The sequence below is a fragment of the Acomys minous genome (genome assembly GCF_964271855.1).
Source record: "Acomys minous genome assembly, chromosome: 17".
NCBI lineage: Eukaryota > Metazoa > Chordata > Mammalia > Rodentia > Muridae > Acomys > Acomys minous.
The window spans coordinates 71,357,545-71,849,341 of record NC_140500.1 but is presented as its reverse complement, the minus strand read 5'-3'; the positions used below and the strand labels follow the sequence as shown (position 1 = coordinate 71,849,341).

The window sequence follows — 491,797 nt, the reverse complement described above, 5'->3', positions numbered from 1 at the left end:
CTGGGATTTCATGCTGCTGGGGACAGAAGGAAAGGCAACCTCAACTGGGGTTTGCCAAGGCCCTTGGCTTAGTCAGCTGGAAACGAGGGAGGCAGTCTTTGAGGGTACCACCGGCTCCAGAAGTCTCATAGCATCTTAGTCAGACCTGCTATTGCTGTGAAGAAACACCATGACCAAAACACGTTGGCAAGGGGGAGGGTTTACCGAGCTTACACTTCAGTATCACTGTTTATCATTGGAGGAAGTCAGGGTGGGAACTCAAGCAAAGCAGGAACCTGGACACAGGAGCTGATGCGGAGGCCACGGAGGGGCGCTGCCTACTGGCTTCCTTCCCATGGTTTGTTCAGCCTGCTTTCTTACAGAAGCCATGGCCACCAGCCCAGGGATGGTGCCACCATGGGCTGGGTCCTCTCACATTACTCACTAATTAAGAAAAGATCAGGCTTTCCTACGGCCTGATCTTATAGAGGCATTTTCTCAACTGAGGTTCCCTCCTCTCTGATGACGTTAGCTTGTGTCAAGTTGACATAGAACTAGCCGGTACACACATGGCTTAGGGTCAAGAAAGCAAGGCTAAGCAGGCCTGTGTGGGAACTTAACGGGCAGAGGTTTGCCTGTTTTCAGGAGGTGTCTTACTGCGGAACCATCCCTCTAGCTTCTGCACTCATGAAGCTTTAAAATCAGTTTCATTCAAATTTAATTTCCAGGTAATAAAATTCAGACAGTCTGAGGGTGGAGTTCAGTGGGTACAGTGCTTGCTTGTCATGCAGGAGGCCCTGGGTTTGATTCCCAGTATGACATCAAATAGAGCTAGTAGCTCACCTATAATCCCAGAACTTTAAAGGTTCAGAAGTTCAAGATTGTTCTAGGCTACATGGAGAGTCTCACGCTGGCCAGGCTTACATGAGGAGGCCCTGTCTCAAAAATTTTCATACGCCCGGCAGTGGTGGTGCATGCCTTTAATCTCAGCACTTGGGAGGCAGAGGCAGGCGGATTGATGTGAGTTCAAAGCCAGCCTGGTCTCCAGCGGAGTTCAGAACAGCCAAGGCTACACAGAGAAACCCTGTCTTGAAAAACAACAACAACAACAACAACAACAACAACAAAACAAAAAACAAAAAAAAAGAAAGAAAGAAAAGAAAAAAAATTTCATACAATTTCAAAAGGATGATCTTAAACAATGAACATACATACCCTACAACTGTCACCACATTGGGAACAGTTCTCTGTCACTTTAGGAAGTTTTATTTTGACCCTTTTCAGTTTCTCCATCCAAAACACCCATGAGCTTTTCTTCCTTCTAATTAGATTTATCTTTCTTAGACTTTCTGGGGGGGGGAATGGAATTACACACTGTATGCTCTTTTATTTTATTTTTCTCATTCTAACCTTTTTGCGGATCATTCACGCTGTTGCATGAGTTGATACAACTCACTCTTTTGTTGCTGAGAACTATTTTGCAATATGGGCATACCACATTTTCTTTTATCCAGTCACCTACTGCTGTTGTTTTACTTCTGTTACTGTGATAAAAAAAAATACCCGACAAAAGCAACCAAGAGGAAAATGAGCTAAGTTTTTTAAAGCTCAGAATTCCAGGTTAGAGTCCATCACCGTGGAAGTCAAGGTAGCAGGACTGGAAGCGGCTGGTTGCATCTACCTACAAGAGCAATGCCTTACTTCCTTCTCTACTGCTGAGATAGACCAAGGTTTAGTTGGTGGTTACAGCTTCAGGGGGTGAGTCCACGACCATCATGGTGGGGAGCATGTCAGCAGGCATGGAGGCATAGCGGTGGAGAAGCAGCTCAGAAGGTGTGCACATCTAGAAACACAACCACGAGACAGAAAGATGTGAATGGTGCAAGTCTTTTGAAACTCCAAAGCCTGTTTACAATGATACATCTCCTACCACAAGGACACACCTCCTCATCCTTCTCAGAGAGTCCCACCAACTGGGGACCAAGCACTGAAATAGATGATCCTCTGAGGGCCATTCTCACTCAAGCAGAGAGGGAATGATGTGTCAGTGATTGCATTCAGCTCACCTTCCCTTCTCCTTTTTTTTTTTTTAATACAATTTAGAATGCAAGCCTAGGGAATGGTGCTGCCCACCTTTGTCAATGGACATAACCAAGGACACCCTCACCACACACACATACAAAGATATGTCCATAGGACACTCTGGACTAGACAGCTCTTCACTGAGACTACCTTCCAAGGTGACTTAATTGTGACAAGTTGGCAATTAAAACAAACCATCACACTTGCTATAGCCCATTTGGCACTACACATAATGTGACCATAAGCATCCATGCACAAGTTGTTACATGATCTTACTCTTGGGTAAATGCTCAAGTGCAGTGCTGGGAAGTAAACACACATTTATCTTTTTAAAAATAGCTGTTTGTGTATCCTCTGATTTCTGCATTTGATTTCTGCATTTAAGTAACAAGAAACTGCCACTCTGTTTTGCAAATATTCACATTGTCATCGACAGAACATGAGGGCTCTAGATGCCCCTTGGAGCTTTTAGTACTGCCAGTCTCTTTTGCTATTAGCCACTCTCGGGAGTAGGTGGAATATCTCATTGTGGTTTGGGAGTGCACGGCCCAGGCACTAAGCTAAGTGGGTGCTTTTATTACTTACGGCTCATAACTGCTTTCTGAAGTCTATAATAATGGTCTCATGCTACATATTGGTAAATTAAGGCACGGAATGGATACACAGGTTGGAGCTTGGCCAAGGTCATAACATACATAGTGAATGCCAGAGCCAGGCTCCAGTCCAGGTGTGATGACCCCCAGAGGACAACCCCTCCGCTGTACTGGCGTCTCAAGGGTAAATCCTTGGGCATCAGCATGGGTTCTGTGGTGGTTTAGTGGTAATGGCCCCATAAGTTCATATGTTTGAATGTTTGGTCCCAGATGGTGGAACATATTGGGAAAACTCAAGAACTATGGCCATGTTGGAGGATGTGTCACTGGGAGTGGGCTTTGAAGTTTGAAAAAAGTCCTAGCTATTCCCAGTTAGTGTGTTCTCTCTCTCTCTCTCTCTCTCTCTCTCTCTCTCTCTCTCTCTCTCTCTCTCTCTCTCTCCCTCCCTCCCTCTCTCTCAACATCCACCTCCCCCTCCTCTCTCTGCCTCCAACTTGGGGACAGGATAAAGTGAACTCTCAGCTTCTGCTCCAGCACCACGCCTGCCTGCTGCCATGGACTTACCCCTGAACCGGCTAAATCCTTTCTCCTATAATTTGCCTTGGTCATGGAGTCTCTGCACTTCAATAGGATGGTGATCACATGAAGGGTCCCAACTCTTTTATAAGAAGCCTGGAGATGGCAGCCTGTCCCCTGAGAAGAGGTGCAGCGGTGATGGCGAGGTTAAAGACAGGCTGAAGAAGCTACGGTTGACAGTCCATGTTAGGGGATGGGCCAGGAGGATGCAGCCAAAGGTCTCTGGTCCCAACCTCTGTTTCTTTCCTGCTGGACCCTACCAACAGACACCTTGGCAGCTCTGCCTTTGCCAGCAGTGCAAGGTCGTCTCTGACCTCACCCCTTCTGCTGACTGAATGCTGCCAGTGCCCTGGGGAAGGGCCCCCACCTGATTTAGGGTGCTGTTGCGATAATCTGGGATGTGTCTGGGGAAAGACTATCCTACTGCCTTGAATCCTTTTCTGGAAACAGGTGGGGCATAACTATAAATGAACACATGTGCTGCTTCTATAAGGGGACAGAGGACAAGCAAAGAAAACACAAAACCCTACAGCAGCAGCAGCAGCAGCAAGTTTGCAACATATTGTTTTTGATCCCAGCAGCTATCCCAGGTGGTAGGGACTTCATTATGACAAGACCCAAATCCACACTCCTGAAACAGGAACCACTAACCGTGGTTTATAACATCAGGATGAATTTTAAAGAATCTTGGCCAATTCTCAGTCCGTATTGTAGTCATTTTCTTACTCAGACACAGTCACTGAACAACACAAATAGAGGGCATGGCCTAGTGGCCGTTGTCCATGCAGGATTTTATACACTAACCTCTGCTTTCACCATCATGGAGAGCCTTAACAGAGTACTTGAGACAGGATAGGCTGTTCTATCTACTGGCTGCTTTGGAGTAGGAAATCCAACTCTCCAATCTACTTGGTGGAGACTCCAAAATGCTTTCTCCCTCTGGTCTTAAGAACTGAGAGGCGAACCTGGTGTGGTGGCACATGCCTTTAGTCCCAGCACTCTGTAGTCAGAGGCAGGTGGATCGCTGCGAGTTCAAGGCCAGCCGGGTCTACAAAGTGAGTCCAGGACAGCCATGGTTACACAGAGAAACCCTGTCTCGGGAAAGAAAAAAAAAAAAAAAAAAGAAAGAAAGAACTCCCTATGAAAGATGGTGACCAACATGGCAACTGTCTTCTAAGCTCTGGATGGGCTGAAGCAGGACAAACCAAGCCAGTATTGGCCTCTAAGGTTCTAATGTCACCCTCAGGAGGAGGTAGAGCTCTTGAGATGCTCAGTCACGATGCTTTTTGTAGGCTGCGAGCCAACAGTGTGTCCCAGATTAAAGTGAATCTTCTCATCTCAAAGACCTGGATTAGAAGTGGGTTTTCTCACTTCAAATAATTTAAGAAAAAAAATTCCCTCACAGTCATTTGGATTTTAGTTAGTTCCAGGTGTAGTTAAGTGGGCAACCAAGAGTAGCCATTACAGCAAGGAATGGCTATTACAGTGAATAAAAACAACACAAGATCGTTTGTCTATGGATCTGGAACATTCAAGTCTCTACAATTACAAAGTTCTACTAAGTCAGGCAGCCTTATAGACTCTTTAACGTAAGTGTGGCTTTTTATTCTGGGAACTTTAGTTCACAGGCAAATGTAGAGATGTTTTCTTTCTGTTTTCAATACCAAAAAAAAAAAAAAAGCCTCTAGAGAAAGTTTTTTGCCCGGCTTATGTCTGGTGATCACCCACAAACCAACTGAGGTAGTAAAGACCTAAGAGAAATTGCAATTTCTCCGTTTAGGATGTGAGAGGATCATTCTCGAATACAAAGCAGCAGGCTCTGTCTGAAGATAGGAACAACAGAAATCCCACACTACAGAGCTGTTCCTGAGAACAGGAACTCAAAGCAAGCCAACTGATAGTGGCCTGAGAGCCCCACTGTCTGGAAGGCCAAACTCTTGCCTGGCCTCAGCGTTTTCCAGGGCTGTGGCCAAGGACACACTGGGGCGGGGGTGGGGGTGGGGGTGGGGTTGTCCAGGATGCAGAGATTCGGGATGCGCAACATTTTTGTACAGAGAAACAGACTGCAACAAAAAAACCAACTTTCTTCCTGTCCCCGATTCTCTCCCTTCCTGTTCAGCACTCAGCCTGGCTCTGTGGACCAAGTCCTCTTGGCTGTTGAGGAAAACCCGGGCAGCCCCCCACATTCTCCAGCCCATTCCTCCAGACGTAAGAGTTTTGTTTCAGTAATGAAAATGCCCCGCTGAGCACAGTAATCAAAGCTGAATCCTCCATTTACCTGTAAAGCTTACCCGGTGGACATGGCCAGGAAAGAAACAGCACAGGGCATCACTCCATTGTTTCCCCAATCAGAGACCTCTTTGAGCCACGGTTTTTGACATTTTAACTTTTCCCCCAATACTGAGGGTTGCGCTCCAAGGCCTCGTACATACTAGGCAAAGCCTGCTACTGAGCTATTTCACGCTCTACTCCTGATTTCCTTTTACTTTTTGAGATAGGGAGTTACTAAGCACACCTGGAAGGCCTGGAAGTAGCCCAGGCAGGCCTCAAGCTTCCAAGTCTCCTTTCTCAACCTCTTCAACAACTGGGACTGTAGCCCTGTGCTAGCAAGGCCCTGATGAGCTGTGAAAGCCCATCCGTCCACCCCTCCAGACGGCCAGTAGGTCTTCTGAGCTCACTAGGGAGTGTGGTGGAAGAAGACGGAGAGAAAGTGTGGGGAGGGCTCACAAGATCCTCCTTGCTTGGTTGTGTCTTGCTGTGGCTTTGGAATATGTATGGTGTGTGTGTGTGTGTGTGTGTGTGTGTGTGTGTGTGTGTGTGTGGTAAACCAGAGTTAAATATCAGGTGTCACTCTTCAGGTACCATCCACCTAGTGTAGGAGCCCAAGACGTCTCGCTGGCCTGGCCTAGAGCACATCAGGTAGTGTAGGGTCTGGGTGGCCAGCAAGCCCCAGGGATCTGTACTCTTGCCTCTGTCTCTGGATTACAAATGCTTATTTGTTTGTTTGTTTATATTTGTTCTATTTATTTATTTGCTTTTTTTGAGACAGCATTTCTCTGTGTAGCCTTGGCCATCCTGGACTCGCTTTGTAGACTAGGCTGGCTTCGAACTCACAGAGATCCACCCCACCTGCCTCTGCCTCCCAAATGCTGGGATTAAAGGTGTACACCACCACACCTGGCCATACAAGTGCTTATTTGTAAACTGGGTTCTGGGGACCAAACTCAAGCCCTGTGCTTCCAAGGCATGCACTTCAGTGAGGGAAACCTTGCACAGTCCTAGCTGTGTTTTTCAATTTTCATTCATTTTATTGTCATTATTGTTATTATTACACATGGGCATTGCTATACCAGCCTTGCCTTGCGTGTCTTGTTATTTGAGATAGGATCTCACTTTTGTAGTCTTATCTACAAACTCATGACCATCCCCCTTCATCAACCTCCCAAGTTCTGGGTCTACAGGCATGTATTGCCATGGCTGGCTTGGCCTTAGGCTTTTCACTGCCTGGCAAGTTTTCCAAGCTTTTCTCTAATTCTATTGTCTCTAGTAAAGTATGGTGGGGCCAGACAATAAATGAGAGGGCTTGGGAAGTATTCAGTTTGTTCTACTTGTTGTTTTTAATCTCTGGAGAGAGGACAGGCCACGTAGGCCACTGGAGGAAAACAGCTGCGCTTGCCACATGCAGAAGGAGAGAGGGAGCCAGAACAAACGTTCCTGAAGGCAGGCAAGGGAGGCCCACTTATGATTTCCTCACGAAGCCTTTCAGTGGGTGCTGGCACACAGGAACAGCTGCGATTGTCTCACACCTAGGTGCATAGCGGCTTGGAGTGTGAGGAGTCTGTAAAGTAGGTGGTTTGGGGCCAGGAGGTTCACAGTTGCCCAAAAGGAAAATGACCAACCTCTAAACAGGCCTTAAACACCACATTAAAGCCTCTTGTATTACAGAAGACAGCTCTCTCACAGCCTCTTCATTGTCAGAAAGTGTTTTCTAACTGTATGTACACACACAAGATAGATTCAGAGACAGAGGCAGGGAGACAGCGAGAAACTCATCACATAGCCCAGGCTGGCCTTGAACTTCTTAAGTAGCCGAGAATGACTTTGAATTCATTTTTCTGTCTCCACTCCTGAGGGGCTAGGGTTGCAGTGTGAACTACTATGCCTGGGGTTGGGAAGGAGGCGGGCAGGGGATTGAGACTGGCCTCAGGCTATGAGCCCAGGCTCCTGTTTCTACCCGACAAGTGCTGGAATTATAGGAGCGTGCCACCATGCACAGTCTATCACATTTGAAGGCACTATTTCCGGTGTCTTTCAGGCACAGTCCAAAGTCACCTTGCCTCTGCAGGAAGCCGTCATGGGCAGCGCTCCTTTAGAGGAGGCTGCAAACTAGGTCTCTGCAGAATTTCTCATATCGAGAGCTGAGTTTTACACAACTGAATATCAGTAAAGAAGAGCAGGTCACTGGGACCTAAGCTATTGGAGGGATAAAGGACAATGGCTTTCAAAACATTGAAGTCAGTGCAGGTCCATCCTCAGGGTGAGCAAGCAAGTCACTCATCCAGGCTGCCAAATTTAAAGGGACACCATAAAGTTCAGTGATCAAGACAAATCCTAGATGATGCAACAGATCTGAAATGCATTTAAGCGTTTATATTGGATTTTGCCCAGGATGCCACACCTCATGGCTCTGTAATGCTGCTGGGCCATGAGGTATGCAACGCTCGCCCCTCACAGCCTATCAGCTGAGGCTTAAAGACAAATCAAAGACACAAGGATATGTACGGACACAGAAAAGACCAAGGTGCAGGTCTGTGAGCCGTCTCCCCCGGTTGCTTACCGCCTTGGCTGATGACCTGAGTTCTAGCGCCGGGACTCACACTGAACTGACGGCTACATGTTTTCCTCTGACCTCCACATGTGTATGGTAGCGCATGCGTGTACACACACACACGCACGCACGCACGCACGCACGCAACACACCAAGTAAACGAGAGAGAGACAGAGACACAGAGAGGTATCTCCTTTACATAGTTAAAAAGAACTAAAGGGGCATGTGGGAATGGCAATAGGGTTGCAGGCAGGGAAGGGATCCATTGGGTCACTAGAGCTGTCAGTAGGCAGACACTTGCTCAGATGCCAACTGAAGAGGGCAGGTTTCTCCTGAGGCAAGCTTATTATCTAAGTGAAGAATCTCATGCAGACAGGTGTAGGCAGGATTTCAAAGTCCAGATTCAGACTTCAGCTCCCCTCCATCTCCCCTCCCCCGCACCCCCACCCCGTAATACTGAAGGTGAAGCAGCCCTTCCCGCAGGTTCGGAGGCCCAGCCCACTAGGCCACGGCAAGACAAGGTTCCACACCACGGGCAGGCGGAGGAGGACCCGCCCTGGCTGCAGGGGCGGGTCGCACGGATGCCCTCACCGCTAGTCGCCCAATCGCTGCGGGCTCGCGGAGCCCCGGGGGGCTGGGGCAGCGGGCGGAACGTGCCGCGGCTGCGCGCCGACGCGCGAGCGCGGGGCCGGGCCGGGCGGGCGCGCTCAGTCTAGCGGCGGCAGTGGTGTGCGGACAGACAGACGTGTCGGGAGCGCAGCACCACCCGCACCCCAGCAGCACGGGCCGCGCCCGCCCGCCCGCCATGGTGTCGTGGATCATCTCCAGGCTGGTGGTGTAAGTGGCTTCTTCTGTGTTCCTTCTTCCCTTTCCTTCGGATTCCCAGGTCCCCTTAGGGCCGCGCGCCCCTGCAAGCCACCAGCCCCGGGTCGCTAGAGCTATTAATACCCGGCGGTCGCTAAATTTAGCAGGTACAGTAGCTGTTTGGGGACGCGGGGAGTGCGAGGCGGCGTAGGACGCGCGGCGCTACTGGCCCATGGGTGGCCGCGGGCGCTGGCGGCGCCTTTCAGGGGGACCGGGGCGTGGGTCCCCGCGTGCTGGTGGAGTCGCCCGACTGGGCTATGCGTCTCGCCTTGTCTCTGTTGCTTTGTTCCATTGCGGGTGGGGCGGATTTGCAGAGGTCCCGAGTGGGTGCCCCGCGCGTCTCTCTCCTTTGGGAGAAATGCCCCGGGCTCGCCTGCCGCCGCGCTTTGTCAGGTGAAAATGACATACGGTCCAGACAAGCGAGGGGCGCTGCCTGGAGGGGTCATCGCGGAGCCTAGCAGCCAGATGGAGGTGGGGCACTCAATGGAGTGGGGGAAATACTCGCTTTTAGGTTTCTCAAATAGACAGAGGCAAAGGCTGGTGGCAAATAGATCAGTATGCATCCTGGAGTAGATATCTTCCTCCCTCTTGTCCGCTGCCCTTTGCAGGGGTTTGAGAGACAGGGGCAGGCATCTCTAGGAATGCAAGGAAAATTTCTAAGTGACAGACAGCATCCCCCCACCAAGGGCGGTGGCGGCAACACCTCCCAGGCGGTGCAGGAGAGCAGAGTCATCTGGGGTGAGGCGGGTATGGAGTCCTTGGGGATGTGTGATGGGGACTTTTGTTTTGTTCTGTTTTTATGGTTCTCGCCTTCTCACACCTTCCCTACTATGACCAGGGCGATTGACTTACCACCTGCTCAGGGGACCTAGAACTGAAATGGGTCTGGGGAGGCCTGGGTGAGGAGCACGTGCCCAGAATTTTCTTTGTCTAAGAAAGAGAGGTTATTTGGACAGTGCGGTGCCCCATCCCGTGTCTTGGCACGTCGCTCTTCTCCTCTTCTTGACTGATTTTCAAGGCAGGCCTGGACAGTCAGCTTTAAAGGGCTGGCTATTGTCTTCCAGCCACTATTCCGCCCTTCCTCTCAAAGCTCGTCAAGTCACCCCACAAAGGTCTGTCCAACAGCTGTTGCCAGCTGCTGAGGGATTGCTCCCTACCTTCAGGTGGCATGTAAAATGTATCGATTTCTGTGGCACGGCTGGCATCAACAGCAGGGGGAAGCCACAGGCACGCCTTGCCACACCTCGTGCTTGACTAAGGCTTAGCCTTGCCTTCGGTGGCATTTTCTTTCCTGAAGTAGTCCTGTGGTCTTTGGATTTGCCAGTGGCCCCTGGAGGTGCTCAGGGTGAAGCGCTGGAGCATATTTGCTTGCCCATGGGCTTTCTCTATAGGTCTTCAAGATGGACCATGCTAGGTTCCTTAGCATCTCCCACATAGCAGACAACTGAGGGGCATGTAGAAAAAAAAGAAAAACGTGAAATGTTGGGAGGGGTTGCAGCAGCATGCTGTACCTCCCGAAAGAACCACACCCTGGAGAGCGGAGACTTCCAGTGACTTAAATGACCATGTAGACCCTCAGGTGTCCAGCTACCCTCTGGCACTGGAGCCTGCTGGGATTTGGGGCACCCGGAGAAGGTCAAAGATTCTTCCAACCCTGTCCTTAATTCCACGACCCAAACCCAACATGAATTATTAACAGTTTCCATCAACAATTCCTGTTTCACATTAACAATACCCATAATAAAATATTAGCTGGTGTAAATATAACCGAAATCCAGCTATATCGCTGCCCCAGAAGAAAAATATCATAATAATGTAAGAGAATTATAGCCTTTAAGAATATAACTTATTCTTTTGTTGTTTTTTGTTTTTTTGTTTTTCAAGACAAGGTTTCTCTGTGTAGCCTTGAGTGTCCTGGACTAACTTTGTAGACCACGCTGGCCTCAAACTCACAGCCATCCACCTGCCTCTGCCTCCCGAGTGCTGGGATTGAAGGCATGTGCCACCACTGCCCGGCCATAACTTATTCTAATATGTGTGTTTGTACATATATTTGTACTTATGATTGCAAGAAAATAATCAGGTCAGCCCAACATTCTACAGAGGTAAAGGGACACTTCACTGTGCAGAGCTGGGGGGTGGGGGTGGGGGGAGCTGGGATATTGTGTTTGGAATCAAGAAAATCCATGGGTCAAATCTAATTCCTCCTGTTGCCAGCAGATCCCTGTCCCTAGCCCTGGTTACAACAGATCTCAGTTCCCAAGCAATTAACTGCACCACAACACGTGACATGTGGATTTCCAAGCAGCGGGAGACCACCAGATCAATGGTGATTTCCTCCTGTCCTCAGGGGCTGCCGCTGAGGATGTAAGCACTCAGGACTGGGCTCCCACCCCTGCAGTGTTTCAGCTAGGTTCCCAGAGGGCTTTGCGCTTTGCTGACCTGATTCAGTATGAACAGCTTCCCCTTACTTTATATATTGGGGTTCTGGATGAAACAAAATTTGGACAACATATGGCTTTGTTGCTAATAAACACCTCCAGTCCAGCCCTCCCTGCTCCCCCCGCCCCTTCTACAGGACTGCAGAGGGAATGCGCCTTGCCCAAGGTCAAAAGACCAGCTGAGAAAAATGAGTTTGGGATGTTCAGTCTGGTGGACCCATGGTCAAGGACCCCTGATGGTTATACCGAGGCTGTCCCTTTAAGGCTCCCTTAGCCCTCTGGTCTGAGCTTATGCTACGATTTTGTTCATAAGCCCCATTTCCTTCCTGCAAGCAGTCCTTTCAAAGTTTTGTAAGCCACATCAAAGAATATTTAAGGAAGACCTATCACTGTGTTTGAGGTTGGAGAGGGAGTGACTTCCTATCTTTATGGCTCCAGTCGATCAACCAGACGTCCTGGGACAAGCTGATGGCGCTGATGTCCTTCCTCCACTAGCCATGAGCATTGTGAGGGCAGCAACTGTGACGTGTGTTTCCCTCCCCAGCCCCTTGCTACCTCCCTCCTCCTGCTGCTGTAAGTTAAGTAGCTGGCATCTAAGCCCACTCAGCAATTACTGGTTCTGTTGAAGCATCCCAGAGACGCAGGATCCGAGGAAGGTACCTGGCCAGTGCTGTCCTATGACGGTGGGATGTCTGGGTACGAGGGCACCTTGTGCCCAGTGGGCAAAATTCAATGAGTGAGCGTTCTTTGGAGAAACGTCTTTATCACCATCTGTCTTCCTCCTAACTCCCTGGGCCCATCCAGGGAGGAATGAAGAAAGTCAGTGTAGTAGCGAGGCGGGCCTGGTTGGGTCGAACCTGCTTGGTCTCTTCATGGGCATGAGACTCATTGAGAATTTCTCTACTTGCCCCGTCATTTGTTCTTAAACACAGCCTCATGTGCCCAGGCTGGCCTCAGACACGTTCTGTGCATGCTAGGCAAACGCTCTACGAACTGAGCCAATCCGCAGCTCTCGCCCCTTTTAAGATATGTAGTTTTCTTTGCAAATAACTCAAGACCTAAACATGAATGAATTTCACTCTGGGAGACGGTGCCCATGAGTAAACTGATGGAGGGGAACACAGAGGCTGCTCTGTGACTCGGAAGAATGTGCCCTTTTGGAGTATCCCCCAGAATCAAGTATTCATTGTCTCTGGCAGAATTTTGGCCAAGGTCCAGAATGTTGGCAGAATGGACCCAGAGCCTCCCACCCAGTGTGCTGTTAGAAAACCAAAGCCCCTCGGCACCCCAGAGGAAAGGAGAACCTTCATTCAGTGAAAATGTGTGAATATCTAATAAGGATACTGAAAGAAAAAAAAGAATTATTTCTATCTTACACTGTTTCTAGGATCACTTCTTATTGGAACTCAGGATCATATATGTGCTGAGCAGGGGCTAGGCAAAGCCGAGGCAGGGAGTAGGCAGAGGTTAGCCAAGGATGAGGCAAGGGTCTTACCACTGGCCACGCCTACGGCCCCTTTGCAGATTAAAAAAAATGTTAATTTCTGTAGCTTGGGACACAGATCTTTTTTTTTTTCCTCTAAGAGTCATTGCATAGCATACACTAAGCTCTGACTCTATTAAATGTGCTCTGGCATCTCAGCAATCCCCATGCTCAGAAGGTCTCCACCCTCCACAAGAGAGTCAGGAGTTCAAGACCAGCCTAGGATACAGGAAGCACTATCTCAAAGCAAAACAAGGGGCCAGTAAGATTACTCACTGAGTGAAAGGGCATGCCCCCAAGCCTGATAATTTGAATTTGATTTCTAGGCCACACATGGTGGTGGAAGGAGAGAACTCTTAAAAGTCATCCTCTGGTCTCCACACGCGAGCCATTACACAAACATCCATATACTCACACAAAACGAAATCTAATTAAAAAAAAAAGGTGCTGATGAGATGGCTCAGCGGGTAAGAGTACTTTCTGTTAGTCCTAACGACCTGAGTTCAGTCCCTGGGACCCACGTGGTGAAAAAGAAGAGCCTACACCTGCAAGTTGTCCTCTTAATGTGGCACGCACATCATCAGTTAGTCTTAGCAAAGTACACAGTGATGCTGAAGTCTGGTTCCCAGGGTAGCCTTTGGAACTTGACAGCATTCATTCTGGGTCCGGGATGTGAAAGAGAGGAGACGAAGGAATGCCTGTGGGCTGTCCTCAAGCTGGTCCCCAACTGCTATGAAACAAATGGAAAGAGACTCAACCCTCAAACAGAAGCTTGCCTTTCTTCGGGGCTTACTCTTAAAATCTGGAATGCAGCCGGGTGTGGTGGCTCATCCCTGTAATCCCAGCACTTGGGAGGCAGAGGCAGGTGGGTCACTGTGAATTCAAGGCCGGCCTGGTCTGCAAAGCAAGTCCAGGACAGCCAAGATAACATAGAAACCCTGTCTGGAAAAACTAAAAAAGAAAAAAAAATCTGGAATGCAGAAAAGTAACCCAGCTCGTAGAGGGTTCAGGTTAATTGAGGATGTATTTCCTGGTACAGCTGTGTGGGACATTGTAGAAACTGGTGACGGTTTCAGTCGAATTGAGAGAGGGAAGATGCTGGCTTGGAGGAGAGCCTGTGGGTTCTAGTCTGCACACTGACCTTTCCCACTGCTAGAGTCCAGAGTTGGGGGCCCCCACTCCCAGTCTGAGAGAAGAAGTTTTGTCCAGCAGCACCTGGGAGGTCCTAAAAACTCCAACAATCCATGTACTTGAAGGCCACTCTCTTCCCCACCTGGATCTAGAGTTCTACATGTGTTTGTAAGCAGAAGCGTCCTCAAGGAAGTGAAAATGCCCGCTTACATGTCGCCACTCGGTTTACTAACCCTGCCTGCCTGCTGAGAAGGGCACTCAGGGCTGCCGAGTGGGGACCTCGCTTTGCCCCCTCCTTTCTGAAGAGAGCCATCTTCCTTAGCGAGTGTACCGTTTGATGACAGAGGGCTGTGAAAAACATGAGGGAGGACGAAATGGCTCTGTCCTGGTTTGCGTCTCACTGCTGTGATAAAACACTGAACAAAAGCAATGTGTGTGGGGATGTATATTTTACCTTACCATCCCAGCTAACAGTTCATCATTGAGAGAGGTCAGGGCAGGAACCCAGAGGCAGGAACCGAAGTCATGGAGAAACGCTGCTTGCTGGCATTTCCTTTCCTTTCCTTTTTTTTGGCTGGCCCAGGACCACTTGCTCAGGCGTGGCACCACCCATGGGACGGTTGGGCTCTCCTATGTCAATCATCAATCAAGAAAATGTCCCCATTGACCTATAGACTAGCGGTTCTCAACCTGGGGCCCGTGAGCCCCTTTTGCAGGGCTTGCATATCAGATATTTACAGTATAATTTGTAACGGTTACAGTTATAAAATGATTTTGTGGTTGGGGGGTCACCACAACATGAGGAACTGAATGACAGGGTCTCAGTATTAGGAAGCTGGAGAGCCCCTGCTCTAGGCAACCTGATGGAGGCAGTGAGTCAGCTGAGGTCTGCAACTAACCAGGACAGGCCCCTGCAGCTGTCTAGTGAGTCTGCCATTTTGTACTGTGGATGTGATGTGGGGTGTCCGTGCGTGCGTGCGTGCGTGTGTGCGTGCGTGGAGAACTTGGCAGAGAAGTAGCCACAGCAGTGCCTTTAGCAGGTCACGTTCATGGATGGATGTACCCTGCACAGGTTCATCCATTTGCCTTGCATTTGGGCCTGAGAATGTTTCCCTCTCGCTTCTGGGCTGGAGAAAGCGCTGAGGGATTGGAAGATGAATACTTACACACTTAGTGTGTGTTCTCACTGCCATCTCATCTGCCATCACATAGTACACGTACCATTGTCCTTTGGAGTTTTTAAATTCTCACCCAAGCACACCATCCTAGGAGTATAGGCAAGGGACATTATATATAATGTGGACACAGTTGGCACAACAGGAGTGTTAGAAGGAACGTTTTCTTGTTTTCAGTTTTCTTCAGTGCTAGTGACTGAACCTAGAACCTTACCCATTCATTCAGCTATACCCCATCCCGAAACACGGACACAAGTGCGTGGTCCCGACGTTGCACTGCTTTCTCTCCGGGGCCTCCCCGGCTGCCCGGAGCACCCTGTGGAGGAGAAGCGTGCAGTGGGCTGGGTTCTGTGGGGGGGGGGGAGTCTAGCCTTTCAGTGGTGCCTGCAGGGAAGAGGCTATGGATTGCTCCAGCGCTTGATCACCATTTCGCTCCCATCTTCACTGGGCTTGTGAGTGGGAATCTCCATTTCCTGAGTTAGGATGCCCCTCCCCACATCTCTGCAACCTTCCACCGCAGCCACGGCCAACCGCTGCCTGCACTGCACACCGAGGCCTTTCAATCACCTGGCATTTTTAGGTCAAAGATGCCTCCTGGTGCCAGCACCAGGAGCTGTCCAGCCAGAGGCTCTGTGTGGCTGCCTCTTTCCTTTTACAACAGTAGTGCATAATTTCCAATTTTTGTTTTTTGTTTCTCATGCATTTTGTATTATTCAGTTAGTGTTAAAACAGTTTCTCATGTATCCTAGGCTGACCTAAAACGATGTAGCGGAGGGTGGTCGTTAACTTCCACCCCCTGCCTTTATCTCCCAAGTTCTAGGAGCTGAGGCGCTATCCCAAGGCTCTGTGCACACCAGGCGAGCACCCCACCAACCGAGTGCACACCCCCAATGCCTCCTCTTTCCTTTTTCCTTCTATCTGTCACAGTTCAGTTATATTTTACCGTAGGCATTCTTCTTTGTCCTGTTTGTATTTAGTTACATGGAGATTTTTTTTTAATTGAAAAAAATGGGCATATGGGTGTTTTGTCTGCATGTATGCATGTCTGTGCACCATGTGCATGCCTGGTGCCCTTGGATCTCCTGGGAATGGAGTTACAGACAGTTGTGAACTGTTATGTGGGTGCTGGGAACAGAACTCCCCTCTTCTGGAAGAACAGGCAGTAATCCTAACAACTGAGCCACGCCTCCAGTACCAGTTAGTCATTTTTAAAGACAGGGTCTTGCTGTGTAGCCCTGGGCTGGGTACTCTTATACACATATTTTTTAATCCCTTGTAGAAAATAACGGACAGTCCTTTAGGCTGCAGACTGAGTTTCCCCTTTCAGACTAGGACCTGCCGTGCCCTGTCTCCCTCTACTCAACTTAAAAGTCAAATGCCTTAGATCTAGATACGTGCTTTTGGGGCATTCTTTTTTCTTTTTTTTCATCTTTAAATTAGAAATATCATCCTCACTCCCCATTTGTTTCCTTTCCTTTGTTCTGTTTTAGAGTGAAAAGCTGGGTATTACATTTAAGGGAGGGCAGCAGGGAAGGGTTGGCAGCGCTGAGCCATGGTGCCCACCGCCCATGTGAAGCTGAGCCATGGTACCCACTGCCCATGTGAAGCTGAGCCATGGTGCCCACCGCCCGTGTGAAGCTGAGCCATGGTGCCCACCGCCCGTGTGAAGCTGAGCCATGGTGCCCACCGCCCGTGTGAAGCTGAGCCATGGTGCCCACCGCCCGTGTGAAGCTGAGCCATGGTGCCCACCGCCCGTGTGAAGCTGAGCCATGGTGCCCACCGCCCGTGTGAAGCTGAGCCATGGTGCCCACCGCCCGTGTGAAGCTGAGCCATGGTGCCCACCGCCCGTGTGAAGCTGAGCCATGGTGCCCACCGTCCATGTGAAGCTGAGCCATGGTGCCCACTGCCCGTGTGAAGCTGAGCCATGGTGCCCACCGCCCATGTGAAGCTGAGCCATGGTGCCCACTGCCCATGTGAAGCTTTAGCTTCTTCCTTCCTATATTAGTCAATGTCCTTGTTGTGACTAAATATTTGAGCAGAGGCAACTGAAGGGAGGATGGATTTATTTGGCACACAGTTTGAGGGGATACAGACATCATGGCAAGGCAGGATATGGCTGGTGGCACTGCCTCCACAGTCAGGAAACAGAGCGAACAGGAAGTGCGGCTGGGCTATGAAATCGCAAAGCTTGCCTCGGTGACTCACTTCCTGTGGCAACCCCCCACCTCCTAAGCATCTCCCAGAGCAGCACCATCAGCTTGGGAACCAAGTGTGCAAACAGGTCAGCTTACTCTGGATGTTGCAGATCCAAACCATAATATCCATGAGACCTGCTGACTTGGGTCAGCTGACTGAATAAAGGCGCCCTTTGCGTTTCCAGAGTAGAGCTATCACTTTGTGTCTTCTGATGCTGTGGCTCATTCATTTACTGTCCCTCCAAGCCCACGTCTGTTCGCTTGTTTCCCACCTGCCTCTCCCTTTGCAGTGGGTGCCTCACAAGCTCATGCTGCATTATGGGTGAGTTAGGACATCAGTTCTCAGAGGCTGGCCTGAACCCCAGCAGCATGGAGATCTGGGATAGTCAGGGATGCAGAATTTCTGGCTTCACCCAAGACCTAATAAATCTGCATTTTAACAGAATCCCCACACAACTTGAGAAGTGACAAATCAGGAGACATGACACATCCTTATGAAATAAAAAGAAATGGGTAGCCCCAGGCTGCTGTTTTGGCTGAAGAACTGGGACTCAGTCCTCATCTCTTCAGGCAGGACCAGTTCTAAGACGTTGCATTCTAGCTTTTTATGAGTTTCAAGTGACCTAACCTAGTGATCAGAGCCTAGAGCCTTTCAAGGATGGACGGCTTAATTGTGAGCAATAAAAACATGCTTTGTCACCATTGAGGTCTAAATGGGCAAGACAATGTCTGCGTACAGAGTATCAGGCTGGGGAAGTTACACGTACCACTCAGAGGAGAGTGGGTGCAACTTGGCTGGGAAAAGAACCTGCTAAGATGTGACTTGTTGGTACTGGAGTGAGTTTCTAAGAACACATCAAGCCAGCTGTTGGTGGTGTGGCAGCTGCAGCAGCAGCACATGCCTTTAGTCCCAGCACTCTGGAGGCAGAGGCAGGCGGAGCTCTACTGAGTTTGAGGCCAATCTGGTCTTCAGAGTGAGTTCCAGGGCAGCCAAGGCTGCTCAGAGAAACCCTGTCTTAAAAAGCAAAAACAAAAACAAACAAACAAAGAAGAAGAAGAAGAAGAAGAAGAAGAAGAAGAAGAAGAAGAAGAAGAAGAAGAAACAAGAAGTAGAGGTAGAAGAAGAAACAAGAAGTAGAAGTAGAAGAAAGAAAGAAAGACAGACAGACAGACCGACAGACACTAGAACTTGTTCTCATGAGCATATAAAACTAGAACCAAGCCGGGCATGGTGGCGCACGCCTTTAATCCCAGCACTTGGGAGGCAGAGGCAGGTGGATCGCTGTGAGTTCGAGGCCAGCCTGGTCTACAAAGTGAGTCCAGGACAACCAGGGCTACACAGGGAAACCCTGTCTCGAAAAACCAAAAAACAAAACAAAACTAGAACCGCTAGTCCTTGGGTCTCTGCTGAAAAGGTTGTAAAATCCAGAGGCATCTGAGTGTACTGCAGCCCGGCCCCTTGTGCTGTGAAATCCGCTCAGCTCTACCTTCAAAACTCTCCCCCATCCAACCATGACCCCAAACTCTACTTAACATCCTGCCTCTTATTGTTTGTTTGGGCCGTCGGGTGTGGCTCGCTGATAGCGTGTCTGCCTAGCGTGCACAAGGCCCTGGATTTGATCTCCAGCACCAGCAAGCAGAAGAATTAAACAGAAACAATTCCGGAAAGCTCTCCAAAGCTTTTTTTTTTTCACTTCAATTCCTATCCCTCTAATGATTTATTTAAAGTGGTCAAGGATGCGGCCAGGCACAGTGGCACACACCTTTAAATACCAGTACTTGGGAGGCAGAGGCAGGTAGGTCTCTGTGAGTTCAAGTTAAAGGCCAACTTAAATAGTGAGGCTTGACCTAAAATGAAAAGTTTTATTAATGTTTCTGGAAATACTGGAATGAAAAAAAAAGCCTAAAAACTTTTCCTTAATAAAACTGAATTAGAAAATTAAATTCTAAGCCAAGCAGGCAGGATAGTTTACAACTATAATCTCAGCATTCAGGAGGCTGAGGCAGGAGGATTTCTACATGTCTGAAGCCAACTTGAATTCCAAACTACTCTGGACTCAAAGTGAGACTATATTTCAAAACCAAAAATAACAAATAAAACTTCTAAAAATATGAGATAAAGTATAACAGCATACCTTTTTATTTTATTTTTTATTTATATAATTTATTCAGGTTACATCTTGATTGTTATCCCCTCACTTGTATCTTCCTGTTCCCCCTCCCCTAGGCCTGTGACAGAAGGGGACCTCCTCCCCCACCATATGATCACAGCCTATCAGGTCTCATCCAGATAGCCTGCTTCCCCTTCCTCTGAGTGGCCCCAGGCCTCCCCACCAAGAGGAAGTGGCCAAATAGAGGGTAGCAGAGTTCGTGTCAGAGGCAGCCCCCGCTAACAGCATACCTCTTAAAAGGCACCACTGAGTTTTTAGCTGATGATGGAAAAGACCCCAAGTCAGGCAGTTGAGACACTTGAATTCAATGTTCACATTCCATTCGCTGGTTATGCGACCCCATCAATTCTCAAAGATGGAATTGTGGATCATTCATCTTAATGTCTGTGCTGCCCAGCACAGGGCCTAGCACCAGGGAAATGATCAATAATGAACACTGAATTGATTAATAAGTCAGCCAAGTGATGGATGAGTGAATGAATCTGTCTTGAGAGAGGATGGGAGTCTAACTATTTGCTACAGTTTGGTTCTTTAATGCCCCCAAAGGCCCATGTGTCAAAAGCCACGTTTGTGCCCAGTGCCCAAGGACGAAGCCAGAAGAGCACGCCAGGTCCCTTGGTGCTGGGGGGACTGAACCTGGATCCTTTTGCAAGACCAGCAAGTACTCTTATCTGCTAAGTCATTTTCCAGCCCCGCCCCCTAGTTTCTTGAGACAGGATTTCTCACTGGCACAAAATTTGCCAAGCAGGCTAGCCTGGCTGGCCAGTGCGCTCCAGCACTGGGCTTACAATCATGTGCCACCACGTCTAACTTTTCAAACGTGGGTTCTGGGCATAGAACTCTGGTCTTTATTGTTGCAAAGCAAACCTGTGCCAGCCGAGCTATGTCCCAAACCCTCCTTATGGTTTGTTTTACATTTCCCTGAGTCTTTAATGAGACCAAGTGCCTTTTTTGTGTATTTATTGGCATTTATGGTCTATGTCCTGTGAAGCACCTGTTCAAATTGGGCCCATTTCCCCTAGTTTTCTCCCTTACTGTAGAAGGAGTTGTTTAAATGTCCTGTATAATTTCCATTGTCATATGTCACAAATGTCTCCTCTCTGTAGCTTGTTCTCTCATTTTCTTTATGATATATTTTAATGTGCAAAATTTCTTTCTTTTCTTTTCTTTTTTTTTTTTTTTAAGTTTTTTAGTTTTTTCAAGACAGGGTTTCTCTGTGTAGCTTTGGCTGTCCTAGACTCACAGTGATCCACCTGCTTCTGCCTCATGAGTGCTAGGATTAAAGGCGTGCATCGCCACATCCAGCTCGCAGAATTTCTTACTGTTCATATAATAGATATCAACTCTCGTGATTCATGGTGTTGTTAAATATTTATTTATTCCACGTGTATGTGTGTGCGCCTGAGTGTACATGTGTGTAGTTTTTTTTTTTAACCACCTGGATAACATAAATTCGGGTTGCAAACTTTAACGTGCTCAGAGGTGCCCTTGGAAGCCAGAAGAAGGTATAAGATTCCCTGGAATGGGAATTTCAAGAGGAGAGCCCTCCAGTGAGGGATCCAGGAACCGAACCCAGCTCCTTTGTGAGAGCAGCACATGCTCTTACCTTCTGAGCCACGTCTCCAGTCCCTTGTCTCTAGTGTGGCTTGTGGCCTGCGAAGCCTTCCCTCTCTGCACTCATGAGCCTGTTGCACTGCACCTGACAGTTTTACAGTCTTCCTAGTCACATTTCCTTCCTTCCTTCTCTCCCTCCCTCCCTTCTCCCTCCCCTTCCTTCCTTCCTTCCTTCTTTTTTTTTTTTTTTCAAGACAGGGTTTCTCTATGTAGTTCTAGCTGTTCTGGACTCTCTTTGTAGACCAGGCTGGCCTCGAACTCACAGCGATCCGCCTGTCTGCCTCCCGAGTACTGGGATTAAAGGCGTGCGCCACTGCGCTAGGCTCCACAATATCACTTTCTAATCCACTCTGAGCTGGCGCCTGTTTCTTCCCATGTGGAAAACCAGCCACCACAGCAGCACATATTAGAAGCTTTTCCTCTCTCTGCACTTCTGCAGTGTCCAGCCTACCATAAACTGGTTTCCCTATGTGTGGGTGTTTCTAGCATCTAAAAAAATTTTTTTTTGAGACAGGAATTCCCTCTAGTTAAGGCTGGTCTGAAACTCACGCTATAGACCAATCTGGTATCAAACTCACGTCACCCTCTCACCAACCCAGTCTGTGCTTTTTTTTTTTTTTTTTTTTTTTTACAATTTCAATGTCTCTTATCCCTTTGTCTCCTAATTAAAGTGTGTACATGTTAGTTTGATTTATTCACTGAGTTTTATGGCTTAGGATTTTTTGTCTGTAGAAATCCTTGGAGGCCTGGGTTAGAAGTGAACTCCATCAGTTTGTGCTGCATGCCCAGGGACTCTTCTAATACTGGACAACTAGAAAGTACATTCTTTTTTCAAAAAATATATTTTTTATTTAATTTTAATTAATGTGCATTGGTGTGAGGGTGTCAGATCTTGGAGTTACAGACAGTTGTAAGCTGCCGTGTGGATGCTGGGAATTGAACCTGGGTCCTTTAGGAAGAGCAGGCAGTGCTCTTAACCTCTGAGCCATCTCTCCAGCCCCAAAGTACATTCTTGAGTGGCCACAGACTACCTAACAAAAATCTCAGTGTCACACATGGGAAACATCCCTTCAAGTTGGTGTTTAGGGGCGTCCAAGAGACTCCCAAGACAGCGGAGTCCCCATTGCCCTTGGTTGCCCCCCAGGAATTGAAGGTAAGACCTTATTGCCAAAGATGCCACACATTATAGACACAGGACTTGGAGGCATCAAGCTGGAACTGGCTTGAGGGTCTTCTCCCTGGAGAACGTGCTCCGTAAGCTGCCAAGGGAGAGCAGCACACAGCAGTCCTACCCAACCACAGGCACATGACTCCAGGCAGTGACTGCCAAGAGAGTCACAATGCTGCAGTAGTGGCTCTTCTGTCTGGGGGGCTACCAGCAATTGTCTACGTGGACTTCATGCCCTCTCGACAAGACAGAACTCATGCTTGCCCTCCTCCCCCGCTTTTTTTTTTAACCACCTGGATAACATAAATTCGGGTTGCAAACTTTAATGAGAGCTGGCTTGGGGGAGGTGTAGTCTCAGGGGAAACATGATTTTCTTTTCACCCAGTGTCACTGCTGAAAATTGGACCTTCATGCAGGGTGGAGTGGTTTTCTCCAGATCAGCATTTTAGTGATAATGGGGTTCTTTTCTATTTTTTATTACAGTTTCATTTATTTATTTATTTATTTGGGGAGCATGTGTGCATGCATGTGGACACCAGAGGACACCGTGTGGGTTCCAGGAACTGATCTCAAGTTGTTAGGTGTGTGAGCGGGCTCCTTTACCAGCTGAACCATCCTGATATCTTTGAAGTCAGTATTAGTTCCCTGCAGCTGCTATAACAAGGCACCATAAGCTAGGTGGCTTAACATGAGAGAAATTTGTTCTCACAGTTCTGGGGCCCAGAAACCTGAGGGTAATGTGCAGGTGGGGCAGGCTTGGTGCTGGAGGCTGGGGTTGGGGGTGGGGTGGGGGTATGGGAGTGGAGGTGGGGGCGCCAGGGTTCCAGCACCTGGAGGACTGTCCTCAGCATCTGCCTTTCTCTGCCTCTGTTGTCACCTGGGCTTCTCCTTACATGTTTGTCTCCTGTCCTCTTCTTCAAAGGACAGCAGCCATGCTGGATTTTATCCCTCTGTAATGGCGTTGCCTTCACCCTGTTTCCAACTAAGGTCACATTCAGAAGTTCTGGGGGTAGGGACTTCAGTGTATCATCTGTAGGGAGATAAGTCATACAGACTGCAATCCTTAGAGGAAGGTGTCCAAAACCAGCTCTACGCCGAGTGTGTTCTGGGGACCCATATCACCTTACCTGGCGATTGTTCAGAACAGCAAATTCTCAGCACACTTACCCCAGAATACTGAGTGAAAATACCCGAGCGTGGATCTCGGGGATCTGCATGTTAATTAACATACGGTCCAAAAACACCACACGTTGCCCTAGATTGCATCTCCTATTCTTGACACACATGATATCTTATACTCTGAAAGTCATCACTTTAGAAAGCACCCTACTTTACCTTTCTGAGGCTTTGTGTTGGCTTAGTTTTGGCCTCCAAGGCATTCCTATACTGATACGCTTGCTTAGCAAATTGTTTATACTGATCACATCTTCAAATCTTTGAAAGTCACAACAATATCAGAAAAATAGTGTAATGAAGTGATTTTGTTTTTTTCAAGACAAGTTTTCTCTGTGTAGCCTTGGCTATCCTAGACTCGCTTTGTAGACCAGGCTGACCTTGAACTCGCAGCGATCCGCCTGCCTCTGCCTCCCGAGTGCTGGGATTAAAGGCGTGCACCCAGCCTACTGAAAAGTGTATTATTCTTAACTCAGCAACACCATTCCTTTCTACATAAACACACACACATTATTGCCTGCTGAGCCATCAGAAAGTCGCTGCACACACCCCATGCTTACCCCAGTACTTGCGTGTGCCGCACGAGGACAGGAATATGCCAGTCGCATTTACATTTGTTCATCTCCAGCCTTCTTTATACTTAGAAAAAGATAGGGCTTCTTCTCCCCCAAAACTTTTGGTTATCTGGCTATATCTGTCAATATTTGCCACATTAACATGAAAATTGAGGCATTTTGGAGTATACATTTATGTTTGTATTTTTTGAGACAAGGCATCGTTTGGCCCAGGCTGCCCTTGAACCTGCTATGTAGCTAAGGATGTCTTTCAACTCTTGGTTCTCCTGGCTGTACCGCTTGAATGCTGCAATTACATGTGTGCACCGTAAACAAACATATAAATGTTTATAAAATAATGTAAAATAGCAGCAAAGGACCAGTGTGACGGCTCAGCAGACAGAGGCGGTTGCTGCCAAGGCTGAGGGCTGATCCCAGGTCCCCACATGATGGAGGAAGGAAAATCATCCCCATGGTTGTCCTCTGACATTACACAAGCGTCGTGGCAAACACTAGTACACACATAACACACACTCACACAGAAGGGGGGAGAAAGAGAAGGGGAGGCAGAGGAAGAGAAGGAGGAGGAGGAAAGAGAATTTTTTAAAAAATCACATTTACCAGAACAACAACAGCAGCAGCAGCAGCAATGTGTTAAGAGGACACTGTATTTCTCTTTGAGTCTCTTTCATATAAAAGTTTATTTGCCATGTGAAATCTGAGACCTTATTGATGTCGGCTTTACTTTGAATGGATCTTCCATCCACACATGAATTGATAATACCATGCATAGCTCATTTGGAAACTATGATATGTTTTGTTATTCAGCATAGAGAAATGAAGTTCATTAATATCACTTTTAATCTCATCAGAAAAGTCCTTAGGGGCTGGAGATATGACTCAGCAGTGAGGGGCTGGAGAGGTGCTCAGCAGTGAGGGGCTGGAGAGGTGCTCAGCAGTGAGGCACTGGAGAGATGCTCAGCAGTGAGGGGCTGGAGAGGTGCTCAGCAGTGAGGGGCTGGAGAGTTGCTCAGCAGTGAGGGGCTGGAGAGGTGCTCAGCAGTGAGGAACTGAAGAGATGCTCAGCAGTGAGGGGCTGGAGAGATGCTCAGCAGTGAGGAACTGGAGAGATGCTCAGCAGTGAGGGGCTGGAGAGATGCTCAGCAGTGAGGAACTGGAGAGATGCTCAGCAGTGAGGAGCTGGAGAGGTGCTCAGCAGTGAGGGGCTGGAGAGGTGCTCAGCAGTGAGGGGCTGGAGAGGTGCTCAGCACTGAGGAACTGGAGAGATGCTCAGCAGTGAGGGGCTGGAGAGGTGCTCAGCAGTGAGGGGCTGGAGAGTTGCTCAGCAGTGAGGGGCTGGAGAGGTGCTCAGCAGTGAGGGGCTGGAGAGATGCTCAGCAGTGGGGGGCTGGAGAGATGCTCAGCAGTGAGGAACTGGAGAGATGCTCAGCAGTGAGGGGCTGGAGAGGTGCTCAGCAGTGAGGAGCTGGAGAGATGCTCAGCAGTGAGGAGCTGGAGAGGTGCTCAGCAGTGAGGGGCTGGAGAGATGCTCAGCAGTGAGGGGCTGGAGAGGTGCTCAGCAGTGAGGGGCTGGAGAGGTGCTCAGCAGTGAGGAACTGGAGAGATGCTCAGCAGTGAGGGGCTGGAGAGATGCTCAGCAGTGAGGAACTGGAGAGATGCTCAGCAGTGAGGAACTGGAGAGGTGCTCAGCAGTGAGGAACTGGAGAGGTGCTCAGCAGTGAGGGGCTGGAGAGGTGCTCAGCAGTGAGGGGCTGGAGAGGTGCTCAGCAGTGAGGGGCTGGAGAGATGCTCAGCAGTGAGGAACTGGAGAGATGCTCAGCAGTGAGGGGCAGGAGAGATGCTCAGCAGTGAGGGGCTGGAGAGGTGCTCAGCAGTGAGGGGCTGGAGAGATGCTCAGCAGTGAGGGGCTGGAGAGGTGCTCAGCAGTGAGGAACTGGAGAGATACTCAGCAGTGAGGGGCTGGAGAGTTGCTCAGCAGTGAGGAACTGGAGAGATGCTCAGCAGTGAGGAACTGGAGAGATGCTCAGCAGTGAGGAACTGGAGAGATGCTCAGCAGTGAGGGGCTGGAGAGATGCTCAGCAGTGAGGAACTGGAGAGATGCTCAGCAGTGAGGAACTGGAGAGATGCTCAGCAGTGAGGGGCTGGAGAGTTGCTCAGCAGTGAGGAACTGGAGAGATGCTCAGCAGTGAGGGGCTGGAGAGATGCTCAGCAGTGAGGAACTGGAGAGATGCTCAGCAGTGAGGCGCTGGAGAGATGCTCAGCAGTGAGGGGCTGGAGAGATGCTCAGCAGTGAGGAACTGGAGAGATGCTCAGCAGTGAGGAACTGGAGAGATGCTCAGCAGTGAGGGGCTGGAGAGTTGCTCAGCAGTGAGGAACTGGAGAGATGCTCAGCAGTGAGGAACTGGAGAGATGCTCAGCAGTGAGGAACTGGAGAGATGCTCAGCAGTGAGGGGCTGGAGAGATGCTCAGCAGTGAGGAACTGGAGAGATGCTCAGCAGTGAGGAACTGGAGAGATGCTCAGCAGTGAGGGGCTGGAGAGTTGCTCAGCAGTGAGGAACTGGAGAGATGCTCAGCAGTGAGGGGCTGGAGAGATGCTCAGCAGTGAGGGGCTGGAGAGATGCTCAGCAGTGAGGGGCTGGAGAGATGCTCAGCAGTGAGGGGCTGGAGAGATGCTCAGCAGTGAGGAACTGGAGAGGTGCTCAGCAATGAGGAGCTGGAGAGATGCTCAGCAGTGAGGGGCTGGAGAGTTGCTCAGCAGTGAGGAACTGGAGAGATGCTCAGCAGTGAGGAACTGGAGAGATGCTCAGCAGTGAGGGGCTGGAGAGTTGCTCAGCAGTGAGGAACTGGAGAGATGCTCAGCAGTGAGGGGCTGGAGAGATGCTCAGCAGTGAGGGGCTGGAGAGATGCTCAGCAGTGAGGAACTGGAGAGATGCTCAGCAGTGAGGAACTGGAGAGATGCTCAGCAGTGAGGGGCTGGAGAGATGCTCAGCAGTGAGGAGCTGGAGAGATGCTCAGCAGTGAGGGGCTGGAGAGTTGCTCAGCAGTGAGGGGCTGGAGAGATGCTCAGAAGTGAGGAACTGGAGAGATGCTCAGCAGTGAGGGACTGGAGAGGTGCTCAGCAGTGAGGGGCTGGAGAGATGCTCAGCAGTGAGGAACTGGAGAGATGCTCAGCAGTGAGGAACTGGAGAGATGCTCAGCAGTGAGGAGCTGGAGAGATGCTCAGCAGTGAGGAACTGGAGAGATGCTCAGCAGTGAGGGGCTGGAGAGTTGCTCAGCAGTGAGGAACTGGAGAGATGCTCAGCAGTGAGGGGCTGGAGAGATGCTCAGCAGTGAGGAACTGGAGAGATGCTCAGCAGTCAGGGGCTGGAGAGATGCTCAGCAGTGAAGAACTGGAGAGATGCTCAGCAGTCAGGGGCTGGAGAGATGCTCAGCAGTGAGGAACTGGAGAGATGCTCAGCAGTGAGGAACTGGAGAGATGCTCAGCAGTGAGGAACTGGAGAGATGCTCAGCAGTCAGGGGCTGGAGAGGTGCTCAGCAGTGAGGGGCTGGAGAGGTGCTCAGCAGTGAGGGGCTGGAGAGGTGCTCAGCAGTGAGGGGCTGGAGAGGTGCTCAGCAGTGAGGAGCTGGAGAGGTGCTCAGCAGTGAGGAACTGGAGAGATGCTCAGCAGTGAGGAACTGGAGAGATGCTCAGCAGTGAGGGGCTGGAGAGGTGCTCAGCAGTGAGGGGCTGGAGAGGTGCTCAGCAGTGAGGGGCTGGAGAGGTGCTCAGCAGTGAGGAGCTGGAGAGATGCTCAGCAGTGAGGAACTGGAGAGATGCTCAGCAGTGAGGAACTGGAGAGATGCTCAGCAGTGAGAAGCTGGAGAGATGCTCAGCAGTGAGGGGCTGGAGAGATGCTCAGCAGTGAGGAGCTGGAGAGATGCTCAGCAGTGAGGAGCTGGAGAGGTGCTCAGCAGTGAGGGGCTGGAGAGATGCTCAGCAGTGAGGGGCTGGAGAGGTGCTCAGCAGTGAGGGGCTGGAGAGGTGCTCAGCTGTGAGGAACTGGAGAGATGCTCAGCAGTGAGGGGCTGGAGAGATGCTCAGCAGTGAGGAACTGGAGAGATGCTCAGCAGTGAGGAACTGGAGAGGTGCTCAGCAGTGAGGAACTGGAGAGGTGCTCAGCAGTGAGGGGCTGGAGAGGTGCTCAGCAGTGAGGGGCTGGAGAGGTGCTCAGCAGTGAGGGGCTGGAGAGATGCTCAGCAGTGAGGGGCTGGAGAGATGCTCAGCAGTGAGGGGCAGGAGAGATGCTCAGCAGTGAGGGGCTGGAGAGGTGCTCAGCAGTGAGGGGCTGGAGAGATGCTCAGCAGTGAGGGGCTGGAGAGGTGCTCAGCAGTGAGGAACTGGAGAGATACTCAGCAGTGAGGGGCTGGAGAGTTGCTCAGCAGTGAGGAACTGGAGAGATGCTCAGCAGTGAGGAACTGGAGAGATGCTCAGCAGTGAGGAACTGGAGAGATGCTCAGCAGTGAGGGGCTGGAGAGATGCTCAGCAGTGAGGAACTGGAGAGATGCTCAGCAGTGAGGAACTGGAGAGATGCTCAGCAGTGAGGGGCTGGAGAGTTGCTCAGCAGTGAGGAACTGGAGAGATGCTCAGCAGTGAGGGGCTGGAGAGATGCTCAGCAGTGAGGAACTGGAGAGATGCTCAGCAGTGAGGCGCTGGAGAGATGCTCAGCAGTGAGGGGCTGGAGAGATGCTCAGCAGTGAGGAACTGGAGAGATGCTCAGCAGTGAGGAACTGGAGAGATGCTCAGCAGTGAGGGGCTGGAGAGTTGCTCAGCAGTGAGGAACTGGAGAGATGCTCAGCAGTGAGGAACTGGAGAGATGCTCAGCAGTGAGGAACTGGAGAGATGCTCAGCAGTGAGGGGCTGGAGAGATGCTCAGCAGTGAGGAACTGGAGAGATGCTCAGCAGTGAGGAACTGGAGAGATGCTCAGCAGTGAGGGGCTGGAGAGTTGCTCAGCAGTGAGGAACTGGAGAGATGCTCAGCAGTGAGGGGCTGGAGAGATGCTCAGCAGTGAGGGGCTGGAGAGATGCTCAGCAGTGAGGAACTGGAGACGTGCTCAGCAGTGAGGAACTGGAGAGGTGCTCAGCAATGAGGAGCTGGAGAGATGCTCAGCAGTGAGGGGCTGGAGAGTTGCTCAGCAGTGAGGAACTGGAGAGATGCTCAGCAGTGAGGAACTGGAGAGATGCTCAGCAGTGAGGGGCTGGAGAGTTGCTCAGCAGTGAGGAACTGGAGAGATGCTCAGCAGTGAGGGGCTGGAGAGATGCTCAGCAGTGAGGGGCTGGAGAGATGCTCAGCAGTGAGGAACTGGAGAGATGCTCAGCAGTGAGGAACTGGAGAGATGCTCAGCAGTGAGGGGCTGGAGAGATGCTCAGCAGTGAGGAACTGGAGAGATGCTCAGCAGTGAGGGGCTGGAGAGTTGCTCAGCAGTGAGGGGCTGGAGAGATGCTCAGCAGTGAGGAACTGGAGAGATGCTCAGCAGTGAGGGACTGGAGAGGTGCTCAGCAGTGAGGGGCTGGAGAGATGCTCAGCAGTGAGGAACTGGAGAGATGCTCAGCAGTGAGGAACTGGAGACATGCTCAGCAGTGAGGAACTGGAGAGATGCTCAGCAGTGAGGGGCTGGAGAGATGCTCAGCAGTGAGGAACTAGAGAGATGCTCAGCAGTGAGGAACTGGAGAGATGCTCAGCAGTGAGGAACTGGAGAGATGCTCAGCAGTGAGGGGCTGGAGAGTTGCTCAGCAGTGAGGAACTGGAGAGATGCTCAGCAGTGAGGGGCTGGAGAGATGCTCAGCAGTGAGGAACTGGAGAGATGCTCAGCAGTGAGGAACTGGAGAGATGCTCAGCAGTGAGGAGCTGGAGAGATGCTCAGCAGTGAGGGGCTGGAGAGTTGCTCAGCAGTGAGGAACTGGAGAGATGCTCAGCAGTGAGGGGCTGGAGAGATGCTCAGCAGTGAGGAGCTGGAGAGATGCTCAGCAGTGAGGGGCTGGAGAGTTGCTCAGCAGTGAGGGGCTGGAGAGATGCTCAGCAGTGAGGAACTGGAGAGATGCTCAGCAGTGAGGAACTGGAGAGATGCTCAGCAGTGAGGAACTGGAGAGATGCTCAGCAGTGAGGGGCTGGAGAGATGCTCAGCAGTGTGGAACTGGAGAGATGCTCAGCAGTGAGGGGCTGGAGAGATGCTCAGCAGTGAGGAACTGGAGAGATGCTCAGCAGTGAGGGGCTGGAGAGTTGCTCAGCAGTGAGGAACTGGAGAGATGCTCAGCAGTGAGGGGCTGGAGAGATGCTCAGCAGTGAGGAACTGGAGAGATGCTCAGCAGTGAGGGGCTGGAGAGATGCTCAGCAGTGAGGAACTGGAGAGATGCTCAGCAGTCAGGGGCTGGAGAGATGCTCAGCAGTGAGGAACTGGAGAGATGCTCAGCAGTGAGGAACTGGAGAGATGCTCAGCAGTGAGGAACTGGAGAGATGCTCAGCAGTCAGGGGCTGGAGAGGTGCTCAGCAGTGAGGGGCTGGAGAGGTGCTCAGCAGTGAGGGGCTGGAGAGGTGCTCAGCAGTGAGGGGCTGGAGAGGTGCTCAGCAGTGAGGGGCTGGAGAGGTGCTCAGCAGTGAGGGGCTGGAGAGGTGCTCAGCAGTGAGGAGCTGGAGAGATGCTCAGCAGTGAGGAACTGGAGAGATGCTCAGCAGTGAGGAACTGGAGAGATGCTCAGCAGTGAGGGGCTGGAGAGGTGCTCAGCAGTGAGGGGCTGGAGAGGTGCTCAGCAGTGAGGGGCTGGAGAGGTGCTCAGCAGTGAGGAACTGGAGAGATGCTCAGCAGTGAGGAACTGGAGAGATGCTCAGCAGTGAGGAACTGGAGAGATGCTCAGCAGTCAGGGGCTGGAGAGGTGCTCAGCAGTGAGGGGCTGGAGAGGTGCTCAGCAGTGAGGGGCTGGAGAGGTGCTCAGCAGTGAGGGGCTGGAGAGGTGCTCAGCAGTGAGGAGCTGGAGAGATGCTCAGCAGTGAGGAACTGGAGAGATGCTCAGCAGTGAGGAACTGGAGAGATGCTCAGCAGTGAGAAGCTGGAGAGATGCTCAGCAGTGAGGGGCTGGAGAGGTGCTCAGCAGTGAGGAGCTGGAGAGATGCTCAGCAGTGAGGGGCTGGAGAGATGCTCAGCAGTGAGGAACTGGAGAGATGCTCAGCAGTGAGGAACTGGAGAGATGCTCAGCAGTGAGGAACTGGAGAGATGCTCAGCAGTGAGGGGCTGGAGAGGTGCTCAGCAGTGAGGGGCTGGAGAGGTGCTCAGCTGTGAGGAACTGGAGAGATGCTCAGCAGTGAGGGGCTGGAGAGATGCTCAGCAGTGAGGAACTGGAGAGATGCTCAGCAGTGAGGAACTGGAGAGGTGCTCAGCAGTGAGGAACTGGAGAGGTGCTCAGCAGTGAGGGGCTGGAGAGGTGCTCAGCAGTGAGGGGCTGGAGAGGTGCTCAGCAGTGAGGGGCTGGAGAGATGCTCAGCAGTGAGGGGCTGGAGAGATGCTCAGCAGTGAGGGGCAGGAGAGATGCTCAGCAGTGAGGGGCTGGAGAGGTGCTCAGCAGTGAGGGGCTGGAGAGATGCTCAGCAGTGAGGGGCTGGAGAGGTGCTCAGCAGTGAGGAACTGGAGAGATACTCAGCAGTGAGGGGCTGGAGAGTTGCTCAGCAGTGAGGAACTGGAGAGATGCTCAGCAGTGAGGAACTGGAGAGATGCTCAGCAGTGAGGAACTGGAGAGATGCTCAGCAGTGAGGGGCTGGAGAGATGCTCAGCAGTGAGGAACTGGAGAGATGCTCAGCAGTGAGGAACTGGAGAGATGCTCAGCAGTGAGGGGCTGGAGAGTTGCTCAGCAGTGAGGAACTGGAGAGATGCTCAGCAGTGAGGGGCTGGAGAGATGCTCAGCAGTGAGGAACTGGAGAGATGCTCAGCAGTGAGGCGCTGGAGAGATGCTCAGCAGTGAGGGGCTGGAGAGATGCTCAGCAGTGAGGAACTGGAGAGATGCTCAGCAGTGAGGAACTGGAGAGATGCTCAGCAGTGAGGGGCTGGAGAGTTGCTCAGCAGTGAGGAACTGGAGAGATGCTCAGCAGTGAGGAACTGGAGAGATGCTCAGCAGTGAGGAACTGGAGAGATGCTCAGCAGTGAGGGGCTGGAGAGATGCTCAGCAGTGAGGAACTGGAGAGATGCTCAGCAGTGAGGAACTGGAGAGATGCTCAGCAGTGAGGGGCTGGAGAGTTGCTCAGCAGTGAGGAACTGGAGAGATGCTCAGCAGTGAGGGGCTGGAGAGATGCTCAGCAGTGAGGGGCTGGAGAGATGCTCAGCAGTGAGGAACTGGAGACGTGCTCAGCAGTGAGGAACTGGAGAGGTGCTCAGCAATGAGGAGCTGGAGAGATGCTCAGCAGTGAGGGGCTGGAGAGTTGCTCAGCAGTGAGGAACTGGAGAGATGCTCAGCAGTGAGGAACTGGAGAGATGCTCAGCAGTGAGGGGCTGGAGAGTTGCTCAGCAGTGAGGAACTGGAGAGATGCTCAGCAGTGAGGGGCTGGAGAGATGCTCAGCAGTGAGGGGCTGGAGAGATGCTCAGCAGTGAGGAACTGGAGAGATGCTCAGCAGTGAGGAACTGGAGAGATGCTCAGCAGTGAGGGGCTGGAGAGATGCTCAGCAGTGAGGAACTGGAGAGATGCTCAGCAGTGAGGGGCTGGAGAGTTGCTCAGCAGTGAGGGGCTGGAGAGATGCTCAGCAGTGAGGAACTGGAGAGATGCTCAGCAGTGAGGGACTGGAGAGGTGCTCAGCAGTGAGGGGCTGGAGAGATGCTCAGCAGTGAGGAACTGGAGAGATGCTCAGCAGTGAGGAACTGGAGACATGCTCAGCAGTGAGGAACTGGAGAGATGCTCAGCAGTGAGGGGCTGGAGAGATGCTCAGCAGTGAGGAACTAGAGAGATGCTCAGCAGTGAGGAACTGGAGAGATGCTCAGCAGTGAGGAACTGGAGAGATGCTCAGCAGTGAGGGGCTGGAGAGTTGCTCAGCAGTGAGGAACTGGAGAGATGCTCAGCAGTGAGGGGCTGGAGAGATGCTCAGCAGTGAGGAACTGGAGAGATGCTCAGCAGTGAGGAACTGGAGAGATGCTCAGCAGTGAGGAGCTGGAGAGATGCTCAGCAGTGAGGGGCTGGAGAGTTGCTCAGCAGTGAGGAACTGGAGAGATGCTCAGCAGTGAGGGGCTGGAGAGATGCTCAGCAGTGAGGAGCTGGAGAGATGCTCAGCAGTGAGGGGCTGGAGAGTTGCTCAGCAGTGAGGGGCTGGAGAGATGCTCAGCAGTGAGGAACTGGAGAGATGCTCAGCAGTGAGGAACTGGAGAGATGCTCAGCAGTGAGGAACTGGAGAGATGCTCAGCAGTGAGGGGCTGGAGAGATGCTCAGCAGTGTGGAACTGGAGAGATGCTCAGCAGTGAGGGGCTGGAGAGATGCTCAGCAGTGAGGAACTGGAGAGATGCTCAGCAGTGAGGGGCTGGAGAGTTGCTCAGCAGTGAGGAACTGGAGAGATGCTCAGCAGTGAGGGGCTGGAGAGATGCTCAGCAGTGAGGAACTGGAGAGATGCTCAGCAGTGAGGGGCTGGAGAGATGCTCAGCAGTGAGGAACTGGAGAGATGCTCAGCAGTCAGGGGCTGGAGAGATGCTCAGCAGTGAGGAACTGGAGAGATGCTCAGCAGTGAGGAACTGGAGAGATGCTCAGCAGTGAGGAACTGGAGAGATGCTCAGCAGTCAGGGGCTGGAGAGGTGCTCAGCAGTGAGGGGCTGGAGAGGTGCTCAGCAGTGAGGGGCTGGAGAGGTGCTCAGCAGTGAGGGGCTGGAGAGGTGCTCAGCAGTGAGGGGCTGGAGAGGTGCTCAGCAGTGAGGGGCTGGAGAGGTGCTCAGCAGTGAGGAGCTGGAGAGATGCTCAGCAGTGAGGAACTGGAGAGATGCTCAGCAGTGAGGAACTGGAGAGATGCTCAGCAGTGAGGGGCTGGAGAGGTGCTCAGCAGTGAGGGGCTGGAGAGGTGCTCAGCAGTGAGGGGCTGGAGAGGTGCTCAGCAGTGAGGAACTGGAGAGATGCTCAGCAGTGAGGAACTGGAGAGATGCTCAGCAGTGAGGAACTGGAGAGATGCTCAGCAGTCAGGGGCTGGAGAGGTGCTCAGCAGTGAGGGGCTGGAGAGGTGCTCAGCAGTGAGGGGCTGGAGAGGTGCTCAGCAGTGAGGGGCTGGAGAGGTGCTCAGCAGTGAGGAGCTGGAGAGATGCTCAGCAGTGAGGAACTGGAGAGATGCTCAGCAGTGAGGAACTGGAGAGATGCTCAGCAGTGAGAAGCTGGAGAGATGCTCAGCAGTGAGGGGCTGGAGAGGTGCTCAGCAGTGAGGAGCTGGAGAGATGCTCAGCAGTGAGGGGCTGGAGAGATGCTCAGCAGTGAGGAACTGGAGAGATGCTCAGCAGTGAGGAACTGGAGAGATGCTCAGCAGTGAGGAACTGGAGAGATGCTCAGCAGTGAGGGGCTGGAGAGGTGCTCAGCAGTGAGGGGCTGGAGAGGTGCTCAGCAGTGAGGGGCTGGAGAGGTGCTCAGCAGTGAGGAACTGGAGAGATGCTCAGCATTGAGGAACTGGAGAGATGCTCAGCAGTGAGGGGCTGGAGAGTTGCTCAGCAGTGAGGGGCTGGAGAGATGCTCAGCAGTGAGGGGCTGGAGTGTTGCTTAGCAGTGAGGAACAGGAGAGATGCTCAGCAGTGAGGGGCTGGAGAGATGCTCAGCAGTGAGGAACTGGAGAGATGCTCAGCAGTGAGGGGCTGGAGAGTTCCTCAGCAGTGAGGGGCTGGAGAGATGCTCAGCAGTGAGGAACTGGAGAGGTGCTCAGCAGTGAGGGGCTGGAGAGGTGTTCAGCAGTGAGGAACTGGAGAGGTGCTCAGCAGTGAGGAACTGGAGAGATGCTCAGCAGTGAGGAACTGGAGAGATGCTCAGCAGTGAGGGGCTGGAGAGATGCTCAGCAGTGAGGAACTGGAGAGATGCTCAGCAGTGAGGGTCTGGAGAGGTGCTCAGCAGTGAGGAACTGGAGAGATGGTCAGCAGTGAGGAACTAGAGAGATGCTCAGCAGTGAGGAACTGGAGAGGTGCTCAGCAGTGAGGGTCTGGAGAGATGCTCAGCAGTGAGGGGCCGGAGAGGTGCTCAGCAGTGAGGGGCTGGAGAGATGCTCAGCAGTGAGGGGCTGGAGAGATGCTCAGCAGTGAGGAACTGGAGAGGTGCTCAGCAGTGAGGGGCTGGAGAGGTGCTCAGCAGTGAGGGGCTGGAGAGATGCTCAGCAGTGAGGAACTGGAGAGATGCTCAGCAGTGAGGGGCTGGAGAGGTGCTCAGCAGTGAGGGGCTGGAGAGGTGCTCAGCAGTGAGGGGCTGGAGAGATGCTCAGCAGTGAGGGGCTGGAGAGGTGCTCAGCAGTGAGGAACTGGAGAGGTGCTCAGCAGTGAGGAACTGGAGAGATGCTCAGCAGTGAGGAACTAGAGAGATGCTCAGCAGTGAGGGGCTGGAGAGATGCTCAGCAGTGAGGAACTGGAGAGATGCTCAGCAGTGAGGGGCTGGAGAGGTGCTCAGCAGTGAGGAACTGGAGAGATGCTCAGCAGTGAGGAACTGGAGAGATGATCAGCAGTGAGGAACTGGAGAGATGCTCAGCAGTGAGGAACTGGAGAGATGCTCAGCAGTGAGGGTCTGGAGAGGTGCTCAGCAGTGAGGGGCTGGAGAGGTGCTCAGCAGTGAGGAACTGGAGAGATGCTCAGCAGTGAGGAGCTGGAGAGATGCTCAGCAGTGAGGAACTGGAGAGATGCTCAGCAGTGAGGAACTGGAGAGATGCTCAGCAGTGAGGAACTGGAGAGATGCTCAGCAGTGAGGGGCTGGAGAGTTGCTCAGCAGTGAGGGGCTGGAGAGGTGCTCAGCAGTGAGGAACTGGAGAGATGCTCAGCAGTGAGGAGCTGGAGAGATGCTCAGCAGTGAGGAACTGGAGAGATGCTCAGCAGTGAGGGGCTGGAGAGGTGCTCAGCAGTGAGGAACTGGAGAGATGCTCAGCAGTGAGGAACTAGAGAGATGCTCAGCAGTGAGGAACTGGAGAGATGCTCAGCAGTGAGGGGCTGGAAAGATGCTCAGCAGTGAGGGGCTGGAGAGGTGCTCAGCAGTGAGGGGCTGGAGAGATGCTCAGCAGTGAGGGGCTGGAGAGATGCTCAGCAGTCAGGGGCTGGAGAGATGCTCAGCAGTGAGGGGCTGGAGAGATGCTCAGCAGTGAGGGGCTGGAGAGATGCTCAGCAGTGAGGAGCTGGAGAGGTGCTCAGCAGTGAGGGGCTGGAGAGATGCTCAGCAGTGAGGGGCTGGAGAGATGCTCAGCAGTGAGGGGCTGGAGAGATGCTCAGCAGTGAGGGGCTGGAGAGATGCTCAGCAGTGAGGAGCTGGAGAGGTGCTCAGCAGTGAGGAACTGGAGAGATGCTCAGCAGTGAGGGGCTGGAGAGGTGCTCAGCAGTGAGGGACTGGAGAGATGCTCAGCAGTGAGGAACTGGAGAGATGCTCAGCAGTGAGGGGCTGGAGAGGTGCTCAGCAGTGGGGGCCTGGAGAGGTGCTCAGCAGTGAGGGGCTGGAGAGGTGCTCAGCAGTGAGGGGCTGGAGCGGTGCTCAGCAGTGAGGGGCTTGCTGAGCTGCACATCACCTCCTACCTCAGTACTGAGGAGGCAGAGGTGAGAGGCTCCTCAGGGTTGGTTAGCCTGCCAATCCGACTGAATTGATGAGCTTCAGTTGTCTCAGTAAATAACACAGAGGGGCTGGCAAGATGACTTACCCAGTAAACGGGGTGGTGGCCTGAGTCCAATCCCTAGAACCCGCACAGTGGACTATTCACAGCTGTCACTGACCTGCACACACATTCCACGTGACTATACATACACACGTAGGTGCGCACACATATCTGCACGTGTCCACACTCAAATAAATTGAAATGAACTGTTTTGGTGGGTGCTGTGTGTGCTTGGTGAGCGTTATTGCCATAAACTACATCTTCATCCCCAAACCTAAGCAGCTGCTGAAAGATTTACTGAGGTTGTTTTCCATGCTAGAGTAAGTCGGGGTACCCCGCCTGATGGGACTGGAAACCATGGTCTCCTTTTTTATCCTTTACGGTTGAGGTTTGAAGATACCACTTTTATTTTCAAGTGTGACATGCTGGCTCAAAGATGGCTAGAGCAGCAGTGGCTTCTGGGGAGTCTTGATCTGGCAGCTCAGTCCTGGTACCAAACCAACAGGGTCTCTGTTCTGTCCTCTTCAGCCCCTTGGTGGCTTCCATGGCTCCTATGCCTTTGGGTTCATCTATATCTTGGAGGGATCTGGGGGTCTCCCTATGGAAAACAAGGTGCTTCTTCTACAGAAGACCCTAGAAAGCATCTTCTAGTTTGATCACCAGCCTGTCATTCTACCAACCCGATGGCAGACAAGTGGGATATGCCAAGTGACTTAAAGCAGCCAAGACCCACCAAGTGTCTGAGGACACGGTCAGCTTCTCTAAGCCTAGGATCTGGGGGCAGGGCAGAGACAGAGAGAATATTTTGGGTCCCTTTTCTAAGGTAGAAGCCAGCTGGTGGGCTACAGAAATGGCAGACACCCACAGGGGAACTCATCAGTAACATTATAAAACACCTCACTAGGCTGGCAAGATGGCTCATCGAGTAAAGGCACTTTCTGCAAAGCTTGGTGATCCTAGTTGGATCCCTGGGACTCACATGGTGGCAGGAGAGAACTGATTCCCACAAGGTGTCCTCTGACCTTCACACGTGTGCTGTGGCACTCATGCACCACCCACCCCGCCACAACTTTCCTGCGTCCATACAGTGCGACAGATACTGTGCCACACTGCTTTTCACACACAGCCATCAGGGCTTTAATAAGCCACCACTGTGGGTGCATATAGATGATGGAGGAGAAGCCTCTGGAGTCACGGCATTTCTCATGTAAAGCCCTGTAAACTCATACAAGGTAAGCATAACTGTCTTATTCCTTATAAGCACTTATAATGTGTTTATAACCCAGAGTGTCATAGCTTTTCCCAGGCCATCCTGCCAGCCAAATGCAGCCAAGTCACAGTGGGTGAGTAGCACCATCTGATCCAGGACTGGGTAGACTCAGGTCCCTGGTGAGCTGTGACACCCTGGGTACTGAGGGACTGTACCTCCTTCTGGGAAAGACCTCTGACTGCTTACTTGTTCCACCGTCAAATCTCTAGAAGGGACAATTGCTCAGAGCTAAGCAGACCCTCTCAGACTCGCTCCAGCATCTCAGGGAACCTGTGGGGCCTTTGGTGTTTATGGTAAGGACCTGTGGGAGACCAGAGCCCACAGGAAGACCCTTAGGAAATGGCTCCCCATGCTCACTCAGGGAATAGAAGCCAGCATGTCAGGCTCAGCGGGCAAGTAGCTAGTGTGGCTTTTACACACACAGGCCAGGAGGACACTTAGGGACTGCTGGCGATGCCTTGACCATCTTCCTTTGTGATAGGCTAGCCCAGTTGCTGGCTTTTCTGACCTGAGTGGCTCAGCTCTAGCCAGCCTGCTCAGCCTACCTGGGCCAGCCCCATCTCAGAGAGTCTGGGATTCAGAGTCTGAGGTCATCCTGGACCAGCCCATCTATAGCAGTATCCTCAGAGGCATGGCAGGCTCAGCACTTCCCTGGAGGCCAGCTCATCCACATTAACGAGGCTCAGTGGGGGTGGGGCAGGGGAGAGGTGGTTTCCTTGCAGGGCCTGGGCAAATTCCCCAGCTGACATGGATGCCTAGGCAGCTGAGCTGCTGACAGTGCACTGGCAGGGGTGTGAGGTCAGCTGTGCTTGCTGCATGCTTGCCACCAGGCTGGGTGAAGTCGCCTAGGGTTGGAGCTTGAGCCCCAGGAGGGAAAATCTGGAAGAGTCTCCTGGGTAGAGAGTCAGAGCCAACTGCTGTGGGGTTTGTCTTTTATCGATGTGTGACTTAGCAGTTTCTGAACTGCCCTCTCGTATATTGTGGGGGTCCAGGGCCATGGAGATGCTGGCTGGGGAGGAGGGCAGTGTGTAGATGCATGCAGGGCTTGCAGGGTTTTAAGGCTGGAATCGACTACCGATGCCTCGGATGGAGAGGTGTGAGGCCAGAAACCCAGATTCCAACAGTAAGAAGCTCCGGGGGTGGGGGTGGAGCTTAGAGAGCTGAGTGTGCAGATCTCTGCTTCTGACACTTAGTGTCTCATAAACAGGGCATGGGGCACGGTGACGCACAGCTGCAGTTCAGCGCTTGGGAGGCAGAGGAGGGAGGACCGGGAGTTGCAGGTCGCCCTCCGCCACACAGTGAAGTGAGGGCGGGCCCGAGAGACAAAAGACGGTATCTCAAACACCAGCCAAGCTCTGAAGGATCTCAGCAGGGCAGGCAGCATCCGCTGAGCTTTGGATGGCTTGCCCACCCGCGGGGCACAAGCTCCCCCAAGGGCAGTGACTGCAGGCTGCTGATGGCAAAACATGTCCCGTCTCCCCCCCCCCCCTTGCTTTCCCATCACTAACTTGGCCCTTGAATCTGTATTCCAAGAGCAACCGGGGGCAGAATGGGGAGAGGCAAAAAAAAACAAGTGTTTCACCTATGAGGTCACGAGGGCTCAAACTGGTTTCAACATGTTATACAGAAAAACAGTCATAGTCTGACTCGGCCACTTAACAGTTTGGCCCCTTCAGTGAATGGCTTGCCTTGTCTGTGTCCCAGGTTCCCATGACAGAGATGAAGGCGTTGGGGACTGTCTAGTGTATTCCTCCACAAGAAGTAGCTCCCTGAGAACCTAAGGGAGGAGAGAAGGGGAGCACTAACAGAAAGGAGAAAGGGCTATCAACCTCCAAGGCTGGGGGATGGCTCAGTCAGGAGAGCGCTTGCCTTGCAAGTGTGAGGACCTTAGTTCAACCCCCAGAGGCCACATAAAAAGCTGGGCACGGAGGCTGGCGAGATGGCTCAGGGGTTAGGGGGTCAGGAGTGTGAGCTGATCCTGCAGAGGACAGGAGCTCAGTTCTCAGCACTCACATCTGGCCATTCAGAAACACCTGTATCTCCAGCTCCAGGGGACCAGACCATCCTGGGCTTTTTGGGCACCAATTTCATGTGTACATACCCATACATAAACACATACACATAACTAAAAATAAAACAAATCTTGCAAAAAAAAAAACCCAACTAGGTGTGGCAGCGAGTCCCCTGTAGTGTCAGCAGTGGTGAGATGGCAGGCAGAGACGAGTTGATTCCTACAGCTTGCTGGCCAACTTGCTTTGCCATTGGAATCCACCTGGTGGAGGTCCAGGCCAGTGAAAGGCCCTGTCCCAAACAAAAGGAGGCAGACTCCTGACGACCAATATTTGAAGGCCCTCTTGACCCTCACTCAAACTGGTGTGCGTGCACGCATGCACGTGTACACACACACACACACACACACACACACGCACACATGCACACACACAGACACACATGCACACACACACACATGCACATACACAGACACACACAGACACACATGCACACACACACACATGCACATACACAGACACACACACACACACACAGACACACACACACCTCTTATGTTCTGGTTTTGGTTGTTTTTTTTTTCATATATTATATCCTGATTACAGTTTCCCCTTCCCTGTGACCCCCAGTTTCCCCTCCTCTGCCCCATCCAGATCCACACCCTTTCTGTCTCTCCTTACAAAAAAACAACAGGCAACTAAAGAATAATAGTCAAACACAACACAACAAGATAAAACAAAACCAAACAAACAAATTGGAATAGGCCAAAACAATCAACCAAACCAGAAAAAAAAAGGCACATGAGATGCAGACACACACACACACACACACACACACACACACACACACACACACACACACAAACACACAGAGGAATTTCATAAAAACACAAGAATGGAAGTCATAATACACAAAAGACCTGTGAGTTAAAAAATAAAAATAAAAATAAAAAGCCCCGATTTAACATCATGATCCAAAGAAACCCCAGAGATGCCGTGGAGTTCATTTTGTGTTGGCACGGGCCTGCCATTAAGAGTGGTTTGTTTCCCCAGTGCGACTCCCTTGGAGTAAGCTAATTATTTTTATTTGCAAGTAGATATAAACTAGAGACAGCCTCTGTGTTAGGGATGGGGATATGTGTCCACTTGCCCTGGTGCGCACCTCTACAGGCCCTGTGTATGCTGCCACAGTCCCTTTGAGTTCGCATGCACGCCAGCCCTCCTGGATCTCCAAGGCCTTGATTTCCTTGGTGTCCTGCATCCCCTTTGGCTCTTACGTTCTGTCAGCCTCCTCTTCTGCAGAGTTCCCTGAGCCCCGAGGGGAAGGCTTTGATGGAGACATCCCATTTAGGGCTGACTATTCCAAGGTCTCTGACTCTCTGCACATTGTCTGGCTGTGGGTCTCTGTGTTTGTTCCCATCTGGCTCTGATCTTAGAGTATATCACAGTGTTGTTAGAAGCCACTTTCCTGCTACATTCCTTTAGCGGAACGGTAGTTTTTGGTTTACCCCTAAGTTCCTGGCTTAGTCTTAGGTTCTTTGTCACCCAGGCAGCATTGGGTATGGATTCTATCTCATTCTGCTTTAATCCATTTGATTTTCTGTTAAATCAACTCCATTTTCCAGAGCCTTACATAAAATTAGCTGTTCACTCTACAAGGAAAACAGGGGACCTGGGGTAGCTGAATGCTCACTGCGGTTCCTACCTACACGGAAGCTTAGCACTCTGAGTAGTCATGGGAAGTGCACAGCCAGGTCAGGAAGGACACAGGACCTGTGTGTTGTTCCCCAGCTTAGAGGCAGACTTGGATATAGTTACTATAAAGGCAGTGAGCACTGCCATCAACACAACAGTTGCACTGGCAGCTTGCTTATATTGTCTCGCGTAAGCCACATGGGACAGGCAGTCTGTACGTGCTCTAGAGGAGGCTCGCAGAGCTTGAGAAATGTGCCCAGCTCATAAATGTCCCGGACAGGAAGTAAGTATGAGTCTGCATAATTTCACAGTCTTCCTATGGCTATTACCTGCATGTTACTACATCCCTAGTCTCCATAATGGAGTGATCATTTCATAATGTAGGGAGTTGATTAGCTAAAAGTTCTCTGCTGTATGCACTATGACATGCAAAAAACGCTGTGGGATACCCAAGGTGTTCCAGCCTCAGGGAAGAGGAGTAAGTCATCTTCCAACTGCCTTTGGGATTCCCTTTTTTTTTTTTTTTTTTTTTTTTTTTTTTTTTTGTAGGGAGAGAGACATGTTTGCTCTGGGTTGTTTGGAGTTAAAGAGAGCAGGGAGAATGTGCTGGTTACATTTGTCTGCCTCAGGTAGAGAATTGCTGTGTTGTTGTTATTTGAGGGAGTTCACTGAGAAAGGCCGACTTTGCGAGAAGGATCCAGAACTTTGCTTTTAGCAGGGGCCAGCCAGTGAGAGCACTGACAGGAGCGAGGCCAGGCCGTGTATCCATGTCAAGTTGCTGCTCCTCCCTCTCGCCATGTCTCTCTGGAGCTTCAAACAGTGGCCTTATTTGGAATAGTGTTCCTACAAATGTGTGTCAAGTTGGGGTGAGCTCTTACTGGATTTAGATTGGTCACTGTCCAAGGTTTGGTGTCCTTACGAGAAGAAGGACATTTGGACAGATCTGAGATGTGCAGAGGAACGCCATGGGGCAGCTGGCACCGAGCGCTGCGATCCTTCTGTGTGCAGATGGACAGAGGAAGAGGCAGGGGAGAATGCTGTCCCCAGTCCCCAGAGGGAGAGGGGCCTTGCTGTCACCCTGACTTTACATTTGAAGACTTCAGAACCTCAAGAATAAATTGTTTCAAGCCACCAGGCTTGACAGTTCTGAGAAACCAAAGTGCTGTCCATTAGTTTGAAGCACCTGTTGATCCCACCTGGCTCTCTGCTGCCAAGGGGACAAAGGAAGCACCTGTTGATCCCACCTGGCTCTCTGCTGCCAAGGGGACAAAGGGAGCACCTGTTGATCCCACCTGGCTCCCTGCTGCAGAGGGGACAAAGGGCAGCTCATCAGGATGTGTCCTTGTAGAGCCTGTTCGGGCTCCAGGGATGGTCATCTGATGTAGAACTTTTGCATGGTGTTCAGAATCCTTCAGATGACCTTATTTTTCACTGTATTAGTTAATTTTCTCATTGCTATGACAAAAATACCTGACAGAAGCAACTTTAGAACAGGTTTGCTTTGGCTCACAGTTCAAGAGTACAGTCCATCATGACAGGGAAGACACGGTGGAGGGAGTGTGAGGCTGCTGGTCACATTGTGTCCACAGTCATGAATGCTTTCACTCATCTGTCTTTCTCTTTTTAATCCAGTCTAAGACCCCAGCCTCTGTGCCATCTGCATTTTGGGAATCTTCCCACCGCAATTAGACTAATCTTGGCACCTCCTCACACACATGCTCAATGCCCTGTCTCCTAGGTGATTCTAGATCCCAGAAAGCTGATGACCAACACTAACCACCACAGCATCTCTATGTAAGTCAAACGTTCTGTGCCTCAGTTGGTGCTAACCATCACAGCATCTCTATGTAAGTCAAGCTTCCTGTGCTACAGTTGGTGCTAACCATCACAGCATCTCTATGTAAGTCAAGCTTCCTGTGCCTCTGTTGGTACTAACCATCACAGCATCTCTATGTAAGTCAAGCTTCCTGTGCCTCAGTTGGTGCTAACCATCACAGCATCTCTATGTAAGTCAAGCTTCCTGTGCTACAGTTGGTGCTAACCATCACAGCATCTCTATGTAAGTCAAGCTTCCTGTGCCTCAGTTGGTGCTAACCATCACAGCATCTCTATGTAAGTCAAGCTTCCTGTGCTACAGTTGGTGCTAACCATCACAGCATCTCTATGTAAGTCAAGCTTCCTGTGCCTCTGTTGGTACTAACCATCACAGCATCTCTATGGAAGTCAAGCTTCCTGTGCCTCAGTTGGTGCTAACCATCACAGCATCTCTATGGAAGTCAAGCTTCCTGTGCCTCAGTTGGTACTAACCATCACAGCATCTCTATGTAAGTCAAGCTTCCTGTGCCTCAGTTGGTGCTAACCATCACAGCATCTCTATGGAAGTCAAGCTTCCTGTGCCTCAGTTGGTGCTAACCATCACAGCATCTCTATGTAAGTCAAGCTTCCTGTGCCTCTGTTGGTGCTAACCACCACAGCATCTCTATGGAAGTCAAGCTTCCTGTGCCTCAGTTGGTGCTAACCACCACAGCATCTCTATGTAAGTCAAGCTTCCTGTGCCTCTGTTGGTACTAACCACCACAGCATCTCTATGTAAGTCAAGCTTCCTGTGCCTCTGTTGGTGCTAACCACCACAGCATCTCTATGGAAGTCAAGCTTCCTGTGCCTCAGTTGGTGCTAACCATCACAGCATCTCTATGTAAGTCAAGCTTCCTGTGCCTCTGTTGGTGCTAACCACCACAGCATCTCTATGGAAGTCAAGCTTCCTGTGCCTCAGTTGGTGCTAACCACCACAGCATCTCTATGGAAGTCAAGCTTCCTGTGCCTCAGTTGGTGCTAACCATCACAGCATCTCTATGGAAGTCAAGCTTCCTGTGCCTCTGTTGGTACTAACCACCACAGCATCTCTATGTAAGTCAAGCTTCCTGTGCCTCAGTTGGTGCTAACCATCACAGCATCTCTATGGAAGTCAAGCTTCCTGTGCCTCAGTTGGTGCTAACCATCACAGCATCTCTATGGAAGTCAAGCTTCCTGTGCCTCTGTTGGTACTAACCACCACAGCATCTCTATGTAAGTCAAGCTTCCTGTGCCTCAGTTGGTGCTAAGCATCACAGCATCTCTATGTAAGTCAAGCTTCCTGTGCCTCAGTTGGTGCTAAGCATCACAGCATCTCTATGGAAGTCAAGCTTCCTGTGCCTCAGTTGGTACTAACCATCACAGCATCTCTATGGAAGTCAAGCTTCCTGTGCCTCAGTTGGTGCTAACCACCACAGCATCTCTATGGAAGTCAAGCTTCCTGTGCCTCAGTTGGTGCTAACCATCACAGCATCTCTATGTAAGTCAAGCTTCCTGTGCCTCTGTTGGTACTAACCATCACAGCATCTCTATGGAAGTCAAGCTTCCTGTGCCTCAGTTGGTGCTAACCACCACAGCATCTCTATGTAAGTCAAGCTTCCTGTGCCTCAGTTGGTGCTAACCATCACAGCATCTCTATGGAAGTCAAGCTTCCTGTGCCTCAGTTGGTGCTAACCATCACAGCATCTCTATGTAAGTCAAGCTTCCTGTGCCTCAGTTGGTGCTAACCATCACAGCATCTCTATGTAAGTCAAGCTTCCTGTGCCTCAGTTGGTGCTAACCACCACAGCATCTCTATGTAAGTCAAGCTTCCTGTGCCTCAGTTGGTGCTAACCATCACAGCATCTCTATGGAAGTCAAGCTTCCTGTGCTACAGTTGGTGCTAACCATCACAGCATCTCTATGTAAGTCAAGCTTCCTGTGCTACAGTTGGTGCTAACCATCACAGCATCTCTATGGAAGTCAAGCTTCCTGTGCCTCAGTTGGTGCTAACCACCACAGCATCTCTATGTAAGTCAAGCTTCCTGTGCCTCAGTTGGTGCTAACCATCACAGCATGTCTATGGAAGTCAAGCTTCCTGTGCCTCAGTTGGTGCTAACCATCACAGCATCTCTATGGAAGTCAAGCTTCCTGTGCCTCAGTTGGTGCTAACCATCACAGCATGTCTATGGAAGTCAAGCTTCCTGTGCCTCAGTTGGTGCTAACCATCACAGCATCTCTATGGAAGTCAAGCTTCCTGTGCCTCAGTTGGTGCTAACCACCACAGCATCTCTATGGAAGTCAAGCTTCCTGTGCCTCAGTTGGTGCTAACCATCACAGCATCTCTATGGAAGTCAAGCTTCCTGTGCCTCAGTTGGTACTAACCATCACAGCATCTCTATGGAAGTCAAGCTTCCTGTGCCTCAGTTGGTGCTAACCATCACAGCATCTCTATGGAAGTCAGGCTTCCTGTGCCTCAGTTGGTGCTAACCACCACAGCATCTCTATGGAAGTCAAGCTTCCTGTGCCTCAGTTGGTGCTAACCACCACAGCATCTCTATGTAAGTCAAGCTTCCTGTGCCTCTGTTGGTACTAACCACCACAGCATCTCTATGTAAGTCAAGCTTCCTGTGCCTCAGTTGGTGCTAACCATCACAGCATCTCTATGTAAGTCAAGCTTCCTGTGCCTCAGTTGGTGCTAACCATCACAGCATCTCTATGGAAGTCAAGCTTCCTGTGCCTCAGTTGGTGCTAACCATCACAGCATCTCTATGGAAGTCAAGCTTCCTGTGCTACAGTTGGTACTAACCATCACAGCATCTCTATGTAAGTCAAGCTTCCTGTGCCTCAGTTGGTGCTAACCATCACAGCATCTCTATGTAAGTCAAGCTTCCTGTGCCTCAGTTGGTGCTAACCATCACAGCATCTCTATGGAAGTCAAGCTTCCTGTGCCTCAGTTGGTGCTAACCATCACAGCATCTCTATGGAAGTCAAGCTTCCTGTGCCTCAGTTGGTACTAACCATCACAGCATCTCTATGTAAGTCAAGCTTCCTGTGCCTCAGTTGGTGCTAACCATCACAGCATCTCTATGGAAGTCAAGCTTCCTGTGCCTCAGTTGGTGCTAACCACCACAGCATCTCTATGTAAGTCAAGCTTCCTGTGCCTCAGTTGGTGCTAAGCATCACAGCATCTCTATGGAAGTCAAGCTTCCTGTGCCTCAGTTGGTGCTAACCATCACAGCATCTCTATGGAAGTCAAGCTTCCTGTGCCTCAGTTGGTGCTAACCATCACAGCATCTCTATGGAAGTCAAGCTTCCTGTGCCTCAGTTGGGCCATTGCTATGTTGCCTGGAATGTCATCTCCCTGTCTCCTTTCCTGACTATGTCCTGTCTGCCCCAAATGCTGACTTTTCTACCCTGAATCTTTGTAGTCTGATGCAGATGCTTTGTTCTGCACCCTCAGAGCACACAGTGCCCATATTGGTTGCTGGGCAACACCCTGCATATCTGTCCTGAGGCATTTTATGTGTTTTCGTATTTAACTCATTAGTTTGTTTTATTTATTTATTTATTTATTTATTTATTTATTACTAACTTGACCACTGTTATGTGTTGCCTCTTGGGTTCCATCTCAGTTCTTCAAAGACAGTTAATAGAGTCTTCTACTTCCTTTTCTCCTAGTCACTCCTTGTGCATTATTCCTGAACAGATATAGGTACAGATAAGAAAGAAGTTTCTTAGCAATGATGGGGGTTAATTTTCCTGGCTTGAGAAAGATTAGAAAGAACTGTTAACTCAAAGTTCAGTCTTGGCCTTTGGGATACATCCTACTTTTATTTCTACTGCTTGGATAAGATGCTCTGGCCAAAAGCAACTGAGAGAAGAAAGGGTTTTTTTTTTATCCTTCTAGAAATCCCAGCCTTGTTTAAACAGAAATCAAAAAGAGTCATTGAGCATCTCTTGTGTGCCCAGCTCTGTGATGAACCAGTGGCAGCCATGGAAAGTAAGACAGACATGACCCTTTTCCAAAATGAGTATGTAGTCTTTTTTTTTTTTTCAGGAAATACTGACACAGAACAAGTGAGTGCTTAAGTTGACTTCCTATAGTTTGTTGTTAATGTGACACAGCATAGGCAGGCCCGCCAATCAGGAAGCCAGGAGCTTTCCATGGCCTGCCCTCTCCACTTAGCTGTGAGTAATTGAAGCAGATGGACCCCTGACTGGAGCTGAGCCGACTGTCACCTCTCCTGGAAACCGATGGGTGCCGTGCGCTGAATTGTGTCCTACTAACATTCGTATTCTGAATCTCTGACTTGCGATGAGATGGCATTTGGGATTGGGCCCTAGGGGGTATTCAGGCATAAAACAATCCTGGGCGTGGGGCCCTTTGCGGTGGGGTTGTGTCTGCATAGGCTCTAGGCAGACTTTTCTCCTTTCCTCCCTCCCACCATCCGAAAGCCAGGCGAGCTCTCATCAGAACCCAGTAGTGCCAACAACCCAGGACACCCCGTGTCCAGAACCGTCGGAAAGTGAATTTCTGTTGTTGAAGATGCCAATGTATAGTATCAAGCCATGGACGTTGGTCAGGCTACTGCAGTGGTTAGTTTTTAAGTATGAGCTGTAAAAATAAGAGGCAGGGCATGGGGTGGCTCAGTGGGCAGAGTGTTGACCTAATCAACACGAGTGAAACCCTAGCGCTGATTTCAAACACCACATGAACCAGGAGTGGTGCTGCATACATGTAATCCCAGCTCTTAAAATGTGGAGGCAGGAGGATCAGAAGTTCACGGTCACTCTGTGCTACACAACAAGTTCAAGGCCAGTCTTGTGTCCAAACAGGGAGATTGGGTAAGAGGCAGGCACTTACCTTGTGGATGGAAGTTCTCATAAAGAGCATGTGCATTTGGTTTTTGTTTGTTTAAAGAGCTTTTTATTAGCCAGGTGCAGTGGCGCACGCCTGTAATCCCAGCACTCAGGGTGGCAGAGTCAGGCAGATCTCTGTGAGTTCGACACCAACCTGGTCTATAAAACGAGTCTAGGTCAGCAAAGGCTATACAGAGAAACCCTGTCACTAGAAACAAACAAATAAAAAACCAAAGAAAAACAAGCAAATAAACAAAACCCCCTTTTATTATTTATCATGTGTCATGTGTGTGTGTGTGTGTTGTGTGTGTGTGTGTGTGTGTGTGTGTGTACACACACATGTTTATGTACAGTGTCCAGAGAATGGCACCAGATCCTTTGGAGCTGGAGTTACATGCATTTTTCTAGACAACTAGCTCTTTCCATGGGTTTTGGGATCTGGATTCCAGTGCTCGTGAGTGATGAGCATGTGCTCGGTACTGTCGAGTTATCTCTTCTGTGCACGGAGCTCTCTCTTATTTAGTCTTAAGGTCTCTGGCAGATGTGTCCAACCCATGGCCATGGATGTCATGTACCTCAGGATAGGTATGCATGCAGCCCAGTTCAAAACTGCAAAGTATTTAAACATCATGAGATTCTTCTTTTGAGATCTAAAAACAAACAAACAAACAAAAAAACAAAAACAAAAACAAAAACAAAACCTCAAGAGAACGAACTTTGTAGATGATGGTATCATGTCTCAGTGTCCAAAGTTTAGGTCTATCTATAAGAACGGCCATAGGCCAAGATAGTCGGTGTAGAAAAACTCTGCTGTGTCAGGAGACACAAAGGGAAAGGGAAACAAAAGAGCATGAACCACATAGAACGAGCTACAGAGCCCGAAGAGATTAGGGGCGCCAGTGTGGGCACACAGGGAGTGGCCTGGGCACACAGGGAGCCCGGCCTGGGAGCATGCGTCTGCAGAGAGTGAACTGCGGGGCTTTCTAGTGGGGATGGTGCATCTGGGCTAAGGAAACACACGCTGAGGATGGTCTTGTGCCCCTGGCTCCATGACTGGATATTATGTTCTGTTGTTGTTGTTGTTAGCAAGTTCAGAGACTACCACCACAGAGAGGGGACCTTCTAACTAGGCCAGAGACCGTGGCGTACAGATGCGTTTCAAATGACTAGTTAGGTCCAAAGATGGATACTGAGACAGCAGGTATGTCAAACCCGTTTGTGACAATGTGGAGGGTGGCAGAGAGAAAGAGGAGAGAGGCATTCAAAGAGCCTCTCGCTGGGAGGAATGCTGCCTGGCCTCTTCAGGACTCCTCTGCGCCTGCTTCCTGATGCCCTAAAAGTCCAGGCTGCGCTTAGGTTTGTGTGCCACCACAGCACCTTCCCCAAACGCCATCATTATTTCTTAGGTCAAAAAGAACAACCGTCCTTCCACGTGGTGGAGGAAAACCAACGTGGAGGCCAAGTGTCTGGCTCTGGGCATTCAGGAAGTAGTGGCCCCTTAGCGGCAGGCAGGTTTCCATACCTGTTCTCAGCTCTTCCTGCCCCTCAGGCTCAGCAGAGCAGACCTGCAGCGGTTCTGAAGCCACCAGGAAGGTACGTTCTTACCCTCCACCAGCCTCTTAATACACGATCTGATCCTAGGAATGATGGCAGGATGGCACCCACCCCTAATTCCAGCACGTGGCGGGTGGACCCAAGAGGATCAGGAATTCCAGGACAGCCTTGGCTAGATAGTGAGTTTGAGGCCAGCCTGGGCTCTGTGAGACTCTGTCTCAAACCAAAAACAAAACCAAACCCATCTGGGTATGGTGGTGCACAGCCTTAATCCCAGCACTAAGGAGGATCTCTTTGAGTTCAAAGTCAGCCTGGTCTCCATAGAGGTCCAGCCAGGGGGAGACCTGGTGGCACTCAGAGGAAGGATAGCAGCCAGCCAGAGCTACACAGTGAGACATGGTCTGTGTTCTGTCATATCCGATAGTACCTTTCCAGCATCAAACCTGATTGCCCCTTTCTGTGTAATACCATCAGATAGAGAGCAAGGCGCTCAGCACCTTACGCTGGTGGTTTTGGATCTTGCATTTAAGAGTCTTAGATGTGTTTCTGGCCCACAGCCAAGGGCTTCCCGTTTCTTTGTGTGTTTTTTGCATTTGTTTTCCCTTTGTTCTTGTAATGTGACCTACAGTTGTGTCTCAAGAACAGGCGACTTTCTCTTCTGAACTATATGACCGAGAATTACTGACACTGTATGTGTACACACACACACACACACACACACACACACACACACACACACACACACATACACTTTTGCCATGGTGAGAGCTAAACTCAAAGCCTTGTATGCAATAAGCAAGTTTCTTTTAGCACCGAGCCACACCCTTAGCCACTGGTTTGCTAAGTCAGAATTTCACTGTGTATACCAGGCTAGTCTTGAACTCATGATCCTACTGTCTCTGCCTTCCAAGTCAAACATGTGCCACCGTACTGAGCTCTAGATATGTGTTTTGGGGACTGGAGAGAGGGCTCAGCAGTTAAGAGCACTTGTTGCACTTGTAAAAGATGGTAATGGAATAATACATGTGAGATGAAAAAAAGAGGGCTCCCACAGGCATGGCTCCCAGCACCTGCGTGGTGGCTCACAGCATTCATCACTCAAGTGCCAGAGGATCTGACACCTTCTTTTGAGGCATACACCTAATGCATACATGTAGGCAAAACACATGTACACATGGAGGCTGGAGAGATGGCTCAGAGGTTAAGAGCACTGGCTGCTCTTCCAGAGGATCTGGGTTCAATCCCCATCATGCACATGGTAGCTCACAATAGTCTGTAACTCAAGTTCCAAGGGATCTGATGCCCTCTTCTGGCCTCTGTAGGCACTAGGTGCACACACTGTGCATATACATACATGTAAGCCAGACATCTACGCACATAGCATTCTTTTTTTTTTTTTAATTTTTTATTTATTATGTATACAGTGCTCTGTCTCCATGTTCACCTGCACGCCAGAAGAGGGCATTAGATCACATTATAGATGGTTGTGAGCTCCCATGTGGTTGCTGGGAATTGAACTCAGGACCTTCGGAAAAGCAGGTGGTGCTCTTAACCTCTGAGCCATCTCTCCAACCCCGCACATAAAATTCTTATAAAAGCATTCCTATGCATGTAATAAATAAATCTAAAACTTTTAAATACATATTTTCATTGGTGTGTGTGTGAGAGAGATGTGTGTGTGCATGAGACTGAGTGTCATGTGTGTGCAGGCACTCTCAGAGGCCAGAAGAGGGCGTTGGATCCCTGGGAACTGGAGTTAATAGGTTATTGTGAGGCTCCTGACATGGGTGCTAGGAACTAAACTCTGGTCCATCTGGAAGAGCAGCAAGTGCTCTTAACCACTGAGCCATCTTTCTAGCTTCAACATATGTATTTTAACAATGAGTTCATTAGTGCTGAGTTATAGAGCCAGCCTAGATGTTCATCAACAGGTAACAGAGCAAAGAAAACACGGAGCAGATACATGATGGAACTCTATTGAGTTGTAAGAAAAATGGAAGTAGGGCATTTAAAGAAAAATGGGGCCAGGTGTGGGGGCGCACGCCTTTAATCCCAGCACTTGGGAGGCAGGGGCAAGTGGATCACTGTGAGTTCGAGGCCAGCCTGGTCTATTAAGCGAGACCAGGACAGCCAGGGCTATGCAGAGAAACCCTGTCTTCAAAAACCAAATAAAAGAAAGGAAGGAAGGAAGAAAGAAAGAAAATAAGGAAAATGGATGGACCTCAAGAGCTTTGTGTTACATGAAATAATCCAGATCCAGAAAGACAAATTTTATGTATTTTCTCTCATATATGGAATCTAGATTAAAGTATATGTGTGTGACATGAAAGCAGAAACAGGACTGTGAAAGAGGAGCCGGAGGTCTAAGGGTAGAGAGAGAAAAGATGGAAATGGAATACATGTAAAATGAAAAAAGAGAGGGACCATTTAGAGGGAGGAAGCCAAAGAAGAACAAGGTGAAATTATATGTAATTAAAAATATTTAATGTTCATATATGTGTATTATATATTAAAGTGCCACGGTGAAAGTCATCACTTAGCATGCTAATTTAAAAGATTGCTAGAATTTGAAAAATGAATTTATTAATTGGAATGGTTACCACTGCTTCTACAGCACACTCCAGTAGAATTCTGGAAAAATCCTCCTAGTATTTTCTCTTTGTGAAGTTAATTTGCAAAATCATCCAGCTATAATCATCTACTAAGAATGTCATATTCCAGTTCCCCACTATGGTAATTCCACATGCTTTATGAGTGTCATTCTCGTATGTCTGTGGCCGTTCTGCTAACTTGAGCACAATTTTATTAAGAACATGCTGAACTCCTAAGCATAAGCTGACCTTAAAGACACATGGGAAATATCAGACTTAATCACCAGTGTGTTGAACACTTAGGCTGCTGGTGGCACTGCCTGCACCTCTGTGCTGTGGGCTTTTCTTTAGACTGGACTTCATAACATGCATGTCTCCTTCCCAGCGAGGAGAGACTGACCCCACTCACCAGCGGCACGAAGGGCCTATGGGAATTCCAGCATGTGTCTTCCTGTCCTGGCCTCCAGTGAACGTGTTGGAATAAAGACATGGTTCTTTCCTTAGTGTTCTGTAAGATGCATTAAGAAAACCACCCTAGACCTGGGCGTGGTGATGCACGCCTTAAATCCCAGCACTCGGGAGGCAGAAGCAGGCAGATCTCTGTGAGTTCGAGGCCAGCCTGGTCTACAAAGTGAGTCCAGGACAGCCAAGGCTACACAGAGAGACCCTGTCTCAAAAAAACCAAAAAAGAAAAAAAGAAAGAAAGAAAGAAAGAAAGAAAGAAGAAAACCACCTCCAACCACCAATTTGTAGGTCAAATTACACTGCAGGGGTTGGGAATATATCTTTTTTTCTTCATTTGATAAGCTTAGAGTAATTGTCCCACATAAAACCCCTTTAGTTGACAGTTTTGAGCAGATTAGTAAAGACTGGGCAAAGATTTGGATAGACTGGATAGACATGGTTTTTCTGAGACAGGGTCTCATATAGCCCAGGCTAGCCTTGCATTTGCTGGATAGCCCAGGCTGGCTTTGAACTCCTGTTTCTTCTCCACCTATGTCCCAAGGGCTGGAATGAGAGGTGAACGCCACGAGGTTCTGCTGATTTTTTTTTATTATCGTACATTTTTAAGTAAATTACCTTAAGTGCTAGAGTGATGGCTCAGTGGTTAAGAGCACTTGCTGTTCTCTGCAGAGGGCCAGGATTCAGTTCCCAGCACCCACTTGGTAATGCACATCTGTAACTTCAGTTTCAGGGGTCTGACATCCTCTTTTTGCTTTTTATGGGCACCAGGCATGCACATGGTGCAGATACATAAATGCAAGCCAGTACTCATGTGCTGAAGGTTAAAATAAGTAAATATTTTAAAATATTTTAAATTTTTATTTATGTATACGTGTCCACCTCTGTATGTGTACATGTGCACATGTGTGCAGGTGCCACAGAGGCCAGAAGAAGGCATCTTGTCCCCTGGAACTGGGGTTGCAGCGATTGTGAGCCATCAACACGGGTGCTAAGGAGTGCTCTTAGCCACGCCCATCCCCGTGGGATTACGCTTTTTAAAGCAAAGGATGGAAAACTCAAATGAGTTTGTGTTTATGTTTGGAGGTGGTGGTGGCGAGAGAAAGCAGTCTTTGTTCTTAAGCTAGGGTGGTGGGATGATATCGTGGAAGAGGTGGGGTTTGATTTGGGCTGTAGAGGGATTTAGGAGGCGACAGAGCTACAGTGTGGGCACAGAGAAGAGTGCAAGGACCCTAGGCATGTGCCTGGCTACAAGATCCTGCAGAGTCAAGCTAGAGTCCAGGAAATGTGTGACATTCGTTATGAAACAGTTTAAACGCCATGACCAGGAGTGGAAGCTTGTCACCTGTTGTAGCAGTTCTACTCTTAAGCATTTACCTAGGACAAAGGTCAGCATTTGTCCTAAGAAACACCAGTCTCTGGTCAAGTGTTCAGTGCTAAAGGTTTTGAGCAGGAGAGTGGGTTAAGAGTTCTGGTCTCCAAGTACACATTACACACATCACACACACACACACACACACACACACACACACACACACACACACACACACACACATTTGCCCTTCGCAATGAACTCCTTTACAGAGCCCCCGCCAAGAGTGAGGCAGCTGTTTCCAGGAAGGATGGAGTGTCCCACGTGGGTGGGTAGGTGTGTACTGATGGCTGGGACATTCTGATTTGGGGGAGGAGCTTGTTGGTGTAGAAGGTCCACTCTTTGTGTGTGGGGGTGGGGGTGGGGGCGTGGGGGGAGGTGATCATTAAATCCCTCCACTGTGAGCGTCTGTGATCCCAAAGCAGACTAGAAAGTCCAGTCGCCTGTACTGAAGGATGTGTTCTTGGCTCCAGGCGACAGGGAGGTAGGTGTTCCTCCTAAGCGGAGTGGGCTCGCCTTTCGTGGGGCTGGGGCTGAGTGGAGCTGGGCTGCCACCCTCTTCCCTTGCTCTTTAATCCAGGGCTTGGCTGCTAGTGGTTTTACAGGAACGAATCCTTTTCTCACTGAGGATTTATGAGTCCTAGGAGAACACAAAGCATGTGTGATGGGAACTTTCCTCATTTCCTTGCCAGGAGACGGGCACCTCACTGGCTCCCTCTGGTCTTAGCTATAAACTGTTTCTCTGATCTCTTCCTCTTACCCCAGCACGCCTACTCTCTGACAATCACTGTGCTGGGAAATAGAGGTTCCCCCCTCTCCCCACCCCCCACCCCGCCCCGTTTTACATTATCAGCCACTAGCCTTCTCTTCCGTCTTCCCGCTCCCCTGCCCTTTGGGTAGACATTGACAGCATGTCCTCTAGGAGTGAGAGGCTCTAGCTTCTGCCTGATTCAAAAGCATTGAGCCATGTGCGGTTGTTGTGGTTTGCACACGCTACTTTTCCTGCCTGGCATTCCCGCCCTGCCCCCACCCCGCTCTCCGCCTGGGGAAGTTGCTGATTTAGAAGCCCCTGTATCTGCCAGCACAGCGTTCCCTGTGGGTATGATGGTTTTTCTTGTACCACATCCAGTCAGACTTGAGTTCTGCAAGGCCTGGGACCATTCCTTTTGGCTTTGTATCACAGGAGAGATGGACAAAGGATTGAAGGTCGCTGTGGTCAGTAGGGTGGGAGGTCACTGAACTGAACACAGCAGCTTTGTGTGTTTGAAGTTACTACTGATAGCACTTAAGATATTAATACTTTCTCGTTGCCCATAAATGTTCTATATGAGTGTAGTGGCTTTTTGTGATATAGCGCTCACTCCCTCTTTAGTATTGACATTTAGTTTATATTCAGTTTTTGACATAAAATGCCATGGAATGCATTTATGCCTTGGCCTTCGCCTCATGTGGATGAACTCTCAGGAGGACACTTGCTGGTCAGAGGATAGCAACACTGTTAAAGATTGAGAAACAATTGCAATTTGGCTCCCAGGAAGAGTGTGCCAGCCTCTGTTCCCAACTACAGTCTTTTCTTTCTTTTTCAGACAGGGCCTCACACTGTAGCCCTGGGCAGCCTGGAACTCACTGTAGAGCCCAGGCTGGGCTCAAATTCATGATTCTCCTGCCTCATCCTCTCAAGTGCAAAGAATATAGGTGCAGGTCACCATATAGATTTTTTAATGATTGAGTTTGTAAAGTCTCATTCATTCATTCATTCATTCATTCCTCATTCATTTTTGTTCCTTTACTACTAGGGATAGAACCAGGGTTTTGCATATGGCAGGCTAGGCAAGTGTTCTATCACTGAGCCACACCTCCCAGTTTAAGTTTGTGGGGAAAATAAGGAGGACAGGCTGGTGAGATGGCTCGGTGCAAGCTTGATGACCTGATTCAATGCCGCAAAATCACACTGAAGGAGAGAATGGACTCTGAAAGCTATCCTCTGACCTCCACATGCTAGCCATAGCACGTAGCATGTGCTCACACACACACACACACACACACACACACACACACACACACACCACCCACACACACCACACACACACACACACACACACACACACACACACCACACACACACAAACCACACACACACCATACACACAAACCACACACACACACACACACCACACACACACACACACATCACACTACACACACAAACCACACACACACACACACACACACACACACACACACACACAAAACCACACACACACACATACACACTACTAATTAAGTTAAATTTAAATTTTAAACCAAGAAGAGACTTGATACCCTATGAGCATATACAGGGGGAGGAGGTCCCCCTCAGTCACAGTCATAGGGGAGGGGAGTAAGGGGAAAATGGGAGGGAGGGAGGAATGGGAGGATACAAGGGATGGGATAACCACTGAGATGTAATATGAATAAAGTAATAAAATAAAATAAAATTAAAATTAATTTAAATTTTAAAAAATTATGAAACCCTAATGGGGGGAGTGAGTTAGAGGCCATGGGTCAAAACCAAACAAAACCATAGCACCACTGGCCTTCTTATTGACGATGGTTTCAATTTGGAGGAAACTTTTTGGGGAGCTTTTATTTTGATAAAGGCTAGGGCTGAGAGAGAGACCTGTCATGCTACAATCCTGGGAACAGGAGTCTGGCCTTCAGTGACAAAGCCAGCTGCTCTTTTCCATGGCATTCTGGGAAATGGAGCCTTCTGGAAAAGTGCCCAGCTCTCCAGGGGGCAGGGAAGGAGCAGGGAAGGAAGGAAGCCGGCACTGACCCCTGGGCTCAGTGTTCCAGGCCATACTCTATTCGTCACACATTGATTTCTGAGGAGCTCAGAACCTGGGTTCTGGAAGCCAGGCGGGTTCTAGGAAACCTCTTGGGTAAAAGGAAACTGGAGTGTGGCTGAGCCGCCATCGCTGCCATGGCCATCTCAGTTGCGGGAATCACGCTGCATGTTCATCTGCATAGAACGCAGCTTAGATGAGTCATCTGCCTGTGAGTGCCAGAGAACTGAACTTGTAGCCTCTGGGACCTACACATCTGTGGAAGGACTAAGCAAGTTCTGCTGATTTGCGGGCAGGGACATTTATGAATCAATGATGCACAGGCAACACTTTGAAAAGAAAAATAAAATGAGTCCTAATTAAGTTTCTATTTTTTAGATGACTGGATATAGTGAGGATTTCCCCCCTAAATTATTGAGGGGGATTATATATGTGTGTGAATGTGTGTGTGTGTGCGCATGTGTGCATGTGTGAATGTGTGTGTGCAGAGACCAGAGGTTGACACTGGATGCCTTCCTCCATCACTTTCCGCCCTGTATATTGAGGCCGGTTTCTCACTTGACTCCAGAGCTAACCAATAGGGCTGACTTAGGTAACCCTGGGGAGTCCTGGTCTCTGCCTACCTGTGCTGGCATCCGTGGGCTACCATATCCACCTGGCATTTAGGTGGGTGCTAGGGATCCGAACACAGATCCTTGTACTGGCATAACAAGCATTTTACCCGCCGAGCCGTTATCTCCAGCGCTCATTAAAACAAATATCACCACTATATCTTAAATATGAATTAGGCTGGGGCTGAGGCAAGGGGATCGCCTGTGGTTTGGGGCCCATTTGAGCTACATAGTGAGTTCTAGTTCAGCCTGGGCTACAGAGTGTGGCCTTCTCCCAAAACAGCAGCAACCCAAATCCAAAATAAATAAAGGTAAATCATGAATTAGGAATTTTAATTGAGAAAGGTGAGATGAGAGGGTTCCCCCTGGAGAGTGCCACCATGCTGGTCTCTTTAAGTCTCTCTATTTTTTTGGTTTTGTTTTGGGTTTTTTTGTTGTTGTTGTTGTTTTGTTTTTTGTTGTTAATCTGTGAGATGAGGGTTGCTGTGGGCTTTTTTTTTTTCTTTTTTTTGTAGGTGAAGAAATTGAAACAGAGAAGTTTAAATTAACTTAAGGTCATAAAACCAATACCTGGTAGGAATGAAGACAGTGCCTTCCCTCCAAAGCCCACATACTGCCCAGCACTCAAGGGGCTGCTTTGCTCTGGCAGGAGCTGGGGGGAAGGCCGCTTCACTTCATTATCTGCAGAGGACGGGCTGCGTTCCTCCCGGCCAGATGAGGTGGTGTCTGCTGCTATCTGTGGGGCTGCCCCTGGGAGCAGCCCCTGGGGTGGAGCTTCAGAGAGAACAGCTGTACAGATGTCACACATTTCCTGGCCTTGATGATCTCAGATCTCCTCTGGGATAGGAGAGAGAGGAGAGGAGCTTGGATCAAGAGGTAGAATTTGGACTGGACCAAGGAGTGGACCAAGGAGTGGATGGAAAATACATAGCCCCTTGGCTGAGGCCATCCTGGACAACTTAGTGATACAAGGAGTGGAAAAGAGTGGGGATGCAGCTCAGTGACAGGATGCTTGGAGTGGCCCCTGTGGGCCAAACTTGCCTTGGTGGCTGCCGGGTCCTGTCTGTGCAGGTGCAGGAATGGAACGGCATCACAGAGGACCATGAGCTGCTGCTGCGTGGACTAGATGACCTTCAGGGCACCTATGGCCACGGTCACAGCATATACTTGGGCTATCTGAGCATGCTGTGTTGGAGGGACACGTGCACTAGTTTTATTGACACCCTTGTATTGAGGCACATAGCCAGCGTATCAGTATTCTCACTGTGAGTTCGAAGCCAGCCTAGTCTACAGAGCAAGTTCCAGGACAGCCAGAGCGACATACAAGAGAGACACGGTCTCGAAAACAACAACAACAAAAATAAAAGCTGCCTGTTCTCGTTATTCTGTCTTGCTTCCTTGCCCTCTGCCTGCTCACAGAGATAAAACATGCTCCTACTTTCCTGTCGTCCACTCTTTGTTTCCACCATCCAAAGGAAAGCAATGTCAGCACTCTGCCTCGCTGACCCGGGTTTCCATCTGCTGGGACAAAGAGATGCAGGAAAAACAACAAAGCAAAACAAAACAAAACGCTTTTAAGCCATTTTACTTCCTACTGCGACTTCCAGGAATATACCCTAGCAAAGGCCAGCTACCCATGACTATTCCTATAGAAGCCCTATAGAAGCTTTGCTTGGCTGCGTCATTGTTTGGGTGCCTGCCACCATCATCCCACTACCTCAGGATGCAGAACAGATGTGACTCAGTCGTGCTCAGTGATGTCCTTCAGGGAAGACAGAACCTTACAGAACAAAGGGCTAGCCCATGTCACACGAAAGCGAGAGTGTGAGTGCCTGAGGTGGCAGAGGAGGACACACCAGTACCCGGTGTGTTAGTGTCCTTATCTGAAAGTTTGGGGACCAGGAATGCACGCAAACACACACACACACACACACACACACACACACACACACACACACACACAAAATATCTCTTGTGGGTAGAACCCAAGTTGCAACACAAAGTCATCTTTGGGATGGCCATAGTTGCACACGCCCATGATCCCAGCCTGTGAGAAGTTGAGGCAGGAGGATCAGCAGCTCAGTCACACTCACCTGTACAGCAAGTTCAGCACCAGCCTCGATTGTGTGAGACTCTTGTCTCAAGAAAACAGGGGAAGAATTTTTGGTTCCCTTGCACTCCCCCCTTTCTCTCCCTCTCCTCGCCTTCCTCCCCTCCCCTCCTCCTCCTCTCCTATTCTCCCTCTCTCCCTTCCTCTCCCCCCCCTCTCCTTCTGCATTCCCTCTCCTCTCTTGAGCACTTTCTCTCTGCCCTCCCCTTTCTTTCTTCCTCTGCGTGGCTACTTCCCTGGCCAGGAACCAGGGAACCTGCTGAGAGCTACCTCTCATAAACCTGCACTTCTAAACTCTTGAAGGAGGAGGAGGAGGAAGGAGAAGAGAAAGAAAGAAAACAGGAGAAGAAAAAAAGAAAGAATGGAATTCGTTTTGGGGTGAGTGAGAAAGATGGCATAGCAGGTAAAAAGGTCCAGCTGTCCAGGCCTGAGGACCCGAGTTGTTTGATCCCCAGAACCCACAGTGGACAGAAACAGCCAACTACGGAAGTCAGGCTCTGCACTCAGTATCACACAAAGACATCATTCATACATGCGTACAGGCATACATACATACATATATACATACATACACATTAATAATAAATATATAGTGACTTTTTTTATTTTCATTTTTGTTTTGTATGCACCTTAATCATGTACACTGGAGGTAATCTTATACAATATTAGTGCAGCTGTGTTTTGACTGCAACTCGCTGCATGAAGTTAGGTAGAATTTTTCACTTAGGCACATATATAGGTGCTCAAAACTTAAAGATTTTGGAACATTCAGATTGGTGTTCAGATCTGCAGAAAGCGCGGGGGGGGGGGCGGCGCGGGGAGTTTCCTGGGTAAATGAATGAGAATGAGTTCAAGGTCACCTTCTACTCAGATCAGAGCTGAGCCCAGAACCAGTCTTCAGCTCGGCCACCCCCACCCTATTGTCTTCCTCCCGTGCCTCACCTCCCCTTCCGTTCCTGGGAGCCTGCTTCCTGACCTCCAAACACTGTTTCTGAAAAATCACCATCCCCCACGAGCCAGCTCTCCCCGCTCCCACTGGGCCGCCCCCCACCTCGGCTCACCGGTCCCCACTGTGGGCACCTCAGAGCTATTAGGGCACCTCAGCACCCCAGAGCTATTAATCCAAGCTCTGTGGAGAATCTAGAGGCTGGGGGCTTCTTCAGTTACACTCGGGTGTTGCCGTGACACCTCAGCCCAGACTAGAAAGTGGGGACCCTCAGTGGCACTGAAGTTTTGTCCAAACTGTAGAAGGGCCTTCTTGGGTCAAACCCTCGCAACAAAAGAGGGCTTGGGTGGCCTTTCTGGTTGTTTCTCTCTTTATCTGAGAGGAAGCCAGACTGGGCCTCAGGTGTCCTCTAAGACCCTTACAGACTCTTTCTTGATGGCACATACCCAGAATCAATAAACCAGGCACAAGAGACAGCAGTCCGCTCCCATGACTGCAGACACACACAAATTGGAAATGTGTTTTCCTTCCTGTCCTGTCCCCCAAAGAGAATCTGTCTTGCTGGCAGTGGCTGTGCTGGCCTTGGTCTCCCAGCTATGAGAAGTTGTAAATCCTGCAGGTAGAAGGGCTTGACCAATCAACCAGTCCTACTCAGGACTGGTCAAATAAGTGTCCCATGACACACTCCCTGGTGTCATACCAACCGTGGAGTTGCCCTCATGGGAAACAGTTTCCCAAAACCTTGTAACATTTCGATTTTCAAGCTGGTTTTGCGCTTTTTTTTTTTTAGATATTATTCCATATACCCCTTCCACCCTGCGGTGGGTACAGCCTATTTTGCAGGGGAGTTATGATGAGAGAGACTCCTCCTGGGGCCTGTCAAAGAACTGGCATCTGGTCAGCAGCCCAGCCCAGCATCCAGCCTCTGACAGTGCGGCCTGTGGTTCAGGAGCTCCCCAGTTAGGATGAAGCTCACACACTCTTCAGCGTGTGGCTCCTGCCAAGTGTGAAGGTTTCCTTCTTGGTGTTGCTTCCTTGGGTGACATCCTGGTTCCTGTCACTGTGACAGGAAGCAGGGTTAGGGGAGAAACGGCTTACTTGGCTGCAAATCCACATTACAGTCCGTTCCAGAAGTCAAGGCAGGAGCTTGAGACAGCTAGTCACACCCACAGTCAAGAGCAGAGATAAAAAGGAGTGAGTGTGTGTCTCAGGTGCTCAGCTTGCTTTCTCTTCTCTTATTCAGTCCCTGACCCTAAGGAATGGCAGCACCCTTTTTAGGCAGGGTCTTACCACATCAGTTAACATAGTGAAGTCAACCTGCAGCCCCCAGCCCTGCTCACAGGCCCTCGTCTGAGACTGTCTTCCCAAGGGATTGTGGCTTGTGTCAAGTTGAAAAAGGCAACCACCACAATAGTAAAGCATCCTTCTCTTGGATTGTCCCTTGTGCCAACCCATAGCCATGGCCACTAAGGGGCTCACTTGTTGCATTCTGGAACAAATAAGACTCCTTAGATTTCCAAAGCCAACTTTTTTTAAGATTTATTTATTATTTATACTGTATTCTGCCCACACGTGTGCCTGCCCACCGCAAGAAGGCACCAGATCTCATTACAGGTGGTTGTGAGCCACCAGGTGGTTGCTGGGAATTGAACTTGGGAACCTTCGGAAGAACAGATGGTGCTCTTAACCTCCTGAGCCATCTCTCCAGCCCTCCAAAGCCAACTTCTCAATTAGATTTAGTCCTTTTGTCTTATGTGTGAATGTCTTGCCTGAATGTGTGTAAGTGTGCCACATACGTGCTTGATGCCCTCAAAGGGCGGCAGCGGGCATTGGGTCCCCTGGAATGGAGTTACGGGGGGCTGCGAACCGCTATGTGCTGGAAATCGAACCCAGGTCCTCAGCAAAAGCAAAGAGTGCCCTTAGCTGCTAAGCCATCTCTCTACCCCCCCCCCCACTCCAAAGCTCTCTTTTTGATATCTTGCCCGATTTTTATCTCCCCTTTGTAGAAACCTAATCGCATTCATTCTTTCCAAAACAAGTAGCACAGTCGTTAAAGAATAAGTCTCACCTGTGGTGCTTGCTTTATTGTCTAAGCGAAGCCAGCTGCTTGTTGTTCGTAGTGTAACCTCCCCATCTGATCATTGGGCAGTATTCTACGGTAAAGACTTGCCCTCTGGGGCTGGGGAGATGGCACAGATGTTGAGAGCATTTGCCACTCTTGCAGAGGACTGAAGCTGAGTACCCAGCATCCTTGTCTGATGGTTCACAACCACCTGTACCTCCAGCTCCAACACACACACATACACACATACACACATACACACATACACACACACACACACACACACACACACACACACACACACACAAGATAAAATAATCCTAAAAATACAACTGTCCTTCAAAGCATAATATCTCTGTTATCCAGAAACACGGGGCTGGGTGCCTTATGCAGCCTGCATGAAGAGGTCCTCTTGCTCCAGCAGACCTCGGGGAGGCCTGCATCACCTGCAGGAGTTGCCTGTGCCTTGTTCTCACCCCAGTGCACCCTGCTGCCTGGAGGGAGCGTTCTGGAGGATTCTTAGCCTCCACCCTCGGCTGTGCTTGCTTGCGGACTCTTCTTGCAATCACTCATAATTAAGACATGCCGGGAGGTCACCTCAGATTTTCAGTTTTGTTCACTGAAGGAACCTGGCGGGTTTCCAGCTGGCTTTCTTTTCCTGGGAGTCTGTGGCCTAATGAGAGTGGCGTGCTGGACGTGAGCCAAGCATCCCCCTTTCACAGGATCTTTGTCTTCCCAAGAGCAGGTGAGACTTAGTTTCCAGCTTTTGTTGGCTGCCCCTCATATAAAACAGAAGCATTCAGCTGGTCCTTCTCGGAGAAGCCCACACCCCTGTTCTCGGATGTTTTACTTTCTTCCCAAGCACTTTTCGTCTCTTAATAAACAACAACTGTTTCATTAAAAGGAGAGAGGAAGAAAGTGTGAGCCAGGAGGACGGTTCCATTCAGTGGATGAGAGTACTTGCCCTGCAAGCCTGATGGTCTGCGTTTAATTCAAGGACCCGCAGTGCAAGGAGAGAAGTGACTCCCAAAAGTTGCTGTCTCACATCTATGTGTGCACAGTGATGTGCCCTCCCTCCCTCCCTGTCTCTCTCTGACTCACACACAATATATGTGTGTGTGTGTGTGTGAGTGTGTGTGTGTGTCTATGTATATATAATAATATATAATATTAAAACATCAAATAAATATTTAAGATGTCAGTAGGAACACGTTGGGCTAGGGATATATCTTGGCTTGTAGAGTCCTTGCCTAGCATGCTTGAAGCCCTGGGTTCAATCCCCAGAGCCACGTAAACCAGTCTTAGTAGTAAATACCCTGGCACCTGGGAGGTAGAGGCCAGAGGATCAGAAAATCAAGGCCATTCTTGGCTACATAGTGATCTGGACCCCAACCAGCCCGAAATACAAGAGATCCTGTTTCAAAAACACTTTTTCTAGTTGAAACATATCCTCCCCATCTCTTTCTCTCTCTCTCTCTCTCTCTCTCTCTCTCTCTCTCTCTCTCTCTCTCTCTCTCTCTCTCTTTTGTACTAGACATTGGCCTTGTGCATGCCAAACACATATTGAACCACTAAGCCACACCCTCAGCCCCAACAGGAGCATGTTTACTGGATAACTTCTGACTGAAGCTCAATCACAGCTGTCTTTCCTTCTGAAAACTTTCCTTCTGAACCCACTTAAAAATATTTGTATTGCCTCTGAGCTTGCACTCAAGCTAATGACACACAGTTACATTGCTGTTCAAGCACTCAGCAGAATGTTGCCCCTTGTGAGATTGGACGTTAAAAAAACTCTCTACACTTGTCAATCTTTTCCCACTGCTTGTATTGTTTGCATTTCATTTGTTGTTTGCTTTCTGTGAATTTAACTTATTTAGGTAAACGGTGGACAGTTCTGATAAGTCTTATAGATGGACTCACTGGGGATCTACCTTTTCTGATTGGCTTATTTCACTTAGTGTAATATCCTCTTGGCTGTAGCTTGTGTCTGAATTCCCTTCCCTTTGAAGGCTGAATACATTCACACCCTCCACACATATTCCAAAGTTTGCTTCCTCATTTATCCATTGGTGCACATTTGGATTGCTTCCATTCTTGTGAAGTGTGTTGCTGTAAACACAGGTGTGAAACTATCTCTGTGAGGACCATTTGGGGGGGGGGGTGAACTGCATGCTACTCTCTTGACTTGGATGATGATGATGATGATGGTTACGACGCTGGTGATTCTGAGAGGAAATCTTGCTATGTAGTGCAAGCTGACTTCCAACTCATGGTCCCCTGCCTCAGCCGCCTGAGCAATGGGCTTACAGACATGTACCAATGTTAACAGAAGAGGAATTCAGCAATGGAACCCGTCAGATCAAACTAGCCTCACTTTGCAGTGTTTTCACATTATGTCATAGGCTCAAAGGCATAGGGAGCGAGGAGACAGAAGGGCGGGATTCATACCTGGGCAGATGTGTCTGATTGGTGGATGAAACTTGCTGCAAGGGAAGCTGAAAGTCGGCATAAAACATGGGAGCTCAGGGTTCATAAGGCAGAAGCATTCCTCCAGCTCTGCCGTGCTGGAGCCAGAACAGTGCCAAACACTGCTTACATTGCTTTCGCTGCTTTTAGAATACGTACCTCCCCTTACATCGGCCTAGCATGACTTGGCATGGTGGAAGAGCACATGGCTTGGTATGTATTGTTGGCTGGAGAGTAAGTGTTACAACAGGTGGGCACACCAGTTCCTAGTGGTCATGTGCTGATGGCTCGCATGGGGGACCACTGCTGCCGTCCAGGCTGGCCATGTGCTGATGGCTCGCACGGGGGACCTCTGCTGCCGTCCAGGCTGGCCGTGTGCTGATGGCTCGCACGGGGGACCTCTGCTGCCGTCCAGGCTGGCCGTGTGCTGATGGCTCGCACGGGGGACCTCTGCTGCCGTCCAGGCTGGCCGTGTGCTGATGGCTCGCACTGGGGACCTCTGCTGCTGTCCACGCTGGCCATGTGCTGATGGCTCGCACTGGGGACCTCTGCTGCTGTCCACGCTGGCTGTGTGCTGATGGCTCGCACGGGGGACCTCTGCTGCCGTCCACGCTGGTTCCACACTGGTCACCTCTCTGCCTTTCTTCAGGATCCCACTTGAGTCCAGCTCCTTGGCAGGACTCTGTCTATTCTTTTTTTTTTTTTCCTTAGATTATTTACATTCATGGTTTTATGAGCTCAATTTTCTGGGGCCTGAATTATTTTCCTTCTCATGTATGTGTGTGCATGCCACATATGTGTGGGACCCAAAGAGGTCAGAAGAAGGGACTGGATTCCCAAGAGCTGGAGCCAGATGGGTATGAGCCACTGCACAGGTGCTGAGAACCAAACTCAGGTCCTTTCGAAGATCAGCAAGTGTTCTTAAGCTCTGAGCCATCTCTCTAGCCTTGGGCATAAAGGTTTTTTTAAAAACCATTACTATTTGCTGTTTGGTGGTTTGTTCGGCGGCAGTACTAGATATGGAACCTAGCGCTTTGCTCCTGGTAAGCAGGTGCTGTACCGCTGAGCCGTGTTCCCATCCCCAGGTCAGCAGCGTTTTGGCGGACACACTGCTGGGATCCTCTCCTGGACCCCATGCTGTGAGGCACCGGGAGTTTCAGCCACTCCTGCCTGTATCCCTAGCCTTCTACCTTTTGGAAAATGTGGTATAACTTGTACATAGTGAAGTGACTCTTTTTTTTTTTTAATTTTTAAATTTTGCTGTACAGTTCCATGAGCTCTGGCAAATGCATACACTCACTGAGCTGCCATGCAGTATAAAGAAAAGCAGGCTAGTTGACTTGCAAAAGACAGCTTTAACCCAATCCATCCCCAGGCTTTCGCATGTCGTGTGTTTTTCATCTCTGTGTCTTTGCCTTTTTTTTTCCAGTATAAACCAAGACATTATCAATCAACCTGCAGTATAAAATAAGACATTATCAGTCGGCCTGTACCACATGATCTTTTGAGAGTCGGCTTCTCTCATGCTGCTCTGTGTGTTTGCATTTCATCCATGCTGTGCGTTGCCCCTCCATGCCCAGCACTCGTGGTGCTGAGATGGGGAGGGCCCAGCCCTCAGGGAGTTCAGAGCCGAGGCATGGAGAAGACACTTGGGCCCGTGGCTCTCGGTCTGTAGACATGTAGGTTGGGCTCCCTGCTCCCCAGCCTGAGCCTGCTCTTTTTGAAGTATCAGATGGGACTGGAAAGAGCAGTTTGAAATCAGGCAGGTTGTTTGAAGCCGGCTCACCCACTTCCCTATGACCTTGTCGTTAGACGTGACATAGTGGGGAGTGGTTAAGTGTCTGTTGGATGAACGAGTGAGTAAGTGGATGACTTTAGCCTTCTGAAGACTTAGTTGCCTCCTGTGTTGGTAGCCCCCCTTACGTGACTGCTGTGGGTATCACTGTCTGCCAGCACCTGCGGTGGACATCCGTACGGTTTGTCCTGTTCCATGGCTGTCCTTAAAGTCAGCCCCTTGGCTCTTTCCTCCAGACTGGCTCATGCATATGGTGCAGACCTGAAAGGTGGTCAGACCCGAGCACCTGTTGGGTGGAGCCGTGAGGACACAAGCTGAGCAGATAAACACCAAGAAAGCCCCACAGAGATCTGCTGACTTGGACCTCACAAGTTGTCTTAGGGTTTTATTACTGCGAAGACCATGGCAACTCTTATAAAAAGAAAACATTTAATTTGGAGCTGGCTTACAGGTCAGAGGTTCAGTCCGTTATCATCATAGTGGAAAGCATGGCGGCATGTGGGCAGACATGGTGCTGGAGAAGGAGCTGAGAGTTCTACATCTGGATCCACAGGCAGCAGAAGGAGACTGTGAGCCACACTGGGAGTGGCTTGAGCATAGGCGACCTCAAACCCCACCCCCACAGTGACACACTTCCTCCAACAAGCCCACACCTACTCCAACAAGGCCTACCTCCTAATTATGCCATTGGCTATGGGCCAGGCATCCAAACACAGGAGTCTGTGGGAGGCCATACCTATTCAAACCATAAGTCCAGTTTAGAGAGCTCCCCAAAGTTCCCCTGCCCCTTTAAGGGTACAGACAGGATCCCATCAGTTTTTCTCTTTCCCCAAACATATACGTAGTGAGGCCTTTAAAGGAAGTCTGCAGAAGTAAACAGCCGTGGTCCTTTTAGCCGAGGACCACACTTCCTCCAAACCAGGGGACATTGCTGGCTCTCAGATCTTGGAAGGGAAATGGGCTGGGATCTCAGCAGCCATAGAGCTGTCCCTCAAAGAGAATGTGTTCTGTACTTCAAAATAGACCCAGGAGGATGTGGAGACTCACGTCTGTAATCCCAGCACTCAGGTGGCCAAGGCAGGAGGACTACTGTGAATTCACAGCCAACCTGGGCCACATAGTGAGTTCCAGACAAGCCCGGGCTACTGCATGAGACCCTGTCTAAAAAACTAAGCTAAAAACAAAAACAGACCTGGCAGGACTCACCATGCTGATTTTTATTAGCTATTTATATAACTATCTGTTTGCTGGATGATTTCCCTGTAGGGGACCCAGGACACAGTGCTTTATTTTTTTCTTTACCTTTTTTTTTAACATTGTGCATTTATTTGTGCAGGTAGGTGTGTGTGTGTGTGTGTGTGTGTGTGTGTGTGTGTGTGTGTGTAGGCATCTATGCATGCAGGAATGTGGGGGGGCATCTGTGTATGCAGGAGTGTGTGGTGTGCACATCTGTGTATGCAGGAGAGAGAGAGAGAGAGAGAGAGAGAGAGAGAGAGAGAGAGAGAGAGAGAGAGAGAGAGAGAATATGTAGGCATCTGTGCATGCAGCCATCTATGTATGCAGGAGTGTGTGTGTATGTGTGTGTGTAGACATCTATATGCAGGAGTGTGTGTGTAGACATCTATATGCAGGAGTGTGTGTGTGTGTGTGTGTGTGTGTGTGTGTGTGTGTGTGAGTGTTTATGCCATGATGCTTATGTGAAGGTTATAGGATAACTTTTCAAAGTCAGCTCCCTCCCTCCTGTGCTGTGTATTTGTAGGTTACCTGGCCCCTGTGCTTCTAGCCCATCTCACAGCAGGCATGCTGGGACTGCACATGCCACACCACCACATCTCACGTTGCAGGGAGGACCTTAAGTTGTCAGGTTTATAGGACAAGTGCCTTTACCCACCGCACCGTTTCCCAGTAAGTATTTAATTGTTGAATGAAAAGGGCTTTGTGGTTAAAAGAATTGGCATTTGAAATTACTGTTTCTGAGAGGAAATAATAGAGAAAGAAACTAGCGGCTGTGAGTCGTACACAGCCTCCTCGGTTAGCTTCCACAGTGGCTGCTCTGAGTCTTTGTTCTTGCCATTGTAGTCACGGAAACGGATGCAAAACAGTCAAAGAGACAAGTTTCCAGTCTCATAGCTAGTTAGGCATTGAGCGGGATTCAAACTCAGGCCTGCCGTCCAAGCCCAGCCTCCTTTCTACCCACAAACAAGCAAGCATCTTAAGAACAGAGCTCCCTACAATTTAGATTTCAAAACAAAAATGAAAAGCTATTCTGAGCCTTGAGCAGGAGTGGGTGGGTTGGCTTATGTAGTTTAACTGCGGGAATTGAGAAGTTAGAGTGCTGGTCCCTGCTTACGTCAGACGTTCTGGGTTAGTGTTCTCCTAAATTGGTTTGGGAGCATTTCCATAATCCAATTTAAAGCTTTTTTCTCCCTTTAGACACAATGAACATAGCTCTGAGCAGTAACTCCCTCTGTGTTCAGAGGCTGCATATGATTTGGAGATAAGAGGCCTGGGTTTCCTTCTTATAGGGCTGGGGGTGGGTCTCAGCGGCGCCCCTCACTCTGAAGCTTGGGTTTTCCTTTGTGGATGTGGAAAGGAATTCAGTCGTCTTGGCATCTTAGGGGTTGTCACCCGGATCAGAGGAGCAGATGGCAGAACAGTGCGTGTGACAGAGCTAGCCTAGGGAGAACTGTGTGTCCATTAGTCGGTCAGGATCTGTAGAGAGGAGCAGGCACTTGGAACATTCTGGGAGGAGGAGGAGGGCTGCAGAAAGAGGCTGGCAGGAGCACATACCACGCTCACCAAGAAGGACATGCCCTCTTTCTGTCCTGCCAAGATGAGCTCAGCTCGCTTGGGTGACCCTTCATGTGCTTAGACACTGTAGTTGTATGCTGTGTAGTGCCAGGAAGTCAGCATTTAACACAGGGCCAAAGAAGACTCGTGCTAGACAAGATGGTTGGTAAAAAATAGTTGGCAACACATGCAAGCATGTATGTGTGTATGTGTGTGTGTGTGCACGCATGTGCGCCACATAAGTGTAGGTGCTAGAGGAAGCTGGAAGAAGATGTCAGATCCCATCAAACTAGAGCTACGGGTTGTCTGGACTCACTTTGTAGACCAGGCTGGCCTCGAACTCACAGAGATCCGCCTGCCTCTGCCTCCCGAGTGCTGGGATTAAAGGCGTGCGCCACCACGCCCGGCTGAGTTATGGATTGTCAACCACCTAGTGTGGGTGCCGGAGACCAAACCTATGTCCTCTCCAAGAGCAGCCAGTGCTCCATTGAGTTATGTCTCCAGCACCACACTCTCCCTCTCTTTCTCCTCCTCCTCTTTCCTAAACTTGGGGGCCACTTGCAGGTACCGAGTTATACAGTGTGGAGTCAGGAGGGAGGTACCTCATCGTGGTGAGGAGGTGGGTGGTGGAGTCATACTGGCCTGGGCTGGCGTTGGCGCCCTGCCTAATTGTGAAACTGAGTTATTTAAATTCACCACATTTTTCTTGCTTCACCTGTCTTAGGAGAAAAACAGTGATACTCGTCTTCAATAAAGGTTAGAAATTCTGTTTGTTGAAAAGTTTGCATAGTTTCTCCTGTGTAGTAAACACTCAACAAAGAATTCTCTGGAGAGCCAAATACACAGGGGAGCCAGGCCTGCTGTGCTCCCTGCTTCCTTGCTCCAGCCTGTAGGAAGGTCTTGATGGGTAAATAGAAGCCCAAGGGTTGGGACCAAAGCAACCAAGGACCAGGTGGCTTTCTGTGCCAAGGGAACTGGAAGCGTCATGCTCACAGTGGGCAGCTCTGCCTAGCAGAAGCTTCTGGTGCCCTCGTGAGCAAGGATGTTCTCTGTGGAGGTGTGGGAAAGTCAGGGTTTCATAGGAGCATCTTGGTCTCGTATTGTGTATGAGACTCTTGGGACTATGACATCATGATTTCTGTGAGTCGTAGCTGTGTTACACTGGGGACTTCTGATGTCATCATGTCTTGGTTATCTCAGTGTGGAGGCCGACATCAAATCGCCTTTCTCCGTTTTTGGAGGTATGCACCCACAGCTCACTAATGAGTATGGATTCCACCCAAAGCTTTAGTGTTCGTTTTAAGCTTTTAGATGGCTATTCAAACCAATGTGTTTCCTCCTAGCACCTCATAAATTTCTGTTCTGTTGATCTCCTACTCTCTTCCCCAGCCTCCACCTCCTTCCTGTTGCCCACCCCACCCCCGCCCTGAGAAAGTCCCCACTCCGCTTTCATGTCACATGCATTCTGTTGTCTTCTCCCATCCTCTCTTAAGACCTTTTTCTTCTCATAGTACCCTTTTCTATCTAGTTTTATGACTTAGACCTACACACACACACACACGCGCGCGCGCGCGCCCTAGAGGTGACGAAGGAGGATCAGGAGTTAGTTTCTAGGCCAGTCTGAGTTATGTGAGACCTTGCCTCAAATAAACAAACAAACAAACAAATGTAAGCTTACATAGAAAAACAAAGAACCAGACTGGAGAGATGGCTCAGCAGATAAGGACACTGGCTGCTCTTCCAGAGGACCTGGGTTCAGTTACCAGCATGCGCACATGGATGCTTACAGCTGTCTGTAACTCCAGTTCCAGGGACACCTTCACTAGACATATATGCAGACAAAACAAGTAACGCTCATAAAATAAAACAAATAAATTATTAAAAAAAAGAAAAATGAAGAGCCAAGAATAGCCCAGGAAAAAGTTAAGACTATCAGAATTTCTTTTAAAGCTTTGATTATCAAGTTCATGGTTATTATTAAGGTACCATGTTAGAAAGTAGAACAGAGAGCTGAAAAATAAAACTGTAACATTTCAGAAACTTTACATTTGACAGGGCAGTGCTGCACAACAATGGGAAAGGGTTCAGCAAACGCGCTAGAGACATTTGGGGTTCAAGCAGAAAAGAATAACATTGAATCCCCAATTCATGTCACGTAGAAAATAAATTCCAGATGAGTTAAAATCTAGTAGTGGAAAATCAAGCATTTAAAATGAGTGTGTGTACATGTTTATATGCGTGTGCATATTTATGTGCATGTGTGTGCATGTTTTCGTGTTTGCACACATTTTGTGTGTGCACATATGTTTGCATGTGTGTGTGTATGTGCATACCTGTGCTGCCCAGAGCTCTTCCCCTGGCCCTCTCCACCTTAGTTTTTGACAGAGAGCCTCTCACAGAACCTGGCACTTTCTGATCCAGCTCTCCTTGTGCCTCTTCAGCAACTGAATTACAGGTGTTCACTGCTGTGTCCAGCTTTAATTTTTTTTAAAGATTAAAAAAATATCATGCATAAATAGGATGTGGGATACATGCATGGGTTCAAGTACCAACACATGCATCAGCTCCTCTAGAGCTGCGGTTATGTGCAGCTGCGCACCGCCTGGGCTGGGTCTGGGGGCTGAGTTCAGGTTCTCTGCAAGAGCTATGTGAATTCTCAACTGTGGAGACGACTCTCCAGCCCCCAAGCCCAGGCTTTTACATGGTGCTGCACATCCAAGCCCCGGTCTTGGTCTTCTATAGCAAGCATTTTGCTAACCGAGCTGTGTGTGGGGCCTCAAAAGCTTAAAACTTTTATAAGAAAAGGTGACCAGTCCTTCTTAAAAATAGACCAAAACGAGTATCAAAGATCTGTGTATTTATTTTTATAAAATTCCCAACTTGTGGACAACAAAAGACACGGTGAGCCAATCTACTAGATTTGGTGTTAGGGAAGGCGTTTGCAGTGCACACATCCGAGGCAAGACCTATACTCATAATTCAGAAGACCTTAAAAATCACTCGAAGGGTGACCATATAGAGGGCGGTGAGCGGCCAGCTAAGCAGCTCCCTTGGGCGATCGTCTTAAAAAGTTGAAGTACATGTATCTGAGGAAACATCAACAAGGGTACCATTTCACACCCATCAGACTGGCGGGAGTTTCAGTCTGATGCAGTCATTCTGACAGGAACAGGGAGCATTAGAGTCTCACACCTGCAGGAAGAGGTAGAAATTGGTGCGGCGCTGCCAACTGGTCCCCATCACACAGTAGAAGATGCTACACAGTGTCCACACTGTGACGTGCCTCCTGGAATGGGACGATTCATGGGTTGAGAGCTGGGTCCCTGGCTAGCGGATCTGATCATTGGAAAGTGAAGGGATTGTAACGGCTCTGGCCTAATCAATGAGTTAGTCCACTGATGGATTCATAACTTGCCGGCATCACTGGGAGGCGATGGGAACATTCAGGGAGGAACCTTGTTGAAAGAGGTGGGTTAAGGTGAGGATGTCCGTACATTCCTGACTTGTTCTGGGCTTCTCTCTGGCTCCCTCTGCTTCCCGGGTGCCCCCGCCCCCAGGCAAGAGGAGCATGGCTTTGGGACCAGCCTGGACTATGCAGCTAGACCCTGTCTCAAAAATCTAAGTGTTTCTGGAGCTGGAACCATGGCTCGGCTGTTAAGAAAACTTAGAGGATCCAGGTCCCAGGACTCAAACAGTGGCTCAGAACCATCCATAACCCCAGTCCCAGCAGATCTGACTCCCTCTTCTGATACCCACAGGCACCAGTCACATGAGTAATATGCAATCAGACCTGTAGGCTCACACAGATAAAATTAAAATGAGCACCTGGCATGGTGGCGCACGCCTTTAATCCCAGCACTCCGGAGGCAGAGGCAGGCGGATCGCTGTGAGTTCGAGGCCAGCCTGGTCTACAAAGTGAGTCTAGGACAGCCAAGTCTACATGGAGAAACCCTGTCTCAAAAAAACAAACAAAAATTAAAATGAGCAAATCTTTAAAGAATAAAACTAAGCTGGTAAGTGGAAGGATTTAAAAAGAAAAAAAAAAGGTATCTGGGCTGAAGATGTAGCTCAGTGGGTAGAGAGCTCAAATAGCATTCATGAAGCCCTGAGTTCATTCCAGCATCACACAAGCGGGCTGGGGATGCTAGCCAGTACTCCCAGCGCTCAGGAGGTAGAAGCAGGAAGCTCAGGAAGTGGGGGTCATCCTTAGCTACAGAGCATACGTAGGTCTTGGCTTCATGAGATGCAGTCTCAAAAACTAATCAACACTAGAGGGTAGCATGTGGAGATGAGGGGGGAGTGGGCAGGATTCACTGGGGTGGCGTTTTTTGAGATGGATCCTAAAAGGATTCTGTCAAGGGGCACAAAACACCCGTGGAACTGAGAGGAGATGCGGGCATCAGAAAGAGCTGCCAGGCAGGTGAGGCTAGCTGGCCACCACCAGGACTCCAATCTGAGGCTCAGAGAGGGGCAGCTGTGAGGCTGGGGTCCGGGCAGGAGGGAGCCCCTGGAAGATGGCCTGGTAGGAGGCATTTGGTTTCCAGCAGGCATATGGGCTGGGCTGTGTGTAGCTCAGTAGTAGAGCCTTTGGCTGGCAGGCACGAGGCCCGGGTTTGTGCCCCCCTGGCATTCTCCCTGCCTAAATCTTCTCAGAATAGCTCATGGTTTAAACAGACATAAATGCCAACCCCTTCGGCTCAGACCTGCTTTACTCATTACTTCTTGAGAACGAGCCATTTTAGTCCCGGTCTCTCTTCCCTGGGGAGATGAAGTGTTTTCGGGTCTGTAGAGTCTCAGATGTGAATGTGTCCGTGGAGGGACCCTCTGTTGCCAAACAGGTCCCAGGCAGAGATGCTGGTTACCGGTTCATGTCCTAAGAGGTTGTCTGAGGGAGCCCAGGCCTCCCTGGCTAGGTACCCCTTGAGCTTTTCAGCTCTGGCCACTAAGGGGGTGTTGCAGCTCACTGGAGTTCACGGATGTGCCACTCAATAGGCCTCTGGCTCCATCATCCACTGCTTGTGTGATGCTGCCTCTGAACAAGAGGTCGGAAACCAGCCTGGCAGACGTGGCTAACAACCATGGCATCTGTGCCCAAGGAGCAGCATGTTTACTTCCCCAGAGCTGCTGGCATTGTGCCTGGGGCCTTGCTGATTCAGCCTGGTGCTGTCTGGTGTGCACCTCACTGCCCTGACCTCAGTGCAAGGTCACAGGTGTCCCCTAGAAGGTGCTGACTTTGATGTCTCCACTGTTTAGAACTTGATGCTGTGAACACATCTTTGCTGGGCACTCCCTTCCATGCCAGGAACAGAGATGCAGCTACAAAAAAAGCAAGCGCGGACCCTGGCTCTGAGGAATGCCCCATCTTGTGGGAGAGACAGAGCCTGGAGAGGCTGCCTAAATATTTTGGATAAAGACAGGGAAGAGAAAGTGCAGGGAGCTATGACAGTGCAGTAGGCAGGACAGGGAGAGGAGCCTGATAGCCGGGTAAGGGGTGGGGGTGGGGGGGCGGTCAGGAGGTACAGTGACAAGGCTGGAAAAGGCCTCAGCTAGGAAGGAAGTACCCTTTGATCCCCAAGAATCCTTAGGAGTGGGACAGACCAAGAGAGGAATGGAGTAGTTGGAGAGACCTTCTCCATAAGGTCACTTGTACCTGAGCCTGGGGCCCCTCAGGCAGGCTACACACGCCTTGGCCCGCCTTCCTATTCCAAAATCACGTTTATTTACTTATTTAGTGTGTGGGGATGGGCATGTGGGCATTGTGGTGCATGTGTAGAGGTCAGAGGACAAGAGGGAGGAGTCAGTTCTTTCCTCATGTCACTTGGGTCCCTGGGATCAAGCTCAGGTCATCAGACTTGACGCAGTCTCTCCAGCCCTGCTTTGTGTTCTGAGACAGGGTCTTTCTGTGTTGCCCTCGCTGGCTTGAGACACACTCTGTAAGCCAGGCTGACCTCCAACTTGCAGCAATCTTCCTGACTCTGCCTCTTAAGTGCTAGAATTAGTAATTCCCTACCACACCCAGCATCAGCACCATGCCCAGCATCAGCATCATGCCCACATGACCACCATGCCCAGCATCACCCACCATGCCCAACATCAGCATCAGCACCATACTCACATCACCACCATGCTCAGCATCAGCACCATGCCCAGCATCAGCCCCATGCTCAGCATCAGCCCCATGCCCAGCATCAGCACCGTGCCCAGAATCACCACCGTGCCCAGCATCACCACCATACCCAGTATCAGCACCATGTCCAGCATCACCCACCATGCCCAGCATCAGCATCATGCCCAGCATCACCCATCATGCCAGCATCAGCACCATGTCCAGCATCAGTACCACACCCAGCATCAGCACCATGCTCAGCATCAGCACCATGCCCAGCATCAGCACCATGCCTAGTATCAGCATCATGCTCAGCACCAGCACCATGCCCAGCATCACCACCATGCTCAGCGTCAGCACCATGCTCACCATCAGCACCATGCCCAGCATCAGTACCATGCTCAGCATTAGCCCTATGCCCAGCATCAGCACTGTGCCTAGAATCACCACCATGCCCAGCATCAGCACCATGCCCAGCATCAGCACCATGCCCAGCATCAGCACCATGCCCAGCATCAGCACCATGCCTAGTATCACCACCATGCTCAGCATCAGCACCATGCCTAGTATCACCACTATGCTCAGCATCAGCACCATGCCCAGCATCAGCACCATGCCCAGCATCACCCACCATGCCCAGCATCAGCACCAGCATACCACTATGCTCACTTCAATTCCCTCCCTCCCACTGCCATCCTTACTTTTACTCTGCCATCCTAATTTTGTCCTTCTTCTTGCTTACCTGGCTCCTTATACCTCTCATTCTGTCAATTGTGACAGGAAATCAAGCTTGAAAGAGGCTGGTCCATCTGTCTCTAGCCCCTGCTTTACTCTTCTTTAATGAGTATGAGACCCTGGGCAACCAAGTACCAGCCTATCTGAGACTTGGGGCCATATGTTAGGGAGGATTCCCTGACCAGGGTAGTCTAAGATATATAAGGCTTGTAAAAGTACTTGACACAGACATTTGTGTGTACACACACACACACACACACACACACACACACATCTTTATCTTCAATGTCAGAACTGACCTGGTTCTGTTACTTCTGTGTTTCCATGGACATTGTCCCCCCAGTCACGGTGCTCCTGGTAAAGCTGCCCCCTCTTGGTTAATTGCATCTCTTCTCTATACGACTTCTAAACACCTAATGGGCACTGGCTTTGGGTATCTTCCGCATGGTATCCTTTCTAACAAGGCAGGTTCCTTAAGTGGAACCCCAAGTTCTGTCTGAGTTTTCTAGCTCCTGTAAGACCTGACATTGTGTGACTCTTGTACCCAGTCAGTTTGCATTGAGGTGACAGTTGCAAGTGGCTTTGCCATTTGATCAAAAGTGTGAGGCTCTTGTAGGTCTGACACTCTGTTTGTACATTTTTAAATACCCATTGGGCTGTGTGTGGTGGTGCACACCTTTAATCGCAGAACTCAGGAGGCAGAAGCAGCTGGAAGTCTGAGTTTGAGGCCAGCCTGGTACACATGGAAACTAGCAGACCAGTCAGGGCTACATAGTGAGACTCTGTGTATTGGGCTGGTGTGTAGAGGTGCTTGCTGCCAAGCCTGACGACCTGAGTTCAATCCCTGGGACTCACATTGTGGATGAATATGCTGACTCCCACAGATTGTCCTCCAGCTTCCACATGTGTGCCATGGCACCTGTTGGAATACATACACAAATGAATAAATGTAATATTTAAAACACCTGTTCTCTGGCATAGTGTTGCATGCCTGCAATCCCCATGCTCAGAAGGCTGAGCCAAGATCTTAGGGTTGAGGTCAGCCTGGACCAAATAATGAGGCACTGTACTCCCTCGCCCTCAAAAAGTGTTCTCAGCTCTCGGGCCATTTACAGTGGCCGTCAGCTGAACGTAAAAGAACCCTGATACGGTACATGATGCTGAGGCTGACCCAGTCTGGGAGGTCAGAGAGGTAGCCAGGGAATCAGGTGGGAGTTGGGATCTGACAGATGGGTAGGGAAGATTCCAGAAGAAAGCAGCATTGGCAAAGGTAAGGTGGCGAGAACAGGGGCGGTGGAGCTTCCCACTGCTGATGGGTCTCAGACGCAGGTCTGAGAGTTAATCACTGACCCCAGTGAGAGCTGAAATACAGTCAGCCAGCTGGGGTAATATTTACTTGCATCTGAAGAGCAGGGAGAAGGAAGTGACGACAGAGCGGAGGGATGCTGATGGGAGGAGAGGTTGACCTGATTAGATTTGGGATTACAAAAGCTTATGCTGGCTGCAAGATGCTGAGGTCAAATGCAATGATTATAGCCTTTGTGGAGCTGCCAATGGGGATCAACATCCCAAGGAGTCATCCATAGTGTGGGTGGCTGTCTCCGGAGAAGGTGTTTCTAACAACAGTCTAGCTGTGAACATGAAACCTTTAGGGGACTCACACCCCTGACTTGGAGAACAGCCCCCTGGAACTGATGCTGTGTGGTTTCTATCAAACAGAGTGGGTGAAATCACATCTCTCCATTTTCCTGTCTCACCTCTCCAGGCTTATCTTCGGCACCCTTTATCCTGCATATTATTCCTACAAGGCTGTGAAGTCCAAGGACATTAAAGAATACGTAAGTAAATCCTCTCATTTGGTGGGGGGGTGCAGGTGGCTAATGGGGTGAGTGGCTGAGTGTGAAGTGGTAGAGGGAGATATCCCCTTGGTGTGGGTTCTGGGGGCAGGAGGGACCCTCCCATCGCCCAACTTTTCATGTGACTTCTCAGAAGTCCTGTCTTCATCCAAAACTACCCTCTGTCTAGACCCTAAGTGTTGAAGTGGGGAAAGCCGGGGATTTTGTATCCGAGAGGAAATTGTATCTGGAACTGGAGGCCAGGGGCTACGCGTGACTTCTTCTCTCTCAGCCTCAGTTTGTTCATGTGGGAGACCCTCACAGCACAGATCACAGACTGGCACTGAGAGACGGTGCATAGGCCTGAGAAGGCGTCTGACCTGGATTGTTTCCTGGCTGTCCAGTTGCAACCCTCTTCCAGTCTACCTGCCAACACCCGCTGCTTAAGCCTTGTTGCCGTGTGTATGCTCTTTGAGAATGGAAGTGGTCGTAATCACCTCTCTGCAGCCCTTTACAGAGAGCTGAGCACATGGCAGTGGATCAGGAGGACTCACTGGTTGTGGAGGATTGCCATAATTACTGTTGGGAGATTTGGGTACCACCAGCATCATTCCTGGTGATCCCTGGGGAACCTCCTATTATGCCACCCCACTGACCAAGACTTGCTGAGTGATGGATGAGACATGAGTGTCCTTTCCCTTGTACGGTACTAGCCTGGGTCAAAGTGCAAAGTATGTGGGTTTGGTCATAAAGCGACTGAATTGCCAAATCCTAGCTCTGAAATTTTATTAGTGCAATTTAAATGCTAGACAAGTGGCTTAAACCTCCAAGAGCCTCGGGTCATCTTCTGAATAACAGAGTAGTGACAACCCCTCTTCCTCTTTTACTTAGAAGATGTTGCTTACCAAGTTTGGGGTAGGGAGGACTCCCTCTTTAGAGGATTGCAGTCACTAATGTTGAGTGCTCCCAGCATTAGCTCTGGTCGTCCTGGGATGGTGTAGGTAAGAAATAAATAATTCAAGGCATGGAGAGATGGCTCTGTCGCTAAGAGTACTTGCTGCTGTTACAGAGTACTTGCTGCTGTTACAGAGTACTTGCTGCTGTTACAGAGTACTTGCTGCTGTTACAGAGGACCAGAGTTCAGATCCCAGCACCCATTTTAGAGGGCTCACAACCACCTGTTACTCCAGCTTACGGGATCCACCACCCTCTTCTGACCTCAGGCACACACATGCACACACACACACACACACACACACACTCCTTTAAACGTATGAATTAATTCAGAACTAGCTTGAAGATCATTATTTTCATGGATTTTCCAAGAAGTCTTTATGATGGACACCCCCAGGTTGACTTCAACCAAAGCTCAGCTCCCTTTTCTCCCAGTTTCCCAGAGCTACTTGCTTCAGCTGCTCCTAGCAGGGGACCCAGAATGGGTAACTCCTGGAGGCCCATCCCTGGTATGTGTGAGGACAGCTCGGTGTGCACACTATAAATAGCCGAGAAGTTGCAAACACAGAGGCTCCTGGTTCTCAACTGACAGCCCAGGCTAAAGCAATGGGCAGCTTCTTCCAGCCCTACCCGCCCTGACCCCTTCCCACCTGTGGTGCTCAGCAGCTGTGCCAGGGAGGGAGGCAAGGCTGATCCTCTGCAAAGCAGGGGCTGAGCCAGCTGGGAGAGATCAAACCCTGGTAAGTTGTTATGTGCTGACTAAACTCACAGGAGCCTGGTGTATGGCCAGAATGGCAGTTCATTAATTTAGAGCAAAGCTAACTGACAAGCACAGCAGCTGTTTGTGTTGGCTGCTGTGTGCACAGTTTTCTCCATGGGGAAAAGCTCGAGAGTCAAGCTTAGAAGGTTTCTGGGTAAAAATGGCATTGGGAGACTGAGCTGGGTAGTACCAGGGGAGACTTGCCTGCCTCCAACCCCCCCCCCTCACCAGGGGAGACCTGCCCCCCTCTCTCACCAGGGGAGACCTGCCCCCCCCCCCCCGGGCTCACACACACACAGAGTTGCATATGTTCAATATCCCAATACTCTCAGAACACCTGCTGTAGCATCCTCAGTGTTGTAAGTGTCACACATGCACTTAGACTGTTAATGTGCTTGCTTCTTGTGGTCTGTTTGGTTTTATTTCTGTTGCTGTGATGAAATGCTCTGACTAGGGCTGCGGAGATGGTTCAGTGGTGAAGAGCACTTGCTGGAGGAGGACCTGGGTTCAATGTCAGCACCTAGATCGAGTGGCTCACAACACCTGTAAAGCCAGTTCTAGGGATCCGATGCCTCTTTCTGTCCTCTGAAGACACACACACACACACACACACACACACACACACGAGAGAGAGAGAGAGAGAGAGAGAGAGAGAGAGAGAGAGAGAGAGAATAGAGACAGACAGAGAGACAGACAGAGAGATAGAGAGGAATTAAAAAATAAAAATGCACCTTAAAAAAGAAAACACTTTGACCAAAAGCAACCTTGCAGAGGAAAGAATTTGTCCTACACTTCTAGATTCCCGTCTGTCACTGAGAAAAGCAAGGGCAGGAGGAACTCAGGCAGGATCTTAAAGGCAGGCCTCCTTGCTCGTCATGCAGCAGTGCCTCTGACCACGGAATTCACTCATCCACGGAAGCATAGCAGAAACCAGGGAGAAAGCTGTTGTGATGTCTCACTTGGTCTCAGCTAACTTCCTTACAGAGCCCAGTACCACTGGCCCAGGGAATGGTACTGCCCACAGTGGGCTGGGCCCTCCTACATCAATTAACAATCAAGATGAACTCCCATAGATATGGCCACAGGCCAATTGATCTAGGGAATTTTTTTTTCTTTTTCTTTTTCCTTTAAAATTTTTTTTCTCTTATATATTACATCCCAACCACAGTTTCCCCTTCCTTCCCTGCCCCCCAACCCTCACCCACCCCAACCTCCTTCTTCACAAGATCCACCCCCCTTCCACCTCCTCTCTGAAGAGAGCAGGCCTCCCAGGGACGTCAACCAAACACTGCATAACAAGGCACGATAAGACAAGGCACACCCCATCACACCAAGGCTGGACAAAGCAACACAGAAGGAGGAAAAGAAGAGCCAGAGACAGCCCCTGCTCCCACTGTCGGGGTCCCATGAGAGCACAAAGTTGCTCACCCATGACATATATGCAGAGGACCTAGGACAGACCCCCTACAGGTCCCCTGATCTCTCAAGTTCCTGGGGGTCCCTCTCGATGGATTCTATGGGCTATGTGTGTCCCTGAGGCCTCTGGTTCCTCTGATCCTTTCTCCCCCTCCTTGGCAGGACTCCCTGAGCTCGGGATAGTGTTTGGCTGTGGGACTCTGCATCTTTTCCCACCAGTTGTTGGATGAAGTCGCTCTGGTCTCTTTGATGATCATTTCTGCTAGGCTCTGGTCCCGGAACACTCTTAGGCGAGACAAACTGTAGTTTGAAGGTTTTGTGGCTGGGTTGTGTCTCAGTCCCTCCCCCTGAGGCCTTGCCTGGCTACAGAAGACAGCCACTTCAGGCTCCCGTACAGAAGATGGTCACCTCAGGCTCCCATACATCACCACGAGTCATCACTGGGTCACTCTTGCAGATTTCCATAGAGTTTCCGTTGTACTAGGCTTCCACCTTGCCACCAAAATGACCCCCAATTCCAGTCATTTCCCCAGTATTTTCTCCCTCTCTCCTCCCCAACAACTGATGCCTCCTGTTCCCAACCCAGGTGCACCTGAGAACTCTATTCTATTTCGATCTAGGGATTTTCTTGATGGAGAGGCTGTGCCGGATGATTCTCAGCTGCGGCATCTCATAACCCCATCTGTCCAGGAGAAAGCCTGGGGCTTTCCTGTGACTCCAGCATCCTTCATTATCCAGCTCCATCCATTCCCGTGCTCAGCTGGTGACTGGGCGCCTCCTCCTTAGGACCATTGGCATCTACCAAACCAGGTCCCCCACCCTTCTCTCTAGCCACTCCCTGAGATCTGCTTCACGCCATTCCCCCTGAGATGAGTCAGGGAACACTTGAACCAGCTTCTAAAAATGTTTATTTACTTATTATGTTACGTTGGTTACATCTGAGATTATGTTTATTATCTATAATTTATAAAGTACATACAAAATATTGGATAATGCACATTTATTTTATTTGTTTACCTGCATGTCTGTAGGTGTACCATGTGCATGCAGTGCCCTCAGTGGCCAGAAAAGAGTATCAAATCCCTTGAGACTGAAGTTACAGAAAGTTGTGAGTCACTGTGTAGTTGCTGGGAATTGAACCCAGGTCCTCTGGAAGAGCAGGGAATGCTCTTAATGGCTGAGCCATCTCTTTAGCAAAATTTGAAGACTGTAACAACATCTCCCTCACAACCACTAGTATTTATAATGCCCAGTAACTCCCTTGTTACACTCTCCTTTTTATATTCTTTTGTTATTATTTTAAACTTTTCATACAAGTATTGGATTATTGTCACTGTAACAAGTTACCGTGATCTTCCCAGCATAAAACAACATATATTTTGTTTGCTGTTTGTTTGTTTTTATTTTTCTTTTGGCGGGCAGGGTTTCAAGACAAGGTTGTTCTGCGTGTGTAGCTTTGGCTGTCCTGGTACTCACTCTGTAGCCCTGGCTGGCCTCGAACTCAGAGAGTTCCACCTGCCTCTGTCTGGGATTAAAGGCATGTGCCACCACTGCCCAGTAACACATACATTATTGGTTTCACAGGCAGGGCTATTTCTCTTTGGAGTCTCTGGGAAGAGAGTCTCTTTCCCTGCCTTTGCAGCTCAGCAGCTGCCCCCCTTCGTCATGCTGTGGAGCCAGGGGTTTTGCATCTCTGGGCAGTCCTCCCCATGCATGACCCCACCACCCCCAACACAGCTGGGAAGAGCTGTCCTCTAAGGATGCGTGTCCAGTTAGTAGGAGGGCCTTCCCATCCCAGCATCCCTGATGACTCTGCCAGTTTCTATTGGCTGTGTAGCAGTCAGCTTCCCTGGCAGCCGCTACAGTGAGACCCTTTCTCAAAATTGTAACTGTGGTGGAAGTGAGCTGTTGACTAATATTCAATGGGCTCTTTAGGTTAGGAGTGCGTGAAAGTTCAGGTGTGCCTCCCAGGGACAGAATTGATTTGCATCCTAATGGATGCGAATTTTCACTATTTCATTGAGATCAGTTTTCTATAACCTGTCAAACTGGAAAAATAGCCAATAATGTTGAAAATCAGGATTCCTGAAGCAACGGGATAATTTGGAACTATGTGCTGGACACCTGGCATCCACAGGACACTCGGTCTTTCCTCAGATTTCCTAATCTTACTTTTTAAATTTTCATTTATATGCATACTTAAGTCCATATTTTAAATCTTGTTTTGGTTCTTTTTTGCAGCTCAAGGTCCAGCCAGGACCTTTGTTATTTTTGTGACAGAGTCTTGCTCTGTCGCCCAGGCTGACCTCGACCTCATGAACGATCCTCCAGGCTCAGAAGCCTGGGCACTGGGATTCTGCCCAAGACTTTGAGGATAGTTTATGGTGTCAGTTTTGGGAGCCTTCTAGAAGAAGATCTTCTTCTTCTTCTTCTTCTTCTTCTTCTTCTTCTTCTTCTTCTTCTTCTTCTTCTTCTTCTTCTTCTTCCTCCTCCTCCTCCTCCTCCTCCTCCTCCTCCTCCTCTTCCTCCTCCTCCTCCTCCTCCTCCTCTTCCTCCTCCTCCTCCTCCTCCTTCTTCTTCTTCTTTCTCTGAGGCTCTTCCCTGCAGCTAGTCTGTCAGGCTCAGGTTCCATCCCCAGATCTTTAGGGGTTTGTCCTCAGGCATACTAACCTGGATTAAATCTTGGTTTGTGTGTGGAACCTTACGCTGGTTGTAGAACAGCCTGTTTGCTCTCAGCATAAAGGTGTGGAGCAGGGCTGAAAAGATGGCTCAGCGGTTAAGACCACTGACTGCTCTTCCAGAGGTCCTGAGTTCAGTTCCCAGCAACCACATGGTGGCTCACAACCATCTATAATGTGATCTGACGCCCTCTTCTGGCCTGCAGGTGTACATGCACACAGAGCACTGTATAATAAATAAATAAATATTAAAAAAAATAAAGATGTGGAGTAAAACTGCACCTGAGTTAGGGAAGTGTGAGGAGAAGATGACAGATGCAGGCGGCACTGCCTGGACCTGCCTCAGTGTCCACTGCCTTGGCCCTGGGCAGCCATAGACCTGCCTCAGTGTCCACTGCCTTGGCGCTGGGCAGCCATGGACCTGCCTCAGTGTCCACTGCCTTGGCCCTGGGCAGCCATAGACCTGCCTCAGTGTCCACTGCCTTGGCGCTGGGCAGCCATAGACCTGCCTCAGTGTCCACTGCCTTGGCGCTGGGCAGCCATGGACCTGCCTCAGTGTCTACTGCCCTGGCCCTGGGCAGCCATAGACCTGCCTCAGTGTCCACTGCCTTGGCGCTGGGCAGCCATAGACCTGCCTCAGTGTCCACTGCCTTGGCCCTGGGCAGCCATAGACCTGCCTCAGTGTCCACTGCCTTGGCCCTGGGCAGCCATAGACCTGCCTCAGTGTCCACTGCCTTGGCGCTGGGCAGCCATAGACCTGCCTCAGTGTCCACCGCCGTGGCGCTGGGCAGCCATGGACCTGCCTCAGTGTCTACTGCCTTGGTGCCGGGTAGCCATAGACCTGCCTCAGTGTCCACTGCCTTGGCGCTGGGCAGCCATGGACCTGCCTCAGTGTCCACTGCCTTGGCGCTGGGCAGCCATGGACCTGCCTCAGTGTCCACTGCCTTGGCGCTGGGCAGCCATGGACCTGCCTCAGTGTCCACTGCCTTGGTGCCGGGTAGCCATGGACCTGCCTCAGTGTCCACTGCCTTGGCGCTGGGCAGCCATGGACCTGCCTCAGTGTCCACTGCCTTGGCGCTGGGCAGCCATGGACCTGCCTCAGTGTCCACTGCCTTGGCGCTGGGCAGCCATGGACCTGCCTCAGTGTCCACTGCCTTGGCCCTGGGCAGCCATAGACCTGCCTCAGTGTCCACTGCCCTGGCCCTGGGCAGCCATGGACCTGCCTCAGTGTCTACTGCCCTGGCCCTGGGCAGCCATGGACCTGCCTCAGTGTCCACTGCCTTGGCCCTGGGCAGCCATGGACCTGCCTCAGTGTCCACTGCCTTGGCGCTGGGCAGCCATGATCTTTTCTACCAACTCCGTTTTCCCTTCAACAGGTCAAATGGATGATGTACTGGATTATATTTGCCCTCTTCACCACAGCAGAGACGTTCACAGACATCTTCCTTTGCTGGTAAGTGCTCCAGGGACTGGGACACTTCAGAAGGCAGCTTCGCTTGGTGTGGGCAGAGGTGGAGAAAGAGCTCGGCCTTTCCTTGGGCCGGAGGAGCAGGACCAAGGCTGAGGTGTTAACTGGGACATTAATACATTGCTTCAGACTCATCCAGGTAAATGTCCTTGATGGGCTCCCTGAGAGCCAGTGTTGTCTAAGGCACTTGGGGTGTGGCACAGGCTGCACAGGCTGAGTTCCTCCAGGGGCAGGAGGGGCTGCACCTGTAACTCAGGGGGAGAGCAACAGTGCTGCAAACTTGAGGTTCTGGGCTGAGCCCAGCACTACAGGACAAAATAAACCTTCAATTAAAGCACCACGTTTCTCTCCTAACCCACGGGCTCTGCCCATAACCACTACTCATACTTCTGTGTCCCTTACAACATTTATTGGCGCCAGGCATGGTGACACATGGCTTTAATTACAGCACTCTTAAGGCAGAGGTAGGCAGCTCTCTGTGAGTTTGAAGCTATCCTGCATTCTAGGACAGCCAGGACTACACAGAGAGATCCTGTCTCAAAAAACAAAAGCAAAATTGTTAACATGTTAATTAATATACACACTTATATGGACATTTTTATTTTTCTTTCTTTCATTCTTTTTTTTTTTTTTTTTTTTTTGGTTGTTTAAGACAGGGTTTCTCTGTGTATGTAGCCTTGGCTGTCCTGGACTCACTTTGTAGACCAGGTTGGCTTCGAACTCACAGTGATCCACTTGCCTCTGCCTCCCAAGTGCTGGGATTAAAGACGTGTGCCACCACACCTGGCAACATTTTTATTTTTAAGATTATTATTCTGTGTGTGTGTGTGTGTGTGTGTGTGTGTGTGTGTGCGCGTGCGCGCGCCCGCACATGCACGAGTGCCCTACGTATGGTGCATGTCTGCTATATTTGAGCAAGACCATGCCGTGGTACACATGTAGAGATTGGAGAAGAACTTTATGGAGTCAACTATCTCCTTCTAATTGTGTGTGGGTTCTGGGGATCACGCTCACCAGCCTTGTCAGCAAGCACTCGTGCTCACTGAGCCATCTCACTTGGTTTTCTTTTTTTACGGTAACTTGTTTCTGGAGACAGTGTCTCAGTGTGGCCTAGGCTGGTCTTTACCACTCAAACCCTTTCCCTCAGGTTCCTAAATCCTGGAATTGTAGGTGCGCAGTGCTTATGTGTTTTTGTTTTCTCTTTAAAAAAAAAAAACAATGTTAGACGTAACAATTCTGTTGGCTATTGAATTCATTTTAGAAATGAAGCCAGGCGTGGTGGCGCACAACTTTAATCCCACCACTGGGAGGCAGAGGCAGGCAGATCCCTGTAAGTTCAAGGCCAGCCTGGTCTACAAAGTGAGTCCAGGACAGCCAAGGCTACACAGAGAAACCCTGTCCCGAAAAAACAACAAAACAAAACAAGAAATGCTTCATATGATCATAAATATATCTACTTATTTTTCAATAGCCACATAGTATTTCATGGTCTCGATGAAGTATAGTTTATTTAATTAGTGTCCTTTAAAAAAAAGCTTAAAAATCTATTATATTTTTAATTGTGTATAGGTCTTGGGGGTGTGCATATGTGCATATGAGTGTAGGGCCCTGAGGAGGCCAGAAGAGGACATCAGATCCCCAGGAATTGGAGTTGCAGGTTGTTGAGCGTGGCCTGGCACGGATGCTGGGAAGCACATTCGGGTCCCCTCAAAGAGTAGTACGCACTCTTAACCATTAGGCTAACTCTTCAGTCTCGATTAATGTCCTTTTCATGGACACTGTTTGGCTTTTTTTCACTTATAAACAATACCCTTGCTAGACACATCTTTAGTCTCAGCACTTGGAAGGCAGAGGCACGGTAGATCAGCTTTGCCTACCTAGTGAGTTCAAGACCAGCCTAGGCTACATGAGACTTTGTCTTAATCCTCTACCCCAAAAGAAATTAACACAGCTATGTTTAGCAGTGGTGTGATTAAAAATGTTGTTAACATTGATATACAGCCTTGTCCCAAAGACAGTGAAAAGTACGTAGTGTTCTGTTCTTTTTTAAGGAGGTTGGTAGATATTTCCATTCTGAAGAAGAAAAAAGTTTTATTCTAAAAGGGCCAGTTTGAACTTCTCTATCCCACCCTGCCCCCCACAGCATCATAGGCCCAAAGTCAGACCTGACCACGTTTTGGGTCATTGGCCTTAATTATTGTAGAACACAGCTATTCAATCTTTCTTCTGAAGGAGCCATGTCTCAGCCACAGCTGGGGTCTGGCTTGATGATTCAGTGTGCTTGCACCCTGTTGTCTCGTTTCATACCCGTGACACAGGATGGACTGGGCTTTTGTAAGTAGACAGAAGCCAAGGCTACACAAAGAAACCCTGTCTCCCCTGACTCCATGTCACCTGTAGAGATGAGGGTACTGGGTCCCGGGCCAGCAAAGAATGGGTAATCCATTAAATAGTGTGGCCTGCACCTTGAGTCATCCTGTTATGGCCTTTGAGGTTCCCTCTGTCTAGTGCTGTGTTCAGGCCTGCTGTCCTTGCTCCTCATGCATACCAGGGGACTATCAGGTTAGACTCAGGAGCTCTTTCCTGGTGTTTCTACATGTTAACCTTGCTGCTTTTGCCGGGTGGAAATCCTGCCTAGTGCTGACTATGCCTTCAAGTTTTGGACTACCCACTGACCATGGTACAGTTTTAGTCTTGAACTACCTAATAAGTACTCAACCAGTTGGGTTTTTTTTTTTTTGAGACAGGGTCTCATTACGTAGCCCTGGCTGGCCTGGAACTTGCTATGTAGACCAGGCTGGCCTTGAACACATAGAGATCCTCCTGCCTCCGCCTCCCAAGTGCTGGGATTAGAGGCCCTCTTTACCACACCCATCCCTGTCAATTTGACTTTTATGTGGTGAAGCATGTAAATTTGCTTTCACTAACATGACAAATCATCGCCGATCTAGCCACCGCCACGCCTGGCTGGTCTCCATCTTCTCACCGGGCGCTGCTCCCTTCTCCCTCCAGCTCACACTGGCATCTTGATCCTTCTCAAGCTTCAGATTCTGTCTTCTGCTTCCAACAGATCTGTGTCTGCTCTGTACCAGGTGATTAGATAGCCCCCCCCCAATAATCCAGGCATCTCCCCATCCTCAAGTGAGCTGCGAGCAACCTTCGTTATGTCTGTAAGCCCCTTTGTCACAGAAGGTCCACATTCAGGGACATAACACCAGGAGGAGGAGAAGGTCACAGGAGCCCTGTCCACAGTGGGAGTCTATTTGGCACCTGGTACGTCTGGAGTGTTCGTGCAGAGATTGGTAGAACCCCCTTCCTTCTCTGCTTGCCAAGTGGAGGCCACACCCGTTCCCTCCTCTTTGCTGATGGCGACTTGAAGTTTACGGGTGGGAAGCGAGGGTCCCTTGTCCCTTCTGAGGGTCTCAGCTCTGCAGTGAGGGGCTCTCCAGGAGTCACCCCCTCTCACCTTGACGGAGGCAGCAACCAAGAAGCCACCGAATAGATAGGATGGTGGCTTGCTCCACAACTTGCGGAAGTGGTTTCGTTTAATCCTTTTAAAGTTATAAAATGGTTTATTTCCACTGCAAAATAAAACAAACAATTCACTGAAAATGTAGTACACGGGCCGAGGGTGTGTGTGAGCATTGGCATAGATTGAGAAATTGCCTAGATCTGATTGGCCTGTGGATATGTCAGTGTCAGGGAGGGGCAGGGGTCATAGTGGCAGTTAACTGGTGCGGGAGAGCGAAGCCCCATACGGCCACATACCTCTTGGCAGGTGGTCCTGGGCTGTGGAAGAAAGGTAGATGAACTGTGACATGTAAGGCAAGCAAACCCTGACCTCCCCTAAGCTGCTTTGATCAGAAAGGGACCCAGCTAGAACTCCTGTCCTGCTCTGCACTTTCAACTCGCACCTCTACAGTGGGGTTTTCTCAACGGAATGAATGCAACTAAAAATGAGGGGACGCATCAATCAACAAACCAGCCAACAAACAGATATCTCAGGAGGTAAATAGGGTAGGACAAACTGGGCTGTAGAGTGACTGTCCATGACAGGATGAAGTCTTGAGTTCTGGTTTTGCTACCAAGAGGACACTCAACAAGGCCAAGGAAGCGCCCGGACCGGGGTAGTCCCGGGACAAAGGGGAAGGAGAGATTTCCATTCCTGGGCGGGCACCGTTTGTAGAGGTCGGTTAGGGTCTGTTCATTCTTCCTTAGCCAGGGAGCAGCTTTCAGAGCTGTGTTCTGCCTGTACGCATGCTGTCCTTGAGGAGTGGGCTTATCTCTGAGTTGCTGCACTCCTATACCAGCATCCCATGGCTTTGGTGTCCTGGCTCTGTGATAAGGAGCAGCTGCTGTGGGCTAGGAGAGCACATGGGGAACAGCGAGGCTGGAAGAAACCACAGGCATCAGTGGCTTCTAGGGAGCTTGCCTTTTGTTTCACTCTTTCATCTAATTTTCAGAGATTTTGTGATCATGGCATCCTAACAGACCTTAAAATCACCCCATATTTTAGTCTAAGACTATTTGGGGGGCACTGAAGAGCTGGAGAAGAACATATACTAGTCATCCATTCAGGTTTTTTCCTTTAGTATATATTTAAGAATATGTATAAAAGGGGGGTGGTATATATCCCAGAATGGCCTAGAACTCTCTATGTACCTGACTGAGGATGACCTTGAACTTCTTATCCCCCTGCCTCTACCTCCTGATTGCTGCGATTACAGGCGAGCAGCCCCACGGCCAGCGTGTGCCGTGCTGGGTGAAGGAATTCAGGCATGCTAAGCAAGCATTCTACCAACTGAGGTTTTGATGTGTAGCCTAGGCTGGCCCCAAACTCATGATCTTCCTGTCCCAGCTTCTTGGGGCCTAGGGTCAATGGGCATGTGTCACCATGCCCTCTGCAGTACCCGTGACTAGTCCATGCCTTTTAAGGGCTGACAGGTTAAGGCTGAAGCCTGTGATTTCATCCCTTAGGCCAACATCCTGAGAAGAGGGAAATGGCTGCAGTGGTTTCCTTTTTAATCCTCCGGATACTGATGTCCCCCAAGATATAAACTCATTCTGCTACGGCTAGTCTACAGCAGTTGGTTTCCCTGTACCTGGGTATCTGCAAGGCAGGCTCCAAGCCCGTAGTGGTGGTCCACACCTTTACGTCCAACACTCAGAAGGCAGAGGCAGGTAGATCTTTGCAAATTTGAGGGCAGCCTAATCAACATAATAAGACCCTGATTACGAAAGAAAGGAAGGAAGAAAGAGAAGGAAGGAAAAGAAGGAAAGGAAAGAGAAAAGGGAAAAGAAAACACAAAAGACATGTCTGGCTACATCACCAGGGTAGACATGATTGCATAATAGCCTCCTATACAGTCTAGAGCTACCTGGCTCAAAAGGCAGGCCTGCTGGCCATTCCAAAGCCTGCCACCTGCATTGTCACTGGAATGTGCTTTGTTCTTCTGACAAGAGAAGACTCAAGGCATGAACCAAAGGTGGACAGACAGGAAAATTGTTATTATTTTTTTTAAGATATTGTATTTGTGTGTGTGTGTGTGTGTGTGTGTGTGTGTGTGTGTGTGTGTGTGAGACTGTGAGTGTACGCATGCATCTGCATTCATTACAGGCATGTGTGGGTCCTCAGAGGCAGAGGAGGGTGTTGGATTCCCCGGAGATGGAGGTATAGGCAGTTGTGAGTCTCCAGGCATGAGTGCTGGGAACCAAACTCCGGTCCTATGGGCAGCAAGTGTCCCTAACCACTGGGATGTCTTTCCAGCCTCCATGCAGAAAGGTTTTTAAAAGCCACATCAGTCGGGCGTGGTGGCGCACACCTTTAATCCCAGCACTCGGGAGGCAGAGGCAGGCGGATCGTTGTGAGTTCGAGGCCAGCCTGGACTACAAAGTGAGTCCAGGACAGTCAAGGCTACACAGAGAAACCCTGTCTTGAAAAACAAAACAAAAATAAATAAATAAATAAATAAATAAAAGCCACATCAGCTTGGGTGGAATACTCCAGAAAGATTCTCAAGAACAAGTGATCTGTAGCAAATGGTTCAGAGAATCAAGGCAGGGTGGGCAGTCCAGGGGCCCCTGGCAGCGTCTAATAGGCATATGCATTCCCTAGACCCTAATGTGTAGCCTGGGACAGAGGCTCTTTGTTAGCTGTGCAGCGAGAGTGTGCTTACTCAGACCTGTGTGGAGAAGCCTGCTGTCTACAAAGCGCACAGGGACCGTCCACTCCTGAGCACCCAGGCCATAGCCTCACTTGCTTGTGTACACAAAGAAGCAGACACAGGGAAGTTTGCTGAAGCTTGCCCTGTGATAGGCAAAGGTTGTCATTAACCCCTTTGCCAGGGAGATACTTGCGTATTTTTGGAAGCTATGAAAAAGGCTGAAGCTTTCCATGTCCTGGTATGAGACAGTCCCCGATTTATACTGTTGATTCTGTGCAGACTAGGGAAAGCAAGGTGTAGAAGGAGGGATGGAAAATGCTCCCACCTGGCAGTTAAGGGAGTCACAGAAACCTACACCACTGGATAGTGTTTGGGTCGAGAGTTCTCGAAGCATTGGTGTGTAGAAGATAAGGCGAGTGACAAACAGACACAAACCCAGAGGTGTTGTTTGATTTTGAGTATATTTGGGAGACAAGCAAGCCAGGTTTATATACACATTTTAAAACAGGGGCGTTTACACATGGTGATGTTATTTTTTATACAAATTAAAATACAGGATGTAGTGTAATTATGTTGTCATTAATTTTGAACAATTATTTATAAGTCATTAGATTGGCATCACTGTATGTGGTTTTTTTATATAAAAAATCAGTGTTTTTTATTATGTCAAACATCTGTGAGTCAAGGCAGTTGACTCACGGGTTTTTTTTTAGCTCATCTGTCACTATCTGGAGTCTTACTCAAAACTTTATTTGTAAGTCATAATATAAACTATTTACTGGTGACTAATTTTTAGCTATGTTTTTATTAACAAGTAGGACAGAACTTAGTGGTAAACTTGACTGAATGACCCTGGGCTGTCGTTTTAAGTAAAGGGTCGCCTAGCAACACAGTTACATCTTGAAAAGTTTTTTGATAAGGAAAATAAAAACAAAGATGGAAAGAGAAAACATTTAGAAAAAACAGTCAGGATGTTTCAAAAACAGTGAGTGATGAGAGAAAAAAGGAGGGAACTGTAATTAGTTACTCCTGGCAAGAGCATCAGACCCGTTGCAGGAAGCTTGGTGTAGGCGGCGGCGCCTCGGTTCCGTGGTAACGTTTGTCACACAGACTTCACCGGAGGGGTCGTGGCAGATAGGCCTAGCCTTTAGTCTAAGAGGTGCAGAGACCTGACTAAGGAAAGCCTCTAGAGGCATTTCTTAGCTATGTGTATGTATGACCTGCTTTTCCGAAGGAAATGTCTTTTACATAATAACTAGAGAGCCGCAGCGTGACGCCTGCCCTTGGCACTGTGTGTAACTTAGGCTGGTGTCTGAGCTAGCTGCATTCAGTGGCTCTCCCCCTGGACTAGCAGACAATTTGTTTTTGTCAGGTCCCAGCCCGCGGGAAAAATTGAATCAGGGTTCACCTGAAAGAGGGAGTGGGAATTGAAAGTAGGATACAGAGATGTGAGATGTAACAAGTCAAGTCAGGAAATTTCTGATCAAGATTCACTTTATTGCCGACCAGCAGGACCATATATAGGGCAAGGTCAATAGGATCTATTCTAATCCCACTCACCCTAGCCCCCGGGCAAGAATGCAATAGCCTGAATCGCTCCCTGTAGAACTTCCTAGTTCCCTGTAAGAACTTCCTAGATCCTCTGGGTCATTCCAAGTTGAGACTTCTCTACTTCTTCTTCTTTTTTTTTTTTTTTTTTGGTTTTTCGAGACAGGGTTTCTCTGTGTAGCCTTGGCCATCCTGGACTCACTTTGTAGACCAGGCTGGCCTCGAACTCACAGCGATCCGCCTGCCTCTGCCTCCCAAGTGCTGGGATTAAAGACGTGCGCCACCACACCCAGCCAACTTCTCTACTTCTTGCAAAGGTAAATAGTCCAAGGGTGGCCTAGAACACGAGACCTCGTGAGGTAAAGGTTAGCAACTTGAAGGTCACAGCATGCAGCCTAAGCACAGGATTTCTGACATGGGAGACTATTAAATACTCTTGGTTTCTTTAGCATTTCTTAGCTATGTGTATGTGTGACCTGCTTTTTTAAAGAAAATGTCTTTTACATAATAACTAGAGAGCCGCAGCGTGATGCCTGCCCTTGGCACTGTGTGTACCTTAGGCTGGTGTCCGAGCTAGCTGCATTCAGTGGCTCTCCCCCTGGATTAGCAGACAATTTGTTTTCAAAACAAAAGGTCCCCTACCATTAATCACTGGTGTGTCCCACTCTAGGGGGATCAATCATGCTTCTCCTCTTTCAGCCCCAGTCTTTTGTGGTTGTGAAAGAGGAGTCAGCTTTGTCAGGACCATTCCCCCTCCCCGCAAGTTACTGGGAGAATATTCAGGAAGAGCCTGCTGGAGGCAGAAAGTGGAGAGGTTCTGGTGCAGTGGAAGTGCTGGCCGGGGAGAGGGGCCTCTGTGAGTCTGAAAGAGCTCTGAAATGCCTTGCTGGGGATTGCTTTTCTTTTCAGCTCCCTTTATCTGGGAAGGATGCCTGGGAACAACTTACTTTTTGATCCTTCAGACTAGCATAAGAGACCTTCTCATCCACTGCATCTTGTTTTAAGGATGCCTGAGATTTGTTTTAAGTAGATGTAGCCAGGTTTGTGGACCTGAAAATGACTGACAGGAAGGGAGATGTTTGTTCAGCCCGCGGATCCCTAGAAACACGAAGTGCAGCCTACCACGCCACACAAAGCCACTGTGGGAGGCACCAGGCTGGCCCTATAGACAGAGAGTGGGACCAGCGGCCCTTGCAGTCCATGCAGTTCCATGAGAAGGAACGGGCTGGCAAGGTGAGTGGATCTAAGGTTGCAGCTGTAAATGGTTCTTAGACACAGGAGCATCTCTTGATATCTGGTTCTGGTCCTATGGAAATGCAAGTACATGCATAGTGGCTTGGAATATGAGATCCTAAAGGCTTTGCACTACTGGCCTGTACGTGAAAGCTGTATGAAGCTCATAGGCCTTTTCCTCACTCAGCAGCTCACTCTCGTTCCCAGCATTGGGAGGGTGTTAAAGAGATGGTTCAGCAGTTAAAAGTGCTTGCTGCTTTTGCAGAGGACTAGTGTTAGGTTCCCAGCATTCCCGTTGGGTGGCTCAAGACCTCCTGTAATTGTAGCTTTGGAGGGATCTGATGCCTTCTTCTGGCCTCTGTGGTCACTACACTTACATGCATAAACCCACACTCAGACACCCACACAAACACAATTTAAAAAATGAAATGTTAGAAAAAAGTAAGAGTTCAGAAGGAGCCTGAGCTTGTGCTGGGGAGCTCTTTCTTGGCTAGCTCTAGGAATTGGCTTACCCTGGCAAGGACACTTCCTCCAGGGCCAGCAAAGCCACAAGATGTCAACCGCCAGAATACAGAAATCGACCTTGGGGCACCACAGTGTGCTTGTCCAGGTTATTCACAGCACCAGGGAGAGACTCAGGAGGTGGGGCTGAAATCCAGGTCAAACTCTGCTCACCACACCATGGCCCCACTGATCTGCATCCACTCAAGGGGCTTGGCTTTTCCAGTGTTTCAAAGACACATGATGTAGATAGCAGAGACCCGCTAAGACACTTGTCTCGGGTTGATATCATTATATTGTTTTGTTTTGTTTTGTTTGAGACAATCACTTTTTAAAAAAAGATTTATTTATTTATTATGTATACAGTGCTCTGCCTGCATGTGGGCCTGCCTGCCAGAAGAGGTCGCCAGATCTCATTATAGATAGTTGTGAGCCACCATGTGGTTACTGGCAACTGGACTCAGGTCCTCTAGAAGAGCAGCCATTGTTCTTAACCTCTGAGCTGTCGCTCTAGTCCAGGTTGATATTATTTTACCAGCTGATCGCTAGCTGGACTCCTAAGTTCAAGAATGTCAGACTATCTTCTCCCTCCTCCCCTTCCTTCCTCTCTCCTCCTCTCCTCTCTTTTTTTTTTTTTTCTTTTTTTTTCGGTTTTTCAAGACAGGGTTTCTCTGTGTAGCCTTGGCCATCCTGGACTCACTTTGTAGACCAGGCTGGCCTCGAACTCACAGCGATCCGCCTGCCTCTGTCTCCCGAGTGCTGGGATTAAAGGCGTGTGCCACCACGCCCGGCCTCTCCTCTCCTCTCCCCTCCCTCCCCTCCTTCCCCTTCCTTCCCTTCCCATCTTCTCTGCTTCTCACCTATCTTCTCACTTTACAAATCCATCCTCTTTCTCTGTTGGTGTTTCTGTTGATATATGTGTATTTGTGTGTGAATATATTTGGAGGTGTATGTGTGTGCATGTGTGTGTATGTGTGCATGCGTGTGTGTGTGTGTGTGTGTGTGTGTGTGTTTCTGAAGGTACACATGCATGTATTTATGAGTGGTTCCTCAAGTCCATCTACTTTTTTTTTTTTTGATACAGGGTCTCAGTGGCCTGTGACTCATGGAGTAGGCTAACCTGGCTGGCCAGCATCCTAGGGATCCATTGCCTCTGCCTCTCCAGATGTTGTAGCATGCACTCATGCTACATCTGGCTTTTCCATTCTTTGTGGCATCTGCATGCCACACTCAGCTCTGAAAACAAGCATTGTCCTGACTTCCTCAGTCCGAGATGCCAGGCTCTTGTCTCTTTCTAGAAGCTCCGGGATTGCAGGGGTCTCCTTTGCCAACCCCCACCCACAGTGCCTTATAGAAGATGGCACAGATGGGGCGGGGCAGCGTTTGTGGGACAAACGAATGAATGGGTCCAGGATCGTATGTTATCCCACACCCATTTTTCGTTACACACACACACACACACACACACACACACACACACACACACACTTAATATCTCTGTGCCTACCATGTGTTGAGTAGAGTCAATACAATTCTCCTGCTGGGTAGGAGTTGGCTTCTCCCCTGTCTCTATTGAGACAAGAAAGGGAGGCGCCTGGCCAGAGTGGAGACGCTGTCGGCTTCCCCCTGCTGTAGTTCCCTGGCCTCTGTGTCTCCTGGCCATAAATAGCGAAGGATGAATGACTGGGTGCCCACAAACAAACTTGATCTTCTGCCCACAAGCTGCAGCTGGATCCACATGCCGACCCCAGTGAGCATAGCCCTGCAGAAACTGCCAGCTGCTGCCAGGCGAGGCTACGGGGTAATCGCTGGAGAGAGCGTGCCTTCCTGCTCTTCTTGAAAAATAGAAACAAATTGAAACACGAGTTGGCTTTCAAGGAGAGCTCTTAGGTGTGTAGATGCGCATGAGTGTACACGTTCCTTCCTCAGGAGGATGAGGAATCTGGGAACCTGGCACCTGGATGGAAGGTGGGAGGCATCTGTGCCAACTCCAGTCTTTCTTCACAGCCTGTAGGCAGTGCTGCTGAGAACCTGATGGAAAGTGTATTTTCTTATCTTTTCAGGTTTCCGTTCTATTATGAACTAAAAATAGCATTTGTAGCCTGGCTGCTGTCTCCCTATACAAAAGGATCCAGCCTCCTGTACAGGAAATTTGTTCATCCCACTCTGTCTTCAAAAGAAAAGGTAACTGACGCTGCTTCTAGCAAGGGCAAAATCCTGTGTAGAAGGGGTTGTTTTGTTGCAGGAGACCCCTTGTGGTTCTTCTTTACTTCAGCAGGTAAGTTGTTTTCTTTAATAGACCATGTATGTAGATATTTTTTCATTCTCACCCTCATTTATTTTGAGTGGGTACATGCATGCCATGGCACACATATGACAACCACGTGTATCTTGAGAACTGAATTCAGGTTATAAGGCTTGGCAAGTGCCTTTATCCACTGAGCCATCTTGCCAGCTCCCTGTCTCTGTCTCCCTCCCCTCCTCCTCCTCTTCCTCCTCCTCCTCCTCCTCCTTCTCTCTTTCTCTCTCTCTCTCTCTCTCTCTCTCTCTCTCTCTCTCTCTCTCTCTCTCTCTCTCTCTCTCTCTCTCTCTCTCCCAGCTCATCGCTATCCTCCTGCCTCAGCTTCCCATGTGCTGGAGTTAAGGCTTGCACCTCTGTACCCAGCTCCAGTGCCTTTTTAAAAACTCACTTCTATAGCTGACCATGGTGGTGCACACTTTTAATCCCAGGACTCAGGAGGTGGAGGCGGGCATGGATCTCTGTGATTTCAAGGCCACCCTAGTCTACAAAATGAGTTCCAAGCCAGACAAGGCTAAACTAATGAGACCCTGTCTCAACACCACCACCCCATTATTTCTGTAAGCTTCTATTTTTAAAAAATTTACTTCTAATTGTATGTATCTATGGAGCACAGCCTGACAATTTGATACATGCATATAATTTGTGTTGACCAAATCAAGGTAGTTAATGAGTTAATGTTTCTACCTCCTTACACATTAAAAAATTATTAGTACATAATAATTGCACATATTTATGAGGTACAATGTGATTTTTCAGCATTTGTACAATGTGTTCTGATCAAATCAGGAGAATTAGCAGTTTTTCTCCTTATTGCTTTGTCTTTAGAAACTTCAAAATCCTCTCTTTCTGTGTCTCTCTCTGTCTCTTTCTCTGTCTCTTTGTCTCTCTCTGTCTCTGTTTCTCTCTGTGTCTGTCTGTCTGTCTGTCTGTCTGTCTGTCTCTCTTTCTCTGTCTATGTCTCTCTCTGTTTCTCTGTCTCTTTGTCTCTGTCTCTGTCTCTGTCTGTGTCTGTCTGTCTGTCTGTCTATCTGTGTCTCTCTCTCTGTTCCTCTGCCCGCCCCCGTTGTGAACTGATGTCACCCTGCAGTACTTCAGAACACTAGTGCGCGTTACTTCTGTCTGTAGCACTGTCCGACTCCCTGTGTCCCCTGTCTCCTCTCCTTTTGGACTCTGCATCCAGACTGACTATTTTGACATCCACCTGGGAAGAGCGCATGGATTTATACTTACTTCACTGACTTCATTGTGGTCCATTATGCTTGGAAAGGTTATTGTTCTGTATTATTCTGAGTAAAATTAGTAGTTTTCTATTATGTATATATGCCATATTTCCTCATCCATCCACTGGTGAACATCTGGGTTACTTCCATCTTACTATCATGAATAGCACAGCAATATCTGATTGGTTCAAAATCTGCACAGTTATCTCAATAGATGCAGGGAAAAGCATTTGATAGAGTTCAGTGTTCCTTGGGCTGGAGAGATGGCTCAGCAGTTAAGAGCAGAGGAGCTGGGTTCTCCCATCACTTGTGAGGTAGCTTACAGCCCTCTGTAATTCCAGCTCCACGTGACCCTACATCCTTTTCTGACCTCTGCAGGCACCTTACACACGTGCGGTATTTATACATACAGGCAGGCAAAACACTCATATACATGAAAAAATAATCTAAAAATAAATATTTAAAAAAGAATTCACCTTCCATGACAAAGTTCTCAGGGAATCACATACAGAAGGAACATACATCAACACGATAAAGACCATGTGTGACATCCCACTGCCAGCTCCATATCTGACTGGGGAGAAGCTTTGTTTTTATGTCTCAGATAATACTAGCGTGTCATAGTATGAGAGGGTCTCCCCATAGCAATCTGTCAAAATAAATAAATAAAAGATATGCATGCAAGAAGAGAGGATGTCGGGCTGGAGAGGTGGCTCAGAGGTTAAGAGCACTGTCTGTTCCTCCAGGGGTCCTGAGTTCAATTCCCAGCAACCACATGGTGGCTCACAACCATCTATCATGAGATCTGATTCCCTCTTCTTGCCTGAAGGTGTATATGCAGGCAGAACACTGTGTATGTAATAAATGAATAATAAAAAAAAAAAAGAAGAAGAGAGGATGTCATATCATTCCTGTTTTCATATGGTCTGATTCTATATGTAGAAAAACCTAAGGATCCCACAAAAAAGGCTATTAAAACTGACAGGTAAATTCAGTAATTAAATGATTAAATAAATCAAGATATAAAATCAGAAATATTAGGGCTGGAGAGATGGCTCCACCAGTAAAGTGTTTGCTATGCGAGTGTGAGCACCTGGGTTCTGACTGTGAACACTCGCATGGAGGAACAGGTTCGGCAGTGCATGGCTGTAACCTCAGCACTGATGGGGAGGGGAGGATGGAGATAGCAAATCCCCTGGAACTCCCTGTAGAGACAGTCCAGCCACCTCAGCGAGTTCCAAGTTCAGTAAAGACTGTCTCAAAAAAAAAAAAGGAGGTGGAAAATAGAGACATGGCTTCCACATTCATGTGTACGTGCGCACACGCGCGTGCACACACATGCATAAACACTTGAACATATACACACATGTCCAACACACACACACAATCAGTAATATTTCTTCTTTATTGTGGTGCTAAAGATTGAGCCCAGGGCTTCATGAATGCTATGCAGATGTTCTGCCACTGGCCTACAGCCCATAGCTTGCACTCTCCATATACCAATGACAATACAGTTGACAAGGAAATATGAAAGTAATCTGTTTGTTTTAAAAAGTGCATATTTAGCTGGGCAGTGGTGGTGCACGCCTTTGATCCCAGCACCTGGGAGGCAGAGGCTGGTGGATCGTTGTGAGTTTGAGGTCCGCCTGGTCTACAGAGTGAGTTCCAGGACAGCCAGGGCTACACAGAGAAACCCTGTCTGGAGGTGGGGGCGGAGAGTGTATATTTGTACATGTTTAGACATAGCAGCTGGGCACAGTGGCTCACATATGCAGTCCTAGCTCTCAAAAGGTTAGACAGGAGGATGACAAGTTTGAGCTACAAAGTTAGATCCTGTCTCAAATGAAAGTAGTGAAATTATATAAAGATGTTGTTCATCATTATTGATAAGACATTTTCACAGATTAAAAGAAATAAAAAGATTAATAACTTAACTCCCCAAAGATCACAAACATCCAGTTCCAATACGTAAAAGGAGGAAGCAGGTAGATTTCTTGAGGCAAGTTAAAGGCCAACATGATCAACATAGTGAGCTTCCGGCCCTCCGGGAGCACACAGGTGCCTATCTCAAAGAAAAAATGAATGAATGAACTACCCAAATTCAACCTTTTTAAAATTATAAAGATATCTACATATACTGTTTACCATTTTACACAGACTCTTCTTTTGATAGTTGTCAAAAGTAAGCTAGGAACAGAGACAGGCACACACTCAGTCCCAGACTTGGCAAGGACAAGAGAGGAAAGTCTAAGGAGCCAAGGAGTTCAAGACCAGTGCAGGCAGCATAAGAAGATCCCATCTTGGGGCTGGAGAGATGGCTCAGAGGGTAAGAGCACTGGCTGCTCTTCCAAAGGTCCTGAGTTCAATTCCCAGCAACCACGTGGTGGCTCACAACCATCTATAATGAGAACTGGTGCCCTCTTCTGGGCTGCAGGTGTACATGCAGGCGGAACACTGTATACATAATAAGTAAATCTTCTTAAAAGAAGAAGAGGAAGAGGAAGAAGAAGAAGAAGAAGATGATGATCCCATCTCAGAAACAAATAAATAAACAGAAGCGTAACATAGTCGGCTGGGAAGACAGCTCTGCGGGCGGATTGCTTGCCCCGCATGCACAAAGCTCAGGGTTTAATATCCAATACTGTCTAAAATCAGGCATGGTGACACACCTGTAATCCCAGCACCCTAAAGATGGAGGCAGAAGTTCAAAGGTCATTCTAAGCTACCTAGGTGTTTCGAAGGCCGGCCTGAGTTACTTGAGATCATGTCTCTAAAGAAGTGAATAAATCTTAATATAAATACAACATTTGTACTTAAGAAGGTGGCTCCGCGCTGTGCAAGTATGAGGGCCTGTGTTCATCTCCCCAGCAGCATGTCCTCCGGCATGCATGTGTCTGTAACCCAGGACTAGGCCAGGGCGGAGGGGTAATAAAAACAAGCAGATGCCAGGGCCTCAGAGTCAGCTAGTCCAGCCAAGGTGGTGAGCGTCAGGTTCAGAGAGAAACCTTAACAACTAAAGTAGAAAGCCAGTTAAATGGTCTGTAGTATAAATATGCCATCTGACAATCAGAGTTTAAGCCTCAGAACCCAGATGGGGGAGAGAGAGAGAAAAAACCAACCACTGCAGATGGTATTCTGACTTACACCCATGCACCATGGCCTATGCACACCCTTACATACACACACATACACACACACACACACCAAACAAACAAACAAACACACACACACACACACATACACATGCATGCAGCACACACACTAAGTAAACAAATAAATAGGGATGGATCTCCGAGCAAATTGTTATTTGTATTTTGAGATCATAAACATTACCCATAATGCATAGCTGCACGATCTTTCTAATGACCCACAGTGACAGAACCGTTTCCTTCTAAATATTGAGATTATTCCTATTTCCTTCCTATTACAGGCAACTCTGCACTGAGCACCACCATACACAGGGTTCACTCAGTTAATTGCTTTAGCTTAATGAATTCCTGAGAGTGGGATTACTGCGCTAAATGATTCTAATGGTGCCTAATTCGTTGATTACATTATTTTTCTAACCTGATTGTGTAGTGGAATTCTTTAAAGTAAAACAGGCACCTCTTAGATCTTGAATGTGAAAATATCCCCCACAGGCCTTTTGTGTTTGAAGAGCTGGTCCCCAGCTGGCTGTGCTATTTTGGGAGGCTACAGCATCTTTCTTTATTTCTAAGATTTATCTATTTATTATTTTTACAGTATCCTGTCAGCATGTGTATACCAGAAGAGGGCACCAGACCTCATTATGGAAGGCTGTGAGCCACCATGTGGTTGCTGGGAATTGAACGCAGGACCTTAGTAAGAAGAATAAACAGTGCTCTTAGCCTCTGAGCCATCTATCTCTCCAGCCCGGGAGGCTGTTAGAATCTTTAGGACATGAAGCTTAAGGAGCAAATGTCGGTTGTGGGGCAGGATTTCAAGTTTATATCTGCCTCTGGGTCTGGAACACTGAGTTCTCCATTTCCTGGTTGTGCCATGTCAGGAACAGCTGTCACGTGTCCCTGCCATTGTGACTGCGAGCAGCTCCCACTACCTTGTCTGGTCCACCGTGATGGATGATTCTATCTCAAACTATCAAGATAGAATCCTTCCTTGCTCTAGTTGTTTGCCCAGTATTTTCTCACCGAGAAAATGAACACAGAACCCCGCAGGTAGCTCCCACTGGCAATCTAATGTCCCCACTTTCTGAAGTTCAATGCTTAGGAGTTCTTGGAGAAGGCTCTGGGGAACAGAGCAACTGGGCAGCTGTAGCCCTGAATGGCCCCTTGGGAGCCACGCCCACAGCCCCTCCCATATCAGGAAGGCGGGGCTAGAGGACTAGATACCGCTTGACTTGGTTTCCAAATCCCACTCTCCTCTCATTTCTCACAATGTTATGTCGTCCTTGAAGCTGTATCGTGTCCGTGAGGGAAAGTGGTGTCTTCTAGGACCCGCCGGGATTCACTCCTTTACTGGCTGGATCACAGAGGCCGGGCCCTCCGGGGGAGCCTGTGAACAGAGGTGCAGCTGGGGCGCCTGACCCCCACACACCCGCACCCACCTCAAAGCAGAGGAAGCTCACTAAGGAGCAGAGATTCAAACAAGGCTGAGGCCACATAGCTTACTGAACTTTAAAATGAGCCACCGCGGGCTAGCAAACACCCACTTGCTCAGAAGAATGAAAAGCACAAAACAAAGAAATAAGCAATACACCAGAGATGATCCAGAATCAGAACAAACTGGCAATATTGCACTTGGCTTTGGCCAGGAGACCTCAGTGCTGCTTTCCGCCTTGCCTTTCCCTTGTGAGACACCAGACTTTAATCTCTTTTATTTCAGTGCCTGTTAACTTAGCCGGGCGTGGTGGCACACGCCTTTAATCCTAGCACTCAGGAAGCAGAGGCAGGTGGACCACTGTGAGTTCGAGGCCAGCCTGGTCTACAAAGGGAGTCCAGCACAGCCAAGGCTACACAGAGACCCTGTCCAGGAAAAACCAACCAACCAAACAAACACAAATAATGACCGTTTCTTTTTTATTTATTTATTTATTGGTTTTTCGAGACAGGATTTCTCTGTGTAGCCTTGACTGTCCTGGACTCACTTTGTAGTCCAGGCTGGCCTCGAACCCACAGAGATCCGCCTGCCTCTGCCTCCCAAGTGACCGTTTCTTTCTGTAGCCAATCTCTCCTATTGTTACACACATGAGGCACCATCTTAGAGAGTAACAGAACTTGAGAGCTGCAGGGTTCCCATCACCTGGCTTGAAGGTGAAGATGATGGAGGCTAGCACATGTGGTACCCAGGCACTCACCCTATCAGCCCTTGTCACGTACCACAGGGAGAATGAAGCGCCACTATTATTGTCCTTTTCTAGAGGAGAAAACTCTGAAGAGTGGCTGGAGAGATGGCTCAGCAGTTAAGAGCACTGGCTGCTCTTCCAGCGGACCTGGGTTCCGTTTCTAGCACCCAGGTGGTGGCTGAAAACCAACAGCAGCTACAGTTACAGAGGATCTGGCACCCTCTTTGATGTCCACAGACATGCACGCACATAGTACACATACATACATGCAGGCCGAATACTCATACACATAAAACAAATCTTTAAAACATAGAACAAAACCAAACCAAACAAACCCCTAAGTTTTGCCACCAATTAGCTGAGGTCTGAGTTTGTTTTTAGTTTTTTTGATTTTGTTTTTGCTTTTTTGTTTCAAGACAGGGTTTCTTGGTGTAGCCTTGGCTATTCTAGACCGGGCTGGCTTTGAACTCACGGAGATCCGCCTACCTCTGCCTCCTGAGTGCTGGGATTAAAGGTGTGCGCCACCACACTGAGTTTGAAGATCTGTTCATGGCGTTCTGTCATGCTGGATTCTGTCTGTCTTGTGCAGCGGCTCCTTGGGGAAAGACAGGAACTTAGAGAGACTTTAGAGCTCACCTAGGCCTTGGGTTGGTGAAATACTGTGTGCCTGGTCACTCACAGCTCTGCCTTTCACTTGGCCATATCTAACCCATCTTTCTTTACCCTCCTATCTATGAACTCACATTCAAAGTGTCTCTGAAGTTACAGGCTACTGAGAGTCCGCCAGCAGGCAGGCTGCCAAGCCCAGCACTGGGGAAGAGAGGATGAGAAGAGATGTTTTTGAACTTGCCAGCTTAGTGTGCCTCTGCTTCTTCTCTGACAGGAAATTGATGACTGCCTGGTCCAAGCAAAAGATCGAAGTTATGATGCCCTTGTGCACTTTGGAAAGCGAGGCTTGAACGTAGCAGCCACAGCAGCTGTGATGGCTGCCTCCAAGGTACAGTACCATGCTGGGTCCTGAATACCATGGCTGGTGGACATCTCAGTCTCTCAAGTTGCCCCACCTGTCACCTCTGTAGATTGCACTGGATAGGGTAGAGATCGTTGGCAGCTCTTTATATTTATCTTGGTTTTGGTGGTGGGTTTTGTTTTGTTTTGTTTTTTGTTTTGACAGGGTTTCTCTGTGTAGCCTTAGCTGTCTTGGCACGCACTGTAGACCAGGCTGGCCTCCAACCTAGAACTCAGAGATCCACTTGCCTCTGCCTCCAGAGTGCTGGGATTAAAGACATGAGCCACCATGCCTTGCTATATTTATCTAGGAAAGTCTCTTTAAAAGTATGATGGGGAAAGATGGTGAGTTTTGCCTCCAGAGCATTCTCCTCTCTTTCACACACATGCAAATGCGCGCGCGCGCGCACACACACACACACACACACACACACACACACACACACACACACAGAGCCTGTGTGATAGCAAGAGGTTCCCAGAGCCCACAGGATAAAAGCCTCTAACCTGGGCTGGAGAGATGGCTCAGCAGTTAAGAGCACATGCTGACAACTCAAGTTTAGTTCCCAGCACAGTCAGGTGGCTCACAATTGCCTGTATCTCCAGCTCCAAGAGAGGATTTGATGCCTTCCTCAGACCCCTGTGGGTACCTGAATGGATCTACACACAGATGGATACATAATTAAAAATCAAATAAATCTTGGGAGGAAAAACCACTCTACCCTACCTGAAACTGAGGTGTGTGTTTCGGGGGGTGGTGCACAGAGGGAAAGGGGAGGGGAAGGAACTGTGGGACCGTGTGACTCCAGGATCCACAGGACCCCTGGCCGCCTTGGTGTAATGGAACTGTCACGGTGACAGATCCCAGTTAGCATCTTTGGAAGGGAGACTCTGCCTTGGTACCTAAGATCTGTCAGGATTTGCAAATAGCAGTGACTCCCAGGAACCTTCCATTTGTGATGCACACCTCTTAGCTTTGAATTTTTAAATGAAGGATTGCTCTAGTCAACCAAGCCCTGAGTTCATCAGGCCAATCCTGATGCGACAGAAACCGTCTCTCAGTCCCTCTCTCTACTGCACGGTCTCCGCCTTGGAAGCCTGACAGCAGAGGGTACCACTCAAGTCTTCCTGCAGAGTACATGTGGTGTGTTTGTCAGCGCAGGTCACCCAGCTCCTCAGCCCTGAGGTGTCAGCAACGTCCAAAGGCTCACCCTCTGTCAGGTCTGCCTCAAGAGCCTTGATGCCATCTTGGTTAGTCATCCCCTTACCTCCCCTACCAAAAAGGCCCATGAGCCCAAGACTCCTCCAGCAAGGTGTCTTACCTCAGCTAGAATCCAAAGAATGTTCCCGATGGCTTGGAACTTGCCTCAGGAAATAACTTCTTGTTAGTTCCTTTCATTCATGTTCCTGTGGGAAAGGACTTCCACTTTCTGTCCAATCGTTTTATAGGAGAAAATTTTTCTGCTTTGTGGGAGCCTTACTTTTTCTCACTAAATATAAGTATCTAGAGAGAGAGAATACATCTTCTCCTCCAAAAATAATGTCCTCTATTTTTTGAAACAGATACATGCTAAAAAAAAAAAATAAAAAGTAAAATAAAATCCAAAAATCCAGTCAGGTCCAGGTCTACTTCTGTGGTTTCCATAGCAACCGTGGACAGCACCCAGCAGAGTCAGAGGATGACTCACTAGCGGGTCCTCTTCTGGCTTTCATGCCTGAGCCACCTGCAAGGCTTTGTGTTCTGGTTTCCAGTAGTGCTGAATCAGAGCCTTAGGCAGCTAGCCCATGGATCTCTGTTCCTAGTAAGTTCTCCAGGCAATTTGAAACATTTACCTTTGGCTAGGTCACTGCCTGAAGTCCCATCCAGAGTAGAAAACATGGGTGACTGAGGTTAAGACAGTTTAGTTCTGTATCTTTCTTGTGGTGCAAGTGTAACCCCTAAAGATATTAACCTTGGACATGAGAAGATCTCTCTGTGTGTTTATGTGTATGTGTGTATGTTTTTATGTTTGTGTGTATGTATTTGTGGAGTTTGTGAGCATGTGTATATGTGTATGGTGTGTGGATGTGTGCATGTGGCTGTGTGTGGGGTGTGTGTGGATGGATGGATGGTGGGATGTGTGTGGATGTGTGTGGATGTATGTAGGTGTGGGTTTATAAATGGATTATGTGGAAGAGTGTGTCCCTATATGTGGAACAAGACGTCATTGTACGACCTGAGTCTGTGCCACAGTGGGATTGCAAATTTCTCTACAAAGCCATGTGACCGAGGAATTGGTCCTCTCTCCTTCTGGTGCTCTTCTGTCCATCTTCCCATGGCTCCCTGGACACTACAGAGCTATAAACAGAAGAGTGAAAGATCTTTTGACCGCATTATGGCTTAGTGGTTAAGAGCACCTCTTCCAGAAGACCCAGGGTCAGTTCCCAGCATGCACACAACAGCTTACAAATGTATGTAACTCCAGTCCCAAGGGATCCGACACCCTCTGCAGCCTCAGGGGCCCTGTATGCTCATGGTACAGAGGCATACATGTAGGAAAAACATCCATACACATAAAAATTTAAATAAAAATAATATTGATCTGTGAGCAACCTCCCCTAATTTAATACTTGTGGAGGATGTATTTATCTTCATGAAGTATGAAAACCTTTATAAGCCCAGGCTCAGTGGCACAAGGCTTTTGCTGCTGAGCTTATGACTGATGGCCTCAGTTTGATCTTGAATCCCTATAGTAGAAAGAAAGAACCAACTGTTCAAAGTTCACGTCTCAGGAGCTGGAGAGATGGTTCAGTAGTTGAGAGTACATGCATGCACACGCATGCACATGCACGCACACACACACACATACACACATTAAACAAATGAAAAAATGTTTTGAACTTCTAAACTATATCATTATGAAAACACAACTTTTTGTTAGTGCTATTATTTTTTATCTTGAAATTAGAAAACCTGAAACAAAAACGTAAGACGGGAGTTTCTTCGCAGGGTAGTTCAGTCACCCTGCCTACACCATTTTCTCCAAGGCTCCCATCTTTGCCCCAGGAGATGATGCCCTCTGTGTCAGTGTCCTGGTGACTTCGCTGCCTTCTCTCCTCTCTTTCCCACTTCAAAGCCCAGGATTCCACGCAAAGGAAGACAGCACCAACCCTTTTAAAGACTAGAAATGATCATTCCTCTTTTTCAAAAACAATACCCTTGAAATTCATTTGTCAGAAGAAACGTTCTCACATTCAAGGGAGGCCCCAGTGAGAACAAACTGAGCAAAACATCTGCAACCATGAAGCCTCCTGGACCCCTTACTCCGTTTGAAACTTGGTCCCTACACTAGGTCCCTTCTATTTGTCCATTCCTAGCCTTGCCAAGCCAACTTTTCTTTTAACTTGTCACTTAACTTGAAAGATACATGCCTTTCATCCCAGCACTCAGGAGGCAAAAACAGGCCGATCTCTCAGTTCAAAGCCAGCCTCGTCTACAGAGTGAGTTCCAGGACAGCCAGGGCCATAGAGAGAAACGCTGTCAAGAAAAAACAACTAATGGAAGGAAGGAAGAAGACAGGCAGGCAGGCAGGCAGGCAGGCAGACAACTTCCAGGACAGTTAGGGCTACTCAGAGAAACTGTGTCAAAAAAACAAAACAAAAAAACCAAAACAAACAAACAAACAAACAAAAAACCACAAAACAAAACAAAAACACAGATGGAGAGAGACAGAAAGAGAGACAGACACAGACAGACAGACAGACAGTGTTGGCTTTCTTCCCATGAAGATTTGCCCCTGGAGCATCCCTTATTGTACCAAACCTATTATTAAAGTCATCTTTTGAAGAGAGATGCTCCAAATAAGACTTACATTCTATGACTTAGAGATTCTCCTGCAGGTGGCTTTCGGCAGTGGTGGGGGTGCACTCATGTTTTTGTGTGCCCCACTTGCCACAAGGACCCCATGTTTCTTTTTTAGATTACTAGCTTCTTTTTTGTTTGTTTGTTTGTTTGTTTTTTGAGACAGGGTCTCTCTGTGTAGCCTTGGCTGTTCTGGACTCAGTTTGTAGACCAGGCTGGCCTCAAACTCACTGCGATCTGCCTGCCTCTGCCTCCCGAGTGCTAGCTTCTTTACTTAAAGGCTTATTTTATTTTAAGTTACGTGTATGTCTCCTGTGTAGGTATTTGCACATGGATGCTTTTGCTCAGGAAGGCCAGAGGTGTAAGATTCCCCCGGGGCAGGAATTGGAGGAGGTTATGAGCCACCTGATGTTGAGTGCTGGAACGTGGACCCGGATCTTCTGCAAGAGCAGTGTGTGCTGCTTAACACTGGGCCATGGCTTCTGCCCCGAGATGACTAGTCCTTTCCTTCATTTCTGAGTTGGAAAATAACCATAGGGGCAGGTAAGATGGCTCAGGAGTTAAGAGCACTGGCTGCTCTTCCAAAGGACCCAGGTTCAATGCCCAGCACCCATATGGCAGCTAACAACCATCTATCACTCCCAGGGGATCTGATGTCCTCTTCTGGCCTCTGCAGGCACTGCACAGGCATGGTACACAGACATACAGTCAGACACTCATAAATATAAATTAAAAATAAATAAAAGCTAAAAAGAAAGAGATTCAAATAACCGGAAGCAACAATGCTTAGTTTTATAGCCCTTTTACTTGTTATAACTCATTAATCCTAGTTGATGTGCTGGTCTTGGTGGCACACAACTTTAAGGTGAGCACTTGGAAGGCAGAAGCAGGTGGATTTTTGTGAGTTCAAACCCAGCCTGGTCTACATAGCAAGTTCCAGGACAAACAAGATTCCTTAGTTGATCCCAGCACTGAGGAGGCAGAGGCAGGTGGATTGCTGCAAGTTCGAGGCCAGCCTGATCTACAAAGCGAGTCCAGGACAGCCAAGAATACACAGAGAAACCCTTTCTTGAAAACAAAACAAAACAAAAAACCAAACCCTTAGCTGATGTGAAATATACACTTTTTTTTTATTGCTCCAACTCTATGCTGTGCAGCATGATAGCCACTTGCTACACGCATCTGTTTCAGTATGAAGTCACTGAAATGAAGGGGCCCTGGAATTGAGCCCTTTAGTTGGCCAGTGGCTGGCACAGGTACAGCATATTTCCATCACTGTGGGAACTTCCGCTGGGCAGCCGCCTCAAGCCTCTGTAAACGTTCTTGGGTGTTCCTTGGTCTTCTTTTCACTCTTTGACCTGTAGTTACTCTGGCTTTGGTGGGATACTTCCCTCTTTTACTCTCCAAGTTCTTGGAGCTGTATTTATATGGCTCCCAGGGAAGTGGAGCTGGACGCTCTTGCCCGTAGCATCGCCCACGCAATGGCTCCGTCTCCTCATCCTCTCCCTTGTGCCAGCCCAGCTTTCACACCACAAACTACATCCACTCTTGACCGCCTGCTGGAAACTCAGCCGCTCTGCCTGCAGTGTGGTCAGTGACCACGAGGGGTTAGTCAAAATTTTGACCACAGCCTGCTATCTGAATAGCCGGGCATCATTCCCCGAGAAATAAAAGTATGCTTTCTCATTCATTCGTCTTATTCCCAGTCTGACCTTTAAAATAGTCGTACTCAGAGTTGCTGTTTCTAGGATGACAAGGAGAGGTCCTGCAGGTGTAGCGCAGAAGGGATGGAGACATAAAGATGAGACTGGGAGGCCGGGGCCAGAGCTGGGCTGTACAGGCCTCAAACAGGAAGGGAAAAGAAGCAGCCGGCCACTTGCATGGCTATTGCAACAGTCAGGGTGAGAAGGGCAGAGGAGGGAAAGGAGGAAAAGATGCTGAAAGGTTAGGACTGGAGAAGTAAGTGGAAAGGGGGGTAAAGCGTCAGACAGGTCCGTGATTTGTCATTGTGGGCTCCAGTGAGCATCAGCAGTGTGGAAGAAGGCTGGACAGAGATCTCTGAGGAAGGCACAGCGTAGGGATGGCTTTCAACTGAGGCAACTGTCTTGACAGCTCAGTGTTTGGAGCATCCTGACCCCCTGTTTCCTGGGGATGCCTGGTTTGGATGATCAGGATGAGCTGATACAGAGATCTGACTCACCATGCAGTTTGATTCTGCTGTTATTTCTCATTAAGAGCACTTCCCAAAACAGAGGTCAGGAAACAGACCTCTCTCTCAGACATCCCTGTCCTCAGGTGCAAAATGAAAAGAAAAACAGGACAGAACGATAGTGGGATAATGGGGTTAGTTCTCGGCATAATCCACAAACTGTTTCTAGAAGGTTCTCACTATCGTAATATGCTTTTCTTTTCTTTCTTTTTTCCTCTCACTACTCCAAAACCTTCAGTAGAGAACTCAATTCTGTCCCCTGCCCTTTCCTTCTGGTGTGTCAGCCCTCGTGTGAGGTACACAACTGTGAGCTTGTGTGTGGTGCACAGCTGTGAGCTTGTGTGTGGTGCACAGCTGTGAGCTCCTGTGAAGTGCACAACTGTGAGCTCGTGTGTGAGGTGCACAACTGTGAGCTCGTAGGTGAGGTGCCCAACTGTGAGCTCGTGGGTGAGGTGCACAACTGTGAGCTCGTGTGTGAGGTGCACAACTGTGAGCTCGTAGGTGAGGTGTACAACTGTGAGCTCGTGGGTGAGGTGCCCAACTGTGAGCTCGTGGGTGAGGTGCACAACTGTGAGCTCGTGGGTGAGGTGTACAACTGTGAGCTCATGGGTGAGGTGCCCAACTGTGAGCTCATGGGTGAGGTGCACAACTGTGAGCTCATGTGTGAGATGCACAACTGTGAGCTCATGGGTGAGGTACACAACTGTGAGCTTGTGTGTGAGGTGCACAACTGTGAGCTCATGTGTGAGGTGCCCAACTATGAGCTCATGTGTGAGGTGCACAACTGTGAGCTCGTGGGTGAGGTGCACAACTGTGAGCTCATGTATGAGGTGCCCAACTATGAGCTCATGTGTGAGGTGCACAACTGTGAGCTCGTGGGTGAGGTGCACAACTGTGAGCTCATGTATGAGGTGCCCAACTATGAGCTCATGTGTGAGGTGCACAACTGTGAGCTCGTGGGTGAGGCCTCCACTGAGACTCAGGCCAGCTATGCTGCCCTGCCACCCAGAATGGTGCATGTTTTGTCACCTTGGTCCTTAGTCCTCTGGGATGAGTCTCTGTCTTTTTTTTTTTTTTTCTGGTTTTTTAAGACAGGGTTAGGCTGGGCATGGTGGTGCACACCTTTAACCCCAGCACTCAGGAGGCAGAGGCAGGTGGATTGCTGTGAGTTTGAGGCCAGCCTGGTGTACAAAGTGAGTCTAGGACAGCGAAGGCTACACAGAGAAACCCTGTCTCAAAAACCAAAAAAAAAAAAAAAATCAGACAGGGTCTCAGGGTCTCTCTGTGTAGCCCTGGCTGTCCTGGAACTCTCTTTGTAGACCAGGCTGGCCTCGAACGCACAGACAAATCTCTGTGTTGATTCCCTGCTCTGAGTAAGGTTCCTGGAGGCAGGAACCGCTTCACACTGACCAATGTTCCTTCCTCTTCAGGACTTCATGGAGTGTTGTCAGCATCCCACTTGCCTTTGTTGTGTGTGAACAGAGAAATGCATGGGCTGAGCGAGTGAGCGAGTGAGTGAACGAGTGAAGGAAAGAAATGAGGACACAGGACTCCTCAGTGTCTTGTTGGCTTGTGCCCATGCCTTTTTTTTTTTGTCCCCCCTTTACCCTTTATCAGGTGGCTCGACTCTTTCATTTTGTCTCCTCTTTGGATCTCAGAGAAGGGCAGGTAACCCACCCTGTTGAGAGGTGTGACTAACTCCAAACTGATCCAGTCAGGTAGAGAGACCCATCTGCCATCTCTACCTACCAGCCTCTGGTGGTCTGGATCAGAGGCAGGTGTCTTGCTGCCCCCGGCACCTGCGCGTGACATGTGTGACTCCATGCCAGACACACAGGCTGGCTGCACTTTGCTGTCATACCAGAGCCTTGTAGTGTGCTCTGGCAGCATCTAGCATGTGACTAACTTACTCAGTCCCCGCCCCCTTTGTTTAATGCCTGGAGAATGAATTGAATTTGTACTGATAGTTTCATGGTAGAAATCCTCATCTCTTTCTCTTTTGTTTGTTAATTCTCCGCGTGGCATGCTGAGGTGGGGCTGCCTGGCCCTGCTGCAGAGCACGTAGGCAGAGCTGGGGAGGCTGGCAGTGCCTGGGTATGATGTGAGGGATGACAGGAAGCACTAACTCTTCTTGAATTACCCCTGGGGAGTGTGGTTGTGCTACTGGCTTTGTTGTTGTCAATTGCCTACCTTACTAAAACATCTCGCTTTTATGCTCATTGTCATCCACAGTGGGCACTGGGTACTTGGTGAAGTGGGAGGAGCTAAAATTCACACTCTTCTGTGCCTTCCCTTGTTACTAGGTGGGTCCCTTCAGAACCTGTCCATGCTCTTAAATGGGTCAATTTCTGGAGTTATCTACCTTACCTCTCAGCTCTATTTTAGTTTCAGCTAAATATATATATCATAGGCCATGGTGGTACATACCTGTAGTCCTAGCCCTTGAGAAATGGAGGCAGAAAGATCAGGAGCTCAAGGTCACCTTGACTACATAGTGAGCTTGAGGCTAGCCTGGACTACATGAGACCCTGTCTTCAAAATAAAAAACAGGAGCTAGAGAGACGGCTCAGTGGTTGGGAGCCAGGTTCAGTTTCTAGCATCCACACAGTGGCTTGTCAACGTCTGCAACTCCAGTTCAAGAGGATCCAACATCTACCTCTGACTTCCGTGGGCACCAGACATGCACATGGTGTACACACACACACACACACACACACACACAGGCAAAACACTCATACACATAAAATAAAATAAGTAAAAATTAAAATAAAACAAAGCCCAAACTGCCTACATTGTTTTACATTTGAAGACATTTGTCACTATCATGAAAGCCCTGTTGTACTCACAAAATGTCATCCTCAGAGTTCTCTCAGGAGACTGGTGTATGTTGCTGGAAATTCAATTGCACAGCCTCCTACAGGAATGCATGAGCCTTATACAAGATGCAAAAAGAACGAAAGAGGGTGAGGTCACTCCTAGCCCTACCACCCAGTAAAGCCTGTCACTTGAGGCAAGCTTTCACTGAGCAGATACAGTTGTGGGCATTGACAGTGGATAGCTGGGCCCCATCGCTTCCTTAGCCATCAGAATTGTGAAGATTCCCTCCAGAGTAGAATAAAGTGACAATGTTTGGTGGTGAAAAAGTGCTAAAAACTGTCCAACAAATATGCCTCTCTAGGCTGGGGTGTGACTCAGTTGGGAGAGTGCTTGCCTAACATCCACAAAGCCTTGGATTCAAACTTCCAGCCCTACATAAATTGAGTGTGGTTCTGCATACTCCAAATTCCAGTGGTTTGGAGGTAGAGACAGGAAGATCAGAAGTTCAAGGTCTACCTTGGCTATTTAGTAAGTTCAAGGTCAGTCTTAGATACATGAGACCTTGTCTAAAAAAAAAACCTAAAACAACTAGGCATGGTGACATATGCGTCTAATTCTAACACTTCAGAAGCAGATGAAGGCAGAACTCTGAGTTCAAGCAACCTAGTCTACATAGAATGTTCTAGGTCAGCCTGAGCTATACAATAAAACTCTGTCTGTCTGTCTGTCTGTCTGTCTGTCTGTCTGTCTCTCTCTCTCTCTCTCTCTCTCTCTCTCTCTCTCTCTCTCTCTCTCACACACACACACACACACACACACACATACACACACAAACAAACACAAACCCCCTCTTTCCGCTTGGTTCACATATTTACACACTCAAGTTCTCCAAGGGGGGTGGGGAAGTATAGCTTTTGCTTTTGTAGTCATTTCAAGAATGAGGACTGGAAATGGCTCAGTCAGTAAAGCACTTGCTGTGCAAATATGAGCATCTGAGTCCCCAGAACCCTGTGAAAATGCCACGTGTGGTGGCACATGCTCATCCTAGTGCTGGTTCCCCAGAGTAGCCGAGCCTAAGTTGGTGAACTCCGGGTCAAAGGAAGTAGACCATTTCCTAAGGATGTCCTCCACACACACAAATACACACATGCTCCAATACACCTGCATGCAATACATACATGTACACATTCAAAAGAAAAGGAATAGCTAGGTATGGTGGTATATCCCTTTAATACTGGCAGCTGGGGAGCAGACACATATCTACCTTTGTGAGTTTAAGGTGAGAGTGATCTACATAGTAAGTTCCAGGGGAGTCAGGGCTATGGAGAGAGAGGGGGGGAGGGGGAGAGAGGAGAGAAGAGAAGAGAGAGAGAGAGAGAGAGAGAGAGGAGAGAGAGAGAGAGAGAGAGAGAGAGAGAGAGAGAGAGAGAGAGAGAGAGAGAGAGAGAGAGAGAGAGAGAGAGAGAGAGAGAGAGAGAGAGAGAGAGAGAGAGAGAGAGAGAGAGAGAGAGAGAGAGAGAGAGAGAGAGAGAGAGAGAGAAAAGAGGATATTTGAATGGTTGGTGCTCAGTGTCTCCCACTGTGGCCAAAAACATTTGAAATACATTTTAGCCTGGCGTTGTTTTTTTGAGACAGGGTTTCTCTGTGTAGCCCTGGCTGTCCTGGAACTCACTTTGTAGACCAGGCTGGCCTCGAACTCAGAGATCCACCTGCCTCTGCCTCCCAAGTGCTGGGACTACAGGTATGTGCCACCACCACCCAGTCCAGTCATTTAGAATTTTTCAAATACAAAGAATCCAAAATTATTTTCTCAAAGTAGGTAACCCAATGTGGCAGACAGGAAGATGTTCCAGAGGACAACAGCTTCCACATAACAAGACGGGGCTGCTCCCAAGCCTAGCTAATGTAGCCTCCCAAGGTAGAGACGAGACCCAGCAGTCCTAAGATGTTGTCAAACGAGAGGCATGTTAAGTTCAGCGGTCTCGTCTGTTCTGGTTTGTTTCCATGCCTCTGCGGCTCCCTCTAGCCAGGGCTAGCTTGGTCCTGAGCCATCTTTATCTCCTCTTTCTTAACCCTTGCCACTCGCCATCTTCCTGATGCTGGTGACATTGGAGCTACACTGGCTGGGCTTCTCTGAGGGAAACTGACCCCTTTGCCAAGTGGCCACCTACTGTGCCGGCTGCTGCTTTCCCTCAGGTCTGCTGCAGAGCATTTACAAGACTGACCCAGAAGCTGGTGGTGACGGACTTAGTCTCGGCTGGTTATTTGGGCTTGGGGTCATGAAACCCCACCTGGTCCTTTTGCCCATACGTTGCCTTTTCTTCGCTGATTTCAATGACAGCTTAGGTGTGGCCAGCAGCCGCTGCAGCCATCATTTGGTTAGCATAAAAAATAAATAAAAAGCTTGGTTTTAAAGATTTATTTTTAAGTGTGTGTGTGCATGTGCGTGCGCGCGTGCATGCGTGTGTGTGTGTGTTAGGAAGAGGATATGCACAATCATGTGAGTGCATTGGAGCTAGTGTTACAGGCAGTTCTGAGCCTCTTGATGTGGGTACTGGGAACTGAACTCAGCTCCTCTGGAAGAGCAGCAAGCTCCCTTAGCCATAGAGCCATCTCTCCAGGCCCTTGGCTGGCCTTCTCACACACTTAACTCTGGCTTGCTTTATACAGTGGATATCGTAGGACATAATACTTTATGTCTTTATAGATTAATGGTTCTAACTATATATGCTTGGTTTTAAACCACTTTCCATTTGTGTTTGTTGTTGTTGGCTTTTGGAGAAATAAGGTTCACTCTGGAGCCGAGATTAGCCTGGAACTATGCCACTGAGGCTAGCCTCAAACTGTGACAGTTTTCCTGCCTCAGCTACAGAATGCTGGGGTTACAGACGTGAGCCTCCACACCCTGGATGTCATTGCTGCTGCTCTCCTTGGGACATTTTTGTTGTTGTTTGGTTTTATCTTTGGTAGCTTGGTAATTGACCTATTTCATTTCTCAGGGCATCATCTAGCCTTGTGCTAGCCACTTTTGCTTGCCTTGTGCTAGCCCCTTTCGCTTGCCTTGTGCTAGCCTCTTTTGCTTGCCTTGTGCTAGCCCCCTTTGCTTGCCTTGTGCTAGCCCTTTTTACTTGCCTTGTGCTAGCCCCTTTTGCTTGCCTTGTGCTAGCCCCTTTTGCTTGCCTTGTGCTAGCCCCTTTTGCTTGCCTTGTGCTAGCCCCTTTTGCTTGCCTTGTGCTAGCCCCTTTTGCTTGCCTTGTGCTAGCCCATTTCGCTTGCCTTGTGCTAGCCCCTTTTGCTTGCCTTGTGCTAGCCACTTTTGCTTGCCCCTCCCCAGCTCACTCCTTTTGTTATAGAAACAGTTTGTGGTTTTGCTGTTTTTATTATTATAATTTTTAAGATTATAATTATTTACCTTCTTTCCTGTTCTCCTTTCAACCTCTCCCATGTAACCCCCACCCACTCTTTCACTTTAATTATTATTACATATGTGTGTATACACACTCCTAAATACATAAACACAACCTGCTCGGTTATTAACTTACGCCCTTGCCTTCTTTTGTTTCTAGTTAACTTACACCTTCCATTTCAGCAGGTGGCTGTGCTTTGTTCGTCCTCTTAGATCATTGTTTTATTACTGAGTAAAGTGAAAAGGCTCCAGCCCTCTGCCGGGTGCTTTGGGCCTGGCTGCTTTCCCTGCTGCAGCACCCTCGGCTCCTCTGTGCTGATCTGCTAACGCTCTTATGTCTGCCCTACCTTGTTATCCACAAATCCTCTGGACCACTAGGCATAGGGGTGGACGCTTCACTGTGAAAATAAGATGCCACTCCCACCCAGAGTCTCTGCCTCCCACTGCCTCGCCCGGGACTTGAGGAGGCTGCATTCTGAGCACAGCCGAGGTCATCACCCGGCAGCTGCTTGTTCCAGATTCCACTCTTCTCAGTGACCCCTGACCCCTGACCCCTGTCAGCTTCCCGTGCCCCAAACACGTCTCTCCAAACTTCATGTACTGTTTTGTTTTGTTTTGTTTTTTAACCCATTCAGTCTGCTTAATGCATGGAACTACACAGTCCATCTATGGAAACATGGGCTGTTACAGGCAGCCTATCAGAGGCCTCCTTCCTGTAAAACACTGGCTGGAGAGATGGCTCAGTGATTAAGAGTATTTGCTGCTCTATAGAGAGCCCATGGTTGACAGCATCCATGCCCAGCGGTTCATAGATGCCTATAAGTCTGGCTGCAGGGACCTGGTAAACTCTTCTGGCTAAACCAACACACACATACACACGCACTCGCACTCACACACATTCTTTAAAAGATAACTGACTCCCCCACCCCTGCCTAAAGCCATCAGTTGCTAATCGCTCCTCAGCAAGGGTAAGCCTCCCACAGATTTGATCAAAACACATTAAATGCATGTGTGAAAGTCTCAAATAATAAGTTAAAAGATAAAAGTACACAAAATAAAATAAGGTAAATTCTAAGCAACAACAAAATGCAACTCAGCTGCCCTGAGGCACAGGCACACCTACAACAACACCCAGCTCTCATCTTCGCCTGATCCTGAGGCACAGGCACACCTACAACAACACCCAGCTCTCATCTTCACCTGATCCTCTTCCCTCACTCAGGCCCAGGTTGGCGGTTGGGGGAGATTTCCACCCATATAACACATTTATCTTGCTTTCCCAAACAAAACATATTCAGACTAAGGTTTACCCCCACAGCGCCTTCAGCATATCAAGTGGTTATGACAACAGCAAAGTTATTTTTTTTAATATCCTTCCTTCCTTTTGGGTATTTTATGAAGCTTTTATGCATCAATACAAGTAAATGTGCCTTATAAACCATTTCAGCTGCACATTTTTTTTCATGACTACTATCATGCATTAAGACACACACAGCCTGAATTTTATAGCCTCTGGGAAGATGGGCTGAGTGCACAGGATGTTAGGTTTGATATTGTAACCAGATTCTGAGAACCGAGGAAACGAGGAAAGCATGGCCACACACAGACTTTTACTGGGAAGCTGAGGCCTCCGGCCGTCTCTATAGAGTAGGGACTGCAGTGGCTGGGGATGTCGCTGGGGTGCCAGAGATCTGCCTGGCATGCATAAAACCCTGAGTCTGAGCCCATCTCTACATAAGCCAGGAGTGATGCTCCGTGCCCATAATCCTAGCATTTGGGGAGTGAAAGCAAGAAGATCAGGATGACCCTAACAGCTATGTCCCTATATTATTAAGCAGCAAGTTCAAGACCAGCCTTGGACATATAAGATCCTATCTCAAACAACAAAGTGTGTGTGTGTGTGTGTGTGTGTGTGTGTGTGTGTGTGTGTGTGTGTGTGTTGGCGGGGAGGGCTGCAGAGGCTAGTCATCCTAGCTACAGATTTCCTTGTATGTGTCTGGACTATCCCTTACATGCCAGCATGTATACCTGGGAACCTCAGCCGAGGCAAACCAGGCCGTGTCTACTCACAGAGCGAACATCTCGTGTCTGTTCCCACTGCTGTCCACAAACCCATGCTCAGGCCTCTGACACGTGCTCTCCTGTGTTGTGTCCAGGGACAGGGTGCCTTGTCAGAGAGACTGCGGAGCTTCAGCATGCAGGACCTCACCACCATCAGGGGCGATGGTGCCCCTGCTCCCTCGGGACCCCCTCCACCAGGGCCTGGGCGGTCCAGTGGCAAACACGGCCAGCCCAAGATGTCCAGGAGTGCTTCTGAGAGTGCCGGCAGCTCAGGTAGGTCGCTCCACTCCCCTTTTGTGCTCTCGAGAGCGTCGTCGCCATTAAGAGCCCTAGTACTGGATGGTACACAGGGTGTCCCTCGCCTCATAGACCTGTCACCAACGGAGGCATTTGTTAGAGTGCACAGGGCCACACGGTGCCCCACGGGGGCCACTCAGGAAGCTGGCCTGGGGGCTTCACCTGCGTCAGGTTAGGTCAGTCATTCCTTCATCATTGTCTGAGGAATTGGACAATGCTAGGATGCTAGTTCCTGGGCCAAGCCTAGGCCTTGGGAGCTCTTTCCAGTCTCTCTACTGCACACTCAGGTCTCATGAGCATCTTCTCCCACTCTCCAGGCCTGCTGACACCCATGGGCCTTCCTCCCTGTGTATTTCCTTTCCCCCTTCTCCACTGTCTCTGCTTCACTTCTGACCACCTACTCACTGTGCCAGCCCACAGCCTGCACCTACCAAGGACCAACGCTAGGCCTGAGGTCCAGTTCCTGGGGAGGCCAAGGATGAGTTCCTTCCAGTAACTGAAAATCTACCTCTTCTGCTTAACTCTCGTGGTTAAGCTCTCAGCGTGAGATGCCCATATGGGACTTGACCAGGAACCTTGGGCCTGTCTCCAGAGGTCTCAGTAGGTCCATGTGAAAGCCAGCTATGTAAATTGAGGTGTAAATTCAGTATCTGATCTACTCGTGTGGCCTGGGAGCTATTAGTTTCTAAGATGGATCTTCAGGAGGTGACAATGACTCAGGAGCTGACAGAAATGGTGGACAGCAGGAAGTGTGGAGGAGGTGCTGGGTCACCACCTTTGCCCCTCTTCGTTACAGAAGAAACAGGACTTGGGCTGTTTTGGAATATGCGTTATGTACCAAGTATCTGTTACTGCCCTTGAACATGCAAAGCGGGGAAGGTTGGTGGTGGCACATGCTTTTAATCCCAGCACTCAGGAGGCAGAGGCAGGTGGAGCTCTGTGAGTTCGAGGCGAGCCCAGGCTACACAGAGAAACCCTGGCTCTAAAAACCCACAAAGCAAAACATGCAAACAAGAATTCCCCAGGGCACCTGGACCCTTCCTGTGTTTTGAGAGGCAGCAGGAAAGGCACCTGGGCTCTGAGCCCCAGATCCTGACAGACCCCACCTGACTCTGAGGGCTAGCACGTGGTCTGCACATGATAATATGCTCAGGCCCAAACACTCAATACCATAAACATTCCTTTGTGTCCTTTGGCATCTTCTCCACTCAGAACCATGCCCTTTGCATTACCCCTGTTTGAAGGTCATATATTTTTTGTTTTCTTTTTTTCTGTTTTTTTTTTGTTGTTGTTGTTTTGTTTTTTGGGTTTTTTTTGGGAGGGGTGGTTGAGTGAGAATTTCTCTGTGTGGCCTTGGCTGTCCTGGAACTTGCTCTGGAGACTAGGCTGGCCTTGAATTCACAGAGCTCCGGCAGCCTCTGCCTCCCAAGTGCTGGGATTAAAGGCATATGCCACCACTGCCCGGCTAAGGTCATATATTTTTGATGTGAGATGCTTTCACTCTAGAAGCAGGGCAGGACTTGGGAGGTGGTTCACTATGAGGGCTCAGTTGGAATAAGCCAGGTAAGAGTGCTCAGGACCGCGCCTGGTGCCAGTAGGCAGTAAGTAGCTATTGTTATAAATCCTGTTATTTCTTTATCTCACCCAAGAAAGTACTTTGCAATCCTGAAAGTGTTCAGGAGACAAATACTTCTCTGTGAGGCAGTGTGAGCCCGATTATTAGAATGACCCACACCAAAGTTGAAAGGTCAGGCAGGGAGTTCTTCCTCAGCTGGGATGTGGGCTCAGGTAGCCCTGTGTTCCCTCCCCCTCTAAGACTCTGTTTTGTCATTATAGAGGAGAACCAAGTAGAAGTGTCAGGCACAGAGAGGTCGTACATTCTGTCAAGGCCACACAGAACCAGAGTCTAGGCCTCCTGCCCAGACCTCCTCTTGACAGACTTTTCAGGTTAGGGCTCAGAATGAAGTGACAGGAAGTTGGCAGAGTCTCAGAGATTCTGGGGATGCTTCCAAGGCCTGAGTCAGCTTCCAGCCCAGCACGAGATAGAAGGTTTGGGATGACTTGTTTTGCCCTTGGCAGAGGTGGTGAGATCCCTTGCCATCCTGAGACCTCCCTTCAGAGAAGGGATGTAGCTGCTCTGGGGCCCAAATCAAAAGTCACTTCAGAAAGAAAGACACGTGAGACGTGGATCCCGGGTGTGTGGCAGAAGTGCCCGTGCCCAGGATGGAGTTGGAGCTGTTGTCCACAACATGAGAGACGGTGTCCCTGGGAGGAGGTCTGGCAGAGGAAGCCGAATCATCTGGGGCTGCTGTGTCCTTCCCAGCTCTGCCCACAGTGTGGGACCCAAATGCCAAGGGAGGAAAGTGGGGTGAGGCGCCCCAGAGTAGGGGAGCAAGCTGGGCTTCAGTGTGCCAGTTTTCTCATTGATGTGACAAATAACTGAGAAGCAATGGAAGTCAGTTAGTTTCCCTCACAGTTTGAAGGCACAGGCCATCGCGGGCAGAAAGGCATGGCAGCAGGAAGATGAGGCTGTGGCAGATCCAGTCAGAAGTCAAGAGGCTGGATGAGAACTGCAAAGGGGGTGTGGCCATCAAAACTCAAGGCCCCTCCTCCTGTGACGCACTTCCTCCAGCGAAGTTCCACGGCCTTCCAAAACAGCTCCGCCAGATGGGGACCCAGTACACAAACACAGGAACTCACTCATCCTGTGTAGGTGACACTGAGCCCATAGGATGCAGAGACTGCCACACAGGGAAGCTGGCACAACACCACGAGGCAGTCGCCACACGTGTTCCAGCTCATTCCTGTGAGCCCACTGCCCCACCCCCACCCCCAGCTCCGTGTGCTACCAGCCACAGAACTTTTCTCAGCGTGATGCCTAAGCCACTGCAGAGGATTTGACTGTGTGCAAGAAGCAGACCCAGTCCCTTCAGCTTTCTCTTGAGGAAAAGGCCCCATGATGTCGTGTTTTAGGATTGTGAGGAGAGAGAAAGAAGAAAAAAAAAAGAGATCGTTTTCAGACTCCAAACAGGTAGCTGACGACACCTTAGGAGAGGGAACAGGTAACGACACGGCTGCAGGCCGCGTCCATGTGGCAACTGGAATCCCCGATTCAACGGACACTGGTGGATCTTTTTCTTTTTCTCTTTTTTTTCTTCCCTGAGACAGGGTTTCTCTGTGTAATCTTGGCTGTCCTGCACTCACTTTGTAGACCAGGCTGGTCTTGAATTTACAAAGATCCTCCTGCCTCTGCCTCCCGAGTGCTGGGATTAAAGGCGTTACTACCACACCCGGCTCACTGGTGGATCTTGAAAGCAGGAGGCACCGTGGAAATGCATAAACCACAAGGGATTCTTGTGTAAAGTAAAAATATAGCCAGGTGAGATAAAATATGCCTTAATCCCAGCACCCAGGAAGCAGAGGCAGGAGAATATTTGTGAGTTCAAGACCAGCCTCGTTTACATAGTGAGTTCCAGGCCACATTGTGAGACCTGTCCAAAAAATAAAATAAAATAAAAATAAATAAGTAGATAGATAAATAGGTGGATAGACAGGTGCATAGGTGGCGAGCAAGAGAAGAAACCACCATCAGTCTCTCACACTCATGAGCAGGGGCGGGCTCAAACACATGCACACACACACACACAAAATTACTCATTACATAAAATAATATAGTTTGCAAGGGCACAATTAAGCAAAAAGATGCATGTAGATGTTGAAATCCATGCTGCTGCTGCTTCTTCTTTTTTTTTTTCCCAAGACAGAGTTTCTTTGTGTAGCCCTGGCTGTCTTGGACTTGCTTTGTAGACCAGGCTGGCCTTGAGCTCACAGTGATCCACCTGCCTCTGCCTCCCGAGTGCTGGGATTAAAGGCGTGCGCCACCATGCCCAGCTTGAAATCCATGCTTCTTGAGGAAGGAGAGTGAGGTGCTGGGTAAAAGCAATGGAGTGGGTCCAAGAAACACGGATAACGGTCAGCTGAGAAACAGGGAGGAAATCAAGCATTTGGCTCCCTGCACCTCAAGGAAAGAAAAAAAAAAGAGTAACAGGACACAGAAACTGCACTGGTGTGTTTACGCTGCCTGCAAGCTCCAAGCTCACAGATCCTGGGGACTGTGCCTCCCTTTCCAACCGATCTCCACTTGCCTGCCACATGCCTAGCACACAAATGGCCGCTACGTGTGGCACAAGGAGAGCACACAGTCCAAGCATTGTATACGGAGACGCATAGTCTTCTGCTACTATTTTCTGCACCCAGGGGTGAGGCCAAGCCACACACCAGAGCTGACTCAGCTGCCTGGAGTCTGCCCTCTGGTGTGAAGGGTTTGGGCAGGCAGAGTCTGACGCTGCAGAGTGAACTGAGAGGGACGGGCCACACGTGGAATGGCTGGCCCTCACCACCAGGAAGGGTACGCGGGGTTGGGAGAACAAAGAGAGCCTGCCACAGATTCCGAGTTAGTGGGTCACCATGTTTAGTGAGCACCTACTATATGCCAAGGTTGAATGCCGTGTTCAGAGCAGCAGCTAATTAGGTCTTTTGCCAATCGCTCAGACACTAATTCATTGGGGTTGAGAGATCAGTCTGAGGAAGTTTCCCGGAAGAATCGCTGAATGAAAAGGTCTGGGAGAGGTTTTGAGGACGGGATGGTTATTCCCAGGGGAAACAGCTCCCACTTCCTTAGAGCTACAGGAAGCAGGGCCTACCCTAGAGGAAGTTGAATCAGAGATGATCCCTTCCCACACTGTAGTGTCTATAGAGACCGCCCTTTTCATGGGATTCCAACTCAGGGAATTTCACACACTTCCCTGGGGCCTCCCTGTTTGCTGGGGCCCGGTTCCTGCTGGGGGGAGGCTATCTCTGACAGCACCCCACCACCACCCCAAAACCCGATCAATTCCCACAGTGTGTACCTGCTGCTCTACCTGCAGGACCCGGAAAGGTAAGTAGCAGCCAGCCTGCCTGCAGCCTGCTGGACTCAGCTTGTTTCAGGGGGCGCTAACCAAGGGCTGGCCCCTGACCTTGGGCTCCCTTTCAGCTGCATAGGCCAGATGGGGGGTGTTGGGGGGGAGCCAGGGGGCAGACGATAAGACCCTTAAGGGAGGCAAACACACTGTCTTATGTTCCTTTGGCCAAACCTCTCGGAAAGCTGCAGCCTGGCAGATCCACTCCAGAATCTGTCCACTGTTGGGAGAGTCCTGAAACGAGGCAGGTGGCCTGGCCTAGATAGAGAGGCCAGTCAGGAAGCCACCATGACCTTTAATGACCTTGCCTTTGGAGTCAGATTCGCACTCAGTCTGAGTTAGTGTGATGGCCAAACCTATGTTCCCTGAGAGAATTATTCCTCTTTTGGAAGGAATGTCAGAGATGTACGTGTGGATCTTTAAGCCAACACAGTCCTGCACGCCCTGTGCTGTGGGCCCTAAAGACGTAGGGACTTGCCACGATCCTTTGAAGGAGGGAGCCCTGAGCGTTGAGGGGGTTCTGGCCCTGCCAAGGGTGCGCTGGCTTACTTGCTGCTCTCCACTTACTAGCTGTGCGACTTTGTGTGGGTCACCTAACTGCTCTGACCCTGTGCCTTCATCATAGAATAGATAAAGTCCTCTGCTTTCCTTCCTGCACTATTATGGGAATGGCCACTAAGAGGGATTTTGAAGGGTGACTATTATTTTTGTGGTATTATTTATTTGCGTATGGGGGTGATGTGTGCACATGTGCGTGTCATGGCTTATGTCTGGAAGTCAGAGAACAAGTGAGTCTGTTCTCTCTTCCTACAGTGTGAGTTTGGGGGATCAAATTCAGGTCATCAGGTGGAGGTGCCATCTCTCTGGTCGGTGACTACTATTTTTACAGGCTGGAATAGCCAGGCGAACTCAGGGTTCTGGGGTCTCCCACTTCTAGACAGGAACTCTTGATGCTGATGCTGCCGGTGTGAGTGAGGGCTGGTAGAGCCGTGCCTCTCCGGGCTAGCTAGACTGCTTTCAGGAGATGTACCTCCACTTTGCCTGAGCTTAACTAGGTGTGTTAGGAACTAGGGAGCCTACTGGGTTTTTTAAGCTGTGTGTCCAAGATAAGTGACGGGCAGGAGCACTGAGCAGGGGACACAGCGGGAGAGCAGCGTTCCATCAGTCTTCCCCAGCCCATGTCCAATTGGAGCCTCCCAGTCCATTGCTGGACGCTGGCACATAGGCCTGGGATATTTCCTAGTTTATGGGAAACAGCACTTCAGTGTCCCCAGATGGCCGTGGTCATTGCTGTCCCCCATTCTACATGTTGAGTTGTAAGTGCCATGAGCCAGGGGATTATCACCTAGGGCAAGGTCAGTTAATATCCCATCCTTTCCTAGCGTTCTCCCTCCCGGCTCTAGGATACCTGTCCCTGTGTATCTTACACGCCAGTAGTTTCTAGGACACCAGTAGTTTCGTAGTCACTGGCTCTGGTAGGTCCTGCTCTCCTAGGGTCCTGCTGACCTCCAAATCTCTGGAATCTTCTCCTGCCCCCTAGAGCTCCATGCAAGGACCCATCCCATGAGTCATCCCAGTGTGCCCCTCTATGTCCTTAGGGACAAATGTTCACTCTCTGGGCCTTGTTCTTCCTTCTGTCAGGCGGGAGAAGCGGGCTAAATGCTTCTCTGCCCCTCCAGCTCTCTGCCAGTGAGGGGCACTCTGCTGGGAGGTGCTGGCCGGTGGTCTGGGGGTGTGTCTGTCTTACAGCTGGGGCTGGAAGCTGGGGGATGCTGTCCAGTGCAGAGCAAGAGAAAGTTCTAGGCATCCTTAGAGACTTAGGATCCCTGAGCAGAGACTGAACTTTCTAAAGGATTTGCAAACCCGGGTCTTCATTCAGACAGGGGAGAAAGGAAACGTGGGCATTTGGGAGGCTGGCAGTCACCTATAAGCAGTGACAGCCATGGCGTTAGAGCTCAGAGCCTGCCAAGAAGCAGATGTCAGTTAGGGCCTATTCTGAACTGTGCCTCCCAGACACTAGAACATTCTCTGCCAACCTCGGCTTCACTCTGCCTGCCGTTTGCTGCATGTCACGGTCTCTGTGTAGACGCTTCTGTTATTACCCTCTGTCCACCACCTTTCCTCTCCTCTCTCCCCTCTTCCTCTCTGAGCTGCCTGTCATTAGTCAGAGCGGGGTATTAGGCCCTTTTTAAAAAATCAAGGATGCGGGGCATAAACTGAAGTACATGTGAGTGTCATTCCCAAACGCCTTCTCTGATAGAATGTTCTTTCCTTTCGCCATGGTGACTGCTGGGATCCTGGATGTAAGTGTTCAGACAGGCATGTCTTTTCAACACGTTTGCTGCCTTGCGTCACTAATGCGTGCCGTGTGGGATGTATGCTAACCTGGGTGTCGTGCTGCACCGGGGGTGGGTGGCTCAGCGCTTGGGACTGGCAGATCAGTTCAGGCCTTTAAAAGGCTGAGACTTCCTGGCCCCGCCTTTCCATCCCCCAGTGCTGAGCCTGACACTAACACATGTGTGTCCCTTGTTGGGGAAGACAACAGGGACCCCTGTCCTTATGAGGAAACCACCAACCTTGACCCAACAGTGACAGCTCAGTGGGCTGCAGGCCTGGGCTGCCATTGCTGAGGGGTAGAGAGGAGTGTAGCATGACCTGCACCCACACAAGTTCTCAGGGTCTTGGGGTCTTAGCCATAGCTAGGGCTGAGGACATATTGGGTCACAAGCCTGTGCAAACCTACAGGAACACTCCTGAGTTTCCTGCCCAGTCACTTGTCCTGATCCTCAGATTGGTGCCACTCCTCAAATATGGCCAAGTTCAATGTGACTTATTTTTTGTTTATTCTGCTGCTTGTTCCAAAAAATGTGTGTGTGTGTGTGTGTGTGTGTGTGTGTGTGTGTGTGTGTGTGTGACACACGCACACAAAACCCTGGGTTTGATTTCCAGCACTCAAGAAAATAAAAAAATTAAAAATGAAATACTAACAATACACTTGACAGACATACAGGGACCACCCTAATAGTTTCTGTGTCGCTTTCATCTGAAGCTATTTCTGTCCCCCGCCCACCCACACTGGCCTCCTTGGACCCCAGCGTCTGCCAAGCTCAGGTCTGGCCTCTACTGCCTATGTATCTGGAATGCTCTATACCCCCAGGAGTCCAGGGACACAAGTTTTCAAAATCCAGTTCTCATTCAAGGTTGCAGTCGAGAGCGAGCACAAAGCCCTGTCAACAGTTTCAGCACTGAGACGGGCACTGCTTTTTTGTTTCTCGGTTTGCTTTATTTTGCTTCTGCGTTTGAGACAGGGTCTTCACACTGTAGCCCAGACTGGCCTGGAACTCACTATGTGGCTCATGGCAATTTTCCTACCTCGATTTCCCCGGGTTAGGATGACAGGCCCAGCCTACAAGGGACTTGTTGTTATTGTGGCTGGTGTGTGGTTTGGATGCTCTCTCTGCCTGGGTGCACTCTGCTGCGTGGCCTGAGTCATCAGGTACCCAAGGACACTGCTGTGTCTCTGCATTATCTGCTGGTGCCCGTGACAATTGGTGTAGGGGAAAGCCCTGGAAACGGAGTTTAAGGGGAGCAGCACACACCTGTTCGGAAGCCTAAACTCAGCCAGTGCCCAACCCTGTCCTGGGTGGAGCTAGCCAGGTTGTGTCTGCATTTTTATGTTGGCCAGTGAGTGTCAGGTCCTGGCTAGGCCTGGACCTTGCTCTTCCTCCCAGGCAGGAGGACTGTGCGCCCAGGGGGATGTCCTGGTTAGCAAGTGCCATGCTCTGGTGCAGGGTATGGCTGAGTCCTTTGAGATGGTGGCAGGCTTTCTGTTAGCTTATTGGAGTGGCAGTATTGGCTGGATGCTCAGGGGATGCGAGGGATGAGCAGCCACACCCCGGAACAACTCAGGAAGTGTTCTGCTGAGCTGAGACAGTAATAGCAGGAGCTGCAGGGTACACACTCTAAGCGTTACTCTGGACTCAGGGCAAAGCTCTGGAGGGCCAGAGTGTTCACGGTGGGGTTACTGCCCTTGAATTCAACAAGCTGATTTAGACAGGAGAGGACAAGAAAGCAACAATACTTGGAATAAACAGACTGAGAGAAGGACAAAGTGAAGAGAGCATGTAAAAAAAAAAATGCAAGGTAAATTTATGATGTCAGGCCCTGACAAGGCACAGCCTGTGCAGCTAGCTCTCCACCCACTGCTCAGCTCTGAAAGGCCCCGCTGAAGGCAGCTGTGTTCTTGTGCTGCCCCCTGCTGGCTTCCACGGAGAATAGCCGCGGAAACTGGAAAACCGGTCTAAGTTGCTAGCTTTAATTTCTTCCATACTGACTGCTGTTACACAGCAACCAGCCCTCTGCTGGTGGACGGAGCCGGTTCTGTGGCTGAAAATGATTCTAGAAGCAGTAACAGGACATCCCAACGAGAGCTTGGGTTTCTGTCTGTAGACCTCAGAATGGTGGACGCAGATGAGCTGTGGGTCCTTCTCTCTCTAGCAGTCCCTGCTGTGGTGGAACCGACGTGTCTGTGGGTGCCAGAAAAACTGGGTATGGGCAGAGAATCATTTACACACTGCCTCAGCTAGGACATCCTGGCTCAGGAACATGGCTGCATTCGACGGGCTAACTTAATTCTGGAGCTTTGCCTGTAGTTCATTCAGTTTAGACTGAAATATTCCTAATATTGCTGTCCCGTGGGGTGCGGAGTGAGGGGATACATTCAGATTTTGCACGCATGTGAGGGCCCTCCATTATCTAGCACCAGGTCTTTTGAAACGAAAAACCTGTACAGCTCAGCCTCAAGTTATCCCTTGAGGCTCTCTCGGCATTTTTGCATCCTGTCTCTTGCAGGATGCCTGGTGCTGCCTGCACAAGGATAGCGCACTGTCAACATTGCCTGTGTGTACAATTTAGAAAGCGAGGCGTCACCTCTCTGGGGCACAGCTCTTGTTTTCACAACAGACTACTTCCTCGGCACTCGTGGTGTCAACTCATGGGTCTAAGTGCCAGGCTTGACGTCTCCTCCCATCCTCCTGGGAGCCGCTCAGTGGCTTGTGGGCCTACGGTTGATTCTCTATGTGCTGCTGGGGCTCCCTAAAGACAGTGGGCTTCTTCAGACGGGGTCCCTGCCGTCCTAACAGGCTTGCTGTGCCGTGATCCTAATCTGGGCCGCCTCCTCCGTCCCTTCCACACTGACCCCTGCCCTGGACTGTGTCTCCTCTGTTAGATGCACATTAAGTGGTTGAGGGAGATGTGAACGAGAGGGGTGTGAAGGCTTGGGAGCCCCACAGGGTCCACGGCCCCCTGGCCTTTTCTGACGAGGAGGAGGAGGACCTGTTGGAGTTCATGTACAAGTATAAGGCACCGAGGAGGACCGAGTTGCCCCTGGAGGTACATGGTGTTGGGAGTGTGGCCTGGGGTATGTGCTTGCACTAGGAAGCCGGGGTGGGGTGGCGCTGAGGGTGACATCACTTGTGATACCCAACAATCTCTGAGTGCCTAGGGGGGGAAATGACTTTCATCAAACAGGTAGGACGAACTACCAGGTAGCCGCTAGCTACCTGCCAACGCAGGCATGCATGTGTACCTGCATGTGTGTACACGCGCACACCTACAGATACCCATGAAGGTCAGAAGGGGACAGTAAGTGCCTCACCAGATGAGCCATTTCTCCAGCTCCGCGGTTCTTTGAAGTTACCAGAAAACAGTTGACTTGGCACTGTGGCCAGTTGTGGAAGTAGACAGGGTTTTGGCAGCAGCGGGACCATGCCTGGCACTTACAGGCTATGTTCTGTAATACAGGTGCAGAGTCACTAGTCACAGGCTCAAGGAAAAGCCACTAGGCTCCTCCCTGGTTCGTTCTCTACTGAGCCTTCTGGACAGACGGCTCATATGAGAAAGCCACCATTTCTGTCACACACAAAATTAAAGACCCCAGTGAGAATCGATGAGGTGCTCAGAAACATTCCTCTCACACGCATGGAGGCCTCGCACTCCTGTCACTCTGAGGTGGAAGCTGCAGGCACCTCAGCTGTAGGAGGTCCTCACATCCCCATCCATTCTCTCATCTCTCCTCCGCCCCTCATCCCCTTCTCCAGTGCCGGGGACCAACCCAGGGCCCCACACATGCTGGGCAAGCATTCTACCACTGAGCTATGTCCCCGACCAGCCAGAGCGGATTGGCTCTGTACTGATGAGTCCTAACTGGCAGCAGGGCCTGGGCCACCTCATGATGGAATTTAATCTAAATGTCCCAGGTCCATTGTGACCTGGGCTTGGGGGGGCAGGCGGGTGAAGGGCAGGGTCTCATTATGTAGCCCAAACTGACCTCGAAACCTCTGCTGTGTGTGAGCGGAGGCAACCGCTGTGAGGAAACGGAGCTGGAGGTGCTTAGCTCATGGGCAGAGTACTTGTTTAGCAATGTATGAACCCTGGGTTCAATGCTCCATCCAGTATGGGAAGGAAACAAATATTGAGCCAGGTGCAGAGCACATCTGTAATCTCAACACTACACTTGGGGGGGTTAAGCAGGAGGATCACTGCAAGTTTGAGGGCAGCCTGTGCTAGAAAATGATCTCACGGCCACCCTGAGCGGCTTAGAAAAAAATCTTAATGCCAAGTGAATTACCACCACCAACCAAACCACTGAGAAACAAAGTAGCTGTGTGTGGCCAGGCACGTGTGACTTGTGCTCAGGGCACTAGAAATGTACAAGAATAGGACGTCCAGTGAGAGGAGAGTGGAGAGAAAGTTCTCTGTCCTCACAGGGAAGCCTGGGGCTGTGGGCGGTGGGTTGGGGCCAGCTGTGTGAACCCCACTCAGAAGTGTGCCAGGAGAAAGGCTTCCTCTTTCTTCCATTTCAATCGTAATGCCTTTTGTGGACTGTGCCTCCCCTGAGAGAAAAGGTCCCTTCAGTCGTTGGGGAGATAAGGTGGTGTTGGCCTTGGTGGTGTGGCTGGCTGGAGAGTAAAAAAGCTTCCTGTCCAGGACTGGAAGTTTGAAGCACGCACCAGCAAACAGTTCCCAAAGGAAAACAGAACTAAATAAAAGGGCTGGAGCTGTTCTTTCTGTACAGCCCTTCCCTGTGGCCTCAGGGAGGCGTGACTGCCTTCTCAGGGGTCTCAGCCTCACGTCACACGGCACAGGGGTGGGGACCCCAGCTCCCAAGAGCCCACCTCAAGCCACATGGAGGATGCCCTCTCTCTGCTTCTCCTCCAGGCACCGCCTAGAACCCTTCGATCCCGCTTCAGGAAGAAAAGTACCTCATCCTCGGCCACTGAAACCACAGGAGTGAGATGAGCCAACAGCACTGGATCCACAGATGTCTCTCCTCTGCCTTAAAGAGCTAGTCACTAGTAACACGGAAATCCGCAGGCTGGGTGTGTTTTGAGTGTGCAGCCTCACAGACATGGCCTTTACTCGCTCCCCTCTTCTGCCTTTAAGAATTTTCTGTTCTCTTTCCTTTTTGTTCCTGCTGGGGAGAGGCTACAGGGAAATGGTGGAGGGTGACCTTTACATCCTCTGGGCTTAGTCATTTCCCACAAATTAGACTGTCATTGTGGCCACAGTGTTTCTACCCTGATGCTGCTGAGATGTACATTTGTAACTTATTTGTTGCATAGTTTTTAGTCCTGTAAATGCAAACCACGTGATCTTTTTACAGAAACCTTTTTTGTTCTTCTTGGTACTGATACTTTGGACTATGGTGTACATATTTATGGCTTTTGGCTTCATGTGATGAACTGGCAAGGGCTGCCAGAGGTTCTGCTAAGTGAGAGAGCGGCAAAAACAGAAACATAGACAAATATTTTGATTCTCGACAATGTCTCCGACCTGCTTACAAAGCCAGTGCCAGTAGGGCACCGCTGCTCCTGCAGGAAGCTGGCCTGTTGTAGTCAGCAGAGCAGGGCTGAAGGAGGAGTGCGGTGTTTCAGCAACAGGGAAGAAGGCTGGTGAGCGGCTTCCTCCTCGGTGCTGCCTCAGGCAGGCAGGCAGGCAGGCTGCTCACCCTTTGCAGAGCTGTCTGGGGGATGGAGACTCAGCTAGAAGATTTGCAAATATCTCGGAAGCGCTTGGCAAGGGCGTCTCCCCTTCAGGGACCAGTGCTGTGGCCCATTTCTCCAAGAGGAGGAACCTGCATCGGAGCACCTTGTTTTAGAGAACACTTAAGAGAAAAGGCTAGAACAAGGTTTTGTTCCAGATGTGCTCAAACACACGAGACACTCACGTGGCTGCCAGGAGGCAGAGTCTGGGGAGGACTGAGGCTGAGATCCACAGGCGGCGGTGGCTCTTGCTCCTTTCTGGCTCGTGTGGAAGAACAGGCTGCACTGACACTCACGCTTGCTCCACGTCTGCGTGGATGTTGTGTACAAGCCAGGACTGCGCCAGGGATTTTGACAAGTCTCTGACTCAGATGACATTGTGTTCTGAGGGAGCTGCCCTCCCCTCTAAGAGCCAAGTTGTAGGGCTAGGCTATTTGTGCTCCGAGTTGGTGATTTCTTTCCATGTTATGCATGCAATGCTCACAGCCCCGTTACTTATATTTGGATTGTTTGTTCATAGCTATGCCCTGAGGTCTAGAGTAGTGTTGAATACTACACACAACTGTCAACTGACTACGAACAGGCTCAACTACAAACGGCTCCAAACATGCACTGGGGGATGGCCAGTGCTGCTAAGGCTACTCAGGCTGCGCCTTGGCCGCTTCACAAAGGGTTTCAGTTGAAGTTCACTGCTGCCAGATACACCTGATGAAATTCTCCATAGGTGATTCTGTATTTTAGAACTAACCCTAAGGAACTATCCCAAAAGCTGGTGACTGTGAGGGAAAGTAGCCTGCCTATGCCCCACACCCATCTAAATCCATGAAGAGAAACCTCTGTCCTCTTCAAGCTCACTCAACAGCTCCAAACAGGAGAAATGATACCATGTCCAATGTGCAGACCTGTCAGCTGGGTATGGGATGAAGAGGAACAGGTGCAGAAAAGCCTAAGCGAAGCAGCTTTGCAACCTCCCCCACCCCCACCCCCAGCTCAGATAATGAATGCCTTTAGGAACAGAGCTTAAGTCCTATTTTATTTTCATCCATTTTACAACAGGAAGGCATAACACATCTAGGCTGTCGAGTTTGTACTCAGCTATGCCAAAACCCAGTTTGAAGCACTCCTCTCAGACAGGCTGTATTACTTCTTGCTCAAGATTTAAAATATACAGGTATCTAAATTGTTGTCTTATTGTAAATGTAAACTACTCAAGTGTTGACGAAGGAGTCACTCACTGAACAGCCGAACACAGCTGTCTTATTTCTCAAAAAAATGTGTTTACTTTTCTGATAAGCTGTATTTGTGTGTGCACTGACATATGATGTAAATCCCCCTGTACATGTAGTGGTGTGGTGCTCTGTCTAGGGAAGATACATGAATGTTTCCAACGTGCTGACTTAGACCCAGGCTGTTTACAGATTGCTAGCTCAAAGGCCTGTGCTTGCCTCAGCGATGATTACTCGCCATGGAGCACAGGCCCCGTGTCTGAAGAGGTGAGATGTAGCCTCATGCTGTCAGCTGGAGATCTAGTCAGAAGCCCTCCCGACTGTGTGAATAGCTTGCTCACTTTGCTGGCCTCTGATCTGTATGGTCTCCGTGCTAACCTGTCCATGTGTTTGTATTGAGAGTGCTTGTCAACCGCAGCCATCATGTGGCCGCCCCAGCTCTCAAGTGGCGGGAGGTGTACCCCACGGCCTGACACTGTACACGCGAAGAGCTGGTGTTCTGGATTGTGACTGTGCGCATTTCCTCTCGTTTGTTTCTCAAGTCTCTCTAGAATGAGCTATAATTAAATAGTATACTGGACTGTGTATCTAAGGGATGTAAATTGCAGTATTCCAAAGGCTGAAGCTCTGCTGTTTTGTTATAATGCCTGATAAACATCTTGAATAAAGTCTTAACATTTTTCTTTTAAAAAAAATTATAATGTTGGACTTGTGAGAAAAGAAGAAATACTTTTCTTAAAAAGAGTTATTATTTTGGTGGTTTTTAAACAATTATTGACCTAGATCAGCAAGTCATTCCTCAGTGGTCCTAAGGGGGCGCACCAGGCGGTGAAATGATAAAGATAGGAAAGCTGTGTCTTATCCCAGACAAATTTATTTAAAGTACAGTATCTTTTTTTCTGTTTGCATTTTTGTTGTTGTTTTGTCTCAAGACAAGGTTTCTCTGTGTGGCCCTGGCTGTTCTAGAACTTTCTCTGTAGACCAGGTAGGCCTGGAACAAACAGATCTACCTCCTTTGCCTCCTGAGTGCTGGGATTAAAGGTGTGCGCCACTACCACCCAGTAAAGTACAGCATCTTATAGAAAGATTGGGGGGTGGAGGGGCTCACAGAGTCAACAGAAGGCCCATGAAGTCAGCAGGAAGCTGATCAAGCAATGTTGCTCAGGGGGAACACAGGATAGCTCACGTGTATCATGGACCGAGCACACATCAGTGTTGGGACTGATAACTCTAGTCTTTTCAAGGGAAAAAGCCAAGTTCCCAGGAACTAAAACCTTACTCCTTCAAGGCCTTGAACCCAGCTCCAGTCTGCCCTTGGCAAGGACACAGAACTAGGTCCTTTTGTCCTTTTATCAGGTCCTCTGAGAAAGTTGGCTCTCAGCAAATTGTGTGTATGTATGTGGGAGTGCAGGTGCCTGAGGCGGCCGGAAGAGGGCATCAGATTCCCTAGCACTGGAATTACAGGCGGTTGTAAACTACTAGACATAGGCGCTGGAACCAAACGTGGGTCCTCTTAGCTCCTGTACAGTCTTGACAATCCCACTTTAAAAATGTGGGTAGAGCTGATAAGACGGCTTAAGGAGAAAAAGTACTTGCCAATAACCCTTATGAGTTTACACCCTAGGACCCCCTGGTGGGAGAAAAGACACTCCTACAAATTGTCCTCTGACCTCCACGTGCATACTGTGGCACACATCTCCCACCCCCCAAAATTAAATTTAAAAAGTGTGTGTGTGTGTGTATAAGGGGTCTAGGAATATTGAGTGCCTCACTAATCTGGGTTGAAACCCTAGCACCTTATGTACCAGACATGGTAGGACTCAGGAGGCAGGAGCAGGAGGATCAGAAGCTCATGGGAATTCTCAGCTATACATGGAGATCAAGGCAGGCCTGGAATATATAAGACCCTTCCTCAGAAATACAAAACAAAAATAAAAATTGTAAGTATAAATAAGTTAAAAACTTTAATGTGGGGGCTGGAGAGATGGCTCAGAGGTTGAGGGCACTGACTGCTCCTCCAGAGGTCCTGAGTTCAATTCCTAGCAACCACATGGTGGCTCACAACCATCTATAATGTGATCTGATACCCTCTTCTGGCCTGCATGTGTACATGCAGGCAGAGCACCATATAAGTAATAATAAATAACTATTAAAACAAAACTTTAATGTGGAAGGTAACAAGGATCAGAAACCGAGTGCCTATACTCCCTGGTCTGGAAGTTGGCTCATGCCTACTACATAGAATGACTGGGAGCAAAAACAACATTGACATGTGTCACAAACCCAGCTGATGACACAATTAACCTCAAAGTCTCACCGTTCTACTGTTTTAAAGATCAGTGGAAACTGGTACCTGTGGAAAGGTGAGTAGCTCACTGGTAGGCAGTCTGACTATTGTGAGCAGACCTGCAGGCAGCCATTCCCTTCGTGAGTGTTTCTCACTTGGAGACGACTAAGTACATGTGCAGAGCCACTGTGGATGGTAAAAACGCCCCTAACACTCTGCATCCCTCGCCTTTAAACTACAGGCATAAGCATGGCATAATGGCGCACGCCTTTAATCCCAGCACCTGGGAGGCAGAGGCAGGCAGATCTCTGTGAGTTCAAGGCCAGCCTGGTCTACAAAGTGAGTCCAGGCCAGCCAAGGTTACATTGAGAAACCCTGTCTCAAACAAACAAACAAACAAACAAACAAACAAGGACGTGATGGCACGTGCCTATCATCCATCCATCCAGGAACCCAGAGAGGTCAGGACGAAAGGGTCAGAAGTGAGATCATCCTCAGTCACACATGAATTTGAGGCGAAACAGCTCACTCCAGCTTCCCTGGGAGGTGACAAAGACTCTCAAACATCGGAGTTAGTCACAGTTCTGTTTTCTTTGTTTAAAATAAAGAAATAGAGGGCAGAAAACAGGAAGAAGAAATGGGAAGAAAGGCTAGAAATCCATTCGTTGATTCACTCACTGAGGAGCCAGGGCCAGGCAGCAGCGGAGATGACAGGTGGAAGGCAGAGCCTCCCAACCTCAGAACTGAACCGGCAGAGTTAGGAAGCACTTACTCCTGGTGTCAGGCCTCAGTCACTGTTGATTAAGATACGGGTGTCCTATGTTAGGACATCAAAGGAAGCACACAAGATCCCAAGGGGACAGACAGAGGTTCTGGGATGCATTTGCTGTATTTCTGAGTAACTCATTTTTAAACCTCAATAAGCTTAGTCGCCTCCAATTTCTATCACAGAAAAACGCTAGCTCTTTCATAAGGTCAGCAGGAGGTCCAGCAGAGATCTGCAGATATACCGAGATACATCAAGTGTTCAGTAAATTACACGTGAATAAACAACTATGCATATACCTGAACACCACTTAGGCAGGCCTAGTGCAAACTGCTTTACTGTCAAACTAAAAACTCAGCTTTGATTAAAGTCTCCCCTACCCCAAAACAAAAGCTGTACGTATGAAACTCCCTTTTGATGCAGCCTGTGTCTGCAGCCTGAGTGCTGGTCCCTCTCTGCCGAGCTTGCCCTTGGCCACAGGGAAGCCAGGGCACGGAGGCCATGAGACAGAGACCCAGATTGTGCACGCGCACTGATGGAAGGGGCGCTGCAGTGCCTTCCTCCTTAGCCTCTGCAGCACCCGCTCTTCCAGCGCCACAGCTGTCCTGGAAGCAGGAGCTGCGCAGTGAGGAGATGCAAAGCCTCAGTCCTCAGCTCCTGCCACCCCAGCAGTGTGAGCAGGAAGAGCCAGCAGAGCACAAGCCGTTTGGGGTACGAGGTGCTCAAGTTGCATGTCCAGTCTCTTATTACCTGGTCCCACAAGTACATACATACATGGCCTTGGACATCCCTCTAGGACGGGAGCCATCCCTTGGCACTCTTTAAGTAAACAATCTGTAACTCTTGCATCATTTTCCCCATCCAAGTACTGACAGGCCTGACCCTGCTTAGCTTCAGGGAGGAACGCCCACCGACTCTCATTCCTCACTCGTTCGTTGCTGCCCTCTGAGCACAGCTGGAGACACGTTAGTTTCATCAAATGGCAGGGATCCTTTCCCCCTTTGTTTCCACAATGTGCTTTTAGAGAATTTGGGGGAAAGTCCATCCAGTTTTTTTTGTTTTGTTTTTCAAGACAGGGTTTCTTTGTGTAGCCTTGGCTGTCCTGGACTCAATTTGTGAAAAAGCTCATCCTTACAAATGAAAATCAGAAATCTTAAGTGGAAATACTTTTAAGAACTGCCTGTTGTTGCAGAGGACCCAGGTTCAATGCCCAGCACCCACATGGAGCTCACAACCATCTCTAACTCCGATGCCAGTGGACCCAGGAACTCTCTTCTGGCTTCCAAGAGTACCAGACACCAGGCACATGTGTGTATGGTGCACAGACACACATGCAGACAAAGCACTCATACATTTAAAAATAAATTGAAAAGAAAAATTGGGCAGAAAGAGTTTGTTGTATAGCTATGTTTCATGAAGGGGTCATAGAAAGTGATTGACATGAGCACAAAGAACCAGGACACAGGATGAGAGTGCACTGTTACCCTGTCAGCTCTCACAAGAACCCAGGACACAGGATGAGAGTGCAATGTTACCCTCTCAGCTCTCACAAGAACCCAGGACACAGGATGAGAGTGCACTGTTACCCTGTCACCTCTCACAAAGAACCCAGGACACAGGATGAGAGTGCAATGTTACCCTCTCAGCTCTCACAAGAACCCAGGACACAGGATGAGAGTGCACTGTTACCCTATCACCTCTCACAAAGAACCCAGGACACAGGATGAGACCGCACTGTTACCCTGTCAGCTCTCACAAAGAACCCAGGACACAGGATGAGAGCGCACTGTTACCCTGTCAGCTCTCACAAAGAACCCAGGACACAGGATGAGAGTGCACTGTTACCCTGTCACCTCTCACAAGAACCCAGGACACAGGATGAGAGTGCACTGTTACCCTGTCACCTCTCACAAGAACCCAGGACACAGGATGAGAGTGCACTGTTACCCTGTCAGCTCTAAGCAAAACGGCTCACAACTACATCCTTACTCCACATGAACCTGCTAACACAACCAAGAGAGCCTGGGCGGGATCTTGACCCAAGAACAGGCAAGCTGTCTATTGCATGGTGACATGGAAAAGATCAGCTGGCCACTTAAGAGTCCCTTGGCAATTAAGAGGGATGACAAAGAGTTGAGGGTTGTAATGCTAAAGGGAGACTGAAGTCAGTCTGAGGAAACATAACTTTACCTAAGCAAAAGCCAAGCTTAAAAAGAATGATGGATAGAGTCATGCATGTGTGTGTACACACACACACACACGCGCGCGCGGTAGAGCCAAGGCAGGAAGACCCACTATTTCCTGCTCCATCCTATCTGCCCTTTCCCAAGCTGAGGTGAGGCAGTTTCAGGTAGGAGATCAAACTGTGAGGTGGTTCCTGAGTTCCAAGGTACTTATTCTTGAAATACATCATGCCTCATGTTGGGAATAGGCCTGGAGGGTGTCTGGCTAGCACAGGTGAGGCCCTGGATAAAATCTCAATCCCACAAATAGGCCCACTGGTAAGTGTCTTTCCACATTTCCCTCACTGGAGAGTCCTTGAAATCAATGGGAATGAGGAAAGCTGTTACCAGTTTTTTGAAATAATGCACACACACACACACACACACACACACACAAAATGTAGCTTTTAGTTCCATGACCAACTCTGGGAATGTTTAATGCATTGAGTTTTAAAGCACAATGGTGGTATTCTTTGCTTGCCATCAGCTGGTTCGGTTTACAGGTTAACACATGTATTTGCAAGGACATCATGTGCACGAAGACCCACATTCCACAGTTGGGAAGTTACGAGAACCTGAACTATACGCGCAGGTTTGTGCGATCATGGTACATCTGGTACGGGTCATCAGCATACCAGTTGCGCCTCTTCCAGAAAGATGTCGTCATCTTATCTAGGAGTTTACTTTGGGTCTTGTTGCAAAACACAAATTCCCTCATGCGTTTCTTTCTTGCAGTTGACTTTTTCCATAATTTCTTCTTATAGCCAGCCTATGAGATAACGTTACAAAGACATTTTAAAACTTACAAAGGTAACAGAAGATACTCCATAGCTTATGGTGTATAGGCCTAAGGAGCAAAGCCAGACCTCTACAGGGACTGGGTCGTTTCTCTAGAAACTTTGCGATGAGTTGTGGCTGGGCGTGGTGGCGCACGCCTTTAATCCCAGCACTCGGGAGGCAGAGGCAGGCCAATCGCTGTGAGTTCGAGGCCAGCCTGGTCTGCAAATTGAGTCCAGGACTGTCGACGCTGTCTCAACCAAAACACCACCACCAACAACAACAACAAAAAAACCACACAAAACAACAACAACAAAATCAAAACAACAACAAAAAGCACGAGTAGAAGAGTTATTAATAAATAATTTAACACTTTGGAAAGATTACTTAAAATCACATGCAATTCAAGCACTCAGGAGACTGAGGCAGGAGAATTGGAAGTTGAGAGCCAGGCTCAGCAGATGAAAGCATGTGCTGCTTGTCAGAGGACCTGAATTCAATTCCAGCACCAATGTAGGTGGCTCACAACTACCTATTACTCCAGCTCCCAGGACTTAATGCCTCTGGTCCATGGGCACATCACTCACCTGCACAGACCCACATACACAAATAATTGAGAGTCAAAAAATCTAAGGCAGACTGATCTCTGTTGAGTTCAGGGCCATCCTAGTCTACATAGGAAGTTCCAGGCTAACCAGGACTACATAGTAAGACTTCGTCTCAATGAAACAAATCTTTTAAAAATTATAAATTAAAAAATAAGCACAGACTATAGTCATCTCAGACTATAGAGCAAGGCCCTGTGTGAAAAAAACAAAAGTGGGCTGTGGAGAGGGCACAGTGGGCAAAGTGCTTGTAATGCGAGCAAGAGGCCCTGAGTTTGGATCCCCAGACCCTGTGTAGCAGCTGGGCATGGTAGTGGACATCTGGAAGCCCGGTGCTAGTTACAAAAACAAATCGATCCCAGAGTGCTGGTCAGGCAGGCTAGAAAAATTGCTAAGCTCCACATTCAGTGAGAAAACTTGTCTCAAAAACTTAAGGAGCTGCCAAGTGTGGTTGGGCACGCCTTTAATCCCAGCACTTGGGAGGCAGAGGCAGCTCTTTGTGACTTCGAGGCCAGCCTGGTCTACTGAGAGAGAGTCTAGGACAGCCAAGGCTACACAGGGAAACAAAGAAACCAACAAAACCCCCGAAACTTAAGGATCTGGAGAGATGGCTCAAGACTCATAATGCTCTTCTAGAGGACCAGCACCCATGTAGGACAGCTCAGAGCTGCCTTCAGGAGGATGGGATGCCTCTGACCTCAGCAGCAGCTCCACTCACACGCATGGGATTCAGAATAGAAAAGGGGGTTCTTATTAAGGAGGAGCCAAATCCACGCACCCTTCAAGCCAAGCGCTCTCGGTGGCCTCAAGTAAGCTGCGCAAAGCCATGGCTCTTCACTGACAAGGTGCACTGGGATTCTAACACATCTTAGCATCACCCTGGCATCCAACGACGACGCCTGTAGCCTAGTGATGCTCAGAAGGAAGGGACTGAAGAGACTGGTTTAAAGGCACTAAGGATTATATTCATGCCGCTCACTGCGTATGGCTTTAAATTAGATACTCTACCTAAAGTCTATTATCTCTGTAACAATTCTCCTGCCCACAAGGTCACTGTGGATGTCTTATTCATAGAGTCCTAACTTGACTGTCCTGCTCATCACTGCTAGTGTCCTCTGAAGATGACTCCATGGAATAGGAATACAACGGAAACACCAGAAACCTTAGCTTCTACGTCAGAAGCAGAAGCAGGGGATGAATAGTAAAAGTCAGGGACACATGGTTGAAACCATGCCACAGAAAATACTTTCAGATTTTATAATTAGCGTGAGTTAACCCACCCAGACCTGCCTCTGCTTCCCGAGTGCTGGGATTAAAGGTGTGCGCCACCACGCCTGGCTTGAGAAAACTGTTTCTAAGGGTCCAATTAGAGCCATTGGAACTGCAGCGCAGCTTCTACTGCACTGTGAAGCCATTCTGACAAGGAATATAAGGCTATCTCGATGGAGAAATGAGCTGAGGTTTTTGTTTTTTGGGCTTTTTTGTTTGTTTGCTTTTCAAGACAGGGTTTCTGTGTAGCGTTGGCTGTTCTGGAACTCACTACGTAGACCAGGCTGTCCTGGAACTCACAGAGATCCAACTGACTCCCTCCCAAGTGCTGGGACTAAAGGTGTGCGCCGCCACCACCCAGCTATGAGCTGAGCTCTAACCCACATATTTAGCTACAAATTTAGGGTTGTGTCTGAGAGAGGAGAAAATCCTTCCAGTCCTTGCAACGGTGACTGCGCCTGCCTTACTCACGTCTGTGCACTCTGAATAGTGCTCGTTTACTCACACTATGCTCTTTCTCTGCACAACACAGGAGAGCAACTAGCAGCGTGAGAGAGCACACCACGGCTAGGCCTGGCTTCGGCTACAGCTCAGCTTCCTGGCTTCCAACCAGGTGTAGACACGCACCTTTCTCCTTAGCCACAGGCCAGAATGGAGTCGAAGGAAGCGATGCACGACCGATTTTACTGTCTTTCGTTTGCCTTTCCGTGAGCTGCAGTAGATTAGAGTTCTGACCGGCGGCTTCAGGACACTGGGAACCAATTCGGCCACCCTAAAACAGATTTTAAAATGTAGCCATCAGACTGATTGCAGAGCAAGGAGCTAAGGTCCCACACAGCACATTACTTCAAGAGACACTATGCACAGAGTACCGCGTCCTTCCCAACCTCCAACCTTCTAGAATACGCCACTGCAGGGAGAGGTAGCGCACACACGACTCTAGTTCAAGCCCTAATATCAAAAATAAAACTCAACCACTAAGAGAGACTTCGCCTCACATTATCTAGTCACACAATTTCTTATCTATCTGCCTACCTGAGTCTAAACTCCTTAAGAACTTCAGCTTGTTTATCTTTGTGAACTTTCTGCAAGTGCAGTGGTGGGTACTTATGGGGGTTTAGCTGAGTATCTGCGGACTGACTCCCACACGGCCCAGGCACAGAAGCTGAGCATCCCATTTGCTCTGTGGTTTGCCTGACATCTTCCATCTGGAAACCGTATAAATAACATCAGAAATGAACCTGGGAGGCTGCAGCTTAGTGGAGGCAGACCTCACTAGTAGAGCCCTAGCCTAGCACACATAAGGCTGTAGGTTCCTTTCCCAAAGCACAAACTGTTTTTAAAAGCCAGGAAAGGCGGTACACGCCGATAATCCTACCATTCAGGAGACTAAGGCAGAAGGGTGATTGCGAGTTCAAGGCTACTCAGCAAGATGGGAAGGAGATGCTCTGTGTGGTCCTGTTGCGGGTATCTAGGATACCAATCACATTCTCTCATACACTGTATCATAAGCTGCAGGGAGGGCAAGATTAGCTACTTCTAAAGAGTCTTGACCACATGTTATGGATTTTGCATTACTACTGAGAGAAGAAAGGGCTTCATAGATCCAGGGCAAGCACCCTACCCCTAACGCACATGCCCAGCCCAGGCACAAATATTTTAGAAAATGTTGTATAAATACTGTTTAAATGTGTCTTTGGAATATCCTCTACCTATTAAGGATGGTTGCAGTATGCCCATATGCCAGGTGTCTGACAGATGTGACAAGTCTTGGAGCAGAGGAAACAACTGATGTCTGAATATGTCTGAAATGAATGCCACACAGTGCAGGATTAAGACCAGTATTCTTGGCGCAGTTCCGAAATGTTGACGATGCCAAACCATTCAGGGGACGTAACATTCCTGTAGAGACAGAAGTACATGTACTGAATACACTCCTGCACACACACACACACACATCATAATGCATGGAAACCATGGTAAAGGAAGTTGTGAGCCTAACAGAAGGTCCCTGACACCAGACTCACAGAGGATGCTTTTTACCAATTCCATTGTTGTGTAACTTACATATGATAAAATTACTGATTCTTATATACTCAATGGATTTGAGAAAATTTAGTATTCTACAATAATCATATAATCCAGAAGTGAGGAACAGGGTATGTCTAAGACTTACTGCTCCCCATCAATGTACTCCATGTGAGAGAGCCCCTTGGGATGCAGTGCAATGACGGACACGAAAGCTGGAAGGCCAGAGTGGAGAGAAGACCCATGAGGAAAACAGAGGAGGCGCTTCCGCATCCTGAAAGTGAGCAGACCTGCTGGACACAGTGACGCACACCTGTAATCTCAGTATCTGAAAAGTGGAAGGAGGAGGACCAGGAATTGCAGTTTGAGGTCAGCCTAAGTGAACCCTGCCTCAAAAAACCAAAACACAAACAAAACTCAACAAAGGGCTGGAGAGATGCTCAGTGGTTAAGAGTGAATACTACTCTCGCAGAGGCCCACACCAGGTGCTTCTCATCAGGAGCTAGGCAGGCCTAGCTCTAGGGGATCTGCCGCCTCTGGACTTCCCCCAGCGCGCGCGCACGCACACACACACACACACACACACACACTAATAAAACTAAATCTTTTTTTTAAAGGGCTAGGTGACGGCTCAGGATGTAAACTGCTTAACTATGTAAGCATAAGAATCTGAGTTAGGACCCCAGTGGCCAAGTAAAAGCTGGACATGGCGTCTGTCACTACAGTACCAGGGTAAAAAAGGGGTACAGATAGGTGCTTGCTAGAGAAATCCAGGTTTAGCGAGCAACCTCATTACAAAAAGTGATATAAAATCAACTGAAGAGCCACAGAAGACATTCAGGGTCACTCTCAAGCCTCCATGTGCACATGGATTGGCATGCACACTTCCACACACATGTGCACAAGCAAAATAAAATGAAAGCAGAACAAGAAAATAAACAGACCCTCCAAGAAGGAGGACCCGCTTTCAGTAGGATAAGCGACATCAGCAAATGCTTTGGTGCTAAAACAAATGCAGCTATAGGAATAGCAGGACCAGGCCTGCCAGAGGCGTGCATGGCTTTCCAGCCGTAACAGAAATGCCAGGGCACAGACAGTGGGCATGGGCCTGGGCAGCCGATGGTAGAGTGGAGAAGGCAGAGATCAGTGAACTGGAGGCCATCTTCCTGTCAATCCTTTCTTTCCCCTAAGGCCACTGTGCAAATTACAATCAATCACTGAGTTGACTTCTCTGGTACTCTCTAACCAACTCTAGTGTGAGACTTAAGAACATACATGTAGGGGCTGGAGAGATGGCTCAGAGGTTAAGAACACTGCCTGCTCTTCCAAAGGTCCTGAGTTCAATTCCCAGCAACCACATGGTGGCTCACAACCATCTATAATGAGATCTGGTGCCCTCTTCTGGTGTGCAGGTATACATGCAGGCAAACACTGAATATATTTAATAAATAAATCTTTAAAAACAAAAACAACATCAAAATATAACATACATGCAGCTGGGCGTCGTACTGCAAGCCTGTAATCTCAGCACTTGGGAGGCAGAGGCAGGCAGATCTCTGTGAGTTTGAGGCCAGCCTGGTCTACAAATTGAGTCCACGACAGTCAAGGCTACACAGAGAAACCCTGTCTTGAAAAACCAAAAACCAACCAACCACCAAAACAAAACAAAAAAATCACCACCAACAAAAATCCTCCCAAAAAGAACATACATGCTAAGAATATTCCATAAGATGTAAAGTCCTATGATTGAGATTTGGTGATGATTTTGTCATTAAACTAGATGCATAAAAATAAGTATTTTAGAGCTAAGTGTTTCCTATGCCTGAGTCTGATGCCCAGAATTCAAGTAAACAGTTGGGCATATTTGTAATCCTGATACTGGCGAGGTAGAGACAAGTGGATCCCTGCGGTCTGTGGCCAGCCTGCCTATCCTAATCAGTGGGCACCACATCCCAGAGAAAGACAAGACAAGCTGGATTGCTCCTGAGAGCAATCTCAGACATGCACCTGCGTGCACACACGTGTGCATACTCTCACACACAAACATACAAGTACACTAAATTCTACTTCAAAAAAGTTAGCTTAAGAATAGGAAAGCCGAGCCTTGCATGGTGGTATATGCCAGTAAGCCTGGTACTCAGAAAGGGTGAAAGAGATCAAGAGTTCAGAGCCAGAATGGGGTAGAATAATTACTACCTCAAAAAACCAAATGTCAGCAAACAAGTTAATGTAGAGGCCCCTGCCTGTGATCCCAGCACTCTGGAGACAGAGGCAGGAGAACCCCCACAAGTACAAGGTCAGTCTGCATTTTTTTCTTCTGAGACAGGGTCTGTCTGCGTAGCCCTGGTTGTCCTGGACTAGCTTTGTGGGCCAGGCTGGCCTCGAACTCACAGTGATCCGCCTGCCTCTGCCTCCCGAGTGCTGGGATTAAAGGCGTGTGTCACCATGCCCGGCTTCAGCCTGTATGTGTGTATATGTGTATGTATATATATATATAACATGTTCCACATTAACCTAAGTTACTGAGACCTTTTCTCAAAACAACAATAAAACTCTACCAGGTCTGGGCTGGAGAGATGGCTCAGAGGATAGGAGCACTGGCTGCTCTTCCAGAGGTCCTGAGTTCAATTCCCAGCAACCACATGGTGGCTCACAACCATCTGTAATGTGATCTGACGCCGTCTTCTGCAGATAAAGCATTCATATACAATAAATAAATAAATATTAAAAAAAAAAACTCTACCAGGTCTACCTAGTCTGATGGCCAAGACTTAGAACAGTCTGATTTCACCAAACCAATGTGGCAATGTGGTAAACAGGGACAGGGTCTGAAGCAGACTAGCTTTAATTTTAGCTCTCCAACTTAACTAGAGGTGTGAACAGACATATTACTTAACATCTCTATACTCATTTCCCTCAACTTTAAATTAGCTGGTTATAGAGAGGATTACATGAGATAAAACACTATAGTGATTTAAGAGGGCTTGGTTTTTTTTTTTTTTTTAATTTAATTTTCTGTGCATTGGTGTGAGGGTGTCTGATCACCTGGAACTGGAGTTACAGACAGGTGTGAGCTGCCATGTGGGTGCTGGGAAATGAACCTGGGTCCTTTGGAAGAGCAGACAGTGCTCTAAACCACTGAGCCATCATTTCAGCCCCATTGAGAGGGCTTGGCTCAGAGAAAACATTTTTTTGTTTGCTTGTTTTTGTTTTTTGAGACAGGGTTTCTCCGTGTTAGCCTTGGTGGAGAAACATTTAAACAGTGCTAACAACAGATGAGGAAGTGCTGAAGAAAGCCAGGTACAGGCCCCAAACACCTGGAATCTCACCGTGGAGAAGCTAAGGTAGATGGAGAGTTTAAGACCAGTGAGGCCCTGTCAAAAAAAAAAAAAAAAAAGCCAGACACAGTTGCACAGGCCTGTAATTCCAACACTCAATGAGTCCAGGACAGCCAAAGATATACAGAGAAACCCTGTCTCAAGAAAACAAAAAACAAAACAGAAGTTTTCGGTGGAATTTCAATATCATAGTTAACCGGTTGCGGTGGCGCTTGCCTGTAATCCCAGCACTCAGGGAGGCAGAGGCAGGGGATCTCTGTGAGTTCGAGGCCAGCCTAGTCTACAAAGCCAGTCCAGTTCAGCCAAGGCTACACAGAGAAAGCCTGTCTCAAAAAACCGAAAACAAACAATCAATATCACAGTGAGATGACTCAGTGGGAGCCTAACAACCTGAGTTCAGTCCTGAAACTACCGTGGAAGAGAAGAACTGACTCCCCAAAGTTATCCTCTGATCTTCCTAAGGTTGCTGTTTCATGCATGGCCCCCATAGACAAATGAAAGTAATTTTTAAAAATCACAACCACTTGATCTATATCATCTATTTAAAAAAACGAAAGTGATCAAGGACTTCTATCAACTAGATAAAAATAAAAAATTAGTCAAAACACACTGGATACCACTAAATCGACAAAACTGTGTAGGTCTTAGGACCAGAGAGATGGATGGCTCAGCAGTAAAAGAGCATTTGTTACTCTTGCAGAGGACTGACACGTGACAGCTAACCACCCACAACTCAGTTCAGAGAATTGGGCACCCTGTTTGGCTTCCATGGGCATCAGGCACACATGCAGTGTGCACTTAGTTAAAACACTCATATATGTAAAATTTAAAAATCACTTTTAAAGACTTATTTATTATTTATCATGTACACGGTGTTCTGCCTGCATGTACACCTGCACACCAGATCTCATTATAGATGGTTGTGAGCCACCATGTGGTTGCTGGGAATTGAACTCAGGACTTTTGGAAGAGCAGTCAGTGCTCTTAACCTTTGAGCCATCTCTCCAGCTCCTTAAAAATAATTTTTTAACTGTAGATCTAGTAATCCTAAATGTTGGGGAGATTATGGAGCCCCTACTGCTGAGGTGACTAAATAGGCACATTCCTTTAGAACATAGTTTATACATGGGCCCTCTCACCCAGTAATTCCACAGCCAGTTACACTTGTGTACACACACACACACCTTAATTACAATTTTGCATTCATAAACCAAAATGTAATAACAGGAAGATTTATATACAATTTCATCCAACCAGGTGTAATCCCAGCTCACTAATCCTGGTACTGAGAAGCCAAGATAGCCTGGGCCGCTCGAGACCCTCACTTAAACACCCAAACTGAAACCACCCCAGTGTCTATCAGTAGGATAGAGAACTGTGGCATAGTCACATAAGAACACGCAGCAGTCAGAAAGCAAACATTTCAAGAAAAACAAACCTCACGGAGAAAAGAAAAAACCAGACACTACACTATACACATTATGTATAAGTTAATGTAGAGTTCAAAACTAGACAAAATATGTTATTGAGAGAGGAAGGTTTAGCTGCTGACGTTGCTAGGGGAAGAAGAGGCAAATAATGTCTGGGGCAGTGCACGGGGTGGGAAGGGGCTTTGTCCTGGAACTGGTGTTAGTTACACAAATGTCCCCTTCAGGGTTGTTAAACCATTCGTGTACGTTATATGAACTTTTCATTTATATTTCATAACTCACAAAGAAGTCCCATTTTTAAGATCTAATACCTGGAAGTTTTATATGGTTCCTTTTTTTTCTTATTGGCCTTCTATCTCTTCTCCCACAAACTTTATCCCTACAGTACAACTTGTGTGAAAGTAACTTATTGATCAACTCTGTCATACTTGAGGAATTTAAACTTTCTACCTGGTTCTGCCTTCGTCTCTGTATTTCCCCACTGGAGGGGTGTAGTTCAAAACAAATCAGGCCAGTCTGTTGATAGCTGCACACGATTCTCGCGTGTGCCGGATACTTGCTGCTTTACAGCTTGTGCTTGGTGCGCATGCGGGAGGAAGCCCCATTTTACCGATATAAAACTAAAAATTCAGAGACAAAGTAAGACTCTCAAGGTCAAAGGCCGCGAGAGGCAGAGTGACCCTCTAAATCAGAAAAAATCGGAATCCTGGGTGTCACACTCGCCTCCTCTGCCTCAGGGTCGGGTATGCTTCCCAGGGCAGTGTGGACCGGGCGAGCGCCGGCCACCGATACCACCCCCGGCAAGGTGTCGCGCACACCGCCCCAGAGAACGTTCGCAGCAAACTTCTGACCTCAAACCGTCTTGTTTTTTTCCCCTGTTAACATCCAAACTAAACGCCCACTCCCTCCCGCGCCAGTTCTCTGTGAAGTTGTCCGGGGAGCACTGACCTGAAGCGGCTCTCACCGCACCCAACAAGACGGAGGCCGCCATCTTGCACCCGGCCTACGGTGGCCGAAGTGCACTTAAAGGTACCGGAACAAAAGGCTAAGAAACGTAAGGGGGCGGAGTCAAGGGGAACAGGCGTGGCAAAAGTCAAACTCTGGATTGTGCCTTTTTTAGTAGGTTCTGCCCTAAACCTCAGTCATTTTAATTATTTATTTTACGTTTATATTTGAGTTTGCGCATTTATGGAGGTTAGAGAAAAACTTGCAGGAGTCGGTTCTATTCAAACTGTTTTCTTTTCCTTTCTTTCTTTCTTTCTTTTCTTTTTTTTTTTTTGAGACATGGTTTCTCTGTGTAGCCTTACTTTGTAGACCAGGCTGGATCTCTCTGCCTCTTAGTGCTGGGATTACAGGCGTGCACACCGCGCCTGGCTCGTGTGTGTGTGTGTATTTGTGTAGTTCTGGTTGTCCTAGAACTTGCTCTGTAGATCAAGTTGGCATCCAACTCACAGAGATGCGCCTGCGTGCGCCACCTTCCTCCTCCGCAGTTAACCTCATTTTTGAGACAAGGTGTCCCCAGATCCAGAAGGTGACTTGGGACTTCTGTACTTACTTGATCTTACTGCAAGGATTACAGGTGCTGCCGCTGAGCTGGCATGGGTTGTGTAAAGACTCTTTAAAAAAATAAAAAAATAAAAAAATAAATAAGCAAAAACTAAGGTGAAAAGAAGGGAAGACAAAGTTCCAAAATACCAAGAAGGAAAAACACAGGAATCTTTAGAGTTGTTCAGTTTTGGCCTCAGGATGCTTACATGCTTTTGAGGAGCTAGCAGTGGTGGCCTACACCTAACTCCACGGCCGGCTGAGTCAGGAGGACCATTTATGGATTACACAGCCGACTTCAGAAAATTATTGAAAATTCCAAAGATCTTTAACTTGTATGAATTATACTGCTGGTATTTGTTATACTAGAAGTTAATATTGGGAAGAATAAAAACAGTTCTGCCGTTTTTTCCTATTGCTGTTGCAAAAAGTACTACAAACTTAGTGACTTAAATGCCATCAACTTAGTATCTTACAGTTCTGCAGGCCAGAAATCTAAGATGAATACCAAGGACTAAAAATTAAGCTATACTAAAGCTGTGATCCTTCTGGATGCTCTAAAAGAGAGTTCTTTCTCTTGCTCTTTTTCAGTTTTGGGGGTCTGTCTGTAATCCTTGGCTTATGAACACCTTGCACCGTCTTTCTTTATTTAAAGATTTATTTATTTGTGGGGCAGTGGTGGCACATGCCTTTAATCCCAGCACTTGGGAGGCAGAGGCAGGCAGATCGCTGTGAGTTCGAGGCCAGCCTGGTCTACAAAGTGAGTTCAGGACAGTCAAGGCTACACAGAGAAACCCTGTCTCAAAAAACAAAGCAAACCAAAAAAAGATTTATTTATTTTGCATTTAATATCCGGCCTGCATGTGTGCCTGCCGACCAGAAGAGGGCACCAGATCTCATTATAGATGGTTGTGAGCCACTATGTGGTTGCTGGGAATTGAACCCAGGACTTAGGGAAGAGCAGACAGTGCTCTTAACCTCTGAGCCATCTTTCCAGCCCCCAACACCTTGTATTTTCAAAGACAGTGCCTCATGCCTCCCATCCTCCTTCAATCTTATGATTATAGTTGGCTTACCAAGATAATACGAGATGTTTCTGACATGTTATCATTCTTTCTGTTGGTGAAATGAGCTAATTCAAGACAAATTGAAGTATATAAATGCAGGTTTATTGGGTGTAGCTCTTGGAGGGTTCATTGGTCCCCCAGAGAACTGGTCCAGAGAAGCCGACATGCAGGGGGAGACAGGAAAGTGAGAGAAGGACAGGGAGAGGGAGGAGGGAGAGGGAAGAGGGGAACATACCAACCATACACATCCTGTAACTGGTAGGGATTGAGGAATGCTGGGAGAATCTGGAGGCCGGCTCCGCTTTGGTGTTAAATAGGCACCCCAGCCACTTGTCTAGGGTTTAAAACTCAACAGTTGTTGTTTTATGCTTTTCACGCAGGCTTTCACTATATAGATCAAGTTAGCCTTAAACTCAAGAGATCCGCGATCCTCTGCCTCCCTAGTGCTGGAATTAAAGGTGTTGGCCACTAAGCTCAGCCTCAAACAGATTTTTAGACTTGTATTTTTATTTATTTTAATTTTTTTTCGAGACAAGGTTTCTCTGTGTAGCCTTGGCTGTCCTGGACTCACTTTGTAGACCAGGCTGGCCTCGAACTCACAGCGATCCGCCTGCCTCTGCCTCCCGAGTGCTAAAGAGACACCTGAAACACACATTCGGCCTCAAGTCCCCGTTCACCTATTCTCCAGCAACCCCCCGGGGTGTGTTGTGGTTAACTTGTGGGCGTGCGTGTGCCTTAGTTCCATAAAGAAGTCAGAGGACAACTAACGCGCATTCTCTAGTGCCACCATAGGGGTCGCGGGAATCGAACTCAGTCCTTACCCGAGCCAACTCGCCAGCCCCTTTGCTTTAACTCTTAAGAGTGACAGTTGTCTGTCTTCAGCCTAATCGAACTTAACACCACCAGCCTCCGGCCAGTTCACCTAATAACCAGTCAGTTCACCGGTTTTCAGCAAACTAACGCCGAGTGCGACCCGGAAGCAGAACCTGCCCTTCCGCCTGCTATCCGCCAATCACGGACGACTCCCCACTTTCGCAGCCGGGGTGAGTGAGTCCCACCCTTAGGGAGCCGCCTTATCTGGAGAAGGGGGGGCGGGGCAGGCGGCGCGTGCGCAGTGGCGTCGGTGGCGCTTCCGGTGCGCCGGGCGCAGACCTGCTGTACGGAGGCGGGCACGCACACGAGCACGCACGCCCTCCTCTCGCGCCGCCGCGGTCGTTCCCGCGTACACCAGCCGCGCCGTCAGTTCGGCAGAGATGCTGCGGGCCTGTCAGTTATCCGGCGTGACCGTCGCGGCCCAGGTGAGCGTGGGGTCTCCCCAAGGGGGCGCGCGGTCACGCTGACTGCCAACGGACAGCGAGAGAGACATCCGTGACGCGCAGTCCCTGGGCAGAGGCGCGCCTCCAGAGTGCCAGGGCGGGAAACTGAGGCAGCCCATCAGGGCGGCCGCCGGGCAGGAATGACTAGAGGGTTATAGCTGAAGAAGCGGGCTCGGGTGTGGAGCGCTCGCGGGGAGACGGGTGTGCTGCCGGGGCGTGGCTTCAGGGGCCTGGTAACCAATCAGTATCGCGTTGCTTCAGATTCGGACCAATGCTGGCCGCCGGCGTCTGGGCCGCCGGTTGGGCACGTGATAGGTGTCCAATCGTGAAGGTCAGGGCCGGAGAACTACAGTTCCCAGCAGGGATTGCTTCTCAGAGCTTGTTGCATCTTTAATTAAACAGGTTCCTGGACTGGTAGAGATCTGTGTTTTAGGGGTCAAGGTTGCTGTTAACCTGGTGGGTTATTTTTTGTTTCCGTAGTCGAGAGCACCTTTGAGCTATTATTAATCTACATCAAAGGTGAAAGATTTTTCGTTTCTGGAGCTTAAACTTCTTGTATTTGAGGAAGGACAGGAGTCGTGACCTTGTGCTCATTTCTAAGATTAGTTTGGGGATCAGTGTCTCTTAAGCACTGGAACCGTGTCTGACATTCAGGTATCCTGGGCACCGTTTTGCTCTTGTTTAATAACTATCAGTATAACTTTCTGTAGCTGAAAATAAAAATCTCCGTTTCCAGTGCTCAGAACTTTCAGAAAATTAATGCTTTGACTAAAGGTTGTGGGAAACTTGTGCAACTAGAGCTGTAATTGGATAAATTCCTAGACTGGGTCGTCCTGAGATGGTAGAAGTTAAGCAATTATATTTTTGTCTTTGTTTTTTAATCTCTCGGAGCTAGAGTTAATAGGTGGTTGTAGGCACCCTGACGTGCATGCTAGGGAAGTGAGCTCAAGTCCTCTGGAAGAACATTAAGCATTCGTAACCACTGAGCCATCTCTCCAGCGACATGATATTGTTGCTTTCTGAAACTGCTTTTGGCTTCTCTCGTGATATTTTAAATCCTGTCTTACCATTTATTCCCCCATACCCATTTTTGTTTAATTTAATTTATTCTTTTTTTTCTGAGACAAAAGTCTCACTACATTGCTCAGATTGGCCTCAAGTTTTCTTGTTTGTTTTGTTTTTCGAGACAGGCTTTCTCTGTGTAGCCTTGGCTGTCCTGAACTCACTTTGTAGACCAGGCTGGCCTCGAACTCACAGAGATCCACCTGCCTCTGCCTCCCAGGTGCTGGGATTAAAGGCATGTACCACCACACCTGGCCTGGCCTCAAACTTTTGATTCTATTGTCTCAGCCTCTCAGTAGGTGAGATTTCGTTGTATAATGTTTAGTAAGGGATTAAATCGACTATGAGAACCTTCATCCCTAAGGAGATGATTTTCTGATTTTCCTTCTTTAGGTTTGTATCTGCTTTCATGTCTTCTTGTCTTTTTTGTTTCTCTTATTGTCTATTAAAGAACTTGTAAAAAGCAAACGTGTCATAACATGTTCTTCATTGACACCCATCATGTTCAGAATAAAGTCTAGGCTCCTTTCCACACTCACCAGGCTGTCTTCCACAGCTTGTTTTCCATTCTGCCTCCCCCACTGTCTTTTACAGTAGGACCTCCAGCATGTGCCTCACTGGTGGGCTTTTTGTTTTGTTTCTGCTTTGAACTCTTTACAGGTCTTTGCTTGGCTCATCCCCTTCATGCAGGGTCTTTCTTGATAAATTTCCCTTCCATTCAGAGTGGCCTTTCTTTCCTAGAGTAGACTTGGGACTGTTCTTCTCTGTACATCACTCTCACTTTATATTTGTATGTTTAGCACTACCTGACATGTGTATTTTTACATGTTTCCTGTATTTAAAGTGTAAGTTCCAAGTCAAGGTATTGTATACCTGCACTCCCACCGCTCCACAGGCAGAGGGGACATCAGGTCTCTCTAGTTAAATTTCAGGTCAGCCAGGGTGATATATATAGCAACACTCTGTCCCACAAAAGTCCTTAACTACACAACTAGCCTGTGCCTATGTTGCTTGCTGCTATATTTCCAGTAGTGACAGTCCCTGGCTCCTAGTAGATGCTCAGCAAATGTGACATGCTTGAGTGACCTATGGTTTCTTTTTCCCACTCTCAGCAAATGCTCTTTCTTTTATACCCACCTCTTGGGCTTTTGGACTTCTGGTGATGTATTTAGTTAGGGTTCTCTAGAGAAATAAACGTGTGTGTGTGTGTGTGTGTGTGTGTGTGTGTGTGTGTGTAGAATGATTATAAGAGCTGAGTTCACACAGTTAATGGGAGTTGGGCAGTGTGGGCAGAGACTGAGGAAGCCAGGTGCAGTGCAGTCTGCAGGCAGCAGTTGGAGACTTAGGAGAGCAGTTGGTGCTGTTCCAGTCTAAAGGCCCTGTGCTAGACAGCCTTGCTTGTTGTTCCAGTCAGGCCTTCAGCTATTTGGATGAAGACCATGCTACAGAGGGCAGTCAGTCTACTTAAAAAGTTCACCAACTTAAATGTTGATCTTACTTGTACATGCCTCCCTCCCCCTTTCTCTCTCTCTCTCTCTCTCTCTCTCTCTCTCTCTCTCACACACACACACACACACACACACACACACACACAAACGAGTGTCACCATTGGAGATCGTACCTATTTCATTCTTTAAGCCTGGCTTTAATGTTAATGATTTTATACATGTATATTTAAAAAATATTGTTCTCCTTTCTTTTTTTTTAGAAATCCTCCTCAGTGTTTTTCTTCTCTAGTTCTTTTATCCCTGTACTGTATCTCCAAGTCCAGTCTTTAGAGGTGACCATTAGATTTAGAGGACGTGGTCTTTCAGCATGGGCTAAACCTCCCCCATACTTAATACTTGGAAGTCGTCACTTGCATACACCACACTGATTTATCCATATCAAATTATTGAGAATTGATGTTATGAGCTTTTTTTTTTTTCTTATCTTTAAAAGAAGGGCGGGGGGGGGGGCACTGGGGAGATACTCCAGTTTAGAGCACTGGCTGCTTTTTCTTGCAGAGCACCTGGGTTTCTTTCCCAGTACCCTTGTGGCTGACAACTGTATCTCCAGTTTCCAAGTCTCCGATGCCCTTTTCTGGTCTCCTAGGGTACTGCATACACATGGTGTACAGAAGACACATTTGGCAAAACACCCACAAACATAAAGTAAAAACAAAGAAAAAATTTAAATGTCATAATTTTTTTGTTTTGTTTTGTTTTTCAAGACAGGGTTTCTCTGTGTAGCCTTGGCTGTCCTGAACTCTCTTTGTAGACCAGGCTGGCCTCGAACACACAGAGATCCTCCTGCCTTTGTCTCCCGAGTGCTGGGATTAAAGGTGTGCACTACTATGCCTGGTTAAAATGCCCTAATTCAATCTGTCACTTTAACACAGTGTTTCTTTAGTTCCTTTAAAGAAATGTGTTTTAAAAATTTTCATGCACTCTATTTTGATCATAATCTCCCACAGCCCTTCTCCAGCCAACTGTGTGTTTTCTCTCCCTCAACAAAACAAACAAACAAACAAAAACCAGGGAAAACAACAGTAACAAAACCAGAAAAAGACAAACTTTTTTTAAGAAAAGTTTTTTAAGAAAAGAAAAGAAGGAAAAGAAAGCAAAAACAAAAACAAAACAAAAAGCATACGGGCACACACACTAAATCCATTTGTGTTGGCCAACTACTCCTGGACATGGGGATGCCTGGAAGGGTAGCTGATACACCCAGTGGTATTCCATTAAAGAAAACGAATTTTTCCTCTCCCAGCTGGTACCCCTTACAAACGGCTTCTTGGCTAGGGGTGGGACTTTATGCATCCTTTCCCTTCTCAGTGCTGGGATTTGGTCTGTGTTTAAACCTGTGCAGGTTCTGTGGGGTTGTCACAATCTCGTGTGTTCGCTCATATGTATATACGTATTTTTGTCTTGAAGAGGCTGTATCAGTGGAGGATTCCACCATTTCTGGCTCTTAGATTCCACCTGCTTCTCCTGTAAAGCACCTGAGACTTGAGGAGAGGGGCTTGATACTGATGACCTGCTGAGGGCGGAGTGCTCCGGCGTCTCTCACTCCATGTACATTGTCTAGTTTGGGATGTCTTCGTTAATTACTGTTTATGACAAGAAGAATCATCTTTGATGAGGGTTGAATGATGGTTTGTGAGTATAGTGGTGTCACTGGGAGTCATCTTATTGCTGTGTTCCTTTAGCAGAATAATAGTAGTGGGTTTGCCCCAAGAACCGTGGCTGAAGTCTCAGGTTCTTGGGCATTTGAGCAGTGTTGTATATGGGTTCCCATGACTTCTGGCTTTTGAGAGCGATGTACATACATGGTACCTAGACACACATGCATACATAAAATAAAAATGAGGCTTGTAAGGAAAAGAAGAAAGACTACTGGTCTTGATGGTGAACCAAGCCAGCATGTTGACTCAATTTGTGTTAGTGAAGCAGACTGTTACCACACATGCTGCATGTAGCTCAGTCGCTCTGTGCAGCCTCCTCTTCCCCTGCTTGTACTGGTCCTGCCTCGTCGTCATTTTTACTGACCCCAGACAGCAAACTCAGGCCGCAGTCAGGCCGCTTTAGCCTGCAGGGCCATCTTGCCTTCTTGATTTTTTTTCAGACAGGTGCCTGTTGTCTTTGCTGGTCTGTTTTGAAGAGGATGACCTTGAACCTCCAATTCTTCTGCCTCTACCTCTTAAGTGCTGGATTTCACTTGTGCGCTGCCATTCCTGGCTCTTTACAAGTTATTATAACTGTAGGAAAAGTTTAATTATTGAATATAAATTTGTATTTCAAATGCAAAATATGGTCATTAATATTGTTAATTTCATCAGCCAGGAAATTTTATTGTGGAATCTAGAACCTCGGCATAGGATTCACAGGAGACTTTTCTTTTTCTTTCTGTGCCTGTCCATTTTCTTTTTCTTTTCTTTTGTTTGGTTTGGTTTGGTTTTTTTTTTGGTTTTTCGAGACATTGTTTCTTTGTGTAGCTGTCCTGTTCTCTGGCTATCCTAGACACGATTTGTAGACCATGCTAAACTCACAGAGATCTGCCTCCCTCTGCCCCCCCAAGGCTGGGATAACAGCGTGCACCACCATGCCTGGCTGCCTGTTCATTTTCAAGCTACTCCACTACATGACAGTTTCTTTATATAGTCTCTTTAGTTTGATAAAGCTGAGGAGTTGATGTGTGGAAGAACATGGGGATTACGTATTTTCTTGTCTGCCTTTTGTTTGTGTTTCTGTAGATTAGAAGTGGCAATGCTAACTGTATGACATTTATTGTGAGGTTATGCGTCAAGACAAATTACTGTCCTTTTTATATCATAGGTCATGAATAAAATGGATCCTAAAATTAAGTAGTATTTTGTGTAGCTGACCTTTGCTACTTTGTGGGTTCTTTTTCCCTCCTTTATCCCTACCCTACTCCCAATGTCAGAGAAGGAAGGACGGCGGAGGAGATGGAGAGCCTTGACTCTAATTCCGTTCTGCTCGTGTCTTTGAACATGACTACTAACAAACTGCAAGCAACGCCCCTGAAAAACCACTAACCACCATCCTCGCCTCTTGGGGGCCCTAGCATTTATATACCCTCTGAAAAGTTCCCACAATTCCAAACGTTACACCATTGCAGAAACTATCTGCAGCTGGCAAAATCACACCTCACTAGAGCACAAGGCAAAACCATAGTCAGCTGTTGTGAAGCAGCCTCATATCCCACACCCAGGATTAAGTGAAAACATATTCTTATAATACCTCAGTGTTTGTTTGTTTGTTTTAAAGAAACCAAAATTCCAGAATTCTCGCTACAATTTTGCGTGTTAAAATAGAAGGTTTGTGGTATAGAAAGACACTGCTTAGGAGAAAGCAAACTGGAGGCAAACAATATTTGTCAGTGACTTAGGTAGGTATGCATAAGAAACAAAAAGTACTTTTGAAACTAGGCGTGACGGTGCATACCTATAGGCCCTAGCACTGGGGAGGGAGAGGCAGGAAGATGAAGAGGACCGGCATGAGGACCTGGGCTGAGCTTCCCAGCACATGCACACATAAAGAGCCAGACCTGGTAGTACATAGCTGTCATCTCATAGCAGGGGAAGGAGAGACAGGCTCCATTGAGCTCACTGGCCAGCCAGACTAGCTCTGTCTCAAAAATCAAAGTGGAGAACTATTGAGGAATAAATCTAAACTTGTCCTCTGGCCTCTGCCTGTATAGCTGCGTGCTTCTGAGTACGCACACATATACATACATAAACATGTATATCCACATACAAATCCCAACCAACAACAGTGTGCTGGTTGACACAGACCTAGACATATCTGGGAAGGGGGGATCTCAATTGAGTAATTGCCCCTCAGATTGTCCTGTGATACATTTTCTGCACTAGTGTGTGATGTGGGAGGACCCAGTCCATTGTGCGGAGACCTACCCGTAGGCAGGTGATCCTGTGATAGAAGAAGTCAAGTTGAGCAAACCATGGGAGCAAGCCAGTAAACAGCATTCTTCCATGGCTCCTGCCTCTGCTGCTGCTTAATGCACGTCCTTCCTGCCCTCAATGATTGACTATGATTGTGATGAGAACATGAAAGCCAAATAAAACCTTTCCTTTCTAAATTCTTTTGGGTCATGATGTTTTATCACAGCAATAGCAAGTGAAAATAACAAACATTGTCTGGGTCATCCTAGGCTACATAGGCAGTTTGAGGCCAACCTGGGCTACATGAGACCCTGTCTCAAAGGAAGAAAAAAAGTAACTTTGATTCCATCAAATTTAAACTTTTGTATCAAAGGTGTGATAGTTTAAATGAGACCGCCCCCCACCCCAAATAGGCTTGTGTATTTGAATACTTGAGTCCTTCCTCAATTGGTGGAACTGTTTGGGGAAGGATAGGCTTTGAGGTTTCAAAAGCCCAAGCTGTTCCTAGTTAGCTTTCTCTGCCCGGAACATATGGATCAAGATGTAAGTTCTCGGCTGTTGTGCCATGCCTGCCTGCATACTGCTGTTCTCTTCATGATGAGGTCGTGGACTCACCCTCTGAAACTGTAAGCCCCAAATAAGCCTTCTTCTGGAAGTTGTCATGGTCACAGTATCTCATCATAGCATAGAAAAATTACTAAGATAAAAGGGTACTTGAGAATGAAAAAGGAGCGACTATTTCAATTATATAAGGTTGTGGTATCCAGAAAATGTGAAGAACTACAACATAAGATAACTCAAAAACTATGTGTAGGAGCCAGATGTTGGTGGCACACACCCTTACTCCCAGCGCTCGAGAGGCAGAGGCAGGTGATCTCTGGGTTTGAGGCCAAAGATTTTTGAGTATAATAATGACATGTTGGTGAAAACATAAAATTGGGTAGAAGTCTAAAAGTGCAGCTGCTTTGGAAAACCTGGAGTGGAAGACAGTGTATTGTGTGATTTCTTTTCTAGGGATTAGTCAAAATAGACAGTCATAGAAACCAAAAGCAGATAGTAGCTGCCAGGGGTTAGGGGAAAAGTGGCAGGAAGGATGTGTGTGACAGCTTCATAGAACTCAGGTTTTTTTTTTGTTGTTGTTTGTTTGTTTGTTTGTTTTGATTGATGAAAGCCTGTGATTTCTAGAACTTGGTAGTAGTGATGGTTATTATTGAGCCTTGTTAATAGACAGAATACCACTAAATGGTTCAAATGGTGAATACTAGTGAACTTTACCAGATACAGAGCTAAAGCCTGCCAGTGGGTATTTGCAGCTGGTCAGAGAGGCAGAGTTAGAGAGCCACTTCAAACTTAGGAAGTAAAGGGTGGGACAGCATGAGTTTTTAAAAACATGGGAATTGCACCTGATATAAACCTATCAGATGCGCTTAAACCCATGAATTTCAAACAATACTGTTTTGGAGCAGGTAAAAGCACCTGCTGCCAAGCTTGAAGGCTTGAATTTAGTCCAAGGGAGCTAGATAGGAGGAGAGAATCAGCTCTAGTTAGTTGTTCTCTGACCTCCATATATGTCCTATGGCTTGTGCACATGCGTACACATATAAGTAAATAAATGTGGTGAAAAATATATTTTGAGGCTGGAGAGATGACTCGGTGATTGCTCTTGAAAGGACTTGGGCTCAATTCCCAGCACCCACTTGGTGGCTCACAGCCACCTGTAATTCCAGCTCCAGAGGATCTGATGCCCTCTTCTGCTCTGTGTGGGCATCAAGCATGCATGTGGCGCGCACACACATACACGCTGATAGCACATACATAAATTTAATAAATCTAATAATTTTTTTAAATAGAAAAAATATTTTAAAAAATACAGTTCTGCTTAACTACAGCTGTGTAACAAACCCTCTTGTGTATGGGAGATAGTGGCATTGTTCACTGCTTCTGTTCGGTCTTTTCTGGGATCAGCTGGGCAGCTGTTGCATGTTGGCCTTAAGACAGTGCCTAGGACTAGTTTACAGTTTGGCTGCTGCTGGCTCAGCAATGAGTGCTGCTTTGGAACTCCTGCTTGTGGCATCTCTGTGTTTGGGAATTTCCTCAGCTTAGCAGTAAGTCCTGAGAGCAGTCATGTCAAAGCCATGTCCATTGTGATGTACTCTGAGAAGGCACAGAGCATCACCTCCACTGCTCTCTGTTAGTGACTTGTTAACCAAGCCTGTCCTTGCACTTTCCCCACCACATCCCATCTTCCTTAAACCCTGGCAGCCACTATCAATGTATTATTTCTGTGAATTGGTCTGTTCTGGATAATTCCCATAAAGAACGCGTACAATGTTAGGGAAGGACACACAGAACTCATGTTTGATAGGGAGCGGTACAAATGCTTCTGGAAGATCATTTGGCGTGCCTGTGTTGTTGCAGCCAATATTAGAAAATGCACTCAACCCTACTTTTTGTGTGTGTGAGTGAAGGCTAGAACAACTGATATTCCCCCATATATGGTCAATACTGTGCAATGCACTTTGTCCCATTTTCTGTGGGGGATGGAGCAACTGATTTTCCCCTTCCCATTGTAGCCCTCTCTAAAACACTACAAAAATATTATCCCACTGGGACCAGGATCTTACCATTTTATCCAGATCTTAAAAGGGAAGACATCTTTGATATGACCTTAAAGGTTTTTGTTTGTTTGGTTTGGTTTGGTTTGGATTTTTGAGACAGGGTTTCTCTGCCTCCTATTCTGTATTAGCATCTACTGGGATGGCAGGCAAAGGATAATCTCTGTTTCTTTCAAAAAAGTAGATAGCAAGGGGTACCCAGCAGTCACAGTCAGGTCCATAACAAAACAGAATCTAGCTGGGTATGGTGGCTGATTCCTTGATTGGGGTTCATTCCTGCTGCTTGGGAATTGTTCTGTGCAGTTAGTTTTCTTTATTTTTTATTTTTTATTAATTTATTCTTGTTAGATCTCAATGGTTATCCCATCCCTTGTATCCTCCCATTCTTCCCTCCCTCCTATTTTTCTGTGCAGTTTTCTGTTCTTGCCTTTGGGTGGTTCCTTTCCCAGAACATGTGGACTGTTTGAGCCTAAGTCATAGTTATGGCTGGCTCCTTTTCTCTTGGGGCATCCAGCACCTTTTTCATTTTTGCTTTTGTTGGTGTTAAATTCAGTCTGGGTTGTTTCCCATCGTGTATTAGTAGTCAGGCCTCTGTGTTGCTGTGCCCAGTTATCCAAGGAAACAAGGGAGGAGAGATGTATTTGGCTCACTGTGTCCGAGCGCTCAGCACATACAAAGCCCGTGGTTCTTAGGCCCATGGTGAAATGGAAGGTCTTGGGAATGGTACAAACAGGTGAGAGAGGAGATTCTTACCTTACGGTGCACAAGAAGCAGAGAGAGGCTTCCACGATAGGACTTCAACAAGACGCAGCTCAGAGTCATGCCTCCCGCGACCTACTTCCTCCAGTTAAGGGAGCTTATGGAAAATTCAAACGGCCGTCAAGAAGTACGTAACATATATGACACTTAAAAGTGCCAACGAGAGGCTGGAGAGATGGCTCAGAGGTTAAGAGCACTGTCTGCTCTTCCAGAGGTCCTGAGTTCAATTCCCAGTAACCTCATGGAGGCTCACAACCATCTGTAATGAGATCTGGTGTTCTCTTCTGGCCGGCAGGCAGAACACTGTATACATAGTAAATAAATCTTTTTTTAAAAAGTGCCAATGAGTCTGATGAAGATCTTTTCAAGTTAACAATTGCTTGTGTGTGATCGTAGTACTTGGAAGTTGGAAGCAGGAGGATCAAGGATTCCAGGCTAATCTGGACTGTGTGAAACCCAGTCTCACAAAACAACGACAACAAAACCACCTAGGGCAAGTCAGACAGTCTTGGTAAAGATGCTTCTTGAGCTGAGTTTGAGCCCTGTAACCCTCATAAAGGTGGAGGAGAGAACCGACTATAGAGTTGTACACTTTTTGGTTTTTTTCTTTTTTCTTTTCTTTCTTTTTTTTTTTTCTAGACAGGGTTTCTTTCTTTCTTTTTTTTTTTTTTAATTTATTTATTTATACAGTCTTCTACTCGAATGTACCTCTGCACCAGATCTCATTACAGATGGTTGTGAGCCACCATGTGGTTGCTGGGAATTGAACTCAGGACCTCTGAAGAGCAGACAGTGCTCTTAACCTCTGAGCCATCTCCCCAGCACCCCGAGACAGGGCTTCTCTATGTAGCCTTGGCTGTCCTGGACTCGATTTGTAGACCAGGCTGGCCTTGAACCCACAGTGCCTCTGCCTCCCTGCTGGGATTAAAGGTGTGTGCCACCACACCTGGCCTAGAGTTGTACTCTTGATCTTCATATGTATTCCATAGCATCGCACCCTGGCCCACCATTAAAAAAAATTTGAAGAGATAGACCCCCAGATTCCACATAGTAAAAGTAGAGAAATGGCTCCCTCAAGTTGTCCTCTGACCTCTATACATGGAGTGGGCTGTGTGTGTGCGCGCACAAATACACACTAAATAAATAAATAAATAAATAAATGTCATTTAAGCATGAAGAAATAAATTAATAACAACAAAGAAATATTTAAGAGTAATTTTTTTGCATTACCGTTTTTGAATATTGGGGGGTTTGTTTCATTTTGTTTGAGTGTCTCCCTGTGGGTCCCAGGCTGCCTGTGACGTAGAGCAGTCTTCCTTCTTCAGCTGCTGACAGTGCTGGTGCACACATGTTTCTAAACTCCCAGAAAGTGCTGTTTAGTAGAGTGATTTCTTTTCTCTTTTTGGTTTTCAAGACAGGGTTTCTCTGTGAAACAGCCCTGGCTGTCCTGCCTGGAACACTCAGCCATATCTACCTGCCTCTGCCTCCCAAGTGTTGGGATTAAAGGCCTGCGCCACCACGCCCGGCTCGTAGATTGATTTCTGAAAGCAAAGTAATTTTTGTTTGAGTACATTTTAAATAAAAGTATATTTTTCTGTGTTGTCAATTCTATAAGATTCTGAGATGTATTTAATTGTTTTGTATCTTAGACTGGCTGTAGTGTGTGATTCTCCTGCGCTGCAGAGTGCTGGGTTAACAACTGTGAGCCCTCATGGTCCCAAATTCCTCTAATGCATTGATGTAATGTCTGCTCCTCCTCTAGAGTTGTCTGTGTGGGAAGTTTGTCTTCCGTCCACTGCGACCATGGCGTAGATACTCCACTTCAAGAAGTTCTGGGTATGTGGTTTGTCTCCCTGGAACCAGGGTACTTACTGTGTGCTGACAGTAGGTGTGTGCATGTTTACTTTGAACATAGACATAGCTGCAATAACTAACTGTTATGAAGGATATTCTGATAACATCGTGGTCATCAGAGGAAGGCTGAGTGTAGAACAGTAAGATTTTCATTCTTTTTTCATTTTTCTTTTTTTATTTTTTAGAGACAGGCGTCTCTACGTAGCCTCAAGCTCACAACAGATCTGCCTACCTCTACCCCCTGAGTGCTGGCATAAATAATATATTTTTGGATGAGACCATAGTCACATAACCTTTATTATAAAATACTGTTAAAATCATTCTATTTCATTATTGTTATTGCTCTATTTCTGTGTTTAGTTTAGAAGTTAAGCTTTGTCATATATATGTATAGAAAAAAAAATACAGCATTTGATTCTATCTGGGTTCTAGGAACAAATGCCTTCCTCACCCCCAAGAACCTACTATATGTTACCCAGAAGCTTTTCCCTGAGGTCTGAGGAGTCCCCTCAGTTACACTGTTTTAGGTGAAGCTTTGCTAATGTCGCTCCTCTGGTTCTTTGGTAAGCAGGTGGCACACAGAATAGCCCCCCTCCCCCTTTAAGTGTTTATTTAGTATGGGAGTGTATTTAGGTTCCGACTGTACTGTTGTAAGTTTAAAAAGTGCATGTTAGTTCTACTGATGTCTTACCGTCTTCCAATTTGGAATTCCACGTCCAATTTGGGACATGCTGAGCAGGCCCTGACATACATCTCCAGCTCAGTAACTTTCAATTTTAAACCTAATTTAATGTGAAGTCTTGCTCTGCAGCCCAGGCTGGCTTCAGTCTCAGAGCACTCTTCCTGCCTCAGCCTTTACAATGCTCAAATTAGCTTTCTTTTTTGTAAAGGATTTACTTTATTGTACTTAAGAAGAGGAGCTTTGAAAGTCAGTGATTTGAGAGACTTCAGAGGAAATCTCAAAATTGTAAACATCAAGTTTTAAGTGTTAAATCAGAGACTGCTTCATTCTTTCTGTTGTAGTTGCTATCTTTTAATATGTAAATATCGTTATTTCATATTTCAGACATGTTAAACATGATAAGAAAAGGTGGCTTGCAGCTGTTACCCTTGGCTGCTGTTGTCTAAGTCAGTGGTGAGAAGTGGATGTGAGGAGTCTATAAGACACATTAGGAAAGCAGATAAGGGAAAACAAGAAAGTATGATATTGTGTCTATATCTTTCTTCTAGGTTGACTTCTGGTAAAATCGCTGGAGCTGGCCTTTTGTTCGTTGGTGGAGGGGTTGGTGGCACTATCCTGTATGCCAAATGGGATTCCCACTTCCGGGAAAGTGTAGAGAAAACCATACCTTACTCAGACAAGCTTTTTGAGATGGTTCTTGGCTCTGCACCTTATGCTGTTCCATTGCCAAAGAAACCGGTAAGAATTTTAAACAGTATTTCAATGTATGTTACAGAAGACTTTCACTCTAGAGATTGAGCTCAAAGCTCAGCAGGGCTCCACTGAGCCCTCAGCTTCCAATTTGCATTTTCAGTAGTGCAGATAGTAGTAGTTACCAGGTTACTGGGTTAGAATGACAGGGCTTCTCTGTGTAGTCTTGGCTGTCCTAGACTCACTCTGTAGACCAGGCTGGCCTGGAATTCAGAGACCGCATGCCTCTGCCTCCCAAGTGCTGGAATTAAAGGTGTGCACCACCATTGCCTAGTTTGATTGCTTTTATTTTGTTAGCTTTCTGCTTTGTTTAATGTACCTTGGCCTTTATCATTTCCTATCCCAATTGTCTTCTGAACTTAAGTCATTGTTTTCCCATGCACCTGGCCTTTCCTGTCTTCAGTTCTCACCCACAGATTTCTCCTGAAAGAATATAGACTATTTTCATGTTAGTATAGATTCTTCTAAAATACGTACTGCCATTCTTTCATGTCACTGTTTGCCAGGAACTTTTAAATGCTTTTATTTATTTTTTCAAAAATTTTTAATGATTTTTTTTTTAAATTATTTTTTGTGCATTACTTGTCTGTGAGGGTGTCAGATCCCCTGGAACTGGAGTTACAGGCACTGTGAGCCGCCATGTGGGTGCTGGGAATTGAACCTGGGTCCTTTGGAGAGCAACCAGTGCTCTTAACCACTGAGCTATCTCTCCAGCCTCACATTCTTAATTTCTTTACAATCAAAAGTGAAGATGAGATTATGGCTGGGCAGTAGTGGCTCACACCTTTAATCCCAGAACAACCTGGTCTGCAGAGTGAGTTCTAGGATATCCAGAGCTACACAGAGGAGACTGGTCTTGAAAAACCAAAAAAGAAAAGATACTTTTGCCATTAAGACCGATGATCACATGTTGGAAGGAAAGAACTGAGTCCTGCAAACTATCTTCTAACTACCACATGAGTGTCATGGTGTGTGCTTCTCCTACCGATAAATAAATAAGACTGAATATGGAAAGGTTAAATGTCAGACCAGAAGGTGGCCATTGGTTCTTTTCTTTTTCTCTTTCATTTTGGGGGTTGGGGGAGCAAGGTTTTTCTGTGAGGCCCTGGTTGTCCTAAAACTCACATTGTAGACCAGGCTGGCCTCGAACTCACAGAGATCCACCTGCCTCTGCCTCCTGAGTGCTGGGATTAAAGGCGTGCGCCATAATGCCTGGCATTGTTCCTTTCTTGCTGTGGCTTGTGGACTTTACTTATGGATGGTTTGCTTATTACTAAGCAGTCTGGCTCTTCCTTGCTTTTCCAACCTCGTGCCTGAATCATATTGCATGTACATTTTAGCTTTATGTTATTTGTTAAAGATTCCTTTTTAAACTGAGTAAAGACCCAGGTAAGATGATGTGAAAGAATTAATGATGTAGAATATTAGCCAAGAACAATTCACAAAAAAGTTGTTGTGGTAGAGGTGAGAGGCATTTGCTTTTCCAGATACTGGTTTTATTCCAGTACTGTTCTTGTAAAAAGGATTTTGGCATGGAAATAGAATTTGGGAAAATGGAACAACTGAATTTGGAAATGCATTGTAAACATGTTTGCTATGAGACTGTAAGTTCCTGGGACCTATGTGAAAGTGATATGCGAATGTCTCATAAAATATATATAACTCTGGCCTGCCAACGGAGCTTGGCTGCCAACGGAGTTTCTGGGGTTGACTCCTAACAAGAAAAGGGGGAAAACCAACAATTTCTTCTCCCCCAACAATTAACTGCATTGTTACAGAAGAGTAGTTGAATTTTAAGAGAGGAGTAATGGGCAGATTTGAAATATCAATGTATCTAAAGAGCAATTCTTGACTTAAGAGAGACTATGTGCTATATTCTGTTTTTTAAAACTGCAAAAGGTTACATTTTAATTTGTACAGCTTTGCTTGGGTGAAATTTTCCCAGGGATGGACTGAGAGCTGGAAGGGAAGGGAGTAGTGAAGAGCCCATCTCGACCACTGATGATCCCGATACACGCTTGTTACAGGAGCATGTGCGTCATCATTTCAGAAGTAACAGTGTGGTGGAGCATATCTGCAGTCCAAATGTAGAAGGCTACTGTAGAAAGATTGGAGTTCAAGGCCATCCTGAACTATAGAGTCAGACCCTGTTTCAAAAGTTAGACTATGCTGAGGCTGGAGAGATGACTCATGGTTAAGAGTGCTGCAGGCTCTTTCAGAGGACCAGAGTTTGATTTCCAGCACCCATGTGGTGGCCTACAACCACATATAACTCCATTTCCAGGAGATCTGATGCCCTCTTCTGACTTCCCTAGGCACCAAACACACTTGTAATACACAGACATACATGCAGGCAAAGCACTCAAAGATATAATAATACCTTTAAAAATGTTTTTTAAATTCAAGCAGCCTAATTCCAAGAAAATGGGCATCTTTCTAGTTTCTGTGTAAAGTTCTAAACCATTTTTTGTTAAGTATTCATCTTAGGACTGTGTGACTCATTGCCTATTCTGGCCAAACAAAAAATCAAAAACAAAAACAAAAGGGGGGACATCAAGAGTGGTGAACAACAGTTTTTCATTATTCCTTCATTTTCTCCAGCAAATCTGGCAGTCTCATTAATGAACAGTACCTAAGTCAGTCTGGCTGTATAACTGGGAAAAGAAAGTAGTTATTACTTACAAAACCATCATGTGTCTCATGTGGAACTGCATGAATCCTGGCATAAGGAGCAGATGAGTGTTCCATTTCACTCTAGGCCTCTCATCAACTGAATGCATATATTACCAAAGAAATGGACATAGGTGGAAATAGCCTTCTTAGTATTAGTATGTAAAAGGAATGACATATAAAGGGATGGTCATGCATCATTTGCTTTAATATTTATCCTGGAGGAAGCCTTTGGTAGTGCTAAAATACGGGCTAGTCCATTGAAATTAAGTTTATAGAATGCATTTTTATAGTAATGACAGCTTCTTTCTATGACTATATTGCAAAATGTTGATAACTTGACCTTTAAAAAAGAATACTAGAATATTACTTTATGTTCCTCTTTAGTTTTTGTTTTGTTTCGTTTTTTTCTGAGACAGGGTTTCTCTGTGTACTGTCCTGGACTCATTTTGTAGACCAGGCTGGCCTTGAACTCACAGAGATCTGCGCCTGGCTCTTTATTTTTCTCTTTAAAGACAATATTATATTCTAAATATCAAACATTTCCATTTCCAAGATTCAGTCTGGTCCACTAAAAATCTCCAGCGTATCAGAGGTGATGAAAGACTCCAAACTGCCGGTGGCACAGACCCAGAAACAGAAGGGAGACACTCCAGCTGCAGCAGGTACTCCTTAGAGCCACTCTGGGGAAGGTACAGTGCAGGATTGTCTTAATGTACAGTGTCAGAGGACGGTCCTTGCTCGCTGTGAAGGACTCTCGCGTCCTTATTTCACCTGTCGTCCCCCTGTGAGATTCAGTGGTTGAGTGGACGCGGTATTCAACTTTGTGGTTAGCAGTTAACTCTCATCTTTTTCCCTTTATCTGACACACAGCCTTTTCTCCTCGTCTCACTTCCCCCCTCCTCTTCTCGTGTCTTGGTGATAAATGTGTCTTACATATGCCCGTGGGTCTTTATTACTTTTAGGGTTAGCCAGTATTCCACCCTAGTACGAACCACTTGTCTAAAAAGCCTCTCTGTTCACCATACACATGAATTTCTTCTGGTTTTCTTTTTAAGGTTTTTATTATTTTACCCATATGGGTGTTTTGTCTGCATATATGACTGTATGCCGTGTGTGTGCAGTGCCCACAGAATTCAGAAGAGGCCATTGGTTCCCCTTGAACTGGAGTTACAAAGGGTTGTTAGCTGACATGTGGGTGCTGGGAATCGAACGCAGCTGTTCTGGAGGAGCAGCCAGTGCTCTTAATGGCTGAGCCATCCCTGAATCCCCTTCTGTTTTCTGCAGTTACTTCTGACTTGATAAATCACTGTACTCTGTTTAACAGATGCTCCCTGACTGGAAACCTGCCAGTGAGCAAACACTTTAAATAAAAACAATTTGTTAATGTTCCTTGATGGGACAAGAGGCAGAAGATCATCTACAGATTACAAGTAAAGCACAGAGGTAGCATGAAAGAGTAAGTCAGGAAACCTCACCTGAAAGGTATCATTCGAGCTGACTAGAAAGATAGAAGGGTGAGAAAGTCACAGGTGTCCCCAGGCCAGGGCTAGTCAGTGCGAAGGCTTGTCATGTTCAGGCAGGAAGCAAACGAAGCTGAAGTAGACGAGTAGCAGATCCACCAAGGTAGCAGGAAGATGACCATTGTAAGAGTTTTGTTTTATATTTGGAGTAGGGTGTGGAGGTGTTGGAGGGGCTGAGCCAGAGAATTTATGTCTGACATCTGTTTTTAGAAGATTTGTCTTGTCTGGCAGTGGTGGCATACGCCTATAATTGTAGCGCTTGGGAGGCAGAGGCAGAAAGATTAGCAATCCAAGGCTAGCCTCAACTACACAGTGAGTTCAAGGCTAGCCTGGGCTACCTGAGACTGTCTCAAAAACAGTATGGTACATAGATAAAAAGCAAGCAAGCCAGGACAGTAAAATTGTTAATAATAGAGTTTTATCTTTTGAATGGAAACTTCTTAAAACAAAATTTGTCTCATTTTCACTCCTTTCCTACCCATTTCATCTTTAAGATTGCTTTTCCTCTTCCTTCAACATTTTTGTTCATAAATTCATTAACCCTTCTTATTAAAACTGTCATTTCTGAAGTGATTTTTTTAAACAATGATTTCTTCACTCTATCTTCACTGTGAACATCGTCTTCCCTGTGTTTGAAACTGTCATCTTGCTCCACATCTTTCATGTCTTCCTTTATCTCTGCTGTTCTTCAGACTGGTTAGAGACCCTCTGCCAAATTGTTTTCTTTGTTTCTCCTTGTTGACACCGACTCCTTTTTCTCTTGATGTTCTTTTTGCTGTGTTACTGATGTTTATATCTCCGTGCCTAGAGTTAGCACTGTTACTAGAAGCCTGTCTTGAGATAGGACGGATTATAGGCCCTGAGAAGACATTGTATCATTCTTTGTCAATTTCCTGTGTTTCTGTGATGAACAGTGCAAGTGCCTCTGTTTGTTACTCAAACACAGGGCAGTAGAAGTATTTGTATTTTTAAGTAGTACAAGGTGAGTTGCTCAGCAGTAGCTTCTGTGCATGGGTTCACAGCAGTACGAGTACCTGCATAACATGTATTTACAGCATCCACAGGGGCAGCTCAAATTATTTCTGCAGCAGGTGATGCCCTTTCGGTCCCAGCCCCTGCAGTTCATGAGGACGCTATAAAAACCGATCGTCCCAACGTTTCTGAAGAAAAACCCACGTCTGTAACCTCAGGTAGTTTAATTATTTATGTGCTATGCTATAGATGTTTAGCTCACCAGAACTGCCCTGCCTGGCATCCCATAGATACTGTGGAAATGTACACCGAGACTGGCTTCCCGCCTGCAGACTTGCATAGGAAAGATTTAAATTTCTAAGTCCGCGTTGACCTTTGACAAATATGTTAACAGTGAATCCCTCTTTTCCTTTGGAATCCATAAGAGGGTGATGTTTAGAGTCTTCACCACCTTTCGTTGACATCGCTGCTTTGTATCCCTGCTGGCTGTTAAAAATCTGTTGAAATTTGCTTTCCTCTTGTTCACTTTTGCTGCAAGAGGAAGCATTCTCATCTCCTGTAAGGGAGCGACCACCTGAAGAAGTTGCAGCTCGCCTAGCGCAACAGGAAAAGCAAGAACAAATTGAGATGGAGTGTATGTAAATCAAGTCATCCTTGGTTGCGCCCTTCATCCTTTCATCCCTTAGCCTATCTGTCATCCAGTAGCTGGTTGGGTTTCTTTTCTCTCTTCTGTCACTGTAGCTCCCACCTCATTTCATCACGTGTGCTCTTTCCATCTAAACTGTGTTACCCAGGTAACAGCTGTCCTGAGGGTATTACTGATGAACATTCCAAGTCCATTTTATTTCTCGTATGCGGCTTTCTTACAACTCCAGGAACAGAAATGGATTATGTCAACCTTTAAGGTTTACATGCGTATGTGTGTAAGCCATAGTGACTCGCACTGCAGCCTGTATTACCTCCACTGTATTACCTCCACTGCTAGCAAAGCAGACGGTATTCTGATATTGCTAGTCTTCAGCAAACCAGTACATTTCCTCTTAACTTTCAACTCTAAGTTATTTTGTGGGGTATGTGTGTGTGCGCGCGCGCGCGCGCTCGTGTGTGTGTGTGTGTGTGTTTTCACTTACCCATGAATAAGTGTCTAGAACTCAGAGGTGGATTTCTTGTTTTTCTTTCCACCTGATTTTTTTGAGACAAGATTGCTCATTGAATCTCAAGCTTGCTGTTTCTGCTACACTAGTGGTTCTCAACCTGTGGATCATGCATGGGGATTACTACAACGTGAGGAACTGTATTAAGGGGCTGAAGCATTAGGAAGGTTGAGAACCGGTGGCCTAGACTGACTGACTGGCCAGTGGGCCCCTGGGATCTGTCTGGCTCCACCCAGCACTGTGGTTTATAAATGTACTTTGCTGCAGTGCCCACTGTTTACGTAGATGGTGGGATCTTCTGAACTCAGGTCCTTATGCTTGGGCAGCAAGCATTTTCCCGTGGAGCCATCTCTCCAGCCCCCTGTTGCATGGATACTTCTCTTTTACGGAAGGTACCGGCTGTCACTGTACTGTGTTCTGTGTATAGTGACTTTGGAAATAACGGGATGTGAAAGGTTTTTGCTGAACAAAAAGTTATTTTCAAATTCTCTAGCAGCTGTTGTGAATTTTCTCTCTGGTGACATCACTTATTTTTGCTGCTGCTGCACCTGGCTCTATTTTCTTGGTACCTTGTTAGCTCCACCCTATACTGAGGAGCCACTGTTACGAGAGAGCAGACAAAGGAGAAGGCGCCTTAGGTGTATGGTATTAGTGTAAGCCCTGTATTTGAGGTTTTTTTGTTTGTTTGTTTTGTTTTAACTGTGTGTGTTCTCTTTCATTCTTGGCCTTGTTTCAGATAGTTGAAAATGTTAAATAAGTGAAGGAATTGTCGGTGAAGTGTTTTTTCTCGTTTTCCTGTAATGCCCATATTCTCCCCTTCTCTTTTTCTCTCTCCTTCTCTCCCTCGCTTCCTCCTTCCAGCTATCTGTCTCTCTGATATGTTTTGGTGTGGGTAACTCAGGCTGTCTTTGACCTTGCTGGGTAGCACTGAGCCCAGGATGGCCTTGACCTCACACTCCATCTGCCTCAGTCACATTCATGTTTTTGCCTCGCTTTTTGTTCTTTTGTCATATAGGTTACAAACCAAAGATGCAGAGCCCACTGTATCTTTGTGTGAGGGGGTCAGGTCCCCTGGAACAGGACTTACAGACAGTTGTGAGCTGCCATGTGGGTGCTGGGAATTGAACCTAGGTCCTCTGGAAGAGCACCCAGTGCTCTTAACTGTTGAGCCATCTCTCCAGCCCAGTATCTTGACTTTTGTCTTTTAGTTTTCCTTTAAAGCTTAGAATTATATAGTCAAGGCTTTCAACACAGAGAAACCCTGTCTCGAAAAACCAAAAAAATAATACCTTAGAACTATGTATGCACAGGTACTTCTTTTTTTTTTTTAATAAAGGATTAGAGCTTGGTAGATAGATGAGAGAGATGTCCTGTCCCAGGAGCCAAGTACCACATTTTCCCTCCTTTTCCTCTTGCATTCTTGATACCTTGCTCTTCAGATTAAGCTGCAGTTTGACCTAAGTTTTTTTGGTATTTTACATTATTGGTTTTCTTCACTTATCTGTATGCACATACACCTTTTTTTGTTTTGTTTTTTGAGACAGGGGTAGCCTTGGCTGTCCTGGACTCATTTTGTAGACCAGGCTGACCTCCAACTCACAGAGATCCACCTGTCTCTGGAGGGCCTCCACACCCTTAATGTTTAAAAAAGAAAAAAGAGGACAGCCTTTAACATTTGGTATTTACTTATTGTGGGCTTCTGTGGGAAACTGTCCATTCCAAGCCTCCCTTCAGCTTTTTGTTGTTTGAATGATTTTGTTTCTTTGTTTTGGATAGGATCTGTTTTAAATTGCATTTATTTTTTTATATACTACATATACGTTTGTATGTGTACCATGGCATGTCATGTGGAGATGAGAGACAACGTGGGAGTCGGTTCTCTCTTTGTATGCTGTGTGTTCCGGGGATTGATTGAATTCACACCATAAGGCTTGCCAGCAAGTACTTTCTTTACCGGCTGAGGCATCTCATTGCCCTTGCTTAAGATAAGGTTTTGCTGCATAGTGTGTGGTGATCCTCCTGCCTCTGTCTCCTGAGTGCTGGAATCACAGACGGGCACTACCACACACACCTCTCCCTTTATATTTTTATGGCGTTTTCTTGCTTTCTTCCTCTTTGATTTGTTATGCTATTGTATCCTGGAATATGAGTTGCTATTGGTTTTCCTCTGGCTGAGAAGTTGAATACAGGCACTTTTTTTTCCTGATGAGTCTGTGTAATTTTTATAAAATGAAAAAATTAATGATTATGCTACATGTACACCCTCCGGAAAGTGAAAATCCCTGGGAGATCCACCATCAGTATTTAATATTTTTAAAAAGATGGGTTGTATTTTATCTGTGTGAGTGCTTGCCTACGTGTATTTATGTTACTCCATGTGTGTGCCTGGTACCTGTGGATGCCAGAAGAGGGTGCCAAGTCCCTGCAGGTGATTACATGAGTTGTGGTTACGTGAGCTTCCGTGCCAGTGCTAGGAACCAAACCTTTGTCCTCCCCAAAGTAGCAAGTGCTCTCAGCCTTTTCTGTACTTATGTTCCCATCCCCACCCCCACCCTGTACTTTAGGAGATTCATGCTTACCTAAAAATGGGTCCTGTTGTAGTTTATTTTGTTTGATGTTTTTTGAGAATTGTGCTGGAATACTTCTAGGAAAAGAGGGAAAGCTTAAGGTTTTTTGTTTTTACTTTTTTTTTTTATAAGAAGGATTTGTTTTTTCACTATTCTTTCTTTTTTCAGCTCTAGCCAAGAGTTTAGAAGATGCTCTGAGCCAGACTGCATCTGTCACTCTACAGGCTATCGCGGCCCAGAATGCTGCAGTTCAGGCTGTCAATGCACACTCCAACATACTGAAAACAGCCATGGACAACTCTGAGGTGTGTCACAGAGGGATTGACCTGTGTAACAGACTGATTGTTTCTGTTCGATATGACCTTTCTCACAGAGAAAAGACATTCTATAATAATTTTCTTTCTTTTTTCCCCCTGTATTTTTAAGTCAGGATCTTCTCACTGTGTATTCCAGACTAGCCTGTAATTAAGGAGGCCAGATTGGCCTCAAACTTGGAGTGATCTTCTTTTTAGTTTTTTGAGACAAGGTTTTTCTGTGTAGCCTTGGCTGTCCTGGGCTGGCTTTGTAGACTAGGCTGGGCTTGAACTCAAAGAGAGCTGCCTGCCTCTGCTTCCCAAGTGCTGGGATTAAAGGTGTGCACCGCCACGCCTGGCTTGGAGTGATTTTATATAAACCTTCTAAATAGGGATATCACAGGTGTGTACTTAGCTAGAGTAATTGTATTGAAAATACAGCTGGAGAGTGTTGGTGTACATCTTTAATCTTAGCACAAGGGAGATAGGAACCGGCAGATCTTTTGAGTTTGAGGTCAGTCTGGTTTACATAGCAGGTCCAGACTGTTCAGGGCTACGTAGTGAGACCCTGTCTCTAAACAAGCAAACAAACAAAACTGGAAAAAAACCTTCAGATCTGTTTTAAATGAACCAAAGCACTATTAGTGTGAGAAGGAGATGGGTGCTAAACTCATTCTGTAGCTGATACCTGAGACTTGTTAGCAATCTCATCATTAGTAAAATGTATAAATGTAGTTTTCAAATTTTAAAGTGTTTTCATTTATTTTAAGTAAATACTTTAATTCCATTGTTTTGCTTGATTGAGACAGGGTCTCGTGTGTCACAGTTGTGTGCCACCATGCCTAGCACATCTTTATAAACATTGAAAATGCATTCCTACTTCTGATTGTTGTAGTAAAGCTGCATGTGGACATGGCATCTATAATGCATAACATTCTTTTGTTATCGTGTGTGTATAGCGGTCAGAAGACAACTTTAAGGAGTCAGGTCCTTCCTCCTACTTCATCAGGGCAGTATGTCTCTGGGCTCTACCGCATCTTGTAGTCTAGGCTTGGTGCCCCACTAGCTTTCAGGTGATTCTTCTGTTCCTGCCTCCTGTCTCAGCGTAGGAATGCTGGTATTACAGATGCATTCCTCTGCATCCAGCTTATTTATATGGATTCCAGGGATAAAACTCAGGGTGTCATGTTGTAGAAAATTAAAATTGCTAATAATGTTTATTAATAAAAGTCTATAAATATTACAGCAGTATTATTAACCCATTATCATAATTAATAAAAGACACAGATACCTGTTTTATTTTGATAAGCCGTATTTCATCTGAGGCAGGGCAGATGTTAACCTCCTAAATTACCCTTTATCTCCCAGTCCCATATCCTGTGCCATTTGCTCTAGTCTTTCCAATCTTGGCAGCTTCCCACCCATACTCCATAAATACTTGCACATGCTTCTCTTCTGGGATGCCATGTATCACCAGGCCTGGCTGTTTTGAGAATCTAATAATAAATATATTAAAAAGTCAAGCCTGTGAGATAAGGAATTTTTGGGTTTTGTTGTTGTTGTTTGTGAGACAGGTTTCTTTGTGTATCCTTGGCTGTCCTGGACTCACTTTATAGACTAAGCTGGCCTTGAACTCACAGAGATCCACCTGCTTCTGCCTCAGTGAGTGCTGGGACCAAGTGCGCCACTGTGTCCAGCTTAGGAATTTTCATCCTGAAGAAACATTGTGTATAATTTTTTTCTTCGGAGTTTAATGACATAGAGTTCTGCATTTAATCTTGACCCGCTGTATGACAGTGAGAGCAATTAGTTGTGTTTACGTAACTTAAAATTTTGTTTAGATTGCAGGTGAGAAGTCGGCCCAGTGGCGAACAGTGGAAGGTGCATTGAAGGAACGAAGAAAAGCAGTTGATGAAGCTGCCGATGCCCTTCTTAAAGCCAAGTAATTACTCAGGGACTTTGATAGCACGTAATCATGGCCTCCCCTGCTGGCTTTCTTGGGCTGGACTTTCTCTGCAGTGTCATTATAAATGAAGAAGAAGCAGAGAAGCCATTCCTTCAGTTCTCCACCAGTGTGTGCTCTGAACTGGCCCCAGGAAGAAGAAGGTTTAAAAGAATAAACTGTATGAAGCATAGTTAAGCTAAGATAAAATGAGTAGAAAATTATATAAAGGACTCAAAAGTCAGGATTGCATTGGATTGTTGCTTAGCTCATGTGTCTACACAGTTACCACAATTCTATTCTAACTTTTAGATTTTAACTGGAATGGTCAGTGTAGAATTATCAGAATTCAAAATATATATCCTAACTGTTTGCTAGCACTACAAAAGTAGATAATTTATTGAGCTGTCTGCTACCTTGGTCTTTTCCCCTACAACTTGGTTAAAACTAGTGTCTAGTCTGCTTTCTGTTGCTGTGGTAAGGGGTTTGGCCAGAAGCAGCTTAGGGAGGAATGGGCTTATGTCTCTTACACATCTCAGTCACAGCCCATCATTGAGGGGAGTCATGGTGGGAACCTGGAGGCCGAGACTGAAGCAGGGGCCACGGAGGAACTCTGCTTACTTGCTTGCTCCCTGTGGCTTGCTCAGCCTGGTTTCTTGTATACCCCAGGGTCACCTGCTCAGGTGTGGCACCCACCAGAGTGGACTGGCCTCTTCCATACCAATCATCAATCAAGAAAGTGCCTCCCAGGCTTGACTACAGGCCAGGCTGAGAGGGGCGTGTTCTCAGTTGAGGTTCTCTCTTAGATGACCAGCTTGGGTCAAGCTGACAAGAAACGCAACTAAGGTCAAACAGAGAAACTGACACAGGTCTGTTGTTCCGAGGCCTGGATCGTTCATGTACCATGGCCTGAGGACATGCATGTGTTAAACTCACTGTGGAACTCTTTAATAAAATTGGTAAGAATCATACTGAGTCTTAATATTTTTTCCTGTTTTTCCTCAGAGAAGAGTTAGAAAAGATGAAAAATAAAATTGAAGATGCAAAGAAAAGAGAAGTTGTTGGGGCCAAACCTCATATAACTGCTGCAGAGGGGAAACTTCACAACATGATAGTTGATCTGGATAATGTGGTCAAAAAGGTATGGTTCTGAAGTCTTTGTAATGTTTCATACTTTAAGATATCTCCTAAAGCATTTTCAAGAATTCGGGAAAATAATAAGATTCCTACCATCTCCTTAGGTTTTTCCATTGTAAAGTACTTATTATAAAAAGAAAAAAGAAAACTCGTGTTTTAACTACTTCTAAAATTTTGTGGGAGGGCTAATAACAACATAAGGGCACTTACCTTTGAGTACGATGATCTTTATTGGATTTCTGGGACTCATGTAGTGGAAGGAGAGAACTAATTCCCACAAGATGGACTCTGACTTCTGCTCACATGCGGTGGTGCATGAATATCCACATATACACAGGCTTAACATATGCATGCTTTCACAAAACAGATAAAACTGTAAAAAAATTAAAAAAAAAAAAAAAGCTTGATTTCTGTTTTGTGGTTTTTAGATTTCTATGTATTGTTTGTACCCTAGCCAGCTAGTTTCTTAGAGTGTAGAGGGTGCTTTTTATTCCAGTTAGCCAGAGATCTCTTGTATCTGCTCAGGTCCAGGCTGCTCAGTCTGAGGCTAAGGTGGTGTCTCAGTATCATGAACTTGTGGTCCAAGCAAGGGATGACTTTAGAAAAGAGCTGGACAGCATCACTCCAGACATCACTCCTGGATGGAAAGGGATGAGTAAGTACAACTAGTTGTCATTTTCTTTCTGGATTTTTAGCATCTAATCAACTAATCTAATCCTGCTTCAACTCCAGTCTGCCTCTCACGGCTTCTGGCATGCCTCAGCTGCTGTATAGGGTGTTGCTTTGTCTCTGTCCCCGCCACAGCACATAAAACACTGGCACTGCTCTTGTAGTTCTAGTCATGGTGAGCCAGCCAAATTCTGTATGATTCAAGATTGGATTTTAACTTGCTACTCAGAAATTAAAAGTGGAATCCAAGTGACTTAGAGTGATGTTTAACATCACCTCTGCTAAGATATGTATGCATATATATATTTGTTCAAATTATTTGGTACCTAAAAATCTAGGGAATGGATTAGTTAAGGCACACTTGAGAATTCTGTTAGGGATCCTCAGGCTCCTTGCTCTCCTGTTTCAGCCTCCCAGGTGCTGGGGATTACAGGCATTCAAGCCCACCTGGAAAACTCATTCTTGTGAGATTGAGTAAAAGAAGTGGTGTGATGCCTAAGAGCAGAGCAGTTGGTTAAAAGGTGGTTATAGCTGCCAGGCGTGATGTGCACACCATCAGGCCCAGTACTCGGGAGGAAGAGGCAGGAAGCTCCTGCATAGTTTGAAGCTAATCTGCTCTACATAGCGAGTTCCAGAGCAGCCAGTGCTGCATAGTGAGACCTTGTCTCAAAGTCATAAAATTAAGGTGCCACAGTCATCTGAGGGTGAACTGATAGGACCACCTAGTATGTACCAAGGACGTTGTCAGGAACAGGAAGATACTATGAATCCATTGTTTAGCAGTTAGTTTGCTGGACCGTGTTGTACAGTGTAGTGAACTTTAAGATGTGTATATGCCTAATCCAGCATTTCAGCTCCTGTGTTTATGCTTCTAGAAACTCACAGAAGTACACTGAAGCATTATTGTAGTAAGAACACAGAATTTGAGAGCTGGGTCTAGTTAGCAGTTGAAGACTCACCTAGCATGCAAAGGCCCTAGGTTGGAGCCTCATCAGTTTAAAAAAAAAAAAAAGGCTAGAACATCAGTTTAAAAAAAAAAAGGCTAGAAAGGACCTGGAATGGTAGTAGCGCATGCGTTGAATCCTACCACCTGGGAATCAGAGGTAGGTGGATCTTTATGAGTTTGAGGCCATCTTCGTCTATATCTCAAGTTTTAGGACAGCCAGAGATATGTAGTTAGATCCTGACTCAAAAACAGAAAAAAGTTAAAAAGAAAAAATTTTGTTTGTTTGTTTTGTTTTTTGTTTTTTGAGACAGTGTCTCTCTCTGTCTTGGCTGTCCTGGACTAACTTTGTAGACCAGGCTGGCATCAGACTCACAGCGATCCACCTGCCTCTGCCTCTCGAGTGCTGGGATTAAAGGCATGCACCACCACCACCCGGATGTAAAAATTTTTTCAAAAGGAAAAAGTAGAGTACTTAGCTAGTGTGTATAAGTCCTGAGTTTAGTCCCCAGCACCAAAAAGGACAAAAAAGAAAGAAAAATTTGAAATAGCTAAGTGTGCCGTGTGTGTATCAGGGCAAGTGTGCTAGGTTGTGTCTCTCCAAAGAGAAGACTTGGTGGTTTGGACCTATGCTGCCGAGCCTGGTGACTGTGTTCTGTCTCCAGGACCCATGTGGAGAGAACTGACTTCACACAGTTGCCATGACGTGCACCAACCCAAAGAAATAAATATATGTAAAACTTTTTTAAAATATTAAAAAATAAAAAATATAAGAACCTGTAAACCAAACCGTTATTTAAGGATATGCTTTTATGTCAAGTATTAAAAAGAGCTTGGGGTCTGGAGAGAGTTCTGTGCTTCACTGCTCTTTCTGAGGACCCAGGGTTGATTCCCAGCACCCTTGTCGTAGTTTATGTGTGCAACTCCAATTTTAGGGGATCTGGTGCCGCCTTCTGGCCTTTGTAGGCACTTGCAGCACGCACTTAGTGCCCATAATGTCACGAAAGTACATGTACTTATATATAACAATAAACAGTATTTTTGAAAAGTGCTTGGGATCAATAAGCAAGTCTCCTTTCATGCTTATGGACTATAGCACACACTGCTGTATTCATGGGCCCTGCTACAAGCATCTTTTACATTGTCCCAACTTTGTCCGTTTTTCCTCTGAGACAGAAGCAGATCCTTTTAATGAAAAAAGCTTATCTTTGAATTTAAACCAAGAGGTCCTTAACAAGCTTCATAATAGAGACAGGCTGTGTATCCGAGGAGGCTGAGGCAAGTTCCTGGGCACCAGTGGAGACCTACTTCAGAGTAAAAGGCTGCAATGTGGTTTTAAACCCAGCTTAGTGCTAGAGTGCTTGCCTAGTGCGCTTGAGGGCCTGGGTTCTAGTTCCAGAGTTGCCCAGGAGAAAAAGAGAGAGGCCGTCACCAAGGCCGGCAGCTGTCTCCTCTCTTGTCATTTGTTACCAGGGTTTGTAGTCATGATAAGGAACACCATTTAAACTTCAACAGTTAGAGTTCTTGGTTTAAATTTGCACGGGTTAAATGTAAATTTAATGTAAAGTTCACTGTAAAGTTTTCTAAGAAGTTTGCTATTGTACATGCCTGTAATGCCAGCTTTCAGAATAAGAATTTAGAAAGATGATCCGGAAAGACTCTGTGCCAACATCGCCCCCTGAGGAAGAACATTAACTCTGAAAGTGTTTGACAGTTAGAAGAGGCCTGCTACTGGAACTCAGGACTAGGATGGAGGAGTTCAGTTGACAATAATGAGAGAAGAGTGTATCTTTATCTTTAGTTGATTGGCTGTGATGAAACAGTGGCAGATCCCCTCTGACTAGAACAGTTTCTAATGTCAGTGATTCTTTGGTTCTTTTAAATTATTACAACCTGCCTTCATGTATGTTGTCTCTGGCTCTCTGTAAACACAGGGAATAAGCGCTGGCACTCTAGTAGCTCTTTCCTTGGTCCTTCTGGATGTTGCTATTTAATAATGGCTAACCAAAGTGTGCACCTTATTTTTTCAAACTATTCTTCTCTTTCTTTCTTTCTTTGTAGGTATTTCTGACCTAGGTAAGTAAATATGAATATTTTATGTTTAATGGCATTTTTCTTGAGTGTTGAAATACTGAACTGTTTGTGGTGGGCGGGGGGTGGGTGGCTTGCCATCTACATTAGAGCAAGTAGAATGAGCATAGTAGCGGGCAGTTGTCACTCGTAGACACTCAGGAACAATTGCGCTAACTGATTGGAAGGCTGTAAGTGTGAGACACATTTATGCATACACACAGTGAGGTCTTTGTTTTACTTGTTATTTCAAAGAACTTCAAAGATTAAAAAGGGAAAAAATACAAATAAGCTCCCATGGATGTTTCACCCAACTTCACGAGTTATCAGCTCAGTGCCCAGTTTTCTTTTATCTGTTCATAGCCTTCATGTCAGAGCAAACTCCAAATACATCTTTTTCCTTGTAAATATTTTTAGTGTACTTTTAAAAAGACAATTAGAATACCATTATTATGCTTAAGGTTTAATAATTCTCTAGTGCTGTTCAATAGGCATTTCATAAGTCTTTCTACTTATGGAAATAATTTTCCACACATTAAAATTATTGAATGAGTCTCAGTGCTGGCTTTACTTTTTTGTGCTTTTCAACCCTTTTTTGATGAATCAATCATTTAGCATACAGAATGGCCCATATTTTATATTTTATGGCAGGAGCCTTCATTCCTAACCTTTAGTAAATGTTGGAATAGTGCGGAGTGTGAAATTACCTCTTTCCTAAAACAAACAAATGAACAACAAATCACACTACTTGAGTTTATGCTTAATTGAGTGTTTGGGTATGAATATTAAAAGGGATTTCATTGCATATCCTTAATCACAAGTTACTTAGGGAGTGTGCACTCAAGGACAGGAACAAGCACTGGAGAGATAGCTCGGTGGTTAAGAGCACTGGTTGCTCTTGCAGAGAACCCAGGTTCATTTCTCAGCAACCACATGGAGGCTTACAACCATGAAGGCTAACTCCAATTTCAGCAGATCTCTGGGGCCATCTTCTGGCCTCTCATAGCACCAGACCTATAAAACACTTATGTGCAGAAAATAAAAATATATTTCCTTTCAAAGGAACAAAACTAAGAGACTCCTTAGTGTTAATAAAAACCAAATCTTTTATCTAAAAAAATTTTTTTAAAGAACTATTTTATGTGTTTGAATGTTTTATCTACATGTAGTCTACACCACTTGCATGCCTGGTACCCATGGAGGTCAGAAGAGTGCTTTAACATGCTGTATAGCTGGAGTTACAGGTGGTGGGTGCTGGGGATGAAACTCAGTTCCTATGAAAGAGCAGCCAGAGCTCTTAACCTCGGAGCCCTTCCTCAGCTCTATAGGCTGCTTCTTTACACTTACTTGGGGGGTTTGGGGTTGGATGATAGGGAACATGCACCAGTCGAGGAGCCTGTGGGTCGGAGAAGAACTTGTGGGAGTTGGTTTCCTTCTGAATATTTGTTAGGGCTAGCCATAGTTCTGCATAAAATGACATATAGTAGTGACTGTGTCTATAATCTGTTTTTAGAAGCTAAATTAGAGTAAATTAGAAAGCCAGGATATGATGGGTTCAGATTACAAATACTGATTTTGGTTCTTGGAAAGGAGCTGTGTGTGCCTCCAGACCCATTAATTTTGATTAGAATTATTTTGCTTTAGTTGCTTAACACCAGCTGTTAATCTGTTGTTTAAATTTTGTAGTAGCTACTTTCTACTTTCAGTGACATCATTAACACTTTGATGCTATCTGTTTAGCTGACAAGCTCTCTACTGATGACCTGAACTCGCTGATTGCTCATGCCCATCGTCGCATCGATCAGCTCAACAAAGAGCTAGCACAGCAGAAAGCCACAGAGAAACAACACATCGAGCTAGCCCTGGAGCGGCAAAAGCTAGAAGAAAAGCGGGCCTTTGATTCTGCAGTGGCAAAGGCATTGGAGCACCACAGAAGTGAGATACAGGCAGAGCAGGACAGAAAGGTAGTGGAGAAGAGAGTGGCCTGGCGTTTGGAGTTAGCCTGACTTGGTTCTGGAGATCTCTGTGGCCTTCACCAGCTGCTAGTAGTTGATGTAATTCATGCCCAGCCATCGTCAGTGACATTAGGCCTTTTTCCTTCTTCCTGTTCTCTGAATCAGAACTTCTAAGATAGGCTTGTTGTAGCTGACTTCCTTTATCTTGAGCAGATGAAGAAGTGTAAGTAATCAGCTACTGGGGCCCAGGGCCATCCCGCTGCTCCTCCTGTGCAGCTCTTGCCCTCTAATACTGTGCTGCACTCTGCATTGTTCTGGCCTGTGATGTTGAGGGGGTGAGTGTTCAAAGGGGGAGAAATGACTTCATTTGCCATCGGTTTTTTGGCTGTGTTGTGTATCAAGCATGCACCCAGGGACTCACCACACATCCTTCATCAGCTCTTACATCAGTCTGCATCCATGGCAGACTCCAGATGTCTCAGGTCACCTTATCATCGTAATAGCCTTCTCAGGTTCTCACTGGCTTCGAGTTTACAGCAGACCCCTCACCTGGCTCAGCTCCTGCCGTAGTGCTGTTTTCAGTGAAAGTGGGCTGAGGCTGATGGGAGTTACGGCTTCACAGCAGCCCTCCTGCTCACACTCCTGGAAACAAGCGTCCCAGGCTCAAGTTCGTTGTCATTGTCTGAGCGTTGGTGTATTGAAGCAGGTCCAGTTAGGTACAGACCTGGTCCTAAATGTGTACGTGCTGCCTGACTGGATTCACTGACGCACTGCTAATTCTGTGAAAAGATGAGTTTTGTGTTCAAGGTAATTTGTGTTGGTGTGTAGTATAACCCATGGCTAAGTGCTAAGTAAAGCAGGATGGAGCTTTACCTAGCTTGTTCTGATTGGCCCATGCGGAGCCTGAGTTCATGTGATGGTGAGCTGTTGGCAGCTGTCTTTGTTCCCTGTGTTGAAGTGCCCCTGCCGGGCACTGATTTCCCACTGATCTCACGAGGTGGGCGTTGTTGTCCTTACAGAGAAGGTGGAAACATGAGCACAGGCAGCTAGGATCAGACTGTTTGAGCCCGGCTTGCGAACTAGGCTTCTTGGCTCTATGTTTTAGAATAAGTTACTCCCTGTGGAATGTGTAATTCCACAAATAGTGAATGGTGTTTGTTTCTCTGTTGGGTGCAGCGTAGCAACGTGATAGAAGTTTGACAAGGTTTGAAGCCAGAGAGAGCTGTGTTTGAAATACGATTTTTGATACAGCTGTGTGTCCTTGTTTGAGTTTCTTTTGGATGTTCAGCTTTGTGGTTCATGTTAAAAATTAGATAATTGTGTACACATGCCTGGCATGTTAATAGGGTTTGTGTTAAAGTTGCTGCTATTAATATCTTACTAACTAACCAGTCTTTCTCTTTTCCTAAATGTACTTATGAAAAGTTGAGAACTAACCATACTGTGCTGGGTGTCACAGGTAGAAGAAGTCAGGGATGCCATGGAGAATGAAATGCGGACCCAGCTTCGGCGACAGGCCGCGGCCCACACTGATCATTTACGAGATGTCCTCAAGGTTCAGGAGCAGGAACTGAAGTATGAATTTGAACAGGTGAGGACCTGTGGTGAGGCGTCAGCTCTCCCTCCCCTTACCCGCTTGTGTCATTAAGAGCATCCCTAAACACCCCCCCTCCCCCCGCCTCTTTTGCCTTTTGAGACAGGGTTTCTCAGTGTATCCCTGGCTGTCCTGGGCTCACTCTCTTGACCAGGCCGGCCTCAAACTCACAGAGATCCTCCTCCCAAGTACTGAGATTACAGGCGTGTACCACCATGTCTGGCTTAAAATTTCCCATTTTTAAAAGATTTTTATTTTCTGTATATAAGTGATTACTGTGTGTATGGGTGTGTACTGTATGCTTGCCTCCTGTCTACAGAAGCTAGAAGAAGGTGTTTGATCGCCTGGAATTGGAGTTCCAGGTGGTTATGAGCCACTTAGTGAGGAGTCTAGGAAATGCCCTTAACCACTGAGCCATCTCTAGCCACCTCAGATTTCTTTTTGAAGATGGCAGTCTAAAAGCTTACCTAAAAGCTTCTTTTCTGCTGTTGTTTGTTTGTTTGTTTGTTTCTTAAATATGTTCTACCGGGAAGTTCAGGCACTTAGGATAACATGAACCGGAGTCAGGCATGTGGAGCACACCGTTAATTCCAACATTTGGGAGGCAGGGGCAGGTGGATCTCTGAATTTGAGGCCAGCCTAGTCTGTAGGGTAAGTTCCAGGGCTACACAGTGAAAGTCTATCTCAGAAAGCTAACATGAGTCAGTAAATTTGAAACCCTTTATACAACATAGCAGCTGGTTTTGTTTGTTTTAAAATTTATTTCATGTATATGAATATTTTGCCTGCATGTCTCTCAGTCACACGAGTTTATTAGGGAGTTAAGAACTGGGCGCTGGATCCCCTGGAACTAGAGCTCAAATGATTGATTGCAAGTTGCATTGTGGGTGCTGGGAACTGAACCTGGGCCCTCTGCTAGAAAGTGTTCCTTACCACAGAGCCATCGCTCCAGCCTGTTATCAGCAGCTATTTTGAAATTTATGCCATGTGGTGGCAGCGCATGCCATTAATTCCAGTACTCAGGAGGCAAAGGATCTCTGTGAGTTTGATACCAGCCTGGTCTACAGAGCAAGTTCTAGGACAGCCAAAGCTACACAGAAAAGCCCTATGTAGCTTGGGCTTGTTATATAGGCCAGACTGGCCTCCTCAGTGCTAGAATTTAAGGTGTATCATGATAACTGGCTATATTTTGAGATTTTGGGTGGGGGGGGTGGGAGTTGAGACAGGGTTTCTCTGTGTAGCCTTGGCTGCCCTGGACTCACTTTGTAGACCGGCTGGCCTTGAACTCAAAGCAATCCACCTGCCTCTGCCTCCTGAGTGCTGGGATTAAAAGCGTGCGCCACCACCACCACCTGGCTATTTTGAGATTTTAAAGGCACCTTTTTAACTTCAAAGTTAGATTCTGGAAGACTAGTATCTAGTTAAAGGGCAGGAGTGGTGGTAGTATTAGCTTTCTGTACACTATTTGTTTTATTTCAGGGCCTGTCTGAGAAACTGTCAGAGCAAGAATTAGAGTTTCGTCGTCGCAGTCAAGAACAAGTTGACAACTTTACTCTGGACATAAACACTGCCTATGCCAGGCTGAGAGGAATCGAGCAGGCTGTTCAGAGTGAGCTCCCTTTAATATGTTACAGTCTTACCCTGTATAGTTTCTCAGGACAGTTTCATGTTAAAGAATAATAGGGAAGCTGGGCGTGATGACACACACCCTTAATCCCAGCCAGAGGCAGGTGGATCTCTGTGAGTTTGAGGCCAGCCTGGTCTACAAAGTGAGTCCAGGGCAGCCACGGCTACACAGAGAAACCTTGTCTTAGAAAACAAAACAAATTAAAAAAATAAAAAAAGAATAAAGCCACTCCACCATATGATGATACTAATTTCTTGGAAAGTTGGTCCCAGATTTGACAAGTTTAAATATAGAATTCTAAGAAGAAATTGGAAAAAAGAGGATTCAAAAATTATTTTAAAGTAACTTATATATAACCCAAGATCACCATTTTCAAGGCATTTTCCCTCATACACTCTAGGGTTATCTGGAGGGTGGTATCCTGCTGTGATGGTAGTGTGTGCCACATTGAAAGTGATGCATTTTTACAACAAGCACATTAATAAAATAAGGTTTCTTTGGGATGCCCTAGAATCTTTTTTATTTATTTATTTATTTATTTATTATTTTATTTATTTATTTATTTATTTTGTCTTATAATAAAAGTAAGCAAGCTGCTTAGCAAATGTCAAAGTCAAGTTTGGTTCATCAAGCTTCCTTAAAAAATACTTTCAAATTATTTACTATTTATTTATGTGGGTATGTTGCCTGCATGTATGTAAGTACACCATGTGAGCCCAAGGAGGCCAGGAATCAGTGTAGGATCCCCTGAGAATAGAGTCATAGAAGCTGTGAGCCACCATGAGGTTGCTAGGAACTGAACCTGGGTCCTTTGGAAGAGCAGCCAGTGCTCTTATTAATCACTGAATCATCTCTCAGTGAGTTTAAGTTTTATTTAAAATGTGTGTGTGTGTGTGTGTGTGTGTGTGTTTTAACACAGAAACAGAGACAGGCAGATCTTTGTGAGTTTAAGGCTAGCCTGGTCTACAGAGAGAGTTCCATAATAACCAGGGCTACATAGTGAGACCCTCTTGCCAAACAAAAAAGAAAAATTTCAAGTGTGAATGCCTTCTGCATCCTCTTTGGCTATGCATCGTCCTCGATCTCACAGGAAGAAGAGGGGAACTTGGTTGTGCTGTGCAATCTCCCAGATTAAAAAAAAACAAGACAAACTGTTAGAGTCAGAGCCTCATCAAATGGTGTCATCTCTTTTTACCTTATGAAAAGGCTGGCTCTGGCCTTGTTAATTTCTTGGGTGTATATTATGTGTGTGTGTGTGTGTGTGTGTGTGTGTGTGTGTGTGTGTGTGTGTGTGTGTGTGTAAAAGACAGAAAATGTCTCTCTTTGCTGCATCTAATTATTTATGTACTCATGTGCAGGTCATGCAGTTGCTGAAGAAGAAGCTAGAAAAGCCCACCAGCTCTGGCTCTCAGTGGAGGCACTAAAGTACAGCATGAAGACCTCGTCTGCGGAAGCGCCTACCATCCCCCTGGGGAGTGCAGTCGAGGCCATCCGAGTCAGCTGCTCTGATAATGAGTTTACCCAGGCTCTAACGGCAGCCATTCCTGCAGAGTCCCTGACCCGGGGGGTATACAGTGAAGAGACCCTAAGAGCCCGTTTCTATGCCGTTCAAAAACTAGCCCGAAGGGTAGCCATGATTGATGAAACCAGAAATAGCCTGTACCAATACTTCCTTTCCTACTTGCAGTCCCTACTTCTGTTCCAGCCTAAGCAACTGAAGCCTCCAGCAGAGCTCTACCCTGAGGATGTAAACACATTTAAATTGCTCTCATATGCCTCCTATTGTATTGAGCATGGTGACCTGGAGCTGGCAGCAAAGTTTGTCAATCAGCTAAAAGGGGAGTCCAGAAGAGTGGCGCAGGACTGGCTGAAGGAGGCCCGCATGACCCTAGAAACAAAGCAGATAGTGGAGATCCTGACTGCATACGCCAGCGCCGTAGGAATAGGAACCACTCAAGTGCAGCAAGAGTAAGGCCTAGGAAGAGTTGTGTGATGTCATTTCATATCACGGGAAATCAGCATTGGTATCTGCAGGGTTTGCAACAAGGGTCCCAGAATTGTCTAGAAGTGAGCAGGTTCCAAGTCCTGTGTGAGATGTTAACACCTGTTGCATTTACCGTCCTTACACTGCTATCATGCCAATGAACTCCAGGAGGCTTTATTTGCAACTTGTGTAACACTTCCTGTTTTTCAGGTTTTACTGATCAGGCTTATGAGCCACTCAAAATAATGTTTGTGATCCCTACTATTGATTCTGCCCTTGGAGCAAACTGAATAAAGCAACACAGTGAAAACTGAGTACTCTATCCCTTTTCAGAATTGCCATTTCCAGTCTGTTGTGTGTGCAGAAAGCTTCCTTTAGAAGCAGCATCCGTGGTGGGAACTTGTGGCCACAGTTTCAGGGCTGTGGGCTGGGTTACCTCAACTCCAAGGCCTGCTGCTTGGCTTTGAATGCTTTGGTGCATGGATCCCCTCCTGATGGTCAAAATCAAGAGTGATGTAGAAGCCAGATGCCAGTGTTTGTAGTTGGGGATCTAGTACTCAGTGATTGAAAAGCACGGGAAAAGTTGTGTGACTCAGATCCAGCACACATGCATCTGCACCTCAGCCCGGGCAGATCCCTGAGCCATTCCTGCCGAGGTGCTGTCTCCCAGAACCTGGGCTGTGGGTCTTCGGGAGATGGAGGCACTAAACCAGGGATCTGAAGAGGGGGTCTGAATAAGACTGCCAGCGAATCTCAGTTTGGCAGTTGCCCTAGTGAAGAAACATTAACAAATTCTTACTTTTGACTTAATTTTTACACCCCGAAGACTGCCATCTCTACAAAATGCTGCTCGTTAAAAAAATTTTTATTGGGTCATTTATAAGATAAAGGGGGACTTGTCAGTGAGAAGCAAACCTTCTGTATGTCCGTATGTGTACACTGAGGTGTCCTTTACACAGCACTGGCCTTGCTCATGTTCAACCTGAGCTGATAACTTACTGTTCAAGCTCTATCTCTGACTGGGGCAGCTGCATGTGGATTGCCCTGTCTGAAGGAAGAGACACTGTGGGCACCTACCTGGTTATAAAAGCTTTTACTCTTGAGATAATGGACTATCTGCCTCCCTACTCCCATCTGTAAGAATAGGATAAAATTGCAGAAGTACATTAATTTCTAAAACTAAAACGCCTGTGTCATGTAAGCTGAGTGTAGTTTATTCTAAGCACAAGAATGTACTACTCTCTCTTGGAACCCTGAAAATCTTCATGTGTGACGACATCATTGTGGTCAGACCTGACTAGGCTACACAGAGTCTGTCCTAGCCTCCCCCCCTGGGGTGCACAAATGATGAGCTCACCAAAAGCAATGCCTCATTTTAGCTCTGTTATTGGAGTAAGACAGGCTTCAGGTAGGGCTGTGTGTGTGTGTACGCACGCACGCACGCACGCATTTTGTTTTTGAGACTAGCCTGAAGTTCATCAAGTACACTAGGCTAGATATCCATGGTTCCAAGCGTCTGCCATCCTGCCCGGCTTTGAGGAGGAGGGAAGGGGGTGTGCACACGTGTAGGTTTCAGTGATGAGCTCCAGGTTCTGAGGCGGCCTGTAGCAAGCACTTAAGACTGAGCTACCTTCCCGGCCCCTGGTCTCATTTGGTAAATAGACGGTGGCTTTGACAGATCACCCTCCCTACCTTTATTGTATTGAAAAGGAAACTATTACTTAGCCAGGCCTTGGCCTGCCTTATGCAGGTCTCCTCAGTAACTGCTAAAGGGGAAAGGAGAGCTTCGAGTTCTCTTATTTTAAGGAAATGGAAGCTGCAAAGTTCTTGCTGGAAAGTTGGAGGTGCCCAGCAATCGGGTGGGGTCATGTGAACCTTGTGCAGCATCTCCTTTCTTTAAACAGCAATGGAAGCACACCAATGCCACTTGGAACTGATAAACACAAAGCCAAGGCATCACCTTGGACCAATAACACTGTTTCATTGATCACCTCACCGCCTCATTTTGATTGCTGTAGGAGTGTTTAAACTGGGTGTGGTGGGCATGCCTGTGATGTGGCAACAGGAAAATTCAGAAGTCCTTGATCTTTTTTTTTTTTTTAAAGAAAAATGCCAGCAGATGAAAAACAATGAGCTATGTTCATGCTTCTTAACATCAAAATGCTGGCTTCTGCCTCATCTATTAATATTTTCTTTGTGGTTTTTCAAGACAGGGTTTCTCTGGTAGCCCTGTTCCCAAATCAGTAAACTGCGGTAGAATCTTAAGCAATATTGTAACAAAGAACATTGAGTTAATGTACACCCTCTGTTCTCTCAACAGGTTCTGGATAAGAGCAGTCTGCAAATCTCAAATGAGTAATTCTACCAGTTTCAAAGTAACTTGCTTGAGCTCAGTGGAGAAGAACAGGTCATCTCCATTAACACAAAAGGCAAATAAAAATGCTTGATTGGTAGGATTTATTGGGTTCAGTGGTCTAGGCTTCTTGCAATTTAAGGCATGTAAGAGGCAGGGAGCAAGTCATGCGGTATCTCTAAACTTGATAGATTTGTTTAATGAGTTCTGAATGGCTATAAAACAGTTACCTAGTACAGTGGCCGTTACTGTCAGAGTACATCCCACTAGTACAAGGCTGAGGTAGTCCTTAGGAATAAATGGCCTTTTCTCTTGGCTACTATGAGTTGTCAAGAGTATTCATACTAAATCATGCTGAGTTCTGAGTCCTTGGAAAACTCCGCAGCTGGACTGTTCAGGTGTGCAGCAGCACTCTTTAATATGCTTTACTGGGTCTAGCAGATTTTAACCATGTCCTACACGTTAACCTCCCACTAAATCAGTGTATCCTTTTCTCTGGTAAAACTACACGACCTTTAATGTCCACCGTTCCATAAAGTCAGCACGGTATCCACACACACAGACGATCTGCACCATCCTGTTGACTGTTTCTAGCAGTAACACTTTTATCACAATGTTGGTACACATAGCCATCCACGTAGGTGATCAGACTTTTAGGGGAGAAGTTTGGATCTTAGTCCATTTTATTAAGAAACCCTGGTACTCCCTCCCCCCACCCCCCACAAAAGGTTTCAACCCCTGGAGCTTTAACGATAAACAATTCCCAAGCCTTTGGGAAGGGCACTGTTACAGAAGACCACACAGCCACTGGCAGTCTTGAATGCATTTCCTCAGGACCTGATGCTGGGTAGTGTTTCAGCAGCAGCTATGGTTAAAAGAAGTTTGGAGGTTGTTTTTTCAGACGTGTATCTGTGTCCTGGAACTCATTCCGTAGACCAGGCTGGCCTTGAACTCGGAGATTGGCCTGCCTCTGCTGTAACTGAAGCACGTGTGTGCCACCATCACCCAGCTCCAGACAAGGGTTTAAGACCAATGGGGTCTTAGTGGATAAGGTGGCATGGAACCTCAAGTACAGGTTCCCAACACAAACTGGGCTCCTCACCCGTAGCTGCAGCTCCAAGGGATTAGGTGTCCTCTGGTAGCTTCCGTTGGTTCCTGTGTTGTCATATACTTACATTAAGTCTTCAAACTAACGTTCCTGCCTCCAACTCCAATAGTCCTTTCTCCCATTTGTTTTATGGCTACTATGGCTTCTGTTACAAGTTGCTGAGATACATCCTGTCCCCACATGTTTTGTATTGCTGGGGAATTAAACACGGTTTCAGTCCTGGTAAAGTGTGCAGCTTTTCGGTATGGTTGTTTACATGTCACTGCTGGACCCCTTTGAAGCAGCATATCCACCGTCCAAGTCCAAGTTCTGAGCGAGGTGTAGTAGTGTGTGCCTTTAATCCCAGCACTTGGGAAGCAGAGGTAGGCAGATCTCTGTAAATTCAAGGCCAGACTGGTCTACTAGAGAAACCCCATCACAAAAAAAAGAAAAGAAAAAAGTGAATTGAGTTGTAAGTAAATCTTCTCCAAACAAGCATGATGGGAAAGCCGGGCATGCTATCATACAGCTGTAATTGTAGCACTCGGGATGCTGAGGCAGGTTGCATGTCCTTCAAAGCCAGCATAGGGTACATACTGAGAATGTCTATTAAAACACATATAAAAATATGCCACCCACAGGTCCATATGCCAATGGGCAGTTGATAGCCTTCTGAGCAACCATCCTAATTTGCCCTCTGTCCTTTACCAGAATTGCTTTGCAGTTAATCAACTGGCATCCCACATCTCTCTGATGCCCTAGGATTCTGTTTTCTGGTATCAAGATTTATGAAATGAAGGCTGAGGATAGGTGGGAAAGGTAGATAGGAGCACAGGTAAGAATAGCACACACGTCCATAAGCATCAGTACAGGGAGGGCAGGCAAAGCTGAGCTCTGTGCCTTAGTTACCTGGGAGGAGTGTATGGGTTGGTGGCAGGAACACTCATGAACTTAGCCCTGCAAACCTCAAATTTAAGGCTGATCAGTAGCAATACACTGATATCCTTTATCATCACTAGCCCTCTACATCATTTTAAATACGCAATTATAAAGAAAATGCCCACATAGACCAAAATGTTTTGTGTGTGGCAGTAGGGAGGAAATGGAGGATCTCGTGCTTAGGCAAGAGGTTTTCCACCCCTACCTCTAAAACCCTTGGATACTCCGGTTAAAAGACAAAAGTCTAGGACTGGGCAGTGGCTTCCTTAGTGAAGTGCTTGCTATGTGGGTAGGAGGACCTCAGTTCAGATCCCAAGTGTTTATGTACAAGAGCCAGCACTGCAGGCTGGGGTTCTTAGATCTGGGCACATCCCCAAGTCTTCATCTGTGCTATCCCCATCCCCATGAAGTCTAACTGAACCAGCAATATCCAGGCCAGTGATAAGCCCTGTCTGAAGAAAGAATCCCAAAGAACTGAAGAAGACACTGCTGTCTTCTGGCCTCTACATGATCAGCACACACATACAATAGGCAAAGGCTATATTCAATTAAAAAAAATAAACACACACACCTAATCACTGTATTTATTTAATGATTTTACCAGTTGGGAATCATAAAACCAGTAACTTGTTTCTGATTTACTTAGACAGTTATCCACATCTGTTTAAAGTACTCCCCAAACTGAGACATGATCAATTCAACAGTACTTATGCATCTTCATGAAAGCCAGGTTATGCTCTGGGCCGAGGACCAGCACATCACAAGGTAGGTCAGCAGCAGAGCCCAGCGAGCACTGACATGACAGCACAGTGGGAGGGGCCGGCAGCACTGCATGTGTGTGTGTGTAGCTTGTTTTTTCCCCAAGAGCCACAGGCCTCACAGTGCTTGTCACTGTCTTGGCAAAAAACTGACCAGACCTGCATCTTTGTGGTGCTGGAGCTGAGTCTAGGCTACTGCTACAGAGCTTGTATTTCATCACCAGCCTGCATCTGCTTATTTTACCACTTCTATCCTTCCGGCAGCTCACTTTGATTTGTCTTCACTGCTGTCATTGTCACTGTCACTGCTGCTATCTTCATCGCTGCTGCTATTCAATGCAGTGAGGTTGCCCAGGGCGTCTCTGTAAGGAAGAGAAATGACATCAGAGTTCAGCTCACAGGGTCAGGGGTGTTTGGCATGTGATTCATACAGCAGTTTTCAAAGCAGAGAAAGGGTCCCAAAACTGCACTGAACTATTATGTGAACAAAGAAAAAGTTCCAATGTATATGAAACCTATGACAGAAGAACAGTGATTACATAACCTTCCCTGACTTTGTAAGGGAAAAAGAAAAAAGCTATAAGCACCCAAAGCACCCAAAACAGACTTACTTTTGTTCTGGGGTGACTGTGAAATCCATCATTACTCTTTGGGCAAGGCTCTCACAAATAGGCAAGCTGAAGGCACTTGCCAGCGTCACAACCTCAATGGCCAAGGCAGGATTATTTGATGTTTTTGCACTGTCCATAAACTCCTCCAGCAACTCATTTCTGTAGAAGAAAGCAAAATCGAACACTCCCCAACTTACTTTTTTTTTCTTACTACAGATTTGTTTTATGTATTCAAGCATCTTCCCCCACGTATGCAGATGTCCGTGTATGTGATGCCCATAGAGGCCAGTGCCAGATCCCCTGGACCTGGGGTTAAAAGTGCTTGTGAAGCCTCCATGTGGCTGCTGAGAACTAAACCTTAGTCTTAGGTTTAGACTAAGCACTTGCTTGCTTTTCTCCAGTGCCCCCAACTTAATTTCTTAACTTTTAGTCAAATATTTACAGACAAGGTTCAGAATACGTTTTATTAGTCAAATCCTCATTAACTTTAGACAAAAGTTAAAGAACAACATTCTATATATTCCCAAGATGTGTTCACTGAACAGAGAAAACGCCTGAGGATGGTAAGGCCTGTCTGTCCGAAGAGCCCTCAAACACAATAGCTTAGGTAGGAGAAGAAATTCTAATCATTCACCGATAGAGTCAAAGCCCATGTGACTAATTCAAGCCTGTACCACGGAGGCCTCTTAGTCTCAACTTACCTGGGAATTTTATTGTGCTTTTTGAAAAGTGCCAACATTTTCCTATGGAAGAAAAGAAAAGATGACTGCTAACAGAAAAACAAGTGGCAACCAGACAAAGCTGCTCCTGTCAGGTTCAGAAACTAAGTGACCTAAAAATAAACTACACCCAACTTCCTGAATTCCCATGGGCTCTACTAGTTTCCAGTCTTGGCTGCACAAATTTAACAGGTAAATCTGAGATGTGGCCAATGCTGAGAATTGCTAGTTGTATCCCAGAGGGAATCCATGCTACACCCTGTGAGGGTGGAGGAGAGAGGGGTGAGCTTAGTTAAACCTTCTTAAAGCCTGACTCAGTCTGTCCTAGAACTCCATTATGAAGAACAGGCTCAGATTAAGGCAACAGTCTCATGTGTATGCATGCCATCAGCTTGCCACATGCAAGACAAAGGCAAAACACACACATTCAGCTCCCATGACTCAGCTGAGGTCCGTACCCCTGCGCCAATCATCATAGCCTACTTCATACTGTGTCAGCCTGCCTGGCCATGCCAATGCCGGCAGGAGCTAGCAGGCCACATCCACGTGAGTTACAGGAAAGAGACAAGTTCAAAGCATCTTTTCTGGAGCGAACACACACACACACACACACACACACACACACACACACACACACACACACCCTGGGGGGAGGGTGAGCATAAACAAGATAATCTTCTCTACAAAGTACTTTTTAACTTTGGAAACATGAATAAGCCCAAGGTCCCAACTTATAAAGACTGGAACCAGGATTTAGTGAAGTGCTGGTGAAACACACAGAAGCAGAACAGTGGCAGAAACCAAAGGTGCCGAGGCCACACTTTAAGTTAGGGGATGGGGATGAGAGGAGCACCAGCAAGCTGCTCATGTTCAATTACCAGAGCATTTTCAAAGAGTATGCATCTCTCCTCACTCAGAACCCCAGGGCAGAAGAATGAGGTTGAATTTCTTGCCCAGAATGACCCAGAAGGCTGAAAGGTATGAAATGAGACTTCCCACCCACCTGAACAACACCCTCTTCTCAAGAACATACATATTGGCCTAACCACAAGTGTCCACAAAAAACACTGCATATTCAGGTTTGGTTTCTGATAAGCACCTGCTACTACACTGAACTACATGTTTACCCATTAACCAGAGCCAATGCTTCAGCTCTGAGAATAAATGTTGGAGTTCACTTGGGAACTAATACTTACCAGGCTTCCTGGGTTCTGCTGCCTCTTAAGAAAAGGACAGCTATATACTGTAGATGGTTGGCTGGCCAATCAAGAGCAGTCTGCGGGGCATCAGGGCTCTCATATGTAGATTTGATATCAGCAGCACAGTCAGCAAATGCCACCTGAAGCTGAGAAGCTCTAAAAGTCAGTAGAACTGCCTAGCTGTCTGACAAGAATTTAAAATCAAGAGACTATCACATACATGGCAAATAAGAAATACAGTAAAAAGTCTGGACTGCCCTGGGATAATGCAATTAACATGTCTGAAATCTAATCATAAAAAAACTTTTAAAAGATATTGTATTACTTTATTGACTGTGTATATGTATACATGTGTACATAAGGGTGTCAGAGCCCATGTATAGAGGTCAGAGGACAACTTATGGGAGTTGGTTCTCTTCTTCCAAGTAGGTTCCAGGGAAAGAACTTAGGTCATTAGACTTGGCAGAAAACTCCTTTATTCATTGACCCATCTCACATCTTTTCAGGTAGAAATTTAAAAAAAAAAAAAAGTAATTTTTATTTTGTGTTTCTGCCTGCCTGAGGCCTGTAGAAGCCAGTTTCCCTGGAACTGGAGTCAGAGACAGTAGTGAGTCTTTACACGGGTGCTGGGATCTGGAAGAGGAGCAAGTTGCCCTTAACCACCGAGTCACCTCTCCAACCCCTAATTTTATTATTTTTAATTATGTGCATGTGGGAGAGCATATGTGTTTGAGTGCAGGTGTTTCTGAGTGCCTGATGTGAATAGTGGCAACTGAGCCCTGGTCCTCTGGAGCTAGTGCTTTTCCACTGCGTCATCTCTTTAGCCCTGGAACAATAATTACTACAGTAATCTAGCTTACGACTATTTTCCTGCTGCCTGCTTTGCACCAGAGGAATGAGGCTAACAGTAAGACTGGTTGGTACTCTGCTAATGTTGACCTAAACCTAGAAATGCACATCACAAGATGGATAAAACCAGGGAAACCACCATTAAAGGACGTAAGTATTAGCAAACACATAGGTCATTACACATCTAATGATGATAGTGGAACTTGAACTTCAAGACAGCCCTACCTCTGGTGGGTGTTTATCCCTGGCCATGAGCATCAAGATTTCTCCTTTTAGGGCTTCTCGAAAAGTATGGCCATATTCTTTACTGTCTTAAAGCAAAAGAAAATCGCAGTGAGAACCAAAATGCAAAACATCGGGCGAGCCTTTATCACCACCGACTTTTATCTTTAGGTGAGTAGGTTGGCACAGCTTTAATTCCAGCATTCTGGGAAGAAAAGGCAGGAGGGTTTCTTAGAGTTCAAGGCCAGCCAGAGCTACACAGTGAAACCTGTTGCCAGTGGCAACCAGAACTGTTTGCAGTCAGTGTGAAAGACAGCACGTGCACCATACTTGGGTAAGGCACAGAGCTGGACTTCGGTGTGAATCTCTCAGGCAGCAATATCTAAAACACATAAAACTGACTGAGACACACTCATGTCAATGACTAGTACTTAGCAACATAATCAGCATCGCTGCTGAGTCTTAATGCACGAAGATAATCAGGCCAATAGAGAGGAAGACAGGCTTTACGGTGGGATACTGAACTAAAGATTTAGAACCGGCCACATAATTAGCAACCTCTCCAACTGCACCGAATGAGCTTATTTTCCACATGTGTACTCAACCAGTATAACATGAGCACTGACCTTGAAGTTTGACCATAACAAATGCATTAAACTCAGTTAAGGGCAGAAGCATTCAGCCTAAAACTGTAAACGTGTTAATCAAGACATCAGCCACTGAAGTAAGATAGCACTGGCACAAAACAGTCACTTACCTTTCCAAATCTGAGGAACCATTTCTAGCCTATTGGCCACATCCAATGCTTGGAGAAGACCTATGAATATTTGGGAGTGGGGAAGGAACACCTGATTGAAAAATACAAATATGGTTTTAAAGCATCCACCAGAAGACACTCTCATATACTCATTTACAAAGACAAAACACAAGTAACAAATCTCCTTACTGAAGGTATGAGGTCCTTATACCACTTCAAGGTGACATCAATATGTTCCATTGAACAAATCAAACTGAAAAACTTCGAACTGTAAAGAGAAAAAGTGTGTTTAGATAAAGTCTATGTGTAAATATAAGGTATGATTAGTGAAATTTCAGTAGGTACTAATGTGTTAAGCATACATTTCTAATGTTTACAGTTTCAAGTCAATGAGCTGGCTTTGGTACAGGTTCTTTCCCACATAAGCAGGACAACTGGAATTTCATTCCTGGAGTGTATGCAGTAATAGCAGGAGGGAACCTGCTCCACAAAATGTCCTTAGACATCTGCTTCCCCCACCCCACACCCAATGCTGTGGCATGTTCACAAAATAATAAAAATTATTTACAATCTCAAACCACAACAGCCAATGATCGACCAAGGACGTGCTAACTGTACTTAAGTTCCCAACCCAGATCTTTCGATCCTTGGCTGCACTGTTGAGGCAGCCTGCTCAGTGCACTCACTCTCAGATCCTTGCAACAGTTACCGCAAGTAACATTAGCATTGAAAGTACTCATGGGGACACAAGGACCTGGACACAAAGGCATAAAGTGTAACAAAGAAAGTAAAATCTCTAAGTGCACAGACACGCCAGCCACACTACCATACATACATCACATGCCAGTGTATACACGTGCACGTGTACTTGCACACGTAGGAGGACAGGGCTGTGTTTCAGATGTCCTCCCTCAACTGTCTCTCCCTCTCCTTAAACCTGAAGCTCCACTGCTGTGTCCACTCTCAATGGTCATGGAGGCCCTGGGACCTGCCTATTTCTACTTCTCACTTCACGGTGGGATTACAGACACGTACCACCAGTGGGGGCTGGGGACCTGAACCCAGTACCTCATGTTTCATAGCATGTACTTTACACACAAAGCCATTTCCTCAGCCCCACTACTTTAATCTCCAAGTGCTCAATTATCTGTACTATGAAATAATGGGTATATGACCTAAAACAGGAGTCACTGAGATCCTCCCATTGCAAAGTCTAGTAATTAAAATAAAGGAGGGAGCTAGAAAGATGCCTCAAGATTTAAGAGCCCTTGGTCCAAAATCCTGAGGACTAGAGTTTGGGTCCCAGCAACAATAACCAACCAGGCATTCCTAGCTAATGCCTGTAACCCCAGCTCCAAAACAGGGCAGAGACAGGAGGCTCCCTGGGCTTCCAGCCTAGCTGAGGCTCACACCAGGCTCAGCGGAGACCTGCCTTAGAGGGACAGGTAGAAAGCGACAGGGCTCCTGCTGCACTCTTCTGGCTTTCTGTGCACGCATACACTCACAGACTAAATCTTTAAAAATATAAAGCACCATACTTACTAATAGAAATTACGTTGAGTTTCATGTCCAATCAATTTCCGGTTGTCCCCCGTATTTAAAAGGCCATGTACTTGGTAAGCAAGCTCTAAATCTCTAAGAGATGAACACTGAAAATTTGCAAGTAGCATTACCCAGACATTCGTGCAAGCCGAACAGTGACTCAACACACAGTAAAAAAAAAAAAAAAAAAAAATTATGTATTTCTTTGTATAAATAGTTAACTAATGCTAGATTCAATTCATTGATTGACAGCAAAAAATTAACAAGGAACTGGTCGGTAAAAGAAACTCTAGGTTTATGAAATTTGAAACAAATTTATTTTGTATTAGCAATCCTACCACTGTACCATCAAAATCACCATGAAATAGCTTCAAGAACCAGCCTTCAAATGCTTAGTCCTCCCCTCCAATAAAATACACTACCACAGGGCTGCACTGAGTAGTCTCATGAACTCTCAGCAGGAAACCCCATAGGACAGACACTAGGCTGCCACACAGTTATCCTCGGCACACAGGATGCTCTCTACTCAGCCTGAAAATGTCACATTTCACCTAAGATGATAAAATGAAAAGCAACATAGTAATCTATTTCTATCACTTTATAAAATTAATGAACAAAAAATGTTCTGAATGTTTTATCAAAACAGGCATGAAGAAAGGTAGAGCTAGTATATGATTTTAAAACTACAGATTGTAGAGAATGGAAGCAAAGACATGAAGAGAAGAGTTAAAAAGTGAAAGGACACAGAGAAGCCTACAATTACATATACAACAAGGAGAGCGAGAGGAACCCTTAGAGCAGGCATAATTAAGTTAATAAAGTGACACTTACCACATTCATGGCCGACTGAAAAAATTTATCTAAAAACCAAAGTTCATGAGAGTTTTGGTTGGTAAGGATGCAACACTATTTTCCTATCAGTAACATTAGTATGCTGCAGACATTCTTGGCTTTCTCAGAATGTTCAATCGAAATATTGTGACTTAGGTAAAATAAAGGTTGCCCCCCACACAAGGCCTCTAATGGCACTCAGGCAAACCAGTCCTTATTAGCTAGGGGAAAGGCACGAGCAATTTCTGTACATACCATCATCCAGGTCCCGTGGATAAAATTTCCTCCCCTCTAATACACTCATGATATCATAGATGACAGATGGTAGTTTCATAGGGCTTTCTGCAGAAAAGCAAGACAAATAGTCTTTGTTTTGGTACACACTGCTCTGCCTGCAGGCCAGAAGAGGGCACCAGATCTCATTATAAATGGTTGTGAGCCACCATGCAGTAGCTGGGAATTGAACTCAAGGCCTCTGGAAGAGCAACCAGTGCTCTTAACCTCTGAGCCACCTCTATAGCCCAAGTTGATAGTATTTCATCAGTAGATCGCTAGCTGGACTCTAAAGACCAAAAGGCACCCTTAACTACAACCTACCTTGCCCAGTCTTCTTTATAGTACAAGAATGCTATAGTTAGCACTGGTACTAGGATTACAGAAATACAATACCTGGAGAGTTGAATTCTGTTTTTAATTTTTTAAAAAAATTATTTATATAGTATTCTGCCCACACGCATGCCTGCCCACTACAAGAAGGCACCAGATCTCATTACAGGTGGTTATAAGCCACCATGTGGTTGCTGGGAATTGAACTTGGGACCTTTGGAAGAGTAGACAGTGCTCTTAAACCTCTGAGCCATCTTTCCAGGCCTATTTTTAAATTCTTACTTACTTTTATTTCATGTGTACGGATGCTTTGAAGGCATGCATGCTTATATGTGCCTGGGCCCTTGGAGGCCAGAAGCAGCTTTGGATCCCCTGGGACCAATCATTGCGAGCCATCATGTGGGTGTTGGGTACTGAACCCAGGCCCTCTGGGAGAGCAGTCAGTGCTCTTAACTATTCTCTGACTTCTGACCCCCAGGCCCCAACCTCTTTTTGGGTTTTCCAGACAGGATTTCTCTATGTAGTCCTGGCCATCCTGGGCTCTCTTTGTAGACCAGGATGGCCTTGAATTCAGAGATCCACCCGCCTCTGCCTCCCAAGTGCTGGGATTAAATAAATGTGCTCACTACCACACCTGGCAAATTCTCTATTCTTAATTTATATGAGAGTAGGTACTTCAACAATTATATAAACTCAACAGAGATGGTCAATTTTCATACAAATCAAAATAATGTATGGTTATACATACCTCGTTGATAAAAGAGGTGAATAATATGGTGATATGTTGCAAGTGACGGTTCTCCAATTACCAGAGGGGAGAAAAAAAAAAAGAAATACAGTAAAAACAAAGCTATCCAAAATAAATCTGAAACAGAAATACCTCTGAAGGCATTTTTAGCTCATCTCATGAAAAAGTGAGATTGCCCTAAAGACAGCATCAGTCTGTTATGTTCATACAAGTGTGATTGATCACTGAAAATAGCAAAGCATCATAAAGTTGATCAATGCCTGACTAATCACCGGTGAAGTAATTACTGAAATATCTACAAAAGGCTAGCACATAATTTGGGTTAGAATACCTAATTATGCTAAAAAAAAAAAAGTCCTGGAACTTAAAACTGGCTAATAAAGCAATTAATTCCTATCAAGACCCAGAGAGCTAGAGAAGTCTCTCAAATGTTACGGTGACAGTGTGCTTACTGTAAACACCACCAAGTGACAATGCATGCCCATCACAGCAGATGGTTCTCACTTGGTATCCATGGGAACGTAAATCCAGAACCCGCTGATGCCCAGTTAGTCAAATGCTGCAGTCCCTCATAAAATAGTGAAGTGTTTGCAAAAAACCCACACATATCCTAATGTAGACTTCAAAGCAGTTCTAGATCACCTGTAATATCTGGCATGCTGTAAGGCTATGCAAATACTTCTTGTATTATTTAGGAATTAAGGACCAAAACCACGTGCACACGTGTTTATAACTATTTTTTCCTGACATTTTTACCTGGGGTTGAATGCCAACAGATACAGTAGATAAAAATTCCAACTGCACACGGAGTCACATACAAAACAAGAAACCCTTAAGTGAACAACGGGAAAGATGAAGACACTTCCGCTTCTGTGCTGAGACCAGTGGCCACCATGGCATCTTCAGTGCGGACTCCAGGACGCATCCTTACCTATTCCAACACACTTCATTTCACGTAATGTCTGCAAGCCTGGCAGCCTTCCAAGCGAGGAAAACTTCCGGAGACATTTCAACATTGTATTAAAAGTCTGCAAGTTTGGTTTCACCTTCTGTGCAACCATATGTTTCAGTAGATCCTGGGTGAATCCAAAACAGGAAACATTTTTTACTCCACGGTGATTAACCAAAACTATTTAATTCTGTGGCTAAATTCAAAACAAATTAGTGACTACACTCCCAGCCTGGTTTGGTAGCCCAGCACCCAAGAGTCAGAGGCAAAAGATCTGTGTGAGTTCAAAGCCCACCTGGCTTACACTACATATTTCAAGGTCCAGGCCACAGAGTGAGACCATTTCTTAAAGAGAATTAGAAAAACCAAAACCTGCGATAAAGTACTGCCGGCGGGGCCAGCAATCCCGTCTTCTAGAAAAGCCTAGCACTGTCATGGGGTCAAAGTGTGCCTGTCCCTCCATATTCTATCATCCACCCCACAGGAATCAAGGTGTCTATCTACAGTCTTTTCCCAAACTGAGACTTAAAAAAAAGAAGTAAACTTAAGAGCAGATCCCTATGGTATAAAAATGCTGTATTTTTAATTTTTGACAAATTCTTCTCTGGTGATTTCAATTTAATTTCTCTGGCCAGAATTCTTTAACAGGTATGTTACTTTTGTAACCAACAATAAAATAATTACATGCAAAATGTCCCAAGTTGTCCTGAGTTCTAGCTATCCAGTCAGGGATGAGCCAGTGTTCTCTTCTCTTCCTAAGCAAGGCCATGGCAGTGAGCAGTTGTTTACTGAGAACAGTGACCGCGACAGAACTGCTAAGTGAATCGTTCTTAGGAAAGGTGGCTACAGGACAGGGAAGGGGCTTCCTTACCAGTACATTATTCCATCTTTCCTCAAATTTCTCATCGGGTACAGACAGTCTTGCTTCAATCAATGCATTGAAGGTGTAAACATCAGCTATAAAAGAAAAGAATTTTAACAAAACTTAAGGTTGAAATTTTACCTCAAAACAGGGGAACCGTCATTCTTTGGTGCCTCTTATCTAATCTCAACAAGTCCTTGGAGCCGGATCTTCACTCCCACCTTCATCATGAGCACGCGACAAAAGACAAACAACCTAACAACAACCTCCGTCCCCCCACCCCCCGACTGCGGGCCAGCAACTGGGGCAAACCCCAAAGCGCTCACAGCATCTTGTTAGAGCAGCAGTCTCAACCTGTGGGGGTCAGGGCCCCTTCGGGGGTCACATCAGATGTCTGCATATCAGACATTTACACTACAATTCACAACAGCAGCAAAATCAGTTACAAACTAGCAACAGACGTGGGATCACCGCAATGCTAAAGGGCTGTAGCATTAAGAAGGCTGAGAACCACTGTGTTAGAGGAAGACACGGGTAGAGGAGGCGGTCCCCAAACTCACCACGAAGTCTATTATTTAGTAACTCGGTGTACACGTTTACCGCCTGTGCATAAGCTCGGTGCTGGAGAGGAAAAGCAAACATCAGCAAAGTCGCTACAACTGTGACCATGAGCACACAGAAGAGGAGGCCCGTGTTCTTGGGGTGCTTATATGCCAGTGTAGTGGGTTTCTTCCAGGTGGGGAGAAAAGGGGGGCACTGGCAATGTCTAGACACATTTCACTTATTTCAGTTGTCACAATTGAAGGTGAATCAGGAGCATGTCACGTCTGTGGTTAGAACTGTGTGAATGAGGGAGGGGACAACACACTTAGACATCTTATCACACACAGGAACGTCTATCAAAGTCTATCTTTCTGATCTTTCAGACCTGAAATGTTAGTATGAGGAGGGTGAGACAGGTCGACTCAGTCCTTAAGCGTGCTTGGTGAGGGGCTGGAGAGATGGCTCAGAGGTTAAGAGTACTGTCTGCTCTTCCAAAGGTCCTGAGTTCAATTCCCAGCAACCACATGGTGCCTCACAACCATCTATAATGTGTTCTGGTGCCCTCTTCTGGCCTGCAGCTGTACATGCAGGCACACATCCAACAGAGCAATGTATAAATGATAAAATTTAAAAAAAAAAAGCTTAAAAAAAAAAAAAAGAGTGCTTGGTGCTCAATCACAAGTACCAGGGCTCTCAATCCCATACCCATGTTAGGTCACTCACAAATGCCTACAGTAACTCTGGCCCCAAGGGACCCAACACCCACCCACACCCTTACATACACTGAGACACAGACAGATACATACATACATGAATTTAAAACAACAAGAAAGAATCCTCACAAAACTTTATATAGGTTGTTCACCCTTAATCTAAAATCTGAAACGCTGCTAAATTCAATTTCAGAGAGGCTGTCACTCCTAACTGCACAGAACTGTCTTTGCCAGGTTCTGTGGAGCACCTTTAAAGAGGCAGCAGCAGGCAGACTGCTGTGAGCTTAAGCTTTGTCTGCATAACAGTCCAGCTAGCCTGGGTTACAGAGACAAAGCACAACTCTTTTTATGGAGGGCTGGAAAAGAACCACCAACTAATGGTCCTTCAAGCTAAAAATAAACAAGCAAAGGCACCTTCACCATCCCTTGGATCATCGTGCAGTAGGAGCGTGCGTTCTTCTCTGGCATCAGAGCGAAGATTCTCTCAGCATTGTTTTGTGCTCTAGAAACAACATAAAAAACATGGGCCAGAGGCACAGGGGCTAATGGTGCGTGCCACCATGTTCTGGCGTGTCTTAAGTGATGTGCAGAACTAACCTACGACTCGCGTGTGACAGGTCACCACCTCGGGGTGAGAGGCTAAAAGCGTGAAGTTGTCTAGACATTCACAGCTCGGGGCCATGAGCAGGAGGGGCAGTTTATCAACACAAAGTCTTCTGCGTTCTGTTCTTTGACCTGACTTCCCAAACCTGAGTCTTGATATTCTAGCATGACCTATTTTGCCTCTTTATAGATGGGGGAAAAAAATGTTACCACCTTGAATAAATTTTCCTGCATAGCGAACACACTAATAGAAATCAGAGTCGGGATATGAGCCAAGATGTTACTACAAAGTTCATGTGTGTGCAACCCTCTGAATGTGTGTGCTCTGTGCTGGTGCCCACAGAGGTTAGAACTCCCAGCGCTACAACCATAGGATGTTGAACACATGGAACCTCTGAGAAAACAGGAAATGCTCTTAACTACTAAGCCACCTCTCTAGAGCTGAATTTCTGGCATTAATGGTAGCTTTTCTTCTATCTACATACTGAACACTTATTTTTACTTTAGATTAACATTACAGGACTGCAACTCCAGAGGACAATATAGCATATTTTCATGTACTGTAAAATCCCCGTAACACAAGGTTCTCAAGTGTAACCTACTTCCAAAGACTAGTCTTCATCTTGGATGTTTGATTATTTTCCTCTGTGGCCTCTTCCTAGAAAGGATGAAATAAAAGGTAAGACAATGTTTTCTTGCAGACTACTTAAAAATCACAAGCCGAGAGGAAATAAGGCCAAGAGAAACACCAAAAATGTTCACACCCACAGTGAATTCCTTCAGTGTGGAAATTAGTGCACATACGAGGGAAGCAAAGTCAGCTCTCGAATGAGTGGCCTGCCTAGAGTTAAAGGCAAAAAACAATATGTAATCTGCTTCCACAGAGCCCACTACTGGTTTGACTCGTAGAAAGATACTGCTTTCGCTAGGGCGAAAGCAAGAAGTTGACACTGTAATACTAGCTAATGAAGCTTTAGAGTAAATCCTAGGCTTTCTATGAACCAAGTGTCTGGGATGAGGCGGACATAGAAACCTGACTGGCACTTGTGGAAGTCAGGGTTAGTTCTGTAGCTTGCTGTTTCAGGAGCAAGGCTGGGGGCACAGGGCCATCCTGGCAAGCTTCAGAAGATGCTCTCCAAGGCCACAGGCATGTACAGAAGTAACTCACAATTAATAGACAAAGAACAGAAACAGCCTATAATACCATCACTCAGAAACACTTTTTAATTTCCTATTTTAAAGATTTATTATTTATACAGTAATCTGCCCGCATGTGCACCTGCCTGCCACAAGAAGGCACTGGATCTCATTACAGATGGTCATCAGCCACCATGTGGTTGCTGGGAATTGAACTTGGGACCTTTGGGAGAACAGACAGTGCTCTTAACCCCTGAGCCATCTCTCCAGCTCAAAAAACTTTTTAAAAAAGATTTTTATCGTCTGCAAGTAAAAAAATGTTTTAATAAAAATGTGAAGATTGAACCCCTTATCCAAAAGGGAACAGAAGTTTAAACATGAAATTCATTCTCTAAATATATGTAACATGAAGGAGTTTTGAAAGCATGAAGTCATATAAGACCAGGTGTGGACATTCCAATTTAGCGGACAGTCCAAAAGTTCAGATTTTGGATTATTTCAGTTACAAAACCTGGATCGGGGATTTTAAATTACGGATGCTCACTGATCTCTTGCTGAGCACGAATCTTTCCATACCATCAGGCTATGCTCTGACTACTCAACATCTTGAACCCTCACTACCAGCCACTGGCTATTTACACTGTATCCACCATCTTTACAAGTACAGGCATAAGTCCACACTGCATTAGAAAAATGTACCATATATACCAGATACAAAGGCTTCCTTGAAATCTATTTCTAGAAGTGAAATTCTTAAGCTTTGACAAACAGGGGATATACCATTCGCAGGCAACACTTGGCATAAGGCCAGCATGCTCTCTCCATATCTGTAAATCTTAAAAATTCATTGTGCCTGAGAATAAGGGGAAAATGGGAGGGAGGGAAGAATGGGAGGATACAAGGGATGGGATAACCATTGAGATGTACAAGAATAAATTAATAAAAAAAAAAAGGAAAAAAATTCATTGTGCATTCAGTATGGACTTGTGCACGCCACAGCATGCACGTGGAGGTCACGGGACAAGGCTGAGGAGTTGGCTCTCTACCTTTACATGGTCTCCAGGAATCAAACTCAGCTTCTAGTAAGTGGCTGTGCCTGCTGGACTACCTCACTGGCCCTGTGTGCATACTTCTTGAACAAAGGGGAACCAAGACAAAATCTAGAGTTTTCCTTCATAATTGTACAGCATGCTGTCACCACAGTGACAGAGGGCTGGGCTAAACTTTTCTGGACAACACTCTGCCTGAGTATCCAATACAGGAAGACAAAATATTGCCAAGTGGAATAAAGTTATAAACACTCTTTCTATCAAGAAAAAAAAAAGAAAGAAAGAAAACTATAGTGAAAGTTTTCCTTGCCGCAGTCACACACAAAGGCTGGTGAGGCCATAAGAGAAACCCTTACACACTACTAGTGGAAACATAGGTTAGAGAACCGCTGGGGATCAGCATACAGCTTCCTCAAAACAGCACAGAGCATATACTGCAGCTACACCGTTCCCAGGTGGTTGCATATGCCTGAAAAACTCCATCTGTACAGATAGTCGCACAGCTATACTTTCAGTGGCCCTATTACAATAGCCAAACTGGTCTCAGCCTACGTGCCCATCAATAGACGGACTTTTTTTGAGATAGTTTCACTAACTCACCATGTAGGCCAGTTGGCCTCAAACTCAGAGATCTGCCTGCTTCTCCCTCTGTGCTGGTATTAAAGGTGTGAGCCACCACAACCAGCTTCGTATAGGTAGGCTTAATGATGGAGCCTACAACTCAGCCAGCTACTTAGGAGGTCAAGGCATACAGAATATGAACTTAAGACTAGTCCAAGTAACTTAGCAAAACCTTTAGTTCAAAACAAAACAAGAGGGGGAGAGGGCTAGAAGGCTCTAAGGTTCAGTACTTGCCTAACATTGGAAGGCCTCAGGTTCACCTCTCCCTAAATAAACATAATGAAGTTTTATTCAGCCATAACAATCTGTAAGAAAATGGATGGAGGGGGCTGGAGATGGCCCAGAGGTTAAGAGCACTGGCTGCTCTTCCAAAGGTCCTGAGTTCAATTCCCAGCAACCACATAGTGGCTCACAACCATCTAGAATGAGATCTGGTACCCTCTTCTGGCCTGCAGGTGGACATGCAGGCAGAGCACTAAATAAATAATCAATCTTTAAAAGAAAAAAAGAAAATGGATGGAACCTAGAGACTATCTATAGATTCAGAAAAAGATATTGTTTGTTTTTTTCTCATATGTAGTCTCTCTTCCTAAAAACATATATGTCCTAAAATTGAAGCGGAAGGGAACTATTTGGGAAGATGAAAGAGAGGACTGGAAAAGGAGGTGAGAACATGATCAATACATTACACACGTGTATGGAAATGTCGTAACAAAACACATTGTTTTCCATAATTAATATACACTGACTAAAATGAATAGAAACAATTATTCACGTGCCTTCCTCCTTCATCACTGTTTACTGAAGGTTACTGTGCCACTGTGACACCTGGCACAGAAACCTGACCCATTGTGAAAATATTTTTAAAAACAAAAAGGCAAGTTTTTTGTTTTTTTACCAAGTTTTCCGAACGTTCAGTTTGTTGAAAAGGATAGTCAGCTGGGGGTTCTTGGTCACCATAGTAACACAATAAATCCAAGAGACTGTTAGTTGTTTCAAGAGAGACCATGGTTCCTGTGGTTAGGAGGAAAAAAAAAGCCTTCAAATACCCAACAACTAAAGCCTATTACATGTAACTCTTCATTTTTTCCTATCACTGGTGGCTTATTTGGCTACATCTTACTCCTTACTGCCATGCTACCAGTTAATTCATGGGAATATGACGGCTCTCTGCTGACTCTGTCCCATGTCCCTAGGCAAACTATATAAATTGCTGGCATAAGATACAGTTTGTGAGCCAGGCGTGGTGGTGCACGCCTTTAATCCCAGCACTCGGGAGGCGGAGGCAGGTGGATCACTGTGAGTTCAAGGCCAGCTTGGTCTACAAAGCAAGTCAAGGACAGCCAAGGCTACACAGAGAGACCCTGTCTCGGAAAAAAAAAAGATAGTGCTTGTGCAAGACGTCCTGACCCCAGCCTCAGGCCTTGCTCTCTGGAACCTTCCACTGCTGGCCCACAACTATTCCACTCCATTCCCTCACAACAAACGGATGCACTGAAGAAACACAATTATCCCAACTGCACTCAGGCCGCCACTGAAAATGTACTCAGAACCACTAAATAAGTGCATGATTCTAACCGTCTTAAAAACAAATGAATCATTTGACTCCTAGTACCTCAAAAATAAGTAAAAATAAGCCCCACAAAAACCTACTGCTCTAAATGGACATTGCCATATTAGCACTCACTCTAAGGGACTGCAAAGGACAGAAAGGCTGGAGAGAGCTCATGGCTGGGACCACGCTGCTCTTGGCAGAAGACCTGGGCTCAACTCCCACAATACCCACATGGGGGCGCACACCAGGGGATCCAACACCCTCTTCTGACCTCCAAGAGTATCAGTAAGTACATGGTATACATATATACACGTGGACAAAACACTCATACACAGAAAAATACAATAAATAAATATAAAAAACTATTTTTTCAAAAGTTAAGTAAAAAAGTAAAAGACCCAATTTATTAAGCTTGGCACAACTGTTCATGCGTGTGATCGCAGCACTCGAGAACCAGGCAGGAGTTCAAGGTCACTCCTGACTACAGATGGCCTGAGGCCAGTGTAAGTGACCCCTGCCTCAAAAAAGTCTGTAAGTATTTACTGGGTGAGTGCACACACCCACACCACCGTGGGCATGGACAAGTTCAGTGCAGTGTCACTCACACTCGGAGCAGAAGGGAGCACCTCACCACATACTGTCTGCTGTCACCCTTCAGTTGTGTGTGACACTGCAGGAGGTACATACGCAAATCGTAAGAGTCTAAGAAAATGTTTTAGGTTCAAATGGCATCTTCAATGACTTGTCCATTTTCCATTTCTTTTCTGTTTAGCATACTTTATTCTAATTCACTGAACAGCAGTCTAGACAACTAAACTGCAGTGGCAACAGCTGACTCTGAAGTGACCACATGTATATTTACAGTAGCTTATCAGCCATGTTACCTACAATTGTATTTACTGAAAAGTTAACCAGAGCTAATTCAAGGCACAGGAGGACATTAGTTAGACACTCACACACACGCAAGCACAGCAGTCACACACTAAAATAATAATAAAGCATTTCTCTGTCTTATTTGACCCTGTCTTCTCACACCTGATGCTAAAAAGAGGCCATGGACTTCCTTTCCCAGTGCACAGAACAAAACCAAATAAAGTCATAAACCTGACTTCTACCTCACTTAGCTTCAGTATGAAGCTACAGTAGAAAATGAATCATGTATATTACACCACTTAAACCAGAACCAACACCATGAAGCCAAGTCAACATTTGTCATTGTTCCTCAAAACAATTTGGACCATATGAAAAGGCCCCATGCTAAGAGGGGCTCTGACTGAAGTGAGTCACCTGCTTGCAAGAGCTGATCAAACAGGTCCACAGAAGCTTTGACTTTTTTGAGTTTGATTCGCTCCTTCAGGGCAGCTTCGCTTACATCTTCAATCTGAGGTTCAAAGTACTCCGGCATTAAGCACTAGGAAAAGAAGATGAGTAAGTGACTACACACAGGCAAAGGTAACAGGACAACAGTAGGATGAGGATGTTAGTCAGTCCAGTTCCTGTTTCCTACACTACAGAACACTTACACCTGAACCTGTCAAAGTACAAAATCTAAAATAAAATATACAAGAAAGAACATGAAAGGCCGATAAACATCTGAAGAGAAAACTGTTTAGCCATTTCCTGACTTGATGAAAATTTAAAAACATTCGAATGTAAATATTCACTCTATACCTTAAAGACCATATTTCCAACCAAAGGTCTTAACCTGAGGTTTATCTAAATACATAGGTTCTAGTAAACAAACAAACAAACAAAAAACCTTCTACCAAACAAAACCCCTTTCCTGGAGGTTGCTTTTCCTCTGAACATTCAATACCACCAAGGGGTTTTGATTTTTCTTCAGTCTCTAATATTGTTTGTTTGTTTATTTTGGTTTTTCCAGACAGGGTTTCTGTGTGTAGCCTTGGCTGTCCTGTAGTCCCTTTGTAGACCAGGCTGGCCTCGAACTCACAGCGATCCACCAGCCTCTGTGCTGGGACTAAAGGCGTGCACCACCAAGCCCGGCCCAATCACTAATTTTTCAAATATATTTGGAATGGGTACTACACTTTATTCTAGGTACTAAGCCAGGCATTAGGGACTCTGAGATTTTTTTCACAGAAAGATTAAGACATTAGAGCGGGGATGGTGATGTTAGTGCTGCCAGCTGGACAGATGAGGAACAGCCAGGACAAGCCCACGGGCCCGCCTGTAGTGAATTAGCCAGGACAAGCCCACGGGCCCGCCTGTAGTGAATTAGCCAGGACAAGCCCACGGGCATGCCTACAGTGAACTTCCTAGGCCAGGTTAACTGAGGGGGATAGCACATCCTGAATGTGAACGGGACCACTCCGCATAGGCTCTACTGTATATAAAGAGAAAGGCAGCTAGCCACCAGGAGGCAAGGCTTCTGCCCCTCTCCCCACTTGAGGTACAGTGTGACTAGTTGCCTGCTGCTTTTGCCACCATGGTGGGCTGTATCTCCTTAAACCCTAAGCTAAACTAAATCTTTCCTTCATTAAATTGCTTCTTGTCAGGTATTTTATCACAAGAGGAAAAACAATCCATACAAGGGTCTAGTTAGCGGCAGAGTTTACGCGAGGCCCCACAGTTCATTAGCTACATACATGTAAACCAGGTAGAGACAGCTGATTACAGCACAGGGTACGATGGCATTACCTTCAAGGCAGGGGACCCTGCAAGGCTTCTACTGTCAGTCAGACACCTAGGCGGGGAGTGAGCCAACAAAGGACCACTCCTCATCTGCCACCGTTCTAAAAGCCTCACTATAGAAGTGTGTGGCCTGCTGGTCAGCCAAATAAGCCGCAGTATGAGGACAGCTTGTCAGGGTGTGAGTTTGGGGAACGGGAGGGGGAGTCTGCAGACAAGATGGGGGGCTGCGGCTGGTATCTGCACTCCTACTGTGCAGGGATGACGTGCGCCTGCTCTGCTCACTGCTGTGTGAGGGAACTGACTCAGTGCTGCTGGGCGGACACGCCCCAGACACCTCACAACTACAGAACAAAGGGAAGCCAGAAGTATGGCCTCAAGCTTCAAGAGGAGGGATCGGCCAAGATACACAGCAGTGTCAACCGAGTGCAAGAATGGCCCAAACAGAAGACACAGACTGCAAAGAGAGAAACGGAGCTTAGAGACCTCATAAAGGCAACATCTGTAAGGAAACGCAGGAGACCACCAGAGGACTCTGAAAAGGAGCTGTCACAGAAGACTCAATGGTGGCAGTACACACAAAAGGAATTTTAAAAGGCTAGCATTAAAATGGCTAAATCAACTATGGAAGCATGATTTAATTTACATTCATAGCAGCATGTAAAAGACACAATTACCTCTCCTTACCGGTATATGAGGCTCAGCTATATCCTTTTGGAAATATTTGGGATTTGAATTAATAATAAATTTTGCTGCAGTCTCTCCAGACTTTTTTGCCAGTAAAAATGAACGCTATGTAAGAAAAAAATTAAATACAAATTAGCACTTACATATAATTTAGACTCAAGCAAAGCTACACCCTCAGTAAAAATTTTTCCTTTTCCTCCAGAAAAAGGAATCCAATAATACAAATCCCAATTATAAGCCATACTTCTGAGTATGACACTCATTTCAGGTCAACACGCACACACACACTCACACACACCACACAAATAGTCTGCTTACATGTTATTTAAGACATTAATATTAAAGAAAAAAATAACCCAAAACTTTCTTCAGAAATACGTAATATTTTTAATTAAAAGATTCAGTCTACCAAACTGTCAATATTTATAAGCTTTTCAAGGTTTCTGTGGTGGTTTGAATAGGTTTGGCCCCCATAGACTCATGTTTGAATGCTTGGCCCATAGGGAGTGGCACTATTAGGGGGGTGGCCTTGTTGGAGAAGCGTGTCACCCAGGGGGCAGGCTGTGAGGTTTCTTATGCTCAAGCTAAGCTCAGGGTGGGACTGCCTGTGGATCAAGATGAGGCTCAAGGTGCAGAAGTCTCTGTGCTCAGCGTGCTGCCACACTTCCCACCATGACAACAACGAACTAAAGCCCTGGGACTGTAAGCCAATCTCAATTAAATGTCTTCCTTTATAAGAGCTGCCTTAGAAATGGGGTCTCTTCACAGCAATGCAAGCCTTAAGACAGTTTGTTTTATTGTAGTAACTCAACTATTTATATACTCTCACATAAACTAAAGTTTTTTAGCTAGAAAAGTTACATAATAGTACGCACTGACTCCACAGCAGAGGTTGGCACGAGGTAAGGGTCGTCTTGAAACACATAAGGCGCAGCTGTAGGGTCCTGTGGAAAAGACACATACATCTGTTTAGATTTTTATTAATATTATCTAAGCTTTAGTGATGACCACACATTCTGTAAAACTTTAACCACATAGAAAACACACATGCAGGAACATGTATGGTCATATGCCTGCATATATATAAAGAAAACACACACGTCAATAAGACTTCACTGAAATCGGGGCTGGAGAGATGGCTCAGGTTAAAAGCACTGATGTTCTTCCAGAGGTCCTGAGTTAAATTCCCAGCAACCACATTCTAGTGCTCAGAAGGCAGAAAGAAGGGATTCCCAGAGTACTGACTAGCTAAACTACTCTTTTTAGGTGAGCTCCTGGTTCAGCTGAGGCCCTGCCCACCCGTCAGGTGCTTCATTTGTCTGTAAAGAGGCATCTGAAATGCTATTCAGAACTGTGTATGCCTCTTGGACACCTATCAAACCCCAACTCCCTACCACACTCACTCCCCTCTCCTGTCAGGCCGTCGGTATGGGTGGCTGACCTCAAAGTAGTAATGCCTCTGCCTTAATCATCCACAATGCTTCCGAAGATTGTACCACCAGGCATTTTTGTTGCTCTTATCAGACAGAGTCTATCTACATAGTTTTGGCTGTCCTAGCATTCATGATGTAGAGCAGGCTAGCCTCAAACTCAGAGATCCTCCGCCCCTGTCTCCCAAGTGCTGAGAATAAGAGCGTGCTCCACCACACCCGTAAGATCTGTATTTTGACCTGTGTATGATCCTTAGCAGGAAAGACCCATGTCTGAGCTGGAACAAAGGCAATGGCTATGCAGTTACCAAATCCCTCAGAAACAAGCACCTGTTTTGTTTTTAACTAATTTTTATTTCATGCCATTTTTAGAAATAAGCATTTTAAGAAGCCTTTCTAGGGCTGGAGAGATGGCTCAGCAATTAGGAGCACTCCAGACTTCTGAGCTCCCCCAGAGGTCCGAGGTTCAAATCCCAGCAACCACATGGTGGCTCACAACCATCTATTATGTGATCTGATGCCCTCTCCTGGCATGCTGGTGTACATGCAGGCAGAACACTCATACATTAAATAAATCTTAATTAAAAAAGAAAAAGAAGCCTTTTCAGTAATTAGAAATTGTTAGTATGAGCAGGGCATGGTGGTGAACACTTTTAAAATTTTCCAACACTTGGGAGCCAGTGGCAGGAGGATCTCTACATAGCAAGTTCCAGAAAAGGACTATAGAGAGCCTGTCTCTAAAAGCAAGACAAAACAACCAACCAACCAGTGTGCTATGAAAATGCTACCTGGGCACTACATCCTAGATAGCCCTAGGCTGGTCACTTCAAAACCTGTTTCCTCAAAAGGAGGAACTGGATTAGCTGTTAAGAAGAAAATTTCAAGAGATGCCTAACAGTTTTAATTCTGAATAAAAAGCTATAAAATTGAATGTGTTATCAGCTCTAGAAATCCCTACTTACCCTGTTCACTGTGGATGCAAGCGCCTGAAGAACAGCCACTTTATCCCTAGAAAAAAAAACAACCAACCTTCATCAAGATGATTATTGATACTTACAAAGTGAGTAAGTCAATCCACTTTCAGAGCCAGGACTTATTTCTCAAAACCACCAGAACAGAAATAGGTGAGAAGCAGGCATGATTATAAATCCTAGAATCTCAGAAAGAGGGAGGCAGAGACTGTACTGAAGTTTGAGACCACCTTCACTCTTAACTCTGATGCTGTACCATGCCTTTTATATTTTTTAAAGACAGGGCCTTACTGTATGAACTAAGTAGAGATCCACCTGCCTCTGCCTCCTCAGTGCTGGGATTAAAGGAGCGTGTCCCGTAGGCCAGCAATTGTTTCTACTCTTGGTGAAGGAAAACAAATGAATCTCATCTATATAAAGACGTATCATACACCCACTAAAAATTAAAAGCATTATACAAAAGTACATCCAATAGTTTAATTCTAAAGTAAATGTACACTTTATACATAAAAAATTATATCACAAAATTTAAAAATAACATTTATGTCTATGTGATAGGCACTCTTTAAATCCTTATGTCTTATTTACAGAAAACCCGCAACCATTTGCTAAATAAATAGCAAAATACTCACCATGTTTTCTTTTTTGGAATGATTATTTCTTCAATCCCTTACAGAGAAAAATAAAAATGATCAGTTGCCTATCACTACAAAGAAATACAATGTATTCTCTTTTAATTAAAAACAAAAACTTTTTCAATAGTTTTTAAAATACCTGCTTTATCTGTTCCTTCAACCTTTGGGAGGGATGTACTTCCAGGATAAAATCTGCATTAAAAACAAAACAAAAACAAACAACACCTAATGTTAATATTGCCCATTAATGAATTTCTCAGCACATTTTCTAATTATCATGGACCGAACAGATTAGACTGTATACCTCACATCAATGTGTGATGGGAGACACGATCAAAACAGCATGTTCACTGCAACATACAAGATTGATTGATTCATTTATTTCTGATGTTAGGAATCAAACCAGAACCTCATCCGTAACAGACAAACTCTGGTCCAGTAAGCTACACTATCAACCAAGATTTATGAAACTACCTCACTTAAAGCAATTAGAATGAAGCTAAAACCATCCATGGCTTTATATTCAACCACTTTTAGCAATTTACCAACAACATAAGGCTTTTAACTGCTACATTCTTAGAGTCTCTCAAAAATTATTTTGACCCAGAATAGAAATACTGGCTCATGCTAAATTTTAGAACATTGTATTCATGACTAACTACACCCTAACTAATGTCCTAAAATAAAATCAACAAAAATAATCAATGTTTAATATCTGTTTATTCCATTCTTAAAGGGCATCAGAATTACTCAGAAACTTTATGTGACCCTAGAGGAAAACAATGTCATACACTGGTGCCTGGTCTAAGGTATCATTTTACTTATTTTTTAAAAAGCTTTTTATTATTTTTGTGTGACTGTATGTGTGTGAGTACACGTGTGCGATGCACACGTGGCCAAAGGGCGACTCTGGGGACTTGGTTTTTCTCCTTGCAATTTTACATGGGCTCTAGCAGAAGTTACATCTCATTTATTCCCCACAGTCCTTTCAGATTATTACTAGGTAGAATCATTTTAGGGAATATTTGTCTATTATCATCCAAGTGAGACAAGGCAAACATTGACTATAAACAAGTTTTGTGTGTGTGTGTGTGTGGTGGTTTTAGCTCAATAGTAGAGTGAGGTCTTGGAATCAACACACAAAAATAAATAAAATTGGATTTCACGTTTACACTACACCTAAATGCCTCATACCATCTACATTCCAGCAGGCCAGTTTTAAGAATGTAAAAAGAAATTACATAAATATTTCCAACATGTCCCAAGCTGTAACTATCACCAGATGGAAAGGCTGTGGTCAGACTTTTTTTTTTTTTAAGCTTTTCTGCTTTTACTAAAGCCTGATTTTCTTACCCCAAAGTTCTCGTAACATTCTCTCCACAATAGCGGTAACAGCCTGCCCTTTATTCGGAAAAATAAAATCAACCACTTCCCCCTTTTCTTTTGGGAGAGGCGTTAAAGCAATCTGTGTAGGGGCTTGTTAGAGGCACTCACGGGAATGTAAACTGCACGAGAACAGGGCCCTGGTTTAAAGGACAAGTTTAATTCTATATGATATTACAACCAACTAATAAAAATCTCCCGAAAGGACACTTGCTGTTCGAAACTTATCTCAATCCGTCGCTACCTCGTGTTACCCTTGGGAGCGCGTGGCCTCCCGCATGCAAGCCCTTGCATCCCACCTCGTCCCACGACTCTCGGGAAATACATGACCAAATTGGCTCCGGCTCTTCTTACCTGGAGCAGAGCCTCGGCTCACACACACCTGGCCCGGGAGAGGTCTGCAGCAAGACAAGGCCGCTGCGGAAGGGCAGCCGGCGGACAGATGCCGCCGCCGCCGCCGCCGCCGCCATCTTCGGCCTCTTCGCAGGGCATGTTGGGAACGCCCTCCGCGTACAAGGTCGAGGGGCGGGGCTGGCGTGGAAGGTCTCAGCTCGCAACGGGTGCTCACAAGGCCACGTTCTGGCAACGGGAGGCTCATTACACACCACGCCCCTCAAGTAACTTTCCTGGGAACCCTGCTTCTCATGCCTCACGTGCAATTTTGTTTTTAAACGGAAAGACGGTCTTGAAGGCCGTTTTTCTTCCACTCGGCCCCCCCCGTGCCCCACCCCGGAAGCAAAAGTGAACTCGTCCAAGTCAAAGCGCTTGGTCGCGTTTCCCGCCCGCAAGCGCAGTGGCGAACGCATGGTGGCTCCGCGCTGGAAACCGTGAGTGGAGCTCGCCGCAGCTGACTGGACCTTCTTTCGGGGTGACGGGTCTCAAAAGCGACTCGAAAGATGCTGTCCTCCAAGAACATGCCATGGAGGCGGCTTCAGGGCATTTCCTTCGGGATGTATTCGGCCGAGGAGCTCAAGTAAGGAGTTGGTGGGGATGTGTGTGGAGCACAGTTGTGAAAGTCGGCGACCGGAACTACGATTCCCAGAAGGCCTTGCGTCGAACCAGTCAAGTTGCCTGGCCTTGCCTGCAAAAAACGTGGGAAGGGAATGTGCTAGAATTGGGGTTGTCCTGCCTTGTTCCAGTTCATCCGTTTATCTTCCTCGTTAATGAGCCAGTTTTATGTCATTTGTACTCTCATGTCTGTCACGCGCTTAATAACTAGTCTCTTCTCCTCCAAGCCATGATGAGCCTTTACATCTCAGATCGGGGCCCTAGTCCACTTTCCCCCGGTTATGAAGGAGAAAGGAGACCTGGTATCACGTACAACAGTAGTTCTCAGCCTTCCTAATGCTGCGACCCTTTAATACAGTTGCCCATGTGGTGACCCCCACCACCATAAAATTATTTCATAACCGTCATTTCGCTACTTTTATGAATTGTAGGGTAAATGCCTTCTATTTAACCCACAAAGGGGTCAAGACTCACAAGTTGAGAACTGCTGAGCTACAAGGGACTCCCTTGATTAGGCCAGTGCTGAAAGTCCTGCATCTGGCATTACTTAATTCATTCTTTTTTTTTCTTTCTTTCTTTCTTCTTTTTTTAAAAAAATCGTGTTAGGAACTGGTAGCTTTCCGTCTCCTTGAGAGTAAATGACGTGGAGAGGTCTTTCTGGTCTCTGACCTCACTTGACTCCAGTCACCGTGGTCTCTTTGCTGTTCCTGAAAACTACAGGCCTTAAAGGACTTGAATATTTATAGTGCCATAGAATATTCACAAATGGCAAAAAACAAAACATGAACAAGTACACACCATGCTAAGATCAATGCAAGTCAAACCCACATTGAGATATCCCCTTAACCCGTCATTGTATTACCAAACAAGCAAATGCACAAGACCTAGAAAATAACAGTTGTTGGTGAGGACATGAGGAAGGTGGAGATTTTATATGCAGTTGATGGGAATGTAAAATGCTGCTGACATTGTGAAAAACAGGATAATTGTTCCTCAAAACTTAAAAAAAATGGAATTATTGTCTGATCTAGGAATTCTAGGCCTGGGTGGGTACACACACCTTAATAGCATCATTATTCACAGTTGCCAGAAAGTGGAAATGTCCCAAGTGGCCACCGGAAGATGAGTTGATGAAGTGGAATGTATTCACACCACGTACTGTTTACTTAATCCCAAAAAGGAAAGAAATTCTAATATAGCTTATCTATAAAATGAGGATAGTATGTTATGTTGGGTTTTTTGTTGTTGTCATTTTTTTGTTTTGTTGTTTGTTTGTTTGTTTGTTTGTTTGACACAGGGTTTCTCAGTGTAACCGCCCTGGCTGTCCTGGACTGGCTTTGTACTGTCCAGCCGAGCCTTGAACTCAAAGAGATCCACCTCCCTCTGCCTTCTGAGTGCTGGGAATACAGGCATGCACCACCATGCCTGGCTGAGGATAGTATGTTTAATTAAATAAGCCAGTCACAAAAAGACAGATCCTGGGGTAGTGCTGATGTTGGCACAGTGTGCTGTACATTTTTTTGTTTTTGTTCTTTTGTTTCTTTCTTTAAAACAAACAAACAAACAAAAACCAAACCAGTCTTTCTCTGTGTCCAGGCAGTCTTAGATCTCACTCCATGTAGATCAGGCTGGCCTTGAACTCAGAGATCGCCTAGCTCTGCTTCCGGGATGAAGGCGTATGCCCTCCTGCTCAGTGTGGTGTACTTAATGCCAGTGAACTGCACTCTAAAAAAAAAAAAAAAAAAGGACTGGGTGTGGTGGTGCACACCTTTAATCCCAGCACTCGGGAGGCAGAGGCAGGCGGATCGCTATAAGTTCAAGGCCAGCCTGGTGTATAAAGTGAGTCCAGGGCAGCCAGGTCTCCACAGAGAAAACCTGTCTCAAAAATAAATAAATAAATAAATAAATAAATATTTTAAAAAGATAAATAATTTTTATGAGCATTGATATTTTGCCTGCATGTATGTCTATATGAGAGTGTTGGATCCCATGAAATTGGAGTAGCAGACAGTTGTGAGCTATTATGTGGGTACTGGGAATTGAGCCTGGGTCCTCTGGAAGGACAGCTAGTGTTCTTAACCTATGACCCGTCTCCTTAGCTCCCTGTACTGCACTTTTAAAAATTGTTAACATGGTCTGCTTTATGTATATTTTATTGCAGTTTCAAAAACTAGAATTGAAAAACAAGACTGCAGCCAGGCGCAGTAGTGCATGCCTATAATCCCAGTACTCAGGGAGGCAGAGACAGGTGAATCATTGTGAGTTCGAAGCCAGCTTTGTCTACAAAGTAAGTCCAGGACAGCCAAGGTTACAGAGAAACCCTGTACAAAAGAAAAAGAAAAACAAGACAGCTAGGTAATTTGTTCAGTATTACTGAGTACAAAGTTTCAGGCTGACTCCATGTTGGGAGAGAGACCACACATATAGGGTTGAATTAAATCAAATGTCTGTTGTCTATTAGCTTACCAGCAGAAAGGTAACCATGGTAATCAGAGCCAAAGCAACAGAGCTGCCTCTTGTAGCCTTGGTCCTTGCAGTGGCATTGACCATGGGAGTCTCCCAGACCTGCACAGCTTTTTTCTTTATGGATCACTATCAGGTTATCTGACCATGTGACTCACTTGATTGGTTGTTATTCCCTCAAGAGTGCAAAATTGGGATGCTATCTTTGTCCTTAGATTTGTTTTCTGACCTGGACCTGCTCAGGTCATTGTTCAGTGACAATATCCTGAGGGGAAGATGCCAAGGGATGAAAAGATAATAGGATAGAGACTATAAAAGCTGGGGTCAGGTGGCCTCGTGCAAGCTGTGTCTTACGCCAAACAGGTTTATAAGGAAGTACAGCATCTTATATACTATTTGTAGGAGGGAAATGGCCAAAGTCAGCAGAAAGCTAAGTTGGACAATATTGGCAAACTGGTAACCCCAGCCCAAGGGGAAGAGTTGGGTACAAAGATGCCGCAATCTTGACTCCTCCCTGACAGCCGTGGCTCCTCCCCTAGCCTGGCTTTGCCAGGGCCACTCCTGGGCAGGGATACAGAACTAAAATTTTCTTTGTCTTTTCATCAGGACCTCTGAGAAAGTCTCAGGTCAGACTGTCTCCCCACAATTTTCTAAATTAGACGAGATTTAAAAGGCAAAATTGGCTTTGTGAAAGTGTATTTATGCGACACTAATGGATACTTTTAAGTGTTTTATTGTTGTATGAACTTCAAGTACACTTGTGTAGAGCACACACAGACTGTATGACATTTACTGTCATGTAGCAAAACAGCATGCTCTTAGTGGGTGGGTACATGGCTGTTATTTGATAGTTAAGAGATGCCATTAAACAAAATGATGAAGCCTTGCATAAAAGTAAGTTGTTTCTTTATGGTTTTATTTGTGTTTAGTTTTCTTGACCCCGTGTACAGGAGTTACTGTGTGGTATTTCCTCCATTGAACAAGTCGGGCTTCCTGGTCAAGTGTGGCTTATAACATGCCTATCCCACTTCAGCATCAGAGAAGTTAGTAACCTAAGCTTTCCCTGGGCCTCTTTGTGACTCCTCAGGAAGCTAAGTGTTAAGTCCATCACGAACCCTCGCTATCTGGACAGCCTGGGGAACCCGTCAGCAAACGGCCTCTATGATTTGGCTTTGGGTCCTCCTGATTCCAAAGAAGTGTGCTCCACCTGCGTGCAGGACTTCAACAACTGCTCCGGACACCTGGGCCACATTGATCTCCCGCTCACAGTGTACAACCCTCTCCTCTTCGATGTATGTGCTGCCCTGGGCATGTGGGTGTTGGGGCTGCTGGGTTTGTGGGGGCCACCTCTTGTTTAGGGACCTAGAACACCCCCTGAGTGTCCATTGTCCAAAATGCTTCAGACCAACAGTGTTTTGAAATTCAGATTTTAGAATATTTAACAGTAATAATATTTAAAATATTTTTATTTCAGTTCATAATCATGAAGTCAGGTATTGAATTTGCTTGTTTATATGTCAGGTTAGAATCTTGGCTAGAGACGCTAACCCTGTGACTTTTACGCTACCCACTTGCCTAGAGAATTTCAGTTTGATTCCAGTTGAGGAAAGCCACATAGGAGGGAAGGGTTTAGTGATCCACCGCACCTATCCAGGGCTCAGGGAAGAATCCAGACTTAGTGCGCTGACGTAAGCCCTTTTGCTTCAAGGGCTCTGTTGACTTCAGAAAGCTGGGTGGCAGTCACCTGCAGAGTAGGAGAGGCAATTCTGGTGTTCCCAAGGCCGCTGGCTTCTCAGGTGCTCTGCAGTGTTGACTTCTTGGCAGGAGAAGCAAAGCCCCAAAGGAAGACCAGTAACATCAAAATGAAGCTCTTGTCTAGACTAAACTTGTGTATGTTCGGCTCCTTTAATAAAGTAGCCTTTCTCCAGGAGTTGTTTTTAAGTTATCAGTAGTTATCAATGTTAGGCATATTAAAAAAAAAAAAGTCTATTGTCTTGAATAGTTGGTTTAAAAACAAAAAACAAAAACCCAAAAGGAATTCCTTTCCTCAGACCATGCATCCTATGTGAGTTTCAAATTTGATTAGGTTAAGATGAAACCATATAAAAAATATTTGGGAATATTTTTCTAGACTATAGAGGCAAAAGTAGAATTCTTTTTTTTTTTTTTTAATTTTTAAAATAATTTATTCAGATTACATCCTGGTTGTTATTCCTTACTTTTATCTTCCTATTACCTCCCTTCCTCTTTTACCCTATTCCTCTCCCGTAGACCTGTGACAGAAGGGGACCTCCTCCCCTACCATATGATCATAGATTATCAGGTCTCATCCAGATAGCCTGATTCCCCTTTCTCTGAGTGCCACCAGGTCTCCTCACCAAGGGGAGGTGGTCAAATAGGGGGCATCAGAGTTCATGTCAGAGGTAGTCCCTGCTCTGCCAAACCATGGAGAATGTGCTGTCCATTGGCTAGATCTGAATAGGACAGAAGTAGAATCCTTTTTTTTTTTAAGATGTATTTATTTATTATATGTACAGTATTCTGCCTGCAGGCCAGAAGAGGGCACCAGATCTCTTTGTAGATAATCGTGAGCCACTATGCTGGTAGTTGAACTCAGGACCTTTGGAAGAGCAGTCAGTGCTCTTAACTTCTGAGCCACAGAAGTAGAATTCTTACGAAAATAGACTAAGGGAAGAAAAAATCTTTTGTGTGCAGTAAAAATCATCACTCTGTCGCTTTCTGATGGCCCATTTCTTTTGTTCCCACTCTTTAGAAGCTCTACTTCCTGCTCCGAGGCTCCTGTTTAAATTGCCACATGCTGACTTGCTCTCGGGCTGCGGTTCACCTGCTGGTCTGCCAGCTGAGGGTCCTGGAAGTGGGAGCCATACAAGCAGTCTACGAGCTGGAGCGAATTCTAAGCCGGGTAGGTTGGTAATGGAAACCAGTACACGAAGAGATGCCCGTACGCTGTCCTTAATTACCCCCTCCCCCCAATAGTCTCCAGTGTCTGACCCTGTGTCTTAGCATGATGCCAGTGGATATCTTTCCCTGGGCCTCTGGGGGGCAGTGGTAGAAGAGGTGGGCAACAGCGCACACCTGAGCCGCTCAGCGCATGGTTCCTTATCCAAGGTTTCCTTGACAAAATGGCTGATTGTAAGCCACGATCCAAGACATTACAGTCCTCTGTAGCATGACATGCCGGAGAGCAAGTTGGTACTCAAAGTCAGCCAAAAGGCCACAGCCTGTGGGAGGGAGTCGCAGGTCTAACGGTAGTAAATAATTATAGTCTGTTGAATGCAGTAGGGATCTCTAGCACCCATGAGTTAACATGGAGAGCAACCAGAATGGCTGACCAGTGACTTGAGGAGCAGGCTGCTGTTACACTTGACAGCACATTCTCCCATACACATACGTAGTCAGAGTGAGCAACACCTAATAGAAAAACGTTAAATCATGTGGTATGCTCTGAGCTGTGGTAAAAATGGAGCGCTGCTTTGGGGTTTTCCTACCACCAGCGCATTGCCTGAATCTTGCTCATGAGGAAACGTCAGACATACCTAAGTTCAGTATTTTGTAAAACCATCCTTTAATCTTCAAGAATATAAAGACCATCTATGCTGAAGGAACTGACGTGCTGCCTGCTGCTCTAAGGAGCGCCTGACAACTATTCTCCAAAGGCTTGACATCTGGAAACAACAGCAAGCAGCTCTAACTGATGAGCCTTTGCTGTAAAAGACAAAAGGAAAACTTTCAAAGCTTGGATGGTATCTGGAAGTTAATGGAAGTCGTTGACGACCACTAACTTGGTGTTTTGATTATTGTAGAGTATTATTAGAGAGTACCCCTGTTAAAGAGAGACCCTCTTTAGAGAGACCCTCCTTCCTCTGCCTCGAGTGCTGGGATTAAAGGCCTGTGCCACCATGCCCAGTGATATACATTGCTTTGTAATGTGTTGCTAGATTTAGCTTTCTAATATTTTCCTTATGATTTGGCATCTGTAATCTTGAGTCAGATTGATCTGTAAATTTCCCTTTTCATATTCTATAGAGTTTGGGTACCTGTACTGTTGTTTCAGTCTTCTAAAGTGAATTAAGGAGTGTGTGTGTGTGTGTGTGTGTGTGTGTGTGTGTGTGTGTGTGTGTCTCCCTCCCTCCCTCCCTCTCTCCTTCCCCTTATATTTTATGTGTTTGAGTGTTTTGTTTGCATGTATGTGTGTGTCCCACATATGTGCCTGGTGCCTTGGAGGCCAGAGGAGAGCATTGAATCTTCTGGAATTGCAGCTACAGAAGGTAGTTGGCCACCATGTGGATTCTGAGAATTGACCGCAGGTCCTAATTCCTGAACCTATCTTTATACTCATTCTAGGTGTTTCTTAAAGAAATGAATTGGGGGCCAGTGCTGTCACCACACAGATGCCCAGGTGCTCTCAAAGACATCTTTCCCAGTGTCCGTCACAGAGACGCATAAGGACACTGAGTAACCCCCAGCTCACAGATACTCTGACCTTGCTGGACCCCTATTTATGGTAGTTTGGCATGCTTCTTCCTCACTGTCCTGTCAGCTTTTGAGAGAATTGGAGTGCTAGAAACAGTTTTGTTCCATCTCAGGTCTTTGCAGTCTTTGATTTGACCCAAACTGTCCAATCCACAATTAGTAGCAATAGGATGTGTTATTATGTTTGGGATTTGACCCCAGCCCCAGGTCAGTGCCTAGACAGTGTGGCACAGAAGCTGTGGTTTCCCCGCCTCCTTTAGGTCATTCTCCATCCCTGAAGAGGTGCCAGCCCAACCATGATGGTCATCAGACATTTACTTTCTTGTAGTAACACAATAGTTTTCCTCTTTTTCAGTTTCTGGAAGAAAATTCAGATCCTTCTGCCTTCGAGATTCAAGAAGAGTTAGAAGAGTACACAAGCAAAATCCTTCAGAACAACCTATTGGGGTCGCAGGGTACACAGGTGAGCTAACCGCCGACGCGCTTTCTGTAACAGCAGGGCTGGTAAGAGGGTTAGATGACACTAGATTAGCATCCAGCAAGTTGAGAACGATGCTGTCTCTGCCCCACCCTCACCCCCATCCTATCCTCTGGACTTCTCTGAACACCTGCTGCCTCATCTCCCCTTTAAGGCATCTGTGAAAGGAAGTATTTGCTCAGTGAATGAATGGGGTAGGTAATCAACTGTAACACTGACCTTCAAATTGCATTTACCTTAGAACCAGTATCATACCATTGAATTGATCTAGAGCAGGTCCCCGTGGAGGCTCCTCAAGACCTTGGTGAGGCCAAGAGAAGCACTGCTGTGGGAACCCTGACAGCCATCTGGGGAAGCAGATTGGAGGCCCAGCTGCACCCAAAGGCTTGTCTTAAAGGCCAATCCCGGCACTCAGGAGGCACAAGCAAGCTGATCCCTGAGTCTGAGGTGGCCTGGTCTACAGAGAGAGTTCCAGGACAGCCAAGGCTACACAGAGAAACCTTGTCTCAAACAAAACAAAATTAACCTTATTTAGTCCAAGCCCCTATTGGATTCATGATCTTTCTCAATGTATGTTCTTAGTCTGATATTATAAATGAGTCATTTTAAACAGTCAAGATTTGTCTAGAAAGATGACATTATAGCTAAAGACAGTGGTGACAATAACCTCCCCTCTGCTTTTCCACATGGAAGTATGTTTCTTCCAAGAGTTGCCCTGATAGGACTAAAAAATTGGCTTAGCAGTTGTGAGTACAGGCTGCTTTTGAAGAAGACCCAGGTCTGGTTCCCCAGCAGCCATGGTGGATGGCTCACAACCACCTACTTCAGAGGGATCAGCTGCCTCTGGTCTCCATCGTCACTGACACTCACCTGCACATACCTGTCTACACGCAGACAAGCATACATCACATAATTTAAAAAAAAAAAAGAGTCTGCACTAACTTCTTTTCCAGAAGCCTAATCCTGGCATATTTGCTTAGGTTTGGGATAGTGAACTCCTTAATGTGTAGCCTGCGATGAGCAGTGACTGTGTCCTGCCAGAGGCTGGGGGAGCTTGAAGCGTTTAGCCAGGTCCTCTCAGGGAGTGGGAGGGTTGTCCTCAGCTCCAGCTGTGCTCTGCCTCCTGATGCCTGCATCGCCTCTGTTTGTGCTTCTGTGTTGCCTTTAACTAGTGTGCTCATGAGTTGTATGTCCCTTGGCTTATTTTATCTACTTGTTGCATTGTCAACTATAGATTCTTGTCCAAATGGCCACTGATAGCAAAACTGAGCAACTCGTGTTCATCTGCGGCAGCTAACTTCTCAAGGGCCCTACTCGGGTGTTGAGCAGGTGTGAATTTTTAATTACAGTCAGCATGTCTTCAAAAATACACCCAAAGGTTGTGGTGTGTCAGGGCCAAAGTCCTGCTCTATAAAGTTCTATCAGTTTAGGACTTGCTCTGTGCAAGAGAGACCTGAGGGCCGTGTTTATGGTACAGTGCATGAGAGTGACAGGTTATTCTGGGCGTTTTAGTAAATAAACAGAGAATGCAGAGATTGCCTGAGTGACAAGTACAGGGACTGGTATTGGCCCACATGGAGTGTTTCCGGGTCAAAGACTGCATCATTTCCATCTGATCCTCAGCTTTATCAAAGTCAGCATCGTCTGTGTTCTAGGGGATAGGAAGCAGTTGACAGTTTCAGGATGATCTGCCACAGCCAACTAACAAGGGCTTCCTGAGAAACTGCAGGGCCTTGTTCTTGACGATGGCCACACAGATAGCTATAGTAAAGACGATTCTGTGGGACATTTGTTTAAGTGTGGGTGTACTTTAGTTACTCTTTGCTTCTGTGATAAAGCACTTTCATTCCAGCAGTGGAGTGGTAATGGCGGAGGCCCTGGACTGAGACACTGATCTTTAGCTGCAAAAAAGAGGCAGAGAGCAGACTGGCCCTGGGGCAAATCTGTGAGCTCTGAAAGCCTGTCCCCGCTGATGCACTTCCTCCAGCCAGACCTCACCTCCTAAGGCTTCCGTAACCTCCCCAAACAGTGCCGCCAGCTAGGGACCAAGTGTTCAACTGCCTGAACTTAGGGGATATTTCTCATTCCAACCACCACAGGACCATTTCCTCTAGTTTAGATAAAAAGCAAAAAAACATTAAAAGCATACAGACTGATTCCCTTCTGAGTGGCATTCCAGCGCAGGTACACAGCACACACCCTGTGATTTGAGAAGCTAAAACTAGAAGGTACAAATTTGAGGCTAGTCTGTGCTCGAAGGGAGTCCTTACCTAAACACAAGTCACTTTAATATTCTCTGGCTTCTTAAACAGGTGAAAACCGTGTGTGAGAGGAGGAGCAAGCTCATTGCTTACTTCTGGAAGGCACATATGACTGCTAGGCGATGTCCCCACTGCAAGTGAGTTGTCCATCAGCCTTCCCTAGCCCCCGGCTGAGCCGGCTTCGGCCAGTCACTCAGCCCCGTTAGTAAGTGTCTCATTGGGTTTCTTTCTCTCCACAAATGTCCTCTGTGCAGAACCGGACGCTCAGTGGTTCGCAAGGAGCATAACAGTAAGCTAACAGTCACGTATCCAGCCATGGTGCACAAAACGTCTGACCAGAAGGATGCAGAGCCTGCAGGTAAGCGGGCTGCAGGGAAGAGCTCGGGGAAGACCCAGCCCAGGCCTGTCACCTAGGAAAGGAGCATCAGGGGCCATGCTGGGAGGCAGTAGCCCACAGGCACCTGCCGTCTCAAGTCATTGTTTGTTTTGGGTGTTTTGCGACAAGATCTTGGTATGCAGCCTAGGCTGGCATCTCACTTTCCATCGTCCTGCTCCGTCTCCCTCAGTGGCACAAGCGTGTGCTTGTTTCTTTGAAAGATTTAGTTTTGAGATAGGGTCTCTTGTAGTGTAAACTGGTCTCAAACTCTTCTTCGTTTTTACATTCTGGGTTACAGCCATGTGTCACGACACCCAGCCATTGAAATGTTTTTAGTCAGAAATTTTAGTGTTGCCCGGCAAATGTTTTGAAATATTTCATTGTGTAGCCGCATGGGTTTATTTTTAAGAATTGCAAGAACTTGGTAAATACAAGGACTTCCTGTAAGTTGGTCTTGACTGCTGGCCTAAACCCACATAGGCTGAAGGTATCTTCCCAGCTCTGCTCTGTTCATGGGTTGATAGAGAAAAAAACTAGGACAAACAACTTTTCGTTTTTTTTTTCTTGTGGGGCTTTTGCTGGTGTTTAATTCTGAACTGAGAATTAAATAAGGTGTTTTGCAAAGTGCTGAAACTAACCTGTCTTGCAGTATGTTTACTAGGTGCTCTGCTTTATTTTTATTATACAATCTATATGCCAGGTCAGAGAAAACAAAGCCTGTGCTGTGCACGTGGCGCCCTGTGTGCCATTAGAGGTGTGGAGAGACTGCTTCTCAGAGCTGCTGACAGCCCACATAGAGGCAACAGCAGAGCCTACCCAGAGCTAAGGACACTACATCCGTGAAAGTCCCCAGCAGATGACATTATTAACCATGCCCAGGGCTTGAGAATATAGAGTAGGCATTCACGTGTGCTCGCCTCTGCGCAGCCCACCCTGACATAGGCAGGGAAGTGCGTCCACGTGTGCTCGCCTCTGCACAGCCCACCCTGACCTAGGCAGGGAAGTGCGTCCACGTGTGCTCGCCTCTGCGCAGCCCACCCTGAGATAGGCAGGGAAGTGCGTCCACGTGTGCTCGCCTCTGCACAGCCCACCCTGACATAGGCAGGGAAGTGCGTCCACGTGTGCTCGCCTCTGCACAGCCCACCCTGACATAGGCAGGGAAGTGCGTCCACGTGTGCTCGCCTCTGCACAGCCCACCCTGAGAGGAATGCTCAGTATTTTACCTTGGGACTCTGGCAAGGGTTGGGGTAAGGAACAAATCTGTGTAGTGGTTTTTAATAAACTTTTATTGTAAACTCAGACTTACGGGGTAGCAAGCCCAGTGAATTCCCATAAATTCTTTACTCCTTTTGTCCAGTTGCAACATTTTAGATTGCCCTAAGCATTCATCAGAGCTAACGTTGTGTGGCACTATTAACTTACAAACTTTGAGGCTTGCCGGTTTTTTCTGGTCATGGCCTTTCTGTATTCCAGGACTCAAAGTGGGATCCTGCTCTGTTTAGAATGACTAAGTGTTGTTTGATAGAACAGCTGACAAGAGTGAACTTTCCTTTCCTTACTTCCCTATAGCCATGGAAACATTTTCTCTTAGCACCACTTGGCAGTTGCTACTGTGACCCTCTAGGTTGTCCTAGACAATGCTCATACACTGAAAACAGAGATGGCCAGAACTTTAGATGGTAACCCCAGGCGGGGTGCAGCTGTCCTCGCGGGGCTTTTGTCAAGCCCATTCATCTGAAGTACCTTTGGCTGTAACTGCAAGAATAACGTGCTACCAGAAGCCTGGGCATGAGAAACCTATAGAAAATAGTCTTCATTTTGGCTCCAGGGTTGAGTTGAGTGTTTGTTTGGGGTTTTGTTTTGTTTTGCTTTTGGTTTTTTTCTTTTCTTTTCTTTTCTTTTTTTTCTTGTTGTTGTTTTGGGTTTTTTGTTTGTTTGTTTGTTTTTGGTTTTTTTTTTTGGTTGAGGAAATTTAAGACAGGGTCTTTCTACATAGTCCTTGGCTATCCTGGAACTCGATATGTAGATCAGACTGACCTTGAACTCACAGAGATCCTCCTGCCTCTGCCTCCCAAGTGCCAGATTAAAAGTGTTCACTACCACACCCAACATAAACAGCTCTTAAATATTATTCACCCACATTGGGTCGGCAAGATGGTTCAGCAGAAAAAGATGCCTCCTGCTAAGACTGACAACCTGAGTTCAGTCTCCAGGACCCCCATGGGGGAGAACTGTCACCTGAAAGCTATCCTGTGACCTTCACCACATACCAACTGCACTAGATGGATAGATAGATAGATAGATAGATAGATAGATAATCAACCAATGTATCACACTCCACAATAAATGATGAATGAATAATCAATGTAACAGAAAAGTTAACTAGAAGTGCAGAATAGGGCAAAACAGTGTTGTCTAGGATACGTGGAACATAGGTCAGCTGGTGGCTGTCATCTGTGTGCTAAACAGCATAGTTCCTGCCCTGATGAATCCAGAAAAGGGAAAATTGAGCAGTGCTTCATTTCAGTTAAGGCATCCCAGGAAATGCTGACAATTTTGAGCATACAGGATAGTTCAATTTCCTTTTTTCCTCATCTGAGTGTCAGAAGTCAGCCTCCTCCTGAACGGCAACCCCAGATACAATTTCTGTGTAGCCTGGGCATAGCTAGTAGTCAGGGTCCCAGAGGATCTTGCCTAGTCCGAGAAGCCAACCTCACCTACTGGCGTGATAGTTCTTAAATCAGGCTTTTGACTCTGTAGAAATCTTCACACAGGCACTAGCAGGAGTGCTCAATGGATCAAAGTACTTAGGGCTCAAACCTAGGGTCTAGCCCAGAACCCATAGTGGCAGGAGAGAGCCCGCTCCCAAATGTTTTCATATGATAGCTTCCATATGTGTGACTTCACATATATGCATGGTGACACATTTGTTCTCACACTGACACTACTAAAACAATCTCCCCACATGTGCTGATACTTCTCCGGTGAATACCGTTACATAGCAGTGGTGATAGAACCCAGGGCCTCGTTTACCCTAGGTATGCACTCTGTCTGTATCCCAGCCCAGTAATGTCGTTAGGAACTTCCTCAGTAGAGTTTCTTGCAGCCATTAAAAACGATGACTAGAGCTGTGCGTGGCTGCATACACAAAGCCCAGCACTGGAGAGGCGGAGACTGGGCGATGAGGACACTGAGACCAGCCTGTCTCAGTAGCAAACAGAAAAGTGGGCTGGGGACAGCTGTGTCGCAGTCTGCGTGTGTCCCTCTGCTAGCCCCAAATACACAGTTCTGATGAAAATAAATCCCTGCGAGAGTTTTGGTTTCCTGAAGTAATGTCTCACTGTGTAGCCACCCACTGTCGTCAAACTCGGGAACCTTGTGTCTTTCTCCTAAGCACTGGGGGAGGCTGTATAAGAGGGAAAATAGTTACCCTGATAGTAGGAGCAGTGGGGAGCCGCCTTTTGCTCTGCCTCTGGTTTTATCTGACAGTGCATTGTTTTCATTTACTCTAGAAATTAGAGTACAGATTGAAATCTGGGGTGAAAAGATGCTCTCTGTAAATTGATGTTTATGGTCCAGTTTCAAGCTTTTTAGAATGGGGGCAAAACTCTTTCTCGTTACAGAAGGAACACCAGCAGCTCCAGACATTGAAGAGGCTCAGATGGGGAAACGGGAATACCTGACACCACACAGCGCTCAAGAACATCTTTTCGCCATCTGGAAGAATGAAGGTGCTGGGGAAATAGCCTCTCTCTATGTGGACTTTGGTCTCCTGGTTCATGTTATTTAGCCCACCTTAACCAAAGTTCTAATTAATACAGCTCTCACCTGCAGTCCCTCCAGAGGTCTGGGGCAAGCCTAGAGCCATAAAGGAGCCTTAAAGGAGTCACACCCACACCAAGAACTTGATGTGACTGAGCCCAGTCACTCCTAGGACACTGTTCCATTTCTGGAAAGTTCCTTGTTGTTACTCATCTATTTTAAATGTCCACTAAAAAAGAAAAGAAAAATATGTTTTAGCCAGGCACAGTGGTGCACACCTTTAGTCCCAGCACTTGGGAGGCAGAAGCAGGAGGATCACTGTTGGAGGCCAGCCTGGTCTACAAAGCGACTCTAGGACAGCCAAGGCTGCATAGTGAGGCCCTGTCTTAAGCTCCACTCCACATACCAACCCTCAAAATCTTTTAAACATTTTATGGGAATATTCCTTTTGTGAATCAAAGAATGGACTTTTGTAGATTTCAGTTCCCTGCAGAAACAGAAATCTTCCATTCTCTTCTGAGTGCATAGCATAATCTGTGCGGGATACTCAAGTCTCACATCGTCTGCTAAGAGGGTGTGTGGGGCACGGAGCTGCATAGTAAGAGCTCACAGACAAGCGCGGCACTAACAGGGTTATTGGAAATAAAAGACTTCCAGGTTAGTGAGATGCTCTTTGGGGCAGGTTTTATTCATTTTCTCCACGCAGTTTTAGCTTACTTGAGTCTTTGATCCAGTTTGCAGAAGAGACTTCTTGGCATAGAATGTTCCTGTTTTGTATTTAAAAGGCTGTACTTTATTTTGACTTGATTCTTTTTTAGTTCTGATTAATTTTTGTGTAGAGTCCAAAGTAGCCAATATTTAACTGTGCATGTAGATTACAAGTCCAAGAGGGAGAGCGATTAAAATTTCCTGTTTCTGCACATTTCATCTCCTTACTTAGTACTGTTGTCCCTGAGTATCTTTGTTAGATGACTTGCATACAAACTGTCATGTACTCAGGTTGGTTTGTGTTAGTTTTTATAAAGTGTTTTCTTACTCTACATAGGATCCTGTATCCTGTCTTGTTTTTTTCTCAGTAATATTTTTATGACCTTATACTTAGGCTTAAATGGCCTTGTGGGTTATTTTATTTCAAATGCAGGATTCTTCCTGAATTACCTTTTTTCGGGATTGGATGATATTGGCATGGAGTCCAGTTTCAACCCCAGTATGTTCTTCCTAGATTTCATAGTGGTGCCGCCCTCCAGGTAATGCCTTATAACCTATTTTTCATGAAAAGGGTGGGCTGAGGACTAGATTAAGAGGCTGAAGAACATTCATGGAGCCTGTATGTCACGCTGTAGGTATCGTCCAGTCAATCGCCTGGGTGACCAGATGTTTACTAATGGCCAGACGGTGAACTTGCAAGCTGTCATGAAGGATGCAGTTTTGATCCGGAAACTTCTGGCATTGATGGCCCAAGAGCAGAAGCTGCCCTCTGAGATGACAGAACTCGCCATAGACAAGGTCAGGGCTGCCTCGGTGCTGATATAATGCCTTGGTTAATGCAGGTGTAGTAAGAGCTACACACTGAGTTCTAACCCTGTGTGGACACAGATGCTGTGGCTGCTGCAAGGTGCTACCTGCTATGAGCAGCACTCTTAGTCGGCAGTGAGACTTGCTGGGACGGGCACAGGCCTGATTATAGATAGAGCTGGGTATGGTTAGGGTCTGTACCCAGTGATCGGGCCAGTGGTTTTAGACAAGTCACTTGGATTTCTTGGACTCATCTCCCCTACCAAATATATGCAATTTATGTTGAGGTCTCACACCCAAACTGATCTGCACCATCAGCTGCACTCATCTTCCCTCAGCTCTAAGAATGTGTGTTTTAGGCTCATTAAGGTCTTCAGCAGTGGATCGAGGAAGACAGTGTAGACTGGGATATTCTTGAATAAGACCATCCCCACTGACACTGCCTTAGCCCTTTCCCTGTTCTGGGTCTTACACCAGCTACAGCGAACATCAAGCTCAGTTGGGTATGCACAACACTTGCCATCCCTGAGGTGCGGTCAGCATGTAAATAGAGGCAGTTTTCTCTAGCCTTTGAGAGGCAGGCCTCGCAGACATCATGCCAGTTGCTCAGACAGTCCTGCTATCGGCCAGGGATCTCACAAGGTGGCACCGTTGTCTCCTGGGCACTTAGCCTTGACTGACTCCTTGTTCAGTATAGGTGTGCTTTTGATGGATTCTCAGTATAAGAGAGAGTTGCCACCTTTAGGCCCTGGTCCAGTATGGAAGACAAGACCACAGGGTAACCAAATCCAGTGACTAGGACTGAGATATTTTAGTGTCCTTTAAGAGTAGAGCCAAGCTTTTGTCAATAATGACAGGGGTCAATCTCTGTAGGAAAAAAACCAGTACAGTCTTGATCCCCAGGGCAGTTTCCCTTTGATAAATTAGACATATTCTTGGTTTTTTCCCTATTTGTGTTCATCATTGTATTTCCATGGCGGTGATCTCCTAGGAGCTGTCCCCAGGGACGAGGGATATGGCAGAAGCCAGTGGGCAAGATCTGGTTCATTCCACCAGTAGTCATGTGGCTCTGAGCCTGCCCTGCTGTAGCAGTGAACTTGACCCTCAGGCCTCTGCCATCGTGCAGGTGGGGCATACTGCCGCCTACAGAGCTCGTGTGCCCGCCCAGTGTGTGAGGGGCAAACCCAAATTATCACTATCACATTGTCATCTACTGGATCTTCACTGCCCTCAGTCTTCATAAGCTGATAGGTTTTTCTCTTATGTGAACTACACTACATGTGAAATTTTATCTCCTAGCCAGATACGGCCAGTAGGTGGTGCTCTAAGGCACCCTAGAACCTCTGTATCTTCGCTAGACAGATAAAAGAAGAGGAAGAGACAGGACTAGAGATAGAAATATTTTTAATATATTTTTAAATGATCAGATAACTAATTAAGCTTGAGGATCAGCCAGTAACCTAATCTAACCCACTTGGGGGACTCATAACAAATGACATACAGAATTATATGGCAAACATTTTTCTTTTTAAGAAATTATTCTACCTGCATTAAAATAGCAGTAATACTCTTGCTGTTGTTATTTGGAGACAAGATCGTATGTAGCCCCTGCTGGCCTTTAAGTCACTATCTAGCCAAGGCTGCTGCCTTCCAAGTGCTGGGTTACAGCAGATGTGGCGCTGTGGATGGAGTTCACGCCTTGTGGCAAGCAAGGCAAGCTAGGCAGGCACTCTACCTGCGTTTTTATACATTTACTGGTCATGTTTTCCTAAACCCATAGCTAAGGTGGCAGTCCCCCGTGGAGCTGTTGTCTGGCAGGAGCCTCAGAAGTAGAGTGCCCACAGGAAAGGCTGCTGAGGCTTAGTTGTGTGGACTGGGCATTAAGTAAGGAGCCTGCTTGCTTTTTTTTTTTTTAATCATAGTTTAGCTTTGATTTTTGAGATAGGGTCTTGCTGTGTAGTCCAAGCAGGTCTCAAACTCAAGCCTCTCCTGCCTCAGCTTCTCAGGTGGCTGATAATTACAGGTGCGTTTTACAGCGCTGCTGTGCTTACGAATTTTGAGCTCATTTTACTACTGACAGAGACAGGCTGAAACATAATGGGGCCGATGCTGATACACATTCAGAAGCCCAGGCCACCCTCTGTCAGCTTCAGAGCCAACTCCAGAACTCATTTTTTTTTTATTAGAGTAAAAACATGTTTTTCTTTCAATCATTCCTATTTTCTTGGCTTTATCTTCCTAGGAAAATGACTCTGCAGTTGCGATGGACCGATCCTTTTTAAGTATGCTTACAGGCCAGACTCTCACAGACAAACTCTACAACATTTGGATTCACCTTCAGAGCCACGTCAATATTGTGTTTGACAGTGAGATGGACAAGTTAATATTCGAAAAGTACCCTGGCATCAGACAGGTGAGCAGGGGCTCGGAGTCCCATCCCGTGTGGGTGAATGTCAGTAATAAACGACTAATAACTGCTCTATACCCCACCTCCATAAATGCACACTATACACGCTGGCTCAGAAACAGGACGATGAGACATAATTGAAGTATTTACTATTCTGTCACCTTTTTGTTCTCTATAGATCCTAGAGAAGAAGGAAGGCCTGTTCCGGAAGCACATGATGGGAAAGCGAGTCGACTATGCGGCCCGCTCAGTCATCTGCCCAGATATGTACATCAACACCAATGAAATTGGAATTCCCATGGTGTGTGTTTGGGGAGAGGGCTGGGAGATGGGCATGCCCTAGAGGCCTGGGGACACGGTGGGAGGGCAGATCAGCGGGCTCCAGTGGGCATGGTTCCTACCGCTTCACATGTGGAGGGAAGGAGCCTGAGGTACTTAACAGTGTTGCCGTCCTGTTAGAAGACTTTTGCCCTGAAGCACTAGGGAGTCCCCAGCAAGTCATTCCACATCTTGATTCTTTTTCTTACCAGTCTTAACCTAATTTTTCAACCTTCCTTGCTTAACTTGAGTCCATGATGGGAGAAAAAGAGGGCAAGGGGACTTCAGTCCCGCTTGGGTACCTGGCAGTGGGAAGCAGGGAGCCCTCCCTCAGAAGGGCAGCATCTGTGTCTCATCCGTCCCTCCCAGCTCCAGGGGCAAGTGGCTCGCTGGTCACCCATTAGCATTCCCTTGGCAGCCAGCTGCTTTTTCTCACTTCCCCAACAGTTGAAGCCTTGGTGCTCATTAGCAGAAGCTCTCCAGCTGACTTCCTCTTTAATGGGCCTTGCGATCAATAATGAGAAGATGGTTTAATTCCCTCTGCAGAGTTTCGTTTCCTTACAGGCCGCCCTGCCTCTCTTGGGGGCACTGGTAATGAGCAGAGCCCAAGTGTTCTCATTCTTGGGCACACTTTGGCTTCCTGGGCCGGAGCCTGGTGTGTCAAGAACAGGCAGGGAAGGCTCTCCCCTCTGTTCACTGCCTCCCAGGAACCATTGGTCCTCACACCCAAAAAGCTGACCTGTACCCAGGAAAGGCATTATGGAAGCCAGTCATCGTATGCTTCAGTTTGCATCCCTGGGAGGAATGGCCCAGCACATGCTAAGTTACTTCTCTAGGCAGAGTGTAGACGCAGCCCTGGCTTTGACTTCAATGCCTAGAGTGTCCCCAACTTTGGGGGAGACCTTTAGTGAGGCCTTGCCTTATACCTCCATAGAATACTGACCTCTTTTGGATCTGGGTTTCCTTGGTAAGTCTTGTATCCTAAGGAGGACTATATGTAATGCGGTCCACCTTACCGACCCCTGCCTTACCCATGTAGACGTGAGGTTATTACAGGGTGTCTAGGAAGAGCAGAGTGGGTAAACTGCTGTGCCCTCCCCCACAGTGTACCAGAGCTGGTGTGGGGCAGCAGGTGAGATGAAAGGAAGATGAGCTAAAGCCTGGCAAGGAGCCACACACCAGAGCACTGCCTGCTAAAGCTGTGGGCCAAGTGAGGGCCACACAGTAAACAAAGGAAAAGCTGAAAACATGGCAGGGCCCACACACTGCTCCTACACAGACCTGGGCCATTAGCTTCCTGGGCTCTGGAGTCCTTGGTGCATTGGTGTGTCTGTTGAAGTGTCAAATAAGTAAACATCAGTGATTCAGAAACTCAAACTTTACTGTAGACAACTTACTTGTTTTAGAGCAGGTTTCATGTCTAGTGTTGATGGAACACTTAATGCTCTCAGATCTCAGAATTGCAAATCGGTTTCCTCTCAAGTCCCACACTCTGATGCCATGCCTGGGCTCTGTGGAAGGGCCCCAAGTAGTTAGTGCTACCTGCTAACATGGGAAGAGATGTGGTGGCCCTCAAGGCAAGGGCACCATACTGCTCCTGTAGCAACACTGACTTTATTGGCAGACGGGGAAGGGTAAAGTTTCCACATGTTTTTAAGCAATCTAATGGTTCAGCAAAGGAGACACGTTCTACCTGTGAAACCCGGCTAAGCAGAGAGAGCCGTAGTGTGGGAAGAAATCAGGCAACTTATTTTGTTAGCTTTTTTTTTATTCCTCGAACCTTTGTCTGCCTGTTGTGAATTTTAACATGCAACCCTTGTTTCTAGGTATTTGCCACAAAACTGACCTACCCTCAGCCAGTTACACCCTGGAACGTGCAGGAACTGAGACAAGCAGTCATCAATGGACCCAACGTGCACCCAGGAGCCTCCATGGTCATCAATGAGGACGGCAGTCGCACCGCCCTGAGTGCGGTGGATGCCACACAGCGAGAAGCCGTGGCCAAGCAGCTCCTGACACCAGCCACAGGAGCTCCTAAGCCCCAAGGGACAAAAATTGTGAGTAAACAAGGACTGTCCAGCTCCTGTTGTTGCTGCGTGTAGCACTCACATCAGAGGCAGCTTCACTGAAGCCAGGGGGAGAGAGAGTTTGATGGGGCCCTTACCTCCCCCTCTGAATTAGCCCTCTGGGGGGGGCGAACAGTGATGATGGAAGCAAGCTGCACGAAGACCCCACCTGCCTGGACGGAGCTCTGGAGGAGCAGACACCGCCAGCAGCGCTGTAGGCCAGTCCTCCTGCTTTCCTTATTTTCAGAGTCTCCTCAGCCAGAGCAGAGTTAAGTTCTGCTCTATGCCGTTGTGCTTTGCTGACAGGGACACCATTCAGACAGTGCATATGTTAGGGTAGGGTTTTGCTTGGAGCTATGTGAGGGATTCAAGAAGCAGCAACGTGTGTTTTGCTTAACTTTGATGGATCTAGGCAAATGTGAAATAACCGTTCTGTTCACTGAGATCAAACAGTTGCTGTGAGGCGTATGCAGTGAGGGGTCAGCAATGCTGAGGCCTGCTGTGTGCTCAGGCGTGGCAAGGACATGATCCTGACAGTGGTTGCCAGTGATGAACATGTGCCCTCGTCCCTCGCTCTGCTAGGTACCACGTGTTCCCAGCACAGCGTCTGCCCTCGTCCCTCGCTCTGCTAGGTACCACGTGTTCCCAGCACAGCGTCTGCCCTCGTCCCTCGCTCTGCTAGGTACCACGTGTTCCCAGCACAGCGTCTGCCCTCGTCCCTCACTCTGCTAGGTACCACGTGTTCCCAGCGCAGCGTCTGCCCTCGTCCCTCACCCTGCTAGGTACCACGTGTTCCCAGCGCACAGCGTCTGCCCTCGTCCCTCGCTCTGCTAGGTACCACGTGTTCCCAGCGCAGCGTCTGCCCTCGTCCCTCACCCTGCTAGGTACCACGTGTTCCCAGCACAGCGTCTGCCCTCGTCCCTCACCCTGCTAGGTACCACGTGTTCCCAGCACAGCGTCTGCCCTCGTCCCTCACCCTGCTAGGTACCACGTGTTCCCAGCACAGCGTCTGCCCTCGTCCCTCACCCTGCTAGGTACCACGTGTTCCCAGCACAGCGTCTGCCCTCGTCCCTCACTCTGCTAGGTACCACGTGTTCCCAGCACAGCGTCTGCCCTCGTCCCTCACTCTGCTAGGTACCACGTGTTCCCAGCACAGCGTCTGCCCTCGTCCCTCACTCTGCTAGGTACCACGTGTTCCCAGCACAGCGTCTGCCCTCGTCCCTCACTCTGCTAGGTACCACGTGTTCCCAGCACAGCGTCTGCCCTCGTCCCTCGCCCTGCTAGGTACCACGTGTTCCCAGCACAGCGTCTGCCCTCGTCCCTCGCCCTGCTAGGTACCACGTGTTCCCAGCGCACAGCGTCTGCCCTCGTCCCTCACCCTGCTAGGTACCACGTGTTCCCAGCACAGCGTCTGCCCTCGTCCCTCACTCTGCTAGGTACCACGTGTTCCCAGCGCACAGCGTCTGCCCTCGTCCCTCGCCCTGCTAGGTACCACGTGTTCCCAGCGCACAGCGTCTGCCCTCGTCCCTCACCCTGCTAGGTACCACGTGTTCCCAGCACAGCGTCTGCCCTCGTCCCTCGCCCTGCTAGGTACCACGTGTTCCCAGCGCACAGCGTCTGCCCTCGTCCCTCACCCTGCTAGGTACCACGTGTTCCCAGCACAGCGTCTGCCCTCGTCCCTCACTCTGCTAGGTACCACGTGTTCCCAGCACAGCGTCTGCCCTCGTCCCTCGCCCTGCTAGGTACCACGTGTTCCCAGCGCACAGCGTCTGCCCTCGTCCCTCACCCTGCTAGGTACCACGTGTTCCCAGCACAGCGTCTGCCCTCGTCCCTCACTCTGCTAGGTACCACGTGTTCCCAGCACAGCGTCTGCCCTCGTCCCTCACTCTGCTAGGTACCACGTGTTCCCAGCACAGCGTCTGCCCTCGTCCCTCGCTCTGCTAGGTACCACGTGTTCCCAGCACAGCGTCTGCCCTCGTCCCTCGCCCTGCTAGGTACCACGTGTTCCCAGCGCACAGCGTCTGCCCTCGTCCCTCACTCTGCTAGGTACCACGTGTTCCCAGCACAGCGTCTGCCCTCGTCCCTCGCTCTGCTAGGTACCACGTGTTCCCAGCACAGCGTCTGCCCTCGTCCCTCGCTCTGCTAGGTACCACGTGTTCCCAGCACAGCGTCTGCCCTCGTCCCTCGCTCTGCTAGGTACCACGTGTTCCCAGCACAGCGTCTGCCCTCGTCCCTCACCCTGCTAGGTACCACGTGTTCCCAGCACAGCGTCTGCCCTCGTCCCTCACCCTGCTAGGTACCACGTGTTCCCAGCACAGCGTCTGCCCTCGTCCCTCGCTCTGCTAGGTACCACGTGTTCCCAGCACAGCGTCTGCCCTCGTCCCTCGCCCTGCTAGGTACCACGTGTTCCCAGCGCACAGCGTCTGCCCTCGTCCCTCGCTCTGCTAGGTACCACGTGTTCCCAGCGCACAGCGTCTGCCCTCGTCCCTCGCCCTGCTAGGTACCACGTGTTCCCAGCGCACAGCGTCTGCCCTCGTCCCTCACCCTGCTAGGTACCACGTGTTCCCAGCACAGCGTCTGCCCTCGTCCCTCGCCCTGCTAGGTACCACGTGTTCCCAGCACAGCGTCTGCCCTCGTCCCTCACCCTGCTAGGTACCACGTGTTCCCAGCACAGCGTCTGCCCTCGTCCCTCACCCTGCTAGGTACCACGTGTTCCCAGCACAGCGTCTGCCCTCGTCCCTCACCCTGCTAGGTACCACGTGTTCCCAGCACAGCGTCTGCCCTCGTCCCTCACCCTGCTAGGTACCACGTGTTCCCAGCACAGCGTCTGCCCTCGTCCCTCACCCTGCTAGGTACCACGTGTTCCCAGCACAGCGTCTGCCCTCGTCCCTCACCCTGCTAGGTACCACGTGTTCCCAGCACAGCGTCTGCCCTCGTCCCTCGCTCTGCTAGGTACCACGTGTTCCCAGCACAGCGTCTGCCCTCGTCCCTCACTCTGCTAGGTACCACGTGTTCCCAGCACAGCGTCTGCCCTCGTCCCTCACTCTGCTAGGTACCACGTGTTCCCAGCACAGCGTCTGCCCTCGTCCCTCACCCTGCTAGGTACCACGTGTTCCCAGCACAGCGTCTGCCCTCGTCCCTCGCCCTGCTAGGTACCACGTGTTCCCAGCACAGCGTCTGCCCTCGTCCCTCACTCTGCTAGGTACCACGTGTTCCCAGCACAGCGTCTGCCCTCGTCCCTCACCCTGCTAGGTACCACGTGTTCCCAGCACAGCGTCTGCCCTCGTCCCTCACTCTGCTAGGTACCACGTGTTCCCAGCGCACAGCGTCTGCCCTCGTCCCTCACTCTGCTAGGTACCACGTGTTCCCAGCACAGCGTCTGCCCTCGTCCCTCACTCTGCTAGGTACCACGTGTTCCCAGCACAGCGTCTGCCCTCGTCCCTCGCTCTGCTAGGTACCACGTGTTCCCAGCACAGCGTCTGCCCTCGTCCCTCACTCTGCTAGGTACCACGTGTTCCCAGCACAGCGTCTGCCCTCGTCCCTCACTCTGCTAGGTACCACGTGTTCCCAGCGCACAGCGTCTGCCCTCGTCCCTCACTCTGCTAGGTACCACGTGTTCCCAGCACAGCGTCTGCCCTCGTCCCTCACTCTGCTAGGTACCACGTGTTCCCAGCACAGCGTCTGCCCTCGTCCCTCGCTCTGCTAGGTACCACGTGTTCCCAGCACAGCGTCTGCCCTCGTCCCTCACCCTGCTAGGTACCACGTGTTCCCAGCACAGCATCTGCCCTCGTCCCTCACTCTGCTAGGTACCACGTGTTCCCAGCACAGCGTCTGCCCTCGTCCCTCACTCTGCTAGGTACCACGTGTTCCCAGCACAGCGTCTGCCCTCGTCCCTCGCTCTGCTAGGTACCACGTGTTCCCAGCACAGCGTCTGCCCTCGTCCCTCGCCCTGCTAGGTACCACGTGTTCCCAGCGCACAGCGTCTGCCCTCGTCCCTCACCCTGCTAGGTACCACGTGTTCCCAGCACAGCGTCTGCCCTCGTCCCTCGCCCTGCTAGGTACCACGTGTTCCCAGCATAGCGTCTGCCCTCGTCCCTCACCCTGCTAGGTACCACGTGTTCCCAGCACAGCGTCTGCCCTCGTCCCTCACCCTGCTAGGTACCACGTGTTCCCAGCACAGCGTCTGCCCTCGTCCCTCACTCTGCTAGGTACCACGTGTTCCCAGCACAGCGTCTGCCCTCGTCCCTCACTCTGCTAGGTACCACGTGTTCCCAGCACAGCGTCTGCCCTCGTCCCTCGCCCTGCTAGGTACCACGTGTTCCCAGCACAGCGTCTGCCCTCGTCCCTCACCCTGCTAGGTACCACGTGTTCCCAGCACAGCGTCTGCCCTCGTCCCTCACCCTGCTAGGTACCACGTGTTCCCAGCACAGCGTCTGCCCTCGTCCCTCACTCTGCTAGGTACCACGTGTTCCCAGCACAGCGTCTGCCCTCGTCCCTCACTCTGCTAGGTACCACGTGTTCCCAGCACAGCGTCTGCCCTCGTCCCTCGCCCTGCTAGGTACCACGTGTTCCCAGCACAGCGTCTGCCCTCGTCCCTCGCTCTGCTAGGTACCACGTGTTCCCAGCACAGCGTCTGCCCTCGTCCCTCGCTCTGCTAGGTACCACGTGTTCCCAGCACAGCGTCTGCCCTCGTCCCTCGCTCTGCTAGGTACCACGTGTTCCCAGCACAGCGTCTGCCCTCGTCCCTCGCCCTGCTAGGTACCACGTGTTCCCAGCACAGCGTCTGCCCTCGTCCCTCACCCTGCTAGGTACCACGTGTTCCCAGCACAGCGTCTGCCCTCGTCCCTCACTCTGCTAGGTACCACGTGTTCCCAGCACAGCGTCTGCCCTCGTCCCTCGCTCTGCTAGGTACCACGTGTTCCCAGCACAGCGTCTGCCCTCGTCCCTCGCTCTGCTAGGTACCACGTGTTCCCAGCACAGCGTCTGCCCTCGTCCCTCACTCTGCTAGGTACCACGTGTTCCCAGCACAGCGTCTGCCCTCGTCCCTCGCCCTGCTAGGTACCACGTGTTCCCAGCGCAGCGTCTGCCCTCGTCCCTCGCCCTGCTAGGTACCACGTGTTCCCAGCACAGCGTCTGCCCTCGTCCCTCACCCTGCTAGGTACCACGTGTTCCCAGCACAGCGTCTGCCCTCGTCCCTCACCCTGCTAGGTACCACGTGTTCCCAGCACAGCGTCTGCCCTCGTCCCTCGCCCTGCTAGGTACCACGTGTTCCCAGCGCACAGCGTCTGCCCTCGTCCCTCACCCTGCTAGGTACCACGTGTTCCCAGCACAGCGTCTGCCCTCGTCCCTCACTCTGCTAGGTACCACGTGTTCCCAGCACAGCGTCTGCCCTCGTCCCTCACTCTGCTAGGTACCACGTGTTCCCAGCACAGCGTCTGCCCTCGTCCCTCGCTCTGCTAGGTACCACGTGTTCCCAGCACAGCGTCTGCCCTCGTCCCTCGCTCTGCTAGGTACCACGTGTTCCCAGCACAGCGTCTGCCCTCGTCCCTCACTCTGCTAGGTACCACGTGTTCCCAGCGCAGCGTCTGCCCTCGTCCCTCACCCTGCTAGGTACCACGTGTTCCCAGCACAGCGTCTGCCCTCGTCCCTCACCCTGCTAGGTACCACGTGTTCCCAGCACAGCGTCTGCCCTCGTCCCTCGCCCTGCTAGGTACCACGTGTTCCCAGCACAGCGTCTGCCCTCGTCCCTCACCCTGCTAGGTACCACGTGTTCCCAGCACAGCGTCTGCCCTCGTCCCTCACTCTGCTAGGTACCACGTGTTCCCAGCGCAGCGTCTGCCCTCGTCCCTCACCCTGCTAGGTACCACGTGTTCCCAGCACAGCGTCTGCCCTCGTCCCTCACCCTGCTAGGTACCACGTGTTCCCAGCACAGCGTCTGCCCTCGTCCCTCACTCTGCTAGGTACCACGTGTTCCCAGCACAGCGTCTGCCCTCGTCCCTCACCCTGCTAGGTACCACGTGTTCCCAGCACAGCGTCTGCCCTCGTCCCTCACCCTGCTAGGTACCACGTGTTCCCAGCACAGCGTCTGCCCTCGTCCCTCACTCTGCTAGGTACCACGTGTTCCCAGCACAGCGTCTGCCCTCGTCCCTCGCTCTGCTAGGTACCACGTGTTCCCAGCACAGCGTCTGCCCTCGTCCCTCACCCTGCTAGGTACCACGTGTTCCCAGCACAGCGTCTGCCCTCGTCCCTCACTCTGCTAGGTACCACGTGTTCCCAGCACAGCGTCTGCCCTCGTCCCTCACCCTGCTAGGTACCACGTGTTCCCAGCACAGCGTCTGCCCTCGTCCCTCACCCTGCTAGGTACCACGTGTTCCCAGCACAGCGTCTGCCCTCGTCCCTCACTCTGCTAGGTACCACGTGTTCCCAGCACAGCGTCTGCCCTCGTCCCTCGCTCTGCTAGGTACCACGTGTTCCCAGCACAGCGTCTGCCCTCGTCCCTCACTCTGCTAGGTACCACGTGTTCCCAGCACAGCGTCTGCCCTCGTCCCTCGCTCTGCTAGGTACCACGTGTTCCCAGCGCAGCGTCTGCCCTCGTCCCTCGCCCTGCTTCTTGGCTCTCCCCACATTCTATCATCTTCATGTGTGCACCCATCTCTCTCTGCTTGATTTCCCCATTCCCATGCAAAGACAGGAAATACACTGAAAGAAAAGTGGTCCTTCCCTCAAGTCCTGGGACTCACTTTGGCAAATTTGGTGTCAAGATGTCAATAGTGTTATGTAGATATAGGGTGCTTTGCCCTAGGCGCGGTACACTTCTGACTTGTCATTTGAGCAGAAGAGAGCGGTGACTAGGCAGGAAACTAAGGATTTACTTACAGATTAGGTGACATGGGGAAGGGTTCTCAGACAGGTTATTTTTGCCCTGGGCCTCTTCAAGAAGGAGGTAGTCAGGATAGCCTAGGCTCGTTTCTCTGTTTGGCTGCCTGAGCAGCCTCTGGCTCCTTGCCTGCCCCTGCAAACTCTGACTCGGGCACTGGGGCACACTCATTTTCACCACAGCATTTATTTAGTGACAAGAGAAAGGAAAGATCTTGGGTTTGTGTTGGCAGGGGAGTGGCCTGCGCTCCAGGGTTTCTGTTTGGATTGGCCAGTGCCTGGCAGACTGGCCTACATCTCTTCCCAGCTGCAGTGAATTTGCTTACACTGGATTCACTAGAGTCAGATCCTAGGCCCAGCCAACTTTTCCCTTGAGATGCTAAGGAAAGAAAACCTCAGGCTGTGTGACGCACTGAGCAGCCTGTACCTCAGGCAGATGCTCATGGGAATCCTCAGGTCTCCTTGGAGTGTCAGGGTAGAAAGGTTGGAATTCCTCAGGAAGGGAAAACACGGGCTCTGCTTTTAGGACTGCTTTTCTGCTCCAGTTGAGAGAACTTTGAAGAGAACTGACAAGGACCTTGAGGAAGGAGAGGGAAACCTCTTCACGGCGTGAAGCCCATCTTACAGGCTTGCTTTAGGCAGCTTCCCTGTGTGCCCTGAGACATGTGGGCAACAGAAGGATGCTAGACCAGGTTGCCCCACCTCTTAACTGCTGTGACACAGAGGGGACCTGAGGAGGAGAGGCGAGTTCCAAAGGTCCATGTCCTCTGGGGCACCTTGCCTTTATGCAATTGTTTTTAAAAGTGTCCTTTGGGTTTGTAAAGTCAGCTTTGAGGGAGAGATGTCCTGTCAAAGGAGCATGACGGGCTGGGTTTGAAAGTATGAGCAGTGTTTGTCTTGAGGGGTAAAATCACCTGTGCTTTTTTTATTCTTTAAAATTTGTATCTTCTGGTTTCCTCCCTTCAGTGAGCATATTGCTTGTGCAGTTTTTCTTGCTTTCTCATTGCATCTACTTATTTGGGAACATGACATGTGTGTGGAATCAGAAAACAACGCCTTGCACCTTGTGGGTCCCTGGGATCGAAGTCAGGCCATCAGGTTCTGTGGAAAGTGCCTTAACCCATAGAGTCATCTCTAACAGGCAGAGATGGGAGAATCCTAAGTTTGAGGCCAACTCAAACGATACAACAAGATCTTGTTTACAAAAAAATATATTTGTAGAAGTACTATGTATTCTAATATGAACAATGCAAAGATCTGTGATGGGTAAGATGTTACTATGTGCCTTACACCCTTCCTTTTGAGCCACGCCCCAGAGGCCTAGCAGGGAGCACCTGCATACCTTTTCCCACTTGCAGCTGCCCTAGACACAGTCAAGTTGATTACCAATCATTGCATCCTGTCTCCTTACATACTACTGGGGTTTTTGTTGTTGTTGTTGTTAACACTTCTTTTAGTGTCACACTCAGACTAGTATTGATCTAATTTAGCCTCTGTTACCAGTGTGTGGCATTCTGTAATGTGTATGTACTGTGTTTCTTAACAATTACACTTTATTATAAAACCCAACTAGTCACAGTACTGGGCTTTACTGCCACTTGTGTGGGGCAGTAATAGAATCTCTGTTTGTCACTGTAAGCAGGGCTGCATAAACATACATTGTTTTTTCTTACCTTGGTGCTTTTTCCCTTCTGAAAGGAAATGTTTCAAATGTCACAAGGGGTATTTTTGGATCTTTCTCCCCAAGGTTATGACAGATTTTAGTTTTTACCCTTGTTTTGAAATTTTGAAGTATAGGATGTTTTCAGAGGTCACTGAACTGAGAATCAAAAGCCTTGTCCCCAGTGCTGACTGTGCTGTGAGAAGTTGGGCTAATTCTAAGCTGTGGAATTTCATGTGTGACCTAGTGGGGATTTGAGGAGCCTGCTAAGTTCTTTCAAATCCATGGAAGCGTGCAGTCTTAGAAGTTTCTCTGTTTGTCTGTTAACTCTAAGAGAGGCGCAAGGCTCTGGAAGGCTGTGCATTCTGAAGAGGGTTGGCCTCACCTCACCGTACAGACCCATGTGTTCTGCCATGTCTGCTTCTTATGCCTCTAGGCCTAGAAGCAGGGTGGAAGCTGTGAAAGGCTGAGAGCAAGGCCTGGCGGGTATTTCCCAGAGTTTGGGGAGGCCTTCTCTCCATCATTTAGTTGACTAGTACATGAGGCGTGCAGAGCTCCCCCAAGTGAAGTGTGGTAAGGGTCGTGATGGACCCAGAGTCCCCACTGGCGCTCACCTGCTCTTGCCCTTGGCCCAGGTATGCCGGCACGTGAAGAACGGGGATATCCTCCTGCTGAACCGACAGCCCACCTTGCACAGACCCTCCATCCAGGCCCACCGTGCCCACATCCTGCCTGAGGAAAAGGTCCTGCGCCTTCACTATGCCAATTGCAAGGCCTACAATGCCGACTTTGACGGGGACGAGATGAACGCCCACTTCCCGCAGAGTGAGCTGGGCCGAGCTGAAGCCTACGTCCTGGCCTGCACTGATCAGCAGTATCTCGTCCCCAAGGTAGGTCTGACCTTGTGACCACACCATGGTCATCACCAGCAGGACTTTGGCGTGCTGAACCTCAGACGTGGCTGGGGCGGCTCCAGGGCAGTAGTGTGTGGAACAGGAAGTTCTAGGTTTTCCAGCTCTTAGTGCCTAAAATCAGGGAAACATTTTTGTCTTGTTGTGACTTGACATGTTAGGAGAAAACCTGGAGCAGCCATCCTGCAGAGCTGTCTGCATGCTCTAACTCAGTGGCCTGGTAAGCTTTTAACATGCAGATTATGAAGTTATAAGGAGCCTGAGTTAGGGAGTGTTTCTGTTTGTTTGTTTGTTTGTTTGTTTACTTTTATAATTCTGACTTTTTAATTGAAATTTAATTACATCATTTCTTCCCTCCAACGCCTTCCATACCCACTTCTCATACACACATATGTGTAGGTTTAAATTATGTAAAATGCATAAATATTGAACTGTATCTAAAATAAAATGAACTGAACAAGTTATATTTAATATGATTTCAGGGCATACACTTGGTATTAGATAACCAATTAGGGGGCTCTTTTTTGGGGGAGAATATTTCTCCCACCCTTGGCCTCCCTTAGATGGCTGTTTTTGTTGAGGGTTGGAGCCCTGAGATTTCCCATTCCATATTAGTGTATATGTTGATATTGTTATTGTTTGGGTCTTGTTTAAGGGGACACACACACACACACACACACACACACACACACACACACACACGGGACTGGGTAACCTATGGTCTCACACACACACACACACACACACACACACACACACACACACACACACACACACACACACGGGACTGGGTAACCTATGGTCAGCTGTTCTCTTCATTTTGACCAGTTGTGGTTTTCTTTGATGAGAGGTGAGAGGGTATATGGATAAGTATTTAGAATACAGTTAAGAATCTCAGCACTTGGGAGGCAGAGGCAGGTGGATCACTGTGAGTTTGAGGCCAGCCTGGTCTACAAAGACAGTTCCAGGACAGGCAGGGCTCTTACACAGAGAAATCCTTTCTCGAAAAACAAAAAAACAAAACAAAAAGATAAGCTAATTTATTAAAGTGTCAGTAATAGTTTCTCTTACGCTCTCACTAGCCCCAGGTATTTAGCTAGCTTTCTAGTAGTTTCTACTAGCATGATTTCTTCTTTTGATCATGCCATAAATCCAGTTAGACAGCTGTGAGTTACTGCTTAGACATGGGTACCACTATTGCACCCTTGCAGATACCTTGCTGGAGTGGTCATTGTGGTTCATAGGCATCGAAGCTGGGTAGGTTTGTTGGTTGCCTCCCTCCCTTGGCAGCTTGTATAGCGCCTTCTATGAGAGATAGTCTCTTAGACACCCCCTGACCAACAACTCAAAACAGTTTTTCATGCCTGCTTTTTGCTAAATAATCTGGCTCATGTGAGAACATTGTCAGCCCATGTAGGATGACTTTATTTCTTTAAGTATGTATATATATTTGCATACACATGCACTTAAATGTATCATATGTAATTTTAGACAAATAAGAACATAGTATGACTCCTTATGGCCTTTTCAGATATCCTTCGTGTTCTCTTTCCTTTTTCCTCTTTCTCTCTCCTGTTATATAGACCTCACTTCCCCATCTCCAAGCCTAAATTTTAAGAGGCAACTTAATCCCAGGAGTGCAGATGAGACCCCTCCACCCCACGCCTTACAACTCCTGAAGGCATCTCTTTGAATTCCTTCCATTTCTCTCCAAGTTCTCTCTCATGGATGACGCGTGTAGTCAGAGCTGTCCAAATGGACATACAGGAAGGATATAACATCTTCCTGTTGCCCGTGGCCATCTGACGTGTTTACCAGGGGTCTGAGTTAGTAGGTGCTTATGAGAGAAACAGAGCACAGAAAGCCAGACCGAGGAGAAAGGGCTAAATGTATTCCAAGCTCCACTTAATCCTTCCGCCTGCTCAAAGGGCTGAGGCCTTTCCAGAGTGTGCAGTTTCTTGGCAGTGATCTAGCATTTGTTTGGAATGCGGTGTGCTCTGAAGAGACTAGAACTAGCAGTGGGATGGACACCACGGGAGGCTTCTCCCTTCACACTGCTCAGAGTCTTCAGCCACGAGTCTTGCTAATGTCTGCACGTCACTGAAGGAGGGGGGAGGACAGGAGCTCCCAGGTCCTTTAGGGTTGGCTCTGCTGTAGAGAGGAGAGCATGGACCAGGGAAGGCTAGAGCTGCCCAGTAATGCCCAGCACCATTGCCCCTTAGATCTTCTCCCCTGTCCACAACCTGTCACCCTGATAGGTATGTCACTGTGGCCTCACCTGGTGCCAGTTTGCGCTTAGCTTTGCTTATTCTACCCACATTAGTAGATGGTGGCCATTGGTTCACAGAAAGACTATATATAGGAAGGGGATCTGAGCACACTACACCAGATCTGCTCTTTACCTTTTCCTGTAATAACAATAGTGAAAATAATAACAATAGTAGCAGCTGTAGGAGTGGTAGCGATCCGAAGCCATCACATACTGACAAGGTCCTGGGCCTCAAGCACCTTTCTCGGCAATTTGCAAACATTTTCCTATGTGCTCTTCACAGTAGCCTTAGAAATAAATGCCACTTGCAGGTGAAGAAACACCAAGAGAGTAAGATGCCAGCCACAATGAAGCCAAGACGCAAACCTCTGCGTCCTTAGCCACACTTGATGTCTAGGGCTGGACCTGGGCCTAGATGGGGGCTCACAGCAGAACATGAACCAGGGACTGTTTGAGCCCCATTTCATCAAAGGGGGTGTGACCAGGAAGCAGCAAGTGAGTCGGTGGCAGTGACCTGTGGGCATTGTATAGATGGGGCGTTGGGGCACCCTGAAATCTTCAGGCTAATGTTCTGGTCCACAGAGCCGCTGGAGGCTGCCTTTTAATGATGTGCCCTGAAAAAGACCAGCCTTTCTGAGTCCACATGGTCCTTGTCATGTGCCTCTGTACTTTGAGTTAGGCTTATGCTTAAGAGAGATGAGTAGAACCCAAATAAAATCTTTTTAAATGTTTCAATATCAGGAAACAAGCATTCTGACGTTGAGCTACATCCTCAGCCCTTGAATTAATTGTTTTTAAAGGAACCTTGCCTGGAAGTTCTCTTCATTTTCAGTCAGTTTGTTTTTGTTGAGTTAAGATTCTGTGGAGGTGGTGGCACACACCTTTAATCCCAGCACTGGGGAGGCAGAGGCAGGTGGATCTCTGTGAGTTCCAGGCCAGCCTGGTCTACAGACTGAGCTCCAGGACAATCAAGGCTGCATAGAGAAACCCTGTCTCAAAAAAACAAAAAACAGAAAGTTAAGATACTGGTCCATTTTATTTAGTCCATAGTATAAATGCCAAGAGGGAAATCCTTATTTTACTTATGGTTGTAAAAAAAACAGCATCTTTGGTGGCAGAGTAATAAGATGTCAAGAGGTACTTTAGCTAACCAGAAAGCCCATGGCTTTGGGACTTTTCTTCTTTTTTCCTCTTCATAGACCAGGTAGTTTGGTCATTTTTCCTCCCTTTTGTTCATGTTTTACTTTGTTCATTGTTTGATTTCTTCTACATTTTCTTTTCTTTTCTCCCCCACTCCTTGGAATCGCTAGCTTATTCCCTCTCAAAAGACCAACTGCAATGAAATGAGGTGAATCAAAGCTCATGATTTACTGTCTTCATAACAGCATGGACTTAGAACTGGATCACTTGGCCCTTCCTTTCTTCTTACTGCCTCTCTTTTTTTTTTTTTTAAGATTTTTTAGAAAGATTTGTTTATTTATTATACATACAGTATTCTTCCTGCATGTGAGCCAGCAGTCCATAGTAGGGCACCAGATCTCATTGGGGGCCACCATGCGGTTGCTCACATCTCTTAATGGCCAGCATTCTCTTAGGTCTGCAGCTGGGCTCAACACACTCTAGTCTCAGCACAATCTTCTTTGTAGTTTTAGCCTTTTTGTGGAAAACAGGTTTAGTCTGCCCACTGTAGCCACTCTGTTTCCTGTCACAGTGCAGCTTTCTCTGGGCATGAAAAGAGTCCTTGCCCTTGTACTGTGTCAGTTTGTAGAGTTGGTGCTTGCCACATTCTTGCAGAATGTCTGGTGGGTTTTGAGTGTTCAGCATGTTCTTGGGAGCGAAATCGGCTCAGAAGAGAGGGGCAGAGTCAACAATGGAAGTTTCTCCGTTTTCTTCTTGACCTACCTGTAGTGCCAGGTTAAAGTGCCCTCCACTAAGGCAACGGCTGAATTTTCATCTACCTGTTTGGACAACATCCTCCTTCTGTTTTCTGTGCTCGCTGAGGGCCAAAGCTTTGTGGGAAGCTCTTGAGGAACTCGATGGCAATTCCTGACTTGTACTTAGCTGGGAACTTGAAGTCATACCACCCTGTTTTCTGAGCATTCTGACCAAAGATGTTATCCTTAGTGTCATCTTGTTGGGATGTTAAACAGTAGCAGGACTGACAGTTTTCTGAGTTTTGATTCAGAATTGTTCTTTCCCACCCTAAGCAGCTTCTTTAGGAAATCCAAAATTATAAGTAGACCCTTAGTAACTGCAGTAATCAGCATTTCCTCTAGAACCCACGGTTAGTGCATCAAGAGCAATTTAGCTCTTTGAGGCATTTTCTAGTCCTAGAAAAAACTAGATAGAGAAAAGAGAAAAAGCACTAAGTGTGTTGCATAGCTTGTAGTTGCTTTCCTCCAAGGGTAACAATCCCAGAGCCTGGAATAGATCAGATGTATAATCCTGGCTTGGATTTCCCCTCCAAAAAAAGCCAAGATTATTTTTGGAATAAAATGTGGAAGATCTTTTTTTTTTATTTACGTTAACTTTATATTTAAATTTTTTCATACAATATTTTTTCATCGTGTTCTTTCTCAAAACAAAACAAAAACAGGAACAAAGATCAAAACGTAAATGAATTAAGTACCACAAAATATAACAAAAGGCACACAGACACAAATACATAGAGTCGGTTTTGTATCGATTACTCCAAGGTATGGGGCCTGTTCTGAAATGTGGTTGATATACTAGGGTCACTAGGGAAGATAATTTTTTAAAATTTAAATTATTAGCTTGAAGCCTTCATAAAAAAGCTGCATGCCCCATCTGCTTCTGCCTTGCCTTTATGACACCTTTTCAGCCCATCTTTAACAACTGTATGTGAGTTGTCATAGGCCTGTCATTACAGTATTTAGACCATTTGACAAGAACCTCTTTATTTATTTATTTATTTATTTATTTATTTATTATGTATTCAGTGTTCCGCCTGATGTAACACAAGCCAGAAGAGGATACCAGATTTCATTACAGATGGTTGTGAGCCACCATGTGATTGCTGGGAATTGAACTCAGGACCTTTAGAAGAGCAGGCAATGCTCTTAACCTCTGAGCCATCTCTCCAGCCCAAGAACCCTCTTAATCTTTGAATTAGTACCCGGGTTTACATTCTGGCTCTTCTAAGGACTGTGTTGTGAGGTCCTGAGCCCCTCACTATGAAACATGGCTATAGTATGACAGTTAGATGATAATGCTCTTTGAGCTCTATTCCCTGTTTTTTCTTAGGTTCCTGGGAAAAGTTTTCAGAAACTACTTAAAGAATGTCAAGTAGCTATTTTTACTTTGATTTGCTTATGTTGTCATGAACACAGACCTGACAGATAAAGTCCAGGAGCCTAGGGATTATAAAGACTGTGAAACTGTCAAATGACATTAATGTGGCCATTGAACAGGAGTTTTTATAAAAGCCCATGCTTTGGCCTTAGGTAGGTAATACCTTCATAAGAACTCAGCCTGAACCACATGCTGTGTGAAGACACACCAGTAAAAGACATTTTGTCCCAATATAGTCAAATACATCCAGGCCCCCTCATGGCCCTCTCGTGGCCCCCTCATGGCCCCCTCATGGCCCTCTCATGACCCCCTCATGGCCCCCTCATGGCCCTCTCATGGCCCTCTCATGGCCCCCTCATGGCCCCCTCATGGCCCTCTCATGGCCCCCTCATGGCCCTCTCATGGCCCTCTCATGGCCCTCTCATGGCCCCCTCATGGCCCCCTCATGGCCCCCTCATGGCCCTCTCATGACCCCCTCATGGCCCCCTCATGGCCCTCTCATGGCCCTCTCATGGCCCCCTCATGGCCCTCTCATGGCCCCCTCATGGCCCTCTCATGGCCCCCTCATGGCCCCCTCATGGCCCCCTCATGGCCCCCTCATGGCCCTCTCATGGCACTCTCATGGCCCCCTCATGGCCCCCTCATGGCCCACTCATGGCACTCTCATGGCCCCCTCATGGCCCCCTCATGGCCCTCTCATGGCCCCCTCATGGCCCCCTCATGGCCCTCTCATGGCCCCCTCATGGCCCCCTCATGGCACTCTCATAGCCCCCTCATGGCCCCCTCATGGCCCCCTCATGGCACTCTCATAGCCCCCTCATGCCCCCCTCATAGCCCCCTCATGTCCCCCTCATGGCCCTCTCATGGCCCTCTCATAGCCCCCTCATGTCCCCCTCATGGCCCTCTCATGGCCCTCTCATAGCCCCCTCATGTCCCCCTCATGGCACTCTCATGGCCCCCTCATGGCCCTCTCATGGCCCCCTCATGTTCCCCTCATGGCCCTCTCATGGCCCTCTCATAGCCCCCTCATGGCCCTCTCATAGCCCCCTCATGTCCCCCTCATGGCCCCCTCATGGCCCTCTCATGTCCCCCTCATGTCCCCCCTCATGGCCCCCTCATGGACCCCCTCATGGCCCTCTCAAGCACCCTGAACCTTTAAGTTCCTCCTGCCCGACCCTATCATCCCAAGGCTCCAGCTGCGCTGCTGCTCTCAGAGAGATGGCGTCTGCCCACCCCTCCCCAGTCTGTAATGATCCATCCTGTGCTTTGTGGTCATGTATTCATCGCAGCATTTGTCTACTATCTGGCTTTCCTGAAGCAGGCTGCTCATCTGCCTAATTAATGCCTAGGCATACATTAGACTTTGAGTAAATATTTGTTAAATGGATAAATGATATACAGAAGAACAAGGACAGAAATGTGTAAAAAAAAAAAACACAAAAGCATAAAACCAAACTACGAAAACAAGAACATGGCTGACAACACCCAGACTAAACTTACACATGAGTGCCAAAAATCTGCTGAGTAACTAGCACCAGATGGGATTACATAAGGAAGGCTTGTGGGGCTGCGTGAGGTTGGAACACTCTTGCCTTAAGACAGTGGGCAGTGGCAAAAGTTGAGGTCAGTAGCAGCTCCTGGTCATGTGATTTGTGAGGTAGTCTGTTTCTACGTGAAGGTATGGAGCAGGTCGTCTGGGCTTTGTGCAAAAGCTCTAGATAGTTAGGAATGAAAGCGTTTGACTTAAATTTGCTTTTGTTCTTTCCTCGTCCTTTTGATTTGTAGGATGGCCAGCCATTGGCAGGGTTGATTCAAGATCACATGGTTTCAGGTGCAAACATGACCGTGCGGGGATGCTTTTTCAGCCGGGAGCAGTACATGGAGCTGGTGTACCGAGGGCTCACAGACAAAGTGGGGCGCGTGAAGCTCCTTCCTCCTGCCATCCTGAAGCCCTTCCCTCTGTGGACGGGAAAGCAGGTAATGGGGAGAATAGCGGCCGGTGTATGTTTTAAAGGAACTAAGCCTCTCATGTAACAGTTTCAATTCCAAGGGATCCCAGGCCATAGACAGAAAAATCTCTAGTCATGAAATACGTGACTTTCCCTTTGGGTGGGGCCCCAAGGCTGGGACAGTTCATACATGATTCTACTAAGAACAGATTGCATGGTTTCTGTTTATTGAGTCTAACATAAACCTGGTGTGTCAGGTTTAAATACAGTGCTAATGGCAGTGGTGCTACAGCTCTAACAGTTAGGTTCATTGGGGATACCAAAGGCTTCGCTGAGTTCTTTACACTTGATTATTTTAGTGTTTAAATACAACCTTGTCTCATTAGTAGATGATAATGCTGAGCGTTAATGGTAAATTACATGTTCAAGGTCATTAGAGACAGAACTGGAATTCAAACAGGATTTTTTTTTAATGCCCAAAGTAACCATATATAGTATACTTGGAAATCAAATACTGAAATACACAACAGTGTATTCTACTGTTGCCTGGGCCTCCAAGATCAACGTCCCGGGTCATCCTCTCTAGAGGCTTGGTTCTTTATCTGTAAAATGTGGGTTTGAATTAGTCTGTAGCCTCTGCCAGCTCTGTAATTCTTTAAGTCTATGAACCAGAGATTTGACTAGTTTTAGCTGTTACAATTTAAACATTGTTTTATAAGTGATTGTGCATCCATTTTTGTCACTGTAACAAAGTCCTTTGTGTGAGGCAGAATTTACTTTAGCTCGGGTTTCAGAGTGTTCTGTTTGGGCCACTTGACTGTGTTCCTCTGGAACGTTGTGTTGGTGAGTCAGACCGTTATGGAGCATGTGGTAATGCAGAGGGACCGTCACATAGTGGACAGGAGACAGAGAACAAGAAGCGTGGAAGGGATACCCTTCAGAGGCTCCTCCCACCCACAGCCAGCTCAGTCAGCTAATCAGTGGATCAGCCACTGAGAGGGTAGCTCATATCTGAACTATTACAGCTATTGAGTTTGGCTTGCTACTGTTTTGTTTATGATGGTTATTTCTTTTCTCGTTACTGTGACACAATACCTGACCTGGGCAGGAAAGGTTGGCAGGGACTTGAGGCAGTGGTCACACTGTGTGCACAGTCAGGAAGCAGGAAAGGTTGGCAGGGACTTGAGGCAGTGGTCACACTGTGTGCACAGTCAGGAAGCAGAGAGATGAACCCAGCACTGGTGTCAGCTCACTTTTACTTGGCCTGGGACCCCACCCCATGGGGTGATATGTCCCACATTCAGGGGTGACTCTCCTCAGTTAAACTTTCCAAAAAATACCCTCCCTCATAGGCGCACCCAGAGTTGTGTCTCCACCAAGTTGACAATGAAGATTCACCATCACAAATCACAATTAATTTTTTTTTTTACTGGTTTGTGTGTGTGTGTGTGTGTGTGTGTGTGTGTGTGTGTGTGTGTGTGTGTGTGTGTACACAGGTACTGTTATTCATGTGTGTGAAGGAATGCTGAGTGGATGTAATAACTGTCAATAAAGCCTGTTTAGCCAATCAGCTGGGCAGGAGGACAGGAAGTGGAAGGCGGGACTTCCGGGGAGAAAAAAAGAGGGACAGTTAGGAGAGAAGAGGACAGTTAAGGGAGAGGAGGAGAGTGGACTAGGACGAGGAGAGAAATTGCCTAGCACCATCATAGTGGCAAGTGCTTGGGGTATATGTATGTTATGAGGTTTTGAGTAGTTTGTTTATTTTACGGGTAGATTTGTTTTAGTTAGATTCTGCCCAGCACATAGTGCTGACAGTTTAAAACTATGCTTCAGACTCTTTGTTGTTATTTAGCCTTCTTAGGCCGAATCGATACAAATTTATTGTAACACATGTGGAAGTCAGAGGACAACTTCTGAGAGTCAGTTCTCACCTTCCTCAGAAGGATCTAGTGACTGAACCTGGTTGTCAGGCTTACACAGCAAATGCCTTTACCTGCCGCTGTCTTGCTGGCTCACAAGTGCTTCTTTTTAAGCAGAGTGTGGGACCGTTGTCTCTTAGGTCTCTTAGGGTGTTCGCACTTTCTCTATCCCTCCCTGTCTCTCTCCTGCCTCAGGATGAGGTAAATTTGCTTCTCACTGTTGTTGTTGTCCAGCAACTTCATCAGAAGTTTAACTCTTCCACTCACTCTTTCACTCTAGAATGCTTTTATAATTGGTTTATTAATTTTTCTACTTTATGGTTATATAAAAATGCAGTTTTCATATGTGTCCTTAATAAATATAGTTGTTAGCTATCTGCCTTCATATTTTTCCTTTTTTTTCTGTCAATGATTTATTTATTTTTATTTCCTGTACATTGGTGTTCTGCCTAATTGTGTGTGTGTATGAGGGTGTCAGAACCCCTGGAACTGTGTGAGCTGTCATGTGGGTGCTGTGAATTGAAACCAGGTCCTTTGGAAGAATGGCTAGTGTTCTTAACCACTGAGCCAATTCTCCAGCTCCTGTCCCCTGCCACCACATTTTTCATTGTAGAAATAATAGTTTTGTTCGACAACAAAAAATACAAAAATGTAAAAGGAAAAATCCCCTCTTTCTCAATGTCCATTCTCAATATACACACATAATCTTACCAAAATTAAATAAAAATGGGATCAGTCCCCAGGGCTACTCAGAACTGTGAACCATGCTTAAATTTGACAATCTTTAAGGATTTATTTAGCAGGGCCAGTGGTTGTGGTGGTGGCGGCGGCGCACACCTTTAATCTCAGCACTCAGAAGCAGAGGCAGCTGGATCTCTGAATTCAAGGCCAGCCTGGTCTACAAAGTGAGTTCCAGGACAAGCAGGGCTACACCTGTCTCAAAAAAGAGAAAAGGCTCATTTATTTTTATTTTATGTGTTTGAACATTTCATCTGCATATATGTCTATACTTCACATGAGTGCCTGGTGCCCTTGGAGGCCAGAAGATTGTGTCGGATCCCCTGGAGCTAGAGTTACTTACGGTTATGAGCCACCATGTAGGTGCTGGGGACCAAACCTGGGCCCTCTGGGAAGACCAGCCAGTGACCTTAACCACTGAGCCATCTCTTCACACCCATCCTGTGGAGGAATGCTAAGTGAATATATCAACCGTTAATAAAGCGCTGTTTAGCCAATCACCTGGGCAGAAGGACAGGAAGTGGAAGGCGGGACTTCCTGGAGAGGAGGAGAAAAGTTTGAGGGTTGGAGAGGGAGGAGGTTTTTTCCGTGGTTAGAGAAGGACGGTGGGGACTTGATGAGGACCAGACCAGGGATCAGAGTGGCAAGTGCTTGGAATATATGTATGTTATAAGGTTTAGAGTAGTTTGTTTAGTTTACGGGTAGATTAGAATCAGTTCAGACTCTGCCTGGCGAAGTGCTGGCCGCTTTAAAGTACGTTTCAGTCTCCCTGTGTCAGTTATTTGCTTTGTAGGCCACAGGGATACAAAATACTGTAACAAATTGGCGCCCAACGTGGGGCACGAACCCACGACCCTGCCTATTAAACCTAAGGTGTATAGTCTTGTGATAAAATTGAATAGTACAATGAATTAAAAATAAACCTATTTTATCTCAATATCTAATATTCTATACCAATGAATTAAAACTAGCCTTGTGATTAACAAATAAGGCCTTAACTTGAAGAGTAAATTCAATAATCTACCTTTTGTCCTATCATTCCTATATATTTTTATTTTTCAGAGAAAATTCCCTGAGTTCAGCCTTGTTCTTTCTCTGAACAAAGCCAATGATAACACAACCAATTCTCAATGAAGATAAACCTCCATAGCCCAAAACCTTACTCAGCCCCTCTTTAAGGGAATTGGGATGGCGTTCACTTTTTAAAGCTTCTTCAGGCTGATTTGGGACAAATAATACCTATACAGGGGCTCAAATAAAACTAGGAAAATGGTTAAACAAGCTAGAGATAGCATTTGTGGTCCAGTCTCTAATTGTTGAAAAATTCAAGCTTAATAAAAGTCCTGTGTGGGACGGTCTGAAATGCTGGACCAGTTGGAGTCAGGAGCTTTCTCCAAAACTGTCCTGGGAGATGTTCTGTTCTGATGACAACAGCAACCGAAGCAGTTGTGGATGGAACATGAGGAACGCAGCATGTCAGCATATCAGCACGCTGGAGGATGAATCCTGTCGGGTCTGATCCAGCATCAGTGTCTGGTACTTTAATTCTGAAATTATATAATCTCTTACAAGCATTATACAATTCCAAAACTATAAATACATGAGGTGTGCAGGATGCACCAGCATTATACAATCGAGGCTAGTACTGTAGTTTGAATTCATGTATGTATAGACTGACTTCAGTCAGTGGTCTCCTTTTCATCCAGGTCTGTTTTATTTTGACCTCTTTCAAAAAGGAAGTACAATATTACCATTATCAAAGACCATACAATCAGTATTTAATTGAAATCAAAACAAGATTGTATAGTTCTTAACGTCCTTCTCTAGGCTCTGTGGCGCCTGATGGGTAGGTTAAGCCGCTACTTGTCTCCCCAGGAAATGCACCCTGTTTTAGAGACAAGCCAGTTGCCCTAAGCAAAAGAAACGACATTAAGCCTTAAATAATAAACTTATGTATACCCTAGGCATTAGTACCTGGGTTCACACACTTACACCATCCTCATCTCCCCTTTTTCTGTATCTTTCTATGTGGCCCAGGCTGGCTTGAACTTTAGTCCGCCCTGCCTCAGCCTTCCAAGTGCCTGGATTATAGGTGTGCGCCAACATACCCAATGTGACATTCAATTCTGAAGTTGTGTTTAAAATCACCCCTTCAACTGACCTGGAACCTGAAGCGTGCGCGTTGCTCCTCCTCAGGGGTATCACTCCACTTCTGTTTAGTTGAGGAGGCTTGCATTCAGTGAGCTACCAAGTCCTTCAAGGGACATTTTGTTTATCAGACCTTTTTTCAAATCCTGCTTTTGTTTGACAATTGTTTTATATTGTATTCAAGTTCTTTTACTCCCCTTTTTAGTTGACACTCTACTGTTTGTACATAATTATGGTGCAAGGGCACAATGTGGTGGTTCTATTTGTAATTGCAATGTATAATAGTCAGATATGGACGGCTGGAATGCCTGTCACCTTAAATGTCGATTATTTCTTTATGATGAGAACTTGCTTAGGCCTCTGCAGCAGCTTCTTTAAGATACACAGTTGTTGGCACCACTATCCTGCTTTGCTGTGAAACATGAGAGAAACTCTTGGTCTGTCCTCCCTCCAGCCCCTCCCAGCAACCCATAACCTCTTTTCTTTGTGCTTCTCTGAAGTCAACTCTGAAACAGAGCATCTGCCTTTCTGTCACCTCAGTGTATTGTAGTAACATGTACTGTCTTCCAGGCTCATCTCTTCTGCAGATAAGATCTCATTGTTTTTTATGCCTGAATAGGATTCCACTGGTTATACTAACTACCACCTTGTCTTAGTGTGTCTTTACAGAAGGGTGGCTAGGTTGGGGCTGTTTCTTGGCTGGTGTGTTGAAGCAAATGTGGCTGTCCCTTTAACATACCATGTTCTTTCCATGGGCGTGTGCCATGTGGGATGTCTTCTGCTTCTAGTGTTTTTGAGGAAGCCCAGGCTGTTTCCCATAATTATTACATGAGTAAGACTTCCCTTTTTCCTGGTTCTTGATAAGCCTGTTTTTGACATACTTCCACATTGGACAAGATGATGCTTAACTGTTTTTGTGTGCTTGGTTGGCAAACCCAAACTTCCTGTAATTGCTTTGTAACCTAATTTAGTGTGCTTGATGGCTTAGCGTGAGATTGTTCCGCATTAGCACTTGAAGAGCCGCCGCTTTCTCCTCAGCCTCTCTCATGTTGTGCTCAGTGATACGAGTGTTCCCCTAGTTGACATAAGTGTCCCTCTGCTGGCAGGCATTTACAGTTTTACTTGATTTTTTTTATTATTATTATTCTTAACTAGTGCTATAGTAAACATCTGTTTCTGCACATTCTAGGATTTTTCATGGGGATGTACTTCACATCAGTTTCTGAAAATGGCTGTGGAGGATATTTACATTTTGAAGCTTGTGAAGAAATCCATTTGCTTAAAAAAGTTTGTAAAAGCCAGGCGGTGGTGGCGGCGGCGCACGCCTTTAATCCCAGCACTCGGGGGCAGAGGCAGGAGGATCTCTGATTTCAAGGCCAGCCTGGTCTACAAAATGAATCTAGGACAGCCAAGGCTACACAGAGAAACCCTGTCTCAAAACAAAACAAAAGTTTTTAAACATTAATGTAGGGTTAGCATAAAAAATCTGTTTTAAATTATAATTTGCATATATGCTATTGTCCTTTCCATTTTTATTGTCTGCTTTGTTATTTTTGAGGCAGCGTCTCACCCTGTATCCCTAGCTAGCCCCAGCCCCTGTGTAGACCAGATGGCCTTGGCTTCATCGGCCTCTGCTTCTTGTGTGCTGGCATTCCTTCCTTCCCCACTCCTAGTCTCTATGACTTTGCCTAATTTGTACATTTCATCTAAATCATATCATACAATCTAGTGATTTTGTGACTTGCTTCTTTGGTTGAATATAATGTTCTGATGCCTCACCTGTGCTGTATGTTCTTTTTTGTTATGACTAAAGAACGTTCTATCATGTGGACGTACTACAGTCTGTTTTTTCATTTGCAGTTGAAAAGGGATAATTAGTGTTGTTTCTACTTATTGGATATTACAAGTAAAGCTACAGCAAACTCTTGAGATGTTCTTTCCGCTGTAGGTGAGCCAGCAGGCCATATTTCTTTCCCTGTGTGAGTGGTTTGATATGTCTCTTACACCGAATTCCAGTCTTGACTGTTCCCAGCCCTGGCAGCCCCTCCTAGTGTATGTTGTTTTGGGTGAGGTGTAGCTTGTGGCTAGCAGCTGCCTCGCCTTCTGCCCCAGCTCCTTACCCCACTCACCCTCGTGATACCAGCCCTCTCGTTATCTGCTAGTCACTCTTTTTTAGTTTTTTGACACAGGGTTTCTCTGTGTGGTCTTGGCTGTCTTGGTTTCACTCTGTAGATCAGGCTGGCCTCAAACTCACAGCGATCCGCCTGCCTCTGCCTCCTGAGTGCTGGGATTAAAGGTGTGAGACACAATGCCCTGCTTGCTATTTATTCTTATTTTCTACTTTTTTGTTCCTTTTACGTGCACAGGCATTTTGTTTGCATGTGTGTCTGTGCACCACATGTAAGCAGTGCCTGGGGAGGCCAGAAGAAGGCATCAGGTGCCTTATAACTGGAGTTACAGGCAGTTAGCTGCCGTGGAGGTGCTGGAAATTGAACCCAGGTGCCCTTTAAGAGTGGTCAGTGCTCTCAGCCACTGAGCCACCTCTCCAACCTCAATACCTGTAACACCGGCCTGTTTACCCCCACCCCTGTTCCCTCTGTGGGAATGTGCTTGGCAGTTCTTCCAAAGCTGGCCCATTGTCCCCAGGGACACTTGCCTCCCTCTGTAGGATGCCTGCTTGAGAAAGTGCCTCTCCTGGTCTCTGTCAGCAACTGTTTGCTGAGTGATAACCCTTCTGGTGGACAGGAAAGCCAGCTGACCTTTCAGGACTAAACTTAATTCTAGTTACATCAATTTACTGTGGCATTTAGCTCTGTAAAAGCTGATTGGCATCAGGTTATGGGCTTATCAGTGTCATACCTGTTCTCTAAGGCATTGACTTGGGTCAGCATGTGGACCTAGACTGTATTTACAGTAACTTTAACTCCTGTCAGGGGTTAAATCAAGGCATGCTTTTGTCTGAATGTTCTTTTCCCAAGACTAGTGTTATAATCCTCACTCTACCCCCGCAGGGATCGTATTACAGTGAGGACTTTGGGAGATGATTAGGTCATGGGATTAGTACCCTTGTAGGACTTCTAAGCATTCCTCCCACCAGTCAGGACAGAGTGAGGAGTGTCCGTGTAAGAGCTAGAAAGCATGATTCTCTCCAGACTCTTGAGTCTGCCTCATTATGGCCTTGTCGGCTCCTATACTATAAGAAATAAATTTCTATTCATGCTCCATGCAGTTTAGAGTATTGGGGTATAGTAACTCAAATTGGCCAAGGCAGAACACATCAAAACGTACCAGACACCTTCCTCCTCGCTCAGGCTAAGCCTTTCCTCCCATCCTTCTTGTCACTTGCCCTTGAATTATAGAAAGTCAACCATAGGTCAAGACGTGGGGCAAGAAACCGGTTAACAGGGCGTGAATATAGGGGAAAACCATAGAGAGTAAGAGGACGTCAAGAGGACAGATAGAGAGACACACAAGAAGTAGGAGGGAGGGACATGGAGTTTGAGGGATTTTGAGACGGCTGGGAAGGAGGCGTGCTTCTTTTGGAGCACCGGCTGAGGAGGAAGGTCAGCTGGGTGCATTCCCTGCCACCTCTGTCTGAGGCCTTCCCTGGCCGTTTTATTTAAAATCACGGTGCCCTCTTGCACACTACTCTGGGTGACCTTCCCTTCTACTGTTCTTCTGGAACATGGATCCCCAGGGAGTCAAGGCTGCAAGGAGCCTTACTCTCTCCTCAGTGCCTGCCTCATAGTAAACACACAATAGATAATTGCCAATGAATGGATGCATCTTGTCTGAAGGCTGTGAGCAAGCAATGCTCATTCAGAATGTGCCCTTCAGTGCACAGCCAATACCAGGCACCCCAATCCCCGATGCCTCATTCTGCAGCCTGTTTCTCAGTCAGATGCTGCAGGCCCCTGTGGGAGGCTTCCGATGATTCATCTTTATGTCCCTGCCTTGAGAATCCAAGCTCTTGTACAGAGAGGAAGTCATTAAACACAGTAGTAATCGACACCTGTTTGAGGTGGGGAGTATTAGGAGTCTCACCATCTCTCTCATCTTTGCTAACTCAACACTTCTGTTGTTTTACATTAGCTGTTATTTGTTTTGATCGTATAACAGGACTACTGGATCTGCCAGTGATAATAAGTAATGACACAGAGGCTTATTCATATTTTCAAGCCTAGGCCTTTTGCTGGGCAGTCTCTCAACCACTTTAACCCAACTAATCCTGGCACTACGCCCCACCATGTGGCCAGCTTTGCTTCTATTTTGTTCTGGTCCATTTATTCACCCACCCACCCCTACCTCTGTGTCCTCTGGTGAATCTCTCACCTCTTAATTCTTCTCCCAGAGTCCCTTTCTTTCTGCCCAGAGTTTTGCCTTCCACTTCCTGCCTAGCTGTTGGCCGTCAGCTCTTTATTAATGCCAAGCAGATACAATTCTAATTGCTTTAAACAGGTGAGGAAGGAGCAAATATTTACAAAATATAAGGTTGGTGATGTGCCATAGCATAGTACAGAATTAAGAATTGGATATACAGAGACACCTTCACACAGTGCACCCCAACATGACCCCAAAACAGTTTATATTTTTTCTCTCCTTCCTTTGGTCTGTTTAGACATTTAATGCAAGTCTTAGAGATTACTCACTTTAGGATGAGGTGTTTTAGGGAACAAAAGTCCTAATGAAGTTTTAGCATATTTTTGGTAGACTTGTCTTTCAGAGGACCTGTTTGCCTTACTGCACCTTGGGAGCATGGGAAGTAGCTGCAGAGGCAGATGGTCCCCCTCCTGCCATCCTACTATCTTCTGTCTTCCCAGGTGGTGTCGACCCTGCTCATAAACATAATCCCAGAGGACTACGCCCCCCTGAACTTATCTGGAAAGGCAAAAATTAGCAGTAAAGCCTGGGTGAAGGAAAAGCCACGGCCTGTTCCTGACTTCGACCCCATTTCCATGTGTGAGTCCCAGGTATGGCTGCCTTTTATAAAATCGATTTCTGTTCCTGGAGCTGGGCAGATTGATGTAAAACAAGTTCAGAAGCTGATGCCATGACTCAGAAGACAAGTGGTTTCCACTTCTGTTTAAAATGTGGTCAGGGCTGATCTCTGCTCTCTGGCTCTCGGTATGAAATGCCTGCTGATTTGGGAAGGTTTCCAAAAGCTGGTGCTGATTCTGCAGTGCTTGCAGTATGGAGCTCTTGTCTTCCTTCAAGCCCTTGAGTGGTGTGAGTTAGTCAAATTGTTATGAGGTCCCCAAATCCTAGCTCCAAACATTTAGAACCAGGATTAGGGAAGGCCAGGGTGGTCACCACCACCACCACCCGGTGCTTTGCGGCTGTGAGAGCACACCTACACCAGAGACTGCCACGGCCTCCATGTGTTCTTGGTGAGCAAACATCTCAGGTCTGCAGCTGGCTGTGTATTTTCCTCTATCTCTCCCTCTTCCCTCTTTTTTCTGTGGTGTTGGGTTTGAACCCAGGTCTCATGCATGCTTAGCATGAGCTCCAGTGAACACCATCTCCTGCCCTGTGTAAACCTGGAGCAGCCACTTCTTTGTCCTGTGTGGATAATCCACTTACTATGTGCAGTTAAAAACTTAGCCCGTGTGTGTTCCTCTCCCTTATGTAAAGTATGAGTCAGTCTCACATAGTCTCTCTTTTTTCCCTCTTGGAAGGATTCAAAGCAGGTCACAGTAGAGGGGCATACCCAAAAAAGCTAATGATACTTGGCTTGTGTGGGTGGCTCCTCCAAGAGATGTCCCTGCAGCCTGGTATTGGTGACCATTCCCTGCACAGGTGATCATCAGGGAAGGGGAGCTGCTCTGCGGAGTGCTGGACAAGGCACACTACGGGAGCTCTGCCTACGGCCTGGTGCACTGCTGCTATGAGATCTACGGGGGCGAGACCAGCGGCAAGGTTCTTACCTGCCTCGCCCGCCTCTTCACTGCCTACCTGCAGCTCTACAGAGGCTTCACCTTGGGTGAGTGCTAGGCTTGTGGCCCTGGCTCTGCCCCCATTGCATCTAAAGGGCCCAGGGTGCGTCAGGATGGCATCTAGGCCATTTTCTTGCTGGATGTTTAGCCTCGTCCCTTCAGTGTTATCCATCTGGCTTTCTACAGCTAGTGTTCCTTTTCTTCACGCCACCCTTCATCATAGAAGAAGCTCCTACACCTAGCTCACAAGTGAAGACCAGACCTAAGCAGCAGCCATGTTTGTAGCTCTGCTAGCTCATGGCACAAACAGGAATGGCTCAAATGCACTTGGACTGGCCATGCTACGAGTGAGTGGACATTTAGGGGAGGGCTGGCTAATCCCATTCCATTACAAGGATGGCCTGGATCTGACTTTGTGATAGGGTCTGCCCTTCTGGTTTTGGCTTCCATGGAGAGAAATCGTTTCTTTCTCTTTTTGTTTGCCTGTAGTCTTCAGAAGACTCAGCACTGGGAATTGCAGATGTTTGCTTTAGCTTTTTTATTTTGAGTTCTTTGAGGCAGAGTTTCTCTGGGTAGCCTTGGCTGTCCTGGACTCAGTTGTAGACCAGGCTGGCCTCGAACTCACAGCGATCTGCCTGCCTCTGCCTCCCAAGTGCTAGGATTAAAGGTGTGCGCTACCACGCCCAGACGGCTGAGGGGATCTTAAGTCTGTGTCATGCCTGGGTAGCAACAAAAAAACATTGTTAGATTGAAAAGAAATTACTGTGAACAATTCTTGGATCCTTTGAGCCAAAGGATGGGTTTAACTGAAGGGATGTGGGCCCTGCTACCCTCTGGCTCAGCTCTGAGAGCTGTTGGGCTGCCACTCAGACTTTGCATCGGTGTGTGTTTGCGTTTGTGTGTAGTCACAGCTGCACATCGGGCTCCTGGGACACTCACTATCTGCCTCTCTTCTACTGCTGAACATCTTTCTAGCCAAAATCCTTAGCTGTCTCATCCCACGCATATTTATTGGGTGTAGCTTAGCAGAGCTTCTGGCTAAAAGCATAACTTTGAAACTTAAGTCCTCAGTTTTGAGCTTTAATGTTACCGCTTCTGAAAGAGAGGTTTTAATGTTTAGGTTTTCTTAAGCGTGCACTGATGTTAGTATCACTGTAGTAGCTTCCCGTATCTGTGGCTCCCAGCCTTGGATCTAAGTATCACCAAGCTTGCCAGATGGTGTGAACATTAGACCTGGGCCCTGTTGAGCTTATCTGTTTGACTTTGCAGGTGTGGAAGACATTTTGGTTAAGCCAGATGCAGATGTGAAGAGACAGTGCATCATCGAAGAGTCCACCCAGTGTGGGCCCCGGGTAAAGAGGCGGGCTGGGAGGCGGTGGCCTGCTGTCCAGGGGCCACTTAGCTTACAGAATAAAACCACACCCTCGTTTGCTAGAACCTCCTGTTCCTTTCTTCATTCTAGGCTGTCAGGGCTGCATTGAACCTTCCAGAAGCTGTGTCATGTGATGAGATCCAAGAGAGATGGCAAGATGCCCATCTGGGCAAAGACCAAAGAGATTTTAACATGATTGATATGAAATTCAAGGAGGAAGTGAACCATTACAGCAATGAGATTAACAAGGTTAGCCTGGCCGTACAAGGCACGAATCCCCATCTTTTTGACTGCTGCCTTCTGTTGGTTTGTTTATAGTTACATTTGATTCTCACTCTGGGCCCTTTAGAGTAGTCTGGGTAGGTGAGAACTGAAGTTGGGTCTCATTCTCTCGCTCTGTAAGTCTGGGAAGGCCTTGGCTTCATGCTGAAAGGGAAGGCTTTGTGCAGCGTTTCTAAATGTGTTGACTTTGGAGTTGCTGCACTGAAGGGGCTGAAGGAAGAAGCTCATGGTAGAATGGCTCCGCTGCCGGTGGATGAGCAGAGTGAAGGGCTGACGTCTGATGCTTGTGCAGCAGAGCCGGGGTGAATGTGTGGCTTCATGGTGAATTCTGTACTCGCTCTGTGACCTCGAGTGAGTGGTGTGACTGGGGTCTGAGTTGTTCTCACCTGGAGGCCGCTGTGTGAGGAGCACTACTTTACAGGCTGGCAGGGGGGGTTAGGGTTATTCACACTGCGTAGCCCTGCCTGTGGCAGTGCAGAAGGAGAGGAGAATGTGCCTGGGTCAAGGTCACAGCTTCTTCTCCCAGTGCTCCTGCTCCAGAGTCTGGACTGTAGGTAAACACTCTACCTGGCTTCATTGTCTCTGTGCCAGAGCTTTCCCTTCTGATTGTGGGATTGTGGGATTGTGGGATTGTGAAAAAGATGACATTCCTGACCAGCGTGCTCGTTCACTCCACAGGCATGTATGCCTTTTGGCTTGCACAGGCAGTTCCCTGAGAACAACCTGCAGATGATGGTGCAGTCGGGAGCCAAAGGCTCAACTGTGAACACGATGCAGGTATGAGCAAAAGTAGCTTAAGCGTTTTGCCGGAGGGGTGGGCTGATGTCAGGAGTCAGCCTTCAGGTTCATCTCTGGTCTTAAAAGATCTTTAATCCATGTAGCATATAACTAAAAAGACTGAAAAGCACTAAAGCATATAGAAATCTTCTTGCAGGTGGGGGAAGGCAGATCCCCAAAGTTCATTGGCTAGCCAGTTTAACCAAATTGATGAGTTTCAGGTTCACTGAAGGATGGTGTTTCAAAACATAAGGGAACACCCAGTGCCCGCATCCGGCCTTCACACATACGTGAATCCATACCCACACACATCACATGGAACCTTATGCTGCACCAGCTACTGTTTTCATTTACTGTTAGATTTTAAGCACTGTTCTAAGAGTCGTTTACCTCTTGAGTCTCATTACCTTCCCAGAGCCCTTGTTGCTATGGAGACATTTTCACAAATCTTAGTGTTTGTTTCATTGTGTGTGTGTTGTTTTTGGTTTTGGTTTGTTTGTTTGTTTGTTTTCCAATCCTGATGACCTTGAGAGGCACTTAAGGGGCATGCACCATTGTTCAGTAAGCACTAAGACCGAGTGGCTTAAAAAGCTGAACACCTGCTGAAAGCCACTACTAAGGGTAAATATTCCCCAGGAGTATTTACACGCACTTGCCTAAGCATTGGGATGAGCAGATTGACTCCCTCAGACTCTAGGATTGTTTTTTTCCATTTCCCCATTGGAACCTTTTCTTAGTTAAGGTTTTTATTGCTGTATAAACACAGTGAGCAAAAGCAGCTTGGGGAGCAGTTTCTTTCGTCTTACAGCTCCATGGCTAAGGGAACTCAGGGCAGAAGCTCATGGCAGGACCTGAAACAGAAGCCATGGAGGACCACTGGTTACTAACTTCCCCTCATGGCTTCTCTCTTACACAGCTCAGGATGACCGCCCAGGGTGGTAAGGCCCAGAAAATACACTACAGACTATACAGTTGTCAAAAAACCAGCCAAAGCAAACCTTCAAGGCGCTTCCAGCTACGGCATCGTGATTCTAAGTCATGGCGTCTGTTCTAAGCATTGCTTGTTCTCAACTGTCCCTAAAACAGGGGATGGGCCAACAAGGCTAACTTTTTCTTGTTTAAGCATCTAGTTTGGCCTTCATGTCTATCCTATTTTCCAAATGCTTTTCTTTTGTTTAAGGAAAGCTGGAGTCCTGTTGAGACAGGTGTTGCTCGCACTCACAGGAACCTCAAGTGCCGTTTGTGTTTCTTTTCACCAGATCTCTTGCCTACTGGGCCAGATTGAATTGGAAGGTCGGAGACCCCCGCTGATGGCATCTGGCAAGTCACTGCCCTGCTTTGAGCCTTATGAGGTCACCCCCAGGGCTGGTGGCTTCGTCACTGGAAGATTCCTTACCGGCATCAGGCCTCCTGTATGTGTAATTTTGTCATTTTCCCTCAGTTCTAGACATGGTAGTGGTGTCCTATGGCCTCATAAATAACAGCACAAGAACCATCAAGTGGTAAATGTTAAAGATATATCGACCATAGGTTCCCAAAGAGACATGACGACCACATGGTGGTCCCTACTGTGACACCAGAGCTAGCAAAGGCTAACACACAGTAGGCATGTAAGAATGTGTAGTGGTAAAGTGAAAAGCCAGATGTGGTGACTCATACTGTAACCCCAGTACTTCCCCAAAGAGTTGTCATGTATGAGTCAGGCCAAAGCTGCATAACAAGTCCTTGCCTCAAAAGGAGAAGACGAGCCTGACCTTGGTCTCCCCGTTTTCTGTGATGTAGCCTCTCTAAGCCAGTTCTTGGCTGCTTCAGAAGCAACTGGGAAGGGGAGTATCAGTCACCAAGGTGCTCATATCACCCAGAGGAGCCTGGAGAGATTGGTTTTATGAACTTTCCATTTCCCGTTCTCTCCCTCACTCCATAGTAGTGGGTGGGGCATCTGTGTGGTTAGGAAAGGTGCATAGATGACAACTGAGTGGCCCTCTAGGTACACAGTGCTTACTGTCACTTTGGGGACCTGGCTCCCACTTTTTCCATAGGAATTCTTCTTCCACTGCATGGCGGGGCGAGAAGGCCTGGTGGACACTGCCGTCAAAACTAGCCGTTCTGGTTATCTCCAAAGGTAACAGCACCTGTAGCCCTCTGGTGGGTGGGCTGGTGCCCCAGGACCTTCCTCTTATCCTGTAAGGCCAGCATAGCAGAGGGTCAAACACCAGTGTCACCACCATGTGTGCTAACAGGAGAACTGGTGGTTGGCACCAGCTTGCCAGGCTCTGAGTCAAACATTGTGAAAGCTTAGCTCTACCCTTCCCACTTGGGTTGGATGCTGGAGGCTTTAGATGATACAATCTCTTTTCAAAGTCTCCACATGAGGCCTGAGACAGAAAATAGCACAGAGTATTTCTACATTAGTGGTAGAGCATGCCCTCAGGGTTACACAGTGGGCCTTGTGCTCTGCAGATCTTCTAGGTGTGCCCGGCCTGTGTGCTCCATGTGCCTCAAAATAGCTATGCATGCCACCCAACGCAAAGTTGTAACCTGCAGATAGAAAGCTTGGTTACAAAATTCTCAGATGTGAGCTTTGTGCTTGACAACGTGATGAGCACTGTGAGAAGGTTGGCCATGCCTGGATGGCAGTGCTGAGTTCGTCCTTTGTTTGAGAGGCTCAGCAGCCTGCGATAAGTACAGAGCACTCTAGTGACAGGTGTCCTCCTGGGAGATCACCTCTCTGGTAGGAAAGGGTACAGTCCTAGGCTTTTTGTCATGGTTCTTCCTGAGCTCAAAGAATATATGCTAGTGGGAATAACGATGGCAGTGAAGAGAATGTGGCTGCCTGTGACGTGACAGCAAGAGGTTCCGAGTAGACAAGTCAGTGGGCCACTAGAGATAAGGCCCGAAGCTCAGGGAAGAAGTCTGGAGACATGGACATGAGGGGCAGCTGCTAAGCCCTGTAAGGCCAGCATAGCAGAGGGCCAAACACCAGTGTCACCACTATGTGTGCTAAAAGCAGAACTGGTGGTTGGCACCAGCTTGCCAGGCTCTGAGTCAAACATTGTGAAAGCTTAGCTCTACCCTTCCCACTTGGGTTGGATGCTGGAGGAGAGAAAACAGATGTTGGGGAACCACAGTAGACATAGAGCTGTAACCAAGACAGAAAGCAAGAGAGGATGAGGGAGCCAGCTGCCAGGAGAGGACTGGAAACTAGCCTTCAAATTAGAACATCATGTCAGCATTTAATTCCTGATGATGCCCCTTTGCTTGGCAATCTCCACACTGACAGCTTAAGGATTCTCCCTTCTCTTCCCTTCTTTGCCGCCTATGACGCTAAGGATGCCAGTCTGTCCCTCAAAGCTCTGAGATACAGAAGAGTGAAGGGGTCGGGAGCAGCCCTAGCAGCTGAGTGAGATGAGGGTGTGGCAGCCAGATCACTGGGGTGGTCTCTAAAACTGGCAGGAAATGTATGTAGCCCATGCAGGTTGGATCCCAGGGCCTGGGGCAATGGATGTGTCCATCTTAGGCTTGTGTTCATCTGGAACAGCAGCCCCTTCCTTCCCCTTCCCTGTCACCTGTTTCCCTCCAAGCCACCCTGGGCACTGAGTAGAGCTTCCATACAGGTGCATCATCAAGCACCTGGAGGGACTGGTCATCCAGTACGACCTGACGGTGCGGGACAGTGATGGCAGTGTGGTACAGTTCCTGTATGGGGAGGATGGCCTGGATATTCCCAAGACTCAATTCCTGCAGCCCAAGCAGTTTCCCTTCCTGGCCAGCAACTATGAGGTAACGTCACACCCTTGGTGGCTGGAGCCCTGCTACTCCATCCACGGGACCACTGAGAGAAGCCAGTGGCTTTTATAAAGCCCCCATCAGTGTCCAGAAGCATGTGGTATTTTCAGAGCTCCTCCGTAGACCGTAACCACACAAGGTCATGGCAGCACATGAGTATTTGTGGAGTAGTAGCTGCCTTTGGGGAGTGGGGGTACCAAGCCTTAAACTGAAGCACATAGCAAGTCTGGGTTCCTCCTTGGTGCAGTCTAGGGCTATAGTAGTGCTCTGTCCAGTTTACAGCTGAGGCATCTAAATGCTGAAGCTACAGTAGCTGACCGATGAGAGCTGGGCAAGGGTTTGAACACAGGCCCATCTTATTCAGGTCTGTAACTTGTATATTTCTTAATGCCAAGTAACGGGCATTGCCACAGACTGCAGAGTTACCCTGCCTTTCAGCTTGGAAAGTTAAAACAAGCCATCATGAGCTGTCCAGGACTTAGTTCTGATGGTAGAATTAAGGACCTCAGTCTTGACTGGGCCCTCGCCTTACTTGCTCTTGTCCCAGGACCCTGGCCACCTTCCCCTTTTCCTGGGAGGCTATTCGTAATGAGCTGATCTCTTTCCTGGTGCTGAGGGCTTTATTCACTCCTGGGTGCTTGTTCCTTCCAAGAGGTGTTCTGAGGACTCTTGTCATGTACCTTGGGTCCCTTGAAGTCAGGCAGTGTGGCCCATTTTTCATGTTGTCATCTTGCCTGTGTGGTTGGTTTACTTAGGTGATAATGAAATCCAAGCATCTTCATGAAGTTTTATCCAGAGCAGATCCCCGGAAAGTGCTCCGCCACTTCAAAGCCATTAAAAAATGGCATAGAAAGCATCCCAGTGCCCTGCTGAGAAAAGGCGCCTTCCTGAGTTTTTCCCAGAAGATCCAGGCAGCTGTGAAAGCTTTGAACCTAAAGGGCACAAACCAGAATGGCCGCAGCCCAGAGACCCAGCAGGTAACATGGGGAGCCTGTGGCCATGGGGCCTGGCATGCTCAGGCCTCCGCTACAGGAAACATGAGAGGTTGCTCCCTAATAAAGAGTGTGATATCAGCCAAAATGCCAGCGGTAGCCATGTGAGACTGTCACTCACACATTAGAGGGTGTGAGCAGGAAGACCTTAGAGAATTACTAGGGCTGGTGATAGGGGTTCTTCACCACACCAGGCACGAGTAATCAGGGAGACCAGTCACTGGAGAGGACTTGTGGAGAGGGCAGCTGTGGGAAAAAAGACCAGCCTGGGTTGAGAGAGAGGTGCTAACTGGCATTTAGTGGTCACCTCACTCTTAGTGTCCTGGTTGCCTAGGGTAGTTTTGCCTCTTACACCATAATCATAAACACCACCTATTTGCCCCCAGAGGAATCCCAGTTGGACAGTAAATAATGATGTCATGCCTTTAACTGTGCTTTGGACAGGCCAGGATGAATTGCCCAAAGCACCCTGCTTAACAGCGTGCCACACAACAGAATCTGTTTTTGTTTTTGTTTTCTCCTTTAATGTGCATTGGTGTTTTGCCTGCATTTATGCCTGTATGAGGTTGTTGGGTCCCCTGGAACTGGAGTTATAGACAGTTGCGAGCTGCCATGTGGGTGCTGGGAATTGAACCTGGGTCCTTTTGAAGAACAGCTAGTGCTCTTGACTACTGTGCCATCTCTAGCCCGTTGAGGTGGTTCTTAACCTCACCACAGTCAGGTTTTTGCCTTGCATTCCTACTCTCATCCAAAGCAAATCCACTGAGTCTTGTACCACCAGCTGTGCCTGGAGTCAGAGGAGTCCGTGCTGATGCCTTCCCATCGGGCTAAGATACATCTTGCTCTCTGTGCAGATGTTACAGATGTGGTATGAATTAGATGAGCAGAGCCGCTGGAAATACCAGAAGAGGGCCACCCCTTGCCCCGACCCCAGCCTTTCTGTGTGGCGCCCAGACATCTACTTTGCATCTGTGTCTGAAACATTTGAAAAGCAGATTGCCGACTACAGTCAGGAGTGGGCAGCTCAAGCAGAGAGGAGTTACAAGACGGCGGAGCTTTCCCTCGACGGGTGAGGACACTAACCTGTGGCAAGGATGGCGTGTGGGGCTCCTGACCCACTTGAGAAGAGGAAGGCAGCCTCTACCTGCACCCCAGAAGGTCTCCACACAAAACGCCTCACTCGCATCCCAGTTTGCTGAGCCCCTTCTATGTAGGACAGTGGTTGTCACTAAGGGACTAGCAACCTGGAAAGGGTCGCTAATGCGTTACAGAATTACACAGGGCAGACACGTGTGATGTGACCCACATGTTTGTGCACCCCCACCTCTGATGCTGATACTCCTGAACCTATTCTAGCTGCTTTGGTGGGAGTGTATGTAAGCCCTTTCCAAACCTCTCCTGCTAGTGGTGGATGGGATGAGAATGAGTCCCAAAATAACTACTTCTTAGGGGCCTGGCAAGGAAACATGCCGATCTTGTTGCAGACTTGAACATTTCAAGCAGGGAAGCAGCTAGGGCACTGTGTTTCTGGCCCCTGGTTTCTGGTGTGGTGGGCAGGCTGACACTGGTATGGGGGGCGAGCTGACACTGGTGTCGGGGGCGGGCTGACACTGGTGTGGGGGGCGGGCTGACACTGGTGTCGGGGGCAGGCTGACACTGGTGTGGGGGGGCAGGCTGACACTGGTGTCGGGGGCGGGCTGACACTGGTGTGGTGGGTGGACTGGTATGGGGGGCGGGCTGACACTGGTGTGGGGGGCGGGCTGACACTGGTGTCGGGGGCGGGCTGACACTGGTGTGGGGGGCGGGCTGACACTAGTGTGGTGGGCGGGCTGACACTGGTGTGGTGGGTGGACTGGTATGGGGGGTGGGCTGACACTGGTGTCGGGGGCGGGCTGACACTGGTGTCGGGGGCGGGCTGACACTGGTGTCGGGGGCGGGCTGACACTGGTGTGGTGGGCGGGCTGACACTGGTGTGGTGGGCGGGCTGACACTGGTGTGGTGGGTGGGCTGACACTGGTGTGGGGGGCGGGCTGACATTGGTGTGGTGGGTGGGCTGACACTGGCATGGGGGGCGGGCTGACACTGGTATGGGGGGCGGGCTGACACTGGTGTGGTGGGCGGGCTGACACTGGTGTGGTGGGCGGGCTGACACTGGTGAGGTGGACCGGGCTGACACTGGTCCCTGCTGCCCCTGTGTCCCCAGGCTGAGAAGCTTGCTGCAGGTGAAGTGGCAGCGCTCACTGTGCGACCCTGGCGAGGCTGTTGGCCTTCTGGCTGCTCAGAGCATTGGGGAGCCCTCCACACAGATGACACTGAACACCTTCCACTTCGCAGGCAGAGGCGAGATGAACGTCACCCTGGGCATTCCAAGGTATGGGGGCACAAGGGTGTACACTGCAGCTGCGAGAGTTGCTGTAATGCTCCTGGAAAAGGAGTCATTTTATAAGAGGGACAGAGGAGGAGGTGCTGGTGAGTGAGAAATTAAGTCTCCTCCAAGTCTGGGTCCTCAGTTGAAATTCTGGAGCTGTTTGGAGCCTGAGTGCTTTCTGTGGCTTGGTCTTTTAGAATTTCTATGCACTCCTCTGCCACTTCCTTCATGAGGTTAGCACAGTTACTTATACAGGACCTCACACACAGGAGCATTGTTAGCACTCCAGCGTAGTGCCGCCTGGTTGCCATTCCTGTGGCCGTGGCCCATGACAACTGGGGAAACAGGAAGTGTGGACCCAGCATGAGGGTTCTCTCCCATGGCTGCAGGAGGCTGAGCCCACTAGACTGCGGTTGAGGGTGACAGGCCTCAATAAGAGTGCTGAGGGCTGCTTCTAGTTTAGTCTTTCCTCCGCCTCTCATTGATTTGCTAAGCTCTCAGTAAGTGCCTGCTGAGTACCAAGAATGGTGAAGGGAAGCAAGCTTTGGGTAGAATGCTGCACATGAGGAGGAGCCAGTCTGCAGGATTGGTACACCATGTTCCCCTGTGGTATCCCAAGGCTTCTCATACCATGAATGAACTCTGCCACCTTTAAGAGGTTTCAGGTGGACAAGAAAATCTGGTTATCTCATCAGATGTGTCCTTACTCTTTGTCAGGCTGAGGGAGATTCTCATGATGGCCAGTGCCAACATCAAGACCCCTATGATGAGCGTGCCTGTGTTCAACACCAAGAAAGCACTGAAGAGAGTGAAGAGTCTAAAAAAGCAGCTCACCAGGGTGTGCCTGGGGGAGGTAACTGTCTCTTATTCTCGATCACACACAGGGTAGAGGCCTGATCCTGCATCCTTCTACCCTAACTGAGCAGCCTGCTGGCAGTTTAGCCCCAGACTTTCACTAGGAAGAAAGACACTTTTAAGATGATTGTTAGCTCCATAGCATTTGCTGGAAGAATGCAGTAGGAATGCTTCCTGGGTTAACTTAGCACACCACAGGGGCTCAGGCCGTACTCCAGAAGTGCTTTCTAGGCTGTTCTTGCAAATATACCCCAAGGATTCACACAGGCAGAGCTCACTAGGATTTCTTTGTAGTTTGGGACTGTGGTCCCCAGCTACCTCAGACATTTAGAATCTTGCGATCCATTTGCAGTACACAGTCACCTGGGGCCTGAGCAGGTCAGTTTCTCTGTGTTCATCTGGTTCTAGGTATTGCAAAAAGTTGATGTCCAGGAGTCCTTCTGTATGGGAGGAAAACAGAATAAATTCCGCGTGTATGAGCTCCGGTTTCAGTTCCTGCCACATGCATATTACCAGCAGGAGAAGTGCCTGAGACCTGACGACATCCTGCACTTCATGGAAACCAGGTTAGGACGTGGCTGTGTTTGTCGCTGACTGTGACCCAGGAGCACGGCCACCATGAGCCTGCAAAGAAAGTGTTCTAGAGACTGCCGACCACCTAATGTGGAGCCCTCACCCCAATCTGGCTTGTGAATGTGGCCCCTTAGATTGTCTTGGATTGATGAGTCTGCGTGTGGTGTTAAAGGTTGGAAGGACCTGTCCAGGGAGCACCAGGAGCCCCATCACAGCGGTGTGTGCTTCAGACCAGCGCACGGTGTGGAGCTGGACGCCGTGTGGTTCCAGCCTGTCATGTGGTTCCTCGCTCACTTCTAGTCTGCTGATAGGGAGCCCGTGGCATGGTGCTCCTAAACCACCGCTGCGCATGGATACTTCGTTTAGGACGTCTGGTTTCTGTCTGCTAGGGAGTATGAACTTCCTTTTCTCTCACATCCAGGATACTGACGGACATTGGAAGCATAGGCCGTAATGCTGAGGAGGGTACAAGGTCAGAGGGATGGGAAGATTCACCAAAGCACTTGACTTGCCCAGTGCTGGTAAAGCAGGTTGGAGGCCACTGGCACAGTGTGGAACCTATTTTAGGAAGTTGGCTCTGTGTGCAAGAATGTGGGCCAGGGTGCCCATAGCTTCTGCCTCCTCTTGCTGTCTTGTTATATGCTTTTGCTTTGATTGAGCAGACGGGTAGAGAAAAAAAGTCAGTCTCCTAATGTTTAAGCATCAGCAGCTAGTAAACACACTTCTAGGCAAAAGAGATACCATCACTGACAGGAATTGGCCATAGGCCCCTGACTGCTGCCTTTAAAAGACAGGATCCTAGGTCTCCCCAGAGCTGCTTGTAGGGAACCTGGATAGTAAGATGGCTCGGTAGGTAAAGGCGTGTATCACCAAGTCTGACATTCCATCCCTGGGACCTCATATAGTGGAAGGAGAGAACCGACTCTTAAAAGTTGTCTGTCCTCTGACCTCTGTATGCATACCACTATGCATGCACAAAGATAGAGAGCCAGTGGCAGGAACTGTCCTGTGCTGAGTTAGTCCAGTCAGTTACCGAGGCAGGTCACACCAAAGAGAGGGACTTTATCCCTTTCTTTCTGCTCCCAAAGATAAGACCCCATTGTGAGCTGTTCCTCTACACAGGTGGCCTTTAGGATGGTTGTCAGGACAGATGAGCTTGGCTTGTTTGGACAGGAATCACTGATGAGCTGACGTGCTCAGGTGACATGAGCCCTGGGTGCCTCCTGTGCTGTTCCATCAGGCAGTCCTTCATGTGCTCTGAGACACTGGGCAAAATGACAGGAGTATGGAATAGAGTCCAGCCTGCCAGCTTGTTAACAGAGAAGAGTTGGCTCCCCAGTACAGCGGATGTTTGTACTGGCCTGGCCTGAAGTTCTCTTCGGACAGCGATAGTCCATAATAGACCTCTGAGGTCTCAGGCAGTGTGAGTAAGAGTAAAAGTAAGAGCAGTCTTTAATATGGGCTGCGGTTTAGAGTTCCTTTGTCAGCCCAGGCATTGAATGATTCAACCACATTAAGGCCTTAGAGCTCACAGGAAATGGCAGGGGCCTTGAGAGCCACCCTGCCCCTGCAGCTGTCTCTCACTTCTTACTTTCTGTCTCTGCCACCTCCTTTCCTTTTCCTCTCCCTCATCTGGGATATCTTAAGTTTTTTGTTTTTTGTTTTCGTTTTTAACACATAATGGAAAGAACAGGAACACATAAGCAGAAATGATCTCAGATGTCGTGCTGGCATGCTTCCCTTTGAGTATTTGTATGACTAACCCGCACCAGAGTGGTAAAGCGGGAAGAGTGTGAGCTAAGAGTCAAGGATTATAGGCTCTGGCCCCTGTGCCAGCCATGACGCTAACACAGCAGCCCTTCTGCAGTCCGAGCAGCTGAGCAGAAACCAGCTCTTGAAGCAGCAGGTAGTGGGGGTGCTCGCAGCACTTCTGGAAGCATGAAGGGTCGTGTTCCCAGTTCCCAGTTGCCTATGTGGGGCAGGTGGTTCCTCGGCCATATGCCTGGCTGGTTCCTTTCATTTGTCATAGTGACAGGCAGCTAGCATGGCCCTCAGAGAGCGTTCACCGGGGCCGTCACTCCCCTTGCTCTTCGCACGTTGCTGTCTCCCACTCACCAGCAGATCTCCATTCGGCTCCATCCACCTCTTGTTCTCAAGGGCTCTGGACGCCAAGAGGCAGGCAGCCTGGGGCAGAGCCTGAGAGAGCTGCATCCAGCCTGACCTTGGAGGATGGCAGGAAGGCTGGGAATACTGCTGGGAGTGCAGATGCCCAGAGCATGCCTGAGAGTAGGAACAGATGGTAGACAGGGAACCTCAGAGCTGGGCTGTCCACACTGAGATAGGCAGGCGCACTCGATGGCAGAATGGTATCCTAGCCTGTGCAGGGAAGAAGCACTCTGTTCTGCTTTAGTCCATCTCTGTGGTGTCCTGGGTAAGTGACCCCTTACAACACACGAGGTCGCCATCCACTCTTTCCAAAGTCATGTCATGCCCTGCCTCTTCCCTTCTGACTCTCCTGCCTGGATTCCTCAGCACCTGGTAAGCAAGCGTGTCGCTAGATTAGTGGGTCTTGACAAAACTGCACTCTAATTTTAAAAAAAATGGCTTGAGAGTTGGCACAGAGCTTAAGAGACCCCTTGCAAGGACGCAGGTTTGGTTTCTCACGCCTACATGGTGGCTCACAACCATCTGTAACTCCAGTTCCAAGGAATCTGACACCCTCTTTTGGGCAGCGTGGCTTCCAGGCACACACGTGATGCACATTCATACATGTAGGCAGACACTCAACACATAAAGTAAATAAATCTTAAAAAAACAAAACAAAAAACAAAAAAACAGGGAGGGAAGATGACATTCTTTAGGTTTCGATGACCAAAACAGTGAAAGATTTGACCTGCTGCTCTCTACCTTAAGACTCCATGCTTCTTCGGGGCTGGGAGCCTGTCTTGTCATCACTCTCTTGGCTATAGCACAGATTAGGACTCAGAACATAGGATGGATGGATGCCAAGGGTTGAGGGTGAAGCAAATTTTTTGAACAGTTAAAGCAGTCCAATTTGGGAAGCTCTGAGTGCCTGATGAAGGACTGAGAGGGTGGTGGTGGTTTTGTTGTTGTTGCTGTTAAAGCAACATGGAAGTAGGGTAGGCTAATGTCCCAGGGACCCTTAAAATGGGGGGCTCAGGGGGAGGGGAAAGGGGACATGGGTTCTTTCAGATAGATTTGATTCTAACCTGTTGTGTGTGACCATGGCCATAAAGTCAGCCGCATTGCCCTTTGTAATTCGAGAGCATTTTAAAGTCTTCTCATCATTTTGTTGTTGGGGCTCCCATATATGAGGGTGGGGATTCCTCTGACCCAGCCAGACCTACTTTGTTGAAATACTACAGATGCTTGGGAGGGGATGCCTTTCCCAGGCCGGGTTCCCATCTCTTACAATTGTTATGCAGCCCTGATTAGATGACATAGTGGCACCAACATCTGTCGTTTACCAAATACAAGCTCTACCAAGCCTTAAGGAAAGTATATGATGATGCTCAAAACAAGCTTACCTACTAAAGGCCACATTCTCCAGACAAGCCAGTTAGAAAGTGTAGGAGGTTGTCTGTCACAGTCAGAGCCAGGTTAGTCCAGGAGTGACAGCGTGTATCCAGATGAGGCAGGCTGGAGTGTGGCACTGGTGTTCTTTCTGACAGATTCAACAAGTGGGCAAAGGTAGAGGAGGGTGGGAGACACTGGCCTCAGTCCTTGTGCTAGCACCCATGCAAACCCCTCAGCATCCAGAGACACACTTAGCCTGATGCCGTTGGGTGGCTTCCTTGTCATGCAGATTCTTTAAACTACTAATAGAAGCCATCAAAAAGAAGAATAGCAAAGCATCAGCCTTCAGAAATGTGAACACTAGAAGAACTACACAGAAGGATCTGGACGACGCTGAGGACTCTGCGAGGAAACAGGTAGGCAAGGGGCAGGGCCCCCTGGAGGGGCACAGGACTGAGCCTAAGGCTGAGAGGCTTGGAGGAGCTTCGTAGTCTTGTCTGGGAGGTTATGTGACAGTTCTCAATACTCTCCTTGGTGCTGGCTTATCTCTCCGTGCACCTCAGCATTTATCTGCTGCTCTTGCCGGGCAAGCTACACTTACTCGCGGGCATGGCAGGCCAGAGAGGCTGTCAGCGATATGGTTTGCTCAGCTTCGCATCAGAACTACACACTTCCATCTCTGTTCCCAAAACCACCTGCAAGAAGTCTCCATCCTAAAGGTGGTGTGTGCTGAGCCTTTGGATGCTCTTGTTCTGGTTTCATTTTTCTCTGCATTTAACTTCCCCCTAAAGCACCAAGGCACTGACTAGAGAGGTGATGTGAAGCAGAGAAGTTGAGCCTCGGGAAAAAAGGCAAGGAGCTGAAACACTATTAATAGCAAACGGAGAGAGGAAGAAGAAGGCCAGATACGTAGCAGTGGGAAGCACCTCCTAGGCTGCAAACAGAGGCCAGCGCTGACGCAGTGAGCCTGCTGCGGGGCTGGGTGTGTCGTGTGGTCGGGGAATGCCCAGCCTGACTCTGTGACACCTGTCTCTACATCTATCTAGAATGAGGCGATCAGAGGAATTCCTAGGTCTTTTCTGTCTTGTGGCTTCGTCATTTTACTAATTCAAGCACAGATTGACATCGACTGTACTTAACCGTCTTTCCAGTCTTGACTTATCCAGAATGAGGCTAAGAAACCAGAAACCAAGACTAGGAAGAAAAAAGACAATTTTTTTCCTCGTTCCCACCCACAACGTTGGAGCAATAGTTACGCCATCTTGTAATGGCTGTGGGAAGCTCTCTACCATTAAACTGTATCCCTGATCCCTTTAACAAAAAAATTAAGGGTAAATAAGAGGGTAATGAAGTGTGTGTGACGTGAGGGAGGGACTGTGGTAAGCCATTAGGAACTAAGGAACATGCGAGGAGCGAAGATGAAGAGGGCAGCTAAGAGGAAGTGTGCTGAGAGTAACACAGGCGCCACAGCAGAACCCAGTGCTTTGTATGCTGAAGCATGAAAGCCTTCACAAGTGGTGCGTGTAAATATGAATGTCAAAGGGAAAGAGGTTCACAAACCCAAGGCTAGATGAGCAGAGGCTGGGTAGAAGCGCTGGGTTAGGTGGTGGGTGGGTAGAGGACCGAAAGATACCTACACAGACGGCTGGGAAGGTGGCCGCATCGTTAGGCAAAAGGATTGTTGGCTGGACAGATGGATTCACTGACCACTGGATATTATTAAGCTAATCATTTTTCTCTTTCATCTCAAACCACAGAGAGAGGAGGAAGGGGGTGAGGAAGAGGAGGGGAACATTGTGGATGCTGAACCTGAGGAGGGGGATGCAGATGCTTCTGACACCAGACGCAAGGAGAAGCAAGAGGAAGAGGTGAGGGGTGTTGGCTGAGTGCGGGGCCTGTGCTCGAACTTAAGGCATTCTCCCTGACCTGTAGGCCATACCCCCCTGTCACCCTCGGAGCCCACCAGAAGTCTGAAGGAGGGCCTGTCTGTCCAGTATACCTCTTGATTAAGCAGACAGGATTCTTCTTAGAATCTGGCTAACCCTGGATATGAATCAGAGACCCAGAGAAGACAGACAAGAAGTCAGTGTCAGCTGTTCGTACAGTTTGTACAGGGGGAGAATATGATCTCCCCCACTTTCCCCAAACCAGTCCCTAGTTTTATGGTCTCTCTGAGGACAAAGAGAAGACTGAGAGGCTGAGGGAATTCACAGGGAGAAAGCTCAGGTGAGTGGATGATCCCGGGAAGCTATGTGGCAGGTGAGCTGCCTCTGAGGGGCACATCAGGACTGAGGGGTGGCCATCTCAGAGCAAAAGCAATGGAAGGTAGATGGAGGAAGGTCTTCAGGTCAGAGCAGAGAGCCTCTAGCTGGTCCAGCAGGTCCTGGGGTTGTTCCATCAGTAAAATCCAGGTGATTGGGACCCTGGCTGACTGCCTGCTTTCACTTCCTGTCAGGTTGACTATGAGAGTGCAGAAGAAGGGGAGGATGAAGAGGAGGAGGAGGACGTACAAGAGGAAGGGAACGTCAATGGTGAGGATGCCCATCAAGCCCGTGAGCCAGAAGAGGAAGAAAGGGTAGGCCTTGAGGAGGAATCAACCCAGAACCCTGCCCACCGCCACTCCAGGCCTCAGAGAGCTGAAGCCATAGACCACCGGATCCAGGCTGTGCGAGAGGCCCACCCATTCATCGAAGATTACCAGTATGACACAGAGGAGAGCCTATGGTGCCAGGTCAGTGTCTGTACACCTGGGCCAGGGGCTTATGTCCAGCTGAGCCCACAAGCTGCTCTTACTTCATGAATATCTCCTAAAGAATCTCTGTGCTTTTTTTTTTAATATTTTATCTGTATGGGTATTTTGCCTATGAGTATGGCTGCACACCATGTGTGCAGTTCCCTTGGAGGCCAGAAAAGAGCATCAGATCCCCTGGAAATGGAGTTACAAATAGTTGTGACCCGCCATATGGATCCTCTGGAAGAACAGCCAGTGTTATTAACTATTTGTCCAGCACCTATGGAAGAACCTCTTACCAACTGCTGACCCTGTGCTCTAAAGCACAGCCTTACCCACCCCACTTCCCAACCCCTAGTGCTCAGAAATAGTGTGTGTAAGTCTTAACTACAGGCCTACTGGAGAAGACTTTCCAAATGAATCACAAACATGTCACCATACGTCACAGGCACGGCAGCTTCCTTCCCTCCTGCCAGGAGACAGTAACCCATCCTTATTCCCTCCAAATTCCCCTGTCCCCCATCCTGAGAATTTCTTGGTTCCTTTGAGGCCTGGGTGGCTCAGTGGTTTGATATCAGCATAGACATGCTCCTCTTCAGTCACACGCTACAGTTCTCAAGCCAGATAGATAACAGGGCTTGCTGATGGGCCCAGCCCAAACAGCAGACACTGCATTGTGGTCACTGAGAAGACAGGCAGTGGAGTGGACTTGAGTCTGTCTTCACTGACCTCTGTCGACTGTGTCCACCTCGAATGTGGGTCAGGTAAACCACCCAGGATTCGGTCCTCCTGCTAGCTTCTGCAGCAGTACCCCTCTCCCCAGCCAGGAGAGCACTGAGTGGGCTTCGAAGGCTGCTTGAGGTGGACCTGCAGGCCCTGCCCTGTTCACGGAGCTTGGGGCCCCATCTTCCTTGGTCTCTTTCTCTCATAGGTGACTCTGAAGCTCCCACTGTTAATTAATTTTGACATGAGCTCCTTGGTTGTGGCCTTGGCCCACAATGCTGTTGTCTACACAACCAAGGGCATCACTCGGTGCCTCCTGAACGAAACGACCAACAGTAACAATGAGAAGGAGCTTGTGCTGAACACAGAGGGAATCAACCTCCCTGAGCTGTTCAAGTACTCTGAGGTATGTGACCCTGCAGGCTGGTCGGCAGCAGATCCTCAGCCCTGACCTCATGTGCTTTTGGAAACCAGGCCCTAGGAGTTGAGCTCCCAGTCAACTGCCTCTGGACCTTACTGAGGCATATGTGCTACACTCCGGTCCCCAAATCGAGTGTGCCCTCATCCATGACCCAAGGACTCCAGTGCCTGTTAGGTTTGCAGTATAGAAACCTCTCACCATTAGCCCAGGCTTTCTTGGGTCATTTAAGAATCCCCTTTGTGTTGTTGTATTTTCTCTTGAAATCCTTCTCAAAGTTGAGAATAAGAAACAGTGTGCTGCATTGCCGGCCCGAGTGCTGCTCACTTTTTATGGTAAAGGTAATTGCAGCTCCGCCCCCAGCTCCCTGCATGAAGCTGAAGGAGGCCCTGTGCTGCACCCCACTTACTCACCAGGGCTTTTCTGTGAGGTGCTTTCAGCCCCAGGGTGTAAGAGTTTCTCCTGCGTGCTACTGCGGAGCCTAGCGCTGCTCTAGCCCTGGCCCCTGGCCCACACCACACTGTCCAAGCTCCTGTGCTTCTTAGGCTTCTGCCACCAGCAGTGGAGCTGGTACAGGAACCTGTGCAGGGGAAGAGCAGGAAATGAGCTGCACATCTTGAGAATGCAGGGTGTGGTTCAGTTACACTTGCTTGGGGTTTGTCCCCTGTGGACTGTGGCTCGTACTGGGCCAGAACCCCCTTCAGTTGGAGAGCAGAGCCTCCGAGAGGCCCTATGGCACAGCCAGAGCCTCAGGCCTCTAGTGAAACCCAGTAAATTGTGGAATCCAGCCTGTTCCTGCCCTATGCACCCTGGAGAAGTGCTTAGGGGTCTCTGCTGAGGGACCTCTCCTCACCTCCCAAGCGTCCATCCCAGTAGACAGATCTTTAATGTTTTTTGTTGAATCTAAAGTTTGTCCTAAGTTGTCTCTTCTCACTGGTCACAAAAGCAAGACAGTCCAGGGCCCAGCAACACTTTAGCCAAAAACATTCCTTTTCTCTCATCCTGGCTGCCTCTACACACTTGGCACCAGCTGCACCCAGCCACTGGGCACAAGGTGAGAGAGAACAGTGGGGACATGCTGGCAATCGGGGCACTTAAGTTGGTCCCTTTTTCCCTGGGCCAGGTGCTGGACCTGCGCCGTCTCTACTCCAACGACATCCACGCCATGGCCAACACTTACGGCATCGAGGCTGCACTGCGAGTGATAGAGAAGGAGATTAAGAATGTGTTTGCTGTGTATGGTAAGCAGAGCATGGCAGCCTGGCTGGAGTGCGTGATGGCCAGGGCAAGAGGACTGACGTTGTCAGGCCTGCATTTTGGTGGGCACAGAAGCATGCTTGTTGAGTATATAGGAACTATAGTCACTTGGCAGTGCTCGTGAGGGAGTGTGGAAGACAACAGCTTTGACTCTTGAAGCTGCTCAGTGGTGTGCCAATCGCTGGTGCTTTTGTGACGTTCATGATTGATGGCTTTGGCCCTTTAAGGTTCTAGATCCCAGGTAGAAACAGCTCGAATAGACAGGGTCTCTTTTCCTATGCTGCTAGGTGATGAGCAAGATGAAGGAACCAGGACAGTGCCTGGGCCAGGTGTGGGGCTCCCACGGCGGGGTGAGGAGGTAGAGGAGCTGAGAGAGACCTTGGGGCCTGCCTATCGCCTGCCTTGTGTCAGGTGATCCTTTGTCACTGCTTGACCTTTCCTAATGGTCTGCCCCCTGTGACAGGCATTGCGGTTGATCCTCGCCATCTCTCCCTGGTTGCTGACTATATGTGTTTTGAGGGTGTTTATAAGCCGCTCAATCGCTTTGGGATCCAGTCAAGCTCCTCCCCTTTGCAGCAGATGACATTTGAAACCAGCTTCCAGTTTCTCAAACAGGCCACCATGATGGGTGAGTGTGAGCAGGGACTTGGGCCCTCCCTGGGCAGGTAGGCTTGCCCCACACTTTGCCTGCAGTGAGATCTTGGGATCAGAGTGCAGAGGAGCAGACAGTACAGGTGCCTGTACTGTGTCGGAGTAAGAAGAGAGCTCCTCTTCCAAACAGCGCTGAGTACAGCATGGGGGTCTCTGCGATACCCACCACACAACCCCAGCCCTGAGCCCTCAGTCCCCTCATGCCTTCCTCAGACCCCTGACACGAGCTCTTCTGTCTTTCCTAGGATCCCATGATGAACTGAAGTCACCTTCAGCCTGTCTTGTAGTGGGGAAAGTCGTCAAAGGCGGGACAGGCCTGTTTGAGCTCAAGCAGCCCCTAAGATAGCAGCATTGTCTGCCCAGCCTGGAGGATCTGGGGGTGGGCACAGCTGGCAGTTCAGTGACATAGCGAAGCGATGACCTTGGGCTCCAGAAAGCGGCTGGCCGGGCCTGGCCTTCACGCAGAAAAGGCTCGTCCTTGCCTTTCCCATCTCAGGATCAGTAAGAGGCTTCCCAAGCCCTCCAGGATGGCTGTGGCTTCACTTGTGCTCCAGGAGCCCCCAACAAAACCCTGACAGAACACCAAGGACTGCACAATGGGACGATGACTGTGCGCCACGCTTGCTGTGGGATTTCCAGATGCCACCATTGCTATACACAGCTAGTGGCTAAGGGAACATTCCTAGGGGCCCCCGAAGAGCCAGAAAGGGCACGGAACCTGTTTCCCATGCCTGTCCTTCCTTGCTGAAGCCATTGGAGGAGAGTTGTCAAAGACAGAGTGGTACAAAGCGCTGGCCCTGCTGCCATTGCTCTATGGTGGCATGTAGTAGACCAGACTGGCCCCACAGCCAGGGCCATCTCTCTGGAAGCCCAGCTGCTCTCTACCTCACAGAAAGCCCTGATTTTCCCACTGGGGCTACTCAGCAAGGCCAAGCAGCCTGTTCTTCATGCCTCTGCTCTCCACTTAATGTCGAGGTCATAGTCACCCCATAGGCCCTGTACTTGTGGGGTCTTTGAGGCATGAGGTGGCGGTCCCTGACTGGGCAGGAGAGGCGGAGGGTTTGGAAAGCAGGCCATTTCCGGTTTTGTCCACTGTTACTCCAACATGCCTGAATAATACACATGGCTGGGACTGGATGTCAGGAGAGAATCAAGGCTGAGTTTTTAATCTTGTCCCTTCATGTATGGCTTTTGCATCTGATAATTAGGGTTTCCTTGGCACAGGCTTTAGGCTTCTCTTCCTGCTTTTTATCTGGCAATGTAGGGGCAGATCTTGACCCCTTCCCCTCCCAGAATGCTAAGGGGGGTGGGTGCAAGTCTCAGGTGTCACTAAAGGCTTGCAGTGGCTGCACTGAAGTGTGTGAGATGGTACAGCACCGCACTGGAGTGTGTGAGATGGTACAGCACCCTCACTGGAGTATGTGAGATGGTACAGCACCCTCACTGGAGTATGTGAGATGGTACAGCACCCTCACTAGAGTGTGTGAGATGGTACAGCACCCTCACTAGAGTGTGTGAGATGGTACAGCACCCTCACTGGAGTGTGTGAGATGGTACAGCACCCTCACTGGAGTGTGTGAGATGGTACAGCACCCTCACTGGAGTGTGTGAGATGGTACAGCACCCTCACTGGAGTGTGTGAGATGGTACAGCACCCTCACTGGAGTGTGTGAGATGGTACAGCACCCTCACTGGAGTGTGTGAGATGGTACAGCACCCTCACTGGAGTGTGTGAGATGGTACGGCACCCTCACTGAAGTGTGTGAGATGGTACAGCACCGCACTGGAGTGTGTGAGATGGTACGGCACCCTCACTAGAGTGTGTGAGATGGAACAGCGCCCTCACTGAAGTGTGTGAGATGGTACAGTGCCTGCACTGGAGTGTGTGAGATGGTACAGCACCCTCACTAGAGTGTGTGAGATGGTACAGCACCCTCACTGAAGTGTGTGAGATGGTACAGCACCCTCACTAGAGTGTTGAGATGGTACAGCACCCTCACTGAAGTGTGTGAGATGGTACAGCACCCTCACTAGAGTGTGTGAGATGGTACAGCACCCTCACTGAAGTGTGTGAGATGGTACAGCACCCTCACTGAAGTGTGTGAGATGGTACAGCACCCTCACTAGAGTGTGTGAGATGGTACAGCACCCTCACTGCAGTGTGTGAGATGGATCAGTACCCTCACTGCAGTGTGTGAGATGGTAAAGCACCCTCACTGCAGTGTGTGAGATGGTAAAGCACCCTCACTGCAGTGTGTGAGATGGTACAGCACCCTCACTGGAGTGTGTGAGATGGAACAGCACCCTCACTAGAGTGTGTGAGATGGAACAGCGCCCTCACTGGAGTGTGTGAGATGGTACAGCACCCTCACTGGAGTGTGTGAGATGGTACAGCGCCCTCACTGGAGCGTGTGAGATGGTACAGCACCCTCACTGGAGTGTGTGAGATGGTACGGCACCCTCACTGGAGTGTGTGAGATGGTACGGCACCCTCACTGGAGTGTGTGAGATGGTACGGCACCCTCACTGGAGTGTGTGAGATGGTACGGCACCCTCACTAGAGTGTGTGAGATGGTACAGCACCCTCACTGGAGTGTGTGAGATGGTACGGCACCCTCACTAGAGTGTGTGAGATGGAACAGCGCCCTCACTGAAGTGTGTGAGATGGTACAGCACCGCACTGGAGTGTGTGAGATGGTACGGCACCCTCACTAGAGTGTGTGAGATGGAACAGCGCCCTCACTGAAGTGTGTGAGATGGTACAGTGCCTGCACTGGAGTGTGTGAGATGGTACAGCACCCTCACTAGAGTGTGTGAGATGGTACAGCACCCTCACTAGAGTGTGTGAGATGGTACAGCACCCTCACTGAAGTGTGTGAGATGGTACAGCACCCTCACTAGAGTGTGTGAGATGGTACAGCACCCTCACTGAAGTGTGTGAGATGGTACAGCACCGCACTGGAGTGTGTGAGATGGTACGGCACCCTCACTAGAGTGTGTGAGATGGAACAGCGCCCTCACTGAAGTGTGTGAGATGGTACAGTGCCTGCACTGGAGTGTGTGAGATGGTACAGCACCCTCACTAGAGTGTGTGAGATGGTACAGCACCCTCACTGAAGTGTGTGAGATGGTACAGCACCCTCACTAGAGTGTGTGAGATGGTACAGCACCCTCACTGAAGTGTGTGAGATGGTACAGCACCCTCACTGAAGTGTGTGAGATGGTACAGCACCCTCACTAGAGTGTGTGAGATGGTACAGCACCCTCACTGCAGTGTGTGAGATGGATCAGTACCCTCACTGCAGTGTGTGAGATGGTAAAGCACCCTCACTGCAGTGTGTGAGATGGTACAGCACCCTCACTGGAGTGTGTGAGATGGAACAGCACCCTCACTAGAGTGTGTGAGATGGAACAGCGCCCTCACTGAAGTGTGTGAGATGGTACAGTGCCTGCACTGGAGTGTGTGAGATGGTACAGCACCCTCACTGAAGTGTGTGAGATGGTACAGCACCCTCACTGAAGTGTGTGAGATGGTACAGCACCCTCACTGAAGTGTGTGAGATGGTACAGCACCCTCACTAGAGTGTGTGAGATGGAACAGCGCCCTCACTGAAGTGTGTGAGATGGTACAGCACCCTCACTAGAGTGTGTGAGATGGTACAGCACCCTCACTGAAGTGTGTGAGATGGTACAGCACCCTCACTAGAGTGAGTGAGATGGAACAGCACCCTCACTGAAGTGTGTGAGATGGTACAGCACCCTCACTAGAGTGTGTGAGATGGAACAGCACCCTCACTAGAGTGTGTGAGATGGAACAGCACCCTCACTAGAGTGTGTGAGATGGAACAGCACCCTCACGGAAGTGTGTGAGATGGTACAGCACCCTCACGGAAGTGTGTGAGATGGTACAGCACCTGCTGCTATTTACCTGTACCCAAGGATCGCACATGGTGCCTGGCCTCCCAGTTTCCTCCCATCCTTCATCCATCCCACTACAGCCTCCACTTTTGCAAAGCACTGAGTCCTACTCTCTGCAACTAGTAATATAGCATGCCAAGCACACTTCATCAGGGAATTCTGCCTGGTTACTGGCCAAAGATCGTGGTACCCAGTGGGTAGCAGGTGAGCATGCGCAGTGCACTCCCCCTGGTAGGACCAATCTGCTGGCTTCATTGGGGTGGGGGAGTCACCTGGGTGCTCAGAGGCCAGAAGAGAGGAAACCCCGATGAGTCATTTCAGTCACTGCTTCCCCGCCAATTTCCACTTCCAACACTTCCGCATCCTGTTCCAGCCACATATGCCTCTGTCTAACAAGTTTGAATTTCTGTGTGAGGGAGGCCTGCTGGCCCTGCTTTCTAGACTGTCCATTATGTGTTGTCGCCAGAGCTCAGCCAGTCTCAGACACCGCTGATGTCAGTGGGCTACACTGAACACACCCTGGATTGGTTTTAGTTTGGGTGGGTAGGTATTACGTCTGAACTTGTGTGTGTGTGTAGGCCAGAGGTCAGTGCTGAGGGCCGTGCTCAGTTGCTTTCCATCTAGTTTCTGAGACAGTTTCTCACTTGAACCCAGAATTCAGCAGTTGACTACTTTTACACGGGTACTTGGTTTCCAAACCTGGGACCACATGTTTGCTGTGACTTTAATGACTGAGCCATCTCCCCAACCCCTGATCCAATATTTTTACACAGAAATATGAGCCCGACGTTGCAGTACATGCAGCCAGTGGGTCAAGCCTCAAGGAGGTGGTGATCCAGTGAGGCTGTGCATCAGCAGGACAGGCGGCTCCCAGGACAGGCATGTGCTCTCAACTGTAACACTAAGGAGGACACTCGTCTTTATGTACTTCCCTTATTGTGAAATGCTGCCTAGTACATGTTCATAAAGTCACACACAACTAGCTACAGGTGTTCACTGTGATTCTCAGCCAAGGGCACTTGTGTGTGCTGCTCCCTTCCACGCACACCTGGAACCTATGTCAGTGTCTAAGACATCTTTGTCGTAGTGGTGAAGATACTATTGACATCTAGTGGGTACAAGGTCGCATGTTGCTGTAACTGAAGTGTAGTCAACACAAAGCCATCCCGCTGCGAATGGCACGGGTGCCAGGTGAAAGGCTCCCCACATCCCCGCCCATGGGTGGGTGTGCTGGCTGTAATGAGATGGAGTCTTCTGAATTGCCCTCCCCGTAGATAAAGCAGGCATAGTTAGCACCATCACTTCAACTCAAGGTTCCCTCTGTTAACAGTGGCTCATTCCTTTGCAGTTCTGAAAATTGCCTGTTTGTTGCCTTTGTCTCTGGCTGGCTGGCTGCCCGCCCTTGTCCCACCCCCTACCCGACGTGGGGGTGGGGGTGGGAAGGTGGACCAAAGGTCAACCTCAGTTGTCCACTTGATCTTTTTGAGCTAGCTGGCCAGGGAGACCAGGGGTGTGCCTGTCTCTGCCTCCCCAGTGCTGGGTTTTTAGGGCACACCACCACACTGGGCCTTTTTACCTGGTTCCTGAGGGTCCTCAAGCTCACATGGCAAGCAGTTTACCAACTGAGCCACCTCCTCAGCCCCTCAGCGCTGCCATTGTTTTTATTGGTGTGTTTCTGGTTTTTGGGGGGTTTTTTGGTTTTTGGGGTCTTTTTTTTTTTTAATGTATGTATGTGTGTGCTCCGTCTGCATGCACACCTACTGCCAGAAGAGGGCATCAGATCACATAGATGGTTGTAAGCCACCATGTGGGTACTGGAAATTTAACTCAGGACCTCTGGAAGAGCAGACAGTGCTCTTAACTGCTGAGCCATATCTCCAGCCCCCTTCTTTGTCTGTTTTAAAGAATTATTTGTTATATGTAAAAATAGCCTTTTACAACGTGCCTTAAATACTTTTCTCCCAAATCATTACAGGAGATAAACATAGATGAAGAATTTGGTACAGAGTTCAAGCTGGCAAAACCTTCAATAAAGTCCCTCCTAGCTGGATACAGTAGCATGTGCCTGCAGTCCCTGCTATTTGGCAGGCTGACTGCAGATTTGACCTAGTCTGAACAACACAGTAGGATGCTGGCAAAAATAATAATAATCTGTTTTTGGCTACCCTGCTAGAGGTCACGTAATGTGGCTGGAGCATTTTCAAACATACATAGGTTAAAAAGCAAATGAATGTTGTGGAGAAGTGCATTATGTCAACATCCAGATGTGCTGTACTGAGGTTGAAAAATGACTGGGAGGAGCAGAAGGAAGCCAGCTCTGTGCTCTGGATTCTGTGCTCCGTTACAGTCGCCCACTTGTACCTGTGGGTTACCATGCACGGAGCAGACCTAAGTCCTTTACCCAGTCCTAGCATCAGCCTGGTAAGGGGGTTGTTGGTGCCTCTTTTAAATCTATTTTATTTTATTGGGGTTTTTATAGCTCTTCTCCTTTCTTCACCCCAATCCCTCCCAACACCAGGCTGGAGAAAAAGGAAGTTAGTGGAGAGAGGGGCCGTAGATTTCTTTAGCTACTTCCTGCTGGGTAGGGTTTTCAGGTTCCTTGGGGCGAGTCCAGTCTTCAGAGTCAGGATGTCACCAGCTTCCCATCAACCAGGAGGAGTGGGATGGGGCGGGGGGCAGCAATCTCGTCCTTTCTCAGAGGCCCCCACCCCAATCTGGGCTGTGGCAATTATTTCCTCTGCAGAGTCTTAAGAAAAGATCATACCCAACTGGAAAAGATCACACCCTTTTCAGAGCCCACACAAGGCTGAGGACAGGCTAAAGCAGCCTCATATCCCAGCCGGGGTTAAAACAAAAACACGTTCACATAACCAAGTTGGTTTGGTTTGGTGGGGGGTGGGTGTTCAAGACAGGGTTTCTCTTGTAGTCCTGGAACAAGCAGTCTCTTATGGAGTTCCAAGTTAGGGTCTAAATCACAAAAAGGCCAACTTGGAAGTTCAAGAAAAATATCAAGACCTGACTTTTGGGTTTCTCAAAGAAATCTGCAAACCTTGTGCCTTAACTACAAAGGGAACCTGCTGTGGAATACAGCAGTTATGCAGGATATCTGTGGTGCCATGTGATCAAAACAATGACTTGTTTCCCATTGGCTGTTTCACAGAGAAAGCACTAGAGTTGACCCACATCTCAGGGAAAACCCAGTCTAGTGTCCTTGGACAGTAGATGTAATTGTCATCTCAAAAGCCTATTGCTTCTGCCAACTAACTTAGTCCTAGTCCTGGAAGCTTCTAGCCTCTGTATAATCTTATCTAGACCTAGAATGTTTTCTGCCTCCGAGACATACTGCCAAATAAGCTCATGCTTTCTAGTTCTTTCTGAATTCTTTCTAACTGGTTCAACTCAGCTGTTCTGGCTCAAACGCCTCTCCAAGCTGACTGATTCAAACTGGTTTCTCTCAGCTTCTGACTTAATTGCTCTGCTTACCCTCAAACTAACTCTAGCCATCTGTTCTAATCTTCTGGCTCCTTCTCATTAGCTGGCTCATTCTGTCTTCACATGTGTCTAGCTTGTTCTCTTTTCAACTTCTCTCTGTAAAAACTGCCTCTGAATTCCACAAGCTGAACTGCTATGAACTCAGCTCTACTGTACTGTCCCTCAGCTCACTCTCACCCAAACTGCCTCAACATCACTGAGGAGAACTCAGAGCTCTGCAGGCCTGTCTCCTGAGTGCTGGGGTTAAAGATGTTCACCACCATACCTGGACCTAAGCTTTTCTTCACCTGAAGTTTGCTCTATGCCAGGCTGACCTTGTACTCAGAGATCTTCCTGCCTCTTTCTTCTGGGACTAAAGGTGTATCTGTATTCCAAACAGAGTAGCTGTGTTGCTAGGCTAAATTTCTTCTCTATGTAATTATGTCCCATCGTTGAGGAAAGTCAAGGCAGGAACTCAAGAGAAAAACTGAAGCAGAGCATGGAGCAACACTGCTTACTAGCTTGATCTCCAGGCTCACTCAGCTTTCTTTCTTTCTTTGTTTCATTTTTGTTTTGTTTTGGATTTGGTTTTGGTTTTTCAAGACAGGGTTTCTCAATGTAGCCTTGGCTGTCCTAGACTCCATTTGTAGACCAGGCTGGCCTCGAACTCACAGTGATCCACCTGCCTCTGCCTCCCGAGTGCTGGGATTAAAGGCGTGCGCCACCATGCCCGGTTTCACTCAGCTTTCTTATGCATACCTCAGTGGGCTGGCCCCTTCCACATCAACCATTAATCAAGAGAATGTTCCGTAGGCATGCCTTCAGGCCAGTCAGATGGAGACATTTTTTCAATTGAGGTTCCTCCTTCCCAGATGGCCTGAGTTTGTGTTAACAACAAAAAGTCACTCCAGGTTCTTAGGCAGCACTTTGCCCTACATAGTGTATTCCTCATAACAGTAGGACTGTCGGTGCTTGCTGTGTGTTGGAGAGCCACAGGTAGGCAAGTACAGCTAGCAGGAGCTTACAAGACACACTTTGCCACTTTGCCACTGACAAGGACAAGTGAGTATCTCTGGGTTGGCTCAGAACCAGATTCCATTCTAAGTGGTGGATGGGCAGGGACAGGAAAGCAAGCGGAGCAGTAGTAGGTTGTTGGGGGCTAGACTGAACAAGAAAGAGACCAGGCTGGCTGTTGTATTCTTTTAAACTCGACTTTATTTGGGATGTTTAGGCCTCAACCTCCCTTCCAACCTCCCAACCTTATGTAGGAGAAGGTTAGTGAGGAGATGAGGGCCCTTTACTTCTCCTGACTGTTTAGAGTAAATTGGGTTCTTTGGGGCTATACTCGTCTCCAACAACACCCCAGCCAGCAGTCTCCTCCAAGTCACTGCTCCCCAAAGTGTTTCTCTCTGTCTGTCTGCTCCAAACCACCACAGCAACCATCTCTGCTCTCTTCAAACTGCTTCCTGTCACACACCAACACCGCATGCCAGCCACACTCTCTCTGCTCTTATTTCTATCCTCCGAGCGCTAGATCACGCCCCTCTCCGTGATGCGTGAGGCAGGCTGTTATCAGCCATGCCCCTCAAAACAAGACAACCCGTGTGGACAAACTAAAATCCCACACTTGGGATTAGAACAAAAACATTTACATAACACAACGGAGTTTACAAAGAGCCCAACACTTCCATTACAGCCGGAAGCCACTTTCTAATGCCCACGGGCCCAAGAAGGAGTAGAGACTTCCTGCAACTGGTTCATAAGTGCTCTTGTCTCTTTACTCATGGGAAATATTCAAAAGCTACTCCTGGGAGAGAAGGGAAAGGAATGGAGACTTCTGCAGTGGCCTCACATATGCGCTTGTCTTCTTACTCATGGAAGAGTTCACATAGCTACTGCTGGGAGAGGAGGGAGCAAAGTCAGGCTCTGCTCCAGGGCCCCGCATGCCACCCAGGGCCTGGCCTCCTGTGATTTCCCAAGGCTGAAGAAGAAGGAAAAAAAAAAAAGGCTTGGAAGTTTTCAGGCCAGTCACAGGCCTTCCCTGAGACACACCCACAGGACACTGGCCTCCTTCTTCATTCTTCCTAGCATTTTCCTGGACATCTCTATAGCCTGGCCAAGAACTCTTGCCTCTGGGAGCTTAGTCATGGAGAAGGTGAGTATTTCCCCAGCCCTGCCTAGAGCTGAGGAAGTGGGTGGAGGTTGAGTGTCACCCATCAGAGGGTTCCCTAGGCTCACAGCCTTTGATACCCTCCATCCTAATGGAAGGTCCCTGGTAGCTTTCTCTGATGAGGCTTCCCTATTCTATAATGTTTATTGCGTTTAAAATACTAAATAGTTTTCACATCTCTAGCCAGTGTTTTTTGTAAGGGCTCCTAGAAGAGGGACTGGGGCTGCAGTCCCACAATGGAGGTGAGCAGCAGAGGCAGCATTCTTTTTATAATTTTGTTTTGTTTTGTGTTTTGTTTTTGTTTTCAAGATAGGGTTTCTCTGTGTGGTCTTGGCTGTCCTAGACTCACTTTGTAGACCAAGCTGGCATCAAACTCACAGTGATCTGCCTGCCTCTGCCTCCCGAGTGCTGGGATTAAAGGTGTGTGCCACCACACTCAGCCTCTTTTTATAATTAAAAAAAATCTATATGTGGACATTGAGATCAAGGGCCCCAAGGTCCTATTTCTTGCTCAGGGGCAGCTTCGAGCACTCAGTGTGAGGACCTGGAGCCTGGGCACCAGGCCAGGTTCCCTGTCTTACTGGGGAGGTGGAAAATGAGTTTCCCATGGAGTGGTACAGTTTAGCTCTTTTAGAATAAGAGTGCTGGTTATCAGAAGGAAGTGAGTTGGCCAGGTGGATGTTGGAAACCCGCTTGCAGGCTGGTCCAGTGAGATGCAGGCCCGGTGCTGCTTCACCAGGGGTCAGCACCTAGCTAGTGGCAGTGGTGGAGCAGGCCCCAGTGGCTGCAAAGGCAGTTCTGCCACTGCCTGACTGTCAGGCACACAGTGGGGGTTCATCTTCCCCACCCACCCCTACCATCCAGAATAAGTGGAGGAATGGTGAGCAAGAGAGCCAGCAAGCATGCCAAACAGCCTTTATTTATAAACCTTGGGCAGTAGGGAGGGGTCTGTATGTGATTGTGTCTGATCTGATAAGGCTAATGGTGCCAGGATACCTAATCTACATACAGTGGTACAGTGCGTCATTTACATGCATAGCATGGGGGTCCTGTCACAGGGAGGAGAAAACAGTGCTTAATTATCCTGTTTATAAAGGAATGACCTAGGTGCCATCAAAGGTCATTTGCTGGAGGCTAAGATCTCCTCAGCGTAGAGTAGGATACTTCAGGAATTCCCTGTGGTTGCTGAACAAGTTCCTTATCAGGAAAGGTTCAGGCCTGTAATTTTCCTTGAGGCCTATGTGACACTCCTTACAAGATCTGAAGTTACCAGGTTGGGTGGAGTGGGAACCCCTCTGAGAAAAGGGACTCCACTTTCATAGACCGGAGCAGTCAGACTTATCCAGCAGACTCACACAGATGCTGGGAAAATGTATCTCTGAAATGTTCCAAGTCTTTGGCAGGAAGGCCATCCCTTCCCCCCCCCCACACACACACACACACACATACTGCAAGGGGTATGGGGCTAGGGAATCATCTTTCTGAGATGAGAGGGAAGGCAGAGGACCAACTGTCTTAATTACTTTTCTTTTTTTCTTTCTTTTCTTTTTCTTTTTTTTTTTTAGATTATATGAGGTTTATTAAATTATCATGGGGAGAGAAGGAAAGCAGGTAGGAGGGGTATCCCAGAGAGAGAGAGAGAGAGAGAGACAGACAGACAGACAGACAGACAAACAAAGGAAGAGAGGGGAGAGAGCTTGATTACTTTTCTATTGCTGTGATAAGACAACAAAACAAATTATAGAAGAAAAAGCTTACTAGGGGCTTACAGTGTCAAAGAGGCAAAGTCTATGACCTTTGCAGTAGAGAGCATGGCAGAAGCAGGTAGGCCAGGAGCTGATCAGCAGCTGAGAGCTGGCATCTTGAAATACAACCACAAGAGAGAGACACTGAGAATGGTGCAAGTTTTGAAACTTCAAAGCACCCCAGTGACACACCTCATCCAATAAGGCCACACCTACTCATCCTCCCCACATGGTTCTACCTACTGCAGACCAAATAGTCACATATATGAGCCTGTGAGGGCCATTCTCATAAAAACCATCATACCAACCCAGAGCGCTGGCCGAGACTGTGGTATCCTATTTTGATTCTGTATTGCGTTGTGAAGTTAATACTCTGTTGTCATTGAAACGTTATACAGGCAAAACCATTCCTTTCGTCATGTCCCTAAAATTAAAAAAGCCTACACCATCCTCTAATATAAGATGAGGACATGAGCATGAAGACTTCGTGCTGGATATCAAATGCTGGCATCAGATGCTGGCATCAAACGCTGGCATCAGATGCTGGCATCAAATGCTGGTGTCCATTACAACTTTCAACTTCACATGAATGAACATTTTCTCTAATGTTCATCCTGGCAGGACTCACTGGCGAAATGCAATGATTCCTAGGATATTCTTACTAGAACTTTGAGGAGTTTAGGAATATTCTTAATTTTTTATACATAGAATTAGAAACTTTTGGTTTTGTTTTGAGGCAGGGTTTCTCTGTGTAAGACTCCCTAGCTGTCCTAGACTTGCTTTGTAGACCAGGCTGGCCTCAAACTCACAGCGATCCACCTGCCTCTGCCTCCCAAGCGCTGGGATTAAAGGTGTGTGCCACCATGCTGGGCTAGAAACTTAATTTTTTGTAAGAAAAGGGGAAAGTATGGCTTTACATTGTAACATAAAAAGCTAGTATGTGTTTGCAAACTTCTCTTTATCCCAAAATAGCTGGCCCAGGGCTTGTCTTCCTAACTCTTGAAAACCCGCTGACCGCGCTTTCACTTCCCTCTACTCTCAGGCTCCACCATCTTCCCAGAGTGTTTGGGACCAGTTTTTTCTCTGTTCTTTATCCTCAATAGAGCCCTGCATTTCTCTCACCTTCTGTTTCTTCTACTCCAGAAACTTCCCAGGCAGTTTTCTTGTATCCTTGCTCATGCTTCTGAAAGTAGCCATTAGTGGACTTTGTGTGGCCCCACCACCCTTAAACCATTCAGTGGATTCTCCTTGAACTCAGGAAAGGATCTTAAGTCCAACGTGGTATGGATTAGTCTCCTATTGCTTTTTACCAAATTTATCACAAATGCCAGTGAATTATACATGTACACTTTCATAGCTTCCATTGATCCAAACCAGGGAAGGCTTAAGTGGTACTTAAAGCCCCACAAGGATTTCATTAAGTAGTTGACAAGAGCCGTTACCTCACCTGAAATCTGCTGGTTTGGGGCAGGTCTTCATCCCCTAAACAGCTCTTCATGTAATCTCATCAATATGGCAAATTTTTCTTGGTTTTTGGTTTTTGGTTTTGGTTTGGGATTTTGAGACACAGTATAACTATGTAGCCTTGACTAGCCTGTAACCTCTTATGTTATGAGAATACACCGGCCTCAAATCCACAGAGATCACCCTGCCTCTGCATCTGGAATGCTGGGATTAAAGACACAAGCCACCACATCTAGCATGAGTACATTCTGAAGACATACTTGTTTCCCTCAGTCTATTAGACTGTGAAACAGTGAACCCAAAGAAACTGATGTTACCCCAGAAGGCAAAGGCTGAAGCCTAGTGTGAACCAAAGGAGAAGTTCAGCCCCAGGAAGGATTTCACCCAGGTCTAAGTTGTCAGACCGTCTTGCAGGATAAGACTGAAGCTCAGACAATGAGTCAGTGGTGGACAGGACCACATCTTCACTTGGACCGCTTAGACTGCACATCCCTAGCCCTCGAGTTAAACTTTAATATCACTTCAGGACCCTAAATATGGACTAGAGGTGGGGTCACTGGATATCTCTGTCCCCTTCCCCAAATAGCCACACCAGATAAATCTTGTTCTGCCATTTGCTATTAATTTGGCTTGGCTTCTTTAGGACCAGTAGCCAAACTTGGGCTTCACAGATTATGACCCCGAGTCTTGTAACAGAACGTCCTGGTCACGTTGACATTCACAGGAGAAGCAGCAGTTGGAATCTTAACTCTGAACGTTCCTGCTATTCTTGTTTTTGCACAATTCAGAGTGACCACTGAGGTTCAAAGGAGAGGACAACCAAAACCTCCAAGGAGATGTTCAGTGTCCCCAGACACGGAGAAGATATTGGCAACTTTCCCTCTAACCATATTTCCACCTGCCCCTCCTGCCCTCCGTCGTGTGCAGGACAGAGAAGCCCCGAGGTTCAGAGCCAGTTAGCAGCCAACAGGCCTCATGGTCTCCCTTTGCTGACTGGGCTCTGATGGCTCAGCACTACAGAACCCCAGCTCCCTGGGGTCCCAGGTCTCTTAGCAAGTTGCTGCTTGACACTCTAAGTGCTGTCTTTGTTTACTAACTTACTCACAGTCACTGCCATCTTTGACATTTGAGAGTTTTGTCTTTAGCCTGCCCTCAGGAGTGGCTAGTAACACTCTCCAAATGTAGATTGGCTCAATCTGAGAGTTCATCTAGGGATAACGGAACACTGACTCGCTCATCTTGGAATGTCTTTCCACTCACACTCCGCTGGCCGTGGTACACTCACTCGTTTATCTTGGAATGTCCTTCCACTCACACTCCGCTGGCCAAAGTAGTTTGCATGATAGCATCTACTTTCTTTCAAAGAGGCCAAGAGAATGCAACTCTGCTCAGTGGGTAAGAGGAGAAGTGCAGGTCTGTGTCCAGGACACAGCTCTGTCACAGCTCTTGTGAGAAGCGTCCTTACACACCTTGTGCCAATCGGTACACTTAACCCAAGACCTCTGACTCTTAGGTGATGGTAGAAAAGGCAAAGGAGATTTGTTCCATGTGATTTTGTCTTAGGAAAAATAAGTTGGCTTCCAGGGATCAATATAGTTTTTTTCTTTTTAAAATATTCCAATTTGGGACTGGAGAGATGGCTCACGATTAAGAGAACCTGCTGCTGCTCTTCCAGATGACACAAATTCAGTTTCTGGAACCCACATTTGGTGCTGCTCAACTGCCATGGTGGATCTTCTTTCTTAGAGAATGCAGGACCACCGGCCCAGGGGTGGCCTCACTAACAATGGGCTGGACCCTCCCACTCGAATCACTAAGAAAAAGTCCTACAGGATTGCCTACAGCCCAGTCTACGGAGGCATTTTTCTCAATGCCTTCCCCACAATGGGCTATACTGTTCATGCTATGGTCATGGCTATTCTAAGAGTGATGAACAGAGACCTATTTTGGCTTACTATTTCAGAAAATTTAGCCACTGTCCTCGCCTTCATTGACTCCAGGACTACAGTAGGCAGACTATCACGGTGCTGACAATATGAGGATGAGAAGGCTGTTCGCCTTGCAATGGACAGGAAACAGAGCAAAGGACCCAGATCCAGTTATAACTCTCAAAGGTACACCCCTAAGGACCTCTTTCCTCTAGCTAAAATCCCACCTCTGGAAACAGCATCACTATCTAGAGACCAGGTAGTCAATATTTGAGCCTGTGGGGAACATGACCTGTTCAAACCATAAGATTAGACACATATAATCAATTGCCAAAAATTAATTGCACAGTATTTATTATAACAACCAACTGCATACGATTCAGGTTTACTGTATTGAAATACCAGGCCCTTGTTACATAAGATTTTGGTTGCTACAGTCAAAGAAATTGCAACTGAGGATTGAATGATTAAAAGTATTATTAATACTCAAAGCTCTCTCCTCTGCCCCTCCCCCCGTGTGTGTCTGTGTGCCTGTGTATGTGTTGGGGTTTCTATTGCTGAGGTGAAACTTCTTGACCAAAGCAGCTTGGGGAGGGGGGCAGATAGGGGAAGAAGGGTTTATTTGGCTTATACTTCCATATCACTATTCACCATTGAAAGAAATCAGGACAGGAATTCAAACATGCAGGAACCTGGGGTCAGGAGCCGATACAGAGGCCATGGAGGGGCACTGCTTACGGGCTTGCGCCGCCTGCTTTCTTATAGAACCCAGGACTGCTAAACCCAGGGGTGGCAGCACCCACAATGGACTGGGCCCACCCCCATTAATCATAAATTAAGAAAATGCCTACAGCCCAATCTCTTTTTTTTTTTTTTTTTTTTTTCGGTTTTTGAGACAGTATCTCTGTGTAGCCTTGGCTGTCCTAGACTCACTCTGCAGACCAGGCTGGCCTCGAACTCACAGCGATCCTCCCGCCTCTGCCTCCTGAGTGCTGGGATTAAAGGCATGAGCCACCACACCCGGCCTACCCTTCTGCCTTCTTAAAGTGAGGTTCAGACGGTGCTCGCCTATAGTCCCAGTACTTAGAAGGCCAAGGCAGAGGGATCTGGACTTTGAGACTAGGCTGATTACACAACAAGACACTCATCCCTGTTCCCTCCAAAATAAGTGAAAAAAAAAAAAGGGTCAATGAGATGGCTCTGCAGTTAAAGGCATTTGCAGGCAAACCTGAGGACCCAAGTTCTATCCCCAGGCCCCACATGGTAGAAGGAAAGAACTAACTCTTGCAAGTTATTCTCTCTCTCTCTCTCTCTCTCTCTCTCTCTCTCTCTCTCTCTCTCTCTCACACACACACACACACACACACACACACACACACACACCCTTTAATAAAAATATAAAGAAACGAATAAAAGGATTCAGCATCTAAGCCAGACACAGAAATCTCTTCCCTGAGGGAGCTGGCATTCCCAGGTTGGGCTGCTTAACACCAACACTGTGCAATTTTCTAGGACTCCTTATTCTGGCTAAAAGGAATTTTCAAAACCCAGAAAGTACTCCACCCCAAACCAAAGCATCCAGCAGAAAGGGTCTCTCTGCCAGCTAAGGAACTGGTGTGCATGGCTACTTCAAGCCTAAATATGGCACAGCAGCCAAGAGAGGGACCAACCTTTGACTCTTAAAACCACAGTCAGTCCCTTCCTAGCACTCCTAGGGGAGGTGTGTACTTTGAAAATGTTATAATCCTTTGCTAAATACCAAGATCAGGGTTGGCAGTGTTCCTGCTTCCAGCCCTAGGGGAAGGCCGAGCCTGGGGAGAGAGGATGACCCTGGCACTCAGCCCTAGGACTGGGTAGGCTTCCCAGGCCTCCCTCCTAGGCACCCCAGCCTGACACTCTGTCCATTTCTCCTCCTCAGAGCAGAAAGATGAGGTGAGGTAATGTCTCTGGAACCCCAAAATGGCAGGAAGATGAAAAGAATCCGAGAAATGCTGTGTTTAACTTAAGGCAGACCCAGCCTGCCGCCAAGCTGCAATTTCACTCAGAATAAGCAGTTTGTTTTTCTTTCACATTCCAGGAACCAAGTGGCCACCCCATGTGTCAGCTCCACAGGAAGCCTCCGAGTGCCCCTTGCTGTGGGGCCCTCAGCTGCCTAGGACTGACTCACTGATTGCTCTCTCCACCCTCAGGCCAGGAACTCCTGCTTTGTGATAGTTATAGTCACTGTGGGAGTCATTTGTGGGCCATTCTCATCCTGAGAACCCTTTCCCCATGTACCTGGCTTTCTGCCCAGGATTGACAATAACAGTGTGGTGTGTTTACCCCATGTATTCTGGTGAGCCTAGTGTTACGCTAACCTCTCCCTTCCCTGTTTGTCAGATCCTTTGAGCATCCTAGGGAAGCAGGAATATTTATTATTCTTTCTCTACAGTGGATGCAAAACAAGGAAAAGGTTACGGACCTTGTCCCCAGTCACCCAGCTAGGGTCTGAGCTCACAGAACTCCAGCCTAACCCTGGTTGTCCATCAGCAAGCCTTTGCCTCTCACGGCCCAGACAACATCAGGATTCCTGGCCTGAGGAACTGCTTGTGTGGGATCAGGATCCATTACTGGTATCTGTGAAGGGGATGGTTTGGGGCATAGGCACATGGCTGCTGATGAAAGATGGAGGTGTAGTCAGAAGCTCTTGCTGCTGAAACCCACATCTTGGGTTGAAGGCTTCCAGGCCCTGTGCTTTCAGGGTGAACCCCTTCCTGTCTCTAATCACTAAGGGGCTTGAGAAAGGAGTAGCTAGTGTCAGGAGGTAGTGTCAAAGAATGGCAGGCCCTGTGAGCTGGGCCTCACCTTGACCTTGAGAATCACCCATCCCACCCCCACCCCCACCCCCCGCAGAGTCTGATTTCTACATAACACCATCTTTATCTTTGGGGAGTGAGGGAGGGAAAAATACAAGGCTCTCATGGCTCAGGCCTCCTGTGGCCCTGACATTATCTGGCTTTATTCTATATCTGGATTTCTCCAGCTAGACCTTGGTTCTACTAAATGTGGGTGAGGCTTAGGGAGCCGGAGGGAGAGTGACTTATGGAGAAGTTTACAGAACTTGGAAGAGAAGTGCATGGGGGAGCCCCATAGGGAGAACCAGGACTAGGTGGCCAGGATCCATTTAGTCCAGAGGCCTAGACAGAGCCTGGCCTGGCACTGAGGGTGGCCCCCTCAGCAGGAGGCCGCCCCACAGGAAGGGTTTCTGCCTTCCAGCTTTCCAAGGCAACCAGGCAGGGAAGAGGGCAGTTCTGGTGTCAGTCCTGATGGATGTACCTCTGCTGTGAGGACTCAGAGCAAGCAAAAAGCCAGCTGTAGTACTCTGCTTCTGGGGGCCAGTTTGGACTTAATGAGGGTTGGGCAGGAGCCTGGGATGACAGGACCCAGGATAGTAAAGCCTGTCACCAACAGACCCAGTTTAAGTTCACCAACCTGAGTCAGCAAGTGGAGCCTTGGGCTGTGAAAGGGCCATGAAGGGGGAGCTCTCAGAGGCTGGCTCAGGGTACAAAGGGTTTAGTGTGGGAGAACTGCTCTGAAGAGATGTTTCCATGGCACCCACAAAAGTCAATGGACACATTGTATGAGAGAGACCTCAGGTCCAGCCTCTCCCCTGTGGTAGGAAGGCAGTGGGAGAGAAGGAGCCCTGCTCTTTTGCTCCAAAAATATCCCCTGTGGGGTGGCAGGCAGGGGGTGGGAGCGTATCAACCTGTCCTCCTCTGCAGACAAGGGTGCAGCTGTGGGGGTGTTCCCAGGACCCGACTTCTCCAGGCTAGGGCTGAAACATACAGCTATTTGATCTTTCTGTCTTAGGGGGTGTTCATTGCTGGAGGGGACCGAAAGCTGAGAAACACCCTTTTTGTGTACTTTCTCCAAACCTGAGCCAGTAAGTCTGCTCTCCCTCCGCTGAGTCATCCTGAAAAACTGCAGGGTTTGGTGCCAAGTTCAGAGAAACGGGAGGCCATTTGTAAGTTACACGGAGCTCACTTTTCACCAAAGCGCCATGGTAGCTAGTCGACCTGGCTAGTGCTGTGACAGAGCTGCCAACAAAACGTTCTGGCGGTGACCTCGCTGAAGGAGGATGCTGAGGAGCTCTGAGAAGAGGGCTTCCTGCCAGGGTCCTCACCAGTTGAGGTGTAGAAATGGGGGCAGAGGAGTGAATGCTGCTTCAGATTATCCAGTGTGCTGGGGGCTGGGACCCAAGGTGACAGCTCACAAAATGCCTGGGCAAGGAAGACAGAAAGAGGGGCTGAGGGCTGAAAGCTGGCTCGGCAGTTAAAACACTTGCTGTTCAAGCATGACTAGACCCCCACCAGGAATCTTTGCAGAAGCCAGTGTGAGTGGTGGCCCGCCTCTCAAGGCAGAGACATCAATCCAGATCCCCTGGAGCAAGCTGGCTAGGAAGACCAGCTATGCTGTAGGTTTAATTAAGAGACCTTGTCCCATGAAACAAGAGAAGCAACCTTTGGGCTTCTACGTAGGGGCCACACATGTTCATGTGTACCTATACACATGAAAAACCATATTATGTGTGTGCTCACACACACACACAGAGGGAGAGAGGGAGAGAGAGAGAGAAAGAGAGAGAGAGGGAGAGAGAGAGGGAGAGAATGAAGGAGAAGAGAAAAAGAAAGAGGAGAGTAGGGCAGCCAGGATGGAGAGGCCTTGGGAAAGGCATAAAGATTCCACTTATGGTATGCAGGGGAGTGCCCACTCCGGGTTTCCCAAAAACAAAAGTCCCTACAGTTCTGACTTGGCAGCAGTTACCATCTTTTTGTGGTGTAAAGATATTCTTTTTTTTTTTTTTTAAGATTGATTTATTATTATGTATACAGTGCTGTACCTGCAGGTACACTTATACTCCAGAAGAGGGCACCAGATCACATGGTTGTGAGCCATTATGTGCTTGCTGGGAATTGAACTCAGAACTTCTAGAAGAGCAGACAGCGCTCTTAACCACTGAGCCACCTCTCCAGCCTCTATAAAGAGACTCCTGTGGTTCCCCCATGAAGGTGCCTGGTGCTGATGCGGGAAGGGTCTGGTGCTGACGGCCTCTGCAGCTGGCCCCATACATTGCTGTATCTCCCCATCCAAGCACACATTTGAGACTTCAGAGAATGTCTGGGAAATTGGCTAAGTCCTTCCTTCCCCTGTACTTCCCGAAGAGCATCTGGCACCTGGTTCCTGTTCCTTGGTCACCAATCAAAGGAGTTCCTCTCAGGGTTTAGCTGAACTCTCTGCCCAGCTGCAGAAACAAAAATGTGAGATCAGTGGTACAAAAACCAACCAAACAAAAATCAAGTATTCCAAATGTGAATTTGAGTAGGGTCACCCAACCTTTCTCAACTCTAGTTCTTTATAATATGAGGGACACAGTGAGGATGGGGGTTCGGGGGGCTTCGCAGGGCTTTTCTGTCTATCCAAAGAGGCCCTGCTAGTGTTTGAGTCATTACTTCCCTGGGAGAAACTGTGAAGTTTGAGAGGTCAGGGGAAAGGTGACACCGTTGACCCAACATCCAGTAGAAGATCTAGGACTAAGTGGAGCCGGTAGATGTGTGAGCCACGCCTACATGTTTCGGCCATCTTTTCTGAGCCCCCTGTAGCAACAGGCTCCCTCAGACACCTTGAAATGGAGATGAGGGAGCCGGAAGTTCCCTACAATGGGCTTTAGAGTTAATGTGGGGGCTGGGGAGAAGGGCTCAGCGGGAGTGAGAGGGAGTGAGAGTGGGAAATCGGGTGACCATGATCACAACACATATACATGTATGAAAGTATCAAAATTTGAATTTTAAATTTTTATTTTTTTTTCCTTTATGTGTATGGCTGTTTTGCCTGCCCACATTCTCTGCACACCACTGTGTGCAGTGTCGATAGAGGCCAGAAGAAAGTACTGGATCTCCTGAGACAAGAGTTGTGAGCCACTAGCTTTTTCCCTCTAGGTAATGGGTGACTCTTGTAGGCATAGTGTCGCAGGACAAGGCACACAAAAGCCCGTTTCTTCAGGGCTCAGACTAGCAGACTGGAACTATGTTGATAGGAATCAGAATGGTAACCTTAGGAGAGGATGTCACAGGGGTGGGGCCACCGGACGATGCTGAGATGCTCCAGGCGTCTAATGACACCAGCCTGTACAAAGTCACTGAGCCACACACCTAAGATGTATGCTGTGTACTGTCCAAAGGCCACTTAAATGATTTTTTTTCTTTTTTAAGAAAAGAGCACAATGTCTTTCTGAAGTTTTTTGCATCTGATTGAAGTTATAGGCTATGAAGGCCCTGACTCCTAGAATGTTTTAGACGGACAAGGGGTTCGTTGAAGACTCTGCAGGCTGTGCAGTTTCTATTTTGCTCTGCTCTTCCAGATCCATATCTGATGCTGAGCTCCAGACGACTGATGTCCTACCCTGCATGTTGGGGACTACTTTGACTTATATTATGTTTTTGAAAATATTTTTATTTATTGATGTCTGCATATATGTGTACAATATATTTTGATCATATCCACCACCACCTCTCTCTCTCTTCTGATTCTCCCTGGACAGCCGCTCCCATAACTGCCCCCTTCCCAACTTCATACCCATTGATTTATTTATAACCCACTGAGTCCATTTAGTGCTACCTGTGTGTGTAGTGTAGTGATGTAGGGTCACCCACTGGAGCTTGGGCAGCCTACCACTGGCCACACCCCCAAAGAAAACTTCCTATCCCTCTCCTGGCAGCTATCAATGACCTCGGCTCCTCGGCTAGAGGAGGGGCCTCAACCTGAGGCTTGTCTTCTGTCTGTATCAGCACAGGGTGTACCAACCCCAGGGGCCTAGGACTTTAACAATATGTGAGGCTGCCCCCCTGGACCCTCTGTTTATTTTTTTAAAACGCACCCTTAAGCCAGGCATGGTGGTGCATCCTTTAATCCCAGCACTCGGGAGGCAGAGGCAGGCAGATCGTTGTGAGTTCGAGGCCAGCCTGGTCTACAAAGTGAGTCTAGGACAGCCAAAGCTACACAGAGAAACCCTGTCTCGAAAAAACAAAACAACCCCCCAAAACTCCACCCTTTTCTTTATGTTTATTTATTTATTTGTGTGTGTGTGAGAGTGTATGTGTGTTAGTGTATAAATGTTGTGGTGTGCATGGGTAGGTGTACGTCAAAGGACATGAGAGCGCCACAGGGACTCTGAGTTCAGGTCATCAGCTCAGCAGCAGGCACTGTACCCACTGACCCACCTCACTAGGCCCTGGTGCTGGTGCTTACTTTAAAGCTCTGCTTCTGGCTAGGGAGATGGTTTAGTAGGTAAAGTGCTTGTATGCCTTCTAAGCACGAGACATCAGTCTAATCCCCAGAACCTATGTGCAAAGTGCTGCTAGTGGTGGCACAGTTTGTAATCCCAGCCCTGAAGAAGTATAGACAGGTGCATCCTGGGAGCTAACTGGCCAGCTAGCCTACTTGGCAAGTGCTAGGCTAATAAGAGACCCTGACTCAAAAATAAAGGGTAGAGGGTGTTCCTGAGGAAGGACACACAAGGATGTCCTCTGCCATTCAATTGCATGTGCACACATACAAACACACACACACACACACACACACACACACACACACACACACACACACACACGCACACAGAGGCCCCACTCCAGCAATGCACCAGGAACAACCACATTGAAGCATATGTAATATGATTATAATTTATAATAATAGGCATATGTTACATATATGTAAATATGTTCATTAGCATATAGATCACACAGCCGGTTCTTGATAGTCTCAGGGGCATGGGTTCAGAAGTTCCAAGAGCATCAATGTCTGGAGGCTGTTGTGTTCTTATATAAAGTGCCATGGTATCTGCATGGAGCCTACACACATCAGTGGATGACTTCTAACAGCTAACACAACAGGAGTGCTATATAAACAATTGTTATCTTGTATTGGTTAGAAAATAATGACATGCAGAAAATTACTCTATGCGTGTTTGGTACAGATGGAAATTTCTTCCAAATATTTTAAGTAAAAGGTATGCCTATGAACAGCTGTTCTATATGTGCATATTTTTTATATTTCAAAATATTTATAAATGATTTTTACAATTGTGTTTGTTTGTTTGTTTGTTTGTTTTTCAAGACAGGTTTCTCTGTGTGTAGCCTTGGCTGCCCTGAACTCCCTCTGTAGACCAGGCTGGCCTTGAACTCACAGAGATCCACCTGCCTCTGCCTCCTGAGTGCTGGGATTAAAGGCGTGTGCCACCACCGCCTGACTATCTTTTCTTTTTTAATGATAGGATACATACTACATGCTCTTTCTTAGCAATCCCTAAGTGCCAATCAAGAACATTATGAAAGAGGAAATGTTTCTTTCCATTCATTTTGCAAACATAATGAAATTCTCAACATACTTTAAATATATTAGTTAATCAAGTGGGCATCATGTACTACTTTGGAGGCATTTAATTAGAAATTTATTCACTTTGATTATGCATTTTCTTCTTTTTTTAAGGTTATTGGGTTGTTTTTATTTTAAATTCTTCTCTCATGTATTACATCCCAGCAGCAGTTTTTCCTCCCTCGACTCCTCCCAGCCCCTCCCCCACCTTCCCCTTTCCCCCATTTCCCTTTAGGAAAGAGCAGGGCCCCCCAGGGACATCAACCAAAGATAGCACAACAAACTACAGTGAGACTAGGCACAAACCCTCATATCAAGGCTGGATGAGGCAATCTAGTAGGCGGAAAAGGGTCCAAGAGCAGGCAAAACAGTCAGAGACACCTTCCACTTCCACGGTTAGAAGTCCCACAAAACCACCAAGCTATATAACTGTAACACATGTGCAGAAGACCCAGCTCACATACATCCCTCAACATCCGTGATTGTCGCTTTAGTCTCTGTGAGCCCCGTGACCCTGCCTCATTGATTCTGTGGGCCGTGTTCTTGTGGTGTCCTCCACTCTTATGGCTCCTACAGTCTCTCCTCCCCCTCTTCTATGGGGCTTTCCCGACTCAGCTTAGTGTTTGTCTGTGTGTGGGTCTCTGCATACACTCCTCGTGGGTCTCTGCATTCGCTCCTCGCAGTTGCTGGGAGATGCCTCTCTTGACAGTTGAGCTAGGCACCGATTTGTGCGTATAACAGAATATCAGTAGGAATCATTTCATTGACTTTTTTTTTCCTAGTGGTGTTTGGTTCTATCCTGGGCCCCTGGGATGTCCAGCCTCTGGTACCTGGCCATCTAGGCAGTGTCAAGCACGGGCCTCCGCTCATGGCATGGGCCTCAAGTTGGACCAGTCATTGGCTGGCCACTCTCACAAGTTCTGTGCCACCATTACGCAGCATATCTTGCAGGCAGGACAGATTGTAGGCTGAAGGTTTTGTGGCTGGGTTGATGTCCCAGTTTCGCTGCTGGGAGCCTTGCCTGGTTGTAGAAGATGGTAGCATTTGGGGGACAATGTAGGAATCTAACGCAGTAAAAACTCCCTGGAATCTATGAGAGTGACCCTAGTGAAGATGCCTAGTACTGGGGGATACAGAACCCGAGCAGTTTTATTCTTATATTTTGGAACAAATTATTCAACCAGAACTCAGATTATTCTGTGAGAGTAGAAGCCAGTTGACAAACGGGCTCTAGTTGGAAAACCAACTTTCTGGCCTTGTGGGTGAGCCCAGCCAGGAGCTTTGTGAGAAAAGGCCAAGTGTAGCTGAGGTTTACAGGGCAGGGAGCATATAGTTGAGGAAGTAATGACGGGATGGTGTCAGAGACAGTGGGCTACTTCTCAGTGCACCGATAGCTCTTTTCTAGCCTGAGGAGATGGAAATGTGATCTTTAGCCCAGAATACCTTTGGATTCCTGGACTGAATGTGAATGTAGTGACTCACCTTAAAAAGTTCCCAGGCTGGGGAGATGCTCAAAGGGTAAACTGACTGCTGCCCACTCCTGAGGACCAGAGTCTGCATCTACAACCCACATAAATGCCAGGTGAGGAGCGTGCCTACCTGCAATTCCAAAGGCAGAGGCACTGGAACAAACGGCCATCTAGCCCAGCCAATCTGCAAGCTTTGGGTTTAATGGAAAGATCCTGTCCCAAAATGTATGATGGAAAAGCAATCAAGGAAGATGCCAGCATCAACCTCAGGCGTCCTCACACACATGCCCGCACACACATGCCTGCACACCACACACTCATACACAAGAATAAACAAATCGATGGCAAATATTAAAAAGTTTGCTCATGTGATAGACCTAAACTGAACTGAAAACATACCGTAGGTATAGTGAAATGAAAAAAGCAGATCTTATCACACAGCAAGTGGGAACATACACATGCACGCATCTGCATACACACTCCTAAGCACACAAGCATTGAGAACATGGTAGAAAACACAACCATATCTGGGGAGAAGAATTCTCTGGGTGCTTGCAGCCTGTGAGTGGGGCCTGGGCATCCATCTCTAAGCTTATATGGTGAGTCAGTCCTGAAGTGGGTCAGCTTGTTCAAAATGCTTACCACAGAAATAGGATGTTTAATGCTTATCTAAAAATTTCAAAACCAAGCTGCTCAAAAAAAACTAAAGAAAACACTGGTCATGTGCTCTAATAAATTAAAACAGCATCTCAGAGGCTGGGGAGGGGTTTCTGGATAAAGGGCTTCCTAGGCACGCATGCGAACCTGAATTCAGATATCCAGCACCATGTGAACGCTGGGGGGGGGACGGGGGCGGGGGTGATGAGGGCACACATCTGTAACCTTGGGTGTGTGTGACAAGGGCACACATCTGTGTTACAGTATTTTGTATCCATCCGGCCTACAAAGCAAATAACTGACACAGGGAGACTGAAACGTACTTTAAAGCTGCCAGCACTTCGCCGGGCAGAGTCTGAACTGATTCTAATCTACTCGTAAACTAAACAAACTACTCTAAACCTTATAACACACATATATTCCAAACACTTGCCACTATGACCCCTGGGCCAGTCCGCGTCCAGTCCCCACCGTCCTCCTCCCACCATCCCAAAAAAATCCCCTCCCTCTCCAACAGTCAAACTTTCTCCTCCTCTCCTCCAGGAAGTCCCGCCTTCCACTTCCTGTCCTTCTGCCCAGCTGATTGGCTAAACAGAGCTTTATTGATGGTTGATACATTCACTTAGCATTCCTCCACACATCTGTAACCTCAGGGGTGTGTGTGTGACAAGGGCACACATCTGTAACCTCAGGGGTGTGTGTGTGACAAGGGCACACATCTGTAACCTCAGGGGTGTGTGTGTGACAAAGGCACACATCTGTAACCTCAGGGGTGTGTGTGTGACAAGGGCACACATCTGTAACCTCAGGGGTGTGTGTGTGACAAGGGCACACATCTGTAACCTCAGGGGTGTGTGTGTGACAAAGGCACACATCTGTAACCTCAGGTGTGTGTGTGTGACAAGGGCACACATCTGTAACCTCAGTGCCAGGAGTTAAAGACAGTCAGATCCCAGGGGCTCCTGCCAGTCAGTCTAGCTGAAACAGTGAGCTCTGGGTTTAGCACAGGCAGAGGCTGGTGGATTGCTGTGAGTTTGAGGCCAGCCTGGTCTACCAAGCAAGTCCAGGACAGCCAAGACTACACAGAGAAACCCTGCCTCGAAAAAACCAAACCAAACCAAACCAAACAAAAGATAACATTAGAAACTGCATAAATCTCAAAGCCTCTTCCTGGCCACAGTGGGTGTCTGTCTTATGCTCACCAGAGTTCACCAGAGAGGCAATACACCCAGGGTCAGGGTCAGGGTGTATATATATGTGCCTTGCAACAGCTTAGGATGCTCCCACAGGCCTGTGTGTGGAGCCAGGCAGATGTGTGGGGTGCCATCAGGAATGCTGATGGGTCAAGCGTCAGGAGAGTGAAGATTCATCAAAATCCTCACAGTGACCCAGATGGCAGGAGCTTAGTTAACCTTAGTTCTGTGTTCTCCAGGTCACTGAGGGGCATAGAAAAGTCCAGTAACTCCAGGTCACATAGCTGGAGCCAAGACTCAAAGCCAGACATGGCTGGACCACACAACTTCCCGCATCAGCCTGGGTTCAGGCCAGCTTTTTCTGCAGGGCTGCATTGCTGGTACTGAGTGCCACCGGCATAGTGGGACTAAGTGAGAGTGGACAGCAGAGCAGACACGGTTTGCACCCATGAATACCTGCCAAGAGTATCCTCCAGCAATTGTGGGGACATCTGTCTTAGAGCTCGAAGTCTGGGGTGCCAGAAAATAATGCTTTTTTTCCCTGTGTCCCAACTCTAGGGCGTATCCAACCTCCTCCCATAGGGGACCCTAATTGAACCTCGTATGTTGCTATTAGTAATGTGTTCATTAGCATACTTTGTACTGGCTGTCTTTTACCATCAATCGCGCCATCTTTCTCCCTACTTCTTGTGTCTCTTCCCAGAGGTTTTGGCAGGCATTACTTTTTTTTTTTTTTTTAAAGCCTACAGCACCCGGTATTCCCAGGCGGTCTCCCATCCAAGTACTAACCAGGCCCGACCCTGCTTAGCTTCTGAGATCAGACGAGATCAGGGTGCTGTGGCCATAGACTTGGCAGGCATTACTAATCAACCCTGCTATTCCTTACTAGGAGCCTTGAGTTCGCAATGGAGAACCTCAGATCATTAGGCTCCAACAGCTAGTGAACTCCATGTGCATTAGTTCTGTCCCAAGTCCCTGCCCCACTTAAGTTCCTGTCCTGACTGCCTTCAGTGACAGACCGTTTACCTGTTTGGGTCATGGTGCTTACGACAGCAAAGAAACCCTAACTTAGACAACATCTTTAGTTTAACAGTCAAAACTTGGATGTCAGTCATAGATCTGCATAGGTGTATCTACGGACAAATATGTCAGAGTGCAGACTTTGCTCCCAGATACAGACAGGTTCCCCCTGGGACAGTCCTGTGAGTCCTGAGTTCCCAGCCTGGCTAGAGTGCAGGGTGTCTCATCAGGGCTGCCACGTGCTGTTCCCTCACTGACAGCCTGGCTGCTGGCTCTCTCTGAGTCTTCTCCCTCCTCAGAGGTGTAAGAGGGTCTTTCTGCCACATGAACTCAGGTTCTCTTGAGACACCTTGTATTGCGTGCTTCCTCCCCTCCCTCCCCCTCCCCTTCCCCCCCCCCCCCCTCTCTCTCTCTCTCTCTCTCTCTCTCTCTGGTTTCAAGGCCTGGACTCTCCTCAGGGCCTCCACCATTCTGTTGCCACCCTTCCCTTCCCCTACCCCATCCATGGCATTAATAACTCTAGTAATCTATATTAGCATCCTCATGAACCACCCACCACACCCCAAGCCTAACAGTCCACAAATATACACACAAACTCATTCACTTAAACCAAACTGTATTTTATCTTAGGTTAAAAAGAAAAAAAATTGTTTTCTTAAATTATATTAACATAAAGCCACAAGACAACTTAGAAAACTGAGGATTCTAATGGAGAGAATTTAAGGGCATTCTCTCACAAATGAGCATGATAGAAGCGCACATTGGACAGTGTGTGTTCTGTTAGTTAGTTGGGAAAGATGCTGTTACCATAATTGTCAATACAGTGAGATTCCTGACACCAACTCAGAAGAACAGCCAGACAGAGATCTGAAATGTGATATTTTAAAACTCAGCATTTGAGGCTGGGATGATGGCTCAGCAGATAAGATCACGTGTGCAAACATTAGGACTGGAGTTCGAATCTCCACCTACGTAAAAAGCCAGGTTTTGCCACACATATCTGTAGTAACCCCGGTGCCATTGGTGGAAGAGGCAGTTGTTGTGTGACACTTCCCTGGGGAATGTGAAAAAAATGCCTATACAACCCAGTTAGGAAATAATAACAAAAATAACAATACCACCAAATTTCAAGTTGGTGAACCACTAAATTTCTAAGAATGTGAGTGAGAGGTCATAGGAGCACAGATAACCCAAAGACAGATTCATCATCAAAAGTCCACTCCAGTATGATTGAAGACTCCACCAAAGCTGGAATCCTAGACCTCTTTGCACAACTTTCAGACAGCTCAATAGGTCATACATAGTCTCTTTTCCGTAACAGCCCTTACCCCTTATATAACCTCCGGGAGGGAGAGACCATATGAATCTGGTAAATTTCAGGGACTTCCTAAGATTTCTGAGTTGTTTACTTCCTGAGTCTTAAATAGCTTCCACCTCAGATGGACTGCCTGGATTCTGAGGAAATCTCTAAACAACAGTGGAGACATGAGACATAAGGGTGCTGCTTACTGACTGCCAGCCTAGCTCCAGAGAGAGGCCCTGTACCAGGGAACGAGCTAGAGTGACGGAGCAGGACAACAGATGTCTTTTCTGGCCTCTGCTTGCACACAGGGACTTGAACATTCTCACATGTGTACGTATGTTCACACACACACACACACACACACACACACACACACACACACACACATCCCAATTTTTAAAAGATCATTATTAGACAGGCATGGTGATACAAACCTATAAACTCTAAAATTTAGGAGACAGGAGGATCAGATGTTGAAAGCCAACCTTGACTACAGTGAGTTTGAGGCCAATCTGAACTATGAGACTGAACTAAACTAACAATTCAGCACATTTGACTGCTTCTTTCTGCTTCTAAAGCATTTCTGGAAAGTGCCACTGTTTTTACTTTTAAAAGTATCTCTAAAATAAAACAGCTGGCCTCTATATTTCCAATTTGAATACGTTTGCCTTCAGGCCAACTTATAGGGAGCTCTGCCTCCTCCGTCTGGGGATGCTACAGCCTGGGCAGGAGAATCTTCTGGGAGGAACTGCCTTTGCTCAACTGCCCCTGCTGGTCCCCTGCTGCCTGTTCCCTACAGCCCAGCTCTGTGGACATGACTTTGAGCTTTTAAGGGCAGGAATCTTTACCTCCCACATCCCACGTCAAAGGCAACCTTAAAAGCACCCTTGGCAAATGACGAACCGATCGCCTCCAGGACCAGGAGAGAGCAACGGCAGCACAGGTCAGTGTGTTGTGCTGGTTGCCTGGATGCTGCTCTCCACGCCCATGCAGTCTTGCATCTGACTGTTGGTCCCAGGATGGCAATGTTTGGAGCCCCGGCTTTGCCACTGGGGAAATCTCAGGGCACTTCATCTGTGAGATGGGGATTCCATCCTTTCTTTCTTACATCTCATGCAGGACTAAATGAAATAAGAGAACCTGGGAGAATCCACAGAGAGGCCTGCCTGCAGGGAAGTGGATTGCCCTAGGGAGGGAGGCTTGTGTTAACTCAGCTGTCCCAGACTGCAAATGGTTATGGCCGAGTTTCCAACACCAGGCATTCTTGTGAAATGAAAATATAAGCCAGGCGTAGTTGCTCAGACCTTCAATCCCAGAAGCTGGGAGATGGAAGCAGGTAGATCTCTGTGAATTCAGGACCTGTGTCTTAGTCAGGGTCTCTACTGCTGTGAAGAGACCCATGGCCATGGAGACTCTTACAAAAAGGACGCATTTAATGGGGGCTGGCTTACAGTTTCAGAGGCTAGTTTGTTATCATGGTGGGGAGCATGGTGGCGTGCAGGCAGACATGGCGCTGGAGAGTAGCTGACGGGTCTGCGTCTGGATCTGCAGGCAGAGAGAGACAGAGACATGGAGGGAAGGAGGGAGGGAGGGAGGGATGGAGAGAGGAAGGGAGGGAGGGAGAGACAGACACAGAGAGAGACAGGGAGGGAGGGGGAGAGACAGAGACTGGGCGTAGTCTGGACTTTTGAAACCTCAACTCCAGTGACACATCTTCTTCAGCATGGCCACCCATAGTGACAGGACTCCTGATCCTCCCCAAACAATCCCACCAACAGGGGACCAAATATTCAAATATATGAGCCTATGGGGGCATTGTCATTCAAACCATCACAACTGGTGACCAAAGAAGGCCTGTTTGGAGAGGTGACACTAAAGTGAGGGATCCTGTGACTGTGTGGGAAGTCATTTTAGGATGAGGGAGTGACAGTGTACAAAACCCACAAGCATTGGTAAGGAGGAGAACCTAAGCCTCACCCCTAGCTGATGGCTGTTAGGAAGGGAGAGTCAGTCTTCTTTAGGGGCGTGGTCTCTGGTAGGTTGACCATGGGCAGCATTAACTGGACTCAGTGGCTTATGACATAAACAAACAACAAACAAGAGAATCAAATTGAAAGGTGTTCATGGGGGGAAGTTGACCATGGATATGATTGAAATACATCGTGTGCGTGTGTGAAGTTCTTGAAGAAGAAATACAAAATATTTTTTTAAAACCCCAAAGCAGAGCTGCATACAGAGTCTCCAAGGAGGAGCCAGGGCCCACGCAGCCAGGCTGTGTGAGTCGGGGAAGACGTAGAGGAGATGAGCGAGTGCCAGAGTCCAAGGCCATTAAGGGTGTGTGCTTTTATTTTACATAAGATGAAGAGCCACACGAGGGCTTGGGTTTTCAAAACAGACTTTATTTTTATTTATTTTTTTCTTTTCTTTTTTTTTTTTCTTCAAGACAGGATTTCTCTGTGTAGTCTTGGCTGTCCTGGACTCACTTTGTAGATCAGGCTGGCCTCAAACTCTCATCCATCCACCTGCCTCTGCCTCCCAAGAGCACCACCACGCCCGGCACAGACTTTATTTTTAATTATGTGTATTTGTGTATCTGTATATGAGTGCAGGTATCCACATATGCCAGAAGATGGTGTCAGAGCCCCTGGAGCTGGAGTTAAAGCTGATCATGAGTCACCCAACATAGGTGCTCAGAGGCCTACTGTTGCAAGAACAGCAAGCGCTTTCAACTCCCCCACAGGAGAGTTTTATATGAAGGGTGTAATGGGAATTGAGATTTTTAAAGTTTGTGTCAGTTGTTGGCAGGGCATGAATGCCAAAGCAAAGAGCAGACTCAAGGGAGACCTGTAGGTGTCACGGTGAACATCTGGCTGAAAAATTCAATAGGCACAGGCTGTGTCAAAAACACCAAGGCGAATCACTTCTCTCCTCCCACTGTTGTGTGGGGTTGAAGGATGAAGCCCATGTTGTCAGATTTGACGGCAAGTGCCTTTACTGTTGAGCCGTCTCTTTGCCAGCTTTATTAATTTCAGTTGTGTAACTATGTTGAAGGCAAGGCAACATATCTCAGTGATGAGTACACCGGGAACGGGAAGACAGGAATCAAAGATGACTCTTGGTTGTTGTTGTTGTTGTTGTTGTTGTTGTTTTCCACGAGGAACTGGAGTTGCTCTCTTCTAGGATGGAAAAGACCAGGGAAGACATACTGGAAGGACAAGAGACAGGATGCCCATTAGCCATCTGTGGAGAGGTCTGGTTATAAGTTGGAGTATGGACCATGGACCATGGAGCATCGCAGTGTTTATGGTCGGAGAGGTAGGGGGAGAGTGTGTACAAATCAGAAGTGTGTCAGGAGGGCAAATGATGCCGAGAGTTGTCACATATGATGACACCCAGGAATTGCAAAAGTAGCCAAGGCCAGCAGGTGCCTGTGCCAGGAAGGGGTTGAGAATATACTGTGAAGAGACTCAAAAGACAGATCAGCCCTTTATGTTCCAAGAAAGAAAGAAGAAGTTAAGAGCACTGACTGTTCTTCCAAAGGTCCTGAGTTCAATTCCTAGCAACCACATGGTGGCTCACAACCATCTCTAATGAGATCAGGTGTCCTCTCCTGGCCTGCTGGCTCACATGCAGGCAGAATACATGTTAAAATAATAAATGATTAAATCTTAAGAGAGAAGAGGCTAATGGGGAAATAGCAAAGGAGGTGAAAGAGGGTAGTGCTGAAGAGCCTGCAGCACTTAGCCCTCGCCACTCCAGGGCTGAAGGGAGCAGTGTGCGGTTCTCCAGCAGACGTTAACCTTCGTTCCCTTGTTTTACTCATGGGAGGCACCTGCGCTCTGGCACAGGTGTGGAGGTCACAGTTCTTAACATCCACCGGGTTGAGACTGGGTTCCTCTTGTTTCTGCTGCTGTGGCCAGTGCTCCCAGCTACATGGCCTAGACAGCTTCTGGGCGGGTCTCATGTCTCAGTGTATGAGCACTAGGATTCCACAGGAGCCAGTGAATTGGCTCTTTACGCATCCAGATTGTCATGCTTGCCTGATGGGGCTTTGGGTACCTTTTCCCCTGCTCACCAGCTGCACTTCTGAGTCCCCACTTGCCTCCTGACACACTATTTCAACTCTGACTCAGCTGCTTCTGAAATAGCACTGTGTGTGTGTGAGTGTGTGTGTGAGTGTGAGTGTGTGTGTGAGTGTGAGTGTGTGTGTGTGTGTGTGTGAGTGTGTGTGTGTGTGTGTTGTTTTGTTTTGTTTTTTTCAGACAGGGTTTCTCTGTGTGAAAGACCCCCAAAGGGAGACCCTCACTCAAGCCTCGGGATGGCGCTCACCCAAAGACCCGCAAACAACCACCTTGCTGTAAACACATGAGGCAGTTTATTGGCGGAGCTCCAGGTCGACATGTATCTCATGCAGGAGACAGAGGGGTCGACCCAGAAGCCCAGGGGTTAGGGGTTTATATGGGCAAGGGTCGGGGGGAGTGGGAAGTTTTGGCGTGGCCACACACGATTGGTTGTTTCAAACATTTGAACATCAGCAAATTGCATAGGCACATCTGGGGTAAGCTCAGACTTAATCACATGGAAACAGTCCTTGGTTCCTGTTTTTCTTCGAACCCGAGGGTAGATGTTTATCTGAGCTAACGACACATCTGGATAAACTCAAACCTGGAACATTGTGTGCGGGCCTCAAGGGGGGATTAAGCAGACACCATAAGATTGGATGAGGGGTCTTGGCTCGACCATGTCTGGTACCTGTTTCTCTCAGGAATTTGTCCTTGTGTATTCTCCCTATCTTAAAAGATGGCCAGCCGGTGCCTAGAACACTCAATAGGCCTTTGTCTCCTAGCTCCACATTCTTTGTGACTTTTCATCTGGGACCTTGGGCTAGCATACCTGTCGACCTGCACTTATGAGTTAGAGAGCTCTGCTGTTCTGGTTGCTTTAATGCTAATTAAAAATTTTCCCTTTCATTCCCCTCTTCTTTTACTTGATAATTCTAATCTTAGAATATCTGTTCTAATTTTTGAGTATTATTTTATTCTAGACTAAAAGATTTATACTCTGCCCTGTCGGGGTCTCTTATTGATCAGTATTGTTGTCTTAGTACCATCAGTTGAACAGCACTAATTTTATCTCTAATAAGAGCAAGTAACCTATTTACCACACACGGGCCAAAAATTAAAATCAAGCAAATCACCAACACTGGCCCAGCTAAAGCAGAAAATAGGATAGTCATCCAGGGGGACCGTGTGAGCCAGGACTCAAACCAGCCTTGTTGAGCTTTTCTGTCCCTCTGTTTTTTATCTAGCCTGTTTTTGTTCTCCTTTTTATTGATCATCTCCCAAGTCTGTTGTATCGGGGCATGAGGGTTGTTGTCCTGACTTAGGGTTGCGTCTGTGACGCAGACGCAGCTTAAGAGGATTATTAGTCTTTTCCAGGATCCATTCATCTTGACTAGTCTCAGGAGGAGCCCTTTTCACACGTGAAGCATGGATCCAGGTAGGGATTCCCTCTACCTTAACGGCAGTTGGAGCCGTTAACAGTACCAGGTAGGGTCCTTTTTACCATGGCTCGAGATACCCAGCTCCGTGTCTCTATACCAAGACAGCGTCTCCAATCTTGAACTCATGAGGAACTGTAGGGTCTCTAGCGGTATAGGCATCTTTCAGCTGTTCCCAAATCTCTCGCCTGATCATCTCGAGTGCCTTTAAATGAGCTAAAAGATGGATGGAAGGCACAAAACTGTCATCAGGACATGTCACACTCTCTAGGGTTTTAAACAGTGGTAGCGGTGCACTAAACAGTATCTCAAAGGGTGTCAGTCCCAACAGTCCAGGCGTGTTCCGTACCCGGAACAAGGCAAGGGAGAGAAGGGCTGTCCAATCACCCCCGCCGGTCTCTAAGGTCTATTTTGTTAAGGTCTCCTTTATAGTTTTATTCGTCCTTTCTACCTATCCTGAGCTCTGGGGTCTATAAACACAATGTAATTTCCAACTTATCCCCAATTGTCTGGCCAGTCCCTGACTTACCTGGGCGACGAAGGCAGGCCCGTTGTCTGACCCAATTACCTTAGGTATCCCGAACCAGGGAAGGATTTCTTTAAGTATCTTCTAGGCCACTACATTTGTCGTTTCTTTTTTTTGTATGTGTGGGGAATGTCTCGACCCACCCCGAGAAGGTGTCTATGAAAACTAGAAGGTATTTATTACCATATCAGGCCGGTTTGACTTCAGTGAAATCAACCTCCCAATAAGTTCCAGGTCGATCTCCCCGCAAGCGCTTTCCTGCACAGTGTCTGCTGGACCCGGCATTAGTGAGAGCGCAAGCCTTGCAGTTTTTTACCAGATCCTCTGCTGTCTTTTGTAGTCTGGGATGTGATAGGGAGACTTATTGACCAGTTCTGTCATCTTCTTGGGCCCTTTTATCATGAAGCTACTTCTGTCAGGGAACCAAGTTTTTGCCCCAGGCCACGGCCGGTCAGTGAGGTCTGACTGAGTCCCAGTTTCTTCAGCTAGTATCTCTTTACATTGATGAACTGGGGTCTCGCCAGCTTCGGGTAGCAAGGTGGCAGGGTTAAGGATGGCAGGCAGAGCGAAGGTCACCCGCTCTGTTAGCAACAAGCTCTGGTAGTGGGTCATCCGGGCGTTGGTCATCCATCGATCTGGTGGTTGTCTGATAATACTCTTGAGGGCATGGGAGGCCACCACTATCACATTTTGGCCCATGGTTAACCTATCGGCATCTTTTACCAATACAGCTGTTGCTGTTATCACCCACAAACAAGAGGGGCACCCACTGGCCACAGGATCCAGTTTTTTTTTACAGATAGGCCATTGGGTTAACTAGTCCATGTAACGATAACTAGTCCACCGACCAGTCCAGCTGGTCAGTTATTGGGGGGCCGAGGGGGGTCGCAACCTGTATTTAAAGAAATGGGCGAGAGAGACGTAGAGCTCAAGCGAACAGTTGCTTGTCAAGAGCCGTTTATTGAAGGTAATGGCAGGCTTTTTAAAACCTGCTTTAGTGAGGGCGGGGGTACGCAAGGAGAGTAGTGGAAAAGTACAAAATCTTCTGGGTTGAGCCCCGGGAACATTTGCAAGGGGAGGGGTCTTCCAGGTGAGACAAAGCAGGATGTCTCTGTGGTTATCTTAGGATCAGATCGCTGTCTTCTCAGGACTAAGCCGGATGCCTTGCATACCTAATGAGTGGCCCAGCAGGATGTTGGCTGCAAATACTGAATGGGTGGGGGTCGGCCTCAGGCCTTTTGGTCCCTGGCATCTTCACCCCTTTTGTTTATTTTGGCCTGAGGGAGACCTTACAGCCCAGCGAATGACTTTTAGGAGGTCACCAGTCATTGTTACAGGATGGCGGTATATTTGAGAATCACTATTGTCCAAGTGTTTCAGGACAACAGTTATTCTGGACCGGCCAAATTCCCAAGGAAAGGGGGCCTCGCGATGGCCTGAGCCTGCTAGAGGATCGATGCTCAATCTTACCACGCCTATGGTCTGTCCTCCCACCAAGGACCGACCGACGTCTGATAACCGAGACTTATTCGATCGCTCCGTCTCTGACTTACCAGGCACTATCGCGGGTCAGGTCAAGGTGGGCTCAGGCCAAAAGATATAGGGGAGGGCTTGCACAGGTTTACCAAAGGCACCGAGGGCACAACCAGGCTCACCATCCAGCATTCTGCATCCTCGGGAACTGCAAAGGCCGCCCATAGGAACTGCAAAGGCCGCCCATAGTTAACCGACTGAGGCGTAGGTGAAATCTCCTGGATGGAAATAGAAGTCTCATTTGAGTCCTCAGTCTCCAGGCTGCGGTAGTGAACCTGGATATTCTTGGTGGCAGCTTCAATCTGACTTTTAACAAACCCTGTAAGACGGTTTAAAGTCCATGGGCCAAAGGATAATAGAAGGAGAACACCAACGAGGGGCCCGAGCAGGGTGAGGAGAAGGGTAGTAAGCCAGGGGGAGGCAAGGTTAGGGTTGGGGAAATTCCCCCTTCCAGAAAATTTAAAAATGAGTCGGGGTCATGAATAGTAAAACGGGGAAGAAGAATAACAAGGACACACCAGTCTTTGGAGGAAAGGAAGGTAGGGGCATAGACGATCGAGGTTAAACCAGAGGAACAAGCAAAATGGGTGTTATTTGGTGCGGGAATGTAGGGGAGGGAGAGGTCGGGAATGACAGTCTGGGTGCAAACGCCGCTGAGGGGAAGAGGAGGGAGCATATGGGGACCCAGGAGGCAAGTACCTATGTCGGAAACGGACTGGAGGGTAATGCGATTGTCGGGAGCTAAGCCGGTGAGGGTGGGGTAACATTAGTAAAGAGCAAGGTGGAAAGAAGAGCAATACCCTCGTAAAAGGGCGGGGAGGGGGAGAAACACATCCAACATTCAGGAAATGACAAGGAGGAGTCATTTTTCAAGGCCCATATGGAGGCATTTGCCAACTGGAGAATGACATCAGCCGAACTGGGGGGGGGGCCCACGGGGAGGGTAGGTTGGAAGGGAGGGGGTGAAATGGACCGAAGGAGGACGTCCGAGGGGGTGGGCGGGGAGGAGGGCATGGGGGTGGCGGGTTTAGGCGGGGGGCCAGGAGCAGGAACGGGAACAGGATGATGGAAAATATGATTAGGCCCAACCACTGCAGTGCCCTTATTGGGTACCTTTTTCAGGAGGTGTAACCTGAACGTAAGTCCAAAATCGTACTCTGATTTATAAACACGGAGGCCCCATTCAAATCCACGACCCGTCCAACTGGCACGTTTACCGGGCTCAGTGAAGCGAATGGTCAGGGGGTTGTACCAGCCATTGGTGACTGAACGAGCTGCATTGCAAAGGTCTTTAATGGCCTCACCATAGGGCTGAGGATGAACCCAGGAATCAACAATGATGTAGTCCCAAGAAGAGGATGGCTTCCAGTACGTGTCGCCAGTGGTCTCACACCCCCAAGAGGCACAGTAAAAATCTTGGGCCCCACCACAGCGGTGGTTATCAGGACGGGGCCGATGAGAGGGTCCCGGGCAAACATAGAGTCCTCCGGCCCAAGCAATCTCATCCTGGTGTAAGGTTTTGTGGAGCATGATGCGCTCCAGGTCATTACGGCAGCCGGGGCTGGGACCACCAACCGAGCGAGAGAAAGGGGGCGTCTCCTCGGGAGCCTTAGGCCAAAAAATGTCTTCCACGCCCCAAGAAGAGGGGCCTCCCAGGGCCAGGGCACAGAGGTCAACCTGTAAATCGGGCCACTGGGGGTTAATGCCCTGAGAGGAGGAGGAATTAACAATATCTCCCGCTTGGTTAATAATGACCCAGGTAAAATTATAGATTGTATAAGGCTGAGGTTGGCGCAGGAATGCGGCGAGAATCACTTCAGGAAGGCAGAGGCAAAGGAGCGACGCGGTGAGTAGCAACATGATGAATCGGCGGTATCTTTTTTATCCTAAAAAAGAGCACAATTACATCTTTTCCTCAGGGGAGTTCCCTGGGAGAGGGGGGTTAAAAGGTTTGATTAGGCGCTCAGGTAACCAGCGCGCATTTTGTTCTTTCTGATCATAAATGCAGGCATGACCTTTGCCCCAAATAAGGACTGGGTCGGGTCCATGCCATTGGTGGGTCAGTGGATCCTTCCACAGAGCCTTGGCATAGGTGGAGGAGGTGGAAGAGTGCCAAAGGCGATCGGCCGCCGAATGGCCAAGATCATCCTTTTGTAGAAAATTTAGGACGAACAATGCATGATTGAGAAGCAGGCGAGGCCCTGCTGTAGAGGGATATAGGATTCCTTTGGAAAACTGTAATTTATTAAGCATTGTTTTAAGTGTCTGGTGGGCCCTCTCGACAATTCCTTGTCCTTGGGGATTGTAAGGTATCCCCGTAACATGTTTAATCTGCAGTTGGGCACAAAAGGACTTGAAGGCAGAGCTTGTATACCCAGGGCCGTTATCAGTCTTTAAGGTAAAGGGTTTGGGGGCAACAGTAAGGCAATACAAAACATGATCAATAACATCTCTAGTAGACTCTCCATCGTACAATAAGGCAATACAAAACATGATCAATAACATCTCTAGTAGACTCTCCATCGTACAGTAAGGCAATACAAAACATGATCAATAACATCTCTAGTAGACTCTCCAGTGTACAATAAGGCAATACAAAACATGATCAATAACATCTCTAGTAGACTCTCCAGCGTGCGGAGAGGCGCAAATAAATCCACTAAAAGTATCTATAGACACATGAATATACTTAAGTTTCTTAAAAGAGGAAAAATGAATAACATCCATTTGCCAGACTTGTCCAGGCATGAGGCCACGAGGGTTGACTCCCCTATGTGGCTCGGGAAGAAAGGTGACACATGCCTGGCATTTTTTAACAGTAGCCCGGGCTTGTTCCCGAGTGATGGAGAACATGTGGCGAAGGCTTTGGGAATTAAGGTGGTGGAGGGCGTGAGCCTCCCTGGCCATAGCAACGGGGTCGCTGGCGGATGGAACGGCCAGCCCTGAAAGCAGGGGGCGCGTGGCTGAGTCCACCTGGGCATTAAGTGTAGTCAGAGGCCCTGGCAGGGTAGAGTGAGCGCGAATATGACCAACGAAAAAAGGCTGAGAGCGCAAAAGAATAAGCTGTTGGATACGGGAGAAGAGAGGGGAGGCATTAGTAGCAGGCTTAATACGAGGAACCGTCTCTAGGAGTGGAACAGAGGACGTGACATAGGCACTATCAGTATATAGATTAAAGGGAGTATGGGGAAGCAATGTAAAGGCGTGTGCGACAGCTTCCAGCTCAACAAGCTGAGCAGAGGTATGGGGGGTTTGTTTTTGCAGGATAGCTCCGTCCACAGAGAGGGCAGCAACCCCGGTAGAGGAGCCATCAGTAAAAACCAGGGAAGCTTGGGGGAGGGGTCTGGAGCGGGTGACTCTCGGGAAGATGACAGGTTGTCGCTGCAGGAATTGAATTAGTTTATCTGGGGGATAATGATTATCTAATAGGCCGCAAAAAGAAATACAGGAGACCGCCCAATCATCTGAATTTTGAAAAAGCCACCTTATTTGTGTGGCCGAGTAAGGCGTGATAATAGAGTGAGGGTCCCTTCCGAAGAGCCTGGTGGCCGCTTCCCGCCCCTGCCGAATGAGAGACGCAACCAGAGTAGGATAAGTAGGAAGGACCTTAGTGGAGGAGGAGGGGAGATGAAGCCAAAAAAGAGGGGCCCGTTGCCAGAGCAGTCCTGTGGGGGCAAAGAGGGAAGGAAAAATTATGAGCGCGAAAGGCTGGGTAGGGTCAGGAGCCGTTCCACCACCTTTCTGTTCTCCCTCCGAACCTGAGGAATCATGTTCACTATCAGAAGCCGGATCTCCTGGCGTTGCCAGATCCAAATGGAGGTCTTGCCCCCAGGTCTGTAAGTTTGAAAGCGGCCAGGCTGGGGCGCGGGGTCTCTGGAAATGGAGCCCCCGTGGGGACCTGTATCGGCCACAACCTGCCCTGGGATGGTATCCGAAGAGCTGGTCTAGGCCCTTGGGGACTTGAGCCATTGGACCGGCCCACGCTGCATCCCACCTTTTTCCCCTTCCTACAGTAAGGAATCTCAGGATGCCCCAGGGACCGCCGCCTGGGACCCTCTACCTAGGGCCCCGTGTCTGGCCGGGACGCCAGACTCGGGCATTTTGTAAAAAGTGCTGGAGTTGAGGCCAGCAGAAAACTGAACGGCAGGAGCTAGCCAAAGCAAGGCCTTCAGTGCCAACCGCGAGACTACTGAGCTGATACTCGGTGAAAAATGAAGATTGTGAATGTTGGGCTTCAAAATCTGTAAATGATGAGAGGCATAGTGGTCCACACCTTTAATCCCAGCACTCGAGAGGCAGAGGCAGGTGGCTCTCCCAAAGCAGCGCCTGAATCAGTGGCCTCAGTTTTCGCCCCGCTCAGGGCGGGCTGGCTCTGGGAACGGGTAAAATAAACGGGGCTGTGGAGGAAAGGCGCGTTGTTAAAAGTGAAAGCCGTTGTTGAAGTTGAAGAATCTTCGTCGCATGGGAGATCTGGTGTTGGAGATGGGCCTCCGTCTGGCAAAAGCAGTTTGGGAGGGAGAGTGTGAACGGCGCATTAGGTCCGTAACTACGGACAGCCGTGTTAAGTTTTTCTAGCTTTTTAAATTTGAGTTTATGATAAGCAGTGGGGGTAGGGAGGGAGTCGGGGCGGCGGGAGGAGAGACAACAGAGTCAGCCAGGGTTAACGGAAGGGCCCAGGCCAAAATCTGACCAGGAGAGATGGAGAGGGCCCTGGGTAGCGGCAGCAAGGAGGAGCGTAGGAGAAGGGAGCGGGTGTTTCAGAACGAGGGGATAGATGAGTAGCCCGATAAGGGCAGAAGAGGCACGGCTGAGGACCAGGAGGGGAAGAGGGGGAAGAGTGAGCAAGGTAGAGGAGGAAAAGGTTGGCGCCACGCGGAGGAGGCCATCGTCAGAATCCAGGTCCAAGGGCTCATCTGGGGCCTGAGAAAGGAAAATGGCGGAATGGCGGGAGGCGCGTGAAGGGGCGACCGACGGAGGGGGAACAGGAGAGGCTGGCGGACCGGACCGGACAGAGGGTGTCCTTTTTGGGGGAAAAACAGGGGCACAAAGTGGTGAACACCCGCGTTCCATAGCGGAAATGGGGTCCTCATAGGTGGGAGGAAGCGACGGATAAAGACGGCGGGGGGAAGGGGAAGGCTTGGACGCAGGCGCAGGGGAAAGATTTTTTAAGGGCTCCGAGGATGTAGGAGGAACAGAATCGGGGGGCATGTCAATGAACGTAAGAGAGGAACCCTGCAGAGAGGAACAGGAAGGAACACGAGAAGGAGGGAGAGATTCGCGCAGGCAGAGTTCAGCCACGGAGAGGAGCTGCCTCTGTCCGCTTTCGTTTTCGCTGGACTCAATTATGTCCTGTATAAGGCCCCAATAAGAAAAAATACTGTTCGACACCGCTGTATTACCATCTTTTTTAATAAGTGCATTAAGCTCACGCCCCACCTTTTGCCACTTTTCAGAATGAATAGTAGGTCCATCAATCATGAACCAGGGACAGGTCTGGTCAATAAAAACAAAAAACTCAATCAAATGTTTCTTTTTTACCCTAATACCCCTCTCTCTGAGTACGTCCTTTAAGCCTCTTTGCTTCTTTGGACAGCGAATGGCCCATTCTTGAGATATGCGAACGGATGACTCACCTAATGACGAAGCCGGCCGGGCGAACTCGGCTGGTCATGAAAACTCCTGTGGACCGGTCCCTTAATCCGTTCGGGAAGAAACCCACACCTCGAGTCCCACGTCGGGCGCCAGATTAACTAGTCCATGTAACGATAACTAGTCCACCGACCAGTCCAGCTGGTCAGTTATTGGGGGGCCGAGGGGGGTCGCAACCTGTATTTAAAGAAATGGGCGAGAGAGACGTAGAGCTCAAGCGAACAGTTGCTTGTCAAGAGCCGTTTATTGAGGGTAATGGCAGGCTTTTTAAAACCTGCTTTAGGGAGGGCGGGGGTACGCAAGGAGAGTAGTGGAAAAGTACAAAATCTTCTGGGTTGAGCCCCGGGAACATTTGCAAGGGGAGGGGTCTTCCAGGTGAGACAAAGCAGGATGTCTCTGTGGTTATCTTAGGATCAGATCGCTGTCTTCTCAGGACTAAGCCGGATGCCTTGCATACCTAATGAGTGGCCCAGCAGGATGTTTGCTGCAAATACTGAATGGGTGGGGGTCGGCCTCAGGCCTTTTGGTCCCTGGCAATTGGGCGCTTCCAGGGTCCTAGAGTTTGGGAGGACCCCCCCTGGCAACCCCCTTCCGCTCGTCGATGTACAGAGTAAAAGGCTTGTTCAGATCAGGCAGTGCTAGGGCAGGGGCTTGTAGCAGTGCCTTCTTGAGGGTCTCAAAAGCCAATTGGTGTTTCTTAGTCCAAGTGAACTCCCCCCTTTTTCTTGTTAGAGGGTATAATGGGGCCGCCAGAGTGGCGAACCTGGGAATCCAAAGCCTGCAGAATCCTGCAGTCCCCAGGAATTCTCTTACATGGCGAGGGGTGGTTGGGGTCAGGATCTGATTCACTGTCCATTTCCTGGCTTTTGTGAGCCACCGTTGTTCATCTTTCAAGGTGTTGTATCCCAGATATGTCACTTCAGTCCGGCACAGTTGTGCCTTTTTGGCAGAAGCCCAATACCCCAACTCACCTAACTCAGCCAGGATTTTCTGAGTCCCAAGCTCGCATTCTTCACGGGTCTCTGCAGCCAATAGGAGGTCATCTACATACTGTAGAAGAGTCACCTGGGGATTATTAGCACGGAAAGGGGCAAGGTCCCGATGTAGGGCTTCATCACATAGGGTGGGGGAGTTTTTAAACCCCTGGGGCGATCTCGTCCATGTAAGCTGTCCAGTTCTTCTGTTTTCAGGGTCTTGCCACTCAAAGGCAAGCAGGGATTGGCTGTTAGGGTGCAATCTCAGACCGAAGAAGGCATCTTTGAGATCAGGTGGCAGTGTTCAATCTTCTCTGGGTCTCCTTGGCCCCTGCCTTCTGTTGTCGCCCAGGTTCCCTGTCTGCCTAGGCCTGCCTGTTCCCTGATGCCTTCCTTTTCTTACCACTCGGCCAGTATTCTCGTCAGATTCTTCTCCTGCCTTTTTTCTTTTCTTTCCTCATCCTCAGCTCTCTCTTTCCTTCCTCTTTCCTTATCCTCAGCTCTCTCCTTCTTTTTTCTTTCCTGTTTCACTTCCTCTGTCTCCTTTTTATGATAAACTTTCTCAGCCTCCTTCACCACATCCCTGATGGTATAATCATGCAATCCCTAAATGCACTATAATGTGCTGTAGTTTCTTCCTAATATCAGGTGCTGACTGTCCAATGAAAGCCATGATGACAGAGGCTCGCTGTCCCTCTGACATAGGGTCAAAAAGGGTATATCTCCGGTAAGCCTCCATGAGCCTCTCTAGAAACACCGAGGGGGAGTTCGGTCGCTCCCTGCATGACTTGTCTTACCTTCACCAAATTGGTGGGCCTCTTCGCGGCCCCTCTGAGACCTGCCACCAGAGCCCGGCGGTAAATGGACAGCCGTTCCCTACCTTCTGCCATGTTGTAGTCCCACTGAGGACGGGTCAGGGGGAATCCTTCATCTATTTCGGCCAGGGTCTGGACGGGGTGTCCAGCGTCATCTCGGATATTCTTTCGAGCCTCGAGGAGAATTTTTTCTCTCTCCTTGGTGGTGAATAAAACCTGTAGAAGCTGCTGACAGTCATCCCACGTGGGTTGGTGGGAGAACATCAGGGACTCAATCAGACCTGTAAGTCCCGTAGGGTTCTCTGAAAAAGGTGGGTGGATAGTTTTTTAATTATAGAGATCGGAGGGGGAAAAAAGGCCAATACTGTAGGAATTGTAACGCATTTTTTTGCCTGTTGGGGCCGGCCCGACAGCACTAAGGGGCAGAGCCACAGTGGAATCAGGCCCCTCAGGGGTTGCTCCAAGGCGGCTCCTAGTGCCCACCGAGGGTCCATCACCAATTGTCCCGGAAGCCAGGGGTGGGGCTGAGGTTGGGGCTGCCGGCTGGGGAACTCAGGGATATGGTGGGAGCAGGGACATGGGCCATTTATGGGGTTCTGCTATGTCAGGATATATTTTAGGGATGGGCTCCAGTGGTGCGCTGGGCTCGCTTCCTCCACTCTGCCATGGTTTCGATTTCTCTTCCGCGGTGCCTTCTCGCACCACAAAGACTCAGGAGCTTGGTGGGCGACGTGGATGAAGGGCTTGACCCACAGGGGTGGGTAACGGGCCAAATCTTCCCACACAGTGATGTAAGGCTGTTGGTCTGGTTGTGACCCTTATCTTTCCTGAAAAATAATTGCTCTGACAGTTCTAATAGCAGGTAAATCAAAAGTCCCCTCAGGTGGCCAGCCCTCATGGAAAGTCGGCCATTCTGAGGTGCAAAAGGTCTGCCAGGGTCCTTTCTTAATTTTTACAGATAGATTATGTCCTCTTGCCCTAACGTCTGTCCAATGGTCCAAAGTCAAAGATAAAGGGGTCGTCACAGTCTGTCCCATTTTACAAAACAAGAAGCACAAAAACAATATAAGCATACAAGACACTATCACATCCAAGCACACTCGTCTGCGTCTGGACTTGTACAACCAACCGAATGCAAGTTCCGATGGGGTAGGCTTCCGCACCTTCCCCTCAAGAAGGAGTACTCTGTCTCCTTCATCCCGAAAAGACGCAGTCAGGCTGTCCTGACTCCCCTTCACCCTTAGGGCATCCCCCAGGGTTGCAGCCTGCGGCCCTAGCACATCTGCCTCCGCAGCCACTGGGTCCTTACAGCCCACAGCAGCAGCTGCCAGAAACTGAAACCAAGACACGAAATCAGCAGCACCGCACTCAGACACACAAAACCCACACAGACCTATCTCCAAGGGGTCGTTGGGGGTCTTGGGTGGTCGCACAAATCCCGGGCGAGCCCCCAAAATGAAAGACTCCCGAAGGGAGACCCTCACTCAAGCCTCAGGATGGCACGCACCCAAAGACACACAAACGACCGTCTTGCTGTAAACACATGAGGCAGTTTATAGGCGGAGCTCCGGGTCGACACGTATCTCACGCAGGAGACAGAGAGGTCGACCCAGAAGCCCAGGGGTTTGGGGTTTATATGGGCAAGGGTCGGGGGGAGTGGGAAGTTTTGGCGCGGCCACACACGATTGGTTGTTTCAAACATTTGAACATCAGCAAATTGCATAGGCACATCTGGGGTAAGCTCAGACTTAATCACATGGGAACAGTCCTTGGTTCCTGTTTTTCTTGGAACCCGAGGGTAGATGTTTATCTGAGCTAACGACACATCTGGATAAACTCAAACCTGGAACATTGTGTGCGGGCCTCAAGGGGGGATTAAGCAGACACCATAAGATTGGATGAGGGGTCTTGGCTCATTACTCTCTCGACCATGTCTGGTACCTGTTTCTCTCAGGAATTTGTCCTTGTGTATCCTCCCTATCTTTTACGGCCAGCCGGTGCCTGGAACACTCAATAGGCCTTTGTCTCCTAGCTCTGCATTCTTTGTGACTTATCATCTGGGACCTTGGGCTAGCATACCTGTCAACCTGCTGTTCTGGTTGCTTTAATGCTAATTAAAAAATTTCCCTTTCACTTGCTGTGTATGTCTTGACACCCTAAGGTGGATCCCTAGAACTCATGGTGGAAAGAGCAGACTCCCACAAGTGTCCTTCTAACCTACTCTCTGTCTCTGTCTCTGTCTCTGTCTCTGTCTCTCTGTCTCTCTCTCTGTCTCTCTGTCTCTGTCTCTGTCTCTGTCTCTGTCTCTCTCTCTCTCTCTCTCTCTCTCTCTCACACACACACGCACATACACACACACACACATACACACACACAAAATAAAATAAAAATTTTTAAAAAGATGAGACCATTCAAGTCTGATAGCTGAATTTGATCCCCAGAACAGTCACATAAAGGTAGAAGGAAAGACTGGACTCTGATCTCCAAAGAGGTGCCAATACACACACACACACACACACACACACACACACACACACACACACACACACTCATACACACTCATACACACACATAATTTTTAAAAATATATTTTATTAATTTATTCATATTACATCTCAATTGTTATTCCATCCCTTGTATCCTCCCATTCCTCCCTCCCTCCCATTTTTCCCTTACTCCCCTCCCCTATGACTGTGACTGAGGGGGACCTCCTTGCCCTGTATATGCTCATAGAGTATCAAGTCTCTTCTTGGTAACCTGCTATCCTTCCTCTGAGTGCCACCAGGCCTCCCCATGCAGGGACGCACATACAATTTTTAAAATAAAATGATGCTTGCCAAATGTTCCTGTTGTGGTCACATACATTCAACAGTGTAGAGGAATCTTTTGGAATGCTAACTCAGCAAGTTCCTCGAGGAACCCCATGGCCCCACCTCCCTTTTGTGATGAACAGGCTAACAGGAAGGCAGTCTCCCTTCCTAAGTGCTGGAGCATGGACACTCTGATCTGTGCTAAGCATGTCCTAGGTGTCAGGCTCTTCAGCATCCAGAGTTTGTCAGTGACAAGCCAAGTCACACCTCAGGCTAGAATGGGACTGTACTCGTCAGTTTCCTGTTGCTGAAATGAAGGACCCATGATAGGCTAGCTTTATAAAGAAAGGGCCTTGCTTTAGATAATGTTAGGTGATGCTGAACATTCCAGCACACTCTCCCAGGCCCTGGAGAGGCTTCTTTGCTCGGTCATCTGGAAAACAAGAGTCCGTGTGAAAAGGGAAGCATCTCAACACAGGAAGGAAGCCACTGGTGCATAATACAGTGGCTTGGGTGCAATTTCTTATGACCATTCATTTTCACAAAAATTCCCTCCACTGTTCTCTTCTGAAGGCAGAGACCCCAGTAACGTCAGTGCCTCCCACTGGGGTGCACCTCTTCCTTTGCTTTCCTTTTTTAATGTGCATGTGTATGGGTGTTTTTCCTGCATGTCGATCTGTGTACCACATATGTGCCTGATGCCCGTGAAGGACAGAAGAGGGCATCAGATTGAAGGTGAGGACACGCCACTACGCCTGGCTTGTGAGGGGACTCTTAGAGTTTGAATAGCACTTCCCTAAGTGGCTCATGAAAGGACATAAATGGAAACTGTCATCTTTCCCTTGCCTTGCTGACCTGCTCTGAGATTCCTTTCCAAAGACAAAATGGGACCAGACATGGAAAGTCCCACATCCAGCATGTTCTCTCCTTCTGGTTGCCCTTGTATCTCTTTTCTTTTCTTTTCTTTTCTTTTCTTTTCTTTTTTTTTTTTGTTGTTGTTTTGATTTTTGTTTTTGTTTTTGCTTTTGTTTGGTTTGGTTTGGTTTGGTTTGGCTTTTCGAGACAGGGTTTCTCTGTGTAGCCTTGGCTGTCCTGGACGCACTTGTAGGCCAGGCTGGCCTCGAACTCACAGAGATCCACCTGCCTCAGCCTCTTGAGTGCTGCGATTAAAGGCGTGCGCCACCATGCCTGGCTCATATCTCTTTTCTTTTGTAGCTATTTGATCTTTCAATTTGATCCCCTGGAATTGAAGTTAAGGATGGTTGTTAGCCACCACGTGGGTTCTGGAAATCAACCCAGGTCCTCTGGAAGAACATCCGTTGCTCTTAACTGCTGAGCTGTCTCTTTGTTCCTGAGCTCCACTTTTCCCTCCCTGAGATAGGGTTTTTCTGTGTAACATCTCTGACTGTTCTGGAACTCTCTCTCTGTAGACCAGGCTGGCCTCGAACTCACAGAGATCCTCCTGCCTCTGCCTCCCAAGTACTGGGATTAAAGGCATGCACCACCACAGCCTGGCACGCTACACTTCTTAAAGTTTCATTTTGCTGCACTGGGCTGAGAGGTGCAAACACATGCATTTTGAGGGACAGGCAGCGACTGCTTCCTCCTCCTCCTCCTCCTCCTCCTTATTCCTTTTCTTCTCAGTATCATCATTATCTTGGGTGAGCTGTAGCATGTCTTCAGTCTGTGGCTGACTGGCCCCACCAAGACCCTTCCAAAAAAAGCCATGTCCCTGCCCAGCTGTGACAAGATGGGTAGGCGTTCATTTATCTATGTCCATCTGTGGCTTGTCTAATTGTTCCAAATGTGACACCTGTCAGCTTCAAAGTTCAAATTGCTACAAAAGAAAAGAGATACAAGGGCAACCAGAAGGAGAGAACATGCTGGATGTGGGGCTTTCCACGTCTGGTCCCATTTTGTCTTTGGAAAGGAATCTCAGAGCAGGTCAGCAAGGCAAGGGAAAGATGACAGTTTCCACTTTTATCCTTTCATGAGCCACTTAGGGAAGTGCTATTCAAACTCTTAAGAATCCCCTCACAAGCCAGGCGTAGTGGCGTATCCCTTTGATCCCAGCACTTGGGAGGCAGAGGCAGGCAAATCTCTGAGTCTGAGGCCAGCTTGGTCTACACAGTGAGCTCCAGGCCAGCCATGCTGCATAGTGAGACCTATTTTTGAGAGATCGACTCGATGAGTGTAACTAAGGTTGGAGGCAGAGTTATTCTGTGCAGTAAATTCCTAGGTGGCTCGTATGCTATTGTCTAGTCCCCCATGGAGTTAGTCTCAAGGCTATCTCAGAAGCATCCTGTGTCTATCACTCGGATATGTCAACGGGTGTGAGAATGATGGGGAGCCGTGGAGGCTGTCCTGCAGCTCTTGGGAAATGTGGGTTCCTTGAGTGTTTTCATTATCTGAGGTTGTCACATGATTACCAACTTCCTCACACCACCTTGGTAAGGCAAGGAGGACTGGAGACTGAAGTAAGATGAATGAACTTTACCTGCTGGTTAGCTCAAGGGGAAGGCTTAGGAAAATAGCATTTCTGTTTGGTTCAGCTTTGAAGATTTGAGACTGACTGTGTGTGCTTTCTTGTTTGTAACGTATGAACACACTGTTTTGAATCCTGCTGAGAGGGCTGAAGTCACGCCTGTTGAGTACAGATTGCATCAGAGCTCAAATCTGACGTCAGCGAACGTCAGCTCAGGCAACTAGTAGCCCCCAAAGCAGTGATTCCCACGCAGTAAGTATCTGTGACCCAACTGTAGGTACCATTCAGATCCAAGCAGGAGTTTGGTGAATCACAGAGGAGACTCCCTCCCTCCCTCCCTCCCTCCCTTCCTCCCTCCCTGGGTTCTAAAGCTATTCCCAGCAGCAGCAAGGACTTTAAAGAGAAAAAGGGAGAGACATTTTGGCCTATCAAAGTGAGACCAGGTTAAGAGCAGACTGGTAAAGTTGAACAAAGAACCAATCAAAAGGAGCTGGAGAGGGGCTGGAGAGATGGCTCAGCAGTTAGGAGTACTTGCTACCTATGCAGAGGACCCAGGTTCGAATCCCATCATCTACACAATGGCTCACAACTGTCCTAACTCCAGGTCAGTAACTCCAGTCTCAGGGCATCTGATGCCTTCTTCTGATCTCTGTGAGCACTAAACACTTACATGGTGCATAGACATACTTGCAGGCAAAACATTCACACACATAAATAAATCTAAATAGGCACATAAATAACTCAGGGTGATGTGGCCATAGGCCAGTTGCAAGATTTGTAATCAAGGCTAAGAGCCAGACACTTTGGGGCTAGCGCTTAGGGAACTTGGTTCACAGTAAGCAGCTGTCTCTAGCTGTCTCCACCATCAGGTGCAGGCATGTAAAGACCCACAGTGCCAGATAAGGCTAGGGCATGCAGGCATGTAAAAACTGAAAATAACAGGTGTGGCTAGGATGTGCGAAACCAGCTCTCTTCATAATGCTGAGATGATTCATATTGGTAACCGACTTTCCCTGAAGGCGATTTTACAAAATGTGCCACATCAAAAAAAAAATATACCCACAAATGATAAAACATTTCCTGAGGACAGCTTTGGAACCCAGGAAGGAAGGGAGGAAGGAAGGAAGGAAGGAAGGAAGGAAGGAAGGAAGGAAGGGAGGGAGGGAGGAAGGACCTCTTGTGATTCACCAGACTCTTGCTTGGAGCTCAATGACACCTATAGCTGGGTGACAGCTAAACCTGCCTAGACAATAACATTTCTGTTTGGTTCAGGTTTGAAGATTTGAGACTGACTATGTGTATTTTCTTATTTGTGATGTATGAAAACACTATTTTGAATCCTGTTGAGAGGATTAAAGTCATGCCTGTTGAGCCCACATCCAAGGGTTGTAATACTGGGTTCTTAGCATCAGGATTGTCCCGTTCTCCCCCCATCCCCTTGGGATGAAAAAAAGATGCCATTCTAGAGTGTCACACTCATACATTGCTTAGGGAGGGACATTTATAACCATTAAATTATGAACCCATCCTGGAACCAATCATAATGGCTGGTGGAATTGGATCACATGTCTCTTGTTTGTTTCTAGGGGATGGAGAAGGCTCTTGATTAACGGTTGAGTTGTGTGGATGTGGATAAAGGAAGGACCAGTTTCCCAGAGACAAAAAGGAAGGTTACCAACCACCGAAGACCAGGAATGGGGAGTGCAGTGAGTAAAATAACCCCGTCCCCAGCAGGAGATGCCGAGAGATGCTGCTGCAGGCAGAGACTAAATGATTCTTTCCAGGCCCTTAGAGGGACTTTATGTAGTTTGCACCTAGACTCTATGTTTTGAAAAGACAAGAAGAAGATTTGGAAGGTCATCCTTAAAAAAAAAAAAAAAGGGAACCCAAGTCAAGTGTGGTGGTATACACTTTTAATCCCAACACTGAGGAGACAGAAGCAGCAGATCTCTGTGAGTTCAAGGCCTGCCTGGTATACAGTGAATTCCAGACCAACCAGAGATATATGATAAGACCCTGTCTTAAAGAAGAGAAGAAAAAGAAGAAGAAGAAGAAGAAGAAGAAGAAGAAGAAGAAGAAGAAGAAGAAGAAAAAGAAGAAGAAGAGGAAGAAGAGGAAGAAGAGGAGGAGGAGGAAGAGGAAGAGGAGGAGAGCCATATTGATAAGCTCAACCTTATTAATAATCAAATAATTTGAAAGATGGGTTGAGGCCACAAGGGAGCTGTAAGGAAACTGGAAACCTACAAGAGTGTAGAAAATGCTAAGGGTGAGGGCAGAAAGGTCCCAGACCTTAGATGGAACCAAGCCTTGTGGACATGTGCCACTGTGACATTGGTCTCTCACTGGAGCCTGAGACTCCCTGGCTAGGATGGAGTTACAAGCTTGTCCTACCATGCCAGGCTTCTGGGGACCAGGCTCAGGTCCTCATGCCTACAGGTCAGGTACTTTACCAACGATTTCCAGGGCCCTAAACCTCACTCCTCTGTCCCTAAAGCTGAGAAGAGAAATAACCTCGTGGGCCGGCCGCCTGGGAGAATGCCTCAGGACTGTGTAGTGAACTGCGTCTCAGCAAGGTAAAGGCCAGACAAGGAAAGCCTTCACATTTAATCAGGACAGACTGACTGTGGCACCCAGGGGATCTGAACACCAGAGCTTTGTTGGAGGACCAGGGAACCCTGGAATTTAACTTAGGGTGCTTATGAAGCTTACAATTGCATTTGAAATGGAAACTATGTTGAAAAACCAGTCTCTCCTTCCCCCACCCCCAGACATCAAGTTCTTATTGGTGTATGAATGAGGCAACTGTTTGCCTTATTGATTTTGAGAGCTTAGGAAACACTACAGAGCAAGAGCACTCGTATCACCCAGCGAGGCCAGGACACCAGCCACCACCAATCCCCTGCCACAGTTTGCACTATGCCAAAGCATTGCAGGCCTCATGCCTGGTCAGGGTCCTTCCTTAGGGCTGAGGAGGACAGCATGGATAGTGGCAGCCTCAGATTTCCTCATCTTAACTCAAGCCTATAGAAGCCTATAGAAACATGTACAAATACGGCAGCATATGAGTGCTATGCTACCCAAGCGGGGAAGGAGATAGGGACCCTGTTGAGAAGGCACTGGCACCAAGAGAGAACATCACAGTTACCCTTGCTGACTCTCACATAGTCATTTATGAGGGAAAAAAAAAAAAGCACTAAACCAGGAACACAGAGTCATCTCTGTCTGTGGTATTGGGCAAGCTTTGGGCCTCTTCCAGAAGTTTCCTCATCCTTAAAATCTGGCAGTGTTGCCTTCTAAGGGTAGCTATCCGGCTCTAATGACAGAGCCTTGTAAACAGCTCTGTTCTGACAGATCTGTGTCCTTATAACCCGTCTGCCTCTGAAGGGTCTGTGTCCCTGTTAGGAAATGCACCCTGGGAGAAAGAAGCCAATGGCTGTCGTTCAAATAATGACTGACAGTTCTGGGCCTTATACCTGCCCGTTCAGGAGGTTAAATTCACAGCCACCCACAGATGGAGACCATCCAGCCACTTACATAGAGTGTTTGACAAGTGAGCACTTCGCAGAAACAATAGGGGTTTACAGGAGTGACCGATCTATTCCAAGGCTAAATTTGCCTTACGTGTTGCTATCTTTCCATACCCAATGCAAGTGAAAGACTTTTCCAGATATGTGTTTGTTTTCTGTTGCTAAAATCCAGTGGCCATGGAGAGGGCCTTCAGGGTCAGGCTCAGTGGCGAGGGAAAAAAACACTAGATCAGGGTTGAAAACCCACAGAAAAGCAAGCTGCTCCAGGCTCAGGGGTCCGGCGCTTTCTGGGTCAGGCCAGGTAAGCTAGAGGCTCCTAGGGCAGGGTGAAGGGGACTTTGTGATTGGAATGACAGGAGAGACGTTCCTCGAGCTGTGAAAAGGCACCCTTCTCCCTCCTCTTTCCTACCTCTGATTTACCAACATTTCCCTGGACTATTTGCAAGTGGCACAATTTCTTAAGACCTTGAAGGGGCCAATGAACACTGAGAGCCTAAAACAAATCAAAGCCCCCTTAACTGTCTTCCCGGTCAACATTCTGGGGTCATCACATGGGGTTGTCACACGTGGTTTTCTCCTGATGGGCCGGAGCAGGCGCGCATCCCAGTCTGAGGCTGACCTTTGGTTTAGTTAACAGTTTTCGTTAGCATCGTGAGAAAAGATTCGCCTGTCTTGCTCTCCCTGCTGCAGTGGGACGCTGCAGATCTTTTCATAGCACACGTGCCGCATCCTGGAAAGGCTATTTCCTCAGAAGAGGTTCATCGGCCAGTAGATAACTCGCTCAGCATTCCCCGTGGTCTTATACCCAAGCCCAGGGTCACATGATATGGAGTGTGCAGTGAGGTCTCTCAAGCCGTTGTGCCTTCACAGGGTCAACTGTAGCAGGCAGAAACTCAGTAGCCCAGGCACCTTCCTGTTTCCCACCACCTCTGAGCTCTCGTGGGTCCAAGATCAACGTGTCTGAGTGGGATCTCCGCAGGCAGCAAGCACTTCACCAGTCTCCCTAACTCTGCCACCATCTCCGTCCCCACCACGCTGGCCAGACTGTATAAAACTGTATAAAGCACAGATCTGACCCAGGTCTGGCAGTCTGGGAGGTGGAGGCAAAAGGGTCTCTCAATTTGGAGCCAGCCTGGGCTGCCTCGGAAGAATGTCTCAAAAAACTAAAAGCAGAGAAAAAACCTTTGACTCTTCAGAGCCTTCCCTGTGTCTGACCTCACTGTCATCTTCCAAACCCTGCACACCCTTAGTCCTGCTTCAAGAAACTTCTCAGACACCTCCATTCCCCCCTTCAGCCCATCTCCTGGCCGCACTCCCGGCAGTTCCTGATAATGCCAGGTTTGCAAACACCAGGCCTCTTAGAAGTGAAGTGTTACTCATTCTCTCAGATCCAGAGCAAATGTCGTTGCCCCCGTGCCTGTGCCTCCCACGGGCAGTGTGCTGCACAGTCCTTGTTTCAGTGCGAGCGATAGCTCTTCCGTGCACCCACAGCTGGGTTACAGGCCAGCCAGAGGCAGGGACCCCATCCGCTCTGCATCCCTTTACAAGTTCAAGGACGCGCTGCTGGGAAGCCTAAGGCTGGCGGGACAGTTAGAGTCCAGCACCCCAAGGGCAAGAACCAAGGACTTTGAGCAGATATTGATGCCTAGACTTAGTTAACAAGCTCTCTGAAGACCAAGCAGAGCAGGGCACTCTCCAGAGTCCACCAGGATATAAGGAAAGCTATTGCCAGAGAATTGTAACAAACACCAGGGCTCTATTAGCTCTAAAGTACCCAGCCCTTCAGTTATGGAGGAAGTGGATGTTCACATAGCCGCCCATGGAGACACATTTATCGTAGCCAGTGCAGAAGTCGCCATGGTGAACTTCGGACAGTGGCATTCTTGCAAATTAGTAAGAAAGCAGTGAGGTGCATCAAGCTGCTGACCGAGACACCGACATCTGCCTACTCAGGGCTGGGCCATCTCCTGCCCTGTGGAGGCGGAGCACCCTGAGGCTGTGTCCATCATTTTGTTTCAGGCTCTCTGTTTTTCCTTTATCTCTGGGCCTGATAATGCTGGGAAGGAGTGATGCCGTCATCATTGTGATATCCGTCTCCATCCTCAAGTTGACTGTCCTGGAGTCAGCTAGGAGACACACTCCTGGGCGGCCTGTGGATATGTTTCCCTGAGGGAGAACGGTCACCTGGTGTGTGGGCAGCAGCATCCCATGGGCTTGGGTCCCAGACTGAGTGAAAGCCAAGCAGAAAGCAAGGGGATCACCAGCGTTTGTCTATCTCTGACACAATGTGGCCAGCTGCTCCATGCTCCTGCCCCTATGTCTGGACACCGTGATAGGTTGTGGCCTTCTTAACTGTCAGCCAAAATAAGTCTTGTCCTCCGTAAGATGCTTTTGTCATAGTAGCAAGAAAAGGAAGGACCACAGCTGCTACGCACGCAGATGCTGCTTTGGAGTCAGCGGAAGTAAGGGAACGCATTCCCAGGGGTTGGCCACTGACTTGAGATGGGTCTGGCAAACACGTGGCTCTATGTGTGTAGCCACTGCGCTGTGCTCTGAGCCCACTCCACGTTTTACCTGCCATGGCCACATCTGAAGAGCAGTAGGAATGATGCTTCTGTTTCCTGCTGGTATGGAGTCAGGCCATGGTGCGCTTTGGGGAGTTTGCCTGTTACGGATTGTGACAGGCCAGGATGAGGGTTTCTTTGGCAGTGTGGTTCCCCCAACAATTTCCAGATTTTGCAGAATATAGTTAGTTGTTAAAGAGTGTTTACCTAGTATGTACAAAGCCAGGGGTTCAATCCCCAGCACCGAGTATATGGGCAGGGGTTAGTGGCACACATTCGTAATCCCAGCACTCGGGAATGGTAGCAGGAGAATTGGAAGTTCAGGGTCATGTAAGGAATTGGAGGCCAGCCTGAGCTATATGAGCCCCTGTACAAAAAAAAAAAAAAAAAAAGCTATTAAGCTTCTGGATTCCTTGGGACAAGACTGCTCAGAGGTTATTATCTGCTCTGGCCACTGCCACTTTATGACTCATTACTTCCGAGTCATGCCTTTCTTAGATGTTTAATCCAAGTAAAACTATAGCATATTCACATAAAAGTGAACAAAGAGTAGTGTAGTGTGCCGCTCGGTAAATTTTCACAGGGCGATCACACAGATCTGAATCCCCAACCAAGAATGGTGACTTTAGCCCTAACATAAGCCTCTGGTTGCTCGGGTTGTGTGTTCATCACCCAACCTCCAGCACTATAGAGTAGTTTTGCCTGTTTGAAAGTTAGATAAATAGAAAAACCAAGGGGTCAGAGTGTATTCTGTATTTGGAATCTGTGTCTCAATGCTCTGTGAGTCATCCATATGTGTACATGTGACAATGATTTGTTTCTGCATTTTGGGAGGGAGCAGTTTTGAGACAGGGTTTCTCTAGGTGATAGTCCTGGCTGTCTTGGACTCACTTTGTAGACCAGGCTGGCCTCGAACTCACAGAGATCCACCTGCCTCTGCCTCCCGAGTGCTGGGATTAAAGGCGTGCACCACTGAGACCAGCTGTTTCTTCACATTTCTGTATAGAAGTCAATCAAGTGAGCATTCTAAGACTGATCTGTGCTACTGTCTGATGGGTGTTCAGGGATGTCTTTATCAGTTAGACTTAGAAGAAATAGTGCTGAAATGGATATTCTTCAATTTCCCATTTGATTAATTTATGCCTGTTTCCTTGGGTGTATATACTGGCTTGAGTCTGAAATCTCACTCCACAGACTCATGTGTCTGAACACTGGGTCTTCAGCTGGTGGGACTATTTTGAAAAGCTCTGAAAACCTTAGGTCAGAAGGTAAGTGTGACAGAGGAGAGTCACCAGGGGCGGGTCTTTAAAAGTTCTGGTCCAGTCCTGTCTCCAGCCCGAGCTGACTTTAACCCTCCAATTTTAACAAGCTATGCCATGAACTCCCACCACCACGGGACAGTGGGGACCAGCTCCAGCAGAGATCAGGGCTTCAGAGAGGTGCTGTACAGGCGATGTGAAGAAATTGCACCTGACAGCAGGTGCAATTTTTTGAGCCCCTATGAATGGATCATCTGTTACTGCACTCAGGAGAGAGGTTACAGAGGACTTCCCACAGGGTTTATTTTTATATTTTACAACAGTGATGACATCGATCTATATTTGCATTTCAAAGAATATCTAATATGTAATTATTCAGCAAACATGAATCAGAACATCTTTGAATACTCATAAATTTCAGTGATCATGAACACTAGGCCAAAAAGACAAAATTTTACAAAGCAGGGGAGGGAAAGCCCATTGTGCAGCTAACTGATTATGGGTAGGAGATAATTCTGAATCTGAAAAAGGGTTTTATTATTATTATTATTTTGTTTTTGTTTTTGTTTTTCGAGACAGAGTTTCTCTGCATAATAGTCGTGGCTATCCTGGAACTCTCTTTGTAGACCAGGCTGGCCTCAAACTCGCAGAGATCCACCTGTCCTTGGGATTAAAGGCATGTGCCACCATGCCCAGCTCCCAAGGCACTTAAGCTTTAGTTAATTCTAGATGTAGTTAGCTGACAACCATGAACAGCCATCACAACAGACTATGGAGACTTTTGAAATTGGACTGACTGCATTTTTGCCTTATGATCTGGCTACAACCCTATGTGGTGGTTTGAATAAGAGTGGCCCCATAGGCTCATCGTTTGAATGTGCGGTCATCAGAGAGTGGCACTATTTGAGAATGATTAAGAGGTGGGCCTTGTTGAAGGAAGTGTGTCGCTGGGGGTGGCCACCCAGGCCCAGCCCAGTTTCTCTCTCTCTCTCTCTCTCTCTCTCTCTCTCTCTCTCTCTCTCTCTCTCTCTCTCTCTCCTCTCTGCTTGCATATCAGGATGTAGCTCTTAGCTGCTTCTCCAGGACCACGCCTGCCTGCTACCATGTTTCCTGCCATGACAATAATGAACCAAGCCTTTGAAACTGTAAGCAAGCCCTCAATTAAATTCTCTTATAAACACTGTCTTAGTCATGGTGTCTTCTCACAGCAGTGACTGAAACACCTGGAAGGGGAACATCAGTTGAGGAGTTGCTGGGATCAGACCGGCCTGTGGCCTTATGTGTGAGAGATTGTCTTGGTTGACGATTGTTGTGGGTAGTGTTGTTTCTAGACGTGGCGGCCTGGGCTGCCCAAGGAAGAGAGCTGGGCATGAGCACACGGGCAGTGTTCCCTGTGGTTCCTGTCTCCAGGTTCTTGCCTTGAGTTCCTGTCCTGACTTCCTTCAACCAAGGACTGTAACCTGAAACTAGGGTGAAATAAACCTGTTCCTCCCTCAAGTTCCTTTCAGCAAGGGTGTTTTTATCACAGTAACAGAAAATCAAGCTAGAACAGTAGGTTAGAAACATTGGATAGAGCACAGAGGGTTTGGTTTTTCTATGCTGATCTGGTTTGAGGTCTCAGCTTGAAAACGTTACATGGCTGAGGGTACTTTGAATAGCTGGCACTACAGTCATCTGGAAATTTCTTTAGTCACAAATCTGATGTCTGGCCTGTGGTAGCTCAAAAACCTGTGGCTCTTCCTCTTTCCTGGGGTCTTTGGCCACTAGTCCTCAGGACCAAGGGAACAAAGGCAAACTGGGGAGTTTGGTGGCCCATGGGCACCAACAGAAATAACCTTCTGGGATCAGCTGCAGGAGGCAGATTAAGTGTATTCAGGGTAAAGGAGGGTTATATAGAACTATGGGGAGGGGGGGCGGGGAAACCCAGGGTGGACAATGTCATTGGCTGCAGGGCTGAGGTACTCAGATGCCTCCTTAGCATGGCGAGGGATTCCAGGAATCCCAGGTGCTTGCTGAACAGGTTCTAGGGGGAAAGGGAGTTGGACTGTAATTTCCCTAAGGACTGTGACATTCCTCAGGTAAAGGGTGTGGGGACTCAGGCTCCCCAGATCAGGCAGAGAAGAGGGAGCCCCACCCCCACCACCCCACAACAAAAGGAGTCCTCTATTTCGCCGAGCGCAGGGCTTTCCAGGCATGAAGGACTACAACCTTAGTTGCAGGGTCCAACAAAAGCTAAGCTACGGTGGGATGATGTTCCAAGATACTTGTTAGCCTGTTTAGATGGCTTAAACTTCCACGGTGTGACGACTTCCACATAGTCAGATGTCTTTCCTGAAGGCTCAACATCTTCTGGCAAGAAAAATGGAATGCATAAGGCCTTTCACAACCATCTTCATGGCTTATGGCATCACACTACCACATTCCTCTGGCTGAAACCATTAGGAGCACTTCATGATTGAGAGACATTGAACAGAACCCCTACCTCTTGACAAAAGACACGTCAAAGCATTTATAGTCATGTTTCAAAATAATTACAGACATAGGATCATAGAGTTTGCTTACACTCCACTCTAGTCAACCGCCAGTCAACATGCAACATAACGACTTGTACTCCCATAAGCACCGCGTGAGAGTCCTGGTTGGCTCATATTCCTGTCAACTAATTCTCCATGTTTCCTTCTGCATTTTAGCTATTCTGGTGGGTACAGAGTGACAGCACATTGTGATATTCGTTTGTGTTTCAGTTCTACCTTCCCAGTAACTACTGATACAAACAGAACTGGCCTAACCCATCCTTCTGAAAGGTAGCACGTGTGGATACTATATCAGATTGTAAAATGTTGGCAATCACAATTCAGTTATGGATTTTTGGGATGAGGAGATGTACTATCTGGTGGGTCCTAAATGTCCTTGGTAGTGTCCTTATAAAAGACAGGTGAAGGAATTTAGACACACAAACAGAGCACTAGGGGATTAGTGAGAGAGAAAAAGATTGGTTTTTTGTTGTTGTTGTTGTTGTTTGCTTGGTTGGTTGGTTGGCTTTTGTTTTTTTGTTTGTTTGTTTGTTTTGTTGTTGTTGTTTTCCTGGAATGTAGCCAAATGCCAGAAGCCAGCAAGGTCTAGGAACCCCATGAATAGAGATTCTTTTCCTCCACAGAATATGGCCCTGCCCAATAGCTTGATTTCATGCTAGAGACCATCCTAGTATACAAGGTAAACCAAGGCAGGTTGCAGCCCAGGCGAAGTTCTAGCTGCAATAAGACTTTACCTTCCTCAGGTCCCTGTTCAGGCACCAGGGCGCTAGAGACCAGCTCCAACAGAGTGAACCAAGGCAGGGCTCAGCGTTGGCTTGGTGGATGGCCAGCTAGTGGTTGGCATTTCTCTAAATACTGTAATTCTTCATCTTTCAGGCTGATGGCCTTGCTATTTATACCTCAACTCTTGACTCTTGAGGAAAAGAGAGGTAACTATTCAGGCCTTCAGCTTCTCTGCTGCCACAATAGCTCTCTAGCTGAAAACCTTTGTTATTTAACAATATGAGGTCCTAATCAGCTAAGCTGATTAGGGGCAAGGTGAGCCATGAGGGGTTGTAAAAGGAAAAACCTCAGTTCCTTTTGACTTGACGGCTTAGCTGTCATTAGCTTGATAGAATCTAAAGACCTAATTAAGAAGGCCAACAAAACACTCTAGACTGCTTATCACTTACTAAACTTACTAAGCTTAGAAGCACACATTTGGCAGACAAAGCAAGCAGATTTTTACGAGCCTTACACACAGACATGCACACATACGATCAACAGACAAAACAAGGGAGCTCCCAAAGACATGATTCATCCACATTTACATGAACATACAGATATCATACATAAATACAATCATACATACATATAAACAATGTATACAGACAATCAGACATATAAACAGACAGCCACATGTTTGTATGAAGCAGATGGCTTCAATAACTGTTTAATTCTTGCCTTTCCCCAAGATCAGCTCCAGGAACAGCGAAGAGGAGAGAAGAGAAGTAGATCCATGGTAGGAAGACTTGAACAGGCGGTGAACGGCTGGTTAAGGGAAACCAACTGTTGGTTGACTAACTAGCTAGAGGAACTAGTTGTTGAGGAGAGGTTGAAGAATGGAGGAAAAAGAAATACTCGGAGACTCGGGTATATGTGGTACAAGGTGAAGGTCTTAAAGCCCAGGAGAGCTTTTCTTCTCCCTATCGATCCGTCCCTGTCTCTGTCCTTGTCTTACTGTCTGTCTGACTGCTTGCTTGTTGTCACCCATCTTCTGTCTCTCTCCTTGCTTGCTGTTGCCCATCCTCCTATCTCCTTGCTTATTGTTACTCATCTTTCTAATTTTCTTGCTTGTGGTTACCCATCTACCTATCTCCCTTGCCTTTCCCCATCTATCCATCTCTCTTGCTGTTCCCCATCTCACTCTAGCTTGCCCTCTCATGTCTGTTACTTGCTTTCCCCCTTTCTCCTTGGGCCAACTCCAGCATTTTATTGAAGTGAAGTTCAATTTTTTTCATTACAGGTTACATCATGATTTTTTTTTCATCTTTACAATCACTGGGGCAATCAAAAATCAACAGAGTAACAAGGAAATACAAAAAGTTCTGTAACCTACAACAAAGCATGCAACAAAAATCAATTAATTTCCAAACAAGCATAACCTGCTCGTTATCATTTAAACAATACACAGGAAAGCTTAATCATCGATTTCCCTGGGCTAAAGCCAATGTGTTTACAAGATGGTCATAGCAACATAGCTTGAGCTAAATGTTCCCTAAATAAAAAACTTGACCTGCTTCCAGTCCCAGACCAACAGGTGTGCTATCCAAGCCTCCAAGCCCAGGCTAACTGCCAAGGGGTCCTCTATTGTAAAATATCGGTAAAACGTGACATTCCAAGCCCACCTTCTATTGCTCTCAAAGCAGATTCTAAATAAACTTTTCTACAGGTAACAGTATCTAGCCAGGCACTGTTATGTCCAGGTCTTAACTTCCTTACATGAAGTTTCTCCTTGGGTGCTCACAGTCAGAGCAAAACACTATCATTGTCTCAAGCCTTTGGCCAGATGCCTTCTTTCAACATTCTCTGTGGGAAAAAGTTTTCTCTGTATAATTTTCCTTAGGGCTAAGAAATAGAGAGAGAAAAAATGGTTTTAGGAGAAACAGCAGATTTCTAAGCAACATTATACCTGGGCCATATATAATATTTAGGGGCAGTGGTGATCAGCTGGAGATCTTTGGAACTTTGTCAAGCAAAGCCTCAACAGCTGCTCTGGATGTCTAGAGATCATGTTGGACAATCGGAGATCTCTGGAACTTTGTCAAGCAGAGCCTCCATGACTTATCCTCATGTCTGCACCAAATTCTGTCTTGGGTTATTATATGATTTATATGTATGGGAAACATTACCTCATTCAAAATTAGATACAACCGCTACATAAAATGGGAGCTACAGTAGGACTGTTGATCCTAATATCTGATTGATTAAATAATCAGAATGAGCTAATGGCAATGAAGCTATAATATATAAATGCAAGTTTATTAGAAGCAGTGCGGGAGGGAGAGGGGAAGAGGAGCAGGCGCTGGGGTTGGGGGACGGGGAGGAGGAAGGGCAGGGAGGTGGGAAAAGGACAAAGTGGGACAAGGGGCAGTGAAACCAAAATGTCTACTTTCTATAGTGAGTCTCTGGGAGAGGGGACGGCCCGCCCTTAGACAGATGGCAGGGCGTGCCAGCCATGCCCTGCAGCAGGACCCTACATTCCAGCCTTTTGTAGATAATAAATGAATAACTGGTGAAGAAATCTGGCCTTTGGCTGATTCTGGCTGACATAAGTGTGCTGATTTTCTTGGGGGATGGGTGCAGAAGGCTGGCATGTTGGCCAAGTCCAGGAAGAGCAAGCTGTTGTATTTGCGTTTGGGATCTGTGAGACCGTCTACAGCTAAGAAACTGCAGGTCCAGCTGATGCGGTCTGTGAGGTCGAGGCTGGGGCACCTGCATTCTGGATGCAGCACCTGGCTGGATGCTGGAACATATACATGTTAGGGGCAGAAGATAAAGTTAAGGAGTTTAGGAAAAGAGAATTTTTTTTCTTATGTGTACATTTGAAACTTTTAGGCCCGTGGTCTTGGTGGTTGGGTGAGGGGATCCCTGCTGGGTCACAAGTGTGCTGTTATGCCTTGTTTTTCAGGATGCTGGAGGTCCAACCCAGGTCCTCCTGCTTGTATAGCAATATATTGATCCATCTACCCAGCTCCCTATGTATTTTTTTTTCAAGACAGGGTTTCTCTGTGTAGCCCTGGCTGTCCTGGACTCAATTTGTAGACCAGGCTGGCCTCGAACTCACAGCAGTTCACCTTCCTCTGCCTCCCAACTGCTGGGATTAAAGGCGTGCCCCACCATGTCCAGATCCTATGTCTATTTTTTAGGAAATATTTATTTATACTTTATATTGCATTGTCAGCCATTCTGATTATTGATTTTTTTTTAGGGACTCTTTTTGTATATTCTGTCTAAAGGTAAACTGGTTTGAGAGACTAAGGCAGAATTAGAAGTATGAGAGATTTTTTTGCAGAACTAAAAGGAACAAGAATAGAGTTCAGAAAGGTAAGGAGAGCCATAGAATACAAAAAGACATGAAAGGTGTCCTACAAGGAGTTCAGAGCCAAGACTGTGCCTTCGAATAGGCCCACATTTGGTGAAACAGGCAGGCTCTTGTGTTAACTCACAAGATAATCTGCTAGCCCACCTCTAGGTTGCTTAGCCACCTCTGATGTCATCACCTGCCCTGACCACCAGAGGCCCAGGATAAAAAGGGCAAACCTGCCACCAGTCTCTCTCTTGCACTCTCTCTGCCTGTCCCTCTGATTCCCTATCTCCCTCATGGCTCACTCAGACTATATCTTCTGTCCCTCTCTCCCCTGCCGTTCTCACAATAATAAACTTCCTCGGATCACACCTGTTACGGGGCGTGTAATTTAATATATGATAACACCTTGTGCCAATGACTTCTTTTATCATTGACTTAGGACACCATGTCAAGGACATCTTGGTGACCATTGACCCACCCCCACCCCCTTTTTTTGAGACAGGGTTCTATGTAGTACAGGCTGACCTTGAACTTTCTATGTTGAAATGATAGGGTATAATTTGGGGGCCTGCAGCACCCACGCTGCGATTACCCCGACATATCGAGTGAGGGACTGCGGGTTGAAGAATGCTCCAGACAGCGGGTCTTCCCTTCTAAGAGAATGCTATTTAATGAGGAGGGGCCAAGGCCTTTCATACAGTACAGAGGCAGGTGGAAAAATACAAGATGATGTAGATGGGACATCCCCAGGACAAGAGGAACCATGTAACCAAGGTAACCAGGATGCAAAATAGGAACTTGTGGTCAGCTCAGCGAGGCACAATGTTCACAACAGGAAGCTGCCAGGACAGAATAACAATTGCATACCGGCCAGGGCATGGCCCCAGGGGGCCCAAGCCTAACAGTTCCCAACAGGGGCCTTTAATAATCACCTGCTCTAGCTCCCAAATAATAATACAGGGACCTATTTGATTTATTCAGCAAGCTTTAAAACACTAGAGCTGGGCAGATGTTCATCTATTCTAACCCCCTATGCTAGTCCGGCTTCTTCTCAGCCACACATGCCAAATTACTTGCCATATTGGTCCTGCCTGGGCGGCTTCTGCTCCATCAGGCCAGGCCTCATGGCCAGCTCATGGCTCTGTCTTTTTCCCTTCCTCTTCTTCCTTCTTCTCTTTCTCATGGCCCCTACCTGAGACCACCCCCCAGGCTGGGAACAGAAGTCAAGCCTCCCTGTTCTTTGTGCCCAGTCATTGGCTCTCAGCTTCCTTATTAACCAATCAGAGATAATTGGGGAGCAATGCTTACACAACATGGATACAGAAGATTCTTCATAGAAATGGCAATGCCCATGTCTAGACTGCAGCCAGATCTCAGAGTGCAGAAATCAGCATCTGAATAGACAGCCCACTGGACCAACCCCCAACACTATGTAGCTGAGGCTGGTCTTGAACTACTGATCTTCCTGTCTCTACCTCTTTAGGGCTGGGATCAACAGTGCATATCATCACACCTGGTGTCTTAGTTACTCTTCTACTGCTGTGAAGAGACACTTGTAATCAAGGCAACTCTTGGAAGGAAGCATTTAGCTGGGTGCTTGCTTACAGTTTCAGAGGGTTAGTCCATTATCATGTGTGGTGGCACATAGGTGGGCATGGTGCCAGAGAAGCAACTGCGAGTGAAGAATCCAAGTTAGCTTAAGTTAGCTATTGCTCAGCCATGTTACTTACATGCTTGCTGCTGAAAGTAGCCAAACAGGTCAAGTTAAGAAAAATTTCCATTACTACATCCCACAACTCCTACCTCACCTTACCCAGAATCCATTAGCCTGAGATAGTTCTGAGAATAACTGCACCCTCATACCCACCCCATCTCACCCTAACACCCGCCAAGACCTCCGGGCTGTCACCTCACTCCCTCCCGCGCTCCATTTAACCTACCCAATCCCCTTAGAGTACAACTTTAGTAACCAATAAGATCTGCAGTAACCACTGTTGCTGAAATCTGCTTCTGTAAAGGGTGTTTAAACCCACTGCTTTGACTATTTGGGATCCTCAACTCTTCTTAGCTTGATGGACCCCGACGCGTCAGCTTAATAAAATTCCTTTGCTGGGGTTGGGGATTTAGCTCAGTGGTAGAGCGCTCAAGCGCAAGGCCCTGGGTTCGGTCCTCAGCTCTGGAAAAAAATAAAAATAAAAAAAATAAATAAAATTCCTTTGCTTTTGCATTGACTCTGGGCTCTGTCTCTCACTGGGCTTCCAGGGATAGACTCTGACGGTCTGAGACTAACAAGAGCTTTACATCCTGATCCGCAGGAAGCAAGCAGACAAAGAGAACAAGAAAGAGTGAGAGAGAGTAGCTCAGGAGAGCAAGAGTGAGAAAGCTAAAGAGAGCGAAAGAGAGAGAGGGATACTGACAGAGCCTGCTATGGGCTTTGGAAACCTCAAAGCCATACCTCCTAATCCTTCCAGACAGTTCCTCAACTGGGAACTAAGCACTCACATATATGAGCCTATGGGGGCCTTTCTCACTCGAACCATCACACTTCACTTCCTGGCCACCATAGGTGCGTAGCCACAGCAGAATGTAAAATGCATTTAGTTCAGCTTAAAGCAGTGCACCACCCTGCAAATAGTCTCTATACTGTTTAAAAGTCTAAAGTCTCCCCGGCAGTGGAGGCACACACCTTTAATCCCAGCACTTGGGAGGCGGAGGTAGGTGGATCTCTGTGAGTTCAAAGCCAGCCTGGTCTATAAGGCGTGTCCATGACAGCCAAGAGAAACCCTGTCTTGCAAAACAAAACAAAATCTCCAGACTCAACTCTTTCTTTTGTATATTTGTTTGTTTTGTTTTGTTGAGACAGGATTTTTCTGCGTAGCCCTGACTGTCCTGGAACGCACTCTGTATACCAGATTGGCCTCACGGAGATCTGCCTGTGTCTGTCTCCTGGGTGCTGGGATTAAAGGCATGCACCACCACCTCCTGGCTTAGATCCTCATTTCTAATACCATTTTCTCATCCGAGGATCCAGGGTTCCTTGGAGGAAGGCCTGATTCTGTTTGGGCAGGAGGCCCCAGTGAGGAGATACTGGAGTGCCAAAAAGTAAGGAAGTGCTCCTAAACATGGCCTCACAGACACACGCTGAGAAAAGGCCACGGCAGGTGGAGATGGAACAGGGGACAGAGGGAGCGCAATGGAAAAGCTGAATGCACTCCCAACAGCCAAAGCAGGAGACAACTGAGCAACAAAATTAAGCAATAGGGAGTTATATCTAAAATATACAGGAACCATCAATGGGTTGACCCTGATAACAGTACGTGCTTGGGATTAGGTAAATGTGCTGGCTAGTTTTATGTCAGCTCAACACAAGTTAGAGTCATCTGGGAAGGAGGAGCCTCAATTGAGAAAATACCCCCCCACCAGACTGGCCTGCTTGTAGTGCATTTTTTGATGATTGACCTGGGAGGGACCAGATCACTGTGGGCAGTGCCACCTCTGGGCAGGTGGGCTTGGATGTTATAAGAAAGCAGGCTGAGCAAACCACAAGGAGAATGTTAGAAGCATCATTTCTCCATGGCCTCGACATCAGCTCCTGCTTCCCGGTTCCTCTCTTGAGTTCCTGCCCTGCTTTCCTTTGGTGATGGACTGTAGGCTCTAAGATAAGATAACCCTTTCCTCCCCTGCCTAATTTTGGTCATAGTGTTTTTAGTCCCAGTTGTAGGAACTCTAAGATAGTACATGATAGAATAAACACTTGAGAGGAGAGAGCGCCCTCATCTAGAAGAACAAGCAAGTAACTCGGCCAGCTGGCCATGAGGAGATGGAGCTAAGTCCGCATCCTTCTGTGTAGACTGTGCCGTGACTTCCTTCCAGACAGCACAGGATACAGGAGGGAGGGTGATCTTAACTCCACAGTGAAGAAACTCAGCAAGAAACCTCAGCCTAGCAGTCTAAGTCAATGCCAAGTGGTGAGTCATGCCAACAGTGTGAGGGAAACAGCCTTTACCTCTGTGGCTCTCCTCCCAGAGACCTGCACCCCAGCTGAAGCGTGAGACAAACATCAGCAAAACCCCGGCTGACAGCTAGACTATGAACAAGTGTTCCTCAAACTGTCAAGACCATGACACATAAAGAAACAAGGACAAGAACCAAACAAGAAAAAAATAAAACGAAACAAAACAACAACAACAACAACAAAAAACAAAAGAGAACTGGGCTGGGCAGTGATGGCGCACACCTTTAATCCCAACACTCGGAAGGCAGAGGCAGGAGGATCGCTGTGAGTTTGAGGCCAGCCTGGTCTACAAAGCGAGTCCAGGACAGTCAAGGCTACACAGAGAAACCCTGTCTCAAGAGAGAAAGAGAGAGAGAGAGAGAGAGAGAGAGAGAGAGAGAGAGAGAGAGAGGGAGAGAACTGGAAAGTATGTGTGAATCAATGTCCTGGATGGGCTCTTAGAATGAAGGACATTAGATACAGCTAAGGAAATATGAATAAAACATGCATTTTAGTGAGCTAGTGAGCCGTGTCTAAAGGTGAAAGTGCTGGTGTTGAAAGCCTTATGACCTGAGTCTGATCCTAGAAGTCAGTGGAAAGAAAGAAGTAACTCCTGAAAGCTGTGTCCTGACCTCCACAAGTGTGTGCACCATGAGTTGTGTTCTGACCTCCACATGTGTGCAGCACCACTGAGTTGTGTCCTGTCCTCCACACATGTGTGCTGCACCATGTGTGTGTCCCCCAACACTAACTAATAATAATAATATAAATATAATAATATAAATATAAAACAAAATGTTAAAATGCAACTTCAAGTAATGCCAAGAGCATAAAGACAAAAGTAGCAATTCTTTGAAGTAACCTTCCCTGGGTCATCCCGTCCAGACTGTCCCTGTGCAGAGCTGAGAGTTAAAGTTTTTGTTTTGTTTTGTTTGCTTGCTTTTCTTTTGGTTTCTCTGTGTAGCCTTGGCTGTCCTGGACTCACTTTGTAGACCAGGTTGGCCTTGAACTCACAGCGATCCACCTGCCTCTGCCTCCTGAGTACTGGGATTAAAGGTGTGCACCACCACGCTGGGCTGGAACTCACTTTTAAATGGCACGCCTCCTGTCTTAGTCAAGGTATCTAATGCTGTGTTGAAACACCATGGTCCTGTGGAGGCATTTTCTCAGTTGAGGTTTCCTCTTTCAGATGACTCTAGGTTGTGTCAAGTTGACATAAAACAAGCCTCCCCCCAACACACACACACACACACACACACACACACACACACACACACACACAGACAAACACACTTAGATTTGGTTATAACCAGAAAAGTAGTAGTGCAACCCTATGCCATTATAGGAGCATATGCTGGATGTGCTGTTGTGAAAGAGACAAGCGATAAGAATGTCATGGGCTACACAGAAACCCTGTCTCGAAAAACAAAACAACAAGAAACAAACAAAAGAAGCGAGTTTCTTCTCTCAGGGGCATTGCATTCACACACAGATACAATTGTCTTTCTACCTTAGCTCTTTATTCACACCGATTCCTGGCTTGGACATTTACTGTAGATTGCCAGGTAGCCAACAACAGCATTGCCACATTTTGTATGTTACACAATCTGTGTCCACAGCCTGCTAATGCCACCTGCTCATCTCTGTGAGGCTTTACTGTTCTTTAAGAGAGCTGCTGACTTGAATCAACCGTTGTTGCCTCATCACCTATATCTTCTCACATATACTGTCCCCACTCGACACTATTGTGTTCCTTTTTTTAGTTTGTACATTTTTAGTATAATAACTTTACTAATTTGGTATGGATTTCATACATGCACATGAGGTAGTTTGATTTCACCCAACTCCTCACTTCTTCCTGTTCTAACTTGTAACTAGGTCTTAGGTCTGATGAGGAAGTCTGGGATGGTGAGATGGCTCAGCAGGTAAAGGTACTTGCCACCAAACCTGACAATCTGCCCTCCATCTCTGGGTCCCACATGATGGAAAGGGTGAACCAACAGCGTCACGTTGTCCTCTGGCCTCTGCACATGTGCTCATATGCATGCTGAGGCATACTTATGCCCACACATGTACACAAGTGCAAACCAATCAATAAATGTATACAATAAGATTTAAAAAAAAGAAAAAAAAAAAGATATTGGAAATCAGGATTTGGGGTATTGGAAATACTCTTTCAGAGTATCCAAGTTTGACTCCCAGCACCCACATGGTGCGTCAGAGCCATCTGTAACTACCTTCTAGGGGGATCTGATGACTTCCTCTGACTGACCTCCCAGGCAGCAGGCACACATGTGGTGCACAGACATACATGCAGGCAAAACACACAATCTCAGAAAAAAAAATAACAATACGTTTTAGTATTTCTTTCCTTTTCTTTACTCTTTTTTCTTTATTTATTTTTACTCTTTCTTTTTTAAATTTAAATTTTGTTGTTGTTTGTGGGTGTTCTGCCTGTGGTAAAGTCTGCACCACGTGCATGCAGTGTCTTCGGAGGCCAGAGGAGGGTATGAGATCCCCCAGATCGGACAGTTGTGACTGGCCTTGTGGGTGCTGGGAAACTAACTCAGGTCCTCCAGAAGAGCAACAGTGTTCTTAGCCTTGGAGCCATTTCTCTAGTTCGTCCTTTTCCCTTTCCAAGGATAAAGATACAAGACAGGTGCTGGCAAGATGGCTCAGTGGGTAAAGACACTTGCTGCTAACCTGGTTTTCTCCCCAGGATGCTCATGGTGGAAGGAGAAAAAAAAAAAGCTACAGGCTTTTCTCTGACTTCCACATGTATACACAAACAAAACAAAAAGAAACAAACAAAATGAATAAAACCTACATTAATCCCAGCACTCAGGAGGCAGAGGCAGGTGGATCACTGTGAGTTCGAGGCCAGCCTGGTCTACAAAGTGAGTCCAAGACAGCCAGGGCTACACAGACAAACCCTGTCTCGAAAAATCAAAATAAAATAAAATAAAACTTACAGGAGCCCTCGCTTTCTTAAAATGTGCTCAGCCTCTTCCACTAGTGCTCTGGTTGCTGACACGGTTGTCCCCTCTCACCTCAACTGCATGTCCTAATGCTACCCCATGGGGGTTCTCAGCCTTCCCAAGAGCTAACACTGTCCATAGCTGCTGTCACCATCTGCTTCCCACACCCACTGTAGAAAGGCAGCTGCCTCCCCTCTGGGTGTCCCCACTTATCTTCCAGCCTGCTCACAGCTGGTGCAGATGGTGGTACCCATGACATGTCTCTGCCCAACATTCATCCCACCTGCGAGTGAGACACTCTGATCTCGATGGCCTCACTCCTGCCTCAGGACCTCTCTGAAGTTGTTTCTACCTTTCTGACTTGATCTCTAAAATCCAGATCCAATGCTTTCCTATTCTACGAACGAGTCTCTTTCCTCTGGCCTTTGCCATTCCCCATCCTTGTTGAACAACTGTTTTATGGCTTAGTCCTCAGCTTCAACCTCCAGCCTTCTGAGAAGTGTTTGGATTTGGGTCTCATGTAGCCCAGGCTGGCTTCATACTTGATATGTAGCCAGATGGTGACCTTGAACAGGTTACTGTCCTGCTTTCATGTCTCACATCCTGGGATGACAGACATATGACACATATGTAAAACTGTTATTGTCTGTGGGGTTCAAAGCACTGGGTTCTCATCTTCTGTTCTAAGGATTGTGCTACTGCTGTGTCCCAAGCAGTCAGTGCAGTGTCACTCAACAGGGCCCCACACTGTTGGCTCACCTTTCCCATCTCCACCTTGTACTAATTAACAGTTGTTGGACCCTGGGCAGGTCAGGCAGCAGAGACCATGTCCTTCATGGGGCTCAGGACAGCAGGGCTTTTTATTTTCTGTTTCCCCTAAGAAGTGGGTGTGTTCTGGTGTTGGACATGCTCATTTTCCTGACTGGCTGGAGACAGTGGTCACTGGTAAAGTGACATTGAACAGAAATGGGCACAGTAGGGGAGGGGAAGACAGATTTGCTGCCAATTTCTGCAGAAGAAGAAGGAAAAAAAAAAGCATCTTTGGCTGGAAATAGCAAGTTATTCATGATGAGATAAGGGGACTGTGAGCCAGCCCCTCTTCCCCTCACAGTGGCATTTCCCTTTGATCCAGGGTTTGGGAAACATTCTAGCCTCTATCCTGGGAAAGAATAGTCTGGTAGCCACTCTGTTCATGTTCCAAACAATGCTGTGTGTATGTGTGTGTGTGTGTGTGTGTGTGTGTGTGTGTGTGTGTGTGTGTGTACATGCATGCATATGAGAGAGAGAGAGAGAGAGAGAGAGAGAGAGAGAGAGAGAGAGAGAGATTTATGGGGGGTGATGTGTGCATCTATGGCATATGCAGTATGTGGCTATATGTGTATATGTGTGTGTTTGTTTGTTGTGAGAGCAGGAGGGCCCTGCTTAGCCCAGTCCTCCTTGTATGTGCGCATGCAAATTGTTAGACTGAAAGCAGCAGACTTTTTTTTGCACAGAGGAAGCCAGAGCTGCCAACCACATTCCCACCAGGGTTAGGTGGCTTCCTGTTCCACATTGTGAGAAGGGAACATATCCTAAAGACAGAAATTTTTATGAAAATAAAATCTTTATAAAATGGGAGGGTTTGCTAAAGAGATGACTCACTGGTTAAGAATATTTTCACTCTGCTAGAGGACCCAGCATTGCATTGGTGCCCTACAACTGCATGTAACTCTAGTGCCAAGGAGACCTACACACATGTCAGATACAGCCCCACACACGTATGTGTTTAAAAATAATAAAAACAAAAGCTTTAAGGATAGAATTTTAGCATAAAAGAAAAGGGATCTGTTTTTGTGTGCTCTGTGTCGAATAAACTAATCCAGTGGAGGATGTTGAGGAAACCATGCTTTAGGTTGGTCTGAGGCCACATCAAATAAAGAAGCCCTGCAGGCCAAAGGAGCCCTTCACGCTTCCTGGCAGGGGCAGGGCATGGGGCTGGGAAAGGCAGGCAGCTTCATAACAAACATCCTGTTTTAGAAGCCCCTGCTCAGATGTGCCGGGAAAGCAACAGATACCAATGCTTCTCTGAGGCTGTTGAGTTGCCTTGAGTGGTCAGTACCAGTTACTGGAAAGGCAGAGTGTCACCCTGGAACACCTCCACCCCATCCATCCCCACTAACATAAGGCCCGTGGTTTTCTCCTATACCCTGGGGCAGCACATAAGTCAGGGCTGCCTTCAACCTTGGCCAGAAGCCTCTTTCTGAAATGGTTAACAGTAACACAGAGGCTCCTAAAGGTCCAAGTGCTGAGAATAAGTAACTCTTGCACTCAGCCTTAAGTGGGACATGTGTATCAACTAGTAAACTGCTAAGGCCCAGGGAACATTGCAGAGGAAGGGGAGGAAAGACTGAAAAAGCCAGAGGGTGGAAAAGAATTCTGTTTTCTGAGCACGCTATGGCCGGTACAGCCAATGGCTTCACTGCGGCTGTGATCACCTATACAAGGCCAAGCCAGAGAGGCTAACCTTTCAGCAGGCAGCAATAGCTAGGCTTGGTGGATGAATGGGCACAAGAGAGTTGGGGGTGGGGAGGGGTGAAGGGGGAGAAGAAGTTGGGAGTGCCCAACAGAAGCGGCAGGAGGATGTCGATATGACCAAGGTACATTTTTTACATGCATGAAATTGTCAATAAATAAAAGGGTTTTTTTGTTTTGTTTTTTGAGACAGGGTCTCTATGCATAGTTCTGGCTGTTCTGGAACTTACTACGTAAACCAGACTGTCCTGAAATTCAAAGATCTTTCTGCCTCAGCACCTGAGGGCTAGGATTAAAGATGTAGATTACCATACCTGCCTAGATGATTTACTTTTTAAAAAAAGACATCTGTGGAGGTGTGTGTGTGTGTGTGTGTGTGTGTGTGTGTGTGTGTGTATGTGTGTTTATGCATGTGTATGTGTGTGTGCATGTGTGTATGTATGTGTGTGGTGTGTGTGTGCATGTATGTGTAGTGTGTGTGTGTGTGTGTGTGTGTAGTGTGTGCCAGACAGAGCACACATCTTCATCAATTGTTTCCCACCTTATTTGCTGAGTTCCTGTGCTCCAAGGAGTGACATAATCCCTCAGACAGAGAGATCACTCCAGCTGAGGACAAACTAAGAAGCCATCAGATCTGGTAAGTCATCTGGGAAGTCCAGAGGCAGTCAAGGATGGGAAGTACCACAATAGACGGCTTTAGAACCCTGTTTAGTGCTACTCTAGATGGCCTAAAAACAGAAGCAGAAAATGGCAAGCTAAATAATTTAAATGAGATTGGCTCAATCCAATGATGATGAATATTATCATTTTGCTATTTTATATTGTATTATTAATAGTTATAAGAGCTTTCTGTACTCATTCTAAGAAAAAACCTTTAGATAAACAGGAAAAGAAAAAATATGAGAAGTATATACAAGCCTTAGAGGGGAAATCAGAGAGACTTATAAGCAAGACTGAGGAAAATACTCAGACACAGATAGAGGAATTTAGACAAACCTTAGAAAGACCTAAGAAAAATAGTCAGATACAGACAGAGGAATTTAGACAAGAGCCTACCATGCCACAGCATATTGAAACTGGAAGGGACAGTATAAGATTGTTAGAAAAATAGCCTTAGTATATCCAGTTACTATATGAGACATACCAGGAGATGTCAGGCACACCCCAGGGTTATAATACATTTGAATGGCATCCTATAGACATACTAGATTTGAGGAGATTTAAGGAAGCAGTCATCTCCTATGGTATGCATTCATCCTATGTTAAGCAGATGTTAAATTCATGGTCAGCTCAGAAAAGGAAAGAGTTGACAGCAGCAATACTGGAACTTGGTCCTCAGTTACAACGGCAATTGTGGTAGAAAGACGAAGTGAAGGCCATAGAACAACGAAATCAGGCCAGATGTACTGATGTTCCCCAGGATCAGCTGCCAGGTGAAGATCAATATGCTCGTTTACAAAGGAGCTTGAATCTGATGATCACACCTTGGCACTATGTCCTCCAGCAACTTCAAGTGCTTGAGATAAGTTTGAAGAATCAGGAAAGAGATCTGAGGCATTTACAAAAACTATGCAAGGCCCAAAAGAAGCCTTTACTGAATTTTTGCAAAGATTGACTTCAGCTATAACTAGAATAGTATCATATTCAGGCGTCAAAAAAGTATTGATTGAAAACTTTGGCTTTTGAAAATGCTAATTTTTAGCTAAAAAAAAGGGGGGAAAGTTGTAGAAGAATGTTAATTCAGACCATGGCTGTTCTGGCAAGGGATCACATCCAAAGGCCTTCTAGGTGTGTGTGTTACCACTAGAATATAAACACAGCCTTAATCCAGGAGACAGAAGCAAACAGATATGATTTCAAGGCCAGCCTGATGCAGAGCAAGTATCAGGTAAAGAAAAACTTAGGTCTAGGTGTGGTGGTACATGCCTTTAATCCCAAGGTAAAATTAGTTTGGAGAAGAAGTAGCCATGTTTGAAAGTGATGTCTAAATTGAGTGGCAGAAAAGGTGATGAATCAGAGAAGGTTTGACAGAAAAGGATACATGCAACTCTCATGAGAAGAAGAAATGGAAGCTATTTAAGAGGCAGTTCTGCAGAGAGAAGGCAGTTTTTATCAGGACATTAATAGAGAAATGGGTTGGAGAGAGAGAGAGAGAGAGAGAGAGAGAGAGAGAGAGAGAGAGAGAGCACTCAGGTGAAGACAGAACAAGCCAGAAAATGAGAAGAAGCCAGAAGATCAGAGCAGACTGCTGAGTTAGTTTGAGGCCAAGTAGAGCAATTCTGGGCAAAGAGAGAAGCCAGATTAAATAAGTCATCTGGGAGAAGAGTTTGAGCCAGAACAGCTGAATTGAACCAGCCACTCAGAGCTCAGAAAGAACAAGTAAGGGTGAGTTTATTAAGATGTAAATCTCATGCTGAGCATGGTGGCACATGCCTTTAATCCCAACACCTGGGAGGCAGAGGCAGGTGGATTGCTGTGAGTTTGAGGCCAGCCTGGTCTACAAAGCAAATCCAGGACAGCCGAGGCTACACAGAGAAACCCTGTCTTGAAAAAAAAAAGATGTAAGTCTAAGTCTCAGAGGCTGAAAACATTCTAGGCCTAGGTTAGATTGTATGGAGGCTAGAAGCTTCCAGGCCTAGGTTAGCAGAAGGAGGCAGTGAGCCTTCCAGACAGCAACTGAGACAATAGAATGAAAGTTACTTTTACAGCATCCATCTTGTCCTTGATGTGAGCACGGCCTGCATCTGGCTTTGGCCAACACAGTATGAGAAGTCATTCAAGAAGCTTCTAGAGGCATCGCATATCTTTAATCTATTTATTGTGTACCTACCATTTGGCATGAAAAGAACACACCCTAGTAGTGCTGGCCAGACAGGATCCAACTTCAGGCTGAATCTAACTAAGCCTGCCAAGCCTGTTGCTGGACTCAGAGCCTGCCAACTAGCCAACCCTGGGGTGATCTCTTTGCCGTACACCAGAGTTTCAGGGTGTTTTGCTATGCTGTACTACTAAGCAGTTGCTGACATAAATACATGCTCCAATACCTAGTCTCCTTTTATGTACTCATGTGAACTACCATGGCTGATTTAAATACAACTAAATTTCCCAGCCTCCCTTGTAGGTAGACAAGGCAATGAGAGAGAGTTCCATTCAGTGAGATGTAAGTAGATGTGTGTTTGGAAGCTGCTGATATTTTCCCCCAAAACCCAACAGCCAGCAGCTTTCCTCCCTTCCTTCCACTTGCCATCTGGGAAGAGGATTTGATGTCCAGAACTCTAGTTGTCACACAGGACCCTGTGCACACCAGGCAAGAAGGAGCTGGGAGGTACCTCAAGCTGCCTGCACAATTCAGTGAGGGAGAAAATGAGCTGCATTCCTCTTACATTCTCTGTTGAGTTTACCCTGGATGGAGTTATCAAGCCACTTTGCACTGCGCCAGAAAGATGATGGCATTGTTATTATACATGATTAGACTAAGGACTGTCATGGAGCTGTCATGGACTATCATGACATATCCTCTTCTGGTCACTCATACCAAACAAAATTTAAGAGTTAGCCCTTGGAAGAAAAATGGAAAGTGATGATAAGATGTGTGTGGTTTCTTTTGCAAAGTGTGTGTGTGGGCGCGTGCGCTCGCGCATGCACATGTGCACTTCAGAACTTACAGTTGCCTCCTGCAGGCAGAGACAAGGGTAGAAAAGCAAAAAAGAGGCCTGACAAGATGGCTCAGCGGATAAAAGTACTTGCTGCTTTCCCGGAGGATCCGGGTTCAGCTCCCATCGCCCGCGTGGCAGCTCACAACCATCTCGCCCTCCAGTTGCAGAAGATGTAACTCTGTCTTTCGTCTTCCAAGGGAACGAGATAAACAGACACACACGTAGGCAGAACAACCACACACACCACAATAAAAAATACATTTTAAAAAAGAAAAAGCAAGAAAGGTTTTGATTTACCCTCTTGGAGGCATCAAGAGCTACCGGCAAGATAGAAGCCAAGCCCTGAGGTGAAGTATCACTTGGCGACTGTGACGTGGATCTGGGCTCACAGCAGCTCCGAGGTTATTAAAGGGAAGAGAATATGGTGGTGTCTGCCTAGGGTCCCCACACTCTGGATGTAGAAGCAGGAGGATCCCGAGTTCAAGGTCATCCTCAGCTGCACAGCAAGTGGACTCTAGCCTGGGCTACATGAAACTATCTCCAAGACTCAATATCCTAAGAGCATATATGGGGGAGAGGTCCCCCTCAGTCACGGACATAGGGGAGGGGAGTAGGGGGGAAGCCGGAGGGAGGGAGGAATGGGAGGATACAAGGGATGGGCTAACAATTGAGATGTAATATGAATAAATTAAAAAAAAAAGAAACTGTCTCCAAAAAAAATAAAAAATTGCGAACAGGTTATCACCATGTTAAAACTCTTTTAAGCCACAAAATACAACTCACAACAATGCCTCCCCTACTTGCATTCTGTGTCCTAGGGAGCTGGTCACCACCACTTGGCCCAAGACACTGGTATGTTTGTGGCTCCAGTGCCTCCAGTGCAAGACACTACCCACCAGAAGGAGTCCCATCTCTAATGTTCCTTCTAGATCAGCCAGTTCCAGGAGGAGATGTGCTGGGCCTGTCTCCCTGCCCGTTAGCTGAGGGAATCCTGTCACCTTCCCAGCCCCCAGATGGGACTCCCCTCCATCAGAAAGCAGTCTCCAGTAATAACAGCTGGAATAAGAGTCTACTAGAGGGGTTGGAGAGTTGGCTCAGAACTCAAGAGCACTGGCTGGACTTCCAAAGTTCAAATGTGCAGTCTATCACAGTGTGTGCAATCTATCATGACATGTGCAGTGTATCCTGACATGTGCAGTGTATCATAGCATGTGTAGTCTATCATGACATGTGCAGTGTATCATGACATGTGCAGTGTATCCTGACATGTGCAGTGTATCCTGACATGTGCAATCTATCATGACATGTGCAGTGTATCATGGCATGTGTAGTCTGTCATGGCATGTGTAGTCTATCATGACATGTGCAGTGTATCATGACATGTGCAGTGTATCCTGACATGTGTAGTCTATCCTGACATGTGTAGTCTATCCTGACATGTGTAGTCTATCATGACATGTGCAGTGTATCCTGACATGTGCAGTATATCCTGACATGTGCAGTGTATCCTGACATGTGCAGTCTATCATGACATGTGCAGTGTATCTTGACATGTGCAGTGTATCCTGACATGTGCAGTGTATCCTGACATGTGCAGTGTATCCTGACATGTGCAGTCTATCATGACATGTGCGGTGTATCATGGCATGTGTAGTCTGTCATGGCATGTGCAGTCTATCATGGCATGTGCAGTGTATCATGACATGTGCGGTGTATCATGACATGTGGAGTGTATCCTGACATGTGCAGTGTATCCTGACATGTGCAGTCTATCATGACATGTGCAGTGTATCATGGCATGTGCAGTCTATTATGTCGAGGAAGTCAAGGCTGCTGCAGTCAGGAGAGGAATGCAGGCACACCAGTGCTCAGCTTGCTTTCTCCATCGTATACAGCCCAGGATCCTCTGCTCAGGGAATGGTCCCCACCAAAATTCAGATGGGTCTTCCTGTATCGAGTAATGTCCTCAAGATACTTCCCGGGGCACGGCCCATCCCAAGTGATCTTAGAGATTGTCAAAGTGACAGTGGATGCCACCATCACAGAGCAGTACTGAAGGTGCCTCTGCTGGGTTCTCAAGTGAACTCTGACCTCCAAGCTTCTTGGAAGCCAACGGGATTGAATTTAGTAACAACCCCCTCCCCCAAAATAATTAGCTGTCGGATGCTTTCTAGCATTTAAGTAAGCATTGAGCCAAATACTGAACATTTTGTCTACTTCTAATCCCCTTGATAGCTTTATTAAGGAGATATTGTTCTTTTAAGGTTTATTTATTTTATGTGCATGAGTATTTTGCTTGAGTGTATGTGTACCATACCTTGTGTCCTGTGAAAGAGCCACAAATGCTCTTACCTACTGAGCCATCTCTCTAGCCCCTATTATTACTATTAATACTGTATTATCATGATTCTCCAGTTCAGTGTGGTTAGGCAATTTTTTTTTCAAGATTATCCCATTAGTAAGTGGTGACAGTGGGATTTGAACCTGTCTGCATTTAATCCCAGAGCCCAAAGTATGCAATGCCACTGTATAATTCTGTCAGTACTAGACATCCAGGGTGAAGTACTGAAGGCTGCTGGCCTCATAGCCATAGGCCAAGACTGTGTGAAACTCCAGAGTCGATGCGTAGAGGCCATGCCCTTTTGTTGAGGTGCCCCATTGCTTTTGTCATATTTTTGTTTGCAGAGCTGGTTTGTGTTTTTAACTAATTGATGTAAAACTTCCCTTTCTTTTCCTCTTCCAGGAGCAGTGGAAGCGAGAAGGTGAGGAAAGATGGCGAGAAGAGAGAAACCAAATGTTCCATGGGGTGGCCTGGAAGGACACAGGCCGTTCATGACTAGTCTTCTATCAGTCCCTGAAACCAGAGCCTCCTTGGCACAGGGGCGGGAAGACAAGTTGATTTTATGCTCAAAACTTGGCCTATGGCTGGTGAAATGTCTTAGTGGGTCAGTGTAGAGGAATGTTAGTTCAGAACATGGCTGCTCTGGCAAGAGATCACATCCAAAGACCTTCTAGGTCTGTGGGATCCCGCTGGAATACAAACACCCCTTTAATCCAGGAGACAGAGGCAAACAGATCTGAGTTCAAGGCCCACCTGGTATAGAGCAAGTATCAGGTAAAGAGAAGCTCAGGTTCAGGTGTGGTGGCACACGGCTTTAATCCCAAATGAAGGTGAAGTTTGTAGAAGGAAGCATCCATGTTTGAAAGTGATGGCTAATTGATGAAAAAGGTGAACGAATTGGAGAAGATTTGACAGACTAAGATACACACAACTCTCAGGAGAAGAGAGAGGAAAGGGAAGCTACTTAGGAGGAAGTTTTTTACCAGGACAGTAATAGAGAGATGGGTTGCAGAGAGAGAGAACTCAGGTGAAGACAGAACGAGCCAGAAGATGAGAAGAAGCCAGAAGATCAGAGCAGATTGCTGAGTTAGTTTGAGGCCAAGCAGAACAATTCTAGGCCGAGGGAAGCCAGATTAAGTAAATCATCTGGGAGAAGAGTTTGAGCCAGAACAGCTGAGTTGAACCAGCAGCTCAGAGCTCAGAAAGAACAAGTAAGTGTGAGCTTATGAAGCAGTAAGTCTCAGAGGCTGAAAACATTCTAGGCCTAGGTTAGATTGTATGGAGGCTAAAAGCTTCCAGGACTAGGCCTAGGTTAGCAGAAGGAAGCAGACAACAATAAGCCTCCCAGACAGCAACTGAGCCAGGAGAATAAAAATTACTTTTATAGCTCAAGGCAGGTAAAGGCACTTGCTGTTAAGCCTGATGGCCTGAGTTTGATCCCTGGGACCCAAATGGTGTAAAAATGGAACTGACTTCCAGATGACCTCAGACTCCCACATATATGCTGTAGTATGTCCGTGCCTTCTTTCTCCTTCTCTCTCTCAACAAATAAAATGTAATAAAATAAGTTTTAAGAAGTGTTGGACCGAGAAGAGAACTTTGAATCTTCTTACTCATCCAATTATTTTCCACAGTTTAAAAAAACTTTTGAGCACTTTTTTAATTACACAAAATGAGAAAATTATTATCATTATAGGCATATATAATGTACAAAATGATGAGTTGGTTTTTGGGGGGGAGGGTTGGTTTTTCGAGACAGGATTTCTCTGTGTAGCCTTGGCTGTCCTGGATTCACTTTGTAGCCGAGGCTGGCTTCAAACTCACAACGATCTGCCTGCCTCTGCCTCCCGAGTGCTGGGAATATGATGAGTTTTATAACGACATTTTCATACATGTATAATGCATTTGCATATTCAGTCCCCACTTAGTGTGGTGTAAAGTTTTCCTCCAGAATCGAAACATTCCATCCTGCAGGAAAGCTCCTTAAGCAGGAATGTAAACAACTCAAAATAACTTCAGGAAGTCCCTGAAACTGACCATATTCATTAGGCCCCTCCCTCCCAGAGTAGGTAATAAAGAAAATTCAGAGTCGCTCTCAGACAAGCCAAGCTGCAAAGAAGACCGTGGGACCAACCCAGCTGCCTGGAAGAAATAGAAACCAACCTAGCAGCCTCGAAGAACTTTAGACCAACTGAGGTATTGGAAGGGACACTCTTTAAACTGTTGAACTGCCTGCAGGCTGTGCAGTGTGCTCTGGGTTTCCAGCGTTTGTGAGCTGTCACCCATGTGGGCTTTGGTGAGCAGCTGTCTTTGAGTCATCCCCACTCCTGTCAGTAACCCCTCACCCATAATCTTCTAAATATCCCCAATAAAATGCATGGTTCACCAAATTGGACTTTGGTGATATACATATTTTGGTCTGTCCTGGGCACCTTATCAGGGGTGTTGCGTCTCCATTGTGTATAAATTCCACATTTTTAAGAATCCATTCACCTGTTTATTAAACATTTTGAACATTCTTGGGAGGAGTTGAATTGAACAGGTAAAGGAAATGAAATCTGAACAAGAGTGACAGGTCTCTGAGCTCACAGTTGTTTAGTGGCAGACTCGGCACCCTTGTTCAAGGGTAGTGCCCTGTGTCAGAGTGAAGGAACCAGACCCCCTAAGGACTCCCATTAAGGCCAAATTCTGGGAAAATGTAAAAGTCAGCCTACCCAGTCCTCCCTTAAGGACCCCCATTAAGGCCAAAGCATGAAAATTTCTAGAGGGTCCAGCTTGAACCAAGGACAGACAGATATCAGATCACTATGTGTGTGGCAGGGACCTGAAAAACCTTAAAGAGTCCAATTTGACTCAAAGTCTCAGATTGTGCTTAGGGTCCAGCTGGACTCAAGGACAACCAGCTGTGTTTAAATTTTCCACTACCCCTCCCCAACTAAAAAAGTTCCTAAACACCCCCTGTGACTGCTTCAACCAATCTTTTCCATAGGTCAAGCTTGCCCCTCCACCCATTATCCAACCACGAAACGCCAAGACTTGTAACTAACTCCCTGCTTGCAGCTTTTCTGCCCAAATGCCAACCAGTCACATACTGTGAAACTCATTTCTTTGTCTAAAACCTATAAAAGGCCCATGCCTCTGCTTCTTGGAGTCTGCAGCTTAAAAGAGCTGGACAGACCCCGTCACATTAGCTCAATAAGTTCTTATGTGTTTGCATCGACAACGGACTCCGCATCTTAGTAGGGACTCCAGAAATAGACTAGAGATCTCTCTAGAGGTCTCAGCCTTACAAGAGCCCTGCTGCTTGGCTCCTGCACTCTGCACCACACCTTTCAAGTGCACCTTCAGACCTGCTGCATGTAAAACAGAAGGAATTGTAGGGTCAGTGTCTTCACAGAGTGCAGCAGGGGCCCAAACCAGGTCACCTATGCTTCAGCAGGGCAGGATGGGGTCCCTAGTGCTGCGTGGGGGTGCTGGGGTAGCCTGGGAATGTGTGGGAGGAGTGAGCATCTGTTGGGAGTAACGTGCCTATTTCATGGCGCTGTGATTGAAAACCACAGCCCGAGGCATCTCTGAAGACTAGAAAGGTTCTTTTTAAAATTATAAAATAAAATAAAGAAGTGATTTGTTCCTAGTTCCAGGAGCAGGGAAGTTTAAGAATAAGGTTCTAGAAACTAGTGAAGGCCTCTTGCTACATCATAACACAGTGGGTGGAAGTCGGAAACACAAGGGAAGGAGGGGAGAGAGGATGGAGACTCAGGAGGAATTTCCCTCAAGAAGAATTTGAGGAAAATCCACTCATGTGGTAATGAGACATCTATCCCTTCTTGGACACCTCTTAAAGCTCCTCCCCGCTCCATAAACTTTACTGTGTAGCCTAGGCTGGCCTGAAGCTCCTGCTGGCCAGGACCCGTGGTCCCTTGCCTCTGTCTCCTGAATGCTGGCTCATAATCATGTGCTACTGCAAAGGTCTCATCTATTAACACAGCTTTCATGGTAACTTAAGTTTCATTGTGAGTTTTTGAGAGAGCAAACTGTTCAACAGTAGCAAGGGGCAAGTCAGGTCTGGCAAGCCAACCATAGCTTGAAGCAAGCTGAGTCTAGCTAGCCATAGCTAGAGGGTCTGTCCAATACAGCGGTAGGCAAAGAAATCAGTGACATCCAACATGCCACACCGCAGGGTATGCTTGTTTATGACATTGTGAGCCTTTTAGTAAAGCTTGGGGCATAGAAACTACTGTAGGAGCCAGTGCAGGAAAAAAATGTGCCAAGCGAGGTCATGAATGTGACCTCACTCATACCTATTAGTGCCTGGGGAAACACAGCACACAGCATTCCCTGGCTCTTTGGGGGAGGGAGAATGTCCTCATTGGAAAAGCAGGTGAGGGCCTCAGAGGTTCATTGCCCACAGAGACACCAGTAGAGCCAGCACTCTGTTTGCTGTGACCACCTTCGGGGGAGATGGTTTCCTCTTTGAATTTCACATCTGTTGAGCTTCTGACAAAGCCAATTGCACGGGTGGAGGACATGGTGCCCCAAAAGACCACTATTGCTTTTGAGGTCGGCTATAAATTTAGGGGTTCCTGCGCCATTACTCACCTGCCTAAAAATTCAGAGTTTCTCCTTATCCCCTTTCTCTGATGGTTTTCTAGAACAACTCTGAGAACTCACACAAACAAGCAAAAATCAAAACACTACCTGCCACGGACCACCCCCATCAGATATGGGGGTCCCTGGGACGACTGCCACGGACCACCCCCATCAGATATGGGGGTCCCTGGGACGAGGATGCTCGAAAACTTGGTGAGCAAGGATTTGGTGGTGACAAACAGAGACAAACACAGAGGCAGTTTGAATCTGAGTGTATTTTGCAGGCAAACAGTCTAGATTTTTATACACGTTTTGAAACAGGGAGTGTTTTGTGGTTACATTTTCCATGGAGTAGATTCAAGGGGTCAGTGATGCAATCAGGCATATAGGATACACAATACAAAGTACATAGTAATAACATTATTGTTTCTAAGTCATTAACTTGGCACAGGCAGATATTACATTCTTAGGTTGAGCCAGGGCCTGGAGACAGTCCTCTGTAAAATTAACATTTTGCTGTTAGTCAATGTCTGACACCTTTTTCCCATTGATGATCACCCACCCATCTCCTCCCTCACACACTCCTGTATAGGGGAGAGGTGGATGAGGTGTAGCAGCCAATCCATAGGGTCCTCTATATCTAGGAGGACACCAGAGACTGCCCTTCAGTACATATGCCACACCATATGGAGTTTTGTACTGTAGGAATTAAAATTCCGCTTTTACTTTCACTCTTGTCTGAGTTACCTTTTCCTCAAATGGGCTCTGCCTTTGGTAAAGACCCTTCATTTAATTGAGGGGATTTTTAAAAACTGCCTCCTTTTGCTGTAATTCATTGAAAAAGATCTCCATTGTTTTATTACTCTTAAGAACTTTCAGGATGACTAATAATAAATTAGGCAGATTTGGAGGAGGCGTCTCATTCTGCAGTTTCTGGGCTGGCGCTTTGTCCAGTTCACCTCCTGGCACCGTGTCCCTGGCACCTTGTTGTTGCCTTGACTATGCGTGAGAAGAATAATAGAGCAAATAAGAAGGAACACCAGGAAGGAAGTTGCTATCAACGCTCCAAGGGAAAGAACACCACAGCCTTTTCCGGGAGACTCTCCCTTTTTGGGGTCATCGCCTCAGGCCCACAGAACAGTGTTGTCACGTGGACTCAGCTGGAGGTGGTGGCATGGTAACCACCACACATTACAGATGTGATTTGGTGTGGTTTGAAAGGATCTATTTGTCTTTATGTGTAGATGTGGGTCTCTGTTTGTGTGGGTCTCTGCCATGTTTGTGTGGCTTCCCAAAGAGGTCCAAATGAGGGCGTTGGGTGAATGATGGTTGGTTGTCAGGAACCTGTCATGGGCGCTGGGAACTGAACTAAAGTCCCGTGGAAGTGCTCTTCCCACGATTTTAGTTGTATTCTGAAGGACATATGTAAGAATGAGTAAAAAAAAAAAAGAGAGAGAGACCTGAAGGGCTCCCTGTCATGGGGGGGGGGGGGTCACGTATCAGATATCCCGGAAATCACATAGTTACATCCCAATTCATAACAGTAGCAGAATTACAGTTATAAAGTAGCAATGAAAATAATTTTATGTCTGGGAGTCACCACAACATGAGGAACTGGCCTGCTCTCCCTCCATCCCCCTGCCCTCCCTGCCCCCTGCCCTTCCTGTCCCCCTGCCCCCCTCCCCGCACCCATACCCCCCACCCCTGCCCTCCCATCCCCCTCCCCTGAACCCAATGGCCCCCACCCCTGCCCTCTCCATACGCCCTGCCCCCCTGCCCCCTGCCCTCCCCTGCCCCCCTCCCCCACACCCACATCCCACCACCCCTGCCCCACATACCCTTCTCACTTGTACCTGTTACTTCTCTCATTGCTATGACAAAAAGCAACTTAAGAAAGGAAGGGTACAAAAACAAAAAAGCAAAAACAAAACAAAAAACATAGGCTGAGCGAGCATGGTGGCGCACGCCTTTAATCCCAGCACTCGGGAGGCAGAGGCAGGCAGATCTCTGTGAGTTCAAGGCCAGCCTGGTCTACAAAGTGAGTCTAGAAGAGCCAAAGCTACACAGAGAAATCCTGTCTCAACACCCCACCCTACCCCCCCCCCCAAAAAAAAGAAAGAAAGAAAGAAAGAAAGAAAAGAAAGGAAGGGTTTGTTTGATAATTCAAGGAGATCCAGTCCACCGTGGTGGGAAAGGCACGGCATCATGAGACAGATGATCACGTTGTGTCCAGTCAGGGAGCAGAGAGCAATGCGGCTGGTTATCTCATTTTCATTCAGTGTGGACTCCTAATGCTGTGCCCAGACAGATCCCAAAAAGAACCAGAAGGACTCGAAACCCAAAACCGCTGTAAATACAAGAGGTATCTTTAATGTTTCAGCTCTAGAGCGACTCCGCGGCATTTTATCTGAGGACCTTTTATCCTTCCAATGTTCCTCAAGCAGAAAAGGGTGCCAAGACCACCCAGGGCTTAACTTCTTTTGTTCTCCCCATGGGACGGGTCAGTTGCTAGGTAACGCTATCTCTGGTGAGGCTCTTCTTTGTAGCTGTGAGTTTACGTCTCTTTATCTGTTTTTTCAAAGAACTTTGTAAACCTCAGATACTCAGGCCATTTGTGGTACCCGTTGGTTTGTTAGGGAGGTGTTAGCTCAGAAGACTCCCCTCTAGTGGTAAAGCAAGCACTTCCCGGGTTCGTGGGCTCCCTTCAGTGTTAAAACACTTCTCCTCCGGTTTGCTCTTTCTCTGACGCTCTTTCTCTCACTAGCCCATGGCATGGTGCTGTCCACACCCAGAGATGTGTCTCCTGAGTGGTTCTAAATCCAGTCAAATTGATAATAATGATTAACCACCGCACCATTTGTCCTTCTCTTCCACCTCGGGAAGAGGACACTGATGCAGTCAGGGTTGGGGGCGGGGAGGGTATGGGCAGGGGAGGGACAAGGGATGGGAGGCATAAGTAAGGGAGGCAAAGAGTTCTTAGGATGATGAAACTGTTCTGTGTGGTACTGTACAGTGGACTCGTGGCATTGTATGCTTGCTCTAACCTGTAGAAACACCACCGTGATGAAACCCTAGTGCAAATTACAGACTTGTAATCACAAGATATCAGTCGTGGCTTGCTAGCGAGAATTTGGGTACCCTACTAGTCCGAAGGTGGTGTTAGGAGTGTCTGGTATTTTCTGCGCAGTTTTTCTGCAAATCTAGAACTGCTCCTTACAAAATTCCATTCGTTTAAAAACAAACAAACAAACAAAAAGCAAACAAGGATGCACTTGAGAAAGCACATTCATTCTTGCTTCCACTGCGGTTGGGACTCATTTCAGGGAGGCATCTCCTAACTAAGAGAAGGAAAGGAAAGAAAGGTAGAAAGGCCAGATTTGGCCTGCAATAGCTTTGAACCCAAGGCCACCATGCGTGCTGCTGGGCCACACGAGCACTGAACATGGCTCATACTGTAGAAGACACAGTCTCTTTATTGACTTTGGAGTTTTGTGTGTTGTAGGAGTTTTAAACAGGGTCTTTTCTTTAATGTCAACATGCTCCCAACCTAAAGTCCTGGCTCTATAATGCTCTGGAGTGTGACCCCCCCTTTTTTTAAATGGATATGAGTACTCTATCTGTGTATTTATTTTATGTATATGTATCATATATTGTATATTTTTTTATTTTTTATTTTTTGGTTTTTCGAGACAGGGTTTCTCTGTGTGCAGCCTTGCCTGTCCTGGACTCACTTTGTTGATCAGGCTGGCCTCAAACTGACAGTGATCTGCCTGCTTCTGCTTCCTGAGTGCTGGGATTAAAGGCGTGTGCCACCACTGCCCAGCTTTGTATATTTATTGTATATTTATCTGTATATTTATTTTGTGTTTATGAGTGCTCTATCTGCATGTACACCTGCATGCCACAAGAGGACATTAGATCACATTATAGCTGGTTGTGAGCCTGTAAGATTCTAGATGGCCAGAACTCAGCAGTGACATTATTAGCTAAGGAAGTAGTGTTTCATTATTAGCTAAGGAAATAGTGTTTCATTATTAGCTAAAGAAATGTTGTTTTTAAAAATGTTTTTTAATGAAAACCAAAATCATTCATATTACATCTCAACTGCTATCCCATCCCATGCATCCTCCCATTCCTCCCTCCCTCCCACTTTCACCCCATTCCCCTTCCCTATGACTGTGACTGATGGGGACCTCTTCCCCTTGAATATGATGCTAGGTTATCAAGTTTCTTCTTGGTAGTCTGCTATCCTTCCTCCAAGTGCCATCGGGCCTCCCCATCAAGGGGACATGGCCAAATAAGGGGCACCAAAGTTTGTGTGAAAGTGAGTCACCAGTCTCCACTTAACTGTGGAGAATATTCTGTCCCTTGGCTAGGTCTGGGTAGGGGTTTGATGATGACTGCACATATTGTCCTTGGTTGGTGCCATAGATCGAGCAGAATCCCTGGACCCAGATCTGCCCATCATAGTGTTCTTCTTGTAGGTTTCTAGGACCCTCTGGATCCATCTATTTCCCTATCTCTTATATTTCTCTCACCTTAGGATGTCCTCACCACTATCCCATTTTCCTGGTAAGTAAAGACAGGAATGGTGTTTTATTAGCTAAAGAAATATAAGATTCCAGGTGGCCTGGACTCAGCCACCATGACAATAGCATTGTCAGCTGAGCAAGTTAAGAATTGCAGGCCGATAACGATAGCAAACAAAGTAACAGCGAACTGAGATGAGCAGGTTAAAAATTCTCCATTAGTCTCCATCTCGACCCTGCCCCTGGAATTTCCTGCCCCTATCTCACCCTACTTAGAATTTACCACCTTAGACCCCCTATTGTTAGCCTAGCCTCTCTAACTAACCATTGTCACTAAGTTCTGCTTCTGTAAAAGATATTTGAACCCTGAGGTTTTGTAGGACGAGGTCTTTCATCTCCTCGGAGCTTGGTGGACCCCGGCGCGTTGGCTCAATAAAATTCCTTTGCTTTTGCATCGACCCTGGACTCTCCATGTGGTTGCTGGGGATTGAACTCAGGACCTCTGGAAGAACAGTCAGTGCTCTTAAGCGCCGAGCCATCTCTCCAGCCTGCAGTGTCTTTTCTTAATTTTCTAAAAGACTATAGGTGAAGCTGTCTAGGGTCTAAGCCTACTGGAAGTTGAGGGAGCAGTTACATGTTTACCATTCTTCAGAACCTTGAATATGATGGGTTGAGGCAAACGCCACACATGAGAATCTAAGGGGGAGACATAAGTGGAAACCTGCAGGGCCTGGTTATGGTGGTGAATAGAAGATGAAAAGGCTTAAAACCATCTCGTCCTTAGCTTCCAGAATGGTGGGATCAATGCCACAGATGAACAACAAAAGGATCCAGGATGCAGATGGTTAGGGTATAAAAGTTAGAGAGCCTGGGGCTGGAGAGATGGCTCAATGGTTAAGAGCACTGACTGCTCTTCCAAAGGACCGGGTTCAATTCCCAGTACCCACATGGCAGCTCACAACTGTCTGTAACTCTAAGATCTGACACCCTCACACATAAATTAAAAAAACAAACAAACAAACAAAAAAACAGAGAGCCTGCTCTGGCTGTCCAGAGCTCAAGCTTTAGGCAGTCCACTTGTCCTGATCTTTGTCACTAAATATTTCTTGCTGCAAGACCACGTTTGTATGAGGCTGAGCTTTCATCAGACCCTACTGACTTGTCATGCCACATAGACCTAACTCTTGGCATGGCCTCGGGCACATGAGAGTAAGCCGAGGCAGCACACATGGATGGCAGGCAACCCTGTCTGTAAACCTCCTCTCACTCACCCACTAATATGGCTTAAAGAGATGCTTTGCGGGAAAAGATTCTCTGAGAAGACAGTAGCAGTAGCATTTTGGAACCGGGAAAGCAAACAAATGAGAAACACCTGAGTGAGTAAACAATACGCACCAAACCCTAGGCCATGGCCTCTTCAAAGGTGGAAGAGAGGCTGCTACAGAGATGGCTCAGTCAGTAAAGTCTGAAGACGAGCCATGCACGCTCGTAATCTCAGCTCTAGGAAGCCAGCCAGAGACAGAAGGCCCCCTTGTAGCTTCCTGGGCAGCCAGCCTAGCCTGTTTGGTGAATTCCAGGCCAGAGGGGGGAGGGGGGGAGGGGAGGAGAGGAGAGAAGAAAGAAGAGAGAAAGCTCCCCAATCCCAAGGATCAATACTGGAGTTTGTTCTTAGATCTCTGCTCACATGCCCAAGTACACGAACATAGAGGGGTTGGGGGAGAAGAGGGAGCCTCCAAGGACCACGGCGCGTGGCAAGCAGCTGACGGAGAGTTAAAACGGAGAAGACTGGAGAGAGGCAAGTGTGGCTTCCCCTGGCTGCCTGCTTTGTCTCAACTCAGCAGAAGTCAGAACTCTACTCTTTGAGGAGTCTGACAGTGTGGCTTTGGACGGGAAGACAGTGGAATCTAAGTTGCAGAGAGGGATCGAAGGCAGATATCGATTACTACACTCAGCAGCTTCTAGCCCTTTCATTGCTAGGGGCGGGGCCTTGCTGGAGGCCTGATCCTCGCTTTCCAGGCAGGAGCTCCGAACACCTTCTCTCTCTGGGAGCTGCACCTAAGGCGTGGTCAGAGGCTATCCTGATTGAGAAGTGACGTCTGACAATGACTTGGGGGGGGGAGGGGTTGGAAAAGGAAAGTAAATAATTGCGGGGTACAGGGCTGGGGAGATGGCTCACTAGATATACCACTTGCCATATAAGCCGGAGGACCTCAGAACCTCAGCATCTGCATAAATGCTGTGTGGAGTTGGCAGCCCAGCCCGCCAGTGACTCAGAAGCTGGACAAGCCGGAGCAAGTTGGGCAGTGAGACTAGCTGTATTGGAGAGCTTTGGGTTCAGTTAGGAAACCCTATCTCAGTGGTGACCCAAATGTGTGTGGAAATCAGCTGACACGCATCCATGTGCACACGAGGACATACACAGAACCAATAATTAAGATAGGAGGGACATCATGTCAAATGTGCACAGACCAGAATGGTGTGATGCCTGCAAGGCAAACTGTGGGCAGAGCATTGAGCCAGAGCTGAGGTAGGGAAAATAGAGAGCAGGTGAGGAGGAAGAGGACACAAAGCTAGATGAGGAACACCTGATAAGAGAACCAGGTGACAGGGCACAATGGGACTCTTTCCCAAGTCCCATTCTCATCTAAGTGTCACTGTTGCCAGAGGCTGCTGCATCTGCCAGCGGAATTATTGAGTCTGGCCTGGCTCTGCTAGCTGTTGCCTTGAGGAACCAGATGGAGGAAGGCGTCTGAGGCCTGGCCTCAGCTGATGGGAATCAATTCGGGAGCTAATGTGAGCCTGGTGAGGCCTTTGGGTGACATGTTGAATTGAGTTCAACTTAAAGACAATTTAATTTATGAGCCAGATGCTTTGAGAGGTGATGCTGGCCTGCACCAAAGCTAATTGAGAAACTCTTTCCAATACACTGTTCACTTGGCACTGGTATTTCCTGGATGAGGCAGCAACAGGAGGCTAGGAAACAGGAATCAAGAGCTTTGGCTAGCAACTAAGAACTTGGACGGGACACAGGGTTGATGATCAAACAAGAGAGAAAACAGCTGCAAGCCGCATGCGCAGAAGCAAGCATGCAGACACAGCTGGGGGCTTCAGGGGCCGAGGACCCATTGGCAGATTGCTCTCCCTTAAACAGGGGAAAGCCTTGATGTAACACCCACCACTCTGTAAGGATAGAGAGGCATCACCAGCGAAGCATCCTGGGAAGGTAACTGAAACAAGCTCATGTTTCTGATTGGTAACACAGCCCATCCCTTTAAGGATAAAGGATAAAGATGGCAGCACCAGCTGGGCGTGGTGGCGCATGCCTTTAATCCCAGCACTCTGGAGGCAGAGGCAGGTGAATCGCTGGGAGTTCTAGGCCAGCCTGGTCTACAAAGTGAGTCCAGGACAGCCAAGGCTGCACAGAGAAACCTTGCCTTGAAAAAACAAAACAAAACACAGAGATGGCAGCAACAGCAAAACATCCTGGGAAGGAAATTGGAGCAAGCTCAGGAGTTACCATCCACACAGTCAGCCTGTGAATTTGAAACTCATTTCTTTATAGGTTCTACAGTGTAGCACAGGCTGGCATCAAACTCATAGCAATCCTCCTGTCTCAGCCTCTCAAGTACTAGAATACAAGCATGAGCCAACATATCCAGTTTATACACTAATAATTTTTCTTTAAGAAATTATTTACACCAGGCGTGGTGGCGCATGCTGGCGGATCGCTGTGAGTTCGAGGCCAGCCTGGTCTACAAAGTGAATCCAGGACAGCCAAGGATACACAGAGAAACCCTGTCTCGAAAAACAAAACAAAACAAAGAGAAATTATTTACTTTTATTTTCTGTGTATGAGTGTGTGCCTGAGTGTATGTAAGTGCACCTGTGCACGCTGGTGTCTACAGAGGACAGAAGAAAGCATCAGACCCCCCCCCCCCCCGAACTACAGTTACAGGAAGTTGTGAGCTGTTGTGTGTGGGTGCTGGGAACTGAACCCAGGCCCTTTGCAGGGCAGCAAGGTCTTTTCATTGCTGGGCCATCTCATGTGCCCCTGTCCTCTGTTCTTATTTATAAATAAAAGTCTGGTTTTGTAGCGCAAATAACTTTTTTGACAAGGAAGCGAAAGTTCGTTACTAGCCACCAACAGCTATTCACTCCGCAGGGCCCAAAGAAAGGTGGGGCTTTAAGACAAAGAATAATAAATATGAAGCACACTTTACACACATTATTTTTATCCTGTGGCCTCCTCCCTCTCGCCCCTCCCTCACAGCCTCATTGGAGTATTATTTCCCTCTTAGACCTGAGGGACTCCATACCCAGGGTGGCTTGGTCAGTGACTTCGAGACAGTTATTGTGGTAACTGATGGCAGGTCTGGTGTCTTGCAGACATAGCTCTTGGGCATATCTGTCCTAGAGCCTGGGGTGCATACCTGTAGTCCCAGAACTGGTAAGTTATAGATTTAGAGGCTCCTTGGCAAGACAGTCTAGTCTAATTGGTAAGTTCCAGGCCAATGAAGTGGATGTCCTCTAGCCTACACACACACACACACACACACACACACACAGATCCCCCCATACACACACACAGACACACACACACACACATACACACATCCCCCACATACACACACACACACACATGCACGCATGCACACAGGCACACATGCGCGCGCACACACACACAGACCCCCACACACATACACACACACACACAGACCCCCCACATATACATACACACACACACACACACACACACACAGATCCCCCACATACACACACACAGACACACACACACACACACACACATCCCCCACATACACACACACACACATGCACGCATGCACACAGGCACACATGCGCGCGCACACACACACAGACCCCCACACACATACACACACACACAGACCCCCCACATATACATACACACACACACACACATACACGCACGCGCGTGTGCACACACACACACACACAGACCCCCACACACATACACACACACTCACACAGACTCCCTCCCCACAGACAGACAGACACACACACACACACACACACACACACACACACACACGAGGCAGGGGAATAAAAAAAGAAAGGACGAGGTAGTGTGGTGTAGTGGGCTTCAGTGACGCAGCTGTCTTTGGGTCAACTCCTCCTGTAGAATCCCCTCACCTATACTCGTAAAAGTAACCCCAGTAAAACTCAGGGTTCACCAAGTAGGATTTTGTTGAGATCTGTACTTTTGTCTGCCACGTACTCCCTATCTGGGAGAGTGGAGAGGCAATGGGCACTTCTGGAGACAGCGGATACAGTAAGCAGCAGCCTCTCACGGAAAGGATGCTGGGTTGGGATGTGGGCCTTCGCTGCTATCACAGGAGAGAGGAGAAAACGAGATGAGTTAGAGAAACATCATGAAGCACATGAGTGACATCCGAGAGTCCTGGAGACTGGGTCTCAGAGTTGCTACAGTCGGCACCCAGCGGAACCTGGGTAAGGACTAGGCAGGGAGCACAGGACAGATGGTGGCAAATGGGCTTTGGTTTATTAAACGCCAACTAGCCAGGTTTTCCGTACTCGATCCCAGCACTCCGGAGACTGAGGTGAGCGAGCCACGAGTTCAGGGCCAGCCTGAGCTACATAGCGAGACACTGTCTCAAAAGACGAATCACTCCTCCCCAAACAAAACAGCAGCAACTACAGTGAGGGATCTCTGTGAGTTCAAGGCTAGCCTGGTTTACAGAGCGAGTCCAGGACAGCCAGGGCTCTGTTACACAAAGAAACCCTGTCTTGAAAAAAAATTGTTTGTGTGTGTGTTCATGCATGTGCACAAGCTCACCTCAGTGTGCACATGAGTATGTATATACCTGAGAGGTTGTGTGTGTGTGTTCATGCATGTGCGCTGTGTGCATGAGTGTGTATGTATCTGAGAGAGAGAGAGAGCGTGTGTGTGCGTGTGTGTGTGTGTGTGTTCATGCATGTGCACTGTGTGCATGAGTGTGTATATATCTGAGAGAGAGAGCGTGTGTGTGTGTGTGTGTGTGTGTGTGTGTATTCATGCATGTGCACATGCTAACCTCAGTGTGCACATGAGTGTGTATATATACCTGAGAGATTGTGTGTGTGTGTTCATGCATGTGCGCTGTGTGCATGAGTGTGTATGTATCTGAGAGAGAGAGAGCGTGTGTGTGTGTGTGTGTGTGTGTGTGTGTGTGTGTGTGTGTGTGTGTTCATGCACGTGCACATGCTTGCCTCAGTGCGGGTGTGGAGGTCAGAGGACAACTTGCAGGGGTGAGTCCGTCCTCTTCTTGTACCCTGTGGGTCTCAGCCAATCACCCTTACTTGATGAAGCAGATATTTAAATGCTAACGTGTTGGGCAAGTGGAAGAGAACTATTGAGGAAGGGAAGGACTGACAAGCTTGAGGACAGGGTGAAGATGACAGACAGTCTTTGTGAGTCTGAAGTTTGGGAAGTTCTAGGCTGTAATTCTGCTAAGTATCTCCGTGTCGCTGTGCTGAATGTGTGACAAACGCCAAGAACTTTTTTTTCTTTCAATACACTCAGACCAGCTGACGTCAGGGGAATCAGGAGACAGGTCATAGAGTGAGGCCATCATGGATTTCCAGGCGCCCTGATGCTTATGCTTTTTAGATTATTCTTACCACTGAAGGCCAAAAGCAGCACAGTCCACTGTTGTATTTTTCTTTCTGTTGCTGTGGTAAAAAATTCCCTGACCTCTCCCAGCCCCCGCAAAAGAAAAGCACCACTGGGAAGACAGGGTTTATTTTAGCTCACGGTTCCAGGTCAGAGGCCATCATGGTGAAGTCAAGATGACAGAAGCATGAACAGCTGGTCACATCTACAGTCAGGAGCAGAGACAGAGCAGATGCACGCATGCGTGCTGCTAGAGAGCGGCAGGAGCTGCCTTGGAATACTGCTGCCCACGTTCCCGGAGGTCTTCCCCACGCAGAGTCCTCACAGGCCAACCTCATCTAGACAATCCCTCATGGAGAGCTACTTGTCCCAGTACCTCTGCCCGTGTGATTCAGATCGTGTTGAGCTGGCAAAGCTACCCATCAGAGCCACTGAAGACGGGAGCAAGTGCGTTCACAGGAGCATTATGTGTGATCACCTCAAAACAACCCCAAAGCCTACCAATGGGATTTTATTTTTTTTAATATATTTTATTGATTTATTCATAACCAATGGGATTTTAAAAGGAGATCATGATACTGTGTGGCCATGGAGGTGAATAAATGGAGTGTGGCTCAGCGGTAGAAGGCTTGCCTAGAATGTGCAACGCTCTGAGTTCAGTTGCCAGCAACGAAAAAAATATATATAAATATGATAAACACACTTAAATATAAAACATAATAAATAAATACAAAAATAAACAGATAAACGCTTCATTCAGCATCCTAGATAAGCGCACAAACACAGTTATCTCTTATAAGAGAGTCCAGACACAAGGTGGTCTACTGTAGGACTTCCTTTATATAAATTCCAGCAGTAGGATGAGCTAACCTAGGGGGTGACAGAAGAGTTGCTGTCAAGGTAAGAGAAGAGTGAGGGTAGTTACCAGACTGTTTTCAGAAAAGCTGCTTTGTTCGGTCTTGACTTGACCAGTGGTCACGTGACATGTTCCCCAAGAACTCCTCACAAGTTTTGAGCACTATTGTTTTTTAATATTTTTCTTTTTTATATGGCTGTATGTGGTGGGCATGCATGCATGTGAATAGGCATACATGTGCATGCATGCATACATGTGTGCGTGTCTGAGGATGTGGAGGCCCAACGTTGATGTTGGCCACTTTTCACTTTATTTATCGAGGGAGGCCTCTAGCCAGCTTGCCCCAGGGATCCCTGCCTCTGAGTGCTGGAATTTCGGGAAGCTGCCGGGTCTGCCCAGTTTTTGTGTGGGATCTGGGGATGTACTCTCGGCCTTGCTCTGGCACATAAGTGCTTTATCCACTGAGTCATTTCCCGAGTCCTTATCTCAATATTTTTCAACAATATTATATTTCAATTCAAATGTTTGATTTTTTACAGTATGAAACTTTTATATATGTAATTTCTGTATATCGGGAGTATGAGAGTAATCCCTTACAAATGGAACCTATTTTTTAAATGAATTATTATTTATTTTATGTGTATGAGTGTTTTCCCTGAATGTGTGCCTGTACATCAAATTTGTGCAGTGACCACAGAGGCCAGAAGAGGACGAAAAATCCCCCAGGGACTGGAGTAACAGCACCATGTGTGTTCTTGACTTAAATCTTGGACCTCTTGCAGAGCAGCTGACCAGTGTTCTTAACTGCTGAGCTATCTAATTTTACTAGAAGAAATGACAAAACCAAAGAAGTATCTAATGTGGCTTGGGGGGGAGGGGTTATGCTTCAGATCTGGCCAAGAAATTTATTGTGATCTCTTTCAGCTCTGCATCCTTGTTCAGAGATTTTTCCCATCAGCCCTGATATTGCCCACTAGGGATTGGTACTGGCTGATAACATGGGACAGGAAAGCATTCTCCAGTGTTATGATCTTACAGGGCTCCTGCTTATCAGAACACCCCTTACAGTCATAGAGATAACAGCCTCTTGTACTTCAGTAACCACAGAAAAAACACTGCCTTTGCTTTAACACCTCAGGCAGACACACACCACAGCTTTAGAGTTGGTGAGTGCTGCAGCAGCAAAATCGAAAGTAGCAACCTCACAACACTGAGCTGTGGAGGAATGTTAGTTCAGAACATGGCTGCTCTGGCAAGAGATCACATCCAAAGACCTTCTAGGTCTGTGGGATCCCTCTGGAATACAAACACCCCTTTAATCCAGGAGACAGAGGCAAACAGATCTGAGTTCAAGGCCAGCCTGATATAGAGCAAGTATCAGGTAAAGAAAAGCTTAGGTCCAGGCATGGTGGCACATGGCTTTAATCCCAAACAATGAAGGTGAAGTTAGTTTGTAGAAGGAAGCACCCATGTTTGAAAGTGATGTCTAATTGAGTGGCAGAAAGGGTGATGAATCAGAGAAGCTTTGACAGAACAGGATACGCCCAACTCTCACAAGAAGAGCTAGGAAAGGGAAGCTTTAAGAGGCAGTTCTACAGAGAGAAGAGGCAATGTCTTACTAGGACAGTAATACAGAGATAGGTGGCAGCCAGGTGTGGTGACGCATGTCTTTAATCCCAGCACTTGGGAGGCAGAGGCAGGTGGATCTCTGTGAGTTTGAGGCCAGCCTGGTCTAAGAAAGTGAGTCCGGGACAGCCAGGCCTGTACACAGAAGCCCTGTCTCGAAAAACCAGAGAGAGGCGTGGGGGGCTGCAGAGAGAAAACTCAGGTGAAGACAGAATGAGCCAGAAGATGAGAAGAAGCCAGAAGATTAGAGCAGACTGCTGAGTTAGTTTGAGGCCAAGCAGAGCAATTCCAGGCCGAGAGAGAAGAGCCAGATTAAATAAGTCAGCTGGGAGAAGAGCTTGAAGCAGTAAATCTCAGAGGCTGAAAATGTTCTAGGCCTAGGTTAGATTGTATGGAGGCTAGAAGCTTCCAGAACTAGGCCTAGGTTAGCAGAAGGAGGCAGTGAGCCACCCAGACAACTGGGCCAGAAAAAGAAAAGATACTTTTACACGGAGCCAACTGAAGTTTCATGGTGCCTGCAACTTGATTCATGGCCCTTGCTTGGATGGCAGGTCCCACACGGGATGCAGGCAAGATGTGGATGGCGTGGCAGATCCCGTTCTAGACCGTCTCCAAGAAGACCTGTGCATCCAGGAAGGAGGCAACCAAATACATCATCAGCCTGTGTTTCTGTGACTGCCATTTCCCCCTGTTTATCCAAGTAATATGGTCACAGAAGATGATGACGTTTTCTCCTGAGCCATCAGAAGTCACATGTCTCAGCTGGGCGTGGCGGCGCATGCCTTTAAATCCCAGCACTCAGGAGGCAGAGGCAAGTGGATCTCTGTAAGTTCGAGGATGACCTGGTCTACAAATCGAGTCCAGGACAGCCAGGACTACAAGTAAAACCCTGACTTTAAAAAAAAAAAAGAAAGAAAACAACAACAACAACAAAACCAAAGCAAAGCAAAACAAACAATAATAACAAAAGAAACCACATATCTCTATGACTGGAGGCTTTGGTTGCTTTTTTCATTTCCAACTCCTTTCTTCCATGCTCTCAGCCTCCATTCTTGAGACCACTTAGGTCTCACAGCTGCCCAGATGATGGACATCAACGAAGTTCTTATTGCTGAATTCAGTTTGCAAAACCTGGCCTCCAAAAATACCCCAGAGATAAGTTGTATGCCAACCACATTTGCTAGAGATAAGCAAAATTTTACCACACTATGATGTAAATGTTCACTAGGATTGACCAAAGAACACACCTCTATCAGGCAGCTTAAGAGGACAACATACGGACACAGCTACCCTTAGGCCTCTGTCATTAAGTCTCTTGGGCTCTTATCAAGGAAAGAATGCCAGGTGGGTAAGATGAGCCTAGGTAACAACTGTTTGAAAAGAACAACACTGGTGTATTTAGGAAATAAGTCTTCCCCGCCCCTCACTGGCTACAGCACTCGGGAGAGTGGGCCCTACACCTCACCAGGGCAGCACAGTAGAACCAGCTCAGGAGGTGAAGGCTCAGGAGGTTTGGCCCTGAGGGTGTGAACCCCACCCCACCCACTCAGCGTTTTTGGGTGTGAGAGAGAGATACCCCCTTTCCCTGCAGGCAGGAGAGCTAGCTGAGCTCGCTCGCCTTGGCAGAGAGGTAAGAGATTGCCCTGGTGGCACAGGTGAAGGAAAGCTGGCGGGATCCAGGGCCTCGAGTTAGCCCACCCCAATATCTATCCCGTCTGTGAACTGCTGCTGTGTGTGAAAGTGCCAGCCAGCAACGGATAACTGAGAGGAGGCTGTGAGGATCCAGTATTGACAGTGTAACAGGAGCCAGAGGCGGCAGACCAGACCAGTGACTTCACTGCCATGGACACTGGCAAAGAAGCTGAACAAAAGGGTATGTACTGTGTGACACACTGCAGCTTCCACAGCAAGGTTGGTTTTTTTTGTTGTTGTTGTTTTGTTTTGTTTAGTGTTCTTATTTTCTTCTCTTGTTTTTTTTTTTTTTGGTTTTTTTGTTTTGTTTTGTTTTGTTTTGTTTTTTGAGACAGGGTCTCTCTGTGTTAGCCTTGGCTGTGTCCTGGACTCACTTTGTAGACCAGGCTGGCCTCGAACTCACAGCAATCCGCCTGCCTCTGCTTCCCGAGTGCTGGGATTAAAGGCGTGCGCCACCACGCCCGGCATTTTTTAATTATTTTTTGTTGTTTGTTTTCTTCTGTGAGGAGGGAGGTTGCAAGGGCAGAAGGCACATATGGAGGGACAGAGAGATGAGTGTGATTGGGGTATGTGATATGGAACTCACAAAGAATCCATAAAAAGTTTTAAAAAATCAATAAATAAAAAGAATTCTGGCAATATCTTTGCCGTGTAAGGCTTCCCCCTGGAGGCGGGGCCTGAAGGAGACGTAAAGATGTCAGCGTGTGTAGAATGCAGACGCCTCAGGCGTTTGTACATCCGTTAGTTAGATTTCCTGGTCAAGGTCTGTGGGATACTTCATACTGGGAAGGATGCTGACCTAAGCAGTGCAAGAGATGCCCCTCAGCTCCGAGGCTCAGCATAGCCCTCAGCGCCACCGGGGCTCCCTGTTAATGGCTCCTGCTTGCCTGTGCTCTTGGCTGGCGTGAGCATGTCTTTCCTTACCCCATTTGGTCCTTCAGGACTGTGACTCAGGTAGGCTGTGACGGCTGACCTCATGGTTTCAAATCTGTGCAGAGGCATGCATGTTGTCTGTGTGTGGGGTGTGTGTGTGGGCGTGTATGCTCATACATGTGGAAACCAGATGTCAACCGCATCTATTCTTGGGAAGCCATCCACCTTTTTTCTTTTTTTTAAAATGTATTCTCAGCCGGGCGTGGTGGCGCACGCCTTTAATCCCAGCACTCGGGAGGCAGAGGCAGGCAGATCGCTGTGAGTTCGAGGCCAGCCTGGTCTACAAAGTGAGTCCAGGATGGCCAAGGCTCCACAGAGAAACCCTGTCTCAAAAAACCAAAAAAATAAAATAAAATAAAATAAATAAAAAATAAAAATAAAATGTATTCTCTCATCTAACTGGTGAACTGGGACTCACCAGTTAGGTTTGGCTGGCTGGAAAGTGAGCCGGCGCTGGAATTCCAAGCATCCAACACCAGGCCTGGCCTTTGCCCGTGGTGCTTGCATGGCAGCACCTGGGCAAACGAGCCAGCTGCGGGTCCTGGGCCTTCCTACTTCTTAAACAGGCGAACACCAGCAGTCTCTTTTATTGCCCTAAGTACCCCTAAAATACAGGGTTAAGAAGGCTGTACCTCAAAAGAGTCATAAAAATAGACTGACCCTAGTTAGGAGAGGATTTTGCATACTGCTTGATACATAATAGGCCAAACCAAACCAGACCAGACCTACCTGAATGTGTGTGGACCTAACTCCTTGGGACCCGCACTTGCCTGAGGATTGGGTGCCTGTGGGAGCATGTCCTCCCTCTGCCCATCAGCAGCTTTTCCTTGGTGTTTTATTGCAAGTTCTTTGTCCTCACTTTTTTTTTTTTAATCTGGCTCCCCTTCTTGGGTGACTGCTCACAGAAAACATTTCTAGAAAAACCTCAAGGGATCAACTTCTTTTGTGCTCTCGGGCAGCAGATGGTTGGCTGTGGTGGCTGCCACAGAACTCCTGGCCCTGGGAGTCTGAGGCAGACACGGGAAAGTCGGTAGGGATCAAGTGACCTCATAGACGCACGGCTTCAGTACAGTGGGCCTAGCCCTGGATGCCGGGGTGAGGTGGAGCCAGAGGGTAAGGGACTCTTTCCACCCTCGGTAGGGGCTGAAGTACATTGTGTTTCCTTTTTCTCCTCTGCCATCTTACAGAGTGGTCCTACCAGCAGCTCCAGAGAAGGTGGCAGCCTCAGTGGAAGCCAGGCTTCTGCCCTGGTTGTGGGAAGAGCGCCATTTGGCAAACAAAAGGAAGCAGGCCATCTGGAGAAGCCTGAAGACCTCTGCGAATTGTCCCAGCGGCTCTCCAAGCTTTTATTTATTGTAAACAATAACATAACAGCATTAAATAGAATTGTTTAAAGGAATCAAAGACTGAGCCCTGACACTCATAAGTGTTTAATTATTTTTTTCTCTCGTCTCTTCTGGGTTTTAGCTACAAAGTTAGCGGCATGCAATCTGTGTCTGTCTGTCTGTCTGTCTGTCTGTATGTCTTTTTCTTTTCTCTTATTGTTTGAGACAGAGTGACCATATAGACCAGGCTGGCTTCAAACTGATAGAAGCCTGGCTGCCTCTGCCTCCCCAGTGCTGGGATTAAAGGCCTGTGCCACCACACCCATCGGGTCCTCTTTATTTATTTATCTGCTTTTTGGCAAGGCACTGTGTATCTCAGGCTGGCTTAAACGCAGTATGTAGGCAAAAAAAAAAAAAAAAAAAAAAAAAACCTTCAACTAATCTTCATACCCGTACCGGCTGGAGGCTGGGTGATAGGTAGGTATCACCATGCCTAATCCATGTGATGCCAGGGACTGAATTCATGGCTTCATACATCGTAGACAAGCACTCTGGCAACTGGGCTATATGCCCAGCTCCCCCCTCCTTTTTTAAAAAAAATCACTTAATATGCTCTTTAAGTCTTTTTCTAATATTAGTATACAGCTTTCACATTGGTCTCCTCCATTGTTGTGGTTTGGTGTGTGTGTGTCTTTATTTTTCTTTCAACTGCAAATCTCCCAGCCAGTTTGATTCAGGCATAATTAATGGTCCCTTATCCCTGGAGCATCGTCCATGGCTGGGATCTTTGAGGTTGGGCCCTGGCAAAGCTGTGAGTGAAATGGAGTTTGTTTTCTGGGTCTGTCTGCATCACAGGGCTGATCTTTCTTCTCTGCTGACAGTGCAACCTGGGAGCCCCCTTGTCCTACCCTGGTCCTGAGCTGCCCTTGGGAGCTGTGCCCACCATCTGGAGCTTTTGAAGAAGTGATGCGCTATAAGTTTGGTTTGCTCCTCTGAGTAAAAGCAATGCATGTTTATTTTTAAAAAAAACAGAAAAGCAGAAGAAAATAAAAAGACATTATATGCTGGTTAGGGTGGTGCAGACCCTGTAATTCCAGCACCCAGGGAGCTTGAGGCAGGAGCATTGCCAGGACTTTGAGGAACCTTCTTTCTCATCTTCCCCACCCCGTGGGCTACACAATGAGCTCCAGGCCAGCCGAGGTTACATCCAGGGACAGTGTTGCCATCAGGCTGACTGGCCACTGTTTTTGACCCTGTCTCTCTTTCAGGTCCCTTTCCTCCCACGTTCTGTCACGCACCTCCCTGATTCCTTCCAGAGCTGACAACATGTGTCCCATGAATGATGGCAGAGTGAAAGAATTCTAGGAGAAGGAGCTGAGGTCCTGGGCACTTGCTTAGTCGAAAACAAATACACGCAGAGCGTCACTTGAGGGGCCTGAGCACAGCTAGCTGAGTCCAGAAGGAACCCGAAGCCCCATCTAACTGGAATGCAGGGGGTAGGGACGGTTCCAGGACTGTTTAATCTAGTTAGTCAGAAATGTCAAAGAGGAAATGCTTTCTTTCTGATCTTTGCACGCTGTGTTCCACAGTGTTACTTTCTTCTTCGGGTCTACTTTTCAAATAGTCCGGATGGCTATCTTTTCCACTTCCTCCGAGGCTACTCCCTGCCAGCAGGAAATGGAAGCATTTCGGGAGATTTCCTTTCTGTCATTCTGGTTCCTGTGCCCAGTGATAGGACTCCTTTCTATTTCTAGAAATTATGGAGGCTCAAACAACAACAACAACAACAAAACCCTTCTAAATATACACTTTACCTCATGTTTGTTGCCCAACTAGAAATTAAAACTGGCCTGGAGGTGGTGGCACACGCCTTTAATCTCAGCACTTGGGAGGCAGGTGCAGGTGAATCTCTGAGTTCTGGGCCGGCCTGGTTTGCTGAACATGTGCCATGACAGCCAGGGCTACACAGAGAAACCCTGTGTCAAAAAACAAACACCTCCAAACAAACTGTAGGGACCAAACCAATGCCATTTTGTGTTCAAGACCCGAGAACCTGAACCCCCCACCCCCAATCCTTGTAACCTGGAGTACCTCATGAGTGTCAAACATCCAGCTGGCAACTGTCCCAGGAGCCTGTACATGGGACCAACCAATCAGCTACAGGTCACAGTGACCAGAACAAATGAAAAATTCTCCACTGCTCTATGGCCCTGGTCCCCCAGCCAATCAGCTTAAAGGGCAACTTTCCTGTACCCCCTCTAATTTACCATGTAACAGCAAGGGCTTAGACCCCCCCCCCATACACACACACACACACACACACACACACACACACACACACACCTGCAGTTTTTTCCTTTAAAAACCCTGTTCCCCTAGCACCAGGGGCTGCCATCTTCGCTCCTCACAAGGGGCCTGATGGTCCAAGCTCTGGGCTTGACTAATTAAACAAGACCCTGTGTAATTTGCATCCGGCTATTCCTGGTGGTCTTTGGGGGTTTCACAACTTGGGCATTACAAAACAAACAAAAAGAAATTAAAACTGAAGATATTTAAAAATATTTATTACATCAGTTGTGGTGGAATGCAACTTTAAGCGTAGCCCTCAAGAGGCAGAGACTCGCAGAGCTCTGTGAGTTTAAGGTTACCCTGGTTTACATGGAAGTTCCAGGCCTGCCAGAGTGAGACCATGTTTAAAAACAAATCTAAAAGGTGGGGGGGGGGGGGTGTCGTGGCGCACACCTTTAATCCCAGCACTTGGGAGGCAGAGGTAGGCAGATCACTGTGAGTTCGAGGCCAGCCTGGTCTACAAAGCGAGTACGGGGCAGCCAAGACTACACAGAGAAACTCAGTCTTGAAAAAACAAAATAAAATAAAAACAAATCTAAAACCATGCATTGCACTTGTATTTAATCCCAGGACTCAGGTAGGCAGAAGCAGGCAAATCGCTGTGATTTCAAGGCCAGCTTGTACAAAACTAGTACAAGACAGACAAGGCTACACAGAGAAATCCTGTCTCAAAAAACCAAACAACAAACAAAAAACTAAAACAACAAAACTTTCTCTCCAAACCCAAAATAATATGCATTATTTCATTAAAAGTAATAAATGCAGACCTGGGCTACTGTTCAGTGGCAGAGTGCTTATCAAATCAACACAGGGCCCTGGATCTGACTTCCAGCACAGGATAAATAAATAGACAGAAGTAGATTAAATGGGGGCTGGGTAAGTGGCTCAGTGGGAAAGAGCGCTTGCCAAGTAACTATAAGAATCTGAGTTCAACCCCCAAACTCCCATATAAAAGCTGAGTGTGGTCTCAGTATTGAGATGAGAGAAGGGCTAATTTCAGGAGCTTACTGGCTGGCAAGCTGAGCTACAGGTTCACTGAGACGCCATCTCAAGGGAATAAAGTGGAGAGTGACAGAAACACCCTGTGTGTCCCATTGTGACCTCCAAATGCATGCAGAGAATTGCATGTGCAACATACACACACACACACACACACACACACACACAGAGAGAGAGAGAGAGAGAGAGAGAGAGAGAGAGAGAGAGAGACAGAGACAGAGACAGAGACAGAGACAGAGACAGAGACAGAGACAGAGAGAGTACATGCAGGCAGAGATTAAATAAAATAAGCCCATCATGTGATAACAATTACAAAACATACCACCAACAAAACACTCTTCTTTTTTCTTTTCTTTCCTTTTTGACCCAACATTAATTTGTTTTTAAAGTAGTACTGTTATTAATTTTTTGAGCCATGATGGTACACTCCTTTAATCCCAGCACTCAGGAGGTAGAGCCAGCAGGATCTCTGGGAGTTTTGGACAGCCAGGGCTACACAGTGAAACCCCATCTCAGGAAACCAAAAACAAATTTTTGAGACTGTTATACAATGCAGTTTTTATTATACTTACCCTTCCTATTCTCCCAGATCTACCCCATATTACTACTTACTTTTCTTGTTTTCTGTAAAATTTTTTTTTGCAACTTTTTTTAAGTGTTCCTTAGTCAAATGTGCCTGCTTCTATCTTTAATGTCTCACATATTGTCCAGTGGATATTTTTTATTTTATTTTATCGATTTATTTATATTACATCTCAATGGTTATCCCATCCCTTGTATTCTCCCATTCCTCCCTCCCTTCCATTTTCCCCTTACTCCCCTCCCCTGTGACTGTGACTGAGGGGGACCTCCTCCCCCTGTATCAAGGTATAGGGTATCAAGTCTTTTCTTGGTAGCCTGCTATCCTTCCTCTGAGTGCCACCAGGCCTCCCCATCCAGGGGACATGTGAAAGTCAGACCCCACTCCCCACTCAACTGTGTAGAATGTCCTGTCCATTGGCTAGATCTGGGTGGGGGTTTGAAGTTTACTGCACGTATTGTCCTTGGCTGGTGCCTTAGTTTGAGCAGGACCCATGGGCCCAGATCTGCCCATCATAATGTTCTACTTGTAGGTTTGTCCAGTGGATCTTTATGAAAAAAAAAACCTGAGCCTCATACTTATATGTAACTAGAGCATTTCAGTACCATTTACAGATTATTATGATAGTCTCTGATACACTACAACTGCGTGAGATAGTTTGCTTTAAAAAAGATTTATTATGTGTATGGTGCACACTTGTTTGTGCAAGTGTGTGCAGGTCACATCCCCTGGAACTGGAGGAGTTACTGAGTGGGAGCTGCTAGCTGTCTCACGTGGGTGCCAGGAACTCTGTGAGGTCCTCAGTAAGAACAGTATGTTCCTCTAATCCCAGAGCCATCTCCCAGGCCAAGAGGAAGTTTCTCAAGAATGCATGGCAAAACAGAATCCAAACCCATGAGCTTACCATACTGTTAAATTCATTGTCTTGCCTTGTGCTTAACCATAAAGAAAGTAATAATTCACTGAGAAAACACAGGTCTTTGAAGGTCGAAGGTCATGCTATATCACCCAGATACTGTGTTCATTAATATCAGTGTTAATCTCAGCAGAAAAAACATCCTAACATGCTAAAAACAAAAAACAAGACACCAGATTTATAGAGATTCACTTTCTCCAAAGTTCTAAATGTCTCTGAAGAGTTTTGCATTATTGGCAACCCCTGGTTAATGGTTTTCCTTAAAGATATAGGATTACTTATCTTACTTTCAAGAAAGTATCTTTCAAAGACTCAAGTCAGAGTGCCCACTGTCAGATGTTTTCCTCAGTAGTAAGTGCTGTTCGGCGGAGGTGAGGTGATGGCTCAGGCAGGAAGCAGACTTACAGGGAAAGCAGGAAGACCAGAGTTCAAATCCCCAGCACCCATGTCAAACCCTGGCATGGCTACTTGCACCAGTAAGTGCTGGGCACCTGACAGGAAGATTGCTGGGGTTTGCTGGCCAGCCAGCTTACCTGAAAAACAGCAAACTTCTGATTTAGTGAGACACTGCCTAAAGCAGGTAAAATGAGACTGGCAGCAGGACACCCAGTGTTCTACATCGTCCTCTGTGAGCACACTCAGGGGCACGGATGTGTGCCACACAAACACACTATTCAAGGAATTTTTTAAAATGGCACGTTGTGGGCTAGAGACACAGATCAGCAGTTAAGAGAGCACTGGTTGCTCCAGGGGACCCTGTTTGGTTTCCTGCACCCATATCTAGTTTCAGGGGATCCAACATCCTCTTTCTGACTTCTTTTGGCTCCTGAACACACACAAACACACACACACACACACACACACACACACACACTATTTTAAAAAGTGTTTTGTGAAGACACAATTGATTCAGTTTACAATTCAACTACCGGAACATTTTCCCATAAACAACCATATTCCATCATTTTGAAGCAAGTGAGTTATATGTAGTCTTCATTCTGCTATATAAAATAAGAAAAATGCATACTCAAGGACCTTTTTTAAAAAACGATTTTGTATATGTGTTTGTCTGTATGTCTGCATGCAGTGTCTAAGGCAGCCAGTAGAGGGCGCTGGATCACCTGGAGCAGGAGTTCCAGAGCCATGTCACAGCCCCCTCAAGGATCTCGATGATTTGGCTCCGTGATTTGTTTTGTTGTAGCAGGTCTCCTGCTGTTCGTTGGCTGGCCTTGACCTGACTATGTGGCTGAAGATGGACCTTGAACTTCTGACGCTCTTGACTCCACTCCAGGATGCTGGGATTCCAGTGTTGTTTTGATTAACAGTGGCAGTTTCATTCATCTTTTGTATCATGAGATTATTACATGATAGTTTTGACTCTGAGGAGTCTCTGAAAGGGTCCCAGAGACACTCAGGAGGCCATAGACAAGCCCCTGCCCTCTGTGTGTGTGTGTGTGTGTGTGTGTGTGTTTAACAGAACCCACTCACAGAACCAAAAGGGAGACAAACTTACCTAAATAGGATACTGCTGCACACAAGGGGAAGGCGAGAGGCTGGCAGAATACCCACAGTTCCTCTTAAGCATGTGGAAAGCGTGCACTTAGGGAGCTGGAGCTGCTGTCTTTGGTTTATTAGTAAACCTCCTGTATGCTATTCAAAGTCTAGAAGTGTCTCTGAGGCCAACCAGGAAACCTCTATGGTCTGGTGGCTGACTCTAGCGCATTTTGGGGGGACTTTGGAGGGCAGGAATTATTTTTCTTCACTAAGGGTGAACCAGGTGAATGAGCTCATGAGTGTTCCAACAGACCGTCCTGTGAGGCTAAGACAAGAGGCAGGGTTCACATCTTGTTCTTTGTCACCCCAAACATGCACTTACCCTTGCAAGTCAGGGTACTTCCAGCTCCCAGGGAAGTCACTATTGCTAAGAGGTGGGGCTCCATACAGGAGATGTGGGAGAGAAGAGGGGATGGAGGGGGAGCAAGGAGATGTCAGGGGCCGCTGATCACACGGGCAGGAGGGGGAGGGGCTCCACACTCTCTCTGCAGCTGTCGGCCACTCCAGGCAGCTGCTCTGTCTGACCAGCCTTGGCCAACCCATTGGCTTTAGATTGCCACATGTCAAGTTTTCTTCCGTTTTTTTTTTCCTTCTAGAATAATTCCAGTGCCCTCGCTTCAAAAATCATCCAGATTTACTTTTTTTGAATAGCCAAGAAAGTAGAATCCACCCACTCTATTCTTTCCTATGTTTTGACTCTTGGCACTGACTACCCAGATAGTATCCATCTCCACCCCCAGTCACCCTGCCTACTCTGCCTTGGGGAAGGAACAAAGACGTGCCCAAACCAGCTGCTCTGAGAGAGCTGTTAAAAAAGGAAAAGTGATAGGGGCTCTTAGCTTGGGAGGTGGGGGGTGGGGGGCGTTGTCTAGGTTCTTCCTCCTCAAAATGAGAGGGTATTATTTTGCAAAAGATAGACACCATGCTTGACTGAGCTGGGAGAAAGGAGTTCTAAGAGCTAGCCCAAGCCCTCTTCTTGTTTGTGGGTCCTGAGAAGCTGTTGTAACACCCTGGCCTAGCATCCCAAATTTGAGATTTATCAAATGTGTTTTTAAAAATTGTATAGTATTTCCCTTCCAGAGTAAGGTGTGGGCGGCGAGGGAGTCAGTAGTTTTCAGACAAATGGACTTGAGCGCTCCAAGGCCAGGTTCTGATCCTGCTTCTGCCACTAAATGCCACCAAATGATTTAAAAGCTGCTCACCCCCCACCCAGACCTCAGTTCCCGCTCTGTTAAAACAAGTTGGTTGGCTTGAGTAACCAGCACTATGACCTCCAGCTAGCCCAGGGGTTCACAACTTTATTAATGTTGTGGCCCTTTAATACAGTTTCTCATGTTGTGGTGACTCCAACCCATAAAACTTTCTTTTATCGCTACTTTATAACTGTAATTTTGTAATGTAAACATTTATGTATCTTCCAATGGTCTTAGGCGACTCCGGTGAAAGGGTCGTTTCACCCCCGGGTTGAGAACCGTTGATCTAAGCTGTTCTTGGGCCTCGTGGGACTCAGACACTCAGGACCAGTTAACTGTCTGAAGACCAGTGGGCCGCAGAAGGCAAATGTGGCACGTGACTACGTCAAGCCCCTTCATTCCCTGGCTGTGCGAATCCTAATTGGATGCTCTGTCAAAAGCGCACAACCGTTCCAGAGCCACCTTTGCTTCCCGGAGCGTCTTCTACCATCGACTCACGCGCAAGCCCGGAGAGAGTGGGAGAGAGCCCCAGGCGCGGGGCACCCCTGTCCCAGGCCGCCTGACGCCCGATCCCCCGTCCCGGCTGGAGGTGCCCCGCGCCCCCTCCCGCAACCAGACGGAGGGGGCGGCCGGCTTGAAGGCAGAGCCTCCGTGTGGCCCCGCGCGCTCTGATTGGCCTCCCGCGTCCTCGTGATGCGCGACCCCGCCTCCGCCCACCCTTCCTCCGCAGCCGCGCAGGGGAGCTGACCGTCCGGGGGCTGAATGGGCGCGATCGCAGCGCCGGGGGAGGGCTTGGGCTCGGGGCCCGGGGCTGGCGGCTAGCCAGCGCTTCCTCCCTAGCATGCGCACGGAGGCGGCGGGCGGCGCGGAGCGTTGGCCCCAGAAGCCGCGAAGCCAAGCAGCGGCACCTGCCTGCCGAGGTACGTGGAGCAGCCCCCAGTCGGCGTAGCGGACACCGGGGAACCCAGGCACTGGCCTTTGCCCACTCACAGCTCGGGCCCGGCGGCTCTTCCCCAGCCGTGCGACGCTGGACGCGCTTGCGAGGGGACGCAGGCGGAGGGTCGCGGCCCCGGGGCCGCTTAGATCTGCGCCCGGGCAGCCGGCGCAGGTGTGGGCGCGCGCTGCGGGTAAGGAGGACCCGCCCCGCGTGGCAGGTCCAGCTCGGGTAGCCCTCTTTCTATGCCGCTCGATTCTGGGATTTTAATTCATTGCTGGAACCTTCTGGGCCGGCAGAGCCGAATTGACTCCGTATATTCCGTGACTGTTTTGGGGAACCTTTTGCAGGGTCACTAGTGGCTCACGGCCCCTCCCGGTGCGTCCGTGTGGGTAGGCGTGCTGTGTGAAAATGGGTAGATTCCTGCCGGAGGAAATTCGATGGTGACCTTCCCCGCCCCCTCTCTGCGGCCAGCCTTGCGGTGGAGACACGTTGGGGTGGCCGGTTTTGGTTCCTTAGAAATGTTAAGCTGTGGACTGGCGAGGAGGTTTTTTAATGCGCTGTTTTGTTTGTTTTTCTTTCTGTTTTGTGGGGGACAGGGTTAGAGAACATTTGGTAGGACCCTGGTCAACTAGGGGACCTCCTGTCCCTACCTCACACCAGCTGGATGACCTTGGCCCTCCTGTGTTTTGTACTGGAAAGCTTAACCTGCTGATGGCTGAGGTCTCTTCCAGGCCAGTGGGTGTATGGTTGTAACGATATAAAATAAAAGTCTATCATTTATGGGAGAACTCTGCAGAATCACTAGCTGACTTGGAAATGAAATTTTTATTCCTCTCCGTCTTAATTCAACCTTAACCAAAGTAGGTGTCATTTACTTAAGAGGAAAAAGCGGTGTTTTATGTTGTGCTTTTTCTGGGACTGATGGCTTGCAGGATCTTTCAGATAAGGACTGTGCTGGCTTTTAGCCTCACAAAGGAAGGAGAGTCAGGCTCATCTCTGCCCTCTGGTGTCTAGCCAAGCCTTCCTTGGTTTATGATGGTAAGTCCTCTTGTACCTACAGGCAGACACACATGCAGGAGCCGTCTATGTCTGCTGAGTGAAAGGACCAGAAAGGACAGGTTTTGGCTTCATTTGTGTATTCCCACATCCTGACATCTCAGAGCAGTGTCTAGCCTTTCTGGTTGCAGAGTTGGGAGTCACCAGAGGTCCTGGTGTTTGGATGAGAGGATTAACATGAACTGTCATCAGGACTGCTGAGCTCCTTGACAGCTTGTCTGCTGTGTGGGTGATGCTGTCTCTGTAAGTCGGTAGAGACTGCTGGGGCTGATGGTTTTCCTTGAGGCTTGAAAAGAAATGGAGGAGATGATGGGGGATGGGGGAATGGTAGCTGTTTTTTTGTTGATTGGTTGGTTTGGCTTGGGTTTAGACCTGGGGTATCATGTAGCGCAGGCTGGCCCTGAATTCGCTGTGCAGGCGATGCTGGCTTTGAACGCTTTCTGTACTGGCCTCCCCCTCCCAAGTGTTGGGATTACAGGCCTGTGCCAACATGCCTGGCCTAAACAGAGTAAGATGAGAAGAACTGATGAAGCTTCTGGAAGGCAGTGCCGAGGGCAGGCAGGAAGTTTGAAAAGCACACATTTATGATGGTTCTGAAATTTCATTCAGTTTGACATACATTGCTAATTGCCCCATGTCATCAAAATAGGTTAAGTGGCAAAGGGTTAGGGAAATACTCAAGACAGAACACCTGCTGTTGGTTTGCCTCCTCCACTTCTTCCTGCGCCTTCCTGGGCTGGCCAGGAAGTGAAGTGTATCAACTTGGTACAAATTAGAGCCATTTGGGAAAAGAGAACATCAATTCAAAAAATGCCCCCACCAAATTGGCCTGCAGTGGGGGAGGGCCCAGCTCTTTGTGGGCTTGTGGTCCTGGGCTGTATGAGAAAGCAGGCTGAGCAAGCTGTGGGAACCAAGCCAGTAAGTAGCACTCCTCCGTGGCCCCTGCCTCAGCTCCTGCCTCCAGGTGCCTGCTGTGTTTCATTTCCTGCCCTGTTTTCCCTTCAGGGATGGACTGTGATGTATAAGCTGAAATTAAACTCTTTCTTCCCAGTTGCTCTTGGTATAGTATGACGACAATAGAAACCCTAACCAAGACACGTGGGAAGGAGAGAGAGAGCCACCCTCCACACCTGTCCTGCTCCGGAGGAGGGTTTTATTCTGTGCTGTTTGTGAAGCCAAGAGGGTAGTGATCACCCTTCAAAAGCACGTCCCACTTTGCTAGTCTAGCAGGAAAGGTGTGGCTTAGAAACAACTGGGAATATATATATGTATATCTGCCTAGGGTGGGGAAGCAAGGACTGGATCCGTTAGCAGAGGCAGCCACTGGCGGGGGTGTGCCTCACAGTGTCCAGTGTGGGAGGAAGCCAGAAATGTGGATGGTGGCACAAGGCTCTCCTGGGAGAGAAACCCAGCTTGAGCACTTCCATAGAGAAAAACAAGTGGGGTGTGCTGGCTGGGAGGGGTGACGGGAATGAACCGAGAGGGGCTCACAGTTGGTACCAGCTTCCCTGGACACCAAACAAGGTTTGCTCCTACTGAAATACAGTGTAGGTCCTCGGAGTTGGGTGTGGTGCTGCAGGTTTCTGAGTTTCGGCACTTGGGAGGAGAGAGGCCAGGAAGGCCAGGAGTTCAAGGCAGCTGCTACTGTAGAGCAAGTCATCTGGGGTGTATGGGACCCTGTCTCGATTTATATAAAACACACACACACGCGCGCGCGCACACACATGCATGCATACGTAAAGCCAGTGAGACGGCTCGGTGAGGCAGGGTGGGCCTGCTGCCTAATGGTCTGGGTTCAATTTCTGGAACCCACACAGTGGAAGGAGAGGACTAACCCCATCCACTCTGACCTCCATGTTTAGAAAAGTGTGTAGGTTCAAGGAAAATAGAGGTACCTAAAGTGTGTTGCTGAACAAACGTCCATACTGAGCATGTGCTGCACTCAAATCAAGGAACAGAACACACCAAAACGTGTGTCATACCTCATCACTGCCTTTCCCAGCATTAACCCTGGCCTGACTTGTTTCTCTTACACTGTGCATAAATGGAAACCTACGGCTTATGTCTTCTTTTGTAAACACTAAGTGATAGAGATCCCTCCCGAAGCCGCCTGTGGTTATAGCATGCTCAGCTGATGATGGTCACCAATGTGGGGTATGCAGTGCCCTCTTCTGGTCCCTGTGGGTACATGCACTCACATGCACACGTATGCACACAATTAAAAAATAAAATTAAGGGACTGACAAGTGGCTCAGTGGGCAAAGGCCTCTGCTGCCAAGGTGTTTGGTCCCCAGGACCCAGTGCTGGAAGGAGGGAACCCACAAAAACAGCTCTTTACATGCATGACCTCCACTTGCAGACCATGGCATATGTGCACCCACACAGGACACGTGCGCGCGTGCTCTTGTGTGCACATACACACATGCATGCACATTCACACTCACACAATAAAATGAAAAAAAAATAATAAAACTATATCTTAAAAAAATGAAAAGGCTGGGCAAGGTGGCACACACCTTTAATCCCAGCTCTCAGGAGGCAGAGGCAGGTGGATTTCTGTGAGTTTGAGGCCAGCCTGGTCTACAAAGTGAGTCCAGGACAGCCAGGGCTACAGAGAGAAACCATGTCTTGAAAACAAAACAAAGCAAAACAAAGCAAACAAACAAAAAAATCCTGATAGCCGGCCATGGTGGCACATGCCTTTAATCCCAGCACTCTGGGAGGCAGAGGCAGGTGGGTCTCTGTGAGTTCGAGGCCAGCCTGGACTACAAACGAGTCCAGGACAGCCAAGGCTACACAGAGAAACCCTGTCTCAAAAAAAAAAAACCAATATAAAGAAACAAATAAAAAGAAACAGGTGGATTCAAGTTTTCATTTCTTCCATTAAGTTTAGAAGACATCGACGTCTAGACTCACATGCATCTAGCATCACAGCTTCTAAGCATATGTGACACACTTATGAATACTTTATAGTCCATTAGTCATGCTAAGCCTTCAAAGCCTGCTCCCCACCCCCTGTACTGTGAAACATGTTGTAGAACTATTACATAGATTAGCTCATTTGATTTCACCGTTGCCCTGTGAGTTTGGTGAAGGAGAGATAAACCTGTTTTTGTTATGATCCCAAGTGTGGGATGGGGAACGGTCTTGTGAGAGAACAGGTGAGGTTAATCCACTAGAAGGCAAACCACCTCGTGCGGGAGCTTGATTGTTGCCAGCTGAAAAGATCTGTGAACAGATTCTGGGAGGAGATATATAAGTGAGCCAGAAACAAGAGAGGGGGCTTTGGAGACTTCGGATAGTTTTGGCTGTTCATCGCTCCACTTCGAGACGCTCCTAGAGAGAACCGCTCACTCAAGGGAAGGCTTTGTGGCTCCAGCTCCTGCTGAGGTTCTGGGTTCTGGTTACTCCAGGTTCCAGCAGAAGAAATCCTGCTGGCAACGCCAGGAGAATCATTCCTCAGGACTGATATCCTTACAATTTTTTTATTCTTTAATCCTCTTTTCTTATCGTTTAACTTAGTCGGGTTATAAGGGACGTACGCTCGGTTAATAAGTTCGTAATAAAATATATTGGTTAAGAATACTAAGCCTACAGTTTGGTACAGTTATCTCTCCCACTTTATAAAAGAGGGGTAGTGAGCTTTAAAACGCCTTTAGCAGCTCCAGAGGGCAGATCTCGGATTCAGACCTAGGCTTGGAGTTAGTAGGCAAGGCTTCTGTTTGCATGTCTTTGCAGCATTAATGTGTTCCGACCCCTCAGAAGGGATCCGATCAGAACTGATGACAGTGCTTTGAGGTGGCTGAGGTGGTTTCATCGGGTTTGTACCCTCCAGGTGCTCACCGTCTCCCTAAGGCTCTGTGGCAGCCTTTTATCTCACACTGCCTTCTGAAGAGATGGCCTTGTCTCTGGTCCAGCCTTAAGAGAGGTCTCTTCAACATCCAGCTCCACCTAGAAAAATCCCTTTTATTCCGCCTGAATAACTTCAGCACCAGTGGTAGGGACTGTCCCTCCTCTGTCGGCCTCAGCACACTGTCCCTCCTGGCTGGGCCCTTCAGACACAGTGTCCTCAGACTTCACCCACCAGGACCTGCTTTCCCTATGCGGGTGACATTGCCCTCGTACCCCACTGCACTTCCTGTTCAGGGGAGCCTTTTTAAAGGTTCTGTGGCCCCAAATCTCTAAAGCTCTTTTTTTTTTCTTTTTTTTTCTTTTTTAACACTTTGCCCTCGTGTCAAGCGCAGAGTATATGGTAAATGTGAAAACCCCGGAGCTAACTACGCTGGCAGGGGATGCACTAGTCTGTTTCTTTGTTTTTATTCTATTCTATTTTTATTTTTTAGGTGGGATTGTAAAACCTTCTGAAGGAAAGGCTGTGTCTGTTGCTTCTTGCTGTATGTCCACATACATACTCCATGTATGACCAAAACCTGGTATGTGTATTTGGGAGCTTGCCCAAATGTTGGCTTAAAGTCTATTGCCAAACAAAATTGGACCTCTCAACGTTTTATAATCCCCTCCCTGAGGGACCATTGGTAATTAAAGGTTGTTGGAGAAGGTGTCATTTTCTCCAGTGGCATAGCTACTGGTAAGTTGAGAAAGGCTGCAGTGGGAGCAGGAAGAAAATTGGGTATAAAAATGACTAAAGGCGTGGTGGCGCACGCCTTTAATCCCAGCACTCGGGAGGCAGAGGCAGGCAGATCGCTGTGAGTTCGAGGCCAGCCTGGTCTACAAAGTGAGTCTTGAAACCCTATCTTGAAAAACAAAACAAAAGAAGACTAAATTTCATTATGTAAATGTATGAAACTGTCAAACATAATTGTCTTAAGTTAGGGTTTCTGTTGCCGTATTACTGTGAAGACACAACTTTGTAAACTCTTAAAAAGTAAAACATTCAATTGGGGCTGGTTCACAGTTTCAGAGGCTTAATTCGTTAGTGTCACGGCAGAAAGTGTAGTAGTAATCTGTAGCAGCAATAGTGTAGTGCAGTAGTGTGTAGGCAAATTTGGTGCTGGAGAAGGAGCCAAGAGGTCTATGTGTGGACTGGCGGGCAGCAGGAAGGGAGCGTGACAGTGGGCCTGGCATGAGCGTCTGACACACCTCCTCCAACAAGGCCACACCTCTAATAGTGACGCTCTCTGTGAGTCTGTAGGAGCTATTTTCATACAAGCCACCAGCACAATAGGAACATTTTGTTTAAAAATTTTTTTCTTTTTTCTTTCTTTCTTTCTTTCTTTTCTTTTCTTTTCTTTTTTTTTTTTTTTCAAGTGAAAAGGATTCCTGGTATGCACAGTGGTGCGCACCTTTAACCCCAGTACTCTGAAGGCGTAAGCAAGCAGATCTCTGCGAGTTTGAGCCTGATCTACATACGTAGTGATTTCCAGAATAGCCATGGCTGCGTAGAGAGACCTGTGCCAACAATCAAAAAATAAAATAAGTAAATAAGATAAAAGGGTGCCCGGTTGGAGTGTGAAAGGCTGTCCTGTGTTTTGGTCGTTTTTCTCACAGACTTATGTGTGTGTTGCTGGCTTCAGAAGTAGGAGCATGCTTGCTCATTCTGAGGTTAACACGGCCGGAACAGACTCCTCTTTTTGTCTTCATTTCCTCCTGTCCTTCAGTTCCCAGGCCCTGTCAGGCCCGGCACGGCGCCTGTGACTTTACCACTGCTTCCTGACTGGGGGTCTCCAGCTGTGTTCCTATGCCCCTCTATAGGACAAATACGGTGTCTATTGGACTAGATCAATAGGTCACAGCTGCCTAGAAAACCCACAGCATCCATCGGCCTGCCTCCCCAGGAGTGTATCTGAGGTTCTGTTTGGTGATGCGATGGTGCCAGGGACCAAACGGCCCGTGGCTGAGTCCACCTGGGCATTAAGTGTAGTCAGAGGCCCAGGCAGGGTGGAGTGAGCGCGAATATGGCCAACAAAAAAAGGCCGAGAGCGCAAAAGAATCCATGGTTGAGATAGGATCCTCATAGGCGGGAGGAAGCGAAGGGTAAAGACAAAGACGGCGGGGGGGGGCGTGGAAGAATCAGAAACGGGCGCAGGGGAAGGATTTTCTGAAGATTTCGAGGATGCAGGAGGAACAGAGTCGGGGGACATGTCAATGAGCGTAAGAGAGGAACCCTGCAAAGAGGAACCCTGCAAAGAGGAACCCTGCAAAGAGGAACCCTGCAAAGAGGAACGAGAAGGAGGAAGAGATTTGCGCAGGCAGAGTTCAGCCACAGATAGGAGTTGCCTCTGTCCGCTTTCGTTTTCGCCGGACTCAATTATGTCCGTATAAGGCCCCAATAAGAAAAGATACTGTTCGCCACCGCTGCATTACCATCTTTTTGGATAAGCGCATTAAGCTCTCGTCCCACCTTCTGCCACTTTTCAGAATGAATAGTAGGCCCATCAATCATGAACCAGGGACAGGTCTGGTCAATAAAAACAAAAAACTCAATCAAATGTTTCTTTTTTACCCTAATACCCCTCTCTCTGAGTATGTCCTTTAAGCCTCTTTGCTTCTTTGGACAGCGAATGGCCCATTCTTGATATTTGCGAACGGATGACTCACCTAATGACGAGGCCGGCCGGGCGAGCTCGGCTGGTCATGAAAAATCCAGTGGACCGGTCCCTTAATCCGTTCGGGGAGAAACCCACGCCTCGAGCCCCACGTCTTGGGCGCCACTCCACCAGGCCGGCTGGTCAGTTATTGGGGGGCCGAGGAGGGTCGCAACCTGTGGATAAAAAATGGGTGAGAGGGAGGCAGGGCTCAAGGAAACAGTAGCTTGTCAAGAGCCGTTTATTGAAGGTGAGGGCAGGCTTTTTAAAACCTGCTTTAGGGAGGGCGGGGGTAAGCGAGGAGGGTAATGGAAAAGTACAGAATCTTCTGGGGTTGAGCCCCGGGAACATCTGCAGGGGGAGGGGTTTTCCTAGTTCGGGGCAAAGCAGGATGTCTCTGTGGTTATCTCAGGATCGGATCGCTCTCTTCTCAGGGCTAAGCCGGATGCCTTGCGTGCCTAGTGAGTGGCCAAGCAGGATGTTTGCTGCAGATGCTGAATGGGTGGGGGTCGGCCACGGGCCGTTTGGTCCCTGGCACGATGGTAGTATCCACAGCATCCATCGGCCTACCTCCCCGGGAGTGCATCTGAGGTTCTGTTTGGTGATGCGATGGTGGTACCCACAGCGTCCATCGGCCTGCCTCCCTGAGGAGTGTATCTGAGGTTCTGTTTGGTGATGCAATGGTGGTACCCACAGCATCCATCGGCCTGCCTCCCCGGGAGTATATCTGAGGTTCTGTTTGGTGATGCGATGGTGGTACCCACAGCATCCATCGGCCTGCCTCCCTGGGAGTATATCTGTGGTTCATTTTGGTGATGCGATGGTGGTACCCACAGCATCCATCAGCCTACCTCCCCGGGACTGTATCTGTGGTTCATTTTGGTGATGCGATGGTGGTACCCACAGCATCCATCGGCCTGCCTCCCTGGGAGTATATCTGTGGTTCGTTTTGGTGATGCGATGGTGGTACTTTACCATCCTAGAAGCCTGACTGTTGCCATTTCTTCCTGGTTGCTTTTGTTCTCCAGCTTGCAGGGAGCGTTGGGATGTATTTGTGCACATCTTACTGTTGGCCCTCTCACCCCCAGCTCTTCTGCTTGCTTTCATTTTCTCCTCTAAAGTATGATTTATTCAGCCTGACAACTTATCTTTTCATTTTATAGGGAAACGAAAGATAAAGATTAAAAAAAAAAAACTTGGCATCTGGAGTTCGCTCTAGGACCGGTACGGCTTGCCACAGACTTGCTTCACTATAGCAGGCGCTTTTAGGATGATAATGTGGTCATGTCAGCTCCCCCATTCGAGAGCTCTCACATAAGAACCCACTAGGAAGAAGTTTTCTCCCTAGCATCTTCTCTCACTCCCTCTGTCCTCTTTCTCTTTGAGGAGCACCCCCACTTCCACCACTGAATTGTCCTGAGAGCTGCAGCCCACACCAGAACCTTCCTGTGCTCTGTTACTTTAAAAACTGTTGCTTCCAGCTCAGTCCCCAAGTTCCGAGGCATCTTACTTCCTGACATCTCCTGCTTGGCCCTCTTCTTGCCTTCTTGGCTTTGGCTCTGCAGTTCAGTCATCCCTCAGCAGCCGTGAGCTCAAGTGACCTCTTGACCATCCCAGGGCCTTGGCCTTGCTCTGCCGAGGTGGATGCCCTGGTGACTTGTTAGTTGAATTGTGTGACCACTGTCTCTTAGTGCCCCCTGCCCCCCACCGATCCAGCCAGCCTCAGCCCACCTCGGGGCTTTCCACTAGGACACATTCAAGTCCTTCTTGTCCTTGGAGCACTCACTCACACTCATCACGTCCTCTGATGGACCTGTGGCTCCTTATCCATCAGCCCCACTATCTCATGGTTGGTTCTTTGAGTATTTGGGTATTTGGGGGCTCCTAGTCATATGCATTGAAAGAGGAAAGGGATTATTTCTTTTCCTAGTGTGCAACATTTGCTTATTAGATATTTATTTAAAGGAGTATAAATCTGGGCATGGTAGTTCATGCTTGTAGCCCAGGGAGCCCGAGGCAGGAAAATTCACATTGGATTTAAGGGGACTTAGTTAAAGCAAAACAGACTGAAGGGGTAGGGAGAATTGTTAGGAGAACAAAACAAATTCTGTACCGGCCCAGACCAGCCCTGCCCAGCCGAAGCTGCAACGGAAGTATAAGCCCTAATACCTAAAGGCGGCCTGTGTTGTACACGAACACCTCTCCTGGGCTTCAGGAGCGATTCTAGATGGTGGCCATCCTTGGGACAGTCAACAAGATTCCAGTCCTTTGTTATGGGCCTTCATCCTCAGAGGTCAGAGAAGGCTAATGTAGGAGCCCCAGGCTGTTCATGGAAAATACACAAGGCTGACAGGATACAGCTAAGCGTGTGCGCATGGGCACCCTGGGCTGGAGGCCAACATCTTTCTCATCTTATTTCCACTGACCGTTCTCTGAAGTGCCTAACTGTGTAACAACAGCAGCTCAAGGCTGGGGAGATGCCTCAGTCGGGAAGAGAGCTCACTGGGCAAGTGTGAGGGCCTGAGTTCAGATACTGAGCACCCACATAAAAACTGGGTGTAGTTGCAGTCTGGTTACCTCAGTGTTGCAGTTGGGGCAGGGCAGGAGGCTGGCTAGCCAGCTCAGCACAAACAAACAAACAAACAAAATGTGAAATATAAGATACACAACAGTAGAGGAAGACACTTTTATGTTTCCTCCCTCTCTCTCTCTCTCTCTCTCTCTCTCTCTCTCTCTCTCACACACACACACACACACACATACACACACACACACACACACACACTCACACATACACACACAGAGGGGGTGGGGGACAGAGAGAGAAAGCTAAAATATTTTCCTGGATAAAGCAATTTAGAGTCCCTGGATACCACCATGCCAGAGGAGGAGGCAGAATCACGGAGATGAGCCCTCGGCATTACTCATTGAAACAAACAAACAAACAAACACAAAACAAAAGCCAGCATCTCTTCTGCTTCTGGATTTCTTGGGACGTCTCTAACAGACACGCAACAGCTAGTATAGTATTAGGTCCTATCAAGTGGGTGTATAGTTTTCTTTCTTTTACAGATTTTTTAATTCTATTTTATATGTTTGCGCCATGGGCATGCCTGGTCCTCACAGAAGCCAGGGAATGGCATCAGATCTCTTGGGACTGGATTAGAGATGGTTGTGAGTTGCTGTGTGGGTGCTGGAAACTGAACCAGAGTCCTCTATAAGAGCAACAGCTGCTCTTGTTTTGTTTTTTTTCGAGACAGGGTTTCTCTGTATAGCCCTGGCTGTCCTGGACTCACTTTGTAGACCAGGCTGGCCTCGAACCCACAGCGATCCGCCTGCCTCTGCCTCCCGAGTGCTGAGATTAAAGTTGTGCACCAGCACTAACTGCTCTTAACCCGTGGGCCACCTTCCCAGCTCCTCCCTAGTTTTCTTACTTGATGAGAGTGAGCGTGAGCTGAGAGGCCTTGAGGAGCCTGGCAGGAGCCCCCGGTGCCTGTTCTGACAAATCTTACTCCTGAGGTGTGAACGGAGCCTTTTCTCCATCAGTGGCTACTGAAACAAGCAGCTCTGATGAAGCGGGGGTGGGGGAGGAACTTTACTTAGCTTCTAGAGATGATGGTTTGAATGAGAATGCACGCTTAGTCCTTAATGGATGGAACAGTTTCGGAAGGATTGGGAGCTATGGCTTTGCTAGAGCGGGGAGCCCCTGGGGGTAGGCTGGGATTTCAGAAGCCCATGCCAGGCCCAGTTCCTTTCTCTCTGCTTTTAACTTGAGGATGGCTGTGAGCTCTAGGTGACTCCACAGCGCTGTGCCTGCCTGCCTTCGTGCTCCCTACCGGGATGGTCAGGGTGTCACCTTCTGAAACTATTCGCAGGCAAATGCTTTGTAAAAGTAGCCGCCCCTGGTGCATTCCCTCTTCCCAGAAAAGGAAGAAGGGAACTCGGAGTCTCCCACCCAGTCACTGATTAATTCATCAAGAGAAAATAGCAGCAGACTCAGGCCACCTTAACCAGCAGCTCACATGAGCTGTCACAAGTGCCAGGCCAGTTGAGCACCACGTGCCTGCTGAGAAAACACTGAGAAAAAAGTACAGCCTCCCACTGGGTAGCTCTGGCCCCAGTTGAGTTGAATCATGAAGAAACATCAGATGAACCTCAACCAGGGAACATTCTGTAAAACACTCCGCCTGTGGTTTTTGAGAAGATGTCAAGGTCATCAGACATACAGACTGTTTCAGATTAAAGGAAGCCAAAGAGACAAGACATTGGGCCTCACATACGATGCTGGACTGTGTCCTAGAAAAGGGGCAACGATTTTTTTGTTGCTGTTTTTTGTTCAATAATCAGGACTTGGAACTACTAGGAAGATCTTCCTGAGACTTTTATATTAGAGTCTAGTTTTGAGTCAGTGTTCATATCCTCACATTGATGATTATATTGGGCTTGTATAAAGGATGACTTTGTTTCTAGGAAAATAATGTTCAGGGTTTCACTACGACTCCACCTTGCTTTCAGGTGTTTAAATAAATTATGTATATTAGACAGGAGCAGATGGCAACACACATGTTAGCCTGAGAACTCCTGACACTGTCCTTGCAGGCTTTCTCTAAGTGTAAAACTGCTTCAGAAAGTCATGTGGGCATCTCTGCAGCCTCCAGCTGCTGTTGCTCATTTCCTGTGTTGGTTTTTTTGGTTTTTGTTTTTGTTTTTTTCCTTCCAGACAGGGTTTCTCTTGTAGTCCTGGCTGTCTGGACTCACTCTGTAGACCAGGCTGGCCTCGAACTCACAGAGATCAGAGATCCACCTGCCTCTGCCTCCTTAGAGTGCTGGGATGACAGACGTGCGCCACCACACCCAGCTATTTCCTTTGTTGCATCTGTCCCTCCTGACCTTTTCAGGGAACAGAATGAAGACCTTGGTCTCTGCTGGCTTCAGAGTTCTTTGTGCTGCGCGTTACTGCTGCTGTGCTTAGAGGCTTCCTGGTTTGTGGCTGGCCGCAGGGGCATCTGCTTAGCTAGCTCTGACCACCCCTGCTTCCCGTTTCCTGATTCAGACTGCACCCACCACGGTGCTGTGAGAGAAGTTTCCCTCGTAGACTTTGAAGTGTATTTAAACCAAAGCACACATCTGTACACTGTAAGGTGCTATGGTCCAACCCTCCATAGCAGACAAGGTATAAGCCTCAGTATTTGCCTATTAAAGATGGATCAGCCCACGCTGCCGTTGTGGCATACACTTGGAATCCCAGTACTCAGGAGACTGAGCAGGAGGATCCTGAATTTCAAGTTAGTCTGGACTAAATAGTGAAGATACTGTCTCAAAACAAGACCTACAAAGCAAAAAAGGAGACCCCCCCAAAAAAGAACCCTAAGTTGTGCATTTCAGTAGAAATCTCACACTTCTGAAAGTAGGATATTTTTATAATTTTTGAGAATTTCATGCATGCCTACCAAGTACTTTGATGATACTCCAAAGTCCTCCCCTCGGGCGGCTGGCTCATCCTTCACTCCCTCTGGATTGATTCCGGTCTGTGCTCTGCTGTTAGTCTCAGACCGGCAGAGTCTGTTCCTAGAAGCCCAGGGAGAGTCGGAGTCCAGAGTCGATGGAAAAACAAAGGAGTTTTATTGAGCCAACGCTCCGGGATCCAACAAGCTCAGAAGAGTTGGGGACCCCCGAGTACCCAAAGCAGTGGGTTAAAAAAAAAAAACCCTTTACAGAAGCATAATTCAGCAACAGCAATTAGTACAAACCTAATTGGCCAACAGAATTAACCTCTAAGGGGATTGGGTAGATTAAATGGGGAGTGGGAAGGAGTGAGGGGTCAGCCCAGAGGCTGTTGGTCTTGGCAGCTGTTGGGGTGAGATAGGGGTATACTTATTCTTGAAACCATCTTAAGCTAGGGGATTCTGGGTAGGGTGGGGTAGAAGCAATGAGGAGCAGCAGTGGAAAGTTTTCTTAACTTGTCTCAGCTTGCCATAGATAGTCAGCAAAGGCTTAATTAACATGGCTGCGGTCTGGCTAACTTTGGCTGACTGAATTCTTCACAGGCAATAAGGTTGTAATAGAGCTAACTTGCATCTTACGCTGCCCCGACCCCTATTTCCAGCTAGGTTCCTCTGTGCAAAGGTAGTGGTGGGGGCCAGCCAGCGCTTGGATTCAAAGGAGGATCTCCTACTTGGGCCCCAAAACAGCTTGTGGGTGTGTAGGTGCATGGGCCTCTCTCTGCAGGTCCCTCTGAACTGCTGAGCTCCAGTGGCACCCATGCTGCTCCTCGCTCGCCAGAACCTTACCCTCCCTCCCCTTCATGGCTGTCTGCCTTCAAGCCCAGCCCATAGTAAACACTGCTGCGTTCTCTGTGCGTATGTGTTTGAACTTTAAAAAAAAAGAGAGAAAAAAGAAAAGAGACGTAAACTGCCCACTCTTTCCTTTTGGGGGCCTTTAGTCTAACTTTAATGTTTATTCTTGCTTTCTTTTTCTCTCTCCAGGGCCCTAACAGTTTTAGCACCCGTCCAACTAGCTAAGCCATTTACTGTTCTTACTTTGCAAAGTTAGGTGAGTGAGGACTCTAATGCCCCAGGAAGGAAGAAAAGCAATACAAAGTTTTGCCCAACCCTGTTTTTTTTGCAGATTAATAAACGTACTTCAACCGTGTCTTGGCCCACATCAAATTGACATAGTAGTTGAGCATTTTAACTCTTTCCTGTTCTCTTAGGAAGGTGGTGGCATCAGATGACAGTTGCTTTTTCTCCCAGGCACACCCCCACTGGAATATGGAACCCTCATTGATTTGTTTGCCTGTCCCTCAACTCACATTCAGGGGGTCTTATTTGTAACCTGGACACTTAAGAAACAGTGAATGAGCCGGAGTAATGGCACAGGCCTTTTAATCCCAGCACTTGGGAGGCAGAGACAGGTAGATCTCCAAGTTCAAGGCCAGCCTGGTCTACACTACATTGTGAGTTCCAGGAGAGCCAAGGCTACACAAAGAAATCTTGTCTTGAAAAACAAAAAAGATGCCTACACTTTAGCTATGGTGTTGGTGGCCTGTACTTCAGCTGGGGTGTTGGTGGCCTGTACTTTAGCTGGGGTGTTGGTGGCCTGTACTTTAGCTGGGGTGTTGGTGGCCTGTACTTTAGCTGGGGTGTTGGTGGCACACTCCTTTAATCCCCAGCATTTGGGAAGCAGGGCCTGGCCCGATCTCCCAGTTTGAGGCCAGCCTGGTCTACAGAGCAAGGTCCAGGGAAATCCTGTCTAGAAAAAAACAAAAACAAAATAGTAAATATAAATAAATAAATAGAAAAGAGACTCCAGTGATGCTTATATTTGATATGGGAGCACAGGTGAATTTGGGTGCACTCTCAGTGTGATCCAGTTGCAGGCTGAGGGTCAGTGCGTTCCTTCATTCTCTTCAGCCAACCAACCGGTGCTTGTTAAGTGCCTTTTTCACACAGGCACTCTCAGGATCCCGAATTACAACAGTGAGCAAAACGGACAGGACCCTCACTCAGGGATTTCCTATGTTAGTGTGGGGAGTGGGCGAATCGACTGGCGTTTGTCAGCGCCTGTCTCTCCAGTGCAGGGAAGTCAAGCCACAAAGCAGATAAGCAGGTTGAGAGGTGTTTGCTGTTTCTCAAGGGCCTTATCCAAGGAAGGCTTGAGAGCCAGGCCCTGGGAGTACCTGCTCCTGGGCAAAACCCTGGAGAGGCACCATCGGTGCCCTTAGTCTAGACTCATTTTCGCTTTGGAGAATGGATGTTTTTTTGAGACTGTCCCAAGCATTTGGAATTTCGTTGCCTTAATATTTTAAACTTATGGGCTGGAGAGATGGCTCAGAGGTTAAGAGCACTGTCTGCTCTTCCAGAGGTCCGAAGTTCAATTCCCAGCAACCATATGGTGGCTCACAGCCATCTATAATGATTCTGGTGCCCTCTTCTGGTGTGTGGGCATACATAGCGTCTCAGTTGGTGTGGATTAAAACCTCCCTCAGGACAATAGAGGGTTAATTAGCCAGAACCAAGCAGGGAGCAGATTTTCAGAACAGTGGTTTTGTTCTTCATTGAAGACAGACCCTTATATCTTGGCTCATTTTGTAGGATCTTGACAGCCTTCATGCAGAAACCTGTTTGTTCCATGTGCTTTATCTGCCGTGAAAAGGTTGCTGAAAAGGTGGATTTCTTTTTCGAGTGCTGTGCACACATTACATGAGGGAATGGCTTGAAAATGGGCGTCCTCACCTGATCCTGCCAGGTGTTACAGTCTGGGCATGAAGTGTGGGAATTTGCATGCTCTACCGCCTCAAGTGGTTCTTGTTTAAGGTCGGGTTGTGAAACTCCGGCTGAGGTATTGGAGGGAGGGACTGTGTGTGTACAGTTACCTACTAGGAGACGGTTGGGAGACCGTTGGGAAACTTGAGCAAGCAGCACTTTCTGTGGTTTTGATGCCTTGGGGGGAACTGCCACATAAATCATCTGGATCTGGGAGAGGGTGCGTTCCCCCCACAGCTGTGCACTGGCTGCCGGCCTGCTTTGTTCAGCCTACCTCGGTGTGTGGATTCAGGCCAGTGCATGCTTACTGTCTGTACACCCTTGACAGGTAAGGACCTGACCACCGTGTTGATAAACCAAGAGCTCTTGAAATTGTACGTTCCAATCCCAGCGCAGATTAGATACTGAAACGCAGATGTCATTAGTTTCAGCTTTTGATTTCAGCCTTTCGTTTAACTCTAATTACCTTTCATGGCTTTCAAATGAGGCAGTATTGAAATACTAGCATCCATGATAGCTATCCCAATAATGCTGGGGTGCTTTTGTCTCCCAGGGACATGTGGCAACATTTAGGGACATTTAAAAAATTATTACATTTTACTTGTTGAAATGGTGCGTGTATATGTGCACACATGAGTGCCATGGCGACTTGCAGGGGCCACCTCTTCCACCATGTGCCCCTGGGGGTCCAACACAGGACATGAAGCTTAGAAGCAACTGCCTTTTTTTTTTTTCAACACAGGGTCTCTCTGTGTTAGCCTTGGCTGTCCTGGACTCACTTTGTAGACCAGGCTGGCCTCAAACTCACAGCGATCCGCCTGCCTCTGCCTCCCAAGTGCTGAGATTAAAGGCGTGCGCCACCACACCTGGCTCTGCTGCAGGTTTTAGATGCTATCTGATGACAGTGTTAGCTTTGGGTTGGTTATGTGTTAATATGTTCCAAAGGCTTTGCAAGATAGTTGGAAGTTCACTTAGCATCTGGTCGGCTAAGCCTGATGCAGAATCTAGGTGCTAAATGTCTGGTGGGGTTTATTAAGATAGCCCAAGATAATCTGGGTTCTGGCTGCGCAGCATTACAGCTCTCCTGCGTGGCAGAGTTCAAACCCCACTACGGGTTTTGAATCTTCAACGCAATTGTGTGGCCTTTTCCTTGGGGGCATCAGGCTATAGCACTGAAAGAATACGAGTTGTCCGCATAGGTGCCTTCTGTCCTTGTCATCCTGAAGCCAGTGGGATGGGAGGCGTCTTGATCCCACCGGTTGAGAGTAAGGCCACTACCGCAATCTTTTGAGCCAGATTTGAAGCAAGCTTTAATTAAATACTGATCAAGAAGATGGACTCTGGCCAGGACCGTCTGGGGTTCCTAAAAAGTGGTCATGAGTCCCATTCCCCCCCCCCTTGAGTTGTACGCTGAGTCAAATCCTTGACTCCGTGGTACTTGTTTACATTGGGATCTAATAACCCAGTTTAATGGTACCCGGACTGGAATTAGCATCTAGTTAAGGCATTAGTAATGCAGGGGCCAACAGTAATGGGCAGAGACAGAAGGGTCAAAAGCCCTGAGATGGTTGACCTCAGAGTTACTATCTAGAAGGATCCTGAAGTGAGAATGGAGACCCAGTAATTTATTTCATCTCAGGTTGTTCCTCCCTCTTTTTTTTTTTTTTTTTTTTTTTTTTTTTTTGCAATGTTTGTTTTTTGGGGGGTACATCCAGATTATCGAATGTTTATAGAAACAACACAAATTTCTCTTAAAGCTACACACTATCTCCTTGTGCTGCATAAAGCAAGTCAAGCACCCCATTGTATTGTAGAAGAATTTCAGCTCACGAATCTACCCGTTGATAGATCTGGGTCTGTTTGTTTTCAACAGCTACCTCTCCAGGTGTGCCAGTAGGCACAGTAGGTAGTCATTTTGTCCCTGCTGAAATCAGGATCCAAGAAGGCTGGAATGCTAATCAAAGGTTGGGAGGGATTCAGGCAGTGGGGCATCCATCAGAAACATCTGGTTAGCTGGCCCGGCTGAAGAGGCGTGGAGTAATCCCATCAAGTGGATTGGTCCACATGAGCTTTATGCAAGCCCGGGGCTGGCGGCCATTGGCGGCTGGTTGCGGGGCGGTGTCTGTCGTGTGGAAATCTGTCTCTCAGTGGGAAATCTGCTGAAACAGATATAAACTAGAGACAGAAGTTAAAGTTTAGGAAACTCTTACATTTGAAACTTTGAGGCCCATGGTTCTAGTCACTGGGGAGGGGGAGGAGTCCCAAAACCAGGAGAGCCCCCTCCCTGAGCAGCAGGCAGGTGGGGAAGCCTGGACATCCTTATCTGGACTTGTCTATATACTATCTACGCTTATCTGAACTTATCTCTGTCGTCAACACCATATTTCTCTAACTTATCTAGACTAGACTTCTGACCTGTGGGAGGTGTGGTTGGCTCTTACGGCTCCCTAAGCTTACATGAATTCATTATTTACAAAAGAAATAAAAGTTTTAGATAAGGTCACATTATTGCTGTTACCTGTATTGAAATCCACATTGTAGAAGAAGCAGCTAAAAGGTGTCTGCAAACCAGCTGGGGTAGGACCACGCCTCCAAGTCCTAGCAAAAGCTACGGCCCTGGGCTAAAAACACGAACATTTTTTTTTCTCCTCTGTCCAGAGAGCTGGGTATATAGGTTCGACAGATATAATTTTAACCCAATAAGAAGCACCTTTAAATCTATACTTAGAATACAATCAAATGAAAGTTAATATCTTGGCCTTGTGACTGGTAGTAACATGTAGTTGTTCTGTCAGCTTATGGGATTCCATTGATCAGTGTTCAAACTCTGAACTTTTGAAATCTTAGTATAACAATAGCTTAGAGAGGGGAGAAACCTGAAATATGAAACATTTCCCATTTTTTCATATACCTTTCTCCTCTTCCTCCTCCTCCTCCTCCTCCTCCTCCTCCTCTTCCTCCTTCTTTGTTTGTGTGTGTGTTTTGTTTTTGCTTTTTCAAGACAGGGTTTCTCTGGGTAACCTCGGCTTTCCTAGACTCACTTTGTAGGCCAGACTGGCCTCGAGCTCACAGAGACTGCTGGCCTCTGCTGGGATTATAGGCCTGCACCACAGCACCCACCCCTTAAATCATTTTCTTATACTTTACAACTTGCATCTTGAGCCCTGGATCTGGGTCTGCCGGGTGGGGGTGGGGGCTAGGGGGTGGGAGGGGGAAGCAGAGCTGGTCAGTGCACTGGCTCTCCCTTCTCCACACCACCAGGGTGAGCTCTCCAGCAGTGCTCTGCCTAGGCCACCCAATGCCGTCATCAGCAGGAGGCAGGGTCAGCTCTCCTGCTCTCCTGCCCTTGGGGCCAGCTCACCCACACCCACATCTCTAGAGCCAGCCCCACTGTGCTGCCAGGTCAGGGTGCAGGGCCCACTTTCTCAAGTGCTGCAGCCTGTGAAGGGCTGAGCCAGGTCTTCACTCTTCCACTCATGAGGCTGGCTCACTATGTTGCCCAGGCCATGTGCAGAGCCTGCTCTCTAAAGTGCTGCAGCCAGTGAGGGGCTGGGAAAGCTCTCCTGCTCTTGGGGCCAGCTCTCCTGACTAGGGCGTCACCTCCACACCCATGCCACCTTACAGCAGACCAGGTGTTGGGACAGCTCTCCCGTGCTCTTGCCTTCAGGGTTGGTTCACCTGCATCCCCCACCAGCATCAGCTCTGCTGTGCTGTCCAGGTGAGGTTCAGGGCCTGCTCTCCTGAGTGCTGCAGCTGCAGCCTCTCCGGAGCTCATGCCCCTGACTGTCAGAGGTGGGGAGGGGCGGGGTGGGGAGGCATCACCTCTGCGACTGTGTCACCCCACAGCACACAAGTGATGGGGTCAGCTCTCCCACACTTTTGCCCGTGGGGCTGTCTTGCCCACAACTGCACCATCAGGGCCAGCTCCGCCATGCTGCCTGGGCGAGGCACACGGCTCATTCTCCCAAATACCGCTGGCGGTGAGAGAGGGGGCCAGCTCTCCAGAGTGCACATCCATAAGGATAGAGCTAGTGATGTTCAGCCCCTGGGCATCCGGGTGGTTCCCAGCGGCTGCCCTGACAAGGCACATGTCCATGTACTCCAGTGGTAACCTGAGCCACAGACTCAGGCATGGCCCTCAGCGCAGCTCAGGCGGGGACCTCGCTGTGGCCTGAGGTGGCAGGGCTGGTCCTCACGCCAGGCTACTCCTCTCCACCCTGCAGTCTCCATTTTCACCTTTTCTTCATAATGCTCAAGCTGCTCCACTTCCCTTTCTCCCCCATTTGATCACCACACACTTGCACATCGTGGTGGCTCCAGGTGCAGGCTGTCTGCACGGCTGGCATGTGGGCACGATGGCGTGGCTGGCATCCTCCATCCACGTTGTATAGTGTGTCAGCAAGCAGGTATCTGTGGCCTGCCTGTGCCGCACACTGGAGGGCCGGGCTGTGGGTGACATGGTGGTCTGCTGGTCTCTGTCTGTCTTCTTCCTTCCGAGACGCATCGCCTGGATCTGATTTGATTTGATTTGATTTGAGTCCTGGGCATAAAACAACTTTGGCCACCAAGCCAGGCATTAAGCTAGGATGCACAAAAGACTACCATCTGCTCTGCCCTTGACTGACATATGAACACCACCAACAACAAGGTGTCTCTTTACCCATTGCCAGGGTTTTTTTTTTTAATCACACATTAAAAATATAAAACCTATAAACTTTAAAAAGCCTCTTAAAGTATAATCCATTTATCACTTGTCTCTTTCTTCCCCGGCTTCCTCTCTCTCCTCAGCAATACCAAATGAGTTCGCCTCTGTAAAACCGAGAAGTGATTGCTGCAGGCCGTTCCTGCAATGGTACACCGGAACCCAGCACAAGATGGGAAGACCCAGCTTATTATTAAAATACATCCTCAAGTAAGCACAACCTGCAGGCCCAAGACCGTCCCTCCCGACTAACAGCATAAGGTTAGGAGAAGCGTTCGGTGAGGTCCAAGGAAAATGTTGGGTCCAAGGAGCAGGTTGAGCCACAGCTGAGTGAAGACTCAGTGCGCAGATGAGTGATTTTATGCACGGCTCGCATTTGATGGATGGTTTTGACAGGAGCGCCATTCCCAGCAGATGATGAGTCTCTGAGCTTGGATGCCTGAGAGAAGCTTACAGTGTCCCGTCCTCATAGCATTGCTTAACAAAAGAGGTGTCCTGAGCTATTGTGCGCTAATGTAAATTGTCAAGTTAAAGTCCTCTGGAGATTCCTGCATACCACTGAATAGTAAACACTGGAGGTGCAGCAAGAGTTTAAGCCAGGTGACTCATACCCGGCACCTTGGAAAATTAGCAAAGGAAGAACATGACAGGTTTCTTTGGTACCAGCCAAACCAAGTTGAAATGTATTCTTTCCTTCTGTCTGTCTGTCTGTCTGTCTTTCTTCCTTTCTTTCTCTTTCCTTCCTTCCATCTTTCCCTCATCTCTTTTTCTGTGTGTGTACGAGTGTGAGTGTGTGTGAGTGTGTGTATGAATGTGTGTGAGAGTGAGTGTGTGAGTGTGTGTATGAGTGTGTGTATGAGTGAGTGTGTGTGTATGAGTGAGTGTGTGTATGTATGTGTGTTCACATGCAGCAGTGCACTTTTAAAGGTCAGAGGACGCATTTATAGAGTCAGTTCTTTCTGTCGATCTTTATGTGGGTTATGGGGATCAAACTCAGGTTCTTAGGCTTGGTGGCAAGTACCTTTACCCCCTGAGGCATCACGTAACGCCCTGTTTTAAAATATATTTATGCAGTGTGTATATGCGTGTGCTCATGCGTACATGCACAGCAGACATATGCCATTAGATGCACTTGGGGGTCAGAGCATAGCCCAGGGGAGTCAGGTCCACCATGTGCATCCCAGAGCATAGCCCAGGGGAGTCAGTTCCACCATGTGCATCCCAGAGCATAGCCCAGGGGAGTCAGGTCCACCATGTGCATCCCAGAGCATAGCCCAGGGGAGTCAGTGCATCCCAGAGGATAGCCCAGGGGAGTCAGTGCATCCCAGAGGATAGCCCAGGGGAGTCAGTGCATCCCAGAGGATAGCCCAGGGGAGTCAGGTCCACCATGTGCATCCCAGAGGATAGCCCAGGGGAGTCAGGTCCACCTTGTGTATCCCAGAGCATAGCCCAGGGGAGTCAGGTCCACCATGTGCATCCCAGAGGATAGCCCGGGGGAGTCAGGTCCACCATGTGCATCCCAGGAGGATAGCCCAGGGGAGTCAGGTCCACCATGTGCATCCCAGAGCATAGCCCAGGGGAGTCAGGTCCACCATGTGCATCCCAGAGCATAGCCCAGGGGAGTCAGGTCCACCATGTGCATCCCAGAGCATAGCCCAGGGGAGTCAGGTCCACCATGTGCATCCCAGAGCATAGCCCAGGGGAGTCAGGTCCACCATGTGCATCCCAGAGCATAGCCCAGGGGAGTCAGGTCCACCATGTGCATCCCAGAGCATAGCCCAGGGGAGTCAGTGCATCCCAGAGGATAGCCCAGGGGAGTCAGTGCATCCCAGAGGATAGCCCAGGGGAGTCAGTGCATCCCAGAGGATAGCCCAGGGGAGTCAGGTCCACCATGTGCATCCCAGAGGATAGCCCAGGGGAGTCAGGTCCACCATGTGCATCCCAGAGCATAGCCAAGGGGAGTCAGGTCCACCATGTGCATCCCAGAGCATAGCCCAGGGGAGTCAGGTCCACCATGTGCATCCCAGAGGATAGCCCAGGGGAGTCAGGTCCACCATGTGCATCCCAGAGGATAGCCCAGGGGAGTCAGGTCCACCATGTGCATCCCAGAGGATAGCCCAGGGGAGTCAGGTCCACCATGTGCATCCCAGAGGATAGCCCAGGGGAGTCAGGTCCACCATGTGCATCCCAGAGGATAGCCCAGGGGAGTCAGGTCCACCATGTGCATCCCAGAGCATAGCCCAGGGGAGTCAGGTCCACCATGTGCATCCCAGAGGATCGAATTCAGGTCATTAGACTTGGCGGCTGGTGGTTTTAACCCTCTGGGCCATCTCCACAGCCTCCAAGCTGAAAGTTCTGCACAAGCCTTTAGATAGAAAAAATGTAAACCCACGCTGTGATCCCGGCACTGAAGAGGCTGGGGAGGACCTCAGGGCCAGCCTGGGCTCCATATTAACTTTGAAGCTAGCCTGGGCCACATAAGAATCTGTTTGAAAAAGCAGAGAGAGGAAGGAGCGTGAGAACAGAGAGAAAGACAAAATTTAGTCTCCCACCTCACTTTATGGACGTTTATGGGAATAAAGGCTTGTATCCCATTTGGTCCCAGGCAGCTGGTGGCTCCTGAGGCGCCCAGCACACCCAGCACTGAATCAGGTGCCTGCTGAAGGGCCTGAGACCATGCGGAGTGCTGTGTGGGCAGCAGACCATGCGAGGAAGTACATTGAAGAGGGGCATATGGAACAGGTGTGAGGATGTCTTTAATACTCTTTCATTAAAAAAAAAAAGTCAAATTGGGGCTCCTGGGGGACACGGCTAGCATGCAAGACTCCCTGGATTTGATCATCATCATTGATTATCATCATTCATAAATGTGGTTTAATGTCAGATTTTATATGCCTGCTGTCCCAGTGCTTAGGAAGTGGAGGCAGGAGAATTAGGAGTTAAAGATCTTCTAGCTACATAGCGATTTGATTTATTTGATTTCGAGGCCACCCTGAGATACCTGAGATTCTGTCTCAAATGGGTGGGTGCGGGGGCAATGGGAGCCCGGGAGACACTTTAGTCATTAAAGTGCTGAGGAGCTGAGCTCAATCCCCGGAACCCATGGTAAAGCAGCCAGGTGAGCTGGGGGAGTCTTAGAGACAGCCGGGCCCCTGGGGCTCACCAGCCAGCCAATCCACGCTGCTTGGAAAGTTCTAGGCCAAGAGGAGAGATCCTGTCTCAGAAATAGGCATTGGAGGCAGGGAAGTGGCTCAGAGAGTAAAGATGCCAGTCGAAAGGCTTGGTGACCTGAGTTCAATCTCCTGGGACCTAAACGGAGAGACCGAGCTCCAACAGATAGTCCTCTGGCCCCCACACAAGCTGTGACACAGGTGGTACTCATATATGGGAGCATGCATGCACAAACACGCATGCAAGCTCGTGCACATGCCATAGTGTTTAAAGATAGGAGTCGAGTGTACTGAGCTCATAAGATTAATAAAAAGGTATCAAGGGGCCCAGTGAAATGCCTTCTCCCTCTCCCTTGTATTTTTCTGCTGCTCTGGAGAACTAAAGTTACCTGTATCTTGGATGTATAAGATGTGTGTGTGTGTGTGTGTGTGTGTGTGTGTGTGTGTGTGTGTGTGTGTGTGTAGATTTTCATTCTTTTGACTCGGCCAAGCCATTTTCATAGACAATACTTCTTTACCTGACCGTGTATTCAGTCCCAAGGGAAGAGTAAGAGACAGTGCAGATAGCCGGGCGTGGTGGCGCACACCTTTAATTCCAGCACTTGGGAGGCAGAGGCAGGTGGATCTCTGTGAGTTCGAAGCCAGCCTGGTCTACAAAGCGAGTCCAGGACAGCCAAGGCTACACAGAGAAACCCTGTCTCAAAAAAACCAACCCACCAACCAAAACAAAGCGACAGTGCAGGTTTCCACGTGCAGCATGGTGAAGTGAGAACTCAGAAGCCTGCACACTCCCAGCAACCCCTCCTTGCTTTGTCACCCTCAGACCCGTTTCCTCTGCATTTGGTGTCTGATCTGGTATGGCCAACATAATGTGCTAGGAGCTTCATTTTTAAAAACTGCCTCTGCCTTAAGAAAATAAGTTATTTTTCTCAAAAGATTATTCCTCACCATTGTTTGTATAAGAGCAAAGATTGGTGAGTCTGAGAGGTGCTTCCTGAGCAGGTGCCTCCCGAGCGCTCACTGCCCGCCCAGAGGACCTGGGTTTGGTTTTGGCCATCCCTGTAATGGTTCATAGCCACTTGTAACTTCAGTCCCAGGAGATCTGACGGCTTCATCTGGCCTCCCTGGGGTCCAAGCACACATGTGGGGAGTGTACATACATGCAGGCAAATACTCATACACATAAAATAAAAGTAAATAGGGCTTAAGAATGTATATTATTTAAAGCGGTGGCTTTTATATTTTATTTTATATTTTATATTTAAAATTGTGGCTTAGGTACTTTAACCTTTCATTTGTTGGTGTTAATTTATTAAAACCAAGATCTTGGCTGGACCTGGTGATGTACATTTTTAATCCCAGCACTTGGAAAGCAGAGGCAGGCGGATCTTTGTGAGTTAGAGGTGAGCCCAGTCTATATAGCAAGCTGTAGGAAGGCCAGGACTAATTAGAGAGACCCTATCTAAAACAAAAAACCAAACCCACCAAGACCTCTAGAGCCAAAACTAGATACTGTTTCCTCCAAGGCCTTTGTATCTGTCTGTCTGTCTGACATGTGCATGTGTGTATTTGTGGTGTAATATTAAGCATGTGTGAATTTATGAGCGCTGTAGAGACAGCTCTCTGATGTGCTCAGGGGCAATGCTGGTGCTTTTGAATCACTCATTCCTTCGTAGGATTTTCTAGTTATCCAGGGAGGTTATTAGGGGTTTTTAGTATTTAGTCTGCAGGTGTGTCTGGACACCATGTGTGTGTCTAGTGCCAGAGGCCAGGAGAGGGTCCCTCAGTCTGGAGTTACGGGTGGTGTTTAGCCAGCATGTGAGATTGTTTTTCTTTTAAAACCTGCAAGAACTTCATACATTAGAACTGCATCTCTGGCTTTTTTTTTTTAAGATTTATTTATTATTTATTACGTATACAGTGCACATTAGATCACTTTATAGATGGTTGTGAGCCACCATGTTGTTGCTGGGAATTGAACTCAGGACCTCTGGAAGAGCAGTCAGTGCTCTTAACCACTGAGCCATCTCTGAGCCCCGCATCTCTGGCTTTTCCACCTCACTTTGTACCTGGATTGTGTCTTTGATAAAGGCCTGATAGTAGTTAAAGAAGCAGGGGCAAAAAAAAAAAAAAAAAGAGAGAGAGAGAGAAAAGAAAAAAAAAAAGAAAGAAATCGAAGCAAGGATTCCGCAATTCTACTGATGCTACCTCTTGTTTAGTTTCACCATCCTTAGTGTGGTTTAGATTTTTCTGCACTTGTAAAAAGACGCAGTGTGGGGGCGACTCTACATTTGCTTATAAAAAAGAGAATCCTAAACTACTGATTTGTCTCATCAGGAAATGATACCTTCCTTTTACTGTATATATCAGTGGTTCTCAACCTTCCTAATGCTGCAACCCATTAATACAGTTCTTCATGTTGTAGTGACCCCAACTATAAAACTAATTCACAATTATAATTTTGCTACAGTTATGTATTGTAAGGTAGATAGCTGGTGTGCAGGCTCTCTGATACGCGACCCCTGTGGCTGGGCCTAACCGACCTGCAGAGAGATCACGACCCACAGGTTTTGTTTTTTAATTTTAATTTTTTCACTTGCATTAGGATTGCACTTAGTTTATGTTCTTCTCTGGGTATCACAGAGTGCATTACCATCCCTGACTCCCCCCATCCAGGTGTACGTTGGTTCTATTTGGAGTGTGGCTCCTGTACATCCTCAAGTTAAATTTCACTGTTGAAGAATGTGACGTGAGAAGAATGCATTATGTGGGCCCTGACCACGTAAAGGTGAGCTGCTGCATGTACTTCACATGCAGCATTTCCCGCACACACTGTAGCTGCACCCCGTCTCTGCTGGATGACAGAGAAGTACTAATGAAAACCTAAAGGAACGTACTGGTTCCTTACGTTTCTGTGACAAAATACTGTGGCCAAAGGCAACTGAGGGGAAGAAGGCTTTATTTTAGTTTACGGGTTACAGTCTACCATTGAGGGAAGTTAAAGCAGGGACTCTAAGGCAGACCTGCTTGCTATTTTATTCAGATTTACCCTGTAAGCAGGGACCTCACTCACAGCAGAGGAGGTGTATCAGAAATCATGCAGGAGCACTACGTGCCTGCGGGAACGCTGCCTGCCTGCGGGAGCGCTGCCTGCGTGAGCACTACCCGCCTCCGGGAGCACTCCTGCAGGAGCACTACCCGCCTGCGGGAGTACTGCATACCTGTGGGAACACTGCTTGCTAGTTTGCACAGGCTCATGCTCCACTAACTTCCTTCTAGAGCCCAGGACCATCTGCGTGGGGAATGGTACTGTCCACAGGGGGCTGGGCCCTCGAACATCCAATAACAATCAAGACAGTCCCCCACAGACATGCTCCCGGGCCAGTCTGATCTAGGCAGGCCCTTAGTTGAGACTCTCCTTCTCAGGTGACTCTAGGCTGTGTCCTAGGACAAAGGAAAAAAATCTTAGCACTCCAAAAACCACCCCTCCCCTTTCCATCCCACCGTCTGGCCCGTCCGTTCTGCAGAATTATAGTCCACGTTCCATGGAGTTCATTTCTTCATGATGCTGCCATCGTTCTTCTAAAACAGCTGATGCGAAAGTTCTGTTGGTGTGATAACGTCATTCCTGGGCCTCAGGGTTTGTGGGATCTCTGCAAACACCGGAGCCGGCAGAGTAAAGATCCGAGTGCGGCAAGAGGGAAATCTGGTCCAGCACGGCTCAGTAGCTTGGTGTCGGTTCAAACTCCTCAAGTCTGACAACAGCAGTCTATTTTAGGCATATTTAAGTACAGTGCAATGTGGAAAAAAGAAAGTTTCCTGGCGTAACACAATCCCATGTGCACAAGGAGGCATAATTACATCGAGACTATTCTCAAAGCACATGTCAGTTCCCCTCAGGGCGAGGGAGAGTCCGAGTGGTCTGTCATACAGATAGCGCAGAGCTCATCTGGGCCGTTAGCTCCTCCAGTCCCGGTTGAAAGAGCTTAGGGAGCCCCTGGCCGTACAGATAACTCAAAGATCACCCAGGCTGCGATCCCCCCTCTCTTCTCAGCCCTGTGGGCAGAAACAGGTTGTGCACATCTTCCGTTGAAGGGACAACACTGCATGTTGAACATTCCTGCCTTCCCAGGGGCTTTCTCTGTGAGCACCAAGACAGGTTTTTAAAAGATTTTCACATAGATTCCAAAGTTTTCCTTTCAGTTTTTATTGATGTTTCTAAGTTGTCTGATACTTGAAGTATAGATTTCACCGATAAGTTGAGTAGTCAAATTATCAGTGTTCAGCCCAGGGTAAAAGAAGCGGTGGTTTAAAGTAAGATGGTGTGGTGGGACTGAGCCCACTAGGAGCACTGCACGCAGTGTGGCTCACTGTGTCTTTCCTCCTTCTCCCCAGCGTCGTGTTTGCCTACAGACAGATGCTGGCCTGCAGGTTTGAACTGCTAGCCCACATCCAACTCAAGTAGTTAGTATAGCTCACCTCGCTCAGTGCTTGCTACATGCCAGGAGCCACTGCGCGGCTGGACCATGCTGTAACTCAGGATCACCTGGGGCGTGGCATGCCGTCCTCCCGGTCTCACAGCCGAGATGACCAGAGTCCTGACCACTCTGCAATCCCAGCACTTAGGAGGCAGAGGCAGGAAGGTTGTTGCCAGTTCAAAGCCTTGTCTCACCAAACCCAACCCAACCCGACCTGACCCAATGGTACTGAATCTGTTGGACCCAAGTTTTCTCAACTGGTAAATACCAGGAACGGCGCGTACCCATGTCAATACTCCCTTCTTGTTTGATTTGGACACACTCGTTCCTACTCGTGGTCTGTGAGTTCCTCAGATTCGTCCAGTGTTTTTATGGTTGAGATAGGTAAACAAGCCACCGGGGAGCTTGGCCTCGGCGGCTCCTCTCAGGGTTTTGCTTTCCTGCTGTCCTCTGTCCTCAGATCCTTCCTGTTCCCTCTTGTTTCATCATGTTCCACATCAGCGTCGAAGCCTCGTGTGTCCAGATCATATCCTCTGCTTGGAGCTCCCTCCTCTGCAGGTCTGTCTCTGGTCCTGCAGACACCCCCGAAGCCCGCCAGTCCCGGGGCCTTTGGCAGCACTCTTGGATCAGGGCTTGTGACATCCTGATTGGTTTCTGTCTCCCGGCAAAGGCTAAGATAATGGCCTATGGTGTGCGTTACTGAATCGCATGGGTTCTTCTGTCTGATCCTTTGCTGAGCATCCCTACTTTCTCATGCATTTATTTTCCTCTCCTTTTAATTACACGCTTGGTTTTTCCATGAGTACTCACCTTGTACAGCACGTACTTTGACATTCAGCCATTACCCCTGTTCCTGGTCTGACTATTATAGCTAGTGATCTTTTTTAGAGTTTTTTTTTTTTTCAAAACAGGGTTTCTATGTGTAGCCCTGGCTGTCCTGGACTCACTTTGTAGACCAGGCTGGCCTCGAACTCACAGCGATCCACCTGCCTCTGCCTCCTGAGTGCTGGGATTAAAGGCATGCGCCACCACCGCGTGGCTATTTTTTTTTTTAAATATTATGCGTATAGGGTTTTTTGTTGTTTTGTTTTGAGTTTGTGATTTTGAGTTTTGGAGACAGGATTTCTCTGTGTAGCCCTGACTGTCCTGGAACTCACTCTAGCCTCGAGCTAAGAGATTCGCCTGCCTCTGCGTGCTGAGTGCTCCACCACTACACCCAGCTTATATATAGATGTTCTGCCTGCATGGATGTCTGCATATCATAAGTGTGCAGTGCCTACAGATGCCAGCAAAGGGCATTGAATCTCCTAGAGTTGGATTTACAGATGGTTGTGATCCTCCAGATGGATGCTGGGAATAAAACCCAGGTCCCCTGGCAGAACAGCCAGTGCTCCTGACGGCTGACTCATTGCTCCAGCCCCATAATTACTGTAGCTATTTCTCCTTAAAGTTCTTCAGAGCCCTCGTGACTTTTGATAAAGACCAAAAAGAGGCCCAGGACTGTATCTCCGAGGCCATAGAAAGGATGGGAACACTACATAGCCTGAAAGATCTGCCTTAGAGCAAGTGATGGGACCTGCCTAGGTGGCTTTAATGACAGAAAGATGTATCGGACAAGCAACCAGACTGCAGGAGGAAAGGCTTGAGATCTTCTGCCGTTTGTCACACTCCCTCTCGTATTAATTCATGTGAGCAGATTACCGGTCTGTCTGAACTGTAAAGCGTTTGAGAGTAGATTTGCATTAGTTCATCCAGTTCCTGAGAGTCTAAGGCCTGCTGGCTCTTGGCAGTTCTCTGCTCTTACCTGCTGTCTGTTTCTGCTTTGTCTCTGCCTCAGGCAAGCTCTGTGATCGCACAGTCGAATTTCTAACAGCTGAACCTGTAAGCCTTCAGGCTCCATCACCCTGGCGCTGCCCCTGCTCTCTTGTTCCCTCTCAACCTCTCTCTTTCTAACCACTTTATTGAGATATAATTCACGCATTATTGAGATATAATTCACACATCATAAAATTCACTGCTTTAAGCATATGGTGCAGGGTCTTCCACATGTTTACCGAGCTGTGCTGCGTGGCGATGTATGTACAGAGCCTTTTCATCATCCGCCCCAAGGAAGCTCCAAGACCATTAGCAGTCACTCCCTGACCCCGGCAACCATGAATCTCTTTCTGCCTCTAAGGCTGGTTCCTGTAAATACAGCCCCCCATCTTGTTGCTGGAGTTTTGTACTTAGCATAATGTGTTCATCTTTCCATTTGAAAACTCACACTGGAGCTGGACATGGTAACCACGGTGGTAATCCCAGCACTTACGAGGCTGAGGCTGGCCTTGGGCCAGTGTGTGCTGTGTAGCCAAACCCTGTTTCTAAAACTAAGCAACAACAAAATATACACATTTCAAATAATACAGGGAAGAATAGCAGAGTGTGCTGTAGCTCTACACCGGGGAAGAAAGACTAGGGACTGTTTTGCGCACATGACCCCTGAAAGCCTGTGAGAGCCATAGTGGAGCTGGAAGCAAGGTGTCCTTTGCTCTAATACTAGAGACATATTTAAAAAAAAAAGACAGGGTCTCTCTGTGTAGCTGTTACTGTCCTGGACTCACTTTGTAGACCAGGCTGGCCTCGAACTCACAGTGATCCGCCAGCCTCTACTATCTGAGTGCTGGGATTAAAGGCGTGCGCCACCACACCCGGTGTCTGTGGATAAAAGAGTAGTCTCAGAAGACTGAACCCTGTTAGCTTTGTTGGTCTTATCCAGCATCTGGAAGCAGGAAGCTGAGTGGCGTCCTGCCCCACCCTGTCAGATACTAGTGTTCCCAGCTGCACTGGGCCAACTGCCATTCATTCTGCAGGGAGGGAGAGTAGCTGCCCAGTTGTGGAGTTTATGGATTTTTTAAATTTAAAAATACCTATTAATGTGCCAGTTGTTAACAAGACCACTAATAGTCTCTGAAGGGAGGCTTAGACACATTGAAAATGTAACTCAGATGCAAAGTTGTATTTAAAAGATAACTTGAGGACTGACTAGCATATTGTGTCAATTTAGGCTTAGTCTCAGTGGTGGCAGCAATTTGAACTTGGCCCACTCTTCTTTCAGAGAGCTGAAGACCACAGATCACCCTGGGGACAGCATTCTATGCTTTATAGTTAATTGTGGCCCAACTCCTCAGCTTTTCCAGTTCCCATGCTCACTGTGAGCAGGCTTGCCCTGCAGAGCTGGTCCTTGAGCTGAGGCAGTGGCACCCTGCACACATCTCTGCTGTCCTTGCTACCACCCTACTTTAAAACAGACCCCAAAATATGTTAGAGGTAAAAAAACTAACTAAACCTTCCACCCCATGTCCATGGCTTTAACCAAGATGATACTACTAATTAGTAGATCTGAAGCTGCCAGCCTTTCTGTCTTAACAGTTGAAGGCTGTGAAACCACACGAACAGGACTCGCTCCTTTGGGGCATTCACCACACTAGTTACTTCCCTCAGAGCCCTGTAGAATCAGTTCTCAGCTGACTGCACACAGAGCCCAAGTGTGTGCTGCCACGCTGAGGTTCCGCTGTGGCATCCGTCCGTCCCTTGAGCATCCTTAAATTCTGGCTGAGACCTTTGCTCTCACTTGTGCCAGGCACTAAGCAAAATGCTCTGGACCTCAGAGGGAGGAAGAGACCAGTGTGCAGTTATGGATGTGGAAACTAGTGTTCCTATAGTAACCGGGGCCCAGACACCAGGAGCTATGGTAGAGGTAGGCTCCTTCCCATCTTTAGTTAACCTGAAGTTTTTTCTGAAAACTCAGCCCTCTTCTGAAATTATAAAATCAGTAGGTAAGGAGGCTAGAACCTCATTGTGTGTTTGCAATCATGCCACCTACTTGTATTTCTAAATAACATAATCCGCAAAGTCAAGGAGTAGAAATGGCGTGGAGATTTTGCTGAGGAAATTACGTTGACCTTAATTCTGTCAGTGAAGTTCGTGTTGTGGTGACCATGGTAAATGGTCACGTCATTAGACACCGGGGCCTGCAAGATGTCTTAATTCTTCATTGTTGGTGGACTGCAGCTCAACCTGGATGACTTCAAAGAACAAAAGCCTTTATTCCCATCCCTAGATCTGACACAGTATCTTGTTTATTATAAGAGGAACATCACTTCTCTGCATCCCAGGGCCGCCTGGATGATGCCACCCAGTCAGCCGTCCTTCATTCGGCTGCTGTGTTCAGAATTCACTGCTTCCTCTAAGCACCCCAGTTCCTTAAAGTGAGCTGTTCTGCCTTTGAATTTTTTTCATCACTAGCAGTCCCCTGCGCTATCACCTCAGAGCCACCTGCATTTTTTTGTTTGTTTGTTTGTTTTTTATGAACGCCATGTAGGGAAAAGAAGAGAGAGAGACCAAAGTACACCGTACTTAGAAAACGTTATCCCACAGGATTGCAGACACCTTCAGAGCTCAGCACATCTTTAACAAGTGGAAACAAAAGGAGGTGTCCGCGTCACCAGTGCCATTTAGCTGTGCTTGCTTGCGCGCTTGGGTTTCCTGCCCCGCCTGGGAGGCAGGTGTGGGAAGGGTTACCGCAGAGGGTGACAGCTGTCCACCGGCTCTGCTCACAATGCCCTAGATTGAATTTGAAGCCTGAAACCGAATGCTTTTCCAGGACAGGAAATGAAATGAAATTTCACTCCTTTCCAAAGGAAACTCCTGAAGAAAAGCCTTGGCGGCACGGAAGAGCTGAGCACGTGCTTCCTGCTCGCTGACAGCCTCCATCCTGCCTGGATAGCAAGCAGCTTTCCTGGGCCTCCTTTGACACTTTGCAGGGCAGCCTCCGTCCTGCCTGGATAGCAAGCAGCTTTCCTGGGCCTCCTTTGACACTTTGCAGGTGTCCTCTTGGGTTCTAGGTGATTTGTGAAGCCATGTGCGGAGCGTGTATTCTAGGGGTGAGTTGGGCCTTGAGGGCTCCAAAAATGGCTGTCTATGACCACCAGACCTAGAATCTATGGAGGCGAGTGAAGACAGCAGCCAGGCCTTTCTGTTTGCTTCACCTCCCCCAGTTTGGCATTAAGGGCCCATGATGGGTGGAGCCTTGCCTGCTTGGTGTTTGTAAGGATGCAGGGTCACCAGAGGTTTCTCACTTAGCTTTCCAACTGAGGACTGACAGCTCAGGAAGATGTCTGTCCAGGTGTGAGCCTCTGCTCTTAGGAAGATGCCGGTCCAAGTGTAAGCCCTTGCTCTTGGGAAAATGCCGGTCCAGGTGTGAGCCCCTGCTCTCAGGAAGATGCCGGTACAGGTGTGAGCCCCTGCTCTCAGGAATGTTATCCTTTCCCATAGGTGTAGAAGCTGCTGTTTCAGGCTTGGAGTGTGAGCAGCAGAGATCAGTGATTCATTCTACTGGGAATGCCACCTTGGACCCACAGAGGAAGCTCATTAGTGACCTTAGTGTGCCACAGCGGGCATGAGGCTGTGAGACGGTCAGTCAGTTCCCCTCTTCCAAAATGAAATTTGTCCCCAAAATATGCACACCGTGCGCGTTACAGGCACTACACGGCTTCTCAAGGCTGTACTTGTAAAATATCTTAAAGGTTGTCTACTGACATGAGGGAAATGAGTTCCCCTCAAACAATATTTTTATAAAAAGTTAAATAATGGCTGGAGACGTGGCTCCATGTGTTAAGAACACTCACTGCCAAGATTGGCAACAACCTCATCCCTTAGGCCCACCCCCACCCCCCAGGGGAAGGAGAAAACGGACTCCCATAAGTTGTTCCCTGACACCCACACATGCACTAAGACACACACACACAAGCAAGCACTAAGGCACATACATCCACATTCACACACACACACACACACACACACACACACACAGACACACACACACACATGAGCACTAAGGCACATGCACCACACACATCCACATGCAAACAGAATAAAGTGTAATTAAAAATAAAGATAATAATAAGACTCTGAGGGAAAACAGCTGGGGTAATGTTTAAAACCACAACGGGAGGAATCTTTGATACACTGACAGGTTTTAAGACAGGTTCCTAAAAACGGGTCTCCTGGGAAGTCCAGGCCCCAGGCACACATCTGCATGTACTCATGTAGACAGGAGGGTGCATGGGAGCAGGCGCCCCAGGCAGGCAAGGCTGGTGGCCAGACGCACAGCAGGAAGGTGGAGCAGCAGCATGCGGGAAGTCTTCTGCCTCGGCATCTGGCAGCTGTTCTTTGCTGATAGCTCAGGAGAGGTGCACAGGAACCACAAGTTTTGTGTGGTCAGACACTTGTTCCGTGATAACACTGAAGGATGTCGTCCAAACTGCCCAAAGCCGATTAACCCCACTGATAAACAAGACTGTTTCCTACCCTGCGGGATGGAAAACAAGAAGCTCTTTATTATTATTACAGTTGAAAAAAAAAAAACAACCACATAACCCAGCTTACCATTTTAACCATCCTTAGCAGTGCTAAGAACCAAACCAGAGCCTTGCAACATGCCAGGCAAACCCCACCACTTAGCTGAGAGACCTCTAGAACTTTCTCTCTTTCATTACATGCACATGTGTGCTGCAGAGTATGGAGGTCAGGTCTCACCTTCCACCCTGTGGGCCCTAGAGATTAAACTCAGGTCATTAGGCTTGGCAACAGGCACCTTTACCTACTGAGCCATCTTGCTGGCCCCCAGGAACCTTCTTCCAGTTTGCAAAACCGAAACACTATCCCTGTTGGACACATTTTGTTGCTTCTCCATCTCCTTAGTCCTTGGTCCCACCGGTCTCCTTTGTGTTTTTGTAGAGCTGACCACTTTGCATACTGCAGGCAGGTGCTGTCATCTTAGTGCCCATCTCCCAGTGACAGGTTTGTCTTGCAGGCATAATGAAAGCAACACCTTGTCGCGTGTCTGTGATGTGGCCCCCTGCTTCCTTCCTGTTCTTGAGCAAGACCAAAAAGCTAAAAGGCAAATGTTCAGCTCAGAGCATCACGTGACTGAGTGTCTAGACAGGGCTGTTTCTAGTGTCGGGGAGGTTTTAAAGCCTGTGTTGATGGTTCCCTTCCAGAGAGCGCAGAGATATGCTCAGCAAGTCTTACAGAAGGAATGCCGGCCCAGGTTCGCGAAGACAGCCATGGCTCTGTTATTTGAGCACAGGTACACCATGAACTTGGAGCCTTTTGTGCAGAAGGCGCCCAGGGCCAGTGAAGCCGAGCTCAAGTACGACCCTCCGTTTGGATTCCGGAAGCTCTCCAGGACCGTCCAGAGCCTCTTGGATCTGCTGCCCGAGCATGACGTCCCCGAGCACTTGCGAGCCAAGCACTGCAAGCGCTGCGTGGTTGTTGGGAATGGGGGCATCCTCCGTGGACTAGAGCTGGGCCACGCCCTCAACCAGTTCGATGTGGTGATAAGGTATCTGCTCAAAACCAGCCTTTCTCCTCTAGAGTTTACTCGGGGACAGAGGGGAGCACCAGAAGCTCTTCAACAGCCCTGCTTCAACTCTTGGGGGTGTTGAAACAAAACCACAAATGGCCAGATGTGGTTATCCTAGATTCGATATGTTGTGGGCTGGAGTCATTTGCCAGGCCTTTCAGAAGAGGGAGGCTTGGAGGGATGGGAGGGCTTGGTAAACAGTACGGCTAGGCAGGGGCTACAGAGCGGTGCGGGGTCCAAGGACGATGGGGGACACCTTGGCTCTAGGAGCAGGGTTTAGGGATAGTGAGTGTGCCCTGGGAGGCAGTGCTAGGAGGACAAACAGCCTCCAGGGCAGTTAGAATGCAACGCAAGGAGTAGACAGCCATCCTGGGGTTTTTGACTTACCTAACTCTTTAAATGGCGTTTTGTTTGTTTGCTTACTTGTTTGGTTTGGGGCTTTTATTTGCTTGTTTGGGGATCTTTTGTTGGGTTTTGGTTGGTTGGATAGATGGTTGGTTGGATGGTTGGTTGGTTGGATGGTTGGATGGTTGGTTGATTGGATGGTTGGTTGGTTGGATGGTTGGTTAGATGGTTGGATGGTTGGTTGGTTGGATGGTTGGTTGGATGGATGGTTGGTTGGATGGATGGTTGGTTGGTTGGATGGTTGGTTAGATGGTTGGATGGTTGGTTGGTTGGATGGATGGATGGTTGGTTGGTTGGATGGTTGGTTGGATGGATGGTTGGTTAGATGGTTGGATGGTTGGTTGGTTGGATGGATGGTTGGTTGGTTGGATGGATGGTTGGTTGGTTGGATGGTTGGTTGGTTGGATGGATGGTTGGTTGGTTGGATGGTTGGTTGGATGGATGGTTGGTTGGTTGGATGGTTGGTTAGATGGTTGGATGGTTGGTTGGTTATGTCCATCGTTTGCTCTTTAGAGAGCATAGGAAGCAGAGGGCTGGGGCAAGGAAAAGAAACCAGGAAGCAGCAGAGGGGGAGCCACAGGATCCTGAGAGTGGAGCAGAGTAGGCCAGGTCCTATAGGGGTCGGTGGTATGGAGCAGCTGCCATCCACTCGGACTTTGTGGTGCCCGGCAGTGTTAAGTGCTTTTTTCTCAGAAATAGCCCAGCAGGTGACATCACAAGTAGTTGGTGCCACCAAAGACACAAAGGTATCAGTCTCTTACTGCTTAAATACAAGGTCTAGAGGCTTCTAGAACCTTGTACCTGGCTCCATTTGAGAAGACAAATTAATGCTTTTGTGCAACTAGCACTGTGCGTGACAGAGCCAGGAACCCCCACCCATATGGTGGTGCACGGCTAGGCTGTGGGAAAGAAGCAAGTAGACCGGATGCAGACAGTGCAGACCTTCAGTTCCAGGACAGGGGCTAGCGGACATGAAGCTGGCTTAGAACGACCGCAGTGTGTGCATGTGTGTGTGTGTGTGTATGTGCGTGTGTGTGTCTGTGTGTGTGTATGTATGTATGTGTGTGTGTGTGCGTGTGTATGTGTGTCTGTGCATGTGTATGTATGTGTGTCTGTGCATGTGTATGTGTGTGTGTGAGAGAGAGAGACAGAGACAGAGAGAGGAGTCGGGTGGGGATGGATTAGTGAGGGACCCTAGCTGGTGTGGGGACAGGGCTAAGACAGCTGGGAGGGGCCAGAAATGATGCTCAGTGTCCTGAGGTGGCAACACTGGGCATGAGGACTTCAAGAACAGGGAGGCTCCTGTGCACCAGTGACAGTGAAGGGTGCTTGGAACCTGGTTAGAAAAAGAAAGACTGGTTAAGAAGCCTTTTTACTTTCATAATTTTGCGGAGGTAGTACAGATAATTCCCGTTTACCTTCTCCCAGATCCCTGCTTGCCAACACTTTACCCATGTGCTTGCTTTGCCTGTGTCTGTACAGATGCTCCCTGGCTTACAAAGAGGCTTCCTCCTGCACACCCAGCATAAATTTCCATCAAAAGTGCATTGAGGGGCAAGGACTGGGGTTTAGGTCCCCAGAATCTGAGTGAATGCCAGGGAGGCCTGACAGCCCAGCTGTAAATGTCAGGCTCTGTAATTCCAGGCTCAGGTGGCAGAGAGAGGGAGGGGATCCCCGGGCAGGCTGGCTAGCTAGACTAGTCATCCTGGTGAGCTCTGGCTTCAGTCAGTAAGGCAGAGAGCCATTGAGGAAGACCGCTTCCCCCGTCAGCCCGTTCATGCATCTGAGGGGAGGGGACACACGGACGCTGCCCAGCCTACTGGGTGGGCATCCTAGCATGGTCATAAGGCACAGTGCAGAGTGCCAGTCATTTCCCCTCAGGTCCGTGTGGCTGCTACCCTGTGGCATCATTAGAAAGGTATCAATGCCATACATGTCCCCAGCCCAGGAAAAGATCAGGATTGGGTTTCAGTCAAGTGCTCACTGCTTTTACGTGTCATAAGGACTTCAAGGTGCTCCTTGGAAGCCGGAGGCCGTCTGTGCTGTTGCTCTCTGCCAACCCTTTCTGGAAGCTGCAAGTAGCAAGCCCTAAGAACTTGAATGTAACTTTCCTGGGAACAAGGACGCGACACTCAGGAGCAGAAAGCTAACATACAAAATTAATAAATTGTATCCATACATTAATGCTTTCAGGCCTAATCTATAGACTTTATTCACATTTATCTGTTTATGTAAATAATGCTCTTCGTTTTCAAAACAGAAGAAAGAGAACAGTCTGGCCCAGTGCATGCTTTGGCCTATTGAGTGGCCTGATTTCATAACCAAGGGATTTGGTGTTTAAGATCTGGAAGAAGAAGTAGCCACGAAGTAGAAAAGTTAGACACAACTGTGTGGCAGACACTTCTATAAGATTTCAGAAGAGCATTAGCTAGCCAGGCACAATGGCACATCTCTGTAACCCCAAGTACTTTGGAACTCTGGCAGGAACTCTTAATTATCTGAGCAAACAGCAGATTTTCAAAGAAATTCCTATCCAGGAAAGCCCCAAATGCCACGTGTCTTAGATGAGCTTAAAATACAAGGATATATCAGACCGCTTAAGTTGACAGTCTAGGGTTACATCCTGGTGTCCCACTGTGGACTGCAGGCCGCGTAGGGCACAGGGCCGCTGACTGGGACGCTTACTCCACCGACGTCCTGATCGTGGAAGACATGGGATAGGATATTGGGGTGTCACATGGTATGACAAAATGGTTAATGGCTTCCTTTGTTAATCATTCCTCCTCCCCCTCCTCCCCCACCTCTCCCTCCTCCTCCCCCTCCTTCCTCCTCCTCTCCCTCCTCCTCCCCCTCCTCCCCCCACCTCTCCCTCCTCCTCCCCCTCCTCCCCCCACCTCTCCCTCCTCCTCCCCCTCCTCCCCCACCTCTCCCTCCTCCTCCCCCTCCTCCCCCACCTCTCCCTCCTCCTCCCCCTCCTCCTCCCCCTCCTCCTCCCCCTCCTCCCCCACCTCTCCCTCCTCCTCCCCCTCCTCCCCCACCTCTCCCTCCTCCTCCCCCTCCTCCTCCCCCTCCTCCTCCTCCCCCTCCTTCTATTTGACTAGGTTGAACAGTGCACCAGTTGAGGGCTATTCTGAACATGTTGGAAATAAAACTACTATAAGAATGACGTACCCAGAGGGAGCACCACTGTCGGATGCTGAATACTACTCGAATGACTTGTTTGTTACTGTTTTATTTAAGAGTGTTGATTTCAAGTGGCTTCAAGCAATGATAAAAAACGAAACCCTGGTAAGAACTGAAATTCTTTTTTTTCTTTCTTTCTTTTTTTTTGTTTTTTGTTTTTTGAGACAGGGTTTCTCTGTGTAGCCTTGGCTGTCCTAGACTCACTTTGTAGACCAGGCTGGCCTCGAACTCACAGCAATCCACCTGCCTCTGCCTCCCGAGTGCTGAGATTAAAGGCGTGCGCCACCACCGCCCAGCTTAGAACTGAAATTCTTCTGTCAGTCAGACATTGGTAAAAAGTGGGAGCATCTTGGATCACAATATGGACTTTTCTTTTTAAATAGACACAGTAGAATACATACTTTTGTGTTGCCTTTCAAATTATATTCTCCCTCTTTGTAGAAACCCCTCAGAACTCTTGCTGCAAAATGCTTTCAGAATTGGCCCGTAGAACTGAAAATGCAGCTCAGGTGGTAGAGTGCTTGCCTGGCGTGCATAAGGTCTGGGTTCCGTCCCTAGCGCCACATAAAGCCGGGTATAGGGCTGCACACCTGTTATCTCAGCACTTGGGAGGTGGGGTCAGGAGGATAAGATCTGAGTCATCCTCAGCTACATAGAGTTTGAGGCTAGCCTGGACTACATGAGACCCTGTCTTAGAAACAAAGAACCCAAGACTAGGAGAAGACTTTTATGTGAAAATGATGGTCATAGCTAAAGAGGTACCATACTTATTACCAACCTTAGGACCACACTTGCTCATCTGAGGTTGATCACCTTGTTTTCCAGACTTGGAATTGAATGGCTTTAGTGTTCATAATGCGCGCGCGCACAAACACACACACACACACACACACACACACACACACACACACACCCCTATACCTATATATCCCAAAGTTGTGCAAAATGCTGTAGTCAGGATCCTCTCATTGGAGTAAATCCAGAGCCTTCTAGAAAGGCAGAGACTCCCACTTGGTCAGACTCCTGCTCTTGTCTTTCAATAATCAATTAACATTACTTTGTGGTTTTATCCACTCAAGTGAAGTAATTTTCAGAGCTCAGTCATCAAACCAATCACAGATATCTATCTGCACAACTAAGGATGGGATCAGCGGAGTTGGCTCAGAGGGTAAAAGCGCCTGCCACCATGCCTGACAACCCAAGTTCAATCCCCGGGAGCTGCATGGTAGGAAGAGAAGAGAGACTCCCGAGACCATCCTCTGGCCAACACACACACACACACACACACACACACACACACACACACACACGATATGGTTAAAACACACACTAAGTTAGTAGGCCATACTATGTGGTGGAGCAGCGTATAGCTCCAGAGCCTGAGCTGCTGCGGATTATTGTGATCCTCTGGATTTTCTAATGCGTAGAACTTCTGATGGAAAATGAAGTGGCCCTCAGCCAGTTGCTAAGCAACTCCATGAGACCAGGACATAAAGTCAGTGGAAAGCGGGTACGAGGTGAGGACCCATTCAACCAAGCACTCCCAGTGCTCAGTACCCTCAAGTCCAGCCGGTTAATTGGTCTTCCCCGGGGACTGGTTCTGTCCCTTCTGCTCAGGTCTGTGCCACCCTTGTAAATTGTAAGTTTCGGGGTTGCACTACGGGGTTTCCGTGCATTTAGATGACTAGTCTCCAGTCAGCTGAGTCCAGCCCATGACCTGGCCTGATGAGCAGTGAGTGTCTTCTCACACTCTGTTGACAGGACAGCATCATTAAGCATCCCTAATGGTTGGTTGCATTCTTTCCCCAGCCATTTTGGGCTCGGTTCTTCTTTTGGAAGCAAGTGACAGGAAAAATCCCACTCCAGCCGAAACACTTCAGGATTTTGAACCCAGTTATCATCAAAGAAACGGCCTTTGACATCCTCCAGTACGCAGAGCCTCAGTGGAGATTCTGGGGTTCAGATAAGGTATTTTGTCACTTACTCAGTTAACTTTTCTTGATGTGCAAAACAAAGCAAAACAAAACAGACTTGTTCAAGTTTCGTGTGGGATCCTCCCTTTAGAACAGCAGCTCTCAACCTGGGGGTTGACAACTCCTTTAGGGACCAAACGACCTTTCACAGGGGTCACACATCAGGTATCCTGCATGTGAGACACTTACATTATGATTCATAACAGCAGCAAAATTATAGTTATGAAGTAGCAGTGAGATCATTTTATGCCTGGGGGTCACCATGACATGAGACACTGTGGTAAAGGGTTGCAGGGACCCTTTAGGAGGGAAACCGACTCACTGACCAGGTGAGGCCCCGTGTGATGGTTCTTACCCTCCTGGGTGCCAGGGCTCCTCCTGGCTGAATTAGCCTTCTTCCTGGCTGTACTCTTTAGAATAGTGACCCTTACGTTACTGAGATGTTGATTAAGGTAATGTTGCCCCAGGATCACACTAAGAAGCACTTTATTAATTTTTTAAAGGTTCTGGATATGTTATCTCTACAAGATACTAAGAATTGGTACTTACCAGCACTTTACATATGATCACAAATGGAGTTCACCCTCTAAGACAGGGCTTTTCTGTCTGGCCCCATCCCAGACACTCAGATGCTATTGGTCAGTGTTGTGGTCTGTACCCAGATGATTTACTTTGTAGCCTAATTTGAAAGCCTTTTTGTTCTAGGTCATTGAGGAGGTGGCTAACCTGCAACTAGCATGTGCCACCAGAAGGGGACGCTGTGGAGAATGCTTTTGTTTGTTTGTTTGTTTGTTTGTTTGTTTCTGGGTGGGGGGGCAGGGCATAGTTTTTTTGTTTGTTTTGTTTTGAGACAGGGTTTTTCTGAATAGTCCTGGCTGTCATGGAGCTTACTTTGTAGACCAGGCTGGCCTTGAACTCATGTAGATCTACCTGCCTCTGTCTCCAGAGTGCTGGGACTAAAGGCATAATGCCACCACACCCGGCTTGGAAATCCTTCTTAAATAAGATTTAGCACATGTACAACCAAGTAAAAATGATCAAAATACAAAGCATTCTTCTAAAAGCTAAAACAAAACAAGAGCATAAATAGACAAAAATTAAGAATGTTTGGCAAAAAAATAAAATAAAATAAACAAAAAATACATAATAAAATATTCAGTGCCCAGTAATTAAATAAAAACAAGTTAGAGCCATGTTGGCCTTTTTTTTTTTTTTAACCCACTTTCTTTGTTGTAGTTTATTTTGGTATTTTTTGAAATAGACTCTCACTAAGTGACAACTGGTTGGCTTAAAACTCACTAGGTAGATCAGACTGGCCTTAAAATTCTCTTCATTCCCCTGCCTGTGCCTCCAGGAATTACAAGCAGGTACCAACACCTGACTGGGTTTTGTTCACCTCAGAAAAATCTAAAGGGCTTGGTAAAATCTTGGTCTGGCAGTAAGGCAGGTAGAGTAAACTGACTTTTTTCCTGTGTGGGTAGTATGATTTAACTTAAAACACAGCCGGTCAGAGATGGAAAGATGGCTCAGCAATTACGAGCACACACTGTTCTCTCTGAGGACCTGAGCCCAGGTCCCAGCACCCACATCAGACGGCTCCCAACAGTGTGCACTCCACTTCCAGGGCATCCCGTGCTGGCCTCCTTGGGGACACACAACACACCCTACGTTCACACTACATTCACATACACACTTACACACAAATTATAAAGATAAAATCTTGTTAAGTTATAAAATAAGAATTATCTTGCCTGGGCACTGTGGCCCACCTGTCATTCCCATGCTTAGGAACTTAAGGCAGGTTCAGGGGTAGACTCAACTGCATAGTGAAACTCTGCCTCAAAAAGAGTGGATTTCCCTTTACCCAGCAATGTTACTCTAAAACCTTGATTATAAAGGTTTTATTGATTAGAAGAACCTTCACGCACAGGCGGTTAAGAATGTTCATCATGACATTAGTAGCAAAATGCTGAATAAAACATAGACTGAATATTTATCCCAAGGTGATTTTTTTAGGAGGTGGGGATGTAGTTCAGTTGATGAGTGCTTGCCAACACTAGCCAGTCCCTGGATTCGGTCACCAGAACCACACAGCCAGCCACTGTCTGTGTGTACACTGTGGTAGAAAAATATAAAAATATCTAATAATGTTTATTATAAAATCAGCCTATAATTATTACAGTGGTATTATCTAGCCCACTATCATAATCAGTAAAGACACGGACACCTGTTGTATTTTACAGTAGCCTCATTTCCCCTGGGACTGGACAGATATTAACCCTCTGAACTACTCTTACCATTTTCCAGGCCCTATCCCTGACATCCAAGCATACACAGTGACGTGTGCGTCCAAGTGCACAGGTGCACACACACATGTATTTACAGGCACGCACGCGCGCGCGCACACACACACATCTTAAAAATATAAAAACACAGTCAGTTGAACTGTAAAGATCAAGAAAGAACTAACATTTAAGTCCTTAATTCTGGTGTGGCTTAGCTGCTGTGTATATAAAAATGATCTGGCAACAGCAAATGGTAGCCTTTTGGAAGGAGTGAGAGTCTAACAAGGGAGAGTGTGCCCCACAGGCTCCAGAGGCCGTGCGTGCCCTGGGAAGGACCACCGGGGGTCCGCTCTGAAGTAGAGTTTATAAGCCCTTACCGCATACATACAGGTAATATCATATGTACCCAGCAGGTTTTATTTAGGAATATACATGTATTATACGTGTACACATTCCTGCAATAACAGTTACTGACAAGGGAAGCCATGATTGCAAGGCAGCCGGGAAAGGTATGTAGGATGGTTGGGGGGAGGGGGGAAATGTAATTATGTTATAATCTCAAATTTAAAATGACTAAAAAAATTAAAGTATTGGGCTGGAGAGTTAGCTCAGAGGTTACGAGTGCCGCCTGCTCTTCCAGAGGTCCTGAGTTCAATTCCCAGCAATTACATGGTGGCTCACAACCATCTATAATAAGATCTGATGCCCTCTTCCAGCATGCAAGTGTAGATGCAGGAAGAAGACTGTATACATGAATAAATCTTTTTTTTTTAATTAAAGTACCATTTTTTAAAATTAATAAACTGGTCTGTGTTCTCTCCAGAACATCCCCACGATCGGTGTCATTGCGGTGGTCCTAGCCACACACCTGTGTGATGAAGTCAGTCTGGCGGGCTTCGGATACGACCTCAGCCGACCCAGGACTCCTCTGCACTACTTTGACAGTCAGTGCATGAGCGCCATGAACTTGCAAATCATGCACAACGTGACCACAGAGACCAAGTTCCTCCTGCGGCTGATCAAGGAGGGTGTGGTGAAGGACCTCAGCGGGGGCATCCAGGGTGAATTTTGAGCACAGCAAGCCTTACTTAGAAATGCAGCTGAGCCGGGTGTGGTGGCGCACGCCTCGGGAGACAGAGGCAGGTGGATCGCTGTGAGTTCGAGGCCAGCCTGGTCTACAAAGCGAGTCCAGGACAGCCAAGGCTACACAGAGAAACCCTGTCTCGAAAAACCAAAAAAAAAAAAAAAAAGAAAGAAAGAAAGAAAGAAAAGAAAAGAAATGCAATTGAGAGCTGTGAGCAGACTCCACATGCATTTCACCCTGCAGCTGCTTTGACACACAGCTGGTGTTTTTAAACTTAATTAAAAAAAAAAAAAAAGACAAATGTTTTAGCTCTTCACACTTCTCTGTCCTATTTATTTGAATTCAGGTGCTGGGTTTTGCACATTTTTATAAGTTTTTGTTGTTGCTGGTTTTTTGTTTGTTGTTTTGTTTTTTGGTTGGTTGGTTGGTTTTGTTTTTTTGAGGCAGAGTTTCTTTGTGTTGCCTTGGCTGTCCTGGACTCGCTTTGTAGACCAGGCTAGCCTCAAACTCAAAATGATCCGCCAGCCTTTGCCTCCTGAGCGCTGGGATTAAAGGTGTGCACCACCACACCTGGCTTATAAATTAATTTTAAGAATGGGATTGGAGGGCTAGAGAGGTGGCTCAGAGGTTAAGAGTACTGGCTGCTCTTCCAGAGGTCTTGAGTTCAATTCCCAGCAGCCATATGATGGCTCATGACCATCTATGGTGAGATCTGCTGCCCTCTTCTGGCCTGTAGGTGTACCTGCAGACAGAGCACTGTACAAAATAAACAAATCTTAAAAAAAAAAAAAAAGAATGGGATTGGAAAGACTTCAAAGAGAATTGTATGGGATGGTACTTTATTGTATTTTAAGGAAGTAATTTAATTTGCAAAAACTGTATGCATGTATTCTGCACAGTGAGTAGGTGATGAGGTGGGGGGAGAGGGGCCCTGCCCCTTTGACGATGGCCCAGATGCCATCCGCTGGGGTCCGCTGCTCTGTTTGGTAGAACTGATGGCGGAGAAGCTTGCTGTCTCCTGAATGACGGCTGTTCATCACCGCTGGCAGGCACAGAAGGCCGGGCACACTGGGAAAGTTCATAACTATGTCGTTTCTGCCCGGAGACTCACAGGAACCGACCGGGGCAGCAGTCCTGGAGGGAGGTTGCTGCTGGCTGAGCGGAGTACCGTGACGCTGCCCCAGGCTGCAGTAGCCATGTCTTACCACAGCATCAGGGCACTTTTAAACTTCTCAAGAAGGTGGTTTTGTTTTTTGTTTTTGTTTTTTCTGTCCTTCCAAAGCACTTAAGTATTATTTGCAGGACTCCACTGTTTGAGTATCAAAATGCTAACAAAGTGTTTGTTATCCAGAGCCATGAGCACGAGGCCTTCTCCGGGGAGGGTCACGTTTCTGATGTACTGGAGTGAAATCCTCCCATTGTTGTAATGTAAAAAAAAAAAAAAAAAAAAATTACAAATATCTGGCAGTGTATACCAAGCAATGTCAAATAAAAGAAAAAAAAAAAAAAGGAAAAAAAGTTTATGAGGAGCCTATGATCAAGTTACTTTGATGTTTGACCCTTTAGTCATTCATTGTAGGAAAATCTCTTCATTTTCCACTAAGTGGAAACCTCGCCCTGCATGCTGTATAGTGAGGGACAGAGTTAGGGTACCCCAGTCCTAGCTATTTGGTCCAAGAGCAGGGGCCCCTCTGGAGAGGTGATGGGTGTCTTTTCAACACTGACGAAGTCCCATGACCAAGGCAACTTATTAAAAGAAAGCATTTAATTAGGGTCTCGGGGTCCCAGAGGGTGTGTCTGTCAGCATCGGGACCCCGGGGGCAACAAGCAGGCAAGCCTGGGGCTGGAGCAGTAGCTGGGGTCTCGTGCCTCACCAGTGTGAGGCAGAAAGAGCTAAGGGTCCTCAAAGCTCACCCGAAGTGACACACCCCAACAAGGCCACACCCCCAATCCTTCCCAAACAGTTCCACCAGTGGGGGGCCAAGCATTCAAATGTGAGCCCATGGGGACAATGCCCATCCAAACCACCACAATAGTTAGGGGTCGCCTCCCCCCCCCCCACAGGCTCCAGCTTGTCTCTTAGTGGCCTAGTCTCTGGTGACAGAGGTGGATGCAACTGTTTCCATCCATCTGCTGCGCCGCTGCTCTGTAGTCGCCCCCTGCCCATGCTGTCTGGTGCCTCTCAGTTCACTCCACTGAGGCCCCAGGGAAACCTGTCCCGCAGTGCATTCTAACACCATCCCATCTCCCTCCTAAGGAGTAAGGAAGGAGAACAAGTCATTAACACAAAACCCCAAACCCAGGGCTGAAGGTTACAGCCCAAAGCGACTGCAGAGCAGGATAGATCTCTTTGGTTTGTCTCTTCTACTCTGGAAGGCAGCTTCCCTGTCATGTCTAGGAGATCCTAACGTGAAGTAGGAGTCTTCTGGATCTTGCAGTCTTACTGCTCCTCTTCTGCAGGGGGCCCTGAGCCTTGCTGAGTATCCCATGGTCACTCACTCACGTTTTGGCCTGGTGGGGATCTCTCTAAACTTTCATCTGATCTGGTGCAGAGAAACTTACTTACTTAGAGGTGAGCGCTGCACTTAAATATGGGTTTAAATATGTTTAGAGTACAGTTGAAAGATATGCCAGGCATGGTAAAGATATGCCAGGCATGGTGGCGCACGCCTTTAATCCCAGCACTCGGGAGGCAGAGGCAGGCGGATCACTGACTTCGAGGCCAGCCTGGTCTACAAAGCAAGTCCAGGACAGCCAGGGCTACACAGAGAGACCCTGTCTCAAAAAACCAAAGGAAGATACAAAGATGTAGCAAAAATGGCAGGCCCCCTTTGTAGAACCAAAAGTACCAAAGAACCAAAATAACAGGTTCTAGGGGTTCATGACCTCTCCGGCCATAGGTTTTGGCCAGGCTTCTGGTAGCAAGCATGACTTTTTTCCTATTGAGTGGGCCTTAGTCTAATTAAAAAGCTGTTGGTTATCCCCCAGCACATAAGTGCCACTTTCACTAATGAGGTGTCTTGCTGGGCTGGTCATCGGGGTTCTTCAGCTCAGCAGTGGATAGGACTGTTGATAACTTTTTCCCCTTACAGCTAAGGAAATAGCACTTTCCTCAGGGAGGAGGCATCCAGGTCGGTACCCACCCGCTTCATCCAAGTCCTGTGATAGAAGTGTCTGGTGTCTTCAGCAAGAAGCTCCGGGAGAGGCCCAAGAGCAAGGTCTAGAACTTCCACAGACAGTTTGGTTGAAGTGGTAGAGACCTTCTCACAGGCTGAATGCACTGATGGCTTCTGGGAAACGTGACATTCAAGCCTGCACCTGATAACACATTAGTTACTGTTCTCAAGACCGTGACAAAATACCCAACGGCCGCAGCCTGAGGTGTGGGGGTCGTTTTAGCTCTCAGTTGATGGGGTAGAGCCCACCATGGCCGAGAAGGCGTGGCTGCTGGAGCTGCTTCCGGTGATGGGAGTTTGCGGGGCAATCTCTCCACAGTTCGAGGACAGAGGCCTAGAGGCAGGGTCTGCCTCTAATCATGTAGGTCCCCCCCGGCAGCCTGCGTCCACAAGCTAGACCTTACTTTACAAAAGTTCTATGAGCCCCAACATGATACCCCCAGCTGGGGACCACGGGTTCACTCACATGAGCCTGTGAAAGGGATATGATGTTATATCCGAAGAGACAACAGCTTCTGTTCGTGTTCAGGCCTCTTCCTGTTGCCTCCTGTCCTCCACAATGTCCCTCTCACATCTACACTGTCTCTGTTCCTCTTTCACTTCTTCCTCACAGATAGTGAGCAAATTCTGTAGATAACTTAAAGGGCCTGATGGAGACCAGTTGGAGGTGGTGTGATGGCATCTTTAAGAACATTTACTGAAGCCAGGCGTGATGGCGCACGCGTTTAATCCCAGCACTTGGGAGGCAGAGGCTGGCGGAGCGCTGTGAGTTCGAGGCCAACCTGGTCTACAAAGTGAGACCCTGTCTTGAAGAAACAAAACCCTACCAACCTTTAATGAGTATTGTGCATGAATATGTGCATGGGTATGTGCATGCATGTGTGTACATGCAGGTGCATGCAGAGGTCAAAAGCCAGCCCCTGGGACTGTTTCCTCTGGCACTTTCTATCCACCCTTTAACTTTTGAGTCTTCCCAAGGCAGTCAGACTGGCAAGCCCTTGGCATCTAGCTACGTGATTTAATTATGTTTTAAACACTGTGACCAAGACAACTTACAGGAAAAAATAAAAAATAAAAGAGTTCATTTGGGGTAAAAATCTGTCTGTCATGGTGGAGCAGAGACAGCCGGTGGCAGGCATGGCAGCTGAGGGCTCGCGTCGGAATGACAAGCAGCAAACAGAGAGCTAGGCCCATCCGCAGTAATATATTTCCTCCAACAAGTTAGTGCCTCCTAAACCTACCCAAATAGCGCCACCAAAAGGACCAGGTGTTCAAACGCCAGAGACTGGGGTCCATGTCACTCAGGCCACCACACCAGTGTCTCTGCCTCCCTGGCACTGGAATTGTAAGTGTGTGGCAGCGCACCTGGCTCTGTTCACGTGGCTTCAGGTGTGTGGGGGAGGGGGTGCAGGGGGGGATGAGCTCAAGTTCTCATGTTTGTGCAGTTAAGAACGTCCCTGCCAAGCCGTCTCCTCAGCCCCCAACACTTGAGCGCTTCAGAGCGGAAATGCTCTGCTTTGCTTCCGAGTCCACCCCTGCCCTGACCCCAGCTCCATACCTGTTTGTCTAGGAACAGAGTTTCTCTAGCTTGTTGTAAGGTTGACCTCCAGTCACGGGAGTCACCTTCAAGTTAAAGAGCAGTCAAGGCACACAGGTGTGCCCTCCTGCCACCCATGCAATTGCTGGTGTTGGAGCAACTTGGGAGGGCCAGATGTGTCCGTACGCTCCCGGACTATGGGAGCGTTGAGTGGGTTTCACTCACTTTGGTTTTGCCTACGGAGCCTACTTCATCCTTACCTGGCCTTAGAGCAATGCTTGAGGCATGGGGTGACTATGGGGTGACTCGTGTATCTAGACAAAGCTCAGCTAAGAACCTCATAAAATCATGTCACGTGTGCGGGGCCCCTCGCTTGCTTCGTCAGTGTTCCTCTTGCTTTGTACATAAAAAAAGAAAAGCAAAGTCTGTTCCCATAGATCATGGTGCGGTGATTGTTAAAGGCCAGGACCCCTTTGTTTTAGCTACATTCCAGCCCTTTGATCCCTTACAAGACATCGAAGGGGTTGTAGAATTTGCCCTTTTTCTATCTCAAGAGAACATTTTAGACTAGCATTATAGCACAATGAAAGAATATGACTTAACGTCCTTTCCCCTGTGGGCTGACATCATCCAAATGTGTGATGTGTGTGTGTGTGTGTACGAGTGTGCCTGCGTATTGGTATATTCAGGGGGTGTGAACACACACTAGCACCCCTTCCTCTGGAGAGTGGGGTTCAACCTTCTGACTGTTTATTGACGCCTATTCTACCATGCAAGGTCTTTTCACAGAGCATGAGTTTGTGTCGGGACGCAGCGGACTTACACGGCTGGGGCTAACCCTGACCTCAGCCAACACTCACTGGAAGACAAAGCAAAGCAGGAAGGAGGGCTGTTCATTAAATGTGCACGCACAGATGGGTTTCACCATGTTTTCCACAGGCTTAACAGTTAACTTGCCTTGTCTGAATAAGATGTGTACTAGTTCTCAATATTAAGAAATTGCTGAGGCAGGCATAGTGGCGCACACCTTTAATCCCAGCACTGGGAGGCAGAGGCAGGTGGATCTCTGTGAGTTTGAGGCCAACTTGGTCTACAAAGCAAGACCTGGGACAGCCATGGATGTTACACAAATCCTGTCTCAAAAAACCAAAACAGACAAACAAACAAACAGAAAAGAAATTGCAATCTTCTGAGCAAAAAAGAGACATATGTACTAATGTGATACATAGATTAAACAATGTTCTTTTAGTTACTTTTCTTATTTTTTTATTTATTCATTCACTTCACATCCCAATAGTAACCCCCTTCCTCCCTTCTTCCCAGTCCCACCCTCCCTCCCTCTTCTCCCTTTCCTTTCATCCCTACTCTTCAGAAAAAGGAAGCTCCCCCACCAACCCACCCCCACTCATCAAGTCACATGATGAGGACTGAGGGCATCCTCTTCCCCTGTAGGCAGGCGAGGTAGCCCTGCCAGGGGCAAGTGATCAAAAACCAGGCAACAGAGTCCATGTCGGAGACAGCCCTGCTTCCCTTAATAGGGGACCCACATGAGGACCACGCTGCCCATTGGCAACATCTGTGTTGGGCGGCCTAGGTCCAGTCCATGAATGGGCCTTGGTTGGTGCCTCAGTTTCTACAAGCTCCCCCTGGGCCCTGGTTAGTTGGCCTTGTTGGTCTTCTTGTGGAGCTCCTGTCCCTTCTGGGTCTTTCTATCTTTCCCCAGCTTTTCACAAGACTCCCTGTTCTCTGCCCAATGTCAGCATCCGTTTGGATCTGGTGCTGAGTGGAGCCTCTCAGAGGACAGCTATGCAAGGCTCCCGTCTGCAAGCCGAGTATCCTTAATACTACCAGGGGTTGGCTCTCTCCCATGAGGTGGGTCTCAGGTCGGGCCAGGCATTGGTTGGACATTCCCTCAATCTCTGCTCTGTTTTTATCCCTGCACATCTTGTAGGCAGGGTAAGTTTTGGGTCGAAGTTTTTGGGGGTGTGCTGGTGTTCCCCTCCCTCCACTAGGAGTCCTGTGTGGTTACAGGGTGTCCTTTTCAGTCTCCATGGCCCCTGATACAAGGAGTCTCCGCTCCAGTCACCCCCATACCCTGGCGTAGGGCTCCAGCTTGTCGCGGAGACGCCCCCACCCACGGCTGCTCTTTTCTCTGCAGCCCCTCTGCCCTCCCACCCTGCTCTCCCCAGGTCTGATCTCCTCCTCACTTCCCTCTGCACTCCCTCTCCTACTCTGTCCCCTCTCTCCCCACTTCTGCTGTCTGTTCTATTTCCCCTTCTGAGTGAGATTTAAGCATCGTCCCTTGGGCCCTCCCTAGCACTTATCTTCTTTGGGTCTGTGAATTGTGGTGTGGTTGTCCTGTACTATATGGCTAAAATCTAAACATAAGGGAATATATACCATGTGTGTCTTTCTGGGTCTGGGTTATCTCACTCAGGATGATCCTTTCTAGTTCCATCCACTTGCCTGAAAATTTCATGATGTCCTTGTTTTTAATAGCTGAGTGGTATTCCATTGTGTAAATGTACCATATTTTCTTTATCCATTCTTCGGTTGAGGGATATCTAGGTTGTCTTCAGATTCTGGCTATTACCAATAAAGCTGCTATGAACATAATTGAGCAAATGTCCTTGTCATATGGGGGAGAATCTTTCTGGTGTATGCCCAGGAGTGGTATAGCTGGGTCTTGAGGTACAGCTATTCCCAATTTTCTGAGAAAGCTGCAGATTGATTTCCAAAAATGATTGTACAAGTTTGCACTCCCACCAGGAATGGAGCAGTGTTTCTCTTTCTCCACATCCTCGCCAGCATGTGCTGTGCTTGAGGGTCTTTGTTTTTTTGTTTTTTAAGACAGGGTTTCTCTGTGTAGCCTTGGCTGTCCCTGGACTCGCTTTGTAGACCAGGCTAGCCCTAAACTCAGAGAGATCCGCCTGCCTCTGCGTCTCAAGAGCTGGGACTAAAGGTGTATGCAACCAGGTCCTGCTGAATTTTTTAATCTTAGCTATTCTGACTGGTGAAAGATGGAATGTCAGAGTTGTTTTGATTTGTGTTTCCCAGATGACTAAGGACATTGATCATTTCTTTAAGTGCTTCTCAGCTATTTGAGATTCCCTTGTTGAGAATTCTCTGTTTAGCTCTGTACTTCATTTTTAATTGGATTATTTGGTTTGTTGGTGTTTAATTTCTAGAGTTCTTTATATATTTTGAATATTAGCCCTTTGTCAGACATAGCATTGGTGAAGATCTTTTTCCAGTCCGTGGGCTGTCATTCTGGTCTGTTGACAGTGTCCTTTGCTTTACAGAAGTTTTTCAGTTTCATGAGGTCTCATTTATTAATTGTTGATCTTAGAGCCTGAGCTGTTTGTGTTCTGTTCAGGAAGTTGCCTCCTGTACCAATAAGTTCAAGGCTTTCCCCCACTTTCTCTTCTAATCGATTTATGTTCCCGGGTTTATGCTGAAGTCTTTGATTCACTTGGACCTGAGTTTTGTGCAGGGTGATAAATATGGATCTATTTGCATTTTTCTACATGTAGACATCCAATTACGCCAGCACCATTTGTTGAAGATGCTTTCTTTTTTCCATTGTATGGTTTTGGCTCGTTTGTCAAAAATCAAGTATCCTTAGGTGTGTGGGCTTCTTTCTGGGTCTTCAATTCCATTCCATTAATCAATCAGTCTATTTCTAGTACCATGCAGCTTTTATTACCACTGCTCTGTAATACAGCTTGAAATCAGGGATGGAGATAGCTCCAGAAGTTCTTTTATTGTATCAGACTGTTTTTAGCTATTCTGGGTTTTTTATTTCTCCATATGAAATTTAGAATTTTTCTTTCAAGGTTTGTAAAGAATTTTGTTCATATTTTGATGGGGATTGCATTGAATCTGTAGATTGGTTTTGATAGGAGAGCTATTTTTACTATGTTAATCCTACCAATCCATGAGCATGGGACATCTTACCATCTTCTGATATCTTCTTCAGTTTCTTTCTTCAGAGACTTGAAGTTCTTGTCATACAGGTCTTTTACTTGCTTGGTTAGAGTTACTCCAAAATACTTTATATTATCTGTGGCTATTGTGAAGGGTGTTGTTTCTATAATTTCTTTCTAAACCAGTTTGTCATGTGTATACAGGAAGTCTAATTTTTATCTAGCCACTTTGCTGAAGGGATTTAAGAGCCGTAGGAGTTCTTTGGTGGAATTTTGGAAGTCACTTACACGTTCTGTCATGTCATCTGTGAATAGCAATACTTTGATTTCTTCTTTTCCAATTTGTATCCCCTTGATCTCCTTTAGTTGTCTTATTGCTCTGGCTAGGACTTCAAGTACTATATTGAAGAGGTACACAGAGAGTAAGCAGCCTTATCTTGTTCCTGATTACAGTGTGATTGCTTTAAGTTTCTCTCCATTTAATTTAATGTTAGCTATTGGTTTGCTGTATATAGCCTTTATTGTATTTAGGTATGTACCCTGTATCCCTGCTTTCTCCAAGACTTTTAACATGAAAGGGTTTTGGATTTTGTCAAATGCCTTTTTGGCATCTGAGACAATCAAGTGGTTTTTTTATCTTTCAGTTTGTTTATATGATGGACTACATTAATGGATTTTCATATATTGAACCACCCCTGCATGCCTTGCCTGGGGTGAAACCTACTTGATCATTGTAGATGGTATTTATGATGTGCTCTTGAATTTGGTTGGCAAGTATTTTATTAAGTATTTTTGCAGCAATATTTATAAGGGAAATTGGTCTAAAATTCTCTTTCTTTGTTGGGTCTTTGTGTGTTTTAGGTATCATGGTGACTAATGGCCTCATAGAATGAATCTAGCAATTTTACTTCTGATCTTATTTTGTAGAATAGTTTGAGGAGCATTGGTATTAGTTGTTTGAAAGTCTGGTAGAATTCTGCACTGAAACTATTTGGCCCTGGGCTTTTTTTTTTTTTTTAATTCAAGACTTTGTTGTTGTTGTTGTTGTTTTCTTTTAGTTACTTTTCTTAAAAGCATGTTGGGGGAAGGGGAGATTGGAGAGATGGCTCAGAGGTTAAGAGCACTGCCTGCTCTTCCAAAGGCCCTGAGTTCAATTCCCAGCAACAACATGGTGGCTCACAACCATCTATAATGAGGTCTGGTATCCTCTTCTGGCATGCAGGCATACATGCAGACAGAGCACTGTATACATAATAAATAACTTTTTAAAAGCGTATTTGTGGCTGGAGATGTCACTCAGTTGGTAACATACTTACCTGACATAAATGAAGCCCTCAGTTCAATCCCCAGCATAGACTGGGTACAGTGGCACAGGCCTCTAATTCCACACTTGAGGTAGAGGCTAGAGCAGTAATTTTCAACCCTCCTGACTGTTACAATGACAGTTACTCAGATCAGAGTAAGCCTGGGGACCTGAGCTTGATTCTCAGGTCTCACGTGGCAAAAGGACAGGATCTACTCCTGCACGTTGTCATCTGACTTCCACATATAGGCAGTGGTGTCCTTGTACATGCAAACAAACAAAATGGTACTTTATTAGGCTAACATTTAGAATGGGAAGAAATCGACTGTTAGCTGAAAGGAACTGAGAATTCTGATGCTCATCTGTATCTAAGACACACACTCTCTAGTAACTCTTTTTATTCCCTCCAAGGCACCCATAATAAGGCCTTGCTAATCATAGGCATTTGGGGACATGGGCTCATGTAGCCCAGCCTGGCCTCAGACTTGCTATGTAGCCAAGGATGATCTTGAACTTCTAAGCCTCCTGCATCCACCTCCCAAACGCTAGGGTAACAGGTGTGATCCTATTACTCAAAACCCCTGGTTTATGAGGTTCTGGATCAAAGCCAGGGCTTCATGAACGTTCGGTACATACTCTACCATCTGAGTACATCCCAGCCCCAGTAAATCTGTATTTGACTTCATATCTTTGATGGAATTTAAAGATGGACAGTGGATGGTCTAAGATGGTACACGACAAAGAGCTCCAGTCTAGTCCTAGCTCAGGGGTTCTTCTGTGCTATATATGCAATATACAGACATTTCTCCATTTGTAATTGTCCTACCAATGTAAGTAATGTCTTAGAACAAAGCAGGAAAACCTGAGTAGACCCATTTCATAGCTGGACACCTAGCCGTGCATTGAGTAGACCCATTTCATAGCTGGACACCTAGCCAGACACTGAGTAGACCCATTTCATAGCTGGACACCTAGCCGGACACTGAGTAGACCCATTTCATAGCTGGACACCTAGCTGGACACTGAGTAGACCCATTTCATAGCTGGACACCTAGCCGGACACTGAGTAGACCCATTTCATAGCTGGACACCTAGCCGGACACTGAGTAGACCCATTTCATAGCTGGACACCTAGCCGGACACTGAGTAGACCCATTTCATAGCTGGACACCTAGCCGGACACTGAGTAGACCCATTTCATAGCTGGACACCTAGCCGGACACTGAGTAGACCCATTTCATAGCTGGACACCTAGCCGGACACTGAGTAGACCCATTTCGTAGCTGGACACCTAGCCGGACACTGAGTAGACCCATTTCGTAGCTGGACACCTAGCCGGACACTGAGTAGACCCATTTCGTAGCTGGACACCTAGCCGGACACTGAGTAGACCCATTTCGTAGCTGGACACCTAGCCGGACACTGAGTAGACCCATTTCGTAGCTGGACACCTAGCCGGACACTGAGTAGACCCATTTCGTAGCTGGACACCTAGCCGGACACTGAGTAGACCCATTTCGTAGCTGGACACCTAGCCGGACACTGAGTAGACCCATTTCGTAGCTGGACACCTAGCCGGACACTGAGTAGACCCATTTCATAGCTGGACACCTAGCCGGACACTGAGTAGACCCATTTCATAGCTGGACACCTAGCCGGACACTGAGTAGACCCATTTCATAGCTGGACACCTAGCCGGACACTGAGTAGACCCATTTCGTAGCTGGACACCTAGCCGGACACTGAGTAGACCCATTTCGTAGCTGGACACCTAGCCGGACACTGAGTAGACCCATTTCGTAGCTGGACACCTAGCCGGACACTGAGTAGACCCATTTCGTAGCTGGACACATAGCCGGACACTGAGTAGACCCATTTCGTAGCTGGACACCTAGCCGGACACTGAGTAGACCCATTTCGTAGCTGGACACCTAGCCGGACACTGAGTAGACCCATTTCATAGCTGGACACCTAGCCGGACACTGAGTAGACCCATTTCATAGCTGGACACATAGCCGGACACTGAGTAGACCCATTTCATAGCTGGACACCTAGCCGGACACTGAGTAGACCCATTTCATAGCTGGACACCTAGCCGGACACTGAGTAGACCCATTTCATAGCTGGACACATAGCCGGACACTGAGTAGACCCATTTCATAGCTGGACACATAGCCGGACACTGAGTAGACCCATTTCATAGCTGGACACCTAGCTGGACACTGAGTAGACCCATTTCATAGCTGGACACCTAGCTGTACATTTTGTGGAAACATCATTGCTTAAGTTCACAAAACAGGTTGTGCACCCTGCTTTTCAGAGCCTAGCAGTTCTTGCAGGCTTTGACTTCCTTGAGATGAGTTGTATAACCTGAGATGGTCAGGTTATTTTTATCACAACAGTAAAAACAAAGCCAGGACAAAGAGTACTGGACTGGAAGTTGTTTCCTAGTCCAAACAGTTGTAATGAGCTGGGTAAAGCAGATTTAGAAGCCAAAACATGGGCTGGAGAGATGGCTCAGCGGTTAAGAGCACTAGTTGTTCTTCCAAAGGTCCTGAGTTCAATTCCCTGCAACCACATGTTGGCTCACAACCATCCATAATGAGATCTGGTGCCCTCTTCTGGCCTGCAGGTGTACATGCAGGTAGAAGACTGTATACATAATAAATAAATAAATAAATCTAAAAAAAAAAAAAAGAAACTGAAACATCTAGCTCAGTTGTATCACACATCTGTCGACTTTTATATAGAGGCCATGCTTGATGGTCTGGATGCAGTACAGACTTGGTCATTCTAAATTAGGCAGTTGTCTCTTTAAAGTATTGGGGGACAAATGATATTTTCTGCTTCTCAAGAAGAGAAGCAAATGAGTTTGAAAATTTGCACACGTGCACTCTCCTAGTCTGTTTGGTCTACTGTGACAAAGTGTGCAGGACTAGGAGGCTTACAAACAAAAGAAGTCCATTTTGCTCAAGGCTGAGGCCGGGAGATGGGGTGACAGTTAGAGTTAACTGTCAACTTGCCATATCCTACAGTCACCTGGGGAGAGTCTCAGCGAGACTGTCTACACGGAGTTGGCCTATGGTGCATCTGTGGGTGATTGATTGTCTTTCTGTTTTATTTTTTATTTACGTGTGTGTGTGTGTGTGTGTGTGTGTGTGTGTGTGTGTGTGTGTGTAGGGGGAGGAAAACTGAACATGAGTGGAGGTACTCACAAAGACCAGAGGAAGACACTGGATCCCCTGGAGCTGGAGTTACATATGGCTGTGAATGGTTCAACGTTGGTACAGTGGAACCCCAGCAACTGTGACTCCATCTTATTGCTGGACTTCATCTTAGGCTTGTCCTTAGGCTCAAGGTCACCCCAGTTACTGTTAAAACAAACAAACAAACAAACAAACAAACACAATCTGTTCCAGGAAAAGAATCATCCTAGGCCTGAGCCAATCAGGGGACAGCAGGAAATTACCTAACATCTCCAGATGTTAAACATTTCGTGGTCAGGCTTGACCAATCCCCTATCACCAACCCAAGCTTGGTAACTGTCAACCAATCCTGTAACTGCCCAACTGGAAACTCCCATTCTTTGTCATAAAACCTGCCTAATGGCAGTTCAGGGCTCTCCTACAGATCCACAGCTCAAGTTTAAATAAAGACCCCTTGCTTTTACATACTGCTTCGGACTCTTGGTGGTCTTTGGGGATCTAGCAATCTGGGCATAACAGGTCCTGGAAACTAAACTGCAGTCTCCAAGAGAGCAAGAAGTGCTTCTAACGTCTCCTTTGCCTGCTAAGCTGCTTTCGGTCAGGATATTTTATTATAGCTACAGAAATGAAACTAGGACAGTACTGCTTCAACTATTCAAATCTTGCTTCCCTTAATGCCTTCTGACCCTACCCCCAGCATCATTACCGTCATGTTGGAGATTATTTCAACAAATTTGGGAGAGGCACAGTTCACACACATGTGCCTGCACACACACACACACACACACACACACACACACACACACACCCTCCAATAATCAAAATTAAAGATTGAAAACCTACAAGAGTTTAGACTCACACAGAAGATTTTTTTGTTAGACGGATATCCTATTGATGGCTTTTCCTTCCCCATTTCTGCCTGTGGCCCACATATGTCACTTGTCCTCCATCAGGGAACACTGTGTGCTCTGTAATCATCTCAGGATGTCAAATGTGGGGAGGTCAGAAGGGCCGAACCCCCTGCTCTGCTGACTCATCGCAGGGGGGCTGATGAGAACAGAGAAAGCGTCTGTGTGGGAAAGATTAAGCTTTGTCACAGGTTGAAGCAATCTTGGTGGGCTTTACCCTTGGGGCACCCCATGAATACCTTGTGACAGACTGTTTGGAGCCTTCCTGGGCTTGGAATTCAGGAAGCCTACCTGGGAACCCCACCGTGGCTATTGTTTTCCTAATTGACCCTAGAAGGGAGAAGGAGACCGCCCTTTGCATGTGACTGGGAGGTGGGGGGGGGGGGAAGACAAGACAACAGGCAGAGGTGGAGAGAGCACACGGAGAGAGAGCAAACGGACCGGACCAGCTCGTGGGTCAGAGAGACACCTAAGGACCTGTCCCGTGGAACGGATACCGGAAGGTTCACTCTTCTGTCCCTTTAACCTTTTTTTCCTTCTTGTGTATGCTACTTGGGTTGTATAATAAAGTTTAATTGTTAATAAACAGAGCCAACACGTCTCAATGGTTTCTGGCTTCCCAGACCAACATTCCCTCCTGTGCAAAAGAGCCTGCCCGTTCCTGAGCAGAGCAGATGCCCCAGCGTTGCGCCATGCTCACCCGTGTGTTCACTTTGTTGTCTTTAGATTTATCCCCAGAGTCACTTTTGGTGGTTTCCTGACCTCACCGGTCTCACTCTGAAGCAACTTCAAGCTCTCCGCAGAACTTTCCCCAGGTTCAGACCTCCCCGAGCCCCTCCTGCGTGTGGCTCAGCTCCTCACAACCAGGAAGGCTCTTTCCTCTTCAGGAAGAGGTAGGGCTTGAATGACCTCCGAGGTGCCCTCTGCTGGGATGCTTACAAAAGGAATGTATAACAGCATGACCAAGTCAGGAAGTGGCAGGGTGGAGGGCAAAAACTTGGACGGTGTGGCAGATAGGCCTTGTGATAAAGCGGGCTCTGTAGACCACAGCCTTGCCCCTACTAAGCCGAGTCCCAGCCTCCTGCAGAAACAGACAGCTGCCCTTTTAGTGTTGTCCAGTCTGAATACTGCTGAAATATTTTAAGTATTCTTTACTTCAGTGTGAGTTAGAAAGGAAAAAAAAACACTTATATGAATCTGTTTATTTGTTTTTGGTGTCTCTCTGTGAATAAGGAAGTAATAAGTAACATCCTTAGTGGGACAACTTTACGTCCCAGTAGCTCAAAAGATGTCCCACTATATACCAGAAAGTCAAAAACTTCTGTCAACACACACTGATGGAACTGATTGTGAGCAAAGAGAGAGAAAATATTTTTGAAATGCTAGTCCGAGAAGCCATGATGGAAAGTCAGTGTATCCAAAGAATCGCCCTTCTGGTACCTTGCAGGGCCTTCTGTGTTGGATCACCCAAGAGCCCATTTTCCCCACTTGGCATTGCCTTGTGTGCTCTGTCCATGAGAAATGCACCCCCATGTTTTCCAAAACTGGGAACTGAGGTTGAGCTGATGATGGCTTTGGTTTTCACACACACACACACACACACACACACTGCGTATACCAGATCTCGGACTATGGGCCTGACACAGTGGAGGCTCCTGTGAAGGATACTCATGTCTGTGGTTCCGGCTGACTCTCCTGACAGACCATCCCATTTTTAGTGACATTTTGTGCAAACACCTGGAGCTCTGCTTACAGTTCCGACAGACACTCGTGGCTGTAGCTTAGTGCCCAGTAGAGCTTTCTCAAAGATGCTGCCCTGGGCTTCTGCCCTGCTCCATCAGAATGGCCACCATCAGCCCCTGCAGCCCACTGAGAGCCAAATCCCTATGGTAGGTTGCAAAAACCACAGGCTCAGAGCCATGTGTCAGAATTTCCGTCTAGAAGGGCAATGTAATTAAGCAAAGGTAGTGTAATGAGGGCATCGACGTCAGGCTTCCTCTAGGAAAATTCCAGGCTGGATGTAGAGATGGGGCCACCCACAGGAACTCTGACTTTGGAAGAAAAACTACCTGCATGTGCATTGCACACCCTCTGCCTTGCTTCTTCCCCTTCTCCTCCTCCTTCTCCTCCTCCTTCCTCTCTCTCCTCTTCTCTCTCTCTCTCTCTCTCTCTCTCTCTCTCTCTCTCTCTCTCTCTCTCACACACACACACACACTCACATATATAAAGTTGCAGTAATCAATATTAGGGTAGATTGGTGCGTGTGTGTGTGTGTGTGTGTGTGTGTGTGTGTGTGTGCTCACAGGTGTATGAGTGCACATGTGTTTGGTCGTACACATGTGTGCATGCATATGTGCACATGAGACTGATATCAAATCTTTGTTGATCTCTCTCTACATTAATCATTGAGGCAGCATCTCCCAGTGGACCCCCAAACTCACCAATACTGGCTAGTCCGGCCTGCTGGCTTGCTCTGGGGACCCCTGTCTGCCTTCCCGCACTGGGATTGCTCATCTGGTATTTACATGGGTCCTGGGAATCTGAACTCCCAGCCTCACACTTGCACAGCAAGCACTTTACCATCTTTTCCTTCATCCCCTGTTTGTTTGTTTGTTTGTTTGTTTGTTTCCTCTTAAGGCAAGCTCTTGGAGACAGGGCTGGGCCTTATGGCTGGAGACAACAGTAACAGCAGCCCTCAAAGCTATGGGAAGTCGTTCACCATGGGACAACATTTCATGCCCAGCAAGTGGGCAAAGTGCAGGCAGAGTGAGCTTGCTGAGGAGAGGAAGAGAAACATCAGGACCCACACTGTCAGCTCACAACGGGATGTGCTTTAGCACAGCATGGCGTGACATGGCTCATTTTTTTCTTCCCAAACCAAAATGGTAAATACAGGCTATGACCTTGTTGAGGCCTGAAACTTTGTAGGCCAACCTGAGAGCAATGTCGGGGTGATATTCATGGGGGCGTCCCCTGACTCATGCTTAAGCAACAACGTGACTATGGGTAGACAAAGCTTCAGGTACGTGGGTTTTAAGTGCGGCTGGGAGGACCTTGGATGGAAACACAGAGAATCTGGCTCCACCATGGGCAACACTGAAAACTGATTGTGGCTGGTGGTCTGGGCCTCAGCATCCTTCAGGCTGCTTTCCAATCTGACTCAGGAATCTGCTACCCATTTAACTAGATCCCTTGAGAGGCAAGAACAGAAGCTAGGAGCCTACCTCTGCATCAACACACATCTGCACAGGAGGCCAGGCACAGCCCCTATGGCAGTTTCTCCAGTGTATGGAGCCTCAGCAGAGCCGCATTCATCTTGACTTCCCTTGACTTTTGAATAGAAAACCAGGAAGAGTGGCTGTTGTTAGTGGGCTGGTACGCAGCACCACCTAGTGTCAAGAAGCCACATGTACAGTTCTTAGCGTTAAGCTTCGAGCCCTGACCATTTTTTTTAAACACAGGTTTTACTGTGGAGCTCCTGCTTCCTCCCAGAGCTTCCATCCCCTTCCCCCCCACCCCCTCCCCCCACCACTCTTCCCTACAACTCTCAGCACTCTGCCTACAGTCCAGCTTCAAGTCTCAGTATCCGTCCCAATCTCCCATGAATGAAGTCTCTCATGCAGTGAGTTAATATCCATTTATAAGTGAGTATGTACCATGTGTGTCTTTCTGGGTCTGGCTTACCTCACTTAGGATGATCGTTTCCAGTTCCATCCATTTGCCTGCAAATTTCAAGAGTTCCTTGTTTTTAATAGCTGAATAGTATTCCATTGTGTAAATGTACCACAGTTTCTTTATCCATTCTTCAGTGGAGGGACATCTAGGTTGTTTCCAGATTCTGGCTATTACCAATAAAGCTGCTATGAACAAGCTTGAGAAAGTGTCCTTGTTGTATGGTGGAGCATCTTTCGGGTATATGCCCAGGAGTGGTATAGCTGGGCCTTGAGGTACAGGTATTCCCAGTTTTCTGAGAAAGCTCCAGATTGATTTCCAAAGTGGTTGTACAAGTTTTCACTCGTACCAGCAGTGGAGGAGTGTTTCTCTTTCTCCACATCCTCTCCAGCATGCGCTGTCACTTAAGTTTTTTATCTTAGCCAATCTGATGGGTATAAGATGGAATCTCAGACTTGTTTTGAGTTGCATTTATTTCCCTGATGGCTAGGGACGTTGATCATTTCTTTAAGTGTTTCTCAGCCATTCGATATTCCTCTGCTGAGAATTCTCTGTTTAGCTCTGTTCCCCATTTTTAATTGGATTAGTTGGTTTGGTGGTGTTTGAATTCTTGAGTTCTTTATATATTTTAGCTATTAGCCCATTGTCAGATGTAGGGCTGGTGAAGATCTTTTCCCAGTCTGTGTAGGCTGTCACTTTGCTCTGTTGACAGTGTCCTTTGCCTTACAGAAGCTTTTCAGTTTCATGAGGTCCCATTTATTAATTGTTGATCTTAGAGCCTGAGCTGTTGGTGTTCTGTTCAGAAAATTGTCTCCTGTACCAATGAGTTCTAGGCTTCTCCCCCACTTTTTCTTCTAACAGATTTAGTGTGTCTGGTTTATGACCATCGAGGCCTGTGGATCTGGACACGGGGGTGGGGGAGGCCCTGCATAAAGGACAGTGCATGCAGAAAACCTAGCCCCCCCTGTTCAGATGTAACCAGTGGACAGCTGATTCTTCTCATGGGGGAGGCAGCTGCTGAACCTCTGGCATGCACTCTGGTGTCCATGATTTGATCACTGTCCCTTGGCAAGACAGCCTAGTGGGCACACAGTGGAAGAGGATGCAGGCTATCCTGATGAGACCTGATAGGCTGTGTCCAAACTGTTGGCATAGGAGGGCCACCCCCTATCAGAAGTCTAGGGGAGGGTAATAGGCAGAAGAGGGGGGAGAGTGGGAATGGGAAGATAAGAAGGAGGGGATAATAATCAGGATGTAATATGAATAAATTATAAAATAAAATATACATTTAAAATGAATAAATAAAGCCGGCTCTCAGCAGCTGGCACATGTCACCTTCCTGCTCATCTGTTTCTTCCCTCTCTGACCTCTGAACTACAGGCTCTTCTTTACATCTTGTTTATTTGTTTGTTTTTCAAGACAGGGTTTCTCTGAAGCCTTGGCTGTCCTGGACTAGCTTTGTAGACCAGGCTGGCCTTGAACTCAGAGCTATCCACCTGCCTCTGCCTCCTGAGTGCTGGGATTACAGACGTGCATCACCACGCCTGGCTCCTCTTCACTATCTCATATCTTTGTTCCTGATCTTTCTTTCTTTATCTCTTTCTGGAAGAACATCTATTCCCGTGAGCCAAACTACACACTGGGGGGTGAGGGGGGGGGAGGGGAAGGCAGCTTCTTCAACAAATGGTTCTGGTTGCGCTGGATCTATGTCTGTAGAAGAATCCATGGAGATCCATGCTTATCACCGTGCACAAAACTCATCTCCATGTGAATCAGAGACCGCAACATAAATGAAATACAGGAGACCTGATAGAAGGAAAAGTGGGGAGCAGCCTTGAGCTCAGTGACACAGGAAAAGACTTTCTGACCTTAACACCATTACCATGGGTACCAAGAGCAACAATTCATAAGTGAGACTTAGTGAAAAGCTTCTGTATGGCAAAGGACACCATCATTCAGACAAAAATGGCAGACTACAGAATGAGAAAATATTTTTTACCAACTACACATACCCTAGAGGGCTAATATCTAAAATATATAAAGAACTGAACAAGCTGAACATCAAGAAAACAAACAACCCAATTAAAGATGCTGCACAGATCTAAAGAGATGACTCTCTATGGAGGGCTCTCAAATGGCTAGGAACACTAAGAAACGCCCAACATCCCTAGTCATTAGGGAAATGCAAGTCAAAACTACTTTGAAATTTCATGCTATACCTGTCAGAATGGCTGGGACCAACAAAACAAGTGTCAGTTCACGCTGGTGAGGAACGCTCATCCGTTGCCAGGTGGAGTGCAAACTTGCATGGCCCCTATGAAAATGAGTGTGGCGGTTCCTCAGGAAGCTCGGAATAGATCTACCTCAAGATCCAGCTATACCACTCTCGGGCACAGACCAAAAGGATGGGTCATCCTACTATAGAGACACTTGCTTAGCCATGGGCATTGCTGCTTGATTCATAGTAGCCAGAAATTGGAAACAACCTAGATGTCCATCAGTGGACGAATGAATTTTAAAGTGTGGTATGTTTACACAATGGAATACTATTCAGCCATTAAAAAAGTTAAATGTGCAGGTAAATGGGTGGTGATTTTTTAAAAACATCCTGAATGAGATGACTCAGATCCAGAAAGGCACATATGTGTATTTGCTTATATGTGATGTTGGATGTTAAGCCTTTAATAAGCTGACTACAATCTGTATAATCACAGAGGTTAGTCAGAGAGTAAGGGGCTAGCAGGGAGGGATGGATCTCCCTAGCAAGGGGAAATAAAATAAATGATTATAGATGGAACAGGGAGATAAAATGGGGAGGGGAGGAGGGAGGGACAAAGGGTGGAATACGGGGAGGGGCAGATAAAACTATGGCCCATATGAGGGGTTGTGTGGAAAAGTAAAACAATAGAAGTTTCCTGAAATATATAATGTATGAAGATGATATGAATGAAATTGCCAAATAATAGAGAAAACATGGCCCCACTGGATATCTCTCTTCACCAAACGAATCTTCTGGTACTGGGAAGGGATTATTTCTAATTGAGTTGTCTGCCAAAGGCATCCATGGGCACTCCCAAACAACACAGACTACTGCCGAAGCTATTGGTTGCTGTCCTCAAACTGATAGTAAGGCCGCGCTGCTGAAGACAGCACCTACACAACTCACCGGACACAGAGAAATGGAGCTGGCGCCTACCCAGAGCCTCCATCCCTACAGACCAGTGCCCGGGGTACTTGGGGGTGTTCGGCACACTGCCAGAGGAGTAGGGTAACTACCAACCAAGCTACAAAGTCTTCACCCTACAGTGAGGACCTGCGTGTGAGATGTGCCAGGGCAATAGAGGCACAAAGCTTGTGGGAGTGACCAGTGAATATCGGATTTGAGTTAAGGCCCACTCCATGAGATGGCACTACTCTGGTGACCAAGAATCAGAGACAAGATAGGCCCGGGATCTAGAGGAAAACCAAATACTACTGTTCTGCTAAAGGAATGCACCAATACAAAGTCACCTCAACGACCTCCTGCTTTACTCCTAGGCCAGCGACTTGCTCGGTCATCACCAGAGAGCCTTCCCTCTGCAGTAGAGGAGAAGGAACACAGACCCTCCCTCCAGCTGGATAGTGGGCAGAGAGTGAGAGCACGTGCAACACTCATTACTAAATGGAATGTCTCCATAAACTCCTTTCCCTCGGGGCAGAAAGATTTTAGGAGAGCAGACACTAAGGAAACGTGGCCTTCTAAACACGGTGTAACTGACACATATATAAACTCACCGAGACAGTGGCAGCGTGCACAGGGCCTGTATGGGTCCGGACCAGAGGGGACCCAGTGATGAAAGGAGTGGATACAAGCCCCTGTCTCTAATCCAGACGCCATGCCCAGTTGATAACTCTCGCAAATGAAAACTCAGTTCTCACACTTATAAGTTTAGGACTGTATAATGCTTGTGAGAAAGTATATGTTTCCAGAACAAAAGAACCAGACACTGACATCGCATCAGACCTGACAGGATGCATTCCTCTCAGCACGTTGGACACTGACATCCTGTATCCTTCATGTTCCAGCACCAAGTGCTTCAGTTGCTGCTCCTCATCAGAGCAAGACAGCTCCCAGGACACTTTTCAAAGAAAGCTTCCAATCCCAATTGGTCCAGCATTTCAGACTGTCCCACACAGGACTCTAATTAAGCCTGGAATTTCTCAACATCTAGAAACTGAACCACAAATGCAATTCCTAGCTTATATAACCATTTCCCCAATTTTATTTGGGCCCCTACTAAGTATTATTCATCCCAAATCAGTCCAATGAAGCCTTAAGAGAACAACGCCCTATTTCCTTTAAGGGAGGTTGGGTAAGTTTTTGGTTGCTTTCTTGGGCAATAGAGGGTTGTTATCAATGGGAATTGGTTACAAGTTATCATTGGTCTTATTTAGAAAGAAAACAAGATTAGACTCAGCAATGTTGAAAAGAAAGAAGCGGGAAATATAGAAATATATAGGGAAGATAGAACAAAAAGTAGATTAGTGAATCTACTCCTCAACTTAATGCCTCAATTGTCACTCACAAGGTTATTTTTAAGTCACCGGCATAGGATTTTGTATACAGGTGCAAAATAAGTTTAATTCTAGATGCAGTGGTATAGAATTCAATGTAAGTTTATTCTTCACACACATTATATATACATATATATACATTTCTACTCTAATATGAAGTATTTACCCATATAACTCAATTATAAAGAAGGTTTACTTCTAATACTTTGAAAGTGCTATTACAGGCTGTTTAGGATAAACTAAGTTATACAGGTTAATTGTTAGTTGATCAAATCATGGTCATGTCAATCACTAGTCTACTTTTATCACAAGAATATACATCATAAGTGCAACAGATAGATATGATTCTAGAGAAAGATAAGGTAGGATAGTTAGATAAGGTCTTCAAAAAACTCAGAGACATGTAGAATCTGGCATTTTATAATGTTTTTATTATTTTAAAGATTCACTGACAATGAGACAGGTTAACTCTTGGCAACACCCAGCCTTCCTCAAAGAAAATGATGAGCATCAAAGTTCCTCCTTATGGAGATGGCTTCAAATGTGGCAAACAAGCCACTGGGCAAAATGTCCTCATTTCCACCACAGACAGAATTCTGCCTAAAAATGGGCAAGCTTGCATTCAGGCAGAGTCAATGGCCAAACTCTGCTAAGACAGGGTAAGCAAGACCTCAACAATTCCTGCCTCACAAATATGTCTGTCATATATATTGGGCCAGCAGGCTGATGAAGATGCTCCAATATAATAGAGTTTTGGGTGACTATTCAGGTAGCAAACTGTCTCTGTCATGTTTTCATTTGGAAAGCTACTAACCTGCACTCGGCATACTCAGGTAATCAAGTTTATTCCTTCTCAAGTCTCTGATGGAGTTGAAGACCAGGTAGCTTAGTTTTACAATCAAGCTCAGTTGTTTGGGGGTTAAGATATTTTTAGGTCTATGTAGGCTCTGTTTTTTAACAATTAAATCTTATTATACAACCCAACTAGCTTACACAAGAGGGGGAAAAGGTTAAAGGGAAAAAAGAGTGAACCTTCTGGTATCTGTTCCATGGGACGGGTCACTAGGTGACTCTGACCTGCGTGCTGGTCCAGCCTGTTCATGAATCCATGTGTGCTCAAGCCCGGTCTGAACCTGCTGCCCCTCTCTCCTCTCTGCCTGCCTGTGTCATGTGTGAAGGGCGGTCTCCTTCTCCCAATGAGGGTCAATTAGAAAAATAATAGTCCAGGTGGAGCCCCAGGTCCACTTCCTGGATTCCATGCCCACGATGGCTCCACCCAGTCTATCTCAAGGTATCCATGGTGTGTCCAAGGGTAAAGCCGGCCAAGACTGTTTACCTGTGACAAAGCTTACAGTCTTTCCCACAGGTCTAGATAGATGTTTAAAGTTGATAATAACAAGATGTGATGGAGATTGATTTACATACAGAATTTTAGACACACCAAGATAGGAAAGATGTTTTCTTCAAGGCTGTCAAATACAAATAGCCAAAACAGTAAATATGTAACATTTATATAATTCCTGGTTGTGTCATGGTTCTTCTTGCTATAGGTAGTTTTTTGTATATACGGGCAATAATATACATGTATATGTAAAAAAGAAAAAAAAAAAAGAAAAGTCAGTTCTCTCCAATCAAGTCTCTGTGGATACAAAGCACTCTTAAGGTCAGGTCCCATGCCCAACACAAAATGAACTCACAGCATCTTTGGAGGTTCTTTGTCTCATAAAGTTTTGACAGGGCTTTCCCACACATACCTTACAAGTCCTTTGTGTATGTGTTATGACATCTGGTTCTGTGTTTTTAGGGGATTCCTATGTGTACAAACATATGTGTCTCTGCATTTACATATATATTTCATGCTTTTTCTTTGGATCCTTTTTGTTGCTGTTGTTGTTGTTCATTTGTTTTATTCCAATTCGAGGGTTTTTAAACTTTATTTTATTTAATTATTATTCTTTAGATGCCTGTTTGTTTTCTAACAAGAGACCAAAAGGATACAGATTCCAATGGGAGGAAAGGTGGGGAGGAATCTTGGAGAAGTCGAGAGAAGAAAAACCATAATCAGAATATATTGTATGAAAAAGAAATCTATTTTCAGTAAAAGAAAGAAAAGCAGCCGGGCAGTGGTGGCACATACCTTTAATCCCAGCACTTGGGAGGCAGAGGCAGGAGGCTCTCTGTGAGTTTGAGGCCAGCCTGGTCTACAGAGAGAGTTCCAGGACAGCAAGAAACCATGCCTTGAAAAAGAAAGAAAGAAATAAGAAAGAAAGAAAGAAAGAAAGAAAGAAAGAAAGAAAGAAGGAAGGAAAGAAAAGCTGAGCAGAGGTGGTGCACAGCACACTCTGAATCCCAGCACTCGGGAGGCAGAGGCAGGCAGATCTCTAAGTCTGGTCTACAGGGCAAGCTCCAGGACATCCAGGGCTGTTACACAGAGAATACCTCCTTTGCAGGGAAAATTGGTGCCAGCCAAACCTGTAGACAACGCTATGAGTCTTTGGTGGCTGCTCACGTCAGTGGGGACAGAGTTATAAAGAACTGTGTAGCCCAGACCTCAGCAGTAGTGAACAGTCTCTGAGAAGAGCGAGAAAAGAATCTGGACGCCTTGACGCTACTGAAGCAGATTAGAAAAGAGCCGACAAAGCTGAAATGGCTGCAGTCAGAACTAAATGTTGAAGGAGTGTGGTAAATAGCAGGAGCTAGAAGGTGTTTAGTGAGCGCTGCTGAATTTACTTCAAGCCGCCAAAGAATGAGTAGTTCCACTCACTGTCACCCACTAGGAAAAAGTTTGCTTCCTGTTCCCATGACCTTAAGTTCTGCTGGCCTAGAAGTTTTGGTTCCAGAGAGGGGAATGTTCCTGTCAGGAGCCACAACACTCTATCGAGCTGGAAGCTCAGGTTTCCCTCTGGCCACTGTAGGCGTCTGATGTCCTAAGCCAACAGGCTAAGAAAGGAATAACAGGGGCTGGAGAGATGGCTTAGAGGTTAAGAGCACTGACTGCTCTTCCAGAGGTCCTGAGTTCAATTCCCAGCAACAACATGGTGGCTCACAACCATCTTTAATGAGATCTGGTGCCTTCTTGTGGTGGGCAGGCACATGTATGGACAGAATGCTGTATAAATAATAAGTAAATCTTTAAAAAAAAAAAAGAAAGAAAGAAAGGAATAACAGTATTGGCGGGGGGGGGGGGTGGGTTGATCCAGATTACCAAGGGGAAATTGGATTGTTTCTCCATAAAGGAGGTGAGAAAGACCATGTCTGGAGTGTGGGAGATCCTATAGGGCATCTCTGGTGCCACCATGTCCCTGTGATTGCAGTCAATGGGAACCTACAACAGCCGAATCCCAGGCAGCAGAACTTAAGGTCATGGGAACAGGAAGCAAACTTTTTCCTAGTGGGTGACAGTGAGTGGAACTATTTCCATCCCCTAAGTCCTGGGCCCGTGGACCTTGGCTGTGGGAGAAACTGTGCCATATGCTGGAGGCTGATTCCCAGCACACCCCGCCTTCTGGAGAGCCCTGTCCCAGCCCTCAGGCTGCGGCCACCTAACTGGTGCGAAAACTGTGCTTTCGAAAGCCCACTCCATCTTTCTATCAGGCCGTCTGCCTCAGGATGGAGGGGAACACGGTAAGACCAGTGGGTTCTGTGACCGTTTGCACACTGTCACACTGCTCCTTGTCTAGTGACTTTCTAGCCAGACGCAATATTATATGGACTACCATGACAAGGAGTAAGCTGTTCTGTAAGTCTGTGGATGGTGGGTTTAGCAGAAGCGTGAACGGAAAGGCAAATCCATAACCGGAATGAGTAGCTACTCCAGTAAGGACAAAGCCTTTTCTTTTCCACAGAGGAAGTGGTTCGATTTAGTCAACCTGCCACCAGGTCCCTGGCTGGTCACACTCGGGAGTGGCTGGGTGTTGGTCTCTGCTGTTGGCAGATCTAACGCTGGCTGTGGCCAGGTCAGCCTTGGTGAGTGGAAATCCCATGGTGATGAGCCCATGAATAACTCCGTCTCTGCCACCAGGGCCACTCTGTTCACAGGCCCAGTGCACAATGACAGGGATGGCTGAGGAAAGGCCGACTGTCCACAGAATGGGTTATCCTGTCTACTTGATTAATGAACTCCTGCTCAGCTGAAGTCATGTGTGACCGAAGTATCTTCACAGCCATTCATCCCCGGCTAGAGGATCTACCCATATAATTCTTCTTCGGTTGTCTTTCTCACCAATTTTCCAATCATGCTCTTCCCAAGCCTCTGACCATCCAGCCGGTGCGTGAGCTACAGCCCATGAGTCAGTGAACAATAGCACATCTGTCCAGTTCTCTTTCCAAACAAAATGCATGACCATGTGTACTGCCCGAAGCTCTGCCCACTGTGAAGATTTCCCATCACCAGTGTCTTTCAGGGTTGTCTCAGAAAGTGGTTGTAATGCTGCAGCTGTCCAGCTCTGGGTGGTGCCTGAGTAATGTGCAAAGCCATCAGTAAACCAGGCCCCAGTCTTCTCTTCCTCAATCAACTGGTCATCCTACTTTATGACTTGGTGGGTCAAGTAACACCCAGCTCACGATGAGCAGTTCATGTCATATAGTAAGTTGTTGACCCATTGTCAAATGCTCAGTTTCCGCTAAGACCCAATAGCAGGCCAAGAGCTGCCTCTCAAAGGGAGAACAGTCTGCAGATGATGATAGCGCCGTTACCCAAACTCCAAAGGTCTCTTTTCTGATTCACCTATAGAGTCCTGCCAAAGGCTCCAAACAGCATCCATATCTGCCACTGACACTTCAAGTACCATTGAGTCTGCTGGATCATATGGTCCAAGGGGTAAGCGCGTCCTGCACAGAAGGCTGGACCTGTTGAAAAGAGGCCCCACACAAAGCCATCAGCTTTCCAAGTTACTTAGTATATGGACAGGAGTGACACACTCAAGTGAGGAATGTGCTGTATTCAGAATCCAAATAGGCCCAGTAAAGGTGCGTCTTTCTTGGTGGTGGGAGGGGCCAGGCTCAATCATTTATCCTTTGCCTTAGTAGGGACTATCCCTGCACCCCCCACACCACTGGACTCCTAGGAATTTTACTGAGATAGAAGGCCCTTGAATTTTGGTTGGATTTCTTTCTCACCTTCTGATGCACATATGTGTTACCAGTGAGTTCAAATCGGCTGCTACCTCCTGTTCACTTAAGCATAATGTCACCAGGATGGTGCACCCATGTGGTGTTTTGTGGAAGAGACAGGCAATCAAGATCCCTTCCAGGTCATGGCACAGGGCAGGAGAGTTAATATAGCCTTGAGGTAAAACCGTAAAGGTGCACTGCTGGCCTTGCCAAATGAAAGCAAATTGCTTCTGGTGGACCTTATGGGCGGGTACTGAGAAAAATACATCTGTCATATCAATAGCTGCATACCATGTACCAGGAGATGTTAATCTGCACAGGTAAGGACACCACATCTGGCACAGCAGCTGCAAAGGGAATCAGTTGTCATTCTCGACGCTCCGTCCATCTTCTGCACTGGCCAGATAGGAGCATTAGAGGGAGGCATGGGAGCCACCACCCCTGCGTCTTTCAAGTCCTTGACGGTGGTCCTAAATTCTGCAGCACAGGGATGTGACAGTTTTTGATTCACTATTTTCCCTGGCAGAGGTGACACTAAAGGCTTCCATTTAGCCCTTGTAACCGTAATAGCCCTCTCTCCGTAGGTCAGGGAAACAACTTCTAAGTATTTCTATCCCAATTGCACATCCTGGGACTGGGGAAAGAACCACGGGACAAGTTTGGGGACCCACTGGACCTACTGTGAGTAGGATTTCAGCCAAACCCCACGAATCACCTGACCTCCACAAGCCCCTGCTTTAACTGGAGGGCCACAGTGTTTCTTGGGATCTCCTAGAACCAGCATGAATTCAGAACCAGGACCCAATAGATACAATAGAAAGTCTGATTGGTTCCTTTCCTCCGGGGAACAGTTACCCTTGTAAAATGCCCATAGGTTCCTCTGGGGAAGAGCTAGAGAAAGGGTAACAGTAAAAACTTTTAGGTATTTTATCAAAGTCCTTTCTCAGGGGAACCCGTGTGTCTCTTCATTGTACGGGTTCTGGGTCTACAAACTGGCCCAAGTTTGGAAACTGATTCACTGGCCTAGTCTGCCTTTTGCCACAATCCAATGTAGCCTTTCTTTCATCTGTCTGAGAATTTCTTTGCTGATACAAATCAAACAAAAATGCAATAGGCTTCTTATCTATTTCATGCCTGCAAATGCATGGTCCACGAGTCACACCACCATCAACTTCACTTTGCCTGCGCTGACCCTCAGGTTAGGCCACTGTGGACAGTACTTAGCCTATGCTGCCCAGCCCAACAGCTATGATCGCTTTGCCTTTGGTGACTCAGTGCTGCCACCTGGGGACCGACTAAACCTACTACATTTACTTCATCCCACTGAGCCGCAGCAGCTCCAACCCTAAGGTCTGGCACAAGGAAAAGGGAATTACAACAACGTTCTTCACATGTGCTGGGGGCACTCTCATCGTGCTGCATCTTATAGGATTAGTGAAGGACCTGTCTTCGGGGCCCCTCCATTGTGGAGGATTAGGTTTTACACAGTGTGTCCACTTCTGGCGTCGCAATTTCCCTGAGCCTTAAAATCCTTCAGCAGCGCTAAGCCAAGGGATATCAGGCATCTCCAACCCCTTTGTAGTAGGCCAGCTCCCTCCCCCCCCCCACCCCACCTTTAGCGTTTCATGACAGGGTTTCTCTGTGTAGCTTTGGCTGGCCTGGACTCACTTTGTAGACCAGGCTGGCCTCAAACTCACAGAGATCCACCTGCCTCCGCCTCTTGAGTGCTGGGATTAGAGGCGTGCGCCACCATGCCTGGCTCCTGTTGTTGTTGTTGTTGTTGTTGTTGTTGTTGTTGTTGTTGTTGTTGTTAGGCCATCTTTTGACAATGTTTCAGATAGCCATTCAGACACCTTCCTTGACTGTGAGCTTCCATGTTAAACCTACCGAGAAGGCCCCGTATCAATAAACTCAACCTGATTCCGTTTTATGTTCTTTCACTATTTTGTTCCTTCCCACCATTCCTACAGCCGTAACATCCCCTCCTACACATCCTACTGAGACTTCTCCCTGACTGAATTAGCAAACTCATTAAGTCCTGTAGCACTCCCACTCAGAGACTACACGTCTATCTCCCCTCTAGGAACCTTCTTTGTCTTAAGTCTGGTTATAGGTCACGAGGCAACTATTGGTAGGTCTTGAGGGACGTCAGTATTGTTTTGTCTGCCATGTCCTTCAGAGAAGGCCACTGCTGGCTTAGCCGTCCTCGATGAGGGAGTAATTTCCTCAGTCAAAGGTGAAAGGGGGACTGCTTCAAGAGGTGAGGCTGAAGGTAGGGAGACTTCTTCCTCAGGTGAGATGAACCCTTGAGAATCTGAGGCATCAACAGGATCCTCCCACACACCCCCAAATTACAGGAACCCATTCTTTGCTAATTAATGCCCTGATTTTAACCTGTTGACACCCTTGGAGGCCTCGACTTGAATTTTTGCTGTAATTCTGCCAACCTTATAATGAGGGTTTAGGCTTTATTTTCCACAACTTGAGCTCTGTGGCTGCTGGAGAGAAGATTCTCTTTCAGGGCACACGCAGAAACCCTTAGACTGTTTCTGCACATCTGGAGCTGGCCAGTTTTATGACCGAGTTTATTGTTGCCTTTCACTGTATTATAGACGGTAATTAATTTTATCATGGATCTCATCCCTAGCCTTCGTCCACTTATCCGGAGATGCTAAGAGCAACCTGCCCGCATGATCACTTTCCTTATCTTTCCACACCACAAACTGTCAAGTTTTATATTTAGAATCAACACATCTGTGGCTGCCTACAATTGGTGAATCAGGATAAGTTAATGCAATTAGCTCCTTAAGTTTGTAAAAATAGCTCACACCATGGCTTTTAGCACTCCCTAAGCTCCCAGGAGACGCGTCGGCAACAAGAGGCTTCGGCAGCTGTCGATGTTGGAAAGCTGGGAAGCCTATTCCAGCATCCTTACACTGCTGCTGCTCCAGGACCACATTTGGTACCAAAATCTGGACTCATCAGGGCTCTCTAGAGTACCAGAACTTACAGAATGAATCTCTCTCTCTCTCTCTCTCTCTCTCTCTCTCTCTCTCTCTCTCTTTCTCTCTCTCATTAGGAATATATATGGAGATGCATTGGAATGACTTACAGGCTTTGGTCCAGCTAATCCAACAATGCAACAGTGACTGCCTATGAACAGAAAGTCTGTCCTTACATCGGCTTCCAGCAGAAGATGTGGCCCAGATTAGAGGTGGGTTTTCCCAGATCAAATGATGTGGATTAAAGGAATGCCCTCTTATCTCAGAGATTCAGATTAGAAGTAGATCTTCCTACTTCAAATTAAGCAAAAGTGCCTTCCATTTTGGGATTTGTTCATTCCAGATGTGATCGAGTTGACAACTAGGAAGAGACATTGTACTCCCCATGGCTTGCTCAGCCTGCTTCCTATGTAAATCGCAGAACAACCTGCCCACGGGTGGCACCACCCACATGAGTCTTTAATCAGAAAAACGCCCCTTATGGGCTTGCCTATCTGTGGAGGCATTTTCTCTTGAAGTTCCCTCTTCCCAAATTACTGGAGCCTATGTCAAGTTAACAACAACAAAACCCAGTCAGCACAGAGGCTTAGAAATTGTGGGTGTTTCCTTTTTAGCAAGAAGCAAGTGAGTTTATTCACGTAGATCTAAGAGGCTGGCTCAATTTGTCAAAACATGAGAGCAAGCCAGGAAAGGCTGTGACCACAGGGCCACAGAAGTGCAACTCGGCCTCTGAAGGACAAGTGAGAGAGCTGCCACAGCAGGTGGCACGCCTCCACAGGGAGATGTGTGCTCTACCTCAATGCTCGCTCGCCATGGCCTCCTTAGGGCGTCCGGGAGCACTGTGAGGCATCTTAGGACCGTCCACAGCAGAAGGGAACAAGCAACGGAAACTGAGCACAGGTGGCCTTGGTGCTTCAAACCTGGGAGCTTCTGCACATTCCATTGTGTTTAATTGTGTGTATGTGTATGTGGGGGTGGGGAGGGTGTGCATGTGAGTACAGGTGCTCTCGGAAGCCAGAGCGTCAGATCTCCCTGGCCTAGATGACGGGAGGTTGTAAGCTGCTAGCTGTGGTTGTCAGGAACTGAACTCAGGTCCTCCACAAGAGCAGAGTGAGCTATTAACCACAGAGTCTCTCTCCACTAAGGATCTCTTCACCGATCACATCTTCACTGAGCACCTCTCCACAGAGCACCTTTCCACTTAGCTCCTCTCCACCGAGCACCTCTCCACCGAGCACCTCTCCACGGAGCACCTCTCCATCGAGCACCTCTCCACTGAGCACCTCTCCACGGAGCACCTCTCCATCGAGCACCTCTCCACTGATCACATCTCCACCAATCACATCTCCATTGAGCACCTCACCACCGAGCACCTCTCCACCAAGCACCTCACCACCGAGCACCTCTCCACCGAACACCTCTCCACCGAGCACCTCACCACCAAGCACCTCACCACCGAGCACCTCACCACTGAGTATCTCTCCACTGAGCACCTCTCCACCGAGCACCTCACCACTGAGCACCTCACCACTGAGTATCTCTCCACCGAGCACCTCTTCACTTCTCTGTTGAATCTTGAGTCATACTTGTGTGTCAGTCACTTTTTAAATCACTGTAACAAAATACTGAGAAAAATTAACTTCAAAGATATTGCAGTTGCAGTTTATTGGTTTTTAAAATAATAGTTTGTTTTATTTTAATCAACATATAATTATATAATTTCTTCTTCTCTTTCCTCCCTGCCTCAACTCTTCCCATGTCTCCTCCACTCCCACTTATTGTTACTTTTGTTATAACTATTATTGTGTTCACGCACACATATAATGCAACCTTCTGATCTGCTGAGTTCATTGTGTGTGTGTGTTTGAGTATGTGTGTTTGTGTGTGTGTGTGTGTAAGTGTATGTGTGTTTGAGTACGTGTGTTTGTGTGTGAGTGTGTGTAAGTGTATGTGTGTTTGAGTACGTGTGTTTGTGTGTGAGTGTGTGTAAGTGTATGTGTGTTTGAGTACGTGTGTTTGTGTTTGAATGTGTATATGTATGTGTGTATTTGAGTATGTGTGTTTGTGTGTGTGTATAAATGTGTGAGTATGTGTGTTTGAGTATGTATGTTTGTGTGTGTGTGTGTGTGTGTGTGAGTATGTGTGAGTGTGTGTGTGTTTGAGTATGTGTGTGAGTGTGTTTGTGTGTGTGTGTGTGTGTGTGTGTGTGTGCAGGACTGACCACTTGCTACTGAATAACCAACCAGCTAGGGCTCCATTCCTGGAGAAGACTAATTTTTCCTTTATGAGTAATTGGTCGTTGCCTGTAGCTCTTCTTCTAGGGTTGGGGGCCGTGCAGTTTCCCCCCTCTACATTGGTATAACAACTGATGTTGTTATTGTTCAGGCCTCCTTTGGGCAGCCATGTTGTTGAGACTGCATGGGTATGACTTTCCTGTCACACCTAGAAGATGTGGTCTGAACGTACAGTATCTCTCATGGGCTCACATGTTTGAACACGTGGTCTCCAGCTGAGGGTGCTGTTTGGGGGACATGGATGCTGTGGAACCTTTATGAGATGTAACCTCACTGGAGGATGTAAGTCACCAGGGGTGGGCCTCTGCTTATCTGCTTCCTGCCTCTCCAACCATCACAGAATGTATCTCCTAGAACTCTAAGCCAACATAAACCTGTTTTCCCATGGATTGGCTGCCTTGGATACTGCGTCACTACAAGAAAAGCAACCAATACAAGAGAAAAGGCTTATTTAGCTCATATGAGAGAGAGAGGGAAGGAGAGAAAGAGAGAGACAGGCAGAGAGACAGAGGCAGGGTGAGGTGGGGTACAAGGAGACAAGATACACCTTTCAAAGGCACACCCTCAAAAACTACTTCTGCCAGGGAGGTGCCGCTTCCCTGTTTTTTCCTATCTTCCAATAATGCTGTCAAATCACGACGGCATCAATCTAGTAATCCATTGATTAATAGCAAATTAATTCATCCTCATGATCCAATCACTTCCCCAAGGCCTCACTTCTGAGCATTAATTGTGCTGTCCTCAAGGTTTCAACCATAAATCTAGGGCAGGCTGTTGCATATGCAAACCATAGCACACTAATTAAACCAATGGTAAGGGCTAGAGAGGTGGCTCAGCCTTTGAGAGCTCTTATTTCTGTGGCAGAGGACCAGGGCTCAGTTCCCAGCATCCACAGCAAGCAGCTCACAGCCACCTGTAACTCCAATTCAAGGGAATCTAACACTCTGCAACCTCTGTAGACACAGGCACACACACACAGTGCACATAAAATCACCCAAACACATAAACAATAATAAATAAATAAATGAGTCTAAAAGGCATTCCAGTGAAGATGGGAGTTTTCTGTAACCCATGTTTTCCATCCACGCTCTTCTTCCCAGGGGTGAGTGTGTGTGTGTGTGTGTGTGTGTGTGTGTGTGTGTGTGTGTGTGTGTACATACATACATACATACATACATACATACATACATACATACACACAAAAGCCTAGGCCAGTATAGCTAGGCAAGCTCCCTGACTTACTCATAACTAATATCCCCTTTATACTATTGTAAGTCCTACCACAAGGCTGGCTACCTCTGCGCAGGCTTCATAGGTCTGTCCCCCTCAGTGTCCTGGCCTGAATGTCCCGGTGTTTCACTCTATCGCAGTGTTCACTCTCTCTACCGGAACTCCTCCCTCCTATTTCCTGCCTCAGCTATAGGCCAATCAGCTGTTTGTTGGCAGGTGAAGAATTCATACAGTGCACAAGAGATTACACCTACATTTTCGTGGTTATGTGCTATGAGTCACTGTGGTCTTCTTGGCTGGTTTTCTATGCGAAGTCTGATGCAAGTACCTATCATGGAGCCAGGGTGTTCCTCAGCACTCTCTGACACCCACACACAAAGCTTTGTGTGTCTCTGGTTGTCTGTGCTTAGACCATAAGTGAGACGTAGTATTGTTGCAGCTGCTGCTGCTTATTCTGCTAATGTCACGTGAACTTTCTGGATCTGGGCTGGTTTTGTCTGTCGTTGATTTCTGAAAAATTTTCACCATGACTATGTCATGCACAGGTCACCCTGTTTGTGCACAGGTCAGTTATACTATGTGTCCCTGGCTGGCTGATGTAGATCAGACTGGCCTCCCTCTCACAGAGATCTACCTGCTTCCCCCTCCTTAGTGCTGGGATTAAAGTTACCTGCATCCACACACAGCCTCAAATTTTTTTAAAATTATGAATACATGTGTCGGTATGTGCAAGTAAGGGTGGGTACCTTACAAGGCTGGAGGCCCTGGGAGCTGGAGTTACAGGCAGTTGTGAGCCACCTATTGTGGGTCCTCTGTAAGAGCAGTACACACTCTTAACCCGCTGAGTCACCTCTCCAGCCCCGGTTATGGTGTTTCTAATTTCTATGTTTTTCCTTTTGATTCTATACCAGTATTTCCGAGCCCTGCTCACTCATTTGTCCTGCGAGTTTACTTTTTCCATTATGGGCCATGACATGTAATTTCCAGTGTCAACTTGAATGAGTCACAGGATGGTTACCCATGTAAAACATTATTCTGGGACTGAGAACAGTGCTCAGTTAACAGAGTGCTTGCCTAGCATGCACAAAGCCCTGGGTCCTGGCTGTGTAAACAGCATGGCAGTGCAAACCCATAATGCCAGAAGGTAGAGGCAGGAGGCAGGGGGATCAGAAGTTCACGTACATAGCAAGTACAAGACCAGTTCGGCTACATGAGACTCTGCTTTAAAACAAAACAAAATAGTTATTTCTATGTTTCTAAATGAGATTAGTAGTTAAAAGAAGTAAAGCAGGTGGCCTCACCCAGTGTGCTGTCCAGCAGGTGGCCTCTGCCAGTGTTCTGTCCAGCAGGTGTCTCCCCCAGTGTGCTGCCCAGCAGGTGGCCTCCCCCAGTGTGCTGCCCAGCAGGTGGCCTCCCCCAGTGTGCTGCCCAGCAGTTGCCTCCCCCAGTGTTCTGTCCAGCAGGTGCCTCCCCCAGTGTGCTGCCCAGCAGGTGGCCTCCTCCAGTGTGCTGTCCAGCAGGTGCCTCCCCCAGTGTTCTGTCCAGCAGGTGCCTCCCCCAGTGTGCTGCCCAGCAGGTGGCCTCCCCCAGTGTGCTGTCCAGCAGGTGCCTCCCCCAGTGTGCTGCCCAGCAGGTGGCCTCCGCCAGTGTGCTGTCCAGCAGGTGGCCTCCCCCAGTGTGCTGTCCAGCAGGTGCCTCCCCCAGTGTTCTGTCCAGCAGGTGCCTCCCCCAGTGTGCTGCCCAGCAGGTGGCCTCCCCCAGTGTTCTGTCCAGCAGGTGCCTCCCCCAGTGTGCTGCCCAGCAGGTGGCCTCCCCCAGTGTGCTGCCCAGCAGGTGCCTCCCCCAGTGTGCTGCCCAGCAGGTGGCCTCCCCCAGTGTGCTGTCCAGCAGGTGCCTCCCCCAGTGTTCTGTCCAGCAGGTGCCTCCCCCAGTGTGCTGCCCAGCAGGTGGCCTCCTCCAGTGTGCTGTCCAGCAGGTGCCTCCCCCAGTGTGCTGTCCAGCAGGTGCCTCCCCCAGTGTGCTGCCCAGCAGGTGGCCTCCCCCAGTGTGCTGTCCAGCAGGTGCCTCCCCCAGTGTGCTGCCCAGCAGGTGGCCTCCCCCAGTGTGCTGTCCAGCAGGTGCCTCCCCCAGTGTGCTGCCCAGCAGGTGGCCTCCCCCAGTGTGCTGCCCAGCAGGTGGCCTCCCCCAGTGTGCTGTCCAGCAGGTGCCTCCCCCAGTGTGCTGCCCAGCAGGTGGCCTCCCCCAGTGTGCTGTCCAGCAGGTGGCCTCCCCCAGTGTGCTGTCCAGCAGGTGGCCTCTCCCAGTGTGCTGTCCAGCAGGTGGCCTCCTCCAGTGTGCTGTCCAGCAGGTGCCTCCCCCAGTGTGCTGTCCAGCAGGTGGCCTCCTCCAGTGTGCTGTCCAGCAGGTGGCCTCCCCCAGTGTGCTGTCCAGCAGGTGGCCTCCCCCAGTGTGCTGTCCAGCAGGTGCCTCCCCCAGTGTGCTGTCCAGCAGGTGGCCTCTCCCAGTGTGCTGTCCAGCAGGTGCCTCCCTCAGTGTGCTGTCCAGCAGGTGCCTCACCCAGTGTGCTGTCCAGCAGGTGGCCTCTCCCAGTGTGCTGTCCAGCAGGTGGCCTCCCCCATTGTGCTGTCCAGCAGATGCCTCCCCCAATGTGCTGTCCAACAGGCTCAGGTCCTGAACAGAACCAGAAAGGAGGGATGTACCCTGAATAAATTAAAATAAATTAAAATTAAAGAAAGAAAGAAAGAAAGAAAGACACCAAAGCACCAGACGTGGGCGTCATTATGATGGACGGATTGTGATGGAGAGATGAGAAAGATGGAGTATGCAGTGGAGAGATGGAGGGGAAAGCAAATCTGTGGGGTTCATACACTGTGGAGAAAGGTGGAACAGGCAGATAAGAGGTGGCCATGGTGAGGTCCTGGCCCAGGCTGTCACTAAGGGCGATGTCTTGATCCAAGTCCTGCTGCAGCCACCACACTCAAAAGTGCTGGCCCTAGCCTTCACCTGGGCAGCACTGTAGAGCTGACCTGATTGGGGAGGGGGGACAAGTGAGCTGCCCCAAGTGCATGAGCACAGGAGAGAGCTGGCCCTGCCCCTCATCTGCTTTGGGATGCTGTGGTAAGCAGACAGGAGAGCAGGCCTTGCACCTCACCTGGGCAGCACAGTAGCACTGTCACTGGTAGTGAAGGTGCATGTGATCCTGCCTCAAGGACATGGAAGCAGGAAAACTGCCCTTGCCCCATGCCTGCCTCAGCATTGAGTGAACTAGGCAGGGCAGTGCTAGAGAGCTTGCCCTAGTTGTACAGGCACAGGAGAGCTTGCAGCCTGGCCAACTCAGCTGTCTCCCAGGCCCCAGATCCAGGGCTTTGAGTTGGCCCACCCTGACATCTACCCCATCTATGATCTGCTGTAACATGTGAAAGGGCAGGTCCCTCAGATCCAAAGCTGTAGGGGCTCCATCAACAGGACTCCAGAAGAGTCCTGATAAAGATCCAATATTGACAGTGTGGCAGAAGCCTTGAAACAAATGACTCATTGCATTAAACATTTGCAAGTAAAGATATGTGGACAGAAGGGTGTATTGTGTAACACACTGTGACATGCTACGTCTTCCACAAGATGAGGTTTGTATCCTGCTTCATTTTGTCCTATTTCATTTTATATGCGGGGAGGGAGGCTGTGACAGTGGAGGATGGATACAAAGGGACAGGGAGATGCATGTGATTAGGGTGCATGACGTGGAAGTCACAAAGAATCAATAGAAAGTAAAAACAAAAACAAAAACAGCAACAAAAAAACCCAAAAACACCAGAAATTATCAAGGAAAGATTTATTAAGACTCAGAAAATTTAAGAGGAGGATCATTAAGAAATTCTAGGCTGGGCAGTGGTGGCACGCACCTTTATTTTTTGGTTTTGGTTTTTTTTGGGGGGGTTTTGGTTTTTCGAGACAGGGTCTCTCTGTGTAGCCTTGGCTGTGGGCACACACCTTTAATCCCAGCACTTGGGAGGCAGAGGCAGACAGATCACTATGAATTCCAGGCCAGCCTAGTCTACCAAGGATACACAGAGAAACCCAGTCTCAAGAAACCAAAAAAAAAAAAAAAGTAGGAACACAGTCATAAATGTAGGTGCAGAAAATACAAATAAAGTGAGATGTGTGTGAGTGAGGGTAGAAGTACAAATCTAAGAATCTGGGTATGTAAAAAGGACCCTTCTCAAAGTGGCAGGTTTATAAGAGAGGCCAGTGGCAGAAAAACCAACTGTCACTGAGCTCAGAGCCAGGGAAATTACCTCAAGTTTTGTGTCCTCAAAAATCCTTATCAGGCTGGGCATGGTGGAGCACGCTTTTAATCCCAGTGCAGGCTGGGCATGGTGGAGCACGCTTTTAATCCCAGCGCTCGGGAAGCAGAGGCAGGTGGATCGCTGGGTTCTAGGACAACCAGGGCTGTTACACAAAGAAACTCTGCTAAAAACAAAAACAAAAACAAAATTGTTGTGGTTTTTTGTTTGTTGTTTTTGTTTTTGTTTTTTGGTAAATCATGAATTAGATATGGTGGCACACGCCCAAAACGGTCATCTCAGCACTTGGAAGGTGACAGAATGGAGTTCATCTTGAAGGCCAGCCTGGGATTCAGGAGAATGTCTCCACAACGGGGAAAATCGTATGTTAGAATCCCAAGCCTTACAGCTAAGGACTGTGCTGGCAAGCCCTGCCACACCTCCTGCCTTCTCACAGCCTGCCCACCAGCTCTCTCTCCAGCACTCCTGCCCAGAGGCTTTCCTTATTAGGCTGAAAGCCAGGGGTTCTCAGCCTGTGGGTCGTGACCCCTCTGGGGTCGGTTAGGGGTCGGTTAGGGGTCGGTTAGGCCCCTTCACAGGGGTCACACATCAGATAGCCTGCATACCAGATATTCACATTACCATTCATAACAGTAGCAAATCTATAGCTATCAAGTACCAATGAAAATAATTTTAGGCCAGGAGTGGTGGCGCACGCCTGTAATCTCAGCACTTGGGAGACAGAGTCTGCGAGTTCAAGGCCAACATAGTCTACAGAGTGAGTCCAGGACAGGCAGGGCTACACAGAGAAACCCTGTCTCAAAAAACCAAAAGGTTGGGGGGTCACTACAGCCTGAGGGACTGTATTGAAGGGTCACAGCACTAAGAAGGTTGAGAAATCCAGAACATCAGTGAATTATGTAGTACTGACGTCATCTCCTTAGGAGTCTCTGTACATATGAGGAGCCAGGCACAGTGGTTCAAATCTGCAGTTCTATCACTCAGGAGGCTGAGGCGGGAAGATCAATGTAAGTTCAAGGCCACCCTGGGCTACAGAGTAAGAACTTGTCTCAAAATATAATAAGATACAGGGTTGGAAAGATGACTTAACAGTTAAGAGTACTGACTGCTCTTCAAGAGGACCCAGGTTCAATTCCCAGCACCCCACATGGCAGCTCATACCATCTGCAGCTCCAGTTTCAGGGGAGCAAATGTTTGGCACCTGAGCAAGCCAGAAGAGGTGCACAGACATACACACAGGCAAAACACTCATACACATAGAATAAATTAATAAAATAATCTAAACCCATATGAGGACATGCAGAGGCTATATGCAAATAGTATATAATTTTACTCAAGGGACTCAGCATCTCCAGGGATCCAGTCCCCTAAGGGTACCAGTAAACGGGCACAGATGTTCGGAATATGTCAGCCTGTTCTCCGGGGATCTCCAATGGGAATTCAAGAAACAAAACCCATAGACCATCTGGAGTCAAGGACCCAGGCTCAAGGCCAGCTTGAGTACCTGCCCAGCAGTGCACATCCCTAAGCTCCTGCCTTTTTCCGCTGTAATGGAGAGACGGAGATGACATCTTCAGAGTAAAGCATTTCACCAGTGCAGCTATTGGTCTTCAGAGCTGCCACTGGGAATGGATTTCCTACATCTGAGGTGAGTTCAGAAAGGACCCGGTCTTAAGCTAATGATCCGTTCACTAAGATGAAATGGACTCAGTTATCCTCAAGCTGCTGCCTCCTCTCTCTCTCTCTCTCTCTCTCTCTCTCTCTCTCTCTCTCTCTCTCTCTCTTTCTCTCTCTCTCTCTCTGCAAATCTTGTTATTCTGTTTATAATCAGAGTCTTAGAACAGTGCGCTTCAGTGTTCTTTGGCTAATGAGCTCCTAGCTCCTCTTGAAGACATTGGGATCCCTTAGAGATCATTTGCAACTGTAATTGATTGCATTCCCTTAAACACTTTGAACTGCATTAATAAATTTAGCACACTGCCTCTCATTCATAAGTACTTTAGTTGTCAAACAAACCAAACCGCGACCTCAGCAAGCAAAACCCTTCATGGACTCAGTTGTAAAGCCAGGAAACAAAACTTATTGCTACAGCGAGGTGCCCATTTCTTCCAAAGCCCAAGGAGAGGTACAAAGTGAGTCAGATTTGCTTACTCTTTCCCTTTAAGATTACAAGTCTAGAGCCGGGCAGTGGTGGCGCACGCCTTTAATCCCAGCACTCGGGAGGCAGAGGCAGGCGGATCGCTGTGAGTTCGAGGCCAGCCTGGTCTACAAAGTTAGTCCAGGACAGGCAAGGCTACACAGAGAAACCTTGTCTCGAAAAACCAAAAAAAAAAAAAAAAAAAAAAAAAAAGATTACAAGTCTAAGTTTTATCACCCATTTAAGCTGGAAGGCATCAGGGCTGCAGAATGGTTTGGTCACTAAAGCACTTGCTTCCCCAAGCACGGTGACCTGAATTCTAGTCCCCCAGAACCCACATTTAAAAAAAAAAAGCTTGGTGTCTTGACTCTAGTAGCCCTAGCAATGGCAAGATGGAGACAAGAGAGTCTCTGGGACCTCTGGTATCGAGTATACCAGTGAGAGAGTCCTCTGGCCTCTACGTGTGTGCCTGCATGTGCACACACACACCTTCACAATTAATTAGTTAAAACTAGAAGCATCAGCAATCTGTCCATCTTTACTATGCTGGTAACAGTATTTAATGCCCAGATCACTCCCAAACATAATGTGCAAGTTTTACTTGACAAGTAGCTGGCAACAGTAAAACTTCCCTATAGTAGGAGAGGGCTCTCAAAGCCAGCATGAACTGCCTCAAGCAGGCCAAGAGGCCACCTTCTGGATACTGATGACCTTGGCCACGCAGTGTATCATCACCCTGCAGTGCCATTTGGCCAGAGAGTCAAAATCCCGGCTTGTTGACCTGGTGGCCACAGTGACCAGGCTCTATCTGTCGTTACAATTACAGGACAAACAGGATCAGCTCAGTGACCGCCCCTTTCCAGGGCACATGATCCTTACTCATTAGGGAGGGTCACACTAATCATCCTGAGAGGGATGAAAATATTCCAAAGAAACAGCTGCGTCCCTCCCTCCCGGGTCAGACCGTTGAGACAATGGCCCGCAAGGAGCGGGATTTCCTCCGGAGTCCCGGAGGTTTCACATCGCTGACACCGTGTCTGGCCACTTTGGGCTGGTGAGATGAACCAGTGGATAAAGGCCACCCGCCACACAAGCCTGATGACCTGATTTCCACATCCAGAACCCACGAAGAAGTGGGAGGAGACAACAGACACCACAGAGCACCTTGCAGAGGAGACTGGGGCAGTGGTGAGGGCCGAGCACAGGCGGGGGATGACTGTAACTTGACTAAGATGGCGGCGTAGTTATGCACACCTCTTGCTATGCAATTGAAACCTAAACCTCGGGACCCCGAAGACAGAGTTGGGAAGGGGTGTGGGTGCCACTGGACCGCTTTGTTCCTTTTCTTAATGTAGCTACACTGACTACATCTCCGGTCTTTGCTTCTTCCTGTTCCTTGTCTGACTAATTAGCCTGTTGCAGGCAGGTGGCCAAGGCTGGCTTATTAGGAGATGTCTGGCCCAAGCTCAGAATCCAACAACAGAATGTCACATTCTTTACCCAGACTCAAGTGTCTTCAATAAGAGGTGAGCAATGGCTCCTTGTCAGAGCCTCATGTAGTGTCTTCAGCTTCCGGGCAGTGATCACTCTGAGAACCTGCAGTGTCCCACAGGCACACGCTGTAACCCACCCCGGGGCAGGAACAACTTGGCTTTGGTGCTCACAATTTCTCCTTTCCCTGGTCTGTCTGACTTTCCTGATTTCATTCCCAAGAACCTTGAGGAGATTTGGAAGGGGAGAAGGAGGCTCCAGAGCACTTTGAGGGGCACGTCCAACAGCCACAGGCAGCAGGTGTGAAGTGAGCAGCAAGGAGAGCAGTGGGCACAGGCCAGGGACGGCCCGTCACCACAGGAGGTGGCCTCCTGAGCTCACAGTGTCCCCTGTGGAGACTTACGCATGCCTTGCTCCCTTATTTCCTGTGCTACACTGGGATTCTGGGTACTCCACAGCCTGGGGAAAGAGACTATATATTCCCACTTCCCAACGCTAGTAGGAAAGGCTGTTTCGCCAGCCCAAATATAGAGGAGTCAGGTGGAATTTGATTTTAATTTCTTTCTTTCTTTTTGAGCCAGCGTCTGGCTAAGTATCCCTGACCAGCCTGGTACTTGCTCTATATGCCAGACAGATCGACCCACCCCTGCCTCCTGAGCACTGGGATTAAAGGCCAGTGATTTTAATGAAAAATTTAAATGTTATTTCTAGAAACTATGAGTCATGTTGTATACACACACACACACACACACACACACACACACACACACACACACACACACTCGTGTATCCCAGCCTCAGAAGCCAATGATGACCCAGGTATTTCTAATGCTATCACCTCTGCTTTCTGAATTCTGGGCTTACAGGTGTGTGCATCACCACATCCCATGCCTGCAGCGCTGGGGACGGAATCCGGGGACTCGTGCGTACCAGGAGGGCAATCAACCAACTGAGACACATCCCCAGCTGCTCACAAGATGACTCTGCGTGGAGTTCTGAGAAGCATTCCAAAGTCAGGGCTGGCTTGGCCGTCTGAAAACCGGGGTGCCCTGAGTGGCTTCCGTTACTTCTCTGACCTTATTGAAGCTTCTCTTCTGAAAAGTGCCAGTGAGCTTTCCACCTGCCGAGATCTCTCCATGGTTCAGGAGGATGGGCGGGGTGGAGTAGGGTGGGGTGGGGGTACCTGCTGCTGATAAGGTTGAGCAGGTGCCGCCCCCGACACAAGTCCCCCATTGAGACCCGCTCTTCCTGTGCTGTGTAGCCAGTACCTTCCCATCCTGGCCAGCAGAGGGCGGCACCACACCACGAAGACTTCTTCAGCTCAAAAGCTACCGATTTCGAGGGCTGTTAACTGAGTAAGGTGTGGCGTCTGGCATTGGTCCCCCGCTTTCAAGTAGAACAGTCAGATTCTTGGGTTCTGTTGGTCTCAAACCAATGTACACAAGGCCTCACTGTAGCTCTGCCAGGCACCAGGGATGTCCCCAATAGGGCTCTACAGACTCAAAGCAGATTTTTCCTGGCTACCAGCTGGTCTTCAGAATGTCAAAGTTAGAGAGGTAGAGGCCACCAAGCGACAAACCCTGCAGGTGCTAAATCACGGAATGCCAACTTCCTCAACACTGAATCCTCTATTCTCGGTGCTAGGAAAGAACTCTGAGTCAGCCATCCCCTTTAAACTCAGATACTCAGCCTGGTTGGTGGGGTTAGCACCCCAACTATGGCTCCCACAAAAACAAATCCTGTAGCTTCCCAAGCGTGTCCAGGACTCCAAACACCCCATGCCTCTCAGCCCAGAGTTCAGCACGTCAATTGTATCGGAACCCTGAGATACAGAGAGAGAGGATTTGCCCAAGACCGCAACGGAACCACACGGCCGGAGGTGACAGCCAATAACTGGCCTCCAATGAGTGTCTGGGCTGTGAATTTCTGGGATTCACACAGGATAACAGCAGAGCTACCACCTAAAAGAAGTCTGGGAGAGCTACTGTGTGGTCATAGGCTGGATACAGGGGGGCAGATCCTATGAGGGTCATGTGGGCCTGGGCAGGAGCCCCTCTAACTCCAGGATGAGTGACTTGCCCTGGGAGGTGTCAGCCTTTGCCTGTGACTAAATGCAGCCTCTGGAGGTCCTCATCATGGGACAATTAAGAGGGAAGGGAAGGAAAGGAGGGGCTGTCCTGGGAGCCATTCACAGTCACTGACTGGACCAGATCCTGGGGTTGACAGCAGGTATTGGGGGCACAGGGTGATGCCCCCTGGGTCCCTCTTCTGTTCTTCTGGCTGGAATCCAGATGGAGCTTTGTAACCAGTCACCCAGATGCTTCCACCAGAGAAAACCCATTCCCCAAAATGGCAGGCACCGTTTTGTGTAAGAAACTGGACCAGGGTAGAATGCTGGGGATAACGGGGATAACCTCGTCCTGGACCAGAGAGAGAGTCGAGGTCCAAAGGATGAGAGGGGAGGTGCAGGGAGGTGGGAGCCTTGAGCAGCCGGGAGGAGGAGCCCGTTTGGAGAAGGCCAGTGGGTACCTCCCAGGAGACCCAGCTGCGGACTAGGGGAAAAGAAGAAACCGGTGGAGGGCACTTGACAAGGTGGAGTTGGGACAGTGGCATGAGGCCCAGGGGTGACGAGCCAGATCAGTGGCTGTAACCACTACCCCGCTTCTTTTATAGTTTCCTGGTGTCCAGACACATCTGGACTGTGAGGAAAGACTGCATGTGTCCAACTGTCTAATTGATTGCCCTGAAGTTGGGTGGCCTTGGGTGGGTCATTCTGTCCCTGGGGGGGAGGGGTCCTTAGTTTTTCTATATTGGTGTTAACGGATTATCTCGCTAGGGCGCTGTATAAGGATCAACTGAGCTGTGGGGTCAGCTTTCGGCAACATACTGGCTCTTCTGGGTCAGCTTCATATAAATAATAACACTGCCGTTCAGTGAGCACTTGTTCCGTCCAGACTGCAGCTATTTCCCTGCCTGGGTCATCTCAGACCTTCACAGGAAACTCCCAAGTAGCTTACCATTAAGAAAAAAAACCAAAACAAAAAAAAAAAAACCAAAACCCTTTTATTTATTCTTTCACAATTCACACAGTGTGTCTTGAGCCTGCCCACCAGGAATCCCTGCCTCCCGTCTTCACGTCCTCTCAAATTTTCAATTTATGATTTGTTTTTTAACCCACGGAATCCAATTAGTGCTGCCTGCTGGAATACTGACTAATCTGTTGGCTCGGGTCGAGTGCGGTAACCCCCAACCGAACCTAACCGAGTTCCTGAGCGCCACAGAGTGTCCTGTCCAGAAGTCAGCAGTTCCCAGGTCTCCCCACCCTCAGACTCCCGTCCTCCTCTTCTTCTGTACCGTTCTCTGAGCCTTGGGGGAGGATGTTGACTTGATGGTCCTGTTTAGGACTGAGCCCTCAGTAGTCACTTAGTCTCAAGCCTTTGACCATTTCTAAGTCCCTGTATTAATTGCCACCCAGGGCAGAAGCTTCTCTGGCGGAGGTTGAGAGCCGCACTAATCTCTGTCTTACCATTTTGTCACAGTGTTACAGACAAGCATCTAGGGGACCTTACCCACAGCCACTGAGGGGCAAGGTGGTGGTGAGTTGTTTATTTCCCTCCCAGGTTCCAAGGATCCAAGGGGAACCAGCCTGGGCCACGCAGGTCTCTGGCTGATGACTCTAGAGGTTTGGAACAGGACGTGTGGGGAAAGTGCTCCCCACCCCAATCTGCTGGCTCATCAGCTCTCCTGACCCTCTCCTCACCCACACCCAGGAGTTCTGGTTCTCCTGTTAAAAGTTGGGGTGAGGTAAGGAGCCTCTACACAGAGCGCGAATGTGTCCCCCGCTGCCTGGATTCTCCTGGAACCCGGGCGCGCGCACAGACAGAAGTTGTGTACACAGGATTTTAGTATTTCCTCTCCGGCTCCAGCCCCAATTTGAGGGCCTGTAAAAGCTTGAACGGCGTCCAGTGCGGCGTGGTTTGCCTAAGCCAGGCTCCCGGCGCTGAGTCAAAGCCCACACAGGGACCAGGGCGCCTGGATTGGGGGGAGGAGGGAGACCATGCAAGGAGGGGCTGATGGCGGGACGAAAGCTGCTGGGGGGTCGAGGAGGGCTGGAAGCGAGGAGAAAGGCGCCAGCTGAGGGGATGTCGGCGGGGAGGGGACTTCAGAGCGCCCACACACAAACGGCCCAGCCTGCCAGGAGCTGGCTGATCTGCCTCTGAGCAAACCTCAGGGGTGTACTCATTGGGAGAGGTAATTGTGTGACCCCCTTCCTCCCCCCCAGAGCCTGGGAAGCGGTCCTGAGGAGAAAAGGCTCCTTGTGGCGGGGAGAATAGGCCTGGTGTGAGAGATTGAGGGCACTTTTGGCCTCTGACTTTTAGGCACCCCAACCCCCAGCATGAAAGCATCTTCCTTGAACTGTGCATGTCTTCACAGCTCGCTCACTGCCTCTCCTCTGTAAACCAGAAAGGTATGTGAGCGTACCTGCCTCTTATCTCTGCAGCGCTAGTTCCAGCTGGAGGTGTGAGGCAGGAGAAAGACAAAACAACAAAACAAAACAACAAAACAAAACAAAAGAATAAACTGGTCTTGGGAAAGGAAAAGTTTCTCACCCTGGGACCCAGTGTGTGATGCCCATTGGCCGAGAAGCTGCAACTCAATTGATAAAGCTGAAACTGTCTTCTTGAATCCGTAGCAAGGAAACAAAAGTGTTCAAAACACAAATGGTGGACACTTAGGGTAGAGGGCTATGGCCTTAAAGTTCACGGGAACAGTACTCTCTCATCTCTGAGTCTAAACAAGCCCCATATAATCTTACCTTGCAAATTCATTCGCACAGGCGATCACCTTAAGACAAACGGGCACTTTTTAAGCAGGCAGTGGTGGAGAGTGACAGCGGGACAAAACAGGGTCTCCTTATGCCAGGCTAGCTAAGCACTTCCTGTGTAATTGGGGGTGACCTTGAACTCCTGATCCTCCTGTCTCCACCTCCCAAGTGTTGAGGTTGTGGGGGGGGGGGGAGGTGCCACCACACCCATCTTAAACTCGCTTAATCTTTAAGGCTTGTGGTAATAACATCCTTTGAACAGCATAATTTAGAAAACCACAGGATCACGCATCATGCCACTGTAGTGGTACAGGAGTGCAGTACAGTGACTTCCTCCAGAACATCTGCCACCAAGAATCTTAGGTGTGGACTTTCTTTTCCTGGTGGGCAATCATATCCTCACCCCTCCCCCTCCCCTCTTCTCTCTCCTCATCTTCCTGCCCCTTGCCCTAGTCAGTGCTTAAGTATTGCCTCTTAGCTCTGTTCATAAACTCACTAACTTTCATTCACTCTGACTCGCCTTTAAATCTTTTCTGTGGTGCAGGCAGGGGCGCCACTTTAACTTTGCACAGATAGCTGCAGGTGGGGAGGCCATGCTTCAGATGGCGTAGTAGGTAAGGTCTCCCAGACACCCTTGACGTGAGCCAGGGCTGTGGGCCAGGTGTGCCCGCAGATGGGGCAAGGAGGACTTGACAGTCCCTTGCTGGGTGTGGAGGGGATCAGTGCTGGAGCTCCCTCTCAGGGGATTGGTGTGAGGGGGTCAGTGCGGGAGCTGCCTCTCAGGGGATTGGTGTGAGGGGTGGGTCAGTGCGGGAGCTGCCTCTCAGGGGATTGGTGTGGGGGGAGGGTCAGTGCGGGAGCTCCCTCTCAGGGGATTGGTGTGAGGGGTGGGTCAGTGCGGGAGCTGCCTCTCAGGGGATTGGTGTGGGGGGAGGGTCAGTGCGGGAGCTCCCTCTCAGGGGATTGGTGTGAGGGGTGGGTCAGTGCGGGAGCTCCCTCTCAGGGGATTGGTGTGAGGGGTGGGTCAGTGCGGGAGCTCCCTCTCAGGGGATTGGTGTGAGGGGTGGGTCAGTGCGGGAGCTGCCTCTCAGGGGATTGGTGTGGGGGGGTCAGTGCGGGAGCTCCCTCTCAGGGGATTGGTGTGGGGGGGTCAGTGCGGGAGCTCCCTCTCAGGGGATTGGTGTGGGGGGGTCAGTGCGGGAGCTCCCTCTCAGGGGATTGGTGTGGGGGGGTCAGTGCGGGAGCTCCCTCTCAGGGGATTGGTGTGAGGGGTGGGTCAGTGCGGGAGCTCCCTCTCAGGGGATTGGTGTGAGGGGTGGGTCAGTGCGGGAGCTCCCTCTCAGGGGATTGGTGTGGGGGGGTCAGTGCGGGAGCTCCCTCTCAGGGGATTGGTGTGTGTGTGGGGGGTCAGTGCTGGAGCTCCCTCTCAGGGGATTGGTGTGAGGGGGGGTCAGTGCGGGAGCTCTGAGTGTACCACTCTTAGGGAGCTGGCTCCATTCCTTTCAGGTCACTCACAGGCTGGGCGCTATAGGCTGTGCTCAGGTCAGGCAGGCCCTAGGCCTCCACAGCAGAAGGACCATACATTCTGCTCTGCCTCTTTGAAATCCAGAAGCTCTGAGCACCATGCATGTGTGTGATTGTGTGATGTTTGGAGCTTAATCTGACTTAAACAGAACTCATTGGTGATTTTAAGGGATGCATTTCAGTCTGTCCATACCGCACTGCCGGGGAGCCTGATCTGTGAGTGTTGGTTTTGACAGTTGACACATGGCTAGCAGGTCTGTCCCCAGGCCTGGATGAAGCAGGAGATCTAATGAGCAACATAACATTACAGGGCTTCTCTAGTCATCCTGAGCAAAACCAAACTTTAAAACTTCCAAAAGCCTCAAAGGCTCCTTATAGGAAGCGGTGAACAGGTAAAATTCATCAGTGTGGCAGTGTTTTGCGTGGCTCTGCCAGTACTGTACAGCCACAGTGTGCTGGGTGGTCCCTCAACCCCAGTGTTTCAAGAAAACCGTGTGGGAGCATCTTGTAGGACCGATGTGGTGCCTCCATACATGGATGGTTGTGCACAAAACAACCCTCAAAGCATACTTCTCTGGTAGGGGTGGGGGGTGCCGGGGGACCAGAAACAGGGAGCAGTGAAGGGATTTTTGTTGTTTTTGCATTATTTTGAGATATTTCGAAATTCATTAAAAAGTACAGGGACGTCCCAAGCACTCTTCACCCAGCTGCTCTCAGAGTCTGTCACTGCCGTGTGTCCTGGTTTACTTTCTATTGCTGGGGGAAAGCCCATGGTCAAGTGCACTCACAGTCCATCACTGAGGGAAGCAAGGACAAGAATGCAAGGCAGAAACTAAAATGGAAGCCACAGAGGAACACTGTTTACTGATTTGTTCCTCACACCTTGTTCAATTTGCTTCTTATACACCTAGGACCCCCTGCCTAGGGGTGGCACACTCAAGGAGGCAGAGGCAGGTGAATCTCTCTGAGTTCAAGTACAGCCTGGTCTACAAAGCAAGTCCACGACAGCCAAGGCTACACAGAAAAACCCTGTCTTGAAAAACCAAGAAGGAGGAGGAGGAGGAGGAGGAGGAGGAGAAGGAGGAAAGAAGTCCCACAGTCTTGCCTACAGGCAATCTGATAAAGACATTTTCTCAGCTGAGATTCCTTCTTCCCAGGTAAACTGACCTTGTGTCAAGATGACGATAGATAGATAGATAGATAGATAGATAGATAGATAGATAGATAGATAAAACAAAATTAACTGATAGCTGGTGTTTGCTTTGTAGATTCCTTTCTCACTTCCACCCTTCTCCACCATTATTAACCACCCAACACTAGATAGGAGAGAAAGACGGATAGAGGGGAAAGAGAGCAGTGTATTGTTATACTTCTTTTTGCTGATTATGGGCATCAAGTTCTTTGGGGAAAGTTTTATCTTTGCTGTGAGGATATCTGATTTCTTCTCACTTCTTTGTGCAGCAACCAACAGCAGCTAATAGCATCCAATAGCAACCAACAGCAACCAACAACAACCAAACACAATCCAATACCATCCAACAGCAACCAACAGCATCCAACAGCAACCAACAGCAACTGACAGCATCCAACAGCAACTGACAGCAACCAACAGTATCCAACAGCAACCAATAGCATCCAACAGCATCCAACAGCAACAAATAGCATCAACACCATCCAACAGCAACAAATAGCATCCAACAGCAACAACCAAGAGCAACCAGCCAACAACAGCAATCCCACCTCTAAGGGCCCTTTCCTTTGAAAAGATCCCAGAATCCCAAAGGTCACCCACTTAAAGAAACTATTTACACCTGACAAAACCATGGCCCTGCTAGAACAGGACACAAATCGCAGTCAGCTGCTGTGATTGCACATTAGTACAATCCCAAGACTGTATCTTGATTTTACCAGATACACATGCTTGTTCATCTCTCTGTCTCTCTGTTGCTGTTGCTGTCTCTCTATCTCTCTGTCTCTCTCTCTCTGTCTCCTATCTGTCTCTCTGTGTGTCTCTGTGTCTCTGTCTCTGTCTCTGTGTCTCTCTGTGGCTCTGTCTGTCTCTCTGTCTGTCTGTCTCTCTCTCTCTCTCTCTGATGTCTGCCAGTGGATCAGGATGTAAAGCTCTCAGCTGCTGTTCCAGTGCCATGTCTGTCTGTTTGCCACCGGGATGACCATGCTCTAAGCAAGACCGGAATCTTTTATAAGAGTTGTCTTGATTGTGGTGTCTCTTCACAGCAGTAGAAGAGTAGAAAATATCATGTATCCAGTTGGGAAAAAGCCTACCAGGATAATAAGCATTTGTGAGAAAGCTCATTTGCAGAATGACTAGGAAACATCAGCCGTTGACGAGAACCTGACACACATCAGCTGTACTAAGCTGTGGAGACTGTTTCTCCAGGTTAAAATGTGGTTGTTATGAGAGAAACACAAAGCTCCCGGAATTTTATTCCCATCACAGCACACAGAGATGATGATGGCAACTTGACATAGCTGTTGTGGGATGTGAGAAAAGTCCATCACAGGATGGGCCTGTGGGGAAGTTGGTAGGGTGTCTTCTTGACTTGTCACTTAC

General features: G+C 47.8%; 6 protein-coding genes and 1 long non-coding RNA gene across 29 annotated transcripts; 4 read left to right on the top strand and 3 right to left on the bottom strand.

Moving 5' to 3' along the window:
• Positions 1–8,707: 8,707 nt before the first annotated feature.
• Positions 8,708–134,912, top strand: REEP1 (receptor accessory protein 1). 3 transcript variants are annotated; one of them, XM_084766919.1, is made up of 9 exons: positions 8,708–8,895; positions 78,707–78,779; positions 85,961–86,037; positions 97,562–97,682; positions 105,227–105,340; positions 119,781–119,958; positions 124,886–124,921; positions 130,183–130,334; positions 132,162–134,912. In XM_084766919.1, the coding sequence occupies exons 1-9, from the start codon at positions 8,864–8,866 to the stop codon at positions 132,240–132,242; spliced, it is 864 nt and encodes a 287-aa protein (XP_084623045.1). In that variant the 5' UTR covers positions 8,708–8,863; the 3' UTR covers positions 132,243–134,912. The 3 variants fall into 3 exon arrangements, with proteins under 3 accessions (XP_084623045.1, XP_084623046.1, XP_084623044.1); XM_084766918.1 differs by lacking the exons at positions 124,886–124,921; positions 130,183–130,334 and having other exon boundaries at positions 8,725–8,895; XM_084766920.1 differs by lacking the exons at positions 97,562–97,682; positions 105,227–105,340; positions 124,886–124,921; positions 130,183–130,334.
• A 4,975-nt stretch (positions 134,913–139,887) lies between these two features.
• On the bottom strand, positions 139,888–152,500 carry MRPL35 (mitochondrial ribosomal protein L35). Of its 2 annotated transcripts, none has more exons than XM_084766923.1 (4): positions 152,367–152,500; positions 143,850–144,039; positions 142,765–142,909; positions 139,888–140,255 (listed from the first exon to the last, which is right to left on the bottom strand). In XM_084766923.1, exons 2-4 carry the CDS (start codon positions 144,035–144,037, stop codon positions 140,067–140,069), a joined length of 522 nt encoding a protein of 173 aa, XP_084623049.1. In that variant the 5' UTR covers positions 144,038–144,039; positions 152,367–152,500; the 3' UTR covers positions 139,888–140,066. The 2 variants fall into 2 exon arrangements, with proteins under 2 accessions (XP_084623049.1, XP_084623048.1); XM_084766922.1 differs by lacking the exon at positions 152,367–152,500 and adding an exon at positions 149,882–149,983.
• A 167-nt stretch (positions 152,501–152,667) lies between these two features.
• On the top strand, positions 152,668–189,401 carry IMMT (inner membrane mitochondrial protein). 11 transcript variants are annotated; one of them, XM_084766880.1, is made up of 15 exons: positions 152,668–152,843; positions 164,464–164,537; positions 165,786–165,975; positions 169,214–169,322; positions 171,272–171,370; positions 171,691–171,786; positions 175,042–175,178; positions 177,008–177,108; positions 178,114–178,249; positions 178,771–178,900; positions 181,919–181,933; positions 183,668–183,891; positions 185,342–185,473; positions 186,956–187,085; positions 188,462–189,401. In XM_084766880.1, the coding sequence occupies exons 1-15, from the start codon at positions 152,799–152,801 to the stop codon at positions 189,073–189,075; spliced, it is 2,232 nt and encodes a 743-aa protein (XP_084623006.1). In that variant the 5' UTR covers positions 152,668–152,798; the 3' UTR covers positions 189,076–189,401. The 11 variants fall into 11 exon arrangements, with proteins under 11 accessions (XP_084623006.1, XP_084623005.1, XP_084623001.1 ...); XM_084766879.1 differs by having other exon boundaries at positions 171,269–171,370; XM_084766875.1 differs by having other exon boundaries at positions 171,236–171,370.
• Positions 189,402–194,036: 4,635 nt separating this feature from the next.
• On the bottom strand, positions 194,037–218,901 carry PTCD3 (pentatricopeptide repeat domain 3; the record flags this gene model as incomplete). Of its 3 annotated transcripts, none has more annotated exons than XM_084766872.1 (24): positions 194,037–194,586; positions 194,836–194,994; positions 195,537–195,578; positions 196,751–196,899; positions 197,828–197,913; positions 198,582–198,672; positions 198,771–198,849; positions 200,124–200,230; positions 200,955–200,983; positions 201,210–201,296; positions 202,309–202,359; positions 203,240–203,384; positions 204,129–204,214; positions 204,680–204,740; positions 205,790–205,877; positions 206,581–206,636; positions 209,684–209,799; positions 211,628–211,751; positions 213,677–213,781; positions 214,552–214,620; positions 216,069–216,114; positions 216,710–216,746; positions 216,852–216,904; positions 218,450–218,901. In XM_084766872.1, the coding sequence occupies 24 exons, from the start codon at positions 218,899–218,901 to the stop codon at positions 194,490–194,492; spliced, it is 2,415 nt and encodes an 804-aa protein (XP_084622998.1). In that variant the 3' UTR covers positions 194,037–194,489. The 3 variants fall into 3 exon arrangements, with proteins under 3 accessions (XP_084622998.1, XP_084622999.1, XP_084623000.1); XM_084766873.1 differs by having other exon boundaries at positions 216,710–216,749; positions 216,858–216,904; XM_084766874.1 differs by having other exon boundaries at positions 218,478–218,623.
• A 27-nt stretch (positions 218,902–218,928) lies between these two features.
• POLR1A (RNA polymerase I subunit A) lies at positions 218,929–288,434 on the top strand. 3 transcript variants are annotated; one of them, XM_084766864.1, is made up of 34 exons: positions 218,929–219,068; positions 222,654–222,858; positions 224,340–224,489; positions 226,416–226,523; positions 228,851–228,936; positions 229,054–229,157; positions 232,799–232,906; positions 234,079–234,184; positions 234,281–234,443; positions 236,695–236,865; positions 237,038–237,160; positions 239,004–239,234; positions 248,415–248,669; positions 256,057–256,248; positions 265,846–265,995; positions 266,822–267,005; positions 268,228–268,310; positions 268,421–268,579; positions 269,291–269,389; positions 270,649–270,801; positions 271,429–271,511; positions 273,004–273,169; positions 273,931–274,152; positions 275,022–275,236; positions 276,371–276,538; positions 277,253–277,388; positions 277,799–277,956; positions 281,790–281,916; positions 283,258–283,368; positions 283,956–284,231; positions 285,163–285,360; positions 286,496–286,613; positions 287,093–287,257; positions 287,526–288,434. In XM_084766864.1, exons 1-34 carry the CDS (start codon positions 218,992–218,994, stop codon positions 287,624–287,626), a joined length of 5,151 nt encoding a protein of 1,716 aa, XP_084622990.1. In that variant the 5' UTR covers positions 218,929–218,991; the 3' UTR covers positions 287,627–288,434. The 3 variants fall into 3 exon arrangements, 2 of the variants coding, with proteins under 2 accessions (XP_084622990.1, XP_084622991.1); XM_084766865.1 differs by lacking the exon at positions 256,057–256,248; XR_014776344.1 differs by lacking the exons at positions 286,496–286,613; positions 287,093–287,257; positions 287,526–288,434 and having other exon boundaries at positions 283,956–284,031; positions 284,126–284,231; positions 285,163–285,301.
• Positions 288,435–305,624: 17,190 nt separating this feature from the next.
• LOC311588862 lies at positions 305,625–311,935 on the bottom strand. Its single transcript, XR_014776346.1, has 3 exons — positions 311,865–311,935; positions 307,190–307,257; positions 305,625–306,235 (listed from the first exon to the last, which is right to left on the bottom strand). It is a non-coding gene; the product is annotated as an uncharacterized lncRNA (long non-coding RNA).
• Positions 311,936–396,231: 84,296 nt separating this feature from the next.
• Positions 396,232–442,550, top strand: ST3GAL5 (ST3 beta-galactoside alpha-2,3-sialyltransferase 5). 6 transcript variants are annotated; one of them, XM_084766888.1, is made up of 7 exons: positions 396,232–396,460; positions 417,131–417,254; positions 422,891–423,002; positions 431,733–432,076; positions 435,604–435,790; positions 437,495–437,653; positions 440,767–442,550. In XM_084766888.1, the coding sequence occupies exons 1-7, from the start codon at positions 396,382–396,384 to the stop codon at positions 441,013–441,015; spliced, it is 1,254 nt and encodes a 417-aa protein (XP_084623014.1). In that variant the 5' UTR covers positions 396,232–396,381; the 3' UTR covers positions 441,016–442,550. The 6 variants fall into 6 exon arrangements, with proteins under 6 accessions (XP_084623014.1, XP_084623017.1, XP_084623019.1 ...); XM_084766890.1 differs by lacking the exon at positions 396,232–396,460 and adding an exon at positions 396,494–396,667; XM_084766889.1 differs by lacking the exon at positions 396,232–396,460 and adding an exon at positions 401,877–401,966.
• The last annotated feature ends 49,247 nt before the right edge of the window (positions 442,551–491,797 follow it).

Excerpts from the sequence above, each read along its gene's own strand:
- ST3GAL5 (XM_084766888.1), top strand. The coding sequence starts at position 396,382 with ATGCGCACGGAGGCGGCGGGCGGCGCGGAGCGTTGGCCCCAGAAGCCG. Across the intron at positions 396,461-417,130 it reads AGCGGCACCTGCCTGCCGAG|CAATACCAAATGAGTTCGCC; the intron begins GTACGTGGAGCA and ends CTCTCTCCTCAG. Across the intron at positions 437,654-440,766 it reads GATTCTGGGGTTCAGATAAG|AACATCCCCACGATCGGTGT; the intron begins GTATTTTGTCAC and ends TGTTCTCTCCAG.
- REEP1 (XM_084766919.1), top strand. The coding sequence starts at position 8,864 with ATGGTGTCGTGGATCATCTCCAGGCTGGTGGT. Across the intron at positions 119,959-124,885 it reads TGAGAGTGCCGGCAGCTCAG|TGTGTACCTGCTGCTCTACC; the intron begins GTAGGTCGCTCC and ends CAATTCCCACAG. Across the intron at positions 130,335-132,161 it reads GGACCGAGTTGCCCCTGGAG|GCACCGCCTAGAACCCTTCG; the intron begins GTACATGGTGTT and ends CTTCTCCTCCAG.
- MRPL35 (XM_084766922.1), bottom strand. The coding sequence starts at position 149,924 with ATGGCGGCCTCCGTCTTGTTGGGTGCGGTGAGAGCCGCTTCAG. Across the intron at positions 142,910-143,849 it reads ACTGCAACCATCCTTAATAG|GGTGGCCGAATTGGTTCCCA; the intron begins GTAGAGGATATT and ends AATCTGTTTTAG. Across the intron at positions 140,256-142,764 it reads GCCTGTGGCTAAGGAGAAAG|GCTGGCTATAAGAAGAAATT; the intron begins GTGCGTGTCTAC and ends GTTATCTCATAG.
- POLR1A (XM_084766864.1), top strand. The coding sequence starts at position 218,992 with ATGCTGTCCTCCAAGAACATGCCATGGAGGCGGCTTCAGGGCATTTCC. Across the intron at positions 228,937-229,053 it reads AGGCGATGTCCCCACTGCAA|AACCGGACGCTCAGTGGTTC; the intron begins GTGAGTTGTCCA and ends TCCTCTGTGCAG. Across the intron at positions 270,802-271,428 it reads TTACCGGCATCAGGCCTCCT|GAATTCTTCTTCCACTGCAT; the intron begins GTATGTGTAATT and ends CTTTTTCCATAG.
- IMMT (XM_084766875.1), top strand. The coding sequence starts at position 152,799 with ATGCTGCGGGCCTGTCAGTTATCCGGCGTGACCGTCGCGGCCCAG. Across the intron at positions 177,109-178,113 it reads GATGCCCTTCTTAAAGCCAA|AGAAGAGTTAGAAAAGATGA; the intron begins GTAATTACTCAG and ends GTTTTTCCTCAG. Across the intron at positions 183,892-185,341 it reads AGGCAGAGCAGGACAGAAAG|GTAGAAGAAGTCAGGGATGC; the intron begins GTAGTGGAGAAG and ends TGGGTGTCACAG.